The sequence below is a fragment of the Triturus cristatus genome, chromosome 3_1, assembly GCF_964204655.1.
Source record: "Triturus cristatus chromosome 3_1, aTriCri1.1, whole genome shotgun sequence".
Taxonomy (NCBI): domain Eukaryota; kingdom Metazoa; phylum Chordata; class Amphibia; order Caudata; family Salamandridae; genus Triturus; species Triturus cristatus.
This window is the reverse complement of record NC_140583.1, coordinates 859,513,281-860,089,996: the sequence shown is the minus strand read 5'-3', so window position 1 is coordinate 860,089,996 and position 576,716 is coordinate 859,513,281. Positions and strand designations below refer to the sequence as shown.

The following is a 576,716-nucleotide window of genomic DNA, read 5'->3' as shown; positions in this document are numbered from 1 at the left end:
CCACTCATACAAACACTCACATACCCACTCACACAGCCACTTACACACCCACAAATACATACACACACACACACCACTTACACACCCAGACAACTACTCACCCACCCATACAGCCACTTACACACCCACTCACAGTCCTTCAAAACCACTTATACTCCCACTCACAGACCCACACAGCCACTCAGACAACCATTCACACAGTTACACACCCACACAACCACTGCCAACCCCCACTACGCATGGCCAAAGGCCGTGTGCATCTTGGGGGTCGGCTGTAGGCAGGGGCGTTACAGGGGCATTATAGTTAGGAAAGAGAATTTAAAAAACCTAAGAAAGTCATCAAAATCTAAAGGTTACAGGGACGTCCTAGTTAGTTTCAGATTTAAACACATATTAAAACCATGGAAATTCAGCAGTTATAGTTATGTCAAGAAACTATAACTCGTGCCCTAAGGTAACTATAACGCTCGCGCCTGCCGTGCACAGTTTTCTCATCAATAAGTTTATCACAAATGTTGCAGTGATATTATCAATGATGTCATAGAAGATGTAATGACTGATGTAATATTGTTGTGTGGCTCAATTAGGCCCGGTAAGAAACACTGCCATTTTAACATGCATACGTTTCTTAAGTTGCCTTCTCTTTCACACAATGACTTTTGACACACATTTGCTTGCGTGACAGTGCAAGGTTAGTTTTTTTTAAACTACTTTACTTTACTAAAGAACATTATCATGAAACTTTGAACATTTCCTACAAGGTCCAGACACACATTGTGCAAATGCTGCTATTTATTATTTTGTTCATGAGATGACTTTGCTATCAAAGAGACAATACACAATGTCAGCTCAGCTGGGGTATCAACACAGAAGCATGGATGGCATTGTTATAAATACATGTGCGCTTCCGCATTAAGGAGGAGAGCACTTGGCTGCCACTTTTGAGGTTGTCGCTGTGTTTGTGCTTCAGTTTAGCTGGTCTCTAGGACAACATATTCTGAGGGGGTGCACAGAATCAGTCTGGCATCAATCCCAACGTTTATGTCATCCAACAAATGCACAGTTTCAACTGGGAAAGTGGGAACTGTAAGACAATATGTGGGGTGATTGGCAATGCATGGCGAGGGAATGAATTATACTTACCTTAGGGCGTGAGTATAATGTAATCGCTTCCTTATTTAAAACCATATATATATATATATATATTCACTGAAAAAACCATAGGTTTCACACATGTTATAGTTAGCGGAAATTTTACTGATAAAAAACCAGTGAAATTGCCCCGTTATAGTTAGTGCTGGCAACTATAACTCACGCGACCGCAATCCTCTGCTGATGCTAATACTGTATTTAGACACTTATTTGCCCATGTCTTCTTCCATACATTTTTAGCTATACATATATTACAAATATTTTTTTTTCATAAAGACACATATGTCATCAGCAGAAGATTGCGGTCGCGTGAGTTATAGTTGCCAGCACTAACTATAACGGGGCAATTTCACTGGTTTTTTATCAGTAAAATTTCCGCTAACTATAACATGTGTGAAACCTATGGTTTTTTCAGTGAATTTGCAAGGTTTTTTAAATGCTAATTCCTAACTATAACGTGTGTGAAACCTATGGTTTTTTCAGTGAATTTGTACGGTTTTTTAAATGCTAAGTTACTTTACGCCATTCGAGGCGTGCGCGCCCACTTAACGCAGTTCGTTCCGTGCACGGTTTTTATCAACTTTAATAAGCCCTGTACATTTGGTGGCCTTCGGCCACCAAAAGCACAGGGGGTGGGGTCAATGTGGATAGTGTTTTTTTTATTTCGATTTTATAATTTCATGTTGCCAAAATTTAGTTTTTTTTACCTATTAATAAGCCCTGTACATTTGGTGGCCTACGGCCACCAAAAGCACAGGGGGTGGGGTAAGTGTGGATAGTGTTTTTTTTTTTTTTTACCGTACGCTTACGGTAAGCGTACGGTAAGCGTACTCGGCGAAATTGCCGAAAAAAAAATAAAACCGTTTTTGCTCTTGGGGGATGTTTGGGGACTCCCTCAACATGACTATGTGGGAGGGAGTTGTCAAAACAGCCCCGTAACATGTTTTTGGCCATCTTGTTTGATAAACAACACTCAGTGCGAGAGACAAAATGGCGGCCGCCGCTTCCTGGTTTCGGCCGATTCGAATGTTTACTAAGATCTAAGAGCCAATCAGAATCGCGCTCGCGCACGCCACCGTACGCTTACGGTAAGCGTACGGTAAGCGTACCGTAAGCGGGCTCAGATATATATATTGATTTAAAGGCTATTTTCTCAGAATCTACTGAACAGATTTACACCAAACCTACAAAAGGCACTTCCTTGACCTAGGGACTACCTCTCTGCCAAATTTCTAGTAATTCTGTTCAGCCGTTCGGGCTGTAGCTCGTTCTAAAGGTCCTATGGAAAAATGCATGGGAAAAACGTGTTTTGGGACCCCCCTTTTATCTCAGCCCCCGCTTGACGAATCCCCCCGAGACTTTCAGGGTAGGAGCGGAGCGTAGCGCCCCACCTATTTTGAGAAATTCGCGAGGATTCATCGACCGGCGCCAAAGTTATTCAAAATAGAATGTTGAGGTTTTCCTATGGAAAAGGGGTCCTAACTATAACTACCTACTGGCGACCGCCAGTAGGTAATATATATATATATATATATATATATATATATATATATATATATATATATATATATATATATATATATATATATATATATATATATATATATATATATATATATATATATATATATATATATTACCTACTGGCGGTCGCCAGTAGGTAGTTATAGTTAGGACCGTGTTTCCATAGGAAATCCACAACATTCTATTTTGAAATTCGCGAGGATTCATCGACCGGCGCCAAAGTTATTCAAAATAGAATGTTGAGGTTTTCCTATGGAAAAGGGGTCCTAACTATAACTACCTACTGGCGACCGCCAGTAGGTAATATATATATATATATATATATATATATATATATATATATATATATATATATATATATATATATATATTACCTATATATATATATATATATATATATATATATATATATATATTACCTACTGGCGGTCGCCAGTAGGTAGTTATAGTTAGGACCGTGTTTCCATAGGAAATCCACAACATTCTATTTTGAATAACTTTGGCGCCGGTTGACGAATCCTCGCGAAATTTTCAAAATAGGTGGGGCGCTCCGCTCCGCTCCTACCCTGAAAGTCTCGGGGGGATTCGTCAAGCGGGGGCTGAGAAAAAAGGGGGGTCCCAAAACGTGTTTTCACCATGCATTTTTCCATAGGACCTTTAGTCCAAGCTACAGCCCGAATGGCTGAACAGAATTACTTGAAATTTGGCAAAGAGGTAGTCCTCAGGTCAGGGATGTGCCTTTTGTAGGTCTGGTGTAAATTTGTTCAGTATTTGCTGAGAAAATAGCATTTGAATCAATATATATATCTGTAGGCGCGCTCCGAGCGCTTACGGTAAGCTTACCGTACGCGCACGCTGCCATGCGCGAGCTCAATTCTGATTGGTGGTTACATGACTGTAAACATTCGAATCGGTCGAAATCAGGAAGTGTCGGCCTCCATTTTGTGTGTCTCACACTGATAAAAAAAAGGAGGAGAATGTGGAAAGGGGGGCAACGAAGAGAGTTGCAGACCCCCTAGCGTTTGTCAGGGGGTCCAAGAAGGCCATAAAAGTATGAAAAATACATTACATTTTTTTTTTTTTTTTTTTTAACGCGGGGTGCGCGTACGGTAAGCTTACCGTACGCGTATGGTAGGGAAAAAAAATTAAAGAAGAAAAAAACAATTTTAAGTGTTTAGATATTAGGGGGCTCTAACAAGAGCCGTTGTGTTCATTGAGTGTTTTTTGGTAACTACAAGTAAGTACCGATGCAGAGTCTAAAGTTCAAGAGGAAGACTCTGTTCCCTTCATCATTGAAATGTACACCGTCTCCTCTATAAATGTCTTGCATGTTGTAACGCAAGTTGTTGTGGTATATAGAACCCATACCATAGTCTCTGAGGAAAGCAGAAACAGATTTGTTGACGTGCTTTCTTGCTTTGTCAATCTGCAGACAAAATTGGTTGGACCAGTTCCACTTTTGCCTTTGGCATATGTTAGAATATACAAAGGCAGAATGAGGGAAAAGCGACATCAATTGCACAAAGGTGTCCTTAATAAGCATTTCCAGACCTACATCAGTTAAAGTGCCTAGGTCATTTCCACCACAGTGCACAATAATAAGGTTAGGCTGTGGGAGATGTAGAAAGGTTTTCACCAAAGGCATTAATTGGTGCCACTTTAACCCTCTCTGACCAATCCATTTAATGTCTACATTTGGCAAAGCATGGTCTATCACCATACCTCTTTTTTCTGCAAATTTTACACTCCAGGAGACATAGCTGTGACCTACAATCCACACTGTGAACATCTTTGAAGGAGATCTGGATGCACTCTGAAGGTGTCTTTCAGTAGAATGGCAATATGAAATGAAAGACAGTTTGAAAATGGAGGCATACATATTTTTTTAAAATAAAAAGAACTCATTGGCTGTTTCACACCATTCTACACTAAAAACTAGGCTGTATGTGTACATTTTTAGAAGCATGTTTTGTATTGGTTCAGAAAATTGTGTTCCCACAGAAGAATAGTTTGGATTTGCTGTTAGGTTCGACAGGTGAAGCACTCTTGGTCTTTCGATTTGAAACATTGTGTGGTGAACTTCTGACCTCTCTCCTCACAGCAGTGTTCCATGAGCTGTTGCTATGGTAGCAGGCAGAAGACAAGTTGGGGGAAGGGTACATTTGGAAAAGTGTTGAAGTTTTCAACCAATAGAAATGTATGATTTCATTTGAAAAAAGTTGGAAGCACAGAGATTTGTAATTAACATGTATATGTGTGAAAAAAGAGAGGGAAACATTGCCATTAATTGGTTCTGCTCAGAGGAGAGAGGTGTACAGCTCTGATATTCTGACTGTGATAGTCTGCTGTTTGAGTGCCACATTTCTTTCTCAACTAACTAATTTTAAAGGTGAGTTATGAGTTTGAGAGGGGATGTATGTGGTGAATTTTGCATGAGTCTGTGAGCACAGAGGAATTGCTGTCAGAGATGTATTTCGTGTTTCTCTGGTTCTTTTGAGAAGTAACCATGCATATGTCTCTTGCAACTGAAAATACACAGTCTGCATAAGCAGACTGTTAGCACACACCCAGCAGTTTATCCTGTAGAATCATGCTGAGTATTCACAAGTGACTGGTGTTTTATGGAAGCAGTGAGTAACGTTAATACATTCAACATTACTAAGGCTGATTTCTTTTGCTGGAGTGTAGTCAGTCACCAAGGTCACACATGTTCATGGTCTGAAAAAGCTGTTTGCACATGTGCTGTTTTCTGTGTCTGAAAACTGTAATGAAAATGTATGCGACTGTTAGAGTAATTAACGCTTGCAGGAAAAAACAGTACTAAGTGTGGTTAGAAATTGGCAAGCAAATTTCATTTTCGGCGTAAAATCACAGCATGAGTCTGTGAGCATAGAGGAATTGCTGTCAGAGATGTATTTCGTGTCTCTCTGGTTCTTTTGGGAAGTAACCATGCATATGTCTCTTGCAACTGAAAATACACAGTCTGCATAAGCAGACTGTTAGCACACACCCAGCAGTTTATCCTGTAGAATCAAGCTGAGTATTCACAAGTGACTGGTGTTTCAGGTAGCAGTGAGTAACGCTAATACATTCAACATCACTAAGGCTGATTTCTTTTGCTGGAGTGTAGTCAGTCACCAAGGTCACACATGTTCATGGTCAGAAAAAGCTGTTTGCACATGTGCTGTTTTCTGTGTCTGAAAACTGTAATGAAAATGTATGCGACTGTTAGAGTAATTAACGCTTGCAGGAAAAAACAGTACTAAGTGTGCTTAGACATTGGCAAGCAAATTTCATTTTCTGCCTAAAAACACAGAAAACAGTAGTAAGTGTGCTTTGAAATTGGCAAGCAAATTTCATTTTCTGCGTAAAATCACAGCATGAGTCTGTGAGCATAGAGGAATTGCTGTCAGAGATGTATTTCGTGTCTCTCTGGTTCTTTTGGGAAGTAACCATGCATATGTCTCTTGCAACTAAAAATACACAGTCTGCATAAGCAGACTGTTAGCACGCACCCAGCAGTTTATCCTGTAGAATCATGCTGAGTATTCACAAGTGACTGGTGTTTCAGGTAGCAGTGAGTAACGCTAATACATTCAACATCACTAAGGCTGATTTCTTTTGCTGGAGTGTAGTCAGTCACCAAGGTCACACATGTTCATGGTCAGAAAAAGCTGTTTGCACATGTGCTGTTTTCTGTGTCTGAAAACTGTAATGAAAATGTATGCGACTGTTAGAGTAATTAACGCTTGCAGGAAAAAACAGTACTAAGTGTGCTTAGAAATTAGCAAGCAAATTTCATTTTCTGCGTAACAACACAGAAAACAGTAGTAAGTGTGCTTTGAAATTGGCAAGCAAATTTCATTTTCTGCGTAAAATCACAGCATGAGTCTGTGAGCACAGAGGAATTGCTGTCAGAGATGTATTTCGTGTTTCTCTGGTTCTTTTGAGAAGTAACCATGCATATGTCTCTTGCAACTGAAAATACACAGTCTGCATAAGCAGACTGTTAGCACACACCCAGCAGTTTATCCTGTAGAATCATGCTGAGTATTCACAAGTGACTGGTGTTTCATGGAAGCAGTGAGTAACGCTAATACATTCAACATCACTAAGGCTGATTTCTTTTGCTGGAGTGTAGTCAGTCACCAAGGTCACACATGTTCATGGTCAGAAAAAGCTGTTTGCACATGTGCTGTTTTCTGTGTCTGAAAACTGTAATGAAAATGTATACGACTGTTAGAGTAATTAACGCTTGCAGGAAAAAACAGTAGTAAGTGTGCTTAGAAATTAGCAAGCAAATTTAATTTTCTGCGTAAAATCACAGCATGAGTCTGTGAGCATAGAGGAATTGCTGTCAGAGATGTATTTCGTGTCTCTCTAGTTCTTTTGGGAAGTAACCATGCATATGTCTCTTGCAACTGAAAATACACAGTCTCCATAAGCAGACTGTTAGCACACACCCAGCAGTTTATCCTGTAGAATCATGCTGAGTATTCACAAGTGACTAGTGTTTCAGGTAGCAGTGAGTAACGCTAATACATTCAACATCACTAAGGCTGATTTCTTTTGCTGGAGTGTAGTCAGTCACCAAGGTCACACATGTTCATGGTCAGAAAAAGCTGTTTGCACATGTGCTGTTTTCTGTGTCTGAAAACTGTAATGAAAATGTATGCGACTGTTAGAGTAATTAACGCTTGCAGGAAAAAACAGTACTAAGTGTGCTTAGAAATTGGCAAGCAAATTTCATTTTCTGCCTAAAAACACAGAAAAAAGAAGTAAGTGTGCTTTGAAATTGGCAAGCAAATTTCATTTTCTGCGTAAAATCACAGCATGAGTCTGTGAGCACAGAGGAATTGCTGTCAGAGATGTATTTCGTGTCTCTCTGGTCCTTTTGGGAAGTAACCATGCATATGTCTTTTGCAACTGAAAATACATAGTCTGCATAAGCAGACTGTTAGCACACACCCAGCAGTTGATCCTGTAGAATCATGCTGAGTATTCACAAGTGACTGGTGTTTCAGGTAGCAGTGAGTAACGCTAATACATTCAACATCACTAAGGCTGATTTCTTTTGCTGGAGTGTAGTCAGTCACCAAGGTCATACATGTTCATGGTCTGAAAAAGCTGTTTGCACATGTGCTGTTTCTGTGTCTGAAAACTGTAATGAAAATGTATGCGACTGTTAGAGTAATTAACACTTGCAGGAAAAAACAGTAGTAAGTGTGCTTAGAAATTAGCAAGCAAATTTCATTTTCTGTCTAAAAACACAGAAGACAGTAGTAAGTGTGATTTGAAATTGGCAAGCAAATTTCATTTTCTGCGTAAAATCACAGCATGAGTCTTTTATGGCCTTCTTGGACCCCCTGACAAATGCTAATGCATTCAACATCACCAAGGATCATTATCTTTGCAGGAGTGCAGTCAGTCATCCAGGTTACACATGTATATGCTCTAAAAAAGCAGATTGCACATGTGCTGCTTTCTGCCTCTGTAAACTATAAAGAAAATGTGTCAGACTGTTAGAGTAATTAACAATTGCAAAAAAAAAAAAAAAAGTGTGCTTTTGAATTGCAAATGAAATATCGTGTTCTGTCTAGAACTACACCAAGAGTCTGTGTGCACACAGGAATTGATCTTAGAGATTACATTCGTGTTGGTTTTCTTGTGTTTTTCACTTGTAGGAAAGGGATAGATAGTGTTATAAGAAAAGAAAAGATCATGACAAATATAGTAATATATTTAAATTACAAAAAGGTATTTTTTTTTTGTTTCTTTCAGGTATTGCTCCAGAGCAGTGAAGGAAATATAAGATGCCTATAAAATCAAGACAGAGAAAACAACAGAAAAAAAAGGTTTATTTGAAGACAACTGGAGGACCCAAGTTAGTTGAAGATGCTCATGTTGGGAAAAAAAAGTCTTCTGGTAAGCAGACAAAGGAATTCTTTAAAAATATATTCAAAAAAAGGAAAAATTTTAAAAATGCCCCCATTGGAAAAACTGTTTCAAGTAGAAAACAACAGGAGAATATTGAGAATTTACTAAATGCTAATGTACAAGCAGAAGCTATAAAAATTAACTTGAAAAGAAAATCAGCATTTAAAGAGATCCGTAGGAAAATGTTTCAGAGAAGAGTGATGTCCAATTTGCTAAAGGATGTGAAAAAATATAAGAAAAGAGCAAGATTTTTAAAGAGAAAAAAAGATATTGAAGCCATTGTAGCAAAGGCTTTAGATTTAAAAAGAAAACTATTCATTTTAATTTTGAACAGGATGCGTACATTAGAAAAAATAGTTAATGTAATGAAGTCACAAAGCAAAAAGAAAAGAGTAGTAAAAAGAAATAACTTTTGTAAAGTGTTTTTAGGAGAATGGATGCATAGTTCAAGTACTGAACCATTTTTTAATGAAGAGAGTTATCTTCAAAGTAATAGTTTGCTGCATGCAGTTGACACCAGTGGTCGAGCATATGAAGTTAAGGATGGTTGTATAATGGAAAAGGAGAAAATGGTTCCAAGAAATGAGGAAGAAGTGATTGCAGATGAGGTTATGGGGAGACGTCCTAAAGCCCCAGTGTATACTTGGAATTGTAGTAGTATTTGTACTTTGCTACAGGAATCTATTGATAAATTACGTGAGTTTTTAAGAGAATATAGTAAAAAGAGTGTTAAACAGAAGATTAAGGTGCTTCAAGGACTAGATCCATGCAGAGTGAGAGAGAATACTGGTTTGCAAGGTCACTCTCTGGCTTGTTTATCTAGGAAAGTTTGTCAAAGTGTTTTTCACCATTTTAGGATGCTGGCAGTTCATCATACTGAAATTAGGAAATTTGTGAGAAGATTGTATTTTGCTAAAAGTCCAGCACTAAAGGTAAATGAGTTGAATAAGGCTCTGTTTCGTGGATCTGTATCAGATGTTGAGAAGGTTACTGATGAGATTCAGTTTTGTTACTTTGGTCCAGAACAAGAAATTGCAGGGAATGACACAGTTCTTGAGGAAAATGTGGAAGAGAATGTAGAACCCTCCGTAAATAAGAAATTTGAAGATCAAATTAAAAATTTGCTATCATCTCTAATGAAAGACCAAATATTACTTGTATTTGTTGCCGGAGAAGCCATTACAAAATCCAAACAAGGAATGTTGATCTCTACAAAAAAAGTGAAGAAGAAGATAATTATAAGTGGAAGGATTTTGCAACATATATATTTCTTGAAAATTGTTTTGATGTGGGTGAAGATCATCGTATTTGTAAATACTGTTACAACAAATTGGAAGAAAATAAAATGCCAGCTAGAGCTGTACATAATACTTTAGAATTGGTTGAAGTTCCTGCAGAACTTTCTGATTTAAATACGTATGAGTCTATAGTCATTCAATGTGTTCATCCGTTCCAGACCATAGTACGTATGGAGCCAAAAACAGGCAAATTACCTCCTACAGATATACAGAGAGGTTTAAAAGGAAGAGTTGTCTATTTGCCGTTGGATTTGAAAAAAAATATGGAAACTATTGATACAGATACTTTGGAAACTGATCCATTAGTTATTCTGGTTAATGGTGTACCTACAAAGAATAAGAAAATTTGGCAGGAGCTGGTAGATGTACGGAAAGTACAAAGAGCAAATTTATATTTGAAAAGGAATAATAAATGGTATGAAGCCATTTATATGGATGAAGATGAAGAAGATTTAGTAGAAAACACAGACACACCAACTGGGCAAATTGAAAAAGTTGACAAGTCAAAAGAAGAAGAAATGTATGAACATTTCAGCATACATCCTCTTCATTCAAAAGAAGTAATGGCAAACACCATTGATCTGTTTCAAATGAAAAAAGCACAAGGAACTCCTGTGAGTGTATGGGAGGAGAGTTTGGAAGCTCGTTGTTTTCGCCAGCTGTTTCCTACAGGAGAAGGTGGACGATATGATGAACGTCCAGTCCAGATTCCTGCTTCTGAGTATCGGACTACAAGATTATATGCAGAAGATCCCAGATTTCGTCAAAGTATTCCTTATTTGTTCCATCTGTTATTTGAAAGTGACTTGTCTGCACTATCTTATGCAGTAAACCACATTTTAAAAAGTGGAACACATCTACATAATGTGTCTGCTAAGGATTTTATGAACAAAGTGCAGCAGCGAGATGATCATTTGGAATCACAATTGATCAATCTGATGGCTTGTCAGCGTGGGACGAATGAATATTGGTACAGACACCATGGAGAATTGAAATGTATGTTACGGAATTTAGGAACTCCAACATGGTTCCTAACCCTAAGCTGTGCCGAATACGCTTGGGATGATTTACTGGATTTTCTACGAGAGGCAAATTCAAACATTAAAAACATCGAATACAAGACAGCAGGAGAATTGTGCTCATTGGATCCGGTTAATGTTTGCAGATATTTCAATCATAGATTTGAGGCTATGATGTCCTTTATCTGCAACAACAAAAAATCCACCACTTGGAGAAGTTGTGGATTTCTTTTGGAGAAAAGAGTACCAAGCAAGAGGTGCTCCTCACATTCATATGCTGTTGTGGATCAAGGATGCTCCAAAATTTGGAACAGATGCTGATGAAGCAGTGTTATCTTTCATTGAAGAATATGCAACATGTGCTATACCTAAAATCACAGAAGAGAAAAAGTTAAAAGAGCAAGTTTTACGTTTCCAAAGTCATCGCTGTGGAAAATACTGTCGACGGAAGTACAAGACCAAAGATAAATTCTACACAAAATGTCGATTTGGATTTCCTAGACCTGTTCTTTCAAAAGGAAGAGTCAACAGTTTTATGTCAGCTGTGCGACATACTATTACAAGAAAATCACCCAAAAATACGTACAACCTAAGAAGAAAAGAAGAGTCAAAATATATAAATGACTACAACCCAGTCATTTTATCCATGTGGAATGCTAACATGGATATTCAGTATGTGGCAGACAATTCTATTGCTGTTGCTCGGTATGTCACATCGTACATTACTAAATCTGAGAAAACTGAATTGAAGGAAATGTGGGAAGAGATTTCTCACGAGAAAACTGTCAGTAAGAAGCTGTACAGTTTCAGTTTGAAGATGTTAACGCATCGAGAAATTGGATCCTACGAATGTTCAGATAGGTTATCATCTGCAAGTCTGTACTCGAAATCCAGAAGAATAATTTGGGTCAGTTTAGGCCTTGCAGGAATGCGAAATCGGGTACTGAAATCTGTTGGAGAAATTGAATATTTGGCCGAGAACGACCCAGAAAGTACAGATATTTTGAAAACAAACATGTTGGACACATATTACCCAAAAAGTATTCATCATCTTGAGAACATGTGTCTCTATGAAGTGCTGCAGAACTACATTTTTTCACGGGAAGCCACAGAAGACATCAACAATGGAAAATATAAAGTCATTGGTGAGGAAGGATGTTTAGTGAAGCAAACAAAAGGAAGTTTGATTAATCACAGGAAGCTGAGTTGTGACACTACCGACAAAAAGGAATTTTACTACTTGGCACTTTTACAGTTGTTTAAACCATGGTGTTCAGAGGACGAACTACTTGGAGAATTTCAAAGCTATGAGGATTCATTTAATGCATGTAAAGATACCATTGAATGCAGTATTTTCAGGAATTATGTCCAAATGTTAAACGAAGAAATTGAACAGGAAGCTACAATTGCAGCTGAAGTAGCTAGAGACAGTTCTCAAGACAGCCAAAGTTCTGGAACACTCAGTCAAGATCCCCTAGGACAACCAATCGTAGAAAATGAAGCTGCAATAGCCATGACTGAAGTGGAAACGGCTATGAATCAAGCAAAGGAAGATTTAATAGAATTACCAGATTTGGAACAAAAACTGAATGAAGAACAACGACAAATTTATGAAGAAGTCAGAAAAAAAATTGATCACGGATTACTACATGAAAATAAAGAGTGCACATGCACAGCATTTGAACCAATTAGGTTGTATGTGAGTGGACAAGCTGGAACTGGGAAAAGTTTTTTAATTAAAGTCATCAGAAGCTACCTACAGCAAAAAACTGATTCAACTTTATCTTGTGTTGTTACTGCTCCAACTGGGTTAGCAGCATATAATATAAAAAGAATTACTCTCCATCGCTTGCTAATGTTACCAGTGGAGCATGAGAACAAAATAGAATATCACAAGCTAACTGGCGAAGCATGTTTCGAAGTTTCAAGAGTGTTGAAGAAGATGCAAGTTCTCATTATTGATGAGGTAAGCATGGTATCAAACTTAATACTTGCCTTTGTGCATTTAAGAATGCAGCAAATTCTAAAAAGAGACTATGACGTGCTATTTGGTGGAAAACATGTTATAGTTTTTGGGGATCTACTGCAGCTCACTCCAGTTAAAGGACAACCAGTGTTTAATACTGTGACACATGAGGACATGAAGAAGTCATTAGGAAGCATTGGTAATGCGAATATTTGGTCATTCTTTGAGTACAAAGAACTCACTACCAATATGAGGCAAGCAAATGATGAAGAATATGGAAGTATTCTGAAAGATATCAGAATTGGACTACTCACAGAAGTAGGCAGAAAAGCAATACAGAGTCGGTTGCTACATAATTTATTTCCAAATGAGGAAATAGTTGCAGAGAAAATATACAAGAACATTGCAGAAAAAAATACTGTAATCTGCTTAATGCCAACACTACGTGAATGCTCGATATTCAATGAGGAACTTTTGAAACTGGAAAAGGAAGAGATTAAGAAAATGGAAGCAGTGGACACAATCCAACATGAAAGAATTACTATTACATTAACAGGCGAACTGAAAAATAAATTGGATTCTCTAGAGAAGAACATTTCGAAAACAGCTGGATTAGAAAAAAATCTATATCTTTGCATGAACTGTCGAGTATTTTTAAGGAGAAATTTGGATGTTGAAAAAGGTTTAGTGAATGGAGCTATGGGTAAAGTTGTGGGTTTTGTTAACTACCAGAAAAAAGAAGGAATTTAGTTTTTAAAAATAAAATTTGATCAGATTGAAGAGGTAAAAGACATTAGTCGTTGTTCAGTCCGTTTTTTGCTTGTGAAAGACTTATATGTACGTAGGAAGCAGTTTTCATTTTCTCTAGCATATGCTGTAACTATTCACAAGTGTCAAGGATTAACTGTTGATCGTGCATTTGTAAACATTGGATCTACTGTGTTCAAAGAAGGTATGGCATATGTTGCTTTGTCACGAGTGAAAACATTATCTGGTTTATTCATGATAGACTTTGATGACTCAAAAGTTAGTGCAGATGCAAATTGTGTTAAGGAGTACAATAGATTAAGAAGAACCTATGCTCCTCATTTAGGTCAGTATCCTGTGTTGGAGAAACGTGTTGTTTGTCGGAAAAGGAGATTTGAGAATATCTGTAATGAGGATGTAGAGAAGAGAAAACAAAAAGAGAGTCATGTGATTGCAAGCAAAAAGAAAAAGGACAATGTTGAACAGGTTGTTGGTTGCCATTTTGAAAATAGCTCTGGTGTCAACTGCTACGCAAATGTAGCGCTGAATGTTGTATTTTATCTTGAAAGTTTGCAAGAGCAGATAATAGAAAATCATGAAAAAAGATTCTGTTCTGTGCTAAGTCTTCTTTATGAGAAACTGAGTGTTGATAAAGCAAAAATAGAAAGTGCGAATGAAATTAGAAATCTATTAGATGTTTGTTCAGGACGAACACAGTTTTCTCAAAATGTCCAGCAAGATGCACAGGAATTCTTGATGAACATTCTTTTGGTACTTGAAGATGAAGGGGTAGAAATAGAAAATATGTTTGGTCTCTCTTATAAATGGGAACATAGTTGTGAAAACTGTTTCTACACATGCAGCTCTAATGTTGATTCAGAAAGGTTTATCTATTTAACATTGCCAGAGACTAAATCAGTGACTTTTAGTAAATTAGTTAAAGATGCCAATCACAACATGGAATGTTCGAAATGTAAATCAGACATGTTTTCAACGTTATTTTTAAAGAAATATGGACAGTATGTAATTTTAATGATGCAACGTTGTAGAGCTGATGGAACAAAATTGGACACTTTAATAAAGAAATTTACAAGACAGCAATTATCAATTTCTGGCAAAACTTTTGTAACAGTTGCAATAATTTTCCATGATGGGCCTTTTGTAACTTCTGGTCATTACACAGTTTTTCTTAAATGTGAAAAAGGCTGGACACTGTGTAATGATTCTGAATTGGTTTTCAAGCAACGTTTGCCTTTTGATTTAGCAAATTCCTATTTAATTTTTCTGAAACCAAAATTTTAGAAAGAAATTGCAACATCTGTCGAAAACATTATTACAATTAAATTAGATTACCATCGGAAATGTCATCAAAAATTATTATAAAAATTACCATTTGGCCTTACGGAAAGGTAATAATTTGCATTGTGGACTTCTTTGACACAAATAATTTTGGTGATTATGCTTATGCAACAGAATTTTCGGACGATATTTACTGAAATTAGTTATTGTTCTTACATGAGATTTATATTGCAAATGTTTCATTTCTATTACGGTATGTTTTAGTGAGAAGAGATTCTGGGCTTTTTTTAAACAATCTTTCTGATTGGTTTTTTTTTTGCCCGATGTTAAGTGATGAATGCAATTGCTTTTACGATTTACAGTAAAATGCAATATATTCTGAAAACAGCAAAAAAAGGGCAAAAATATGTTTGTTGAAAAATGAAAATATGTGCACTGTATTCTAAAAAGTATTGTTAAATATTAATACCTTTTTCTTTTTTTACAGATTGAGAAAGGAAAAATATTAAAAAAAACTTCTTTATAGAAAGTAAAAAAAATCACTTATTTTTCTTTTAGTTATTTTCTTTGTCAGGTAAGTGTGAAATTTCTGGAATTATCACACATTTACTTTAATGCTCACTTTTTTTCACTACTCTTGTCTATGCTTTTCTCATTTCTGTAGTAGTCCCTCATGGACCTTGTAGGTTGATTACATTTTTTGGTTTGTTTTTTTTTTAAAAATAAATAAAAAAAGTCATTTAAAATTTTTTAAAAAAAGCTAAGAAGTAAGGTTGGCTCTTAAAAGAACCGTTGTGTTCATAAAGGGAAAGAGGAAAGAAAGAATGGGAATACTAACAAGGACCACAGATGTGCTGGTCTATCCTATTGTTTATGAGGGAAACACTGGTCTCCGCATGAACAATAAGGCCATGACATCTTGTGCACCTCATTGTAACCCTCCCAAAACGAGGGCTTATATCCAGAGGACCAGAAAAGGGTGATGCTCCCACCGCAGAGGAAGGGCTCAGCTGAGCTGCCGAAGATGTACTCGGCTGAGCTTCTGCAGGTGTGCTTGGGTGACTTACTGGAGATGTTTCTCCAGTATGTCTAGCATAAGTCCTGGGATGTTTATCCTTAATGTGTCTAACCATAGAGTGATTTCCAAAGGAATACTTCTTCCTAGGATTCCCTCTAGATAAGACACGCTCACAAAGTGAGCAGGTGACTAAAGGAGCATTTACCTTTTTCTGCCCCTCTGGATAGGTGAAATATTCCCATACAAAAGAAGTCTTTTGTTTCCTCCTTCTCTCTCTGATGATGCTGCTACCTGGCTCACTCTCAGAAGAGGACTGCTGTTCTGCCATCGTATCACAAAGACAACTCAGCTCCTTCTCCTAAGGGATCACAAGCAGAAATGAGGGGAATGGGTGTGGTGTAGGAGAGTTCTAGAACTGAAAGTAGTTTAAACCAATCAAAAGTGTTGTTTCTTGATCACATGACCAACCGTGCGCGTACGTTACGCTTACGGAGCGCTTACGGAGTGCTTACGGTAAAAGTAAACATGCGCATATAAAAGACACGCGCACGCGCGCATGCGCATAACAGGCACGCTCCAACACTTCCGCGTAACGTACGCGTGTAACGTATGCGCTTACGCGTCGCGTACGCAGTACGGACGTCTACGTAAATTGCGTAACCATACGCAAACAGAGTAGAAATATTACGTACATAAAGCAAAACGTGCGCTTACAGTAAGCTTACCGTACACGCACGTAAAAAAAAACAAAATTGAAAAAAAGATTCACTATGTTATCCTACTATATCTTACCTGTTTGGTTAAAAAAAAGGTGAAAAATTATATATTGCAGAATTTTTTAAATTTTACCATAGTGTTTAAAGAGAATATAAAGTAAAAAAAAAAGATGTAAAAAACCTTGCAAAAAGAAAAAAAAGAAAAAATTTCACACACATTAAATATAAGAATTAGCATTTAAAAAACCATACAAATTCACTGAAAAAACCATGGGTTTCACACACGTTATAGTTAGGAATTAGCATTTAAAAAACCTTGCAAATTCAGTGAAAAAACCATAGGTTTCACAGACGTTATAGTTAGCTGGACATTTCACTCGTAAAAAAACAATGAAATTCCCCCGTTATAGTTAGTTAAGCTAACTATAACTCGCGCACCCGCAATCCACTGCTGATGACGTCACATATAACATCACTCATGACATGGTCACTGACATCACTCATGACATCACTGATGACATCTCAAATGACATCACTGATGACATCATACTTGTGATAGAGTGGCAGACCTCCTCTCACCCTAATATAACCTTTGATACACACATTCAAAAATAGAGACTAAAAAATAAAAAAATATTGGAAATTCCAATATCAGTTTCAACAATCTCTTCTGTAATTCTAAGATCCACATACACATCTACTCATTCACCAACAGTCCTATACAGTCACTCATACATGTACTCACTCATATGTACTCATACACCTGTACATCCTGTTACACAATGCCACTCATCCATAGAGTTACTCACACACATAGTCACTCATGCTAATAAAGAATCAAACATCCATTTACCTTCATATACAGTTATACACACACCACCACACTTACTTCTACGGAAACTTACACATACTTAGTCTTTTAAACAATCACTTATAGAAACACATACTTATTGATACAGGAACTCTTTCAATCTCTCACTATCACATATACTCACTTATATACACCAATAGTCACATGTACTAGTTTAAAACATAAGTAGTTACTCATGGAGACACTATTGAGACAGTCATTCACTCACTAACACACCCATACACACACTCATCCACCCATACAGTCCTGCACACATGCTGTCTTCAACACATACAGTGAGTGAAACATTCATGCACCTATGCACTATGTAATACCCCCCACCAAACCATGCAGACACTCAGACTAATACTCAAAAAACCAACTAATAACCTATATAGACACCCATGTAGCTACTCACCAACCCATGCAGCCACTTATACACAAAGTGAGAGACTGATACAGATATTTACATATTAAAACATTACTCACTAAGCCATGTATTCACTTTGATACACTTTATCAGTCAGTTACAAAATATATTTTTCAAAAAAAATCATCTATTTAGACACTTATATACCCATTTATTCTTCCATCGACCTTGAGATATACATATATAAAACATATTTAATTTTCAGAAAAACACACATTCACTGGATGATTTCATCAGTGATGTCATCAGTGATGTCATTTGAGATGTCATCAGTGATGTCATGAGTGATGTCAGTGACCATGTCATGAGTGATGTTATATGTGACGTCATCAGCAGTGGATTGCGGGTGCGCGAGTTATAGTTAGCTTAACTAACTATAACGGGGGAATTTCATTGGTTTTTTACGAGTGAAATGTCCAGCTAACTATAACGTCTGTGAAACCTATGGTTTTTTCACTGAATATATATATATATATATATATATATTTATAGAGCTCCTGAGGTCGCTCTCGAATTATCTTCAAACAAAATGAAGCAGACACCAATGCAGTTACTTATTTATATATTCTTAGACTTTTATATAATGTGCCAAAGTTATTGAATAGAAATGTCGTTCTGCATGTGGCATATACCAGAAGTCTGCATGTAGGAAGTCGCCCCAGAATCCTTTGTGGGATTGAAAAACCCTACAATCGCTGGGAAAAAGAAAGATGGAGCTCGGCGAGGTCCAGGATGAAAGAATAATGTCCTGCGGAGCCACTCCATGGATCCACTGTGCACCGCCCACATGCAGGGTGTTGATATGGCGAAACCCCTTACATGGCTTGGGCTGGAAAATCGAAACTCAGCAACGCAGCAAAATAAAAAATAAATCAGTTCACAACCACAGAAAATGAAAAAGTTGTCTAATGACTAAATATTGAGTGAAATTGCAACTAGAAACCCTTCCCAGAGTTTTGCAGAATCTCAGGGCTTGATTCACAAAGGTAAACTTACACATTTGTGTAAGCTTACTCTTTTTAGATATTCACAAAACTGCATTTTAATGGTGTTTATGACTGGGTACTCTGCAGTCAGGGAATATACTTCTCACACACTTAAAAAGATAGACCTGTTGTACCTTTTTATGTATGGTGTACTCCGACCCGACTCCAGAGTCTCTGAAGTCGCAAATTTACCATTAAAATGCAGTTTAGTGAATAACCAAAACAAGTAAACTTTACCTTGGTGAATCAGGCCCTTTGTTTATAAATTCAAGTACCAAGAAAGATTATCACAGGGGTAAAGTAACATACTTGGTACATGTAGTCTGTTCCTGTTACTTGTGTGGTACTAGGTGACAATTTACACACCAACAGGCTCTAACTCTAAAAATGGCAATGACTATATATTGACCGATTTCAACCCATATATCTTTTTCTCGATCAGCAAAATTAGTCCTTCAAGCTTTGTCAAGTCATTCACAATGTAAATTGGAATCCACTGTCTTTGTCATCACATTTAAATAAAAAGGTATGACATGAACATGTGAGCATTGTCTAAAGGACCACCACACATTTTAAGCAGACCCAGTGTATACATTGACATGAACATAAAGCCTCCCTCTAAAAACACCAAACATCTACCTTGGCCAGACTTAAAAAGGGATCTCAGTACTAAACACCTTCTTACAGTCAGAGAGTTCACATTGGAAAACCCCTTCCCTTTGTGTGTGTTAAATAGGTCTAGATGTAAAGCCCCTTACTATGGTGTTTGTAATGAAGTTCTCAATATAAACACCTTCCTATTGCATTTGACAGAGAGCTCAAAATGTAAAACCCATTCCTATTGCATTTGTCAGAGAGTTCATAATGAAGAGCTCCTACCTGTGGTATTTGGCAGGGATTTTGCAATATAAACCCCTTACTGTTTTATTTGTCAGAGCTCACAATTTAAAACCTCATCCTAATGTGTTTGCGAAACCCTTTTCAGAAGGCCCCTAGGCAGTTAGAAGTTACTAGCCCCAATTGGGTCATCTGTATAACCTCTTGCACAATATATAATATTGATTCAAAGCCTAATAATTTAGTGTTATAAACCCAAAATTTATTTTCATTGATCCTTTAACGAAATTAGAAAGGTTTTGGATATTGATGTCTTCCTCATTTCATGTAAAACTGCTAGATCTTAAGATACACTCCTAAGTATTATTAAAGATATGCATACAACGAATCTTGGTCAATATCGTGGTACAACATTTAATAAGGCAAATCATTTTTGTTTCCTCATCGAAATTTTAAATATAGAATTAATTTTTTTGTGTAGTTTATGTTTTTGTGTTGTTTGAGCTCCCCCCTACTGCTTTTGTATTCTGAGGAGAATCACTTTCTGGTTCTGTACCATGCAATCTTTTTCCACCTTTCTCTTTCTCTGTTTCTTGTGAAATCTAATGTCATAGTGTACACACTATTCACTTCTTTCTGCCCTAATGTACTTTAGAGTGCTTTTTCCTGAACCTCCCCTTTATCTCTGCCCTGCTTTTGCATACCTTTCATGCCCTACCCATCATCAGTACTTCAAAGTTCAAATGAAACTTATTTTATAACATCAAAATGTCAGTATTATTATATGGTGATTACTTGCATGTCTCTTTATACCACCAAGTCAGCTCAAAGCACTGAATATATTTTACTTCATTGTAGTATTCGTTCATTCTTTTCTATCAAAGTTGTCACTGCATGTGTGGGATCACCTGCAATTCTTGCACCCCAGGAAGTTAACTCAACAGAATTCCCAGGTATTTATGATTCGGAGACGGTGTTAAACCTCAATTTCATGAGACAATGTGTCCTTGAGGCAAGGCACCTTCCAATACATACAAACATCAAAAATACAGTCAATTAAATAAAGGGTCCACTTAACTGAGTTAAAGATCAGCAGAATAAATTTAAGGGTGGTATTACAAAATTCAAAAGATGCAGTACAGCATAATTGCCATGGAGGCTCTCAGAAAATAGAAGTGCAAAATCAAAAATATTCTAAGCCCCAAGTGGGAGCAAAATCAAAGTAGAAATGGACAGCATCCCTATCCATATTTAGGAAAGCTTTGGCTCACCCCCAAAATCATGAATTTACATACACTATTTTCTCATAGTAAATCATGGAAACTGCTAAATCACTCTGGTATGATCAAAAACGTTACAATCTCAGCAAATCAGAACATGGTTTTATTAAACGTCCTATTTCCTTAGTACCTAAACACTATCCCACTACATAAATATTGATTCTGCCCACTCTATGCTAATGTCATCGAGAAATGGAAGAACAAAATAGATACATGAAACAGCAAACTATTATTAATGAATGCAGTACAGCAAGCTAATGGAAGGGCCTTGACTCAAGATACAGTTTCATGACCAGCTAGGAATATTGCTTGGAGAACAGCAAGAACAATGCTGGTGGAAATCAAGAAATATGACTCTGCTTAACTGTGTGCTGCAGAAATACGAAAAGAAAATTGTGCAAGGGAACAACAAGAAGACTTTTTTTGGGGAAAATATGTCTTACAACCCTAAATTGAGGCCTAGTTAAGGTCTTTAAATACACTTCTACATGTCATAAGAAATTTATTTTAAAAATAATACCACGATATTAGTGTGTACATTTGTAATTGTGTCTAAAACTACATTCTGCATGTTGGTAATAATACACAAATTTTGCATGTATAAAAATCTTTAACAATTTCCCCCTTCTGATTAGTTTGCAACCCATAGGTGCTGGACGCCGGGGTGCTGGGTGTGCTGCAGTACCTCCAGAATAATCATGATGGAGTTCAGAAGGTGCATGAGCAATAGAGATGTCTTTAAATTTGGTTAAATCTGGTAACATTTGCTGCTCTTCAAAGACAAACATCAATTGTCAGGTAATAATTTCTGGCAAATGGGTGTTTATTTTTTTAACATGGAGATTGGTGTTTATTTTCTCTAACTGCAAAGCAAGATGATTTTGTAAAGTTAAATATGTGGCAATCTTGAATGGACACTGTAGAAGTATTTTTTTAACCTCCTGAATACCTTTGCTACAGTTGTCCTTTTTTGGTAATGCTTGGATTTTCCACAATCCCTAAGACTTCAGTGATGTAACATTGACAGCAACACCCCCACTATGAAAATTGTTCAGGCACCACTGCAGTAACTAGTAAAAACCCATAGTTAATCGAATAAGTCTGCATCACTTGCTGCTTCTTTCAAGTTGATTCTTCCATCAGTTTTAGCTGATTTGAAATCATAATCTCTAGCATCCACCATCTCAAATTCTTGTCACTTTCTCTTTGGCCATCTTCTTTTCTCTGTACATCAAACATTTTAGAACTAACCAGTCAGACAATTTAAACAAGAGTAACACGGCATTTGCAAAAATCAATACAATAATTACAACTGTTAAAAAGAATCGAAACATGCCACAACCCAATGTATCAAATCATTCACCAACCTTGCTAAACCCCTTTCCTATCTCACCAAGAACTTACTGTTTCCAATAAGCCAGGCTCCTACAAAGCTAGACATTGTGCTTTTTTGACCATAAGCATTAATAGCCCTACCATTATTGGGTATGAAGGTGCAGCACTCAATAACCTTCAAAACCCAGCAAACATTACCTTCAATAACAAGAAGGACATCTATTGCTAGGCGATTTTGCATTATTATTGCTCATATTGCCGTTAGTTCAGAATTGCTCTGTGTTAAGGCGCCTGCAGTGCTAAAAGCAAGATGGTCCACAAGCGTAAAGAATCTTCTAATTTTTACATCATTCACAGCAACACCTATAGGTGGAATTATAGCTACTAATATATCTGGGACTATCAGTCAAAAAACACATATCACTCTCTTCAACCCAACTTCATCATTCATTTCACTCATATGATAAACCCAAGGAAACACTAAAGCACAATCCCACCCAATTATGAGGCAGATTGAAACAAGCAGTCTTGCCACACACATAATAAATCCCTCTCAGAATTTGTTCTTCACCAACCAGAAAACCACGACGACAACATAATTTCTTTTGTAGTCATTCTCGCCTACATAGTCTACTGACTTAACTACTGAAGGTTCATGACTCACCACAACACCCTTTTTCTCATGCTCCATCCTGAATCTTGGATGCAGTTTGAAAACCTAAATTCATCCTCAGCTTTAATTTGCTCTCTTATTTTCTTCTCACCCATTAACCTCTCACTATTTTCACTCGTCTTACATTATATTCTTTAACAGGCTCGTTCTCTTCTTTACTCAAGCTACACATAAACTCCTGTTTAGCTTTGTTAGTACTATAGTTAATTTGTGCAACTACTCAGAAATTTGCCATATTTTAGTCCATCTTTAGCAATTGCAGAAACAGGATTTTTTCCAAAGAAACGCTGAAATTTAACAGATAGGGCAATAGAAGTTCATGCTTATTCAACATAATAGCAAACACATTACAGGATAATGCCTAGGAAACTCAAAACTGTAAGTACGTTGCACCTTCACCTCTAGAAGGAAGAAAAATACACACAAAACAATTCTTGAACCCCATAAGGCCCACATACTCCTCCTTTCAGTATAAATAATATTATGAAACCCACTAACTAAATTGCCCCTGTGTTAATGTATTAAATTCAACATCATTATGCGCTGTGGTTAATACAACCACTCTGGAGTCATGTTTCGCTGCAGAAATGAGGTACAGTAATAAATAAACAAAAAATATTAGTGTCATTATTAAGGAGATCAAACCAACAAAGTTGCAACATCTGCTATATGACATCTCTATTGAGCTCAAAAAGGGAAGGAAAGTGGAACTTAAACAATTCAGTATAACTCATTCTTTCAAAACAAGAATAAGGCTTATTTATTCTACTTTCCTGTTCAGTTCAAATAGTTCATTTCTGAAACTCTTTTCTTCATCAAGGTTCTTTAAAAAGGTTTAGTTTCTAGTTCACCACTGTCAGATTTTTTCAAATGTTCAAGGAGGCTCTTTGTATTCTAGCTCACTTTCAAAAACGAATTGGCAACATTTTATTGGACTACAGATCTCTGTGTCTTGTTGTTCTTCCTCCTTTTAATATATGGACTTCCCCATCTCTTCCAGAGTAGCAAAAGTCCCTTTTTGACTAATCAACTGCACCCTTCCAGTGCCTGGATACCTTCACGGGTGACAATTCTTCTTCAGACACAGATGCTAGGTTCGCCTATTCAGGTGAAGCATACTTGCTATTTGGAATTCTCTTAGCAACTGGTGACTCACTTTTACTGTTGTCTGATTCGATTTCAATTACTTAAGACTTGTTTTTGATTGGCTATAACCTTTCATTCTACCAGTGCTTCTTTTTTTCTTTTTGCAGGTTTTTTTCACTGGCTTTTGTGCCTCGATTCATGCACCTTCACCTGTTACCACTCCCAATGGATTTGTACTTTAAACAACAACTCAATTCAACTCACTGGGAACTGCTTTCTTCCTCTAGGTATTCTTGAGACTTGAATTTTCAATTGGAAACTTTCATTGATTGGATCTGAGACTACTTCTTGCTGCCACTTGTGACTTTGTAACGGCTCTTCACTCTAACTCTCGATTTGAAACTGGCCACTGATACTGGTACCTTCTCCAGGATCTTCAGTTTCACTTTCACCAGTAACTTCACCAGAATCTTCAGAAGTTTCAAAATTTTCCTCACCCACTTTGGTTCCATGACGCAAACTTGAGCTCGACTCTGTGAATCAGTGGTTGTTTTCACCACTTTTTCATACATTCCCTTCACTCTTCCTGTGCGAGCGACATGGATCCACTGTGGAACTCTGGCACGTTTTCCAGCAGTGTAACTCCAGCTTGAAATTGTCTTGCCCAGTATTCTTCCAGACAACGTTTGTGGATATTCTTCTTTAAAAGAACCCAATCAACTGTATTCAGGGTATGACAATGAGTTTTTTTTTGTCAGTTCTGTTTCAAAATTCACCTGATGAGAAACAGATTTCGCCATATCAGCTAGACCTTTGCGGTAATCCAGTACAATATCATCAGTCATTAAAGAAGTGTAGCTGAAGGAATATAGGCTAACCTCATTGCTCTGCTCATTAACACTTCATGCGGAGAAAGATATGTATTTTTGCCTGGGGTACTTCTAATACTCATCAAAACAAAAAGGAGAGCATCTGGTCACTACAAACTAGTAGATGTACACACTTTAGCCAGCTTGTTTTTAATGGTTCCATTCGCTCTCTCCACTATACAGACGATTAAGACGATAAATACAAAGGAACCTTTGATCAATTTGGAGAGCTTTACAAATCAATTTTAAAATGTAATATTCCAAATGTAAGCCGCGATCTGTCTCTATAGAAGTCGGTGGGGCAAAACGGGGTATTAACTCCCTCAACAAAAGTTTGGCAACAGTCATGCTATCTGACTTCCAAGTGAAATAGGCCTCAACCCATTTAGAAAATAAGAGCACAATCACAAGAATATACTTAGGACTGTTGTAAATCGGATTCTCTGTGAAGTCTGCTTGAAATCTCTTGTAAACGGGCCTCTGATTTGCCAGTATGATTCATAAGGACTGTGGTCCTTTTTCCCTAAATATTTCTCTGACAAATGAGACACCTCTGACACAAATCCTCTGAAACACTTCTGGTTTTAGAATTTGACTTGTACTTATTAAAAGTTCTGGTCAGAGAATCCTTCTCCGCATGTGGTTGATTTTTGTTTTTCTCCACATGTGGTTGATTATGTAGATATCTCGTCATGCTGTTCAACATCGAATTAGGTAAAATATATTTGCATTCAGACTGATGCCCACATCTTGGTAAGCCTTTTTGAAACCCAACATTTCCTAAGATGCAGTTTTGTGACCAAGTTTTGAAGGTTGCTTCGAGAACAGCAAGAACAATGCCAGTGAAAATAAACAAACATTACTCTGCTTGACGGTGTCATGCAGAAATAATGAACAGTGAAATGTGCAGTACAAAAACAGGAAGACATCTATTTTCGAAAATGTGGCTGCCAAGCCTAAATTGAGTACTAGTTAATACGGGTCTGGGAAATACACTTCCTCAAGTCATAAGAAATTTGTTTGAAAAAATAATAGCACGATATTAGTGTGCACGTGCGTAATCAAGTGTAAAACTACATTCTGCAAATTGCTAATGATGCACAAAAAATATGAATGTATAAAAATCCTTCACACATACAATACAGAAGAGAAAGTATCTGTTACAGATTAAAGTAACATGTACATGATTTATTAGACTGCGTTCAAACATGCACCTCTCCAATGCTCTTGATCTGTTGAATAGATAACAGAACAAAGTAAGGAGCAACACCTTAACTGAAGTTCATATGCACATAAATTATAATAGCAAAAAAGGGGTCCTGCAATGTATAATATTAAACAAGAGTTTCAACATTATGTAGGGAACCATGGGGAGTACCACATCTAACCCCCAGGGGTGATAAAGAAAATATTCTTTAATAACATAAGCAATCAAAAAAGTCAGTCAGCATGGGGCGTGGCTAGCAGCCACCGAGAATGGCCGCTGCCTGAGTGAGCTCCCTATTCCCCGTTCGTTATCCTGCCCTATCCTGTGCCATCCACAGCTTAAAAACAGCTACGATTGTGCCGCTTACTTCCTACAGCCCCCGGAGAGAAAATTGGCAGTTTTCTGCAGCTGAGAAGTGAGTTCAGGCGCCCTTGTGGTCGGCATGGGCGGAGCGGTAATGGCGGCTTCCCGATGCCCTGCGGTGGAATCTGTGGCCTCCAGGAGGTTGTGACACTCCGTACATAGCTGGGGTCAGGAGGGACCATCCACACAACAATATACTCGGCGGTGCAGCGAGGGTGATCGGGTGAGACCGCGCTCCACATTGGTGCCTGCGGGGAGAGAACCTGGTGAGTCCTGCAGTTACTAGAGGCCCCGGCTCAGCGGCCTAGGAGACGCGACGCGTCGTGACAGACGCCGGAGGCCTGGCAGAAGAAGAAGGTGCGGGGGCCTTGGGAACAGAGCCCGATAAAGTTCTGCGGCAGGCTGAGGTCCCGGCTCAGAGTCCCAGAAGTTTCACCGCCCCGCGGAAGACGCCGGAGGCCCGGCACGAGACGGAGAAGTGAGGGCCTTAGACAATTAGCCCGGTGAGTGAGGCAGCTAACTGCCGTCCTGGTCTGGCAGCCTAAGGGGCGCAACTCGCAGCGGACAGCGCAGGAGGCCTGGCGGAAGAGGGGCGTGCGGAGGCCCAGGGAGCCGAGGAGAGCGCTAATGGACGATAAGGCACTGTAGTGCGAAATTTAGGAGCATGGCTTGGCGCCCTGGTGTGGGCGGAGTAGCACGCATAGCCACGGCTGCCGTCCTGTAACTAGGGGAGGTAGCGGCGGCGAACTTCAGTACCGGGGCCCTGGGCGTGTGTGATCGACTGGGCCTCATGCGGTCGGACCGCAGCTGGAAGACACTGGGGGTGCCTGAGGTTGAAGAAGGGGCCCTACATCGCCCTATGGTCTACAGCGCTGGAAGTACTAGACCTAGTGCGTTGCTATAAAGCGGAGCTGGAGGGGGCTGGCAACTGGTGTTGTGTGGAGACCAGTAGCGGAGAAGAACAGTCCCCCCCGACTCAGGAAGGCTATGAAAGACTTCACATCTAAATGCTGGTGCCCATAATAGAAATGAAAGAGTGAGAACTACGGATTTCAGCGCCCAGGGGGTCCTCGGCTGGTTGCATACTCCCTCACATGATTTGCACTGCATCTCGATGACCGCAGATCACATTGGAACTAGCTGGGCTCCTCTGTGAGAAGAGCAGCGATATTCAGCCCCACAAGGAAGAAAAATACCCCTGTAGAAAACGGACAGGGTGCTAGGGCGCAACATTGGTGTAGCAGGTGCGGGGACTGAGGCGGGACATCCGACCTGCCCAGGAGGGGCTGGAGGTGGGCCATAACTGAGCTGTCCGCAGATCCCAAGACAACGGAGGGTCAAGGTTGAATAAGAGATCCCACCTGCAGAAGCTAGACTCACGTACGCAAAGTAGTGGCGGCAATCCCAAGGGGACAACTGTGGGCAGACGGTGCCATCATTATACTCGCCAAACAGGTGCCGACAGATGCCGGTGTTGTCCCGGACTTCCGCCAGACACGTGTGTCGTTGACCCATGCACATGGCGACAGGCGGGAGAGGTCCTAAGGCTAACGTCCAGAAGCAACTAGCCAAATTTGCCTGGTCCAAGGCGGGGGACAAGAGTGAGCCGACATCAATGGAGAAGGACGGGGTAAATACTCCCCCTACACAGGGAACAGAGCCAACCCTGCACGATGTCATGGACTCGATCACAGTGGAAGTTTCCCTCATCAGAGCAGACTTTAGGAACATGGATGAGAAAGTCAAAGAGCTCAAGATAGTTACCAACGCTTTGCAAACGGATACGTCAGAGCTTCAAACACAGATGGTTGAATTGCAAAAGAAACAGGAGAGGATGGCTCAACAGCTCGACGACTATGAAGGCCGCGCACACCGTAACAATATTCGCATTTTAGGGGTTCCGGAGAGGGCCGAGGGGCCGGCGGCGGACCTATATGTGGAGGAACTCATAACCAAACACCTCAAACCCAAGACCTTGTCTAGGCTCTTCTCAATTGAAAGGGCTCATAAAGTTCGAGGAGGTAGGCCAAAACCTGGGGCACCCCCGAGGCCCCTTATAGACCGAGTATTCAACTACCGAGATAGGGATATTATCCTGCAGACTGCGAGATCCAGTCCCCCACTGAAAATAGATAATAACGAGGTGGCCTTCTTTCCTGACTTCATGGTCAAGGTCCAGGCCCAACGTCGCAGCTTTCAGGCAGTAAAGAAGGAACTGCGTGACCGGGAAATAAAATATGCTATGTTATTTCCAGCAAAGCTGAGAGTGGAATCGGATGGTAAAACGTGGTTCTTTGAGTCACCTGAGGAAGGGTGGGACTGGATTGAGGGGTGGAGCAGAGTGGGAGGCCAGAGGAGAGATCGAGCTGGCAGATCAGGACAGCAAAGAGGTGGCCGTACAGAAGTTCTCAGAAGTGGCTCAGCGAAGGGAGATGGTCAGACGAAGGAGACGGAATAACAACCCCCGATGACAACGCGGAGTGATGGTGCCTAGTCAAGAGCGCAAGAATGGGGGGGAGGGACAGGGTTTCGGATTAACATTTGTGCAAGACACTGCCGTGGAGACCTGGTGATTGGGTCATGACATGTAGGCACAATCGATGTGGATCCGACCAGGACTAGAGTAAATGTGAAAAGTGGATGGCTGAACTTATGCAATTGTGATATGTACATGCGGGGAGGGGAACTGACTAACCCTGTGCATTTTCAGCATTTCAGGGAGGGAGAGAGGCACTCTGCCTAGCTTGGGAGTGGGTAGTTCTAAATCCACGGGCAGGGGGGCAGGCAGGGAGGGGGGGTGGTAATGGGGGATGGGAAGAGGGGGGTGTTTTGTAGTTTATTGTTTTATTGTTGGGGAATGTGGTGGTTTGACTTTGATGCACATGGTGGCCATACTGGAGAATAGACTCGCACGGATGAGTTGGCTGTTTCGAGTTACTTCTCCGTTTGAACTGATCCGTATAGTTGGGAGGTGTGTTGAGGAAGACTATGGGTGGGGATAGAGACCGAGTACTTTCCGTCCTAACTTGGAATGTTACTGGCATGGGGGACAAGATTTAGAGGGGGATAGTGCAACAATACTTAAAGCGACACTCCCCTGACGTGGTTTTGCTGCAAGAGACTCACCTCATGGGTCAGAAGACTAAGGCTCTCACTAGGTGGGGGTACAAACTCTTGGTTCATGCAGAATACACCACGGGTTCGCGGGGGACTGCAATCCTGGTAAAGGAATCCACACCTCTTATTGTTCACAAGACCTGGACCGACCCCGGGGGAAGGTTTGGAGGGGCAGAGGCCCAGTGCGAAGGTAGGGACAGTACCATAATCTCAGTCTATTTGCCGCCGACTCTGGGCAAGACAGCATTGGCGGACCTTGGACGTATGCTGACAGGACTCCAGGCGGGCGCATTAATCATGGGGGGAGATTATAACATGACATTAGATGACACGACTGATCGACACCCGCTGAGGTCAAGAGCGAAATCAAATGCGCCGATGGCTGAATTCACGAAGGAACTAGATCTGACTGACGTAGGGCGACCAACCCAATGACAAATCGTTCACATACTTCTCCACTGTGCATCAAAGTTTGTCTCGTATTGACTACTTCCTCACACAATCGGAATCGATAGGGAACTTTAGTCAAATCCGTGTTTTGCCCAGAGGTATATCGGACCACTCCCCAGTTTGGATAGAATACACACACTGGGAACGGCAAGCACGCACCACCATTGTCCTTAGCCCATGGCTCCTACACATACCTGACAACTATTTCCAAGAAAATGTGGGCTCCGTCGATTCCGCGCAAACACTTTGGGAAGCCTACAAGGTGGTTTTGAAAGGGCAAGTCTTTCTCTAAAGAGAGGGTACGTCACCAGGAAATGAGAGCTCCTGGTTCAGGTAGAGACGGACCTTCTTGAACTTGAACGGGAACATGCACACGATCCCTCAGCCGACACTAGTCATAGACTCTTACTGAAGCAAGATGAATACCGGATAAAAACTAGAGAACACATGCTGGCTAAGTATCGAAGCACCCAACACAGAATATATGAAATGGGAGACAGGGCAGGTCGGACTCTAGCCTGGCTGGAGAGGCGAGAACAAGGAACGAGGTGGGTACATAGACTGACAAAGCCAGGGGGAGAAATAGTGACACATCCACGGGAAATAGCAGAGGTGTTTGCGGATCACCTGGAAGAGGTATATTACCCGATACACAGCTGATGATTCTCGTCAGCTCCTCCAAGACAGTGATGTGCCGGTCCTCTCAGATGCGGAAAGGGATATTTTAGATGGGGATCTGTCGAACGAAGAGATCAGCAAGGCCATAGGACAGATTAAATCTGGGAAAGCGATGGGGCCAAACGGTATACCGGTTGAGTTTCTAAAAGCCACTGCATCTCGGACTGTGCCACACCTACGGGCCATGTACGAGGAAAGCTTAGAGGCGGGTAGGCTACCTGAAGAGCAACGGTTAGCCACCATTGTAGTGATTCATAAACCAGGAAAACCAACGGATAGCTGTGGCTCTTATAGGCCAATTTCGCTGATTAATGTAGAAGCGAAGATACTGGCAAAAGTCCTGGCGAATCGGCTGGTGACGGTCATCTCTTCATTGATCCATCCGGATCAATCCGGTTTTATGCCAGGAAGGAATACGGCCCTTAATTTACGACGCCTACACAATGTAATGGCGCGTAGGGAATACATTGAAGAAGACGCAGCGGTGTTCTCTCGATGCCTCAATGGCATTCGACTCAAAAGAATGGCCATATTTGTTCGCAGTCCTGGAGAAGGTAGGATTGGGCCCTAGATTTATAGCCTGGGTGAAGTTGCTATAAACTGATGTGTTGAGACAAGTGAGGGTCAACAGCTACACGTCCCGGCCATTTCAGTTAAAGAGAGGTACTAGACAGGGGTGCCCATTGACCCCGCTGATATTCAGTCTCCTGTTGGAACCCCTTGCGGCATGGGTGCGCCGGGATGCCATGGTGCGGGGGATGCGATGGGCAGACGGTGTGGAGGATCGTATATCCCTATATGCTGATGACATACTGCTATATCTGGCTTCCCCATACATGTCTATACGTGTAGTGCTCGACATCTTCACAAACTTCAGGAAATATTTTAGATATGCAATTAATTGGCATAAATCCACATTGTTCATGCTGCGGGGCCAGGTCCCCCTGCTTCTGGTTGACTGTACCATAGCAACGGCGGTAGACGGGTTTTGGTATTTAGGGGTCTTTGTCACTTCGGATCCTTTTCTTTTTTACAGCTCCAACTTAGCTCCCACACTTGCTAGACTACAAGCTGATGTGAAACACTGGAGGACCCTGCCCCTCTCATTGTTAGGCCGTGCTGCCCTTTTTAAATTGCTGGCTCTCCCTCGTTTTCTGTATATACTTCAAAACTGCCCGCACAGAGTCCCGGACTCTTATTTTAAAGCAGTAGAGGGTGAAATCCTCACACTGTTGTGGGACGGTAGGGCCCCCAGGGTGGCAATGAAGAAACTAACAAAAGGATTGTACGACGGCGGCAGAGCGCTGCCTGACCTGCAACGTTATTATTGGGCGGCTCAACTTGTGACTATTAACCACTGGCTATATCACCCCCCATGACCCGGTATACGCTCTCGACAGGTTTAAAACTGATCGCTCCGGCTACCTGGGGGCCATATACTCCAGTGACAGAAAGAACAAAAAGAAATACTTTGGGCCCACACTTCACACACAAGAAATATGGCACATGGCAAATTCTCGTCTGGGATGGGCGGGTGTCCTTTCTAGAGCAACGCCATTGTGGTATACACAGAAGCTGGGCATGCTGTGCTATCAGCCTGGGTTTGATAAGTGTGACCTCATTGGGTTCTCAGCGGTGAAAGACCTGGTGAAAAAGGGTTCTATACTAACATTTGGGGACCTTCAGAGCCAATATCACATGGCCCAGGGAGAACTATACAGATACTTGCAGGTAAGACATGCACTTCAGGCTGCATTTCCGACCCTTAAGGACATACCGGAGTCGTCCCCATTGGAGGATCGCCTGCTGGATGGGCCTCTACTCTCCAAGGCTATATCTCTCACATATAAGAAGTCCCAGGCAACTTTTCAAAGCTTAGAGAGCACTGGCAGGATGACCTGGGCCCGATAAGTGACAAGGATTGGCAACTGGCTCTTATGTCTCCCAGGGAATCAGCCATCACACTTAGATTTTAGGCTTATACAGCTCAGGATACTTCACCGATCATACATGACAGGGAAAACTTTGGCGAAAATAGGGTCCAGACCTGATGACCTTTGTGTGAGAGGGTGCGGTCAGCAGGCCACCTTTTATAATACTCTGTGGAGTTGCCCAGCCATACGTACCCTGTGGGAGGGAGCCTCGAATCACATGCAGACGGGTTTGGGAAAGGAGATGGCTATGACACCACAACTGGGACTGCTGAACATATGGGATGCAACTGACCTGACTGAAGTTGAACAGCAATTCGCAACACTGAGGTACACATTGGTCAAACGGGAACTGGCGAAAATGTGGGGGGGAACAAACCCGCCATCCACCAGCTTGTGGGCGAAAGAGTTTGACAGATGTATGTTGGCGGAGACAGAGGTCTTTGTAGCCAGGGGTTGCCCAAAAAAATGGTATCGCAAGTGGTCAAAGTGGAATGTATATCGTGGAGATTTATGTGTGTCCCCTATGGTAGAATTAGAGTTGCGCAGAAAAGCAGATAGAGATGGGAAGAGTTGCGTATATCTTAAATCAATGTATGCACATGTAATGTACAGAATGACTTGAAAACTTGTCTATCTATTCTTGTATGGCTGTTATTAAAACCAATAAACACATTTAAAAAAAAAAAAAAAGTCAGTCAGCAATGTAAATATTATTTATATTTTAAAAACAACCATCAATTAATCATTATAATATATTGTCAGTCCTGAAGCAGTTCACAGGCACCATGGGCCAGATGTACGTACAACTGGTCACAAAATACTGGTCGTAATTTGTGACTAGTATTTTTGCGGCAAGTGTGATGATTTGAGAACCGACCTATGTGCTGATACGTCTGTTTGCAAATTACCTTTTCGCAGTGGGCGGCAATTTTACCTACTTCATGACTATTAATGAGGTAGGCTACAAATTGTGACCCACTATGAATAGCAAAAGACACACAATTGATGGACGGCATGAGGAACAAATCAAAACATTCTCCCCCAGTTAAGAGATCTGGGTTAAATCCATCATCCTTTTGTTCACCATGCCACCCCAGTTTAGACCTGGCCATATGCAAATCAGTCTTGACCCTGCGCCTCATGGGAACAGTCCAGCCCGAACTGCCAAGTCAGGTACTCCCTAGACCGGAAACAAGCATCCTAGGGCCAGTTTCGGGGTTTCTCCCCTCTTCAGCCAGGATAGCTTGATTCCAGTGGCACAGTGAGCATAGGACCCACGTCTGGGCATACCTGGCGCGCTTAGGGCGAGAAAGCAAACGACACACAATTGATGGACGGAATGCAGAACAAATCAAAACATTCTCCCCCAGTCAAGAGATCTGGGTTAAATCCATCATTCTTTTGCTCACCATGCCACCCCAGTTTAGACCTGGCCATATGCAAATCAGCCTTGACCCTGTGCCTCATGGGAACAGTCCAGCCCGAACTGCCAAGTCAGGTCCTCCCTGGACCGGAAACAAGCATCCTAGGACCGGTTTCGGGGTTTCACCCCTCTTCAGCCAGGATAGCTTGATTCCAGTGGCACAGTGAGCATAGGACCCACGTCTGGGCATACCTGGCGCGCTTAGGGCGAGAAAGCAAACGACACACAATTGATGGACGGAATGCAGAACAAATCAAAACATTCTCCCCCAGTCAAGAGATCTGGGTTAAATCCATCATTCTTTTGCTCACCATGCCACCCCAGTTTAGACCTGGCCATATGCAAATCAGCCTTGACCCTGTGCCTCATGGGAACAGTCCAGCCCGAACTGCCAAGTCAGGTCCTCCCTGGACCGGAAACAAGCATCCTAGGACCGGTTTCGGGGTTTCACCCCTCTTCAGCCAGGATAGCTTGATTCCAGTGGCACAGTGAGCCCAGGACCCACGTCTGGGCATACCTGGCGCACTTAGGACGACAAAGCAAAAGACACAAAATTGAAGGACAGAATGCAGAACAAATCAAAAAATTCACCCCAAGTCAAGAGATCTGGGTTAAATCCATCATTCTTTTGCTCACCATGCCACCCAGTTAAGACCTGGCCATATGCAAATCAGTCTTGACCCTGTGCCTCATGGGAACAGTCCAGCCCGAACTGCCAAGCCAGGTCCTCCCTGGACCGGAAACAAGCATCCTAGCCAGGATAGCTTGATTCTTTTTTATTTCCACTATGAATAGCAGCCCTCACAGGTATGGTGGCCTGCTGAGGTGAGCAAACCACCATGTCTGTGATTCCTCAAGGAACACAGGATGCGTTTAAACAACAACAAGAAAATGAAAAGTGTAATTTTCAATTTTAAGCCACTGCCTACGCTTAAGAAAAAGAATTTCAACATTCACAAAGGGGAAGGGGTCCCTTCTGGACTCTTTCCCGTTTTCGAATAGATGACCACCTCCTTTGAGGAGGTGGTAAAATATGAATGTTTTATGACCAGAATTCAGTCGCAAAACATTAATATATAAAATTCAAATTTGGTATTGGGTTGGGACGCTCTAAAAACATCCCTTCCAAATACTGACGGCCTCATTTATGGGCCCATTTGCACTGCCGGAACGGCACTTTTTGTGACATTCCGTGGCGCAGGAGCCTGCTCCATATTTATGATGCAGCACTAAGCCACTTATTTAGGCTTAATGATGCCTCGTAAATATCGTTTCCTTTAACGCACTTTTCTCCATTAAAGGAGTTTGCAATGGATGTTGCTGGGGGCGTTCCCAGCTACATCCATGGCTTTTCGACACTGCCCCAGATTAACGAGAAATCGTAACTCTGAGGCAGCACCAAAAACTTACACCTCCCCAGGGGAGACATAAGGGAGGCGCACAAGGAGAAATATCTTTATTTCTCCTCGTTAAAAGCCTCTTGTGATTGTTTTTGTGTAGGAAGGTTTATCTTCCTGCACAGAAATATTCATCCCTGCAACGCAGGCAGCCTTACACCATAGGGCAGCGCAGCACGAAGGCATGAGGCGCTGTCCTATGGCAAAACCTCATAAATGAGGCCCTGAATCCGTATCAGGTCGCAAACCCAAGTTGCGACTTGGTAGCTTGTTGCGAATCGCAATTTTGTACATTAAAATATAAGTAGGCACATTCGTAGAACCGGGTAGTTTGCAACAGCATAATTGCTTCGTAGACCTGGCCCTAAATTTATAAAAAGTAATTAAGTTAATGAACAGTACTTTGCTTGGTGTATCACATATGTCATGTACGGAGGTATATTTAAAAGCAAGATCACAGGCCAACAAACCAAAAACAGTTTTTATTGCTAAGTATGGTAAGTGCCTGGAACTAAGAGGATCTCAAAGGAACTGTGTCCAAAATGTAACTGTTCTCATCCAGAGCAGTTCAAAGAACAGTACGAAATTCTGACTTTCCACCCCAAAAATGAAGTAAATTGAACAAGGTTTTCATCAGTACACAAAATGAAAGACATTCTGAAAAAACAGACGAAAGGGACTCAAAACCTCCCTTCAACAAAACAGTCTCAAGCAAATACCAGTAATGGCTGGAATGCAATTAATTGTCCTAAACAAAGAGGCCACCCGATCTCAACTCTGAGTCCCGAGACGAAAGCAGAGTGTTCTTCACTGTCTTTTGAAAGGATGTCTCATCGAGACATGCAGTGGCTTCACTCCATCGTATTGGAGACATCTCAGAGGAAGAACATGTGTCAAACTCGGGGCGAGCCCCCCAGGGCTTTTCACTAGTGCCTCTTAACCTTTTGCCTGGACACATTTCAGAGATTTCATGGGAGAAATGCTCTTTCAATTTTAGATGCAAATTGCAGATGGGTGTGGCTTGGCTTAGGGAAAACACAAAGCCACAACTCAAAAAAAATACTAAGCATTATTTAATCACAGCAGGCATTGTCATCAGCCAATAGAAATAAAATCACAACTTTTTGAGTTCGAACTCTCTTCCGTAGTTTTTTGCTTTTCTATTCTGTTAATATATTAGATTAACTATATGAATCCTATAAAACTGAGAAGTAAAACTCAATTTTCTAACATGACTCAAAACTCCAATACAAAAATCCAGACATAGCCCTTATTTTTATAGAAAGCTTGTGATTGTCATGTGCATACAACAGTGATAGTTGCGCATGTGTTGCAGGCACAGAGACAGGGAATTATGTCACTTGGCAGACCACCAGCAAACAGTAAACACACCAGGAGCTGGAGAACTGTCTCCTGAAAATCTGTGCCATCAGGGTTGGACCTGTGTAAAAGAGATGCATATACAGTAATACTAATAAATTCTCTATGGTTATGGAGCAAACTTGCATAATTTGTTTTGCAACAGCTGGTAGTAGTGTTTTTATCAGTGTGCATTTTACAAATCTCTTGGAGTCCCTGAAAATGGCAAACTATAAAAATAGTAAAAGGAATGTTCTATGTCGCCCCACTGCTTTCTCAAAGTGCGAGAAGCAGAAACATAAAATGGTATTATAAATACCATTTTATGTTTCTGTTTCTCGCACTGCGGTAAAGCAGAAGGGTTTGGTTGGGGGCAGGCGCTGATTGTTTGGTCGGCCCTCTGGGGCCGACCAAAGCAGTCATGCGCAGTCTCCCTTTTCTCCATGTAGGCTGCATGCAGCCTACATGGAGAAAATGGCCTCCCCATAGACGCCTGTGTGGTCGGCGTCCCAACCAATCACAACGCTGCCATTGCAGCGTTGTGATTGGCTTTGGGGAGGGGAAGGAGGCTTCCTGTTCCAGGAGCTGAGACGGCGCCGGACACGGGAAAGTAATTTTTTTTTTAATTAACCTCCTTCTCAACCCCCGCGCAAACGCCCCTACGACCCCGCCCCCCGCCAGCGAGCATGCCAGCCGTAACTGGATGCATGAATCATCAATTAAAACGTCTTGTGCAGGGGCGATATAGCACAGTGTACTGGGAACTAATAAACAGGATAACTTGGGAGCAAGTTCTTAGGAGGGGGGGCACTTGGGGAGCTAGAGAGTAAAAGAGCAATAACTAACAATACAGAAGGTGTGAACAAATTCTGGGTTGTTCAGTCATCAGATGCAAAAGGAAATCATAATATTTTTCCTTCTGCAATTTTTGTGCTAATTGACATTTTATTTCTGTATTTTACATTTTTCAAAAAGCGCAGCATTCCCTTAGAGACGTCAGTGCACTTTTTACAGAACAAATGTTATATTTGAATCTCTTACAAATAAACAGATTAATTATTCATTCAACACTGTAAACCGTCAATTAGACGAATATATTCAGAAGCGTCATATCAACATCTAAACAAGCGTGCAACTTACTCATTAAGGTTATGTGGGAACAGAAACTCAACATCCAACAGACCATTTAATAACCAATTAATAAATAATTATTTAGTCATTACTTTTAGTTTATAAAAACAAACAATAATTCTACACACAACAGACCATCGAAGTCTGGGACATCTTGCACGACCTCTCCTGGACCTACCCTTCCTCCCGAAGACTTGGCTCAAACTGCTATCTGCTCTGGACATCGCAGTAGCCATCTACCCTCCCCTGCTACAAGACTGCAAGAAAGGATAGGAAAAGACACGAGGAGGAGGAGTCCCTATCATCCACAAAGAGAACACAACCTGCTCCATATCATCAGCTAGTTCTAGCGACCACTTTGAGCACATGGCCTTCACAATCAGCACCTGTGGCAACACACTATAGGATGTGCTCTACTCTACCAACCTCCCAGACCCAGATGCAACTTCAGGACCACCCACGCCAACCTATTGCCCCACTGCGTTTTGCCTCCAACTCTTTCATCCTCCCCGGCGATCCAAACTTTCATCTAGAGGACCTCAATGACACCAACACCACTAACCTCTAGGAAGGCCTGAAGATAACTGGACTCGCCCAACAAGTGCGCAAACCCAGCCACATAGCTCGACACCTTGTCCTCTTCACCTACTTCACAGACATCACAGCAGACGAAACCACCCTCCCCTCATCAGCACCAACCACTCCTTCATCTGGTTCAGCTTCCCCTACCCAACCAAAACAGAACCACTCTCAACACGTCCTCCCAGTGCAACTAGAAAAAGATCCCCAAGGGTGTCTGGGCCACAGAGCTTCGATTTTAACACCTGCCACACCATATGAACCTTACCTGCTTCATCTCAAACTTAACACCTGAATCACCTCCTGAGCCGACACACTGACCTGCACAAAACTGCCGCAATCACTTGGACTAAATCACAGGCAAACAGGCGCATGGAAGAGCTCTGACTCTCCAAGTGCCACGGCAAACAGCTGCAATGCCATCAGAGACACTCCCATAATAACAACGATAAAGCCACGTACAAATGAGCCCTCCAGACTTACCACCAAGCATGGTGAAATCACCAAACAGATTGAAAACAGCTCAAAAGATATCTTCACCATTGTGAAGGAATTCATGACCATCACCCCATTACAGGAACTCTATACCCAACACTCCAAATGCATTAGTAACAAAATTACCACCATTTACACAACTTCCGACACCACGGGGTGTGGCCTAATATCATGGCCAGCTAGTGGTGTTTCACCGGAGCTCCTGCCCCAGGAGATTTAATCCTTCATGCATCCTGGCATTTCGGTAGTCAACTCGTGAAAAAAGTGCAGCGCAATACCCCCCAGTAAGCAGAGTAATTCTTGGGGGCCGCCAACGCCGAATCATGGAGAAAACCCGATTGAAAGAGTTGCAGCGAGGCGGCCTGCCTGACTACAAAATGGCAGTGCCTGACCCTCGATTCCGGTAGTTCCGATCCCGATGGAGCTTCAGCTGTGAGGGAGCTATGACCGGGGGCCCCGTGCCGAGTGGGCCTCCCCGAGTGAGCCGATACTCACGGTGCTGAGTGGCAGTGCCGATGGTGGAGCCCGCCCGGGGCATCGGTGGCCTGAACTTCGGCGGTACCCTGTGACCCAGCGGTGGTGCAAGAGGAATCCTGGCCCCCTTGGCGTCGACCTTGGGATCGACGCCAAGGGCCCCGGTGCTGCCCTGCAACGGTACACCAAATAGCTAGCGCCAGGACACCTTCAGGTAATCACGCGCTTTAGAAATCTCCTTAACATAACATAACATAACCAAATGAAGTGTTATGAGGAGGCGGCCTGCCTGACCCTAAAATGGCGGTGCCTGCCTCTCGCATAGAATAACTCGGCATTTGAGAGCAGTCAGAGTAGCTGCGTGTGACTTATCCTGGGCCCCGGCAGGCGGAGACACCCTTGAGAGGTGCTAACGAGACCCTACCCTTGGATGCGCCTTGTATGGTCCTCTCTATATGTGGTAGTGCTACCCCACCAGATTCCCCGCAACAAGTGACATAAGGTACGAAGGGTGAGCCCCCAACCATAGAACAGAGGGAGTGAAGACCTCCTGGGGCCGGACTCCTTCCGTGTGTGGCAGAAGTAGTCCCCACCTCTACAGTACAGGAAGAGCGGAGGAGACAGTGGCGCAGAGAGGCCCCTGAGCACGACTGCATACTCCTGGGGGCCTGACATTGGGGGCTCACATAGAGGCTTCAGGCCAGGGGAGGACTCTGTGAAATAGTGATCCACCCGTCAAAAAAAGGGAGTACGGTGGCGCATCCCAGCACCCCTGGGACTTGGAAGGCAGCGGGTAGACTGCACACGGAGACACCTCTTAATACAGTGGCCGGAGCAGAGCTTGCATATACGCCGGGCCTGGAAGGGCAGTGCTGGGTGTATTGTAGTCACTGAACCAGGAGGAGACGAACCGTTCTGACACCGTAATAGTGGCTTCCAGATTAAAGGGTCCTGCTTAATCCCGTCCCCAGGCTGCAAGAAGGAGTTTGGGATACGGGCTGTGACTGAGCACGTTTGCTCCAGACGGATTATGGGCAAAGACAAGCCGACAAGGGGAGCGCAGGCCAACAAGATCGTGCAGTATACGGTGCCAGGCCAGACGACATCCGACCACATGCTCAGAGACCCTGGACAGGTGCTGCATCACAGGACCATGGCGCAAGATAAGGCGGAGATCTTAGACGCTATTAGAGATTCTAGATTGGCGCTAGAAGCAAAAATGGATACTATGGCAATGGATATCAACTACTTGCGCCTCGACTTGCGAAAAGTAGCCGACCAAGTTACCACCACAGAAGGAGACTTGGGCACGATGCGTGGGGAGGTCCAGATACTGCGTACAGAGGTGGCCACACTCCAGAAGCAGTCTGTCCGCTTGGTGGAAAGAGCCGAAGACGCGAAAGTAAGGTCGAGAAGAAATAACCTCCGATTTCTTGGATTCCCGGAAAAAGTGGAGGGCCCGGCAGTGGATCTGTTCCTCGAGCAATGGATAGGGTAGGCCCTCACAAATATCAGACTCTCTAAACTGTTCGCGATAGAGCGGGCACATCGGTTCTTGGGGCCCCCTCCATGACCGGAAGCACCGCCTGGAGCTATAATTGCTTGTTTATTCAATTTCAGAGACAGAGATCAAATTAATTCTGCACCATGTGCGCACTCATGACCCTCCCAAGTTTGAGGATCGAGACATTCAGATTTATCCGGACAATACCAAGAAGGTACAGGACCTTAGGAATGATTTCCTGGGAGTCAAACGCCGACTTAGAGACCTCAACATTAAATATAGCCTAATGCTTCTGGCCCGGCTTCGTGTACAGCATGACGGCTAGTTCCATTTTTACTCTACACCACAAGAGGCCATAGACTGGATGGACTCAGTAGGTCTTGCCGGGCATGACCAAAATCAAGGCTGCAAGGAACAACAAAGGAGGTCTGGATGGCAGAAACATCAACGCTGAGGCACTGGAGAGAGAGGTTATACGCCCCAGGGGGCACCTGAGATAGGTCGGATACTGGTAGGCCCAGACGGCACCCTGTACACCGACTTGGAGGGGATACCAATGCACAACCTGTTCTCCCCTGTCTGTCTGGTACAAGAGACCCAATCAAAAGAAGGGGGTACACCCGGCTGAACTAAAAAGGAAACCCAGCAGAACAGTGAAACTATAATAGGGGGTGATGATGTGGACTGATACGGACTCGGATATTGTAAGTATGGAAAGTGGCGGACTGAGGGAATGGCCTGAGATGCTGGCTAAATAAACAGGGGAGGGTATTATTGGTAGTCTGCGAGATGCAGACTGGTATATCAGAGTTGCGACATGGATCTGCCGCACTCCAGATTAGAACATCCCGGCTGTGGCGCACTGGAGCTGCCTTGCTATGCCTCGAGTTGGACGAGGTGGCCTGGTGCCCGACAGTCCGGCCGAACTTCAGAATGTAGAATTTTCTTTGGATTCATTTAATGTATTGGTTGACCGTAAAGTTGAGGAATGGGTTGTAGGGTGGGGGTGGGGGAATTCAACGTGGGGCGGAGTTCCGACTCCTTAGACAAAGGTTACGCTTGGGGGATTCGTTACTACTGCCTGGGGACTGGGGGGGGGGGGGTCATTTGAGTTTTCACAGTTCAGTTCAAAAGTTTAATATCGGACGTCCGCAGAGAGGGTGTCCCGCAAATTTTAAAAGCCAGAACGAATCATTGGCCTGAGCATTTGGATTGGTCTCCTGCAATGGGAAGAGGAGAGGAAACATTTATACTCACTGCAGCCATGACAGATAAAGGTCAGAAATACAAGTTCATAACTTGGAATGTTAGGGGACTAAATAATATGATTAAAAGAATCAGGGTGGCTGCGTACCTCAGACGCTATAAAGTGGACTTAGCATTCTTTCAAGAAACACACCTATGGGGAGATTGCCTTAAATATGTTCAACGGCGATGGAGGGGTCAGTTTTTTGTGACGTCCTACTCGGGGTTTGCCAGGGGCACACTGACATGGGTGGCACCGGGAGTCCCATTTAAAGCGGAGAAGTCCAACTCCGATTCATCGGGACGATATGTTATAGTGGAGGGGTCTCTTGATGGGCAAAAGGTATGCCTGATAAATATATATTCTCCAAATGGCGATGACGGTGCATTCCTTGGGTCAGTTTTGCGCCAGATAGATCTTGCTCCAGATGTGGAACTGATTGTAGCGGGAGACTACAACTGTGCCCTGGATGGTACCCTGGATAGGCAACCCTCGAGACCTGAGGCCAAACAAAAGACTAGAGAGGCCATGCATCAAATGTTAATAAATTATAACTTAGTGGATATATGGCGGCATCGAAACTCCCATCTAAAAGTATATTCCTGTCATATGCCTGCGACTAATACTTATAGCAGACTGGATTATTTTTTTGTACAGGTAGGAATAGCGAATAGATTTGAGGAGGCACAATATCTGGCCTGATATCTCTCAGATCATTCCCCACTACTTATAGTGTATACCTTGAGTAGACCGAGATCTAAAATCCCTCTGTGGTGAATAAATACCGAAGCACTCACTGACCCAGTTTATAAGGACACAATCGGGAGGGAGCTCCAGGGGTATTTTGAAGTTAATTGGAACACTGCCAGCACTAAAGCCATTGAATGGAATGTCCTAAAAGTGGCCCTACGCAGGGCATGTATATCCACTGAAGCCGGGGTAAAAAAGGTGCTGGAGCGGGATCTACATAGCCAAGAACAACAGTTGGCTGTCTTGGAACAAGCTCTCCCCACTGATGTAGAGGGACCTCCGAAACGGACAGCGTAAAGACAAAAGATAGGAGATCTATGGGACACATTAGACAAATATAACAGAAATAGGAGTTGGAGGAGATGGTATGCGGAAGGCGATAAAGCAGGCCGTTTGCTGGCAAGGCTAATTAATTCGGAAACACAACCACGACCGATCCTCGCAATTAGGACGGACCGGCAGCAAATGGTCTATACGCAGCACAAAATCAATAAAACGTTTGCTATCCATCTAACTAGAATATACACTGAGTCCCAGAAGTCCACCCATACTCAAACCATACCAGCGTACCTAACAGACGTAGAACTCCCCAGCCTGGACGATGAGGCACAGGACCTTCTGGGAGGCCCCATTAGAGAAGACTAAATAAAAGCGGCAATAGCCCATTTAAACGGCTAAGTCCCCTGGCATGGATGGCCTAGCAGCTGAATTCTACAAGGAGTACGCCGGGCTGGTGGCTCCCAGATTGGTGGAAGGCATTGAAGAAGGGCAGGAGTTGGGTGAATTACCTGGTTCAATGCGGTAAGCATTGATAGTGATGATTCCGAAACCAGGAAAAGACCCGATGATTCCAAGCTCCTATAGACCCATATGCTGAACCTAGACCTCAAACTCATCAGCCAGGTGCTTGCCAGTTGGTTGCTCCCTTATCTCCCCTAGTTGGTACATGGGGATCAGTCAAGGTTCATACCCGGTAGGAATACATTACAAAATATTCGTCGTCTTGCCCATGTAATGCGGACGCTTGGGGACAGGGCAGACAAGAGCGTATTGGCGCTTCTGGATATCGAACAAGCGTTCGACTTGGTCCGCTGGGAATAACTTTGGCAAGTCCTCCTAAAAATGGGACTGGGATCAGAGTTTGTAGATTGGTTCAGACTACTCTACATGAAGCCTTTGGCAAGAGTCCGAATGGGTCGTTATGTATCGGAGGCGTTTTCGCTCCATAGGGGCACATGACAGGGATGTCCCCTGTCTCCCTTATTGTTTGCCCTCGCGATGGAGCCACTGGCATGCTGCCTCCGGATGGAGCTGCAAGGACATGGCATCAAGATAGGCCACACGGAACACATAGTGTCACTGTACGCGTATGATGCCTTGATCTATTTGCGATGCCCGTCCCAGTCAGTTCCACTACTGCTCCAGGTATAGGGGAGGTTTGAGAGGTGTCTGGTTTACGCATCAATACGCAAAAGTCACGGTTGTACCCGATAGGAAAGGCGGGGGTAGCTTCCCAGTCCCTGGAGTTAGAACTCCCGTGGGAACTGGATTCAGTGCGATATCTTGGCATCCGAGTGACCAGAGACAAAGATACCTCCTACGAACACAATATGGCCAGGATAATTAGGGGCCTCCACGGGAGTATAAAGTTCTGCAACACCTTAAAATTATCCCTGATGGGGAAAATTGCTTTAATTAAAATGGTGGTACTAAACAGGTGTTTGTACACAATGCAGGGATCCTTCTATGAAATACCACATACGGTATTCAGGGACATGGACAGACTCCTCATCCAGCTGTTATGGAACGGAAAGAGATGTAGGGTAAGCTTGGAGGTGATGAAAAGACAATGGGGTAAAGGGGGTCTTGAAATACCAGACCTAGAACTATATTATCTAGCATCCCAATTGCAACACGCAACAGCATGGTTGGATACCGATATCTCCTGGGAGCGCACCCTGTTAGAGGGCTCTTATGGTAGGAAACAGCTCGGGCGCTTCTCTGGACAGATAAGATGAGGGGCTCATGAGCAACATTTGAGTTAGAACGACTAAATGGCTCATTAAAAGGGTACCCTAGGCCCCTGATGTGGATATTTGGGTCGTACCACAGTTTGCTCGTATTGAGCATGATATGTCCATTGAAAAATGGAAGGAAGGGGGCTGTCTGATGTTTTCTGACCTCTACCCAGGGACAAGGTTCATTATTTACAAGGACGCAGTCACTACATTTGCATTAGGGGTGGGTCAATTTTTACAATATGCAAAAATAGCAGCTACCATCTGCCATCTTTGGCCGATGTTCCCGGACGCCCCTAGGCCTGCACAAACCTTGGTCACTATAATAGCAATGGCGGGTGGGTGAAAAATTGTTTCCCACTTATACAGGGCCCTCAGAGAGGATAAATTGACTAAGCCTCTGAAAGTGGAGGAGAAATGGCAGGGGAGCAGTGAGCACATGTTATCAGCAAACGACTGGGAAAAGATTCACGAAAGTGTCCGCAAAGTCTCGATTTGTAATAGATTTAAACAAATACAATACAATATAGTTCACATGACCTATCTGTCGCCCAAGAGGCTTCACGATATCAATGCATCTAGAGACCCTAAATGCCCTTGTTGCCAACACGCATAGGCCAATTTTGTCCATATGATTTGAAATTGCCAAATAATGCAAAGATATTGGGCAGAGATACTGGAACATCTGAACAGAATTAGGGGATGGGCAATCACCTCAGAGACACAGACATGCCTTCTGGGCTTGATCCCTGAATATCCCAAACGTAACACTACTAGACGGTTCCTGTTATTAGGTCTTACAGTAGCCAAGAGAAGAATAGCAATCCATTGGTGGTCCCCACAGGGCCCGCAGGTGGAAAAATGGAAGAAAGATTTAAAAGAATGGGCGATGGTTGAAGAGAACCATATGAGGAAGACCAGGAGTGATGTCAAGCTTCCAGAAATGTTGTTGGCGTGGGGAGCAATGATTCAAGAGATAGAAGAGGTAGGTGAGATGACCTCACAGACTCCAACTGACCCGAGCGAGGGAGAATGCTTCAATACAACGGCCAGTCGTAGTCAGGAAATAGGGACAATAGACACTAACACACTAAGATAGATACGTGGGTATGATATCATCTAGCGGTACTGGCAATTTCAGGGAGGGAGGGTAGGGGGGTTAATAAGTTCATTACACTATGTTATTTGTTCCATAATTGGAATTTTTTATGAGAAAAACGGTTTACAGAAGTCCTTTGAACAATATATCGTTAAAATCATGTCAAGGCATAATGTATAATTGCTGTAATATGTGTATTGTATTTGTTATATTGGACAATAAAAAATAAATTAATTTTTTTTTTTAAACTTCTGACACCACTATGTGCTCTATTCACTCCGGAGCCCCATCTGATTCACTTCATTGTCAACAAATGACTTAATCCCATCTGCACTCCTCCAACACCAGTCCTCACTGACGCACTCATCACAGCCACCTTCCTGGACTCCTGGAAACACACCAATATCTTACCCCTCCTGAAAAACATTCAGTGGACCAAAACTCTGGCAAACTACAAACCCATCTCCCTCCTCCCTTACCCAGCCACAGTCTTGGAAAAACTCAACAACAAATGACTTGCTGACCTCCTTCATGCCAACCACCTCCTTAACCCCTCCAAATCAAGATTCAGGCCAAACTCTAGCACCAAAACAGCCCACATTGCTGCCACCAATGTTATTCATCTAATCGTAGTTAAGGAGTACACAGCAGCGCTCATCCTTTGTGACCTCTTGGCCGCTTTTGTCTCCCACCCCATCCTCATTCAACACCAACATAAATGCAATATGCGGTTTCACACTCCTTGGTATCAGCTCTTACCTCAATGGATGCCCCCAAACTGTCAGCCTGGCCCAGCATTCGTCAACTGCCTCCAACCTGATCTGCATCGACCCTCAAGCTCCTTGCTCAGCCTTATGCTCTTCAATGTCTAATTGGGCACCACCATCATCATTTCCCACAGACTCAACATAATTTCCTATGCCAACGATATCTAGCTCATTCGCCCCCTCTTCAACAACACCTCTAACACACAGATGAAGTTTACCTACTGCTTGTCCAATGTTGCAAACTGAATGAGGATCAACTGCCTGAAGCCCAACTCCAACAAAGCAGAAGTGATCTTCTTCAGAAAAGAAACTTCCTTCTGGTTCGGAACTTGGTGGCCCACAGAACTAGGACTGACTCCCACGTCAAACTCAGCAAAGAATTTAGGGATTGTGTTTTATTATCTTATCTCGATGTTTAACCAGGTCAACACAGTTTCCTTCACCTGCTTCTACATCCTCAAACTCCTCCAGAAAGTTTTTAGATGGCTCCTGCTAAACAGCAGAGGATCCATCACCCAAGCACTAATTACTAGCAGACTGGACTATAGAAATGCACTCTGTGTCAGAATCACCGTGCAACTGACCAAGAGACTCCAGGTCATTCAGAATGCAGCAGCCAAACTCACTCTCAAACTCCCACTATGCACACATGCATCTAATCACCTCAAAGACCTCCACTGGCTCCCCATACACAAATACACCCTCTTCAAACACCTCACTCATGCTTACCGAGCATTACAAAAGTAAGGCCCCCCATACCTGACAGCTGCATCAACTTCCACACCTCAACTAGACATCCCAGGTCTGTCAAGCTCTTGCTCGCCCACATCTTCCACTTCCTCCGAGCCGTGGCTGGGGGTCACAGCATTTCCCACCTGGCTTCGAAATCCTGGAAAAAACTCTTGTTACACATTGGAGCCACCAGCTCTGCATTAGAATTTCACAAAAAACTGAGAACCCGTGATTCCAATAGGACCCAGTCAGGGGAGCTCCCTCCCTTCCTAGGCACCAGGATGCCCCCAGGGTGATATGTGTGCCTTACAAATCATCATAACATAACAACACAATTTTGTTAACAGCATCAGAGGGCCTCAAAGATCCTTAGCTGCCCAGAGCTCTATCAGTCTGCCTTTCTGTTCTAACTTTTTTACGTGTTTTTGATAGCAATCTAGAAACACTGAGCTTACCCTTTCACTCTCAGCAAATGAAATGCAGAGGTATCTACAGATCCAGGCTATTTAAGCTTATTTTCAGAGTTTTCAAAAAGACATGGTTTGTGGGAGACGCTGTTGAAGTGGGATAGGCTTAGGCTGAAAGGCTCCAACACCAACATCATTCTCCAGGTCTCTGACACCTGTTCAATTCTCCATCTGCCCTACTCTGAACTCCAAAATTCTTTGGTGAACGAAATCAAAATCTAGTTCTTGGCCAATTCTTTCTTTTATTTACAGTAAACTACACCAGGAAGCAGCTGTTTTCTTGGTTAATTATAAATTGAATTGTGGAAATGTCCTATTCGTTAACTCTTTGGAGTAACAGCTCATTGCCTCCAGAGGAGGAAAACAAATTATTCTGTGAACTGCTGGCTAGCCTGAAATGAGAGACCCTATTTCCCCTTTTCTAAGAGCATTTCACTGGCTTCCAGTTGGTCTCAAAGTTAAGTTAAAATGTCTGCCTCATTCACAAGTGTCGTTCAGGCAAACCTCCAATTTATTATGAAGATGTAATTATCCTCTAAATTGTACAGATCTCTCAGATCCTCAAATCTACTACTTCTGGTTGAATTCCTTTTCACTTATAGCAGTGCTGCGGACTGTTTTTTTCCTGCTGCAGACATCTCGATGTGAGTGAGGAGGGTGTTTGAACAAAATATTGAGTTGTAACTATCAGGAAACGGAAATAAAATATTGTGATGCAAAAATATTGTGATGCAAAAATATCGTTGTCAAGAATATATTTTCTGGGGTAATATTGTTTTTAAGAATGTTTTTTTTTTAGTAAAATAGTTGCCAATAATATTATTTAAAATTATTTTAATGTGTTTTAGTTCATATATTCATTTTGTGTGACTATTGTTTGTATAATTGATGTCATTTTTTTTAATATAGTTTGTAATTTTAAGTGATTTAGAATTTTGTATTTAATTATTAATAGCAATTTCTACTGTCACAGTGGTTTGTTAGGTTTATAGGAGGATAGTTTGGGAAGGTAATTAAGTAATAATTAAATAATTATTTAAATATTATACATTTTTAATATTAAATAGTAAATACACTTATTTTTGTATAATAAATAATCATTATTATACTAGCAAATAATCATTTTTAATCCATCATTATTTATTTAATTGATTATTAATTATGTAAATTGTGTAATTGTTTTTTAAACAAATTATATGTTAAGTTATAATGCTTATATCGAGTTTAATTTAAAAAAATGTGTTATTCAATATGTAATGCATTTGAAGTCAAGTACTTTCCTTACTATTGCTTAGACAGGAGTAGGAATAATAAATGTTATCCCTCCAAAGTCCAATGTTTTCCCTGCTATTTCACAATCCAGAGTTGGAATAATAAATCTTACTCCTCCGAAATCCCGTGCTTTCCCTACTGTTGTTTAGACTGGAGTGGCTCTAGTAAATTTTACCCCTCTGAAGTCCAACACTTTCCCTACAGTTGCGCTGTTTAGAGTGGGAATAGTGAATGTAATCCCTCCAAAGTCCAACACTTTACCTACTGCTGTGCTGTTTGGAGCAGCAATAGTAAATGTAGCCCATCCAAAGTCCAACACTTTGCCTACTGTTATATTGAGTGGAGTGTAAATAGTAAATGTAACCCCTTCAAAATCTAATGCTTTCCCTACTATTCCTTAGACTGGAGTGGGAATAGTAAATTTAACCCCTCTGAAGCCCAGTTCTTTCTCTGCTGTTGCATAGACTGGGGTGGTAATAGTAAGCATAACCCATCCAAAGTCCAGCACGTTCCCTACTGTTGCGCTGTTTGAAGTGGGAATAATAAATTTAATCTCTCTGAAGCCCAACAGTGTCCCTACTTTTGTGCTGACTGGAGGAGGAATAGTAAATGTAATACCCCCAATGTCTAACACTTTCCCTGCTGTTGCTTAGACTGGGGTGGAAATAGTAAATTTAACCCACCGAAGTCCAACATTTTCCCTACTGTTGCGCAGTTTGGAGTGAGAATAGTATATCTATCCCCTCCTAAATCCAACACTTTCCATACTGTTGTGCTGTTTGGAGTCGGAATAATAAATGTAATCCCTCCGAAGTCCAACACTTTCCCTACTGTTGCATAAATTGAAGTGAGGATTGTATATCTTATATTCCCAGACTCCATTACTTTTTCTATTATTGGTTGCATATATTTACATTTTTTATTTTTTAAACTTTACATTATTTGTAAGTTTTTTTGCAATTGTTTTTTAGTTTTTTATAATTGCTTTATATTTTCTATATTTGGTAATGTATTTAATATTTTGTAATTGAATTCTTTATATTTTTAGATTTTTATTTAAATATATATTTATATACATATATATATACATATATATGCATATATATGTGTGTGTTTATATAAGTATGTATTTATATATAGTGTTAAGTATTAGTGTAATTTATATACTCTACATGATATTAATTATTATATACTAAAATATTTAAAATGTACTACTTTAAACAATATATATATATATATATATACATATATACATATATAAAGAGAGAGAGAGATATAGATATATTAAAAAAACAATATCTGTGTATGTTTGTGGACAATATTTGTGTTAAACGATATTTTATTTCCGATATTTTTGTACTTACCATTATAAGTATAGGGACATGATATTTTGGTAAATAATATTTTGGACATGTTATTTGTGTTAAACAACATTGTTTACCTCAATATTGTGCCAGTGATTCAGTGAGGAGACTGTGGGCCTGACAGGCTGCAGATCCTTGAAACCCTCTCAGCCAGGGAGGGATGCCGGATAGGATGGGACCTAGTGATGGTGATGAGGTTTATGCCCGTCCTAGCTATTCATAACCCGCCCAAACAATAGACAACAGGCTTCTGGGGTGTTCTCCCCTGCCATGCCCAAACAATAGACAACAGGCTTCTGGGGTGTTTTTCCCTGCCATAGGCAGATTTCAAAATCGGTGCTGGATTTCTGAAGTGCAGAGCCCAGAGGCATTTTAAGGCATGGGCAAAGTGGGCTCTGGCCAAGGGCCCCAACCTTTCAGTGGGGCCCCCTGATAGAGCCAGCTCTTTTCTGCAGAGTCGTGTCCTGATTACCGTAAATAATTCTTAAACTGATAGTTTTAAATACTGTTTTCCTTTGTTTTTAATGTGGGTGTGGAATCTATTACAGACATTTTGTAGGGAAATGTTGTGTTTATGTTTCATGCAACGTACATAAAAGTTTCTTTTAGATCAAAACAGGTCCTCACAAATTAGAAATGGGAGGGAGGTCATAGAGATTATTTGCATTAATACTAGTGAGCTGCTGTTGTGTTACAATATTGAAAACACACGCCACTGTCCCTGAATATTAGATGTAAACACATTTACAATTTGGATGAGTGTGCCTGTCCACTGTCAGTGACCTGGTCAACTGGGCATGAACGAGCTGAAATTGGATCATAAATTCAAAGCTGTCCTGAAGAGGAGCCCCCAAAATATGTTTGGGCCAGGGCCCCCAAAATCCTTAAGATGTCCCTGGCAGAGCCTCCACAAGTGAGCTGGAAACCTACTGGTGGAGCGGTTTCTAGCTCATTTTGTGCTCATCGTGTGATAATGTCACTTCATTGTGTGAAGTGTGCCTTTATCACGTGACCTTGTGAGTTGGCAGATCTGCCGCTATTTCACTGAGAGTATATAACAAACAGCCATCAAGATCAGAGCTTTCGCTTCTCTGCTCACCTGCAGAAAACACATCAGAACCCTTTAGATGAACGATCCCTTTAATCACACTTGTATTGTTTGGTTGCATATCCATCTTCACTCGTGCCTGGAGGCAATTGAGTGCAATGAGCAGTCTACAATTGGCAGATTGCTGAATGTTAATACAAATGCTGAATAGTGGGCCAGCTGTACTAACTTAGCAAAACGTTGTTGCAAATGGCGCCCCGACTTTTTGAGACCTGTATCTTATTTTTTATGAACTGACTTATGTCCTAACAGGTCTGTTTGGAAGGAAAGCCCTTTGCACCCACCTTGCACCTTGCGATTCCGTATGATTCGGTAAAACCATTTTGTGCTTCAGAAAAATCTTTCTGAATTACAAAGTGGGTTTAGTACAAATGAAAAGGGGATTTTTTTGATTGCAACCCCTGCGATTTTGCAAATCACAGAGTCTGTGACCACAAAATCTCTCAGTACATCTGACATATTGCTTTTGCTCATCACTATTAATTGTGTACGAAACGAGTTGACACTAGTTACCGTTTTACCTTACAAAGCATAGAACCTATCATATCTCTATGGGAAAGCATTCTCACTCTTTTTAAAGTTTACTCGTTTGCTTTATAGATCTGTCTGATGTGGTGGCTCGGCCACGGTGCTGTAGGAGATGAGACAAGTCGCCCCAGGGATACAGTCACAGTGTCATGAATCCCAGTATGCTTCAAGTGGTTTTATTTTACATCTTTGAAATGCATCCCTTGTGTCTAGCCCTCTGATGCTGCAGACAGACAGTGATGTTTCCTAAAATAAATATATATATTTCTAAAATTGGCGTCTTTGCCATCAATATTTGGTACCCATTTTGAAAAGAATAAACAAGAACAAGTTTGATATTATTCCTTTGTGCCGAACTAGCAAGAAAATGTCAACAGTTTTGACCATGCATTGCGATTGAACTGCTAAATGAATAAAAAAAGATCAACGATTGTAAGAAGGGAATCGCCCTCCCCCCCGCCCCCAAAATCTACCAGCTGTGTTTAGAGTAACCACACCTCAAAAGATGGAGATTAAATATCAGATAATAGATAGAAAGGAAAGTGAGCCAAAAGCTAATCAAATGATGTAATACAAACGTTCTCATAAAACACATAGGCCCTGATTCTGAGCAGTACGTGCTATTTATTGGACCAGATAAACCCCAACACCTTATGTTCCGAATTTATCAGGTGCAAGAAATAGCACCTACTCTAAGTTGTTTAGAATAACATGGAGATTTTGATTCACAATTACTAAATCCATGTGTTAAAGTAAATACCGTACTCTTTTCCTCTGTTAAATTCTGGCAAATTTGACCTGCTGAAATGTAATGAAGATGTGGTATTTAATGCAACCTGTAAGTTCTGTGAATTTTCCTAGGTTCCAAACCAGGAAGTTCTGATAAACTCACAATCAGGACCATAATCTCTCTATCTCTGTAGTGGCCAAAATCCCAGGGCTATAAGAAAGAGTCACACACCACACCTGTTATTTGGCAGCTATGCAGGCTTGCCTGTGTGTGAAATGTGTGAGGGTGCATGAGAGATATCTGTGCATCTGAGTCCTTCTTGTCTGTATGTACGGGTGCCTGAATGCGTTGTCTTCCAGCATAGGTGCTTGCCTGCAGATATTGGGCAGAGGCTCTGTTGCCGACCTTTCCCTTTGGGGTGAATTAGGGTTGCTTCCTGTACTGAGATCATGATGAGAAGGTGCAGCAACACATGAGCATTTGAGGCATCTAAGCCGATGCTGGCAGCTTCACTCCTAGATGTTTTTTGCAAACAGTGCAACAAACATCCCAGAGAGACGTCTAGCTGGGAAAGAGAATGGCATGCAGGCTGTAGTGTTCTGAGGACGTCTCACTTGGAGAGAAAGAGACGAGCCAGGACAACCACACAGAGAAGCTCTTCAAAGCGGTGGTGGCTGGCACACACATAATCAAATAAAAATATAAAACATACTGAACGAGATGTGTTCTGGTCCTCTTCTTTCCACATGAACTAAATGCAGCAACTCCCTTGACCAATCCTGGCACGGCTGTCATGCTGCATGAGAGCAGTGCCCTGATTGGAGGAAGCGGCCTCACTTGGTGCTCCACAGCGCTCTGGAGGCCTGCACTTGCTCTAACCCAGCTGCTGGGTTACAGATGTTTAAAGTGTGCATGTGTACCTGGTTGTCGCAAGTCGTCCGGCCAAAAAGACTTCCACACTTTAAACAGTGCATAGACAGCTCATCCTTCTCCCTACTGCTGTCACTCAGCAGTGGCCCCGCCCCGTCCTGACACTCTGTTCGGGAAGGGGGATGAAAAATAATATGGTAATAAATTACTATTTTATTTTTCATCTCTGAGGTTTTGGGGGGATTTTAAGTGGGGCGACACTCCTCCACTCTAATGGAGTAGCCGCCCATGCTTGAAAGTCTATAGCTGGAAAATAGGCAATACCTATGTGTCCTTTAGACACATTTCCATTTTAACCAATAACCGTGATGACCAAACACAGAAGACCCTGTTTAATATAGTCTAGAAGTGCCACTGTTGTTCTAAAACCTAAGACCAGGCTTGAAGCTAGGGGACCAACCTGCCAAGCCATAACATGAAGGGTCGGGCTGAGGTCGGATAGAGACATGGAAGATGAATGACTAATGGAGAACCTAGCAGAGCCGGACTGGGAACCCAAAGCAGCCCTGGAAATTTTGTCGGCCGCCCCCACCCGGGGGGCAAGCATGAAGCACTTCTGCTTAACAAAACTTGCCCCTGGCACTACTGCTTTTGTTGCTGAGGGCCAATATAGCACCACCACTCTGAAACTGGCCCCCACTGCTTCAAAACTGGACCCCACCCTTCCAGCCTCCCGAACACCTGATGGTTGCTGTAGCTTGTCCAACCTTGGAACCTAGACAGCTTGGCAGTCAACTGTCAATCCTCACTGCGGACACGATTCACAAAGGGTACTTGTGGCAGAGGCCCCACAGTCGTGGTGGGGAGCCGCATTCGTGGCGGGACCTCTACAATGAGAAACTGCAATACGGAGGTCCAGCTATGAGTGCAGAGCCCCCGCCACGCATGCTGGGCCTCCGCCACAAGTGCAAAGGCCCATTGTGAATCAGGTCCATTGTGTGGTACGTAGGAAAAAGTGAAATTAAATTGTGAATCAACACAGCTAATCAGACAATGTGCATGCTGAGTCAATTCCATGACAACAACCTGGAGCTCCACGTATGAATTTTAGAAAACCTGAGGATGCAGGGAAACGAGGTCATCAATCCTCTGCTTTTTAAAACAGCAAAGTTGATCAGATGCAAATACAGACAAACAATCATGGTACATAAAGTCAGTCAGAAGTAATCCTCACTCAGGAAGAAATCTACCTGACACTGCACCCTGTTTGTTAAAGAATAAGTTATCAGATTCTGTAGCCATGAATCTGATCAAATGGTGTAAAACAACCCCCTATTGTATTCCTTCAGAACAACTCCCAAAAGTAAGAAACCCCCATTTGGAACAAGACTAACTACATCTCTCAAAGACTAGACAGAGAACCTGCAATTGGACAGCATGACAATCCCACACAACACCCACAAAAAGAACAAGCATTGGCAAAGGCAATAGGTCTCGCCTATGGAAGAGCTACAGGCTTTGCCAATGTGTTTTAGCCATGTTGTCCACCAGGGTGGCTGCTATTCAGCATGTCTAACAGTTAGTGGCGTAGAGGAGAGTGGTGTGGAATGGAGTGTTGTAGAATGGAGTGGCATAGAGTGGTGTAGAATGGCGTAGAGTGGTGTAGAGTGTTGCTGAGTGGAGTAGAGTGTTGTGCTGTGGAGTGGAATGGAGTGTTGTGGAGTGTTGTGGAGAAGAGTGGAGTGAATTGTCATAGAGCAGACTGTTGTGGAGTAGAGTGAGGTGTTGTGAGGTAGAGTGCTGTATGATAGAGTGGTGTAGAGTGCAGTGTCGTGGAGCTTAGTGGAATGTTGTGAAGTAGAGTGGTGTAGAGTGGAGTGGAATGGAGTAGAGTGAAGTGACGTATAGTGGAGTGGTGTAGAGTTGAGGGGTGTAGAGGGGTGTAGAGTGGAGGGGCATAGAGTGGGGGGTTAGAGTGGAGGGGTAGAGTGGAGGGGCAAAGAGTGTCATAGTGTGGTGTACAGTGGAGTAGTGGAGTGGAGTAGCATAGAGTGGAGTACTGTTGAGTGTCGTAGAGTAGTGTGTCAGAGAAGAGAGTCATGGAGTGGCAAAGAGTAGAGTAGTGTAGAGTGGAGCGGAGCGGGGTAGAGTGTCGTGGAGTGGCATAGAGTGGAGAGGCATAGAGTGTTGTAGAGTGGCGTAGAGTGTCGTGGAGTGGGGTAGAGCGTCATAGAGTGAAGTAGGCTTTTATGGAGTAGAGTAAGCATGGTGTGGTAGTACACTTCCATTACAGACAACACATTTTCAATTAAATTACCATTACATTCTCACAGACACAGTTTTACTGCTAAAACTATACAGTGCACAAACGATGTGTGTAGAATGCATTATCTAGTGTATTGATTTATTTCAATTGTATTCAAATATTTGTTTCCAGCACACTTCTGAATTACAGAAAAATTTGGTTCATTTGTGCTTTCCTAATTTGTGTATAGTCTGAAATATTTGCAAAGTTCATTTAAAGACATTTAAATTTTGTTGTGTTCTAGAGAAAGCCTTTCCATTTATACTCACATATTGTCAGATAAAGTGCAAATCCTCTCACTTTAAAGTCAGAGAAAGAAAAGTAAACACCAATCACCTTGAAAGACAGAGCCTGACATTTGACCTCTGACTTTGAACACCTAATATATGTGACAAGATAGAAACCATATTTAAAGGCCTGTTTACAGAAAGCGAGCACTTGTGGAAGAATACAGTAAACAGACTATTCACCACAGTAGGGCACAGACATGCTGGACAGCCTAAAACAAAGAAAGCCAGCAAATAGAAATCAATCAAATGTGAGTTAAAAAAAACACAAAGCCATGGGTAAGCAATGGGTGGAATGCATTCTTAGATCAGCTTTTAGAACGTCCCCAAGAAGCCTTTAGCTGCGCTGTATGGTAGGCTTCGACCTATAAACAATGGATTCTGAACCTCCCGCTAGAGTTCAGCAGAATGCAAAACCCTAAATGGGGTACAGAGTTTCCATCACACAAACTAGAAACCTACTCTATCTATGTATTCCAGCTCACCCTATGCTCACTGTGTGAAATTGGGTTTTCACCGGACAAAGGTATGAAAAAGAGTTCTGAAAATGTGTGACACACGATGTCACCATGTGAATTGTTTACTAGAAAGGGAAGTGGATATGCTATAATGATCTGCACATCATTATTTGTACCATATGATGTGAGTTTGGCTCAATAATTTTTATGGCCACAATATTGGGTGCTAATACACTGCCAAATACTTATCCACTCAAAGTATTGCAATATTCTTTGTGACTACAAGTAGTCCAAAAAATCAAATGTACTTTTATGGGCAATGTAGCACACCAGAGTATAGTCACACATTTATATAGCAATGTAACAGCGTTTGCAACTTAAGAGACCATGTCCATTAAACCATAGAGACTATAAATCACAGTCCATTTCTTCTTGAGATGATGTATTCGATATTTTATTCCCAATTCAGACAGCAGCCTATGTGAATTGGCAGGTCTGTGATATCAGGGAAAGTCTTCCAGTGAGTGAAGAGCCCGGACCGCAGCGGCAGGAACATAAGAATGATCCATGCGTATTCCAAAACCTATCCAGTATTCTGCACAATGCAAACTCCCCATTATCTTTGAAGAAACGGCCTTGCATTCCACAACCTGTTGTGTCTGAAACGTGAAGGCAGCGTGCCAAAAACATGGCGTGCTAACACCCCGCAACAATTAAGTAATCAGAGGTAAAACCAAAAGCAGGCCGGCAAATGAAACCAGGAGCCATTCTTGCCCTTTCATTTCGCCTACAAAGCAGCGATCTTGCAGCACCGGATTCCTATGTCAACTTTGCACAACGAGTTTTGAAATAATACAATTTATTTGTCCTCCCGCAGGAATGTGGCCAATCAACACTCAGGGAAAAACATTATTAAGCTTTCTGCATGCCTTATTATCTAATAATTACTACACTATCACAGATTAAAGTCAAAGGAGAGGAGAAGAAAAATCAATGTCTTAAGATCACTAGGGTTACTTTTCTACTAGATATTCAATCACTCTCGTAACAAGAGGAAGAGGGGATCAGAAGTTAAAAAGAAATATTGAAACTGAATGGCTTTCAACGGTTTTGTGTAGTAATGGATGTTACAGCTTTGTGTTATGGTCTACTATCATGGCCAGGGCCACTGAAATTATGATATTCTCCGGCTGCTGCCTTTTCCTCATAATTCAAGCTTTGCCACATTATCTTTCATTTTCTGCATCAGTTGTATATTTTAACAAAGAACAATGTTTCTAGCCCAAATTGATCAAAATTAACTAAAAACGGTGACACGTGTGTTGCTGCGTAATGGCAAGTCCTTTACCGTGCTGTAACACGTCACTTCTCCTTTACTGCTGCAGTCAGATTTTAAATTGATTCTAAGAAGGTACACACACGACGCTTTGAGAAGCTTCAATCTCTTTGAGCGTAACGTCCTTTCTACAATCGGAATTTTCAAAGCGCTTACCGCACGACCGCTTCGGGGTATGGCATATCGTGCTGTCATTCCATGAGATGCTTTATTAGTATGTGTGATGGCCGTGTTGAGCCCTAGAGCAACCCTGTCTCACGCAGGCGCAGCGTTTTCTCTCCTGACCCCGAATGCCACACTTGTTTACATTATCTACGCCCAATTGATGCATTTTAAGGGATGCTTTACCAACTATTGTAGTGATGCTTTGTCAGTATGTGTTATGGCCGCGCTATTTTTAACCCGTGGAGACACACCCTTTCTCCCTGTTAGTCGCTCTCACGACCTCTAGTGCCACATTGGGTGACGCAATTTACTTCTAGCCGGTTCAGGCTTTTGACAATTGCTTAGGCGACACGTGCCCCCGGATGAATTCTATTTTATAACGTGGCACTTCCATATCTGCGTAATCTTTTAATTTAATTAACCCTTTATGGCATGGTCAGCCACCTAATGCCTGCATTTTTGTTTTCAGTCAGAGGTTACTGATCAACCTCGGCGTACTTCACATATCCACGAAGAATCGGACACTCTGAGTAAGTCTTTCGGAGCTCTTGTCCCCCATGCTCCCTCCCTCCTTTCACTAGTTTGAACTTGAGTCCTAGTGTTATCGTCTCTGTCTACCCCCTCTCTTAGGAGCCCACAAGGCCCAGCAGTCGAATTTTAAGCTTGAAGCTTTCTCGCTGATCTTTCTGGTAAATAGTTGTTAACATCTTGACAGACATTTTGTCTCTATGTTGTCACGCCACCGTAATTAATCCCATTCCTTACCTTTAGTGCTTTCTTAACCTCTGTCACCTCAGTCCTGATGAAGACCCCACTCCCGAGGCGAAAAATCTGCTGTTTTTCTTAGGGATCGAACCGTCCACACTGTTTTCTCTTTTGTTCAAACACAGACGACAGAGATCAATTATCGGCATCTGATCTATTGTGTTATGATTTATCATTTCTGCACATGCCAGACATCTGGCTGGATAGGTTGTAAATATTGATTGTTGATGTATATATGCACACTACCTTCCTTTTGCACAATCACTTTCACCATCCTTCTCATGCACGCACTATCCCCCTCCCTTTTTTGCACCGGTTTTCAAAACGTTTAATCTTGAAATATGTTGTGTTTTATAATTTGGACACTATGCAACATTGTGATGAAATAAAATCACAACCATTGATGGTAAATGATCTGAATGGTGGTGTCTAATTTTGTTTAAAGTAACAATGTTTTCCTGTTGCTTTGTAAATAATTGTGATTTCTTTCCACTGTGACATTACTTTTGTGTAGCATAATTTGTTTACCCTGCCACATATTTTTTTCATCCCCTACCACACAATTTCAGTGGTCCTGACTATGGCCCTGATTATGAATGTGCTGGTTTGTGCAGAGATTGGAATTCGGAATACTTCTGATAATTTCCAATACCCTGCAATTTCCCTCAAGGGAGTTTCAGCAGATCAAGCCTGTGAATTTTACTGGATGAAAAACATGGAGAGTATGGTCATGCAGGTGCAATTTGGTGTGGGAAAATTCCCAAATCTGTATGTAATTCCTCATTTTGAAGAGGAAAACTTGAAAGAGGTGTGTTTTTGCTGTAGCCTTGCCTAAAGAAGTCTCTGGAAACTCACTCAGATATACACACACCCACTGACTCACCCAGTCAAGGCTCATGCATCCACTCACAGACCCAGGCTGACACTCGCCCTACCAGCAACAGACCCACTCAGACACTCATGCATGCACCTATTCACTCACCCACTCAGAGACTTATGCTGTCACTCTCAGACCCATTGAGACACTCATACACCCACTCACAGATCCACTCAGACACTCATATATCCACTCATAGGCCCACTCAGACACTTACACACCCATACAGTCACTCACACAGCCACTCATAGACCCAGTCAGAGATTTATGCACCCAGATAGTGATACACTCAGAGACTCATGTACCCACGCACAGTCATACTCACAGACGCACTCAGACACGCATGCTGCCAGTCATAGACCCACTGAGAGACTCATGCACTCACTCACAGATCCACCTAGAAACTCATGCACCCACTCACTCACCCATTCAGACACCCACTTAGACACTCATGTATCCACTCACAGTTCCAGTCAGACAGTCGTATACTTACAAAGACACTTGTGCACCTACTCACAGATTGAGTGAGAGTCTTAGGCAACAATCACAGACCCATTGTGACTCTGATGCACCCACTCATAGATGTACTGAGGCAGTCACGCATTTCATTACAGAAGTATTGATAGACTGATGCATTGTCTCACAGATCCCCTCAAATAATTCTAACGTGAATGAGAGACTTATTTTATTTTTTATTTTATTTTATTTAATGCGATTTTATATAGCGCAAACATTACCCGAAGGTGTCAGAGACTTAGTGATACAGTGATGCATGCAGTCATAGATTACACTGAAAAAGTTATGCACTATGTTATAGAGATATTAAGGGAGTTGTACACGCTATTATACAGTCGTTTAGCTAGTAATGTGTTTAGTGTGTTGGTTATAATTCATTTTGCAGTTATAGGTTTTGAATGTGGCGGTGGCTATTGAATGTCTGCATTTGTTTTGTTATTCCGCGAACTTTTCGTGGTAATCACGGCTACCTATTTTATCGCGACGCACGACGTCACCGCAAAAATGGAAAATCGGTTTAAATGGTTGTTTTTATGCAAACTCTCCACAAAAATATGACTTTAAACAGTGCAGTAATAAACTCCTAGTGTCTAAAACATTTCTAAAATGTGTTCATATTAATGTTTTGCACCCTCTAAAAAAGGTGCTATAGGCGCGGTTACCGGAGTCATCGCGACTCTCGTGTAATTGCGAAAACAGGAAGTAGGGTTCAAACACAGTTTTTTTCAAAGTTACTACAACTATATGTGTACAAATATGTTTTTTAAGCAGTGATAGTGTTAGTAATGTGTGTATTGTAATAGAATGAATTTTTCAAGTTAACATGTTTGAATGTGGTGGTGGTTGTTGAATGTCTGCTTTTGTTTTGTGATTTTGCGACGTGATCCCGATCATCACAATGTCGTCACTGATTTTAAAAATTAAAAAAAATATTATTTGATGTGAAAATTAACAGAATTTTGGCCTCTTGGGTGGTTCTGCTTTAAAAAATGTCTTTAAGTGTATTTTTCAGCTTGTGAAATACATCTGCTGATCACAGGTACTCCACAATAAATGCGACAATGTTGTGCTGAATCAAAAAATCCTTAAAAATAAAACTAGTTACTAATGGACCTTCTGATAAACACATACCAAATCAAAAAATGACTGGTATATAATATAAATATAATATACAATATACAATTATAGAAAGAAAATACGAAAATCCAAGAGGTTCACCGTATGTTACAATTAAGAAATAGAATTTGAAAATACCTTAAAAATTCACTGAATAAAACAAAGGTTAGAGGGACAATATAGTTAGGAATTAGAATTTAAAAAATCTTAGAAATTCACTGAAAAAAACAAAGGTTACAGGGACTGTACAGTTAGACTGTTATTTCACTCGTACAAAACCAGATAAATTCAGCAGTTATAGTCAGCTGAGCTAAATATAACTCTCGCCCGCAATGCAGTGCTTATGACCACACATATTACATCACTCATGTCATGGTCAGCGACATCACTGATGGCATCACTGATGACATCACAAATGACATCATCCAAAGAATCTCTGAGACACTAACACCCCAAAATAACCTTTCATTCACCCACTCCAACTTTGACACTACCATTCCTGAACCACTGACACACCCATACCAGTACTTACACACCCACTCACTGATTCATAGGTCTACAAACACATCCACTCAGTCATCCATACAGCCACTCATACACCAACTTACTCACTAATACAGCCACTGATATATCCACTCATACACCCATACACCCGTACAGCCACTCACACACTGTCAGTCACCCATAGAGCTACTTACACACCTACTCACTGTGAGAAGTTGGCCTGGCATATGCTGGTCACTAGTTATAGTGGCCACCTTGCACCAGTCCAATTCGACTCTTATGGTAGATAGGTTTAAGACAACCTTTTAAAGAAAGCTATCCTAGTGGTAGCTGTGGAGAGCAGCCTTCAGGCTAAGTCTCTGAGGAATGTAAAGCAGCTTGTTTTACCTTATAATCTCTTGAATTACCAAATGAAAAGGACACCACACAGGTATATATATCAAATATATATGTATTTATTCTTAGATACACTCTACTAATCTCTTTATGAGATTAGAACCCAGATACACATTCAAATGTCAACACTTCTCAATAAATTAAGCACAAATATGGCTGTAGCCCTAGGGGCGTACCAGACCATATACTAAGAAAATGGTTTAACAAACTCGACTTGCAAAATTAAAAGGCCTAGGGCCTTGGGAATCGCTGGGGCCTCACTTCTGCAGTGTTAGCAGGTAAGTAATCGGCCCACGGGAGACGCGTGCAGTGTCTAAACACAGCCGCGGGTTTCCTATTGGTTTCAATGGCACAAGTCGCGGTTTGTAATTTAAAGTTTTAGTGCACTTCGGAGAAGTCAACAAGCAAGCCACTTACAGGGTAAGTATTTCGAGGGCCAACACACACTTGGGCACCGGAGTGCACGAGTTACCTCACCCACGGAAGCCGGGTGCATAGGTGTCTTTTGGTGTCGGGTCGCGATGCTGTTTTCAATGGAGATCACTGAAGACTTGCTGCTTGTGACGACTGGAGAGGTGTCCGCTGGAATCCAAAGATGGATTTAAGTTGAAGAGGACCTGAAAATTGAGGGGACAGAGTTCAAAGTCACTTGCCAGTGACCAGTGGCCAGCAGGATGGATGACCACTGATGTCGCGTCGCTTCAGGTCATCGAGGGTGATTTGTCTCTTTACTCACGAGGTCCAGGAGAGATCAACGATGACCAGCAGCTGGATTCGGAGGGTCCCACAACGACTGCAGCTGCTGACGGTGTTGGCAATCGGATTGGAGCCAACAAACCTTGGCAACTGCAAGTCTTGTGTGGAGTGAGGATTGAAGGTGATGCAGACCAGCAAGGTCTGATGGACTTACCCAGCAAGGGTAAGTGAGGGCAGGCCTGGAGCAACCAGGAGAGCCCTTGAAGTTGATGAGAAAATCTTCAGGTGAGTCACTAGCCAACAGGCAAGCAACCGCAAAGACACCTTTGCAGGAAAAGTTCCACAAGAGCCCACGGTCACTCGGGACAAGGTAGGCTGCTGATTTGCAGTACCAGCCCTGCTAGGGACTTGGACTACAGATGGTCCAAAGCACAAGTTCGTAGAACGTTGTTTAAGGTTTGCACTCGAAATCAGTGCACGGTTCCCTGGTATTGCTGTTCCTCATCACTCGTGGGGTCCAGACGCCACAGCTTCGCTGGGGACTCAAAATGGCCGTCGAGAGGTCAGGAAATCTGCTTCAGGGGACGCAGGGACTTTGGACTCCGGCGGGAGCGGTGAAGTTTGCAACTGTTGATCAAGTTACTGGTGCCTGCCAATTAGGGGAGTCACTCCTTGACTCCAAGGGAGATTCTTCAGTCTTCCAGAGATAGTGGAACGTCGAAGGGCCAGGATTCTTCTTTGTAGAGCGTCGTCCAGGTGTAATCTGAATTGCATTGGCAATGCTTGGTATCTTATAGTGAAGATAGGTGAGGGACTAGCTCTATGACCACTCCTCTAGGAGGGTCAGGGTAGTGGGTGGTTACACCCACTTCCCTTTGTCCAGTTTTGCGCCAGAGCAGGGGCAGGTAGCCCCTGAACCGGTTTGAGCTGGCATATGCACAGAGGAGCCTACTGCTCCCCCAGTGCAGGACTTCAAAGGCACTCTAAGAGTGCACCCACCCAGCTTCAATACACTAAATCCTGTCTGGGAGGTGGTGACACCTCCCTGTGACAGGATACCCTTTGTTGGGCTTCCTCCACTGCGAGTTTCGGTCAGCAGCAGGAGGGCAGCCCGGTGTCTGTGCTGGTGGCATCCATTTTGTGATGCCAGGGCTCTGAAAGATTTCTACCGTGTAGTACAGTGGGTACATGTCGTCCCCTCTAGAAGGGTGGGATCCTACACCCACACCAGTTACTGGTGTGGGGGTAGGATTCCAAGTTGTTTGACACCAAACACGACATGTTTTGATGCAGTCATTCCAAAGTTAGCATTTACTGCGAGGTTATAATGCACTTAAGAGTATATGGTTTAACCCCATCCACAAACAGCAGCAGAGAATAGACTCTGCCAGCTGCAGAGGGGTCCTGCTCAGGCAGAAGCACCCCCTCACATAGTAAACCAAGCACCCTGCCCTCAGGATTGTTAGGGCCTGCTAGAGGGGTGACTGATAGGTTTATATGTGTGTGTATGGTGAGATATAGGAACCTATACCTCAGTGAGGAGTGCTAACACTACCTCACACAGGCTGCAGTAGCAGGCCTGTGGTGTCAGATTGTGAATGCTTCCCAGGGGTGGCATAATACATGCTGCAGCCCCTGGTAGGCCTGTGGAGTACCAATGCCCTAGGTACCTAAGGTACCATATACTAGGGGCTCATAAGGTACCACAGTATCCAATCACTAGTGCATCTAATATGCACACCAAGTTGTTTAGAGAGATCAGTGAGACTGGGGCCCTGATTAGCAGGGACCCAGCCAGACTATAGTCAGAAACCAGTGTATACATCAGAAAAAAAGTGGGGGCAACATAAGTGCAGATCCTACTCTCCTACACTCACTCACCCATAGAGTCAATCACACAGCCACTTACTCACCTATACAGTAATACACACACCCATTTACTTATTCATACAGATACTAACAGATACCCATTCACCTATACTGTCAGTGACACAATCACACATTCACCCATACAGCCACTCTCACAAGCACTCACTCACACATACAGTTATTCCAATACTTCAACAGTCACCTATACTGCCTTTCACATATGCAGTTCATCTTCCTGTCATGTAGTTCCTATTAATCCGTAGGATCTGCACATTGTTTGGACAACATAAATTAGGGGCTTGGGCCAGATGTACGACCATTGAATTTTGTGGTCGCAAATTGCGACAAATTGCGACTCGCAATTTGCGACTCGCAAAATTCAATGTACAACTGTGTCTCAGACACTGTTTGCGTTTCCCAATGGGGTCGCAAATTGCATGCCTCATGAATATTAATGAGGCTGTCGCAATTTGCGACACCATTGGGAATGGCTAGCACTCCCAGGGATGGTGGCCTAATGGGGTCAGCAGACCACTATGTCTGGGACTGCTGTGTCAATAAAGCAGTTTATTTTTTTTCAAAATGCAGCCCGTTTTCCTTTAAGGAAAATGGAATGCATTTAAAAAAAAGAAAATGAAACTTTGCAGTTTCATTTTTTAAGGGCAGGCAGTGGTCCCTGAGACCACTGCCTGCTCTTAAAAAATATTTGCGCACCCATTCACAATGCAGAAGGGGTCCTCTGGGAACCCCTTCCCGTTTGTGAATGGTTTACCACCTACTTGAAGTAGGTGTCTGAACGGCAAGTTTTTTGCGACCACAAATGCGGTCGCAAAACACTCATGCATGGCATTTGCACTCGCTATTAGGAAGGCACATTTTTGGCATGCCCCTTCCTAATAGCGAGTCACTAACGCTATTTTGCAAGTCGCTAATAGATTAGTGACTCGCAAAAAAGGGTTAGTATATTGCCCATCCGTTTTTTGCGGTCGCAAAAGGGCCAAATAGCCCTTTGCGACCGCAAAAAACGGGCGTACATCTGGCCCTTGGTGTCAAGACTGACGCCGCACATCCCCACAGGATATGTTGGCCCATGGACCGGCTGGCTCGCAGTTCCACGGTAAGCCCCCCTAACCTACCAGGGAGTGAATGGTTTCTGGCAACCACTGAACATGACAACCCTGTCCCCTCAGGGATCGTGGAAACAGTACAGAACCTTTCACTCAGTCACTGATGCTCACTTATTCTCAGAGAAGTCTACAAATGTTAGAAGGTGGTTCTGACCATCTGAGCCGCCCGGATTTTTCAGTTTTTGAACACCTAATTGTTGAGCTTTTACTGTGGGAGAGCCTCATAAGTTGGGACTCACCCGCAATGAACTCACGATGAAAGAGACTGCATGTGGATTTTAACGGTGTCCCCCTGGTGAAAGTAGGCTGCTCGCTGCAGCCGGAGTAAGGGGCACTGGGCTGGTTACATGCAGACATGTGTGAACATGCGTGTGCAGACGTGTAGGGCCTGCGCGCGGGAGATTCCTGGCGTGCACAGCCCAGGAGCAAGTACAGATAGAATGGTGTGGCAGGAATTATGCAGAGTTGGGTGGTGACACGCAATAGGCTTTATACTATGGGAAGACACATGTAAGGGAAAGTCAGTGTGCTTTACTGTTTTCACTGTAGGAACACTCCATGAAGATGGGGACCACATGGTGTAGTTTCACTTCCCTAGGGCCTACAAATTCCAGACACGCACCAAAGTACACTGTAAGTTGTGTGAAAAGAAGTATTCTGCTGAGTCCAAAGCCATATCTTTACTGCTTATGGGTCATCCATAAATGTCATATTCCTCCAACTCAGCTCATAGCCAGAGCCTGGCTTGGTGTGAACCTGCCAGGCTGGATTAATGACCTTCCTCCCCAATCTGTAGCATCAGAGGCCTAGCCCTTCACTGCAAGCATTCCAATGGCGAAGGTCTCCTCTCCAAGAGGGAGAGATGTGGGTGGAGCTGCAGGTTATCCATCAGCAGCTGTCACCTGTGCCAGGCACCAAGCTGATCTATAGAAAAGGCAGCAAGGGGGAAGGGGGCTTTTCAGAGACCATGTGGCATGAGACCCCTGCAGGACGCCATTTTGAACTATCCCAGAGGCCTGTGCAGGAAGGAGGGAGTAGGGGCAGAGAGGTGAAGTGTCGCTGCAGGATATGGCAGATGAGCCTTCCTGCCAGCCCCCTCCAAATTCTTTTAAAAGGTCTTGCACAGGAAGAGGAGCTCTCTCTGGGGTGTGGCCTGCTCAGGAAGAAAGGTGCTGGAGCCTGGCATCATAGGCAGTTGGAAGGAACAACCTCCTGACTGTCCCAGGACCCTGGATTGCGCCAAAAGGGGAGTCCAGGACCAGTGAGCAGAAGCCTGGGCCTCTGTGCTAGGCGAAGAGAGACCCAGGAGGAGAGTCAGGTGACTCTGTGTGAAAAGGTGCAGGGGGAGCTGCAGGAGCAACACAGCCTCCCCCAGCATGAAGTTGTGAAGTCCCCCCCTAAGTCTCTGGGGACTTAATAGAGATAACCCCTCAAGCACTCAGCCATCCTCCAACAACAAGCTGAGGCAGGAACTTTTGTTCTTTAGCTGGGGGTGTGTTTGGGACTGCACCAAGGTGTGAAGGGCTGAACTGGGGATGTCTGGAGAAGGGCATCCCCTGGAGGTGAAAAGGTGCAATTGCATGAGAAGTGCATTTACCTGATGTTATTTCGTTTGAGGGACTGACAGTCACATCTGTAATATGAAGAAATAAGCAAAGTGGGGTTATGTTGCCGGACATTCCTGCTAGGGTGTCTGGCTGTATATGCTTAATCCTGTGATTATAACTGTGATGCCTTTTAAGGGCTATAATTGCAATGCATCATAATTGTTATCAGCTATGATAAGTACTGTCATTTTAAGTGATGCCTAAACATGTATTCTTGTTGCTGTGTTAGGTGAGGAACAATCCAGACTGTTAGCCAACAAGATGAAAAGGTGTATACTGTATGGTCAGTATGAGATGCTCAGTCAGGGTTATGTGTCACGTGGCAGGTGTGTCCATTTTAAATGCTTGTTGAGATAATGGGGTGGGTCGCCACTGGGATGGTGCCAGTGGGCAAAGCCCTCACTCCAGGTTATGTTCAATCCACTGCATTAGGGGGCAAGAGGATGTGCATACATGGGAGTGGTGGTACTAGACATCACCCCCCCCCCCCCATGGGAGGGGTGGAAAAGTGATGCAATGTCCTGAAGTAATTCCAACAGCGTATGTATATTTGTAAATTGTTGCATAGTATTGAGTAGTGTGTGTGTTTAATAAATGTACTCTTCCTTTTATAAATCAAAGTACAGACTGGACAATCAATTATTGAGTGTTATTTCTACGTACTGGTAAATGGTGATTACTAGCCCACACCACCTCCCTTGAGTAAGCCTTAGACTGCTCTGCAGCGCTACCCTCTGAGAGTCAAGCACTACAATGTGGTGTTTGGTTTCCAGTGAAGGACAAATGCAGTCATGTTATTTGTGCAGGCCTCACTGATACTGCCTCGTGTCCCAACAACTGAGAATACACAGTGGGACATTTTCAATATATTTATTGAACCAAAGTTATTCTCGTATAGAATACATGTGCTGAAATGATTAATAGACAGAAGCAGATAAAAGTGATTACAAGCACCAAAAGCGTGAATAGTAGATATAGTTCCACCATGGCGCCAAAACAATATATATATGCAGGCATATAAAACAAGGCAGTAATCAAGTGTACTCCTACTATGCGAACTCTACTCTGCGTGTACCTAGAGTGTGTGTAGGTGTAGAGCCAAGAATCCCCCCAAGTGATGATCCAAACCCATTACCTGATGGGAGAGAATGAAGGACCCCATCTTGGTCACAAACTGGACACCCCTCACGAGATGTCAGACCACTGCATGGTGATTTCTCAACATGCAGGGACCCTCCTAGTCAGCAGAAGTGCCTCCTCTGCTAATCAATCAGGATGCTCATCTATTACAATAGTAAGCAGCCTAGCAATGTGCGTATAGATTAGTGATATTTTGGATATGTAGATAGCCCTGTCGCCCAGTGGATGAAGATAGTAATGACATTTGTACATAGTCTGAAATGACTTCTGTTTAGGGCGTTGTGATAATGTTGTGTGAAGCTAGATGTGTAAACAAGTTTAGTTTCTGGAAAACTAAACCAAGATTGTCATGTACGTAAAAATGTGCAAAAAGTCACAGATGAAAATGTTGTTTTGTAAGGACAATGTAAGAAAGAAGCTGCTTCGCTACATGGGCCTGACTTGGGAATATAAAACTCACTCCTCATACTAAGGGCAGATATCTAAAAAGCTATCTAAAAAGCCAGGAGACCATTTTACAAACATTTAAACTATCTAAAAAAACAGGATTCCCTTTAAAATATTTATTTAAAAGTTTTTAAGTCATTAATATAATTTGAGATCCCAAGCACTCAGAAAGCCATGGTACCTAGAAAAAGAAAAATATATTTTGGTTCAGTTCCCACACGGAAAAGGCCAATTGTTTATCTGCTGTAAGTGGTAGACGCAATATTGCTGTTGCCCACAATCGCAGATGTTCCCAGAGGTGCACCTTGTAGCATGTTTATGGTGCAAAGGAGGTTCCATCCAGTTCCCACAGAATCCGCCGAGGGAGGCGTGGTACCCCTTACGTTTTCCGCAGAGCCTGTCACATCACTAGGAGCTGAAGCATCCCAGGATGGCTCTAACAATGCATTCATCATCAATGGAATATGCTGGGGACAGCCATACACATAGACCTTTAAGGGGTCCATCAGTACTTCAATGTCCGGTAGCGCAACCAGTTCTGATCTGAGACGTATATCCAAGACGCATTCGTGGCTGCAAAGCAGACAGTGGAAGACAGGTTGTATGCAGTCAAGCCAGACAGGCCTGACGGATAAGAACCAATGCACGTTTAGTTTTTGAAGCTGAGGTGTGCCGAAGCTGTGTACCATGCACTCACTGCAATGCAGCACTGGCAGTGCTGTCTCCCTTCCGAGTCGAAGTGGGGCATCCATTGCAGAGCAGATAAAATAACATCAGGTTCCCCACCACAAGTAGCAGGACAAGCGGGAGTCCTCCAAAAACACTTCCCAACATGGAGTGTATGAAAGAGGGTATAACTCCGAAAATCATCTGAAAGGTGCTAACCAAACCAAAGCCGATACATTTAAAAAAGTGCACTATTCCAGTCGTATCAGACATGTTAAAGACACGATTGACCACCTCCCCAAAATACAGCATGGAAGTTAGTGTGGAGTAGTGTCTGTATCTCAGGCGAGGACCTTGCAACCTGGGGATCAAACATCTCTCTGAATGAAGTTAAGGCCACATCCTTTTGAAAAAGCCTGGCTTTCAGCTTGCTCAGAGAATCAAATTTTATGTTGGAAACATTTATCGAAGGCCATAGTGCTGCCTCCCTAACTATGCGGGCAGGTGAAAACCGTACCTGTGCACAGCAAGTGACTATGGAATGAATCGCCACTAGATAAGAGATGCCTTGTACCACTCCGCAGTAACCTTGATCATTCGGCATCAAATAACTCCCATACGAGAGCAGCCTGAACACAGGATAAATCACTGCAGCATGGAAACCCTTCAGACAACAAGACAAATTTGCTACTCAAGCATTGCATGCCCCATGGAGAGAAATGTCCTTGCAAACTAAGGAGCCGCCTAAAGCATCTTCACAGTCTGAGCCACTAAGAAAAACTCCTGTGTTCCCATTCTTGCATCTAAACTTGAACAGTAATTTCCAATATTCGTGCACATATCCTTCCCCTAGTGCTTCATATCTACCTACCCCTCTGTATTGGAGACAATATTGGAATTGGAAAGTCGTGACCAGTAGGGTGATGTAACCATGGATTATCCAGTCAGTGTATGGTGTCTCAGCCATGGTGAAAGGTAATCGGTGTAATTTTTCAATGTGCAACATGGTATATTTCGCATCTCTATGTGCCATTGTTATCTGTCTTTCTGTTAGATTGTATGCCAAAAACAGACTTTTACTATTGATGTAACACCATGGCACGCGGCCAGAAGGCAACCTTTGGAACGTCCAGCTCAGTATTAAGATTGATCGTAACTGTGACTGTCCATGTCTTGCTGAATTATGCCAATTGCAGGCGACACTATGTTGCCCAGTGAATACATTCTGGATGTTAAAGTGTTCATACCATTGTCAACCACAGCCAAAGTCTTTTCTAAGTTAACCCTGTTGATCTCGCGCAATCTCTCAGCAGCTTCCTGTTGAGAAATCTTCCACCGCTCATAATATATCATACAAAAAGTGCTTTTGACGTGGGTTTCGTGAATCTAATGAAAACATCCCTGAGATCCAGTTCATCAGAAAGAAGGGACAAGAGTTGCTTTACCTGGGAATGTGTTGAGGTCTTTAGCCAATCCATGCATAACTTCTCCACACTATATGACGTTACCACCCGAATGTTCTGTTTGTACATATAGCTGATCAGGCCTATTGACCCTAAATCCTTCGGTGTTGCCATGGAATCTAGATTGGCACTTGCTTGCGTCTATCAGCCAAACCAACAATCCCTTCCAATTGGGGTCTGATGAATTGAAAGAACCATTATGTATCATGGTATCTAGCGTACTCTAACTGAAGTGTGTTAAGGGCTTGTTCAAATCCTTAATTTTTGCTAAACCAAGTCATGAAGTTTTTTTGCACTGTTTTGTTCAGGAAAGTCATTTGGTGTGGTATGAGACATGCTCTAAATAAAGCCTCTGTTCCCTAAACCTGACAATCTTTTGTCACCTAGAAAAGACTTTGTGTCTATTGTGTCTTCCCAGAAGTCAAAACCCAGTGTAGACATCTGGGAAATAAAGGAAGCAAAGTTTATCAGCTTGGTGTTTGTTGGCATATTTTTCTTTGCAGGTGTAGGTGCAAGCCTATAATAATATGAGGCTGGGTCTGATGTTTCAAAACCTGAAAAATAAGCAAACTTCTATGCAAAAGTCTTTGAACTACCTTTCAGCTGTGTTGGGTAGTGTTCCTATTGTGTGCAATTATGAACAGCGCGCGGGACACTAGCTTTGTGCAAAAAATGGTGGCCATAATGCTGGTAACAGAATATGTCTCCATATTTACTTTTACCTTCATACAATTCATCATTAGAAAATGCAGCTGATTGATCTAGATCTGCAAGCAAATGATGCAGTTTCAATGTCCCAATCATCAGAGAAAGTACTAGAGGTGATGATGTCATTTTAAGAAATTTTAAACAAATAAGGAATTTGCAATGGTTCACTAGGGCCATGCACATCATACATACCCTGTCCCATACAATTCCTTCAGTAACTGAAACGGCTGCAATGTTCACCAAGGACAGTTCCCTCAGTTCACAGTGCGATGATGCATATGTTTAAGAACCAAGTTCACGAGTTGTACTGCAGAGCGTTCTGGGAGAAGGTGCCCATTCAGAAGTAGGAAGAAGACAGCTACTAGACCAAGCCAAAGTGCCAGAAAAAGTAATCTGATTGTAATCCAGTGATGTATCCAGGGAGCAACAAAGTAAGTCTTTTTCAGCCAAAGATAGAAAGCATACACTGGTAGCTTGAAAGGGAGAGGTGGTGTTGGCAGTTCAGGTTCACTTGGATCCGATGAGAAATCGTCATAATGCATGAAGTAGCCAGCCGCCATCTGGTTTATTCTTGGCAACTCAGCAGGTTTTGTAGAAGTGGTAGATGACTCGATCGGTGGCATGTTTACAAAGACAACATCAATTTTTAGAATTAAAATGTCTGTACTTGTTGATTGTACAGTTGCAGTTGTTTCAATATGGAGAAGTATCATTTCATTGTTGTTTAAAGCTTTTCTTTGGAAAGTGGAGTCTTCAATCATTATTAAAGCTTCCATATGAACTTCCTGTACAGTAGCGAGAGGAGTGCAGTGGCTACCGAGGAGCCCACGTGGCCTACTGTTAAGAAGCGGCCACATAGTGTGATTTGATCAGATCAATTTAGACAAACCTTTTGTCTCCGCAACCCGGTTTTTCCTCTCAATGACTGATTTTCCCTTGAGATGGTAGAGGGAGGAGTACCGCAAGGCCACACCCAAACTTCCCATGGCTTCTTTGTAAGCCCGAAAGCTAAACGCCAGACCCTGGTCGTAATTTAGTGTGCCAATTGTGTATGTCCCTTTAAAGACTCGCAAATCCTTTATAACATTTCGAGCACCAACCAAGCGCTGTGGCCAAACCCACAGGAATCTGGAGCATGAATTCACTGCCACCAAGATGTACTTGTAAACACCATCTGATTTTAAGGGGCCGTAGTGGTCCAGATTAACACAAGCCAAAGGCTTGTCTGAGATCAACAGAGGTGCCTGTGCTAGACGTGCTACAGTGGAGCCTTTTATCTGCTGGCAGACTTCGCATTTAAGGACCCAGTCCTTTGTCTGTTTAGTTAAACCTGGCCACCATTTGCGCTGCTTTAGTAGTGAAACTGTAGCAGTAATCCCTGCGTGAGCGGAACCCAGACCCTCGTGTGCAGCTAGTATCAATCCCAATCTGCGATCAGTGTTTGGTATTACTCTATCCCCAATCATGGAATCTGAGCATGCAGAATGTTTTGCGTATCTAACTTGTAGGAGTACATGAGTGGAAAGCCTTTCGGTAGGGCTGAGCACGTGGCATTGATAGCTATCATAATTGTGCCGTCTATCCTCGTATGGAGCAAGTTATTGCAGCAACTGCAGCAGAACGAACTGTTGACTTGGCGGCTTCATCCACCATCGACTTAATGTATGGATAACATGAGCCTGTGGCAGGCTTTCTTTCAGCTTTGCTACTTGTTCCCAAAGCATCTTGTGCTTTACTGTGGAACCTTTGGAATCCCTAAAACCATTCTGGCCCCAATAATGTAAATATTCGTTATATGACTGGACACAGTAAAATGAATCACCCACAATTAGTGTGGGGAAGTCATGATCCGTATTTTGAAGTGTCAGTATCAAAGCTTTTAGTTCTGCCAGCTGCACCGTCCAGTCCCCTAGGGACTCAGGGCCACATGCATCAACAAAATACCGGTCGTAAAGGGGCAGATTTGCAGAATCTGTCCCTTTGCGACCGGTATTTTTGCATTTGGGATGCATCATCCCAAATGCAAAATTCTCAATTTAAGTAATAGCAAAAATTGCGATTGCATTTTGAGAAAACTTTTAAATATGCACTAAAGTGCATTTTTCAAAGTTTCATGTTACACACACATGCACTTGGGGCATGTGTGTGCGCAATATGTGATAAAAACTGAAATTTCAGGGGTTCAAGAGGGTGTCCTTTTGGCACCCTTGCACCCTTGAAATTGCATGCGCAATTTGCGAGTACCTATTGGGTACTCGCAAATTGCGCACACAATTCCCATTGATTCCTATGGGCCTCTACAATTGTGCATGCCCCTTAATATTGCTGTTGCATTCCTACAGCCAACTGGGCAGAACCATCAGTGTAATGATGCATTCATATCGATCTAGAGGCATAATTTCATTCAGCAGAGAATATTCTTGTCCGTACTGCAGAAATGCTTGTGTTTGTAATGTAGAATCGAATCTGTAATGTTAGGATTGAAACGTTACTGTCCTATTATTAATATTTAATTCTGTAATAAGTTAGCATTCATGGCGCCATTTTTATTAGCAACCTCCATTTTGTTGGTTTGATCGAAACTAATCCTTTGTCATTTCTGAGAAACGGCCTTCTCTAGGTTATGTTTCTTAGAAACTGAGTTCTGTAACACTAATGAATGCACTGTTCTTATTATTGCATACCTTCCCATTAGAGGTACGCCTTCTCCCACTTGTCTAGTGAAGGGCACAGGCAGAGTGACCTTGAAAAGCAGATAAGGTGTGCTCGGCCGCAGAAACGTAACTTACTCCTTTGTAATTTACCGTCCAGCTGCATCTCCTTGGAAAATTCCTTGGTGGGTGTGCTTTCATTGGTTTTGAAGTGTAAATAATATATTGTTATGGTTGCTGATGTCAGTCCCTCATGAGGCTGGTCAGACTGGACTCCCCTGCAGCACAATACTAATAAATAACTCGGTTTGTATTCTCTACTGTCTTCTCGACTCTTCATTTCTTAGAAAGGCAGAGAGGTGGTCACGAGTGAGGTGACCCATTTCGGGTAATTTCCTTCAGTTGGTGCCCACCGGGTGGCTCATCTTTGCCCGCAAAAACGGGTGTGGAGGACAGGGCTGCATCGGGCCAGAACGGATCGGCGGATCGGGGATCCCCACACGATAGAGCTTAGTTCTCGCAGCTGCAATGCTTGTCTGATTGGGTGGTGCCTCGCCTAGTGGTCATCCTGGCTGGGTCCTGAAAAGGCAAAACCCTTGGATCTGACCATTTGGTCCACAGAGTCAGCAGTGGAGAATAACTTTGTTTGAATTGTGTGCACCAGGTGAGTTTGTCTTAATTCTTGGTAAATATGGCGCCATTCTTGAATAATCTTGGGTATGGTCTGAAGACCATTTCTTGACTTGCTTGAACTTGGTCGGTCTGCGGACCATTTAGATACAGAGTGTGTAATACCCGCTGACAGGCAACGTAATGAATTTGGCTTACTCTTGAAAATGCCTGGGGCTTGAGCCTATCTACTTGGTGCAGTCTGAGGACTGACTCTTGCTTTTGGTGCAATCTGAGGGCTGACTTGTTTTCCTTTGTTTGAAGCGGTCTGAGGGCCAACTCTTGTGATAAAAAAAAGAAAAGAGGGGGTAGTTTAATTGCAAGTTATTCATTTGGTACGAGTTGTGAAAGTGTCTTATATCAAGATGCCTTGTTTGAGCAAATTGTGGTGTTTGGGGTGCCGTTGTTTTGCTCGGCTGATGCTCGATTCGAGGAAAGACAACCTGCACCTCCGGAAGGCACTCCGAATTTTGATATGTGTACCAAGCACGGCATTGGCCCTATTATGTTTAGTACATTGTAGCACAAATATACGAGGGACAAAGTTAAGCTGCAGTGTCCACTCACAGGTACCTTTGATGAACAAAAACTGAATTTCCTGCAGGATAAAATGTTTGCAAAACGGAGTAGGGAGTTAATGTTTGATTCTCTTCAGGTATGGCAAAAGGAAGCTAGGCAAAGGCGTATAAAAGCAGAAAGGAGGCCTGGAGAGGGAAGATGCAGACAGTGACTCAGAAAGCAGTAGCGTATGATAGGGAGAAAATAGAAAAGGGTATAGAGTGTGCTGATAGAAAGTTTCAATTGCAATGTGATAAATCTTATGTCGCCCGAGAGGAAGGTAATACATTCTTGGAGGAGCTGTTAGACGCTTGACCCCCGCCTCCCTCTACTCCACAGAGAATGTACCCTCCTACCCCGACGTCTTAGTCTTCCACCCCTCCTGTTTCCATCTCTGGCTCTTCTGCTCTTGACCTGGCTGTTTCGGCTACGGCACCTCCTGCCTCTGTTTTAGCTTTACCTGCCGCAGATGCACTGGTTGCAAGACTCCCTGCTACGCCTATTGTTTCAGTTCCATCCCTCACACCCTCAATGCAGCCATTAATAACGTTAGTGCCTGTCCCTTCATCAATTGTGTCTTCCTCAAATGTCTCTTCCCCGACATTACTGAATATGGGGATGCCGGTGCGTGGACCGGGTGAAGGGAATTGGCTGCAGCCCGAGAACGAATGGGGCGGGTGCTGATTCGATCTGATGTGGGGAATGAGGAGAAAAGGATGGTGGCTGATCAGGCCGCACAGAGGGCCTGGAATCCCATTAACAGGGTGGAGGATGTGTGGAGTGTGATGAGAGATTATGAGCCGTTTGTGAAGCAACATGCCCTCAAGCATATGTCAGCCACACTAATAGGGTTGTGGGAACCAGTGGGGGCTGGTGAGTTTTGAAAGTGGTAGGGCGTAAAAGTTGGGGATGAGTGTTACATCACAAGCAAGCCAAGCGAGCAAACCCGATCGATACGGGGCAGGTCTCCTCAGTGAAAACTTTGAAACAAAAAAGAGAGGCATTTCAATACAAAACTATTTTATGTGCAATTAGACCTGGGGTCGAGAATTTAAAATAGTTCTTGCAACTCCTTCCTTAAACTGACCTAATTGCAACTCAAATGCATAATCGTAATGAAAGGAAGGTTTAGCACTTACCGTCCTCACCTCAGCTTCTGGGGTCCGACTCCCGCCATCTACCGTCCTGCTGCCTTTTCAAATTTCTGATGGCAGCTCTCATCGCTGCAACTTCATCAGCCAGCCAGGAAAGCCAGCCTCCCTCCCTCCCCTCCGCCAATCACAAAATGTGAGGCGAAGCGGAGCGCGCCCCACCAGGGCCATTTTCTCTATGTAGGCTGATGCTTGCAGCAGCATGCAGCAGCCTGCATAGAGAAAATGGGAGAGTGGGCAGCCCTGCTCGAGGGCAGGGGGGGAGTGGCTTGCTCACTGTTGGGCATACTGACTGTTTGGTCGGCACCCAGGCCGGCCAAACAGTCAGTATCCACAACAGTGGGCAAGCCACTCCCCCCCTGCCCTCGAGCAGGACCGCCCACCCCCACCAGGCACTTCTGCTTTCTCGCCGTGCGAGAAGGCAGAAACATAAAATGGTAGGTATTACCATTTATGTTTCTGCCTTCTCGCACCGCGAGAAAGCAGTTGGGCAACGCCCCCATGCCCCAATGGGGGAGCCGCCACTGGGAACAGTGTTTCAATAGTGTCGCGCCTCAGATAATTTATAACATCAGAGACACACGGTCTTCCGACATGGCTCCTAATGACGTTTTTAGTAATGTTGCCACACGGATTGGTTATCGAGGTAGGTCACTGTAGAAAACCCCAACTACAGTGTCCCAGTTCCTGATGAGGGAAGTACACCCTATCTTCCACCCTGAGATACCGGAGCTGCGTAATGAGCAAACAACAAATTATGGAGGGAATTTAATGGGATTAGATTTGTTGAAAAAGTTGCACGCCACAATTTTTTGCTCTCCGGATGGTGTCTATATGACGATAGGACCAAATGTAGTTAGTACGAAACAGTGTTTTTCCAAGGATGCGCCACTCCCTTCTGAATTCAAAGATGTGCAGCCCACATTGTGGGCCACAGGTAGGAGGGACGTAGGGTTGTTGCAGATACCTGCAGTCTCTATTAAGGTCAAAGACAATGCTGTGTTGCCTATTATTCCTCAGTATAAAATATCGCAGGCAGGGGAGCGAGCCTTATTGCGGAGTATACAGGATTTGATTGAGTCAGGAGTTGGTGAGGAGACTGCAGCAAAAGTGTGTACTAGTCCCATTCTTCCTATTCTTAAGAAGGCACCCTTGGATTCTTCTGATGCTCATCCTGATGTCTATCACTTTGTGATTGATTTGCACGAGGTTCCCGGTGGTCCCTGACATCACGGCCCTTCTGACGATGATCCCTTCCACTGCCAAATTATTTTCTGTGATTGATTAAAAAATTCTTTCTTCAGCATTCCCATCCACCCGGATAGCAGACACCTGTTTGGCTTTGCCCTGGCCGGCAGACGTTTTCGATTCTGCCACGCTCCTCAGGGCTATACTGAAAGTCCTAGCATATATAGTCAAAATTTAAAAGGCCAATTGGATTCCCTCACACTTCCCCCAGGTAATGTATTATTGCAGTACGTAGACGACCTCTTAATAGCTTCTGATACTGAAGGAGGTTGCAAAGATGCAACGGTCAAATTATTACTAGATCTGGCACAACACGGATATAAAGTCTCCCTTTCAAAGTTTCAGTATTGTCGACAGGAGGTCGCATATTCAGGTCACCTACTGTCAAAGGAGGGTAGGAGACTAACACCTGAACGCATTAGTGCTATTATTAACATGCCCATCCCTAAAACACAAAGGGATGTGAGGGCTTTTATTGCCATTACTTCATACTGTCGGCACTAGATTGCTAATTATTCTTTATTAACAAAGCCGCTGTCGCAGCTAACCACTAAATATGTTTATGAACCCTTACCCTGGACGTCTGAATGTCAACAAGCTTTTGAGCAATTAAAAGTTGCGCTTTGTCCCGCACCTGTGCTTGGCACCCCAGATTATACTAAACCATTTGTGTTGTTTGTACACGAGATGGCTGGCTGCGTGTTGTCTATCCTAACACAAGCCTTAGGAGGTAAGCAGAGGCCATGTGCTTATATTTATGCTCTTCTTGACAATGACGCAAGAGCTCTCCCAAGCTGTCTAAGGGCGGTCACGGATGTGGCTGTCTCTATCCAACAATCGGCAGGGCTCGTCCTTGATACTGATCTCACAGTCATGGTACCGCATGCTGTGGATACACTTTTGAATAAATAAATCTAGGAGATAGGCCCCCCCTGAAAATAATTAAAGGTCCAAGAGTAGGGGGGAAAAACAACCAAAGAAGAAATCTGAAAAGACTCTATCAGGACCTATATTGCTTTAACAGAGACTTATACAAGTTCTCACCTGCCAACCATAATAAATTGATTGAAAATTAAGAATGTAAACGGAGAGAGACAGCAATTGGCACAGTTCTTTTCTGATGGTGCTGAGTCTCTTGGGACCTCTCCTCTAGATGGATAGGGTAGACATTTGACACTCTCAGTTTAAACAAGGAGAGAAGACCAGTGGATTAATCCTTGACTGGCATACTATTTGTAGTTCTTTGACTTTTTGTAACCCTATCAAAATGTTTGTCTGAGGTCTAAACCTTTATGGGTGTTGTAATTTGAATGCTTTCATTCATATGTTCACTTATTAACCATTTAGGTTTTCAACCATTCACTCATCCATCAAAGCACACACTCACTTACCAATTAATTATCCATACGCTCACTCATCTATGCGCTCACTCCTCCCTCAACAATTAATTTACATTCTTGGGGGACCGTGCCAAATCTCTAAATGTTCATTGCAATTTTAATAGTATGAGTATGACTGATGTATGATTGAGAGTATGATGAGAGATTTGTTTTGCGCTATATTAGTGACGGGGTTATGTACATTTAAAAAATAAGTGTTTTCTGTTTTGCATATCACTAATTGAATATGTATGTGAAGTGTTTATAAAATAATGGATGTTATTTTCTAAATAGATCCTATTGAATTGAAAAAAGTGGAAAAAATAAAAATGGTTATTAAATAATACTTTATTTTTGCTTACATTTTCAATCAATTTATTATGGTTGGCAGGTGAGAACTTGTATAAGTCTCTGTTAAAGCAATATAGGTCCTGATAGAGTCTTTTCAGATTACACTTTTGAATAAAACAAAGACACAGCACTTTACCAGTGCACATCCGACCGGTTATGAGCTGACCCTCTTTGCACCTCATGACACGATTAAAAGATGTGCCACTCTGAACTCAGCCACGTTATTACCCCTCCCTTCTGAGAGTGAGGACAGAGATATAAATGATTGTATTTTTCGAACAGAAGAGACGAAGGGATGGGTAGCCCTCGCTGATGTTCCCTCATCTGACCCACAAGGGGAACTATATGTCGATGGCTCTTGTTTTAAACTATCAGATGGTACTACTACTGCAGAGTATGCTATTACTACGCTGCGTACTGTAGTTGAGACGTCATGTGTTCCTTATCAATCGGCCCAAGCCACAAAGTTAGTTGCTCTGCTTCGAGCCTGTGAGTTAAGTGAGGGACTGACTGTCAATATTTATACTGACAGCCAGAACACCTTTGGGGTTGTCAGCTCTGACACTTCCCAAAAAGTTAGTAATAGTGAAGTGCAGTGCCCACAAGACAATTACTGATGATGTGGGGAGGGGAAATACGTTTGCAGATCAGACGGCTAAGGAGACAGCCAGATCTAAGATGAAAAGAATGTTTGTGGCAGGTCCTGCTAGATGGGTACCCGACAATGCAATGTTTGAGGATACATTAGAGAATGTTAAAGAGAATCAAAGCGAGGCAACAATTGAGGAGTTAGCAATATGGCAGGAGATAACAGGACGTTTAACGATGAAGGGTGTTGGACTGATAAGTCAGAGAAGCAGCGATGGATATTACCAGATCCATATGTACTCCCTGTAGTCACAATGGCACACGGGCCAGCCCACATTAGTGCGAAGGGAATATGTAAATTGTTAGATCCTGTATGGCAGAACAATAACATCCCTAAGGTAGTCGCTCACCTGGTGAAGTACTGTATGGTCTGTATAACCCTGGGAAAGGAACTCCTACACCTTGTGGTAATTTTGCACCACCTTCCTTCCCTTTCCAAGGTTCTCCAGATGGATTTTATCGAAATGGAACAAGTCAACAATTTGAAATATGTATTAGCGGTAGTTTGTACGTTCAGTAAAGGGATTGAAGCCTACCCCACGAAAGAGAACACAGCCATGGCAACGGCGAAAGCACTCTTAAAAGAGATCTTCCAGCGCTTTGGCTTGCCCCGTTTGATTTGTAGTGACAATTGAAGTCACTTTAACTCAAAAGTTATCCAGCTGGTGTGTGACGGGCTACACATTAAGCAGAGGTTTCACGCGGTGAACCATCCCCAATAGTCAGGCCTGGTTGAGAAGTAAAATGGTACTCTCAAACTAAAAATGGCAAAGATCAAAGAGAGCACAGGATTGCAATGGCCAGATGCTTTACCCCTAGCGTTGCTGTCCATGAGAGCCACTGCCCACTATAGAAAAGTGTTGTCACCTTACGAGGTTGTGTTTGGCCGCCCGGCAAATGTTTGGGGAGTCCCGCGACTTCGCAAGTTTTCTGAGATAGAATATCCTCTGCTTGTGGATTACCTCAATGATTTGACTAAAAATGTGTGTTCTATTCACCAACAGATATCTGGAAAGCTGTCACAACCTCACGAGGGACCAGGCCACGACATCCGACCTGGTGACTGGGTGTTAGTAAGGAACTTTCAGAGGAAGGGCTGTTTGTACCCACGCTGCAGAGGACCCCTCCAGGTTCTGCTCTCCACCCACACATCGGTAAAGGTCAAGGGCCGGAAGAATTGGATTCACAGCACCCATTGCAAACGGCAGCCCCTGCCGTTGCCCCACGATCAGTGGGTCCTCGACGGTGTAGGGGACCACGAGACAGAGAAGGTGCCACGCTTTGTCCCTTTTTCTGATGCTCGACTGACATGGGCATAAACGGCAGAGGAGAACAACATTGTCTTGAATGAGGCGGTCCCCCCAGATGTAAGGGCTGCCCAGGATCCTCCTCCATCTGGCCCACAGGAGCCTAAGTCTCAGTCCCTTGGCCCCTCTGAATGTAAGATACTTTTCCATGACGTCACAGTTCCCAGAGTGGCTGGGTACAATTTACGTCCCCGACGGAGGGACAGTACAACAAAAGAAAAGTCAGATTAGCAGGGATGGACTGCATGGATGAAGAATAGGGTGTATGTACCTCTCTAGGCTCTGACGGACGCTGACATTTTGTGCCACTCTTCTTTGTTTTATCATTGTTGGCTTCATTGTATGACCCTTTCCTCTATATATATATATATATATATATATATATATATATATATATATATCATGCTCCAGTTTGCCCAAAGAACGGGGATGCACTCAGGGAACAGTGTATATCCTGCCATCCATCACTCTCGGGCTGCCTCGCCTGACGCGTTTCGGAAGTATATTCCTTTCTCAAAGGCTTAATGGCACAAAGTTCACTGCTTGATTTAATGGAGCCACAGCACCTACTATTGACCATGCACGCATCGGGACCCATTGGAGGGTCTTAAGAAACAGTTCCACAAACGCTTTTTTACATGGTGGACTACATATCCCAGAATCCTGAAAGGGAGGGCTCATCTGAGCAGCCTATCAGGAGGCGGCTGATTAAATAAAGGAGTGGTCAAACAAACGCTGTGTACCGAGTGGAATCTAGCCTTTGAAGAAGAAACAATTTCGAAACGCGTCGGCTGCCCGAGACGTGAGTGTTGGTATGCGGATGTACACTGTGGTCTGAGTGCGTCCCGAACCTGTGGGTAACTTGGAGCAATCATTGACACGCGGCAACCCAGCCGTAAGGGGACTGCACCATCGCATGGATGACAGCGGGCCAAGGAGCTGGAAATCATGTACAGTTCTTAATGGAGCCACAGCACCTACTATTGACCATGCACGCATCGGGACCCATTGGAGGGTCTTAAGAAACAGTTCCACAAACGCTTTTTTACATGGTGGACTACATATCCCAGAATTCCGAAAGGGAGGGCTCATCTGAGCAGCCTATCAGGAGGCGGCTGATTAAATAAAGGAGTGGTCAAACAAACGCTGTGTACCGAGTGGAATCTAGCCTTTGAGGAAGAAACAATTTCGAAACGCGTCGGCTGCCCGAGACGTGAGTGTTGGTATGCGGATGTACACTGTGGTCTGAGTGCGTCCCGAACCTGTGGGTAACTTGGAGCAATCATTGACACGCGGCAACCCAGCCGTAAGGGGACTGCACCATCGCATGGATGACAGCGGGCCAGGGAGCTGGAAATCATGTCCAGTTCTTAATGGAGCCACAGCACCTACTATTGACCATGCACGCATCGGGACCCATTGGAGGGTCTTAAGAAACAGTTCCACAAACGCTTTTTTACATGGTGGACTACATATCCCAGAATTCCGAAAGGGAGGGCTCATCTGAGCAGCCTATCAGGAGGCGGCTGATTAAATAAAGGAGTGGTCAAACAAACGCTGTGTACCGAGTGGAATCTAGCCTTTGAAGAAGAAACAATTTCGAAACGCGTCAGCTGCCCGAGACGTGAGTGTTGGTATGCGGATGTACACTGTGGTCTGAGTGCGTCCCGAACCTGTGGGTAACTTGGAGCAATCATTGACACGCGGCAACCCAGCCGTAAGGGGACTGCACCATCGCATGGATGACAGCGGGCCAGGGAGCTGGAAATCATGTCCAGTTCTTAATGGAGCCACAGCACCTACTATTGACCATGCACGCATCGGGACCCATTGGAGGGTCTTAAGAAACAGTTCCACAAACGCTTTTTTACATGGTGGACTACATATCCCAGAATTCCGAAAGGGAGGGCTCATCTGAGCAGCCTATCAGGAGGCGGCTGATTAAATAAAGGAGTGGTCAAACAAACGCTGTGTACCGAGTGGAATCTAGCCTTTGAAGAAGAAACAATTTCGAAACGCGTCGGCTGCCCGAGACGTGAGTGTTGGTATGCGGATGTACACTGTGGTCTGAGTGCGTCCCGAACCTGTGGGTAACTTGGAGCAATCATTGACATGCGGCAACCCAGCCGTAAGGGGACTGCACCATCGCATGGATGACAGCGGGCCAGGGAGCTGGAAATCATGTCCAGTTCTTAATGGAGCCACAGCACCTACTATTGACCATGCACGCATCGGGACCCATTGGAGGGTCTTAAGAAACAGTTCCACAAACGCTTTTTTACATGGTGGACTACATATCCCAGAATTCCGAAAGGGAGGGCTCATCTGAGCAGCCTATCAGGAGGCGGCTGATTAAATAAAGGAGTGGTCAAACAAACGCTGTGTACCGAGTGGAATCTAGCCTTTTTTTAGAAGAAACAATTTCGAAACGCGTCGGCTGCCCGAGACGTGAGTGTTGGTATGCGGATGTACACTGTGGTCTGAGTGCGTCCCGAACCTGTGGGTAACTTGGAGCAATCATTGACACGCGGCAACCCAGCCGTAAGGGGACTGCACCATCGCATGGATGACAGCGGGCCAGGGAGCTGGAAATCATGTCCAGTTCTTAATGGAGCCACAGCACCTACTATTGACCATGCACGCATCGGGACCCATTGGAGGGTCTTAAGAAACAGTTCCACAAACGCTTTTTTACATGGTGGACTACATATCCCAGAATTCCGAAAGGGAGGGCTCATCTGAGCAGCCTATCAGGAGGCAGCTGATTAAATAAAGGAGTGGTCAAACAAACGCTGTGTACCGAGTGGAATCTAGCCTTTGAAGAAGAAACAATTTCGAAACGCGTCGGCTGCCCGAGACGTGAGTGTTGGTATGTGGATGTACACTGTGGTCTGAGTGCGTCCCGAACCTGTGGGTAACTTGGAGCAATCATTGACACGCGGCAACCCAGCCGTAAGGGGACTGCACCATCGCATGGATGACAGCGGGCCAGGGAGCTGGAAATCATGTCCAGTTCTTAATGGAGCCACAGCACCTACTATTGACCATGCACGCATCGGGACCCATTGGAGGGTCTTAAGAAACAGTTCCACAAACGCTTTTTTACATGGTGGACTACATATCCCAGAATTCCGAAAGGGAGGGCTCATCTGAGCAGCCTATCAGGAGGCGGCTGATTAAATAAAGGAGTGGTCAAACAAACGCTGTGTACCAAGTGGAATCTAGCCTTTGAAGAAGAAACAATTTCGAAACGCGTCGGCTGCCCGAGACGTGAGTGTTGGTATGCGGATGTACACTGTGGTCTGAGTGTGTCCCGAACCTGTGGGTAACTTGGAGCAATCATTGACACGCGGCAACCCAGCCGTAAGGGGACTGCACCATCGCATGGATGACAGCGGGCCAGGGAGCTGGAAATCATGTCCAGTTCTTAATGGAGCCACAGCACCTACTATTGACCATGCACGCATCGGGACCCATTGGAGGGTCTTAAGAAACAGTTCCACAAACGCTTTTTTACATGGTGGACTACATATCCCAGAATTCCGAAAGGGAGGGCTCATCTGAGCAGCCTATCAGGAGGCGGCTGATTAAATAAAGGAGTGGTCAAACAAACGCTGTGTACCGAGTGGAATCTAGCCTTTGAAGAAGAAACAATTTCGAAACGCGTCGGCTGCCCGAGACGTGAGTGTTGGTATGCAGATGTACACTGTGGTCTGAGTGCGTCCCGAACCTGTGGGTAACTTGGAGCAATCATTGACACGCGGCAACCCAGCCGTAAGGGGACTGCACCATCGCATGGATGACAGCGGGCCAGGGAGCTGGAAATCATGTCCAGTTCTTAATGGAGCCACAGCACCTACTATTGACCATGCACGCATCGGGACCCATTGGAGGGTCTTAAGAAACAGTTCCACAAACGCTTTTTTACATGGTGGACTACATATCCCAGAATTCCGAAAGGGAGGGCTCATCTGAGCAGCCTATCAGGAGGCGGCTGATTAAATAAAGGAGTGGTCAAACAAACGCTGTGTACCGAGTGGAATCTAGCCTTTGAAGAAGAAACAATTTCGAAACGCGTCGGCTGCCCGAGACGTGAGTGTTGGTATGCGGATGTACACTGTGGTCTGAGTGCGTCCCGAACCTGTGGGTAACTTGGAGCAATCATTGACACGCGGCAACCCAGCCGTAAGGGGACTGCACCATCGCATGGATGACAGCGGGCCAGGGAGCTGGAAATCATGTTCAGTTCTTAATGGAGCCACAGCACCTACTATTGACCATGCACGCATCGGGACCCATTGGAGGGTCTTAAGAAACAGTTCCACAAACGCTTTTTTACATGGTGGACTACATATCCCAGAATTCCGAAAGGGAGGGCTCATCTGAGCAGCCTATCAGGAGGCGGCTGATTAAATAAAGGAGTGGTCAAACAAACGCTGTGTACCGAGTGGAATCTAGCCTTTGAAGAAGAAACAATTTCGAAACGCGTCGGCTGCCCGAGATGTGAGTGTTGGTATGCGGATGTACACTGTGGTCTGAGTGCGTCCCGAACCTGTGGGTAACTTGGAGCAATCATTGACACGCGGCAACCCAGCCGTAAGGGGACTGCACCATCGCATGGATGACAGCGGGCCAGGGAGCTGGAAATCATGTACAGTTCTTAATGGAGCCACAGCACCTACTATTGACCATGCACGCATCGGGACCCATTGGAGGGTCTTAAGAAACAGTTCCACAAACGCTTTTTTACATGGTGGACTACATATCCCAGAATTCCGAAAGGGAGGGCTCATCTGAGCAGCCTATCAGGAGGCGGCTGATTAAATAAAGGAGTGGTCAAACAAACGCTGTGTACCGAGTTGAATCTAGCCTTTGAAGAAGAAACAATTTCGAAACGCGTCGGCTGCCCGAGACGTGAGTGTTGGTATGCGGATGTACACTGTGGTCTGAGTGCGTCCCGAACCTGTGGGTAACTTGGAGCAATCATTGACACGCGGCAACCCAGCCGTAAGGGGACTGCACCATCGCATGGATGACAGCGGGCCAGGGAGCTGGAAATCATGTCCAGTTCTTAATGGAGCCACAGCACCTACTATTGACCATGCACGCATCGGGACCCATTGGAGGGTCTTAAGAAACAGTTCCACAAACGCTTTTTTACATGGTGGACTACATATCCCAGAATTCCGAAAGGGAGGGCTCATCTGAGCAGCCTATCAGGATGCGGCTGATTAAATAAAGGAGTGGTCAAACAAACGCTGTGTACCGAGTGGAATCTAGCCTTTGAAGAAGAAACAATTTCGAAACGCGTCGGCTGCCCGAGACGTGAGTGTTGGTATGCGGATGTACACTGTGGTCTGAGTGCGTCCCGAACCTGTGGGTAACTTGGAGCAATCATTGACACGCGGCAACCCAGCCGTAAGGGGACTGCACCATCGCATGGATGACAGCGGGCCAGGGAGCTGGAAATCATGTCCAGTTCTTAATGGAGCCACAGCACCTACTATTGACCATGCACGCATCGGGACCCATTGGAGGGTCTTAAGAAACAGTTCCACAAACGCTTTTTTACATGGTGGACTACATATCCCAGAATTCCGAAAGGGAGGGCTCATCTGAGCAGCCTATCAGGAGGCGGCTGATTAAATAAAGGAGTGGTCAAACAAACGCTGTGTACCGAGTGGAATCTAGCCTTTGAACAAGAAACAATTTCGAAACGCGTCGGCTGCCCGAGACGTGAGTGTTGGTATGCGGATGTACACTGTGGTCTGAGTGCGTCCCGAACCTGTGGGTAACTTGGAGCAATCATTGACACGCGGCAACCCAGCCGTAAGGGGACTGCACCATCGCATGGATGACAGCGGGCCAGGGAGCTGGAAATCATGTCCAGTTCTTAATGGAGCCACAGCACCTACTATTGACCATGCACGCATCGGGACCCATTGGAGGGTCTTAAGAAACAGTTCCACAAACGCTTTTTTACATGGTGGACTACATATCCCAGAATTCCGAAAGGGAGGGCTCATCTGAGCAGCCTATCAGGAGGCGGCTGATTAAATAAAGGAGTGGTCAAACAAACGCTGTGTACCGAGTGGAATCTAGCCTTTGAAGAAGAAACAATTTCGAAACGCGTCGGCTGCCCGAGACGTGAGTGTTGGTATGCGGATGTACACTGTGGTCTGAGTGCGTCCCGAACCTGTGGGTAACTTGGAGCAATCATTGACACGCGGCAACCCAGCCGTAAGGGGACTGCACCATCGCATGGATGACAGCGGGCCAGGGAGCTGGAAATCATGTCCAGTTCTTAATGGAGCCACAGCACCTACTATTGACCATGCACGCATCGGGACCCATTGGAGGGTCTTAAGAAACAGTTCCACAAACGCTTTTTTACATGGTGGACTACATATCCCAGAATTCCGAAAGGGAGGGCTCATCTGAGCAGCCTATCAGGAGGCGGCTGATTAAATAAAGGAGTGGTCAAACAAACGCTGTGTACCGAGTGGAATCTAGCCTTTGAAGAAGAAACAATTTCGAAACGTGTCGGCTGCCCGAGACGTGAGTGTTGGTATGCGGATGTACACTGTGGTCTGAGTGCGTCCCGAACCTGTGGGTAACTTGGAGCAATCATTGACACGCGGCAACCCAGCCGTAAGGGGACTGCACCATCGCATGGATGACAGCGGGCCAGGGAGCTGGAAATCATGTCCAGTTCTTAATGGAGCCACAGCACCTACTATTGACCATGCACGCATCGGGACCCATTGGAGGGTCTTAAGAAACAGTTCCACAAACGCTTTTTTACATGGTGGACTACATATCCCAGAATTCCGAAAGGGAGGGCTCATCTGAGCAGCCTATCAGGAGGCGGCTGATTAAATAAAGGAGTGGTCAAACAAACGCTGTGTACCAAGTGGAATCTAGCCTTTGAAGAAGAAACAATTTCGAAACGCGTCGGCTGCCCGAGACGTGAGTGTTGGTATGCGGATGTACACTGTGGTCTGAGTGCGTCCCGAACCTGTGGGTAACTTGGAGCAATCATTGACACGCGGCAACCCAGCCGTAAGGGCACTGCACCATCGCATGGATGACAGCGGGCCAGGGAGCTGGAAATCATGTCCAGTTCTTAATGGAGCCACAGCACCTACTATTGACCATGCACGCATCGGGACCCATTGGAGGGTCTTAAGAAACAGTTCCACAAACGCTTTTTTACATGGTGGACTACATATCCCAGAATTCCGAAAGGGAGGGCTCATCTGAGCAGCCTATCAGGAGGCGGCTGATTAAATAAAGGAGTGGTCAAACAAACGCTGTGTACCGAGTGGAATCTAGCCTTTGAAGAAGAAACAATTTCGAAACGCGTCGGCTGCCCGAGACGTGAGTGTTGGTATGCGGATGTACACTGTGGTCTGAGTGCGTCCCGAACCTGTGGGTAACTTGGAGCAATCATTGACACGCGGCAACCCAGCCGTAAGGGGACTGCACCATCGCATGGATGACAGCGGGCCAGGGAGCTGGAAATCATGTCCAGTTCTTAATGGAGCCACAGCACCTACTATTGACCATGCACGCATCGGGACCCATTGGAGGGTCTTAAGAAACAGTTCCACAAACGCTTTTTTACATGGTGGACTACATATCCCAGAATTCCGAAAGGGAGGGCTCATCTGAGCAGCCTATCAGGAGGCAGCTGATTAAATAAAGGAGTGGTCAAACAAACGCTGTGTACCGAGTGGAATCTAGCCTTTGAAGAAGAAACAATTTCGAAACGCGTCGGCTGCCCGAGACGTGAGTGTTGGTATGCGGATGTACACTGTGGTCTGAGTGCGTCCCGAACCTGTGGGTAATTTGGAGCAATCATTGACACGCGGCAACCCAGCCGTAAGGGGACTGCACCATCGCATGGATGACAGCGGGCCAGGGAGCTGGAAATCATGTCCAGTTCTTAATGGAGCCACAGCACCTACTATTGACCATGCACGCATCGGGACCCATTGGAGGGTCTTAAGAAACAGTTCCACAAACGCTTTTTTACATGGTGGACTACATATCCCAGAATTCCGAAAGGGAGGGCTCATCTGAGCAGCCTATCAGGAGGCGGCTGATTAAATAAAGGAGTGGTCAAACAAACGCTGTGTACCGAGTGGAATCTAGCCTTTGAAGAAGAAACAATTTCGAAACGCGTCGGCTGCCCGAGACGTGAGTGTTGGTATGCGGATGTACACTGTGGTCTGAGTGCGTCCCGAACCTGTGGGTAACTTGGAGCAATCATTGACACGCGGCAACCCAGCCGTAAGGGGACTGCACCATCGCATGGATGACAGCGGGCCAGGGAGCTGGAAATCATGTCCAGTTCTTAATGGAGCCACAGCACCTACTATTGACCATGCACGCATCGGGACCCATTGGAGGGTCTTAAGAAACAGTTCCACAAACGCTTTTTTACATGGTGGACTACATATCCCAGAATTCCGAAAGGGAGGGCTCATCTGAGCAGCCTATCAGGAGGCGGCTGATTAAATAAAGGAGTGGTCAAACAAACGCTGTGTACCGAGTGGAATCTAGCCTTTGAACAAGAAACAATTTCGAAACGCGTCGGCTGCCCGAGACGTGAGTGTTGGTATGCGGATGTACACTGTGGTCTGAGTGCGTCCCGAACCTGTGGGTAACTTGGAGCAATCATTGACACGCGGCAACCCAGCCGTAAGGGGACTGCACCATCGCATGGATGACAGCGGGCCAGGGAGCTGGAAATCATGTCCAGTTCTTAATGGAGCCACAGCACCTACTATTGACCATGCACGCATCGGGACCCATTGGAGGGTCTTAAGAAACAGTTCCACAAACGCTTTTTTACATGGTGGACTACATATCCCAGAATTCCGAAAGGGAGGGCTCATCTGAGCAGCCTATCAGGAGGCGGCTGATTAAATAAAGGAGTGGTCAAACAAACGCTGTGTACCGAGTGGAATCTAGCCTTTGAAGAAGAAACAATTTCGAAACGCGTCGGCTGCCCGAGACGTGAGTGTTGGTATGCGGATGTACACTGTGGTCTGAGTGCGTCCCGAACCTGTGGGTAACTTGGAGCAATCATTGACACGCGGCAACCCAGCCGTAAGGGGACTGCACCATCGCATGGATGACAGCGGGCCAGGGAGCTGGAAATCATGTCCAGTTCTTAATGGAGCCACAGCACCTACTATTGACCATGCACGCATCGGGACCCATTGGAGGGTCTTAAGAAACAGTTCCACAAACGCTTTTTTACATGGTGGACTACATATCCCAGAATTCCGAAAGGGAGGGCTCATCTGAGCAGCCTATCAGGAGGCGGCTGATTAAATAAAGGAGTGGTCAAACAAACGCTGTGTACCGAGTGGAATCTAGCCTTTGAAGAAGAAACAATTTCGAAACGTGTCGGCTGCCCGAGACGTGAGTGTTGGTATGCGGATGTACACTGTGGTCTGAGTGCGTCCCGAACCTGTGGGTAACTTGGAGCAATCATTGACACGCGGCAACCCAGCCGTAAGGGGACTGCACCATCGCATGGATGACAGCGGGCCAGGGAGCTGGAAATCATGTCCAGTTCTTAATGGAGCCACAGCACCTACTATTGACCATGCACGCATCGGGACCCATTGGAGGGTCTTAAGAAACAGTTCCACAAACGCTTTTTTACATGGTGGACTACATATCCCAGAATTCCGAAAGGGAGGGCTCATCTGAGCAGCCTATCAGGAGGCGGCTGATTAAATAAAGGAGTGGTCAAACAAACGCTGTGTACCAAGTGGAATCTAGCCTTTGAAGAAGAAACAATTTCGAAACGCGTCGGCTGCCCGAGACGTGAGTGTTGGTATGCGGATGTACACTGTGGTCTGAGTGCGTCCCGAACCTGTGGGTAACTTGGAGCAATCATTGACACGCGGCAACCCAGCCGTAAGGGCACTGCACCATCGCATGGATGACAGCGGGCCAGGGAGCTGGAAATCATGTCCAGTTCTTAATGGAGCCACAGCACCTACTATTGACCATGCACGCATCGGGACCCATTGGAGGGTCTTAAGAAACAGTTCCACAAACGCTTTTTTACATGGTGGACTACATATCCCAGAATTCCGAAAGGGAGGGCTCATCTGAGCAGCCTATCAGGAGGCGGCTGATTAAATAAAGGAGTGGTCAAACAAACGCTGTGTACCGAGTGGAATCTAGCCTTTGAAGAAGAAACAATTTCGAAACGCGTCGGCTGCCCGAGACGTGAGTGTTGGTATGCGGATGTACACTGTGGTCTGAGTGCGTCCCGAACCTGTGGGTAACTTGGAGCAATCATTGACACGCGGCAACCCAGCCGTAAGGGGACTGCACCATCGCATGGATGACAGCGGGCCAGGGAGCTGGAAATCATGTCCAGTTCTTAATGGAGCCACAGCACCTACTATTGACCATGCACGCATCGGGACCCATTGGAGGGTCTTAAGAAACAGTTCCACAAACGCTTTTTTACATGGTGGACTACATATCCCAGAATTCCGAAAGGGAGGGCTCATCTGAGCAGCCTATCAGGAGGCAGCTGATTAAATAAAGGAGTGGTCAAACAAACGCTGTGTACCGAGTGGAATCTAGCCTTTGAAGAAGAAACAATTTCGAAACGCGTCGGCTGCCCGAGACGTGAGTGTTGGTATGCGGATGTACACTGTGGTCTGAGTGCGTCCCGAACCTGTGGGTAATTTGGAGCAATCATTGACACGCGGCAACCCAGCCGTAAGGGGACTGCACCATCGCATGGATGACAGCGGGCCAGGGAGCTGGAAATCATGTCCAGTTCTTAATGGAGCCACAGCACCTACTATTGACCATGCACGCATCGGGACCCATTGGAGGGTCTTAAGAAACAGTTCCACAAACGCTTTTTTACATGGTGGACTACATATCCCAGAATTCCGAAAGGGAGGGCTCATCTGAGCAGCCTATCAGGAGGCGGCTGATTAAATAAAGGAGTGGTCAAACAAACGCTGTGTACCTAGTGGAATCTAGCCTTTGAAGAAGAAACAATTTCGAAACGCGTCGGCTGCCCGAGACGTGAGTGTTGGTATGCGGATGTACACTGTGGTCTGAGTGCGTCCCGAACCTGTGGGTAACTTGGAGCAATCATTGACACGCGGCAACCCAGCCGTAAGGGGACTGCACCATCGCATGGATGACAGCGGGCCAGGGAGCTGGAAATCATGTCCAGTTCTTAATGGAGCCACAGCACCTACTATTGACCATGCACGCATCGGGACCCATTGGAGGGTCTTAAGAAACAGTTCCACAAACGCTTTTTTACATGGTGGACTACATATCCCAGAATTCCGAAAGGGAGGGCTCATCTGAGCAGCCTATCAGGAGGCGGCTGATTAAATAAAGGAGTGGTCAAACAAACGCTGTGTACCGAGTGGAATCTAGCCTTTGAAGAAGAAACAATTTCGAAACGCGTCGGCTGCCCGAGACGTGAGTGTTGGTATGCGGATGTACACTGTGGTCTGAGTGCGTCCCGAACCTGTGGGTAACTTGGAGCAATCATTGACACGCGGCAACCCAGCCGTAAGGGGACTGCACCATCGCATGGATGACAGCGGGCCAGGGAGCTGGAAATCATGTCCAGTTCTTAATGGAGCCACAGCACCTACTATTGACCATGCACGCATCGGGACTCATTGGAGGGTCTTAAGAAACAGTTCCACAAACGCTTTTTTACATGGTGGACTACATATCCCAGAATTCCGAAAGGGAGGGCTCATCTGAGCAGCCTATCAGGAGGCGGCTGATTAAATAAAGGAGTGGTCAAACAAACGCTGTGTACCGAGTGGAATCTAGCCTTTGAACAAGAAACAATTTCGAAACGCGTCGGCTGCCCGAGACGTGAGTGTTGGTATGCGGATGTACACTGTGGTCTGAGTGCGTCCCGAACCTGTGGGTAACTTGGAGCAATCATTGACACGCGGCAACCCAGCCGTAAGGGGACTGCACCATCGCATGGATGACAGCGGGCCAGGGAGCTGGAAATCATGTCCAGTTCTTAATGGAGCCACAGCACCTACTATTGACCATGCACGCATCGGGACCCATTGGAGGGTCTTAAGAAACAGTTCCACAAACGCTTTTTTACATGGTGGACTACATATCCCAGAATTCCGAAAGGGAGGGCTCATCTGAGCAGCCTATCAGGAGGCGGCTGATTAAATAAAGGAGTGGTCAAACAAACGCTGTGTACCGAGTGGAATCTAGCCTTTGAAGAAGAAACAATTTCGAAACGCGTCGGCTGCCCGAGACGTGAGTGTTGGTATGCGGATGTACACTGTGGTCTGAGTGCGTCCCGAACCTGTGGGTAACTTGGAGCAATCATTGACACGCGGCAACCCAGCCGTAAGGGGACTGCACCATCGCATGGATGACAGCGGGCCAGGGAGCTGGAAATCATGTCCAGTTCTTAATGGAGCCACAGCACCTACTATTGACCATGCACGCATCGGGACCCATTGGAGGGTCTTAAGAAACAGTTCCACAAACGCTTTTTTACATGGTGGACTACATATCCCAGAATTCCGAAAGGGAGGGCTCATCTGAGCAGCCTATCAGGAGGCGGCTGATTAAATAAAGGAGTGGTCAAACAAACGCTGTGTACCGAGTGGAATCTAGCCTTTGAAGAAGAAACAATTTCGAAACGTGTCGGCTGCCCGAGACGTGAGTGTTGGTATGCGGATGTACACTGTGGTCTGAGTGCGTCCCGAACCTGTGGGTAACTTGGAGCAATCATTGACACGCGGCAACCCAGCCGTAAGGGGACTGCACCATCGCATGGATGACAGCGGGCCAGGGAGCTGGAAATCATGTCCAGTTCTTAATGGAGCCACAGCACCTACTATTGACCATGCACGCATCGGGACCCATTGGAGGGTCTTAAGAAACAGTTCCACAAACGCTTTTTTACATGGTGGACTACATATCCCAGAATTCCGAAAGGGAGGGCTCATCTGAGCAGCCTATCAGGAGGCGGCTGATTAAATAAAGGAGTGGTCAAACAAACGCTGTGTACCAAGTGGAATCTAGCCTTTGAAGAAGAAACAATTTCGAAACGCGTCGGCTGCCCGAGACGTGAGTGTTGGTATGCGGATGTACACTGTGGTCTGAGTGCGTCCCGAACCTGTGGGTAACTTGGAGCAATCATTGACACGCGGCAACCCAGCCGTAAGGGCACTGCACCATCGCATGGATGACAGCGGGCCAGGGAGCTGGAAATCATGTCCAGTTCTTAATGGAGCCACAGCACCTACTATTGACCATGCACGCATCGGGACCCATTGGAGGGTCTTAAGAAACAGTTCCACAAACGCTTTTTTACATGGTGGACTACATATCCCAGAATTCCGAAAGGGAGGGCTCATCTGAGCAGCCTATCAGGAGGCGGCTGATTAAATAAAGGAGTGGTCAAACAAACGCTGTGTACCGAGTGGAATCTAGCCTTTGAAGAAGAAACAATTTCGAAACGCGTCGGCTGCCCGAGACGTGAGTGTTGGTATGCGGATGTACACTGTGGTCTGAGTGCGTCCCGAACCTGTGGGTAACTTGGAGCAATCATTGACACGCGGCAACCCAGCCGTAAGGGGACTGCACCATCGCATGGATGACAGCGGGCCAGGGAGCTGGAAATCATGTCCAGTTCTTAATGGAGCCACAGCACCTACTATTGACCATGCACGCATCGGGACCCATTGGAGGGTCTTAAGAAACAGTTCCACAAACGCTTTTTTACATGGTGGACTACATATCCCAGAATTCCGAAAGGGAGGGCTCATCTGAGCAGCCTATCAGGAGGCAGCTGATTAAATAAAGGAGTGGTCAAACAAACGCTGTGTACCGAGTGGAATCTAGCCTTTGAAGAAGAAACAATTTCGAAACGCGTCGGCTGCCCGAGACGTGAGTGTTGGTATGCGGATGTACACTGTGGTCTGAGTGCGTCCCGAACCTGTGGGTAATTTGGAGCAATCATTGACACGCGGCAACCCAGCCGTAAGGGGACTGCACCATCGCATGGATGACAGCGGGCCAGGGAGCTGGAAATCATGTCCAGTTCTTAATGGAGCCACAGCACCTACTATTGACCATGCACGCATCGGGACCCATTGGAGGGTCTTAAGAAACAGTTCCACAAACGCTTTTTTACATGGTGGACTACATATCCCAGAATTCCGAAAGGGAGGGCTCATCTGAGCAGCCTATCAGGAGGCGGCTGATTAAATAAAGGAGTGGTCAAACAAACGCTGTGTACCTAGTGGAATCTAGCCTTTGAAGAAGAAACAATTTCGAAACGCGTCGGCTGCCCGAGACGTGAGTGTTGGTATGCGGATGTACACTGTGGTCTGAGTGCGTCCCGAACCTGTGGGTAACTTGGAGCAATCATTGACACGCGGCAACCCAGCCGTAAGGGGACTGCACCATCGCATGGATGACAGCGGGCCAGGGAGCTGGAAATCATGTCCAGTTCTTAATGGAGCCACAGCACCTACTATTGACCATGCACGCATCGGGACCCATTGGAGGGTCTTAAGAAACAGTTCCACAAACGCTTTTTTACATGGTGGACTACATATCCCAGAATTCCGAAAGGGAGGGCTCATCTGAGCAGCCTATCAGGAGGCGGCTGATTAAATAAAGGAGTGGTCAAACAAACGCTGTGTACCGAGTGGAATCTAGCCTTTGAAGAAGAAACAATTTCGAAACGCGTCGGCTGCCCGAGACGTGAGTGTTGGTATGCGGATGTACACTGTGGTCTGAGTGCGTCCCGAACCTGTGGGTAACTTGGAGCAATCATTGACACGCGGCAACCCAGCCGTAAGGGGACTGCACCATCGCATGGATGACAGCGGGCCAGGGAGCTGGAAATCATGTTCAGTTCTTAATGGAGCCACAGCACCTACTATTGACCATGCACGCATCGGGACCCATTGGAGGGTCTTAAGAAACAGTTCCACAAACGCTTTTTTACATGGTGGACTACATATCCCAGAATTCCGAAAGGGAGGGCTCATCTGAGCAGCCTATCAGGAGGCGGCTGATTAAATAAAGGAGTGGTCAAACAAACGCTGTGTACCGAGTGGAATCTAGCCTTTGAAGAAGAAACAATTTCGAAACGCGTCGGCTGCCCGAGACGTGAGTGTTGGTATGCGGATGTACACTGTGGTCTGAGTGCGTCCCGAACCTGTGGGTAACTTGGAGCAATCATTGACACGCGGCAACCCAGCCGTAAGGGGACTGCACCATCGCATGGATGACAGCGGGCCAGGGAGCTGGAAATCATGTACAGTTCTTAATGGAGCCACAGCACCTACTATTGACCATGCACGCATCGGGACCCATTGGAGGGTCTTAAGAAACAGTTCCACAAACGCTTTTTTACATGGTGGACTACATATCCCAGAATTCCGAAAGGGAGGGCTCATCTGAGCAGCCTATCAGGAGGCGGCTGATTAAATAAAGGAGTGGTCAAACAAACGCTGTGTACCGAGTTGAATCTAGCCTTTGAAGAAGAAACAATTTCGAAACGCGTCGGCTGCCCGAGACGTGAGTGTTGGTATGCGGATGTACACTGTGGTCTGAGTGCGTCCCGAACCTGTGGGTAACTTGGAGCAATCATTGACACGCGGCAACCCAGCCGTAAGGGGACTGCACCATCGCATGGATGACAGCGGGCCAGGGAGCTGGAAATCATGTCCAGTTCTTAATGGAGCCACAGCACCTACTATTGACCATGCACGCATCGGGACCCATTGGAGGGTCTTAAGAAACAGTTCCACAAACGCTTTTTTACATGGTGGACTACATATCCCAGAATTCCGAAAGGGAGGGCTCATCTGAGCAGCCTATCAGGATGCGGCTGATTAAATAAAGGAGTGGTCAAAGAAACGCTGTGTACCGAGTGGAATCTAGCCTTTGAAGAAGAAACAATTTCAAAACGCGTCGGCTGCCCGAGACGTGAGTGTTGGTATGCGGATGTACACTGTGGTCTGAGTGCGTCCCGAACCTGTGGGTAACTTGGAGCAATCATTGACACGCGGCAACCCAGCCGTAAGGGGACTGCACCATCGCATGGATGACAGCGGGCCAGGGAGCTGGAAATCATGTCCAGTTCTTAATGGAGCCACAGCACCTACTATTGACCATGCACGCATCGGGACCCATTGGAGGGTCTTAAGAAACAGTTCCACAAACGCTTTTTTACATGGTGGACTACATATCCCAGAATTCCGAAAGGGAGGGCTCATCTGAGCAGCCTATCAGGAGGCGGCTGATTAAATAAAGGAGTGGTCAAACAAACGCTGTGTACCAAGTGGAATCTAGCCTTTGAAGAAGAAACAATTTCGAAACGCGTCGGCTGCCCGAGACGTGAGTGTTGGTATGCGGATGTACACTGTGGTCTGAGTGCGTCCCGAACCTGTGGGTAACTTGGAGCAATCATTGACACGCGGCAACCCAGCCGTAAGGGGACTGCACCATCGCATGGATGACAGCGGGCCAGGGAGCTGGAAATCATGTCCAGTTCTTAATGGAGCCACAGCACCTACTATTGACCATGCACGCATCGGGACCCATTGGAGGGTCTTAAGAAACAGTTCCACAAACGCTTTTTTACATGGTGGACTACATATCCCAGAATTCCGAAAGGGAGGGCTCATCTGAGCAGCCTATCAGGAGGCGGCTGATTAAATAAAGGAGTGGTCAAACAAACGCTGTGTACCGAGTGGAATCTAGCCTTTGAAGAAGAAACAATTTCGAAACGCGTCGGCTGCCCGAGACGTGAGTGTTGGTATGCGGATGTACACTGTGGTCTGAGTGCGTCCCGAACCTGTGGGTAACTTGGAGCAATCATTGACACGCGGCAACCCAGCCGTAAGGGGACTGCACCATCGCATGGATGACAGCGGGCCAGGGAGCTGGAAATCATGTCCAGTTCTTAATGGAGCCACAGCACCTACTATTGACCATGCACGCATCGGGACCCATTGGAGGGTCTTAAGAAACAGTTCCACAAACGCTTTTTTACATGGTGGACTACATATCCCAGAATTCCGAAAGGGAGGGCTCATCTGAGCAGCCTATCAGGAGGCAGCTGATTAAATAAAGGAGTGGTCAAACAAACGCTGTGTACCGAGTGGAATCTAGCCTTTGAAGAAGAAACAATTTCGAAACGCGTCGGCTGCCCGAGACGTGAGTGTTGGTATGCGGATGTACACTGTGGTCTGAGTGCGTCCCGAACCTGTGGGTAATTTGGAGCAATCATTGACACGCGGCAACCCAGCCGTAAGGGGACTGCACCATCGCATGGATGACAGCGGGCCAGGGAGCTGTGAATCATGTCCAGTTCTTAATGGAGCCACAGCACCTACTATTGACCATGCACGCTTCGGGACCCATTGGAGGGTCTTAAGAAACAGTTCCACAAACGCTTTTTTACATGGTGGACTACATATCCCAGAATTCCGAAAGGGAGGGCTCATCTGAGCAGCCTATCAGGAGGCGGCTGATTAAATAAAGGAGTGGTCAAACAAACGCTGTGTACCGAGTGGAATCTAGCCTTTGAAGAAGAAACAATTTCGAAACGCGTCGGCTGCCCGAGACGTGAGTGTTGGTATGCGGATGTACACTGTGGTCTGAGTGCGTCCCGAACCTGTGGGTAACTTGGAGCAATCATTGACATGCGGCAACCCAGCCGTAAGGGGACTGCACCATCGCATGGATGACAGCGGGCCAGGGAGCTGGAAATCATGTCCAGTTCTTAATGGAGCCACAGCACCTACTATTGACCATGCACGCATCAGGACCCATTGGAGGGTCTTAAGAAACAGTTCCACAAACGCTTTTTTACATGGTGGACTACATATCCCAGAATTCCGAAAGGGAGGGCTCATCTGAGCAGCCTATCAGGAGGCGGCTGATTAAATAAAGGAGTGGTCAAACAAACGCTGTGTACCGAGTGGAATCTAGCCTTTGAAGAAGAAACAATTTCGAAACGCGTCGGCTGCCCGAGACGTGAGTGTTGGTATGCGGATGTACACTGTGGTCTCAGTGCGTCCCGAACCTGTGGGTAACTTGGAGCAATCATTGACACGCGGCAACCCAGCCGTAAGGGGACTGCACCATCGCATGGATGACAGCGGGCCAGGGAGCTGGAAATCATGTCCAGTTCTTAATGGAGCCACAGCACCTACTATTGACCATGCACGCATCGGGACCCATTGGAGGGTCTTAAGAAACAGTTCCACAAACGCTTTTTTACATGGTGGACTACATATCCCAGAATTCCGAAAGGGAGGGCTCATCTGAGCAGCCTATCAGAAGGCGGCTGATTAAATAAAGGAGTGGTCAAACAAACGCTGTGTACCGAGTGGAATCTAGCCTTTGAAGAAGAAACAATTTCGAAACGCGTCGGCTGCCCGAGACGTGAGTGTTGGTATGCGGATGTACACTGTGGTCTGAGTGCGTCCCGAACCTGTGGGTAACTTGGAGCAATCATTGACACGCGGCAACCCAGCTGTAAGGGGACTGCACCATCGCATGGATGACAGCGGGCCAGGGAGCTGGAAATCATGTCCAGTTCTTAATGGAGCCACAGCACCTACTATTGACCATGCACGCATCGGGACCCATTGGAGGGTCTTAAGAAACAGTTCCACAAACGCTTTTTTACATGGTGGACTACATATCCCAGAATTCCGAAAGGGAGGGCTCATCTGAGCAGCCTATCAGGAGGCGGCTGATTAAATAAAGGAGTGGTCAAACAAACGCTGTGTACCGAGTGGAATCGAGCCTTGTTTTAGAAGAAACAATTTCGAAACGCGTCGGCTGCCCGAGACGTGAGTGTTGGTATGCGGATGTACACTGTGGTCTGAGTGCGTCCCGAACCTGTGGGTAACTTGGAGCAATCATTGACACGCGGCAACCCAGCCGTAAGGGGACTGCACCATCGCATGGATGACAGCGGGCCAGGGAGCTGGAAATCATGTCCAGTTCTTAATGGAGCCACAGCACCTACTATTGACCATGCACGCATCGGGACCCATTGGAGGGTCTTAAGAAACAGTTCCACAAACGCTTTTTTACATGGTGGACTACATATCCCAGAATTCCGAAAGGGAGGGCTCATCTGAGCAGCCTATCAGGAGGCGGCTGATTAAATAAAGGAGTGGTCAAACAAACGCTGTGTACCGAGTGGAATCTAGCCTTTGAAGAAGAAACAATTTCGAAACGCGTCGGCTGCCCGAGACGTGAGTGTTGGTATGCGGATGTACACTGTGGTCTGAGTGCGTCCCGAACCTGAGGGTAACTTGAAGCAATCATTGACACGCGGCAACCCAGCCGTAAGGGGACTGCACCATCGCATGGATGACAGCGGGCCAGGGAGCTGGAAATCATGTCCAGTTCTTAAAGGAGCCACAGCACCTACTATTGACCATGCACGCATCGGGACCCATTGGAGGGTCTTAAGAAACAGTTCCACAAACACTTTTTTACATGGTGGACTACATATCCCAGAATTCCGAAAGGGAGGGCTCATCTGAGCAGCCTATCAGGAGGCGGCTGATTAAATAAAGGAGTGGTCAAACAAACGCTGTGTACCGAGTGGAATCTAGCCTTTGAAGAAGAAACAATTTCGAAACGCGTCGGCTGCCCGAGACGTGAGTGTTGGTATGCGGATGTACACTGTGGTCTGAGTGCGTCCCGAACCTGTGGGTAACTTGGAGCAATCATTGACACGCGGCAACCCAGCCGTAAGGGGACTGCACCATCGCATGGATGACAGCGGGCCAGGGAGCTGGAAATCATGTCCAGTTCTTAATGGAGCCACAGCACCTACTATTGACCATGCACGCATCGGGACCCATTGGAGGGTCTTAAGAAACATTTCCACAAACGCTTTTTTACATGGTGGACTACATATCCCAGAATTCCGAAAGGGAGGGCTCATCTCAGCAGCCTATCAGGAGGCGGCTGATTAAATAAAGGAGTGGTCAAACAAACGCTGTGTACCGAGTGGAATCTAGCCTTTGAAGAAGAAACAATTTCGAAACGCGTCGGCTGCCCGAGACGTGAGTGTTGGTATGCAGATGTACACTGTGGTCTGAGTGCGTCCCGAACCTGTGGGTAACTTGGAGCAATCATTGACACGCGGCAACCCAGCCGTAAGGGGACTGCACCATCGCATGGATGACAGCGGGCCAGGGAGCTGGAAATCATGTCCAGTTCTTAATGGAGCCACAGCACCTACTATTGACCATGCACGCATCGGGACCCATTGGAGGGTCTTAAGAAACAGTTCCACAAACGCTTTTTTACATGGTGGACTACATATCCCAGCATTCCGAAAGGGAGGGCTCATCTGAGCAGCCTATCAGGAGGCGGCTGATTAAATAAAGGAGTGGTCAAACAAACGCTGTGTACCGAGTGGAATCTAGCCTTTGAAGAAGAAACAATTTCGAAACGCGTCGGCTGCCCGAGACGTGAGTGTTGGTATGCGGATGTACACTGTGGTCTGAGTGCGTCCCGAACCTGTGGGTAACTTGGAGCAATCATATATATATATATATATATAAATTCACTGAAAAAACCATAGGTTTCAGGCACGTTATAGTTAGGAATTGGCATTTAGAAAATCTTAGAAATTCACTGAAAAAACCATAGGTTTCAGGGGCGTTATAGTTAGCTGGACTTTCACCCTTACAAAACCATTGAAATTCCCCCGTTATAGTTAGTTCAGCTAACTATAACTTGCGCGCCCGCAATGCACTGCTGATGACATCACATATTACATCACTCATGACATGGTCAGTGACATCACTCATGACATCACTGATGACATCTCAAAGGACATCACTGATGACATTATCCAGTGAATGTGTGTTTTTCTGAAAATTACATATGTTTTATATATGTATATCTCAAGGTCGATGGAAAAATAAATGGATATATAAGTGTCTAAATGGATGATTTGTTTTTGAAAAATTGATTGTATAACTGACTGATTAAGTGTATCTTAGTGAATACATGGCTTAGTGAGTAATGTTTAAATATGTAGATATCTGTATCAGTCTCTCACTTTGTGTATAAGTAGCTGCATGGGTTGGTGAGTAGCTACATGAGTGTCTATATAGGTTATTAGTTGGTTTTTTGAGTATCAGTATGAGTATCTGAGTGTCTGTGTGGTTCGGTGGGGGGTATTACGTAGTGCATAGGTACATGAATGAATGACTCACTGTTTGTATGTGTTGAAGACAGCATGTGTGCAGGACTGTATGGGTGGATGAGTTTGTGCATGGGTGTGTTAGTGCGTGAATGACTGTCTCAATAGTGTCTTTATGAGTAACTACAGATGTTTTAAACTAGTATATGTGACTATTGGTGTATTTAAGTGAGTATATGTGAGAGTGAGAGATTGAAAGAGTTCCTGTATGAATAAGTATGTGTTTCTATAAGTAGTTGTTTAAAAGACAAAGTATGTGTAAGTTTCTGTAGAAGTAAGTGTGGTGGTGTGTGTATAACTGTATATGCAAGTAAATGGATGTTTGATTCTTTAATAGCATGAGTGACTATGTGTGTGAGTAAGTCTATGGATGAGTAGTGTTGTGTAACAGGATGTATAGGTGTATGAGTACATATGATGAGTGAGTACATGTATGAGTGACTGTATGGGACTGTTGGTGAATGAGTGGATGTGTATGTGGATCTTAGAATTACTGAATAGGCTGTTGTAACTGATATTGGTATGTCCATTGTTTTGAAAATTTTAGTTTCTATTTTTGAATGTGTGTATCAAAGGTTATATTAGGGAGAGAGGAGGTCTGCCACTCTATCACAAGGATGATGTCATCAGTGATGTCATTTGAGATGTCATCAGTGATGTCATGAGTGATGTCACTGACCATGTCATGAGTGATGTAATATGTGATGTAATCAGAAGTGCATTGTGGGCGTGCGAGTTATAGTTAGCTGAACTAACTATAACGGGGGAATTTCAATGGTTTTGTACGAGTGAAATGTCCAGCTAACTATAACGCCCCTGAAACCTATGGTTTTTTCAGTGAATTTCTAAGGTTTTTTAAATGCTAATTCCTAACTATAACGTGCCTGAAACCTACGGGTTTTTCAGTGAATTTCAAAGGTTTTTTAAATGCTAATTTCTAACTATGCCTACAGAGTTAGGACATGTGAAGAAAGAAGAAAAAACGCACAGAAAGAAAAAAATGAATTGCAGAAAGAAGCAACAGAAGTCCTCAAAGACGAATAAAAGTGCAGGAAGAAGGATAACGTGCAGAAAGAACAAACAGAAGAGCAGAAAGAAGCCTTGTTGCAAAATCATCCTGTACCCTCAACTTTTTCAGACGGATACTGGTGTTAACCTGAGTCTGACTAACCAGTCCTAGAGCCAGTGCTATATTAAAAGACATTCAGAATACAGTGAAAACACCTACATACACTAGGGAACACTATCAGCATGATCTCCTCTGTAAGCCCCTAGTATATAATAGGCAGGGGATTAAAACTACCTCTTAAAACGCGCTACAGGGCGTGTTTGCACACGTCACCTCAGGCCCTGTCCCCTCACTTCCCCACTGTGTAAACATGCCCTGTGGCCGTTTTAAGTTGGGAGATTAAGTCCCCTTGAATCCTGAGGGTCCCTAGGGTCCAACTAGACCACTAGGTACCTCCAGTAAGCGCCACAGAGCTGCGTTGCAGAGAGATGTAAAAAGGGGCACGGCCTAGACCACCTCTCTGCAACGCAGCGCAGTGGCGCTTACTGGAAGCACCTGGTGGGCTAGTTAGCCCCCAGGGGTCCTCAGGATTGAAGGGGAATTATTTCCCCAACTTAAAACGCGCCATAGGGCGTGTTTGCACACGTCACCTCAGGCCCCGTCCCCTCCCTTCCCCACTGTGTAAACACGCCCTGTGGCCGTTTTTTAAGTTGGGAGATTAAGTCCCCTTGAATCCTGAGAATCCCTAGGGGCAAAATAGCCCGCTAGGTACGTCCAGTAAGCGCCATTGCAGAGAGGTGTAAAAAGGGGCACGGCCTGCACCACCTCTCTGCAACGCAGAGCAGTGACGCTTACTGGAAACACCTGGTGGGCTAGTTGGCCCCCAGGGTCCCTCAGGATTGAAAGGGAATTATTTCCCCAACTTAAAACGTGCCACAGGGCGTGTTTGCACACATCACCTCAGGCCCCGTCCCCTCCCTTCACCACTGTGTAAACGCGCCCTGTGGCCGTTCTAAGTTGAGAGATTAAGTCCCCTTGAATCCTAAGGGTCCCTAGGGTCAAACTAGCCCACTAGGTACCTCCAGTAAGCGCCACAGAGCTGCGGTGCATAGAGGTGTAAAAAGGGGCGTGGCCTCAGAACACCTGTCTGCAACGCAGCTCCCTGGCGCATACTGGAGATACCTGTTGGGCTAGTTGGCCCTCAGGGACCCTCAGTATTGAAGGGGAATTAATTCCCCAACTTACAACTGGCCAGGGGGCGCGTTTGCAGAGTGCTGCAAGGAGAGGGCGTGGCCTCCAGCGCGATGCCGGTCTTTTATTTATTTTATTTTTTAAGAAGGAGGGCTGTGTGGCCCCCCTTCTTTTTCTAATTTACTGGCCCTGGGGACCCCATCCCCCAGGGCCTGCACACTAATTTTTTTTCTTGAAAAATTAATTTGGCCCTCCCAAGGCCTTAATCGGCCCCGGGGACCCCAACCCCCGGGTCATGACCTTTTTTTTTTTAATTCCTTAGGAGGGGGCTGCGTTGTCCCCCTCCTCAGGCCACTTATGGATGTGTAATACTTTTTATTTTACTCTCTGGAAAGGAGACGAACCTCACTTGAGAGTCACAACGTGCTCCTGGCTGAGCCCAATGCTGTGTTACACCCACCAGTGCCCGCCGAGTGCCTCACACCTCTGTGTTGTATTCCACCAGCTAGTGCGTATGCTATGACACTCTCTAGCCCATGTGCACTGTAACACCACCCCGTGAATATGTCATGCCACACTTGCCTTCGCACGGGTTATATTGCCCCATCTAACGTGCCTTCCTTGATGCCTATGTTATAACGCACAGCGCTATGCCATACATATTACAATCTGGGATCCATATCTTTGTCACAGTGCATATGCAATGTCACACTCCCCAGCACATATTTTATATTACAACTTTAGAGACTAGTTAGGTTACACAACACTGCCCTATGCATATTACACTCCAAGGCGCATATCGCATAGCACGCGCTAGTGCCTGTGCTTTCTCGCGCTCTCCAATGAATCTGTGATTGCGCACATTGTATTGCATATTATATTTCATGCCCTGGTTCATCTTATATAACACTGTTTGGTGCATAGTTTATACCATATACTATATCTAGTGTTCATTTTCAATCGTGCTCTCAGGACTATGTTCTATATAACACTGCTTCCACCTACCCTTTTCAAGGGCATTACATTTTGCGATGGGGGGTGGAGGGTCAGGGGGTGTTTCTGCCAAGTGAGCCCGGAGTCACAGCCACAAACGTCCTCTTCTTCCTGAATAAAAGTGAGATTATGCTGCATACTTGTTCATATTTTAAGTAGTTCGCACAGACACACATTTTAAAAACAATAAAGTTCCTAATACCCACCTTCTCTGAACAGTTAGCTTGCTGCCCCATCCACCTCCTCCCTATCCTCTGTTGTCTGAATCCATGGACTAGCCTCCTCCCTCCTGCCATGCATGGTCTGATGTGCTGCCAGTGCCCTCCATTTAGCATGATGTACCAGTCCACTCCTCCTGCCCTCCATTGCCCAATTCTATGGCCCATCATTGACCTCCTGCTTAGCCTCTGTGCTTAGCTTGCTGCCCCTATTCTCCTTCCCCTTGCCCTCTTTGTGCATGCCCCTGGTCCATCCTTTTTGCCCACCATGTTCCATGGACCTGCCAATCCTATCTACTCTGAGTGTTCTGTTGAGCTGCACTCCCCTCCCACCTGCCTAGAATTGTCAGATGACTGTAACCTGTCCCTGCCACCTCCACCCTGCCTGTCCACATGCCATGCCCCTATCCCCTTCCTCCTGTCCTCCATGGTTCATTTTACTGCCACACCCTTCTGCCCTCCCTGGTCTGTTGTGCTGCAACTGCTCCTCCTGCCTGCCCCGTGCGGTCTGTTGTGAGGCCCCTTCCCCTGAACTCTCTTGTCTGTGCCCAGGTCCTGACCCTCCCTTCTATCCTCCATGGTCCTTTATGCATGCCCCTGCACCCTCCTTCTTGCCCATCATAGCCATTGTGCTGCCACTAACCCTCCCGCTTGCCATGCATGGTCTTCTGTGCTGCCATGGCCCCTCCCACCTTCCCTGTGTGGTCATCTAGCTGCCCCTGACCCCCTCCCACCTTCCCTCCATGGTCTGTGTGTATGCCATCATAGTCTCATTGTTGCTCTCCATGGTGTGTCTTGTTTCTAGTGCCCAACCTGCCTGACCTCCATGGTCATCTTGCTGCTCCTGCCCTGCCCCCTTGCCCCCAGCCCTCTTTTTCCATGTGCAGACCCCTATTCCCTCCCTCCTGGCTTGTCTGTTCCATTGTAATGCCCCTGATCCGTCCCTCCTGCCCTTTATGGTCTGTTATGCTGCAGCTTTCTCTCCTGTCTGTCCATTATGGTCAGCTAGCTACCATTGCCTCTTTCCCCTCTGTTCTCTGTTGTCCATGTGCATGGTCCTGTCCCCTCCCTATTGCTTTCTATGGATTGTTGTGCTGCACTCCCGTCCCACATGCGCTGTGTGGTGTATTGTGCTGCTGCAAACCCTGATGCCTGCCCTGTAGGGTCAGTTTGGTGCACCTCTCCATGTCCCTCCTGTCCTCTGTTATCCGAGTCCATGTCCCTACCCCAATTCCTCCTGCCTACCATGATCCAATGTACCATACTTGCGAACATTTTGAACTTGGTAAGAGGGAGATTTTGAAAAAAAACTGGGGTATTGATTTTCCCCTTTGAGTTACATTGAAAAAGAGGAGATTGTAGACAGGAGACAGATCATATAAAGCCCATTTGAGCTTAAAAACACTGGACGTTTCCTGGCTGAAACGGGTCTGTTGGCATGTATGATTGTACTACCACTGCCTCTTCCTTCTGCCCACAAGGGTCTATTATATTGCCACAGCCTCTCTTGCCAGTCCTGTATTGTTGGTTTGTTGCCCCTGCCCCCCTTTCCACTGCCCTCCATAGTCTGTTGTGCTGCCACTGCCCTTCCTGCCTGCCCAGTGTGGTCAAATTGTTGCATCTGCACTCACCTACCTGCCTTCAATTTTCAGAGTCCGTGCCCCTGGCCTCTGCCTCTCAACAGTATCCCAATGAACAACTAGATTGCTAACATTCTATATTTATTACAAAAGTGTGGAACGCCTGACGTCATCTTGATGTAATCAAAACTGTAATACCTAGAGTATTTCCTTTAGAAATTACATATATGAGAGGGTCTTATTTGCATCAAAATTATGGTTAGTGCTCTAAAAAACTAAAATGAGGACATATTTTCTGAGTTTTCAAATAGCGACAAAGAACTTTAAAATTATTTGTAATCTTTATGTTTTTTTATCCAGTTGACCACTTGATTAAATGTTGCACCTAGGGGAGAGGATGTGGTGTTACTTCCAGAGATGCAGACTTTGCAATTGGGGAACCAGGTTGGAGTTTCTGCTTCAGCTTAACATTCTGTGATTCTGGTCAAATCACCTAATCTCCCCATGTCTACAACCAAAATGAATTTGATCTTGTGTGATGTAACCAATGCTCATGTAAAGCACTCCAATACCTGACAAGTCTGCACTATATAAAACTGCAAATACACACAAAATAAGTGTTTTGCACACGTCTGTCATTGGGCTACATGTGGGCTACATCTGGGTGATATTTGTGCTGCATTTGGGCTCTTTTGTCTCTGGTGGCCATCTTGGGAGATTTATTTGTTATGAAGTTTCCTAATTTCCTCATTTACTGCAGTCTCCTCAGTAGGAAATGCTTTCAGTTTTTTACTTTGATTCCATCAAGAAGGTATTCAGATATGTCACACATTTGCCATAAATTCTGAAGGTTAGCACTCTAGTTGCTCATTAGATCACTGTAGTAAAGCTACTGCTCACCAGGGAAGTCTGCTGCTGGTATTAAAAGTGCATGTTTCAGTCTGCATATCAGAATTTTTTAATGAAACAAGCGGATTTGAGTAGTCACTCAAAATGTGCTCTAATTTTTCTTTCTGCAGCACTAACAAATAATTCCTATGGCAAAATGAACCCCCTCATTTTGTTCCTTTGTAAATTAAATGTTTTAAGTGTTACCACTTTATTCCAATCAAGATGGCTTCAGGTGTGCCATACGTTTTGTCATAAGTAAGACTGTTAGCGCTCTAGTTGTTCGTTAGAACACTCTGGGACATTCTGTCATTGGGCTATACTTGGGCTACATCTGGGTGATATTTGGGCTACATTTGGGCTCTTTTGTCTCTGCTGGCCTTTTTGGGAGACTTACTTGTTATGATGTTTCCTAATTTCCTCATTTACTACAGTCTCCTCAGTAGGAAATACTTTCAGTTTTTTACTTTGATTCCATCAAGAAGGCATTCAGATGTGTCACACATTTGTCATAAATTCTGAATGTTAGCACTCTAGTTGCTTATTAGATCACTGAAGTAAGGCTACTGCTCACCAGGGAAGTCTGCTGATGGTATTGAAAGTGCATGTTTCAGTCTGCATGTCAGAATTTTTTAATGAAATAGAAAAGGATTTGAGAAGTCACTCAAAATGTGCCCTAATTTTTCTTTCTGCAGAACTAATCATACTTTCTATGGCAAAATGAACCCCCTCATTTTGTTCCTTTTTAAATTAAATGTTTTAAGAGTTACCACTTTATTCCAACCAAGATGGCTTCAGGTGTGCCATACGTTTGTCATAAGTAGGACTGTTAGCGCTCTAGTTGTTCTTTAGAACACTCTGGGAAGCTGCAGTAGAACACAAAGGAATCAACTGACAGTCTCTGCCCTTGTTGGATGTAAATGTTTTACTGAGAATGTCAGACTTCATTCTCACATGACTGAGAAAGATAATGTGAATTTACAGAAAATATGCTCTCAGTTTAGCTTATAGATCACATTCCAAACCTCTGTGGGAAAAGTATGAGAAAATAGTTTTCTCTCAAACATAGTTCATGATATCACAGCAGAAGGCTTTTTCACATGGTAAAATCACCTTAGAACTCACCACAATTCCTAAAATGAGTATGGGACCATCAACAAATGATTTATAATGTAACTAAAGTCTTAAAACCTTCTATTAACTGCAATGCTTTTTAATGAGGTGCTAGAATGTATATTGGTCCCAAGATGGCTGCCAACACTTCTTGGATGAAGTGCTGACAGCCAATCAGATCTCACAATGAGATGTGTGGTTAGGCTCCACCCAGATATATATGTGATTTTACTTCTGATTTTCTCAGGAACTACTGAACGGATTTACACCATTTAAGCAAAAGGCACGAGTCTGAACTGAGGACTACCTCTTTGCCAAATTTGGTGTAATTCCGTTCAGCACTTTGGGTTGTAGCTGCGTCAACAAGTCCTATGGGAAAATGCATTGGGAAAATGCGTTTTTTCTCGGCCCCCGCTTGACGAATCACCGTGAAATTTTCAGGATAGGAGTGGACCAGAGCTGGCCAAAAGTTTGGAAAATTTCACGAAGATTCATCAACCGACGCCAATGTTATTCCAAACAGAATGTTGCGGATTTCCTATGGAAAATATGTCCTAACTATAACTACCTACTGGCGACTATATATATATATATATTCCTCAACTCGCTCTCAGCTTCCACCTTCATCCAGGAAAAACGAGCGTGGACCCAGGTATCTTGTGCAGTGTTATTTTATTTCATTGCCAGCTCTGCCATTACGCGTTTCGGGCGATCCCGCCCTTGATCACATGACAACTCCTTGACATTTTACTTCGCCTTATAAAGTGCAAGTGCAATTGACAATCCCATGGACATAGAAGAAATACTCACTTTTTTACATATAGATTGGTCACATAAAAATATATATATTACCTACTGGCGGTCGCCAGTAGGTAGTTATAGTTAGGACCTAGTTACCATAGGAAAGTCGCAACATTCTATTCCCAATAACTTTGGCGCCGATTGACGAATGTTAGCGAAATTTTGAAAACTTATGGCCCGCTCCAGTCCGCTCCTATCTTGAAAGTTTCGGGGGGATTCGGCAAGCGGGGGTCGAGAAAAAAGGGGGTCCCAAAAGTGTTTTCTCCATGCAATTTTCCATAGGAAACTTTAGGCACGGCTACAGCCCGAACGGAATTACACCAAATTTGGCAAAAAGGTAGCCCTTGGTTCAGAAAGAGCCCTTTTTGTTAAATGGTGTAAATCTGTTCAGTAGTTGCTATGAAAATCTAAATAAAAAAAATATCGATATCTAGAGGCACGGAGGATCCGCGCACCCTCCCAATCATGAGCTTCATGCTAATTGGCTGTCAACACTCCAAACCAGGAAGTGTTGGCAGCCTTCTTGTGCCTAGGTAGAAACGAGGCACAAGAAAAGAGAAAAACAAACGCGTAAAACACGAAAAGGGGGCAGGGTAGAAACATTCTGACCCCCTAGGCCTGCTTAGGGGGTCCCACAAGGACCCCCAGGGCCAAACATTTTTTTTTTTTTTTAAATCGCGGAATGCCAGCTGGATCCCCAGACCCGGCCGCAAAAATTAAAAAAACCAAAGTGCGGGCTCCTGCGCTTCGTTTAAATAAAGCTGCCGGGTGGGCTGGGTCACGGGGGCAGAAAAAAAAGTGCCCCGAGGACCGCCACCCCCAGGGCTTTCATTTTTTTATGTGGGGGGCATCCAAGCCCCCCAAGCCCCGGGGACCACCACCCTCCGGGGCTTTTCAAAAGTATTTGCGGGGGGGCTCATGGCCCCCCCGCAGCCCCGGGGACCGCCACCCCCTGGGGCTTCAACAGTAAATGGGTGGGGGGGCTCAAAGGCCCCCAAGCCCCAGGGACCGCCTCCCCGTGGGGCTTTTATAAAATATTGGTGGGGGCACATGGCCCCCCTACAGCCCCAGGGACTGCCACCCCCAGAGCTTTTTTTTTTTTTAATTAATTACCTGTGTGGGGCCTCGAACCCCCCCACACGCCCCGGGGACCGTCACCTCCCCGAGGTTCTAAAGATTAAAATTTGGGGGTCCGTTACGGACCCCCGAGCCCCAGGGACCACCACCTCCCCGGGGCTTTGCACATGTTGGGAGGGGGGCCGCGCGACCCCGCTCCTGGAGCCCTGTGATGGCCCTGGGAACCGCCACCCCCCAGGGCCGGCTCCTGCAGTGTCCCGGGGTGCCTACCCCCGGGACACTGCTGTTTGCTATGGCAAGGCGGGAGCCTCGCGGCTCCCACCATGCCATAGCAAACTGCTTTGGTTTTTGGTAGAGAGAGCAGGAAACCAAAGCCGATTGCTTTTCCACACAGGAGCTGCATTTTAGCAGCTCCCTGTGTGGAAAAGCAATGCCAGCTCCCGCAAGACGCAGGGAGCCGGCGGGACCGTGGGGGGATTGGGGACCCCCCCACGGTCCCCAACGGATAGGGCCAGCCCCGGGGAATGGGGTCCTCGGAGCCATAAGTGGTACCAGGTACCTCCAATAAGCACCACAGAGCTGCAGTGTTGTAAAAAGGGGCGTGGCCTATGAACACCTCTCTGCAACGCAGCCCCCTGGCACATACTGGAGGTACCTGGTGGGCTAGTTGGCCCCCAGGGACTCTCAGGATTAAGGAGGAATTAATTCCCCAACTTATAACACGCCACAGGGCGTGTTTGCACACATGTCACCTCAGGCCCCGCCCCCTTCCTTCACCACTGTGCAAACGCGCCACCTGGTGAGTTTTAAGTTGGGGAATTAAATTCCCCTTCAATACTGAGGGTCCCTGGGGGCCAACTAGTCCACCAGGTACCTCCAGAATGCACCAGGGAGCTGCATTCACAGAGAGGTGTTCAGAGGCTATGCCCCTTTTTACACCTCTCTGCAACACAGCTCTGTGGCGCTTACTGGAGGTACCTAGTGGGCTAGTTGGACCCAAGGGAACCTCAGGATTCAAAGGGTCTTAATCTCCCAACTTAAAATTGCCACTGGGCGTGTTTACACAGTGGTGATGGGAGGGGACAGGGCCTGAGGTGACGTGTGCAAACACGTCCTGTGGTGCGTTTTCAGTTGGGGAAATAATTCCACTTCAATCCTGAGGGCCCCTGGGGGCCAAGTAGCCCACCAGGTGCTTCCAGTAAGCACCACTGCCCTGCGTTTATCCCCAAACTTAAAACGCCCACAGGGCGTGCTTGCACGCGTCACCTCAGGCCCTGTCCCCTCCCATCACCAGTGTACAAACGCACCCGTGGCGTGTTTTAAGAGGTAGTTTAAATCCCCCTCCCCTATTATGTACTAGGGGCTTACAGAGGAGGTCATGCTAATCACAGGGGTACCCCAAGGCATAGTGTTCCCTAGTGTATGTAAGTGTTTTCACTGTATTCAAAGTGTCTTTTAGCATTCCACTGGCTCTAGGCCTGGTTAGTCAGAGTCAGTTAACACCAGTACCCATCTGAAAAAGTTGTGGGCACAGGATGATTTTGTAACAAGCCCTCTTTCTGCTCCTCTGTTGGTTCTTTATGCACATGTCTTGCTTCTTCCTGCACTTTGCTTCGTCTTTGAGGACTTCTGTTGCTTCTTTCTGCATTTCTCTTGCTTATTTCTGTGCGTTTTTTCTTCTTTCTTCACATGTCCTACCTAGGCATAGTTAGAAACTAGCATTTAAAAAAACCTTAGAAATTCACTTGAAAAAAACATAGGTTTCAGGCACGTTATAGTTAGAAATTAGCATTTAAAAAACCTTAGAAATTCACTGAAAAAACCATAGGTTTCACGGGCGTTACAGTTAGTTGTACATTTCACTCGTACAAAACCATAGAAATTCCCCCGTTATAGTTAGTTCAGCTAACTATAACACGCGCACCCGCAATACACTGCTGATGACGTCACATATTACATCACTCATGACATGGTCAGTGACATCACTCATGACATCACCGATGACATCTCAAATGACATCACTGATGACATCACTGATGACATCATCCTTGTGACAGAGTGGCAGACCTCCTCTCACCCTAATATAACCTTTCATACACACACTCAAAAATAGAAACTAACATTTTCAAAACAATGGACACACCAATACCAGGTGCAACACACCTATTCAGTAATTCCTGAATGTACAGATAACTATAACTCGCGCGACCGCCACAAGGATGATGTCATCAGTGATGTCATGAGTGATGCCACTGACCATGTCATGAGTGATGTAATATGTGACGTCATGAGCAGTGGATTGCGGAGGCGCGAGTTATAGTTATCTGAACTAACTATAACGGGGGAATTTCATTGGTTTTTTACAAGTGAAATGTCCACCTAACTATAACCTGTGTGAAACCTATGGTTTTTTAAGTGAATATATATATATATATATATATAAAGAAAACAGAATGTACCCATTTGGCCGCCCCATTATGGAAGAAGAAAAGCCTTTTGCTGCCCAACGTTTCAGGCCAGCTGGGTCTAGTTTGTCTGCTAAGAATAAAGTATCCTGTGCTGTTTTTGTATTGTCACTGTCATTGATTTTGGGAGGGGTGTTCTGGGTTTTGGAGTGCTATTATAATATCCCATTGTGTGTTATATACAAGGTTGTTCCTTCAGGTTGTGCCAGAAGAGCAATGCTAAACAATGTCTTTCTAGATACACACAGGAAATTCTTTGGTGAAAGTACAGCTTTTTATCCTACCAACTCCGTTAAAAGTTTTTGGACTGCTTACCCATTGTCATTGGTTAAATATACATATGTTCGCCCACCCCTATTTGGGGAGGTAAAGGGTGAGTTCAGAAAGGGATATCCTGTTCCCTGTTTGTACTATAGGTAGCCACAAGGGAAGGGATATCAAGGTTGAAACATTAATGTGTATTGTTGTAACATGTATATGAAGGAACAGAAGGTTACTTTAACAGGGAGGCATTATCAGGATTTGACAGAGAGCCGAAAAGCAGGTTACTATCCCGCATGCTGCCCGATAGTAAATAGTACTGACGCTTTCCTATATATAATTTGTTCCAGACTGAAACTGTTCAAGAATACAATGTCTTTATTGAAGAAAGATGATCTGAGTACTAAGGGGATGAATACTAGATATGTTCCTATAGATTACCAAGGTCCACTTTATGCACACCCAGGATTTTACTTCCTGTCAAATGGTACGTAATCCAATGCTCATAATGGTAATGAAGATGTGGCTTTGGTTATGGTGCTTCCTCCTGGAATACCTTGTAAGTATAGCAAACAACATATAAGATGGATTATAAGGGTGTTAACAAAAGAATTCTTCGATGGTGTGACAGACCTGTTATAATAATTGTATGACCTTCGGATATATACTTTCCTCTATTATTATGTTCGGTGGTACCGCCATGGCCTGGGGTGAAAGGGCTAGGGAATATTTTGAATGTAAGCTGCAGATACTGTCTAACACTACAGTGGCGGCTTTGCGTGACATCACCACCCAGTTAGAAAGTATGCAAAGATACTCTGAGCAAACAAGATATGCAGTCAATTTTATCCTGGCTAAGAGCGGTGGTGTGTGTGCTGTAGTGGGAGACCAGTGTGTAATGGGAATAACAAACATGGAAAAGAATATCACCCAACACATTTTAGACATTTTAGAGAATGTCAAGGGGATGAAAAGCGGAAATTGGGGTTGGTTCCTCTTTGGTGGATGGGGCTGGATTTTGGAAAAGGTGATCTATCTTGTTGTGATTCTGGTTGCCTGTTGCATTTTGGTGCAGTGCCTTCCCTAGTGTTGTTCTTACTGTGTAATGCTCCTCGGCCCTAAACTGCAGAAGACAGTCTGTGACACTACGGCAATTATGTTGCAGAAGGATATTTACAAAATTATGCAGATAGACGAGGGCATTTTTGGTTCTACCACATCCCTTGCACCGTCTATTCCTGATATTGAACATACGGATAATATTCAGTGCTGATGTCTCTATGCATTTCGAATAACACCTCTAATGAATATACAGGTTATGAATGACCTAATGTCTGTTTTGTATGCTATTTTATGAATATTACTCATGTGTGTGCTGATATATATATATATATATATATATATATATATATATTGATGATCTGTATATTGCATTTGGCTTTCGTCAAAATATAATGTTGCTTATGCTCGAACATTTTTCCTTCATTTAGAATTTTAGGGCCCTTACCTGCTACCAATAATAAAAGTTAGCAATGAATGCTAAAAGGAGGGTCTGTTAGAATTGAAACGTTATTGTCCTATTATTAATATTTCATTCTGTATTAAGTTAGCATTCATGTCGCCATTTTTATTAGCAACCGCCATTTTGTTGTTTTGATTGAAACTAATCCTTTGTTATTTCTGAGAAACGGCTTTCTCTAGGTTATGTTTCTTAGGAACTGAGTTCTGTTATACTAATGAATGCACTGTTCTTATTAGTGCATACCTTCCCTTTAGATGTAAGCCTTCTCCCACTTGTCTAGCGGATTTCACAGGCAGAGCGACCTTGACAAGTAGATAAGGTGTGCCCAACCTCAGAATCAAAACTTACTCCTTTGTAATTTAGCATCCAGCTGCATCTCCTTGGAAAATTCCATGGTGGGCGTGCTTTCATTGGTTTCGAAGTGTACATAATGTATCGTTATGCTTGCTTACGTCAGTCCCTCGGCAGCTATCTCATGAGGCTGGTCAGACTGGGCTCCGCTGCAGTGCGATACTAATAAATATCTTGATTTGTATTCTCTACTGTCTTCCCGACTCTTCATTTCTTGGAAGGCAGAGGGGTGGTCACGAGTGACCCGATTCAGGTCATTTCCTTCAGTAATTTACATCTGTTGCAGTGAGATGTTAGCCCATTGAATCCATTGTGGATGTAATGCTTTAGCATTTGGGATGCTTGCTTTTATAACAGCCTCTAGGGTTGGTACTGGGGTCACAATAATTATGGTTTCCCCTGTGCTAGTGCTCTCTCTCCCTCTCACTAGAGCAGTCTGTACTGCTGTATCTTCTCAGTTGGTGCAAAACTAATTTTAGCATTCATGTACTAATGTGATTTGTATGCAATAGGGACTGTATCGCCTTCATTGAAAGTGATATATGTGTACCCCGGTTGGTTCAGTGACTATGCAGATCACTAGGTTAGTTGTGTTAACACGTGGATGTAAATGTTTAGAAGCTAGCATGTCAGCTTGTACGGAATGTAGAATATTCGTATGTTCCTGTGTCCAATGATATACTGAAAAATACAGGTCTAATTAAGTCGTAGAAAGATTTCACCCTTTCAGCGTAATCCAAAATGTATGTTCTGCCAAAATTCAAAAATCCTACAATGGATTGTAGTCTCTTCAGAGTTGTTGGAGGTTGACGCAGTGCACATTTTTCTAAAAACTGTGCCGCCTGGCTTTTACCTTCACTTGACAACTCATACCCTAGAAATAAGACACTGAGGTGGGCAATTTTTTATTTTTTTTTACTTGAATTTGTAAACCAGATGAGCAAACCCAAGTATTATGTTGTTCACTTTCGACAAGCATTGCATTAATTCACCATCCGTCAGATAGACGTCTAGGACAATGCCTCCTCTTCAACATTTTGAAGTAACTCTGTTACCCTGGCTGAAAAAAGCCAGGGCTATTCTTATACCCCTGTGGTAATCGACAAAATTGGCTTTTAGAGCCTAGAGCCAAGAATGCTGTCAAATATCTGCTCCCAGGTGCTTTATTTTGGTAGAAAAATCCATTTGGGATATCTATGTGTTGTTTTGTATTTTTCCCACACAATGTTATTCATTGGTGTGGCACCATGTGCATTTTGTACTGCAAATATTCTTGTGGATGCTAATAATACTTGAAATAGAATGGTGCACTGGGAAGGTCCTCTTATACAAATGATCATTCAAACAGTCTTTATAAATTCCTTTTTATTTTGTTTTTCTTCTTTCATGTTTAGATGTAATTCCTCATATGAAATCCATGCATATACATAAAACATCCTGCCAATGCGTTTCGTTCAAAGTATCCAACTTGAACTTCATGAGGGCTGGCACTGGATTCAGCGCTGCATAGCCCGCACCTTCAGGGAGGCTGCCGCGCCGAGAAAGAGTTGTGGAAGCGCCACCTTGTGTTTTTGTGGATGCGTTTAAATGTACATAATATAAGACTAGACGATATGAAGTATTGGGTTTCATTATGGGAAGCAAGGGATTATTCATAGGTGAGGTGTAATTCTCTATCACACCCTGGTACTCAAGTTGATCTAGGATCTCCCTGGCTTGTTTCTTTGCTTCATGCTTTATTGGGTATTGTCTCTGTGGTTGAGGAATTTATTTTAATGGAATTTCGTGAGGTGACTCTTCATCCCATCTGTTAGACCGGGGATCCCTAGTTGGCTGAGGTAGGTACCTTAGGCCAAATAGGGACCCGTGTTTCCACATCAGGGAGAGGAAGGTCACCTTCTGAGATAGTCCGCGCTCACCCCCTTGTTAGCTTGGCACGAGCAGCCAGGCTTATCTTCAAGGCAAATGTGTAAAATATTTGCAACCACGCTCACAGCAACCCAATGATGACACCACAAATAGACTCCACACGAGTTTTATAAAAATGAGTATAAATTTTATATAAAAAGATATACGAAAAGACCACACAATATAAATCCAACATATGAGTATGTATACTATTTCTCCTGGCCGGTTGTTAGGCCAGCCAACCCTTGTCATTTCTGGCGATATTAATAAGCGCTTCTAAACATTCCACTGTAATCCTAATACCATGTTATGCAGTTCGTAATGCTAGAATCAGGCACTTTTGCAATGTAACAATAGTGCAATGCGTAATACAACAATCAGGCACTTTGCAATGTAACAATAATGCAAAGCGTAACACAACAATGAGGTACTTTGCAAGGTAAGAATAATTCAATGTGTAACGCAACAATCAGGCACTTTGCAATGTAAGAATAATGCAATGCGTAATACAACCACCAGGTACGTCGTTATGCAGAAATAAGGCAATGCGTAATACACTTATCAGGTAGTTCGTAATGCAGGAAGAATGCAATGCGTAATACGCTAATCAGGTAGTTTGTTATGCAGAAACAATGCAATGCGTCATACGACAATCAGGTAGTTCAATATGCAGAAACAATGCAATGCATCATACGACAATCAGGTAGTTTGTAATGCAGAAATGATGCAATGTGTAATACGACAAGCCGGTACTTCGTTATGCAGAAATAAGATAATGCGTAATACACTCCGGCACCGATCACGGTGCCTTAGGCGGTCTCTCTGCCACTCCTTCTGACTCACAGTCAGCCTTTGTCAACAGTTGCCCCCGACAAGGGTATGGTGTAACAAAAAGTGCAGCTCTGCACTCCAACCCCGGTACTGCCACTCCCTTGGCAATACGGGCCGCGATACAAGCCGAAGCAGAGGCTCGCGCTGCCAGGACGAGAAAGAGGCCGAGAGCGTCTCCCTTTGAGCCCGCACCCCGCCCCAGGAGTCGACACACATTACCTGGGGGGCGTGAACCCACTCTCCTCTCCTCGTCCAGCGACTTGGGCCTCTGATTCAATCTTTGTGAATTGGCAATGGCGGGCTCAGGCCGGCGGCTCAGCTCCTCCGGGGCTACCGTTCTGGCCACTACTGCTACAAAGATCTCAGGCGGCCACAGGGCACCCGCACACAGCGTCGCTGAGACTTCCTCGAGCTTCGGGTGCACGATCACCGGGCACTCCACACGAAGGTCTGAGGCTGCACGAAGATCACGCGCAAAGCATCGCTGAGACTAACTTCAACTCCGGGTGCACGTTAACAAGGCAATCCACACGAAGGTCTCACGCTGCACAAAGCACACGCACACAGCGTCGATGAGAGTCACTTGGATTCCGGGTATGCACGATAACAAGGCAATCCTCACGAAGGTCTAACGCTGCACAAAGCACACACAGCGTCGATGAGACTCACTTGGATTCCGGTGCACACCATAACTGGACAATCCTCACAAAGGGTTCAGGCTGCAAAAAGCACACGCACACAGCGTCGCTGATCCTTGCTTGGACTCCAGCTGCCCGCGATCACAGGGCACACCTTACGAGGGTCTCAGGCTGCAACAAGCACACGCACACAGTGTTGCCAAGACTCTCCTGGAAACTTTTGTGTTCTTGAGTTTCCGCAACAGGGAGCCAGCTCACCTCGGACCCTTGGGGATACGTTACTTTAGGACACAGCACAGCAAAGTCCTTTCAAGCAGGGGGACACAGCACACAGCAAAGTCCCTTTAGTCTTTCCTTGGTTAAAACAGCAAACTGCAGGCCAGCCCCAGACCACACAGCAAGGGTCAGTCCTTTCCTTCAGTCTCTTCAGTTGTTTCTTCCTTGGCAAGGTTCCTCTTGACCACGAAGTAGCTTCAGTCTTGTTCAATCTTGATCAAGCCATTCTCCAAAGTTCAGGGGCTTCAGCTCTCCTAGTTATACCCCTTAATGGCTTTGAAGTCTTTGTGTTATGGGGGGCATGACACCTGTTCAAACCAGTTCTGGGTGCCTCCCTGCCAGTGACATCTTCTTCCTTTGATTAGTGGGGATCTGGATTCTCGATCACTCAGCAGGAGACGGGACAATTGTTTTATAGCAGCAACCCAGGCCTCTTCACCTCTAGGGGCTACTCCTCCCCCCACACTCCAGGTGCAGGTCAGCCTGTTGCTGTCTCACATCCTTCCCTGGGTCAAGACATTCCCCAGATCCTATCGCTTTCAAATCCAGACAGTCAATCCACAACCAGGCAGAGACACACAGAAATGTTAGAGCACAGCAACTTCTAAAAGAGTGGCTTATAAACACACAATGCAAAAACCACCTTCATAAAAAGATGTGTTATTACATTGTGGGTTCAGGCATACTAAACTCCACCTCTCCATCTTAAGCCTTTGGGAAGATAGGCTGGAAAACATACTACACAGCCTTTCCATTCAATTCTATGGGCAAGATGGCCTTTCAACAGTGAAAAACGAAATGGAGATTATTTCACTGTCAGGACATGATACACACCTTAGTACATGTCCTACCTTTCACATGCACTGCACCCTGCCCTGGGGTACCCTGGACCTACATAGGAGTGTCTGATGTGCATAGAAAGGGAAGGGTAAGGTCTGGCAAATGGGTGCACTTGTCAGAACAACATGGCAGTTTAACAAACTGCACGCAGGCACAGCAATGGCAGGCCTGAGTTCCCTTTTTAAGGCTACTTGTGTGGGTGGCACAATTAGTGCTGCAGGCCCACTAGTAAAACACACAAGATGATGGATGGAATGTTGCACATTGGCAAAACATTCACCCCCAGTCACAGATCTGGGTTTAATCCATCGTTATTTTGCTCACCACGCCACCCCAGTTCAGACATGGCCATATGCAAATCAGTCTTGACCCTGTGCCTCATGGGAACAGTCCAGCCCGAACTGCCAAGCCATGTCTTTCCTGGAATGGAATCAAGCATCCTAGGACCTGTTTCGGGGTTTCACCCCTCTTCAGCCAGGATAGCTTGACTCCAGTGGCGTAGTGAGCACGGGACCCACGTCAGGGCATACCCTTCCCACATAGGGCGAACAGCAAAACACACAAGATGATGTTCGGGCTGGACTGTTCCCAATGGGCACAGGGTCAAGATTGATTTGCATGTGGCTGGGTTCAAACTGGAATGGCATGGTGAGCAAAAAAACGATGGATTTAGGCCCAGATCTCTGTACTGGGGTGAATGTATGACATTGTCCTGCATTCTGTCCATCAATAGTTCTTTTTTCATTTGTCACCCCGAGTGGGACAGGTATGCTCAGACGTGAGTCCCGTGCTCTCCATGCCACTGAAATCAAGCTATCCAGGCTGAAGAGGGGTGAAACCCCTAAACCGGTCCTAGGATGCTTGTTTCCAGTCCAGGGAGGACCTGGCCTGGCAGTTCGGGCGGGACTGTTCCCAATGGGCACAGGGTCAAGACTGATTTGCATGTGGCGGGGTTCAAACTAGAATGGCATGTGAGCATAAAAAATGATGGATTTAGGCCCGGATCTCTGTACTGGGGTGAATGTATGACATTGTTCTGCATTCTGTCCATCAATAGTTCTTTTTGCATTTGTTACCCCGAGTGGAATGGGTATGCTCAGACGCAAGTCCCGTGCTCTCCATGCCACTGGAATCAAGCTATCCTGGTTGAAGAGGGGTGAAACCCCGAAACCGGTCCTAGGATGCTTGTTTCCAGTCCAGGGAGGACCTGGCCTGGCAGTTCGGGCTGGACTGTTCCCAATGGGCACAGGGTCAAGACTGATTTGCATATGGCTGTGTCCAAACTGGAATGGCATGGTGAGCAAACAAATGATGGATTTAGGACCAGATCTCTGTACTGGGGTGAATGTATGACATTGTTCTTCATTCTGTCCACCAATAGTTATTTTTGCAGGCCCACTAGTAGCATTTGCATTACCAGCCTGGCACACATAGTGCACTTTACTAGGGACTTTACTAGCAAGACAAACATGCCAACCATGGACAACCAATTACCATTACACTTTATACAGGGAGCACTTGCACTTTGACATTGTTTAGCAGTGGTAAAGTGTCCAAAGCATCTAAGTTGGCAAAACCATGTCAGAAAAAAGGTCTAGGGGGAAAGCAAAAAGTTTAGGGAACTTTAGCCAAAAAGGGCCAAGTCCTACACCATCCAACATGATTGCAGCAAAGTGCAGGAGCTAGTGCTAACGCCCACTCCTGTGCTTATGAATTTTTAAGTGATTCTGGTACAAGGTTGGAGAAAGCAGGTAAAATAACTTCTTTCCCCATTGGGCAATTCACTACAAAATCAGTTGTTACCCTGAGCAGCCCTTGCAGGTTGAACTGTTAATGTTCTCATTATGTATTGTGTAAGATTTATGTCATTTTTACCAAATCTCTGTAGAGTGTATGCATTCCTGCTGCTGATAAAGCAATGCCTGGATGCAGTGTATATGAAGTTAAGACCAGGTCAAGTTGCTCCTCCTCACTGAGCGGACGAGTCTCACATGCTCTGTGGCATGAGGTAAGGTGCCTTTAAACCAATTAATATGCTCCTGGTAAGTTAATGGGAATTCTAAGTCCACGTATGGGATATACTCATCAGGTGGTTCAACTTCAATGCATTCGTGAAACAACTGTGTGTGTGTGTGCATCTTCAGGCTGGAATTTAACCTAAGAGCCTCTGCTCTGAATGCTTCATGTGCCTCAACCACAAAGGTAATATCTCCCCCCGTTGCCGGGAGGCCATGTTGTAATAGTGTCATAGTAACTGCCTGTCTGCAATTTTCTGAAATATTCAGAGCCGCTACCTGTTCTTCAACGTCCTCACCTGTTTCTCCGTTTATGAACATTATGTGAAGAGAAAAGTTTGTTTAATTGAAATCAATTCTATGGAAATTTGGTATGCACAATGCAGGAACTTCTAATCCTCCAAGCCTGATTAACCTACAGCCAATACAAGGGTATATCTTACTCAGCTGAGGTAGATTTATTTTCCTTCCCACTATGGACGTCTCCTGTTTAAATGTGAGTAAGGTTCTCTGAGAAAGCACAACTGAACCACTCAGATTTGACTGTTAAATAAGAACCCAAGTAGCATTGGCGGCGCCATGTTATGTAGTTCCCACTAATCCACAGGATCTGAGCATTGTTTGGACAACATAAACTAGGGGGTGGTGTCAAGACTGATTCCAGACAACCCCATGGGATATGCTGGCCTATAGACTAGCTAGCTCACAGTGCCACCATAAGCCCCTTAACCTACTAGGGAGCGAATGGCTTCTGGCAGCCACTGAACATGACAACCCTGTCCCCTCAGGGATCGTAGAAACAGTACAGAACTTTTCGCTCAGTCACTCGTGCTCACTTATTCTCAGAGAAATATACAGAGAATACATAATGGGACATTTTTTATATATTTATTGAACCAACGTTATTCTCGTATAGAATACATGTGCTGCAATGATTAATAGACAGAAGCAGATAAAAGTGATTGCAAGCACCAAAAGCGTGACTAGTAGATATAGTTCCATCATGGTGCTTAAACAATGTATATATGCAGGCATATAAAACAAAACCGTAATCGAGCGTACTCCTACTATGCGAACCCTACTCTAAGTGTACCTATAGTGTGTGTAGGTGTAAAACCAAGAATTCCCCCCAAGGGATGATCCAACCCCATTACCTGATGGGAGAGAATGAAGGACCCCGTCTTCATCATGAACTGGACACCCCTCATGAGATGTCAGACTGCTGCATGGTGATTTCTCAACATGCACGGACCCTCGGTTCTCAGCGGAAGTGCCTTCTCTGCTAATCTATTGGGATGCTCATCTTTTATAATAGAAAGCAGCCTTGCGATGTGCACATAGATTAGTGATGTTATAGATATGTAGATAGCCCTGTCACCCAGTGGATGAAGATAGTAATGACATTTGTACATAGAGCGAAACGAGACCTTGTACATGATGTTCAGGGTGTTGTGATAATGTTGTGAGAAGCTAGAGGTGTAAACAAGTTTAGTTTCAGGGAAACTAATCCAACATCGTTGTGTACGTAAATATGTGCAAACGGTCACATCTGAAAATGTTATTTTGTGAGGACAATGTAAGAAATAAGCTGCTTCGCAACATGGGCCTAACTTGGGAATATAACAGTCCTTTCACTCACTGACACAGCCATACACACGCTCAGTCACCCATACAGCCTCTCACAGATATACCCACAAACCCATACAGCCACAGATTCATCCATGCAGGCAGTCCCACACACCCTCACCCACCCATACAGTCACTCAAACACCCATACAGGTACTCAGACAACCAATCATGTACCCACTCACCACCCCATACAGCCACTTAGACACCATCTGACAGACTGATACAGGCATTCACACAACCTAGTCAGTGACTGATACATTCACTAAGACACCTAATCACTCACTTATACAGTCAGTCACACACCCACTGAATCATCCATACAGGCACTCATATACCTACTGATTCACCAATACACCTGAGAATATATATATTTAAAACTCAAACTGTTTTTAAAACACTCACAGCCATTGGATGATGTCTTCGGTGATGTCATTTGAGATGTCATCAGTGATGCCATTAATGATGTTGCTGACCATTTCATGAGTGATGTAGTATGTGAGGTCATAAAGCAGTGCATTGCGGAGCACGAGTTATAGTTAGCGTAGCTAACTATAACTACTGAATTTCTCTGGTTTTGTACATGTGAAATGTGAGCCTAACTATAACGTCCCTATAACCTTTGTTTTTTTCTCAGGGAATATATATATATATATAAATGGTTAAAGAGAATTGGTGGTAAGCTTTGCTATAAACCATACTGTACGTTTAAAAAACCTCTGAAATTCACTGATAAAAACAACAAAGCAGTTACGATAACAAATCAATTGAAATTCACAAGTTATGGTTGGCTAAACTAACCATAGCTGGCACTCGTATAATGCACTTCTTATGAACTCACTTAATCAACTGTGACGTTAGCTAGACAATTAATATTGTATTGTACTTCTTCTCATGCGCTACATTTTTCATGCACCTGATCTCGAAGGTATAGTGCTCTGAAAGTAAAATATTTTATTGGAAAATAGTGTGTAACAAAAGTTAGGTTCAGTTAGCATAACTAAGCTACATTAGCAAGAGTGCTTGTCACATTGCAGAAAAGTGAATGTTTGTTGTGCACCAGCTGCACATGTTTACGTGTTTCATTTGCTTTTAGAAAATTATTGAAATTCAGCTACAAGTTGTGGTCTCAGTTTCTGTTTAAGCAAAATAACATTTTTCTAGCTTACTAGGTGGAAGCAATGCATGTTGCAACATTACAAGGTTATGAGCTGAATATCTGTTGCCATGTCGACTTCATAAATGTGCAGAAGCAGTTCTTTGTTTTCACTTGTTTTAGTATTGATAAAACGTATGATTTCTTCTGTGCAACAAATCATATATTTAACATCCAATGAAAATATTGTGCAAGTATCTGTTGTTTTGAAAATAATAATTGATTGGTGGGGTGAAGGTAAAAATTTTAGCACAGGTCATTTACGTAAAATCATGCTATGAATTTGGGTGTTTCCTTTGTGCAGAACATTATAAAAGAAATTATATTTAGGGAAGTCCTACATAATATTAACATCTAGATCCTACTGGTCCTTTTTGTATTTAGGCATATTTACAATTAATGTGACAAATGTGCTGAGGCTACATTATTTTCTTAAATGCACATTGCACCATCACATTTTATTAGTGAGTTGGCTTCTTATTTTCACTAACTTTTTACTTTCTGTAATGATATTTTTTGTATTTGAATAAGTCTACAAAACTGAGAACCGAAGAAGCCCAATTGTGTATGTTTTCCATTAATGGTCTTGACGGAGAATGTATCTGATGTTTCTCCCTTTCCGACTTAACCGTCATCATTGGAGCATCAACATTGCGATATTAGACTTTACTCCTACCCCATATTGCGCCTACTTTCACCTTTTTGCTTCTTGATGTGGTCTTCTGATAATCACTGTTTGATGAGGCTTATAGGGCATAACAGAGGAGCCTCCTTCGTCTCCTCTACACGCTTATGTATGCTGGCATCTCCTGGATACACATTAGTAGCTATATACAGGTTGAGCGCTTTTTCACATGTATAGTCACTTTTGTCTCATCACTGAGCGATTGGAACCCTGATTACCTATCTTCTTTCACCACTATTCTTTGATTTGTTTCCAACATACCTTATTACAATATACAGCTATAAAATGTAATACTTTTTCATGTTCCAAATGCAGTAATTGCAGCCCTGAAAAAGCCCCAGACGAACATTCTGTTAAGGGGCGAAACATGTTTTGGCTGAACACCATCTGGTAGAACTCAAAATAACACTCTACTTTGTTTGAATGCATCTTTAAATCCAACATTGAGTGACATGACAAACTTATCTAAGTAAAGAACGAGAGAAGCAAGATAAACATCTGAAGAACTGTATTTGTTTTATGCCAAATTTGGTTGGCCCTATATTATTTACTTCTCACCTGTTATAGTTTGTATAGTTTAGTATTATCATAATTATTTAACTTGAGATCTATCAATCAATCAATCAGGTGGAAGAGCCTCCTCTTACCTTGCAGGAAATACCTGGAACGAGCTCCCAGTCAGCATCACACGCCCCCCCCCCCCCCCAGGCCTTGAGACCCCTGATTGATTGACCTCGGTTTATTTCCATATCTCAGCCTCTCTCCTGTCTGCCTTCCTCTACCTCAGATTAGCTCTAGTTTTGCTCATTGGCATCTTGAGGAATTTTGGGGCCTCTTCGAAGACATCTTTCAACTGTTTATGTGTGAACCCGTTTCTGTAAGTTTGTTTAGTATCATGAGAACTTCAATTCGCATACGATGGGCAGTAAAATTATGAAGGGGGGGCAAAATATACCTTGCAGGGGGCCCAAAAATCCTTTCGCTAACACTGGGGTGGGGTGGTACCAAAAACCATTCAGAACTTATGCTTAGACCTTGATGGCACCACTGCACAGAAATGGAAAGCACAAACAGGCGGATGGGCATCGACTTATTAAATATATATTTCTAAAAGCCATAAAATAAATTGTCCCGTTTATTGAAACGGGTAGTGGGAGGGAGGGTCGTCTGTCAGCCCCAGGGAGCTTAGACACGTTAGACTACACGGTATGAGCTTCAAATGGCTCAACCCCCCTCTGGAGATCCAAGGAGGAGGCTGATGTGCATCAGGAGGGAGGCGAACAGGTACTGAGGCCAGTCAGTCGCTGAGCGCACACTCAGTCACCAGTCCCAGCCCTCCCGCCCTCGGCAGCTGAGGGAATCCCTTCCCGGCGGCGCTTGGGTTCTCCGGGGCACCTGTCGCACGCAGGCCGGAAACAGGAGCAGCGAAAGGCGCCTGGAGGCAGGGCGGGGAGGGAGCGGCGCTGAGAAGAAAAGACCTTGGAGAGTGGAGGCCGGTTTCAAAGGCTAGCGGCAGCAGGGCTCTCGAGAGGGGCAGGAGGCGGGCTTACGGACTGCACAGCTAGTACTTGTTAAAAGCTGGAGGAGTCTCTGGAGAGAACAAGGACACCATTCAGTGCGTGGCAGGCTGGGACCCGATCGAGCGAGGGAGGAGACCCGAGCTACGGAGGGAGGGGACCCGAGGGCGGAGCATCGCAGGAGCTGAGCCGAGGGAAGGAGCGCAGGCACAGAGCAAGGTGCAGGGGCTGACTGAACTACCCCCAGCCATGGCTGCCGCTACCAGGGCGATGCTCTTCCACCTGACCCTGCACCTCCTGTCCCTGTGCGCCTGGGTGTGCGCTTTCAACCTGGACACGGACAACGCCATCCGCAAGACAGGCGATCCCGGCAGCTACTTCGGATTTTCTCTGGCCATGCACCGGCAGTTGATGCCGCAGGACCGAAGAATGTAAGTCCGCCGGCGTGGTTTATGCTGCTAAATTGCTTGCGTTTTTTGCCAAGTGGTTTAAGGAAAGCTGGTGCTGTACATTCTTTTGCGGAAGCGGTGTGTGTGCTAACATGGGGCTAACCTTTCTGATAGTTTGAGCTAGTTTCCAAAAGTCCCCTGCCCCGTTACCTCCCTTGCAGGGCTCCCCCAGCGGGGAGAATGAGAGAGATGTTGGTGATGCCGGTACTTCACGCACAGGTTGTAAAAGAAGTGGACGCTGATTTGCGTTTTGTATTCCTTCTTTTAGAGCGGGTTGAGTGAGGCTAGCGAGAAGTCAGCTGTCTGGTTCTTAAGTGCATTCCGATTAATACTTGGTTGCGGACGGTGCATCTGCGCCCCACATAGTTGTAAGCGCTTTATACATGTTTCCAGCGTAAGCGTTATATAAATGTTACAGTGCTCAGGCATGCCAGCTGGTGTATATAGCACGGGTCCTCGGTGTACAGGTTGTTGTTGGGGGGAGGGGGGGCCGGACTGGGTTATGCGAAACCCTGCACAAGGCGGAGGCAGGGCGATGGCAGCCAACAGACTCCCACCGGGCGAGATATGCATGACAACAAAAGGCCGAAGGCTTCCTTCACCCCCGGGCAAGGCTGCATTGTCTTCGGGCCAGGAGAGGCCCAGCCTTTCCGAAACCAACCTCCATGCAAGGCCCTTCCACGGGGGTTTCATCGTGAGCCAGAGAAGCGTCTGAGAGGCTCGGGCCATGTGCCTCCCTCCCCACCGGTGAGCTCTGCTCACCGTGCGTTAAAGCATCCACGGCTTGGTGTCTCTTCCGGGTGAGGACAAGGTTTCATAGCACACCAAACCTCCAATCTTGTGCAGGCTGTAGTACAAATTTCCTAACTGTAGGAGGCAGCATGCACAACCCCAACCAGTGAAAAGCAAAATGATGTTGAGTGGGTTCAGAAATTCTTGCCACCCTCATAACTCGCCCTTAATCGTGCCAAAACCTCCTCTCGTTTTGACTGTGTAGTTGTGGTTTTCTGTCTAGTTCTGTAGCGTGAGAGGCCCGTCACCTGACAGAACCGACAGGCCACTAGCTGTAGATTGTCATCCGCCTTTGGGTATTATTGGTGAGCTCGCGCGTGCCTTGGTGACTGGAACCCACTCTGTGAAGTAACACTTTGGAAGGGTGAAGGCCGCATCTTGTTGGCTATCTGGAAGGTGATGTCAGTACAAAGGGGCGGGGATTTTCTATCTGACAAGCCAGTATTTTAAGGCTCCCACTACACCGGGTACTTGTGGTGGGAAGTGTCTTGCAATGTGGGGAACCCACTTCTCAACTGACAGCAGCATGCTACAAAACTGTAGCCTTACACTTCGGATCCGTATGCGTAGGGCGATCACTGGACATCCCGCTTCCATCCCGGGCTTTTCTGCTACTAATCAAAATCATGTTCATCAATGCAATTGTTTAATTTAAATTAGCCAAGCCTACGACTTTTAGGGAGCTCTGTATTATTAAATCAAAGTCCAGGGTAGGAGAGGTCCCGATGGAATGGTGTTTTGGTCAGTTAACGTCTTAACGGAGGCTTGGATACATGTTTAAGCGTTTAATTGTCACAAGCACGCATAATTTCTTTAGTCATCAACTTGGGGTGGCCACCCTTTCAGCACTGGGGGCATGATAAACACCCCTCGTCCAACGCACGTGCTATTGGTTGACAGTTTGCAAAAAGCCTCTGTAGTTGCCGAGGAGTTGCAGGGCAGCTCGCTGGCTCCAGGTGCGCTCTGGACTTTGCACCCACGGGAGGGAGGGCGCGCGCGCTCACCTGTCTGGGTAAATGATTAAACTCGGGAGTAACCTCCTGCGTAAACAAAGCGTCCTAACGACCAGCGCGAGCGCCCATCGCCGTGTGGCTCCAGACGATGAGCAATTTACAGGCAACGCTCCTCGCTGTTTACAGTGCAATTTCACACCCTGGAGGGCGCTTGTGAAAGTTTACTTCACACCAATAGAACTCCGCGGCGCGCAGCTGCTCCTACGATGTGCCTAAGGGCGTCCACAGAGGGGTGGCGGCTGAACACGCAGTCGTGGACTCGTGGTGCGCACATTCGCTCTGTTGCCACCAGTTGATCGCAGTGACGGTGCCCGCTTTCAAGGGGCACGCAGGCAGCTGCGCCGGCAGCTTTGCTCCCTGTGTTCTCTTCGGCTGAGGGCGTCGGCTTTCTTGAGAATCTGCGTGCCCGTCCGTGTTGTGACTTGAAAGTGAGATGGGACATTCGTTGCATATGCCAGCTGCGCATAGCTGTGCCACGCAGGCCCCCAGGGCGCCTTTTAACTGTGGCAAAGCCTTCCAACCTCAGTCAGCCACAAAAGAACACGTCTTTCACGGTGTCCCACCCGCTGAATGAGCGCTGGGAGCAACTTAAAATCGGCATATAGCGCTCTACACAACTAAACCTTACCCAGCACTGACGTAGTCATTCGGTGTGTCTATTTTTTTTTGCTGTCCTGTAAACATGGACACACAAGCACACTGCCACAAACTGTCAGGCATCCACGGACACAGACCAACAGTCACACCTATCCCTTTGCGTGCAGGTGTACCATATCCACTGTCGATGGAAGCCCAGGTTGGTGTGCAGATGGGTACCACCGGGACCCTGCACACCTGGGCTGAATGGTGAAGGAAAACACGACTGCAGGTTGATATGTAGTGGGTGGGCACATGATGGTACAAGTGAGGTTTGAAGTGGTCCTATGTCAGGTGTGAGTAGCTAATCCAGTCAATTTTTTTTTTAGACAAAACGTAGCGAAGAGAGAGGAAAAAAGGCCACGTAAGAAGATGACCCACGTGCACCCGACAGACTTTTTGTGGTTAACTTCTCGTTGCTGAGCTGAGGGACTAGTGGTGTTCACTTTACAGCACAGCTGCATGATTTTAAGCAAAAGCCTGATGGACGTGTGCTAGTTTTGGTTTTATACAGAAAGGGTGTTTCTAGTTTGATGACATTGCAAGTTCAGATCAGACTGTATCACAGTTTTCAATTTCCTCTATGCCATATTTACTACTGGCCAAAGGGCAGAGGTGGGGTGGGATAAGTGCATATATCCTACAGTCTGGGTGCCTTTCTCCCGACAGCAGAGCCCCTTTTGTTTTTTAATTAAACGTTGCCACTGAATGATACTATGAAGCATGATTGCAGCCTAGACACAGGGCCAGACAGGCCCTTTATTCCACTGGGCATTTACCCGGTGGGTTGGATCCCTTGGAGGCTGGTTTTGAAAACCTAGGGCCGCTGCTAGTGCCTCTGTCACCTTCTGAGATGACTTGCCAAAGACACAGGGAGGCTTCTTGAGAGAGAGATGTGGGAGGTAAAGGGTAATCAATCAGAGGGGGAGAAGAGCGAGGAGAGAAAGAGGATTGATGGGTAGAGAGAGAGCGTGAGGAGACAAATGGAGAGTGGCTGGTTTGAGCTTTTCTTCCAGCGCTGATTTTGGTTCCCCAGTCGGGCCCTGCCTAGAGAGGTGGATGAACCACTGAAGGCTTGGGTAGGCTGGAACCATGTGCCCACCTCTCCCTCACCTCAAGGTCCTCTTGGAACCTCGAGCTTAAAACAAGATGATCTTTCTTGGATGCGGCTCCTTCCTGTCATCCACGGTCTATCGTCCATGCACCAAGGTGTAATGAAAAAGCATTAAAATTTGAGGTAAAAAAAGGAGAGAAAGAGAGATACCAATTTAGTAGCTGAATTGCACAAAGTAAAAACAAAAAACCTGGGATTAATCCTGTCTTCTCTGCTTAACCAAATGTATGATCCTAAGCAGGTGTTTTTTCACAAGCCTCCTTTTTCTTCCCTGTCACATGTGAGTGCACCTTCAAATATGTGAGTTCAGGATGTGCAGTGTTCAAAAACCTCTTGTACTTGATTTAATGGACTGTAATGTTGCTCCACATCTAATAAGAATCTAGCCCACACATAGGGTGCACAGAACAACTGACTAGGCACTTTGGTCATTATTGGCATTGTCATCCGGGCGGGGGTGAGGGTCGGTCATGCAAAAAATTCTCACTTTTAATAAATGCCTCTCAATGTAGTGAGTAACTATAAGCTGATATACCAATGTAAAATAGTATTGCATAGTAAAGAAATAGGCTTGTTTAAATGTTGAAGAGTCTATCATTTTTTTGCATGATGTTCGTTGCCTCATTTACATGTCAAATATTTTCAAGACTTGTGCACAGGCTCTAAGAGGTAAGCCATTCCCTTGGTTCATCAGCGGCTAGCTTTCTCTGTGAATGGGATGAGGTTTTTCTCGCTGACTACTTGTGAGGGTTGGGACCTTTGCACAGTCATAAGCGTGGACGTCTTCCCATCTGCTCTGCATCAGCCCTCCAATCTGCTCTGCATCAGCCCTCCCAAGTCTTGTCTGATACAGATCCCAATATTACAGCAGTTCAGTAGTAACAAATAGTGCACCAGGACCACGTTGACACACTAGTATTTCAGGAAAGGAAAGTTGTCGCCGAGGCCTTTCATGAGGTTTACAACAAAACAATGGCTGGGATTTTTTTAATTCACCTCATCCACTGACACTCTGGGCTACATTCCAATCCTTCGGTTTTTACCCTCTGTGCCACTCTAAAAACCAGCTATATGCAAATCATTCTTGGTCCTGCTCCGAAAGGAACAGACAGACCTGAACTGCCAGGCCAGATCCCCTCCAGAACTAACACGAGTTACCTCAGGCCATTTTGGACTACTTAAGCTTCGGTATTAAGTTATTTTTTTTCTCGAGAGCTCCATAACAGTGAGCGCAGAACCCACATCTGGGCATACCTGTTGGACTTTGGGTATCCTCTGTAGCAAACAGCCACTGGTGATATCCCTGGCCATACCTTTCACCCACTTTGCCACTCTAGACAGTGACCAGCCGTCTGCAAATTCATCTTGGTCCTTCTCCAAAGGAAACAGTCCAGGCTGAGCTGCCAGGCAAGATCCCTTCCATTCTGCCAAGACCCAAAGACGACAGACAACACCATCACTGCTGGAATAGGCTAAGTGGGTGGCGGTAACACCCAAATCCCAACTGTGGAGAATTCTGCACATACCAGCCATAAATTGCATCAATCCCATAAAAGCTTTGGCTGGCAGGCCTCATTCATGAATTATTCCACGTTCACATATGTGTCTAGTAGAGAGCCCGTACATTTTCTTTTCTCTTTCTCTGTTTATACTATGTAGAGTATCTCTCTGCTGCAGGTGTTTTTACACCCTCTAACTGCAAATAATGCTGTAGTGCAGTGGTTCTTATCATTGGGACTGCTTGGGACCCCCACAGAATCATTGCTGGAATCTGGAAACCCCCATTAAGCCGATATTGGAATTCAGAGGCCCCCAGCCCAAGCAATTTTTATATGATTTTAATCTCAAAACGTATACAAAAATACGCATACACCAAGCAAATGTTCAAATATTGAAATGTTTGTGTAATTCACAATCAAATATATAAAGTTTTCAAATTTGCTTCTTTATTAATATATATTAATCTTAACTCCTTAATTTTTAATATTTAATTTTGTAAAACTAAGTAGGCCTCAGAGACCCAAATGAGTCCTCGGACCACAGTTTAAGAACCTCTGTGGTTGTGTATTGCGAGCGCAACGGGCAGTATTTATCAACTGCTACCAAGCCTGTAGCTTTCAAGATATTTGCGGTGTCCGGCACTAGGCCTGGGCCTTTGCGGTTACCTGACAGGTTGAGTTCCAACTACTTCGAAATTTGCACAACTGGGGCTCTCTTAGAACCGGCGTCTATTGAGTCTGCTCTGTGAAGGGGTCTGTCTCACAGCAGGTGGTAAGCGGGGGCTGCATCTGCACCTCTCTCAAACCATCACCATTCACAGAAAGAACCCTTTGACCATACAATACACATCAAATTCACAAATTGGATACATCACCTTATCGGTATATCCTTGATCCGCGTATCTGCTGTTCTTCACACAGTCACCCAAATGTTAATTTTATTTGCCTTCTGGGCAATATTTAGTTTAGGATTAAACGGTAGACTTTCTGTAAAGAGCAGCTCTACCAGTTATTGTCGTATTAGTGTGCTACGAAAACCTTTAACAATGGGCCTCTCAGCACTTTGAGGAAAAGGTCCTTGCCCATGCGATAAGCAGGAGGGCCTCAGATAAGGGGGACCCTTAGAAAAGCCCCAGTGACTCAGAGTGAGCATACTGTTATGTACAGATTGGGTGGTAACAGATCCTTTAAGTTAAATGCCTAACGGGTTTGATTGCGGGACAATGTGCGTGCTAGGCGAAGAATACTCCTCGAGTGCTTTATTGTGTAACGTGACTGTTCCCCAGTTTATGTGTAATGCACAATTTCGGCTTAGATTGAGTGTGAAATGCAAAAAAAAGCACCAACCTCGTAAGGTCCATTCAATGAAACGATCTTCATTACAAAGTTTAATACTGAAAGACAACTGCACTTAAGGATTTTTTAGGATATTTTTATTGTCATTTTCTCAATCATTTTTTGCCCCAATGTGTTATATTTACAATTTACAGATTTTTTTTTTTTTTTTTAAATGTTTTGCATGAAGTTGGATTTTTATCTCATTATGACTTGTCTGCTTTCGCTCGTCATTGTGTTATCAAGTCATACACCCAAGCACCATATTTTGTTGTGGCTGCTGTTCCCGGAAGTGACTTAAGGCGACGATAGACATAACATGGCCTCGGAAGCTCTGAGAGAAAGTTGGGCGTCTGTGGTTGGGTTTATCCCGTGGCCTTAGTTGCTGGGAGGTTTCTCGTGGTGGGGTTGTTGGTGCGCTCGGTTGTTTGGACAGCACTTGCTGATTGCGCATTCCTTGTCTGTCTGAAAAGAATTCCACAGCTGAGCGCGAGCACACAATCCTCTGCCCACCATCCCCCACACACGGGCCGGATAGAAAGCGCACAGCAGCGCATTTGTCGTGGCATCTCGCTAGGCTTCAAACGGAGGGCACTGTTACTTTGGCATGAAATAATCTCGGTGCATTTACAAATAAGTCGAGAACTGGGTGCGTTTTATATTTGTACCACTTAAAACGCGGACCAATCCATTTTCCTTGGTCTGCAAATATCAGTGTACACGTCTATCAAAAAGAGCATGGGACGTCAATGCACTTATGAAATAATACACAACTTCTATATTTTTCTGGAGCTTGACATATTACTTTACTGGTTGGAGACTTAGTGATGGTCCCGATTGTTTAAGTGTTTTTTTTCTGTGACTAAGACAGTGCGATTGTGTATAGAATTTCCATTAGAAAGTGGTCCGCACTCCTGGGTAAAAAACAAACAAAAAGAAGCTTTGGGAATCCGGCCCAAAGTCTGTACTTTCACTGTTCACCAGGGGTGTGTAATATCCCATATACACCAGTTAGCTTTGAGGATGAAGGTGGGTAATCTGAGCGGGGCATTAAACAATTTAAGAAATGTGAATGATTGATGCCGCCATCGCCCGTTTTCATTGGTTCGTTCCAGTGGTCCGCATCCATCGATCTGATAGAGTAGGGATTGCTTAAGAAAGGACGTCAGAATATGTATGTAGATTGATTGTCATACTTCAGTATACAGAGCTCTTTCAACAGTAAGCACCTTTCAATGTGCCTTCAGTAGTCTAATTGGGGATGTTCCATTCTTTTTTTTTTTTTTTTTATAAGTCTTTTTATTGAAACCAAACAATAAAGGCACAGTAATACAGATGGTCAGGTGACCACAGTCAAGCAGGGGATGTTCCTTTCTAAATTTATGTAATGGGGTAACTTTGCAACATGTGAAAAGGTAAGTATTTTTTTATTCAAAAGTTGGTGAAGTTAGTGATCAGGCACATGTGTGCACCTCTGAAAAGATTGAATACAGTTGTGAAATGTTTATAATATACACACTTTTTTCCTGCTTGTGTTAAATTCTAGTGCACGGAAGCCATTGAGTGTTTTAAATCCAAATAGGGATGGTTTCCAGCCAGCCTCCACAACACACACTTAGGGAAACGACCACTCTGTGCCCTTGAGACGGATTCCCATATTCCAGGCACCTCCATCATCCAACACAATGTAATGTTTCCAGCCGGGTGCAAATCATGGGGAGTGGCTAAAAGGGTGTATTCTGCACTCGGCTCCTTCACACTCTCCTTAAGACAATAATGTTACCTGAACTTCGCCTGCTTGCTCATTCCTAGGCTGTTGTGCGTACATGTTGTCTATTGTGTGAACAGATATGAGCTGCAACGACCCTGATAGTCCACAGAACTCTAACAGGAAGGGTCTGCGTTATGCTTGCTGCCTCCTTATGCCATATATGGACCATCCTCCATGCCTTTTGGAGAGGATGATGCACATCTAGTAGAAATCTTGGTTATTCAGCCCATGCACCACAGTAGGTACAAGAAACCACCAGTGCATCATACGGTGAGTGCCATTGGCAACTAATGAGCGGCTCCTGGAAGCCTCGCTTGTCCCATTCCAGGGTTTTCATGCCTTGTACACCATCAGTTCCCCAAACTGTTAACTTACAAGACCAACATGTCAACTTCTGAATGTTGCAACCGGGCAAGTGCTTGCAACAAATTATCTCCAAGCAGAGGCAGCAGCCCAGGTATATCAATGTTTCTTGTTGCTGTTCACTCTGAAAAGAACAGCACGAAATGAACATTTTGATCTGATGTTTACAACTGGCACTGAACGTTCAGACATGACCCTTGAGGTGGAAGACCAGTAGGAAAAAAATATTTAATAAAACTCGTAAAGGTTGTGTCTGTGCGGAGCAAAGCCCCAACAAAAATGGAGACAATATATTGGTTGTATTCGGATGTGCTTGAAGTAGGGACCAGGAAACGGAAGGGTATATCTGGCTGTCCAATTAGAATCTGTCGGTAAAGAGCCGGCCGGAAGTGGGCAGACATGATAAGCCTGGCCTTGCCTCTCTGCTGGCTAATTCTATTTGTAACTTTACTTATTCTGCTGTAATGAGCACTGACTCGACCAGTTTCCTCTTCTCTGACCAGCAAAATCTAAGCGCGATGTTTGTGGCTGTTAATAGTTTTGTTTTTTTGTGTGCTTTTTTATCTTTAGTGCAAATAAATGTTTTGATGGTAAACGATAAGATAATTGTCCGTCAGTTTCTAGTCCAAATGTGATGTTATGTATGGAGTTTACAGGTCTGGTATTTCTCATGCTATTAAACATCAGGACTTCAATCCTTTTAAATGAGTTTATTGTTTCCACTTTCACATTTAAATATTTATAAAAAAAATAATAATTACATGAGCAACGCTATCGGCATTAAAATGTTTTCAGGTAAACTTTAAGTTCTAATCAGTATTTAATAACTATATCTGTGGTTCCAGTACTGACCCCAACGTAGATTTACATAATGCTGCTGGTCTGCTTGGTCTCAAATTATTTTGGTAGCCTTGAGTGTATGCGAAATTGAATTAAGTGGAGCCTTGCGTCTACCAATACTGTATGTTTGTGTAAATGTTGTTACTTATTTCCATTTGTGGCGAAATAAACGTCTTTATTAATTATCCTTGTACACCTAGTGTGTTGAAAAGCGCAGGTAAATCTTTAGCCTGTCAAACTCCTATATATCACGATTATTCAGTGGAATGTATACCATGCAAATTATTCGAAATTTTGTGTTCTTTGAACAGGTGTTGGGAGTAATTCATTATCCAAATAACAATCTGTTTTTATAGCTCCCTCTTCTCGCTAATTTTTTTTTTGTCTCACAAGGAAGCCTGTTTGACCTTGATGTATTGGGGTTGTGATCACTCACCTAAATCGTAGGGGCAGTATTTTAGCTAGTATTTTTTTTTTTTATATATCTATGTTAAAGAGTGATATTGGTCGATAAGACACACATGTCACTCTGCTGGCCCTTTTTGGAGATCAGCACGATTGTGGCAATGCATAAATCATATGGCAGTGTGCCCACCGCACAAGCTCCTTCAAACATAGCAACCAGATGTGTTGTAGGCCTGCTGGCCTTACCCTTGTATTCTGCCGGGAACCTGTTTGGGCCGGTTACCTTGCCAGATGTAGCTCCTTAATAGTGTCAGTCACTTGAGCTGCCACTTGATTTCACACCTTTTATAAGGCATTGACGGCGGGCTGTAGGAGGAACCTGTTTTCGGCCCGTGGGATCTGAGAGGGAGATCATGGTATACTGATTGAAGTGGCGTAACAAATAGTGAGCCTCCCCCCTGCAAGGTGTGCTGAAGGGGCCCCTCACATTCACATCAATAGGGTCTGAGGGCAGGGGTGTAAAACAGGCCCCCTCATCCCCTGCAGTGCGGGGGGGGCCCAAGCTCCAGGGGGACCCCCTCAGCACTACACTTCGGCCGGAGAGCTCCTGATGGAGTCCGGAGGGGGCCCCTCCACGTACCTTGCAGGGGGGCCCCCCTCAATTATCGTTACGCCACTGTCTGAGGGGGCCCCTCAAGTATGGATAAGCCTGCCCCCCCCCACATCGCATGGGCCTTTGTCACGCCCCAGACCGATTGATGATGTGTGTTGCACTGGTTAAGACGGTGTCAAGTAATGCACGATTCAAACTCCTCAATTTACATTTCCTTCACCGTACATATTTCACACCGGTATTGATGCCTCAAATAGATCCTGATAAGACTGATTCATGTCACAGATATCCCGCCCAACGGCTTCCTTCCTACACTTTGCTTGGTCCTGTTCTGAGGTGTATGACTACTGGGGTAATATGAGGACCGTGGTGTGGATCCCTGTGGATGTGGCCCCTCCTGTTTACTTGTTGGGGGACACCCGTCAACCAAGGGGCCAGAAAAAGGCCTTGAAGTTCCTGCAATTGATGATGTTATTGGCTAAGAGCCTGGTTGCGTTTACTTGGTTGGCGCAGGCTAGAAACAGTAAAGAACGGGGGGTGGCGAATGTGGTCGAATGGGTTATGGCTGAGGAGGTTTGTTTGCAGAGGTGTAGACCTGACGAGAGGGCCGAGGAAGACATTGAAATCTGGGTGGGACTATTGGATCGGTTTATACATCCAGAGGGGGAACGTTCTGCCTCCACGTCAGAAGCTGAAGGATCTGCAGACACTCCTGAGGCATGAACTGATCTTAGTATGTTTGTAGTGTGGTTCGGGCGACCACGAAAGAGTGTGGGTGGGATGGTACTATAGTGGGCCCATATAGCAGCCGCGGTCGGTAGTAGGAGTAACTGCAGGGCGGTGACATGGGGAGGGGGAGGGGCAGGGTGGTGGGTAGTAAACTATGGATTACAGAGGTTTACAGGTAAGTTAACATATAAATTAATAAAACGAATTTTGTTGCGTGCACTGCATCCCCAAATGCGATGCTGTGCACGCAACGAAATTCGTTTTATTAATTTATATGTTAACTTACCTGTAAACCTCCGTAATCCATAGTTTACTACCCACCACCCTGCCCCTCCCCCTCCCCACGTCACCGCCCTGCAGTTACTCCTACTACCGACCGCGGCTGCCATATAGATGTATGCTGGACTTACCGTTATTGTGACGTTACATTGATTCTAATGTGGAACGATAACCTACACTGTGATATGATTGACTGTGTCGAAGTTTTGTACCTGTTGCTGTCTATTTTATTGTTTTTAATGAAACAAATAAAATATTTCTTTAAAAAAAGAGCATCAGCCACTTCCTTCTCAGTCGGGGGGGGGGGGGAAGGGGGGAGAGTCAAGTTCTGCACTATCGAGCTTGGATAGTCGAGGTATCAATATATGTGTAAGAAAAAAAAAATCACAGGTCTTTAAAACCCCCCTGTCCGTTACGAAGTCATAAAGTGTTTTATAGAACTCTGCGAACACCACCGCAATCGTAGTTTGGTCCATCACATGAACTCCACCCCTCCCCCTATTGGGGACACCACCCAATTTGGCCCCTTTCACGTCTGCTCAACCAGGCCAGCAGCCTACCTGCTTTATCCCCAACTTCATACAGGCGTCGCTGTGAGGCCAAGGACTGGTTGCGGGTCTCTTCATGTAGTAGAGCTCTAAATTCCTGTTGCTTGAGGTGAAGGGCGTGTTCATACCACTTATCCAGGTTGGTGGAGCACACCGCTCTAGATGGAGAATATCTGCCTCAAGTCACGCTGCCACTGCCAAGCACTCGCTCTGCTATGCTGCTGTCAGGGATTTAACCTGTCCCATGAAACCGTCGTGTAAGCCTCCTATAGCGACACTGCCTGCGTTACCAAGTACCTGTTATCCAGAAAGTCTTTTTCAGTGTACTCTCTGAGCTGTCATCACGTTTCTGTTTTTAAGAACCCAAGGCTCCAAGGGAGTCGGGTCCACGGCTTCCCACTTGCCAGATCCACCTACAAAGGAGAGTGATCAGATATCCCCCTAGTTATGTAACTGGCATCACGGAATCAGGAGCTGTAGTGACTGCGTGCAAGACGAGAGACGCTCCGATGTGCAGCCAAGTAAAACGTGTACGGTGTGTCTGTGGGGTGATGGAGTCGCCATATCACCACTAATGCCATAGCCATCAGGAAAGTCACCATTTTTGTCCACACCCCCTCCCCCTTTGTCGCCATGATAAGATCAATCTAGCTCGATGGACAGTGGCAAATTGAAATCTCCAGCCAACATCAAAGTCCCCTTTGGGGAGGCTAAATAATTGCACCCCAGCTGATAGTCTAATAGTTTGCTTTGTGCTCGTCACTACCACAAACCTAAGCTGAGGGTCTGCCTATGTTCTGTCCTCCTGAAATAGAACTGTCTTTTTCATGAGGACAGACCCAACCCTCAATTTGGACCTAAGCCCAGCATGCGCAAGTACTCTATAGCCCCCTCTGTTAAGCATTTTGCAGGAGGTCCCCTTAAGGTGAGTCTCTTGCAAAAGCATCACATTGGGCCCTTGACTTTTCAAATAAGCCAGGACACTCCTCTCCAGATCTTATTCCCCACCCAATTACATTCCATGACAGTATGCCTAATGACTGACATGTGTATGGTTGTTTATGCAAGTTCTGCATGTGCCCTAATGTCCAAGCGTCTGTGCAGCCATTGTCCCAGCCGCCCCCCCGCAGCATGGCTGTACAGATAGGTCTATTGTGTGGTCATGTCCAAAACTTCCCCTATAACCCAGCCCAACTAACCATCCACCCTACGCTGCATGCTTAGAACTGCCTCCTCCCCGAATTTTCAGGAAGCCTGTCACCCCTCCCAACTGAACATCATTACTGTACAACTCCATGCTCTTACTGATGGTCCCTGTGAGGGTGGAGCAGCCCCCTCCCAGTGCAGAATCATGGTGGCATGGGACTCTGTGTCCCTAGAAAGCCAGGTATTAATGGCAGGCGTTGTCCGGTGATGTCAAAGGCCCTTCCACCCGAGGATGGCTCAGCTCAGAATGGTGGCCTATGGAAGCCCTCCTCCAATTGATGGCAGTGCCTACCTCATTGATTCTGTTTTGTCGCCTGCCAAATACCAGTGCTGGGTCCAGCTCCCCCCCACTCCCTTTGGGGCATCAGATGATCCCCTGGGTGGAGACCCGCTGCTGCCGCATGCATGGTCTCTCCTTCACCCAGCCTCCAGGGTGTCAAAAAAATAGGGTTTTGTCCTTGAAGATCACTTTGAGGAGTGATGGGTACAGTAGCATGTATTGAAGTTGCATGGTTCAGAGCTTCTGTTTCACCTCCGAAAAAGAGCACCTTTGTTGTTGCACTTTAAGTGTGTAATCAGAGAACACCCTCACCTTAGCCGATCCGGAGGTCAGAGCCCCCAGCTGACGGGAGGTGCATAGGAAAATGTCTGTGTAGTTGAAAGTGACCCGGTGGCAGTCACACGGCCAAGGATCTATGCACCCACTTAGCCAGAAAGCAAATAGAATCCTAATTTGCAGGGGCCCAGGTTTTAAGCTGTTTGATGATAAATTACATGGGGGCTGAACTCCCAGAACTTTCTGTCATCCACACAATTCTGATGCCATTACGTCAGGATCTCCCCTCCGAGTCCTCAGTCCAAGCCTCCAACTGCTGAACCACTTTCGGCAGGTGCGTCATTTTAGTTTGAACACCCTGGTTGGTGTCCTCCGTTCCGGAGATCAGACCCTCAACCTCTGTGCCTCTAGCCATTGTATTACGCAGATCCTGCCTGAGTAGCGCAATATCTAGGCTCAGTTCCCCGATTTTTCCCTTCCAGAAAGGAGCAAGAATCTTGTATTGCCTAAAGAAGGGAGATCAGTGACTCCACTCCCTGGGGCGTCGCCAGCCACCGATTGATTTCTCCTCCCCCTCACAAAAGAGGAGGGATGTGTGAATTTATCGATGCAATCCAGGATGTGCTGCGGGGTCGGTTTGTCCCTCCCCATGTTTTGTCTACTTGCATGTATCATTCGATGCTGCTCCAACGCCCACGGAGTGGGCAGGCTCAGGAACTCTGGCAGCTCCGATCATGCAGGTGTGGGTAAGACTGATTTAGGGCCAGTCGACCATGCAGGAACTTGCTTGCTAGATCACACTTTGGAGCTGGGGTACCTTCGACTTGAAGAAAGAGCCGGAGTGGAACTCTTAAGACCTGGACAACTAGTGGGGATTACCCTGAATGTTGCCTGTAGCGAATATGAGAAACCACTATTGCTAGAGCGAGGAGGTAATAGGGACACTGGAAACTGCCTACCACTAGAACCCTGACCTAAAGGGCCCTGTGGAAGTTGTTTATAAATGTCATATTTACCTTTGTGTTGGTAGTGGTAAAATAAAAGAATTTTTTTTTCCGTAAAAGTGTGCATTTGGTTGGACAATAATTTATTGCTGCTGCTGCTGCACGTATTTTGAGTTGCAAGCCTGTGTTCACCCCTGTATCTACCTCCCACATAAACCCCCTCCAGGGAGTCTTGGACTGCTTGAACCATTGTTTAACCCCTTCAGTGCCCGCCCCTTTCCCCGCCCAGTGCCGGCCGTTGCATTAGCGGGCGGGGTCTATGACGAGCTGGACTCGTCATGGGCACAGCGCCACCGCGGCCCATGACGAGTCCAGCTCGTCATGGGCACTGAAGGGGTTAATTGAGAGTCCAGTGCTGAAAGGCTACCTGTCCCAGTTGCCCAGGGTCCAAAGTAGGTTGGGGCCAGCCACATCGAGTAAAAGGTCTCAACTCCCAGAGGGTCCGTAACCCCTGCTTGCCCTGTGGCCCTCTAAACATATTTCTGACAGGAGGACTATGATGAAGGCTCCCTTGTGAACTGACCATTATTTGAAATGGAAACAAAAGTAACAAAAGTACAACTGTATCAAAATGCTTTGTGCATTAATGCATTACAGCCAGACCTAGTTGCATTTCTGTAGGTCAGAGGAGAGATGCAATCAATTGATGAACATTGTTGTTCAAAAAGTGGAGTTCGTAAAGGCCGAGATTGAAGTCTCTTTGGCGTAAATGGGCTGTTTCTTCATATGAGAAGTGTGTAGATCCCCAGCAAAGGCTTTTGAATACTTTAATGAGCGTAGCTCAGATATTTGCTTTACTCTTAAGTGAAAGTTGGCCATCCTGTTCTAATACTAATATTCTTCCAGCAAAACGGAATTAATGTGATGTTGTATTGATCTAATGGAAATTATTAATTCTGGGTTTTATTCCTAAAAACGCACTTTTTATCTTTATTAAAAAAGTGAATTGAATTCCAGATGGTCTAGAAAATTACAGGGCTGTATATCAACTCCCCAATAAGTTGTTGGAGTGTCCTATCTTCAACTTGCCTCTCAACTTGTAGTGCATATATTTGTTTCCTGCGACTATCCCAGTAGTGTGTGTTGTGTGGTGTTGTTTTTTTTTTTTTTTTAAGGTCTCACCTAGGCAGCACATGTGCACTGTCTCTTCGAGACATGCTGTATCTACAACATGGGCTTCAAGGAGTGCCTATCTTTTCATTGGTCCCTCTTACTGTCCTTTTGAAAAGGGTGGCTTTTGTTTGGTGAATATGCTTAGTAGTCTCTCCTTTTGGACTCTTATATCCTCCCATGAGGACTGCCTCTGTTTACAAGTGTTCTTACTCTTCAGGCTATTTAGGATATTTTGAGAGCCCTCTTTTTTTTTTTGGCCTGCCTCTGCTCTTGTAAAGTGTTCTGTTTTATTTACTTTGTGCACCAGCTTGATGAAACGTTTGTGGCCGCTTCATTTGCTGTGCAGTTTGCCTGTCTTCGGTGTTTCAACTTCGCCCATCGCTTGCTCTCTCCATGCCGTAAACCCCCATTACACTGCTTGCCCGCCCCACCACTTCGTCTCCTCTGAAGTTGCTGCTTGTTTTTAAATTCTGAACAGCTCGCTCGATCTTGTTTTGAGCGGCTACTTGCATGCTTCCTATTTGTTTTTGAAGGCACGAGGAGAGTCAACGCAGAGACTCAAACCTGGTTTCCCATTTCCAAAGTCGGCAGCTGTAGATGTTATGCCACATCCTCTCCAAGACAAGCAGCCTTTTTTTTTTTTAAATCTATGTTTCCCTCACTAAGTCACCCTTCCACAGCATCCACCCTTAACCCTTCATACCTTTGTTTCCCTGAGAGCCCCCTGTCAGCGCATGGGAAGGGAGCTTCCTTAACAGGCCATAAATCCGTGAGGTCACGGGCTGGCCTCATTGCTTTCGAGGCATCAGTTTCTAAGATGTGGAATAAACACTGCTTCATGCAGTCTTCTCCACCTCCTATGTCACCAGCGTGTCGCCGCAAGCAGTCTTCCTCTGTTTCTCTTGCCGCTGTTAAGTACCGGTACCCACATCTTCCATCCAGTACCGTCTTCGTAAAGTCTGCCTTTTGTGCACACGGCTCCACCTACCACTGCGATCCCAGATTAGACAGTTTTTTGTTTGACTCTAAAGCTTCACTCGTCTGGCTTACTACCATTTAGGTCACTATAAGTTGATGAGTGTCTTCACTTGTTTAGGACTTGTGCACATATTGCAGGCTCACCGGTGTGTCAGCAACTGATGCAAGTATCGTTTGTATAATAGGTTAACATTTGTAATTGATTATAATGTGAATAGCAATTTCTTAGCTTACATTTCAAAGTGTAGGTCAATTGTAGAAATCTTCTTTGGCCAGATCGCTAACCCTCTGTATGGCAGGGTAAGGGGACCACCGTTTGCTGTTTCTAGCTGAATATTATTGCTGGTTCAAGTTTGGGAAGCTCGTCGAAATAGTATTCGCTGCCAAATATATAAAAACATACACACTAAGTATCTTACAAACTGGTAAGGACCATACTGAAGCCAGGGTGCAGTATATTTTGGCCCTCTGTCCTGTTTCCTGACTCTCCTGTCTTGCTGTGCAATTTGTTTGGGGAGGGGGGGTGTGTGGGTGTGTGTGTGTGTGTGTGTGTAAGATTGTATATATATTTATTTATATATATATATATAAAATCTATCATGAGTGTATCTGAGCCTGTTGCTGACCTGTGCATCTAATCTGCTCACCCCTCATGTGCCATGTCCTCTGTTGGCCCTATAGGGCAAGGATCCACAGCAGTTGAATCTGGCTACTAAGTGCTGGCCTATTTTTCTATTTATTCTGCCTGGCTTCAGGTCTGAGTTTCCCTGACTTGTACCAAACTGTGTAGCGTGCAGTGTGGCAGGAGTGTTATGTGAAGACCAAATACTGACATTGATGGTGTGTAACTGAAGGAGGTGCCTGTCAGGAAATGGATGCTACATTGACAAGATTTTTTAAATTTCATTTGGGTTGTCCGGACAAAAAACACGCTTATCTTGTGAGCTTTCTACTTTATAAATACGTGATATGCTGTATGTTTTATTTCGTTTGCGTTCCGAGGCACGTGTATATTTTATTTATTTTGGGCTTTCGTTCTTCAGTTGTGGCATTTATACATTCACAACAGATGGTATTTTTGTCTTGTGTTCGTTCCCCTGGGCGTGTTTTCAGGACTTTATTTGGTTTCTGTTTTAGGACAACAACACGTTTCGCTCTGTGAAAAAGAATTTTAAAGTTAATTCTTTCTTTTATAAAGTTGCTCAGTTGTACATGATCTCTTCTTGATTATATATAAGGTAATAAAAATGCTTATATCACTTTTTTAATCAAAACTTTTCAACATGCTGCCCAGCAGGCATGCAGGTTTAAAACATCACTTAAATATGTTAGCAAAACCAAAAGCTCTAGCTAAACACTTATAAGGTCCCAAAGGCAAGACCTATTGGCTATACCAATGCTTGTTTTTTTCTTTTTCTTTGTCAGAAGGACTAGATTACCTGCACTTGTCTCATTTTCCCTGGTATTTTTTAGGCTTAACTGTATGGTGCTTGTATTCTAGACTTACTTTGGTGGGCTTTTGGTTAACCTACTTCTGGCGCTGAATGATTTTGCTCTGTAAACCTTCTCAGTCACCACTTGGCTCAGCCCACAGGCACAGCCTCACTGGTACATTGCTGCTCGACTGGCTCCGGGAGTGGGGGTGGGGAGAGGTGCTAGTGAGAAGCACCGCTCCAACTTTTGTTACCGGGAGCGATATTTCAGCACTGCTCTGATACCTTCTAGTTCATGCTTTATAAAACTCCGCCCGCATTGTTTGCTTCTTCAGGTGTTGGGGTGGGACTTTGTCTCCAAGTGTGCACCGAGGCTGAGCAGGGCCTCAGGACATTTAACTGTGCTCTTAAACACTCACCGCTTCCCTCAGCATGGGTTCTTCACTCAGCAGTTTGCTGCCCCCAATGTTTGTCACTTCAGGTGCTGGAGTGGAACTTCGTCCCGTGGTGTGCACAGAGGCTAGGTGGGGTCTTAGGATATTTAACCACTCTCTTAAGTGCTCACAGCTTCCCACAGTGCTGGACGCCCCTAGGCAAAGACCGGGCCAAGAGCAGGCCTGTCTGCGCCCGTCAGAGCTCACCCACCTCTTGGTTCTTGATTCCAGTTGTAGGCAAAAGGCTAACGGAAGCGTCCAGAAAGCTGTGGAAGAATTTGGCACCAAGGTAGGCCTTCAAGCCTATAAAGCTCTATCTGTCCAATTTAACCTTTTGAAATCAATCTGACTTCTTCACACAGTCATGGGAAAGAGGAAACGGAAAAATAAATATGTTGGAGTTTAGACGTGCACCAGCCTATAATGAATGGAGGGTGAGTAGGTTGTCGTGTGCCTCGGAGGTATCACTCTCTGAGCCGGGGAGTGTTGTGAAACAGGATTCCAACAAGCGTTATCTACCATAAGATAACGTCCCTCTGGGCGCAACGGGGTAAATCGCGTAGGCGAAATTTAAATAGGTTGGTGAGGTTCAATCAAACTCTTGTGCCAAGGATTGCAAGTATACTTTATTTCTTTCATAAAGATGAATTCAATTCATGTCAACGATATGGAACAACATCCTGATGCAATTGCAAAGTCATTCAAATATGGTCCCAATGCATTTCGGGCTCACTGGGGGCCCTTGATCAGGGGAATCTAAATATTAAAATAAGCTAGTGTCCAATGAGGGACCACGTCAACAGTGAACATTATATCCATATAACTGGTAGTTGGTTTGTGGTGCCCATGTTAAAGAGAAAGAAAGATTAACCGGATGTGATCAGTCAACTCTGTGGTTACATGCATAGTACGCTCTGCGGAGGTGGTAGAATGAGCAGACAAACATTGCTCTAAATCTCCCTTCTGGTTATAGAAGATCTTCTGTCATGGTATGTGAGGAATTATACGGAACGCAAGTGCAGTTAAACGGACACCGTGAAAGAGAAATAATTACGACGAATATAAACAAAACGGCGAATATAGAAAATTAAGGCGGGTGCGCGGATATATCACCGGGGGCGAACGTAAACGCCAAACTGTGGACTCGTGAGCCTGAAGTAATCAGGGGTGAATCGGAGTTGAATAACCACAAAGTGGTTAGTGCGCGGATAAAAAAGGTGTTGTGAAGTGAAATGCCTTAAACCCAGTAATGCACTGAGGTAAATACATGTCTTACCTTCCGTGTCTGCATGCAGTTAGTTCTAGACGTGCATCGGGTTTACCGAAGAAATGCGATTATTGCTAGTTAAAGAGGTTGAAGGCGGACTACGAAGGGGTTAGAAAAAGACTAGAACGCGTAGGGTGCAGTACGTTAGTATGGAGCCGGGGTCGGGCCATGTAAAGATGTGTTGGGGGTGAATGGAAAAGAAAGTGAAATAGTAGATTTTGATTGAACCTCACCAACCTACTTAAATTTCGCCTACACGATTTTCCCTTTTGCGCCCAGAGGGACGTTATCTTATGATAGATAACGCTTGTTGAAAAGAGGAAACGGACCCAAACCAAAAGTGGAGGAGAAAAGGATTATCTACTTCTTGCCTTTCTTCAGCAATGGGGGCCATCACCACTGTCAAGGATCGTATCCATGCTGTGCAAAGACAGATAAAAGATCCCTCAACACAACATGAAACACAGTCCCGGGAAGGGAGTGCAGTCTCCACAATGGCAGAAGTAGAGGTAGAGGTTAGGAAAATCTCAGAGCCATCTCTTTCTACTTAAACATAGCAGCATGTATTCAACGCAGGCAGGATGGGGAACGCTTGTATAGTTAATGATCATTTGAATGACCTCTCCCGTGCATCCTCCCATTCCCCAAAATAGGAGCCTACCAAACTCTCATCCTCCTCCTCAGAGGAAGCAAGAAGGAGGAAAAGTGCAGAGGGAGGGTCCTGTTGGACCCAAAACGTCTGAGCCAAGCAACCCTGCCAGGTGCTGCACAAGGGCTCAATTGGAACAAACTAACTTAATAAAGGCATGCAAGATTGCTGTAATCCATTCCTTGCAATGCTAGACGTCCTTGTGAAAAACCTCCATCAGACATCATGGGGCAGATTAAATCCCTAACTGAAAAAGTCCTAGCTCTGTCTGAGTCACAGAGCTGGCTTATGACCTGAAATGCTGGGTCAAAGAGTCCACCGCCATTCCACTATCACAGTTGCTCCTCCCCTTCCAACTGCATTAAATTCCCTCAAGAGAACAAACTCTAAAGTGATGAGCAATGACACATCTGATCATGTAGCGGGACCCATAGGTTGTTTCCCTTCTGAAGAGTCTCACAGCCTTTTCGCACATGGCACCCGGTCCAGAAAAACAGACAATATGTGCATCTTCACCTTCCACCTAGTGTGCTCCATATATCGTTGTCCCTGAGGGGGGTCCCTACTCTGGCTGAAGGTACCCAGGTACACTATGAGGGCTTAAAAAAAATAAAACCGCTCACTCGTGCATGAAAAACACAGGGTGGCTGACGAATTTAGTGGATGATATCAAAATGACCTGCAGAGTAGATTGGCTGGGCCGATCTGCCAAAAATTCTAAGGGGGTTTGCATAGTCATAAATTTCAGGGACCACTTGCTGCATCACTTGAGTATTTAATGAACCAGCAGAGCAGGATTTGTGCCCTTCCTTTGGGCTTCTTCTACTGTCCACCTCTTAGAAGGCCCATTGACCCTATCAAGCTCAGGACAAGTCCTATAGCAGTATATGTGCCCTTGGCAATCACCACACACAACTGTTTTATGCCACTATCTGGGCTCTGCGATATTGATTGACTGGCCTCAGTTTCAGTTTTCCAATTTACTGTGCCCTCTTCAGTTACCACCCCTGATTCTGCAAGTCATGATGTGATCCCAGCTTCAGTATATCAACTTACTGAAATCTCACCTGTATCCATCGCTGATCCCACAAGTCACACTATGGAACTATATAATCTGGACCCGGCACAGGAGGGTCCACAATGTCTCAAATGATCCTATTGGAACTCAGCAAGGACGGGAGAGGCATCCCCAGCCCAAGACATTGAAGTTGCTTTTTTAACAGGCGAACTGCACTATTTAGAGGCCGATAGGGAGTTGGTTGTAACGCAGGACTATTTCCCCGCTCAAAATAGTCTTAGGCTTATCTCCTGGATGATTGCGGGATCCCGCTCTAAAGTTGCAAACTGAGTGCGTTTTGATTATTGGTGCCTTTAAAATCATATGCTGTTAGGAAACATGGATAACAGAAAACTTCTTTATCAATGGGGTAGCACGCATTCTTTAAACCCGTTTTGCCCTCAAAGGCACGAAGAGCTAAAGGGGGCATCGCTACCTTTGTCTCAGTTAAAATTTCTGCATGTCGGGCTTCAGAACTTTGTTCGCTCCCGTACTTTCTGAGAACCATCTTATTTTTTTACAGCTCGGCCAAATATCATGTTAATCCATTTTTACTATGTTTTTAAACCGAGCGTAAATGAGGCAACGGAGCACTTTGATCTGTTTTTACATGATTATTAACAGGAAACAAACAATACTGTTTATATAATATGGGTCGGGAATTTAATATTACTTTATGCTACAATAGTGATAGCGGAGTGCTCGGCTTACAAACTCAAATTAAGAAAGTGTTACTCATTGTAAACATACCGTCTATGGTGAGGCCTTCAATACCCTAATCCTGAATTATAACCTAATCATTGTTACTGAGCTTTTTTGTGTGGAAAAGGCTCACATGCAAACTTTCCTGGGCACTCACTCTGCGAGCACTATTCATTTAGTGTTATTGGCTGAGCTTACTCGCCTACTCTGATTTTGAAGTGGAGCCTTAATGTACAAGCTATCGTAACCTTCTTACCTTTTTGCTGGCTTTCCACACAACTCCAAAAGGTCCCAATAACCAGGATGGGTTCAGTTTCTCTAAGAATAAAGAATTGAGGATTAAAGGGATACAATCAATCCCATCATTTTTATTTGGGATACTGTGTCTGGAAATATTTTAAGTTGTCTTTCGCTGTAGTCCAGATCTGATCACATTCGATGTGAGTTTGAGAATATTTGCAGCTTGAAATCGGATGAATTGATCTCCACAAAGCATCCCAGGGAGTCTCCCTCCTTTTGGATGATTTAACACAGCCTGCTCAGCTGTCCACAAACCGAGAACTGACGGCTCTCAAATCCCAACCGTGCAAAACCCAAGAGGTCAAGGATGCAAGGAGACTACAAATCCACTACAGATTAGAGAAAAAGTGAAATTATAAATTAAAAGCATGGGATGATCTTACAGAGGCAGGGAGACCTAGGAATAATACATATTTTTGGGTAGAATTAAACTTGCCCTTTTTGCTGGTTCAGATGTACCAAAAGTTGAATCCCTCATTTCAGTTGATGCCTGGGTGTGCCGCTTCTCAAATTTTCTAATCTGAAGAGATTTCCGTAATCGTCCACAATCTGACACTGCAACCCCAATTACGTCTACCGGTTCCTATTAGTATCCCTGAAGTAACCACAGCAATAGAGAGGTGTGTTTCCGGGAAGGTGCCAGGTCCTGACGCTGTCCCGGGGGACAGTTTTAGATTTAATGCAAATATGTGGGCCCCCCTACTAACAAATGTTTTCAGATCTGTTGTGGCAGGCCCTGTTCCAGATTTCTAGAAGACTGCTATAGTGGTCACAATTTTTTTTTTAAAGGTGATAGGTCACTCCCATGCTGTTTTAGGCCCATCTCACTGCTCGATTCCAGTGTTCTGATTCGAGGGCGTGTACTTTTGTGTCGTCTGAAGAGCTGGGCTGAGGAAAATAACATGTTAACCGAGGTCCAATACGGCTTCAGGCTAGGCATTAGCTCAGTACATCAGTGCCTCAACCTCTATCTTATTGCAGGAAAATATGTTTGGACAAAAGGGGAATCTTACATCTGGCCTTTATAGATCTATCAAGCACGTTCAATTTAATGAACAGCTCGAAGCTATGGGATCTGATGGGTAAAATGGGTGCTGACGAAGTTCTGATACTCATTAGCTGCCTACATCGGGACCTGTCAATTCAGGTCTTTTATGGCCCCTCAGGGGAATGTTGCCCTCACATCAACTCTACCAGAGGCGTTAGACAGGGGAGCATTTTGGCTCCCTTCTCTTCTCTGCTCTACATAAATGGGATAAATAAACATCTAGTGGATGAAGGGAAAGATATGATGCCTATGGGAATGCAATTGATGCCCATTATATTGTACACAGACAAAGAGGTGCTTCATGCCCACGCTGTTAACAGTCTACAGGTCCTATTAGATGAGTTTTGTACTTGTATGGTTGAGTTGGACTTGCAGGTAAACCATTCCTAGTCGTACATTAAGCACAAAATCCAAGCGCTTTATGATGGGGGAGGGGACATAACTTGTAAAGACTAATTCTTTTAATCATTTGGTAAAAAGTAAATACATCCCAGCCTGGATCTATGACGCAGGACTTTGGGATTATAGCAATAGGGCGTGTTTCAGTATGTGGAAAATCATTTCACTCGCAGATTGTTGTCAGCTGCTGGTGGCACACCCACTTTTATACGTCATGAGGAGCGAGGATTTCCATATCTGGAGGATCAAATTGGGGTTGCCCTCCTTACTGTGGATAAAGTGCTGGGGATCCCCGGAGGCAGGTCTCCTAAGAACCTGCACTTCTGACTACCTGGCTCTGGATAGAGCAGATAAGATTCCTTGGCTCCCGTATTTGAGAGGAAAGTTTTCTGGTCTTTGGTCTTGTAGATCTATATAGTGGCCCACTTTAGAGCTTGCTCAAACGTAAAGTAGTAGTCAAGCAGCAGTATCTAGATTTCTGCTCCAATAAGAGACTGGAGTTGGTCGAGAAAAAGCAGTCTTAGTAAGATATGCGCAGGTCTCAACAAATGGTAATATTGAACCCTATTTAGTTTGGTTTCAAAATCCTTCTGACCGTTTTTATCTTACCCTTTTTTTTTAGATTATTCACATTGCGCTTTAGGTTTGCCATTCCCCAGCAAGCCCATTGGCAGCACAACTTACCTCCTTGCCACTACAATATGGGGCTAAGCATAGCACAAGTCATATCATCCTGTTTAGCACTCAGTAGTCGGCACCCCGGCCATTCATTCTGGTCCCCATTTCACAGAACACCAATTTGAGATTTTATGCAGCAGCTTGGCTCAATAGAGATTTTTATTGCTATCTTTAATCTTTGTAAAAATGGCTTTCAATATTAGCAAACATGATTCTCATGTGTTCATGATGATGGCCTGTTGTGTATATATTATTTAAGATGATTTCTTTGCTCGTTGCGATTATTTTATATGGATGCACGTTTTGCCTGTAGTTTTATCAGTGTTTTTTATGGCTTCAGTCGAATAAAGAAATCCTGACGACAAACCACAATCACAAATTTGGCACAGGGGCCATATTGCGTTCACTTTCTGAGCACTGCACAAACCGAGACTCAGTCCATGCATTTTATCTGTGAAACTGAGCTATCTTCGGCGCATACAATAACCTGTAAAATCTGAGTTAGTGCCTATGCTGCAGGCATCTATCTGCAGCTCATACAATACATTGGAAATAGCATGAGCTGCAGACAACACAGCTCAGAAAAACAGACCCTTAATTGCCCCTCTTTGTGTTTAGAGCTGTACTGTCTACAGCTCATACAATAACTCAGAAAAAGCATGAGCTGAGGACAACACAGCTCAGAAAAAACAGACCCTTATTTGCCCCTCTTTGTGTTTAGAGCTGTACTGTCTACAGCTCATAAAATAACTCAGAAAAAGCATGAGCTGAGGTAAACACAGCTCAGAAAAACAGACCCTCAATTGCCCCTCTTTGTGTTTAGAGCGGTACTGTCTGCAGCTCATACAGTAACTCAGAAAGAGCATGAGCTGAGGACAACAAAGCTCAGAAAAACAGACCCTTAATTGTGGCATGTGGAAATGTATGTGTGGGTCTGGTGGTGGTTAACCGTTCACCTTGACACTACTCAGAAGGAAGACGTGGTGGGAGTAGGCTTGTTGACCTGATCTGGGCAGGGGTTTATCTAGGGGTGAAGGGCGAATGGCTCGTAGAAAATATGGCATCTGAGACTTGAAACCTATTTCCTTCCTTATTCCAGTGTTTTTTTTTTAACCACGCCATTCCAGCTCTTTGTAGCTGTTACATATTCCTAAATTTGGCTAAAGATTAAAGTGAACAGTAGGAAGGATGTTTGCAGTATTAGTGTTGACTCCACAATCCTGCACATATCTTCGACTATAATATTAAAAGTTGCTGACGCGAGAGCTTTTGTTCCCCCTTTCTATCGTGTGTTTTGTTTCCAAGGAAAGAGCTTTCCGAGATAGGTTTCCGCATAAAAGTCTGTATTTCTGTGGCCGTGAAATAGCTTCACAATAATCTGTTTAGCACACTTCACTATAGTGAGGTGCACCCCTCTCTTTCTCGACTTGCCCATTTTGCCCATCCAGTTCTTGACCTTGGAACTGTGAGTGTTTGCTACAAAACGTAAATCTGTTCTGAAAGGGGATGAGGGCTTGGATTAAGCCCCTTTGCATGTCACAGGCCATGACAAGGCAATGTTTACTGATGCAGTTAGCTTCCCGTGCCACAGCAGCCCCCTCTCAATTAAGCCTGGGCAAAGCACTACGCTACGCTCGTGTAGTTTGCGCTACTTTGCACTGTGCTACGTGCAATTCGCGTAGTGCGAACACGCGTACCGATCATTTTTTGCTTGCTCACGGTCCTCAACGTCAAGTTGGCAACCGCGAGCAAGCAAAATGACATCCTGGCGAGACTTTTTCGTCGTTCGCGATCAGCAACATCAAGTTGCCGATCGCGAGCGTGGAAAATAAACCACCCGGCGAAATTCTCAACGCGGGGAGGTCAGGTTTATCATTGCGAGTGATCGCGTATGCTCGCGACCGCCCGCGATGAGAAACTACCAGTCCGCGTTGAGAAAGCTGACGCTCGAGTAAAAATCTACTCGAGCGGCAGGAAACTACAGCTCGCACTGTGCAAGATGCCGTTTTCAATGATTGCACAGTGCCGGATGCTTGTCCGCACTGTGCAATCATTGAAAACTGCATCTTGCACAGGGCGAACAGGGTACTACGCAGTTCGCGAAGTGCTACGCGTAGTGCACTTTGCATAGCTACGCGTAGCGCTACTTCGCGAACTACGCCCAGGGTTACTCTCAATATTCAGTTTCTCAGTAGAAACAAGACATGCGTAGTAAGATTTCTGGTTACTAATTGCAGTTGTAGTTCGAGGCTCTCCTTTCTAGTTCTCTTTGCAAGCAACCGTGAGGTTCATAACTATTGTAAAGACTCAGAGGTAAATGCTATTTAATCATAACATGTTCTGGGAAATATTGCAGTAATCAAACCAGGAATATTCGTTAGGGGGGGCAACGCTTCCGATAACCAGGCTTATCAGATACAACAGGTCAGGGAGGAGAAGGTTGGGTATAAATGAAGGCGCATGAGAAATCTAGCTGTCTGGCTTCACAGGAGGAAACAACAAGCCTTGGAAAGTCATTGGTTTCGCCTATGTAATGCACGAACAGTTGTTTTCATCAACCATATCTGGGAGAATGAAAGAGCCCCCTGACTAATAACACGGGAGTGGAGAGGATGTGGCCAGAGCTGGGGATCTCGGTTTGAGTCTCCACGGTGCCGCTCAACATCCTGTAAATCTATGCAAATTATTTAATCTCTCTGGTGATAAATTGTTGTATAAATATGCTGCAATAGAAAAAGGAAAAACATTTTGAAAATATAGTAGCTGCAATAGTAAAAGACAAAACTTTATGAAAATATATTTCCACCAAAGCATATTGTTAACAGTGATTTGGTGGCTGGAAACTGATCAGAGAAGCAGACGAGGAACAAGCCTTGGTAAATGCAGGATAATATGCTACAGCCAGTAGGAATGGAGGAAACGTAAGTGCCATGCACAGGAACCAATGAGAAGCCATGAAATAGAGGAGGCGGGATGCAAGTCCCTTTTAAAGTTTATATTAAAAATCGATTTCTCAAGCACAGGCAAGCGCTGTGCAGGCAAAACCTAAAAATACCCAAACCTACCCAAACTCCTCAAACCCTCTAGTAGCTTCAGTTTGAGAAACTGCTATCTTATAGAGAATACTCTAAAAATGGAGAAGATTATTGGTGCTGAGCAAAGATAACCTTTGTTAATGTCCTATAGTTGACGTTTTGTTGGGAAGATGTCCCTGGCTTAAAGTTAATCGCTTAAAATACTTCAAAATCTTTATTTGGAAATCTAGTTCTTGGGAAATAGAAATATCTTATAGATGGAGAATCCCCTCCATTTGAAAATGTCAGCAGTGTACGCCTTTTCTACTAACTTCCCCCCCCCCCCTCCTTAATCTATTCACCAGGAATATACTGCTAATAACTCTTTATGTATGGGAATATGTTTTCTCCTTTATGTCGCTTTGAAATCTGAAACCTCAATGGGAGGTGCATAGGGTATGGATCAAATGTAAAACCCAAAAACTGAATGGAATAGATCCAACAAGATATAAGATAAGCCCTGAAGAAGCGTAGTGTGCGCGAAACACGTGTTGGCATTGTTTTTTTCTGACCACACAAGAAAAATTAAAAAAAACATAAAAGAAATGGAATCAGAGGACTCATTGTTCACAAATGTTTATTGAATGGATATGTTAATTTCCTCAGTATTGTTTGTGATATATAAATATAGTGTGTATGTATATATGTGTGTGTGTGTGTGTGTGTGTGTATATATGTTTGTAGAGATATATATTCTCTCTCTCTCTCTCTCCCTCTCTCTCTCTCTCTCTCCTCACGTGCTGTTTCTTTCCTCCTCTCCCATTTTTCACTAAGGACAACCCTGGTCCCAGGAGGGATATTCTTTCGTCATACCTAACCTCCTTATTTTAACACCTACCAATGAGCAACAGGACTCGCATTTTGGTATCCAGCCAAATGGTCTACCAACTTGTTGGTCCATTACCTTAAGGCAGTAGATGAAGACCCTTATGGAGTCCGTGAAATTGTTTGCTTTGAAAGTCTTTTTAAGCTCCTACGTTAAAAAAAACTAAACATTGCAGGAGAGTCAACAACTGTAGGAAAAACATTTTCCAAAAAACGAATACAGCTTTCTGTACAGATTATAATTCACAACTGGGAAAACAAGGAGACAATCTTTTTCTCCAGTTTTTTTTTTTCCAATATTTAAAAATGTGAGTTCCCACCCGCTGCTACCATCGACCCAAGATGTGATTTTTCAAAACATAATGTGGCTTTTAAACATTTCACGAAAATTAATAATGTGAGTCAGTGTGCTTTTCAGAATTGGGAGTACACAAAACCATTATTTTCAGCTCTGTTAAGGAACCATGTTTTTATAAAATGAAGAATTATTATGTCAATAGTACTGCAGTACAAGCAATGCCACAACGAGGGCGTGACCCATCCACCGCCAAGCTAAGACAACAGAGGAAGACATTTGCCCAAATTGAATTCCGCGTCTTGCCAAATTAAGTCTGATCCAATGCAGCCTGTAGTCTTATCCAAGCCCTGCAAGTTCATCAGTTGATTGATCAGCTTTGCTTGTGGAAACTTTACTTGCACCAGAGACAGTTCTGCTGATCCCGAACAGGATGTTGCTCGAGTGCTTCATAACTAGGTTTGGAAGCACAGCCTGATGGTGTATCGGAAGCAGATCCTTTTAATTTTTTGCAGACACTCGTCAATCGTGCTCTGTTATGCTTGCAAATTAAAGATGGCTGTGATCTGCTGAAATAGACTACAGTACGGAAGCCTGCAAAATCCTTTAGGGCCATGCAGGGTTTCTGCACACTTGTATAAAATGTAGAATTTTAATGACACTATTTCTAGGAAACGCCTGGGTGTACTCTACTATTCCTAACACAACGACATTGTTTTAGGACAAAATTGCTATTTGGAATGTGCATAGTCAATGAATCTTAGGAAACCTGCTCATTGTACTTTGAAGAGAACTGGTGATGAATTAAACGGCTACGTTTTATATATTGAATAGCCTGTTATTCTTGCCATTCTCAGATATAGTTGTGCTTCAGCTGATATGGTACCAGATGACTGTCACCGGGATGCCACCTTTTCCATTGTGGGCTTTTATGTTTTTTGATTTCTAGCTCTTGGGTACAGAGCGAGGAAGCTAACTGGACAAAAATGCCAGATAAGAGTGATTTGTATGAGAAAAAATCAGGGACTGATAAAATTGTATCCTGGTGACCGGAAATTAATCTGGGGAACAGTACAGCAGAAGAAGGTGTGAAATCTAAATTCAATAGCTATATAGCTAAATCTGTTCTAACAAAATGATTAGTATGCCGCTAAGAGCTGGTTCAAATTGGCATTCTGGCTGAATTTTCCCATGATTCTCACCCCAATGGTTATGGGGAGTTCTCCTTTTAAAATGTGGGCACCTTGGCTCTTACTCTAATTCTCACTGAGTCCACACACTAGTTGTGGGCAATAGCCCAACAAACCTACATACCGTTTTGACTGCATCAATAAGTCAATCAACCGTAAATATGATGCCTGCAGGACCACTGGTACAGAGGCTGTTCTTCTTCGTGTTCATGTGTTATAGGGCCATTGCTGTAACTCTGGCAGCATAGTCTAACTTGTGTTACTGTTGGTCAGCAGCCTTCCCAGAGCGTGTTCTAGAGGCATTCACATTTTCACACCTCCTTCCTTCTATCAAGCATACCTTCAGATTTGTGCATGTATCGGCCAGCCCACCATCTTCTATCAACGACTTACCTCCTGGGCGGAAAAAAAACCTGATCTCTGTTGCAATTGATGTTGATGTTAGAGCTCCTATACAAGATATCTGCTCCTTATTTGATCCCTGCGGAAAGTCTGTAGTCCTTCCATTTAGTTTCCCACTGTATAGCATAGATGGACATGTTACACAAGGGTTATAATAATCTGTCTGCTTGTTTAAAAAAAAAAAGTTTACTGTAATTGACAAAGCCCACCCACCTTTGTGTCGTTTTAACTGCATCATAGTGGTTGACGCTGACATAAATGTAAGAACCTTTGGTAGCAGGTGAGCTAAAGTGATTTCTCATAAAAATGCATTGAATGCTTCTCTTTGCTACGGCTTGCAAGGTGTTCAGGCCCTAAAATCTGTAAATACATTGTATGGATGAGGGATCCTCTTGTCACCCCAACTCTCTAACTCTACAAGGTGTGTTCTAACTGGCAGGTATTTGCTTCACTTTCACGAAGGGCCCTCCACACTCAACCACTTGGGTGCCTTCTTCCCGGGGTTTGCCATAATGATTAACTTGGTTTACCTAGCACTTGCTGTCCTGTCCGTCTTGTTATTATGTGCCACACAAATCTTATATTGCAGTTACCCATCTAAATGGTATCACTTTGGGCTGAATTTGCCCCACTTGAATTCTATCCTCCATATATTGCAATCAGATTGGTGCAGCAAACACATATGTCCACTGATCCTGGTTTATACGACAATTGCACATATATGTCCATAGATTAAAAAACAATTGTTTTGTGGTCCTGCAAAGCAAAAAACTGACTTGTAGTGGGTTCGGTGTTCAACTCCATGACCTGGTAGTTTCTGCTTCTTCCTTTAGCTTTTTTTATCTGTGATTTTAAGGATCCTGTTACTACTCTGACCTGCAGTCCTACAATGCAAATATGTTACCATAGGACCTATTAAGGTAGCTTTGCCAACTAGCACTAAAAATCTGTGTAGCAGAAACCCAGCACGGTATGTAATATTTTCCACGTAAATCAATATCATATGGTGCAATATGGTGTTGAATAGTGCCTTGAACAGATTGAACATAGTTTACTTGGACCATTTGACTGGCCAATGCGCACTGGGTAGTTTTCTTGTCCTAAGGTGATTATGTACTTAGTTGAACATCCTCTTCATTTCTGTGTAACTCCCGCTTCCTGCTTTCCATCCAAACATTAGAACACTCTTGCAGTACTGACAATCGAAGGTGAGCGCCCCTTCTGCTGACCCAATTGAACGAACACACCTGCAAACAATGATTTGTAAAAGTAAAACCCAAGACTGGAGCATTGAGTATTTGGTGAAGTGGGGTTATCTGTTAAACTTGCCTGAGTTGGAAGATTTGATGGCATTTATTAATTGTGCCTTATATTTAATAAAGTGCCTCCAACTTTGCTGGAGCCTTTGAACCAGCACTTTGATTGAAGTGATAATTTCTTCATTCCATAGACTGTGCATTTTACCATTCTTGGTCCTTAATGAAATTAATTTGTTTGTCAATAATCTGGCCCTTAATACTGCCACATTTTGTCGCCAATGTATCACAAAGAGCTTCATACGGGGACGTGACTACGGTAGGTGAATTATCTGCTGCGATTACTTTTGTGATTGAGTTTTCTAGTATCCCTAAATATTTTGATTAGAGGGATGGGTTGTGGTGTGTATGGGTTGGCTCTGCATTTGAAGTAGATACATGTTTTGTCTCCAGATCGAAGGTGGTCGGAGGGGTGGGAGGAGAGGTGATTTTTAAAAAAACTTTTGGCAAGTGGTCCATTTCAAGAATCCGAGTAGTGCTCTTAACAATATTGGAAATGTAAACTAGCTAATGTACATTGCAACCCTTTCATCAGGAGGTATGGAAGGCCAGTCCTTATGTAGTCCATGATTTGCATGTCTGTGTAAGGGTTTTAGTTAAGGACAGTAAGGACAAAATGAACTCTTTGAACCATGGCTCACCAAACTAATTGTGCTTCCAGGTGTGTTGATAGTTGCAAATTGAGCTTTGAAATCTTCACATTTTAGGAAAAGATTCAAAAAGTATAAAATCCTGATGGTCGTTCAGCACTTCACTGACATACTGAGGGAAAAGTTACAATTGTTTAACAGTGGGTTAATAGCTTTCACCTGATTTACTTCTATAAGCGAGAATTTCTGTATTCCTTACCAACAATAAGTTCAACAAAGGACACCCCTACGAGAGTTAACCACTTTACAGGTAGATGTAAGGTAACCCCCCCCATAAGCAGAAGTTCCACCGTGCAGGTTACTTTGTAAGAATATGGTACTTAAGCCAGTCACGTCCTGAAGTGTATCAGAATTTCCGATATGTTGGGAAAATCTAGACACCCAATACACATGACCGGAGCTGTTGCTAAGGGTAAGGACAGTGTTGTCAGAAAGAGCCGCCTCCTTTGATTTCTTTGCAACCAAAAACAAGAAAGCCTTTTTTGAAATTTCTGGCCACGAAAAGCCTTTTTTCCATTGTTTATGTTTATCCTTGGTTTCAGTTATAATTTTATGTCATACACTCAGTTGTGACCTGTCAAGAATACTAACAGACACTGACGTGTCCTCATTATTTGCACAACAGGTGGAAGATGTTGGTTTACAGGCTCTCACAAACCAGCTTTTAGTCAGTGTCTCTAACAGGGAAACCACAGAGACAGAAACTTATTTACTGTTGTATTCTGCATCGCAGAAGGAAATTGTGATCTCAGATCAAAGAATTAACATAAATACCGAGATTTCCGATAAAAACATCTTCACTGTGAAAATACTCACTTTTCTTTTGCTGCTGCTCTAAAGAAGAATCTTGGCATCAATGTAGCCTTCTCGGTAAGAGGAAAATTCTGCTACATTGAGAAAGGTGATATTGAAAAGTAGTATACTGGTGAGTGAAACTTACATCTGTAGTTTCTGACCTTAAAAATGCTTCCCCTTGATCATTTAAACCAGTCCACACCATTTGCTTTTACAGCTCCCTAGCAAATCCACTTCATTACCAGGGTTGGTATGATGCATTGGCATGTCTTTTACCTCTTTCGATGGATCCCAAAACCGCTCAAATCATATGCGATTGGATAGCACTCCATAAATTGGTCACGCTTTTGGGAGCACATGCATCTAATTCTACTAGTGGGAGCAAGCAATGTGTTCCATAGTAAAGAATACACATGGATCGTTCTGCAAAATGACATGAAGCTTTTAACTCACCAGAAATGTATTCACATTTTAAAGATCTTTCTCAGGGGTTTAAGGGATGCACAGAAAGCACTACCTCAGCCTTTGGGTTCGGCAAATTTTGACCGGTTTTCCTCGAATGAAGTATTTTCTTTGACAATTGAACAAAACAAAACCAGTAAGTTTGTCACTGTCCTGTAGCCACATTTTAGGTTTCTCAAGTTTTAATAGGATTTGGAAGAGTAGTTGGATAAACTGTTCTCTGGCTCATGCTTCAGGTTACATTTGGAGGTCTATTTTCCCAATCCGTGTTCTCGTTCTACCCTCCTTTCCTTCATCCATGGTGATTTTTAACATCGGTTGTCTTAAGATTGAAGAAGGTCGTCGAGCGCCTATCTTCATCTGTCCGCATTTGCCTGGTGGTGCATAACCTCCCTCTGAAAGAACACTCTGGCAGATCTACAGTTCTGATCTTGCTTTTCCTGGAATTCCTCGTTATGCTGTGATGTGAGCCAAAGCCTGCTTTCTGTGCCGCACCTGCTCTTTGGCTGAGCGTGAGCAACCTGCTCCTGGAGCCACTGCCCACACCTAGCCTATTGCACTGGGGCATACAGAAGGAAAACTTCGAGTTGAAGGCACTCTTACTGTATATTCTGGTGGATTAATAAGTCTTCCAAAAAGAGCTTAAAGCCCTGTTTCTCCCTCTTTGCTTCTTCTCTGATTGCCAGTCATTGTGATATCAGTGAAAGCATCATTCTCCCTTAGAAAGGTGCTTGCTTTTTCTCACCGCTCCACAGTGTTTGTCTATTGCCTTTGCTTACTTGGGAATAGAAAAAAGTGATCGGCCGAATGTTTGAATGAAGATGATCTTCACTCTATGTCGTGATTCACTTTTTTTTATTTATTTTTTTTTTTTTATTATTGTTGTTGCTCATTCTACCACTCCAGGCAGGCCTATCCTTCTGCAAATCAGCTCAGACTGGAGGGTCCTGCTAGTGCCTAATTTTAACCGTAGGCTGGATAGGGGGGTGTGGGGGCCGGTGGGAGTTAGGGGTCCCTCATTTAGTGACCAGCACATCAGACTCTGGGCAGCAGATAGAAAAACGCAAAGGAGACAAGGAAAAGGAAGAAAGAGATGGATAAATAATTCAAAGGAAAACAAGATGTAATGTAAAAAACCCTGTAAGAGTGAATTCAAGGAGACATGAAGGTGGCATTAAGGACATGCAGCTATGTTATTCTGCACCCTCGACATTCAGTAGCACCCGCTGTGGACTTCTGAGCAAAACATTGGGCCACTGCACTTGTATCTATGCAGGTTTAAGCACTAGGCCATGCTTCATTGGGAACAGTCAAGCCCGGACTGCTAGAACATGACACTCTGACCTGAAAGGAAAGCAGCTTCCGACCGACTCCAGTCTAGCTGGACTGTGTCGGCCTGAATTCAGATTTGAGGAACATGATCTTAAGGTCCATCTTGAGAGTTGCTAGGCTCGTTCTGCCTCTCCCTGCAGCTGTCGTGTGCTAAGTTCCTGTGTCGGAATACACAAACATAATAATAATAATTCCTATTTGTAAAACGCTAACATATCTTCCGCTTAAGGTTTTCAAGGCGCTGGAGTTAATCGGGGACATTAAGTGAGCTATTGCCCAGAGTCACATGATGCTGAGCTGAGCTGCTGCCAGTGCCGGGGATCGAACCGTGAACCCCGCCCTCCGGAGTCAGCCACTCTGGCCGCTGCGCCAATGCCTTGAATGTAGAGGTTAACTGATCACACACTAAAATTGAATAGAAAGATTGATCATAAGATTATTTCAAAACATATTTTTTTAATTAATATTTTTATATACATCACTAAGGCAATAGGGTATTTGGGTGCTCAACATAAAAATTTGGAACTGTCAGAGCAGTACAAAGGGGTGAGTAGATCTTACGCGAACAAATGCTTGAACTAGGTAGTGGCCAGGGATGCAGCTGGAGTTGTAACTATTCCATTAGAAATTGTGTTGGTTGGTTTAGAAATTTTGGAAATAGCTATGCCTTAAAGTGTTTCCTGAAGGGGATGAACAAAGTTTGGTTCATTATTTCTGACAGTAGTGAGTTTCAGGCTATGGTGGCAATCCTAGAAAAGACTGGTTTCAGTGCTGTGAGGGATCTGACTTTAAGAGTTTTAACAAGCAGTGGTTCGGAGGCCTCTTGCACTGCCTGAAATGGAGAGCAAATCCACCTAGTATTGAGTGATAGGGGATAATTGAAGTCGTGTATAGCCTTATGGGCCCCACACTAGAGCTTGAATTGAATTCTTGCTGTGATGGGGAAATATTGAGGTTCGCAGAGTCTGAAGTTGTTGTGATCTTATTTGCTTGCGGAGGTGGCAAGCCTAGCCACCCGAGTGGAGAACTACTTGGCAGAAATGGACATTTAGGGGCCCCTCCTAGGATGACATTCAATTTTAATCTGGCTGGGACAGGAGCATGGGCCGCTGTTGCAAGGTCCTCAGTAGCAGTGAGGTGTCTGTTGTTTTTTTTCTTCTTTTTTTCTTTCCGCCAGGCATGGGGAAGGAGGACATTGGTTATTTCAGTGACCTTATTCAGATGTAGGATAAGTGAGGGATGGATTAAGTGTGGAAAAGAGCAAGTGCGGTGGTGAAGCTATCCCGTAGTGTGTCCACAATAGATGGTTGAGCTTGCTCCTCAATGAGAGTGAAGGAGGATGTATTTAGTTTTCTAGGTTTTTAATGTACCATTTTCTACTGCCATCCAGGTTTCTAGCTTTGAAAGGCAGTTTCTCAGGGTGATGTTCTCGATGTTGGTTTGTTTGGTATTTTTAGATACAGCTAAATGTCACTGGTGCATGATGAAACCTGCATCATTGAGGTAAAGACTATTGAATAGGGCAGAAGCTAAGAATTAGCACTGTGGGACGCCTTATGTAATTTTGGATTTGCAGAGGAGAAATTTCCCCAGTTCTTATCACATGTTGTTGGTCGGTGACAAATGAGGCGAACCATCTCCATACCCTTTCTCCAAAGCTCATATGGTGCTCCAGTATTCATATAGCACCCAGGTCTGGAAGACTGCCTACTGGTCTAACAAAACAAGCATGGAGGTACCAAATGTATCCTTTATTTTCAGTTTGCTATCTCAGCATTAAAGCTGGCTCTGAAGACCGATTGGTAGTTAGCCAGCATGTCTCCCTTGGAAATCACAGCCTCCGTTTGGGGAGGTATCGTTTTTCTATGGCTCAGCCAAGAACTATTTGACAGTGATAAGTAGCTGGCTGGATTATTGGAAATGTGGGCGTCCAGGTTTTTAAAAAAAAATTGTATTTATTTATTCTTTAGCAAGGGAGTGATTTGACTGATATTTAATGAGCCCATGATTCAGCCTTGTTCAAGGGAAGTGTCGATCAGGCCACACCATGTGTCCTCAAAAATAGGAAAATAGTTTGTTATAGTTTTTTCCTGGATGGAAAGCAGAACTAAATTGTGGGTTTGAGCGTTTTAATGGTCTTTGCTAGGTCTTCAGGTGTGGTAAGTATAAAAAATTATATATAAAAAAAAAGTTACATTTGCGTTTTGGGTTGGTGAGGTTCCAAGTTTGAGGTGTTCCTATCAAAAACATTTCTAACTAAGCAAAATGTTCCTGTGGAATTTCTTGCATTTTTCATTGGAGGGGATTTCTGTGTGTTCTTGTCAGCTGGAGGTGAGATTTTGGATGTGCCAGAATAATGAATTTATGAGATTATTTGCTCTTAGAAGTATTTGGATTTCGCTGATCAGATTGTATTTGTAATCTTTCTCAAGTTTGTCTTTTGTGGACAACTTAAGGTGGTTTCAGTTTTCTCCATTCATTTTATTTTTTAGTGAGAGCTCTTCTTTCTTTGGGAAGTTGATTGAGAACCCAGGTTCTTGGGTCTTTGATGGAGGTTTGGCGCCTTTGGGGTTTTTAGTGCCGTTAGTGTGTCTTCTGTGGTTGTAATGATGTTCTCATTCTTTTATCACCTTGTCACTGATTTGTGAGAAAATGAGTTTATGTTTAGGGGCGCTGCTGATTTGGAGCATACAGGGAAAGCTTTCTCAGCGGGCAAATCCATCTTCTTCATTTCTAATATTTAGCAGAATGACTGGGTGGAATAATATGTGACGGGTTGGTAAAGTGGTTTATCCTATGTGTGCGGGGGGGGGGGGGGAGTCGGTCATGTGGCTGTCGTCCTCCAATAGAAGATTGAGTATTCTACCTTTGGTTTGAGTGGGTTGGTTGAGTTGATGGAGGCTGTGCAATTGGCAAGGTTTTCCAGAGTGGTGAAGTATCTGCATTTGTGGTTACCCCATTCAAGATTGAGGCCTCCTTCGAAAAAGTTTTTGGGAAGAGCAAGCAGCTTTCTGTTGTGTTTTCCATTCGCTGGTCCATTCATTTTGTATTCACTCTTTCATTGGTTGGTAGATTGAACACCGGTATGCATTGTTGGGTGGAAATGTATGCTTATGTGCTGTTGATTGGTGAGAGACTGATGGCTATCCAAAGACTGGATACCCCTTGTAGGCACATCCTCCAGTTCAATTCTTCACCTTGCATGTGCAAATGTGGGTGTTGTGGTAAATAAATACAGCATAACTGATGGAAAACCTTAACATACAGAGGTTTGTGGTTTTGTCTTCTTTCTCTCCTATTTAGTGAGAAGTGGGTGGTAGGGGAGACTGTGGCTATGCGGACATACTACTGTGCTATTCTCCTTTACAGTGTAGCATTGTGAAGAGAGAGCTTAAGAAATTGTCAGCCAATCCAGCAACAAGCAAACCAGCGTTGGCAAAGCCAAGTGGTCTGCGCTGGCTGCTAGCCTTTTGGCCTTGTTGTTATGTGTTTTGTTTTGCCGTGGTTTTCAAAAACCTCATGGTTGGAGAAGCTGCGGGGGCCTCACCAATATGAAAACAAGTTTGCTAAAAGCAAGAACATGTTTTTGAGCTTTAAAAAGTACACATTGCCACGGTAGTCCTTGGCACTGAAAGGAACTACTTTGTGTGCAGAGGAGTTCTTTGTAAAAGAGTAGAATGCTGTCGGAGTGAAGTTTGCCAGTAGTTGAAGAGGGCTGCCCATTGTTCCTTGCTGTGGGCAGAGAAAACGGGCATGAATGACACCTGTTGGAATATAACCCTCTGCATCGTTGCCCCCAAACGGTTTGCCTTCCTCCTCCATTTTTTCTGACCTCGATTTTGTTGGCCTTAGGACTCTGAGCACTTTACCACTGCTAACCAGTACTAAAGTGCATGTGCTCTCTCCTCTAAACATGGTAATATTAGCTGATACCCAATTGGCATATGCAATTTACTTATAAGTCCGTAGTAAAGTGCACTACATGTACCCTGGGTCTGTAAATGAAATGCTGCTACAGGGCCTGCAGCATGATTGTGCCACCTACTTAAGTAGCCTTCTAACCGTTGTCTCAGGCCATTGTAGAGCCTGTCAGTGCAGTTTACACTACCATGTCAACTTTTGCAAAATAAACCTTTTGCCAGGCCTCAGACCTTTCCTTTTTATACATATGTCACCCCCTAAGTTAGGCACCGGACCACCCAGATGTTAGGGTGCAATGTATTTAAAGGCATGACATGTACTTTTAAGTTTTGCATGTCTTCGTATTGAAAAATTCTCAGTTGTTTTTCACTACATAAAGGCCTATCCTTCCCATAGGATAATATTGGGATTACCTTATTGCATTTTAGAAGTGTAATTTCCGGTTGGGAAGAGATAAACACCCACGTCTAGTGTCCCTGGAATGCTAATTTAAAATCCTAATTTTTGGTGAAGCAGGAGTTTAAATTACAATTCTGAAAATGCCACTTTTCGAAAGTTGGTATTTTCTTATTTAGCAATTTGGTGCCTGCTGTCTGTCTCTGACCATATGTCTGGGGTGGGTTACAGTTGAGCTTTATGCAGTGGCGGCTGGTGACATTTCAAAATGGTAGGGCATAAGATTAGATCAGTATGTATTGAATATGAGCAAGCTTTGTGATTGCATGAAATCCCGGAATGTGGCTAAGTGAGTTAAATGTTTTTTGCTGAAACCTGGCTATAATCTACTGGTCATTAGTCCGTAATCAGCATCGCCCGTACGCACATTCATGCTTCCAAGGTGTATACTGCGATTTAGTGAGTCCCTTAAAAATTGTTAAACATTTGCAATTTAGAAATAGTGAACGCGTAACATGATGCAAGACGTTCACAAGTCATTGTAGGCACTGCAGAAACAGCAGATCATAAATGACTTAACACAAAAAATGAGCAATGACTACCACGGACACCGATTTATGAATTTGTTGACTGTCTCTGACTTTCTAATTGAGGCATGCTCCAAACCAGTTCTCAGCATCTCGTCTGCTTTAAAATACTGTAAAATTAATGTATGCAACCTGGGCTTCAGTTGGAACAGAAAAGGTTTTTGCTCCTCGCTGCTGGGCTCTATTACATTACTTGAAGGCAGATAGGAGGAGGACGAGGCGCAGGAGAGCCTTACCTGATGTTCCATATCCAGCGCAGACGTCTGATATTTTACAGGAGGCTTTCTGCATGCTTTCTGTTTGTAGCCAGGATAAAAGGTCCAGTGTGAGCAACCTCAGGACGTTGCAGACACCGTTATTTTGCTTGACTTGGGCGCAGCCTCGGCGCAGGCGGTAGCCTAATGCGCCTGATTATCAAGCTACAGTGATGTCACAGGCTCCACTCAATGCCTGAACTCTACCCTGTGTGTGAGGCACCCAGCCACAGGACTGTTCATAGCAAAGCCCACCTGTACACTTCGCCTCTCGAATGCGCCTGGTTGCCTGATCGTCGAAGAGAGGGTCAGATTAGACCACGAAAATAGTTGGATGACCATATTGAATTGAATGTGCCAGAATTAAGTTGACTTTGCCTGAAACTCAGGAAACGGACAGGGCGCTGCTCCATAGCCCTTATCTTCCAACCACTGCTGGCTTTGTGAATTCCGCTAGACAGCCACATACAATGGAACCTTAGGTGTGACTTGATGGGCCATCCTAACAGGATGGCCTCGCTTACACCGGAATAGGATGTGTCCTGTCTCCACACAAAGGGCTGCGTACACCCCTATAGTGAGTCTGAAGCCAGAGCAGGAAGGGCACGACCTCTGTGCACTTCAAATGCCTGTCTTTGAAGTCTCCCCTACTTCAAATTCCCAACTGGGTACAAGTACTAGACCTCTAACTCCACCACTTCAGTACACCTCAGGACCTGTGAATACTCTGCCAGGAAGAAGGACTGATGTGCTGCTGAAAGGACTGCCACTCTGTTGGACTGCCACTCTGAAGGATCTGATTGCCTTGCTGTGACCTGCCACCTTCTTGCCTGGAGAGGAACTCATCTTGAACCCAGGACTCCAGAGAGACTCAAAGGGCTACTCTGCTGGCCTCCTGGTCTGAGCCTCTGGGACATAACCGACTCCCCACTGCTCCTAGAACTGTCTTCAATGAGCTCCTGACCCTAAAGAGGCACCTGTCAGGTCCTGGGCACCTGGAAGTGGTTTATAAGCTCTTAAATTCAAGCTTTTGGGTTTTTCGGGAACGTACCTGTTCGCACCGGAAATGAGCCGCTCGCACCGGAAACCATCGTGATCCTCCACAGGTCGCCTCTTCTCACAGCAAGTATTGCCTGTCAGCGTGGATCGCCACAGCAAGGCTTCATCCCGTGCGTCTGCGACACCCGGGCTGTTCTTCGTGCCCTGCCGCCCAGCGATGCTCTTCTTGCTCCCAGTGAACCTCTACCCTGCAAACAAGACTCTTGGTACAAATCTTAAGAAGGTAAAACTTCTGTGGGGCTAATCTGGGACTTTATCTAACCTGACCTCCATCTCGGTCTGCCTAAACTTTGGATTTGACCATGTCCAGCATAACCAGATATCCCCGGTTGGCACTTCATGCTTTTAAGTAATATTTTACAGTTTATTCTTAAAAAAATTCATATCTCGATTTCTGCTCATTGGACCTTTGTCATTTTGGTCTTGTTTATTCATTCAAATAAGCTCTACTTTTTTAACATGGTGTGGATTCTTTTTGCGTGGTGTTTTCACAGTTTTACTGTTTGAAGTGTTGCACAAATACTTTACACATTGCCTCTAAAATTAAACCTGACTGCTGTGTGCCAAGCGACCAGAGGGTGAGCACAGGTTAATTTAGGGTGTGCTTGTGTCTGATCTCGACTAGGATCATGGTTACTGTTTGACCAGGGCTTCTACCCCAGTCAACCAGGATCCCCATTTCTAACACCACAATAGAGCAAAGAGTGGCTAAAAGTCCCTATAAGCAAATATACCACACATGTTTAGTATAGTCTGGGTTAACACCAGATCTAAAAATGCTATTGCAAACTGTTAGAAAGGGCTGGAGCTAGAACCCAGAAGGGCTGAACTTGAGCAGCACCTCTCAAGACTAAAAGTAGGGGCTTGTTTTTGTAAGTTGAACAGGGAAGGGGGAGGGGTCTAAAAAGCAACACTGAAGTTCAATGACATTTGAGTGAAAGAAAGTGAAAATGTCCAATTCCAGTTACTCAGTACTGCATTGTCAACAATGACTAACAGTGTAGATTGCAGAATGCCACTTTGTTAATGTTCGGTTATGCCTCCAGGGTGAGCAGCTTATGAATCATTGTGCGCCTCCAGCCCCCACACTTACAGAGTTTCATTTAGGGGCACTTGCACTAAAAGAAACCTTTTGTTTTCTCCCTTGGGCAGATATGTGACTGTTAACCACATTGTATCTGTATTCATCACGTTTGCTCCACAGACAACTTTTGAATTCTTCCACAGTAAATTATCGTATGATAAGATATGATTCATTACAATTGCTTCCCGTACTGGGCAGATTATTTACTCCTTTCTGTTTTTTGTTTTTTTTAAAAAGGATGGGCTTACTTTTCTGTATATTGCCAAGAAATATTCCTGATGTCCAGAAATTATTTCCTTTTTATTTTTAACTCCAAAAGAAGCACTTTCTAAACTGGTTAAAAACGCACACATGAGCCGAAGGTCGCCATTGCGTTGTGGCCGTTTAAAGGACCTATACAGTCACATTTGAGTGATGCAGGTGAAGCAGAGTTTTGAATGGAAATATAATTATTTTCCAGTGTGTAATGTTGTTGAGACTCCCTTTACCTGGAGCCTTTGTTTACTAGCATCTGTTCTGAATTTTCAGTTGTTTTTATACATTGTTTACTTTGTAAAGTAATAATTCAATGTAAAAACTTGTTTCAATTGAACATATCTTTTGGTGAGTTGTGTGAAATATGTTGGGCTTCACGTTCAGTTAGTTTACAGTTCTTGGACTCTGCTTCCTACGGTTGCGTAGATATCAATTTACTGTGGGTGTAATCCTCTAGAGCTTTCCAACTAGTGCAACACTACGTTAGACTTCTATCGGGTCCACCCAAGGATCTGACTTGGGGCCTGATTACGATCTTGGTGGATGGGATACTCCGTCACATTCGTGAAGGTTATCCTGTCTGCTGTATTACAAAGTCAATTGTATCCTATGGAATGTGTAAAACGGCGGACGGGATATCTGTCATGTTTGTGATGGAGTATCCCATCCAGCCAAGATCGTAATCGGGCCCCATTTCCTCCTTTTGAGTCAACAGGGTGAGGTGTGTCCAGTTAAATGCTATGTGTTTCATGCTAAGGTTGGCTATGGGTTTGCTAACCTATAATCACTAAATTATGGTCTTGTCTGGGAGTTGCACTGGGGCTCAGTGTTTGGAAGGGATAGTGTGAAGTGCTCTTTCTCTCTACCCCTTCCGAACAGCACTACACCAGCCATTGCAGCGTAGAAAAGAGGAAGGCCTCTGGTTAGATAGAAAAATCAACAAAAGAACCTCAGTAAGGCCCATTTCATAAGGGAATTAAAACTGGACTCAATTGATCCATCCTCTAGTTGCACGGTTCATCACTTTTTCCTGGATGGAGATCTGCTAGACTCCTCCTTACCAAGAAGTTGAAATATGTTCTGCTGCTCGAAGATCCTAAACTAGTCGGCTTGAAATGCTCCACATATGTGGAAGTGTAACTACAGTGTGAAGAGCATGATTGACCTAGGCACAAAAAACTCTGATGTACCTTATATGAAGTTTGAGTATTGTATTCCTTTTAGGCTCATACACACCTTGTTACCCCCTGAGCTTGTCAGATGTGCGTTTGCATAAGGCGCAACACCTGACTCTTTATTTATCTATCTTTCATCACATCGCAAGAAGTAGTTGTCTAGTAGGTTACAATTTGGATTTATATGTTAGCTTAAATCCATTCATTTCTCAGAGATGTAAACCACAGTATAGAAAACTGGGAGAGATATGTTTGCGGTGTGCTTGACAACCGAAAGGGACCCTCTTAATCCAAGTTGTTTAGGTGAAGCAGTGGCACACAGCTTGAGGGCAGAGTGACATTCAACTGATCGGTGGTGTTGCAGGGTAAATGTGTTTCTTTGGTTTAAAAACAAATGTTTAAAGATTCTGAAATGGAAGGCATGTGTATGTATTAAGTATCCTTCTAAGTAATCCTCATTCTTTGGCATGCCCAGAAGAAACCTATTCTTTAATTTAGTTATGTCGCCCACACTTTGATGGTCATAGATATGGTACAAAACACTGTTTATATGATGCCGCTCTAACTAACCATTGCATTCATAGTACCATATTCCATGGGAGTGTCCCTTGTTCACTTTGCGTCTTTACACCTAGGCACTCCTTTTCAATCTTCGACCTCCTTGCCTGTTGACTTTACCCTGTGTCTGCACACAAAGGTGCATATGCAGATGAGGAGGCCTATCGCTGCATACAGTTACACACAACTGATTGTCTCCCTTTCTTACTTTGTGCTGATGCAGTCTTTGAGTGGCTGGCTGGATTAATTTGGTTTATCCGTAGTCATGACTGTAAATTGCCAGTTAGTTTGGATGAATCGGTTAGTAAGCGTAGTTTTTGTAGTTATGGAAAATATTGGATACTCCATTTTAGTGAAGAAAATGTTCCTTTGGTAGCCAGTGAATTTTAATGGCTACAGTGCATTCTACCCAAAGCACTGGAAAGAAGTGTTGACTTCCATGGATTAATAAGAAATAGTTTTGGGCAACTCGGTTTAATTACTGCCTCTTTGCTTTCACTGTCGCTGGGTTAGCAAACTCTGTGCTGGTTAAGATGGGGCGGTTCTCTATTTCTGCTACTGCATTAATTTCCAGGTTCAGCGTATACATGAACTGTAGGAGGCTTCTGCCTTACTTGTTCTTTGTGGGAAGGCTTGTCTACTTTTATCAGCCTTCTTCTTTGTTGGTGAGCTCCTCCAAGCACACTAGTAGCTGTTGTAAAGCGAGCAAACCTGGAGACTAAAGGCTGCCTCACCTCTCTGCACAGAAGCACAGTTCAGCAAGATGTCAGGGAGCTGAAAAGAGAGCAGTGGGAACCTCTGCGGGTAGTAGGGCAGAATGGGTCATGTTGATGGGTGTCATTTAGAGGTCGCCAGGGGTTGCAGCTGGTCCCTCGGGCACTGCCTTTGCACCCCCGGCCTTTAGATTTGGCTTAAGTGGTCTTGGGGACAGAAGAGCAGCCATGTCCTTATGAGCACTGGTTACTTTCTGCACTTCCTGCTGGGACATTACACTTTCAGTGCTTAACAACGCGCGCTCTTTGGCGTATTCATAAAATGAACACATTTTGAAAAAGCATGTACTCTTTCAAGTTACTCCTAGTATGGTGAATACACGAAAAATGTGAACACAACTGTTGCCTCGGTGATTCACATGAGCGATGGCGCTTAATAAAACTAACGACGCAAGGATTAATTCAAGCCAACAACCTATTTCACGTTCAATGTATGATCCATGTGAATTATTACAAGTGGACCAACGTATGTTTTTGTGCTTTTTTTTTTTTTTTTTTCCATTTATTTATGCATTTTTATAAAGCCCAAACATTGTCCAGAGGTGTCAGAGTGCTTATAATGGAGCCAAGAACGTTACATGAGAAATTCAGGGGAACGGGGTAGTAGGTGACCGTACATGTCGCTCCTATGGCTCATCATGGTGAGAGTTACGCATTTTCAAATGACCTGTTCCTTACCGATTACATATTTAGAAAAGTTAAAGCGATTAAGGTTACACAAATACATATGACATATTTACAGAGTTAAAGCGGAAAGGTCATTATAGCTCTCCATCCAGAGTGTCCTGTAACAGTGAGGGCATATGTCTGGTGGGGAGCTTGGCGACGACTGTTATTCTACATGTAGTTGTCATTTTATTAATATATTTTCTCCTTGAGCTATACACTATGCTTTAGTGATAACAATTACTGTAATATTAGGATCGAGGTCTTGTGGCATCGCTTCCTGGGATTCAAGATCAAAGGTCATATGGTGTCAATTCTTGTGATGTAGTTAAGGTGAAAGGGTGTTTGATGTCCCATCTGCTACTGTTGGCATTTTAGTGACTCGACATCAAATGCCATGTTGCCCACAAATCCAGACAGGTTGCCTCAATGTTTCCTAGCCTAAAAAAAACAATCTTGCTGAAAGTGGAGTGCGGGTGGAGCACAAAACCTCTCATGTTTGCTGTTTTCCTGCGCCTTGAGACCCTCACAGGTGATTTTCCACACTTTAAAATATTTGATGTTTCTTTCCTCGTGACCTGTGCGTTGACGTGTAGGATATTGTATAATGTGTGGATGTATTATTAAGCATATAGTGGTATGACTTTTCCAGTGAAGCGGGTTTCAGTTGGCTTTGATTGTTTTTCACCTACCATTTTGAAAATGGTGTGTTTAAAAGCTCGTATGGTATCCTAGGTATGAGATACGTGTGTCACTTTCAAAAGCTGCAGCCTTTGCCTTTGAAATTAGTCCTAAAATCCCAAATTTGCGTTTTTTCACAAGTTCAACTTTCACTAATATTCTGACCAATAGAAAAAGCCAAACATGGAGGGTACCTTTTATCATAGTAATGCCTTGTATGGTTATTTAGCGAGTTATATGCATATTACAGATGTATGGGAAAAGTGTCAATGTTTGGGCATCTAGAAAATAGTGGGATGGGGAAATTGAGGAATCTCCTCAAGCTGCCATGATTTCGATTCCCAGGATATGTGTTAATTTAGCACCAAGTGGGTCTTGTAAGCTCACATGGGTTCAGGATATGTGGCTTCTATAAAGTTCGACTTCATGCAGTAGCTGTTCTGCACTTTAGCTCCTTCTGACGAGTGTAAGGCCATGGTTGGCACCAGGTTGTCTTCAAAAGGAGCTCTGGCTTTCAGAATTTATCTGACGGGAAATATGGAAATCTTAATTTCGCCAGTATTGCTTGGTGCGACGCTTTATGGGTATCGTCCACCTTCTGTTGATGATCAGGTAGCCTGTTCCAGTTTCCCTTTCTTTCAGACATGTGGTGTCCAACTGATTTGCTTCCCATGGCGAGCAAATGTGGCAATGAGATGGTGGAAAAACAAAAGCAAGTCGTGGTTTAGCACCAGGCTATCAGCATGCACTAGCAAACAATAGATTGTCGGTGACCCCTACTATGATGACTCTGTATATTGTATATCTATATATCAGTACCTTAGCTGGACATTAGCTGAATAAAGTTACTGTTGGCTGCAAACTAGGCTACGTTTTATAAACATTTTTTAAAGCATTTATTTTCACTCTGATGTAGGATTAAAGTGAGTTTTTGGTATGGCGATTTTAAGGCCAAAAACAAGGGACCTTTTCTTTAACGAAGTCAAATTTTTTAGAAGATTTACCTTTTGCCTGTTTAAAAAAATCTATATATATAATATTTTGTATCCCACTCGACTCCACTCTGCCCTTCGGCTTCACCATTCAGCCAGCCTTCATGCGTCAAAGAATTACTACTGCCAACGCGTTTCAAGGTTTTTCAACCCCTTCTTCTTGGGCAATTACACATGACACCTGAGGCTTGTACCTTCTCATTTCCATCTTTTTATTCACTTAACAGCCTACAGTGGGCGTGTGCATAGTGCAACCACATTCCAGTTGCCTGATGGGACATTGAGTCTTCGTACAAGATTCTGTCTTCCTTTAGTAAGTTCAAGTGTTCAATATGCATTTAATTTTCTATAATTTCATTCCTCAGTAGGTGCGACACAGTCCGGTTGGCTCAATCTGCATATAGAGTGAAGTGCTGATCCAGTCATGCATAGTCACAATGGCAGCCTTGCCAGCTGGTTCGTATGTCTCCTCCAGCTGGTAATGGTGCGCTCCCCGTTGTCGGACCACCGCGTGAAAATGTTGTATCCCAATATGCCCTGAGGCCTTTGGGAGCTCGCTCAACTCCACTCTGCCCTTCGGCAGAGTTATCTGACTTTTACGTTCCTGAACGTTTACTAAAAAACACAAATTTCCCTCATTTTGGAAATCGGACAATTTTATAACAAAAAAATCAAGTCGCATTTGTACAGATTTTATTTCTTTGGAAGCTGGGCACTGGGTTTTAATTTACCCCTGATAACTTCCTAAAGAGGAAGCATTTGGAAGTCAAACTTTGAACTTCTGGTTTTAGCCCTTAATTGTTATGTGCCCCTATTTCATGGTATTGTTTCTTTCTCTCCTTGTTTCTGTCTGCTCGTTCCCCATCTTTCATTTTTTCTTTTTGTCTTTTTCTTTTCCTCTTTCTCCTTCTCAACTTTCTCCTTTCCTTTATTTATTCCATCTTCTCCTTACTCCTCCAGTACTGCTTTCTATTCTTTTTCGACTTTTCTCACTTCTCTCACCTCTTCTGTTCACCTTTTTCATTCCTTTCCTTATTTACTCTTTATCTTTCCCATTGTTTTCCTTCTGTCGACTCCTTCCTCTTTACTTTTTTTTTTCTTTTCCCCTCTTCCATTTTTTTCGCCTGAATTATTTTTCCTCTATCTTTCTGTGTTCTTCTTTAATCCTTTCTCCTGTTTTGGTTCTTACTTCCTTTATTCCCTTTTGCTTTTGTTTCTCCTCTGAGCTCACTCTGCCTGTCTCACTCTTTCTCTGTGTGTCTCCCACTCTCTCTCTCTGACTCTCTCGCTGACTCTCTCTGACTCTCCTGATTTCTCATGTGCAATTAGCAGGAACAGATCTTCTTGATGCGTAAGGCTTATTCACAAAGGTTTCGGCGTAAAGAGCGATGTTATGGTCTGATAATAGGTTATTGTTAGGGCTGCCGGTTCTATGGTATTTCTTTTTTTGACATGTCCCTTTGTATTTATCCATGTTTATTTTTTGCTCACTTGATCTGTTTGTCCAATTTTATTTTGGGTTTCGTGAAAAAATGAAGCTGCAACTAATATAATTCCACATTAATTAAACTTATTGAATGTCTGGCAGGTTTCATTGCTCGAAACACCCATAGATAATAAATCAATTCACTTGTACAAAAAACATGAATATTTTAGTATCAAACTTGTGCTCCTATTCAACTTTTTAGGCCTCATTCCTAAATTTTCTCTGTTCTATCTCCCTTACCTGTCAATCCACACAGCTATTAGCCTGACAGGCATGAGTGACACCATTTATAATCACACAAAAAAACTATTTCCCAACTTTATGCACATTTACAAGTAAATATAGACCGGAAAAAAATGTTTTTTGTCTGTATTTATCAGTGAAGATCAGTAAAAATGGAAAACTGGGAGCCTTAGTATTATGTAGGATTGAGGAAGCAATAGTTTACCACCTCTCATTGCTGGCACTACCTATTGGCACAAGGAGCCCTGCAGCTGTATCGTGTTCCCAGGACACTATTGTTTTGCTAATGCCCTGAATGCATTTTGTCCATCTCAGTCTAACATCCTGTAAAAGCACTCGGCTTGCTTGGCGTGCCCCTAAAACTATTGTCCTGATTATCTAGACTTCTGCGTACTCTGCCCACTCCTAGCATAGCAACTCGACTACGAGCGGTCTCGGCTATTTGCTCCTAGTCTGATTTCGTTAGCTCAGTGGCCTCCCGGTGCACCAAGGACGTTTACCCAGTGTCTCATTAAGATCATGAAGTTAATAGTAAATCAGTATGCCCCTGCCGAGCCCCTCTGTACATGGTTTAGATCTTCCATTGAACTCTCTGCGCCCACAGATTGCCATCATAGCTTACTGGTAGCCATAGCTTTGCCTCCCATCTTTGATAATGCACTAAGCACTTTAACCCAAGCCCGGTTCTAGCGGGTGGGCCGGGTGGGCCAGGCCCACCCAAACATGAACCTTGGCCCTCGCAGCGACATTAAGAAGACCAACAGAAAATGGCCACCGAAATTTAAAACGTTCCTCTGAACGTTATTTTTCTTCTTACTCATGAGCTGCGTGATTGGGGGTGCCTGTGAGAAAGAGCCCAGACCCAATCACGTATCTCCTTTAGAAAGGTGGGCTGTGTCTCTGCCAACTCGTGCAAGTAGAATAGGGGCATGGCGAAGGGGACAAATCCTTTCTTTGGCACCAGGTAACCTTTCCGTGCTGCGTGGATATTTTCTTCGCTATTCAGCCCTTGAGAAAAGGAGTTTGTTTATCCTGGTTCACCTTTCCTGACCCCTTCAGCTGCTTATCAGATCGGGCTGTGAGACTGAGTTCCAAAGGAGCAGGTAAGAGAATGTGTGGCTATTCCGTCTTTCTTTTTTTATCTGCAAAGGCCCAGCAAGATTCACACTTTGTGGATGCTTTGGGAATGTGTGGCTATTTGTTCATACACATACTTCGTGTATATTTCATTTAAATGCTTTGTATCATTTTCATGACTGGCTCTGCCATGAATGCAAGACAACAGTAAAAATGTCCAGATGGGGGGGAGGGGCTTGGGCGTCAAGATGGTGGTCGCACTCGAAGAGTGCTCCGGACTCCCTCCGTCATCCGCTTCGCACCTGTCGCCAACAGCCGCCATCCACCTGAAACTCTCACTGCTACAGACCCGCTGTCAACTCTGCTACACTTTGGGTCAGTTTTCAGACAGTTTTGACGCCTTTGCCGGCCTGTTTCCACTCCCCTGCCGCGGCCGCACGCACAAAATGGCAGACCCGGCGGCCTGGCCCGAGGCTGCGGGTCTTGGACGCCGATGAACTTCCCTTCGAGGCCCATGTCACGGCGCGGAGGGTGGTGGTGTCCTCCTGCAGGCCGGTGCTGCTGAACTCGGAGAGGGGCGACATAGAGCAGCGGATCGGAGCAGCGCAGCGGGACCCACCACCTAGGTTGCATACAGAGGACGGAGATTTCTCTCCCAGCTGCTAGAGCCAGACGCTGCTCTCCAAAAGGGGACCGCATTGCTGGCCTGTCCCGCGGTGGGTCGCGGCGGCCGGGGGCGTGGCAGAGCTTGACTACCGCTGCCGGGGGAGCGGAGGGCCGAGAAGGGGCCCACCACTATGTCTGCAGCCTGCTCCGCCCTGTGGCCCTGGGCGCTGCTGCGGTACATCATCGAGCTGACCGGCGGACGAACCCCGTTGCCCTACTGCACCCCTACCCGGCTTTATCGGCCGCCAGGATCGGGCGGCGGCGCATCAAGGGGGAATGGGCCCGGAGGCTCCCTGGGCCCCCGCTGGGCCTCTGATCCGTCACGGCCTGGATTTCCCTGCTCCCCGGCGTGGGACTGTTTTGCTGGGCGTGTGGCCTGCTGGCTCCAGGTGGGCCTACCCGACCCCAAAGACGTCGACCTGAGAGGCCCGAGCCCCATCGGCTGCTCAGAGAGGGAGGAGAGACCTCTGGGCTGGCTGGAGCTAGTGTGTGGAGGCGAGAGGCTTTTTCTCTGACACGGCCTCGCTTCCCTTGGCGCCACAGGCCTGCGGGAGAGGCCAGTGACCAAGTGAGGGGTTGACCTCGGCTGCCGGATCGGGTGGCGGAGAGTGGGCCCGGGGCCTACCTGGGGCCCTGTCTGTGTCCGGGGGTCTTGCCCAGAGTGGAGGTGGGGACTGGCCTCCTGCTGGAGGCTTACTTGTGGAGGCTTACTTGTTCCCCCCCCCCCCCCCTCGCTGGCAAGTGGGCCTTGAGGTAGGGGATCGGCCCATCACATCGAGTGGCGGGGCGAGGAGGTGACTTAGTGCCTTGGCCTCCCCTTTTCGTTAATCCCCCACAATTTCCCTCCCCTGGTGACCCCGGGCCTGCTTCCTGAGTTGCTTGGTGCCCCGAGTGGCGCCTCCCCTACCGCAGTTGACTGGTCTGTCCTGGGCCTGGGCCTGCTCCTGCAGGTCGCTGCGGCCCTGCGTGGGAGTGGCGGCCCACCTGCCTTCATTGAGACGCATGGACCTGAGGCCGTGTGTGGCTCCTTCCACACCAGCGGTGTCTACTCCGGTGAGTGGGGTCTGGGGGTGGGGTTCTGCCACCGCATCTGGTGGCAGTGCGGTGGTGCAGCGTTGGCGCCTCCACCCTCCCCTCCTCCTTCCTTCCTGGTTGGGGTCCGTGCTGGGAGACTGTTGTTGTAATGGACGCCCGAACCGGCCTGGCTGCCCTCCCTGCGGTAATAGGCGCCCCGCACCTGAGCATTGACGGACAGGGTGTCGGTCGACCCACCCACTCCCCTTTCACCCTGCGGGTCCATTGCTTGTCTCTGTCTATACCGGATTGATCTATACCTTGGAGGCGATGGGCAGAACTTGCGCCCCACAGAACCCTGTCCCTGCAACTCAAACTAAAATGTATCAGTTCACGGCGGATCGGGATCCTGGTGGGGGAGCACCAGCCGCGCCGGGAGCCACCGGGGGCAATCTCTCCACCATCCTTCAGGTGATAAGCATGTCGCAGGCATCCGTGGAGAGGAAGATTGGCGAGGTGAAGGTGGATGTGGCTCTCATCTGTCAAGACCTGTGCAACGCTACAGCACACATCACGGAGGCCGAATCCCGTTTTTCCACTGCAGAAGACGACATTGGCCAACTTAAGGTCCAGGTGGCCCGCCTCCAAACCCAGACCTCTGAGCTCCACCGAAGGGCAGAGGATGCCGAAAACAGATCAAGGAGGAACAACCAGCGCCTTCTGGGATTTCCCGAGGGAGTGGAGCAGGGCCATGCCGACACGTTCATGGAGACTTGGGTGCGCTTCTGGATGCCCAAGGAGGGCCTCTCGCCCTGGTTTGCTGTTGAGCGGGCCCACCGCTCCTTGGCCCCCAAACCACCGCCTGGAGCCCCCGCCTGTCCCATAATCCTGAGGGTCTTTAACTTCCGGGACAGAGACACTATCCTCAGGGCAGCCAGGGCACATGGTCCACTGCAGTTTCAAAATAATAAAATCATGGTCTTCCCAGACTACTCCAAGGAGGTACAGACCCAGCGCCGATCCTATGACAAAGTCAAACAGAAGCTCCACGCCGTGGGTCTCCGCTATGGTCTTCTCTTCCCGGCCCGGCTCAAGGTTATCTTCCCGGACAAGACTTTCTTCTTCGACAGTCCCCAGGCAGCCTGGACCTGGCTTACGGAGGAGCGGCCCCTCCTGATGGGCCTGGTTCCCTCTCCCGCCCAGCAGGCCCTCTTGCAGCCGCATCCAGCCTTGCCTAGGCCCCAGAGACGCCGGACCAGGTGCAGCAAGAAAAACTACCGCCGGGGGACAGACACTCGATCGCTGGGCGCGTCCTCTCTACCTCCTCCCTCGAAGGCGCTGGCTCTGAGGTCCGCCTTCCCCAGCCCGACTATCTGACTGATTGACTTGAGCTGTATCCCTGGCCCCTCTGAAACCCTGCGACACACCATGTCAGACTCTGACCTGTCTCAGAGCCCCGAGAGCCGTAGATCCAGCGAAGATGAGAACACTTGAGCAGGGCCACTCCACAGGAACACTGTTTCTCGCCTCCTGGCAGCTTCTACAACAGGATTGTTCCCGAGGTTCCCACAACGGGGCTGTTCTGCTTAATGTTGCCCTGAGTCTGGTGACTTACTTTCCACCTTAATTTCAGGTTTTGCTTAGTTCTGGTTACAACGTTGTCCTGACTATACTGGCAGCTGTTGACGACTCTTTTATCCGGCACATGGAGGGGGGTCCATCTCTGCCATGCTCCTGTTTCGCTAACCGTTTTAGCTTAGCACTTAGCCTCACTGTGGGGTTGTTGGTTTGACTTGATTTCTCTTTTCAGGGCGACAGATGCTTCCTCTTCCAAAGTATAGGGTGGGGGGAGTTGAGGGGCGAGGGAGGGGGGGAAAACCGTTGTTTCCCAACAGTTTGTTGTTTTTAGCCGCCTACGGGCCGCTGTTCTCAGTTTTATTCGGTAGCTACACACACCGATTCGCCTTTGATGCCGACACGAGATTGATCGTACTACACTCCTTCCATCCACCACCCCAGGCCCTGCAACGTCATTTCCCATGGGACCCGGGCCTCTTCGCGCTTGCGTCCACCCATCCACCCATCCACACACCACTCACCTCGATGGCATCCACCTTCAATAGGACCCTTCACATCCTCTCCTGGAATGTCAACGGCCTACTTGATCATATCAAACGTATTGCTGTCCTTCGTAGCGCCCACCGGCATGCGCCAGACCACCTGTTCCTGCAAGAAACACACCTCTGGGCTCACAATGCAACTTCCTCGCCAGATACGGGTTTGACAGGGTCTGGCACTCTGGTTTTACACGAGGTTCCCTGGGGGTAGCTATAATACTTCGGCGAGGGCTTCCTTGTACCCTGGCACGTGCCGAGATGGACACGCAAGGCCGCTATGTGGCCCTGACGGGTACGATCGAGGGACAACCCCTTAATCTCTTTTGTACATACATTCCCCCTGCCACCATGGCCTCTGCCCTCCGCCGCCTCACACTGGTACTTTCATCCTTCCCACCGGGCCTGACTGTTGTTGGGGGCGACTTTAACACTGTCCTACAACCTACGCGTGACACAACCGGTATTCCATCGGCCTCCCGCCTGGCCTCTGCAAAACGCCTCTCTGATTGGTCCTCTGCCTTGGGTCTCTGCGATGCCTGGAGGGTGTGGAACCCCCGTAAGGAACAGTACACCCACAATTTGGCTTCCCATCACACCCACTCCCATATCGACCTGTTCCTACTGCCTGCCACAGATTGTCAACTGCTGTCCGGGGTCACTGTATTGCCAGGGGTATCTGATCACTCCCCCCCCCCTCCCCCCCCCCCCCCCCCCCACCCGTCTCCCTCGGGACCTCCTCTACAGGCACCCGTACGGCATGGCGGATGAATGCTTGGTTCCTGCAGGATGCCGAATTTGTCACATCCCTCGGGCAGGAACGGAAGCTTTATATCTCAACCAATACGGGTTCTGTCTCCTCACCGGAAACCTTGTGGGAGGCCGGCAAGGCCGTCCTACGAGGTGTGGCTGGAGGCCTGGTTCACGCGAAGCGTATGGAACGGACCGCACGACTCGTGCAGCTGGAGGCCCAAGCGGCGCAGCTGGAGGAGGCCCAAGCTACCAGCGACACTATGACTCCGCTCGGCAGCTGCCGCTGCTCCGCAAAGAGATTTGCCAGATCTCACTAGAGTCTGCTAAAATGCTATAGCGCTCATCGGCGGAACGTGTGTATGGCTGGGGCAATAAAAATGGCAACCTACTTCACAATTTAGTGTCCTATCCCAAAGCCAACCGTATTATTCCCGAGATTCAGGCTGAGACTGGAGCCCACCGCATCACATCCCCAGCCATTGCACGAACCTTCGCTGGATATTATGCAGCCCTCTATACGGCCCGACCTCCTTGGAGCTCCTTGGCGGATTGTTTGGCTCAGACTGATACACACTTGCCATGCCTTTCCCAGCTGGCCTCGGAGGCCTTCACCCCAGAAGAGATCCATGGGGCCATCTCACTGCTGCACTCCAGCAAGACGCCCGGGCCCGACGGCTACCCCCAAGAATACTACTCGGCCTATTGCGACACATTGGTCCCACCCTTAACAGCCCTATTCAAACACGTGGTAGACTAAGGGTCCTTCCCACCAGAGATGGATGTGGCCACTATTGTAGTCATCCCAGAGACACAGCCGCCCTCCCTTGACTGTGTGGATTACCGCCCTATTTCCTTCATTAATACAGAAGTCAAAATCTTCGCCACTGTGGTAGCCCAATGGCTCCGTCCCCACCTGCAGGACCTGGTCCACCCGGACCAATGCGGTTTTATGCCTGCCCGGGGTACCCGGCATTGCATACGCCGCCTCCACCTGCCATCATCTCACCTCGTACCTGGCGTGGCTTTTTAAAGATTTTGAAAAGGCGTTCGATACGGTGGATTGGAGTTACCTTGATGGGGTGTTGGAGAAGATGGATTTCGGCCTCCCGTTCCGGCACCTTATCCGGGTCCTCTACTCTAAACCCAGGGCACGGGTCCTCATTAATGGCGTGTTATCCGAGACATTCCCCATCCAGAGGGGCACTCAACAGGGCTGCCTGCTCTCGCCGCTTCTATTCGCTTTGGCGATTGAGCCTCTGACATCCCTTATCCATCAAGACTCCCTCATCCACGGCTTGGCCTGGGATCCGAGTCACACTGACAAGATAGCCCTGTATGCCGATGACGTCCTCGTGTTCTTGGCAGACCCAGAGAACTCTGGCCCACGCTGTTTGGAAGCCCTCTCAGCCTTTGAACGGGTCTCCGGCCTCAGGCTCAAACCGGCGCGAAATCCACGCTGGTCCCCCTTCACCATTCCCGGGCATGTTTCGACTGGCGAACTAATATCCTCTTATGCAGGCAATCATTCAAGTACTTGGGGGTGTGGGTCGCCCTCTTCCCAGAGCTTGAGTGGGCCCTGAACATCACGCCCTTGGTTGCCAGAGCCAGAGCTGACCTCAGGAAGTGGCAGTCCCTCCCCCTCAACCCCCTGGGCAGGAGTGCCCTTTTCAAAATGATGGTCCTCCCCCGTTTCCTGTACATCCTACAAAATATCACCACCCACCTCCCGGGCAGTTGGTTCCAGGAACTGGACGGTGTCTTCACTCGGTTTTTATGGGGAAGCGGGAGGCCGCGACTGTCCCTGGCACACTGCTGCATTCCTCCCTACGACTGGGGCATGGGGGTCACTAATCTACACCTCTACTACTTGGCCACAAGGCTCATTGTGATACACGACTGGTTCGCGGGCGGCTGGTCCGAACCGGCGTATCGGGTGGAACTCAGGTCAATGGACCTTATGCAGGTTCAAGCATACCTGTATGGGAGCCCAGTGCCACAGGCTCTCCCCCCACCCCCTCCGTCACTAGGACGGTACTTCTGGCCTGGCGCACCGCCTTACTGCCACGTAAAGTGGGACCGGACACTCACCAGTCAGACACCCCTGTGGAGCGGAGCATGGTTGGGGGAGGTCTCCTCTCTCTAGGATTTCCGTCAATGGGATCTTGTCGGAATCTCGCTATTGGGGGACGTCTGGGTGGGGGACCATATCAGATCCTTTGCTGACCTACAACAACGCCATTCCCTCCTTCCTTCGCAATTTTACAAGTACCTACAGCTCAGACATGCCCTTCACTCACACATTCCGTCTCCCACTGCTTTTCCGGAATTTAGCCCCTGGGAGGCCCAGGTAATGATGGGGAACCTTGGCAGAGGTGGGGTGTCACGGATTTACCGTTCCCTGGTGAACAATGGTCCCGCGTCCCTAGACCGGCTCAGTGCCCGCTGGGAGGGGTGGCTGGGCCCCCTGGAAGAAGCGGACTGGAGAGACGCCCTTATGGCCCCCAAGACCCTGACAACCTCCTCCAAACTGAGTCTTGTTCAACTCTATTATCTCCATGCGGCATACCTCACCCCAGCACGCCTGTACAGCGCCCACATGCCGCCCTCCCCAGCCTGCGCGTGCTGCAGCCACGCTCCAGCAGATTTTTACCACATGGTGTGGCAGTGTCCTGGTCTTGAGCCATTCGGGGGGGGGGGGTGGGGTGGAACTTGAGCTTACACGGGCCCTGGGTTGGGAGGTTCCCCACGACCCACTGTGCCTGATCCTGGGGGTGTTTGATGGCCTTGATGGATCCCGGGCAGACAAGCGCTTCCTGGGAACGGCGGTAGTGGTGGCGAAGCGGGACATAGCAGCACTCTGGTCCCAGGCTAAACCGCCTACTGTGAGGAGGTGGAGGCGAGGAGTAGACTGGTGTGGAGCCCAGGAGGAGCCCATTTTCGAAGCCCGGGGATTCCCCAAACCTTATGGTAAAATATGGGGCAAGTGGTTCAACTTATTGCCCACTTGAGGGTTCCGGGTGAGTCGGATACGTATATTTCGTTAAGCAAGTGTCGTGCCCATTTCACCGGTGCCTTATGTGTCACTGTCGTCTTAAATTGAATGTCCTTTATCCCAATAATGTGTTTGAATCCTAACAGGACAGCGACCTATGAACTGTCATCAAAGAGCCGCATACAAACCTGACTGGTATAATTAGAACTTCTTTTTTTTGTGTGTTGCTATATAGTTAATTTTTCCCCAGTCTTTCATTATTTTAATGTTGCTATAAAGAGTTTGTTTATGCAGATATGCATTTTAATCAGTAAAGTCAACCGCCCCCCGCCCACCACTGGGGTATGCTTTAAATCCTGTCTTTGTGCTTCTCCAGACCAAACTCTCTTAAAACATACTACCCACCAGTATGGATGACGTGATTCCTGAGCCTGGTAATCCTCAGTGGCTTATGTGACATTCCCTATTGGCTGATTTACATACTTGTATGATTCATTCTCTCTGCATAATGTGCGCATGATGTAAAGTACTGTGACACCCTATACTATGAGTAGCGCTATACAACAAATGAAATGCATATGAGAGAGGGCCTATGAGGGAATCCGATGAGGAAGTCAATAGGGGGAGAGTCTATGGAGAGATGACGGGCACTGTTGGAGGGTGGCAGTGGGGGAATGCAAGGAGGGGGTCATGGGGGCTACGGAGAGATCAGGGGCACTGGTGGAGGGTGGTAGTGAGGTAGTCTGAGGAGGAGGTCATGAGAGGGAGAGGCTACGGAGTGATGAGGGGCACTGTTGGAGGGTGGCAGTGAGGGAATGCAAGGAGGAGGTCATGGGGGTCATGGGGGCTACGGAGAGATCAGGGGCACTGGTGGAGGGTGGTAGTGAGGTAGTCTGAGGAGGAGGTAATGAGAGGGAGAGGCTACGGAGTGATGAGGGGCACTGTTGGAGGGTGGCAGTGAGTGAATCCGAGAAGGAGGTCATGGGGGAGAGTCTATGGAGAGATGACGGGCACTGTTGGAGGGTGGCAGTGAGGGAATCCAAGGAGGAGGTCATGGGAGGCTACAGAGAGATGAGTGGCACTGGTGAAGGGTGATAGTGAGGGCATCCGAGGAGGAGGTCATGGGGGAGAGTCTATGGAGAGATGACGGGCACTGGTGGAGGGTGGTAGGAAGGGCATCCGAGGAGGAGGTCATGAGGGGGAGGGTCTATGGAGAGATGAGGGGCACTGGTGGAGCGTGGCAGTGAGGGCATCCGAGGAGTAGTTAATGATGAGGAGAGGCTACGGAGTGATGAGGGGCACTTATAGAGGTTGGTAGTGAGGGAATCCAAGCAGGAGGTCATGGGGGGGCTACGGAGAGAAGCAATCCGTTGTATCATTATGGGTGTTTGCAAGTAGATATGATGTAATCTTGGAGTTGTAGGCTACCTCCAGAAGCAACAAATTGGGCCTGCAGTGCTGGGGAGGCTCCTATACTAGGTCTGCAGCAGTTTCCCAACCAAAAGTACCCTTGGCCCACCCAAATAAAAATTCCTGGAGCTGGGCCTGCTTTAACCGGCGAATTTGCGCTGTAACCTGATAATGCCCCCAAAACCATGGTCATGACTTTGTCTCCCGCCGGTACTCTGCCCACGCTGTCTTGGCACCGCAACCTGATACGTACCTAGTCTTCGATACTTCAGCCCAATAGCCTCCCAGCACATCAGACAACTTTACCTCGTTTGCCACTTAGATCACAGAGTAAATTGTAATTGAACATGCATCGAACTCTGTGCTTACAGACAGTCCCTCATAGCTTAGTATTTACCATAGCTTCGCGTTTACCACCTTGGCTAATGCACTAAGTACCTGTGAACTTGCACTGTAACCTGATGATGCTCTAACCACCAAGCACTTTAGGCGAGGAGCTCTGAGGGTTGCTTGCACTTAGACCACAATATCTTAGTGCAGCAGCTTCTGATTGCACTAAGCACTTTCATTTACTGAGTCATTAAGAACAAGGAGACAATTTCTGTAAGCTGAATTTTTATTGTAATTGCAAACAACAACTATATTATGTTTCTTAGTTTTAATCTATTTTTTTAATTGTAAGTTTTGATTTAACTGAATAATGGTCATTCATTCATTCGCGTTCCCAATTCAAACCACATAGTTCCATAACACGGCTTTCGTTGTGGCGTTAGTTTATTTTCCACTTTTGAAGGGGAAATGTTTGGTTTGAAAAAAACTGTGTTTGCTTTGAGTTTAGTATTTTTGGGGTGTCAAATCTTGGGGTTGCCCAGAAGACATGTATACAACTACACGTGCACATTTTTCACATGTAGAGCAACAGCTATTTGGCTAAATCTTGTTGCTGCTGTTTGAGCATGGACAAGGCTTTCAACAGAAATCATGAGCCCTCAAATTCCAGATTTCAACAATGAGTTCCCAAGTAAATGAGCTTCAAGCAGAGAACCCTGGTCTTTCCTGTGAGGAACTTTGAATACTCACTCCCGTCATTTAAACTAAACAGTCCACTGTAAAATAAGTAACTTCAAAGCAAATATTCTGTCGCTCTTTATCTGCGATGTCCTGCCCCAGGACAGACCTGGTTGATAGGAAGTTCTAGAACTCCGAAGTCTAAATGGACTGCTTCGCAGCGCTTCAGCAGCCTCTGAACCTCCATTTTCTCCAGGACTTTGGTACAGACTTGGCTGCTATGATCTAAAGGTCTACACCTTTTTTTAACACCAAAATAGAAAAATATCTAGCTGAAATTGAAACCTTAATCAAAAAGCCTGGGCCTAGCTCGGAAAAGAAATACCCCTTCTAGACTTTGTGGTGGTACTGGAATTTGTAGTGTGAAGACTTGTATTGTGCATTTCTAGTCACCTGGGTAAAAAAATCACTTGAGAGGCTGACAAGAGTGGGACATGGTGAACAGATGTGGCCTTCTTTGGTCCTTGCAGTTTTGCATGATACAACTGGGAGATGGTAAGAAGACCTCTGTACTCCGTATATTAAGTCTTCATGATGCAGATGACCCTGCTCCTTGGCGAGACACAGGATGAACATTGGCACATATTACCTGGGTGCTTTTAGTGCAGGTGGAATAGGTTTGGAGACCGCGAGAGGAACGCTAGTCTACAGACGTGCCATCATCTTCTCTGTATCACCCGGTCAGCGTCCTCGTACACCTCCTGATATACAGGCTTCCTTCATGTCTGCGTTTCTATCCTCTCCATATACTATCAGTGTTTTCACATTCCTATCACTCTATGTCCACCACGACTACACACCGAACCTCCAGAAGCTAAGCTTGTGAAGTATTCACCCAGATATCTGTGTGGCCTGCAGTTTAGAGAGCTGGCTATTCTGAATACCAAAAGCCATTCCGACACTGAATACCATTGCAATGAGTAATATGAACACCGGCTACCAGCAGTGCTACAAAATAGGGAACACTGTAGCAGCTGGACCTTTCTAAGGAAAAAAACACTCCTCCCCAACTGCACAAAACAGTTTTGATTCTATACCGCAACATTGAAACTCTCCACGTACCTAATGTTTTGAGGACACTTTGTTACTGTTTATAGATCAGTACATGGCCAGAGAGAAGTGGATGCACCTATCTTACCCAATCTGTCTTTTTTAGGTCTCGGCTAGCGATGGCTGCGCTTGCGCAGTCTCGCTCGCGAGAGATAATGACTTGGGAGAAGAGGGGCTTGAACCCGCCCCTCTTCTCCCCTGTTCTCCATTGGCTGGCCTAGTAAATGCTGGCCAGCCATTGGAGAAGAGGTCCCGTCACTCCAATCATGCCCCGTCCTTTTCGGATCGGGGGGCGTGTTTTTTGCGAAAAGTCTCAGGGAGGAGACAACAGCAAAACACGCCCCCGAATCTGAAAAGGACGCTCCCTTTCTCCGAGGCATTTCTGCTGTGCCTCGGAGAAAGGCGGTGGTGTCTTCCGGTGCTGTTGCTGGGGTTTTCTGCCAGGTTCCAGAGCAATTGTTCGCGCTTGTTTGTCCAAAATGCGCTATCTTTTGATATTTATTTATACATGCTTTAGCGTGCTATATTTGCTGTGGGACTTGTCTTTATATTTAGTGTAATAATAATAAAATAGATATAGCTCTTCTCGAGTCGCTTCTCCCGCTTCTGAGCCCAAATATAACAGGTAGTAAATGCTCCCAACCAAAGAAATTTGTGGTGTGACACGTGAGCAGTTTTAACTGTGACAAAATCATGTCTGTTCCTGTATTTGTCCGACTGGCTGAGGCTCGAAATACGAACCTTGCTGTTGGTTGTAGTGCTGCAAGACTGCGCAACAAACACGGGTGGTGGAAGGGAACAACGCGACCCCGGCACGCTCTTCCTCCACCCTCACTCGTCCAAAGGTGACGGTGTATGCCCTGGCGGCACCCATAGCCTTTGGCCTGCTTCCTACAGAACCATGCGCACCCCGATGGCACAGCACGCAGTGAATATATACATCCTTTGTTCAAGCGATGACAACAAATACCCCTTGCACAATATAATGCACTGCGCTCTTTGTGCGCCGTCGCATTGAGCTGACTGGAGTGCGAGCTAGTTTGTTTGGCTATTGAAAAGCCACAATGAGCACCCACCAGTGCAGTTTTGCGGATAACATTCCTATCACATTCTATACCACTCTGCAGCATTTTTGAAGAGAGCGGATCTAAGCAACGGAGGCGAATTTATTTTTCGAAGAAGTGCAAAGTATATCTCTGTTTTTGAAAAACATGTTCACAACCTCCTTAAATCAGCCGCAATTTCAACTACTGTTGCTTTGTGTCTGAAACAAGATGCTCTTGAATTGTTACTTTCTGCCTATTAAACTATTGGGCATATTATCAAGGTCCGGAGTTAAAATTATCGCCGCTTTATCGGCAGAAAACTGCCGTTAAAGCGGCGATAATGGGCTTGATAATATGCCGATGTGAATTCCCATAGAAGCCCATGTTGACACCAGAACATGGGCTTCTATGGGAATTCACATCGGCATATTATCAAGCCCATTATCGCCGCTTTAGCGGCAGTTTTAAAATTTTAACGCCGGACCTTGATAATATGCCCCCAAATTCTTTTAGATTCAAAATGGCATCTTGAAAATGCGACAGCACTAATGAAATATGCGTGCCCGACTGATGAATTCTAAGCCATTTCACTCAAAATCCCACTGAGTTAGAGACCCATGCATGTCGTTTTACACCCAACATGGCTGCACCTATAAATTGTTTCACATTCGAGTACCACCATTGCATTAAAGCAAACAACTCAAATTGCAAATGGTAATAGTACGTACACCTTAAAAAACCTGCACTTTAAGTACATTAAAAATTACAAACTCGAAAAATAATCAAAACATTACATAGGCCATGGTAATACCCGACAGTGGCATAACTGATCCCGAAATACATACTCTGTTTTTGGCCCGGTTCCTGTATTCTGTACTACTGTTCCCTAGGACTCCGTCCGCAAGACACTAGGAGCACTCACGCAGCCAGGGCCGAGGAACCGGAAGCATGTTCTGCTGGATGTCGTCTGTGGGGGACAGCCCGGCCCTTAGAGCACACTTTGAAAAAGATGTCCGCTCCAGATCGGATGGTCAGGGCAGTATCTGTCTTGTTAGCTGCCTCCGCATCTGCATTTCCTAATGTTTGGAGCTCCTCCTCGCCTCGAGTAAGGGAGTCTAGGGCACAGAGGTAAGTACAACTTACTGCCGTGCAAAGCCCCTTGTTTTCTGGATCTAAAGTGCCTTTCTCTCCAGTGACCTGCCTGCTGCCCCCACTCCCTTTATGGCTATGTCACTGGTGGAGCAGAGAAAACTGACTCCAAGGGGCTCTGGAGGGCCTGTCGGAGGGGAGAGGACAGGTGCACGGGGACCCCCAGGTGCCCCTGAACATCCCAATGTGTAGTTCATGGTATCTTCGGGAAACATTCCCAGTTCTCCGCTCTTCCTTCCCCAATATCATGAGGGGATCCCATGAATACGTAGGAAGTGGGGAGGTACGATAAACTGGAGTCCAAGAAGTCATTTGTACTATTTTCATATGTAATTGTGTGTTTGAATGTAATGTTGTGGCGCCTATTGTAACGTGTGAGATGTTCTGCGCATGTTTGTAGTGTTAAATGTGCCCTAGTATGCTTCTTCTTGTGTTTTTGTGTACAGACTACACTGATCAGGAATGTGATCACAAACAGGGGCTCATTGCCTGCTTTCACAATCCCCCTGCTAACTGCGCACCCCCTCCCGATGAAATGTCACCTGTCCCTCCCCCACCTCTTGTCTGCCTTCACAAACGGGAGCGCAGCCTCGTAACAGGGCGCTCGGCAGCTGCCTGCCCTGCGTGGGTCAGGAGAGGCGTCTGCGCACTTAACCCCCTCCCTGTATCCTATTCTTTCTCTCTCTGTTACTTTCATCGCTTCCTATCGTTCTCCTTTTCTCTCTCCCTTCCTCTCACTTTCTGTCCCTCTCCTCTTCTCATCTTTGTTACTCTCACCTCTTTCTTTACCTCCCCCATCATGCTGTCTCCCTCCACTCTCCTTCCTCGTCTCTTTCTCACGTGTTCTCTTCATTTCTCGCAAGTCCTCTTCTTTCTAACTCTTTCTGTCAGTCTCTCCTTCTTTTGGGGGTCCTTTTTCACCCTCTCTGTCCCTCACTTCTATGACACTCTGTCTGTCATCTTTCCTCTCCATCCTCTTCCCTCTTTTTTTCTCCATTGCATATTGCGTCATTTCTTTCGCAGTCTATCTGTACTTTCCAACGCTCATTGTCTTACCTTGCACTTTCTTTCTTCTTTATTTGTTTTGCTGTGTGCCTATGTGTCCCTTGGTCTGTGTTGCTCCTCCGCCTCCCTCTCTTTCTTTTGCTCTCCGTTCTATTCCCGCTCTCCCCCCCCCTCTCTCTTTGCTGTTCTGCTGCCCGTCTACCCTTTTCTCTCGATCCCCACTTATCATTCCATTCTCCTCGGTCCATCTTGCTGCTGTCTTTCTTTCCCATCTCTTCCCCCCCCCTCTCTCTCTCTCTCCCCTTCTCTTTCTCCACATTCTTTGATTTCTCTTTGCTCTTCTATCTGCGATCACTTCCCACGCCCCTGTTTCCTCATTCTTCGCGGTCTCTTCGCCCCGCTCTTGCTACTGTCTTTCTCTCTCTTTCCTCTGCCTGTCTTTGTGTCAGTGGGAATCCTGTGATTTGGGAGACTAGCTCGCCTGCAAAGTTTTTACAGAGCCTAAGTTGGAAGGAAGAAAGTAGTGTCAGAAAAAGAGTCCATCCCGCCACATACACCTTCCTTCTCTTCCCTCGGGTGTGTCACCCTGTTCGCGCGTGTGTGCATGTCTGCGCGCGCACGGCGCATATCGCAATCAGTGTGGTAACGTATAGTGCCTCTCACCGTATCTCTAAATCTGCATGTGCCTGTCACCGTCTATCTAAACAAGCATTTACAATGCAATGGTCTCGGCATTGGTAAAGTTAGAGCTATTGGCATTGCTCATGACATTATTTTTGTTTATGTTTTTGTTTTTAAAACATGTTAAGAAACGGCATTGTTATTTACAATGTCAATAGCTTAATCAGTGTGTGTGTAGGTGGCTCTGTGTGTGGGTGCAAATGCAATAGGTCTCGCTTTTGAGGGTGATTAAGCTATTGACATTGTAAATAACAATGCCGTTTCTTTAAATGTTTTAAAAACATAAACAAAAATAATGTCATAAGCAATGCCAATAGCTCTAACTTTACCAATGCCGAGACCATTGCATTGTAAATGCTTGTTATTTTTTTGCCCTCTTGCGAAGTTTTATCGGCCTTCAGATTTCCCAAACACCCACTCTGACCCACTCTGACCCACTCTGACCCACATCCTAGTGGCTGCCATCAATGTGATTCATTCGCAGCATTACCCCGCATGTAATCCCGCGTCAGACGCAATGCTTGATGCAAGGATTTCTCTCCTGTTTTCCCATCTGTACTCGTAGGTGGTGTTCAAATTGATTTGTGTACCTTATTTTTGGGAATGTTTCTCAATTTAGTTGCAAGGAGGTGAGTAATTAATTGTTTTAGCTTGACCTCGCAATCCCATTATTTTTCACTCCATGCCTGTTGGAGTAATAATATTTGCTATTCATTCGTAGCCCACATTTAGCGAGACCTAACACTGTTGTAACTACTGATTAGCAACTTTCAATTAAAGCACCTTTAACAAAGGGCACCATGGCACTCAATGTCTAAAAGTAGGTATTCTTTGTGGAAAAGCCAGGACTTTAGTGTATTCCTTCAGGTCCGGTGATTATCCATGGTGACCATCAAAGAGAGTTCTAGAATGCAGGGTTCAGAGAAGAGGCGTCCACCTTCTAATGCATCCCTTTTTAAAAGAGGAGATGCTCATTAACAGCGTACTGTCTCACTTAACGAGCTTGATTAGGCGATAGTCGGTCAATTCAACTTGATGTTAAATAAAAAGGGAGAGGGAACAACTTGATGGAGGACAATATGCTAAAACAGCAACTTACACTTTACAAGCTTTTAGAAAGTAATTGAAACAGGAAGGCAGTGATCCTTCCACATGTTTCATTTTGTCCTGAAGAAGTGTCAGAATATGATACAAAATTCTTGGCCATACTGTTGACTGGAGTCTATTCTTTATTGTTGACACTGTTAAGATTCCATCCCAAGTGGGTATTATTTGTGGGAGTTGACCAAGCTCACTAATGTTGATGGGAACTGTTGGACTTGGCCCTTTTTCCCTGAATTTTTTAGTTTTGTAGTGTTAAGGTGCAGGTGCTCCCTCCACCCAAGATGGCTGCCACAGGCCCCTGCTACTGCAGAGTGGCCTGTTCTAGTAGCACGCTAGCTGCCAGGAGCTGGCTGGAACCCCACAACAATGTTGCGACACCAGCCCGCCTTTTTGTCCCACAGGTAGAGTGGGGAAGCTCCTGGAATGTGCTGGAACCTTCTAGAAGGGAGGTGTGGTTTTTCTTTTGCCGCCTTGGCCAGAGGTCACCTGACCTAGGGCTACTTAAGTGAGGGAGGGAACTTTTTGTGGGGAGTTGGCCATTGGGGTGAAGCAGAGCTGGAAGAATCCACCAGGAGTGTAGGCTGTAGGGCCTAGCCAGGGACTTATGCCTCTGAGAGTGACAGGATCTAGGTGCTGCCTCTTGAGTGAGGGACCCTGTGAAACCCACTGATCTTGCCCAGTAGTAGGAGGACCCAGAGAACCTCTGCCCAGCCTGACTAGGAAGGACCTAGTCGCCTTCTCCATCCCTACCCCCCTGCAACAGAACCCCTTAAGGGCGCCAGATACATCTGCGCCAACAAGACCTTATCTGACATCTAAGAACCGAAACTTACAAGCCAAGCACTGAGACTGCGTGTCCAGACTGAACTTTAAACTTACAAGCCAAAGCACTGAGACTGCGTGTCCAGACTGAACTTTAAACTTACAAGCCAAAGCACTGAGACTGCGTGTCCAGACTGACCCCTGAGCTCTGATGTGAATGCCATATTGAAGTGGTAGGTGCTATTGATTCCGAGTAGCGCTCTGTGATTCATAATCCATATTGTAGTGTTACGTGCTATTGATTCCGAGTAGCGCTCTGTCATTCATATGCCATATTGAAGTGTTAGGTGCTATTGAGTACGAGTAGCGCTCTATTATTCATATGCCCTACTGAAATGTAACGCGCTATTGATTACGAGTAGCGCTCTGTTATACATGTTTCCTACTGCAGTGCTAGGTGCCAGAAGTTACGAGTAGCGCTCTGCTGCTCCTGTTCTACCTTGAAGTGCTAAATGTCCTTAGTTGCGAGTAGCTCTCCATGCTAGATGCCCCGTTCTGAGGTCGTCACCGGTTAGCGCGCACAACGCGACAGGAAGGTGAAGAGCACGTGTACAGCTACGTGTTTGGTAGTTGTGCCCCAGGCAGTACTGTTATATCATGAAATGCATATATGGTATGAACAGCCTTTATAGCTTCTGACTGATATGTACATCGCTAGCTATTGTATTATCAGCATATGAAATGCACTGCTACCTCATGAACTGCATCTAACGTGATCTACTTGGATAAACTTGAGTATTTACATAACTCCTACAGTGTGGCGTCACTTATTGTGTGTGTTCCTCGTCGCATGTGAGGTGCGTGTTGTATGGTTGCTTTACACACAGACCTTTGGTGGCCCGACCGCTCGTGTCACGTTACCGCCCCATAGGGCCTGGAGACCCCAGGTCTTACAGGAACAACTTCATGAGACGAAAATATGCACCAAAATGCACCATTTTCGTATGTTTTTCAGTCGAACAAGAAATAAATGAGCAATTCTTGCAATGTTGAAATATTACTGATCCTTTTCATTTTTGGTGATTTGCATGTGTTGTGGGACCATCTTTTTTTGTGCGATGCTACAGCGTTGGCAAAATATTTCTACTTTTCAAGGAACCTCTAAGAAAACTGAAGGACCCAATAATTGCTGTAATGAAGGAGATTTTTTCTCAAAAATGCTATTGTACCATACCATGTACTTAGTCATCTGTTTGTTACTGAGTATGCTGTTTCTTGAAAAATTGAAAAACTGTCAATAAAGATATTTAAAAAAAAAAAAAAATGAAGGAGGTTTTTTCTTCTGTCTACAGGATGAGCTTGCCATCTTTTCTGGTTCCCTTTGTGGTTTGGAGGACCCGTGCTACAGCCTGGAGTACATTGCAGTACTCTGGCCCCTGCTACTTGCTGGCCAACCATGACATGGCCATCTGTGTGCGCAAAGAATGTGTTAAGCCTGATCATGCTTCTGTGACGTGGTAGACAAAATCCCACCTGGGGTAAACTGATGTGGTGAGACTCCTGCAGCATCCGGAGCTTTATCTCTGGATGACGGTGCAGCCAAAACAGAAGGCTCCAGTGTTTGCACGTTTTGTAAAGCAAGTTGTTTGCTGTCTCTTTTAATGGACGTTGGTCCTGATTGTATACATATCAAGTTATGTATGCATGTTCGTGAACCCAGGGCTGTAGAAGAAATGAATAACAACAATTTGGCCATGAAAGTACCTCCATAGCAGCTGCTCCTTTGTTTAGTGCTCTTCTGTCAATCCAGCATTTTAATTCCTGCTCTGGGCCATATCCGGTATTCCACATGTTGCTCTTCGCATGCCAAAGTCTAGATTTCTTTCTGCATCATATATGTTGCGTAAGGCAGACTTTGCGTGCCAATCCATGCTTCAATCTCTTCTGCCCAAGTTACACCCTGCATTGTTACTGTTGACAGACAGTCAATTTTATGTAAGCTTGGGTGTTTTAATAAACCTTTTTTTTGTTTGTTGATTTGGTGTTGAGGGTCTCCTCTTTCTTCATTGCACCAGTACTTTTTTGGGACAGTGAGTTTGCATGCAACAGTTTCTTACACGTTGCTTTTTAATTTGTTTCTTGTCCTGGGCAGGGATGGTTCAGAGAAAAGAATGCGACTCCTGCTGGGAGATTAATTAAATTCTATGTGGGTGATGCTCAGCTGATATAGCTCAGTGCTGGTGTGAGAAAAGGAACTAGGCCACTGTGTTTTCAAGAAGAGGTAGAACGTAAGCACAAGCACAAACAGAAGCAGTATGTTGGACTCTTGACACAGGGAAAGCCGGCATGTGGACCAGACCGGGAGCCTGCGGGTTGGAAGCTGCAGGAATCCCGTATCTTTTGCTAAAATCTTGTAATTTAAGAAGGACATTATTGATGAAGAGGGCCTAAAAGGACAGGGAGGTGAGTTCATGGAAGGTTACATTTGGGTGGTTACCAAGAAAGTAGCTCTGATGAGTCTGACTGCTAATGACGCCATTTCCGGGACAATGCAGGTTTTTTAAATGTTCAAGTTCGCTACTCGCATATATGTAGCCTGTATGTAGCAATGTAAATCATTGTTCTCCATTTGCAGTACCATCATCAGTAGGGAAGTTGCAACATACATTGATTCCTTTCAAGTTTGTTGATGTTTAGGCTCTTCATATTAGGATAGTGATTCGTTGAAAAGAGGCTAAAGAAAGGAGACTGTGTGATGGGAGATTTTTTCACTAGTGCTTACATATGCTATAGAAGCAGAAGGAGCAGGTCCTCGTGTAGGCTCCACTGTGAATGTTCTCCTATCCGGCTTCCCCGATGTCCACTGCCCTCTGCTGACTGTCTACCTGCTGCCCTCCGTTTGTGCCTCCACTGCTCATTTCTTGCTCTGTTTTGCCTTTTCTGCTCGTTTTTCTGCCCTTTGTTTAGCCTTTTTCTGCTCATTTTCTGCCCACTCTTTTCCCCTCCTCTGCTTTTTGTTTTTTTTTGCCTTTTCTGCTCGTTTCTCTGCTCTACCTTTTTCTGGCTTTAATGCTAGTTTTCTGGTGTTTGTCTTGCCCTCTTATGCTCTGTTTGACCTTTTCTGCTCACTCGTTTTTCGGCCCGCTGTTCCTTTTCTGCTCACTTCTTCACTCTTCCCGAGGTTTCCTTAAGATCTAGTTTTTCGACGAAGACCTTGCACCCCAGCGGCCAGATACCCTCAAGGTGACAGTGCCACGCTCAACAAACGCTGATTGATTTAGAAGGCAGCATAGGGCGGGGTTCAAAGGATTCGAGCTTGTCACTGTCCAAGATCAGGATCTTGTTCAGTATCTCAAGCTTGTGTTGAACACACAGTCTGTAGCAAAATAGTATAGCTTCAGACGGGTAAAATATTTAATTTCAACATTGTTTTTTTCTTAATTTGCGCTATCTTAATGGAGCGAACGCTGATGAATGATGAAGCTGTAAATTCCATTTTACCCCAAGATAAGAACATCATTCAACTACAGCCAAAAATGTAAGCTTAAACTCTCGATCACATATATCACAGTAATGAAATTGTGCAACTATTCTTTCCAGTGTTGTACTAGGCTTGAGCCTTCAGCCAGCTTGTAATTTTGCTTGACTTTTCTGCCATTGCAGCTTAGCAGATGCCCTTGTTTGCAACATGTCGGCTGCTAGTGCAGCCTATGCCTGTTCTTCTCAACCTTTCTATGAGGTTACAACTCCTTAGAAGAAATAGAGTCCCTCGTGGTTCAGATTTTCCTGATTCAAATGTAATCGGTTTAGAGCATCTGATTGGTACAACATTTTTCTATATCATTATTACCGGTGACTGGTGCTGGTTACTAGCAGAAGGGATCTGCAAATGGCCGCTTTATTGAGACTTTTGCGTATTTTCCTGAATACTTCCTGTGTCTGGTAGGTTCATTGTGGATGATTAAGGCTATTGAACAGCGATTAAACTCTTTGCCTCAACTGTCTTCAGGATAGCAGATTTCCTCTCCATAAAAACTGCCTTCGCACTCTTTTCTTCTGAAGCTGCTTCTCTGTTACTACTCTTTCATAACCAGACTCCGCCTAGGTTGGCATCATCGTCGGCTTAGAGTAATAAATTGTATCTAAAAAAAATACCCCCGGTCATCAATAATGCTGTTTAGTTAAATCGATTCTCAAGTAATTATAACCTAATTCTGATCCAGATATCTTTACATGCGGGACCTAAGGTTTAAAGAATAATTTGCATTGAAGGTGCTGGGAACTCCTCCGATTAGTCTGGGGCACATGTTATTAAAGCAGTTTTGAATGTGCTTCATCCCTTGATATTATTCATGGTGTATGCTCTTTATTGGACTTGGGGAGGATAAGGAATCCAGTGAACTTGTGGGGGTTTGAACTTCTCATCTTTATGCTAACACAAACACCAGTATACTGAAGAGGCAAGAGAAAGGATGGGGGTGAAAGTGTGGGGATACATGTATAGAGATTTGAACATGAGAAGACCTGTGTAGTCAAATTAGTTTTCCCATCTGTAAGATTCGTACTGTAGGTATAGGCAAACACGAGTGATGTGAGGACAAGATGAGCAGGGCAGATCAGAGATGCTGGTGGGGAATTTGGGAAGTCAGAACCAATGAGGTTTCAGTTCCTTCCAGAGAGTTGCAGTGAAGATGGAAGCTGTGAGGGTAGTGATAGTTTCATCCTGAATCTGGCCAACTGGATGTAAAAGGCCTGTTTGTTTTCTTATTTGTGTTTTTTTTATCCTTCTGTATCTCAAGCGTCCGAGGGGAGGTGGTATGGATAGAGTTGAGCCCTTCCCACCCTCCAAGTTTATTTTCCTAACGTTAAATGGGTAGAAAATGTTCCTCAAGTTTATTGGAGCCAATATACAAGGTTTGTACGACCTTTTTTCATTGTTAGGCATCCCCTATTTTTCATTGACGTACACATGAGCAAGTATATCCACTGGAGCAGGAACATCTGTGTGTAACCTATTCATACTATGCATTTGATGCTACCACATATCCTTCCGTACCCTCAAAGTACCTGTGGAAGGGGTTCCCATTTATCTATAGGCATCCCGTTTGTTGATGTCAGACATGTTCACACAGTAAATCAGGTCCCAGATCTAGTCTTTGCAGATGGGTTTTTCCCAGCTCATCCTCGCTCTGTGCTTGGTGATCATTAATGCAGGGTTTACATATTTACAAGCTGGTCTTTCACGAAGCCTGGTAAGGCCATCTGTGTGAAGTTGTGATTATACGCACTGTCCTCTTAAACAGTCAGTGATTCCTTCAAAGATGCCTGCCCAGTATGTGAGAAGCATGTGACGGGTCTATTCCAAGTGTATAAAACTTGGTAATGGGTGCCCACATCTTGCGCAACTTCTATCCACATCAGATCTAAAATATTTCAATATATTTGTTGTGTAGTAAAGTATATGCAAATGTTTAAAGTGCAGCAGTTGGTGATTATTATTGTAAGATATGGCATATCTGTAATTGGGGATTCTAGGTCGCCCTTCCAGAAGAATCTATCCTGCAAGACTCCCACCACTTTTAAATTCTGAGTATGATTGCATATACAAAAAACTAATTGTCTGTGGTTAGCAGATCCAATCACACCTCAGAAAATGGGTATTTCTGGAGGTGGCACTTGTGTTTTACGCCTATTTTCTACAATGTATTGTGCATTCTAAGAGAAAGGAAGACCTTCAAAGGGTGATATCCCCCATTGTCTTCATTTGAAAAAGTGGTAGGAATTTACATTCTGGATACAAGTTGCCCTGTGTGTCTTTTCTTAATTTGGCAAACTGCACTTTTGCCTTGAGTTGTGATGTATGCATTATTACAGTGTTATCTGCTATAGAGAAAGCCGGCAAGTATACATGACCATGCGAACTGAGGTTTTTTGTTATCATTGAAAGAACCGATTCTATTCTCATTGCCTAAGTATCTATTTTTTTACTGAATATCAAAAACATGTACTCGAAGTTTTACCTCTAACTTTTACCTCTAACTTTTAAAATGAAACAATAACCCACTTGCCAATAACTCTTAATTGTAGTTACTTTACGATTATAACTAAGGGCGAGTAGCACTAGGGAAAACCCCCATACTTTCATCACTGGTAGTGATTTTTGTCTTGACATAGCCGTTTCATTACATTTTTGGCCTAATGGCAGCACCCTGGAACTGCCATAAATTGATGGAAAAAAACCAGCTCAGGATACCACCTGGAGCTTGTACTCAACACTCTGTTAGAACTATCCATGTGCATGATCTTGGTTGTAACGTTAACATCTCTCCATACTAGTACTACAATAAGCCTGGTTCCCACTCGTCCGGTATGGCTGCAGCCATGAACACCCAACAAACTGTAAAGTAACAACTGGTAACACTTAGTTACTGTATTTAAGAGATCCAGTTTTATTATTGTAAGTGTTTATTGATTTTCAGTTCTACCTATAAGGTTAAATCGCAAACAAATATTCTCCTAGCCAAGAGGTACGAACTTCCAAACTCTTGGGTGCCCACCCGAAGGCACAGTCACTCCGCATAAGGTTGCTTTGTGAGCCTTCTCTTGAAGCATGTAGGTATAATGATTCAAGTATGTCCTCCAGCAAATGACGCAATCATGGAACCTGAAGGGACCATCCTTATTTTAATTGTAATAAAACTGTCTTCAGAGCAGACATCTGTACATGGCACAATTTCACTCTGCCTTGTGTGAAATAAAGTTGCTTATTTCTGTAACCAGATGAACCAGCCTGTTCTGCACATGGCATTACAGTGAATTGAGGGAGCTGTTGAATTGACACGTTAGTTAAAGCTTTGATGTAGCACAAGCCACACAGTGGACAAACTATGTAGGGAAGACCTCCAGTAATGTGTTTGAGTGCATGGGATGTAGAATTGAGTCAAAACGTCATGTCTTTCGTGCTTATTTGAAATCAATAAAACGATGTGGGGAAAAATAAGTGGATGCCTTTCATCTGTATCACTTGCCCTTCAGTTCACCTTCTTACATCTCTGTGTCCTACAGCATGGAGCAGCAGGCCAAATTATTGCTTTTTCTCAAACCTGTGAGAACTAATCCCCTATGTTTTCTCCACGTTACAAGCCGTGTCTTTCCACCTTTTTTTTTTTTCCTTATTTTTTTTTTTTGTTTTTAAACTGTGTATTTTGACAACGAGCAAATGAAACTATGAAACTAAATTATTTTTGCTCCAGGAGGCATGTTTCAGCCGAGCACACCCAAGTCAAGTTAAAACTCGCGCCCCATTACCTGCAGCTTGCAGTTTTTTCATGGCAGCTCGCACAAAGAAATGAAATGCTTAATGTTAGTTTGAGCATGTGGCTACACCCAGCATGGAATGAAGATTTATGAAATTCCGTTGGGAGCTGCAGACCTTTTTAGGGGTTATAAATGGAGTTATGGACAGCAGGCCTACCGTTGCGGCCTAGAGTCGCGCACGCATTGTATTCGAATGAGAAGAAAAAAAAATTCGGCCTGCACACGCAGAACAGAAAGTGATTCCAATTTTAAATGTCGTGGTGCAGCCAAACGACACTGGGTCATGAATGCTGACATTATAACCGCACAGAATAGTATGATTGTCAAGTTGTGGAATGGGGTGTCCTGCCAGCATTTTTGGATTGAAATGTGCTTTGAAATATGTGCTTAGATTCATAGGATACCCTTCTTAAAATATGCATTACCCAGGCTGCTAATCTTTCCGTGCTTATAACTGTATTTTTTTCCTGATATATTTAATATTAAAGTTTTGTACTTGGTTTAAAAAAAAAAAAACTTACTTCCATGTTCCCAAAAAAATCAATTTCATGTATCCAATTTCTACAGGACATACAGATCAGTCTTACATTTGATGTTCAATGAAATTTGCTCCCACCCCTTTGTTGCTGAATTAATAATTAAGGTTGCACTTGCTTCCTTTCCTGGCTAGCTTAGTGCACTCCGCAGCATATGGTGATGTTTCAGTATATAAGTCCGATATGTATGGGTGTTTTTGGGGAGCCAGTCTAATAACCTACAATACAACAGTGATCATTGATTTAAATGAGAAAAGTGTGTACATTCTCTTAAATTAATTGACGATTTTCCTTTACTACAACAAAGACGTAAACCTTTGTATTTAGTGTATTTCTAGGAACGATGAAGAATAGCTGTCACTTCGAAGATATTGCAAAACTTACCCAATGGATCACTGTTTGATTTTAGATTTACTCATATGCTTAGATTGTGATTAAGTTGACACAAGGTCTTGCAATAAGCCTCTTGTAGTAGACATTTAACTAAGCTTTGAAGAAATAAAACTAAAACCAATGTGCACATATATGATGTTTCTGCGCCTCCTGTTCCAGGGACTAGGGAACGGCTTCCAACCATCGGGGAAATTAGTGAAAGGAGTTTAAATGTCTGTGTAGATCGAACACCGTTAACCTTTGTGCCTCTTGTCTTCTCCATTTGATATCCTTTCTAAATGGTAATGTAATATTGTTCCTCTCGTTAATCAGTAAATCATGAATGATAAAAAGCTCTGTGTGGAACGTTGCAAGCTAGCAACCCATATCAGAATATAGATAATTAGTAGCTTCTCTCTAGATCTTTCTTTTCAGTCCATTTCAGTAAGTCCTCATTTTTTCTTGTGTAATATTATCTAATATATACATGTGTGGATTGTTTTCCTCCAATCCAAAGACTCATTGTAACATTGTCATCTCCATCCCTAGAGCAGCGCTCTGGTGCTATCCATCAGAAGCTTAGTTTGAGGCTTTCGGCCAAAACCCACGCTCGGTTGGGCCAGCTGTCCCAGCTCAGTGCAACTCGTAAAGCTTAGTGGTCTTTGGCTGTCAAGTTCCGATCTTTCAACCGCAGGGTTTTAACCGCTTGAGGCATTTCAGCTGTCCTCATGCTCATCATGTCTGTATTTTTCTTACCGTACTGAAAGAAAAATAAGCTATCTTTCCAGGGAACTTTATAGTATTAAAAAAAATCGATATGTTGTCTTAAAATAACCCTCCCCAGCAAATAGCTCTTTGGTGGCATGCTTCATCGTTGGGTGGTTCTTCTTCGTTTTTTTTTTTTTTTACGGCGTTTTATATAGCGCCAACTTGAGCCGTATCGGGTATCAGAGCGCTTTACATAGCACCAGTTGCGTTACATGAGGAAACATTCATTTTTGTTAGGCATGGGGAGATTAAGTGATTTGCCCAGAATCCCAGGATGTTCAGCGTCATTGCTGAGACTCAAACCGGGATCCCCAGATTCGAGGTCAACCGCCCTAGCCGTTAGGCCAACTCCTCTCCACTGCCGGACGGGACGTTATATGACTGACTGAGACGTGGAAGCACTTTGTAGGGTGTGGACTATCGAGTGATTAGTGATAAGAGTGGTAGGGTCAAACTTGTGAATTTAAAAATACCAGGCTACGTGAAAAATAAGTTTTATTAAGTCCTGTAGCTGATATTAAGTTAATAAAACATATTGGTTTTCTTGAATACTATAAAGTTCCCTGGAAAGATAGCTGAACTGTCTGTGAGTACGGGTGGACTCTTTTTGGTTATATAAGACAGGAGGTCGAGTCCACAGTAAAACCTCACCTCTCTCGCCCCCTTTTGGTTTGATTCATAATGTATTCTTCTTACCTCAAGCACTTGTATGTCCTATTAGTCCATTGTATGCTCCTGTCCGTTCACACTGGTGGAAGGAACCACCAGGGGTTTCTTTTTTTAACCCCATCATCAGGTGTTTTGTTTTCCTGCCCATCCTGAAAGCACCTCTGGGCTTATTTCTAATTATTTTTTATGTCTGGCCTAGTGTATTTAAAAAAATTATAAATCCACCTTTATTTAATTATTTAGAGGAGCTTCAAGGCAGCCTGCTTAATCCATTGGTGTGTTAAATACTCCTATGCATTCTACTTCAACCCATCACTACTTGCAGAATGGGTAAGATGGGCAGCCCACTTCAGTCGCTGGCTCTCTTGCACTGCAAATTACCGTGTTTCTCCTAACCACACAGGCACTTCCACCTTAAATAGTACATTTCAGTACCAGTGCTGGTGAGTGACTATCGCCTTCCATTTCTTTTTTTCTACTTCTTAAAAAAAAAAAAAAAAAAAAAGTTTATTTTGGATTGGCTTGCAAAAATATACAAAATGATTGCACTATTACTAAGGCCAGACTTATTGGCTTTTCCAATACTTGTTGTTATTGGTATCTCAAAAGAAAAGATGCCAGGTAGAATTATTTGTGCTAGTCGATAACCAGATTATTTTCCACAATGGGTTCCAAATTAAATCCAATACCTCCACCTTATTGGTAACTATGCAGCTGCAATTTGTTCTATATCACTGCGGTGTTATGTATCGTGTCATGGGGAAGCCATGTACAGCATGTTATCATCTCCAACAGCCCCCAGCCCCTAATTTCACTTTAAAAATACCATATACTCTCTGTACTACTGCCACTCTCATTACCCTTGTTGGTATCCTCCTCACCCTTAAAAACACAAGTGATGCCCCCCCCCCCCTCCCCCTGGTCCTTCCACACCACCCTGATAGTGATCACCTCTCCCATGCTATTATACCTGGCATCCTGCTACCCTGGACTGCCTTCCTTGGTATCTTTCACCTCATCTCATTTAAAATGTGTGATTAGGAGTTTATCGATAGTTATCAAGTCTGATAAAGTGAGTCATTTGAATGCGGGATCCTCTTGCGATCTGTGAGCAATGAGAGGTTTGCCTATGGAGTATTGTGTGGTAGCATTGATAGCATAATTGCTATAAACTCTATATTTAATGTAGACTTTTAGGCTCTTGTTTAGTAACTCAAGGAAGTATGAAAATTAGGACGGGTACAGAGTAAAACAAACCTTGGAAGCAACAATCTGGACTGGCATGTTTTCTTGAATTAACCAAGTATCATGCCTCCTGAGTTAGCCTTATCTAATGTCTGCACATGTATGTGCCTTACCAGAATTTAAGTAGCATGTCATATGTTTACAGTTTTAGAGGGCATTGTTAGGGATGTGTTCGTACTATACTAAAACGAGGCTTGCTCAAATAAAGTGGGCTCCCGCCCTGCTCAAACACTCTAGGCATACCAGTGCACATAGTCCTATATTTTCTGGTTCAGAAAACTAAGATCTAAAAGTATACCGATTTTGCGTTTTTATATCTGGGTTGTGACAGTGAAGCGGTCATATCGTTCTTTTGCTAACAATATACATGGAGTGGTCTTTGGATCCATCCCTGTCAAACATTGACTGACTTCGACCTAGCTGTTTTAGCCACTGGCGTAAGTCTTTGTAAATCACGTCTGGTCTCAGCCCAGTGAAGCATTCAACTCTCTCCAAACTCAGATGGCTCTTTGCGGGGTATCATTCTGCCTCCACTTGAGTGCTTGCATTGAATTGCATGAGGGGCTACCTTACAAGTATAACACACACTGTATTCCCTAATGTGTTAACACTTTATATTTAAGCATAATAAGCCCAGACCTTTTTGTCTTGCCATTCCTGGCTTCTGTTCCTTTGCTTGTTTCGATTGATGCTTGCAATCAGTAAAGTATGTGCTACAGAACTCTCAAAGCATAAACCGGTTTAGGAAAAGGTTTTCGGCCGAGAACAATTTATATACATTCAATTACTTATGATACAGAGAAGAAAGTCTTGGGTTTTATTATTTTATGTATTCTTAATGGTGCCATTAACTTGTCTATTTAAAGGTATAAACCTTCCATTCCTTAAGAATATTATGATCGTTGATTATGGTGTAGTTTTTGTTTTAAGTAAATTTCGGGTATTTTCTTTGTATGGGCATTATGTATCTTACACACACAATTTGTACCATGTGCTTTTCAGTTTCTCATACTTTACACTTCAGTCATGGAGAGTACCTTTTTCTCAGTTATAATTTTTCTCAGTTTTCTTTATCTCGTATATGACGTTCCATGCAAAGATATGTTATTTAAGTATAAATCGGAGAGGCTGAACCAAAAGCATATTTACTTAAGTTTTTATTTTCCCTTTGAGGCAGCTGTTTCGCAGAATTACCCAGTCAGCCGGGTGTTAGTTTTGACCTACCTTGTACATTACAACCAACAAATGTAATGGTACTACTACCTTAAGACAGCATGTAATTGCACTGTTTTGTTTGTAACATTCAAACTTTGACTGTGTGATTCTGAAGATAACCAAAGAGTGGAGGGGTCTAGAAATGATGTGGGGTAAAGCAGCTGCTGCCGTACATTAGAAGGATATTGCAAGTCACTGTGGATTTCTGGGACTGTATAGAGAAATGAGGCCAAAGGAAGTGTTTCTTAATAAGGTCCTGAAAGTATGAAATACCTTCCAATATATTTCTAGTGCACAGCAGAGGATATTTTATTCCTTATAATACATGGTCAAAACATCGCCCTTCGTGCAAATTGCTTAAATGGTTGGGGTCTTTGCTTCCATGTCAAAAAGATCATATAGTAGAAAGGCACAAAGAACAAAAACAGAATCTGTAGTAAAATACTGAATATTTTTGCAACAAATGATTGCAATCCGTTTTATGTGAGTCAGTACTGTTGTTTGGAATGTGTAGAAACCTACAGAGAGGTTCTCTTGTTCCTATGACCGATAGCATGCAAAAAATAAACATGTTGCCTTAAATGACTCCTTTTGCTGATCACTAATAATTTGTTTTAGAGAAACAGATCGGAAGAACGATAATTCAGTTCTAGTTTTCGTTGTTTAAAATGCATCTTAAATTCTGCCTTGTGATTGGTCTTTCACCCTGGCTGGTGGTTCTGGCAAAAAACGTCATGACCTTTCAACTGTCATATATGTTAATTCAGCGACACCGTTTCTTTATTGTTGGACAGTAGAGTCCTCGCTACTCTGACTTTAATAATGAAATAAGAGTCCGCCTGTTATACAGGACTTGCAGGCTCCTGTGTATTCTACTGTGATCCTGAATTGGCCAAGTAGGTTGTCTAGGTATGGAAGACCCAGTATATTATCTATGGTGGACGAAATGTGTAAATCTTATCAATTACATCTAAAGGCTTCAAAATGATGCTAATGTCTGTGTAGAATACTGGACTCCAAAACTAGCTTCGTCCAAACTAAGATTTAAAGAGGTTGATTATTGTAAAAATGGTCTTATGGTGCGTTGTAGGATAAAGCAAAAACTTTAGTTTACCTTTTCTGGGGTTTTTTCCCTATGTATTATCTGACGTACTATACAGCTCTGCAATGTATTTCCATATTTCCTTTTTTGTTCAAATAAGTATGCTGGGAAGCGAGCGCGTATCCCAGTCTGGACTTGCAGCAGACAATAGGTGGAAAGCATTTTATCTTGGAAGATTCTGCACGCAGGAAGGAAGGGATGCAGAAAGATGGATCCTTTCTCGCTTATTTTAGGTCAGTAAATTCCATGCTAGTAGTCAAACTCGGTATAAACCAGAAAATGAAACCCTTACAGGGATTGGCTCGGAGCAAAGCAGAAGCTTCATAGACCAAGGGACGGTACATAGAGCAGATTTGTCATGCAATTGCACGCGTTACCACAATGCTCTAATGAACGTAGTATTCGAGGACATTCTGTCACAGGGAAAATTATCTTTTGTAGATCTGCCAACATCCTGTTTTTCTATAGATCACCTCAGCCCAAAGCCTGAACATGCACTGGCATTACAGAGACTATCATCCCAGAGAAACTCGTGGAAATGATCATCTGAATAGAGAAGCCCCATCCGACATCGGCACTCATAGAAAATAAGTGGTAATCGGTGGCGACTGCATGGGATCTGAAGCAGTGGGGTGGGGAGGGACAGACAAAATATAAAAATATATAGAACTGTCCTGCCGCAGTGCTCCTCTCCCGATCCTGATGTTGGTCTGCTCCCACCGCGCAGGCTCCCAGATGCCAATTCCTGTTGCTGCTCTCATGCTGGGAATGCTATTTCCAGCATGAGCGCAGTGCTGGGATTGGCCTGAGCACTGTGGTTTGGTGCTCACAGTGCCTGGGAAGCTGTGGCTTTTCTCCACCCGGCTCTACAACACAGGAGAAATGCTAAGTGTGCATGACGGTTTGGCCAGCCTAAGACGGCCAGCCACACAGTCATGCGCACTTAGTAGTGCCCATCACCCCTCCTCCCCTCTGCTGTTGCACAGAGTGCATGGCCCCGCCCTATGACGCGCTCGCTGGCAGCCGCAGGTAAGAAGAAAAATGAAATGATAATAAAATTGGTTTATTATCATTCTATTTTTCAAGTGTTTACCTCTGCTGTCACCTAGTGGTACGAAGATCCTCCGCCTTAACGGAGGAGCAGCCCCTGATATAATAAAAAAATTGATACTGCAGTCATGGCAGTGTGTTCCCATACAGAGGATCCAAGTGGGAAAGCTCCTGGTCAGACTCCCTGGCAGACGAGGGAAGTAGAACCTATAGAGGGACGGTACAGACTCAAGTACCTCTAAATGAGTGGAGGGGCTCCCAGCTCTGACTGGATTAAGTGGAGAAACTTTGGAGTGATGATCCATCAACACTGTGGGTCCCCACTATGTTACCCATAGTGGTTTACTACCAGGATGATGGCAACGAAATATTGATCTATAATAAAGTGCCAGAATGTTAATATAGAAGTATTTATAGGCAAGCATAGATTTACCATACTTAACTCTGCATATCTATTCCTTGACGATCCTTATATCTTTGAGTACATAGATGCAAAGTTAAAAATACTAAATATATGCTTAGCAGACTGTATAACTTTTGTACAGGACCTCAAACTCTCGTGTGTGAATGGCACCTTTCCAGTCTGCACCAAATTTAAATCCAGCTGCATCCTTTACAAAGCCATTATGACCAGCATCCACGCTTATCACGCAGAGGCTCACCATCTCGGGGGATTTGCAGTGCACCCACAGCCAGGACACCACCAGACTACAGACTAAGGGGCCAATTCCGATTCCAATGTTGGAAGGACCGGAGTCCGTCCGACATCGGTCAGGAACTGGATCCGATCGACCTCTTGTCGTCGGTTCCAGACCTGCACCATTGTTAAGTGCAGAGGTGTAGTTCATCCCTGTACCACGTGGCAGGCACCCCAAGGTGCCTGCCACAGGGTGCAGGGATCAATGGTGGGGCACCATAGGTGCCCCCTAGGCCGCCGACTCATGGGGTCCCTGCTGGGGGCCCCCAAAGACAGTTTCCCACTGCCTTTGTGTGTCAGAAAGGCTGGCACAGGAAAGGCATTTGGAAACTGCCATCATACTTCACCTGCCGTAAAGAGCTGGCCCGGGGAGTACTGAAGGGTTTCCGGATGGCGGACGAGCTCTCCGAGCCCATCGGAAGCCATCAGGAAAACCAAGTCGGGTTCCTTTTCAACTGAGCCCATAGGTCAGAGAGGAATCCGAGGGGGCAGGTCTGATGCGGTTATGATGGCTCCGACGGAGGGTCGGACCGATTCCTAACCGAATCGGGCCCGAAGTGTTAGAAAAGGCCTGTTGCCTTGTTTGTTTTCTTTATCTATGCACCTAGGACCTGGAGAAACGAACCTGTTTCAATCAAGACCTCTCCACAGCTGCTTCGATTTAGGAAAAAGTTGAAGACTCATCTCTTTCAAGAATACTACATCAAAATGCATTAACAGTCCACAAACCTGCTACCTCTCTTACCACTTGTTGACTTTGTTGCTCTTTGAAGTTGTATAGTGATCCGCTGCCTTTTTTTCTAGCTTTGTGCTAAAGAAATACTCTTTACATACACAAGCATATACAGTATGTAATGTGTAAAAACTATATATATATATCACATCCCCATTATGATAAAGACCATATAGATCCCTCAGAAGAAAAGTCCCAAAAGACTTTGAAACCTTGTAATCATGCATCTTATGAGGAAGACCTTTGTGTAAGGGGGGGGGTTACAGTGTGGCTTTGTGACTTGCTCTGCCTTGCAGCAAACAGTTGTGGTGTCACCTCTGTACCGTATTATTACAGTAGAATGTTATTTCCTTATTAAAAGTGAGGAGCGATGCCACAAGTATGCAGGAATAAGGAGATTTGATACTTGATATAAAGGTATTTCAGGTGCAACATATCGGTTACTGAACCAGTAAATGTATTCTGGTCCAGTAATGCAATTGAGTGACAGTGATGACCGAATAAACCACAGGGCTGAGAGGTTTGTAAATGTCATAACAACCCTAAGGTGGCTTAATTAAACTATAGTACATATCATAGATTTTCTTTTTTTACATGTTTATTTCGATGCCGTTTTCAGCAAAAGCAGTTTTTTTTCAAGCTGGAAAATTTATTTTGAAAACTGTTCAATGCTAGAATCAACTAGAAATGGTCTGACGGGTCAGTGATGGGGCCTGGTTTTTGTCTGTCTGTTGGTCTGTGTTCTAGTCTGCTGGTCCAGTTTTTGCTGTTAATTTCCTTGATGGTAAACAAACATTGCCTGCAATAAGTTTAAATCCATGCATTCTTCCATACCGTGCAAAACACTTATGGAGCGTGTCTTTACAAGTCCAAAACTGCCATTTATTTTTGCTTTCTAATTCACGAATCTAAGCCAATTTAGTGTATATATTCTGTCCCAGTCCGACCCTGTCAAGCAAGGTACAGTTAGAAATGGACTGTGATTGCAAATATGATGAGGTTTTGTTTACTCTTTGCGAAGTTGATTCTCAGAAAATCAAAGATGGCAGTGAAGCTGGGCAGATTGGTGGTCCTAATTTAAATGCCTGAGACTGCCCGTCCACCTCTAGTGGAGCGCCTAAACTTGGGCGTTTATACAAAGAATTCATCCTTGTACGTCACCAGATGTCTAAGTGTAACCAATCAAACTCACTACAAAAAATAATTCACTGGTATGATATTTTTTTTTTGCAGAGTTTTGTATAGCGCGAACTTGACCCGAATCCGAATTGGCTATCCTGCGCTTTACATAGCACCAGTTACGTTACATGAGGACACACATTCATTTTTTGTTAGGCACGGGGAGATCAAGTGATTTGCCCAGAATCACAGGATGTTCAGCGTCATTGCCGAGACTCGAACCTACTTCCCCCAGGTCCGAGGTCGAGCAGTCTAGCCGTTAGGCCACCTCCTCTCCCCAATGATGCCATCCTTCTGAAATGTTTTATAAAAGCACTGCTTTTTGTGCGGAGTGCAGTCCAAGTAGCCACATATCTCGTGTGTGTGCCTATAGATCTCTATAATGCCGCCTTATGGGAGGCAGAGTTTGAAAATGGGTGCCTTGTAATGTTTTGTCATTATATCTCTAAAATTCATCCCTTAAATGTTAGATACAACAAATAACCAAGGGAAACCTAATTTCTCCTAAATTATTTTCGATAGCAAAGAGGTGCCTAAAGTCTCATGCCAGTGTGCAAATCACATGGAGGTGCTTCCAGGCGCTGTACTCCTCTTCTGCGCATGATACACATTTAATGCGCTTTTCTTTCTTTCTAGCCCTGACCAATAATTAAAAGCCTGCTTGTTTCCGTTGTGTTTTCCGTGATTAGGAACGCTACAGGGATTGCAAAATGTTTTGGATTTGTTCAATGTCTGTGGTTGGAAATAGGAGTTACCAACAGACTTCTCTTGGCTAATTGGTTCCTTCAGTATACACTGTTGTCACCTGTTGGTGATGTGACGCCCATGTGCAAGAGACTGAATTCAACCGCGAATCCATGTCCCTTCATTTTGTCCCAGCATCTTACAAACGCCTCGTGCTTTGTTGGTGTTCGGTAATACTCCTGTGTGCTTCCCAGGGTGCTTTATGCTTCTCGTTTGTTAGCAACAAATGTCTTCTTCTTTCTTATGTTCAATTGTATGTGTGCTCTGGCGGGTATGCTGATTCAATATCCTTTAATTGTATTATTTATTTAAAAAGTTTTATAAAGCACGAACAAAACCCATACAGGTATCAGAGCGCTGTACAGAAATGGCAAAAACAAGGGTAACAAACTCAAAGGGACAGTAGGTGAGGTTGCAACAGAGTGGGAAACAGAGCCATTGGTGTTCGAGTTACAAATGTGTGTCTATTTTTGGCTGTGTTGGTTTGGAAAGTGCGAGAGTACCTGAAAAGTGTGGGTGCTGGATTCTCCCTATTGACCCTTGACCCACCCAAGTGTTAAAATATCCGATTTTTTACTTCCAGAAAAATAGAATATATGCTGCTTAGTCACTTTAAAATTATTCTTTCCCTTGGAGCAACAGGGGTTGGTGCTAGGCAAGTGCAAAATGCAAAACCAACAGTTGATGGACAGAATGCAGAACAATGTCATACATTCACCCCAGTACAGAGATCTGGGCCTAAATCCATCGTTTTTTTTGCTCGCCATTCCAGTTTGAACCCAGCCATATGCAAATCAGTCTTGACCCTGTGCCTCATGGGAACAGTCGAGCCCGAACTGCCAAGCCAGGTTCTCCCTGGACTGGAAACAAGCATCCTAGGACCGGTTTTGGGGTTTCACCCCTCTTCAGCAAAGATAGCTTGATGGCATGGAGAGCACGGGACCCACGTCTGGGCATACCTGGCGCACTCGGGGTGACATGCAAAAACAACAGTTGATGGACAGAATGCAGAACAATGTCATACATTCACCCCAGTACAGAGATCTGGGCCTAAATCCATCGTTTTTTTGCTCACCATGCGATTCCAGTTTGAACCCAGCCATATGCAAATCAATCTTGACCCTGTGCCACACTGCAAGCGGTGTTTATTATTATTATTATTATTATTAATATTTATTAAGCGCGCAGCTACTTTCAACGGAAGTGTCCCGGCGCTGGCATCCATCCAGGAAGAAGAGAGAAGGGAAAGGTAGAGCGGCATATACCAGAGTCTTCAAGGTAATCCAAACAGCCAGGTTTTCAGAGCCTTTCTAAAAGGAAGTTCCGTCTCTAGCTGGCGGAGGTCATTTGGCAAAGAATTCCATAGCAAGGCGGTTTTGGTGGAGAAGGCACGACCACCCATCCTTGCCTTCTTAAAGCGCGGGGTGACCAAAAGATTGCAGCTGTTTGATCTCAAAGTTCTTGCTTGATAATATTTTTGAAGTCTTCGTTTTAAATAGCGAGGGCCTGCTCCTCTTGTAGCTTTATGGGCCAGCACAAGTGCTTTGAACTGGACTCTTTTTCTTACAGGGAGCCAGTGCAGGCTGCGCAAATGAGGAGTAATATGATAACGTAGAGGCACATTTCTAATGAGCCTAGCCGCAGAGTTTTGGATGCGTTGCAGTCTCCTCATCAAATAGTCAGGGATGCCTAAATACAGGCTGTTCGCATAATCAAGTTGAGACGTAATTAGAGCATAGACCACTGACTTCCTACATTCCATAGGGAGGAAGTGGAGAAATCTACGAAGTGCTTTTAGTCTCCAGAAACATTGAGAGGAAACATGCATAATTTGTGCCTTACATGTAAGCTGAGCGTCGAACCTAAAACCCAGATTCCTTGCTGAGGTTACTGGTATTGGCGGCGGGTTTAGCTCAGCTGGCCACCATAACTCAGAACTAGGAGGAATAGGTTGATTGAAAAATAGTACCTCTGTTTTGTCCGTATTTAATTTTAAGCAACTGTCTGTCATCCAAGACGAGATGTTAAGGAGACATTGCCGCCTGAAATTAACAAAAGCTGACTCGCTTTGTTCTTTAAACGAAAAGACAAGTTGCATGTCGTCTGCATATGAGACAACACGCACACCCCATTTTTCCACAATTGCCGCCAGCGGAGCAAGATAAACATTGAAGAGTGAGGGGCTGAGTGCCGAACCCTGTGACACCCCCTGTGACAAAGACTTTGAGCGTGAAACATGAGGGTGTAAAAACACCTGTTGTGACCTATCCTCCAGAAAAGACTGAAACCAGCGCAGCATGGTCCCCGTCACTCCTAAATTATGTAGCCTATTCAGGAGGATGTTATGGGAGACCGTGTCAAACGCGGCAGATAGATCCAGCAGCACCAGCATAGCACAGTTACCAAGGTCAAGGGTTTCACAAATCGACTCTGCGACCTCTAGGAGAGCTGTTTCGGTGCTGTATCCTGCCCTAAAGCCTGACTGGGAGTCATGCAGATGATTGTTAGATTCAAGGAAGTTTGAGAGTTGCCTCTGGACTTCCTTTTCTAAAATTTTTGCAGGGGCAGGCAGTAGTGATCTAGGTATGAAATTTTTAAGCTCCGCTGGGTCGGCATCCTCTTTCTTTAGGATAGGCTGAACAAAGGCTTTTTTCCATTCAGAAGGAAAGATTCCGGTTTCCAGAGACGTATTCCAGAGGAGGTTCAAGGAGTCATTAAGAATAGGCGCTAGGAGTTTAAAAATTCTGGCCGGACAGGGGTCAAGAGGAGACCCTGATTTCACTTTCAGCAATTCCTTCAAAGAGGCTTCCTTCTCAAATCGATGAAAGGTAGACCAGTTGTCTGATGACTTGACAATTGCTATCTCCTGCATTTCTTTCGCTGGGAAGGCAGAGTAAATGGTCAGAATTTTTTCATGAAAGAATGCAGCAAGTTCTTCGCAAAGAGCTAGGGAAGGTGAAATCTTGCTTTTTAGGATCTGGGGCTTCATAAAGCCCTCTACTATCCTAAAGATCTCCCTGGGGGAGTTGTCGGCCTCCCTAATTTGTTTTGCCATAAAATCTCTCATGATTTTACGTTTCAGCGTATGGAATTTTTTCAAAGCTGCCTTATAGGTCTTCTTAGCTGAGAGATCATAGTTCTTTCTCCATGCGCGCTCGAGCCTTTTGCAATGACTTTTTTCACAACGAAGGTCCGTCGTGAACCATGGAGCTGATGGTTTGCTCCTAGACACCTTACATGCTCTAATCGGAGCTAGTTTATCAAGAGCTAGATTAAGCCATGAATCAAAAAGGGAGGTATCGACGTTAGGATTCCCAGATAGTTCTAGGGGGGTGTTGTACAATTCATCCCCCATAGATTTAAGTGTAACCTTCCTCCAGTTTCTCCTATTCTCAGTGACCAGTCCACTAACGCTGTCACAGCGCTTCCGACTTATCCTAAAAGTGACCAGCAAGTGGTCTTACCAAGTGAGAGGTAGAAACTCTTCCACCTTAATGGCTGGGTCATTCGTAAAGAGAAGGTCCAAAATATGGCCGGCTGCATGAGTAGGAGATAGTACTATTTGCATTAGATTTAAACTTTGTAAAGCATCTCCTAATTGAATAGTTGAAGAACAAGTCGCATTATCCATATGAACATTAAAATCTCCAAGTACGGTAAAATTTGTGTATCGTACAGAGAGATTAGCAATGCAATCAAACAACGACGCCCAATGGGAGGCCACAGTGTTAGGGGGTCTATAGACCAAAAGTCCGGCCATTGAGGAAGTACTTGAGAATTTGACATAGAAGGACATTGCCTCTATGGGCCCCATGCCCTCAATTTTTTTTATGAGAGATTTCCCAGCCATCCCTCATAATAATGGCAAGGCCCCCTCCGAGTCTATTCTCAGCCCTGTTGGCCTTACTATCTTATAGCCCATGGGAATAGCTAGGCAAATGTCAGGGTTAGAACCCTCTCTCAACCAGGTTTCTGTTACAAACAGTAGGTCCCAATCATGCATTTGTAACAGCAGCCAGATTTCTTCAGCATGTTTTGGGAGGGACCTGCAGTTGATCAGACCTGCCCTAATCCGCTGTCCAGAGCTGGCATTTTCAGGGGAATTGCAACAAGGCAGTTCCTCCGGTGTATCCGAGCTCGTGACTTCCTTCCTGGGAGGCTTATTCAGAGCAAACCTACAGGACCCACAGCGAAACTCAACACACCCCTTTCCTTTTGTATACATCTTGTCAGGTTTAAAGCATAGAGGTCTTTGGCAATCCACGTGAGAGTAGGCAAGCAGCTGCTCTTTAGACCACGACGTTCTCACCTGGGTGGATCTGCCGACAGTATGGCTGGCGCTGAGCGCGAGACAGGCGCAGACGGGCTTGCCTTAGGCGCGCCTTCGGCGCGCCAGCGGCACGCCCGCTGCGCGCATCCGCTACGCGCTCGCGCCAGCCTGTTCTTCAAATAGTGCCCCTGCTGCAGCGTGATTGGTTCACAGCTCGCACCCTAATTAGCAGCCTCTAGCGTCAGTGTCAGCGCGCATGAGCTAAGGCACAAACACTAACCACCAGTCATGCGCTTTACAAGTATGAAAATAGACGAAAAGCGGCTAGTTTACCCTAAAAATGATTTGGACCAAATATTCTACAATAAAAACAATTTAAAACAGATTGTGCAAATTTCGCAAGTTTAAGTTGTATAGTACCGCGTCTCTCCCGGCTCACACCTCAGGAGGATGCAGTTGGCAAATGACTCAGTGCACCTGCACCCGCCAAACCCAAGGGTGAGTGGGGGTGCCTTCTGTGGGTTCAACTTCCTGGGTCTTTCAAGTACAAGTCCTGGAGGAGTTTGCCTCAGTGGACTAATGCAAACACTACAGGAACTTGTGTATGACCACATACTCGCATGATTGAATCCCGGCAGTTCTAAACAGCCTTTCATCCTTCTGATAAAATGAGTACCCTTGATATGACTAACTATAAAGCTCTATTTTTCAGCACCACAATGCCTCCTGAAACTTTGTCAATATGTAGCCTCTGGCAGATTTTGAGAGGATGCCCTCGCTCGGTGTTGGGAGGTGTTGCTGAACACCTCAGTGCCACAAGTTTTGGTGCTCCTTTACACAACCGTTCCATCATCTTGGGGACCACACACCAGTCTAGTGTGCTGTGCAAGAAGACTTACACCTTCAAACATGGTGACATTGAACTAATGAGAATATCAAATTCTGCCCCATGAAGGTGCTTGCAGGATCAGTGTGCGGTCATTGCGGATGCACCAAACCTGCAGAAGTTTTTGTCCTGCTTGCTCGCGGTAGCTTCCGATCAATGCCTTATTTTTGTACATTTGTTTTTTATATAGCGCAAACTAGACCCGAGACATCGGGTATCAGAGCGCTTTACATGAGCACCAGTTTTGTTACAGAAGGACACATTCATTTTTGTTAGGCATGGGGAGATTGAGGGATTTGCCCGGAATCACAGTATGTTGAGCGTCGATGCCGAGACTCGAACCCGGTTCCTCAGCTTCGAGGGCAACCACTCTAGCCGTAAGGCTACATCCTCAAATGTCCTTCTTTAATTAAGATGCCAGGCGCCCAGTACAATTCTAATACAATTACAATACCTTAGTTAAGTACTGTGGGGAACGAGCTGCTATGTGAGCAAGGGGTAAAGGAGCGGATTGACCGTTAGCATGTGAGGATTGTATTGCTAGCATTTGCTATTAGAAACCTGCTTCTTTGTTGTTTAATTTGTCTTTTTTTAAACCTATTTAGAAGAGCAGTGCACCAAAGTGTCTGCGCATGTCACACCTAAGGGTTAATGGAGGTGTGCGCTTTCTCTCTCTTTGCTAGATTGCTGGTCGGTGCTCCACGGACAAAGTCTTTCCCCAACCAGATCGCAAACATTACTGGCGGGCTGTACTCCTGTGATATCCAGTCTCCTCTGGGAACCTGCACAAGGGTGGTGTTTGATGATGATGGTAAGCATTCGTTTTATCCTTGCTTTCTGACCTTCTGCGGTTGTTGTTGGAAGGAGCTGTGTTTAAGGGCGCCTGTTGTTCGTGCTGAGTCACGTGACACAATGGCAGATGGGGTGAGTTGGGTCCACACTGCAGCACAGCTACCAGCCCCATATTTAGATGTGTTCTCTGCACCCTTTATTGAAATGCACTGTGCACAAATTGACACATGGACACTTCCTGACAATGCAATAAACAATGTGTGTTCTGCAAGAGTCACAACTTGTAAGCTTTTCTGTATTGTGAGCTTTGATGACTGACGTGCGGATAGCGGCCGCGTTACACCCCTGCTAGGCGCTTCTTTTGTCAGTTTTAGAAAGTATGTGGAGTATCCTGTGCTCTCCTTCGGGGCATGCAGGTTTGATTTATTTTGCTGTCTTGAAGGTGATCAGATGCCCTTTAACGCAGGCCAGGTGGTAACCAGACCCTTTCATTGCACTGACTCGTTTGTATTCTTCTTGTAAGGCAAAAGCAAAAAAAGGTGCCTGGAAACAAAAGTAGAAAAAAGAATAAAATGATGATGGATTTCATATTTTTTTTACTACAAGTGAGTGTCCTCCTGTCAGTGCTATACAACGATACCTTGATCAGACCACTCATTGTGCCTACACAAAGTTTTAGAGTGGACTTTACAAAAATTGCCTTGAACTGTTCTGTATTTCATGATATTTGCTGTGATTGTTTATTTTGGAGCAGAAGGGTTTTCTGCTACCCAGTATGTACACAATTCTGTATGGTGGAAGATGCACACTCGTCTATCTGGTAAAGTCACTTTTCATGTCTGTCTCAAGATCTCTTTCAAGAATTAATTTCACTCATAGTTTTAACTGTTGGTGCCGTGGAAGCTGCAGCACAGTCCCCCTGACGACGGTGAAGTTCCACCCCTTCCTCCTTGCAGACGCGGTCTGCGCTAAGAGTAAGGTACCTTTCGCAGTCCAGGCCAGACTCACTGACATGTTTTGGTTTAGTACTCTGGGATGCTTTAAGAGCATGAGCAAAGGCGAATCATAGCAGCGAAGGCAATGGGGCCACCAATGAAGGATTTGTGTTTTTCAAAAGGCGGGGCTTCAAGTGTCGTGAAGGGAGACCGTTGGGTAGACTGGATTTATGGACAGGCATACCTGTGCCCAAACATAGTATGATGTGTCCCTCCACCAACACGTTTCTGAATTTTCAGGCCTTAAAGGAGTTCTGATGATAGTCCTGTTGAAGGTGACCAGCCAGCACTTTGTGCTTTTTGTGCCCACGGCTTCTGGATCCCCTGCTAGGTTTAATACAGCGCATATTGAATGGCCGTGTTAATGTGCATTCCAAATGTGTTTAATATCTTTTCAAATCCGCCCATCATTTGAATTTGGGCAAATTCTTTGTGCCCTGCAAAGAACAAATCTGGTTCATCTTCCACCTTGATCTCCGCATATTGTCCATAGGAGGCAGCTGACATTTCACTTCATGTTCGGGGATAGACCCGCCAAAAAGTAACCTTAGATCTTGACATTTGTCATTCTGAGTTTTTTGCCAGTAAACGACCTAAAGCCCCTATAATATTCCCAGATGGCTAAAGCGGTTTTGTTTGGCCCACAGAATGCTCTGATTTGACACCGACCTTCCAAAGGCTTTGGAACGTTGCTGTCCCTGATCTCCGACACTCAATCTTGGCAGTCGCGCCTTTATATGCTTTTCTCCATATGGTGCGCGCCGCTCACCTGTGTTGCGTGATATGCCTCTCATAGTTACCTGCACGGTGTGGCCGGATGCAGGTGAACCCTGCACAAGTGTAGCAGCAGGACTGGACTGTCCATAGCGGGCATCGGGCATTTCCCTGGGAGTCTGGAAGGGTGGGGGTCGGTTTTGTAGTGGTGGGGGCTGGTTTTGCTACTGGGGGCTGGTTTTGCAGCAGTGCTTCACACCTGCACCACCCGCTACCCCCCTGGTTCGGGACGGCTGGTCTGACCACATTGACACTGCTGCTTTGGGTTTCCAGTCCGGCTCCGTGCAGCAGTGTCTGTAAAGATCATTTTAGATAAAAACTGTAATAGTCTCTGCACAGTAGGCAACCCTGCCTTCATAGCAGTGGCCTGCCATGGGATGTAATGCAAGCAAGGAAAATGCCTCCCTCGATAGCAGAGCAGCTATAACCAGGGTACTGTGGGCCCCTCATTCCCTCTGCCCTAGTACCACTGCACCTGCTGCACTACTGATAGCTGTTCATTAGATTCTCCACGACCCTATGCCCAGGGCCGGCTTTAGGGCAGTCCAACTGGTGTGGTCGCACTGGCCACTGACTTTGGGAAGGGGGCGCTGTGTTTAGCAATAACTTACGATTTAAAAACGCCTGCAGCTGAGTTACTTGTGCGTTCAGTTTTCAGGCACCATTAAAAATGTCAAGATAACTCTTGTGATTAATGTTCCTGCTGGAGAAGAGCGATCCCAGTTTTGTGTGGTGCCAGTTTTGACTCGCCATAAAGTAGCACAGAGGGTTAATATGCCTGCTGCACAGAACGCGTACCGTGCAGATCAGAGATCTGTAGTTTATGTGGATAGCTGAGTGGGCTACTGCTTTTGTCACAGAGATGCTTTTGTCAAGGCAGTTCATAAGATACAACCCTAACATACAACAGTGACTGTTACAAACTGTAATCAAAGAGCTGCATGCAAACTGCATGGACGTTGTTTTCCCCCAAGTTTTTCATGATCTATTCCTAATGTTGCTGAAAAGGGGTTGGTTGGTTTAATTTGCCTGCTTATTTGTAAAGTCAGCCTTTACCAATGCTTGAAAACAAATGACATGTGTGTGAGAGAGGGGCTATGGAGAGATGAGGGGCTATTTTCCCCAGTGGTCGTGAGGGAATCCGAGGAGGTGGTCACGGGGAGGAACTGGGGGGGGGGGGGGGGAAGGGGGCGGGGGGCGCAACAGCTCTAAAACCTGCCCGGCCCTCCCCATGCCAATAGGGCCATCTCACGGTGAACTTTCTCATCCTGCCTCTAACGCGTGGGACCTTGGTTGGCGAGGACAGTGCTCGGGTATTAAAGGGCTCGACAGGGGGCGCAGCTACTTCCCGTTTTTGACACGCACGCAGATGCACAATACTAACTGGATGTTGGCAGCTCGAGTTTGGTGTGGTGTCACCGTGATGGGGACGAGTGGAATGAAGCAAAGGGTGCACACAAACTGCACAACGTTTTTAAAGCCAGCTCTTGCTGTAGTAACCCAGAGACCCTATGATGAGCAGGACCTCCGAGGATGTTTTTGCATTTGATCCTCTGCTCATGCCGTACAACTTTCATTTGCTGTACGTTCAGACTGTGTATTTGACATCGTATCAATTGTGTGCTCGACTAGCCTATTCTTGTAGGATGGAGTCACATGCATGACATGCGTGTAACTTATTTGTGCGTGCAAGACCAATATAGTGAGCTTTTTCACTGGCCTTAGGGTGTGTTTTTTGCACCAGCATACTTCTGTCTTTTAAAGCAGCTTGACATTTTTTAATTATTTCGAAAGGAATATCAACAAAAACTCTGGGTATTGTAGCTATGGTTACTCTTGCACATTTTAACACAATTTCTCCTCTCCAATATGAATTTAAACAACTCGCATCCTCGTAAATGGGTGCTAATACTGCCCTCCAGTGGCTCTGTTGGGGAACGCTAGGCAACGAATATACATAATTTTCCGCCAAAAACATTTTGCTTGTGTTTTTGTATAACCATTATGGGTCACATGCGCGCGTTCCTCGCAACGCTTAAAGGGCTATTACCGACTCTCAAATTAGGGTTTGCAAGTCTGTATTAGGAAGGGGCGTTTCAAGAGAAGTCCCTTCCTAATAGCGAGTTGCAGAGGCATGTATGAATGTTTTGCAAACACATTTTACCGACTCCGTGAAGGAGGTGGTAAGTCATTCGCAAATGGGAAGAGGTCCCCAAGGGACCCATTCCCCTTTGTGAATGTCGGCACCAACATTTTTTTAAGAGCAGGCAGTGGCACTGTGGACCAATGCCTGATCTTAAAAAATAAAACGGAAACTTAATTTTTTTTTTAATGCATCCCGTTGCATTTCAAAAAGAAAAAACATTGCTTTATTTAAATAGCAATCACAGACCTGGTGGTCTGCCGGTACCCCAGTCTGAGACACTGTTTTACATCGCATTTTACAAGTTCCTAATGGAAAAAAGGCACATTTAGGAATTCGCAAAATGTTTCCCTTGTACATGTGGCCCTTAATGTTTTGATATGGCTGCATTTGAAAAGCGAATTTGCTATAATAGTGTGCCATTTGTCATTTATTGCTTCGTTAATACGTATTGGCAAATTAAATAAGTCTCCCTTTTAGTCTGCTAATGTGGACCTATTCGTTTTGCCAATGCTAGTTGCCAGTGCCATTCAGTATCAACCTAAAGAAGAAAAAAAATATTTTTGCCAAAGCTTCAATGGCAAATAAAGGCGTGAGCCCACTGCTTTTAAAAAATATATATATATATTTTTCCTTATTTTAATTACTGATTGTTCCAAGATGGCAGACCTCAAGTTTGGAGTGGTTAGAAAAACAAATCACAGGTTACCCACGCTTAAAAGGGCTATTTGAGAAAGAGTCCTGGCAGCAGTTTGCAGCTCGCAGACCTTTCCTAAAAAGGGAAAAAAAAATCAAAAAAGAAAAACTGATGTTACAGTGAGAGCAGCGGGAGTGGTGGACAGTAGCCGAGGAAGGATGAGGGACCAAAGTTGGAGCGGGCAAGGGAGTTGCACAGAATGATGCTGAGCGAAGGTAGCCAGACCAAGTCAGGGGAGAGGTGCAGTTGCACGGGGCGAAACCGGGAGCGGAAGAGCAATGAAGTTTCTGGTTGGATTTTAGAAAATAAAATCAGGGGAAGATACGTAATAGCTAGTGGGTGGGAGCAACACGGATGATTTAGGAAGCTGGCTGTTTTATAGTGGACCAAAAAGAGGTCAACCATGTGAAGAGGTAAGTCGAGGCCCAAAGGAATTATAGAGACACAAATGACACCCCAAATACTCTTTTTTTGTGGTAGTGTGGGCGAACAGTTTGGCATATCACAGGGTAGTCCTAAGCATTTATTACACACACTAAGGCAGTAAGTGAGACTACACTCATTAAAGAAATCTGACATCAATTTATAAAAATAACACATTTTTATATAAATTTAGATACCAAGATCATCAGAATTGGGTAAGTACTTTTTGAGTTGTGAATTCTTACTTTTCAAAAATGGACAGTGCACTTTCTGGATCGGTAATGTTATCATATGGAGGAAAAACATTTGTTGCTTTCAAGCACTTAGCAGTGACTTAAGAGATTGTTCTTCAGGACTAAAGGGACTAAAGGTGAGTATAGGGCAAGTTCTAAGGCAACAGGTCACCCCTGGAGGCTCTGGGGCATCCGGGTGCAGAGATGTCACAGCGTCAGGTGTCTGATTCACTTCAATGGGAAAACGGCCCGGTTACAAAGAGGATGCAAGCGGGATTTGAGGGACTAGTCAGGGGTAACCCACAGAGGTACTCGACCCTTGAGATCCTCGGGCACACAGGGACACCCTTGGTCCACTTCTTCTTGGGCTGTGGGGCTCGGTGCTTTGGTGTCTTGGCATCCGATCCGGTGCTGGAGTCTCTTGCAGTTGGAGGGGGCCTGCAGAAAGCGGCTACAAGCGGTGACTGGAAATCCAGTTTGGGCAAACCCATGGATGGGGTTAGCTCTTGTGGGTCTGGGGACCCAATTGGCACTGTCACCTTCCTTGGACTCAGGCTCTGGAGCACGGATGCATAGTTGCTTTTAGGCGTCCGGTGGCAGTGGTCACAGACTCACTCTTGGTCTTTGTTTCTGCTGCAGAGTGGCAAACAGGACAGCTGGGCCACTCTCAATGTGGGTCTCACTGTCCCTGAAGTCTCTAGATATGCAAGTCATCTTCCTTGGTGTTTGTGTCCTGTCTGGGCACAATAAGCCTTGGCTGCTGCAAGGGGTCCAGTACCCGAGGTAGTGGTGTTGTGCAGCTCTGGTCGGTCCTGGTGTCCCCACATTTGGAGGAAGGATAGATCTGACCAGTAGGAGCACTGCTACCTCTTCAGTGGCAGCTTCTGCATCAAAAGGCTCCATAGGCAGCAGGTCGGTGTTCTGGCTCTTGTTTTTGGTGCCTGCGGCTGCAGGGGAGTAGCTCCTCTACTCCAAAGTAGTTCCTTTGGCAATTTGCAAAGCACTGACAGCAATCCAGGTTAATTGAGGTCTGCACAGCGACAGGATGAAGCAGTTGCTCCACAAGGGTCTGGTGTAGCAGACAGGCCGGCCGGCAGGGTTGTTGCCAAGTCAGTTGTGATCCTCGGTTCTGGAGTCGGCAAGCTTTTTTTTTTTGTCCACTTCTCCTTTTGGTCTGTAGAAATCTGAAGTCCTGGCATCAGGGGTTCCCCTAAATACTTAATTTAGGGGCATTAGGAGGAGTGCATGGTAGTAGCCAATGGACTACTCACCTCTGGGGTCCTACATCCCCTCCCCTAGATTACCATTTTCTTTGGGGAGTGAGTATCACCCTGACCCAGAATTATTAATTCCACCACACACAATATGGTGGAATTTCCATAGTCATGTTCACGTCAGACTTGGTCACCCTAGAGTTGTGCCCCGCCTGGCAGTACAACACTCCTCCTGCATAGCTAATTTTCCCGCCTGTCCTGGTGCCAGATGACTCAGGGCTGGGGGGTCAGCATCCTCCCCTGTGAGGGAAGCCAGATTTGCATACCAGAGGTGGTGGGTTTCTCTGAAGCTCCCTGCCTTGGAATGCTAACTGCAGTTCATCCTGTGGGAGGGGCTGCAAACACCCTCTGCCCGAACAAACTTTGTTCCTGACCACCTGAGAGCAAAGGCCCTCACCTCTGGGGGTCCGAAACGCATCTGTGGTGACAGGCTGGCTAAGGCCAGTCCATCAGCACACTAGTAGTTGGTAGGTTTTCAGGGGCACCTCTTAGGTGGAATGGTCTAGCAGAGGTCTATCAACAAAGGATAGCTAAGATACCTAAAAATGGGCTTGGCCCATTTACTGGAATACTGACTGGATGCCTCACCGGCTCAACTTTTCATCCTTCTGATGTGGGCATATTGAGTACAATTAAACTGGGTAATGGCAACCCCTTTTTACATCATGGCGGACATGTAGAATGAAGCATTGTAAATAAAAAAAAAAGTCATTACTTCAAGCAGCACTTGTGGAGTGAGATTTTATCCTAGTCACCCTCACTTCCGGCATATATTTACCTCCTGCTGTTTAGGTTTCACGTCTAGATGACCACATAACAGAGCTGTATATGGCATTCATTTGCAGTCAAAATTTCCCTTAACTTGTGTCCTGAGTGGCAGACAGGCCATTAAGGAGCTATTGTGGGTCCCTGGTCAACCTGCCTCCATCCAACTCTCGCATCTGGCACCCTCTTGTAGTATGGCCTTGTTCAGCTGCTGCTTCATTAATACACAGGCAGGTCTGTTTTTAAAGTCAATCAATTCGTATTTAGTAGAAGCACAGGGACTTAAAGCATGGGGTTTGTGGCACTATGTCGCTTGTGCGCTCCTCTTTTTGACTCCCACCACTACAAATTAAAAATGTTCACTTCAGGGAGGTTCTTTGGATGCATGCTTGATATGGTGTTGTAGCAGTGAAGCAAACTTTGTTTATTATTTTTGCATGCTTTCTGCATAAAAAAAGAGTGACTTTGCACAAGGTATAACCAGTGATTCATCTAATCCCCGGTGGAGCTCAGCAGGGCACTCACTGTGGATCCCTACAAAATGTTCTGATTATTTTGCTCGACTCACCCCCTTTGCTGGTATTGACATACTCGGATCCTTTGGGCTAAATGGCTGTATTCTGACCTGAAGTTGTGCCATGGAACCTCTTTAATCCTGTAACCTTTATTAGTGGTTTAAATTGGGGAGTGCACTGTGTACATGGCCAATCTTCTTAAAATTCAGTTTACATTTTCTGCTGGCCACAACTGGCTAAATTTAACATGACACCAGATCCGTTCCAACAAATCCATCTCCACTCCCAAAGAACTACCTGAACTCTTTGCAAAATTCTCCATGTTTATGACATCTGAACATTCAAGCATAAATGAACAAGCCTTTTTCCCTAAGTGTGAAATCGGTTTGATATTACCAGTGGCGCCTCATTGTCCGGACAACTGACGACACATGTTGTAATTTAATGGGGCTGTTGTACAGTTTTGCTATTGAAAGAAGACCAAGCGTATCTTGTAACTGAGTCCTAATTCTTAGTCCACTCAAGCCTTCTATTGTTCATAGCCTATCATAAACATTTATGAACATCGTTTACACCATAATTTCAGAGTTGCACCTGCCATGATGCTTGTAGCTGTGGTAGTAAAACTGACTTCAACTTCGGTTATCAAAGCATGCGCCAAGCTTGTAAATCAGTTACTTATCACTATTTTACTTCATGACTGCAAAGGATATGTAATTTCCTCTCTCCCGCTCCCATTTCTCTCTTTGTTTGTCGAACTCTCTCTTTCTGCCTCTCTAATCAGTCATTCATCCCATCTTCCCCTGCTCGTGGTTTGGCATTCACGTAAAACTTACCGATGAGATGAAGCGTGCATCCTATACCTGGTTAATAAATGAAAGTACTCTTACAAGTGTCTATCCGGAAAGGTCCTGGTATCGTTTCTGGCATTGTTCCAGCAGTAGCTCTTTGACCCTCGCACCATGCAGAAAACAAGACCTGTCCAGCCTCAAGTTTTCATTTGAGATCCACTGGAGATGGCAAAATTCCTCTAATTCTAGATTGCACTTTCCATCCACTAGCACACCACCCATTTGTGAGGTTGAAATGATAACTGGGTGGCAGATGGACCGAAGTGCCACCATGTTTAGCTGGGATAGGACACACTACTGTATCACGTTAAAGGTTTGCTGTTTCACGATGGAGCTCTTCACACAGGTCTGTCACCTCGTACATTTCTGGAAAGCGGGTATGGTGGAGAGCCCAGGATTGCATGACCTGAACTGTTAGTGCAATATGGCCCAGTTCATAAGCATGTGGAGAAGTGGCACTTGGAATGCCCCACTTTGAAGCAATACTTCAATGGTGGAAGGAAGCTAGATCTCCCTTTCCAGAATTCCTGAGAACGCTAGGCATTTGGAAATCTGTTGCACTCTAGACTACTCTCCAATGGAATGCACCTGAAACATTGATTTCCAAAAGGAACAATACTGTATTGTTTCCTTTCACAGTTACTGATCATTTTTATACCCTATAACCCTTTGCACGCCGAGTGGCGTAGCAGGGTCAGGTGGTACCCGGTGCGGAACATTTCTTGTCAAGCCCCCCCCCTTCCTCCCCTCCTCGAGTACAAGCTGCAGAGACTGACTTTGGCGGAAAGAAACACCTCCCTCCCCTTCCTTATCCATACGCTCTCCACACGTGCTGTTCGTCCCAGGGTACATAGACTGCCACAATTCTCCTTTTTATCAGTTAGTAGGTTCCTGGAGGCGTGTCTCACTCCAGATGCTCAACGCTCCTTTGCCATGCGAGTGTTATGGGTCAGGAAGCATCCCAGGACTCACATGGGTTTACCAGGATGTTCATTTTTCAAAATCTTTACTGCTGTTAAGATTTTCCAGGCTCTTCACCGTAAAAGACATTGTATCTAGTAATATTTTGAATGCAAATCGAATGCTTATACCGAATCACACTTGGTATCGAGGATTTTGGCCTTACCTTTCCACTGCCATATGGTGTGATCTTTTGTGAGTCAAGTCATGGTTGGTAATGATGCTAGTGACTGGCATGGGTTAAAGCATGTAGGCATGGTATTTATTATTTCCTGTGGCTTTATTGAATTTTGAAATGTCAACCACAGGGAGCGTAATTATACACAATATAGTGTACTTCTTACGTGAGTCTGGGTAGAAGTGTTAGGGACACATTCAGGTGACAATGTATGATCCTCATACTTAAATACCCATTATTTAAAACCTCGAATTTTGATAAAAATATAGATACCAAAAGGATACGTTTGTTTTGGTGGCAGTTCTGATCTGAAAGATCTGTGGTTTAACACTATTTTTTGGTTTCCTGCATTCCTTATATTTTTTCACACTCCATGGACTACTGTGGATGTATATGGACTAAATTTGTTAACTAAAATGCGGTATGACCACATGGCATTGTGGGTACCGGTTTGTTTGCTGAAGACATTTACTGCTGCAGGTAAATCTTGTCACGTCAAAATTAGTTGGATCTGAAAGATGCCAAGACACCTTACTGGGGGAAGAACCATATCCTGTGAGTCTCCAGAAAGCCACAATCAGTGTAAAAACTAACAATATCTGTGTTGTGAGGATCCATGTTGCACCTCGTCAAAATCCGTAACCTGCTTTGTTGAAGATGGGAAAGATCTCATAGGAAGTAGCTCGTCGAGACCAGAACAAATCACTTGAAATCCTTTAGGTGCTGGTGAGGACAGGCTTGGTAGCACAGCTGTAACCCAATTTTTGTGATTACCAAAAAAGGGTCATTAAGAGGCAATAGTGAGAGAGGAGCTTTGGCTCCTCCTGTATGTTGATCTTCCTCTGCACAGAGGGTGTGTCTCCACAGGAAAGAGTGGTTGCTTTGCACCTTTTTCTTAGTGGTAAAACATATGTTCCGTAAAGTAGGCCTGAGATGGTCATGGTGACAAGCCAATGAGTAAAGGCTGATCTGCTTATTATAATAACCTGTTGCAACAAAGGCAGTAGAACTCACTTATTTATTTTTGAAAATCATGTTTCTAGCACTTATGGGCGAGTTGTTATTACCCTGTGTTAAAACATGACAAGGTGATGGATGCAAATGCTTGAATTAATCTCTAGTCCCCGGCAATCACTTGGGGCCGCATTCCAGTCCATCGTTTTTCACCCACCATGCCTCTATATGCAAGTCTCACATTATGCAAATCAGTACCGACCTTCCTCCTCATTGGAACAGTCTGTTCCGAACTGCCAGGCGAGGTCCCTCCACAAGGGACTGCAAGCAACCCCAGACCAGTTTCGTCCTACCTGAGGTTCATCAGTAGGGTGGAACTTGTGTCCTATGAAACAGTGAGCACGGGACTCATGCCTGGGCATAAATATTGCACTTAGGGCATCCACTGTAACAGCAACAAGGTGATAGTTGGAATACTTGACGTAATCTCAGCCACTGGTGATCCCTCGGGATGCATTCCAGTCCAATGTTTTTCGCCCACCATGCCACTCTGGACAAGAGCAATTGCCAGTGGTTAGAATGTTTAGAAGCATTCTTCCCAGCACCTTATGTGTAACTGGTAGTTTTTTCATTTCACGGAATTTCACATATTACTGTATTAAGGAAGGGCTATTGGGGCACTTCTCCCCTGTGACACTCCCTGGTGCTAGAAGATTTGCACTGTGATGATTTTGTTAACGTAGAATATTGTTTTGCTAACTGTAATTATGTACGTTTGTACTTTAATGACTGTATGCCTGATGGATGCCTAGTGGAAAAGCTTATGGTTAATATAGTTGGCCTGGTTTAGTTATGTTGACAAGCCAGTTACAAAAGCTATCGGCCTGACGGGTTCCTAGGGAAAAAGTTATTTGATATGCCATAAGTCTGATATGTCTGTAAATGAAAATTTACAACAAAGGCAGTAAAGTTAACTTTAGTGAGAAAAGCATTTGTTAAAGCCAATATGCTAAAAGGATGGATCGTTATTATGCAGTGCCAAAGCATGCCAACATGAATGTTGTCAAATATTGTTACATGAATGCTGACAGGATTACACTAAAAGACACTGGTTTTGTTGTTCGTTACCCCCTCTGATACACCTTGAAGGTAGATTTGTTCTGTGAGAATCCTTGCTCGACCCCCTTTGAAGAGCAGTGTATTTTTTTGTCAACTAGAATTGTATACATTTGTAATTAAGACTGTGGGACTGATGGCTGAATTCTGAGATAAACATAGTAGGCGAAAGTTTTTGTGTTAGTTGTCCCCATGACAAACCGTGGAGCTAGAAGATTTGCACTGTGACAAATCTTGTTAATATTGTATTTTATCTTGACAATTGTAATAGTGTACATCTTTGTAGTTTTAGGACTGTATGCCCAATGGATGCCTAGTGGGAAAGTACTTCAGTTGTTTAGGCCTGAGTTGGTTAAGGTGACATGACAGAGATAAATGCTATAGGCCGGTTGGTTCATTGGAAAGAAGTTATGTGAGATGCCATAAGTCCTGAATTTTTTAATATGAAAAGGTACAAAAAGCCTGAAGGACTAAACCTTCATTGTGAAAACGTATGTTAAAAGCAAGAGGCATTTAAAAGTGGATTCTTGTTATACTATTTATACACTAAGCATTTTATAATTCCGACGGCCTCACACTACTATGTTTAATATTCCTGCTTTTTTTTTTTTTAAATTAAAAACACTGGGTATCACGTTTAGGTGGTGGCATTTTTCTTTTTCATACCTTTATTCTTTACATTTTGCTTGCGTATGCTTATATTTTTGTGTGTGTTTAATATGGACGGGTGAATGAGTGAAAGAGTGCATACCAGATGCTCTGAGTGTCTAAATTCGCCAGTCACTGAGCACTTTCAGTATAAGCCAGAACTATTGGCATTTCCAGTGCTGGTTTCAAATGATGGGAAAGTGACCCATGATTAAACTCGCCATGTAGAACTGGATTCTGAACTGTGACTTTTAAATGCTTAAAAGTAATATATTATGTTTCACTTGATTAATGCAGTATGTCGAGATGTCCAATTCAGTGTTGTAAAAACAATGTCATAATTCCAGAGAGACATTTATATGCGAAAGTTACAAATAATGATATTTTACTCTGTTTTCTCTCTCTCTGTTAATTATGTAAGCCTATTGCTTTTTATGAATTATTGTTTGAATCAATTCCCACCTGCTTTCTTTAGGCAAGTTCAAGTATACTGGCATCATAATTGTAAAACGTTTGATGCCTTTTACCAACAAAAGAACACGTGTACGTTCACCACCTATTGAATGCAAACCTACGCCGTATTTTGCTGTTTCTGGAAAAGAATGACAAATTCTAGATGACACTTAATTCACTCTTTTTAGGAACAAAAGGATACACGTTTACTGAGATTTGTTTACATTTAAATACAAACTGAAGTTTGAATCGATGCATTCAACAGAACACCTGGACTATCCAGTTTTGCGACTTGCGCGGTACCCCACAATCCCTTTGTGAAAGGTTTTTGTAGTAGGCATTACTGGCTGCAGTCGCACACTGCTTGGAGCACTGTAATGGTCGATTGTTCATTTTCCATTTGTAATTGGCTCATGAAGAAGTAATGGTTTTCTCCTGCTGTCCTGTCCTCCTGTTTTCTTCCCTCTCATCTGAGGGTATTAGAGTTGCACTGTAATCTTCCATTGCTCTTTCTAAGTAAGCCCTTGTAGCGCAGCCAATACAATCTCGTTTTGTATTACTGCCCTCTGGATACTTCAAGACCTCTTTCACAGTAAATGAGCCCCCTTTAGTACCTCAAGCCTTTCTTTGTACCTCCTGATGCTTACAAATTGAACAAAATGTTCTTCTGTGCTACGATGGGGCTAGAGGAGAGAGGTCGAGGATTTACAAAAATTAAATATTTTTTCCCCCCTAATCCATCAGGTAAGGAAGGAAATGGAGGGGACGCGGGAGGAGAAGAACGAGGTTGAGAAAACAATGCTAAGTGTATTCGTACCTATAACGTGTAAAAGCGCTGCCCATCTGTTCGAATTTGTCTCTTACCCTATTGTCCTCAAAAACTAACTAAAACCTTTTTGTTTCTTTAGTTGAGACAAACCGAGAAAGTAGAGAAAATCAGTGGATGGGTGTTAGTGTTCAAAGTCAAGGACCAGGAGGAAAAGTTGTGGTAAGTGTGCATGATCTCCTGTGATGTGTATTAGCATTTCAATATATTTTGCTCACTAAAATAATAGTATTGCATCTAAGCCCTCTAAATACGATTTTGCTGCTATACAATGATATGGTATTGGTTATGTGGTTAGGATGAGCTATTTAAGTGGTGTGCTGTTGCCTTTCTTCTGAAATACTATACCTAGTCTATTAATGACTTCACAATTAATGCGGGTACAGTTTTTTCCTTAAAGGATACATATTCTTTCTACAACCAAAATTGACTTATTTGAATGTCCCAGGGCTCCAGATATCACATTTTGACAAAAGTATTTTTTTAAGTCCCGGACGTTTTTGCAAAGTCTGATGTCAAATAGGTTCCACGCTGAAACAATATGATCTGTGTCCTCGTGTGGGTGACCCATTAAATGGGTCTGTAGAGGGAGTGTACTGTAAAAAACAAAAAAAAACAACAAAGGTTAGTTGCTGTCAACGCTGTTATTTATCTTGCTTTTAGCCATTGCTCTCTAACTTGGATTCCCCTGTTTCGTAAATATACTTTCAAAGACCAGGGGAGACCCAAGGGTATTCAGGGACAGAGGGTATAAGTATTTTTATTTGTTTTGGGACAGGAGGGTGTTTGCTATGGCATCAGAATGCATATTTCATTTTTGTATGTTAGAAATCAATGTGTTCCCCAGTCAGCATTATTGTATAATTCTAGCTTATGCTAGTTTCACAGGTGTGCTTTTGGCAGGACTAACTGCACAACTTCATTGTCTTGCAGTACGGTTTACAAAGCCAGTGTTGACTCCTTTACTACCATGAAAGGAGGGCCTAGGATATCAAGGGGGCGCTTCATTCATGTGACTGTCCATTTCAAGTGCAGTTTTGTAGATAATATGGATGATGCGAGTATTTCAGCACCACGTTGTGAAATATTTAAAATTCTTAATTCTTTTGGATTGTAGACCTGTGCGCATCGATATGAGAAGCGAGAAAATGTGAACACTGAAATGGAGTCCCGATACATCATTGGAAGATGCTACGTGTTAAGCCAGATGCTGACTATCACTGACGACGATGATATGACCGAAGGGGAAAACTGGAATTTTTGTAGTGGTCGCTTGATGACTAATGAGCAGTTTGGATCTTGTCAACAAGGCGTAGCAGCCACTTTCACCAAAGATTTTCATTATATAGTGTTTGGGGCTCCAGGGTCATATAACTGGAAAGGTAAGAATGTAGTAATGCCTGCAAAAATAGGCTGTTCATTCATTAGAATGTTGAGCAGCACCAAAAGGTAAAAGAATGACAAAAAACTGTCAATTGGCTTGTAATAAAAGTTTCAGGCTTGGTTGTGTTACTTGCGTAGTTTAAACGTGCTTATGGTTCTTAAAACTCTAATAACTTTCTACCGCATGCCTCATTACTCCCACCCATCTCTCCATCACTGCAGTAAATGGAACATAAACAGTGTCTATCCATTCCAAGGACGGGCAAAGCAGATTACTTTGTTGATATCACACTCCCTTAAAATTGTATAGTATAAATTGCACCTCTGTGTTCCTCTTACAAATACATTGACAGGATCAGAAGTGGACAAGAAGCCAGCCTAGCACGATGCACATAGAAAATGAGGTTCTAGTTGTATGAAGCCCAATGTAACTATTCATTCCACAAGCACCATCCTCGAACCAAGTGTAGGCGTAAGCAGTGATGGCAGCAGAGTTTGGTCAGGAGAAAGATGGGGCACAGACAGGCATAGGTAATGCTTGAACCTCTTAGCATTGGTTCCAGGAAAATATGTCTTTCTGTGACCGTATTGTTTAAGGGAATCGGTAATGCAGTTCTTGTGCACAGGTGAAACCGCGAATATTGACGATGTGGCAAATAGCAGTACTGCAAATGCACTAAGGCATACTGTCTGCATTCACATGATGAAACCAACGGGACAATAGAGAAGACAGACTAATGGAACAATTGTAGTCAAAAAATGTTTTGAACTACTTGGTTAAGCTTGCCTGGTGTGTATTTCTTTGAAAGCGGAAAGAACTGCATTGATCTCAAAACCAAATCAACATAAAGAATTCAATTCGGACTGTTTGAAGTGATGAGTGGGAGTAATGTTTTTGAAGTGGAATTCCTGGCTTGGCTTCCAAGCAACCAGTGCCCTGCCCAAGATGGATTTTCCACAGGGCTTCAGTGTGTATAGTGTTTGCAGGGCTTAGGCATATTTAAGATTAGAGTCTAAACCTTAGAAGTACTCTGAGATAATATTAGGACATAAACACCTCAATCTGGTATCTTATCTTTAGATTCTCATCAAACAGTACAGTGAGGTTGGGCACATGGAGAACCTTGCGTCCTCTGTTTATTGTAGTATCATCATCACCCTGACCAAACCTTGAGTGGAGTTCAGAGGATATGAATGTAGTTTCTTACAAGAAGTTGGTCTCAACCAGTTTTGCTGAATCTTCATTGCAACTGCAGTCACTTAAGTCTCAATTTTATTGACGAAAGACTGAAATCGGAGTATATGTATTCTGATAGCCAGTAGGAATACTCATCGGAATAGGTATGTTAAATTGCTCACATGTCCAATAAATTGGCCTTCTTTAATTTTTAGAAACATTTGCATCTTCCAAAAATTGGTATTACAAAGGCCTTTAGACCAAATACAGATTGAGGGGATGTAGTTAGTGGTGTGCAATGAGACCAAGGGTAGAAGGTTTTGATTGAATGTAAAGATTTCAAATTAGTAAGTTTCCAAGCTCTCTATAGCAGTTATCCCCAAAGTGTGGGCCGCCACCTGATTTTTAGTGGATCACGAAAGTCCAAGCAATAAATGAGGAGTACTTTAAATGCTGTATTTGTATCGTCACATTTGCTGTGCTTCAAAGAAAGAGGTCACATTTTAGGCTATGTCTTCTGACAAACTGCTGCTTATTGGTTTTTAGCATGGAGATTGGTGTTTACATACTCCTCCCACTTTGAAGTCCAAGAAAGAAAAGTAAAACAAATTATGTGACAATCTTGTTGGGGTACAGGGAGTGTAAACAAAGGTTGTAGGATGTCATTTTTTGTAACACACAAAATATAAATACATGTAAATGAAGTGTGCACATTCAACAGTTAGGAAAGCAAAAATAAAGCACTTTTTTTTGTAATTCTTAAGTTTGATGGAAACAAATAGTTTAATAGTATAAAATCAAGATACATTACTTGATGATGCACAGATGATAAATATTCACTGAAACTCGATTTCCACTCATTATCAATTTTGTGCAATATAGTTTTATCAGTAAAACTGTATGTCTGTGTAGACTTAGTGGCCATTTCAATGGACAATGTGGTGTATGTAAATTACTGTGCCGCTACCACATGAAGCTTTAGTTGCATTGAAAAATCGCCCGCCTCGTGTCCATTAAAACTAGATGGGTAGCAAATGTTTGTTGTTCTAACACTTGGGTTGTGATTCTATAACTTTAAGGAGCAATGTTGTATAGATATGCAGTGCATAGGGGGCATTGAGTTGTAATAGTTTAATGAGATCAGGAGCAGACAGCACAAGGATACAAAGGTATTTAAAACAGTTGAGAGAAAATTTGTTTACATTTCCCCTTGTTTAAGGACTGATCCAGTGGAAGCGGTGTAAATTTTGTGGGCTCGGACATGGGTCACCTACCACACCATAAACTCAATCCTCAGCAACACAATTTACAATAACTTGAGTTTGGCCCGAGGAAACTCTACAATTCATCACAACCATAAGGGCCTCCAATAGATCTTTGTATGAGCGAATAGGGACTCCGATAACTAGAGACAGAAAGCAACTCCTTCATGAGGACCTGTAATAAAGAAGTGCCTAGCTAATAACAATATTCACACTATATCAATTAGTAAGGACCAACACATGGAATAGTTATTCAAGATTACCTTTATCTAAACTTCAAGATGAATGGTCAAAGCAGCAAAATGCATTAGAATAATTTAATAACGGTTATTCTTTTGTATACAGGTAAAATCACAACATAGCTCAGAGCAAATACATCGACAAATAACACCCAGTGTGAGATAAGAGAGAAAACACGTTGCAAAATATAATATGCAATTTAAAATCATACAAACCAAGAATCGGTTGTAGATTTATCAGGACCAGTACACAAGATGGACCCAGTAGAATGCTGGAGTACAGCGTACAATAGCAGGAGTAATTTGTTTTTCAGCTGAAAGATTTGGCCTGCTTGACTTCGCCAGCCGGTAAAGTGCAGAGGTAATCAGGAGAGTTCAGTTCAGGGAAAATCAAAGTTCAGACCGACAGCGTGTATAGCCCAGGATGTGCAAGAATAATAGCCACCCGTCCTTTTCCCACAGGGCAATTATACCTCCAAACATCCACAGTTCCTGCACCTAAAAACTTTTTCGCAGTTTGCATGATTTCTATTGGTCAAAATCCATGGTGTGAATGTTCTCTAAACCAAAACGTCCGAAACCCATACGTAATACCTTTGTTCAGTGTTCACTGATCTCAAAGAATGTGCAATATCACTTCCCTTCGGAAATAGGAAATACATTTGCAACTTAACATGTCCGCTCCACACACTCTTTTCTGAGCTTGCAACAAGGTTGATACAGTTTTATACTAACAGAGGATGTCCATTATTCGAAGTGTAGGAAAGAAACTTCAGCGATAATACTCATAGCTACAGTGCAATCAGGTCAGCATTTCTAGTCTATTCGAATGAAATAATGGAAAACAAAATACCATTTGAGGCTTGCATGGTAAAACCACTAAATCATTCATTTTATAAAGAAAAAACATGCTAATATTGAAAGCAACTAGAGAAATAGAGATGCCTTAGAAATAATATAAGAACACAATTTCACTATACTGAAAAGCATAGTCTGATTATTATTTATTAATAAACGAGCAAGCACTTTCTCTCAGATTTACATGACGGAGAAATCCTAAGCAGGAATCACTATAATTGAGCATCTTCATAATCCTATTTTGCTAAAAACTAGAGACGGCATTATTAAATTTCACATTATAGTCATAGCACATTAGTCGATTTCTCTCTCTGTCATGAATGACTTAATCTTAAACCAGTCTATAACCCTTCTGCATGCTTTTACGCTGCAGTTTTAAACTTTCACGTGTTTCACAAGGCTCACTGTTAGTCATGTTTCTTAAGTAGGTATTAGTATTACACCCAATGAGCAGGAATTGATCTAGCAAAACATTCTTAAAGCACGCTCCATCAGGACATATTGAAAGGGATAGATAAAATATAGGCAGGATCTGTCATAAATGTAAGGTTTTGCAATATTAACCATGGTGCTGTAACTTTGGTCAGAGATATATATTTAAGCTATGTGCAGTTATATTTATATATATGTGTGTGTGTGTGTGTGCATATATAATATATATATCGCAAATAAATGATCTAGGCATCTATAGAGAAGACAGTTTTTTTCTTTTGTCAGTGTGCCTTTGCTCGTATTATTTTCCAAATATGGAAGTCAAGAAACAAATGTTTGAGGCATGTGTGATGCCTAAACTAGCCTGTGAAAATGTGTCTGGTAATAGGGTCTTCAGTTACCCTAGCATAATTTATTGCTTGGTTGAGAAGACTCGCTAATTAGATAAATCCTTTCTGGAAAGTTCATAACATTACATTGTTTCAGCTTTTTTGCTTTATTAAAGCACCATTAGTAATACATGGGTTTGACCTTGTAAAGTCAAAGGATCACGGAAAGATGTTACTTGTATAATGCGCTTGGGTCTGAATTATTTGAGTATGTTTAAGCGAAACAGGCTGGGTTTGTTCCTAGACACATTACATGTTGGGCAGTAACATAGGTTTACATGAAAATGGATATGTTCACCTGGCTTGGTTCATAAAGGAGAACACAATGAATGTGGATTGTGACAAATTGCTTCAGAGGCTGAGGTCGGATGGGGGAGAGGAGATATTGCAAGTTTTTTGCCTTGAGCACGCACTCAGGGCGGCACTCTCCACAACTCAAAATTACTACTTTTCACCCTTCCTTAAAATACTTCTGGAATTTGTACCTTTTCGTAGAATATTTCACTTTTCCCAAACATTCTACAACTGGATTTAGAATAGTAAATTTGACCCCAATCTTAATGTCCACAACACCCAACCCAACACCCACTGCTGCCCTGAAAGTGCAACTCAATTAAAACTTCTAAATGTTAATATTCTTGCTTTGAGTCTATGAAATGCATGGTGAATGACTTTATTGTTCTGTCAAGATTTAATCCTTTGGTATTTATGTGCCTATTGTCCCACTAACCGATTAGGAGAGGTCAAGAAAACAATTTCCATACAAAGCAAATACATGTTTATGTTTATGTTTTTAAGATTTTTATTGCGCACGAATACCCTTGGGTGTCTCGGCGCATTTAGAACTTCCCAGAAACAAAGACATCACAGAAGATTACTGGTTAAATAACCAAGTCTTTAGGAGTTTGCGAAACATCAAAAGGGTGGGGGCGATTTTTATGGTCAATGGAAGGGAATTCCACAGCCTGGGAGTTGCCACCAGAAAACGTCTATCACCCCATGTGGAGGTTCTGGTGCGTGGCACCGGGAGCACGTGCATGGATGCTGAACGTAGAGTTCTTTTGGGAACATAGATTCGGAAAGCGTCCTTCAGGAACTTAGGTCCTGAATCATGAATAGCTTTGTAGGCGATACATAAAGCCTTGAACTTTATCCGACTCTTTACTTTCAGCCAGTGCAGTTGGTGTATGGCCGCGGAAGTAGGATGACGAAATGGAACCTTGAGCAGTAATCTGGCTGCCGCGTTCTGCACTGATTGCAGCTTGGCTAACACCTGCTCCTGAGCATTGAGAAAGAGGCCATTGCCATAGTCCAGTTTTGGAAAAACAAGGGTGGTAATTAAGGTTTTTCCAGCATTTGAGGGAAGGTATGGCAGCAACTTCTTGATTTTTCTCAGCATATAGAAGGAGGATGCCGCCACAGCGTTAACATGATGCTTAAAAGACAGTTTGTTATCGAACATGATGCCGAGATTCCTGACCTTGGTCACAGGAGTGGGGGGGGGGGGACCCATATCACTGGGCCACCAGATCGAAGACCACTCAGGAGATGGCCTGCCAAAGGTCAGCACCTCGGTCTTATCCGAGTTCAATTTCAAACTGTTAACCGCCATCCATGAGCTGATGGCCATCATCCCTTCTTGGAATTTAGCGGCGACTATAGGACCATCTTTATGAACAGCCAGCACCAGTTGGGTGTCGTCAGCGTAGGTGGTTAACTGCAGGTTGTGAGCTTTTATAACCCTCGCCAGGTCCGCCACATATATATTAAATAGTGTGGGGCTTAGCGAAGATCCCTGAGGGACCCCGCAAGGGAGAGTGAAGGTAGGTGAATAGAAGTTACCCAGTTTAACCGCTTGAGTTCGGTTGGCCAGAAACGAGGCAATGAGATCTTTTGCGCGATGAGTTACCCCCATGGATGCGACACGGTCGACCAAGATGGCATGGTCGACCGTGTCAAAGGCGGCGGACAGGTCAAGGAGCACCAAGATCGCGGCCCCCCCCAGATCCATGATGGATCTGATCTCATCGGAAGCCTTTACCAAGGCTGTTTCTGTGCCATGATATTTCCTGAACCCAAACTGAGTATCATCTAATAAATTGTGATGGTCGATGAACTCAGATAATTGCAGGTTCATAATTGACTCAAATATTTTGGCCGGAAAAGGTAGGCAAGCAATAGGCCTGTAGCTGGCTGAGTCAGTGGGATCTAGAGATGGTTTTTTCAGTAATGGTTTAATTACTGCCTTTTTCCAGACTTCCGGGTAAATGCCTGAATGGAAAATGGAGTTACAAAGATCCGTGAGGGGAGGTGCAATGACCTCAGTGAGAGTGTTCAATATAACGGGGGGACAAGGGTCAAACGGGGATCCGGACTTGATGGAGGTGACCAACCTACTAATAAGTTCATTTGAGACTGGACAGAAGTTGGTAAACTCGGGCCTAGGAGAAAGAGAATCAGAGGTAGATGAGCGAGTGGGGAGGGAAAACGATGAGTAGATCCTGGAGACCTTAGTAAAGAAGAAGCTGGCCAACGCATTGCACAGAACTTGAGAGGGTTCCGTCGGAGGGCCTGTAGGGGGATTGGACAGGATGTCAACTACCTGAAACAGCTTTTTGGCGGAGTTTTGAGCTGATTCAATTTGGGCCAGAAAAAAGGTACTTTTACATTTCACAATGTGTTTTTTGTATAGTGCCAAGGCATCTTTATAAGTCTGTCTATCGACAGGATTATAGTGCTTTCGCCACCGCCTTTCCAGGTTCCTACAGTGTTGACGCTGTAAGCGGAGATCGTCTGTGAACCAGGGAGCAGATGGTAATACCCTATTTGAAATAAAAGATTTAATTGGGACCACATGGTTCACTGCATCAGAAATCCATTCCTGGTATCTGCTGGACGTTACTCTGGGATTAAGGGAAGCCTCGTACCGGGAGTCTATTAGAGTCTGGGAAAGAAGTAAGTGGTCGAAGTTTTTCCAGGCTCTAGAGCTGATGGAAATACGGGGCATAGGTTTGGAGAAATTGGAGTTGTTTGCCTGGATGGTGAAGATTACAGCGGAATGGTCTGACCATACCACAGGACTTACTAAGGATAAGGAGAGCTTGGGGTTGTTGGTGAACAGCCCGTCCAACGTATGTCCGGCTTGATGTGTGGGGACGTCTACTAATTGAGATAAACCGGCCACTTGTAAGTCGGCTGTTAGTTGGGAGGTGTCTTTATTCTCAAGATCCTCCAAGTGGAAATTGAAGTCACCTAGGATGGTGAAGTCCGAATGGCTTAATGAGAATTCTACAAATTCTTCCAGGGCCAGAAGGAAGCGCGCATGAGGGCCAGGGGGGCGATATAACAGAATCCCCTTAAAGGCCTGATTATGGTTGAGTGAGATAGCAAAAAGAAACGCTTCACAGTATGGTCGACTTAGAGGATCAATTTTAACTCTTAAATTGGCTTTGTAAATTATGGCTAAGCCCCCTCCTCTCCCCGTGGTTCTGTCTTGTCTCACCACACAGAAGCCCTCAGGGGTGGCTGAACAAAAATCCGGACCCGAGGAGGCATCTCCCCAGGATTCCGTGATAAACAAAATATCGAGCTCCTATAATGAGTAAATTCCATTGATAGCGTTGAAGGTATAGTTAGTATAAGCCCATTACATGAAAAACAAATTACGTTTGTAGCGTCTTTTGAAAGTTTGTGTTTTAAGAAAAGTTATTTTGGGGGTATAAAGAAATGGGGTAGATAACAATGACTCTAATGTGCCCATTAGTGCAGGTTCTTTAAATAGTTATTTCTATTCAATCTAGCATCATTTTGCTGCTTACCAGTTCACAACCACAAAACTAGAAATTGGAGAAATTGCCTTCTCCCATGGTGTCCATTGCATCTTCACCTGTTCAGCCAATATATTGTGAAGATCATTAAATGGAAAATGATGGCAATTGGAGTTAACCGTTTGAGGAAAGCCTTACGGGAATCAAAGGTGTCGAATATTGTTTTGTTTTTTTCCCCATAGAAATATCTAGCAATATGGGACTAAAAAGTGCTTTATGTACTAGAAAAAAAAGTGGCACTCACCGGCGGGCATCACCATTGACATAGCAATAAGCAATAAGCATCTTTTTACCATTTTCCCATTTTTGTTTTTTTTATGTCGCGGACTATATTTCATTCGACTCAGGGAGAGGGCCATTCCAACACATGGAGGTTGATGCATGTTCTAAATAGCCTTTCCAACTGGAACCTTGTTTTTTACAACTTTAGAGTGAACGTCGAACATGGCATGAGGGGAAATATTTGTTTTATGTCCCAAACATTTTGGTGTGTTGAGTTGACCCTTTTTAAAAAGCTCTTACTGCGGGCTATTAATGGGTACTTCATTTGTGAGACACCCTCGTCATTGATGATATTCATACATTTGTGTGTTCCATCTTCATTTGTTTTATACTTTATTTCCCATTTTCATTCTTCAGGGGTCATTCGTGCTGAGCAAAAGAATAACACTCTGGATGCTTTGCTCATCTCTGAGGATGGGCAAGTTGATGAGGATGGACCTTATGAAACTGGTGGTGAAAAACTGCGGAATGAGAATCTGATTCCTTTGTCTGCTAACAGTTACTTAGGTAGGCCTTGAAATGGACCAGTCACACATTTTTTAAACTTTCAGCTAAGTTTGGTCAGTTCTGGGAAGCAACACTAGTATATGGTGTGATTTTGCTGCACAGTAGGTTAGTTTTGTAGAGAAGAGATGGTTGTGAAAAGCAGTCTGTGTGTAATGGGTGTCCTGATTCATCAAGTGTTACTGCAAATTTTACACACCCTTTCGTGGCCGGATGAAACCTGGGTATGAAACCCTGGTCCTAATGCTCCACCATTGAATATAAAGAGATGGCCTGACTAATTAGATGGGCCGTTCAAATGGTAAAGTAGTTCACTTATATAAATGCAAAGTCAATTTTGTTTATGGGTTCATGGTGTTCATATTTCCTGTATTCGTTTTCTATGTACTATAGCTTAAGTTAATTTGTTGAGCCCTACCATGCTGTGAGCCACTCTAGCACAATGAAAAGGATCCATCGTAGTGAGATGTGAAGAGCTCTGCAGATGGCTTCAGGTTTTAACAATGGATCAAATGAGGTTTTGTTCACCTGTAGAGTTCACAACAGCAAGTGTCTCCATCCTCCACTCCAAAGATTAATTTGTACCTAAGCTACCTCATTAAGTAAGAGCACATAGTAACCTTTTCCTAAATTTTCCAATATTTGCATGAACTTGAAATACATTTGTGCTGAGTCACTGTTCACTTATGACACTGAGAAAATGTTTTTCTAAAAAATAACCTTTTAATTAATTGACTATAGGCAGTACTTGAAGTAATTGTGTAGTTGCATAGTGTTTGACTGCTGACTATTGTTCTGAAACGCCCCACAGCCTAAACCACATGAGAATAATGGTCCTGACAGCAGAAGAGCATCCTCCTGTGTCTGGAAGACTGGCTAGTCTTGACATTGATGTTTCTCATTGGGAAGAAGGAAATTTGGAAATGTGTGAAATGGAGAGGAGAAAACATTTATTGGGGCATGGCCCCAACTGCTGCCTCGTTCCCTCAGCTTATTAGGCAGCAGCACTAATTTCCCCTTTACATTTCAACTTAAAAATTGCGAAAAGACGAATACACTGTAAAATGGAATGTAAGCAGAGAGATGTTTAAGGGGGTAAGACAATTGAATGGGTGGATATAGTCTGAAAAATTGTGGTATCACTGCCTGTGGTTTGATATCACACATTGGTTTTTGGTTTACTGCTTGTCACAGGAGAGACTTCCATTAACCTACCTACTTAGCTCCTACCCTTTTTTTAAAATCTATGTTCCTCTCCCCTCTGCTTTTCAGTTTTGCTCTCTTTATCTGCGCCTCATTACTGTTCATTTTTTGTGTGCACTTCTGCTGCACCAGGCCCTCGTGTTCTGCAGGCTTCTGTTTTATTTTAGTCCTATGCAGCAAGACTGCTACCTTGAGATTATTTTGTGTACCTCTTTATAATTTGCCTCAGTATGTGTCCAACTACTCACTCTTTGATTGCTAATCGCTTGTATTTATTTCCAGCCAGCCACGTAAACAATAAACTATTTGTGGTACAGCTTCAATTTCTGTGCCATTTCTTTTGATGTGATGATTAAGTGAAGTCCTACGTTTCCCAATGTGGCACGCATTGCATCCTTGGAATAAAGCTTGTTTTGATCTTGTCACATATATTCAGGAAACATAAGTAGACCAGTGTCCTGCTACAGAGTGAGGGTCACAGTTTTACACTTCTGTCTGGCTAAGAACTTTAATCTACCTTTTAATTAACGTTTACCTAGCAGGTCATTTTAAATTTAAAAGGGTAGGAACCAGCTCTTTATATTCTTTAACTCCAGCTAAATAGTTTCCCCCGCACCTTTAGAGCAAAGAGGCTTTTCTGGCATTACATGAACACAGGTCAATTTCATGCTAACAACTTTTGTGGCTTTTCTCCTTCTACTAGAAGAAAATCAGCAGGAAACAGTTGAATAGGGTTTAAAAGTTCTGCCACCACATATCCAAATTTTCTCCTTCCAACCCCTATGAAAGCACAACATGCACTAAATTGAGGGTTCAGAGACTCTTATATTGTTTGTATTTCAATCTTCTTTTATTTCATCCGATCGTTTCGAATATCAAAAGGTACCAAAATGTTTCCCAATTTATATAATTTCTCTGAATAACGTTTATATTTTTTTACTGTCAATTTAGTCATTTGATCAATATTGCTTAATCTAATTAAAAAATCAATTAACTCAAGAAAATATCACTTTAACACACATACCTCAGGTAACTGCTAAAGAAAAATCCCTGTGTTCCTAAAATATCACATTTAATGCATAATAATGCAGCTTAAAGTTGTATCCTATGCAGTCACTGTTTAAATGCCACATATATGGTGCTTGACAAAGTGTCCCTCTCTTCGTTTAATAGTTCAAAATCTTAAGTGTTTTTGAGCAGTTCTCAAATTATTAATGGCGCATATGCTCTACTTACCATGTTCAAGCACAGATCATTCAACTTTTCCTTTCTATTTGTCTGAGTGAATCAGTCCGTTTACTGAATATATGCAGATACATCGTATAAAGGCGTTGTTATGAAAATAAAACCTGAAAAGAAATCGGAAAATCCTAAAATCCTCCAGGAAAATCCGATTTTAGATAAATACAGACGATTCCGATTTAATCTGCAGTGTTATGCATTAGAAATGATTGAGTTGAGGAATAGTGATTTTCCTTTAGATGTTACATGATTTAAGTATTTGCAGAAAAGGATCTTTTTTGGGGTTAATTGATTTGTATTTAATTGTTGTTAGCTATGATTAAATAAACTGTATATTTTTTTAACCTTTTTAGAGAGACACATGTTTAAATTAGTTAGTCGCTAAAGACATGTTGACCATTTGATATATTCAAAAAGATAGAATGAAATAAACGGGAATGATTGTATTACAAGCAATTACATTTTTTAAACCCTCCTTTCGTGTTTATGTATCTGTACACTAGGTTTGGCATACCTAGTCTAAGAGGGTATACACGCTGGTCTACACATTTGATTAATTGCAAAATAAGACATCCTATGCAACTACATTCTGTACAGCTGCCATAAAACCGCCATTTAACTAAGCATGTCAACCCATGGAAGATGCAATTCTCGTGAAGAATGTTATCGCCATTAATAGTTCACCAATTGATTCTTGCGTAGATTTTATCCTCACTCCCTTTCTATATCATTATGAGCGCTCCACTAACGTATATGTTTCTCCTAGACAAAATCAGTATGGTACGTGTGAAGTAGGCATTTTTTCCTTGCTTCAATAGTATCATGGGTTGTCTCTCAATATTTTGCTTTTTAATGACTGAGAGGTTACCAAGTCTTTTTATTGTGTTCTGGTATCTGTCCAAATATTATGGAATTATTCTACCAGACCTGTGAATTCATAGCAAATGCAATTGGTGGAGAGCCATTGTTACGGGTTTGTAACTTTCTTGTTTCATCCTTTAAAGCGCACATTGGAAATAGTTTCTGTTGTACTTCTATTAGTTTTGTTGCTTGCCTACTATTTAATTTTGTTAATTGTTGCTGACACCTGAATAGCAGGCTCGATGGTTAGGTCAATAAATTTGAGACTCCCCAGCTGCAATCTTTTCATATCAGCAGTCTGTATTAAATGCAGAGTTATTGTGAAGAACAGTGTTTTGAGCCTATGTGGATGCTTGACAATAGTGCGCTTGCGACGCATTGTTAAAAATGTGCTGTGCATTGCTTGATGTCTGTACTCAGAATATTGTGAATAATGTCTATGCTTTTCCTTGCTTTTCCTTTCTATATATGTGTGTAGGTCTCCTTTTTTTGACAAGTGTGTCCAATTCCGCTCATGACCAGTTTTTATATAAAACCGATCCTCCAAATGTAAGGGTGCAGAACTCCTCCTTAGATGTCACGATGAATAGCTATCTAGGTTTGTGATTGTGCCTTGTACACCAGTCATGCCATTGTCCTCATTTTCCTTTTCATACTCTGGCATTCTGGTCTGTATTTCTTTGTACATTCAAACACTTACAACAGGGTTTCAGTTAGAGACAAGTTTATTCCGAATCCTTTTCAGCACACTAATTCCTTTGTAAGACCTGTATGTGAAACCCTGTTGAAGGATCATTTTTTTTAAATTGAGAATTTTAACAGCAGTGGTGAAGGATTTAAAAGTATAATAGACTTGTATCGTTCATGTTAAGCCATAGCTGTTAATCCATTACCACTTTGAACATAGCCATGCTGGTTATTGCCGCAGTTACAGGATGACTTTATAGCAGTTGCCAGAAGAGCCCCTGACCAATAGGATTCAGTCATCCATCTTTCTTCTAACGGTAAAATGGAGCTCCAAATTTGTATTGTTGGTAGTAATATTGTATGCAAAATGGCTTCAGTAGCACCCTTTTTATGGATTTGCTATATAGAGCTGTATAAGATTATTGTTCCAACCACATATGGTGCTCATTCCATAATCTGCTGCTTCATGTAGAGATAGATCTGTTATACTTTTATGTGCCTAATCACTGCTGTCCACAGCATATTTTTACTGTTCCCATCACTGTTTTACCATTGTTGCATGCTGCTTGTTGCAATGCCACTGTGATTGTTGAATGCTTGTGGCATACATATCTTTAAAATACTGTTGAAGTAAATTGCTGGTGATCAGCTGCTTATCGTATGCTCCATAGCATGGTTATGACATTTAATCATGATCATCCAGCATCTCACTTGGAGCACATTGTTAAAAAAGAAAAGCCACTGTTACAGTTGCATGCGTGGAGTCTGATACACAAGAGACTGGTAGCATTGCGCTGCAACCAGCCTCTACCTTTGCAAATTTGAGGGATGCTCAAGGCACGTGCACCACAAAGATCCTTTTTGCAACAATTCACAAACTGCCCCGGTTGTGAATTTCAATGAAGCCGGAATCTGATTGTGACTGATTGTGAATGCTGGGATGGAGCCTGGCATGGGATAGCAGACCTCTGTCTTATCGATTGCAATGTGAACGCCAGTCTCTTATAAAAGAAAGGGATCATATTGCTTTACAGATTGTAAATTTGACCTCTTTGAGAGCATGCAGTGCTCAATGGGATCCAGTGTCTGCTCTTCCTGATCTCCCGACCTGCACAAGCAGTTACATTTAGACAGTCAATGCTTTGTTCGGCCGGGCCATTCCAAGCTTTGCCACCGCTAAAAGTCACAAAGCATATGTGCATTCCATTGCAAATCGCAAGTTGGGATAATGCCTAATGGTTGCCCCCGTTCCCTTGCCAATTGCAATGGATGGAAATGCTTACACTGCGCTTCATGATGGCCAGTGTAAATCCTAACACACTTTGTGCATTGTTAATCTACACAAGGAGCAAATAAGTTGAAAGAGGCAGTAATGCTACCACACTGGTAGTTTAGAAAAAAATGTAGGTTGGTGTACACTGGCCTACTTTAAACAACTCAACTGGTAGCAGCTGCAATGATGTGTTTCAAGTAGGGTTTACAACTTTTTAAGTTTTGAAGACTACTTCACTCTTTTTAATGGAACCTCTATTAATGTCAATCTTGCAATTTTGTAGGATTTTCCTTGGACACTGGTAAAGGTATCACTTCACAGTCAGAAATGACATTTGTTTCTGGCGCACCAAGAGCAAACCACAGTGGAGCAGTTGTACTGTTCAAGAAAGATCCCGTCATATATCGATCGCTTGCAGCAGAGCATATATTTGAGGGCGAGGGCCTTGCCTCTTCATTTGGATATGATGTGACGGTGGTAGACCTTAACAGCGATAAGTAAGACGTTTGATTTTATTTACTTTATTTTTTTCATTCTTTTGAGCGGAGTGGGTGGAGAAGAGGTAATAAACTCAAGATTTTCAATATTGAATCGTCTTTATAGTCCATGCTAAGCTTGTGCCCTACTGCAGTAAAACACACAATAGGATGTTGGGACTAGTCTTTATGTATAGTCTTTATTGCTTTTGTGGAAAGAGCCCTGACCCTATTAATCTTCTTTTGTCTCCCACCATCAGACAAAATTTAATTGACATTTGTCATTATATGATGGACTTCAAGCTATTAAGATGTTCAAAATTATTTTGGCTTTCGTTACTAAATGAATTGTTTTGACATACCATACCATGTATAGGAAATGCATAAATGTATTCACTTGCAGATTTGGTGTGGGGATGAGAAACTGTGTGTGTGTGTGTATATATGTATGTGTATGTATATTCTTCCCCCCCCCAAAAAAACAAAGGTTAAAGTGATGGTAAGGTAGGTGAAAATGTCATCAGTTACACCATAGTGTTTTAAACCAAAAAAAACCAAAAAACACTGACATTCAACAGTTATCTGTTGTAACTTTGACGCCTGCCCTAAGGTAATTATAACTTGCGCCCCGCCATGCAGTCTTGTCATCCGTTATGTTATTTCAAATGCTGCAGTGATGTTATCAGTGTATAGAACTTGGCATGAATGATGTAATATGTGGGGTAATTAACTGTGCATGACAAGGGTGCTAGTGCCCAGGGCCTGAATATTCACTTGAAACCTTTTCTTTTTTTTTTCTTGAATTTCCTTTTTATTTTTTGTAAAGTAATATTTCATCACCATATATAAAGGCAACTCCCTGCCTTTGGCCAGGCCTTAAGGCCAACCCCTTGAAGCAATCAAACCCACACCACGCACAGCCTTGGGCCAGACCCTGCGTAAACCTCCCCCCCCCCCCCTTCCCCCTGCGGGCAGCTACCTCCTAGCCAAACATGGCCTCTGGCAGTGTGGTGTTGGCTAAACGGCTAGATACTGTGCCCAACCCCCTTTTGGTGTGCACAGAATCGAGTTCGCCTCAGGGTCTTGCTGCACTCAGGGAGACGCAAGGATCGATTTGTCAAAAAAGGGGAGGGGCACAGAGCACCCCTCCCCAACAATTTGCAATCCCCAGGGACCCCATCCTCGGGGCCATATTTTAATATTTTTTTATTAGGGGATACTGATGTGCAGCCCCTATGCCCGGCGACACCCTCTCCCAGGACCTCTAATTTTTTTAAAGGGGTTTTCGTGTGCAGAGGGCACCATTCCCTGAGGCCTTTTTTCTTTTTAATATTGAAAGGGGGGGTGCAGCCCCCTTTTCAGGCCTTTATGACCCCTGGTACCTCACCCCTGGGGTCAAATTGTAAATTTAAAGGAGAGGGACACACACAGCCCCACCGACCGACTATGGGCGCATGGACCCCATTCCCTGGGGCCTTTTCTTTTAAAAAAAAAAAAAAAGAGAGAGAGAGAAGGGCACAGCCCCGTCTTCAAACCTATAGTGTCCCCAGGCACTCCCGAGTGAGAGCCCTGGTGCCCACCCAGGGCAACCACAAAACAATATGTTGGGAAGCCCCCGTGGCCCTGCCGGCTCCCCGCATGCACCCATCTTGAGTGCTGCGGGAGTCTGCATTGCTCCCACCCAGTGGGAGCAGCTCTTTCTGCTTGCTTCCTCCGGGCCGAAGCAATTTGAGTTTCCTTGACGACAAGAGCTTGGGCAAGGAAACAAAAGTCTGCTTCCACCTGGCAGGAGCATTTTCATATTTCCAGCCGGATTGGAGTAGACTTGCTGTTCCTGCCCATGGTCCCACAGGCAGGAAAACCACTGTGACCCAGAGACAGCCTTCCTGGGGCACAATGCAATAGACCGTCCCAGGGGATGGGTTGCACAGGGCATTTTGATGCTCTGGGAGATGGGACACATACTCCTTTCTCCTAAATTTAAATATTGGCCCGAGGTTTGATATCACGGGGGTCCGTTGCTGGCTCGGTGAGGGAGGCTGCGTGCCACCATGATGATAAAGGCTAAGTTGATCTATTTAGATTTCTGTAGACCGATAAGTAGTCTTCTTATTGCATTATTGTGTGGCCAGAGAACACACAAAAGCAAGTTGTTACGAGCTGTTCAACAAACCATAGACCCCAGCATTTCTTTCAGATTTATTAAAGGGTGGGCAGTCGCTGTATTGAGGATATTGACCAACTCTAGTGCCTAGTCTCCTAACTGACCTGCATGCAACTTCAAATGTAAGACATACAGAAATACATTTTTAGGCAATAAAGGCTGCTGCGTTTTTTGGCCCAAGATGTAAGGGAAGCAAGACTTCTTCCCAGGCCTTAACTCCCCTGCCCTGTTTGACTTCAGGATGCATATTTAGAGGTGATTCAAGGGCACAATTAGCCAACTGCAGTTGTCTCATTCCCTAAGGAAGCCATCTAATAGAATTTAACATTTGTTGTTAGAAGTAACCTGATAGGGTTATTCTGTTCATCCTGGCTGCAGTTGACAGCAGCCATTGAATATCTGAGCGCTTGCTGCTTCTACATATGCTGTGCTGAATGGAAGTAAGAGCTATTTCTGTCTGTAGAGATTCCTGCACAATCTATTTTCCGATGGGCAAGACTGTACAGCAGAGTCCAAAGCTGGCTTGACAATACATGACCACTTTGCCTCTATTTCTTGATAACCACAGCCACACATTTTGGATGTGACTTCTGTACCGGAAAGAAGATTATGTCTGAGTCTTTCTCATTTGAGACAAAACAGATAATGATTTTTGGGAATACCATACTGGTTTCAAGTTTTTTCCTTCATACGGTTTCAGATTTGTCAACCAAAGCTATGGTGGTAAATGCAAGATACTTGGAGTTCAGGGGTTCTGTAGTTACCATTACCTTTGTAGATCCCCAATTTTATTGGTAAATTGTCATTTGCTATATTTGCAATATTTATTTTTAGTGATCCCCTGACTGCAGTGATGCCCCTGATCACACATGAGCCCTGTGTTGCAGGAGAAGAATCTTGCTTGAGCAGTGCATTGAAATGCACAAGATCAATAGACCTTTCCTGGTTATGGTTGGTCTGCAGATTCCATGCCGGGGAGTAAAAGAAGCCCTCCTGTTGTATTGTGATTTGCTGAAAAACAGAGTTTGTTATCCTCTTCAATAAGAGGGAAGAACTCGCCTGACTTTGCATTTTCTGAGAGAAGGTGTTTGTGTTTATGATCTATTGAGCTTGCTCACCTCCGGCTAGAAAGTCTGCCAATATCTGGGCAATATACCTATGTTGTGGTGGTTCAGCAATGAGTGGTGAAGCATAGTGTGCTAAACGACGAAAGGGGATGCATGAATAATGCCCTTTCGTGTTTGTTGTTTCTCTTTTCCCTTTAGTATTTCGGTAGTGTGTTACGTAGGGAATACCTCTGTGCGGGAACAAGTAATGAGAGCATTTTAACAATTGGGATCAGAAAGGTTCTGACGAATGCCGATGTGACCCTATATTCTGAGCACAGTTTGAAACATGTCGCCATATTGGCAGTAAGGAGGGGTGTAGGAGTTCATTCATCTCTTCTTTCACCACCATCCTTCACGTTTTTTAATCCTGGTCGGAAGGTCCAGGAATAAACTTACGCACAGAGACGCCTCCGAGCTAGTTTTAATCTTCACTGCACTTTTTCTTTCCCAATATATTTTGCCTTATTATTTCTGTATATTTTATATGTTATGTCTTGACTTCCCCACCCTATTGCTCCACCCCAAGCGTTGGTCTGCGCGGGGGTGTACTGAAGCAGCCCTATGATGACGCATGTCCCAATTTTGGGAGAGAGGGCAGTATTTTCACACCAAGCACATGCCACCACAAATCTTTCACCACTCTCTCCTCCTATTTGTGTGTTTGAGTTTGTGGACAGGGAGGCCGGAGTAGAGGGGTTAGTCTCTCATCCCTTCTCTTTGTGTAAAGCAGCGTAAAAGAGCCACTCTCTCTTCTGAGTATGTGCCTGCCTACCTTTAGGGTCCCATACAGGACCAATTTAAGGATGTCAGACTGGGCTTGCTGGCTATTCATTAAACTGACACTGTTCATTCTGCATGAGAATTCAGCAACCAATTCTTTACTCCATAACGCCACTACTAGACTCTATGGCCCAACCAAGGATTGCTGTTTTACACTTGCTCAATGAGTAAGCATGTGACTTTAGATATACTCTTTTCATTCTTTGCAAGAAGGCTCAGCGATGAGCTGATGACCTCTTCAGGTCAATATTTTGATGGATAAAAGAGTGAACTCTATCTTCTCTCATTTTATGCAGTTGCTCAAATGAGCACCTTCGAAGAGCAAATTAGTAACACTTGTTATTGTTACAGAGACCAAGTTATATTTTGTTTTATCCCTTACCAAGGCCATTACTCTTATGTTCATTTATTGTGTCCTTAGTTTTCCCTAGTCACCAACTTTCAGCGCCCCACAACCCCCTTTCCCCTCCCAACCAGACTATCCGTGATCTTTAGACCCTTCCTCTGATTATTGCGGCATTACATTTTTAATTTTATTATGGAACGTTGTAAAGTGGCACTAGGAGTACACGCCTCTTTTGTCAGGCAGAAATGCTCGGTACTGAATACATAGTGATTTAAAGGGCTGTGAATTAAGTCATTGCTATCAATTTATTTTGAAATCCAGTTGCCTCAAATTGAACTCTGACAAGACCAAGGTGGTAGTCTTTGGGAATAAAGCCTCGCCATGGTACTCGTTCTGGTGGGCCACAGACCTTAGACCCACGACCACACCCTGCTCGTAAGTGAGAAACCTCAGAGTCCTCCTAGACAGCAAACTTCTTCAACACACTAAAGGACGCTGAAGAAAATCTTCAAGTGGCTACCAGACAACACAAGGAAACTGATCACCTAAGCCCTCATCTCCAGCAGACTAGACTATGGAAACACCCTGTATGCAGGGATTACCAACCATCTCACAAGAAGACTGCAGACTGTCCAAAATACAGCAGCCAGACTAGTCTTCAACCTCCACGCTGAGCCGACATCACACGACCCCTTAGAGAAATACACTGGCTCACAGTACACAAGCACTAGCACTTTTAACTACTCACTCACATTTACAAAGCTATCCGCTAACATTGGCCCTGCACTGAACCTCCAGACACCTTCCACTCTGCCTCTTTCACTAGCACACACCCCACTCATACACAAAAGCAGAGCAGTGGGGGTCGCTCCTTCTAATTCCTGGCACCTAAAGCCTGGACCGACTTCCTGCAACAATCAGAGCCTTCTCCTCTCTTCTAGACTTTCACAAGAAGCTGAAAACCTGGCTTTTTGAGTAAGCCCCCAGGCCAGTCCTCAAACACCTGCAACAGAGCACTTGGGTACCCTCACAGGTGATTAGCGCACTATAAAAAACACAGATAAAAGCACTTTAAGATCTGTTAATTTTGGTCAGAACATTGAGTAATAGTTACTCTTGGGAGGGTGTACTCAGTGTTATTTGCCCATCCCATATCCCATTCTATTGTTAAAAAGACCTTCTTACTCTGTGGAGGGAAGCACAACATGTGAACAGTTTTTTTTTTTTTTCTTTTCTCACCCTAGCATAGGGATTCCATTTTAAATTAATCCACTATACAAGTATTTCTTTTTCACACCTCTTGTCTCACACTCTGGTCACCAAGCTGCTCAGGGTAAACCCGCCGTAGGACTGGGAGCACTGCAACAACTGTACCATACAACACAAATGTTGATCATATACTGTTTGGATATCCACTGTTCATGGTCAGTTCTAGTCCCGAACTAGGTTAGGCATTCCAGCTAGTAAAGTGGGTAATTGGCCTGCTGGACAAACTGGCTAAGTGTATGAGATGAACATGATATTTTAGTAATTCTAGATGGCATTCTTTAAGTGCGTTATTTGTAAAATGTTGAATGTTCACCAATCTGAGGCATCGTAAGATGACTGCTTATCAAGTCTATTTTAAGTTTCTGCTATAGTACAATCCCTCAGTTGTTGTACTGGACCGTCTCATTTACTTTCTCCGGGTCAACTATTGTGGATACCCATTTACAAAGAGCCTGTACCCATGATTCTTCTACAGATGATAGTGGTGACAGTCCTCTTAAACTGGTCTAACTAAACCTCTGGTCTCCAATAAGCTTCCTTGGTCTTCGAGGCAAGTGTATTGCCCTTGTAAAATCAACGTAGTTCATTCTACTTTAGCTTAGGACCACCATTGTAACTTTTAAAGTATTTCTTAATTTACAATAGGGTATATGTATCCTAACGTGGACAGGCAATGCAATTGTATTTCTTTACAGAAACAACCAACCAAGAGAACTGTTGCACACCACAAAAGAATTTCTCTTGCCTGCCTTTTTGTCTGCAGAAAAATGTTCTTTCTTCCAAATAGTGGCTTTATGCGCTATACTTGAAACACTGTCTGTGATTGTGTCTTTGATTCCTGGCAGTACCAGAGGTTCCTCTAGTCACACCAGTTGATCTGGCAATAGTGAGGTTAAGCGAACTTGGTCTAGAAATCATGATAGGTTATGCGTGGTCAGTACATCCCATTCGGAATACATTCTGAAATAATAGTGCTTGAAGGTTTCATTTATCCTCACCTGGATCTCAGTAGGAGGGATCCTCTAAGTTCCGGTTTTATTAGCCACATTGAATCTGCCTGCTTTATCCCATCCCTTTGCATCTTTGCAATATCATTTTTATAATCGAAGCAGTGAGGCTATTTCATGTAGTCGGCATGTGCATCCTTATGTCGGATTAGTTTTTTCTGGATCTTTGGGTCAGTGGTATCTATCCGCTCTAGCTCTCTCAAATATATCTCCATGTTTTGGATATCCTTCTCAAGAGATTCTGATGTCATGGTGTCCTTATAGAGTGCCTTCGGACCACAATGTTGAATGCATCTCACTCCATCAAAAGTTCCAGAGATTGTCCCATCATTGTTGGTGGAATAGTGTTCTGTTTCATCCCCAATCATCTGCCTAAAGATGGGGTTCTCCAGCTTGGCAGGCTGAGGTTTCCATAAATGGAGTATGTTCTGCATCGCAATGCAAAAGTACGAGAAGCTGTTTGTGATCTGAAAGTGTCCTGCATAGATACTCTACATGAGCTATCAATGTTTGCAGTTGCTCTGTGCAGTAGGTCTTGTCAAGCCACAAGAGTAGGTGCTGCATGTTCGAGAAAAATTAATGTTCGAGGCATATGAGCTGCAGATTACACACTTGTTCATAGATCGCCATCTGGTGTTTGGCCCGGATGTTTGCAGTTGTTTTTCTTCTTGGAAAGTCTTTGGAAGTCACGAGGTCAGTGACTCCTCCTTTGGATCGTATTGCGCATGGGCTTCGGCTCCATCCTCAGATTGTTTATTTTTTTTTCCGCCTTTGGGCTCGGATGTGATCTTCGCGCTCCGGTTCCGAACAGGTTTCAAGTTCAATCAACGCGCAATCCTCACCCCAATTTGCGGTATAGTTTCGATCGCGATCCCCACACTCGACGCGGCTCTCATCAATCAAGAACCTTCGATTCCAGTCGTCGACGCCGGCCTTCGGGCCTACCCAAGCTCTGGTCCTGGCTCATGGAAAGGACTCCCTTCAAGAAGATCCCTCAATGTGGGTCAAAATTCCCCCACACCGATCTCCACGAAGTATGTAATCTCTGCCTCTCCCCTGAATACGAGGCTCGAGACTGTCCGGCGTGCAAGTCCTTCCGGTCCAAGAAAATTATTTGAGACTGAAGGGCAAGAAGAACCATGGCACACTCGTCGACGGCGATTCCAGATGACATCTTCGGAGAGGGCGTCGACGCTCCAGAAGAACACCACACCGACGAGAGCCTCGTCAGCACCTCCGAAGCCGACGATTCAGATGTGGCAGACATCACTCCGGCACAGAGGGTCATGAGTACCAATTTGCCCCCCCCCCCCCCCCACCACACCCTCGCCAGCACCGAAAAAGGCTTCGGTCACGCCTTCGCCTCCGGGCCTAGGTAAGACCAAAGACACTGCTTCCCACACCGCACCTTCGGGAGCGGTGAAGAAGCCGATTTAAGCCTTCAGGCGGCTCGGGCTCGAGCCAGCCCACTGTCGGTGCCGACAAACATTCCTCGACACCGAAAAAGAAAATGGCCTCCTCTTCGGCACCGAGCCCCATACCGAAACACTCGGTGCAGAAACACAGTTCCAGCTCCTCGGTACCGACTCCATCTTCGGAACCGACGAAAGCACACAAGGCCACCGGCACCGAGATCTAGAAGTCGAAACCCATCTCGACACCGACCAAACAAAAAGACCTTTCCAAGCCACATACTTCTAAACAGGACACTAAAGTCAAAAAACCAACGGCCCGATGCCTTCGGCGCTGACGGATAAGCCACCTTCGGAGGAACTCTTTACACAGGATCCCTTGCAAAATACATTGACCAAGGATCCCAAAACCGAACATTTGATGCTCAGCATCAAAGAGACAGCTGGAAAAACCTGCCCCAGCTCCACCTCCAAAAAGGAAGGACTACCTCACCTTTCAGAATACCTTCCCCACCTCGTCCACCCCCTCCACCGTCCCCTTCTCCCTCTCCACCCCCTCCTCATCATTCCCCAACACCCCCTCCGGATGATGATGATGATGATGATGATCTTGACAACCTATATGATGACATGGGGGACGCACCCCATGACTCACCCACAGGGGACCCCACTCCCACAGGCTCCCCAGACCCATGGGACGACTATAACATCCCGACATCCCTAACGTCCCACAAGATGATCTCTATCCTTCGAGACCATCCCCACCAGAAGACTCATTGGGGTTCAACCATTTACTCCAGAGAGCTGCTCACTATCACGGGGTAGATCTCCATACCGACCCCGTGGAGGAGGATTTCCTCCTCGATACCACGCATAGGGCCACCTCCATACTGCCCATGCTCAAAGGGGTTATAAAACCTGCGCCAGAGGTCTTTAAAGACCCAGTCAGAGCCAGGGTCATTAACCCGCGCATCGAGAAGAAATATAAAGCCGCCCCTACAGATCCCTCCTACATCAGAGGGCCAGCCCCACTAGATTCCCTGGTAGTGTCCACAGCACGAAAGAGGTCCAACTCCCAGGTGTCCGGCGAAGCACCACCACCTGACAGAGTCAAAACTCTTGGACGCATCTGGCAAGCGCACTGCATCACAAGCCGCCAACATATGGCGTATCGCTAATATATAAGCGTTACTGGCTAGATATGACAGGGCCCATTATGACGAACTAGAAGCCATAATGCAACACCTCCCTGACAAATACAAAAATAGGGCAAACAAGTTAATTCAGGAGGGCAAAACCATCACTAATACCTCCATCCGTTGTTCCCCAGATGCAGCAGACACCGCCTCCAGGGCCATCAATACCAGCGTCCTCCTCCGTCGCCATGCCTGGCTCAGGATCTCAGGATCTAAACCAGAAGTGCAAGCTTCCATCCTGAACCATCCATTTGACCAGGAACATCTGTTCGGCCTAAAAGTTGATGAGGCCCTAGAAAAAATTCGGCGAAATCTATGGGAGCCTTACAATCACACCCTCCCTGACATTTCTTTAGCCGTTTCTCCTTTCGGAGCACATCCAGAGGCTACTCCTCTGATACTGCTTCCACGTCCTATAAAGCTCCTACCCCATCCACCTTCACAAGGGGTTACCAAAGAGGCGGCTACAGGGGCAACAATAATAAAGGCAGAGGCAAGACAAACACCGCCCGCTCTGCCTCCACAGCTACCCAATGACTTCCCTCCACTTCCCCCAGACCATCCCACTCCGGTCGGGGGCAGACTCTAAAATTTCCTTCATGTCTGGGCTACCATCACCTCAGACAAATGGGTGACACAAATAATTTGATCAGGCTACTGCCTAGAACTAATGTCTACCCCCCCCCACCCAAACATTCCACCCAAACAACATCCAATGTCACAGGAATATCTAGTATTACTAAAGCAGGAGGTAAACTCCCTCCAACAAAAAGGGGCGATAGAACACGTTCCTACCAACCAACGAAATCTGGGGGTTTACTCACTATATTTTCTCATACCAAAAAGGGACGAGACTCTATGGCCCATCCTAGACCTCCGGCCTCTAAACACATACATACACTCAGACCATTTTCACATGGTAACACTTCAAAAGGTACTTCCCCTGCTCTCCCAAAACGACTTCCTGACCACTTTAGACCTAAAAGACGCTTATTTCCACATTCCTGTACACCACGCTCACAGGAAGTTCCTCAGATTTGTAGTGGACAACCAACACTACCAATTCAAAGTACTCCCATTCGGAGTCCCAACAGCACCACGAGTATTCACCAAGTGCCTAGCAGTCGTGGCAGCACACCTCAGGAGACAAAACACATCCATGTCTTCCCATACCTAGACGACTGGCTAATAAAAGCCAGTTCATACAACCAGTGTGTACAACACACGCATGCCACTATCCTGCTACTTCACCAACTGGGCTTCACGGTAAACCACGCAAAGTCTCATCTGCAGCCGTCCCACGTAAAACAATACCTCGGTGCCACCATAGACACCTCAAAAGCGCTAGCCTACCCCAGTCTGGGCAGGATCACAAGCATTCAGGCTCTACGCGCAAAATTTACAGCACAACACTCCCTTCCAGCTCGAGTGTTTATGCAACTAATCGGGATGATGGCCTCTTGCATATTCATAGTGCCTCACGCAAGACTCCAGATGTGTCCTCTCCAAGAGTGCTTAGCGTGCCAATGGAACCAGGCCCAAGATCAATTAACAGATCTGGTGTTGGTAGACGGTCGTGCCCATCGCTCTCTGCAGTGGTGGACCACCAAAAACCTTTCCAAAGGGCGACCGTTCCTGGACCCGGTTCCTCAGATAATACTGACAACGAACGCATCGCTCTCCGGCTGTGGAGCTCACCTATTACATCACACCATGCAGGGCAGATGGACACCTCAGCAAAAGTTACTCCACATCAACCATCTGGAGTTACTAGCTATATTCTTAGCCCTGAAATCCTTCCAAACACAGATTTCAGGCAAGGCAGTCCTAGTCCGCACAGACAACATCACAGCCATGTAGTACATACAAAAACAAGGCGGCACACACTCTCCACAGCTCTCTCAGCTATCACAGAGCATATGGAGATGGGCCATACCCCCGAAAATCTTTCTCCTGGCCCAACATGTCCCAGGAGTCAAACACTATAGCCGATCTACTCAGCAGACAGACACAACAGATCCACGAGTGGGAACTCCATCCACAAGTTCTTCACCCGTTCTTTCAACTGTGGGGGCATCCACAGATAGACCTCTTCGCCACCTACCAAAACACCAAATGCCCAAGCTTCGACACAAGATATCCACACCCATTGTCCAAAGGCAATGCGATATGGATTAACTGGTCAGGCAGATTTGCGTACGCTTTTCCGCCTCTCCCACTCATTCCATTAGTGGTGCGCAAACTACAACAACACTCCCCCACTCTCATACTAGTAGCTCTAACTTGGGCCAGACAACCGTGGTACACCACACTGCTGGAATTATCTGTAGTACCGCACCAAAAGTTACACCTCTCTCCACACCTCTTAACCCAGAACTATGGAGAGATCAGACACCCGGACCCAGCTCAGCTCAACCTAGCGACCTGGCTCCTGAAATCCTAGAATTTGGTTACCTCAATCTTCCCCCGGACTGAATGAACGTCCTCAAAGAAGCTAGGCGACTCACCACTAGAGCGTGCTACGCCGCCAAGTGGAAACGTTTTGTTGTCTACTGTCACAACAATACCATCAATCCCCCAGATGTGTCCATTCAACACATCATAGGCTATTTACTACACCTGCAAAGATGCAATCTAGCATATACGTCTATTAGACTGCACCTCACAGCCATAGCAGCTTATCTGCAAAACAGGCATCATCTATCACTTTTTAGAGTACCTGCCATTAAAGCCTTCATGGAAGGCCTTAAAAGAATAATTCCACCCAGACTGCCACCCTCACCTGTGTGGAACCTAAACATCGTTCTCACCAGACTAATGGGGCCTCCCTTCGAACCTCTGCACGAACGTGAACTCCAATTCCTAACATGGAAAACCGCTTTTCTTGTAGCCATCACTTCCCTCAGAAGGGTCAGTGAGATACAAGCACTTACCATTCAAAAACCTTTTCTACAAATGCTCCATAACAAGGTTGTTCTCCGTACCAACCCAAAATTCCTCCCCAAAGTCATTTCCCCCTTTCACATAAACCAAGTGGTAGAACTACCAGTTTTCTTCTCGCAACCACAAACCGTTGCAGAAAGAGCTATTCACACACTGGATGTCAAAAGAGCCTTACTCTACTACATACAGAGAACACAACCTTTCCGTAAGACCAAACAGCTGTTTCTCTTTCTCTCCACCACACAAGGGCAACCCCATCTCCAAGTCGGGAATAGCTAGGTGGATTGTCAAATGCATTCAGATTTGCTACCACACAGCAAAACCAACGCTATCCGTTCCCCCTAAAGCCCGCTCTACACGTAAAATAGGGGCTTCAATGGCATTTTTAGGGAACGTCCCATTACATGATATCTGCAGAGCAGCTACATGGTCAACACCGCACACTTTCACTAAACACTATTGTGTAGATGTGCAAACTAAGCAACAAGCTACTGTGGGCCAGGCTGTACTCAAACATTATTTCAAACCACTGCAACAGATACGGATGGTCTCCGCTAAGGGTGGGTACTGCTATATAATCTATGCACAAGTGTGTAATCTGCAGGTCATATGCCTCGAACGGAATATGCTACTTACCAGTATGCATCTGTTCTTGGTATGTAGAGCTGCAGATCTACACACGCCTCCCCGGCTACCTTTATCTGTTCCAGTTGATCTCATTTAGATACAACACACATGGGCATCTTTCCTGTTATTACTACGCTCCATCTTTCCCTGTTGGCGAAAAACAATCTGAGGATGGAGCCGAAGCCCATGCGCAATACGATCGAAAGGAGGAGCCACCGACCTCGTGACTTCCAAAGACTTTCCAAGAGGAAAAACAACTGCAAACATCCAGGCCCAACACCAGATGGCGATCTATGCACAAGTGTGTAGATCTGCAGCCCTACATGCCAAGAACAGATGCATACTGTTAACTAGCATATTCCATTCTAAAGCAGCAGAATCTTTCACACCCCAACCGTTGATCAGGGCCAGTTTGCCCACGCTTCTGACAGTGGACCTGTGTAGTACTCGGATGTGTGAGTGTAGAGTGAGATCAATGTCAATCTGTATCTATGTAGTTAAAGTTGCCACTCAATATCTTGGGTAGAAATGGATAGTTTGCCAGGTGGCTTGAGAGAGAGTTAAAATGCTTTACTTGTTCAACATTGGGGTGCAGACACTTGCAATCTAGCCTGCTCACCACCAAAACATATCCCCCCCCCCCCCCCCATCCCCATCAATTGATACTTCTAATACTTAGAACTGGTGTAGCCTTAGCATCCTGTGTAGAAGACTTGTCCCCCTTCAGGACCTTCTTAAATTGCATCCTTCCTCCATGTCAAATTGGTTTCTTGCAACAGGAAAACATGTACCCCCAACTTTTCTTGTGTGTACATTTTTATTTGTATGCCCCTTAACAGCATTATTTATGCCCCTCATGTTCTATAGCCTAGTTATTAAGTTGCACTGTGATCAGATTTCAATGAGCAACAAAAGCGACCCTTCCCAGAATGCTACTCGCCTTTCATATATAAGCACCCAGGAATGGCCTCAGTCAATCTCCAGCACTCTTCTTGCAGCATACTCATCAGCGACCCAAACAATCGCAATGAAAATTCCCTGCCGCCAAACTGTAGGATGCCCCCCCCATCCAAAAAAGTAACAGTTGAAAGAAATGGGCTCCCAGACACTAAAACTAGGGTATGGCATCATTTGAAACTCAACCACCTACCCACAGATAGCGACCCACAGCCATTTCCAGGAAGCCGTGTCCCAGCAGCTCTCTCACCTGCATGGCAGTCGCATATTGTCCCAGCTCTTTGGGTATGCACTTGGTGTGTTTTCAGATCATTTAGAGCCCTTTTTAGGTCTCGGCTGGCATTGGAGCGCGCATGCGCTCCTCGCCTCTAGACTTAAAGTAATCAGCTAGGTTTGTAGAAGGGGACTCGAGGCGCGCCCCTCATTTTCATTGGGTAGCGTCAGCGTTTATGTTAAACGCTGGCTTCCCTTTGAAAAGGAGGGTTTTAGGTTGCCTCCCTTATGGCTTTTTTGTGCTGGCCCATTTGGATTTGCTCGCCTGCTTTCCTTCTGGCGTAAAAGGTTTCTTATCTTTATGGGGCCATGTGTTTAAACACATGGCTCCATAAAGACAAGTGATCGAGCTCAGAGGCGTACAAGATCACGGGGAGGACAAGGCAATGGCAGCGCTTGTTTCTGTTCAATCTGACACTGGCTGGTTTGATTTTTTTTTTTTTCTTCACGGCTGGTGGGCAGCAAAGCAAGCTTACAAACTGTTACAAAAAAGCTGGACTGGCGAGCTACATCCAGGTAGCATAGGGTAACTCTGCGTCTCCGTCTGTCCGTCATCCTGCAGGTGGGCATTCTATTCCCTGCTTCCACTAGTAACCAGACGCCTCGTGTGAATCGGGACAACTCGTGATCTCCCTGGGCCTCGCCCCCTTCAACCCCCCCAAGTGCAGACATTGCTTCGAAATAATTGTCTCACACGCCTTGAAGTACACCAATCGCCCATAAATTGTCACTGCACACACATTTAGGGGTGCTCATGGCCTTGCATTTATGAAAAAGCTATATATATGTAATAACTTGCACATCATTAATGTGTGCAGGTGTGTCTATGTATGCTTGCTCGCCGATGTGCAGCTCCGTAAATATGTCGGAGCCTTCTATTAGCTAAAAGTGTGGTACTCAGTTTATAGAACCCACAATTTATTTCAGAGAGGACGCCATTTGAAAGTGTAAACTGCGGGACATGCACTGAACTCTGCAACTGGTCATAGCCTCTGAGCATTCTGTTCTCTGTTGGTCTTTGACACAGTTTACAGAGTCCCAGCAAAATTGACATGGGCCCGAGTGAAATCAAGGGGAATTGGCCACCCCTTGCCCAACAGATATTTAGTGACCAGCGGCCGAAATTGGAGTGCAGGTGAGCCTGTAAAAGCCTGGTCCCCGCTGCAAGTACACCTGCAGCAGCATTGCCAATCAGTGGTGACTCCATGCTGTTCAGGATGAAAAGAGCGCGGACACACACGCACACGCACACAAACTCACTCACCTGCGTATCATAACGCAAAACACATTTCAAGGACATCGGGGTGCTGTTTATAATCGAAAGACACACACGGGGCTGGTGTTTGCTTGACAGTTCGTATAGTAGGTTGGGTTTCAGATTGCTTAATTTGCTTGTAGGAGGTGCATCGAGCTTACCTCTTTCATTGTACAAAATCTATTCTTGAAAGCGCCTAGAAGCCATATTTACTGTGTAGTATACAAATAATATTAATAAAACAAAAAATATAAATCACATTTTATAGGAGTTGGCAAGGTGTTGAGTTTCTGTCCAAAGTTAATAAAGGGGATGTGCTGGTTAAATAGGCAGACGGCATTTCCCAGGCACGGCCGGGAACGCAGGGCTCGCGTCAGTAACTTAAGCAGGCAGAAGTCCCCGCGGGTCCCACGAGTGCAATCCATCGGTGTCTTTGAAAACGTTTTTCAATGTCTTTTTGTAGTAATGAATGTTTGGGGGTAAAAAGTGCATTCACGGATGTGCAGCTGGGAAAGGCAGGTTTGTGGAAGAAATTGTGCGTGTGTGATGTGTGAGGGTGTATTTGAAGTGTGTGTGTGTGGGAAGTGAGTGAAGTGCGTGTCAAGTCAGCGTGAATGTGTGTTTCTGAGTGTCTGTGGAAAGATTCTGTATGTATGCACGTGTGGCTGTGTATGAAAGTGTGCACACGTGTACCTCTTAGGAAAGTGTTTTCTGTGTGCCCCAGAGACTGCATGCCCCCCCAGTGGCCACCACCTATGCCGATGTTTAAACTGTGAAATACAGCAATAATCATGGTTCATTGGGTCACGGTGCCCGTGCACCTGTTGCACCAACGGAAGCCCCGCCTCCGGACACATGGCTGGTCTTGCGACTTACAGCAGCCCCACGTGTTTGAGAGATGCGTCTTTTGTCATTAGCTTTGCAGTTGGATGTGGTGTGCGGTTTGTGCAATAAGACTCCATGACTGCACTCTTACTGATCTTGTGTGGTGTTGAGATTGAAGACACTTGTGCCATTATAATAGTCTTCAGGTGGTCTATTTGTGTTTTACCCTTTATAAGTACAGGACTGCCATTCTTTTTTTTTTTTGAATTCTGGGACTTGATCTACTACAGTTGGTGGATTTGGGGCTTCTTGCGAGTTCTGCGTCTGTAGGTTCATGAAGAGGCGTGTGCACGTGTCAGAAGAGCGTGGTTCTGCATGTGTGTTTGTATTCTATGCTTACCCAAGTGTCTTATCAAGAAACATAGTGCAGGGGCTGAGCAGGCTGTACATAGGAACTTACTGGCAAATGTGCACGTGAAACAGATGGCGTGAAGGAGGGAAGAGGAGCGAGTGGGACGACACATGACAGGACGGTTTACAACAGCTATGAGTTGTGGGGTTTACAACTGCAAGGGGCAGGGCGTGCTTCTGGTGAGACGGCATTGCATGGAATGAGGGGCCCTGCATGTGCATTTGCATGGGAAACACGAGCACGTACTTGTGAAGCAGGGTGCATTTTTCTGAGGGTGGATGCAGGACGCGTGGTTGTGTGTTCGGAAGAAGCACGGGCTGGTATCTTAGAAGAAGAGTGCACACTTACACCCGGGGGGGGGACAGACTGTGTGCTCTTGTGTTAAGAGAGGTAATGTATGCGCCTAGTTTGTGACACTCGTTTCGTGCCTGATGCAGCTGGAGGGAGTTTATTGGCTACCAGTTGCATGAATTGGGGGGGGAAGGGGGGTTCCTATCTAAAAGTTGTGAGTGAGGGCTACATATGTGTACGTGTGCACAGGGGAGGCATGTTTGTGGGGAGTTGGACAGTGCATGCGTATGTTTATTCTGACTGCAACCATTAGTGTGTGTGAAAAGAGTGAATTCTTGTGCATATGAGGGGGGTGCATTTTTAGGCGTATGAAGGAAGGCATGCATAGTCGAAGGGTACACACTTGTGCATCACGAAGGAGTGTACCGGCGCACGCATGTGGTAGGAGGCTGCACCACTGTGTGTTTAAAAGGACAGCGCATGCTTTATATTCAAAAGGACGTTGTGTGTTTGAAACAAGAGTGTATGTTTGTGTCATTGCTATATGCAATAGGTCTTGCCTTTTATTAAGTTAAAGCCATTTGCTTTGCTATACAATATCATTAGCAAAGCAAATGGCTTTAACTTAATTAAAGGCGAGACCTACTGCATTTTAAATTCTTGTTAGAGTTTGGTGGGCAGAGTCAGGCTGGCAGAGTTTGTCCGCATGTATTAGCCTTGGCACAGCCCAGCCTCTGAAGCTTTCTCCTCCTCCAGAATCTGGTCAGACTCTTAGATGGCGAAAGTTGTAATATTTTAAGAGCATTCTTTTCATTGGAGAGGCTACGTTGCCATGGGCACGGCCCACAAGACTATAAGAAATAACTTATGTGTTTAATGACTATGTTGGTGTGGGTTGTTGTGCCTCTGGGGGTTTTCATAGCAAAGTGTATAATATGACGCAGTTTGCAAATAGTTTAAAAAAAATATATGTAAGTTAGACAAAGGAACCTGTTTAGCTCATCCCTTGCCAAATTTTCACTTTACGAAACGTTTTATGTATTTATTAATTTTTTGTGCGTAATTGTAATGTTTTTAAATAACTGTACAATCAGTTAATATCTAATCCTATGTCTGCCACCTTGCCTTTACGCCACTGACAAATTTAGAAGTCATAGCTGGCCCTGGGGTGAAATCTTTTGGTTTATGTGAACCACCGCCCGGCGGTTCATACAAACCCATAGAGGGAGATGGCAAAAAGGTAGAGACGGGGAGATGCAAAGAGCATCATTCACTATGCTTCTTTAGCCACACCCCTCTTTTTCATCCAACGTAAACACCTACCATTGTACAAACACATTTAAGAAAGGGACAAAAATATTAAAAGTTGAAATGGATACTATAAATCTGCCGTTGAATAAGTTGGCATTCCTTACGTAGCTGGAATTGTGTAAAAATGGAAATTAGTGAACAACATTTCTGTAAATGTAGTAATATTAATACAAAGCATTTGCTACTTGCGCAAACCTTTCAACATTGCTATACATTGTTTAAAATTATTTTTCTTATTCCATTTCCAGTTGGCAAGATATTGTTGTTGGTGCACCACAGTATTTCGACCGAGATGGAGAAATTGGGGGTGCTGTATATGTGTATATTAATCAGAAAGGCAAATGGAGTAACGTCAAGCCAATTCGCCTCAATGGAACAAAGGATTCTATGTTTGGTATTTCAGTCAAGAACATAGGCGACATTAACCAAGATGGATATCAAGGTAAAAAAAGCTTTTTTTACTGGGAAAATCAATTGCAAGGGCTTAAAGAATGAGTGTAGAATTTCACTGTTCATTGCATGTATTCTTGTGCAGTAAAAATTGAATACAGCTGCGATCCACCTAGGTCTGGCGAGTCTGTAGACTGCTTGCATACGTTTTGCCATTTTAAAGGCTGCCCCAGTAATTGTTTTAGAATTATGGGATTACTTTCTACTTCAGAATACCTTGTGGCAAAAAGAAGATAGTGACTAGTTGGCATATGGGTAGAATATCAACTGTTTTGGGCTTTGAATACCTTAAAGTCCACATTCTATTTCTTTAGAATCTTCTAATCTTTCAGTCCAGCTTACTTATAGCCTAGTACTTCCACGCTTCTTAATCAAAGGTATCAATAGTTGTGCAATAGTCGTGATATTCTTTTACGCCTTAGTGACCTTGGGTACAGTAGACTTGTAGAGAGTGTAATAGCCTGCATTATGTTTGGGATAATGGCATATCTCTTTTATTGTGCTGTGTTTTTAGCCTCTGTTTAAACCTTTGTGGAGCTAAACTCCCAACTGACAATGTAAGATGGTTGTGGTTGTGCTTGGCACAAGATTTGTCCCACAATCTGGCAGGGAGGAATGGTGGCGGGGCATTGGGAGCTACCAGATTTGGCCTTGGCGATAGTTACCTTCTTCCCCTCCCTGGGCACAGGAACTCAGCAGGGCTTCTTGAGGCAAAGGGAAGAAAAGATTGCTCCAGTCACGCCTGCACCCTGAGGGACTTTGGAAATAATAAAAAGATAATCTTCTAGTCAGGGGCACTAGTACACATCTGAGAAGGTGATACCATTGAACCTTGGGAACCCCAGATTGTAGAGAATGATTGGACTATGCCCCACACTGCAATAGACACACAGCTGTGTGTGTGTATGTATGTGTGTGTGGGGGGGGGTTCATGAGGGGAATCCGTGATTTCCCCCGAGCTTGTGTTTTCACCAGGTATGTTTTCTACCAGGCAGGTCTGCAGAGCTGTCCGGTGGAACAGGGGCACCAAACCGTTGGTACTTCTACCACCTACGCTGTTCTCCAATCGCGGCCCAGCTCCCTGTGTAATTAAGTGGAATTGATTCTAAAGGCTGTGGCATGAGGTTGTTGGGCTGATGGTGGGGATTAGTTTTAGGTACAGGGGGTGTGAACTGCCCATTCTGTGGACCATAGTGAGGTAGCGAAAGGAAAGGATCCTCACTGAACTTGTGAACTGATTTTGAGTTCAGATCGGGGAACATGGTCTCCAATTCTTGTAATATGCTAATGGGTGAAATATGGAATTCTTTCCCATCACCTACAGATAACTCCTTCCTCAGAAATGTATTACCCTGCAGTAGCATCCCTTGGGAGTACTTTATTAAAAGTGTCGGGCCAAACATACTGTGGAGCCCAGTAAAGTCCCACAAGCAATTTAGTCGTGACTTGCATTAATAGTGTGAACTTAGCTGGGAAGCAAAGAAGCACTGAACAGACGAGAGCCCAGTCTTACCACTCGGATCAGTTACAAGATTATGTTGAAGCACTAATGTGAATGTAGGATGGCAATGCTTCTTGAGGCTTCTTTTCAAATCGAAAGAGGGTTGGAGTATTTCTGAAGTCAGTATGGATGTTCTTCTCCATCCACACCCTCTGGATGAGCAATAACTGATTTTCTGTTTTCATTCTTTTTCCATATTTCAAGTCTGGCAAGATTCTTATTCCTGTTCTGGTGTTACCCAGCTGAGGGAGTTTGTTTGTTGGCCTTGTTGTTAAAACATCTAATCTTGAAGTGGATAAGGTTCTGGAGGGAGATTATGATTTCCTTCAGTCCAGCCTTCATGACTCGCAGCATGACTATCCTGTTTTTCAGAAGTATTCTAAATACTCCCTCCTTCCATAGGGGCCAAATACTACAAAACTGTAGGAAAGCTCTACAGCAAACCTGCTCTGTTCCCACTGCCTATGTAGTGTAATTAAAAAAAAAATAACTAGTTTATCTTCTGCTGAACAACAATTAAGACAATGTTAGCAAATAGGATTGCTTCTATTTGTATGAGTCATAGTTAACTAATTTTCATTTAGTAATGCGGGTGAATGAAAAGAAAAATGAGCCCTTGCAGTTTATTGTACTCTTTGACTGTTTAAATTAGATGCCCTACTGATATAAAGTCGAAACAGGCCCGAGATCCATCTTTTGAATCTGTGATCTGGTTTTAAAATCTTAACAATGAACAGATTGTTGAAAAAAGATGGAGTTGCCTTTAAGGTCTCGCCTGAGCGAGAGCATGTGCTGTAGCTTGTAAGATATATTTTGTTAGCTTACAGTGGGTTTAGAGCCCACCCATTGCATGCCATTGGTTAGCTTCATCATCACTCTAGTTTTGATGTGTATTTGATCAGTGTGTGCTGGTTTCACTTCCCTTTTGTGTGTTTGTCCCTCCTCTAAAGCATGGCCAAAGTGTTTGTGTTCTTCCACTGCTTGTGCTTTCGTAGCCACATTTCTTTGCTTTAGCTTGACTTGTGTAATCCGGTTCATGGCAGACAGCAGCTATATCCTGGTAGTTTATCTGCACTGGAGGCGGCTGAAGCGAGCAGCTGCTGTCTGACACCATCTGCAGTAGTAAGTACATGCCAGATGTCTGAGACAACAGCAGCCCTACTCTGTACATACAGTGCGGTGGGTGGGCACATCGGTCAATTATACGGTGGCCACCCATTGGATGAAGATTGTTACCCCACACCTTTCCGCCCCAACCTACTAAGGCAAAAAATATCAAAACACAGTAACCAATGAATTGATGTTTGAGTAAGAAGTCTGAAAGATTTCAGGAAACTGGTTTGTTTCTTAAAAGTAGAATACTGTGCTGTTTGGATAAGGTAATTTTACTTGTAGCACCTTGCGCATTAAATAGAGCCGCAAGGCACTTTGAGTAGAAGTCATTAATTTATTAACATTGCTTGCAAATTCGGCCTTTTTCCAACACTTTCTTAAATACACAAATTTCACATCATATATGTTTTATCGTGTAACGTTAGTGACCATTAAGTCCGTTTTCTGTACGCTATAAATAACACGGATAAATAAAGCAATACAATAAGAACTTGATTTATGCATAATGTCATTGTATGGCCTTTACTACGCATTACGACTTTTGAGTTCAGTATTTAAAATCCTTTCGAAACAAAGGTTGTTGCAGTTATTCAGTGCCGCATGGATGAAACAATTGGACTTTAATATGTGCAACCCAACAGGACGCGTGATCTGGGTATTAATAAGCATGATGTACCGGCTAGTCAATCGGGTGCTGCTCACTGGCCTGACAGAGGACGAGCGTCCTCTTATAGCCGCACAAAGAGAAGCAACGAAAATCAGTTTGGAATGCTGGATAACTAACGTTCAGCAGTAGGAGAACACGATGGACACCGGTGTCTCTCTTCAATGTTTTGTAGCCATGCTCTACAGCAGCACGGGCCGGCTATAAAAATAGTCACTAGCTCTTGTAGTCGAGACATATTGGCTTTGCCAGTGCTTGTCCTGCACAGAAAGCCCCTAGCTTCTTTTAAATCCTTGGAGTCTTGCAGCAAAAGTATACTTCACAAACAAGTGCCTTCTTTTGCCTTTTGTGTGATGCTCCCCTTCTATTCTCCTCAACCATTTTGACTGTTGTAATGGCAGGAGGTATTAAAATAAACAATGATGCAGTATAATTTGTAGAAATCTGGTCATGAGCAGATGTTAGTGGCGGCTCCTCCACTAAGGCAGAGGAGCATCCCCCCCACTGCTTTGCAGCAGTGAAATAAAGAAAAAATGAAGTGATAATAACTTGATGTGATTGTCACTCTATTTTGTCCTGTTGCTGCAGCTTTTGAGGGTGGGACAGGGCTGCTCTGATGACAGAGGAGCAGGGGGAGTGGTGAATACACTCTGTAAGCGCACATGAATGTTTGGCCGGTCGCCTGGGGCCAGCCAAACATTCATGCACACTTTATATGTTCTCCACCCAGGCTGGATTGCTGCCTGGTTGGAGAAACATGCCTAGGCTCCCAGTGCTTGTTTGCGCGCCGAACCATGGCACTCAGCTCAAACTCGAAGTGCATTGCAGAGTTGTGATTGGCTTAGGGGAGCCTGGGTGTGCTTCCTGTTCCTGCTGGATGAGGGACGAGTGAGGAAAGACGCAGCGAAGAGGGAGGCCCCGATCTGTGCAGGCCGCCACTTGCAGCTGTTCATGGCATTATAATGTGCTAGCTCATTAAACATAGACTGCGTACTCACCAGTCCCCTTTGGGCATCCCCTTATGTGACCATGTGTTACTTTCTAAACATCTACTGTTCGTATTGCTTGGGAGGAATAAAATAAGTTCATTTGGACGCTAAGCTGTGTATCAAGTTTGAGGTAGAGAGGATTGCTTGGCCCCAGTCACCCCCTAAAGTGTTTTTTTTTTTTAGGCTCTTCTGGTCACTTTGAGCATGTCTCAAATCCATGTGGTTTCTGATGCGCAGCTGGACCTTGTTAAATTGTTGAAGGAATCTCTTCTGCCATTCTACTGTGCCAGGTTTTAAGTGGCATCAAATTTCCCCAAACAGCAATAAAAACTGCACCTTTGCTCTGCGATTTGGTGGCAATACGTATGTTTACCTTGGGTGACAGAACTCCTTGCTTTGCTACTACCTTCTCTGTACTGTCATCTGTTGTTTTGATGTCAAATGCCTCTCTTTGGGGGCAGGCGAGTTGCATTTTGGTTATTTCAGAGATTTGTAAGGTTCAGCATCTCGAATGCGCAAGGAACCTGGGGAAAAACCTTTTTGTTGTAGGACGCCAGACTGAAAATCCTGAGCTAACCGTGTCCTGAGCCCTGATCAGTTTGCTGGGCATGTTCAATTATCTCCCTCTTACAAAGGTAAGTGATGGTGTTCAAGGTGGATAGCCCGATGGCTTTGCACTACACTCACAAACTAATCATTCATGGTTCAGGTCCATGTTAGGGGATCAGCTGTCTGATGGGGATCTAGATCTGAAAAGCAATGCTTTATGTGCCTACAGCCAGGGTAGGAAACACATGCTGGGAATTAGAATTGTATTTGGCTCTAAATGCATGATCCCAGCAGCAGCAAAGGCAAGTAGATCGGGCTGCTGGAAAGAAATCCTTCATTGTGGCCAAGTGCGAAGGTCCTACAGCGCTCACCCCATTGCGGCCATGAGGATCATGCTAAGCAAAGACTCCTGTAGCGTGCATACTTAATTCTTGAGTCGGTCACGTAGCAATGGAAAACTGAACAAAATGTATGTACAGTAGTCATTACAAATCTACATGATGTTGAATTTGTATTCCTTTGTTGAAGATGACTAAAACGAAATTAAGTACTCACATTTATTGCAAAATAAATGTTGAAAGTGACCACGATGGAGATTTAAGTTACTTATGTGGGTGCTTATGGTTGCATGGGCTGAGGTTGTGGAAGTGAGGGATCTCTGGTTCCTGTGCCCCACTAGAACGGAGTTCAGTGGATGCTCAGTTTTGTAACTTTTACAGACAGGAGTAGAACATTTGGATCTGCCCAGCAGTCCTCTAAACACCACTCAACCCATGCAGGTTTAAAAAAAGAAAAAAGAAAAAAAGGAATGTGTTGTAGTGTGAGCGAACACAACACGCCGCATGTCATCACATGATTCAATAAAGAGGGTACACCACAAGACAACACCTGTACTGCATCGTTATGTTGGTTATTATGCATTTGACTAACCACGTTTTTCCAGAGTGGTCCTCATTCTGTTCTGAAGATTATTTTTTTTTATGTTGAATTGTTTATTTGTACATAACTAAACTACTTGTTTTTGGCACAGTTATCCCTATGTTAAATTACTACCAAAGTACATATTTGCTAAATATGAACTCGGTGCTGTTTCATTTTCGGCCCATCCTGACGTTCAAAAGTCTATTTTGAGGTTGTACATCATGTTTTCCGTGAATACAAAAGAAATTTAAAATGTTTGTTCTTTTTCTGTCTTCAGTGATGACATTGACTATGTAATTTTACCAATTAATATACATGCCTGATACTGGGCAGAAATGCAAAGTTGGATTCTGCCAAAGTGGTCACGACTAAGGCAAATTCCATTTAGAAAAATGTGCTGTGCTTGTACTGCTATAACAGTGTGAACGTTGTGTCCTCTGAAATAATATCTTCAACATAGATGACTACTAGCCATATCAAAAGTGCATTCTAAAAGTATTTTAAAAATATCTTTTCAGATATAGCTGTTGGTGCTCCATATGATGAAAATGCTGGCAAAGTTTATATATATCACGGGGCAAAGAATGGAATAAATACAAACCCAGCACAGGTAACGAACGAGGCATTCCATACATTACTTTTAAAACGACTACTATGTGCATACAAATCAGAAACTATGACAGAATTTTCCAATCTCTCAGATCGAAGTAGATCATTTTTAACATGTGATGTATGTTTTCTATTTTTCTTTGATATTATTTTTTTTATCACGGAGATAAAAAGCATACCTTTCCAATAGTGAATTTGTTTTAACCGGAGGTTGAGTTATTAAGTGTATTAAAGAGTTGCTTCTATATAATCTTCTAATACACTTTAGTTTTTTTGTTGAGCTGTGTAGCCTGATCTTTCACAGAGAGATTGAAATCTTAGCCCCAGTGGTATTGTGGATAAACAGTATACTCCTTCCTTCTCAGTACAAATACTCTTTTTTTTGTAGGTCAGACTCCTCTACAGTAACTGATTTATTGAACTCCTATGCAGTCAGGGGCTAGAAAAGTCTTAGTTTAGTACAATTTGATGTTGTCTGTCAATTTATATTTCCTAAGTGTTTTTGTTATTATTTTTTATTTGATTGTTTTGATCAGTGCACTCTTACTCCATGGGGTTAGGCCTGTGATTAAATGTGTATACAAACCTAAAACAACTTGGGTTTGTCACTTTAACCTGACCTAAGAAGTGTCCTCTCCTTTGTTGATTGCAAAATGTGTTCCTTGAGGCCCAGCATGTTTCAAGATGTCTCCTTTGTACTTTGTTTATTCTTATTAAATTAATGATATTTTTAATAATTACGTTGACATGACTATGCCGGAACAGTGTCATTGAACTGGGAACAATCTGAAGTAGTATCCTGACTTCTGTCACATTGGCTCTTTCCATTCACAAACCAGTGAACCAATTGATTAAGTAGCTGTCACTTGTACATCTAATTTGGTGTCCTATTCTTTGACTAGTTTTAAATGACAAGAAAGGCAGTTGTGATATTGCTTTGCAAGCTGAAGATCTTGAAAGACTGAAGAATTCTATTGTTTGCCAACTGATTTTCAAATCAATTCAGTAACTGAAAAACCCAAGTATATATCAACGCTGCATGGTAATTGCTGGCTGTTTTGTATGCACTAAATTTATATACTTGTGTATAAAATATAACCTAAATCAAATATGGCGTTAAGAATGTCACGGCTGCCTTTCCACAGCTGAGCAGTGTATCTATGAAACTTTTTTTTAATGGGAACACGTTTTCAGGAGAACCATGAGGGCCTGTGAATATCTCATTTTGTTAAAGTAGATGGTGCATGTGGTTTTAGGGGTCTTCATTTTTATATAAGGGGAAAAATATGTGCTTTTATTTAATTAGTGCTTGAGTTCACTGATCTGGTTATAATCATTGCAGATTTTTTCTAGGTTTTGTCTCTACCTGTTTTTTTGTTTAGTCTTTTACAGTTTCTCTATGTGCAAAGCATGGTAAGAGGTCCACTCCGCATTTTCACTATACTGGGCTGAGTACATCTGATTGAGTGCTGTTTAAGACTGTCTCATAAGTCCAACTAGAGAAAAACGACGCCTTTTGTAATTATTTCAGTACTCTGTATAGCGAATCTACACATATTGACGATACTGAAGTGGATGACTTTCTCATCGGCTTCACATACCCATCTCTTAAAGCAGACATGCAAAAGGAGCTTTCGGGCCCTATTACTAGACATGAGATACGGGCCGCTATCAAGGGTCTGAAGAGTAACAAGCCCCCAGGCCTCGATGGCCTGCCTATAGAATTCTTTGAAACTTACTCAGGCGTTCTCGTTCCAAAGTTAGAAGAGCTATATGGGACAGCCTTGGGGTCCATTCACCTGCCCCATTCCACCATGCAAGCCTTAGTCATTTCACTCCCCAAACCGGGATGAGACGGCACTGACCTATCTAGTTACCAACCCTTGTCTCTATTAGTGACCGAATACAAGATCCTGAGTAAGGCCCTAGCCAACTGACTCCTACCCCACCTCACTACCCTAATTCGCAAAGACCAATACGGTTTTCTGCCCACACACAGTACCTTCCTAAATATTAGTTGCTTACATCACATCGTGCAGGCTACCCCAGCGGAGTATGCCAACGCAGGCTGTAAAGCGTTGGACCTACGCCAAGTCTTTGACTCCAATACATGGGGATACATGTTCACAGCCCTGCGACGCTTCGGGCTTCCGCCAGAATATCTTCAATGGGTGCGTCTGCTCTATACTGTCCCTACTGCAAGAACTCGTACCGGAAGTCATATCTCATGAGAATATACTATACACAGAGGCACACGGCAGGGATGTCCCCGTTCCCCTCTGTTGTTTGTCCTTGCCCTGGAGCCGTGCACGATAGCATTGAGGCAGACTGCTGAACACCTGGGGATCTCAATAGACGGCGCCACACACTTAATCTCAATTTATGCCGATGATATAATTATTTACCTATGGGATCTCTCTGCGAGGGCGGAGCCCCTCCCTGCAATTTTTTCCACCTTTGAACGGATTTCGGGTCAGCCATAAATGAAGGGAAATCGAACGCTTTCTACCTACATGACGGACCTCACCCAAACATGCTCCGCTTCGGTAATTATAAATTGCCAGTAGCCCATCATACATTTAAGTACTTAGGAATCCAGATATACAGAACACAGGCGGACCAACTTGATGGTAATCTGTCAAAGGCAATTACTGGAATACGCTCCAGTGTATCTTTTTGGACATCCTTGCCACTGTCGGTGATGTGGAGGGTTACAATTTCCAAGATGGTGGTGCTACCCGTCTCCTGTATTTCTTTGTGAATTTACTTCTTGTGGTTCCTCTGTCTACCTTTCACACTCTTGATACAATACTGCTGGAGCTTGTTTTTGGGGACAGGCCGACGGAGGATAAGCCTCAAGAAACTGCCGTTAGAAGCTCATAAGAGCGGATTGGGGGTACCTGACTTTAGAGCCTATTACCATGCTTGCCAGCTCCAATGGTTGTCTTATTGGACCGCTGGCAGAAATATGCGGCAAATATGGTATAAGACCCGGGCTACACACCCTGCTCCTACCGAAGGTAAAGATTCTCCCCCCCCCCCCACCCCCACCATTGCGCTTACACTACTTGAAACATCACTCCACCGCTGGAAGAAAGCCCTCCTTTACACCCCAGCTGCAATTCCATATGCTGGTTTCATCCCACTTTTGGGAATACCAACCACTGGTGGCAGACTCACGAAGGCCCGGCTAAATGTCTGGGCGGATGCTGGCGTAGAGGAGGTTGGGTCGCTGTTTGGTGATGAAACCCTCCTGTACAGTCCACTGGTGTACCGAACTGACTTTATTTAACCCATTCAGCAGTCTCACACTATGTTAGGACGACATGGGCACCTCAACGCACTGAACCCCCCGCAACACGAGCTGGTATGTTCTCTCTATTATATGGGGAAGGGTTGCCATCTTATTAAATGGTTATACGTTGGCATCTGGTCGCAAGCTTCCATTCCACTCACCAACCTTAGAACAAAATGGTCAGAGACAACTGAAGTTGCACTGACTGATAAAGCATGGGTGAGTGTTCTGGAACACCCTAAGCGTGTATCCCGCAATGCCAGACTGAAATTCATACAATGCATGGTGTTACACAGATCCTACTTAACCCCCAAAATAATTCATCGCATGTTTCCAGACGCCCAACATCACTGCCCACGCTGCAGATACGAGGAAGCAGGCTTTACTCACATGGTATGGGCCTGTCCCCACTTTCGCGATTACTGGGTGGGGGTCCGAACTGCACTCTGGGAGATTACACTCTTACAACTCATGGACAATATACTGGAGTGTTTGCTGGGCCTCCGTAAGCGCAAAAGTGCTTTGAAAGTTCCACTGCGTTTCCTTGACCTTGCCCTCATATTGGCCATACGAGCGATCACCATGAGATGGAAATCCCCTAGATGCCCTACTTTGCCTGCATGGCAGGAAGAGGTGGTATGATGGTGCAGTGTCAAAAGTGCGGCGATTAGAGGCCCGCGGGCAGCGTAAACATCCCATTTCTATGGCATGGGATCTCATGCTGGAAGATTTTAAAGCACTAGATCTTCACCCTCCACATATCACTCCTACCCCATAATGTATCCAATGCTGTGCAGTCCACAATTTAACGGGTTGTTGAGGGTCCTATTCTCACTTCCGCTGCACTCCAGTAGTACCCTGCAACCAGTAGTCTACACACACACACACACACACCAGGTCGAATGTTGTATAGGAAATGACAGGACAGGAGGGAGGGGGGTTGTGTGTTAATGGGGTTGTTTAGCTATATGGTACTCGTTGACCTGCATGGTATTTTATATCTTGTATATGCACCCATTTTTTCTTAGCCATGAGAATACCCTCTCCTAGTTTTGGCATATACTAGCAGTTTTCTTTAAAAGTACATGAAGGAAATACGTGTCTACGATTAGAAAAACACAGAAAATGCCATGCTGTACTTGTTATGACAAATTTGAACTCACTTTGTGGTGCTCAATAAAGTTTTTTATATAAAAAGACTGTCTCATAGGTAACTGCCCAATACAAAAATAAGCAATCTGAAGCTGCATTTGCCTGCTTGGCATCGACCCAGGGTATTCACCATCCGCTATAGTGGGAGGAAAACGCCTCCACTCACCTGCATGTGCAACATTCTGCATTAACTTAAACATAACACAGTAACTAAATTGCCTTTACATAGGTTGTCGAGAGAATTATGGTTCACTATGTCCTTTGCAGCAAGCTGCCTAACTCTGTCTTTAAAGCAAGATCTTGGAGTAGGACGTGGCTAACCGGAGTCATTTTTTTATGTCAACTAGGAGGCAAGCATTACATTTTTCTTCATAATGTAAATTGTGATCTACACAATTGGTGTGTGTATATTTAGTCAATCCACACACTAACAATTATAATCTGGCTATTTACAATCTCATTTGATATTGATACAGGGCCTTTAGAAAGTGTTTTCCACAGTGATCTGTACAATTGCTTGCTTTCTTCATACAGCAGAACCGTATTACTTGCAGATTTCTTTTCACCTGAAATGCAAGCTAAATGTTTGAATTTCCTACAACATTTACTCACCGAGATAAAAAGCATACCTTTCTAATAGTGAAATTGTTTTAACCGACGGTTGAGTTAAGTGTATTAAAGAGTTGCTTCTATACAATCTTCTAATACACTTTAGTTTTTTTTGTTGAGCTTTCAAGCCTGTTCTTTCACAGAGAGAATGAAACCTTACCCCCAGTGTATTGTGCATAAACTGTATACTCCTTCCTCCTCAGTCCAAAGGCTCTTTTTGTAGGTCAGTCTCTTCTTTCTGCAGTCTGCTGCTCCTCTCCCACTTACCTAGTGTACTCTTCACCCATTGTCAGACACCTGCTGCTGGCTGCCCCATTCTTTGGAGTTTGGCCATCGTTCCCAATATGGGGTAAACTGGAGCGAAGAAGTCACTGCAATGTCCTCTTGGAGTCAGCTTGCCTGGCACCGTCATAAGTTCAGTAGAGTTCTCTTCATCCACATTTCTTATGTCTGCACCAGGACTCTGTTCCAATCCCAAGGTCTATGATAAAGTGTCAGCTGTTGTGGGCTGTGAATATAAGGAGCTAGGTGACTGGTTGCTTGGACCTGGCTTTAATAGAATTAAGAGAGGATAACTGATCCTAAATAAGAATGCATGTTTCCCAGATTGTTTTCAATGAGTATTAGTCAATCTAAGCAGAAAGTGTGAGTGGGTCAGATTCCTAGGAAATGAGAAAATTGCTGTCTCCCTTGGTTACCGTCATGACCATGTCTCCCTATTATATTTTTAATCACAATTGATTCTCTTGGGTCATTGTTTAGCAATCGCTATGTACATAACCTCTGATGTTCAGTAGTAGCTTTCATGACAGCCAACCCTTTTACCATTAGTCTATTGGAAGACTTAGTACTTTGATTATGTTGAGCATCTTGGAACAAGTTTTAGACACTTAAAATTATTCTTTTTCAGATTCTTAGCGGTGCAGATCACAAAGTTAGGTTCTTTGGGTATTCCGTCGCTGGAAATATGGATCTAGACCGAAATTCATATCCTGATGTTGCTGTTGGGTCTCTTTCAGATATTGTAACTATTTTCAGGTATGTCTAGATTTGTCTCTTTTACATTCTATTTTGTTTTCCCCTTTACACTAGCTTGTTGTGTCTAACTGCATGGATATGTGTGACTGATCGAACTTTCACATTAATTGATATTCTTAGATTTAACATCCTTTTTATTCTTTTAACTTAGTAGTTTTTAGGGATTCTTTGATCGTGTTGCTATGGAGAGGCCTGTCATGTAAGGATGTAAATGGCTTGTAAATATATTGTATCTGTGATTTCTTTTTAAAATGTAAGCACTTTTATGGCTTTGCGCCGAAATTAAGTTTTTACTGACTGACTGATATTCGGGGATTCTTGTGGTTATATACTTGAGTCACCAAATGAGGAGGGGAAAGTAGTGGTTTGAATTAAACACCCTATTTAATAAGCTTATTCCTTTAACTCTGTAATAGCTGCAGAACAGAAGAGTGTGACCTTCCATTTAAACATATCTTTTAATAAAATGCCTGAAAACTATCTGCCTGAGCATGTACCACATTGTTGATGAACATTGACCTTTAGATGGATTTATCAGTGTTCCGGACTGTATAATAAAGTTCATAGAATAACTGCACATCTACTATTTCATAAAAAAATCAGGCTCACACACGAGTACATAGTCTACCATACTTTGCACGCTTTATGGTTGCATCATCCCATTATGCATTTAGTTGCTCAAGCTCCTTTCTAGGGTCAACAGATTAGTTCAACCTCAAAAAATGGGCAAAAACCGAATCAAAATATTTTGCAGGACCAAAATGAGCATTGGTTCATGGCTGTATGATCACAGTAAAGCAATACAGGGGCAGTGGCTGTACCAACCGCATTATCCAGGATAACAGGTGGTTAATTTGTAAAAAAGAAATGAGTGCTCTCGTCAGGAGGTAGCTTGCACCAGCCCATTGCACCAACTACGGACCATGAAAGTGGGGAGAGGATGCGGGTGTAATGGCCAGAACGGCCGACTTCAGAGCTGTGGGAACCAGGTTTGAGTCTTGGCATCGGCTCAACATCCTGTGATTCTGGCCAAATCATTTAATCTCCCCATGCCTACCATAAAAGAATGTGTCCTTAACTGGTACTCATGAAAAGCGGCAGTATTGGTGATTAAGTGCTGGTACTGACCACCGGAAACCACCTGCTCAAATTAAGCACTGAGGATAACCTGGCCATGATGATCCCGTTTTTATTTATGCTGTTTGGAGGGGAAAAAAGAACGTGCTTCTCACAATAACTACTTTGTTTGGTTTCAACATAAAGTGTACAACCCATTTTATGGACACTGTTTAGGATGACATTGAAAGTGGCCAAGATAAACGCTGGATCATATCTCACCTGACTGCATCATTTATTGGAAGCGTTTTTCCACTTTCCTTGTACTGTCCAAGAAACATTTAAAGATGGCTTAAATGTCCCCGAGGAGTGACGGGTACCCCCTGAGTTTTATCAGGCCTTTGCGGGCACGCTGCCCCGTCTCCTCTTACAGGTATACCTGGAGGCCTTCGAATGCGGTGACCTTCCACCCAGCATGAAGCGGGGAGAGATCTATATGATTCTGAAGCCGGCAGGGGATGCTCATGAGCCCTCGTCATACCGGCCAATTGCTATGATCAACACGGATGCTAAAATTCTGTGCAAGTTGTTGGCTTCCCACCTAGGGCCTTTATATGCCGCATTCGGTGCATGAGGACCAATGCGGTTTTATCCCGGGCCGGAACACGGCCATGAATTTACGATGGCTTAATCATATTATGCACGAAGTAGGTGATTGGGAAGAACAGATGGTACTTTTTTCCATCGATCTAGCCAAGGCATTTGATTCGGTGGACTGGGGATACCTTTTGGAGGTGCTCTGGGTCGTGGGACTGGGGACCCAGATTCTGTCGCTGGATCCTCATACTGTACATGGAGCCTCGTGCGAGGGTCAAGCTTGGGGGCACGCATTCACAAGAGTGGCAGCTGGGTAGGGGCACTCGCCAGGGGTGCCCACTTTCGCCCCTATTGTTCACCCTTGCCATAGAACCACTGGCGGTCCAGGTGAGAGCGGAATTGGATCAGTGGGGAATCAGAGTGGGTGAGACGAGTCATGTCATCTCCCTGTATGCAGACGATGCACTTTATTTGGCCTCCCCTCGGGAAGCAGTACCTGAACTGCACCGTCAATTGGATAGGTTTGGAGAGGTATCTGGGTTGAGACTTAACCGTAATAAATCGCTGATCTTTCCATTCGCGGGACTAGCTTTGGTGCTCCTAGAAGATCTCCTGGACCTGGGACTTAGATGCAGGGCCGGACTGGGAACCTGGCAAAGTGCTCGGCCCTCCCCCCATCCCCCCCCCCCCCCCCCCCGCCGAGCTCTTTGCCAGGGCCGGATTTCGGCCGATTTTTTGCAAAATCGGCCCTGTAACAAAATCGGGCCCAAAACCGGCCCCCACCCGTGCGGCGCACCAGGGGATTGCCCGGTGCCCGCTACGGCCAGTCCGGCCCTGCTTAGATGGGAGCGGGCGGGTTTCCGATACCTGGGGATACAGGATGCGTCGTCAGATACACAAGTGCTGGCAATGAATATAGATCGGGTACTTGCAACCCTACAGCACTCTGTGACATTTTGTAACGCCCTTCCACTGTCATTGATGAGCAGGCTGGCAATCTACAAGATGGTGATGCTCCCAAGGACCCTATATGTGTTACAGAACTTACTATGCCCGCTACCGGCGCGCGTCTTCAAAACCCTGAATATGATTCTCGCGTCACTGCTATGGGCCGGAAGGAGGAGTAGAGTAGCCCTAAACACTATTATACGCAGCTATGAGGAGGGTGGCTTAGAGGCTCCACACTTTGAGGTATATTACTACGCTGCTCAATTGCAACCTGCGGCCCACTGGCTGACAGATGCAGACAATTTGGAAAAATGCCTACTGGCTGGCAGGGCGGATACCCTGACACTTCAGACTGCGCTAATGCAGGGCAGGGAAGCAGAGGCGACTCGCCCCTATGTAGTGAGACACACGGCTGACATGTGGCAGCAGTTCGTGGAGAGGGTCTTAGGGAAAGCACCATTCCATAGGGAGTTACAGATCTGGATACTGGCTCCCTTTAAAGAAATGGGAATGCATATGTCGTTTCAGACCTGTAGGGATGGTGGCTGTGAAGTACCTGCTGACCTTTTCCCCAATGAGACATTTATCACCTATGAACAGTTGGAGGAGAGTTTTGGCCTAGGGCAGGGGCATTTCCTACATTACAGAGGTATCCAGGAGGTGGAAAAGGTCACCTGGCCACAATACCCAGACATTCCCCACCCGACACAAACATTGGATATCCTGCTCACGTGCAGTGCTGGTCGTAAAATGATCTCTCTCCTATATAAAGCCATGAAACAGGACTCCACACTCCCGGTGCCACCATCCAGGGCTGCCTGGGAGAAAGATCTAGGCGCCCAGTTGGAAGAGAAACAGTGGGCTTACATAGGCGCACTTACACGCATCGTCTCCTGCAATGCGAGGTTTAAATTGACAAACTTCAATTTTTTACATCGCAGTTAACGCCGGTAACATTAAAACGCATTTCACGTGACAAGGATGGTAGATGTCTGAGGTGCGCCGCAGGAAATGCGGATTTTCTTCACCTGGCATGGGAGTACTCAGGAGTCAGGCAGTTCTGGATGGGAGTGGTCTCCAGGATTAGTGAAGCTACGGGCCATCAGTTGAGACCAGAGTCTTTGTATTGCCTATTAGCATCTGTACGGAAGCCTAAGAAACGGAAATTGCCTTATAAATTACTACAATTAATGCTAGTGTTAGCTAGACGTAGGGTGGCCATAACATGGATGGGACAGAGAGGTCCGGAATTGCCGGTCTGGCTTTAGGAGTGGACACTAGCCGAGGAAGCACATATGAAACTTACACACAGGGACGAAAAGTTACAAGCTGATCTGATGGAATGGCGAGAACTGTGTACTTCGTGGTTGACGGAGGGAGATGTCTCTGCTCACAACACTCCAGACGGCAAAGAAAGCTGGTCGGAGGAGGAAGGCCGGGAGAATTAATACTAGAAGTGTACAGCCTATATGTATTTGGTTTATCCCATTCTTGTTCCTCACTGTGTTATATAAAAGGATGATTATGTACCCCTATTGTGATTGTCTGTCTCCAATGCTACCGCCTGTACCGAGTATCAACAACAAACACGAAAGTATGACCCTATATGCTGTATCGTTGACAATATGTTTTTTTTGTTGCAAAATGAAAAAGAAAGTATAAAAAAAAAAGGATGGCTTAAATCACAGAACAGAAATCCTAACTTTAATGGAACAAGCCAGACTTACTCTAGCAAAAATAAAAAACAGTACTTTTATTTGGATCTTAATTTCATTTTGCCTCTATAATAACAGATATGTAGAAATATGGACTTCTGAAGATGTAGGACGATTCAATCACTCCACAAAAATGGTTACTGGCCACACAGAGCCTCACAATACCTGTTTTCTACCACTTAGGAAAACTCACTTATGGCTACATTATTAGATATTGTGATGTGTATTAAAAGAAAATGAGGCTTTGAAATACTGGCGACTAGATCAGATAGTTATGTGGGTTGATCTAAATTTCATCAGAGCAAAACTGTCACAGTGATTTCCAGTTGATTGCCAAAGATTTAGGATAATTCCACATGTGCAGGTTTGCTCTGCCACCTCGCAGAATTTGTGGATTTTTAAATATAGTGTCAAAGATATTTAAATTACATTGACTTTAATGCTGGACAAAATGGCTATAGCCATAACCAGTTCAACTTTAAAGTATGAGAATTGTGGCATTATTTTATCATTTAATGGGCCTTAATTCAGCAAAATATGAAAAGCTGTATTCTAAACTATGTTTTGCTGCTTTTACAAGCATGCATTGTTCAAGAATCTATTTAGCATGACTTCAAACTTACCTGGAGAATATGCAGTAGGAAATGCAGATGTTAAAGTAACAAAGGTCTGGTCATTAATGCTTAATCAATTATTTCATTTATATATGTGTATTCTTGTAGTGTAAATATTGCATGTATGCATCTTAATTTCTTTTTATTTTATCAATAGAGCACGGCCTGTTATCAACATTAAAAAACGTATTCGAGTTACCCCAAGCAGGATTGATCTAAACAAGAAGACCTGCACTGGAACTGCACCTAGTGGAATTTGGTAACTTCTTAAGATCTAGCACATTATCGTTCCTGTAAAAACTGTACTGCAAAATGTAGAGTTGCCATCAAACTGTTCTGAGGACACCATTTAAAAGTTATAGAACACCATTACTTTAATTTTGGTGCGTAGATTATTTATTTCAAAGAGGTGAAGACTATTTGAAGCAATCCATTTGTGTCCAATATCTATATGCATGTTCTTCTGTGCTTGACTGTCATTGACAACCATACTCTAGTATATACTGGTCTTCTAAAAAAAAAAAAACACATGCTGCCAGAATGCACGGTGTACAAAGTCAGGCAGGCAGAATGTGCCTGCATTATTATGTTCAAGGCATATTGGAGTGAATGTCAGGTTGGCTTCTAATGATGTCCATCGGCTATGCTCTGGTAAGAAAACTACAATCCTGAGCTCATTTACTGTAATAATGCTGCTTTAAGAGACTAAAATATGGAGAAATATTTTAGGAGACAAGGGAGCAACACTTGATTAGCCTTAGCCCTCAGTTTCAAACAGCAGACTTTTACCTTCAGTTGAGGAAACTGAAAATCAAAGCATTTAAGCAGGTTTTCAGTTAAGACCAGCATTGTCCTGACAGCAATCGAAGAAAGTCTGGCTAGACTCTGTCTTTTGCTTTCAGAACTTTGTGTCTGACTTTTCTTACAGAGTCCATGCTTGGAAATTGCTTTGGTGACCTGTAGCTCTTTACAGAAATCCTAATTAATAAATAAATCAGCACACGGAAACTTATAAAGAAAAAATAGCTCAATTTGCTATCTGAGCAGTTTACTATGGTCAACAATAATCTGAGGGCCTGTTGATCCAGTTAGTGAGAGATAATTAGTCCTACTTAAAATTTCCTAATTCTCTGTAAGTACTTTGTCAGGTAAAGTTTTGAATGTTATGGTTCCGTTGATGCCTGGCATCATCCTAGTGTGACTTTGTGAGATCTTTAGAAACTGTGGTGTGTTATTGTACAAGGTTAATCCTCACTGTGAATTGATATTTAAATCTCTAAAATCAGTTGACAGTCTGAATGCTTTCAAAATGTCTCTTGAATAAATGATGTTCTCTGTTCATTATTTTACAGTTTGAGTGTCGAAGCCTGTTTTGCGTATACTGCTAATCCAAAGGACTTCAGCCCTACAATATGTAAGTGTTGTGTCCGGAGAGGTTGTGTTTAAATGACATGCAAATTATTTTGAGAGAATATAGCAAACATAAGAACATTACCTGCTCGGGGAAGTGATTGTTTTACTTAACAATATGTGGATTTTGTTGGAGATTTTCAAAATCCTGTTGGGTTAATTAGAGATATTAAGTAACCCTACCACTGCTTACGAAACCCATTTCAAGTTGTGGCGTGGTGGTACCACAAGGAAGAAACATATTGCATTGGCATTAGAGTGGGGCTTGGGGAGGAAGTCACACAACGATTCCAATATCCTTTCTCTGCAAAGGAGTTCTTCCATTGTAGTGTTGTATAGTGTACTGTAGCGTGTCAGCTATGGTCAATGTCCCCACTGCCACTTATACCTCACTGTGGCACCCCCCAGTCATTGGACCTAGTGCCTCCCCTGGCCTTGGCCCTGTGTTTATCAGTCTGTTCACATGTTCTGCTACTGCTACAGTGTCTATTCCTCACCTCCTCTTTACCCACCCAATGCTTGTGAGAGACCCAATTCTGTGCCCCCTCACAGTGCTCAGTTTATGTAGTCCATCTCAGTACCTCCCCCTACCTTGTTCAGAGTGTTTGGCCTCCTGCCTCTCCGACATGTTCTTCTGTCCATTGATGCTGGTGTACCTCTGGCAAAACACAGCATTAGTTGTTCCTCCTCTGTCAATCTCCTTGTAGCCTCATGCACTTGGCTCTGCTGCTGCTTTAATATTAATGTGCTCTTTCTCCTCCTCTAGCTTCTTTTTCAGACTTCAAGCTTTCTTCTGAGCTCACAGAAACAAGTATTGATGCTCATAAAAAAGCACATTAATGCAGCAGCAAAATAACCACTGGTATTAAGCCACATAATGTCCACCACTCAAACAGTAGCACACAGTGCCCCATGCACACACGATGATGCATAGCAACGGCTACACAGACAGCATGCATGCAGGCACATACACAGCCAGACAGCACACACTTATCCAGCTGAATTATTGAATGTGAAAGTTAATGGAGATGGATTTATGAATGGATGGATCAGATGAATGAGAGGGATTTGTGAATGAATGAATTGATGGAGTGGATGGAATTAATGGATAGATAAATCCATGAATGGATGCATGGCTGTGGATGAATTTGTTTACAGATGTGAGTGGGAAGCATTTTGTTTCACAATTGAGTTTGAATTTGATCGCGTTGCTATTTATTTTTACCTTAGTTCATGCTCCTCCCACTTTAATTTGCTTCTTTGTGCTTTTGCCACCTCTTTCAATATGTCCTTGTTTCATGGGTTTCAGAGAAATATTTGACTCTCGGCAAGCGGGTTTAATCTAAGAACTTATGGTTTGTATCTATGGCAACAACTGCGATTAATAGGTACCACAAGGTGCTTACAACTGGTCTGTATCCACAAGTGTCCGTTATTGAAACTGACTCATGACGTCTGCTAACACAAACTGTAGTTTTGGTGTTGATTTTATTCTAGAAATAGATGTTTCTGTATTTTTACAAGACACCTGCTTCCCAGAACCTCAGGTGGCCCAGACTTCTAATAGTGATTTACTGCTCCCAGTAAAATGCCAGCCAATTACACTAGGACATTCTGGTCCAAGTACACTGTCATATGATGGCAATACCTCCTGTTCTGTGCCTAAACTCTCCATGACTCCATGGTTATTCTTTATTTGTACCTGCCCCTAGTGCAGCTGCATGACATTCACTGAGGCTACCTAGCTGGATCTGATAGCAGTAATTGAAACCCGGCTAGATGATGCATCTGTTGCTACCATATCCTTGACCATAACGGCTAACCTTGTCATCGTAATGCTGCACCAGCCTGGGGTAGAGGAGGAGTGGTTGTGGTCATCCACAGATCTCAGTTCATTCACACTGACTCTACAATGATTTTTATGTCACTTGAACCCTTTATCGTTGGCATTGCACCCTATGGTAAGCATTAGCCTTATAGAGCTATATTACCCTCCTCCCATCTGAACACCTTTGAACAGTGCCTGCTTGAATTACTACTCCCTCTGGCATCTCAATGAGGGTATCATCAACGTGTTTGAAGATTGCAGCCACTGGTACAGAGACCCAACAGTTAATGTGCTTAATAGACAACGGGCTGCCACTCAAGAACTACATTTCTGTGCAGTCTTAATCAACAAATGAGGGACTATTCTGTGTCCTCATGCCTTGCAATGAAATACAACACAAACTGATTGTATCTATGGTTGCACAGGGCCGGGTAGGAATGGTGGAAGAATGATTGCTTGGTGTTGTGTTGTGATGTGTCTGTGATGCCTGGGCTGCCTGTGCGTGCTGTAGAATGGTGAGTGAAGATCAATGCGAAGGTGAAGATGTGTTTGTCTGGCTTGGTGTGTTGGGTGACATTTGGCAGTTAATTAAAGGAGGCGGCTAAGGAAAATGGCATTATTGGGCTGCCTGTAACTTGGGGCCTAACAGGAAATAATGAACATACCCCCGAGAGGCTCCAGACTCTTGTGTGAAGACCCTGTACTTCAAATACAACAGTGCCACAGACATTAAAGCACATTTGCTTGTGGCACTCTCCCTTGCTCAACTAAAGTATCCATTTAATAGCTTGGGCTTATATTTGTTTTTATTCTAACTGCGTCTTTTTAATATTCCAATGGTTCATTGTAGTTAAACAGCACTAAACAGTCTAATTAAAAAGTAGCATGCTTTAAATGTATTTAACAACATTGTTTTAAAGATACTTCTCAAAAGGTATATTTAAATATACATGCTTTAACCTATTACAAATGTAAAATAAATAAATGACAAATTTATTAAATGTGTTTTTAAGTGTGAAGGTGAGGATTTGAGTATGGTTGAGTACGGGTTATGTTTCTGGAGAAAGAAATGAGGTTACATTGGGATTTAGGGTTGATTCGTTTTAGGAATGAAGCTATGTTTGGGGCAAGGTTAGGGTCGGATGAAGGGTGACATTTTATAGAAGGGACAAAGGTGTCAAGTTCAACTTCTACCACTTTGTAGTTTACAGAGTAATAAAGATTAACCAATGTTTTGGCACATTTTAATTGCTATATTTTTGATTTCTAAATTTTTGACGGGATTTCTTTGTACATTTAATCTTTTAAATGGACTTAAGAATGTCAAAGTTCTGACGTAGATGTCACCCCCCTGAAATATTTCCCTGTGTTTAAAATGTGTTGCTTAGTGAGCTGTCCATGACCTCTACACACATTTGTAATTTATTCTTGAACTGTCTCTAGTAACTGATTAATTCCAGTTTACAGCTGTAAATACTTCTAGTAGTGTAAATGTCAAGTATACACTAACACTGTTAAACCTCATTTGACTGCAATTGCTGTTTTCAACTTGCAATTAATAATACAAATACTTTTTGTGTAGCATTTCATACCGCCTATCTTTAATTTCTAAGAGCTATACAGCACACTCCACTTATTTTCCTAGGTGAATGATATTTCCTGCCATTTTGCCACATCAGTTTAGCTCAATAAATACCTCCACAGCCCATATGGCAGCAAGAGGATCCAATAAATATCATTGGTATATAGTCCACTGGAATTTGGTCCCAGTAAATATTTCAAATTAATACATAAAAATGTTGTTGCAGCATCAACTTTATGAACTAACAGTCTCTTTGCGTTTTATTTCATAGTAATTGTTTACACGTTTGAAGCGGATACGGAAAGGAGGAGCCTTGGGTTGCCATCCAGAGTTCTGTTTACTGATCGGCCCACTGAAGCCAAGTTGACTGGAACCCTTTCTCTGGCTGGGCAGAACACAGAGAAATGTGCGACAGCCCGACTTCATCTGCAGGTGGGGGAGCGCTTCAGAAATGTTTTATCTGAACTGTAGTAATGTGAAAATGTCTGGTGCTCTCTGGTAAATATCTTGTAAGTATAAACTCGCTATAAAGGCCGTTTGCATATTTTCTTGCTAGAGCTGTTCTGATGTCAGAACCTTACGAGGCACGGTAATCCAGCAGCCTACAGACATTCTTTAGTGGGAGTGTCAAAATGCTAGTAAAACCCCTCTATAGGTGAATAGAGAACTGGATAATTTCTGTCTTGCTTCAAGTTCTGGCCAATCCTTGCACCAGTCCAGGTAATATGGAAAGAAAGTCTTTAGTCACTTGAAATAATTTTTTTACCTTTACAGATGATATTCCAATCCCATTACACACATTTACCTCAGCCCCCTGCCTTGTGTCACAAACTGAAAGTAAAAAGACAGGCTGGTGACCCTCTCTAGATGATCCTTTTTATTTGACTGGACTATGGACACTCTCCGCATTATGCATGTAACTTTATTCAATTTTTGTCTCGTATGAGGGAACCTCCACTGCATAACTACTCAGGATCATGAGAAAACTGCTTTGTATTTTTCACCGCAAGGAGTATCCTTCCATAAGACACTTGTTTCCTACGTATTATAGAAGAATCTGCTTGAAAGTGCTCTCCCTGTGGCTAGTGTCTATATGGACAAGATTGGTTACGCTTTTTCCACCCACAAAACATATCCCGTTTTTTCAGTTCTAGATTGTTATCGCTATACAAACATTTACCTATAACCATCAGTAACAACCATTCTACTGTAGCATCTTCTTGGAAAATACTATACTACTATAATTTCTAATTAATATAACAAATGCATCTTATTGACTCCTTAAAGATGTGCTTGCGGAGGATGAAATATTTTGTTTATATATTTTTTAATTTAATTGTACCATGGTTGAAGGATCCTGGATAATGAGTAATAAAGGAATACCAAGTGTAAGCGATGGGAACATTGTAAGTCAGCTCAACATTTATGGCCTATGTAGAAAGCTGGGTATTTGTTCTGTTATCCCCCCATACACTCACCTTTTGCCTGGTATTTGATGCAACTTTGACAGAAGTGTCCTGGGTTCCTGCTAATCAAGTCCCCAGTACTCATTGTCCGTGAAATTGCTCTCTTCCCCCCCCCCCCCTCGCAGCTCCACCATCAAGTGAGGCCTTCCCCCGAGCCCCTGCACTTTCAAGTGCTGGTGTTCGAGGCCCTCCTCCACCTGCAGGTTTTACCTGTGCCTCATCCCTGGTGGTCCAGTGGACCTCTGTCTCCTTTCTCTTGCTCCGCTCCGCTCTTTCTCTCCGTTTTCACTTGTTTTTTTACTGATTTCAATCTCCCCCTTTTACTCTCCTTCTGTGTCTTTCCTCCATTTTTCTCTTGTTTCTTACTAATTTCAGTCTCCCCCTTTCACTCCCCCTCTCTTTCCTCCGTTTTCACTCGTTTTTCACTGATTTAACCCCTCTCACTCTCCTTCTGTGTCTTTCCCCCACTTTTCTTGCACCTTTCACTGCCTCATTTTCACTTTTTCCTCTTTTTGCCTTTTCGGACTGTTTTTCCCTGCCGCTGCTGCCCCCGCGGCCCCTCCCCCCCCACCCCCCAGCACGACCAACGCAACCGGCCCAATCCAGCACCGCTCCCCGCTCCCGCCTCCCAGCTGTCCAGTCCTCCCTGACCCCTACTTAATGGCGGATGCTGCGCGGACGCGGGCCAAAGGCGCACCAAAGGCAAGCCCGACAGCGACCAGCGCCAGGAACCCTGAACCTCGCCAACGCTACGACCCAGCGGCACTCCACGCTCTCAACCCAGGACGCCACAACAACTGCAAGCTAGCATCACCAGCCGACACCCACGGACCCTGCAGCTGTCACTGCTGCCGGCACACCTGCAGCACCGCCAAGACCACGGACCCGGCGCAACACGCCCGCAAGACCCCAACCCAACCGAAGACCCTGCAATGCATCCTCCTCAAGGTCCGATCCCTCCACAAACACGCCACTGAAATCTGGGACCTCCTTCACCGCACCACCCCGGACGTAGCGTTCTTCACCGAAACATGGACCAACACCACCTCTGGACCGGACATCGCCATCGCCTTTTCCCAAGGATACAAGATCTCTAGGAAGGACCGCCCCACCTGCCCGGGAGGAGGAATCTCCATCGTCCACAAATCCAACCTCCGCCTGAGCACGCTCCCTGACGAGCCCACAGACCTGATGGAACACCTTCACTTCAAAATACTGGCCAGCCCTACCACCACCATCCGAGGAACCCTCATCTACCGACCCCCTGGACCTTGTTGACTTTTCACCAACTCCATCACGGACATCATTTCCCCGCATGCCATCGCGTCCTCCAAATACACCCTACTGGGAGGCCTCAACTTCCACCTCGACAACCAACTGGACCCCAGCACCACATCCCTCCTGGACAACCTCCACAACATTGGACTGATCGTGACCGAACCAACGCACTCAGCAGGACACTCCCTTGACACCCTCTTCACAACAGGTAACTCCATCACCTTCAGCCACACCACCGAACTCCCATGGACTGACCATCAATGCGTCCACTTCACCCTCAGAACACCCACCTGCACCTGCACCTGCTCCCACGAAGAAACTGGACCAGAATCACCAACGACCAGCTAACCTCATCACTCAGCAACTCCACCCCAACCATCGTGGAAAACAACAACCCCAACACCGCAGCCCAAACCCTGCACAGATGGATCTCCGACAGTGCCAACGCCATAGCCCCCCCTCAAGAAAAACAACACCACCCACGCCAAGAAAGCCAGATGGTTTACCACCGAACTTCGAGAGTCCAGACGCACTTGCCACCGCCTTAAAGGCCTGGAGGAACACCAAATCCACAGAAGCCTACAACAACTTCAGAACCGCCACCAACGCCCACCACCAACTCATCAGAAAAACTAGGAGAAAAGCAATTGAAGACAGAATCTCCACTCACACACACAACAGCAAAGAACTCTTCAACATCATCAAGGAGTTCGCCCAACCCACCATCGAGTCCACTGACATCCCTCCCTCACAAGACCTCTTCGACAAACTCGGCACCTTTTTTCACAACAAGGCCCAAGTTGAAGAGGGCTAATGGTGTCAACAAGGTCCCCAAGCCCTCCAGAGCTCGAGTCCAGTGTGGTTTCACCCCTCGTGGACTCCTTACTGCCACCGGCAGCTTCTGCACGCAGGCCCACTCGACTGCTACTGGTCCACGAGCTTCTCAAGATTTGAACCCCCTGTTGGTTCAACCAGACTGGCCTTCCAGCCAGATCCTGCAACCTCTTTTCTCAGCGACTGCTCTCCATAGAAACCTATAGGGCTCCCAGCGCTGTTTTTCACCATGCACCTGGCAACCTTCGTGCCACTGGTGGTGTACTGGTGGTGCTGCCTTGCATCTTGCCCACTACTCACCTTAACTCCTGGGGATTTGTCCCGTAATTCGCTGTACTGTACCTGTTTGCAGAACTTTTTTGTCCTTCTATAGGATAACATTGCAGAACTCAAGAACTCACTTTTTGAACTGAAATATATAAAGATAGTTGCTATTTCGATAAATTGGTATGGATTGCCTTCTTGAGTCGTGTATGTCATTTATTGATCATTGTGTTTATTTGCAGATATCTTGGTCTCCTGTGTGTTCAGCCTAAGGCTGCTTGACCACAAAACCTGCAATAGAGCACCTTGGGATTTCTAGAGCAAGCCCTTGTTCACTTATAAGGGAACCCCTGTACTCTTTACACGGTATATCAGATAATTGATATATCCTATAAAGAGCTAGATTCCTACAGCCTAATAAAGGCAGGTGGGTTGCAGCCTCTTGCTGGTATAGGGTCTTGAAACGTTTTAGGACTTGAAATGTCCTTGCATACTTTTATAGATATTACACCACACAAGAACAGTTTAAATCCTTTAGTTTAATAATATTGAATTTTAACAGTGCTTTGACTGCTAAGCAGTATCAGTAGGCTGTCAAAACAATTTAAAACCTACTTGAAAACCAGGAGAAATTCTTTATTTCTGCTTGTTTTTGCTGTTTCTATGTGTGCTGCATTGTGCAGTGCACACACAAACAGCAAAACGCCATGAATGATTGTTTATGTGGGGGAAGGTGTGCCTTCCTGTACATAAAGAATCATTTAAAAAAATGACGATTTGCAACTTCTATGTGTGCTGCACAATGCAGCACACATAGGAGTTACAAATCGCCATTCTGGATGAATTCTGTGCAGCAAGGGAAGCCTTCCTGGACATAAACAATCATTCCCTCACCACAGGCACCCTTTCATAATGGTGCCTGCATTGGTGCTAGACAGCTGATTTTAGCACTAGCGCTGGGAGAAACACAGGGGTGAGCCGTATTAATGTAAATATGGTGCATCCCTGCATTTCTAAAGTTACGGAGCGCAGCGTTGGCAATTTTGGAGCTAACCCATGCCTCACCACTTGCTTGTAAATATACCCCGCCACTTGCTTGTAAATATGTCCCTCCATGTATGGTTTCTCATAGCAGCTGTTTATCCTCTCCCGAATGTAAACTTCTCGACCTTTGCTTGATGTTTAAGCTGACCACGAGCAAAATGTGTTGCACTCTATTCTGAAGAGATATATTGATCTACTAATTTTAAATAGCGATGTGCTACATTTATGTTGTATATTAAATGGATCCCCTAAAATACTAAATTTTTCTGATTCTGTGTTATCCATGATAATTATGTGCAAACTTACTGTCTTCTTTTAGGAAAATATTAAGGATAAACTACGTCCCATTCCCGTATCTGTTTCAGTGGAAATCCAAAAGTCTGCCCGTCGGAGTAAGAGACAATCAAGTACATTACCAAATCTCATTCCAGTTCTCAATTCCAATGAACCAAACACCATCAATTCCGAGGTAGGTAACTATTGGGTTTCAAACTTCAAGTTTTTTCTTTTTTGTGGGTGTTGTTTTACGGAACCATGAAGTTGGATAGCTCTCCGTTCCAATCCTCCAATTCATGCATCTCAGCTGGGCCTGTGCTGTATTTTGATCTATTTGCCGGATGTCGGCCTTTACTAATAATGTTAATAGACCCCTGTCACTCGCACCGCTAAAGGAGGCACACTCTCCTTTCCGAGATGTAAAATTTGGCCACGTCGTATACATTTTCATCTCTTCACTAGAATTTCTTCCAGGATTTCTTTTCAATGCCTTTCAATAAAGACTCCGGCATTTTCCAGTGGTACTGCTTCCGTACTTTAGTGCAAATAAGCAAAGTTAAAAGTGCATTGTTATTTACATTTAGATGTTTCATTCTATGTGTGTGTGTGTGTATGTGTATATAATATTATATATATAAAATATAACATTTCTGTGCGTTTATAGTATGTAATGTAAATTTCACAACTTTTAAGATTCACAAGGAAGAGGCATTCAAGGCAGTAGCTGTTGAACCTTCATTAACACAAGATGAATTTTGCTCAAATAAAAAGAACACTGATTGCCTTCAACTGACCACTGTCTAGGCCAAGACCGTCCTCATATAGGAGTTCATTTTGCAGATCTGATTAAGTCTGAGGCAGGCACATGTGAAATGGTTGCTTTTGCATAATTTCATTAAAGAAAAATTATTTTCTGCAGACATTTTTGAGCAGTCATGACAAGTGAGGTGCATCCGCTAGCCCATTCTTCACTGTTTACAAAATTAGGAAATGGATAAATATGTGCCCAAATAATATATAGGGAAAAAAGGAACACCATCAAATACAAATATTCCTCATAAACATCTCAACTTATTCAATAATTACACATTAATTAGAGCTAATATCCCAAAAACAAAGAAATGACAAGATGGATAGTTATAAGATATGATCATATTCACAGATTCTCAGATAGTTATCTATACTCAAAATAGGCACACAATACAATACCGTAATCTCTACACTTACATTTGTTCTTTACACATGTAAACTAATATATGTTTCTATGTGAAGAAACTCCTTCCGCTCCATCAATTTTAAATTTACTGCTCCACTTTTCCACCTTTCCACTCTGATTATAGGCGTGCATTCATCTGAAAAGTTGGAAGTTTATGGATGCTAACAAACTTGCAGGTTTCTGAATGGTCACCTAGTACTCTACTTTGAAACCCCCACAGACCACCTAAGTGAATATTTACTCCCACATAAAATTACTCCTGTCTGGTATAACTTTACATGTGAGTAAAGTTGTATGGTGCAAAATCTTTTTGTTAATCACAAAAGTGGATTTGTACTCCTTAATGATCCTTTTTATGCATCCAAGTTAAACTTTGTTGTATGCATAGCTTTGTGAGTCTGTCCTTCAATTTCTTTGTCCTGATTACCCACTAGGAATCTTCGTTGTGTGTGAGAAAATCCCACCTTATATTAACCCTACACTACTTGAACATTTTCATTGTGCATGCAAATGATATTGGATTCATGTTCAACCTTAATTTCCCATCCTTCAAGCAAAGCAATCTAAGATAAAAAGTGCAAATCTAAAGGAATCTAAATGCGTCTATCATAAATTTTAGTTTGATATTCAGCATTATAAGTTTTTGCAATATACTTCTGTACTTATCCCTTGGTTGATCTAGCACCAAGTTTAAATCTCCCTTTGATCTTTCCAACTTCCACCACCTTCCAGCAAATGTTGTATCCAGTCAGCCTATTCTTTAAACCGAAAAATTTAACAAAACATATTGTGCATTTCCTATTCTTTTGATCACTGGATTTTATCTTTGTATATACTTATGAGTACATAATAACAGAAGCTACGCTACATTTCAGAACCTTAATAAAATAAACACCCCTAAATTTACTATTAAGGCACATGTGGTTATTTTATTTTAAATGTGCTTACTATTCCTTTCTATTTCATTTAATTTCCAGTAAAAGTAAGACCCCCAGCAACTTTCCGTATAGGCCTTCTGAGTAATTGACACTTAATTGGATAATTTCGTTTTTCACATTTTTACTTCAAATTTGAACTTGTTTGGTCATTGACATTCAGATAACCAAATATAGTTTCAGATTATGTAATTCTAAAATGAGGCGCAAAAACCCTTGGGCTGAACATTACACAGCTAAATTATCAATAATGGAATTATTTCAGCCAATTATTTCCGCCTATTTAGACTGACTAGTGTGTTTTACTTTGTTCATGTATTCAATAATTAGGAATGGTTTTACTTTTTTCTGTTGTATTTTAGCTGCGGTTATGCAGTGTGTGAAAAAGGGTATTTTGCTTTATTTTTTGTGTATTTATAGGTAACATTGCAGTATATAGGCGAGGTGGGGCATGGTGCATTTGTTACTCATTCTTTCTGGTCAAGGAGAGACTTATCCATGTGTGGCACATTTTCAGACGGTAGATGCACCACTCATTGTGTTATCAGGTGCATCCATTAGCTGGGTCCAAAGAGGCATAAAAGATGACTTTGTAAGGAAGGTGTTCGAGCTAAGATTATGCTAAAAAAAAATGTATCTTGCATTACAGGTACAATTTTTAAAAGAGGGCTGTGGTGATGACAACATATGTCGCAGCAACCTGAAATTGGACTACAAATTCTGTATCCAGCAAGGAGATCAGGAAAAATTTTCCTATTTACAAATGTAAGTTTAGCATCTTCAGTAAAAGGACATTTGTTCTCATCATGGAGCGTGTAGAATATGGTGGATAAAATATAAAAAGGAATTTTGTTGAAAAGCTTTTTGGTGAACAATTTTATTTTGTAGGGTCTAAAACTTTGCAGATTTTGTTTCCTTTCATTTGATTGTAACGTCAATTATTCTTTTGAAAACCTCAAATTGTAATGAATCAAATGTTAAGAATTCTTATAGTTGGTTCAGGTTTTCAGCTCTCGTGGTCACAGCTCAAAGCAGTCATTACACAGTAAACTATGTGGTTTGCTGCTCTTTGTTTGGGGGGGGGGTCTAGTAAAAGCTTTGTGATTCTTATCAGAAGATTCCTTAGACATCCCTAAAGTCTTTTATTCTTTGGGTATCCCTGTATATCTCCAATATCAAATAAGCAGGAATCCACAATAGCCTTAAATTCCACGCAGTTTTTGAAAAAAATTCTTCAGTCCATGTTAGCAGGCAAAACAAACTTGAAAATTGCATACAAATTAAGTGCTAATAACAAATATCATCCTACCACACCACAATTCTCCCTATAAGCACTCGTTTGGGCTCTTGGAGATTGTTCAGCTGCGCTATTCCAAGCATGCGTTTTTCTTCTCCTTGTACGTCCACAAATGTTTTTTTTTTTTCTGGAGTTTTTCCCATGCACCCTTCTATCATGATAATGAGGCATCATGGTGTTTATGATGAATCTAGTGAAGTGAATGGATAATGGAAATGGATAGGATGGACTCAACATTTACAAATGTTTAGTAAGTGTGTATTTATTGTTATTTGTGGAGCACAAACCTAGCTTGAGAGCAGATCAACATAGTATAGAGGTATGGCCCCAGAAGGATACAACCATGTTAGTGACAGGGGTAGTCTGGTCACCACTATAGTTTCTGAACAATGTCCCTAGTCACTGGAATCTCTGCCACTAAGCCCTTTGAGGCTGGGTCACGTGGACTAGAAGGTGGTTGACTAGGGGATGAAGATGGAGACGAGCCCAACCGACCAGATGAAGGGATGCTGCCTTTATAGCAAAACCGCAAAACTCTTAACGGGACAAGCCAAAAACTCCCCTTGGAGTGAGGTGGTGCCGACCTCCAAAAGCTGGTTGTCGTCACCTTCCACTTTTTCAATTGACAAAAAATAGGAGCGGCACTAACTAATGATTATACAATTCATCTAGTGTTATTCAGTCTCCTCGGTATAGTTTTTAAAAATAAAGTTTACAATATGGTCCATATGGAAAAGTATCCTTTATTTACAAATCATATACCAAGACATACATCACCTACAGCCAAAGTTATTCACGCTAGCCATTGAGCTCCGAGCCCCGAGCCCCTAGCCCCATGGGTGTGGTGGGACCCATTGATCTGGGAGGTTGAATGGTCGCAGGAGCGGTCAGACAAAATCGCGTTTTACGCGGACGATATTTTGTTCTCTATGACAAATCCTTGGTTTTCTGGGCCCAAGTACTCCAGATACTCAGGGTGTTGGGGAAACCTCAGGCGTCGAAGCTAACCTGTCAAAATCTGTGCTATTTTCCATGTGTGGTGAGCAGGGGCAGGGTACCTGGTCCTAACAATTATCTCACGCTGCGGGCATCTTCAAATATTTGGGTGTCTTTATCTCGCCGTGCCCCACGACATCGTGGTCACATAATATCAATTTGCTGCTTTCATGTACACGTGAGGAGACCAAGATTTTGTCCCTGTATGGACGGTCGGCAATTTTTAAGATGGTCTCCATGCCTCAGCTGCTCTATTGGTTGCAAAACTTCCCATACAATATTCCACGCACATGGTTTGCCCAAGTAAATGCAATCCTGAACAAGTTCTTGTGGGGTGGAGGGGCCGTTTGCGTGGTATTGCGTACCTGCACGCAGTCAACATGTTGTGGTGGGATTGCAGCAGCTGATGTATATGCTTACTATGCTGCTTTACACCTACTGACCATCAATGAGTGGTGGTACAGCCCGCACACAGACCCAGCATATGCAGTTGAGCTTTTGGTGATAGAGGGTATACCCCTCTTGAAACATCTTTACAGCTGCAAGAACCTTGACTTCTTGCTCCCAGCCAGTAGAACGGTCATTCAGCTCTAAGGATACATTGAGAAAATGGGCTGGGAGGAGGGGCGCCTGACTCAGACGACCCGCTGTGGCAGGGTACTTACCTGTGCCACGTGGCTGAACTTTCAGGTTTTCATGCATGGGACCTCCTCGGAATCTCTACCCTTCGGAACATCATGCAGGGTTCCACTCTAAAATCGTTTCAGCAGCTACAAAATTAATTTTGACTGCACCGTTCGCAGTTTTATAACTATTTGCAGTTGAGACATGCTCTGACTCCCTTGATCCGCTCACTGAGTGCCTTGCTCGATTTCCACCCCTTGGAGGGTCGCTTACTAATGGGGGACCTTGGAGCCCATAAGACCCCGACAGATCTATCGGACGTAAATCACACACACTCCTACCTCACTACACCAAACCCGAGGCGTGGGAAGCGGACATGCCTGACATGATGGATGATGACTGGACGGCGGCCTCGCGAGTCCTCATGGAGCCGCTATATCCACACGATATCCTTTCATTCAGTTTAAATATCTCCACTGTGCTTACTACACCTGCAACGTCTTTGAAAGATGGGTGTTATCCAGTCCCCCACGTGTCTTAAATGCGGGAAAGCAGAGGGAACCTTTTTCCACACTGTTTGGAGCTGTGGGGCGCTGCAGCTGTTTTGGGGTAAAATTTCGGCATGTCTGGGCAGGCTCCTGTCCCAGAGCCTCCCACTTGACCCCAAGCTGTTGCTGCTGCAAAGCACAGTGGGGGGGGGGATCGGCAGCAATCGCTACAAACATTACCGCTTGTTCTTGGGCCTCACACTTGCCAAGCGGGACATCACCCAGCGGTGGAAAGCGATCTCCCCACCAACCATGGGCGGGTGGAAGGTGGCCATGGACAGATGCATGGGGGCAGAAGTCGCAGTTTATCAGGCATGTGGCTGCCCACAGAAACATGGGAAAATATAGTCCAGTTGGGTGACATACCGGGGCATAGACCTATGCCCCTGCCACCCTCAGACTGCCTCAAAACCCGGTTCTTGCATCTTCCCGACCCTCCGATACCCTAGATGAGCAGCTCTGGTGTCACTATATACACACTTGGACACACTTCGGTCAGTGAATCCTGAGGTAACCTGTGCCAGGTTTCAGTTTAGTTTCAGTTTTTGGGCCTGCAGGTTTGCAGGTTAATTTGTGGTGGAAAAGCACTTCGTATTATCTTATTCGAAATGTATCCATAATGTTTGCTTTGGGCTTTGCCTGCTATGTACCACTAAATTCAATTAAATCTGTTTAATTAAAAAAAACTACAGCCAAAGTGTGTGCTCTTACTACGAAGAACGAGTTCAGGGATGAAAACAGGAAATATACACAAAATTAAATTTCTGTAAAAATAAACAAACCTACATTTGTACACTATACAACTTTAAAATCTCAACTTATTTGAGATGTCTAACCTACTTGTGAAATGTATCCCCATCAAGGAAATACGACTGAGTGAACCACAACTAACAATAAAATTCCATAAATAATTTCAAGTGGATAAAACATATTGTGTAGTTATGATGTGCTTATTATCATAATTAGAATAATTAATGATAAGGAAAAATGACAACCCATTTTTCATTATGCAGACAAAAGAACAAAGTAGACATTATAATTTAAAGTATGAACTAAGTAATTGATTTAATTGACTTTGTGATTACTGCCATAACCCTCTGCACAGTTAACCAGGCCTTTTCTGTCTCCGAACGCCTCTGTAACAAAGGCTGGAGATCAGTTTCTGTTGCCTTGTGGAAGGATGAAACAATGCCCTAAGTTCCATGCAGAAAAGGGCCTGATAAACTATAGAGTTAAGCAAATGGAAAGGTTGTACTTCTCCATGTTCTTCAGGAATACTTGGTCTTCCATCATCATGCGTACCTGATGGAATGCTTCTGAAGCCTTAAAGAATGAAGAACCACAGATTATCCAATTGTCTAGGTTGGTGAAAACCAAAATGCCCAATGCATGATGATTACCCACCAAAGGAGCTAAGGTCATTGTGAAGATTCTTGTGACTGAAGAAAGGCAGAAGGGCAGGATACAAAATTGTTAGTAATCTCCTTTGACAAATCTTGGGAATCCTGAAACATAAGAATGTGTAGATAGGCATATAATAAATCTAAGGAGGCCACATACATCCTTTGTAAACAATGGCGATAATAGGACTGAAACCATCTTAAACTTTATATACTGGACATGGTGGTTCACCTTTTTCAGATCCAGAACCGGGCAAAGTCTCCAGAAGGTTTCTTGTCAAAACACGTCAGGGTATAATAATCCTGTCCTCTCTCTTCATGGGGGACCAGTCTCATTGCCCCCTTTGCCAAAAGGGCTGGTTCTCCATGAGATAGAGCTTGATGTCATCAAGGATATTTTGGAATAGAGTAACTATTTAGAACTGGAAGAAAAATCTAATTTTTATTCTTCCGATATAATTTGAAGAAATAACTAGTCCGTTATTGTTGTGTTCCATGCAAGGTAGTATATAAAGAGCTTTTCTCCAAGGCTCCTAGCATGGTCATGACTTCTGGGAGGAGGGTGTGGTAGTGCTGAATGTAGGCTGGGTCTGTGAATTGCCCTGGCCATGACCACTACCCCAAAAGAGTAGGTTTCTTCCTCTTAATTTACAGAAGGCACAATGAAAACCTACCCCCTTGTTCTCGTAGTAAGGTTGTAAGGGAGCCACCAGTTTCTTGTCTTTGGCTGACTCCTTCACAGTATCTTCCAACTGCAGACCAAGCGGTGTACATCCAGTGAAAAGAATATGGGACAGCAGATTTTTTGGGGAGTTGTCTACTTTCCGGTTTTTGAGCCATAGGTTTCCTCTGGCAGAAACTGAAGTTCTTGAGACAGAGGCTGCTGCACACAACTCATCAACAGAGGACTGTCAAGAACCTTACTACTTAATCCAACAAGGATAGCCTTTCCATACTGTCTCCACCCTGCCATATTTCTTCAACCAAATCCCTGAAATCATGTAGCAGGGATTGGACTGCATGTTTTGGGTAGGCACCAGTTAGAATAGTGAAGTTCGGAGTGGCATAGGCCCGTCTGATTGCTCCATCCAATTTTTTTTATTATCTGAAGCGTCCAAGGGAGAGGCATCTTCAGACAGTCTTATTACCAGAATACATGCCGGCTAGAAGAGCATCAACCTTCACTTGTGTCCTTAACTCCTTTTGAAAACCATCCAGGATATTCTTCTTAGCAAAAAACTTAGGGGATGTGGACTTCTCTACATCCTCCCAATCTCTTGAAAGCAGATTCCCTGTTGCCTATATTGCACACAAAAAACATGTTCATTAGCCCTGGACGAGGAAGAAGGCAGAGTTAAATTAGACATAATTATGATATAACATGTGATAGATGAGGTCCATTCACATAGCATCTCGGTTTACTTCTTCCCCAAACATCTGTTTCAGGATCCTGAGGGGTAGGATAATGTTTCCTTTTGGCAGCAGAAGGACCCACCATGACTAAATGCCTCTTCCAATTGCTGGGGATTACACACCTCAGTAGAGGCAGATGCTACAGCTGCATGTTGAGTAGATTCCTCCCCAGAGAAAAAATCTGTATGCCTCATCTTCCCAGCTCTTTTGCCCTCAATGCTTAACCCACTTACTAACCAATGCGGCTAGCAGAAGGGACTATTTACTGGTTATATATGGTTGCCTATATTGTTGCCATCTTTGGGTTGCACATATATATTTATGCAAGACTTTGTCCCTTTCTATCTCTGCGTGGATGGCACTGTGCCAATCCAACGCTTAAAGAATTTGATAGAAAAGCAGACATTTTAGGTGAGCAAATTTAGAGTGTCGCTGGAGTTGAGAGTGCTCTTTACTGGAGCTGCTTTCAACCTAAACTTGCGAACTACCCAGAGTTGTCTGCTTCTTTTTGTGCATAGTTTATGCGTCCCTCTATGCCTGAAAGGGTTTTGTTTTGATATACGTGTATGTATATGTTTGTGTGTATACATGTGTGTATATATAAATGTGTGTGTGTGTATCTATATATGTGTGTGTATATGTGTATATATTGGGGAGAGGATGTGGTCTGATGGCTAGATTGCCGACTTTGGTCTGGGAAACCAAGGTTCAAGCCTCGGGGTTACGTCCACATCCTGTGATTCTGGGCAAATCACTTAATCTCCCTGTGTCTACCAAAAAAATGAGTGTGTCCTTGTGTAACGTAACCGGTGCTCATGTAAAACGCTCCAATACCTTGGGGTCGAGTTTGCGCTATATAATCTGCAAAAAAAGAAAAAAGTATGTGTGTATGTATGTCTATATGTGTGTATGTATGTCTGTGTGTGTGTGTGTGTATGTGTGTATATATATATATATATATATATATATATGCGCGCTCAGTCCCAGTCACATCACAAACTTAGGAAAGCACTCACGGGACACTTCTGCAGTTCTTAGGTCATTTATTGCATAGCGAGCATGGAAAACATGACGCGTTTCGGCTATGCCTTAGTCTGATGTTACAAATTTCGCGCCAAAGAAACGGCATATTTAAATGAAACGTTACGTGGATCACATGACATCACAATTCATAGACATCATAGAAGGACAATCACATTAGAAGAATCACTGTTAGTAATTCATCGCCATTTTGGAATGTCAAAACAATTAAATAATATTGCTTATTTCGCCGTATATCGGCATTAAAAACAGTCCCAAACTCGAAGTAAGATTAAAAACTTCACACATAACGCCATATATGGGCATGTGGTGTCCCTCAAAAATGACAACAATAAAGCCGTGTATCGGCAGATCGATGTCAACTGATAAATGTCTAGCAATATGGGGGTCATTTAAATCACTTGATACGTTAGATAACCATAGGTATGTTTGCAATAACATCCTCTCACTTGCCTTGTGTCCGACAATCAAGTATATTTTAAGAAAATCACGCCATGTATTGGCTAAGACCTCAACATTATTGCTGGCATCAAAGAAATAATAAGATGATCCACATTTATACTAACATCATTTAAAAAGATTAATTCACACACAATGTCCAAAAGCTAACGTGTATAGCCAATACCATAAATTAAAACACAGATTACATTATGATCACCATATCGCGAATTACATTTTCCAATTACCTGTCTAACCTCTAGTGTAAGGATTATTGCTACTCTTTATAGATATATATATATATATCTATATCCTACTGGCGGTCGCCAGTAGGTAGTTATAGTTAGGACCACGTTTCCATAGGAAATCCGCAACATTCTATTTTGAATAACTTTGGCGCCGGTCGACGAATCCTCGCAAATTTTTCAAAATAGGTGGGGCGCTACGCTCCGCTCCTACCCTGAAAGTCTCGGGGGGGATTCGTCAAGCGGGGGCTGAGATAAAAGGGGGGTCCCAAAACGCGTTTTTCCCATGCATTTTTCCATAGGACCTTTATACACAGCTACAGCCCGAACGGCTGAACAGAATTACTTGAAATTTGGCAGAGAGGTAGTCCTCAGGTCAAGGAAGTGCCTTTTGTAGGTTTGGTGTAAATCTGTTCAGTAGATTCTGAGAAAATAGCCTTTAAACCAATATAGATATCTGAGCCAGCTTACGGTGCGCTTACGGTGCGCTTACCGTACGCGTACGGTGGCGTGCGCGAGCGCGATTCTGATTGGCTGTTAGATCTTAGTAAACATTCGATTCGGTCGAAACCAGGAAGCGGCGGCCGCCATTTTCTCTCTCGCTCTCTGAGTTGGGCAGCAAAATCGAAGCCCAAAAATGTGTAAAGAGGCAGTTTCTTGAGATCCTAACCACCCAGGATTGATATAGGGGTCCCCAAACAACCCCCAAGCCCAAAAAAAAAAATTTTTTTTTTTCGGAAATTCGCCGATTACGCTTACTGTACGCGTACGGTAAAAAAATTTTTTAAAACAAATTATCCACATTCTCCCCACCCCGTGTGCAAATGGTGCCCGCAGGGCACCATTTGTGCATGGCCTATCACAACAATGAAATTAACAAAAAATACATTTCACAAAGATGCGCATAATATGTCCCCCATGTGCGCACGGTGCGCGAAGCGCATCGTGCGTACATGGCCCATCCCGCATAACGTGGGCACGCGGTGCGCGCAGCGCACCGCGTGACCACCGTGCGTGCACGGCACTAACTGCGTAAAGTGGGCGCGCGGTGCGCAAAGCGCACCGCGTGCTCACTGTGCGCGCACAGTGCGTGAAGCGCACCGTGCGCGCACGGAACTAACTGCGTTAACTGGGCGCGCACGCCACGAATGGCGTAAAGTAACTTAGCATTTAAAAAACCGTACAAATTCACTGAAAAAACCATAGGTTTCACACACATTATAATTAGGAATTAGCATTTAAAAAACCTTGCAAATTCACTGAAAAAACCATAGGTTTCATACATGTTATAGTTAGCTGTACATTTCACTCGTAAAAAACCAATGAAATTCCCCCGTTAGTGCGGGCAACTATAACTCACGCGACCGCAATCTTCTGCTGATGACATATGTGTCTTTATGAAAAAAAAATATTTGTAATATATGTATAGCTAAAATTTAATGGAAGAAGACAGGGGCAAATAAGTGTCTAAATACAGTATTAGCATCAGCAGAGGATTGCGGTCGCGTGAGTTATAGTTGCCTGCACTAACTATAACGGGGAAATTTCATTGTTTTTTTACGAGTGAAATGTCCAGCTAACTATAACATGTATGAAACCTATGGTTTTTTCAGTGAATATATATATATATATATATATATTCACTGAAAAAACCATAGGTTTCACACATGTTATAGTTAGCGGAAATTTTACTGATAAAAAACCAATGAAATTGCCCCGTTATAGTTAGTGCTGGCAACTATAACTCACGCGACCGCAATCCTCTGCTGATGCTAATACTGTATTTAGACACTTATTTGCCCATGTCTTCTTCCATACATTTTTAGCTATACATATATTACAAATATTTTTTTTTCATAAAGACACATATGTCATCAGCAGAAGATTGCGGTCGCGTGAGTTATAGTTGCCAGCACTAACTATAACGGGGCAATTTCATTGGTTTTTTATCAGTAAAATTTCCGCTAACTATAACATGTGTGAAACCTATGGTTTTTTCAGTGAATTTGCAAGGTTTTTTAAATGCTAATTCCTAACTATAACGTGTGTGAAACCTATGGTTTTTTCAGTGAATTTGTACGGTTTTTTAAATGCTAAGTGACTTTACGCCATTCGTGGCGTGCGCGCCCACTTAACGCAGTTCGTTCCGTGCGCGCACGGTGCGCTTCGCGCACCGTGCGCGCACAGTGAGCACGCGGTGCGCTTCGCGCACCGTGCACCCACTTTACGCAGTTAGTGCCGTGCCCACGTTACGCTAGATGGGCCATGTACGCACGATGCGCTTCGCGCACCGTGCGCACATGGAGGACATATTATGCGCTTCCTTGTGATAGGTAATCTGTTGAAATTTTTTGGGAAATTTCTGTGCTCTGATAAGCCTTCGGCCACCATTTGCACAAGGGGTGGAGAAAGTGTGGATAGTGTTTTTTTTATTTTTATTTTTTTACCGTACGCTTACGGTAAGCGTACGGTAAGCGTACCCCGCGAAATTGCCGAAAAAAAAATAATGCCGTTTTTGCTCTTGGGGGATGTTTGGGGACTCCCTCAACATGACTATGTGAGAGGGAGTTGTCAAAACATCCCCGTAACATGTTTTTGGCCATCATGTTTGATACATAACACTCAGTGCGGTAGACAAAATGGCGGACGCCGCTTCCTGGTTTCTGCCGATTCGAATGTTTACTAAGATCTAAGAGCCAATCAGAATCGTGCTCGCGCACGCCACCGTACGCTTACCGTAAGCGTACGGTAAGCGTACCGTAAGCGGGCTCAGATATATATATTGATTTAAAGGCTATTTTCTCAGAATCTACTGAACAGATTTACACCAAACCTACAAAAGGCACTTCCTTGACCTAGGGACTACCTCTCTGCCAAATTTCTAGTAATTCTGTTCAGCCGTTCGGGCTGTAGCTCGTTCTAAAGGTCCTATGGAAAAATGCATGGGAAAAACGCGTTTTGGGACCCCCCTTTTATCTCAGCCCCCGCTTGACGAATCCCCCCGAGACTTTCAGGGTAGGAGCGGAGCGTAGCGCCCCACCTATTTTGAGAAATTCGCGAGGATTCGTCGACCGGCGCCAAAGTTATTCAAAATAGAATGTTGAGGTTTTCCTATGGAAACGTGGTCCTAACTATAACTACCTACTGGCGACCGCCAGTAGGTAATATATATATATATATATATTCACTTAAAAAACCATAGGTTTCACACATGTTATAGTTAGCTGGACATTTCACTCGTAAAAAACCAATGAAATTCCCCCGTTATAGTTAGTGCAGGCAACTATAACTCACACGACCGCAATCCTCTGCTGATGACGTCAGATATTACATCACTAATTAAATATGTATCTTTCTGAAAAATAAATATTTGTAATATATGTATAGCTAAAGATTAATGGAAGAAGACATGGGTAAATAGGTGTCTAAATACAGTGATGTAATATCTGACGTCATCAGCAGAGGATTGCGGTCGTGTGAGTTATAGTTGCCTGCACTAACTATAACGGGGGAATTTCATTGGTTTTTTACGAGGGAAATGTCCAGCTAACTATAATATGTGTGAAACCTATGGTTTTTTAAGTGAATTTGCAAGGTTTTTTAAATGCCAATTCCTAACTATAACGTGTGTGAAACCTATGGTTTTTTAAGTGAATTTGTACGTTTTTTTAAATGCTAAGTTATGTATTTATTAATATTATTTTTTTTTCAGGTGTTTCACCGTGCGCGCGCGGTGCGCTTCGCGCACCATGCGCGCTATGTGGGCACTCGGTGCGCTTCGCGCACCGAGCACCCACGATGCGTTGTGCGTGCCGTGCCCGCACCCCGCGCTTTTTCGTAAAAATAAAAATTGGTTTTTTTCACCCTTGGGGGTCCTTCAGTGACCCCCTGACAAAGGCTAGGGGGTCAGGAACTGTCCACCCTGCCCCCTTTTCACGTTCTCCACCTTTGTTTTTCACTGCCTCAGACTGCGAGAGACAAAATGGCGGACGACACGTCCTGATTTCGACCGATTCGAATGTTTACTGACATCTAACAACCAATCAGAATTATAGATATATATGTACTTTTAACTGACATTTTCTCAGGAACTACTGAACAGATTGACTCCAGATATTCAAAAGGCACATCCCTGACCTGAGGGCTACCTCTCTGCCAAATTTCAAGTAATTCTGTTCAGCCGTTCGGGCTGTACCTTGGACTAAAGGTCCCTATTGAAAAATGCATGGGGAAAACGCGTTTTGGGACCCCCCTTTTTTCTCGGCCCCCGCTTGACTAATTACCCCGAGACTTTCAGGGTAGGAGCGGAGCGCCCCACCTATTTTGAAAAATTCGCGAGGATTCGTCAACCGGCGCCAAAGTTATTCAAAATAGAATTTTCAGATTTCCTATGGAAACACGGTCCTAACTATAACTATCTACTGGCGACCGCCAGTAGAATATATATATATATATATATATATATATATATATATATATATATATATTCACTTAAAAAACCATTGGTTTCACACGTTATAGTTAGTTCAGTTAACTATAACTCGCGCGCCCGCAATCCACTGCTCATGACGTCACATATTACATCACTCATGACATGGTCAGTGGCATCACTCATGACATCACTGATGACATCATCCTTGTGATAGAGTGGCGGTCGCGCGAGTTATAGTTATCTGAACTAACTATAACAGGAGAATTTCAATGGTTTTTTACGAGTGAAATGTCCAGCTAACTATAACATGTGTGAAACCTATGGTTTTTTAAGTGGATTTGCAAGGTTTTTTAAATGCGAATTCCTAACTATAACGTGTGTGAAACCTATGGTTTTTTAAGTGAATTTGTAAGGTTTTTTAAATGCTAAGTTATGTATGTATTAGTATATTTTTTATATATTTATTTTACAATAAACTACCTATGTATATAGTTATAGATTGAGTGTATCCTGTAATATGGAATGGCTTGTTTAAAATGTTTTTTTTTTTTTTTAGGTTTTTCACCGTGCGCGCACCCCGCGATTTTTTTTAATAGAAAATAAAATGTTTTTTTCACCCTTCGGGGTCCTTCAGGGACCCCCTGACAAAGGCTAGGGGGTCGGGAACTCTCTACCCTGCCCCCTTTTCACGTTCTCCACCTTTGTTTTTCACTGTCGCACTGTAAACACACAAAATGGCGGCCGACACTTCCTGATTTCGACCGATTCGAATGTTGACTGACATGTAACCACCAATCAGAATTACGCTTGCGCACGTTAGGGTGCGCGCACGGTGCGCGGCTATAGATATTTACGTGCTTTTAACTGCAATTTTCTCAGGAACTACTGAACAGATTGACACCATATATGCAAAAGGCACATGCCTGACCTGAGGACTACCTCTTTGCCAAATTTCAAGTAATTCTGTTCAGCCGTTCGGGCTGTACCTTCGACTAAAGGTCCTATGGGAAAATGCATGGGGAAAACGCGTTTTGGGACCCCCCTTTTTTCTCAGCCCCCGCTTGACGAATCACCCCGAGACTTTCAGGGTAGGAGCTGAGCGGAGCGCCCCATTAGTTTTGAGAATTTCGCAAGGATTCGTCAACCAGCGCCAAAGTTATTTAAAATAGAATTTTCAGATTTCCTATGGAAACACGGCCCTAACTATAACTATCTACTGGCGACCGCCAGTAGATATATATATATATATATATATATATATATATATATATATATATATATATATATATATATATATATATATGTGAGCAAGGCTCGGAGGAGCCGAAACGTTATGGCTGTTTGCTTTTAAATAAATCAAATTTGCACTTAACTGAGGTCCGTGTCCCTAGTTTGCTGATGTCCGGATGATTGCTGAAGTCACAACGGGGTAACAAGGAGATGTATGTATGTGTGTGTGTATATATATATATGCAATGCCAGCGCTTTTTAACAAATAAAGCCACTTTTTCTGCACTCTGGAGCTGTCCCGCACTCTTTCTTAGTGAGAGGGAGTATTGGCTTGATGTTGTACCAGCGTGCAGGTTGCTGGTGTAGCGGGACGCCCTCTCGGTCAGGAGTGACGCGTAGTGCCTGCAACTTGGGTTGTCGCATGAAACTGCAACGCGCCACCCCCCCTGGTATGGTGGATTTCCAATGGGACGTTATCGTTACCTGGGGAGAGAGGAGGCGAGATTGATCCGCCTGATAAGGGGTGCCAAGAATGGCTTGAGCTTTCCGGACAACTGCGGTGGAGTGAGGGTCAGCAGCCACACAGTGGGACATCACATGGTGTTGTGCAATACCCCATCACTGTATGGGATTGCTCTGAGGACTCCACCTACCAGCATGCAGTAGACTGGGAAGAGCTGCGCGTGGTGCCGCCGTGTCATAGAGGCGGAAGGAGGGGCAAGTGATCAGCTGACTGGATGTGGTCGCCATTTAAAGATCGTAGTAGCTGACCCCCAGAGATGGAAGGAGAACATGGAAACGGGCACTGAGGAAAGCTATTGAAGGCTGAAACGCGTCTGCCAGCGTTTCATGGACTCGCAATGCCAGCGCTTTTTAACAAATAAAGCCGCTTTTTCTGCACTCCGGAGCTGTCCCGCACTCTTTCTTAGTGAGAGGGAGTATTGGCTTGATATATATATAGTGCCCGACACCGCCATGACGCGTTTCAGCCCACGTGGGGCCGTGATCACATGACACGGATGAGGAAGTGGAATGTTTTTAAAGTGCAAGTGGATGACGTACTGCCTGGCAATCACTGATAAACATGGAAAACATACTTTGCCTGCGCCGTTGGTAGTTCCAGTCATGAGTGCTCCTAATACATGTAAAATACATAAATTCAGAACAGCAATCCAGCATCTTGTGTTAAATTGTCACACCAGAAAAGCAGCATGTAGAATAAATATTTAAAAACACATAAATACTTAAATACGTTTAGAAACATTCACATTATCATACTGTTATGTTAAAAGATCACTCGTGACTTGGCAATTCTAAACCCAGTTCACACTAGCACAATTGGATAGCCGCTTATAGAAGGGTTTTTAAAACAATTTTTTTTGTGAAACACCTCTTGTCCCGTAGGGTAGCAGCATTTAAATGTTTGTGTGGGTCTCACAGGGTACCTCTAGCGTTTCCATGCTATAATGGAGGAGGAGATTAAGCCCATGTGGGCCATCTAATATAAAACCACCCTTATCAGAGTGACACTCTGCAAAATGCATAAATAGTAAGTTCGTAGAGTAAAGTGCAAACCATGTGCAAAAACAATAGATTTCATAATAGAATTACATAAATACTGATTAAAACCAATTACAAAGAGATATGAGGCAGTTAAAGTGTACAACTATGTCGTATTGACCTGGTGAAGATAGGTAAAAAAATCTTCCCCAGCGTTCAATCCATTGGGTGCTTTGCATGCCATAAGTATAATGTGCCTTGTCTCAAGTTTACGTAGCTGTGCTTCACGATCCCCACCCCTTCTCTGTGGTGGGACTGTGTCAATCACAAAGTATTTCAAACCAGTAGGGTTCTTAGCATGTTGTTCCTCAAAATGTCTTGCCACTGGGTATGCGGTATCGCCGTTGGTAATGGCCCGTATGTGCTGGAGTATCCTCTTGTGGACCTGAAGCTTAGTGCTACCTACATAGCACAGGCCACTTGGACACTCCAGCACATATACAGCGTATTCAGTCTTGCAAGTCAACTTACTCTGTATACGAGTAGGTTTGTTACTGAGGGGAGTCGTGTATTCCGTCTTGCTCACCCCATTCTTACAGGCTTTGCAAACCGAGCATTTGAGAAAACCCTTACTGCTGTTGAGCCATGAGCTGTTAATTCTAACCTCTGGGCTACTGGAGACTAAACAATTGCTCATAGATTTTGCCTTCCTGTAAGTTATACTGGGAGAATGGGGCAATTGTTTTCCCAAAACAGGATCACTGGCAATAAGTGCCTAATTCCTATTCACAATTTTGCGAATACTTAGATGCTGACTGTTATAGGTTAGAATTAGCCGGGTTTCATTCTGCTCTGTTTGCTCCTCTTTCTTTTTGCCTGTCAGTGCCAACGACCTACCGTATTTATTTACTTTGCTTATTGCCTTATCTACCAATTCTGGGAGAATTAGCCGGGTTTCATTCGCTCTGTTTGCTCTTCTTTCTTTTTGCCTGTCAGTGCCAACGACCTACCGATTTAGTTACTTTGCTTATTGCCTTATCTACCAATTCTGGGAGATAGCCACTTCTCAGAAATCTGTCCCTGCACTCGTTCTGAGCCTCTACACAACCTTGATCAGTGCTACAAATCCTTCTAATACGGAGCATTTCCTCATATGGTATGCTTCTGATCAAATGTGCTGGGTGGTGACTGGAGGCATGCATTATGGCATTACCGGCTGTTGGTTTACGGTACATTTTGGTTCGTAGTTCATTATGCTGAATAAAGATTCATCGCCTGACGCGTTTCATGCTTTGAGGTATTTCTTCAGAGGCAAACATTTTTAATGCATGTCAGCGTGGAGCAGCTCACTGTAGTAACACAAGGCACTATAAGTACCATTAGGCTCAGCGCGAGCCGACGCCCACTGGGGCGAGTGGTTAAGATAATTTGAACTGCCATTGTTCGCACGCTGATAAATGTTTGCCTCCGAAGAAATGCCTCACAGCTTGAAACGCGTCAGGCGATGAATTTCGGCGAGCTTTTAGCCACAATGCTGTAGCTCCTGTGAATAAAAACGGAAGATTTACTTACCCGAATGTGGCTATCCTGAATGGGAAACCTTGAGAGTTGGATGGATATATATATATATATATATATATATATATATATATATATATCACTGCTACGAGACACCAGTCAGGTGCACTCTCAGGCGGGTGCTTCTTCGTGCGGGGGTGTGCCCGCATACAATTATTGCTGCAACTCTCCTTCTCACCACCACCATCCAAAGAGAAAGACAGCACTCGCGGGGGCCGTTTCCAAAATTTATTAAATGGAAACTATCACGTATACAAACAGACGCGTTTCGGTAACAACCTTCATCTATGTTTACCGAAGCGCCCGCCCGCCATGTTTTTAAATCATCAAAATGTACATCAACACAAATGAAGGACCAACGTCAATATCGTGGTCTCTAACATTCCTTCCCCAATATCGGCGCCATCTTGTAATATATGATAGCCCACATGCCTGGATGACAAACCCCACTCGCAAACGCGATAGGAGTGGGGGAAGGATCAAAAAATGTACGTAAATCAAGCCCTGGATGGGCATACACTTGGAGACATACTCCAACGGAAATAAAACATGGCTAGGGCTGCCTACTGCTGCAGAGTTCTACAAAAATTATATTAAAATACTGAGTGGGTGAACAAACTACTATGTCTATACATCTGGAGATACTATATACAATATAATACAATCTACCATAAATGATGTTTCTACAGGAAGCAACCAAGGTAAAGGTAAAGCAACGGGTCCTGACTCGGGTTCAAATGCAATTAAGAATGCCCGCCAATATATACACACCCAATTGTATACATATACATGTGAAAACACCATATATAACATTTAAATCAAATGCGTGCATACAACATATATGTACAGATACCAAAATTATATATACACACACAAACCCTTTGGAGCTCTAGGAGGGTTTTTTCCATGTGGCAAATGCAAAGCCTGTAAAGGAAGTAAAAGAGTGCTTAGTTATGACATTCCCACTATAGGTATCAATAGGAACATCAGGAAATTTTTGACATGCACCACACCATACACTGTTTACTGTCTGGTATGCCCCTGTGGCCTACGCTACGTGGGCAGCACTATCCATCCTACAAAAATCAGAATCTTGGAACACATGCGGGCCATCAGTAAAGGAGACGAGACCTACCCCGTAGCACGTCATTTTGACAAAACTCACAATCGTAACCGAGATGAGTTGAGCTACTTCTGTTTGGATCATGTACCATCGAATCCTAGAGGGGGAGACAGGATACTGAAACTCCGGAGATTGGAGTCACGGTACATCATCGATCTCCAAACCAAGACACCATGGGGCCTAAATAGTAGTGAAGAGTTAGCTGTACACCTAGGGGAGTGATATTCTATACTGTCCTCCCCCTCCTTCACTTTACTACAACATGATGACATTGGATGGTGCCACTGTACACATTGTAAATAATGGACATAGCTTGTAAATAATGGACATAGCATTTGTGTGTGTATATATAATTTTGGTATCTGTACATATATGTTGTATGCACGCATTTGATTTAAATGTTATATATGGTGTTTTCACATGTATATGTATACAATTGGGTGTGTATATATTGGCGGGCATTCTTAATTGCATTTGAACCCGAGTCAGGACCCGTTGCTTTACCTTTACCTTGGTTGCTTCCTGTAGAAACATCATTTATGGTAGATTGTATTATATTGTATATAGTATCTCCAGATGTATAGACATAGTAGTTTGTTCACCCACTCAGTATTTTAATATAATTTTTGTAGAACTCTGCAGCAGTAGGCAGCCCTAGCCATGTTTTATTTCCGTTGGAGTATGTCTCCAAGTGTATGCCCATCCAGGGCTTGATTTACGTACATTTTTTGATCCTTCCCCCACTCCTATCGCGTTTGCGAGTGGGGTTTGTCATCCAGGCATGTGGGCTATCATATATTACAAGATGGCGCCGATATTGGGGAAGGAATGTTAGAGACCACGATATTGACGTTGGTCCTTCATTTGTGTTGATGTACATTTTGATGATTTAAAAACATGGCGGGCGGGCGCTTCGGTAAACATAGATGAAGGTTGTTACCGAAACGCGTCTGTTTGTATACGTGATAGTTTCCATTTAATAAATTTTGGAAACGGCCCCCGCGAGTGCTGTCTTTCTCTTTGGATGGTGGTTGTGAGAAGGAGAGTTGCAGCAATAATATATATATATATATATATATATATATATATATCAAAAGCCACAAGTTCCGGTAATGGGATCCCTCTGTCACAGGCGGTCCGAGCCAGGAAACCGGATTTCCTAATATTTGAAAACACCCACTCTCGCCGTCACGAAAATAAACTCGGACTCCGAAGCTGCATGCAGATACTTTAATGTTCAAGTGCAAAAACGACGTGTTTCACCTTTACGGCTTGATCACGCTCGAAAGTGCAAACAAACCACCATGTTTAAATACATTAGTTCATTGAAAGACGGGCTTACACATGACAGCAGGAAGAATGTTACTATGGCGGCCATCTTGTAACATTGTCTAAATGAAATTAATACATACATGTGATAGCAAAATGTTTACAAATTCAAAAAACTACATATTGGCAGACCTGAAATATTCAATTGTGTTAACGATTATCGAAAATCATGTATTAAATCGCCCGAATGGACGTAAGCATGTAGTAATTACACATTTAATATAGAGTAGCCTGTCATTCACAGGTAACTGTCTATAACAATGTCAAATTGTCGTAAGCCTTTGTATTTGTTCAAATTGTGTCTGCCTCTATAAGGCTGGACCCTAAGGAGAAAAAGTCAAACTACCTGATGACGTAAAATACGTTATCGTTTGTTGTCCAATCGCCCAAGTGGGCGGGACCAAAAAAAGAACTCTGGTTAATGCAGAAATCATACGTACAATAAAATCTACATTACTAAATATTAAGACAGGATTTGTTATTGACATGTCTATCCTGGGTCAAAAGAGGCCTTCTGATAGGACTGCCTCACACTATACGTATAGTAAAAATACATACACTTGTGCTCCCCAAGTGGGGTTAAAAGGCAAAAAACAAACAATCAAGAATTAAATTCATAATGAGTGAGAACCCTAATATCACCTAGCGAATAATAAGACTTGATACAGATAATCATTACAGTAAGTGTGACATCCTTCCTCAATGTTCGTGAAACACCGTCTGAAATATAAACAAATATAAAATTCAAAATTTAAAATGAGTCTTCAACAGCTTAAGCTCAACACTACGCACTTTTTGACTTTGGATGTTAGTAGCTTATATACTAGCATCCAACATGAACGGGGGTTATTGGCGATCCAACACTTTTTTAAAACCAGATCCATTTCTTTACTACATCACTCTCAAATGATATTAGAAATGATTGAGATTTGCCTCAAAAATAATTTTTTAATTTTTAATGATATCTACAAGCAGTCACAGGGCACAGCGATGGGAACCTGCTTCGTCCCCAGCTATGCGAACTTGTTCATGGGCTGGTGGGAGGAGCAGGTGGTAGCCAATATGCAGGAATTTAACAACGTTGCCCTGTGGCTGAGATATATCGATGATATTTTTTTCATCTGGTCTGGTGATGAGGATTCTGTTTGAATCTTTATTGACAAACTAAACCGGAACACTTGCAATCTACAATTCACTGAAAATATCAGTAAAAACTCAATGGAATTTCTGGATGTCCGCCTAGAAGTCATTGATAACCATCTGACTTCGAAATTATTCCGCAAGGATACAGCGGGTAACAGCATTTTGAATGCTAACAGTAGTCATCCAGGGAGCCTGGTACGAAGCATCCCGTATGGGGAATTGCTACGAGCCAAGAGGAATTGTAGCACCAAGGAGGCATATGAAAGGGAGATGGTAACTATGTGCCAGAGATTCAGGGAGAGAGGCTATAGTGCCAAAACTGTGAAAGATGCTATTTCCAGGGTGTAAACAAAAACCCGTGATGAACTCATCTATCCCAAACAGAAAGAAACAAAAGAAGAAAAAATCAGATTTATCACCACGTTTTCAGGTCAAGCTGCCGAAATACGCAAGGTTTTTAGAAAACACTGGCATGTGCTACTCACAGATGAACATCTTAAACAAGATCTGAGTAGCAACCCACAGATCACATTCAGAAAAAGTCGTTGTTTGGCTGATGATTTAATACATGATTTTCGATAATCGTTAACACAATTGAATATTTCAGGTCTGCCAATATGTATTTTTTTGAATTTGCAAACATTTTGCTATCACATGTATGTATTAATTTCATTTAGACAATGTTACAAGATGGCCGCCATAGTAACATTCTTCCTGTTGTCATGTGTAAGCCCGTCTTTCAATGAACTAATGTATTTAAACTTGGTGGTTTGTTTGCACTTTCGAGCGTGATCAAGCCGTAAAGGTGAAACGCGTCGTTTTTGCACTTGAACATTAAAGTATATGCATGCAGCTTCGGAGTCCGAGTTTATTTTCGTGACGGCGAGAGTGGGTGTTTTTATATATATTTTTATATATATATATCTATATATATATATCCCCACAGCAAGAACCTCCGAAATGGAGCCCCCGACCCTTCAGGGTGGCCTCTTAAGGCGGGCACGGAGAAGCCCGTCAAACCATCACACCAATGAAGCAAGCAGAGAGGCCCAATACTGAGGAGTGAGACTTTATTCGGAATCATGCGGCATTCTTACAGCTTCCCATTCTCCGACATGTTTCGGCAAGTAAGCCTTGATCACGGAAGGAAGTCAACCACTAAGTGCGTCAATGCACGCATTTTGAATGTTTTGAACACGTGACTATCTGTGAGCATACACGTTCCATAATGCACTCTGAACATTATCCCAATGTTCATTCTGTTCAATCCCATCCCCATTTTCAGCCTTAGGTAAGCCAATGTTGGCATCAATCTGCTCTCTTGGGCTTTAGTTATTGGCTTCTGCAGATGATACTCTGCTTCACTTTCATTTAAACAGTCGCCCTTGCGATGACATGACTCTGGGTAGGTGCTTAAAGGTGATCAGGGAATGGAAGGACAGGCATTGGCTGAAAGTCACTCATAATGGAAATCCTGCCAGCAGGAGAAAATTCTGATTGTTCGCAATACACTCCCTGGCTGCAAAAGCGTATTCCTTCCCCAGATCGTTCTGCGATCAGCAGTGCTCTTCACTTATACTTTCCAACTTAGAAGCATTAGTTGTATTAAAACACCTTAAATCTGTCAAAAGTATTGATCAGTAGTTAACATTGGTCAGTTCTCGATTAGACTACTGTAATTCTTATAAAATTCAGCAGCCCACTTAAATTGACTGCTCCTTGAGTACTGGGTAAGTCATACTTTAATGCCTTATATTGGCTCCTTATTCCTCACATAATTTTCTCCCAAGTCATGTGCTTAGTACGTAATCATTCTATGGTACTGTTCCAAATATGCCTGGAAAAACACTGGCAATATATACTCTCCAAACCGTCTTATATCTAAAATCTAAACTGCTTCACTTTGAAATTACTCGATTCTGGAGAGCAAGACCAGAAGGCCATAGCTTCTCTGTTTTCACTTTTTCTATGGACAACGCTTGCCCTCCCACTGTGATTTCTGGTGTATTGCCTCGCTTGATGTTTAGGAAAATATTTGAAATTTATCTATTTGAGAGCAATAATTAAATCTGCTCTTCCAATCTTGATCTATTAGTGCCTTTTAGTTGATTGAACTCTCTACAATACGACTTTAGTATAATGTATCATGGAGCCGTGAGCAGACTGGACTACAGTACATTTCTAAAAACTAGACTTATGGAAGTGCAGTGCAATCACTTGTTTGTTTGTGTAGTTTTCAATGTCCATGGAACCTTGTTTTTTGCTCCAAAAGGTTGAGGAATTTAATGGGGAGGTCATTGCCACTGTACCATTTGTGCTCCCCAAAGAGTACCAGAAGCACTTCATGCATTTGTAGTCTCAGGTGTTGCGTAATCAGTTTTCACTTTGGTGCAGGAGCTCACTGGAATGTCTACTACTGGACCTACCTATGGAAGTAGCAGGCTACATCATGGTGGTAGCAACTCTGAGGGAGTGAATGAGTATGTAGGGTTTAGTACCATTTCTAATCTGATATGGCTCAGCAGAATGCGACCAGAGGTCTTAGAATGAGGGAGGCGAGCCAGAGGCAATTGGAACATCCTCAATTTACTCCCAATAGTGACCAAAGGGCAGACATCTTTAATGAATAAGGGTAGTGCCTACAAATCGACCTGTTTACTGGTTTACTGTAATCTTGCATTCCCTGGTTGCTTAACAGTGCTTCCACGGGTTGTGCCCCTCTTGCTTTTGGGTCAGTCCTGCACAGTTATTTTCACCCTGCTTAATTAACTGTGTCTCCAGGAGTTGTGGCCTTTTAAGTTCTGGGAGGATGGGTGTAGCCTCACAGCATATACACCCTTTTTTGTTAAATAGTAACTCGGTGGATTCCGTCCCTGCTGCTTCTCTGTATACTCCATGTAAACTGCTCTCTTGTGAACTCTACCTCCCCGCATGCTGTACACTCTGATTGTCTCGACTTTAGGCTCCTGACCTCTCTTAAAATTGTATGTATGCACAGCTGCATCCATTGTCACTCTCTGCAGCGCCTCATGATTATGTGCAGGGACATTCAATGCTCCATGTTTATAAAACTTATTTGAATCTCAAACGCCTCACGCAACACCTCCCAGTTAGACTAACATACATCCAATACCATATTAACTAGGCACTTCCAAAGGGTGCCCGGAAACCTGATGCAAATTGGAATGCTTCCTACCCTCATCAGGGGTTTGAAGCTCTTAGTAAATGCAATACATGTAAACGTAGACTTCTGCTGCCTCATGTCCTTCCTCACTACCCCTACCCAGACTATTCATCCTGTTACCGATTGACCCTATTACGTGTGAACAGGCAATTTTATACAGTTGCGTTCCCTTGAAATAGAAATAACTAACACTAGAAATTTTACAAATTTTAATTTGAAATGGATTACTGCTCATAATTGTTTTGACTAATTACTGTATGAGTAAATCTTGAATGGTTTTTTTAACAGTGAACGTGGAGTTCCAGTGCTTGTGCTCAAAGACCGGGAAAATATTGCTCTGGAAATCACAGTCACCAATGACGGGGATGATGCTCATGAAGCTAACCTGGTTGTAGCTTTACCAGAGACACTGTTTTATTCTTCTTACAAAGAACTGAATGGATTTCCTGTAAGTAGAATACACACCTTGCATGACTCCATGGATCTATTTTTTGGAGGGAGGGCTGGGAAGGGTGGATTGTGCATACTTCAAAAACGTGAATTTCGAATTCGAGGAGGCATCTGTGAAAGCTTTGAATGAAAAGTCTTTTTTTGCATTGGTGTTTTTCAATCACGTTGAAAATGTTGATACTGGTCAGGAAGATATTTCATTCTCCCTCCAATCTTCGGTGATTGACAGCTGGAAAATCCCTCTCGCCCGCATTTTATCCTGTCTGACCACCCACACATCATGCAGTGTCACAGGCGAAATGCTCTCCTGAAGTGTAACAGCTTTTGCTCCTCAAATATTTATTAGCTTGATGGGTCACTGTTTTATAATGAATATTTTGACATTGACTAGATATGGGGTTGTTTTAGCTATACCATAAATGGAGGTAGTTAGCTGGCAGAAATCGTAAAGAATCAGGCTTTCATAGGAAAGGACAGGGCAAACATATAGTTGCTCTGTGTAGCATATGTTTTATCCCCCCTTGATATGCCATTTACTTTTTTGTTTCCACAGGAAAATCAGCTAACGTGCACTGCCAACCAGAATGGCTCTCTGGTAGACTGTGAACTGGGAAATCCTTTCAAAAGAGGTTCAAGTGTAAGTGGTGGGTAATCAGGAAGGCTATTATATTCGCTTCTCTGATTACATTCTTTAACAGATTTTTTTTTTGTCTCTTTCAGGTTACCTTTAGATTAGTTATGAGTACAAATCAAGTGTCTATGAACACAGCCGAGCTTGCCATTGCTCTGGACTTAAAAACGTAAGTTTTTTTTATCATTCTTCAATTGAAAACCTTTTGCATCCCTAAAAACATTTTTGAGGACAATGTGCAATTATGAACAGAATTGCTTCATCTATTTCATTGGTCTCCTTAGAACAAGCAGCCAGGATAATCTGGAACAAGTAGTTGCCCAAGCTCAAGTGTTTGTTGAACTTCTTCTGTCAGTTTCTGGGTAAGTGGCTCCATCTTGGCCTAGTTCCTTTTGTTTAATATTGAGTATATACACTTGATCCATAGTTTTGTTTGTCTCAACAGTATTGCCAAGCCACCCCAGGTGTATTTTGGAGGCAATATCCTCGGTGAAAGTGCTATGAAGGTGGAGGATGAAATTGGAAGCTTAGTAGAGTTTGAGTTCAAGGTGAGCTATTTGGAATGCACAAATATCTCATTTCATTCACGATTACCTGGTTCCATATTTTACATCTGTCCTAAGAAGATTCAACAGCTTCTTGCATTTAAAGTGCACCCCAGAACAGGCCATTCTGTATTTGTTTTTAAATGTGTCTGCACAAGAGCTGCTACCATCTGGCTGGCACACAAAACTGCAAACTCTGCTGTAGATTTTCTCTATTGTAGAGAGACTGCAGAAATGCGCCTTTTGCAGCATGATACAATTAATATGGGTATTGAAAATTATTTTTCAACACTAATTATATCTATGTTCAGGATATTTGATCGTGGGGGGTGTAATTTCAAGTTTTCTCTCAGGTACATTGGGTACCAAGGGGCTTGAGCCATAGCACATATACAGGATAACTACTGACTACATAAATGATGTAGATTCAGTTTACCTGCATGTGAATGTATCTCGTTAGAAAATTTTCAAAATCTGGAATGGATCAGCCCTCAAAAGCAACAAATGTTTGGGCATCCCTGTTCTGTTTGACAGCGCACAATTCTTTCTTGTGATAAATGATTGGCTTTGGCAGAAGTCTAGCTTCAGCATTCTGCTGCTCCCTAACTAGGTTTGCACTATGCAAATACCTCTACATACATGCATGTTTATTTAAAGTCGCTGTTTCCATGTGACCTTAAATAATGCAACACAACTGTTATTCCCTTACTATCTATATATATGTATTTTTATTTAGTTTTGAAAGACTATGCAGTCTTTTCCACAATTGAACCAGATGAACTTTTTACTTTCAATTAAACGTTGAAGCATTGCACATTTTGTGTTAGTGCCCTTTCAAGCAACACAATTGTATTTCAGTAATAAAAAAAAACTCTTTTATCCACAAGAGTTCAATCTATTAAGTATAGTACTGCCTACTCTGCAAGGTGGACTGACCTCCTTCCATGTCACAACAACTCATGGCTGACAGGAATCGGGAGAAATGTAGGAGAACTGCATCAATTCTTTGGTATTTCACTTGATACATTAAAACGCTGGTGAACAACACAAGTAATAGTATGAAACTCACTAGTGTTGGGCAATTGGAACTTTGTTACTTTGCGAGGTGGTGGTAGAATTCCTTAAGCTGTAGCATTAGACTCTTCAGATTTACTATATTGTTTAAAACTAAATCTGAGTCAATGGTTCAGCGGTGCTGGACAAAAAAAGAATTTCAATCATATTTTTGCTCATGTCTGGCCTCCACTCTGGGTTCAGCACCTACAGCTGAAGCTCAGTTTGTAAACTTGCAGGGGAAAAATAGTAAAAAGCCACAGCACCCACTATGATATTCCCTGGAGGTACCCCTTTTAGGAGACAGTATCTCAATTGTCTATCGTATTCCAGATTTTCTGGTGGTGGGGTCTTTCGTGAAATTATGAGCACCCACTTGACCCCAATGCTTCACCATTGCCCTGTGAGCTGGACATTAGCGTCCAAGACCAACCATGGCAAAATTATGACATTCCCAGACCCATTCGGGCCAGGTAGTTGGTTTAAACAATCCGAAATCAGGATGTCCATGGGTTAAGACCCCATCCTAGGGGTGTGAAGGGTCGGAACCTCCATGTCCTTCTGGATTCTGGAAAGGGCAGATCCTTAATAGTATGGGGTAGATGAGAGATTTTGAAGGTTCTCCAGTGGTGGTGATTCATCAAGACTGCATCTTCAAAACTCTGCAGTCCATATAATGTTGAAAACCAGGCAAAGCCCAGATTATATGTCAGGTGGGTTTCAAATATTGCATGGCTCCTAAGTGGTCTTGGTTGAGAGTTTGCATCTAAACAGATCTTCAGTCAAATTGATCTAGTATAGATATTTAATCAGCAAGGAAAACTCTTCTTCTTGTAGGGCATTCCAGCTCCTCCTCTTCCACAGGTCACAGACAGAATAGCCTCCAAAATTTCCGACTAGACAAGTTTGGCTTTAAGATAGCAGCTCAGTAGAGGTTCTCAAACTGGCAATTTGCTCTGTTTTGATAAGCTGTCACCACAGACGATGTGTAGATGATGTACAGGCAGTTAGTACATATACACCTGTAGTGGCCACAGCAGGAGCCCTGAGCCAACCAAAGATCGGCCTTGAAATTTCAACGTGTTCTCATTTTCACGGTGAATTTGCATCTTCCTCCTTTGTGCCTCATTTTCACTGGCGTCTGAAGCCAAGAGTCCTAAGTGACACCAATTGTGAGTGCTCAAAGTATGAATTAATCCCAGGCAGGGTTAAAAATTAAGCCAGTGATGGTAGGTGTAGGCCAGTTGCACAGGACAAGGGAGAATTGTGTGTTTAAATGAGGTAGGAATAAAGTTGCACTAAATAATGAATGTTATAACTGCCTCTTTGCAACAGATTTAAGGCTGTTTTAGGGAAAGTTGGCCAGATCACTGTGACTTGCAGAATGTCATTTGTACAATAGCAGATTGTAATACACCAGCATCTTCTTCACACATGAACTTAGAGTCCCAAATGGTCACCCTCCATTCATTGACAATAAATGATTGATATTCTGTGGTGTTGCATTTGGCATATTTGCCTTTAATCATTGTATCTTACTAATAGCCTTCAGTATAACACTTGTAGGTCACATGAATTTTTGCCTGCATTTTTTCGATTCCACTCAGCCCAATTCAGCTCCTGAGATGTGTTAGGAAATAAAGGATAGGAGGTGAGAGAGAGCAGATGGGTTAGAGGGAGAGGAACTTGAAGGGAGGTGAGGAGAAGCAGGTAGGAAAGAAAGAAAAACAGATGTTGGGGAAAGTGAAAGAGATGGATGGGTTACATGAAAGGTGGGGGCGGATGTGTGGCAGGGCTGTAGAGGATACTGGTGAAAAAGAAGTGATGAGGGAGGAGGCAGGACATAAGGAAGATGGCAAGGGATGAAGGGGTTACTGAAATGATGAGATGAGGGGTGTAGGAGAGGGGGAAATGAGGGCATGTGAATGGGTAGGCAGTGGAGATGACGAGTGGGGATGTGGAGATGCCTTGGGTGTAGAGGGCAGACAAGAGAGATGGTCTAGGAGGAGATGAGGATGAAAGAAGGAAATAGCGGTACAGGAGGGAGAAGAGAAGGTGAGTGGATTTGGGAAAGATGAAGGGTCGTTTGAGATAAAGCAATTGGGTGTGAGATATGAAGTAGATGTGAGAGGTGTTCCAAAGGCTGCACAATTTAAAGAAGCCACATGGTAATAACATGCAGATGATATGGTTCAATTCCTGACTGCTCCCTTGCAGCACTTCCTTTGCTCTTTTTCTGATATAAGGTTATTCTCAAAACTCTCTTGTTGCATTTTGAAAATTGAGGCAAATGGCACACAACTGGTCAGGAAAGGTTTGTCTGTTGATTGGGGAGATCATCCAATCCATGCAAGAGGGACAAACCTTCTATCTTTTCCGAAATTTAATGCTGCAAATATTTTTGGTCAAGTCTGGCTTCAGGCCTCCATTACATTGTAATGTGAAAGCACTTTTGGAAAAGTGGTTCATATTTTTCAGTTATGATGGACATTTGTAATTTCATTCTATTACATTCAGGTTTATATTTCTTTATAATTTGCAAAACACCTTGTTTATTTTCATAGATCATAAACCTTGGTAGACCACTTAAAACACTTGGAACTGCTTTCTTGGATATTCAGTGGCCAAAGGAAATAAGCAATGGAAAATGGTTGCTGTATCTGATGAAGATTCATTCTAAGGAATTGGAACAAGTAATTTGCAACCCTACGGATGAAATAAACAGATTGACACTACAGGTATGTAATTTTGTATTTTAATTATCTGTAAGTGAGCACTGAAAACAAGAAAACACAGAAGTATTAATTGTGACCTTGCTTTGTGTGACAAAGGACATTAAAATGATCACCAAGCACAAAGTAGTCATAATCCTAGTATTAAAAGCCCTTTTTTAATTCAATCTTTCATCTTAATGGCGGATGGATTGGTTAAAGACATCACTACATATTTTCTATCAGTACATTGCTCAATGAACATCTTATCAGTCTATTCTACCATCTCATGCTTACCTCCCTTGACTGAAAGCCCAATGCTCATTCCAAGTTCCAACCCCAAATCAGCCTCAGGAATTCATAACGAATTGTTAGTCCGGCTCGCCGTGTGATCCTTGTATTAAAATTCAGCAAAAGAAGATCTCTGAACGTAAGTTCCTTCTTGAAATCCATCACCCTCTCTCTCACATCAGGCATCGTCGAAGAGGAACTTAAGCTAGGTATTGTTAGGTCCCTTTTGAATAAGCCTAGCCTTGACCCTGCCATGGCTGTTATTGACAAGTTACCTTACATCCTGCTATAGCAAAATTTGGAATCCAAATTCCCGACCTTCATGAAAGAACATGGTATTTGGACAATGCGATCCACAACACTGAGTCTGCTTTATTAGCAGTATTAGAAGATCTGAAATTAGCAACAGACTGCCTTTATCATGCTATACCTCTTATCGGCCATTGACACCATAAACCACAGTATCCTAGTTGCCAGACTGGAACTCTACAATGTAAAAGAAAACTCCCTAAAATGGTACACATCTCTTTTTAATGGTAGATCACAAAACCTGTGTTTCAATAACCTATTGTCTTCAACCACCCCTCGGTTACTGTGTCCCCCAGATCTCCTCCCTTTCTATAGAACCAGCATTTTTGTTTTGCTGATAACTTTACTGCCATTAGACACATTTTCATTGTACTTTCCCCCCCAAAAACGTTCATCCACCACCGCTCTTTCTTGGGAAGTTTTGAGGTGATCCATGAAGAAGAGGCAGAGAAGGAAGTGTCACAAAACACAATTTCATATGGGAATTTTTAACAGCACTACAGCTAAAACAGCTGAAAAGTATTACACTAAATTAGGCAGAAAGCTAGTTCTTTACACAGTAAGTGCGCTTTTTGCGATTTGGTGAAATTCTGTTTACTAGTTCTTGAGAAATGAGTGTTGAAAAAATAGGGATAGTTACAGTTGGGCTTGAATTAAAAAATCCAAATGTTCTGATTGTCTGAGGGAGCTTTTTGTAATGAGCGCCCGATTGGCTGGTTACAACATGAACAGAAATACTGCAATTGCCATTACAGGGCTTGGGGTCTTGTTCCCCATGCCCTGTCAATATTCTTTAAAGAAAGGACATAAGGGGGCTGGGTAGGGCGAACCTGATTGCCTAGCTTTTGTGGCGCTGATCCCCCTTGAGCGAAAATGTTAAAAGAAAATTGTGCATGATGATTCTGCGGGACCGGCAATTTTTTTTTTTTTTAAAACACCCCATGACTGTTCTAGGGACTGGGGGTTGGTGCATCTTTAATTTTTTATTAAAATTGTTCTGGGGAGGAGGCAAGCGTGTGGCCCTCTTCCTCTGCCGGGACAGAGGAAAAGAAAGTGCCCAGAGCTAGGCGTGTGGAGTGCCCTCTGGGTGGGCAGGTGCAATGCAGTCTAAACCTCCTGCCCACGGGCAGGAGGCACATTCGATCAACCAAGGTTTGGAGCACAGAAGATGCCGGCTTCTCTGTGGCTCCATGCTATGGTAAGGTGCCTGAAAGGAGCTGGTTGGGTCCATGGTGGCATTGAAGTTCCCCCTATGAGGGGGAACTTCAATAATTACTGAAGCTGCGGGCACCCCAGGTGTGACTGGGGCACCCACCAAAATAAATACTGCTCAGCATAGAAGATACTGTCTCCCCCACGCAGGAGCTAGCTGCGGCAAAAGGAGCTTTGGGGCTCACAACGACCCCATAAGCTGTGGGAGGCTCCTACCAGAGTAACAAAAAAACAGATGCATGGCGAGGACACAGTTAATAGGTGTGAGTGGCTAGAGCCACATATAGTATTCACTGCCTGGGCCTGGAGCAACCCATAGTGCATTGTAAGGGCATTTCCTGGTTCATTTACGTTCCTGTGATGTCCCAAGGTGGTGTAGGGGCACCATCAAAGCAAGTTTGAAGTGTTTTTCGGGGTTGCGGGGAGTGCAGCAGCAGTAAGGAGATAATTGTGGAATTATTACTTGTAATAAGATTTTACTTTGTTTAAAATCCTAGAAATTCAATGAAAAAAACAAATGTTAAAGCAACCTTATATCTAGATATAGAAAAAAAGGACAAAGACATTACAATTAGGTGAAAACATCAGTTAAAACCCAACATTTTAAACTAAAAAAAACACTGAAATTCACCAGTTATAGTTGAAGTAACTATAACTTGCATCCTCATCATGCCCTGCTATTGACCTCACATATTGCATCACTCATGACATGGTCTGTGTAATCATTTATAACTTCATCTGAAGTCAGTAAACTATAATGGGAATTTCAGTGTTTTTTGGTTTTAAAATGTTACGTTTTAATTGAACTTTTCCCCGAAACATCCCTTTAACCTTTTGGTTTTTAGAGTGAATATTAAAAAAGGGATGCGTCAGAACTGGTTAAAGAAAAATCCTGATAAAACTGAAGTAGGTAACAATCCTCAGTGTTGATCTCCTTCCACCTGGTCTAACCCTCCATGCAATATCCACCTCATAAGTGACATTAAGTCACCCGAAATGAAACTCTTAGATTTCAACTATAGTCGCTGCCTTGCTATTTCTCAAATTAAGATCTATTCGTTAATTCTTGTTATAGTATGGCAGATGCACCATGGTCTCATCCTTAATAGGTTCAAGATTGATTATGCTAGCTTCCTCTATCAAGATCACCAAGTGTCAACTCAGGAGGCTGCAAGTTATTCTAAACAAGACTGCAAGAATGGTCACTCAAACCTGCCACTTTTCACCATCTAAACCTGCACTCCGCTAGCTGGATTGGCTTGCAATCCACAACCCAATTAAATGTAAGTCCTTTTGTATGGTGTACAAAGGTATTGGTGAACTCACCTCATGCTTACTGAGCTCAAGATTCAGAATATGTTTATGTTGGATCCATGCGCTTTTCCAATGCCAGTTCTCAAAGTTCTGTGCTTTATGAAGTCCACACATGGAGACAAATATTTTGCAGTGATAACTTTCTGCCTGTGGAACAGTCTTCCACTCCAGTTACGAGGCAGACTCATACCTAACCTTTAAGAAAAGTCTTAAAACTCACCTTACCATTTCATAAAGTCAGGTCTTCACTTCTTTCTCTTAGCGCCAATAGACCTACAAGTGGTAGTTGCACTCTCTAAAGGTCATTAACATTTCAGACTATAATCCAAGGACCAAATATTTGAGCTAATTTAATAGTGGGGAACAATGTACTCTGCATCACAAAACCTATCATCATTTAGCAAGCAATCTTGATCTCTTTCCCACTCTCAGAAAAATTATCACTATAGTAACATTTCAATTTTCACTGCACCCATGAAATTTTTCTAGTTGAAGTGGACTAAGTAAGTATACTTATCACTTATAAATGCTGACTGTAAGACACACTGGTGGTCACTGATGCCTACATTTTCCAGTATGTCCTACAAGCCATTCATTCCTGTTAACTAGAGTCCAGAGTCCAGTTAAGGGCCCAGCTGGATTCAGTGCTCACAGACAATGAATGAATAGAGAGCCAGTTCACAATATATATATATCCCTTTGAGAATAGTTGAGCAGGCGGCTGTATCTCAGCAGCCAGCAGTTGAGATTTTATTCTGGCATGGGTAACGGGACCACGGTAATCACCGCAGACTCGGAAAACCGACAGCAACTGGTCTGGTATATGGCTTTTACAGGTATCATCTCAAACTATAACAGCGATAAAGATAATCTCAGTGGTTCCAGAAACAGTTGAGCCAGTGAACAACACCACTATCCTCCCAACAGAACCAGACCTGATGCTGTGGGTTCAAGAGCTAGATGTTCTTCGATCTGATGGCAGCTGAAGGCAAGTGACGACAGACAGTGGGTGGGCCGGGAATGAAACTGACTTGGCCTTCTCAATGTTTCAAAGCGTTGAAGCACCTCCTCAACCCAGTCAGAGGTTGCAAAATCTGAGATGGACATTGAAAAATCTCCCATCTGGTGATGTACTTAGAGATGTGCAGTGGGCTTCTTATCTCACCAATCTAGATAAACCTATGTAACCCCTCACCTTGCAAACACAAACTTCATACACCTTAGTGATTCTTCGCCCAGATCATAGAACATGATGAAGGGCAAGGACCCCAGTAATGGAGCACTGAACAAGATTTACAGTTAAAAAGGCCTGTACCTGTGTCACCGCTCACATTAGGTGTTACCCAAACATCGGAACCCAGGTCTGACACCAACAGAAATAGTAAAAGGAGAACCTCCATTGATCTCTGAGGATTGTCAAGATCACTGGGTAAAAAACGCTGGGGCTGTCCAGAAATGGTTAGAGAAAAGATGGCACAGGTTCATGAAGCCTTGAAATGAACTTAATTGTGACATTGACAGTAAGGGTGGGCGTAGTTCGCGAAGTAGCACTTCGCGAAGCTACGCAAAGTGAAGTTCGCACTACGCGAGCTACGCGTAGCACTTCGCGAACTGCGAAGTAACATGTTCGCACTGTGCAAGATGTTGTTTTCAATGATTGCACAGTGCGGACAAGCAACCGGCACTGTGCAATCATTGAAAATGGCATCTTGCACAGTGCGAGCTGTAGTTTTCTGCTGCTCGAGTAGATTTTTACTCGAGCTGCAGCTTTCTCAACGCGAACTGGTAGTTTCTCATCGCGAGCGGTCGCGAGTATACGCGACCCCTCGCAATGAGAAACCTGACCTTCTCGCGTTGGGAATCTCGCCGGGAGGTTTATTTTCCATGCTCGCGATCGCGAACAAGGAAAAAGTCTCGCCAGGATGTCATTTTGCTTGCTCGCGGTCGCCAACTTGACGTTGAGGACCGCGAGCAAGCAAAAAATGACCGCAGCACTACGCAACACTACGCTACGCGTGTTCGCACTGTGCTACGTGCAGTTCGCGTAGTGCGAAGTAGCGCGAACTTCGCAAACTACGCGAGCGTAGCGTAGTGCTTCGCCCAGGCCTAATTGACAGGCTAAATAAAAAGCTACACTACCTCTCATCTTATGAAGCTTCGTCTCCCAGCTGCCAACTACTGTTACATAGCTTTTGCATATGTTGAAACTGCCCAGGTTCTGCACATATACCATTTGCCCAGGGAGGTTACTTTCATCTAGTGGCGGTTTACCATTACATCCTCTAATTCAGATGTTGATGAAGAAACATTGTTTGCATAAGAATCAACATACAGTAGCACCACAATGTCGGTGATTAATGCACATCAGTATCTGCAGAGGCGACTCCCATCCCAGTGCAGCATACATACCACTATTCAATGTGCTCATGGTTATGCAAGACTAAGAGCCAGATGTACAACCCTTCCAATTTGCGTGTCGCAAAATGCGTTGTTTTCCGACTCGCAAATTGTAATTTACAACAGTGTCTCCGGCACTGTTTGCGATTCCTATTGAGGTCGCAAATTGCCTTCCTCATCAATATTCATGAGGCAGGTGCAATTTGCAACCCCATTGGGAATGGCTAGCACTCCCAGGGATGGTGGCCTGCTGGGGTAAGCAGACGCCCATGTCTGTGACTGCTTTTTAAATAAAGCAGTTTATTTTTATTTTTTTTAAATGCAGCCCAAGGAAAACAGGATGCATTTTAAAAGAAAAATGAACGTTACGGTTTCATTTTTTAGGAGCAGGCAGTGCTCCTTGGGACCACTGCCTGCTCTTAAAAAATATTTTCAATGCCAGTCGCAAAGGGCAAGGGGTCTCCTTGGGACCCCTTCCCGTTTGCGAATGGCTTACCACCCATTTGAAATGGGCGGTAAACTGTGAGTGTTTTGCGGCCGCAAAACAATCTTACATTGAAGTGCGAGTTGCTATTGGGAAGGGATGCCATTGGCACGCCCTTTGTGCATGAGAGTTTTTGCATTGAGTGCCCAATGTTAGCTGGTTGTCAGTTGGAAACAAACCATTTTTAATAATAGGCTGGTAATTGCAGAATGGGGGTACTTGTAGGTTTCTTCTGGACAGGACTTCAGAGTAGGGTTTTCCTCGCTCTAGCTAGTCACTCCTGCCCACAACTAGCCAACAAACACCCTCTCCACTTATGGCTGGTTTTTCAAGTCTTTGATGATATTCCACATTACAAGAATGGATAAAACGTTTTGTGGCTTTACCTGTTCATATAGTGATATAACTAACTGCAGATCCTTCAACCCATATTGAAATTATGGAATAACGATGTACAGTAATAGAAAGTAGCAGAGGGCTGGCATATGATTAGAACTTGTAACAGTGAGAAACTGGACAGCGAAGAACATTATTGACTTGGTCTTTCCCACGCCTTAACGTCGCCACCAGACACCTTGATTGTGCCTTGGAATGATAATTGTCCTGTGTTGTATATTATAGGTAACTAACTGCAAAGTCAGCTTGCTATGTTTAATGTCAAGTGACACTCGCTCTCATTTGTTTGCTCATCCCACTCCTATACTTTTTGCATTGCAGTTATGTTAAATATACTGTGCTCGCTATAAACCTGTTCATATTGTAGTGTATGTTTTACTAATAACAAAAAATAGACTATTGCAAAACACTTAAGAGTTTCATCAGCTGCATTTACTGCCTAACTGACCCACTGTGACTTTAGTTACTGTTTACCATGGTGGTCGCATAGAAGCAATTAATCGGTATGTTGGTTATGTTTCTTAGTTTGGTCTGGGCTGTGATAGAGCGGTCAAACTGCCCTATTTATAAAAATCTTCAGAGTGGGCTTGCATCTACCGATTTCATCCATTGACTTTCTTCGACTTGAAACTTTGGGACTGATTTAGAATTTAGCTGAAGGGTTACTCTGTCACAAACGTGTCTGCTATTCCATATGCCTTATTAGATATGCCACAGAATGTAATACGCTTGTAATGAGGGGGACGGGATGACTCTCACCTTTGTCACGGAGTAAACCATCCACCATACTCTAAATCAGGATTTTTGTCAATCAAGTCTTGATTCAGCATAGCGGAGTTTTCATCTCTCACTAAATGCTTCTTGCTATGTAGGTGTGTCCGTCCGCCTCCACTCTTGTGCTTGCACTGAACTGCCTAAGGGATTTCTTTACAATTCTAGCATACTCTGTTTGCTCCTGCTGGCTCCCTCCCATTTGTCTTGCTCTAATTTGCTAATGTCGCATGCATTAGCACATTAAACCAGACGTATTGGCTTTGGCAGTGCGCACTGTTATTGTTTCAACTCTCTACGTTTTAGTTTCTTGAACATGCTTGGTGGTGTAGAGACAATTAATCGGTCTGTTAACCTTTTATTTTATTTTGTAAAGATTTTTATTAACCAAACACATAAATGCAATTCATTCATTTTATTGTAATGTTCAGTTTTTCGACATCATGGAAGGTATGTAGTAATTTTATTCAATGCACTAAATAGTTAAGCTTTAGATCTTTTTGTCCTGTCTCCTGTAACTTGGATTGTAAGCCATGTTGCTTTCAAAAAGCATTAGTTCATTTTGGAGGTGCTGTGTTGGGGAGCTATGTGCATTTTCTTACTTCAACATGGACTGAAATCTTATATTACAGGCATCCCCTGGCTCCAGAAGTAAACGAGAACTTGCAGAAAAGAAATCGCACACGGCAGACAAATCGTTCCTCTTTTCAGAGAAAAGGAAATATTTGAAGCTGGTAATTTTTTTGTGTGCTTTCTATGTTATTTGTTTTAGCGTAAGCAGCCTATGCTCTACATTTAAAGAGGCAGATAACAAATTCAGATTTTGTTGACTGGTGCCTGTATTAGTTTCCTATTCATAGAATGAGAAAACTATTGCCCTTCCAAATTTAGATTTTAATGGAAGACCGCGTGTCAATGTAAACAAAGTGATGATGGACAATGTCAGTTACAACAAAATGCCTGTGTGATTCATTAATGGCCAAAGGGAAGGCTAGACTGGTTTCCATATTTAGGCATGGACCATCAAAGGGGTTGCATGAGTCTCTAGGGGCAAGAGGTTAAAGATTTTGTTAAAAACGGAGGATACTATAGCAAGGTTTACACAGTACTTTGCCTTGGAAAAACTCCACCAACCCAGCCCCCTCATGGGAAGACACTACAATTCACAACATTAGTCTCCAGTTTATTAAGATTTATTTTGGCAGCCATTCTGCCCCAGGTGCATGTTAGTTCTGAAGATGGCACATATTTGTCTAATGTAGGATAGCTCTAGGCCACTGGCACTGTTCTTATGTGAACCTCTACTTGGGTGTGTTTCTTCTGTTTACATTTTTCATAAATAAAATTGTTTGGGCAATTTGAACTTCATAGGCACTTTAACTCTGTACAGGACATAGTAAGTATTTCAAAATGCACCCATCCCTTATTTTTGTATAATTAATAATACCATTATTCAACATAATATAACATAATACTATCACATTGCCATGTCATTTATGCTCCATCTATTAGCATAAAATCTATTTTATCCCCTCCCACAATGCTAGTGTTCTGTTGATCTCTGTACCTTTATGGAGGGCCTTAAAAAGATAAAAGGCATGGAAACAAAGCTATTTTTGCAATTCTGTCTTATTAAAGATTTTCTGGACCCTTTCCTTCATGATGCTGCCATATTAGCAGGAGTACAATTTGGTGTAAGCTTTATGGAAATTGTATGATTCCTAACAATGTAAGAGGAAAAGCAAGTTAAGTGTTCAATTGGTATTGTGTGAGTGTGGTGTTTGGAAATCTGCTGGATAGTATTGCAGTGTGTGTAGCGTGAGACACCTAGTTTGTACTTGGACGTTTGATAGCCTATTGTGCCATGACTCTAGTTTCAGCCACTGAACCAAAACCTCCAGCGCTGGACTAATTACAAACAAGGTTTAAAAAAAAAACATTAAGGCAGATAATTATGGTGCTAGTATTAATCAAATATCAATTTTCCAACACGTTTTAAGCTCAATGTTTTCTTTTTTACAACAGGAATGCAATGGCCTTGCAAAATGTGTAAATATAAGGTGTCCCTTGCAAGGGCTCGACATCAACGCTGTTCTAATAGCACGTGCGAGGTTGTGGAATAGTACCTTCCTGGAGGTATGTTAATCCATTGCAGTAATTGCCCTTGACTGTCGTCACCTGTTTCTCAATGCAGTCCACTTTATTTAACATTTTGTGAAAATACGTTTAAAACAGGAGTATGCGGAGTTGAGTTACCTGGACATTCTTGTAAATGCAACCATCAGTGTTGATTCATCGGCTACAAACATTAAGATTCCCAATGCGGGCACTCAAGTAAGTGATTTAAATATATATATTAAAATGTTTTCATCCAATTTCTGATGATAGTAGAAAGAAAGCTTCTTTATAGTTCTCTATTCTTTCCCACCATAGTATTCTTTCGTCTCTCCTTTGAAGCATAACTAAATGAAGTTCACAAACGAAGGGCTTCTTTCCCTGTTGCCAACTCCTATCTTGTTATGCATAGGTTCCCTCTAGTGGTATGGTGGGTACCATCAAACTTCTTTCACTTTCATAGGATTGATTGGGAGTGAGTGAATGTAACTTGTTTGTTTGTTCATTAATATTTTTATATAGTACCAGCTTAGCCACTTGGATAGCTGAGTGCTTTATATGAACAAAGTGACACAGTTCATACCAGAACATTTCTTTCAGTCAAATAATTTAGATGTTTCCAAATAAAAATGCATGCACAACTGTCCTGTGACTGACCAAAGAGATAAAATACATATATTAAAGTCTGTTCCTACATTCATGTAGGTGGTAATCTCTTCGACTTACATTAGTGTGGGTGGTAAACTCTTTAACCTGTGTCCATTTTCGACCATACCTGTAATACTCTGCCTGGTTCTGGATGCCTCAGAAAAAGTAAAAATTATAACTAAAAGCCACCCTTGATGGATTTGTATGCAAATCAAATAAAAAAAAAATTGTTCCTTTTTAAATTCCAGTTTAGTTTGTTATAAATTCTTAGCAATTTGTATGTAGTGCACGTTTTAACATTTCACCTAAACTGGATTTCAATTGTCATCATTTATTGCATCCAATTTCCTCTTCCTTGGTAGAGTCTTTATTATTCTATACTCACTTGCCATATGCTCTTTATGCATTCTTGACTGGTGTCCCGTCCTTCATTCCCCTCTGCTTAGTCCTGGCTGTCAGATGTCGTGCTCTATCGTTCTAAATGCTTTTGCTTTCAATTTTCTTGTTGGTCACCTGAAGTTCGTGTGTGGCTTGGGTGCTTGCAGGGAGCTGGGCGCAGGGCCAGGCCTTACACCCAACCCCACATTATGCACGGCCAAAGGTTGTGTGCGGCTGTGGGGTGGGTGCCCATGGTGTGTTTGATGCAGCACATAGCTGCAGGTCAGGCACTGCACTCATCCCCACACCATGCACAGCCTGAGGGTCAGATGCCCAACCCGACGCTGCACATGGTGATGGGCGTCTTACTTTACATTAAAAAACATTGAAATTTGCTGAAAAAAACATAAAGGTTAAAGTGACGTTATAATTGGGAATTGTTAATAATATCTTACTTTACATTAAAAAAACGACTTAGAAATTTACTGGGAAAAAACAAAAGTTAAAGGAACATTATAGTTATGGGAAAATGTCAGTTAAAACATACTGTCTTAAATTATCGAAACCACTGAAATTCATCAGTTATAGTTATCTCAAGTAACTATAAATAGTGCCCTAAAGTAGCTATAATTCCCACCCTGATAATGCACTGCTAATTACCTCACATATTACATCACTCATGACAAGTTCTGTAACACCATTGATCACATCCGTGCATCATCTGAAAAGACATAATTGATGACTAGACCGTACATGGCGAGGGTGCAAGTTAGAGTTACTTGAGATAACTATAACTGGTGAATTTCAGTGGTTTTTGTTAGTTTAAAACGGTGTGTTTTAACTGACGTTTTCACCTAACTATAACATCCCTTTAATCTTTGTGATTTGTGTGTGTTTGTGTGTGTATATGTATATATATGTATATGTATGTATGTATGTGTGTGTGTATATATATATATGTCCCAAAGAGAACGCGTTTCTTCAATAACGCGTTACGGGCCACACCAACAGTGCTAGACAAGATTCTTTATTCGAAGAACAACAGGCATGACGCGTTTCGAGTCCCATGACTCTTAATCATATGCCGCTTGCTGTGGTCTCAGTGGGTTCGTTTGATTTCAAATATAACGTGACTCATAAGACATTGAGAAAGGACATATATAGGTGTTTACGGGTGTGTGTGTATATATTTAGATATATCTGTGTATATATTACTGTGGTTTGTGGATAGATCTATTGGACACATAGGTATGGGGAACAAGGACTTTCTTTTCTGCTGTATTTCTTCCCTGAGAAAATGGCCTGTTAATTAGTTTCATTATTGTCTCTCTTCAGATTCGTGTTACTGTGTTCCCAGAGAAGACAGTAGCTTTATATACAGGAGTACCATGGTGGGTTATTTTCGTTGCTATTCTTGCTGGAATTCTGCTGCTAGCACTCGTGGTATTTTTACTGTGGAAGGTAAGTTGTTTTTAAGCTGAGTCTTTTTATTCTACTTCAAGAAAACTTCCAATGCTCAAAAGTCACATGCTTTTAATACCTTTTATTTCATTTCTTTTATTACTATGCAGTTGGCATAGCCTTATAAACTCTTAAGTCCTTGGTGTTCAAAGATTTGTTCTATTGTTTTTAAAAGACTTAAAACCTTGTTAACCTTTAATTTATTTAGTGATCTGTAGTTAGGATTGCCTTAAGAGCACACAGAAAACTGTGTTTCCACCCTCCCCCATCATTTTGTTGTTTGTTACAATAGGCCCCCACAGTGTGACAATGTGGCTGATGTGGGTCACGGGCTCACTGTGCCAGAGGATTCATGCTAAACTTCCTTGACGAGACTACATAAACCAAAACTGGTCTGAGGTTGCTTTTGATTCGGTCTATAGGGGACCTGGCCTGTCACTTCGTACTGGACTAATGCTATTGGAGCAGGATCAAGGCTGATTTGCATATGTCTGGTTTTTGTGTGGAATGGTATAGTGGGTGATGAAAGCAGGACTGAAAGTAGCCAGAGTTATTGCCAGTTATTTAGATTAAATTCAAGCATTTCTTCTATGAGCCGGTTGTTTGTCACATACAATTTTGCATAGACTTGCTATCGAATAGTTTGGATAACTGAGTGCAGAAAAATCATGAGTCCATTTTTTCTTTAATGATGTATGCAAGTTGCAATGTTTGTAGAGAAAACAAGTGTTCTGAACACTGTCAGTTTAGCAGGCCGTAAAAAAGAAGGTATAATTTGGGTGCAGATCTGCTGATTGTCTGAATACGTATCTTGTTTAACTGTATTTTTATTTCTTTTTTTTACTCTAACAAACCCATAATATTGACTCAATACCTTGCTTCCTTGTAGTGCGGTTTCTTCAAGACAACTAAGAAAGATCAGTATGATACTGCGTATCATAAGGCTGAGATCCATGCTCAGCCATCTGATAAAGAAAGACTAACTTCTGATGCATAGTATTGATCTTCGTTCAGTTATTGGTAATTGATCAATCATTATTGATTGCTAGCTTTGGCACATGGTATGGGTGTGGTGGCTACATAATCTAACTTTCTGCAAGAGCTTTGTGCACCCATTTCTCTATAACCATTGGCTAAATTGCTGTATGTGTTTGCTTTCTTTGCATTATTAACCTCAAATGTGTCTACTTATGATTACAGTCCCTTAATGTCGCAAACACCAATATTTATATGACCACTCTTGCAGAAAAAAAAGTTTATGTTCTTCAACAAAGTAACATTTAGATCTTCAGAATTTGCTGAACTGCGTGGTCCTGCACAGTGCATTTTATAACCACAAAATGTTTATACCTGTTGTTTGCCTAAATGTGTCCTTATTCACAGATGTAAAGAATTGTTTGTTTCTACACACTGAAGTCATGCTTAACTTCTTCTGGTACCACAGTAGTGAAGCTCATTCCTTGTAAACACTCTTAACATACTTCCATCTGCTACTAGCCCCATTCACCACATTGTCACGTGCTAATTAGGCGATCTCCTTTTATAATGAGAGAACCAAAGGTGCCGAAGTCTAAGTCTCTGTGGACTTTACTATTTTGAAATTGGGCATTTTATGGGAAAGCAATAATTTTTTATTTGCAAAAACTATTTCACTACTTCTTTGCGTTAAAAGTGAATCTGGGGATGCTGGAAGGGGAGTCCCCAGATTCTTATATAGCCCCCACCAAAGAGGAGATTTATGCCCTTGAGGTCCTCCTAATATGACCAGCACTTTATAGTAGATGCACAAATCCTTTCTGTGCATTCGAAAGTGGCTTCACATTTTTTAAATACTGTCTTAGCCTTATGTTCTCCACTCTTCCATCTCCACTTGAAAAATAGAATACAGCAGAAGATTTAACTTTGCATGAGTGGATGCCTCTTTATGATGGAAGACTGCTCATTAGAGCTATCCTATAAATGAAACACACAAATGAATGTTTAGTAAAATATTCTTAAAGTTAATCGGTTGATGAGTTGGGTTACAGTTATCATTTTACCACTTACAATATTACTTTGTGGGAGTCTCAAATGTTTACACCAGGTATGTATGAAGGAGACCTTTCCCAGGACAAAGCCAATTCATCTTTTATGCCATCTGTGGTTAAAATATTTCCTGAACTAAACCATAAATCGATCAGTGTATTTATATACTGCTTATCAATGATGGGAAAACTGTAAATGTATTGAGGGTTGTGCAAGAACAGATAGCTACTTGGCTACTCGTTATGACATCCACATATTAAGAGAGCCGTGCATTTGCATATCTGCAGAATTCTGCATCTCCCAGTTATACTCCAGGTAAATAAAAAGAAAAGATAGGTGAACAATCCTAAATATCTCAGTGCATTTTGCTTTGACAGGAGAAAAATGGAAAAACACAAGTGCTTGTGCATCTCTCCACTTTCAACATTAGAATCTTATGAGAGGGATATATTCTTAGCATTGATTAAAAGCCAGGATTTCACTAGCTGATCATTCTTTTCCTTCTGATTCCAAGAGAAACACGAATTCCAGACCACAGATGAGTGTAATCTAACTTGTCCTGTTCCTGACGATAACCTATAGCATATCTACCGGATAGGCTGAACAATTGTCAACAGGCTTAATCACTTCTCTAATGGAGACATGCTAATTGCTACAACCAAACCAAGATGCACAGGCATGTTTCTCATGTAATGCTCTGCAGAGAAGTGCCTTGGGTAGTGTTTCTATGTGTTCTGTATTCAAAACATGCTAATTTACATAGTCGGTACCTCACAAACATTTACTGCATCATAGTTCCCCTTTTCTACCACATTACATCATCATTTACTTAACAGGAGAACAAGTTGCTATTAAATTATCTCTTCTACCCCTTAAACTTTCTTTTCAAAGCCTATGATTAGTGGTGGAATATTTCCATTTCACTACTGCCACTTAAATGACCGATTAGCGAACACCAATATTTTTAATGCAGTGATTGAAACAACACATTTGCCAAGTACTTCATTTTTAGGTCTTGCCTCAGACAGGGCATGCGTTGCCATTTGCGAGATATGTTATTAACTAAACTTAACAGGACTTTGAGCCCACCCATTATTTACCACTGGTTGGCTTAATCGGCATTCCTTTCTTTTCATTGGTCTTATAATAATGATCTAGGCGTAATTAATGCTAGAGGAAGTGTGTTACTGCTGATATGCCGCATTCAGCAAACCCAAAAACTATAAGCCACTTCAGACATTTGAGGAATAACCACATTTCTCTTCTGCTTAAAGAGGTTGGGTTGCTCCTGAGAGAGAGCAATCAAAACTTTTTTTTTATTAAAATAAATCTGGGTATGTACACTGCTTCTCTTGCAGCAGTTAAATCTGTAGATATGCACATCAAATTTAAGATGCCAACTATGCACAAAGAAGGCCATTTCTTAAGGGCGAGCAGTTGGGAAGATATCTAATTTCATATTCTGCTGCAGTCCAAGAACAAACCGTTGCTTCGCTTTATTTCCTAGCATGTCGATTAGCCATCCGGCCTGTATCACAAATGTTCTCCAAATGAATTCTTGTCAGAGCAGCACACCAGCAGTCTGAAGCCATAATGTGTGCTCCCTCAAAGATCATCAGTTGGTGAAGGGGAATTTCTTTCAGCAGAGCAGGACAAACTGTAATTTAACCATTGTACTTATCATGTTTCTTAGTAAATATTTGAAGTTATATCAGATTAGTTCTATTAGATCAGATTTATTGGAATGGCTTCTGGTGTTTCAGAATTGGCATGCTGGCCTCACACATCCAGGTACACCCACATGCACATCTTTATTTGTGACAACTACGGGAGTGGCTTGTGAGTCAATGGTCATCACTTCTGTGGGACTGTTAAGATTTAGTGGTGGCATCTCAGACTGTAACCAATAGCCAATTTGGGGTAGACTCCATGAAATTTACTTGTAGAGAGGTTCTTTTAAGATATCTCCCTCAATGTGACCATCTTAACAGGTGTTTCACATGTGGTATGGGGAGTGCCTATGGTGGAATAGGGAGCCTTGATGGTCAGAACAGCAAGCCATGGCAACTGTTTTTTTAAATATAATTATTTTTATTTGCAGTGTCATCGAACAACAGATACGAAATACAAATGTACATATCTTCTGATATATCAGTTTACAATTTAAAGGTTTTGATAGTAAATGATTGTTCTACATTCAATTTAATCTTCTTGCTTACTTTATTCGTCTTGAGTTGCAGCAAATAGGTTTCCTTTTTAAAAACCTTTTACATTTGCATAAAGGTAAAGGTGTTGCTGATCCAGAAGAACACCTAAGTGATGTTTTATTTGATAATAAGGAATAGAGGAGGAAATCTCCAATCCTCTTGAAACAAGCAAACATATTTTGCTGTGTGCTCAGGAACAATGAACACTTTGTAGCATAACATACACTGGGAGACTCACAGGTGGGAGGTAGATCCAGTGATTCTACAATAGATATTCACAAACTGAAAACTATGGGTAATATTTGTTCGAGGCATATGAGCTGCAGATTACACACTTTTGCATAGATCGCCATCTGGTGTTGGGCCCGGATGTTTGCAGTATGTTTTTCCTCTTGGAAAGTCTTTGGAAGTCACGAGGTCGGTGACTCCTCCTTTGGATCGTATTGCCCATGGGCTTTGGCTCCATCCTCAGATAGTTTTTTTCCGCCATCGGGCTCGGATGTGATCTTCGCACTCCGGTTCCGAACAGCTTCCAGTTCGGCGATCGACGCGCAATCCTCACCCCAATCGCTGTATTGTTTCGATCACGATCTCTTCAATCATCACGCTTTCTCATCGACACAAACTTTCGGTTCCAGTCGTCGACGGCGGCCTTCGGGCCTACCCAGGCTCCGGTCCCGGCTCATGGAAAGAACTCCATTCAAAAAGTGCCCTCAATGTGGGTCCAAATTTCCCCACACCGATCTTCATGAGGTATGCAACCTTTGCCTCTCCCCGGAACACGAGGCTCGAGACTGTCCGGCCTGTAAGTCTTTCCGATCCAAAAAGACTATTCGGGACCGAAGACCCAGAAGGAACATGGCACACTCCTCGACGTCCATTCCAGTCGACATATTCGGAGACTACATTGAACATTGATCCGGAACATCATCGTGCCGAAGAGGACCTAGTCAGCGCTTCCGAGGCCGACGAGTCAGATGTGGAGGACATCACCCCGGCGCAGAGGGTCGTGAGTACCAATCTACCCCCTCCCACACCCGCGCCGACACCCCAAAAGGCTTCGGTCATGCCTTCGCCTCCGGGCCTAAGCAAGACCAGAGACACTGCTTCACACACCCCACCTTCGGGCCCGGTGAAGAAGCCAAGTAAGCCTTCTGGCGGCTCGGGCTCGAGCCAGCCTGCCAGCGGTGCTGAGAAACACACTTCGGCACCGAAAAAGAAGGCGGCCTCCACCTCGACACCGAGCTCCGCACCGAAGCCCTCGGGGTCGAAACCCAGCTCTTCGGCACCGACGCCACCTTCGGTGCCGACCGAACCACACAAGGCCACCGGCAGCGACACTTCCAAGCCGAAGCACATCTCAGCACCGACCAAGAGACCGGAGGGTCCCAAGCCGGGTTCTAAACATCAAACCGGCACGGAAAAACCTAAAAAATCATCGCCTTTGACGCCGACGGACCAAATTACCTCACCAGAGTTATTTACACCGGATCCCTTGCAAAAAACTCTTACCAAGGATCCAAAAACTGGACATTTGACGCTCTCTACTAAGAAGAGACATTTGGAGAAGCCTGCTCTGCCTCCACCTCCAAAGAGGAAGGACTCTGCTACCTCTCCATTCAGAATACCTTCCCCTCCCCCTCCACCTCCTCCTCCTTCCCCACCTCCACCCCCTCCACCCCCACCTCATCGTTCTCCTACTCCATCTCCAGACGATGATGATCATGGGGACCCATATTATGATACAGGGGATGTGCCACAAGACCCCACCCCTACAGGATCTCCAGATCCATAGGACGATTACCATATACCAGATATCCCCAATGTCCCACAAGACGATATTTACCCCTCTAGACCACCTCCACCTGAAGATTCACTAGGGTTTAACCATCTTCTGCAAAGAGCAGCACATTATAATGGGGTGGACATGCATAATTACCCTGTGGAGGAAGATTTCCTCCTAGACACATTCGATACTACACAGAGGTCCACCTCCATACTGCCCATGCTCAAAGGGGTGGTAAAGCATGCGGCAGAGGTTTTTAAAGACCCAGTGAGAGCCAGGCTCCTTAACCCACGTATCGAAAAGAAGTACAAACCTGCTCCCTCAGATCCCTCTTGCATCAGAGGACCAGCGCCACTAGATTCCTTAGTGGTCTCTACGGCACGTAAAAGGGCAAACTCACAAGCGTCAGGTGATGCACCACCACCTGACAAGGAATCAAAATTGCTAGATGCTTCAGGCAAACGCACAGCATCCCAGGCCGCCAACATATGGCGTATAGCAAACACTCAGGCACTGCTGGCCAGATATGACAGGGCTCATTATGACGAATCAGAGAGCATAATGCAACATCTCACTGAAAAATATAAAAGTACAGCCGACGAGTTGATTCAAGAGGGTAAAACCATCACAAACACCTCTATACGTTGTGCCCTAGACGCAGCAGACACAGCCTCCAGAGCCATTAACACCAGCGTCCTTCTCCGTCGTCATGCTTGGTTAAGAGTATCTGGGTTTAAACCAGAAGTACAAGCCTCTATCCTTAACCATCCCTTTGACCAGGAACATCTATTCGGGCCAAAGGTGGATGAGGCCTTAGAAAAGATGAAAAAGGACACGGATACAGCAAAATCCATGGGGGCATTAGTCTCACCCGCCCAGACGCTCCTTTCGCCGCTCATCCTTTCGGAGTGCATCCAGAGGCTACTCCTCAGACACAGCGTCCACATCGTACAAGTCCCCTACTCAGACCACCTTTACAAAAGGTTACCAAAGAGGCGGCTACAGGGGTAACAACAACAAGGGCAGAGGCAAAACAAACACCCGTTCTGCCACACCTACTACCCAATGACTTCCCCCCTCCGCTCCCCCCAGACCATTCCACTCCAGTCGGGGGCAGACTCACAAATTTCCTTCATGTCTGGGAGATCATGACCTCAGACAAATGGGTGACCCAAATAATTCAGTCAGGATACTGCCTGGAATTAACATCTACTCCCCCAAACATTCCACCCAAGCAACGCCCAATGTCACAAGAACATTCCACATTGCTAAAGCAGGAGGTAATCTCCCTCCTACAAAAACAGGCAATAGAACACGTTCCTTTCAATCAACAAAATTTGGGGGTTTACTCCCTATATTTTCTAATACCAAAAAGGGACGAGACTCTACGACCTATTCTAGATCTCTGGCCCCTAAACACATACATACACTCAGACCATTTTCACATGGTAATGCTTCAGCAGGTACTTCCGCTCCTCTCCCAGAACGACTCTCTCACCACACTGGACTTGAAAGACGCATACTTCCACATTCCAGTACATCATGCTCACCGACAGTACCTCAGATTTGTAGTGGATGGACAACACTACCAATTCAAAGTGCTCCCGTTCGGAGTCACAACAACACCACGGGTATTCACCAAGTGCCTAGCAGTGGTGGCGGCACACCTCAGAAGACAGCACATTCACGTCTTCCCATACTTGGACGATTGGCTGATAAAAGCCACTTCATACAACCAATGTGCACACCACACCGCCACCACAATCCAACTACTTCACCAACTAGGATTCACGGTGAACCACCAAAAGTCCCAGCTAACACCATCCCACATAAAACAATACCTCGATGCCACCATAGACACCTCGAAAGCAATAGCCTACCCCAATCCGGCCAGGATTGCAAGCATTCAGACTTTACGACAAAAATTCGTTCTTCAACACTCCCTTCCAGCACGAGTGTTCATGCAACTGATAGGGATGATGGCCTCTTGCATTTTCATAGTGCCTCACGCAAGACTCCAGATGCGTCCACTCCAAGAGTGCTTAGCGCGCCAATGGAACCAGGCCCAGGGGCAACTGACAGATCTGGTGTTGGTAGACGGTCGCACCCATCGCTCTCTGCAGTGGTGGAACACCACAAACCTTTCCAAAGGTCGACCGTTCCTGGACCCGGTTCCCCAAATAATACTAACAACGGACGCATCGCTCCCCGGCTGGGGAGCTCATCTATTACACCTCACAGTGCAGGGCACATGGACGCCGCAACAAAAGTTACTCCATATCCACCATCTGGAGTTACTAGCTATCTTTCTAGCCCTGAAATCCTTTCAACCACGGATTTCAGGCAAGGCAGTCCTCATTCGCACAGACAACATGACGGCCATGTATTATATTCAAAAACAAGGCGGCACACACTCTCCACAGCTCTCTCAATTAGCACAGAGCATATAGGGATTGGCAATTCCCCACAAAATCTTTCTACTAGCTCAACATGTCCCAGGAGTCCAAAACACCGTGGCAGATCTGCTCAGCAGACCGACACAACAGATCCACGAGTGGGAACTTCACCCACAGGTTCTTCATCCGTTCTTTCAAATGTGGGTGCATCCACAGATAGACCTCTTCACCACCCACAAAAACACAAAATGCCCAAGCTTCGCCACCAGATACCCACACCCATTGTCCAGATACCCACACCCATTGTCCAAAGGAGATGCGATATGGATGAACTGGTCAGGCAAATTTGCGTACGCTTTTCCGCTTCTCCCACTCATTCCATTAGTGGTGCGAAAGCTACAACAGCACTCCCTCACACTGATCCTAGTAGCTCCAACGTGGGCCAGACAACTGTGGTACACCACGCTGCTGGAACTCTCGGTAGTACCACACCAAAAGCTACTCCTCTCACCATGCCTCCTAACCCAGAACCATGGAGAGATCAGGCACCCGGACCCAGCGCAGCTCAACCTTGCGATCTGGCTCCTGAAATCCTAGAATTCGGGTACCTAAACCTTCCCCCTGACTGTATGAACGTCATCAAAGAAGCTAGACGCCCTACCACTAGAGCCTGCTACGCTGCCAAGTGGAAAAGATTTGTTGTTTATTGCCATAACAACACAATCAGCCCTCTAGACGTGTCTATACAACACATCATATGCTACTTACTCCACCTACAAAGGTGTAATCTAGCCTATACCTCCATTCGGCTACACCTCGCAGCAATTGCAGCTTACTTACAAAACAGGCAGCACCTATCACTTTTCAGAGTACCTGCCATTAAAGCCTTCATGGAAGGCCTCAAAAGAATAATTCCCCCCAGAGTACCACCCTCACCTGTGTGGAACTTAAATATCATGCTCACAAGGCTGATGGGGCCTCCCTTTGAACCTTTGCATAAATGCGAACTGCAATTCCTCACATGGAAAACAGCTTTCCTTGTAGCCATCACTTCCCTTGGAAGGGTCAATGAAATACAAGCACTTACCATACAAGAACTTTTTCTTCAAATGCACCAGAACAAAGTTGTTCTCCGTACCAACCCAAAATTCCTACCTAAAGTCCTTTTCCCCTTTTCACCTAAACCAATCTGTAGAATTACCAGTATTTTTCTCGCAACCTCAGACCGTTGCAGAAAGGGCTCTGCACACGCTAGATGTCAAACGAGCCTTACTTTACTGTATCCAAAGAACACAACCTTTCAGAAAGACCAAACAACTGTTTGTCTCTTTCTCTCCACCACACAAGGGCAACCCCATCTCAAAATCAGGGATAGCTAGGTGGATTGTAAAATGCATCCAGATTTGCTACCACAAAGCAAAACAAACGCTTTCCGTTCCCCCTAAAGCCCATTCTACACGGAAGATAGGGGCTTCCATGGCTTTTCTAGGGAACATCCCACTAGATGATATCTGCAAAGCAGCTACATGGTCAACACCGCACACTTTCACTAAACACTATTTTGTAGATGTGCAAACCAAGCAACAAGCTAGTGTGGGCCAGGCTGTACTAAAAACACTATTTCAAACCACTGCAACAGATACCGGTGGTCACCGCTAAGGTTGGGAACTGCTATATAGTCTATGCAAAAGTGTGTAATCTGAAGCTCATATGCCTCGAACGGAATATGCTACTTACCAGTATGCATCTGTTCTTGGCATGTAGAGCTGCAGATCTACGCGCGCCCACCCGCCTCCCCGGCTACCTGTATCTGCTCCAGTCTATCTTATTTAGATACAACACACATGGGTTTCTTCACTGTTGTTACTACGCTCCATCTTTCCCTGCTGGAGAAAAACAATCTGAGGATGGAGCCGAAGCCCATGCGCAATAGGATCCAAAGGAGGAGTCACCGACCTCGTGACTTCCAAAGACTTTCCAAGAGGAAAAACAAACTGCAAACATCCGGACCCAACACCAGATGGCGATCTATGCAAAAGTGTGTAGATCTGCAGTTCTACATGCCAAGAACAGATGCATACTGGTAAGTAGCATATTCCTTCCTTAACACTCTAACAAAACCTCCGCTCTGTGCCTCCACATAGCCATAGTTGGTATTGAACAATGCCCTTTAGGTCAATTGACGTGGGACCATTGCAAGGGATTTTCCCGAAGAGCACTCATACCAAATGGTCACACAGTGGCCATAGTCCCACAGCGTGCTAATTCTGATTGCACCTACATCAGCAGACAGTTGTGCTAGTCACACCTGAGGAACATATGTCACACATGGCAGCCCAAACTTTTGCCAGACTGCCTCATCTTCAGAACATGCACAAGGACTAGGTTATAATTCATTTTGCTAAAGTTGGTGCCTTGACTTCTGAAGCCTTATGAAATCATATACTTGCATCTTCTCCACATCGTATGGACACCATCAGTGATGCCAGACAGCTGGCAATGCATTGTTGCTATGTAGCCAAGTATTTTACTCCTTCGTTCTCCCAAAGTCATATGCCACCATTTTCAGTCTCTACATCAGATACCTTTAGTTGCTTTCTTTGGTTCTTAGATGCACACGAGTTATCCATCCATCGATGGGCATTTGGTTATGCTGTTAATTTCACAGATACTCCCTCATTGCTTTTGGTTCTGGTGATATGGTAATGTATGCTTTTCTGAAGTGGAACTTTAATATGATGCCTACAGAACGAGTGGAACCATTTTTTGAACCAGGACAACCCTTTTAACTTCTTACCACAAAGATTGTTTTTTCTTTTTATTGACATGTGACTCAGTCAACAGCGCTTCAGAGAAGCTATTCAAGCTTTGTTCCTATACAGAGCAAGAGTAGCTTTAGCAGAAGCAGTGCAACACCATGGAGGCTGGGGAGTACAAATGGTGATGAGGCAGCAGTATAAGTCTCCTGCCTCAGCATCTCAAAGACATCCCTCACGTGTTTGCTGTAGCTGTGGGTGGCAGAGATCCTAATGGCACTTTGGTGGAGGAGAGTTAAAACTTTGTCAGAACACAATTGGATGGGTGGCAAACATGGCCTGTGGTGCCCACAGTTGTGCATTCTATTGCAAAATGGTAATGGCCTATTTTTGTTAAGAAAAGACTATGCCTTACAGCAACACACAACATCGTGATGATTGCAGAAGCAGTACCTCTTTTCCAAGCGGGCAGATGGAGATTGTCACTTCTGTGTGCCCTGTGACATATTCTACATTACTGTAATAAGGTTGATTGTTATTTGTATTGAGTCACTCACTCGAGAGGAGCAGTTAAGCAATGCACACCTTAAGAAATGTGCAGTTTCAGAGTACTCATGAGCAAATTCTATGTAAAGTATGTACTCTCATACCACATTTTCACAAGTTTGTTGCACAAACTGAAAGCCTCAGCGCTGGAAACTCTCCAAGATGCAGGTACGATGGTAATCTGTAACTCTACTAGTCTATGCTTGCATCATGAACACTTTGCACAGCCCCAGCTTAAACACATACCAGACAAGTAGTTCATTACCTTACATTAAAAATACGTTGAATGGCAAACTTACAATTGAGTATTCCGACACAAGTTGAAACCTAATGCCATTCTCTTCTCAACTGCTCAGATTTCTTTTGCAGGTCATCTAAAAAACAGATGACGGAGTTTGGCCATATTACCCTACCAAAAACACTTTTAAATTATTCATAAGTACCCAATTTCTAATGCATTTCATAGTTTAATGTAGGTAACCGAATAGATTTATTTGCGTTACTGTATAAATAAAGGTTGTCTGCTTCATATCTAGGTTCACTTTGTACACTCCTCTACAAAAACATTGGTTGCTAAAACCCTTTCACTTTAAAACATTGTTTATTTTAAATTGATTTCAAGATTTAGTTTGTCTTCATAGCTAGCGGAGTTAGGTTTGTGAATTGGTGCCTCCCATCAATATCCTCTCCGGTGCTATCGCTGTTTGTATATGCTTGGCTGTTCTATCAAGCAAACAAACAGTTTTGTTTTATATAACAGTGGGCTTAGATTGATGGCAACATTTCCTGGTGCATAGTTTTCTCTTTCTTCTACTTAATTAGCCGTAACCTCTTTTTCTGACTGCACTTTCTGCATGCAATTGCCTATTGTGTGTCTATCGTTTGGCTGCACCTTTTACCCTGTTATATTTTGCACAAATAACATGGTTGTAGGCACCTATTTACAGAAACGCTCCCTTCTTTTACTGTATCCTAAATTAATTATAAATTTTGTTTCTTTCCACAGTGTGGATTCTTTAAACGTGCGAGGTACGATGACAGCGTTCCACGATACCATGCAGTGCGAATTCGCAAAGAAGAGCGGCAGTTCAAAGATGGAAAAGCGAAAAACAAAAATGGAAAAAAACAGTGGGTCACAAATTGGAATGAAAATGAAAGCTATTCCTAGGACAACACATTGAGTCCTTTGCAGCAGAACAGACTTTTTAAAAATGGTTCCATTCAAGGAATAATGGTTGCCGGCCTACCTGTGAGCCTACAGTTTTTGTTTGTGTGGATACTTTTTTACATGAACAAAGTTTTGGTTTGCACAACTCTAATATTTCGGGATACTGATTTCCCTATCTGGGCTTATAATGATGCCATGTTGGTGTCTTGGCATGCAAGCATGCTGGTAGTGCACTGGGTGCAACTGAACATGTTCTATTTGCTGCAATCAACCCAACTACTGCTCTCCATGGGCCATCTGCAGAGGGTGTCTCTGCCCTCAACCAAACTACTGCCGTTCATGGTCCAAATATACAGGATGTCTGTAAAATGTGTTGACCTGGAGGTCTTTTACTTCAGAATGTCTGTATGTAATGTGTGTGTTTGTGTTTGCTTGTCTAAATCTTGAAAATGGCTTTTTAAGAAGTGGTGACACATTGTAAAATTAAAGTATTACACTCTCTCCACACCCACAACATAATTTTATTTTGTACATTTTGAAAAGCACTCAGTACTTTTTTTGAGTACTTTTTCAGGTGCAGTATAAAACGATTCCTTGCCATAAATCAAGATACTTAAGCAGCCGCGTCCCGTGGAGGGAGTTCCGTGGGGCGGAAAGGCGGGGCGGGGGAGGGGCAGGGTGGGGGGTTCTAAAAACCGGAATATGGATAATTGCAGGTAATTAAACAATTAAATAAATAAAACTAATTTCGTAGCGCGCCCTGCATCGCATTTTGCGATTCAGGGCGCGCAACGAAATTAGTTTTATTTATTTTATTGTTTACTTACCTGCAATCATCCATATTCCGGTTTTTAGAACCCCCCCACCCTGCCCCTCCCCCGCCCCGCCTTTCCGCCCCACGGAACTCCCTCCACGGGCCGCGGCTGTACTTATGTGCTAAACTAACTAAAACTTGTTTCTAAAGTAAATGTGCAATAGAAGTTATCCTCACCAGTAAGTCCCAAATATTCTTTTGTTTAAATTTCAGGATCACCAAATTACTCTAAGGCAGACTTAAATATCATATACTTATTTTGGATGTAATAAGACATCAAGGTATTTATTTTCCACGTACTTTGGTTACAAATTCCATTTAGGCTCACTCACTTCAGTAACCTTTGTAAGTGTTGAACGTTAGCAACATAAATTCACTAACTATTATGAACTTTTTTTTTTTTTTTAAATATGCAAGTGTTTACAAATTAAATCTGGAAGGGACTAACTTTGAAGTGTCTCAGATTGTATTTTCAAATTAGAAAACTGAACTTTGAACAGGAGGCCTAACTAAATTGGCTAACACAATTGTAATTTTTTCTGTGTAAGCCAACCACTATAGATGCGTTGTATATAGTGAGCACAAAACAAAAAGGACATATCAAGTCAGGGTGTGTCTTGGAGAACTGTGTATGATTTAGTTTTTCACGGTCCTGATCCTTGGAGGATAAAAACGGAGCAAGCGTACTGGCTTTTTTTAATTCAAAATGACCAGGATGGAAGTAAATTTATAGTATTTATTCATTTGCCTTCTCTATGTGAGTAATTTTATCAGGGGAGAATGGACTTAAACTAAGTCTATGACTTCTAACTCTCTTACCAGGTTAGTGGCTCTTATCAAAAAAACAAGATTGAATATCGATGAAAGCCCCAAACACTAATTTTAAGTGCATGTCTCCACTCTTTCTTCAACTCACTTGATATTTCAGTGGGTGCTGCAGTGCAGCAACAACATGTTGAATCTGTGGCCGGATTTCTTTTGGCCTTTTGTAATGCTTTTCACATGAGACTTGCAAGACTGGATCCTCAAAATTACTGTGATTATTAGAAACACTGTAGGTTAACATTATTCAATTAGTTCAGTTTAGTTTGTGTTGTGTGATTAGTGTATCCACTAACCTACTAAAGAAAACCACATCAAAAAAGGTCTATGCTTTAAGCTGCACATGTATGGAACTAAAAAGGAAAATCCCAACTTTCTAATTGAATCTTTGTTGCTAGACTAGAGGTGTGCAGCAGTGCTCAATAGATACTTATTTTCTACTCAACTAGTTCACTGGTGGCTTTGCTTGTTTTCTTCGGAGTATCACTGGTGCTACATTCATATTTTTGTGAAACATTTATGTTTTAAGTATGTTCAGAAGATAATTTCTGTATTTGTCAAAATTATTGCTGCCCTGCTGGTCAAAGAAATAATTTTATCTTCAAAATATGGTGGTTTAAAGCTGGTGTTCCACAGGTCTCTAAGTTCTTCCACTTTTGTCAGGTAAAGGAATTGTGGCAGAGGGAGGAAGGCATTTGCTATTCTGAACACAGGTCAGAACATTTGTCACTGTGGACTACATTCTCCTCTATCAGTCTTGAATATTGAATGTGTGTCTTGTAATATTTTGTAGGTCTGCCAGATATGGTCTTTACTTTTAGAACGATTGATGAACAAGTGCTGTGATGAGCACAGTTTATTTTCTTATACAGCAGATACTTATGTTTAGACTTTATTGGATGTATACATAGTTGTCAAACATGTTTGGACTTTGTTTCTAAGATAGTTTGAATATGTAGCTCTGTGTTATACCAGTCACACAAAGGACACTTTCTCTATATTGGGTCTCGTCCTTCATTACGTTCTTCAAGCCTCTGCGTAGTTCAAGAGCTAAGTGTTTGGTAAGAAGAAGCGCTAAGATATCTTGAATTAAAGCAGACATTTTTATATAAGGCTGAGAAAACGTATGTCTTACCACCATCACATGTTTCAAATTACTGTGCACCCCTCAGCTCATCACACATAATGATTATGTTGTGTGTTCATCTTGAGGAAGTTTTAAGCTAAACAGCAAAATGAAGTACAACACAATGACTTACTCTTGTCTAAGTACTTGTAATAGTTACTCCTTTTACACTGGGTTTGCAATTACAAGTCAGTTTGAGTGTACTGCTACCAGTAATTACCATGTGCGATAAAGGCTTCTTTCCCTGATAAATTTCGGCATATCAGTCCTGTTGAAATTTACTGGGGTGTGAAAAGGTCCCATAAAAGTATTCAGAAACGTGTTATGCCTCATTTTAAGGGCTAAACTCGTAATAGGTGCTATTTATCTCATCTGTTCAATTCCAGACCCCTCTGTATCAGTTTTTAATGGGCTCAACAAATATCGCCTACTCTTTGAAGGCACTCCTAACCGAGGCCTAATCCTAATCTTTACTATACATTTGTTGCCAGCTAACTAACTTCCATTCTATTGGTAAAATCTAGGGTGTCTTCCACAAGGCAATTCCATGCAATGTTGAATAGTTCCTAAAGGGACTGCCCTTGTGTCAGAACAGCAATACAGGAATCTTTCTTTTAACTCTTTTACTTTATTTGACTTTTCGTTGCAGCATGATCGGGTAAAGTGAAGCACTTCATTCCAGCCAAATAAAAACACAATAAATCCATAAATGTCAAATCATCTTTTGAATTTTGCAAAATTTCAATATTTTGGAACATTAAACCACTGACAGCGGATGACCCAAAAATGCAGATACATTTTTACCAGCTTTGCAAAACTGGAAATGGATGAGAAATGGAAATGGGTGAGAACAGTTCTAAGGCCACTGGGGAGCTGGGTGCATACTGAAACTGCAGACCCAGGAAAGGATGAATATGGTCTTTCATTTAAACTTGTAGATTCCTATCTGGAAACGTCATGGCTATTAAAGTCCCTTAAACCGGCGTTAGTTTGCCAGTAGCGTAACTAGGAGATGAGAATTGTAAGACTGTGTGTGCCAGAGCATAATGCACCATCAGATGCTCACCATTGAAGCAAACGACAATGCCATTGTGATGGTGGCCGTTTGATTCCCTGAGCTATAAAACTCTGTAGAATGTTAAAGACCAAGTTATTCTAAGTCTTCTGTGACTTCATTTGATCATGCATCAGACTACTGAAAAGTATTGTTCACTTGTAAATAACCATTGTGTTAGAATGGTGTCACCCAGTGCTTCTCCACAACTCCACTAATAAGTTTTGTATTTTGCAGTATTACACGTTAGTGTATTTTGCCAATGTTTAAATATTGGGGATTTGGGAAAATTGTGAATATGGGTATGCAAGTTCTCCCCGAAGTTTTAAGAAGTTGATGGGTTTTGCTTTAATAACTAATTTCTGTCTACACCGTTGTTTATATTCCAGTTACATTTCCCTTACAATCCGCCTATTCTCTATGCAGTTAAAGATAAGGTGTACTGATTAGGGAGGCCATCAAGAAAATAGGTTGTTGCAGAATAGGGACACTTTTTAGCAATTTAATTCATTGGGAAGTGCACTTGGGTATAAGTTTGTATATATATGCAGGGACACATTTTAGATGTTTTTAATTGTAGATGTTTTGAGGAGGGAGGTTATAAAATGTTGTAAAGGAATGTCTTGCTTCTGAGTTTTTAAATTAATTTATATTCAGATATAGTTCCCTGGTCTTTTTTAACATCTGGAATACCATATTGCATATCTTGTGCATTTGAGGTGTAAAGCAAACTAACCTGTGCAATGTTATATGGGTATGTGAATCATCTCAAGTCTTATCACTGTTATAAAAAGTTTTGATTAAAACCATTCATGCTAGATAGTAGTGTGCAATCATTCCGTAAATGTAATTTACCTGTGGATATTTGTAAAGAAAAATTCTCAAAAAGAAATTATGTGAAATAAAGTTTTTTTTTTACGAAATGCTTTAAGTGCCCTACTTTATTTCTGATGTAGCTTTTTCTGATGATGCTATACTACCAAAATATGGGTACACAAACAAAAATTGTTGACGTAGGTATGATGCAGTAAATACCATTTCATCAGAAGCTGTGTTGACTTTGGGTTTATTTGATAAAAAGTAAGGTTTCTATTTCATCTAATATTCATAAGATACTGTATAATGTACTAAGATGCAAACCTGCATAGTGGAACATTTTTGGGATTTAAAGCATTTAGAAATGCCACTTCAGTTTAATGAAATTACATTCCTCACTGCATAGCAGTATTACGTCACAGGAGTTCGGTTTATAGAGCATTCAAATTGGTTTTTTTTTTATAGTCCGTTTTATTGATTTTGCAAAGAGATAGTGGTAAAAACAGAAGTACAAACAGTACAGCATGGGCACTAGCACCACAACATGTGACATTCGGCGAGTAAAACAGTCTTGTGACATTATACATTGTTGTTTCTCTATCTTCAGCGGGACATATAGGATGAGACCTGGGAATACAAGGAAGAGCATTCGAATTGTTAAGATTTCTTTTATGCAATTGGACCATTGGTTCATCCGCAAGAAAAACGAACTTGACAGATGTTTCTGTTGTATGAAACAAATGACATTGTTAGCAGTGTATTGTTTAATATGTTTATTGTTTGTACATCGCAGCATGCCTGGGAGTTCCCCTACATTTTGGAGTCTATCTGACCGAACAAGAACTGAGTGCCCAGAGTGTGCTACCTATGGAGGTGTAGGATTGTATTACCAAATAGAAAAAACAAGCACTGTCAAAGCCAATAGGTCTCACCTTGTTGACCTGCTGGCTTTTTCCCTTTTTGTCTAAACCATTGACAATGATCCGACCACTGCTGGTGGCATGCATGGACATGCATCACCATACATGCGAGCACCTTTTTTTATTTTTTTCATTTACCGATCCAAGTTGGCAGATGGTAGATAAAAGAAATAATTTCTTTGTCAAACAATTGCTTTTTGGAGTGCAGATAAGCACAATGCCAAATTTCACAGGACTGTGAGTTTCAGGAAGCAGTAGAAGGTGAGAATGAAGCAAGGGTGGGGGCGCAACAAAGGCTGGCAAAATTGCTTTTTGGACTGCTGAGCAGACTGGAAGCAAATGGCAGCTGACTGGCCCTCCACAAAATGAAAACATTTTCTTATGGGACTGGGGAGCAACGGAGGAGAAAGTAAAGGGGAAGCGTTGGGGAAGAGTGCTTGTGGGGTGGGAAGCAGCATATGAGAGAGATCAAGGAAATGTATTCACTTTCATGGAGTACTTAATCAACAAGACCTGCAATAGTATGGAGGGATGGGGAGGGAGGACACAGTAACACAGACATTGCACTAAACAGTACGGAGAGGCAGGGAGGCAACACGCAACAATCATGTTTGTTTGTTAATAAACTAATAAGAGTGATTTATAAACTAATAAGTGATTTATAAAGTTGCATCAGTAAAAGTCAGGTTAACTAGTGCATAGTGCCACTGTTCGGGTCTCGGAGTTAATCATCCAAAACTGATTAAAATAAAAGCATGGTTTTAAGCATTTTTATATATTTTTTAGTTTATAGATCAGGAATTGCAATGCTCAAGACTGGAATTCACTTTTAATACACCCGTTTGGCGGGTAAACTCACAGGCACTCTGAAGCACTACACTGACAGTGCAGAGCATTGTGAGGGACCACAATGCATGCAGTTTCTGGTAATTCTGTTTCGGGACCAGAGACTCCAATTATTGCTTCTCTTTCTTTCACAGCAAAACACAGCAGCCAATGAAAAACGTTTTAACACAATACAAACTACCTTTCCCATGATACCCTGCTCAAAACCACCAATCATGGTCCAGCAGTCCACATAAGAATAGCCATCGCCATTTTAGGAGCCTCTTTCGTTGCTGCTCGCAGACAAGATAAGTGGCTCCTAATCACTTCTATTGTTCTTGCCTATGTCTATGTCTCATTATAGGTTCTATACGATGCTGTAGTAATGCCTTGAGCTCCTTTCCCGTGCTTCGGGATAACAAGCTGCATTTGTTGTGCATGTCCAGCTTCCGGACTGGCTCCTAAATGCCCTGTTCATGCTCTTTGAGCGAAATGCATCGCGCTCTTTTCCGTGTTGTGTGGTGTCGTCCCGTGTTCGGGACCATCTCTAAATTGCCCACGATCTCGCTCTTTAAAAAGGACGCATCGCGGTCACGATCGCGTGGTGCATGGTATCGGCGCCTCCCCTTACAGGGCTGATCACTTCTTCTTAGAGCTATTTGGGCACACATAGCCCAATTTGGCTAATTTTGGGGCGCTTTAGGCTACGTGTTGTCCCCCTATTGATCTCTACCGTAGCGTTCTTTTGACGCTCAACTTCCTGCTGCTCTTTAGCATTGCAGCAACGGGGTTGACTAGTGCTGTAAGAATCTGCCTGCCTGCTGAGCGCGTGCAAGGTCATTATATTGATTGGCTCTTGATGTCCTGGTTCCCTGGGGCTGAAATAATACAGCTTTTCTTGAGGAGCTATGTGTTTTTGCTGTTCTCTGATGCAAGTGGGGCTGGCTCCCCCCTGTGTGATCCTTAGGGATAGACTTGGCAGTTCTTTGTTATTACAAGGAAATAAGTCATTAATAATGGAAAAGTGGGCCCTCTTTGAGGAGTAATATACAAGTCCTATAATGATGAACAACAGGGGCCATTTTTGGAGGATAATTTAGTTGAAGCTCTGGATGCCTCTGTCCTGCAGTCCGTCAATAGGGCAATTGAGACTGATGTTTCCATTACAAAGACTCAGTCCCTGGCTGTTGCCTTTAAGCCCATTACTGATCAATTAGAGAGCTTTGTTAAACGCCATTGTTTTCAGAACCCTGCAACAGGACCCCAAGCCCGGTTCTTCAGATGTACCCTGTAAATCGAAAGCCACATTCTCGGAGTGGCCTCATGCTGATGCTCTGGCTAATCTCCCACAGGCCCTTTGGGTGATCATGGTTTCTCTGCCCCCTCGGCATCCACAGGTGCACCACCCAAGCGTAAAGATGATACTGATTCGGATACCAGGAATACTGATTCCATTCATCCCGATCATGATAATCCCCCTAAAAAGAAAAAGGCAAAAAAGTCTGCCTCAGCCAAGCCACGAGTTTCTACTCTAACTCCCTCAAATTCCTTTACCTTTAATCCTCAGGATATTGTCCAGCCACATTCCTTTGATTGGGCTCCCGCTCCCTAAGTGTTTGAATACCTCCATGAGAATTTGAGACGAGGTTTTGACAAGGAGGCCCGTAACCAACTACGGGTGGAATGTCCCAGGCCCGATATCCCTGACAAGGTTGCTGAGACTCCAGAAATAGACCTGAGCATGTTAACCTTCTTAAAGAAGTTTGCTAAAGAGCCTAAAAAAGTTATTGGTGCATTGCCAAGGAGACTAGCTCACATGTTGACCCTGATATTTTGGCTAGCTAGAACCAATGTGCTGTATGTTTGTTGGGGAACGCGAACTGCACTATGTTAATCTCTTCTTATGCGCATGGACTCCAAAGTAAATTACCTCGCTTCGATAAAAGCGGGCACTTTGGCTAAGGGACACTTATTTAGAGGTAAGTTTATCAAGTACTTGTCCAAATATGTGGGTACCTTTACTTCATTGGATAAGGCCCAATCGAAAATCAAACATGTTTTTCAGGCTGGCCTTTTCAATAGGGCCGGGCGAGGCAGGGGGCTCTCGCCATGCTGTTACTAATATCAAGGCCCTCCCAGAGATTGATACGGTCGAGTTAGAGGAGAGTAGCAAGATTGTACCAAAGGTGGCACATTTTACCCCACCAGGCACAGATTCTCCAGATGCTGCTTCAAAAGAGGCAGCCACAGAGAGGTATTCCAATCCCCAAATTCCACAGGTAAGACTACTCGATACCTCAGGTATTCCAATGGGAGTGGGCGGTCATGCTCGATTTTGTCCTGCACAATTGCAGTGCTCTTACCTAAGATGCATGGATACTGCAGACTGTTCAGGGGTTTCACCTGGAGTTTTATCAGACCCGACACCAAGTATAACTCCCTCAGGAGTTACATTCGTCCCTAGAAGAGTGCGCTTTAATAGACGCAGAAATAGAAGACCTGATCCAGAAGCATGCGGTGGCATATTGCAACAGCACCAGGGGTTTCTGCAGCAATGTCTGCTTGGTACAGAAAAGGGGAGGTGGTCACAGGTTGGTTCTGAATTTGAGAGATTTCAATCATTACATCATGTACAAACATTACAAGATGGAGGGCATCTATCTTTTAGCGGATCTGTTGCAGAAAGGGGATTGGATGGTCCGGCTGGACATCAAGGATGCGTATCTGACCATTCCCATCTTTCCTCCCCACAGGCGATTTTATCAATTCCAGTGGAGGGGCAGGTGGTTGGAATACTTGGTCCTTCCTTTCGGGCTTTTTTCAACACTGTGGTGTTTCACCAAGGTGATGAAGCCAGTGGTAGCCCAGCTCAGAGAACCGAGGATGCGCATGATATTTTATTTGGCTGACGTTCTCATCATGGCTCAGTCTCACTCATTGGCCACTCTTCATCTGCAGATGACAATGTCTTTCTTACAGGACTTGGGTTTCATCATCAACGGGACCAACTCGATTCTCTGTCCTTCTCAGATGATAGATTTTCTGGGGTTTGATCTACTCGCAGTCGGCGCCGCTGCGGCTCCACAAAAACAAATTGTGAGACGTGAAAAAGAAATTGAAGTCATTCCTTTATCGACAGATGGTCTCCTTGCGAATGATGACTCGCCTGGTTGGACTATTGGCGTCTTCAATCCAAGCCATTTTTCCAGACCCACTTCACTACCGGGCATCTCCAAAAACAAAAAAATCTGCATCTTCAGAAGGGCATGTCATACGCGGATCGATTCCTCTGACAGAGGAAGTGAGGGAAGAACTCCGTTGGTGGTTGGAAGACGTGGATTCCTGGAATGGCAGGCTATTTTCGGTTATCAACTGGAGGCAACAATCGAGTCAAATGCCAGCTGTTAGGGCTGGGGAGTGCACTGCTGAGATATCTCCACTGGTGGTTGTAGGAAAGTGCCCCTTTTTGCATGGTTCCTCCCACTTTTTGATTGACGTCTGATGCAACCAGGCTTGATGTGCCCTGGGTCCCTGCCAATCAGATTTCCAGGGCCTGTGTTCTTTCCCAAAACTGTACCTTTGTACCCACAATTGGCACATCTATGGCCACAGGTAAACCCCTTGTGAAAGGTACCATGGGTACCAAAGGCACTGTGACCAGGGAAGGCATCTAAGGGCTGCAGCATCTATTGTGCCACCCTTAGAGGCCCTGTACCTTAACACCCACACACTGCCATTTCAGGCTGTGTGTTTTGGTGCAGAGAAAAATGAAGAGTCAACATGGCACACATCCCTGTGTTCCATGCCTGCAACCCACTGCCTAAGGCCTAGGTAATCCACCCCCCTAGCAGGGTGCACTAGCCCTCAGGTGAGGGTATAGTGGCATGAGCCCTGTACAGCAACAGTGTCTAAGTCCATTATTCGACATTGTAAGTGTACTAAAGCCATAAAGAGTATATGGTCTGGGAGTTGGTCATTACGAACTTCACAGAGCCATAATGATTTTACTGAAACCTGGGAGTTTGGTAGCAAACTTCTCGGCACATTAAACCCACACAGTGTGGAATTTAATGTAAAATACACTCAGAGGGCATCTTAGAGATGCCTCCTGAAAAACGAACAGCCCTGGCGTGGTTCCTGAATGGCTGCCTGCCATTTGCCACCACCAGACAGGTTTCTAGACCCCTGGGTAGAGAGCCTCCGCTCTCTGGGTCCAGAAACTAAGCTCATCCTGGGCAGATGTGTCATGTCTCCTCCCCCAGGATGAGCTGGGTCTACTAAGGGGAAGCTTCAAAGGCCTGACGCCTTTGAAAGCTGTCCCTGCCTTTTGCTGCCCCCAGCAACTGGCTCCCACCGGTTCTGCCCCCCACTTCGGGCAGGAGAATCAGCAGGAAAACCAACCTAGAATAGGAAGTGTGCCCACCTTTGCCAACCCCATACCTCAGGCGAGGGAGGGGCGAGGTAAAGCACACATTACAGTCCCCTCCATCTGGAGATGAGGGGACTCAGCCAATTATGGAGAGGCTCATGGCCCTCGCACTGGAGGCTGGCATAATAGGGGGTGTACCCACATAAAGGAAGTGACTCATTGGTCCCGACCTGCACACCCGTTTTGATGCCCCTAAATCTAGTATTTTGGGCCCCCCTGATCCCTGCTTCTGCAGATTCGAGGAAGAAAGAAGGACCGAAGAGCCGTGCTGACCCAGGAAGAAGAGGACACCAACTGCTTTGGCCCCAGCCCTACCAGCCTGTCCTGTCTATGACCTTCCTACAGCAAGAACCCCGGCAAGTACAGCAACCAAAAAACCCCAGAGCCCAGAGGACCTGCCCTGCAACCATCTTACAGACTGTCTCCCGTGAGCACCGGATTTGCTCAAACCAAGACTCTCCCACAGAATCCAGATTCCGGCGACTGTGTTTCTGTACCACTCTGCAACCGACGCCCATGGCCCGAGTTGAAGAGGCCCAACACCACAAGGTCGTCTCCCCAGCAATCCTGGCCTGGGATCTGGTGATCACCGACATCCCTCAAGACTATGCCTGCAGCCTCAGCCTGAAGAGTCCCCCGGACCCCGACCAGAGCTGGTAAGAAAACCTGGCAACAGAAGACACCCCTACACCTGACGCCCCACTGCTTTATATGGCCCAACTGACTGTGTCCACGCATCCCCCAAGAACCCTACTTACCTCTATAGCTGGTGGTCATCTTCAAGAAGTCTCACTAACCGAGCCTGCAGCAACTTTGCCAAAATGAAGGTCTTCATTACGAATCACAGGGTCCCCGGTGTCTTCTTGGCACCCTGCACCCGGCTGCCCCAGTGTTGCTGGTGATGCAGCTCCTGTGCTGATTGTTGCACAGTTGCTGCAGTGCTCACCTTAACCCCAGGAGCTTTGTTTCCACACCTGTGTGGCCTGCTCATAAGCCGTACCTTACCGAAGGACCCCTTAGCCCCATTGGCTAACATTGGGCCCCTGAACTCTGCACCCGGCCACCCCAGTGCCGCTGGTAGTGCATCTTGAGTACCTACCTAGACCTTGGGAAACCTTGGTCCTAACCTTCAAAACTCCCACTTGTGAGAAGTTTACTTTCTTGTGAAACCTATAACCATTTTTCCCATAGGAGCCCATGTTATGAGATTTTGGGCCTAAAAATGTTCTGTATTGAACTGATGTTTGAATGGAGGAAAGATAACTAAACTGCAAAGTCTAAAAAGTCTTACTTGCCTTGTATTGTGAGATCCCTCAGTGTGGTATCTAGGCATACCACCCCAAATAGTTAATGTAATCTTAAAGTAATCAAAAAGTATTCTAAAAGAAATTACTATGTAATTAAACAACTTGTAACAATTGCAAATCTAGTCCTAATTGCATTTCTGTGTAAAGGTTTACAATTGAAAGTACATTTTACCTACCTGTACCAAGTCCTGCTTGGTTCTAGAAAATAAATAAAAAGTTTACCTTTTTAATACTTGCCCAATTGGTCTGGATTATATCTCTGAGTGTGAGTCATCAGTCTTTGAGTGAATACAATAAAGGCTTAACACACCCTCTGGATAAGCCTAACTGCTCCCCCACACTACCAAAAAGGTAGCTGTTACCTAATTTAATCTCTGCTATACCTTTGGGGACTCTGTGCACAATATACCTTACTTTGGTTTAGTATAAACAGAGCCAACTTGGTGGATCAGCGGTGGCATATAAGGCCTTGCTTTTATTGGACTAACTTAGTTAACCTCCGATCACATGACAAGAATCCAAAAATTGACTTTAGTACAACTCATTTTTTGAATGAACTATTTTTCCAAATTTATAAAAGTCTTGTTAGGGTCTTGTGTTAAGTTCCTGTAACCTTTTTTTTTTTTTTTTAGAAAAAGTAAGTCACTGAAGTTAAGGGGGAAGAACTGTTAGTGTAGGTCTTCTAAAAAGAACCCCACTTTAGAAACATAATGGGCAATACAGGGAATGTGGCTGAGAAGCTCAACCTCACCCCTCACTCCAACCTAAGGGTTAGGGAACTACGTCTTCTCTGTAAAGCTAGATAAATAAGAACAGGGTCTAACCCTATCAGAATAGAACTCCTGGAACTTCTGGCAAGGTATGAGTAGGACCACCCCTCTCCTGATGGTGAATACTACTAGGGAGATGGGGAAGGTAGTAAGGTGGATGAGGTCTTTAACCCTCCACCTCACCTACTTAGGGAGAGAGGGAACTTTAAGCTCCCCACCTCCAAGCCAGGGAGTAGAGGGATTTGAACCTCCAGAGGGAGACTAGACTCCGTGCAAGTCGGTGAAGACAACTTCACTGAAGATGACCACCTTTTAGCAAGGTTGGCCAGGATGCTAGAGCAAGAGACTAGGCTCCTAGCTCTAGGAAAAGAGAGCAGATATGGGCCTAGGTCCTATCAATGGTGGCAGCAATAATAAAAACCAAGGAAGAGAAGGATCCTATAATCCCAAAGTGATTGCCCCTACAATTGAGGATGGTGGTGGCATTACCAAGTGTTTTATAGCCTTTGAGAGGGCTTGAAGCCAGAAAAGTGAGGAAGTCTCACTTGGGGGCACACCTTTGGGAACTGTTTTCTGGTAAGTGCAGAGATGGACTTCTGATCCTCACTTGGACAGAAGCAGAGTTTATGAACTCATGAAGGGCATCTTGATTGAGGGATTTGAACTCACTACTGAGGAGTACAGGATTAAATTCAGGAGGGCTCCAGAGTCAGTCCTGGGTGGAATTTGTAGACTACTCAGTAAAGACTGTGGGTAACCGGTTAACTGGAAGTATAGTGCAGAATTATGAAGGACTCTATAATTTGTTTATGAAGGAACACATTTTAAGTAACTGCATCAATGACAAGTTGCATCAGTATCTGGTAGACCTAGGTTCAATTTCTCCCCAAGAATTGGTCACGAAGGCGGACCACTGGGTCAAGACAAGGGTACCTAAGACAACCACTGGGGATGACCAAAAGAAAGGGGTCACAAAGCCTCCTCAGGAGAAAGAGGGTGAGAAACCCAGAGATAAAATACAAGAGAGTCTCTTCTAAAGGCCCCCAAAATTCTAGTCAGGGGGTGGGCCCAAGAACTCTTCCCAGCCCATTAGTAGGTAAAAGGGGAACAATTTTGATCCTGCAAAGGCCTGGTGCTTCTATTGTGACAAGATGGGACCCCGAACTGGAGATCCTGCCTGTTCCAACCAACCAGCCCCTACTCTTCCACCAGTGTCTTCTGGTATGGCAAATCTCTAGATGGGATCAATAGTGTGTCCAGTGAAAATCAGGGTTCAAACAAAATAGAGGAAGCAGCCAGGGACAGAATGACCGCGCCACCTGAGCTCGTCACCTAAATAGTTCAAGTACAGAAAGCACAGGTTACACACCTCAAAGATCAGCTGCTCATTGATTAAAATATACATACAACTTAAAGTCTTGAATGATGATTCTTCGCTTTAATTCTTTCTTCTTATTTTTTCAAATAAGCGCAGCCAACGCATTTCACCTTCGAAAAAGCTTCACCAGGGCTGCAAGTGATAAAACCACATAAATATAAACAAAACACAATTTTCAAAATAAACACTCAATAGAAACGTGACTGATAAAACCAAAACCAGCAAACAGATATTTACAACATTGCCAGTACAAATCTTTCTTATGAGAAGTCCCCACACACAGGTTTCTCATAGAGGCCAGAGAGGAGTTTACATTTTGTTACATCATTTGGGCAGATGTAGATTATATTTTGTGTTTCATAACTTCATTACCTCATTAAAACAAACCTATGTCTGTACACCCAAGTGTTATGATCACCAAAGCATAACATGAAGGGGTCGTCAAAAATCTCCTGAAGTTTACACACCTCTTTCAACAAAAAATAGGGTGAGAAGGAGAAAAAGGGTTAAGCGCAACAATATTTTAAGGTTCCAAACCAGAGAATAAACCAAAAGGTCCTTCATCTCACAAACAACCTAGAAGTGTATAAAGGAGGACACCAAGGAAAACCCAAGAAGGTTTTAGTTATAAATCCAAGTATGTCCCTTACCAAAATTTTATTAAGCACTTTAGAAGGACAGCGATTCTCTTTAATGGGCAGTCACACTTGCTCACATCTGCAAAGAGGGGCGAGGGAAAGGAAGGGTTTTTGAAGAAAGGAAAATGTGGGAGTGCAAATATGGAAAATCCAAAAACATAAAATATAGAGTATCAGTCAAAATGATCACCTAATAGATGGGAATAAATTACGGGGAAAAAATCATTCCCAAAGATTGTTTATTAAGATCCAAAATTCACAAACCTGTCATAAAAGCAAACAAATATTTGCTCCACGTTTTTCCAGTAATTTCGTCAAGGCACACACTGATATGTCACGTGGTGCCCCCAATTAATATATGGCTTCCTCGAGTACTTCTCAGAATAAACGTCACTTCTGTTTAAAGAGGAAAAGACATACAAAGCAACAGTTCGTTAATCAGATATACGCCAAATGATTTATACATTCCAGAGTTAATCGGTCAGTAAAATTATCGCACTAATTGGATCTTCATCCCTAACTTACATGAGTTACCATTTGATAGAGTTGCCTTATAATACAGCAGTATAAACACCTAGTATAAAGTGAACCACAAATGGACTGACTTATTAAAGAAATCACAACCCTAGTAATGCAGAACTTCTTAAGTTGTCCCTCTTAATATCTACCAACAGGATACAGTGTTGGGCCTCAGGAGATCAAATACAGCGTACTCCAAATCATCTGTCACAAAAATTATACCAGATAAACAAACCACCCACCCTGTGTCAGTATAAAATCAGCGCTGCGAACAATGCCAAAGCCAAATTTGAAAAACATGTGTTACACGGATTAGAGAAAAAAATCGTACCCCGTGGCTACAAAAATCAGCCTAACGAACAGTAAAATACCCGATTTTAACCGATTTTAGATATGTCTTTAGAAAATTTTCATTGAGACAAGACACGCCCTCGTGTCCACGAAAACATTAGCATCCAAAGGCTGCCGAAACAACCGCCAGTGACATGTACTCACTCGGGTCTAGTGCAAAATTGAAACGAAAAGACTTCCTGTTACTTTCCGGTTAGGACCAAGCTTGTAAATTCCCAATGTTTCAATACACTCCTAAAATGCTGAGGAAAGTGTGTCCTCTATCCGGAACACCTGCTCGGCCATACCCAGAAGCGTAACCAAATTCCCACTGCGTCGCATCCAAAAATGTCATGCGTGCGACCACAAAACATTAGGCCGTTGCCTTTCGAACAACGCACACGGTCAGTCTATCTTCAATGGCACATCATCCCCATAGCTGCCAAGGTTTCATATCGCCATGTGTGACACTTTCATAATTTCAGTGTTATTATGAGTGACATTTCAACGAATATGAGTGGCACTTTCTTGGGAGCAAAATGAAGCAATGAAGTCAAGGGAAATATATAAATATCACAAATTACAACCATTTGCCGAACAAGAAACTGTACTACAACTTAATGCAGACGCTGGGTAGAAAGGCACAGGGAATCGAAAGCAAAATGTATGGACACATAAATGAAGCATAGAGGTATAGGTGGATTGGCATTGACCATTAGAAACACAGGGCAAAAAGACAGAAATTAAAACTTAGAGAAACAAAAATGGGGTAAAAGGCTTAAAAAATGAATATATTGTGATCTTGTTTAATGTAACTTGTGCTCAGTGACACTTACCCAAACAGTGCATAGTCGATGTCACTGCCCTCCTAGCCACAAGTTTCAGTTTATTCACTCAAGCTGGCACCACATTTCTGGCTCGGGGTCCACTTCTGGTGGATGCGATGCCCCCAGCTGTTCTCCGCAAATGCCACACATGCTTGCCAGGGCTGTGATGTGTCAGTGCTCACTGTTGTCAGCGAGCACCGTTGATGGTCAAAGAGCATGGAGGAAAGGCCTAGCTGCGATGTGCAGCAGTAGTGCGGTCCAAGAGAAGAGGACTTGAGCGACTTGCCTGGCTGCATTCTCACCTGGCTGCACTGGACTGTGTAGGAGCGGCCAGACTGCTGAGGAACCTTGCACAACCCCGCGGCGGCCAGGAGCCCCACTGACTTCAGTGGTGCGCAGTCAGTATTTCTTGAAGGCCAGATTCATATTCTAATACTGACTTCCTGTAATGTGCTGCTTAATGCTTCATTTGTAATCTTGTCCTTGTTGTCTCTCTTCTATTGTTACTCACAGTCTCGTTCCATATACAGTGTCATAGATGCAGCATGCGCATCTTCTGTTATGTTTATCTTTAAAGCTGCATCTTGTAAAAGTTCTGTTTAGCCCCGAAGCTCCAACTGTTGAATGATCCATTCAACAGTTGCGCTTCTACCTGAACTGCTGTGCTCCTGTGATATGCTTTGAACACTTAATCAAACTTAAACCAGGTGCAATACCGATCACACACAAACTTAGATCCATTCCCCTGAGTGTGAGAGATGATCTGAAGAAACTTTTAGACAAAATGGTTTTAGAAGGTATTATTGAACCTACTGATTCATCCCAAGGGGTCAGTCCCATCGTTATTGTGAGAAAAAAAGATTCCAGTATCCGCTTATGTGCAGATCTCCGCTCCCTCAATCAAAACATAGTTATTGATTGTCACCCCCTCTCAAAAATTCAAGATTTGTTAACTGGTTTAAGTGGTTCATCATATTTCACTTTACTTGATCTCCGCAGTGCTTATCACCAAATCCCATTATCTTCTCATTCCTCTGATTTAACCACTTTCATTACACCATTTTGAACCTCTAAATATTTGAGGCAACCATTTGGCTTGGCTTCTGCGGCCAGTGTTTTTCAAAAATGTAAGGATTGCTTATTGAAAAACATTGACTCTGCTCAAGCATACCAAGATGACTTTCTTATTTTCTCGAAAAATAAGAATGAACACATAAAGACCTTAAAAGAGGTATTGTCTCGCTTCAAAGATGCTGGTGTTACTTTGGGCAGAGACAAATGTAAAATTTTTTAAAACAGAAGTTGATTACCTAGGACACTCAATTTCTACAAGTGATATCAAACCAACATTTTCTCTAACTCAAGCAATTTCTGATGTGGCAATTCCTAATGATAAAGATTCATTGAAATCTTTTTTAGGTATGACCGAGTATTACTCGAGATTTATACCGGGGTATTCTCAAATTGTGCAACCTTTACGTATTCTTATTAAAAAAGATGTTAAATTTCTTTGGTCTCCAGAAATTGATCTTGCTTTCAATCTCATAAAGAAAGTTATTGTTGAAGCCCCTACATTGTCTTCGTTCACACCGGGACTCAAGTGTTCCATCTCTGTTGACGCAAGTCAACGTGGTTTAGGTGCTGTACTTTGCCAGTGGAATGGAGCCAAAGAGCATACCATAGGTTTCACCTCTAGAGCTCTTTCTACTGCTGAAAAGAATTACAGCACAATCGAGAGAGAGGCTTTAGCCTGTTCCTGGGCCGTTGAAAGATTTAAGAGCTTCATTTGAGGTTCCCTTTTTAATCTTTTAACTGATCATAAACCCCTTTTAATTTACTCAATGGCAACGGCACTGGCAAGGCCTCAGCAAGATTAGTGAGCATTTTATCAAGATTGCATGAATACAATTTTAGCATTCCACATATTTCTGGTGGACACAATGTTAGGGTAGATTGCCTTTCTATATTACCTTTACTTGATGTATCTTCAGACTCCAAGTATTATGATATAGAATGTGTTGTTGCTTCCATTGAAGATTTTTCTCTCACATCCCACAAGCTTTCACATTCAGATAGGATTCTAGCATATGACAATGACCCTATAATTCATGCAGTCAAGAACATGATCATTTCAGGTTGGCCAAAAGAACATTCTCTTCCTGCTCCTCTTAAATCTTATGCTCCGGTTTCAGATGAACTTTCCATTGTCAACAATCTCATTATGCGTGGTGATCAATTTATCCCTCCCACCAACCTTTTTAATAAGGCACATGAAGTGCATTTGGGCATAGGTGCTACTTCAAGGAAACTCAAAGAACATTTTTGGTGGCCCACGTTGGATAAGGATGTTACTCATTGGATTGATAACTGCAATACATGTTTACTTTCTGATAAACACTGGAAGACCACCAAAATTCCCTTACATTCTGTAGCTGTATCTGAGGAGGCTTGGTCTAAACTCTCAATCGACTTTGCTGGTCCATTTGATTTGTTGTCACATGATAAACGTTGTATCATTTCTCTTATTGATTACCATTCAAAGTGGGTAGTTTTAGATTTTTGTGAAACACCCAATACTTTCTGTCATTATCTTTCTTAGCAGAGTGTTTCTATCAGATGGATCTCCCAGAGAATTTGTTACAGATAATGCCTCACATTTTTGTTCTACATCTATGCAAGATTTTTTTGCCTCTCATGACATCAAACACCTTAAAGTTGCCTTATACTCGCCTTCTTCTAACGGCCTCATTGAAAGAATGAACAGGTTTATCAAAGAAGGTATACAGTCAGCATTAGCCTGCAATATTGATGAGTTTTTTCTTTTAAAAAAAATGTGGCCCTATCTTGTCACCCCTCATTCCACCACAGGAATCTCTCCTTTCAGATTACTCAAAAAAAGGGATCCAGATGAAACATTTGTCCTAATTGGATTAGACTTCTTAAAAAAAAAAAAAAGAGGATGACAACTCTTGTTTAGCCTGTCAAGATAGTCACTTTAAAAAGAAATGCTGTGACCCAACAGAAGATGCAGAAGAAACATTTTGATTCTTCTCATTAGTCTGTTTCACATCATTTTCAGATTGGAGATTGGGTTCTAAATAAAAATTAAAAAAAAGTAAAAAAGGGTGCCTCTAAATTTTCTCTTCCTATTCAGGTTCTTAAAGTCTCAAAAGGGTCACTCTTTTTGGATAAAAAGTGGTGGTGGAACAAGAGAGCTGTAGTCAAATTAATTCCTGAACAAGCCAATAAAATTCTCTCTTCAAAGCAGTCTGTTACAGATGTTTAGGATTGTTCACATTTTCCTTTAGGTACTGCATCTGATAGTTCTTCTCAATCTGATCAGGTTTCAACTGGCAACTCCACTCACTCCGATTCCATCAGTAACTTTCCACAAACTACCACTTCAGTCTCCTCACCTTCTATTCTAGTTTCTAAAAGGACATTTAGAAATTGTTCTGTTCCTGAAAGGTTTAAGGATTATTATATGTTTTAACTATTTACTTTCTTTACAGGTCACATTTTCATTTTTATTTAAAAAAAAAAAAAAAGGGGAGATGACGTAATGTGTTGCTTAATTTGTAATACAGTTCGCTTCTACCTGAACAGCTGTGCTCCCGTGATATGCTGTATTTCTGAATAAAGCCTACGCACTGAAACTCACCTGAAATCGTCTCCTCCTTACTGGATCTTCATTAAGAGACGTACTTTACACTTCCCCGACCACCACTCACGTGGTAAATGCATCTGAATAAGTTAGTGTAGGCTTCGCTTGATTACCTGCACCAACCCAGAGTGTCTGCTTCATCATAACCCCTGCTGCAACCCAGAGTATCTGCATCACGCCTGCCTGTAACCCCGAGTGTCTGCCTTATCACGTCTACTGCAACCCCGAGTTTCTGCATTACGCCTGCTGTAACCCGCATCACGCCGTCTGCTTTATCATTTCGCCTGCTTAACTTGAGAGGTCTTACTGCATTCAGAGATACTTCACTGTGCCATTTTTCGGAAGTTCTGAAAACAGCCTGGCTGCAAATGCAAAGAAAATAAATACTGCTGGGAAACTGATATGATGTTAAAAGCCCTCGTTCTAGTGAGAACTCAGAAGTGTGCATGTGTTTGCAGTTAAATCTGCCTCACTTCCTGTTGGTGAACTTGTGCCATCTTTGCTGCGGGAGGGGTCTCTGTCTGACAATGCCTCAGTGTAAGCTGCACTGACGCCTCTGCAGAGCATTCGGAAACTGCCATACAGTTGAGAAGAGAGGATGCAGTTTGTCGTCAGAGAGGAAAGGCCCAGTGCGCGCGGACGCCTTGTTTTTCTGCCGCACCCGGAAAAGCCGACACGTCGACCTTCAGTTAGCTGGTAGCTTGTGGGACACAGAGAAGGAGGTCTATTTGCTTGGTGAAGTGACCCCACTTCGTAGACCGTCTCTGAATCATCACGCCGCCGGACCCAACCTAGTCACCTGGCCCAACGTGGTGCAAACTGCAGCGGTGGCCTCCCGCCTGCGCTAGCTCCACCTGGCTCCGCCCATAGTTAAATGTACCGTGTCGGCCCGTTTGTATCACACTGTCGGCTGTTGCGATTGGTCGCTGGCCTATTATGTCCATGCATCATCATTGGGCAAGTTAGCACAATAACTGTGAATGACAAGTGTTGGGTGAAACACTGTAGCCAGCTGAGCCGAGAGCGAGCTCAGTCAGCCCCCAAACGTAGCTTACTGGCTTCAAAGCAGCGCGGACGCGCGTTCTCATCTGGGAGCTTTGCTTATACAGTGGTGTTTATTACTAGTCTTTCTACGCTTGCTCAAGAGGCGCTTTAAATGCGTGACAATGCATTTCAGCGCAGTGATGCGGACCACCACACAGAAATGCGCCAGTCTAACGCCTGAAGCGTGATACTTGGCAGGCCTGCATCCCATCGATGCACCTCACCAAAATGAACCACAGGCAATCGAACAATACCACTCAAAGTGCAAGAATCAGAGAAAAAATTGCATGAGCTGTTGCATAAATAGAGTATTCTGTCCACCCTCTAGTAAACCCCAGTGGCGTAATGAAACTTGAGGGGCCCCCCCTGCAAGGTACCTGGAGGGGCCCCCTCCGACCTCAATCAGGATCTCTCCGGAGAGAGTACTGAGCTGAGGGGACCCCCTGGAGCTTGGGGGCCCCCCTGCACTGCAGGGACTGCGGGGACCTGTATTACGCCCCTGCTAAACCCTGAAAACACTACAAGTCCGTTCAGCTACACATAAAGAAGCACATCTCAACATTGTGTAAGCAAAGTAATTGATTGGAAAGTAATCCAGACGAACTCTGAATACCTCCACACCCCACCATCTTTAAAATCATCAACAAAACAATGTATTCCATATGGAGGATCCCTAGATCCAGGGCTTTAAGTGGGCCTGGTCTCACTCCTACCGGTGCTGAGCACCGGCAGTCTTTTAAAGAGGGCCTCGAAACGGGTCTCTAGCGGGCTCTGTTTTGCGCCCTGGCACAGGCGGTCCATTTTTTTCCGGACTGCAGTGACAGCAGGCACATCGATGTGCACTGCTCATACTGCTCACTTCTCACTAGTGGAGCCGGTACGACATGACGTCATGCCAGGTGAGCGTTGCAGGGGAAGGGAAATCCTTTAAAGAGTCATTTTCTCTCTGGATTTCCCTTCTCTTTTTGAGACTCAGGAGCAGCAACATTGTCGTGGTGTCACCTGGGCTTTAAGTGGAAGCTTTTTCAATATTATATACAAGCCATAGTTGCTGCTTATTTTTCTTATGAAACTAAAAGCCAATGACAAAGCCAATAGTCCTGACTTGTTGTAGGTATGATGTTAGTTGTATCCTATATCTCGATGCAATGACAGAAACGGCTAAATACAAGTCGGGTGGGCCATTATGCTAAGAACAGATTTTTTGCTTATGTGTTTTTAAGCCACGCCCTTAATTACATATGCCACACCCCTTTGAGAGACCCCCCAGTTTTTTCATCCCACTTAAAGCCCTGCCTAGATCCCAAACGTAAAACTAGAGTTCAATAACTTAATCATGCCATTTAAGTCTAGAACCAATTAAATTATTCCAACAACCTCCCAACTTTCAGATATAATAACGAAAGATGTCAGAAATGGATAACAAATGAGCAAGATACCGCACATACATCAAAAAGAGAGTAAAAAGCTGAAACATTTTAACATAGACGGACACAGAATCGTAGTAAGAGATATCTATTGTCAACAGATACAACTTGTTATCCTATCCATTATTCAACTGTGTTCCAATTAATCACACAATGACTTTGTGATAAAGGAATACACGCAAAAAGCATAAAAAGTAAGTAGAGGAAATGGAGTGGAAGGAGACCACAGGATCCTCAGCAGGTGAAGTAGACACCGATATTGTATTAAAGGCAGGCATGTAGGGGGGTATGCAAAATGTCTATTGTCATGATATACAATATTACATTCCATCTATTACCTAGACCTATTGCAGATCACCACGCAGTAGCTCAATGAAAGAAAATACATATTGGAAGCCACACCCTAACAGAGTTCTCGAATTCACCGCAAAAAGGCAAGTTAAAAAAAGTAATGTAGCTCATTATCTGAGTTCAGGTCTTTATGAACAGCTCTAAGTATACAGATCAAGTTGGCCTTGCATTGACAAAGTTTCAGTTCTCTATGTCCGCCTCTAGGGTCTTTGTCAATCAGTTCTAAACCATGGAACCAAAAATTGGCTATATTAGTCCCCATTCTGCAATTGAGTAAGGCCAGAGGATAAGAGATGTCCTGTGCAATGCCTTCTATACGATGTTCTTGTACCCGTAGTCTCAATTGGCATTTCGTGCTTCCTACATATATTTGAGAGCAACCACAAATGATCACATAAACCAAATAAGTGGATTGGCAATTAATAAATTGACCAATGGTGTGTTGTTGACCAGAATTATATGTGAAAACTTTTAATTTATTCTGGCCAGAATGGCAATTCTTTCACTCTCCACACCTGTAAAATCCCACAGGGCGTTTCAACCAGGTACCCTTATCCTGTACCTTTTGTGAAGTATAGCTTGGACAAAGATATTCCCTGATAGTTTTACTTTTTTAAAATAAAATGGATGGTTTATCCTCAGCCACTGATACAACCCCAGGTACTCCTTTAAGGAGTTTCCAGTTTTTCTTAAGGATCTTAAACACCTCATGATTGATACTGGAATAGGTGGTAACAAGTGACTGGAGATCTGTTGCCTCTATTTTAGACTTCCTCCCAAGTGTAGTGGCGTGTTTAGTATTCCTTGCCTTTTCTACTGCCTTCACCAAATCTTTCTTCCTGTACCCCCTTGTTACAAGTCTTTTTACTGTCTGGTCTGCATGTAGTAAAAAGTTGTGATCCTCACTGCAATTTCTGCTCATTCTGATTAGTTCTCCATAAGGGATTGCGTGTTTAGTACATGGAGGGTGTGCACTATCATAGTGTAAAATGCTGTTCACATCAGTTTCCTTCCTGAATAATGTTCTATGCAGTATACCTTTAGATACATAGAATACCACATCTAGAAATTGCATACGAGACTGTGATAAGTTCATTGTAAATTTGACATTGAAAGGATTTTGGTTTAGGTAGTCAAAATACATTCTCAGTTCTCTCTCGGTGCCAGTCCAGATAACTATCATGTCATCTATATTTCGCCCCCCAAAATAAATCTCCTATGTCAGTTCATACTGAGGCTATTTCAGTCTCTGAAGGGGAGAGAAGGTAGGCCACTTTGGCTGCCTGGTCCCTAACTTAAAGAAATACCTGAAGTACCCCTTTGTGAATGGGACTAAGATAGAAGCCCTGAGGGAAACAGGTGCCAGAGTCACCATGGTGAGAGATACACTGGTTTCCCCAGAGCAGTACCTTACTGGAAACAGCTATCCAGTTACCAATGCTGACAGGGCCAACACTAACCATGCCATGGCTATGGTGATATTAGACCTGCGGGGGGCAGGGTGGGGGTTCCGGGCGGGGTTTACTGGCCTGAAACAGGTAGTGGTCTCTCCAAAGCTCACAGCGACCTGTCTGTTTGGAAGTTATCTGGAAACCTCAGCATGGGCTGAGGTAGAAAGAAAGACACATGCAGCTATGCTGCAAATCCCTCAGATAGTGTGTGTGAAAACAAAAGCACAGTGCCTAGTACAGGGTGAGAAAGGAGAGTTGGAGCCTGAAATTATGGCCCAACCGCCTAAGAGGAATGGTAGGAAGACTGGTGAAACAGCTTTCACACAGCAAAAAGATTAGGACCTCTCTCCCAGAGGGAACTGGGCCCATGGAGCTTTAACTTTAAGAGGTAGAGCTCTTGGGACCAGGGGGGCCCTCTAGGGAACAGCTGCCCCACTCTTGAAGGCCTGAGGGAGCAAGCTGCTACACAGGAGCAGGGAGATGTCAGTGGCGTCCACAAGGTCTATTGAGAGGAAGGACTCCTGTACACTGAGGCCAGAGACCCCAAACCTGGTGCCACTAGGAGAGTGGTAGTGCTTAGGTTGTTAAGGGGGTTTCTATACACGCTAGCTCAGGACATCTCCCTCGCTGGGCATCTGGGCCAGACCAAACCTTGGGAAGGATTGGTCACCCACTTCTATTGGCCCAGACGTCCCAAAAGGTGAAGGGGTTGTAAGCTCCTGTGTCATCTGTCAAGCCAGTGGCAAGACAGGAGGACACCCAAAGGCTCCCTTAATCCCACTAGCAGTGGTTGGGGTACCCTTTGAGAGGGTAGGAGTGAGTATAGTGGGTCCACTTGAATCCCCCACAGCCTCAGGAAACAAGTTCATACTAGCAGTAGTGGATCATGCTACTAGGTATCTTGAACGCGTTAGAACAAACAAATGATGGACGGAATGCTGACAATGCAAACATTCTCCCCCAGTCAAGAGATCTGGGTTAAATCCATTGTTCTTTTGCCCACTACGCCACCCCAGTTCAGACATGGCCATATGCAAATCAGTCTTGACCCTGTGCCTCATGGGAACAGTCCAGCCTGAACTGCCAAGCCATGTCTTCCCTGGACCGGAATCAAGCATCCTAGGACCGGTTTCTGGCTATCAGCCGTCATCAGCCAGGATAGCTTGACTCCAGTGGCGTAGTGAGCACGGGTCCCACGTCTGGGAATACCCATCCCACTTAGGGCGAAAAGCGTTACAACAAACAAATGATGGACGGAATGCTGACAATGCACACATTCTCCCCCAGTCAAGAGATCTGGGTTAAATCCATCGTTCTTTTGCCCACTACGTCACCCCAGTTCAGACATGGCCATATGCAAATCAGTCTTGACCCTGTGCCTCATGGGAACAGTCCAGCCCGAGCTGCCAAGCCATGTCTTCCCTGGACCGGAATCAAGCATCCTAGGACCGGTTTCTGGCTATCAGCCGTCATCAGCCAGGATAGCTTGACTCCAGTGGCGTAGTGAGCACGGGTCCCACGTCTGGGAATACCCATCCCACTTAGGGCGAAAAGCGTTACAACAAACGAATGATGGATGGAATGCTGACAATGCAGACATTCTCCCCCAGTCAAGAGATCTGGGTTAAATCCATCGTTCTTTTGCCCACTACGCCACCCCAGTTCAGACATGGCCATATGCAAATCAGTCTTGACCCTGTGCCTCATGGGAACAGTCCAGCCCGAACTGCCAAGCCATGTCTTCCCTGGACCGGAATCAAGCATCCTAGGACCGGGCAGTGGTTGGGGTACCCTTTGAGAGGGTAGGAGTGAGTATAGTGGGTCCACTTGAATCCCCCACAGCCTCAGGAAACAAGTTCATACTAGCAGTAGTGGATCATGCTACTAGGTATCTTGAAGCCATTCACCTTAGGACTACTACAGCCCCTGTGGTAGCCAAGGGCCTCATTGGTGTCTTCACCAGGCTAGAATTTCTTAAAGAGGCAGCATCAGAGGTTCAAACTTCATGTCGTCATACTTAAAACACATGTGGGATGAGTGTGGAGTGATCTACAAGTTCACAACACGTTACCACCACCAAACCAATGGCCTTTTTGAAAGATTCAACAAGACATTGAAAGGCATGATAATGGGACTCCCTGAAAAGCTCAAAAGGAGATGGGATGTTCTGTTGCCCTGCCTGCTTTTTGCCTACAGAGAGGTGCCTCAGAAGGGAGTAGGGTTTTCTCCCTTTGAACTTTTGTTTGGGCACTTTGTAAAGGGACCACTCTCTCTTATGAGGGAAAGATGGGAGAAACCCTATTGTGTACCAAAACAACATGTGGTGGGCTATGTACTAGCTCCACAAAGATGGGAGAGGTACGCTTACTACACAGGGGACAGGGTTTATTAACAAAATATCAAGGTAGTGTCCCCAACGTGACTCCTTACACACCAGGCGTTTCTTTATTCACACTTCTACCACACACAACTAAAGTTCTGAACCCTTTCATATGTAATCATATGTCTTTTTGTTGTTTAAGCAGTATAAATTGTTAAAAACAGAACTAATAATTAAATTAAATAACGGCCTGACAAATTCTGGTACTAATCATAGAATAATCTCTTGGTGTATATACAGGCACAGTTTATACATCAATGTACACAACTTTAAAACACATTATATAATCAATATCACTTATTTAAAAAAGCCCATAAATATCAAACATGTATTTATCCGTATGTACGAATACAAAATATCAACGTCATTATATTTAAAAAAGCACATATATATCTGATATGTAACTATCCATATATATGAATAAAATAACCATAAAGTTGTTGATGCAGCGTTTCGGTGGATGAAAGCTCAATAGTACCACCTTCTTCAGGACTCTAATTTTATGACAACAGTGATCTATTGATAAAAATCTAAAACATAATTACTACCAATAAAAATGACCCAATTACATAAAAAAAGAGTTCAGTTACTATTTACACATACATTCTACTCACGTATACCCATTAATAAACTTTCTCATTCAGACTGGTATTATGAGGGCATTTAATAGTTTCTAAAAACTTCTTATATAAAAAAGAACAGATGGACTCAAACAATATGCCCACCCGTTAGGATATCAGGGTATATCATAAGGTTCACTACTTGCTACTCAAATTGTATTATGGTCCTATAGTTGGGCTGGCAACCTACTATTCTATAATATATAGGGGGCCCCATATGCTGTAAGAATAATATATTGGGGTACCTGCTTGTTGTTTGACATCAAGATATATAGTTTTATTTGTGTCTGGTCAGGCACTCTATAGAGATAGAATGAAATACAAAGTATCAATTCGGGTAATATCTTATGTTACACTTTCATTATTGGTACCCAGTAACTGGTTTGTTTCCCTTATCAGTATAATTAATGCTCCCAGGCTCTCCCTCTACTTGTGTGGAGGCAGATAATTTATTATCGCCAGGGTTGCCTCTAGTTTCCTTATAGAGGTGGCTTCATAAAATTCTAAAAAAGGACGATAGAATGTATTTTCTTACATATTATACATTTCTTAATCCTGTCAATTGTACTCATCAATGGAAAATTATATAATTCCAAAGGGATACATATGAACCCCATACTACCCACTGGTCCTATACTCAGTATGGGTGTGTATGGTATCACAGTAGTTCCTGTGGGCAAATGTAAACAATAAGCAATATTGATACACACAATGGCAATGAGCAGGGGTAAAGTGTATGTCAGAGAGAGATATAAGACCATATACCACAGGATACTTGTAAATTCAGAAAGTTTATATACATAAATCATCACAATTATATTCAAACAGGTGCATAGTGTCCCCAGTGAACGTGGAACCTACAAAACAATTCGTGATATTCTGTTACATAAAGAAATGTTTTCCAAAATAACAAAGTCGACCATCAGATTAGTATAAAATGAGCACAGCCTTCTAATATAATAATAGAGAATGGTGAATGGTTTGCTTTAAGTATTGTTGACGACTTTTCGACCCCGTTAGCAATAGGGGATCTTTTCAGGACCCAGCAATGCAGGGACATCTGAAAGATGACAATAAAATAGATCAGTGTGGGGCTGGAAAACAACCCGGAAGCTGTGAATTTATGCCAGTAAAAGAACTATCGGTCCCTGAAAAAAGGAATATGCTGTCAAAGTGACAAAAGTGCACCACAAGTAAGTGAGAGTATTGGAAGGGTACTCACATGGGACCCAGCCGGGCACTAGCAAAAATGAAAGAAAGGTGGCAATGAGGCCTCATTTCAACCAACCAATGGTAGAGAATGTAAGATCCAAAAAGTAAAAATACTTACCCCAGTGAGGGAAAGGACAGTCTTAATATGTGCTTGTAATTAATAACTGTATCCGTTTTATAAATCGACACAACAATCCATGTGAGAGAATATCCGCAACAATGGGTAAGAAATAACACGGCAGTCAGTGTGGGATAAACGTGTGCAAGAATATATAATAATACAACATAATGCACAGTATCTAGGAACAAAGGGCGAGAAGCAGAATTAGGTTGCAGGTGCCCCGAGCGCTCTTACCGTAATGTTGAGCAAAAATAACTCAGAGTTATAGAAACACAACCGCGTGCGTCAGCTACGCATTGGAACCCGCACAAGTCCATCTCCTCTTGTGGAATGACAAGGGGCCGGCACTCGGTGTGGATGTGTAAAAGAAGCAATTCTCCCCAACAAAAACAGGACGATACGGCAGACCTCACTTGCGATCCTCTCCCGTTATCTGGGATCGCAAGGATACCTGCTCGAATCCCATGGTTAATATGATGCAGGAGATGATAATATTGCTGGACCAGGTGAGAATTGTACAAATGGGGCATGTGTGTTTTACCCATGACGTGAAGGACTGATTTACAGAATTTGTGTGATTCACATGTTATGAGTCTGAGAAGAAAGTATCACTAATGCCGCCAGTTCATCATTATTAAGTCCCATGGCAAAGGTCATTGATCTCTGCTTTAGAGGCACAAAAATCGAAAACAGCCTCCCTCGCCTCTTTCCTCTCAGTCTCTGATGCAACCCAACCTGATGCGCCCTGGATCCCTGCCAATCCGGTTCCCAGAGCCTGTGTTCTTTACCATAACTGTACCTTTGTACCCACAATTGGCATATCTCTGGCCACAGGTTAGCCCCTTGTAAAAGGTACCATAGGTACCAAGGGCACTGTGACCAGGGAAGGCTTCTAAGGGCTACAACACCTATTGTGCCACCCTTGGAGACCCTGTACCTTACCACCAATACACTACCATTGCAGTCTGCGTGGTTTGTTGCAGAGAAAAGTAAAGATTCGACATGGCACACATCCCTGTGTGCCACGCCTAAAACCCACTGCGTGAGGCCTAGGTAAGCCACCCCTCAATCAGGGTGCACTAGCACTCAGGTGAGAGTACAGTGGCATGAGCCCCGTACACCTACAGTGTCTAACTCCATTCTTTGACATTGTAAATGTAGTAAAGCCATGAAGAGTATATGGTCTGGGGGTTGGTTGTTAGGAACTCCACAGTTCATAATGGCTTTACTAAAACCTTGGAAGTTTGGTAACAAACTTCTCAGCACATTAAACCAACACTGGTGCCAAATGGGATTTAATGTAAAATGCATGCAGAGGGCATCTTAAAGATGCCCCTTGAAAAACGACCGGCCCTGGTGTGGTTCCTGAATGGCTGCCTGCCATTTGCCACCACCAGACAGGTTTCTGGACCCCTGGGCAGAAAGCCTCTACTCCCTGGGTCCAGAAACAAAGCCCATCCTGGGCAGAGGTGTCATGCCTCCTCCCCCATGGTGGGCTGTGTCCATGAAGGGGAAGCTTCAAAGGCCTACTGCCTTTGGAAGCTGTCCCTGCCTTTTACTCCCCTCAGCAGCTGTCTCCCACCGGTTCTGCCCCCACTTTGAGTGGGAGAATCGGCGGGAAAACTAACCTAGGAAGAGAGGTATGCCCACCTTTGCCAACCCCACCCCTCAGGTGGGAGAGGCGTGGTGAAACACACATCTCAGTCCCCTCAATCTTGGAGATGAGGGGACACAGCCAATTAGGGAGAGGATCATGCTCCCCCCCCCACTGGAGGGTGGCATAATAGGGGGTGTACCCACCCCAAGGAAGGGACCCATTGGTCCCAACCTGCACACCTCTTTTAACGCTCCTAAATCTACTATTTAGGGCCCCCCTGAACCTTGCCTCCTCCATTTCGAGGAAGAGTAAGGACCGAAGAGCCGTGCTGACCCAGGAAGACGAGGACACCAACTGCTTTGGCCCCAGCCCTACCGGCCTGTCCCTTCTACGACCTGCCAACAGCAAGAACCCCGGAGATTCCAGCAGCTAGTAACCCCTGCCCTACAACCATCTTACAGACACGGTCTCCTGTGAGCACCGGATTTGCTCATGCCAAGACTCGCCCACAGAATCCAGATTCCAGCGACTCTGCAATTCTGCACCTGACGCCCCCACCTGAGTTCGAGTGGCCCAACACCACAAGGAGGTCTCCCCAGCGATCCTTTCCTGGGATCTGGTGATCCCCGACCTCCCTCAAGCTTCAAGACAACGCCTGCATCCTCAGCCTGAAGGGTCCCCTCGACCGCGACCAGAGCGATTAAGAAAACCAGACACCCCATGGCCTTGAGTGGCCCAACTGACGGTGTCCAGGCATCCCCCAAGAACCCAACTTATCTCTCCTGCCAGTGGTCGCCTTCAGGAAGTCTCTCTGGCCAAGCCTGCAGCAACTTTGCCAAAACGAAGGTCCCTATTAAGATTCACAGGGTCCCTGATGTCTTTTGGCACCCTACACCCGGCCGCCCCAGTGCCGCTAGTGGTGCAGCTCCTGTGCTGATTGCTGGCCCCTGCATTGCTGACCTTAACGCCAGGCGCTTTAAACCCACACCCGAGTGGCCTGCTTGTAAGCAGTCCCTGACCAAAGGCCCATTGGCTAACATTGGGCCCCTGCACTCTGAACCAAGCTGCCCCAGTGCCACTGGTGGTGCAACCCGAGTGCCTACCTAGACCTTGGGGAACCTTGGTCCTAACCTCCAAAACTCCCACTCCTGAGACATTTACATACCTGTGAAACCGATAACCATTTTTTCCCACAGGAACCAATGTTATGACATTTTGGTCCTAAAATCTTTCTCTGTTGAACTGATGTTTGTATCGAGAAATGATAACTAAACTGCAAAGTCTAAAAAGTCTTAATTACCTTGTGATGTGAGATCCCTCGGTGCGGTATCTAGGCGTATCACCCCAAGTAGTCAGTGTAATCTGAAAGTAATCAAAAAGTAATTACTGTGTAATTTAAACTGCTTTTTAAAGTCATAACAACCTGTAACAATTGCAAATCCAGTCCCAATTGCATTTCTGTGTAAAGGTTTACCATTGAAAGTTTGTTTTACCTACCTATACCAAGTTCTGTTTGGTTCTAGAAATAAAATACAGGTATACCTTTTTTATACTCGCCCGATTGGTCTGGATTCTGTCTGAGTATGTGTAATCAGTCCTTGAGTGAGTGAATACAATAAATGCTTAACACACCCTTTTGATAAGGCTAGCTGCTCGCCCACACTACCACAAAGAGAGCTGTTAGTACTTACTTAATTTAGTCTCTGCTATACCTCTGGGTAGTCTCTTGACTCTGTGCGCACTATACCTTACTTTGGTATGGTATGGCCAGCTTCCTACAGCAGTCTCTTCAAGAATTGTCCCTTCATATCAGTTGTCTAGAGTTGTTGGCAGGGTCCTTCGCGATACAGGCCCTCTCCCCCAACAAGATCTCTTGTTGCATTCTTCTCAGGATGGACAACATATCTGCAGTCGGATACATCAACGAACTGGGGGGCACGAGATTGTCCCTGTTGGTGGAGATAGCCAAGGACTTTTGGCCCTATTGTCTGAGTCATCAGATATCCATCATAGCGGAGTACATTCCAAGGCAGTTCAACACTGTGGTGGATTGAAACTCCAGATATCTAACAGATTGCAGCGATTGGCAGCTCCATCCACTTCTGTTCCAAGGGATACAAACACTTTGGAGTCCTTGCACATTGGATTTTTTCACCTCCAGACTGAATCGCCAGTTAGAGACATTCTTCAGCTGGAGGCCAGACCCGTTAGTGATGGCAATGGATACTTTTTCGCAGAATTGGTCTGCGACTCTGAATTATGCCTTTCCCCCATTTTTTCTCATTCCCAGAGTGACGACTTAGATCACTCGCCAAATGGCGGAGGTAGGGTTGGTCACTCCTCTTTGGAAAGCTCAACCTTGGTTTCCGATTCTGTTGGAAATGACATGCGATTATCCTCTCCTCCTGCCTTGGTCTCAGACGATGCTCTAGGCCCTCACAGAGAGCTTCATCTGCTGATAATGTCAGGGCAGCTGTCCGTGATGGTCTGGAGGCTTTCAGGCAATAGTGGAATTTGCCAGCCATTTCGGAGGCGGCTTTAGACTTCATCCAACAAGGCTACGCTCCCTCCACTAGAAAACGGTACTCCTCAGAATGGCGATGCTGGATGGAATGGTGCCTGGAACAACACATGGATTCCCTGGAGGAAGCGTTATCCCACGTTGTAAATTTTCTGTCCCACAAGGCTTCAGAAGGTTCATTTTACAGATCTGTGAATATTTTTCGATCTGCCATTTCTGCTAGTCGTAAACAGGTTGATGGTAAGCTGGTAGAGATGCATCCAGTTCTGTGCAAACGTCTTAAAGGTATCTGCGTGGGTAATCCTTCCAAGGCAAAGTATTCCTTTTTGTGGGATGTATCATTGGTTCTGGCTTTTTTTGAAAGGTGGCCAGACAGTTCTCATTTATCTAAGCTGGCTATGCTTTAATGTTTATGTGCATGTAGACGTACTTCGGATGTGAGAGTCCCAGACTTAACAGGTAGAGTATTTGCTCCGTAAGAGTTTCCATTACAGGCAGAACAAAAACGTTTCCTTGCTGTATTGAAGATAATGCATTTTCTAATAATGTTAAATTATGTGTGGTTCAATTTTTAAAAGCTTACAAAGAACGTACTTGTACTTTGCGACCTGAAGTTTATACACAATTATTGATTGCTTGGCAAAAGCCATTTAAATCGGTTTCATCTGCCACAATTGCTAGATGGCTGAAATCAATCATGGCGGAAGCTGGTGTTGATACGCAAGTCTTTGGAGCTCATTCTGTTTGAGGGGCGATGGCATCTAAATCTTTTATTTTGAGTTCTACCATTCAGGATATTATGAAGACGGTTGACTGGTCATCTGAACCTACATTTAAACAGTTTTATTTTAAACCTGTGGGCTATATTACTTTGTGATTTATGATAAGCGTTAAACTAGCAAAAATCGGAGCTTCTGGTCCTGAAATAAAATTTAATATTTGCTAGAATTCACACCAAGAATTTTAAATTCTATTAAGGACACGGAGGCAAGGATTATCCCACCCAATATGTCAGTCATTATATGATTGTAATGGCTATTATGGGTCTTCTTTTATTTCCAGGTTCAGATCAGAAAGCAGAGTGATCCTGTTCCAGTCTCATGTTCTTGTTGACACTTCGTGTTCCGGCTACTGGATGAGCTGTTGCTCCTATGTTGGGTAATGGCAGCTGGAGTTGACCCTACAGGCGATAGTGGTTCTTGGCACAGTTTGAATTGATGGACTGTTCGGAGCAAAGAAAGAGGCTCTTAAAACGGCAATGGCAATTCTTATTTGGGCTACTGGTCTATGATCGGTGATTGTGAGCAGCGTATCATGGGAAATGTAGTTTATATTGTGTTAAAACGTTTTTCATTGGCTGCTCTGTTTTGCAGTAAAAGAAACGGAAGCAATAAATCTCACTTCCATGTTCTGAATAGAATTGAAAATTCTTGGCGCGAATGCTAGCAAATATTTTATTTTGGACCATGAGGAAGTAACGGATAAATCCTCTGTTTCTTTCCAGTGTGAAAGCAAGAGGATAAAAGAGGAAAACGAGCGTGCAGGGTGCGAGTAAAACAGGATGTGTTGTGTAAACAAGTAACAGCGATGAGAGAGAGGGATGGCAAGTAACAACAGGAGGAAGAATGGGGTGCAAACAATGAGGATGGACAAGATGGCAATGCATACATTTGTGCTTTCAACTATTCCAGACTGGATACAAAATAAGCCCAACGTAACACCTTTTGGGATGCAAATTTTAACATGTAGGTGACTTGGGCAGAATATACAGGGTACACTGTCCTCCTGCAGAACTATGTAGGATCGTAATATTGTATACGATTCACATAAAACATGCACTTCAAGATGTATAAAAGTTGTTAAAAACCGCATGAAACAACTGCATTTTGCATTCCCACGTTTCATTGTGATGAAATATTTTACATGACTTTTGCTTCATATATTAATAAATGATAGATGAAACCGGTAAGTAATATGCAACAGAACATGCTGCATACCTTAGCAAAGTGATGTCTATTAAAAATGATGTGTCTTGCAAGGAGGCACTTTAAGATTTCTTAAGGAACGAGAAAGACCTTTAACACATTATAAACAAATGAATAGGGAAGAAGAGACACACAATTATAGAACTATAACCCTATTTGACTGTGATGCTAAAATATATGCCAGTGTTCTACTTTTTGAACTGGAGGAATGGATTATACAGTCACACTTATTACTATTACTTCAAAACCAGTTCCAGACAAAGGTCCGAGACATTGATAACATTCTGACCATCAACCAAATGGCTCAAAAAGCCTTAGCTAATGGAACCTCAATTCTTGTTTGTATTTAGATGTCAGCGCGACCTTCTCTGATGGAAATCAATATCATGGGGTATCCCCAACCCCTATTAAAAGCTATCCTTCTGCATACTGACTCCTGGGTAAGATTAAAGGTAAGGGACGGAACAAGTGTCAGCATTAAAACGTGTTTGCTGGCCCTTTCCTTTAATTTATGTCATGCAGACATGCTACTTTACTGAAAACTGAGAAATCTTTTCCACCTAGATTGGGATATCTACAACTACCAGTGCTTCAATATGCGAATGATCCTGTCTTTTCAGATCATACACCACCACCAACATCAAATTGAATGTGAAAAAACAAAATTGTGACATTTGGGAACTGCAAGACACAAATTTGTTAGATTATAGGTGGGGAATTGCTTGACATACTGACTCATATCTGGACTTGAGAGTTTAGCAACGCAAGAACATGTTACGTTTGTCATGTTAAGGCAGTACAATATAAAATACTCCGCTTCCAATTTTCACCTTAGGCAACTATATTACAGCCTAAACAGTCCAACTGTGATTTCCGTTGTAAATGGATTTCAGGCCAAATGTTTACCTGGGTTAAACTTCACAAAGAACAGTGAAAAAATATTTAGTTCAGTAATTGGATATATTTTTGGCCTCTTGAGTAATTGCCCAGTCGGCCAACTTAGACTTGAATTTAGACTATCTGATGGAGACAAACCAGAGGACGGGGAAGAGTCCGGGCCACCAGCCTCCCCAAGGTCAGACACCCAGTGAAACTCCGGATTAGGCGGAGTAGTGTCAATTATGTCATCACAGACATGACCAAACTATATGTCTTCTGAGGGAAAAATTAGCAGGGGGCTCCTCTGAAGGCAGAGGAAGGTAGCTCGAAAAGAACGGTACTGCCCACGCCAACCCCAACGTTAAAGAGGCGACATCTCGGCGTCGTTAAGGAGAGGCATAGTAGTGGTTATCTGCGCCATCGGTTCCAACACTGGCGTCACAGGTGAGAACCCCGGGCCGGAGGACTGTGCACCGGAGTCCGCTTGGAGTCAGGCAAGGCTTTTCTGGCCTCCTGGGGGCCAAGACGCGCACCTGAGTGAGGCATAGAGCCAAAAATAGGATGAAGGGAGAATTAGTATTCGCTCATCTGATCCGGAGTCACCCGGGGAATGCTGGAAGGCACAGGGCAGACTCTTACTGAATGAATGAATGAACTTATTTGTAAAGCGCTACGTTCACTCCAAGGAGCATCTTGGCGCTAACAGACCATGAGCAGAAAACAGAACAGTAGGGAAGAGTTAAGGAAGCGGGTAGACTGTGAGTCCCTATTGGTTATCCTAATATCAGGGAGAACACAGTACTATCAGTGACAGAAAAAATTCACGTTTTTAAAAGCTTCCTAAAAAGGCATTCTGATTGAGCCAGTCTCAACTGGAGCGGCAAACTGTTCCAGGCTTTAGTACCCAAACCGCTATGGTTTTTCCCCCTTTTGTTTTCAGTCGATAACTGGGGACTGTCAAATAGTGTCCTGAGGATGATCGGAGAGAAAGCTGTGTGGTATAAGGCCGAATTCTAGTCCTAAAATATGCTGGCCCTGATGCTTTAATAGCTTTATAGATGATAGTTAAAATTTTAAACAAAATTCTTTTATGTATAGGCAGCCAGTGTAGATGTTGAAGTGCTGTTGAAGAAGAGGCTCCCCTAGGAAGCCTAAGCATCAACCTGGCTGCTGCGTTCTGGACCACTTGTAACTTTTTTATAGTAGATTTATTTGCCCCCGCATACTAGCTGTTACAGTAGTCCAGGCGTGAAAGCACTAGAGCTACCGCAACCGATTTCCTAGCATGAAGAGGTAATAGGTCCAAGAACTTTCTCAGCATTTTTATAGTGTAAAAACACATGCCTGCTACGGCTAATGCTTGACTGTGAAATGATAAAGAGTGATCAAATAAAATTCCTAAATTCTGAGCTGTATCGGCAGTGTTTGGTGGAGGGACCATATTTTCAGGCCATCACTGACTGGGCGAAAAAAGATTAGTTTTCCCAAACAGCATAATTTCAGTTTTTTGGCTATTACATTTCAGATGATTAAATTTCATCCAATTCATGACTGCCGTTAGGCAGTGATAGAAATTGTCCTCGGATCTGGTGGAATTTTTGTCCAAGGTAAGGATGATCTGTGTATCATCTGCATATGTAATAGCCTCAACCTCAAAGGAATCAATCAAAGTGAGTAATGTGGTCATATATAAATTGAAAAGTGTTGGGCTTAAGGAAGAACCCTGAGGGACCCCTGACAAAATTTGTTTATCTTCCGACTTGTAATGGCCAAGGGTGACAGTGCTACGTCTGTTTTCTAAAAAAGACGAAAACCATGCTAGTGCCTTGTTGGTAATGCCATTAGTAGCAAGTCTATCCAGCAGAACAGCGTGGGAAATAGTGTCAAACGCTGCAGATAAGTCCAATTGAACCAGTACTGCGTCCCTGCCTTGATCTAAAGCCAATTTTAAAGTTTCTGATGTATGGAGCAGCACTGATTCTGTTGAATGACCAGGTCTGAAACCAGATTGTTTTGGGTGGAGGATATTTTCCTTCAATAAGAAATCATTTAATTGTTTATTTGCCAATTTTTCAGCCAACTTACTCAACCAGGGCAGCAGTGAGATTGGTCTAAGGTTGGAAAGTGTGGTGGGGTCCGCAATTTTCTTTTTTTGAAGGGGTTTTACTGCTGCAATTTTGCAGATGTCCGGGACACCGGCGGACTCAAATGACGAATTAATTATTTTATTGATAACTGGATTAATGATGTCTACAAGTGCCTGAAGGACTTTGGGAGGACAGGGATCAAACTGGGAACCAGATTTACAGGTAAGAATGACCTGTCTTGATTGTTCCAAGCTAACTTCTTGAAAGCTGGAAAATGCTCCGGTGGTCCCTGAGAGTATAAAATCATTAGTTGGAAGAATAGTCACTGGGAAATCTTTCCTTAAATCCATGATTTTTTCTTCAAAATATTCTGAGATTTTTTCACATAGAGCTTGTGATGGTATCATTTCTTGTACCAATATCTTAGGTTTCGTAAATGTTTTAACAATATCAAAAATTGTTTTTTGATTGTTTCCTGCTAGATTAATTTGATTGGAGTAAAAAGTAGCTTTTTACAATTTGATATTATGGTGATATTGTTTAAGAGCAGCTTTAAAAGACATAAGATCAGTCAATTCATAGCTACGCCTCCAAATTCTTTCTTGTTTCCTACAATTACTTTGCAATTCTTTTAAACGGGGAGTGAACCATGGAGCTTGCTTTTTTGTTATTACTCCGCAATTTTCCAGGATAAGTAAGTGGAGCTAAATTATCAGCCAGGGATACCATCCATTCATTAAACTTATCATTATCTATAGATGGGATACCCAAGAGAATGGGTTTAATTATCTCAGCCTTAGTTAAAAGCTCTGGGTGCATAAGCATATTATTCAATTTTCTAATCTTCGTAGAGTCCCGTGGGCTCCAGGGGATCACTGTTGGGTCCTTATCAGGAATAATCTTAAATGGAATATATTTACGGTCTGACCAAGTAATTGTAATGGGAGGTTTTACAAAGAGATTGGTCATGTTAGTACAGATACCATCCAAGATATGCCCAGCGGTATGTGTAGGGTTCTCAATCATTTGTTTTAAACCTATCGTACTAATAGTCTCATAAAACTGTCTAGTATTAGGACTATTATGAGAATCTAAGTGGATGTTAAAATCACCTAAGATGGTGAAATTGGAATATCTAATCACCAGGGGACTAATACTGTCTCCTAGTGTCTCAATAAAATTCTGTGACGGGCCGGGGGGTCTGTAAATAAGAGCTCCTGCAAACGTAGTGCTGCTGTTTAATTGGAAGCAGAACTGAAGGCTCTCTGCCCCATCAAAAGCAATGGAGTTGGTATTTTTTAATTTCAAGTGTTGCTTGTATATGATTGCAAGACCCCCTCCCCTTTTTCCGCTCCTATCCTGTCTGGTCAGGTCTTACTCCGACTCTGCAACCGGAGGAATTGGAGGCATGTCAGGGACACCGCATGTGCATGGTAAAGTTGGGGAAGGTCCAGGGCTGGACTGGCCATAGCGGGCACCGGGCATTTCCTCGGTGAGCCGCTAGGGTGGAGGCCGATTTTGGGCCCCTGTGGAGAGTTTTTTGTTACATAGGCCGTTTTTGCATCACAGCTACAAATTCGGCCCCTGTAACAAAATCGTCCGAAACCGGCCCTGGCGAAAAGCTCGTCCGCTCCCAGGGGGGGGCAGCCGAGCTCTTTGATAGTGCCAGTTTTGATTCCCAGTCCGGCCCTGGGAAGGTTGTGACTCCGACTGCTTAGGACGTGACTTACCAGTCAACAGCAAAGATGAAGGATTTGGGGAGCGTGCACTCGAGCGGTCCTCGGAAGAAGACTGCAACCGTCTCAGGATCTTTGACAGTGTCACGAGGCACTCCTGCAACGCCGACAACCGAAGCTGAAGACAGGAGCTGCACCCGTCGGAGTTACACTGCACACCCAGACATCACATGCAAATAGAATCCGGAAAAAGCACACTGAGTCATAGACAACGTCGAAAGGCCAAATATGGGCAGAGGTATAGCTCTCCAGATCAGAGTAGAAGCGCATAAAAGGAACATACTGATGTCAGCAGGGGGAAGGGCTTATATGGACTCTGTCGACATCACATCTAGCGGACAATGTTGCTACGGAGTCACTCAATGCCCTCTCTACTGAGATACAGAGGTACTGTTGTAGAACATTTTCTGGATCCAGTCTGACGCCTGCGAATAATTCAACGGTAAGGAATCTGCGGCTAGATCCTGCCTTTACCAGATAAGGTGTTACTAAAGGTAAGTAACTTACTCTTTAAACATGCTCTAGATTTTTATTTCCTAAATTATTGCCTCTGCTTAAAAAATTCGAATGAAGGCTCATTAAAAAGTACAAAGTGGAAAGAAAGTCCATTTACCCCAATGCCTAATCTTCAATAGCCTTACAAATCTTAATAGAATTCTTCTTAAACTGGAAATGTTTAAATAAATAAAAAAAAACTCTTGGATTATAAACTGTTAAAAGAAAGGCAAAAGAAGCAATAAGTCTTTATTTTTTGTGTGGAAAATATCGAGCAGCTCTTGAAGTCCATTAAATGAAATGCACTAACGGAAGATTTTCTCAAATATCTCTTCATGTAAATTAATGTTTTACAATTCCAACTGTTATCTGAAAAGTACTTTGAAATAAAAAAAAAAATACCTTACAACAGTATATTTTTATTGTGGCAAACGTTATGAAGGTTTAAGCATGACCTAACCCAGACTTCCATAAAAGGGCTTAGTACCGGGGTAAGACCTTGTTATCATTAGGTTATACTGTTGGATGCCAATTGGTTCTCCTTTCCTGCTGTAAATGCCCTTGTCCTGTTTTAATAGGTGATAGGGTAAGGAAATGCTGCTGGAGCCCTCAAACTCCAGACTGGCTCCCGTTTGCTAATTTTAGAAGTGCTTGTAGCTGCCAGCGCTTGCTCATTTTCTGTTTTTTTTAAATCTTTTTATTGGTAAACAACCAATAGGCTTCACATATCATTCCGCAGTGGTATGATTTTGGTCATTGCACATGTTTATTCATTTTGGCTTCACAGAACACCATATAGTACATGATTCAGGCAAATTGTCAAGGCGCTTTTAAGGCCATACGATTCGGTTTTCCCAGTGAACCTTGTTATCACCCTACTTTACGAGCAACCCCCCCTCCTGTGTCCCTTACCCCTGTAATTTCTCCAATCACCCCACATTTTCTCTCATTTCTTGGGGCACCCTCTAGCTGTGTAAACCACTTGTACTGCCTTCTGACACCAATTTAGATCTGTTTGCCAGTCCTCAACAGTCGGTGCGGCCGTGGTCCACCATGCCCTTGTAATATTTCGTTTTGCAACCCTGGCCACTAACCTAAGCCGGATTTGACCTAGGTCAGGCTTTGTCCCCCTTTATTCCTAATAGTAGCCATCCATGCTCTGCCGTGATCTCCACCTCCGCCACCCTTGCCTTATTGACGTGATCTGGACCAATAATGTTGGATCTTCCTTCAGTCCCACAGAATGTGATAGAAGGACCCTTCGCTCCCACAGCCCCTTCTGCACAGTGGAGAGTGCATTGAGTTGGGTAACAACAAACATCTGTTATTCAGCGCCAAGATACCCGTAGTGGTGAACGTGCGTTTTACACATACACATGTTATGTTATGTTTGCGGATTGTAAGATCTATGAAGGATCTTAAGTTGGACCAATTGGAATCTCACTCTGATGGAGATCTCCCGGGCGGTCTGGAGAGTCACCGTCCAGTCTTCGTCATCTAGTGTTTTCCCCAGATCATTCTCCCACACCTGTCTGAGGGGACCAAGTAGATCAGGGGAGTTGTTGATTAATTTCTTAGAAAGTATAGATACTCCCTTCTGTGTCAGTGCAATAGGCGGTCCTCTAGCGGCGAGGCTTCAGGCAGCTGTTCTCCCATAGGCAAATGACAGTGTAATGCATGCCCAAACTGGGTGTGTCGGAAACGTTCCTAGTCAACTAAGTCAAATTCTTTTTGCAGGTCATGAAACTGTATGTATGACTGGTTTCTCCAGATGCCGCCCAGGTTCTCTATGCCAATAAGTCTTCATTTGTGGAAGCCATTCAAACTTGTTTCCTCTGGCAGAAGTGCACTGTACAACAGCGGTGTCTCAGCCATTAGTTTCCCTCTCCACCCCAGTAATTTGGTAGCCTCATGCCATGTGTGTATTACCACTTGTGTGTGTTGTGGTGAGACGTCCCTGCCCATCTTGCCATACATTAATCTCTCCCACCCTCCTTTTACCATGCATCCTCTGTTTACTCTATATGCTGGGTCCTGGTGGTCTGTGAATGCCCAGTCATAAATTACCAGTAGTTGCGAGGCCCAGTAATATTTTTGAACGTCTTGAATCGCCAGTCCTCCCTCATATACCCCTTTCTGTAATTTGGCCGGCGCAATTCATGGAGTGCCCCCTCCTGTAAAGACTGCTGGTGGAATCTTCTACGGTGTATTTTGCATTACGTAGAGCAGCCTCGGGAGGGACTGCGAAGATATAGTTCCACTCCACCGAGTCAAAAGCCATTCTCGCATCCACAGCCATTGCAACTGTTTGCTTATCTGTGTAAGATTTGGTTAAGTGAAGTACCCCATACATGGCCCTCAGATTGAGCCTCCTTCTTCTGCAGGGAGTAAATCCTGACTGATCGGGGCGTATTATCGTGGGGGAGAACTTCTCGCGATCTAGTGGCCAAAGTTTTAGGTTAACACCTTAACTTCCACACTAAGCAGGGAGATTGGTCTTTACGAACTGGGTTCAGTAGGGAGCTTTCCATCTTTTAGTATGGCTCTATTGTTGCCGTTCTTTGATCAAGTGGGAGACAGCCCATGGAGTGAGCTTCTTGGTACATTGCCATCATTGGTTTGGTCACCACTCCTGCTAACCCTTTGTAGAGCTCTATCAGCAAGCCATTGCATCCTTTTGCCTTGCCCGATTGCAACTCTCTTAGTGCCCCTTGCAGGGCTTCCTCGGATAGATCGGCTTCTAGGGCCACTCACTGCTCCTCAGTTAATGGTCAGAGGGTCATGTCCCTTAAGAAATCCGCACAGTCTGAGACAGTCATTGAGGTCTGGGAAGCGTACAAAGCCTCGTAGTAAGAGGCAAAGCCTCGACTATACCCGCATTGGTAGACTGAACCGTACCATTTTCGTCTTTCACTTTATGTACCCAGGACCTCTCCCTATCACGTGATTCCAGCCGCGCAAGAAGCTTGGCTGCCTTATCTCCAACATCGTAGAGACATTGCTGCATTGCCAAAGCATGCTTGCTGGCCCGGTCTTCTATCAATTCTCTCAAATCCTGCTAACAGAACTGCAACTGATGTTAGTCCATTCCCTGATTTGTACTTGCACTGTACTCTCTATTTCTAATATCTTCTTCTCCAGTTCGGCACATTGCCATCTGGAGTCTTTTTTCCTCCCCCTATTATTGCTTGAGTGCTACCTCTGAATACTGTTTTAAAGGCCTACCATAGGGTCAGTGCCGACTCAACAGACCCCTGGTTCTCTTGAAAGTCCACCTCCCTGCGTATTTTGTCTCTTGTGTTTTTATCTTTTAGGTACAAGGCATCCAACCTGGGTGGGCATGGGTGGTCTATAGCCGGGCCTTGTAATTGGACCTCCACTGGGGAGTGATCTTATATACTCCTGGCTAATTGTACCGCTGACCTGAATCTTGGCAGCTGGGACTGGAGAGTGAATAAAGTCTATTCTGGAGAAACTGCATTGCGGTGCCGAGAAATATGTATGTTGCCGAGTGTGTGAGTTTAATTCTCCCCAGAGGTCCGACAATTCCATTGCCGATGTAAACTGTGAGAGTGGGGTTCCCCCTCCCTGTCCGCCTGTGCCTGTTCTGTCCATTTGGGGGTCAAGAACCGAATCAAAGTCGCTCCCTACCAGGAGTATTTCCATGAGTAGTCCCAACAGCAGACCTCTCAGGTCAGGGAGGGTCATGGTCAGGAGTCGAGGTGGGGCAGAAACGGAGCATAGATTAAGATCTACTCCATTCCAGGTCACGTTGAGAGCCACATAGTGCCCGTGGTCAACTCTCCACACTTTTTGGGAGATGAAGGGTAGCGTTTTTTTAATCCGTATTCCCTTCCCGTGAGTCTGAGGTGTATCCTGCATGAGCTTTTAGAACGTAGCCCATTCGGTCCAATGCCTTGTAGTGAAGACCTCTTACTCTTAGATGTGTTTCTTGTATAAGAATTATGTCTGGGCCAAGGCGTTTTAGGTGTTGCAGGATCAATGTATGTTTAATACCGCTTCCCAGCCCATTGACATTCCATGACCATATTTTCAAGCTCTGTGTGATCTCAGGTGGGGTGATCGTCTGTACTGTCTCTAGTTACGGGTGGAGTACTGACCTCCCACACCACCCCTGAGAGAACCCATGTGCCTAACCCCTTCCTTCCCATTTGAGAGCACTTGCAACATGCAGAGTGCCATGAAGCCTTAGATTTAACTAATGTAAATAATAGTGTCCACAACTCCCCCCACCCGAAACCCTGCTCAGTGCAATTCAAACTACCCACTTCCCAAACATGCAGAGTGCCTGTCGCTCAAAACTCAACATATGATGGCAGGACATGGTGCAGCCGCCCGGTTACCAACTTGTCGAATGAGAACCTTTGTGGATGTTGAAAAAACAATCCCCTCTGTCTTAGGAGTTAGTCACCGGCCCATTCCGACCTCCACCCAACCCAGTCTCCACCTCCCACAACCTGCTCAGTAATGTTATGCTATCTCCTTGTTAATTGAGTCTCCCCCATGACATATCCCCACCTTCCCCAGTCAAAACACTGCCACCATCCCCCCGTTGACTTCTCATGGTAAGTGTTTACGTGTTCTTCTCATGGGGACTTGGATCTCAGGTGCAGTCCAGAGGGGGCGGTCCTCTTCTCGCCAGGGGCCTTGGACTTGTCCCTTCGCCTGTCACCAGTGGTCCCCTTACCAGACACTCTCTATCCCTCCAGTCAGTCCCATTCTTCTTCTGGAGTGGCGAAATGTAGTGTCTTCCCATCTGTGATCACTTTGAACTTGGAAGGGTAGAGCATCGTATATTTCAGTTCCTTTGCACTTAAAGCTTTCTTCACTTCGTCAAAACTTCTGCACTGTCGCTGGACCTGCAAGGTAAAGTCTGGGAAGAATCAGATCCCCGCATTGTCCACGTGTAGGTCTCTGAGTGTCCTGGCTGCTGGTAGGATTGCGTCTTGGTCCCTATAGTTCAATGTGCGGGCAATGATTGTGCTTGGGGGGGAGAGGGGGGGCGGTTTTGACAGTGGACCTAGTGCCCTATGGGCTCTTTTCACTGAGAAAAAGTTTGACAAACGTTTTGGCTTGAGTTTAAGAATCAGGTTTTCCAGAAACAAGTCCATGCCGGGGCCATCGGAGCCCTCCAGGATCCCCACCACTCTAATGTTGTTGTGTCTTGCCCTCCCTTCCTGGTATTTATCTAAACTAGTTTGTTTAGTGGGTTGTTGTGGGTGACCTTTTGTCATTTCAGGGATCTCGTCTCCCCGGGCTCTGAGTCCTCTCTCTCGTGATGGAGACTACCCTCGGCCCCTGAGTCAGACTCTTCAGGGACCTCCTCTTCTGCTATCTGGTCAGTCACGGTGGATGGACGCCGGCTTCTGCGCCCCCTGTCAGGCCGCCACGGTCGTCCCCAGTGCACTTTGCCCTGAGTGTCTGTTATGAGGTTCAGACCTTCTATTTAGGAGCAGTGCTCGGGTCTCCAGTGCCCCAGGGCTGCCCACCTCAAATCCTCAGGGTGGGGGAGAAAACGGGGGGGGGAGGAGAAGACACGGTGCCCAGGGTGTCACCCTACAGGTCAAGGCGCTAAAACTGTCTTGGCTCCTCTAGGCCTCACTGCACTGGTACACCTAGTCCATGGGCTAGATCAACATTCACATTCACCCCTAGGGGCACAGCTGGTATTTTCCCTACACCAGCCGCCAACTCCACCACAACATCGACAGTGATTGCCCCTTTTCAACCATCTTTTACAACTTATTATTCCCTCAGCTCCAACTAGTGGCCGGTTCCCTGAACTGATATTGTGCATTAAAGTTTTTCTTCTCCATGTTTTAGCCACCATAATATATTGGCCAGACTTTTTACATTTACAATTTTCCTACTTGATCAAGTTTCCTCTCATTTAAAATAGCTGCAGCAAGCATGTTACAGTCTCCTCCCTTATTTAAACGAAGCAGGCAAATGTCTGTTAAAATTGGAAGAATGTATCCAGCTTTTTGAGTGTACTTAGATGAAATGGGGGAATTTACTCCTCTCAACAAACAGCATGGCTTGCTCCATAATTTAGGTATTGAAAGCAGAAAGACTTAAAAGTCTCTAACAATTATAGTAGGTGTGGCGGGAATGCTGGTGAGTCCGAGGCAAGACTGAAAAGAAGGCTAGTAGCGGCCTTAAATGGATTATCCAATTTGGTGAGCTTTGTGAGTCAGATTTATTATCACACAATCCTGATTGACAACAAGCGAATGAGATCAATAAAGGTATAGATCATATGGATTAATTCATTAAAGAAATAAAACTCCCATGGAACGGGTGCGTTCAATGAGAAAACACAAAGATACCATGAAAGCAAGACGTAGTAAAAACACAAAAGTCTAATTCTGGAAAAAAAACTGTTTTGAAAACAGAATGAAAGAACTGCATTTTGCATTCCTGCGTTTCAATGTGACACAATATTTTACATGGTGTTTGCTTAATATATGTACAAATGTAAATGAAACCTTGTTAATCGAATCTGGTATGCAACAGAACATCCTGCATAAGAAGTCCCTTAGCACAGTGACGTCTATTAACAATTATTGGAGTGTCTTCCAAGGAAGCACTTTAAGATTCTTAAGGAATGCGAAAGACCTCTAACACATAATAAACACATGAATAGGGTTTCTTCAAGATCAAGGCGGTACTCCACAGTCCAGAACTCAAACAGCAGCCATACAAACATTAAAGCTTTTGATGTGACAGATGCACTTGCAAATGTATGTAATCTTACAGAGGACATTACTTATCAATTTACCATTAACTCTGTTAATGAGACAACTGTGTATTATTTATTGGCTTCAGTGTGTTAATTATTGGTATATATATTGTGAGGTCATACTAATTTGGTGTGTGTAAGTTATCCTGCAACCAGCGTCTTTGAAATGTATCTCCTCCTTGCTATGAATGATTTGGTGCTAGTTATGGTTAGTTTACCTAGCTCTCAACTGGTGAATTTCAGTGTATTTAGGTTTTGTTTTTTCTCTTGTTTTGATCTATAACTATGTGTACGTGTGTATATATACTTTCACAAAGCAGTGAAAGAGTCAAAAAGAAGTACAAAAAAATACTAACTGTGAAATAAGCAAAGAAGACTGTAAACATGTATTATTTTCCTTGCTTGACATCTTTATTGAAACTCCACAGGCTACAGAATGGGCATATGAACAATAAAATCAAGGGTTGAAGGCTCAATGGTATTCACAGAATTTGAGGTAAAAGAAAATATCATTAATTCGAATAGCAAGGCAAATGAAAGTCTCAAATCTAGACAACTTAGCAACAGAATACAAAAGTAAAAGCTGGGACTCAAAAACAACTTTTGACATAAAAATATGGGATGATGTTATTAGATGGTCAAGAAATTGTGGGTAGTGGTCAGTCAACTCAACTACCCAGAATCCGATGACAATAATAACTCAAACACATTATGTAGTATTTGACTGAACTGTGTTCAAGATCAACATATTGATAACGAGATACCAAACTCCGAGTATGACACATCCTTAGAGATCACTGCTCTGACACAAGCAAGAACATCTTATACACCAGGACCTAATGGTATATCAGTGAGTGTCCTAAAATTCAGTTAAGTGCTCAAAGCTCCTTGCAAACAACACCTCGTATACTGCTAGGGGGCCATTTATGCAAAATGCAGCAAAAGAGGACTTTTTTTTAAAAGAATATGTAGGGAGTCGAACAACAAGAATGTAAATATGGTTAAAGTTTAGATGAAGATTTCAAGAGTATTGTCAAAAAAGTGTCTTTGGTTTTTAAAATATAATCATAAAAGTCAAATACAATAACTACATAAAAACATTTTTAAAAGCATAGGATTAAAGTATTGTATTTAAGATTAATTCTGAAAATGTCAATTTATAAATACCATCATGTGAGATTCTGTTGGAGAAAGTATGAAAGTTTATGCAGTTTTCTGAGTCAATTCACATTAATTGACAATGAATTATATTTTGATAAGTTTGGGAAGAATAATTGCATGTTAGAATATCCTGACAACAATTCTGGTGGCTACAACAAGGACCCAAAACCCTTGTAGACATGATTAAAATGGAAATCACATTTAAAGGTAGATCTAGACTAGCAAATGTATATATTGCGATGTGTTTGAACCCCCTCAGATAAGATAGATTGGAAGGAATAGGGCATTGTTTTAAACCACAATAAATCTGAACCTGTTTCTACGAACAAATTGAGAGTTTTATTTAGTTGCCATTGGACCCAAGTATATGTAGATCCAAGGAACCTCAATGCCATCCTTTGCAGGGATCAATTAAATGTTGAGCGTCATTGGAGAAGCAAGTTCTTCTTCCATAAATGTCCGAGAGGGTTGAGACCTGTTTCTTATCTAGGTCATGTGTTCAAAAAGGGTGTTATTAAACCCAAATTTGATTACTTAGCGGCTGTAAAGAAAGTGACACCATTCTCTATGGGCCTTTCAGAACAGTATTTCAAATGTATGAATAGTTTTGCTGATACTGTGGAACCCTTCATACATTGTTTAAAAATGTGTGTGATGGGGGCATGGCCTAGGAGGGAATGGAGTAGGATGTGCTTCGCCTGCTCTCCAACTCCCCAAGGCCCATCGAAGCGCCATTGACTGCACCGGGGCAATCGAGTGGGCATCCTGCAGCCCCTGGACTGCTGCCACGCCCCCGATTTTGCTGTGGGGCAGTTTGCTCGCTCTCCTGTCTGGGACCTGGCCAAAATACAGAAAAGGCCTGCTGCTGCCGAGACAGGCCCTTGGCGCCATCTTGCCCCGGCGGCTGCTGCATCACCTCCCTTGCCGCAGAAGGACAGCATAGCAGGCTCTCCCTGACCTGAGTGTGGTGGTTGGGGCTGCCCCCACGGCGTATGTGGTAGAGACCACCCTGCTGCTGACCTACGCGGAACCCACTGAAAACATTAGAAGTGTGTGGGTGTTCGACTCCTGGTGGGCCCACGAGCTCACCGGCTTTCCTGTTGCCTAGACCTCTGCTGCCCGAGCACTGAGTACCCTGCCGGGAGAGGCCGCAGGGCTGGAGTACCCTGACTCACCTGTTGTCCCTGGCCTGTGAAGTGGCCCGTCTGTGAGGACCCCGAGGTGATGTGTTGTGGAGTGGGCAGTGGGGGACGCCTATTGAGTGGGAGACCCGGGGCCCAACCTTCTTTCTGGCCTGAGGTCTGTCCAAACTGCAGCTCGAGGAGGAATCAAGGATCTATTGACTCAACCAACCGGGCATCCCTGATTTTGCGACTGCAGAGGGTGAGGGGGAACCTGTGCTGTGGCAGCTCACGGGGACTCCCTGAGCAACGCAGGCCTCCACGGTGCGCTTCAGGCCGTTGGCTTGTGGCCTTGCCTCCCGGAGCCCTGCTCTTCTGTGCACTGGCATATGCCTGGAGGGACGACATTGGCTGGGAGTGAGCTGGCTGCGGCGAGCTGAGTAGTGGGCACGTTGATTTGTGCAGGGGGCTGTGACCGATGCTGCACCTCACACACTGGATACAAATGATGGAAGGGGCCTCCCTAGACACGATGGCAGTTTTCTAAGTGGGCTGGGCCAAGGCCTCGAGAGGGGGCCCAACTGATTGTACCCACGGCCATAGCTTATGCAAAACCTGAACATTACATGGGACATTTGTTACAATGTGTGGGGTGTAAGCTTTCCCGACTCACCTTTGTGGCTTCAGTGGGGGACTTTTTGAAAGCCAGAGGGACGTCTTGGGCTGAAGCAGACCCAGACCCTTGAAGGACTCAGCTGGCCTCTCCCACAGGGCTTGTGCGGGTGAGGCCTGCATACAATGCCAGACTCTCTGTGCATCATGTGGGATGGGGGCTCTTTTGCTCGCAACCCAATGGCTCAGTGACTCTGGAGGCCGCTTTGGGGGCATATAGTGATCTGCCCTCTCATCTCTGCATGTGGAGCTATGTGCATTGCCCAGCCCCTCCCATCCCAGGGACACTGACTGTTACGGGTCAAACAGCCAGAGTCTAAAGTGGAGCGATGTGAGCTTCATAGCCCCACTAGCCTCGTACTTGACCCCACGCTCCGCACCATTATGCCACGATCTAAAACTGCAAAGGACAATCCAGCGATGTCTCTCTGGAGTAAGGCTTCACTGGCGGACTCCTACGCGCCCCCCCCTTAATGATGTGAGGATCTGGAGATGCTGTTGCGGGGAGTAACAGCCCTGGAGGAGCAGAATATCGATTTTCAAACTAAACATGAAGATTTAGAAAATAGAAGCCACCGCAACACTATTCACATCTGGGAGGTGTCTAGGGGTGCGAAGGGCAGTGCTATCATGCTTTCATGGGGGAACTTCTGTAGGCAATCTGTGGGTATGACGACGCTTCTCCAGCTGCTCTTGATAGGGCCCACTGGGTGACTCCCGCCAATGGATGCACAGATGTAGTCACTGACATCCTGACTAGGGTACATTTCTTCACAGAGAAAGAAGCGATATTAGGAGCATCTAGAGACAAAACTGAACTCAAGTTTTGAGCACATGTTGTACAACTTTACCAGGATCTCTCCCCCATAACCATGAGAAAGCGGCGTGATTTCAAGCCTGTCACTGACAAGCTACGCGCCCTGGAGATACGCTATCAATGGGGCTGCCCCTTTGCTCTTCTGTTAACATGGAAAGGTAAAGGCCACTCACTAATTGTTCCTAATGGAAGCAAAGCATTTGTTCGGACTCACAGATGACTCTATGAAGGATGATGTCTCCCCATCCCCAGATCCCCCTGGGAGGGACCTCCAGCCCAAATGGATCATGGTGAAACCACAAAGGCCCGACAAATGACAAGCAGAGACGTCCTCACAAGAGGATAAGCATAATATTATCCATCACCTTCGCAGCATTGGCGGGGGTGTCTTTCCTGCTCGACCACTGGCGCATGCAGGGGTTGACTTTGCTTGGCCCCTTCCTACTGCCAGTGGTGCTGAGCCTCGGGCCTAGGAGAGCCCTTCTTTCTCCTGAACTTTTACGCCTTGGTACCTCATCTGATGGCCGCCCCCAAAGACTTTCTCTTCTGGAGGGTGACTCTTCTGGCGGGTTTGGAGCACTCTGTTGCTGACCCCTGCAGGATGAAGAAGTCACTGTTGGACCCCGTTACTCTGTTACCATTTTTTTATGACATGTTTTCTCTTACAGGTCGAATTCCTCAGACAGCGGGCCGGAAGATTGTTACGGCTGCTGTCCCCAGTCCCAGGGGTGGTGGGTGGTGGGTGGTGTGCTGTTATCTGCCTGGTAGCCCACTAGGGGACCTGTGAATGGAGAGGCCATCAGCACAAGGGGCTTACTTGCTTTCTCCTATTGTTGCTTCCTCAGGGAGTGGCTGGGTGGAGATGAATCCCTCCCTAGTTTTAGCGATGCGCCCCCTTGAAACTCTGCCTACCCATCTGTAGGACACTTTACGCACACTCCCTGGCCCCATGTCTATTCTGGGAGACTTTAAGTTGATATCTCTTAATATGCGGGGTCTGAACTCCCCAAACATACGTGCGGAAATCTGGCATTGTGTACTACAACATCAGCCGGATGTCATCCTGCTGCAGGAGATCCACCTGATGGGGGGGTGATCGCAACCGTATGGGACATCTGAAATACCCTAGGCATCACTGGGTCTACACAAATACCTAAACACTTTGGGGTGGGTATCGTCTGCAAGGTGAGTTTCTACACATCTGTTACTAAGGAGGTCCGAGACAAAGAGGGTCATTTTTGGCGTTACTCCTTCTTCAGGGGCAGTGTAAACTCATGATACTCAACATCTATGCTCGGAACACTTCACAAGACAATTATATCATGGGTATCCTGCGGAAACAATTAGGGGGTAGATGGTGACATTATAGTTTACGGAGATTTTAATCTGGTTTGGGACCCCACTCTAGACCAAAGTGTGGCTACTTTCAAGAATACGGGGACAATGACCTCAAGCTTTAAGCGGGCTATAGAGACCTGGGGCCTCATAGACACGTGGTGCTATAAACACACTGAAACGCGGGACTACTCTTTTTACTCACACGTACATACCTCCAACTCTCATATACACTATGCTTTCATCACTCACTCACTCCCTCCTAACTCACTTAGACTCAGTGGAGCTCTCTGGCATTTCTATCTCTGACCAGACACATTTAGAGCTGTCATTGGTGGGCGGCGCGTCCCACCCTGGAGACCCACCATGCTGGCACCTGCCTCTACACCTTCTTCGTGACCACTAGACATGGCTGAGATATGCAAAGGGATTACTGACTACTTTCCATTTAACGCACTCCCTGAAACTCCGCTCCACACTCTGTGGGATGGGTGTAATACCACCATTCAAGGCACAATTACGTCCATAGCCATTGCGCGGGGATGGGAGGTGAGACTGTTGGATTCCAACTTGTCAGCGGAAATTAAGCAGTTGGGACACTTGTACAAAACCGCCCCCTCCCGCCGAACCAAGCGCCAGCTGGTCTTGTATGTGGCCAAATGCAAACCCACCAGATAGGTAAGGTAGAACGGGCACTCCTGGCTCTGCAACAGTGCTACTACGAGGGGATCAGGTGGGCTGCATCCGCCATAGGCAGGGTGTGGACAATGTCCGCCGCATAGAACACTTGGTGGAAAAGTCACATCGTTTTGATATTCCAGCGTGCCTCCTCTTGCTTGATGCAGAGAAGGGCTTTGCTAGGGTGAATTGGTCTTACCTCGACACAGTGCTGATTAAAATCAGGCTGGTGCCAGGTTTAATTTCTAAGAATATGGCCTTGTACGTGGCGCCCATGGCTAATGTCTGTGTTAATGGACAAACCACAAGGCAGGTGTCTATTCGACGGGGCACACAACAGGGGTGCCCGCTATCGCCATTACTATTTGACCTGGCATTTGAGCCCCTAGTTTTCCCTATCGGGATACAGATATGGTGAAAGGCTTACCCTTTGGTGGCCAGACACACAAGATAAGCATGTTCGCGGATGATCTCCTCCTCACACTCTCCCAACCTGAGGTGTCTCACCAAGCATTGTGGCATGCTTGCAGGCCTATGAGGTTATCTCTGGCTTTAAGGTCAATATGGCTAAGTCATCTGTGTATAATCTAACCATCCCCGCCCATGACCTACCACCCCTGCAACATCTAGCACCTTTTCAATGGTGCCAGGACACCATCAAACACTTATCAATATCACACACCCACGCTTACGTCCTAGTCTCGAGCCAACTGGCCTCCTCCTTGTCGCTCCATCTTGGCAGATTTTCAGAGGTGGAAGCCCCACCATACCTCCTGATTGGGGCATGTAAATGTCATAAATAATGAATGTACTCCCAAGGTTTCTCCACCTGTTTCAGATGCTGCCTACGGCGATCCCGCAGGATGATATCCTGCGTCTGCAACATGACATTTGAACCTTTATATGGAATGGGAGACAACCCCGAGTAGCCAATTCCTTGCTGATGTTGCAACGAGATAGTGGCGGCCTAGCATGTCCCAATCTCCTCGAGTACTATTGGGCGGCCCATCTGCGGTATGTTTCTGAGTGGGTGGTTCGGGAAAGCGAGAAGCACTGGTTCCATATGGACCATGCTGTGGCATGTAGGCCCTTGTGGTAAATTGCCTTGCTGCCCAAGCATGCTTAACTGTGCAGTGTATATATTGCCACCCCTACGAGGACAGTGTTGGAGATCTGGGACAAGGTGGCCATTAAGAGAGGACAAAACTACTTTCCCTTCTCCCGACACACCTATCACACGCAACCCTGACTTTCTCTCAGGGCTTGCGCCCCTTGCCTTCCGCTGTTGGAGCGAGGGGGCTGTCCGACAGTTCAAGGTCCCTTTAAGGGGGATGCCATGAAGACTTTTGATGAATGTAGGGTGGGATTTCAACTCCCAGACCCCACACGACTCCAATATTATCAGTTATGACAGTGGGTACTGCACCCTTTGGTATGCCCTGCGATTATCCGTCCCTATACCCTTTTTGAAAAGCTAGTGCGGGCCTATGACAGTTCAAGAGGATTAATATCTAGCACATATCATGTGCTGCAACACTCTATGCCAGCACACACTCATACATATCAGTCCACAAGGCATAACCCCCCCAGGAAGAAATAACACCTAAACAATGGGAGACACTGTGGCGAGATATACCCAAAATCTACCGCAGTCTCTGCCTTCTAGAGACCGCATATAAACTGATGTTCAAATGGTACTAATCAGCGGCCCATCTTTCCACCACCTATTTGGATGTTTCCCCTCTTTGCTGGCGTTGTGGCGAGGCATTGGGGGACTTTTGCCATATTTGGTTGTCCTGTAGATTGCCACAAACTGGAAGGAAATACCGGGCCATATTAAAGACATCATAGGTTATCTGTTTCCCTTCTCCTATCCTACGATTGTCCTAGGCATTCGACCCCACGATCTAGCCGCAATGACCCATGCGGACTGGATACTCATCAGTTACTTACTTTTAGCAGTGCAACAACTCATAGCAATCATGTGGAAACAGGTAGCGCCACCCTCTTTCACGCAATGGTTCACACGCGTGTGGAATCTTCTAGCAATGGAACGGATATCCCATAATGTAGCTAACACGGAGACCAAATTCCAGCATCGATGGACGCCCCTGATCCACTACCTTATGCGTATAGAGTTCACCTGCTTTAGCCTCACGAAACTCCGGACACTTTAGCTTTTTGAATGATGCTGCCTTCAATACCATGCCTTAAAGTAAAGAAACCTGTTAGGTCAACAGGATCCCTACTCTCTTTCCTGCTAAGAGATGTTACTGCCCCTACCCAGACCCGCCCTTCTACAGATTAAGACCTGTACTTGTTATGTTTGTTTTTGTTCCTTAGGTTTCTATACAACTGTTTTACTCTGAATCTGTGTACCACGCCATGAGAGGTCGTCAGGCAATAAGATTCATATGTCTTAGCCATAGTTATGTTATGGTATAACTTTGATTGTGGATACTTACACCGCTGCTTTGATGTCTTGTCAAGACACTCTCTTGTCTCTTAGTTTCATTGCTGACATTGTCATGTACATGTTTTATCATTTTGAGGAAGAATAAAAAGATTTTAGTTTAAAAAAAAGTGTGTGACATTTGAATGGAATTCGGTGTAATTAGCCCTTTGAAGTTAACAGAATGTCTATTGTAAATGCACTTTCCTTAGGCAATTGTAATGTACAACGCCATGCTATACAATTGTCTCACATGTTCTATATAACTATTTTTCAGTTGACAAGGAGGTCTTGGCTTTTTACTGGGTAATATAAAACTTTATGGTTTTCATGTGGGGAACTCTGTTCTTATTGAGGACAGATCACAACCCCTTACTATTTGCATTTTTAGCAAACTTGTGAGGAAGTCACCGCTCCCAGAATTCCTTACTGGTTACTGGAACTGGAAGAGTGCAATATCAAAATGAAATCTGGGTTAATTATAGAGAGATCTGAGCAGCTGCAAGACCGGTCAGAAGAGGTAGTGCTCTCGAGTTATACAAGAAAGAATGGGATAGAAGCATGGAACAAGATGCTGAACTGAAACTAGTTTAGGATGGATAAGAAAGGATTGGCCCAATAAATGCATTGGCTTACCTGAGAGTATTAGAAGTGTTTGGGAGGTGAGCAACAAGTTACGTTTGGTTAAGGGCTAAGTGTTGAGAAATAGTAAAACGGTTCCACCTAGTGCATTACAGGTTAGGATCATTGAACTGGTCCTTGAAGGCCATCTAGAAAGGAGTTTGACCAAAAGCAAGGTGCACTCCCACTACAGGTGACACAGGGGCGAATGCTGCATTGAACAGTTGGTCAGAGACTGCATGCCATGTGCTGCCAAAGGCAAAATTAAGCATGCTAGATCTGCACCTTTGTCACCTGCAGCCCCTGTTCTAGCTGACTGTGAACACTATAAGCCCTATGTCCTACCAGATTATAGGGTAAGTACATTATTGTACCAGTGACTACCATTGTAGCTGGATTGAGACAAAATCAGTCCATTGCAAAATGACAAGTATTCTTACTGGCTTCTTTCGAGACATCAAGACCTGGCACTTTAAATCTTATTTACTGACAACAGGGTGCAATTCATCCCTGAATGTCTGAGAATGTTTCTCAGTGAACTGTCTATTGTTCTTCACAAAATTGCCCCAGAATGCCTGGCCTTGTAGAGAGGGCATAATCGTATGATTAAAGACTGCATAGAAGCAGCAAGCATATCAGTAGTTCAGGTTGAAAGAGCCATCCAAGACAGTGTTACAGGTGTGGCACCTATTGAGTCTCCTAAGAGTAGATATCCAGGCCCTAAACTCCAGTCTGGCTTTCTAAGAATGTGACAATACGTGATGTGGAATGTGAAACTATCATTACTAATGTTGCTATTCATCAGCAAAAGTACAAGAAACGTTATGACTAATTGCATAGTAGAAAAGCACAGAGCTGGCCAGAGGGTGAATGTGTGCAAGTTAGAAAACCTACTCTTGAGGGTTCTTCATTTGCCCAACCCTTCACAATTGTAGAAGTAAAACACAATATGGTCAAGTTACGGAATGAGCAAATCTGGAGTATGGACAAATTGATCAAGGGTGCTACATCAGTACAACATAGAAGTATTGTGACTGGAAATGCAACCATATCTAATTCCCCCAACATAAGCCAAAGCCTCCGCTGATTCAAGTGTGTCCCTTACAGGGTGAGGCCTGCAGTATTTGTTGTTAGGGAAAGTGATCCTTTGAAGGGACACAGATTATTGTATATGCCTGATCTCTGTGATGAAGGATGGTATACAGAGGAGTGGAGCCTGCTCTCACCTCTATGTACTTCTGTGTGTGGACACTCCGCATGGAAACTGTCCTGCTGGGCAGAGTATCCTTGCAGACTGAGGCCTGGCCAGGACAAATGAAATGGGAACCAACCCACACCGGTTCCAAGGAAACATACCTGGAATACACATTTCTCTGTCTACATCCCATTGTTGTTCATTGTTGTGGTTTGTTCTATCGTGAAGGGGGTACTCCACAAAGTACTCTGGGACTACTATGCACCCAAGGATTGGTGTCAATTTCATGGCCAACTCCCTAGAAGTGAGAGAACATCGCTTGGAGTCTGATCCGAATGAGGAATTACTAGACTATCCTCGGTGCCATGATATCCTGCAAGGGAAGGTAGCACCGTTCCTACAGAAGGAGCTACTCATGGAAGGGACTGCCATAATTGACCCTGGCTTAGAGTCCGTACGATAGAGGCTCACTAAGACGTGTGCTGAAAGACGCATGGTAATGCCGGATTGGGCCGTGGAAATCTATGCAGCTATCCCTGTTGGAGCCACCAGAGCACCTGGAGTAGTGTGCTTGTGTGGAAAGCCCAGCTAAGTGCCTGCAGGTGGCCTGTGTGCCCCACAAGGGGACTGCATGAATGCAGCACTGCCGAGTGTGACGTTGGATCGGTACGAGTACTGAAGATTAAGTGACCCTAGAGGTTCCTTGGGGCGCCTCGTTAAGACTCAAGCTCATTGTCTCAAGGCATTGTTTGCCGAAAATAGCACCTAGCTTCCGCTGGGCCAAAGAATCATCACCTGTGAGCATGTGACCATTGCTCTCAAAAATAAGCACCAAGTTCTCACTGGAGTATTGGAGTGACCGCGCCATGAATCAAGGACCCACCTGAGTACAGGAGTGAGCCACGATATGCAGCCCGCCACTCTGAAGAGGGCCCCCCTTCGATCCTGCTGCAGCAGATTGAGTGATGCACTCATGGCTGGCTGCACTCAGCCCCTGGAAAGACTGTCACATGCCGCCTGAGGGCTTCCTTCTGCTGCCACAAAAGCACATAAGGCAGTCCAGCGCTGCTTCTATGAACTTTGTGCGAGACTCAATAAGCCTTGGCACTAGAGACCGAGTGCTAATACAAACCATAGAGAGCATGAGCTGCATTCACTGACCTACCTCAATCTCTGCAGCTGGAAAGGGAGAACCCAGTGGAAAGGGTGAGGGCCACTATAGACAGGTGGAGCCCTAGGAGGAAGAGGCTCCTAGAGCACAAAACCTCGTGCCTGTGAACAGTGAATTCGTGCATTGAGTGTGTAGTGGAATTCTATGTTTTCTGTGTAATAAAGTACTTGTCTTTTCTACAAAGAGAAGCACTGAGCTGTACATTGATCTTATTGTGCTGCTTAGGGGAGGGGGGGATATTGATTATTGAGCATGAGTAACCCCCACACTAACCTACCTGGGAAGTCTGTGACTGCTCGCTCTCACTACTACTGAGAGTCAAGTGAGGAAAATATTGTACTTGGCCCAGTTTGCAGAGCCTTAGTAGGCTAAGCCCTGGGACAGCAGTGGTAAAAGGCCTCAAACCCCCTTATTATGGTCTAAGAGCCCCTGAATGCCCTGTGGGCTCCTCAACGGGGTCTGACAGACTCCTTCTCCTCTCTGGAAGATTCCGGTTTCCCTTTCCTTTCTCAATTAGGGGTATCTTACTCTTCAACACCTGGCACTTATGGTTTGGAAATTGAGTGGGCTGTGATCATCAACAGATGGCTACCTGATCATCTAGTAGTAACAGTTCAGCAGTCAAGGTGTCCTGCTCTTCAGGCTTATTCTAGACACTGGAAGAATTTTCAGGGATGATACTCTGAGAGGAAGATTTATTCCGTAGAGTGTGATGTTACTTTGCTCCTTAAATCCTTGTTAGATGGGTTTAGCAAAGGTTTGTAGAGCGAAATGAGCAGCTCTACAAGCTTTTCGTCAACCTTGATAGATGTTCCTGATCATAAAATTCAGGGTTTAGAATTCTTAGAAGTTTTTCTATTTCTAGACCAGCTCTCTGTCTTTTTTTTCTTCCCAGGTAATTTACCTTTGGTTGTTAAAGCTCTAAAGGGGTTTGCATTTAAAACAATTTCATCAGTAGTGTTCAAGTGGCTAACAGGGATAAAAGTTGTCTTTTACGGAGAAATTGCTTCAGCTAGGTGAACTGGAGACTTAGGATCTTACTATGCATCCTCCCCCCCTACCCTCAGGGTGGAGAAATATGAAAAATTTTATTTTTGCAAAACTAACCTTGAATTTCTTGATATGATTCTTAACCTGCCTCATAGAGAACAGAAAATCTTCCAAACCTCTTTCTTTCCTAATCCTTCTTCTCAAGATGAAAATGTGTTATAATCTCTGGATGTTATGAGGGCAGTCTGTCTAGGGCATTTATTTAGGTTGTACCATGGTTTCCAAGACGTCAAACCAGTTGTTTATTCTTTTCGGAAGGCTAAATCTGGGTAATAAGGCTTCTGAAATTTCTGTAAGCAAATGAATTAAAGATACTAGAGCAACTACTTATGAGATAGCCATAGTTTCGCTACCTGGTAGGATCGTTGGTAGGTCACCAAGAAGTATGGCAACCTTTTGGACTTGGTACAAGGAGTCACCTTTATAGAAATCTGCCCTGCTGGCATTTGGGCTATTACACACGCTCTTTTGAACCATTATAGAGTATAGGGTGTGGGAATTTCAAATGAGGTTGGTCACAAGGTGTTGGACTCAGTGATGTCTTAATCAATGTTTTGGATGGGAAATAGCATTTACAATGCTGTTAAAACAACGCGATGCTATTACAACACGATCGTTACAACAACCGCGTTGTTACTACGCAATACCTTTACATCGCAAGTCATAATATTGACTTTCTGGAGGGGGCGCTAAGGTATTGGATAGGAAATCCAAAACCTTCCCTGCTGTTGCGCAAATTGGAGTAGGAATAGTAAATAATACTATTCCTAAGTCCAGAGCACCCCCTACAGCAAGTCGATGTAATGACTTGCGATGTAAAGGTATTGCGTACTAACAACGCGGTCGTTGCAACGACCGCATTGTAAAAGTACACAATAGCATGCGTTGTAACAGGCTATATTCGTTTTGGATCATCAATTCAATGCTTGTTTTTCATTAGTAAACAATTGATGCAAGCATAAAAGTGATGTTGGTTATATATAATTTTCTCCCGCCAGCAACGCTTTGGTATTCCTCATATATAATGAATTGAGTGTGAATGTAGGTCTTAGGGATAATGCAACGGTTACTTACCGATAATCTTCATTATCCTTAATGTTAATGTCCATAAAAAGTCATTACGAGCTCAGGAAGGTCCTAAACACCTCCATCATCGCAGCCTGCAACCCCGAGGACTAGAAACACGCTGAAGTGAGGCCCCTCCTGAAGAAACCCTCAGCCAACCCAGATGAACTAAAGAACTACCGGCCCATCTCCTTGCTCCCTTTTCCAGCTACAGTCCTTTGAGAAAGCGATAAAGCAGCACCTCACCCAACACCTAGAAGACCACAACCTCCTGGAACCCTCCCAATCAAGATTCAGAGCTAACCACATCACAGAGACAGCCCTGATTGCAGCCACTGATGATATCAGAGCCCTCCTGGACAGCAGGGAAACAGCAGCCCTCATCCTAATGGACCTGTCTGCCGCATTTGACACCGTCTCCCACCCCATCCTGATCAACAGACTCCATCACATCAGGGTCCAAGGAAATGCCCTCAGATGGATAGCCTCGTACCTCATCAGCAGAACCCAAGGGATACGCCTCCCACCGTTCACCTCAGAGCCCAAGAGGATCATCTGCAGAGTGCCCCAAGTATCCCTCAGCCCTTCAACACCTACATGACCACCATGGCCGACACCATCAGATCACATTTATTCAGCATCATCTCCTATGCCGACGAGACACAGCTCATCCTTTAACTGTCTGAGGACCCCTCCACCAAAAAAGCCAACTTCCACAGATGCATGATGAACGTCGCAGACTGGATGAAGGACATCTGTCTCAAGCTCAACACTGAGAAGATGGAAGTCCTCATCTTCGGTAACACTACACACCTTGGAATGGCACATGATGGCCAGCGGTACTCGGCACCCCCCTACCCTAACAGACCATGCCTGCAACCTCAGCATCATCCTGGATAGCAAGCTATCCATGGAGAAACAAGTCAACGCAGTATCATCTGCCTGCTTCCACACCCTCCGCATGCTCCGGAAAATCTTCCGGTGGCTCCTGACCAGCACCAGAAGGACTGTCACTCAAGCTCTCATTACCAGCAGACTGGACTACGGAAACACATTCTACATACAAATCACGGCATGCCTCTTAAAAAGACTTTACAGAACGCACCAGCACGACTCATACTCGACCTTCCCAAAAGGACTCACATCACATCCCATCTCAGGAATCTCCCAATTCAGAAGAGATGCCAGTTCAAGATGTTGACCCATGCCTACAAGGCCCTGCACAACGAAGGACCAGCATACATCAACAAACGCCTGACCTTCCACCAGCCGACTCAACACCTCCGATCAGCATCCCTTTCCCTCGCAGACACCCCACGCATCTGCCGAGCCAACAGCGGAAGACGCTCCTTCTCACACCTGGAAGCCAAGACCTGGAACAACCTCCCCCTCCACCTTAGGACTGCTCCATCACAGTAGCAATTCATTCAGAAGAGAGCTATAGACCTGGATGTTCGAATAATCAAACCCTCATGCAGCAACCATCATCTCCAGTACCTCAAGACCCTCACGGATGATTTGCTGCTCTCTATAAATGTCTGATCGATTGATTGATTGATTACAGCCCATCCTCCATCAAACTGATGGGCTTAGCTTGGTAGTTCAGGAAGGATTATGTGTGGACTGTGACCCTGGTTGCGTGGGTGAGTGCAACATCCACTACTACTTCCTGTTTTTCGTCTTGTCATCCACCTCACACGTAGTGACTGAGATGAGGAGGTTAAGGACTAAGTATAATGAAAATTACCAGTATCTAACAGGGGCAATATTGAATCTTCTGTTGCAAATGTATTATACTTATATGACCAAAGTGCTATTTTCTAAATGCTGCTGATGCTATTTATGCATATTTTAACTATGGTCAGTAGCAGCTTCTCGTCTAAGGCGGAGGAGCGTCGCCCCACTACCTCAAAGCAGCAAAAGAAAGGAAAAAATAAAATGATAATACCTAATGATATGAACATTGTTTTTTGTCCTCTTGCTGCGGCTGCGTGCGTGAGGGGGTGGTGGGGCTGAAGAGTAGGGGAGAAGTACTGGGTACAACCCTCCTAAGTGCACAATGACAGTTTGGTTGGCCTTCTGGTGCCACCCAAAACAGTCATGTGCACTTTCCCTGTTCTCCATACAGGCTGCATTACAGCCTGCATGGAGAACATGTCCACCCTTACAGCCCCTGGCTGAGCGCCGTGTCACGGTGTTCAGACCAATCACAATGCTGTATTGCAGCGTTGTGATTGGCTGCGGGGAGCCCTCGTGCTTCCTGTTTGTCACAAGAAGAGAACGCAGGAGAGCCCTGGGTTACACGCATGCAGCGCCTGGCACCATGAACGTTTATTCTGAAGATTTGCAGGCCAGGATCACAGCGGTCGATGCTGGTTTAAAGAACTGTCTCATGACGTATCAGACGCCCCCAAAATGTGGACTGTGAGTGTTATCATGCAGTGCAGGCATCAGCACTTGGGTGGGTGGGAACACTGAGATACTCATCTGCCACCATGCGTCTGGAAGCGCCCATCAAGCATTGATCTTGACAAATACGATGCTTAGAAGGCGCTGAAATCTTGGGTCATTACAGGACGTGACTCGTTGCAGGCCAGAACATGGAAAGGGCAAGGGCTGCACACAGCACTGGATATCCAGTAGGGGTCACTGCACCTCGGAGGAGAGGGAAACGTGTAAGAAGCGCCCTGTGCTACATTTAAATCAAGGATGCCACTGAACACCATCCTAAAAGAACACGCCAAACATCCCCCCTACACCGACTGCGTCCCAGCGGTCCCTGTGACCGGCGGTGGCTGGCCAGTCGGCCGGCCGGGAGGTAAGTGATTTTTTTTTAAGTGATCCCACCCATCTGCCCCTTCCACCACACCTGCCCCACTGCTGCTTCCAGGCAGCAGCCACGACTGACTATGATCCTGAACCTGTATGCTGAGTTGGTATCTAGGTTGTGAGAAATTGGGTTGTTAGTTGACTGGGGTGTGAGCCTTGGTCAAGCAGCAATCGCAATTCTTGTCAGGGTGATGCCCAAAGTAAGCAAACAGTAGAAGGAGTACATCTGAGAGACAAAACAATGTCTCCAGAATACTGGGAAAGGTGCACAAGAAAGGAACATTTTTCTTTTCTTAAGAAGACCCCTCACTCACCAACCTAGTTGGTGACATGCTTCATCATCGGGGTCCCACCCGGATAGCCGAGTGCCATCCGGGTGTGCTTGGACACCTGATTACAGTGGAGCTGGTTGTTTTTTGTGCAAGTGAGTGAAAAGTGAATTTAAAAATTGGCCAGATATAATTCACTTAAGAAATTTATTCTGGAACAACTGGACAATATTAAAAATTAAAAATGATGGTCAGATACCTTACTCGGTTAAATTGGCCTCTGGTATCTAGTAGTGAAGAAATGTGCAAACAAGTGCATAAAAACGGTCTACATGTTTCAACCTGTGAAATGATAATACTAGGTTTTCGTCAGGACCAGTGTGCATGACCCCGGCGGTGTACACATGCTAAGGTGTACCCTACCCTTGATCACTACAACCTAACCATCTACTCACGGTCAGGTAACCTATCTTCCAATTTGTAGAAAGGAGAAATCTGTAAAGATAATCACATAATCACAAGCAGACGCAATAATTAGCATGTAATACAGTGTCTTGACGATTAAGTGCTCCTTGAGGTCCCAGCAGGGTGCGTTGAAAACATGCACAACACAATAATTACCTCCGTGTTTCAGAGGCAAACGTGCATAAGCATTGAAGTTACCAATTTAGTAACTAAGAACTTGACTATAACTAGTTCATAGCCATTTGGTACGGTAGGCGTCTATGCACCGTAGAATGCAAATGCATTAAATAAACACACAGGGGTCCAATTGAGCCCGTGAAAGTATTGTACAGACCCACTTTCGTCAGTCATTCATAGTGGGTGTCTCTGCTCTCAAACAAGATGGTGAGGGCATATGTTTATAGCATGCATGCTAAGCGTATGAGCGTAAGAAAATGGTGCCAAGAAAACACATGGGAGGAATAAAAGGTGCTTACTAAAAGACGCAAAATTGCGTGCCTTATGGGAGTCAGGGTTGTGGTGCTTGCTCAGTAACACGATCTAGAAAAAATGGGCATAGGGTCATGAAAAGTAAAATATCTCATAAGGCGCATGTCATAATGGGAATTGCCGTGGATCCCTGCCGCATCGAAATGCTGTTCTTACTTCGTGGAGCCAGTCACCGGCTGATACGCCTACCCTAAGTGACCAGTCTCAGCTCCCCGAGGGTTACTGCATCCAAGCGTCTTTGCCGGTTAAATGATGAACACTTCCGGGAGCGAGGACGGCAGGGGTCGTGGTCACATTGTCAAAGACCTACGTGGGGGTATAGGTACGTGGAATTCAGCGTGGCAGGTTGGATGTCGTACCTGAAAAAGTATTTCACTTGTTCTGAGTTATTAAATGGTCAAGTGAAACTACCGTGCCACTACAAAGAGGTAGCCCATGCCAAAATTCACTGTTGGAGGCAATTGAAGGACCGGATCGGCCCGCAAATGGATATTAATAAAAAAGGAACGACTATGTTCCATAGTGGTTTTATGCCTCATATCAGAAAAATAAGAACAATAAAAGCTTGGGAGCAGATTAATCTAAGGGCCGAGTATCACTCCTCGTTCGGGCGTTTACTAATGCACATGTGTCTAAATGAATTGTAGTAGTTTATAGAGATGATATTTTTAAGACTAGGTATGCCACATAGGTGATGTTCATATATGAGCAGACAGTGCTGACCTATTAGTTGGAAATCGAATATACGTATCAATATGTGACACAGTGTAGCGCCTCATTCAGACAGTGCTGACCTGTCGGTTGGAAACCAAATGTACATATTAAAATGTGACACAGAGTACCGCCTCATCCTCATTCAGACAGTGCTGACCTATTAGTCACAAACCAAATATAAGCATTAATATGTGACACAGTGTAGCACCTCATTCTCACGTATAAAAATTCTTGTCTCTCAGTAAAAAGATGATTGACTCTATGGACCACGGAGTTACTTAGAAAGGACTGAATTCCACGGGATATTATCGTTTAGTCCATCTTTGTGGGTAGATAGCCTATAAATCCATCATTGTTCTTTCTCAAAAAGACGCTGTTGGATTTTGGTGCCTGTTTTTATCTGTTCAATAACAGTCCATCTCATGTCGTTGGTTGTGTGATTACATTGAAGGAAATGTTCAGTGAGTTTGGTTGTCATCCTTTTACACCTGATTGTACTGCGGTGTTCACATATTCTTTGTTTTACCTTCCTGCAGGTCATCCCCACGTTTTTCAAGTCACATGGGCATTTTATCAAATAGACAACATTGGTACTATTACAGTTTGTATGAGCCCGTTGGCTCCACATTTTTCCTGGTTCAAGTGATAGTGTTTTTGTATTGTTGGTCAGGTAGCAGACACTACAGTTGCTGTATTGATAAAGTCCTACTATATTAGGTAGGCCCCATGCATTAGTTACAGATGGTGTCGCCACCTATGGGTTGTTTTTTGGGCGTGTGTTCACCAAGGCATCCTTTAGACTCCCTATTTTCTTGAAGGAGAATAAGGGTTTCTCCCAGTGTAAATTCCCTGTATTAATGATGGACCAATGCTTATTGATAGACCTTGTCTTTTGGTTGGAGGCTGTACTGTATGTGGTTACACACGTTAATGGTATTTCTTCATCCTTCTGCACTCTGTCTTCCAGGAGGGCCTCTCTGGGTTGATTGCGTGCTCTCTTTTGACATTTCTTGAGAATTCTTTCAGGGTAACCTCTATTTGAAAGTTTTTCAGTGAAGTCCATTGCTTGATTACGATAGTCTGTGATTTTACTACAGTTGCGGCGCAGTCTCAGGTATTGACCGTACGGCAGATTCTCCCTTAGAGGTCTTGGATGAAAGCTCTCGAATCTTAATAAGTTATTTCTCGCACTAGGTTTATGGTGTGTTCTGGTCTCCATGTGACCATTCCCCTTGGTAATTACCACATCCAGGAATATTATTGTAGTAGGGTCCATCATGTAAGTGAACCTCAAGTTTTAGTCACAGGTGTTGATCCACATAAAGAATTCAGTTAAAGTCTCGATCGGTCCTTGCCAGATGGCAAGGACATCGTCGATGTATCTTCTCCAGAAAACAATGTTGGAGCAGAAGGGATTCTGTGCATTCAGTATGAATCTTTTTTCGAAATCAAAGACATAGAGTCCTGCCACACTTGGGGCGAATGTGCTCCCCATTGAAGTACCCCCCCCCCCGTCTGGAGATAGAGTGTTCCTTCATATTCAAAGTAATTTATCTTCAAAGCCAGTCTGGCACATTCCAGGATGAAACCCTTTCTGTTCTATGTGTCCAGGGTGTTTCGTTTAGGGCTCTTTGTAGTATTTCAAGAGTGTCATCCTGTGGGATGCTTGTATACAAGCTTTCAATGTCAAAGGACACTAAAATACTGTTTTCATCCACTGTGATGTCTTTGAGTAGTTTCAGGAGACACTTCGTATCCTGTAGGTAGGTAGTGGTACTTTGTACCAGGGTTTTAAAAAAGTAGTCGCAAAAACGTGACAATGGTTCGAGTAGAGAACCTATGCCCGACACGATGGGTCTACCAGGTGGAGGGATCTTGTTCTTGTGCATTTTGGGTAAAGTGTAAAAGTACGGAATTTTGCCCTCACTGTTGCAAAGAAAATCTGCTTCCTGTTTAGAGATGTATCCCATCGATTCTGTGTGTTCCTTTAGTGCTCTTATTTCCTGTTTCAGATCATTCGTGGGGTCAGTTTGTAATGGCTGGTAGTTCCTTTCATCTGAAAGTAGTCTCTGACATTCAGCTTGATAGGTACATTTGTCCTGAACCACCACGCCACCCCCTTTATCCGCTTGCTTTATCACAATAGTGTCACATGCTTTTAAACTTTCCAAGGCAGAGTTTTCTTCTTTGCTCATATTTTGGAATGGTTGTTTAGGATCTAGATTTTCGATGTCATTAAAAACAGCCTGTTCAAATGTTGCTATCTCCACCGGGATCATGTGTGGTGGAGGAGTAAAGGTGGATTTTATTCGTAATCCAGTTTCATTAGGATCCTCCAAGGGTGTCTCACCTTGTTTTTCAAAGAAGGCTTTTAGTCTCAGTTTTCTAAAAAAGCCTGCCAATTCGCAATGGAGTTGGAACTTGTCGAGACATGTGGTCGGGAAAAATCCCAAACCTTTGTTAAGGCACAAGCCAACCCTAAATGAACCTGTGCTCAACCCTATAGTAGCATGGCACGGGGCAGACAGGCTTAACTTGGAGGCAATGTGTAAAGTATTAGTGCAACACTTCTAACACTAATTAAGATGAAAACCACAATACAGAAAGGATCCCACATCAAGTTAGAAAATAGGAATTTATGTAATAAATAAAACAAGACCAAAACAACAAACATCCAATTAATAGAACCAAAGATATGCTATTTTAAAGATTTCAGTGAAAATAGCGTAAAAAAGCACAAAGCACCAACTGCGGGTATCTGGTCACGCTGGACCAGGCAAAGTCACAAGTTCAGGCCGATCACGATGGAGAGCGGGCTGGATTCAGGTACCCAGTTAGGCCCAAGGAACAGAGTACCTTACATCCTGGTTTGCGGAGCTTTGCTAGAATCTGGGTCGAAGATGCATTGCACAGCCGAAGCAATGCGTTGGTTCCGAGATGCAGCACGGCTGCGATGCGAGGGCCTGCATCAGCATCGAGGATTCTGTCAATAAGGTTTGCAAAGCAAAGCCCAGCATCAAGGATGCGGCACGCATTCGGGGTGACGCATAGGTTTCGAGGAGCTGGGAGGCTGCAATGTGGAGTCTGTTGTCATCGTCGAGGCTTCTGTCAATGAAGAATATGAGGACCTGCGCCAGGGATGCATCGTGCAGCAATGGAGTCAAAGGCATGCTGTGGAGGCAATGTGAGTGTTTGCGATGAGTCCAAGCCACACAGCAGTGGAGATGTGTCAGTCCTGCTTGGGGTTGCACCGTTCAGCAGAGGAGATACATTGGTTCCGCTGCATCAAAGGAGGCTGGCAGAGCACCATAAGCCTACTTCCAGGGGTCCAGGTCTGGGGTGGTACCACTGAGCAGGGTAGACAGTGACCCAGGCCCTCATCATCAGCCTCCTCGACTACGGCAACGCACTCTATCCCTGAACCAACAAACATGTACTCAGCCTCCTTGAGACAATCCAGAACTCCACTGCAAGACTCGTCCTGACCTCCCCAGGACAACCACCACCTCCCCCCCACCTAAGAACCCTACACTGGTTCCCCGTACACAAACAATGCCTTTTCAGCTCCTTACCTTTGCCGTCAAGGCCCTTCACAACATCGGTCCTGCAGGCATCAACCACAGCCTGATGTTCCATCGTCCCACCAGAGAGCTCTGCTCCCACTCCCTTATCCTGAACAACACCCCGCGCATCCGCCGAAGCCGCTGTGATGGTCGTTCCTTCTCCTACATTGCCGCGATGTCCTGGAACAATCTCCACCTGCGCACCTGCCCGTCTCTCCCAGAGTTCAGGAAAAAACTCAAGACATCGTTTTTCGACCAAGGATGCCATAACCTAGCGTCTGGAGATGCCATGGAGCGATATCTCACGCTCCATAAAAAACAAATTATTGATTGACTCATATATGGCAGAGTCCAGGTGCTGGTGCAAGGTTGTTGAAAGCCTGTTATGTCCCTGAGGCTTTAGATCAGGAGGCCAGTCAACTAGCCCTTGAAGTTACTCTCCATTCAAAAGTTGTAGGCCCAGTCCTTCTCACCCAAGCAATAGGAAGCCGTCAGCAGGGCAGCAATCCAGCAGTGTGGTAGTCCTTCTAGCAGCACAGCAGTCCTTCCTGGAAGAGTATCCACAGGCCCAGAAGTGTACTGAGGAGTTGGTGTCTGAGGTCCAGTTGTGCTTTTCAAGGGGAAGAAGCTTCTAGATGCATACGTTTGAAGTGCACAGCTGCCCTGCCTTCCTGGCCTAAGCTCCAGACTAACTACAGGGGGTATGCAGCCCTTTGTGTGGAGGCATGACAAAACCAATTCTCGTGTGAGTGGGGCTGGGTCCAGCTTCTCCCTCCCATCCTGCCAGTGATGGCCCAACAGGCACATCTAAGCTACCTATTGTTTGTAGCTTTTTCTGCAGAATACAGAAAGCCCAGTTGTCACCCACGCCCAGCCATGTGACCCAGAGACAGGCTGCACACACCGAACGGCTATGGCAGGAAAACACCAACTTTCTAAAAGTCGCACTTTCAAAATTGTAATTTAAAATCCGACTTTACCATAAATTAGGACTTTTCACTACAATTCCAAAGACACCAAACATGAACTGTGGTGACTTAAATGTATTAAAAGTGAAGGCTTGGTAAAAGGTTTATTTTGCCAGGTCCAAATAGTAAATTAAAACCGCACACACAGGCTGCCATGACAGGCCTGACACATGTTAAAGTGCTACTTAATCGAGTGGCACAATCAGTGCTACAGGCCAACTAGAATTTAATTTACAGACACTGGACACAGGTAGTGCCTTTCACTAGGGTTTTATGGGTAAATTAAGTATGCCAATTAGGTATAAGCCAATCTTGCCATGTTTTAAGGAGCAAGCACAAGTACTTTAGCACTGGTTAGCAGTTATAAAGTTTGCAGATTCCTAAGGCCACCCAAAACAAAATTGGCAAAAGAGAAGGTCTGCAGGCAAAACGTTAGGGGAAAACGACACCACTCATAATCTATGTATAATTTCTCTGTGCTGTAATCCCCCTTTTGTATTGTTACAGTGTGTTCTGCTATGTAACTAGTCAATGCACAATTCATTTTTGGACGGTTTTCTCATGTTATAAAAATCCAGTAGGCAAAGGTGTGCGCTCAAAAAGACAACATAGAAATCAAAATAAATACAACTTTTGAGCAGTGTCTAGGGCTTTAGGTAGGCCTGCTCCCTTCTAGTCACAGACCCAGCAATAATTAAAAACAAACATTGGAATGGGTTCCCATAGAGTTCTTTATTCCTGACCTTAACTTTACAGACAAATACACAGATCAATTTCTGAACAATTAATGTAAGGCAATCAATATGAATTCTGTTTATTTTTCACATGGTTTATTTAATCATGGGTCCCCTAAAAGCATTTGCTTTTTCCAGGATGTTGTGTTTCTACAGTTTCAGTTTATTCACACAGCTTTTTAGACTTGCATAGTGACCACTTTGAACTTAGTTACCTCCAAGTTTTTTTATAATGGGCCACAATTGAGAGTTCTGGAGTTGCGGCTGAAGGCAGCATGAGTTTCTCACAGTGCCTTTCAGTGGGTCTAAAAGGTGTTCAGAATTCATGGACTTCTAATAATGGTCATGGGTGACCACTTCAACTGTGATTTCATGCAAATGTGTGTGAAGGAGGTTCACAGTGGTCAAAATATTGACAAGGCGAAAGTGAAAGAAAATGCAGTGCATACATTAGATATGCAGATGGTGGAATTCAGACAGATGTGGGCGAAAGAGGGCATATGTGTCTATATACTGCAGAGTAAAATGTGATGTGAACGAAAGAACAGAACTGACTGATACACTTCAAAGACCCCTAGCTTCTCCCAGACCTTAGTAATGTTTAATTCACACTATCATATTTTGGAACAGAAACAGAACTGAAGTCCTGGCTTGTTTTATACGTTTCAGTTGTTGTGGTATATCTCTCATAACTGCCAACTGTCCTTTTTTGCAGGGACTGTCCCAGCAAATTGGGGACTCTCCTGGGTAACATTATTGCAGGAACTGTTCCTCTTTATTACACACAGGTATGCAAACAAGAACTTTCTATCTGCTGCAGCCCTGTGCTGCAAAGTGTCCCTGGATATGTTTTTCAAATGTTGGCAACTATGATATCTGGATCTAATAACCTAAAACTCAAGGGCACCAAAATAAGGTTGAGTGGCATGCTATGTGAAGCAGTAATTTTAGTTAACATGTTTAAGATAGACTCTTATTTTCATGGGTCAGGCCTCCAGCAAAGAATTCCTAGCTACACCTTTTGAGCCACGCCCCCTTTTAAGAAGCTCTTGCGGTATAATTGTGAAGTTCTGTAGTGTCATGAGTGGACTTTTCTGTCCTATCGACATCTTTATGTGGGTAAGGTTTATTTTTGCCTGGGAATATTTTAATTTGCCGCTACAGACAGCCCCTCATTGGCTTGAGGAGGGGCGAGGCGGTGTCCACTGGAGAACGCCTGTACTCTTCTGACACCGTGATTGGTTGGCGGCGGTGCCCGTCTCTTAGCAGCACCGTGTGTGCAGCTTGTAGGTCAGCTGTCTCTTTCGACTTGCTCCGCTCGGTGCTTCATTGCATTGACCCTTACACAGCCACGGACTCGCAAGGGACCTCTCTGCGGTGAAACCTTGAACCCCAAGGAGCCACCGACCGAACCTGCGAGGATGCGGCTGACGCGGACGCTGATGAGCAGCGCCGCCAGGGCCATCAGTATTCCCCAGCAAGTGGATTATTACTGCAAATTCTCACCCTCGCCTCTTTCTATGAAACAGTTCATCGATTTCGGTGAGTGCGAGTCACTGGTAGGGGGTGGGAGGGGTGTCCTAAACGCCCTTCCATTCGTATCCTTTCTGAACGGGGGCGGGGGTTCATACCTCTGTCAACTCAGCCACCCACCGTTCTGCATGAGATCACACAGCAGCATTCTATAGGAGAGGTAGCATGACATCTGAGGTCCCGAAAGAAGGACACCTGCATCCTCTGCCAAGGTGGGTGCAACCCGCCTTTGCCAGGCCAAGCGGGCACCATCTCTGCCATGGCAGACGAAGAGTATGCCATTACTTCTTGCAAGAGAGCAGACCCCTAAAAGCCTTTCTGCGCCCATCTCTCATTTGAAGCAAGACTGGAGCGCTGGGGACAGACAGCCTTCATCTGTAAAAGGATAACCGTGTCTGCAACACACCCCTTTTAAGACGGAAATTATTTAGTACAAACTTAGTCCACCTTCCAGGCCTGTGGGGGCGGCCTTGCAGTAACAGTTGGGTGGCATCTCCAAGCTGTAGGTCACTTTGCCTACATGTGGTCGGTCTATGTGTGGGTCGGGCTCTTTGTACACCTGTGTGTACAGCTTTGTTTCATTTTGAATTTCCGTAAATTTGAGAACAAATACAAAACATTACAACCATAGTCCTGCAGCATGGCATGTAAACACAGCTTCACTGGCTTTAATAAAATCCACCACAATCAATGACCATGCCAATAAGTCTGGCATGCTGTAATATGAACAGGCGTTTGAGTTTTAAGCCTGAATACGTGCTGTAAATGACCAGTTACTTTTAGGTACTGTAACTGTGCACCTGCACTTTTTTGATAAGGAGAGTGCCAACACTTCTCAGCTGGGTTACTTTAAATGGGTTATTCCCTGAACACTTTAGTAAACACAGGTACTCTGATGTAATGAGTAGCAGGGCTTCTATTTTCTCCTGCCTGGATGTCTGTTTTGTTTTTAGATTTGGAAGGTTATGTCATGGGGAGGATTACTGTATTTGAAACTGGTATCTTATTTGCTTCCAAGGAGTGCACGTGTATGAATGTGATACTTGTTGAATTTTTTTTTACAGTGGGTATCATGTATTGTACTTTAATGTAAAGAGACTTCCAAACGAAGCTGTTAAATACCTATTTAGTAAAGCTTCAATTTTTGTGGTTTTCTTTACACATTATTTCAAGTCAAATATTTTAACGTTCACTTTGCTATAAGCGTTGCCCGTGTTTTATTTATGTGTTTATTTATTTGTCTTTCCATTGACTTACTATTTAAATGTCTGTCTCTCTGTTACCCTGTGTTGTTATTGCGAGTGTGGTTAAAATATGCACCAGCAGCCTGCCAGCTTGTGCCCTGGAGGACTTTGTGCGCCCATGTATGTACTCATGTCCTCTCGTACAGTATTCCTGTATAACTTTACTGAGTGTTATGCAGAGACTGGTGGGCAAGGCCTTAAACTGGTTCAGATTTGTTCCAGGGGTTCTGGGCCCATTCAGTGATTTAGAGGGCGTGGGTTTATTATCACCTCAAATTACTCTGGATTAACTAAATCACTTACTTACTCTCTACCCTGGTCCTCCAATGGTTATTTTATTTGTTGCACTGTGGAGAAAGAGAGTTAGCATCACTTGTCCGATCAATGTTCAATTTATATTAACAGTGCAACTGATTTGGCTACACAATGAGGACCAGGAATCGGTAGCTAAGTTAAAGGTTGTTTACTATAGCCTTATAGCCCGCCGTAGCGGGCTATACCGGCTATTAAAGGCCCGCTTCGGCTCGGGCCTTTAACAAAGGAGCGGGACTTTAATAGCTGGTATAGCCCAGCTACAAAGGGCTATAAGGCTATTAGAACATTCTACCACTAGAGGGCAGAATGTTCTAACAAATAAAACAAAGGATTCATTGAGCCTAAGGGGATTGAAATACCCTCAGACTCCCTGGAGTCTTTGTTCACAGCCACAGCTATGAAGAAAGACAATCATTGGAATGTTGGAGCTCCAGGCTTATACCAGCTATTATAAGCCCAGAGCTACTCCATTGTTTTCAATTAGGCTCCCAACATTCCAATGTTCTAATTAATCGGATTCAAAATAGATCACTCTCAAGACTATGCTATATAAGTTTAAGATTGCAACAGGGAGGCCAAGCCTCCTTAAGAAGTTAAGGCGAACTAGAATTACACATACAAGAAGTTCTGTTGCTAAATACCAGTAACATTCGACTCTGATGCTCGGTAAACAATCTTATTTTGTCTTTTTTGTGCATTAGCAATCTAATTCTCCCAAGCACAGACCAAAGTACAAAAAACATTCATAGATCAGTAATCAAATAGCCCTTCAGAAAACGATAGGGATAAGACACTAGAGTATTAGCAACACCAGCAGTACCATCGCAGAAGCTCAGTCAGGAAACTTCAATAAGTCGTAAATAGGTGTCAAACTAAACCACGCTTTTGGGAAACCTTGGGACAGAAAACGATAGGGATAAGACACTAGAGTATTAGCAACACCAGCAGTACCATTGCAGAAGCTCAGTCAGGAGACTTCAATAAGTCGTAAATAAGTGTCAATCTAAACCACGCTTTTGGGAAACCTTGGGACATAAGGCAATGTCTTAAAAAGTCAGTTCAAAGGCAATGGGGATATAGGACATGGTTCAAGTAGGAGTCCATGGAAGGATCCACGTAGGACATGCAGAAAATGGGCTCAGCAAGGAAAGTCTGAAGTCATCTGCAGGATTCAGGGCAAGACTCTTGTTCAGCCACAGGTTGTTCATGTGCTCGTCTTTGGATTCCTTTCTCAGACTTGTATCTATTGCTGTTTACAAGAAATGTATCCTATCAAACTAGCAATACATGAGAACACTTGTGAAAGAAGCAAGTCAGTAAAATGCAGGGGAACAATGAATTATACAGTGAAGAACAGGCCTTTGAGAATAATGCTAACTTAAGATATTGATCAATGATGCACATTTAATATGCGTGTGCACATTTAAACATATAAGAATATAATATTTCTTTAGTACTTTTAGTTCATGTAGCATTGGTCACACAATAAGCAATAAAACTTCTCAATAGCAAGTATGCTGAAGAACTACACTAAAAGTACATACATGTTAATGCATATATTGAATAATCATAATCGTTTGACCTGTACTAATATCCTACAGATATAAGGATCATTTAAAGATTAAAAACAACATTCCTAAAATTTACACTGACAGTATAGCACACATTTATGAATTGTGTGTAAGGCTATAGCAATAAACTTAAAGTGTATGGTCTTTGGAACAGTTACACATTACGGGTTTTCATCTTTGCGTGGTAGTGTACGTTACATTGTAAATCCATTTAGTTAAAATGTAGCATGTACTTTTTATTATTGCATGTCAGTCACTGTATTTATCAACCTCGAGGATTATTTCTAAATCATTTTATTAAATTTGTCTCTCATTTAGTAAAGACGATTCCTAAGTAAAACATTCAAAAGTATTTATTTTCTGATATTAGTAAGCATTCTATATAAGAATTATAAATTCTATGTCAAAGATTCTTCTGCAACCACAGTGTTAAACAATCTTGTGCATAAGTCATTATGACACGTAGGACTCGTGAGCAAGGTGCACGTTCATTTTGTGTGTCAGATATCATTTGCATTTAGGTTTTTGTGGCAAGTAAAGAGTGGACAGTTTTGCGTGGCACCAAACGTATCTTAAAGACACATCCCACGTGGTTAGGGGCGGTGAATATTCTCCCTCACCCCTTCCATTGCCACACATAGTTTGACAAAGACTTATTGTAGCTCCTAATTTTCAACCTCTATGTAGAAACTCTGAACAATACATATGGAGCCCAGGTACAAACAAACACTAGAACATGGATGGCGCTATCCTATTCTAAAAAACCTCACCATTACACTAAATGTAACCCACCCCAAAAAACTAGTTCCTCCTTGCGTCCCCAACATCACAAACACTCAAAAGCCAAAAAACTGCATCAGAAATCTCAGTCCACTTGGAGTGTTACATCACTTTGTTGACAAACAAAATAAATAGGTTTTACAACACGCTTGTAAATACTCACATAGACATCACAGCTTAAAAGAAACACTTTTCACTTCCGAAAATGGATAATTAAGGCCTGAACAAGCCTCCAAACACTAGTTGTCACTTGTTGTATTTAGACTCGATTACAGGATTGCTAAGCAAACCAGCGTCCCAATATGCAGTCTGACTGTCTTCTGGCTGCAGTCCTAAATTCAGCGGGACAACAACACATCGTCAATGCAGCGAGATCAACCACATCATACCTGTTCTCGGATCGCTAAGTTGCCTTCCGATGGTTTGGATGGAAAACTGCTGCTTACAAAGACCCTCTCTTAAGCATAAAGCACTTCTTCAAAAAAACTCCTGCATACTTAGCCTAGAAATTAAAGGCCTTGGGAGGGCAAAGAGACTCAATAAATAAACTCAGAAATGTAGGAATTCTAGAACACGGAGTCATTCTTTGGTTCACTAACTATAATTTGAAATTACATCTCACCAGAACTTTAAACAAGCATTTGCAATGCAATAGGTCTCGCATTTGCGAGAGATCGAGCTATTGGCATTGTATATGACAATGCCCTTTATTTATGTTTTAAAAACCAACGTGTAAATAAAAGGCATTACCATTTACAATGTCAATAGCTCAAACTCTTACAACTGCGAGACCTATTGCATTGCAAATGCTTGTTTAAATAAGAAAATGAATCCTGAAATGCCTGCGGCACATGCATTTGTACCACCTTGGAATGGTTAAAAACATTTTAAGATGGCTGCCCACGGATACAGCAGCAGGTAGCACTTGGAGAAAAGTTGAGCAATGGAGTGTGTGTTTTTAACATATGTATAAATATATAACACACACACACATACTCACACATACATATGAGAGTGGGGAGAGCAGGAAGACAAAATAGCCCTTCATATGCAAGGTCTAAGGTTAGAAGAAGTGGATACATGGAACTCAATCAAAAACCAGGTGAGACGGAAATGCTTCTTTGTTGGCCCAAACACAGGAGTATGGAGGAAAATAAAGCCATCCAACCCGGAGCAGGTAAGTGAGATAGGCAGAGCAGCCATCCAATCAAGAGTAAGGGACGGCTCTAAGCCCGCTCTCTGTATTGTATGATTCACAATAAACAGGCTACACACAGGGCCACTGGAATTATGCGACAAGGGAGGAGAAAATAGTGCAGGAGGATTAACTAAATTAAACGGCAAGAAAAGGAAAATTATGCTGTAATGCGGCAGTTTTTGTCACCGTGTTACTTCATCATCACCTACTTTCTACACACGTTAAGAGTGTCTGGGCAAACAGGTTCCCTTTATTAATACCACCGTAGCACTGATAGAGCAATGAACAATTGTACGGTGACCAATGTAGCCACATTTTTAGTACTTTTGATCTGTTAGAACAGGAAATGTTTTTGGGGTTAAAATCTGCAAATTATGTATCGGTTAATGGATTAGGTGGCAAATGCTGTAGTGTAAATCCATAATTATGCAGAAAAAACCCATAGCTGGAGAATCGCGTAATTCCCTGGCTACACCCGAAAGGATAGAGCACCAGTAGTGCTGTCTGTGTGTGTTTTAGATCGGCACGCATCCCAGACTGCAGGCAAAGGAAACGCACCAGTGCTTGCCCTGTTCTGTGACAACAAGGTAAGCATTGCAGCATGGATGTCGCCTATGAGGAGCAGAGGGCAGCAGCTGCAACCTGTGCCAATACCCCGGCTGAGAGGGCAGCAGCAGGAACAGAGTGTGAGCAAAACTCTAGCAGCCATGCTTGCTCTCAGTTTCCACTCTTTAGTCTTCCCCTAGCGCACCTGCACTAAAGAGGAAGACGCTGAGAATCACAAGGGCCACACCAAGTATCAAGGAGCGCGTGATGTCACTTCCGCTACCCCTAACAGAACCTGACAATTACAAAAGAGGGGTGTGCGTCTCTGAAGAAACTGGGACAACGATGGCTCCAGGAGAAGCACTGAATCAACATTCTGCTCCCAGTCTAGCGGGCAGTTCGACCCCGCCCCCTTGACCCCTCACCCTTCAGTGACATTCCAAGGCAGCCCATGCTCCAGCAGGAGCAAAACAAACAGGAAAACATGGGACAAGATAACAAACCACAAGTCAACTGGAACAAACAGCACTGATAGACAACACAAACACACACCCCTTCAATCTGAACAGCAATTCAAGGTGCTGAAGAGCATAGGACGAAAAGTGGCTGAATAACACCTTTACACCCAACCAAAGTACGGTGCTCACACACGCCCCTTCTGCTGATGTCAAAGGGTTCAAATATTCACACCTTACCAGGCAATAAGATCAATGGATACCCATAACTCTGCACTCCCTGGCACATCATGGACAAAGACCACCCTGCCCATCAGGGCACAAAGGATCCTCTATCTACCAAGGGCGCAGGGTAACCACGCATCCTGCCCACAAATTGCACATCTACCCTCAGGGACACACAGCAGCTGGACCCACTCAGCGGCCTGGATACACACCACTTCTACCTACCGAGGTTACGGTGCCCCCGACACCTCCGCCAACTTGGGGTATATGGACTAAGGGCCGCCGTGCCATAAAGGAAGACACAGCAACAAAAAAAACAAGCAGTTAATGCGGCACTGGTTGCAGCAGAGCAGTCGATAACGCTCAGAAATGGCTCTAGCATGCTGAATTAAGTTACTGCAAAATGCAAAACGTCGCTAACACTTAAATACCTCGTTTGAAGACATCAGTAATCTGGTTCACATTGAGTAAACTATTCTTACAGCTAATCTAAAGCAGTGGTGCGCGTGCACCACAGAGGACCGGGGGGAGGGAGCGCGGCAGCGGCAGGGAGGCGAACGCGCGCTGCTGCGTGTGCTAGACACGGTCGGGAATGGGCGTTGCAAAGACGGGACATGCTCCCGCCTTTGCCCAATCGCGTGCCTTTTTAAAAAAAAAAAAACCACACGAAAGCCAATGCCTGCCGGCGAAAGCCTGATCACACGCACGAGCGTGTGGTCAGCTTTCAAAACCCCATACAAAAGGGCTCTCGCTGCGCGAGCAGTGCTGTGCACTGCAACGCAGGCACGAGCCCTAAAAAACGTATCCTATAGAGCCTTTCAAAAAAGGGTGAAACAATTCCTACTAAGAAACCACTTGGGTTTCATGGCAAAAGACTGAACTACACACGTAGTCTTATTTAGAAGACCTAAATCTTAGCAATATATCTGCTTGAAATATTCACTCAATCTTGGATAGAGTTACTCAGTGTCACCGGTCAGCATGCCCAGATGTATGCCAATGATCTTTGTTAAATTTATGCTTATGTATTGTAAACTTAGCAAAAATAAACTTGCTATTTCTTTTTGTCTGAAAGTGATGCAAGTAACATATACGTTAACTCAATGATAATCTTGTAAAAATGAAAACGGTATTCCCCTTATCTCAAGCATCAATTTCGACAGTGACCTCTCTTTCCATTCCCGATAACGTCAGTGGCACCTTGCTGCTTTGACTTTCTCAAAAGACTTGGAAAATATCTAGCAATCTTCCCTTCCTCAGCATGCAAGGCGTTGGTGCATGCCCTTATTTATTCAAGACTTGAAAATGCCAATGCTTTAAATGCCAGCCTTTCTAAGCTTAAGTAGTCCGGAATGCTGCAACAAGACTGACTCTGAACGTAACACAAGGCAGCCCCATTTCTTTCTACCTAAAAAAAAGTTCCACTGGCTACAAGTTCCCAAGAAAGTCAAGCCCTCATGTTGTCCTTTCACAGACAAGTCGCTTCATACCTCGAAAATCTCATTACCCCTTATAACCTGCCTTTCTCCCTCAGATCCTCCAATGCTTTTGCATCCTTCCTCCAAGGTTCCTTCGAGCTTGCAGGTTTGGATGCTCTTTTACTATCCTTGCAGCCAAATATTGGAATGAGTCGCCCCCAGAATTCAGGAAACCCCCTTCCATGCCAGTCTTTGGGAAAAAATTACAAACATGGTTCTTCCCACTCTAATACTTCCAATCAGGCCTGTGGTTGTACTTTCCTCCTTTTGTATGTTTTTTTTCTTAGTGCATGGAGGTCACTTTCTTGTGTAAGGAAATGCCTCTTTTTGCCTGATCACCCCAAAGATTTGCTGCTGGTTTTTCAACTGTCAGTTCACTGAGGCCTCTAACCAGACCTCAGTTCCAGGGTTCACCCCTTTTCTTTTTTTTTTTTTTAAACATTTTTTATTGTTTTCGTACCAACAACTCAGTACAGTTCCCAACAGCCCCCTCCCTCCAAAGGAGACTTTTACATTCAGCATTGCCCCCAAGTATGCAGGAGAAAAGTCACCCTTCCCGCGTGGAGCCCACCCTCCCTCTCCCTCCCGCAACCCATGTCAGTGTGCCCCCCTCTGCCTAATCCAGGGTTCAACCCTTACAAAGTGATGTTGAATTGTCAACTCCAATTGGCATAAGCTGACTTACTCATAAGTCCCTAGTCTATGGTACCAAGGGTATCCAGGGCATGTAAGACAGTTTCCCCTCAGGGCTGCAGCACTGATTGTGCCACCCTGCCTTGGACAGACTACAAAATGGCTTCCAGCCTGACACTGCATCCTGGAAGAGCAGTTTTAAACTGCTAGTTTGACTTTGCCATTTTAACCAATGGCAAAGCCCCAACTTCCCTTAACTTTATATGTAAGTCTCCCCTAAAAAAGGCCTATGGTGCCCTAAGGCATAGAGCTATATATTATTAATTAGAACATATACCTTTAACCTGTCCTGACAGCAACACTTCCAAATTGTCTTTTTGCTGTGGAAAAGTTAGTAGCCCCATTGGCTAACACAGAGTTGCCGGCTGACCCCTAATCCCGGTTAACTTCTTGATGGGACTACTAAAATGGGTACCTCAAGGTATCGACTTAACTATGGTATTAAACACAACTTGATGGCACAGTCAAATTTAATGTAATTTATATGGAAAATCAACTTTTAGAAAGGTGCGACTCTTTAGCCCACTTTGTCCAGTGGCCTCACACAGTTGCTGGCCACCAGACTGCTTTCTGCCCTCCTTGATAGTAGTGTGAATGATTTGCAGGCTTAGGAACAATGGTAACCTGCTACAGAGGGTGATTTTACCTCCCTCTTGCAGGAAGCCACTCGGGGTATTGGCCCAAAAGGCGAGCATCAAAGGCAAAGCCGCCTTTGGTGGGAAAATGGAGATCACACTGCCGAGGGGTTGCCCCTTTGTTCAGGTAGACAGGCTGGCAGTGAGAACAGAGAGGGGAAACCAGTACCCATACTGGTTTTCCTGAGAGCGCGTAGCCCCCAAATAGCCACACTTCTAGGGTGGACTACCTAGCTCCTAACTTCCAAAGAAGGCTTTAGACATCTTGGGACTGGGCAGAATAGTGCAGCCTAGGATTGCTAGATGCAACACATAGCATAGGAAGTCATCATAGGGTGAGAGGGATCCTTGTAACCCATTGCCTAGTGACCACATCTTCCCCCCGGGCACTTTCTGGGAATAAATATAGCACCCCTGGCACCCAAAACCTCAGATCATGACGAAATAGGAGAAGGCCAGAAGAAGGACTGCCTTGCTGAGCCCTGGACCAGGCAAGGAAAGACTGCTCCGTCTGCTGGTCTGCACTTGCCACACCTTGGGCCTGTGGCTACTGGTTGCACGTCTTACACATACAACAGTAGCTCAAGTAGACTTATTTGATTATAGCTAATCGGAATTTAAGAACCGTAATTAGATCAACATTGCACATGTCTATTAATGCGCCATCAACTGAATAATCTCCTCCAGTAGTGAAAGCAGACCGCGCATAGATGCACAGGTTTGTTTTCAAATGTATAGAAAGAGTTCCTTAAAATATCAGGTAAGCGGTACACTTGTGATAACACACAAAATCAAATTTCATCATTTATACAATATTTAATGTTCTAAAATGGCCTCTTACAATGTGCAGAATAATAGGGTGATCTGCTTTATTATTTAATTTAAGTATTTGTTTTCTAACTACAATTTTTTTCTTTTTCTAATAGGATCTGAAAATGCCTGTATAAAAACATCCTATATGTTTTTACGTCAAGAGCTGCCTGTGAGGTTGGCCAACATAATGAAGGAAATTAGTTTACTGCCTGACAATCTTCTTAAAACGCCATCGGTTCAGCTGGTGAATAGCTGGTAAAACCTTGCTATTTAGGTTAAGTTTCACCTGTTATTGAGCAAATGTATTCTGCATGTGAATGAACTACTATTTAGTGTAAAATCCTCCATAGAATTGGTTTGTATCCACTTGAGCAACGCAGCTTGAACTCCTTAATCTAAGAGTATTGGATTCATTTACTAGAAGTGTTATGTAGCACTGGGAAGCCCCAAAGGGTCGCAGAGCACTTTACAAACAGCAACAATATATAATAATACCTAATTGTATAACATAGTAGAATATATATTATAAGAACATGAAAGAGTTACATAGGTTGAATTGATAATGCAGGGCGAACAGCTTGCAGCAATGGCCAACATTGTCAGATAGATAAACTAGTTAGACATGTACAGCAAAGAAAGGCAGGCCTTTCACAGTTGGAAATAGTACAGAATTAGCATGATTTTCAGCTCTGTTTTTTGAAGGAGCCATAGTACAGTATTGTCCTAACATGCAGGAATATGAAGTGCGCTTTACAACAATGACCGCGGGAGAGTTTTGACATCTGAAATCCTGGTGTTTCAAGGAGCTGGTTGCCCATACTCCAGGCATTGTCCACCAGAAATAGTTTGTGGGTCTGGTAGTTAGAAGTTCCCTTAAACATGGCTTGTGCGACTTTCCCTAAAGTTGAGCCTTGTGACTATCTTTGATCCTTTATGAGCCCATATTCTCAAAATATTTGGTTTGGTTCAATTGTTTCCGTGAATGGTGCCTATATCTGGTTTATCATAAATTTCAGCTAGTAAATAACATGAACCTTAAATAGTGACTGTTTAGCAGTCTTATTACCATACTTGAACATTAGTAAGAAAACAATTGTAAGTTGAAGATATTCTCAGAGTGGTTGACCTAATTCTAATACATGTGTAGTTCTAGTAGGATAGCAATTTGTCTACATTTTCCACAGAGCAAACTAATGCTATAACTAAGCTAGGTTCTATCAGTGAGAAACAAAATACCCACAATTCCAAAGCATATTTTCTGGCGCATGTTATTCTAACAGTGTACTCTTGATCAAGGAGACATGGTTTTAAACTTATTTACTGTGTTTGTACAGAACTTTTTACTGAAGAAATTGTCTAATTTTATTGATTCGTTGCTAAGGGGAGTCACGGTTCCGAAGGAGGAGTTAAGGAAGAGAGAAATAGGTACCGTTCTTTTAAGATAATAACAGGGGACAGTATGTCCTTTTCTTGGTGCCCTCACACACCCCAAAGGATAAGGTTGTGTGCTGCTCGAGGGTGATGATGGCCCTCAGTAGCTAGACGAGTGCAATGTCCGTTTAGGACATGAAGAGGGTCGACATGTTTCGCGCAGTGTGGTGGTCTCAGGAGGAGATCCTGTGCGCTTCTTCAGGACCAGAAAGAAAGTGAAGTGAGTGCTAGTGCAGTGACCTAGTAAAATGCCGTAGTGCCACTCATTGGAGTTGTAGAATGATTCTATCTATTCAATGTGAGCGCAATGTCCCATAAGGTTCGGCTAAGGGTATGCCGTTGTAATAGTTACGTTGGTTTTAGCAGCTGCTTGAACCTACCCGACCTCTCGCCGCTGAGCCATTACCTTACACTCGTCTAGCTACTGAGAGCCATCATCACCCTCGAGCAGCGCACAACCTTTTGGTGTTTTAATGATGACAGAGGGGTTTCTTCCTATTAAACCTACTTTTACTCCCCTCTAGCAATCTTTTAATAATGCACTTAACACTACTTCAACTCAGACCCGCACACACCCACACGGCTAGATCATTCAAAAGATCTCTGAAAAAGTGACCCTTCGGGGGACCCATAGGGCATTACAGCCCCGGCCCGACGAGGAGCAATGCCCAATGATGAAGCATGACATCCTTCGAGGTGTGTGAGAGCATCAAGAAAAGGACATACTGTCCCCTTTTATGATCTTAAAAGACCAGCACATATCTCTCTCTTCCTTACTCCTCCTTAGGAACTGTGACTCCCCTTAGCGACGATACTACTTTTCAGGAGCACGAGTCACTGGACCTGGATCCAGCTCCTTGTTCCCCCTCCCCCATTTTTAGTGATATTTTCATTGATTACCATTTTAGACAGCTTGATAGTTTAAGCTAATGTTTCATTTGAAGGGCCAGCAAGCCTGACCATAGAGCTTGCTTGTAGAGCGGTTTAATGGCTGTAACCTGTGTGCTTGTGTAAAATACAGAGATCTACTCTGATGGGCATAGAACTACAAAAGCTCTCCTATTTTTAGGGTTCATCGTCTTTGGGGTTTCTGAGATCATCAATAAAAACATAGAATGTCTAAAATTAAGTAATGCTAGTGCTGCAAATAAAATGAAATCCACATGTGTTGCTTTCTAAAAGATCCTCAACCTGCCTCCAGAAAACCTACGTGAGACCCTATCATGCAAAAGTCCCATGCTTCATGACAGTGCAGATATTTAGCAAATCAAGAAAATTTATCATTCACTCTGCAACATTGCTAAAGAAGTTTTTTTATACTTGGCCTCAGCAAAGACTGTGGAATCCAGGATCTGGAACACTGAAAGTCATTCATAAATAATGAAAGTTATTTTTCCAGTTATCTTGGATGTCCAATGCACGCCTCCTTTCAAGCTAGATGATTTACGGCTGCAAAGCTCTGTGGGGGTGGATGTTCTCATTAGATCATATTATACCGATGCTCAACACAAATTAGGGGCAGATTGTCAATGCTCATCAGGAAGAGGAAAGGATAATTGCACACCTTCTTTAAATACAAGTTTAGAGGGCTTTATGAACAGTGCAGGAAAATCCCTTCAGTATCACCTAGGTTTATAAAGTCCTGCCATTGAAAGAGTTGCATATTTCATACTGTTCGCGAAAATGTTTGACCTTACTTTTCCTCTTATCTGTTTATTGTTACATTTTTGGAAGTTGTGTTTAAATAGAAATATGTATTCTTGGGGATGTAGACCTGTTTTGAGCCATTGTACAAAACAAGTTTCAAATGTTTCTTGTATTGTTATGAATAGCATTTATCTCATTGCAGACATTCACTTCTTTCTAATAGATCACAAACAAACAATACACATATCTATATACCACAAATTAACATTACATAGATAAAGAAAGACATGGCCAAGGAAGCTAGTTGCTCATACTCTCCCAATAATATTATTAAAAAAAGCAAAATGTATTGCAAATGCACCCAGACACAAAATGAATATGACTAAACAGACGTACTCCTGCAATTTCATTTCCAAGGGTAAAATGGTCATATAAAATCAAATATGCGCATACTGTGCTACAGTTCCGATATTCCTTATTTAAAAAAGTCCAAAGAATCTATCAATGTGCAAAAACACAGTTGAAATCAAACAAACTAAAGTGCAATCGTATATAGTATAAAGATGGCAATAAAGTGCTAAAATCCCTGTGCAAACATGCATTTACTAAAGTGCATGAGAAAACTAAAAGTGCAAGTGCTTAAAGTCCCTCCTCACTAATTTTACATAGCCTCATTTGGTGGAAAAAACTGCCACGTCTGCTCAGATTTTCTCAATTGATGGTTCGTTTTAGCATAAGCAACCTCCAATTGTCTTACCCTAATCATTTTAGCTAGCCATTGAATAAATGATAGACACCTTGATGATTTCATAAGTTGTAGAATAAGTAAATGTGCAATTGAAACCGTTAAATAAATTAACTGATGTTCACTCCGCAAAAAAGCCTCATTATCTTCCAACCGCTCAAAAGGAACTACTAATGGATCTGGTGACACCTTTTTGCTAGCTATTTGCCCATAAATTGTAATAGATGATCCAAGAAAGGTCTCAAAACTGGGCAAGTAAAAAAAAATATGGGATCAATCTCCTTCCGCCAGTTTAGTGCATTTAAACATTTATGCAAAATTTGAGGGGTATAATAGAGAAAAAATTCATTCTTTTAACATTTGCTGCTCTAAAGAGTTTATTGCCAAATGAGGAAATATCTACCCACTGATTCGGGCAGATAACACAGCCTGTTGCCGATCATATTTTACAAGGACATTTTGGTGTTGTTCCTCCTGAATATTCTGATGTAACACTTTGTACCAACTACCAAGCCCTAACAAGTTATTTTTGAATTTAAAAAAAAAGTCAAAAGTAAAATATCCTATATCCGGTGTAGAGCCCTCAAAAAGCTCGAAATTTGTGCAAAAATAAGCTAAAGGACAGAAGCACTTTCATAATCCTGCAAAGCTAACTGTTGCCAGATATTCCATCTGGTATTTATTATCAAATCTAATCATCTGGAAAACCCATGCCTGTTCCAAGGCTTAATTAGTCGTTCCGAGACCCTTGATCCCAAACTACTACAATCTTGCAAAGTAAAAAAGAACAGGGGGTTGGAGGGGCAGTCAAATATCTTATATTTTAAACCAATTGACAAAATCATTTCTTTGACGATTTTATTTCTGTTTTTTGGGTACCTTCCCACTTTTTGAGAAGGAGAACTGAAGCCCATCTCTTTAACCATTGCTCTGAAAAAAGAAATTATTGGGAGAAGATGGAACAACACAGAAATGAGAAAGAGCATCAATAAAGGTAGCTTGGTAAAAATCTGATACAGCCAAGCCCCTCTGCTCTTTGCTTAGGTGAATATTAATCAGTTCAATATATGGATGCTGATTTTTCCATTTAAAGTTCCTGATTAAGCTATCAATATCATTAACATATCTCTTACAAAGCTTAATCAGAACAATAGAGAATAAAAATAGAAATCAGGTTTGAATCGACAATTTAATTAAAGTAATTCAACCTATGGTAGATAGAGGTAAAAGATGCAATTTCTTTCATAATTGCTTAACTTTGACCAGCATTGCCCGATAATTAACTCCTAAAGGTCTGTTGGGTCTCATATCACTGAGTATTGTTGGATCTCCTTTTTCAAGGAGTCTCACAAGATTACGCACCCCGGTGATGGGGGGAGGGGTGAGGGGATGGTAGCATGGACCTCTAATTTGGTATTTTCCTTTGAAGAAGTTAAGAAAGGTACAGCTGCTTAACCAGGAGTATGCCGCTGGACCAGACGGCATCCCTACAGATATGTATATTTGTGATGTTGAGGTATGGGCTCCAGTTCTGACCTCACTTGTGAATGTGGTGACAAGGGAGGGACCACAGCTGAAATGGGCGTCTTCTATCATTCTCCCTGTCTTCAGAAAGGAGAACAGGGACAACCCAGCGGACTATATGCCCAACTCACTTCTCCATTCTGTGGTGAAGGTAGTAGGGTGAATGATCCTAGTCAGATTAGGGAAGTGGACTGAGAAAAACTATATTCTTTCAGAAGTGCAGTATGGTTTTCGTTCTCGGAGGTCTCACAGTGGATCAGTGTCTTAAACCTCTATATGGTCTTAAGTAAGGATACCATCGCTCACCCTTGCTCAGTTCACTTAGGCTTTATGACTCTTTCCTCTGCGTTTGGCCGAGTCAATCAAGGGAAATTATGGCAGGTCATGTTTTCTATGGGGGTGAACCACAGCATTGTCCTCTTTTTAGGAGATCTGCATATGAATACACAGCCTCAGTGCGTTACTCCAGTGATCTTAAATGTTCTTGAAGTTTCCGTATCAAAAAGGGGGTTATTCAGGACTGTATCCTGGCTCCGTTTCTTTTTAACTTGTATGTTAATAGACTGACGCAGGCCCTGATCGACAACAAAACAGATTGGCCACATGTGGGAGCCTGGTGTTTACCGGTGCTCTTATATGCAGACGATGCTGTTATCATGGCAAAAACTGGCAGAGGCTTACAGTCCTTGTTGAACTCTTTAGGTAACTTAATGGAGGATTTGAATCTATTGTTCACCGTTAAAAAATTCTACATGAGGGTGGCTGGCCCTCATAAGACCAAGACATGTAGGTTTACCTTGGAAACCAGTGTTGTCCCAAAGACGAGGTTTATTCTTACTTGGGCCTGTTATTTGGTTCCTCGCTGTGTTGTGGCATCTTGTGAGTAGGAAGAAGGAGGAATTTACACGGGTAAATCCGGCTGTGTTTAGTTTTCCTTTAAGACTAAGGGGGAAGACGGATTAAGGCCCTACTGCAGATCAATCGGGCAAAATGCATTTCCAAAACAATCTGTGGGAGTGAGGTCTGGGGGTTTGTTAATCAGGCCGAATTGCAAGCTGTTGAAAACTCTTTTTTTAAAAGGCCTCTTGTGTGTTCCACACAGCGCACCCGCATTCATGGGCATGAGGAATTGAACGTAGGGTATATAACAGACGTCACTGCATTCAGCACTTTCTCCTTATGGCTATATATCTGTATTTCTGTACAAGGCCTGCGGCCATTTTGAACAAGGAGATTTTAAAAGACTGTATGTCCCTTGATTGGTCACTTCATAATCCCTGGCTCAAGTACATTAAGGTCCTTTCTCGGAGCCTAGGTAGGAGTGTGCTGTGTAGCTCACCGGATGGAATTGATAGGACTGACCATAAATGGGCAATATACTTTTTTTTTTTTAAGCTTGGGTCTATTTCTAGAGAAAAGGCTGCCCCTTTGAAATCCAGAGTGTGTGCCCACCTCCTGCTGAACTCCATTCCATTTTTTGAGCCATATCTTTTAATCGTAAAAAGCACGTATGAGTGTTTCTTGTTGACCAGATTTAGGTTTGATTTTTTTCACTTTTGCTAACATTTCCTTAGGGGGAGTAACAGGGGTTATTCACTTGAGTCCTGTGGTTGTGACAATCTATACCCGCAGGACACCCTGCATTTCACAATGTTCTTTTAATTCTACGAGGTTTCGAGGAAGGCGTACATTATTCTGCTGCTGAAAAGAATGACATTTTTTTCAAGTATGACCTGCCCTCTTGTGTTTACAATTGTTACTAGAAGAAATTATTTTTAATGTGGTATGCTTCTTGAAAGCTGCCATGAGATTGAAGAAAACTTGTGATTGATTATTTAACCTGTCTGGTAATGGCTATTTTATTACCAGCTGTGTACGTTCTATGTACAATCCTCTTTATACAATTTTATTTATATTAATGTAATTGATGCTTGATGTTTTATTGTATATGCTGGGCATATTTTAATCATGGTTATTATTGTTGTTTCTTGCTTTTATAGTTTTTTTTTACAAAGAACCGAATAAAGCTTATTTTGAATTTAAATTCCTAAAGGTCTGAAATATTGGAAGTTACAAGCACTCAAAGATATCTAATAGGGCAGTGAGGTATTGCCATAGAAAGATCCTCCCTCAAGGCAATAAAAGGAGTTCTGACTTATTATTATAAATCTTATAGCCCCCAATTCAAGTAAATTCATTAAACCTATGGAGGGCTCTTTGGATATTTGATTGTGTTGCATCCAGATACAAAATAATATAATCAGTGAAAGGTTTTAACTTTGACATACTTAAAACCGGAGGTAAAATTAGATCATTGTTCCGCAACAAACTAGCTAGGGGCTGAATACAAAATGTAAATAAAACCGGCAAGAGAGGGCAAGCTTGTCACAACCCCTAAGAAATATGTATTTGGCCTACATCGCATTTGTTGATGATAGTTCTGGCTATCGCCCCAAAATACAGATTACTTAAAATATTTATAACAGTGATGTGTAATTTATGAAAAAATATATTGTACAAAGTTCCATAGTAATCTTCTAGCCCTGTAAAGAAATCCACTTGTCCCACCTACCGTATAAATCCGCTAGACTGGTTTGAATAGATGCCTTACTACAGCCTCCAAAGTATACTTGCCCTTCTCAGCCGCTTGGCTCCCTATCCTCTATTCATCAGCAGCCTTGCAAATCCCCTTTAGACCAGAATTTTATCTATCAAGTTGTTTTCTTTCCATAGGCGTAAACAACTTACCTTTCACTCCCTGGCTTCTGAGCCCATTTCTCATCCACTGAGCTCAGAGAACCCATCATACTTTCTAACCTTCTCACAACTTAGTCTTAATATATTTCCTGGCAACATACAGCACTTTCTTTACAGATTGGTCCACCCTATATAAAGAGGATGAAATACAGCATATGTACACCAACTTCACCACCTTTTTCACTACAGGTTTCATACCCTCTTTGTTAGATGGTGGCCTGGTATATGCTGTCCACTAATTAAAGTGGGCAGCTTGTACCAGTACACACGACCCTTATGATGTATGTGGTCAAAGATAACCTTATTGACAGCTATCCTAGTGGTAGCTATGGAGAGCAGCTTTCAGGCTTAATCTTGAAGGAACATAAAGCAGCTTGTTTTACCAGAATATCACCTCCTGAATGACTAAATGAAGGAGAACCACACAGTAGTTATATAAAAATATGTATTTATTAATATAACACTCTCTACTATCCTCTACACGAGGATAGAACACAAAGCACACAATACTGGATCAATAGAACAGTTGTAAGTAGCACAATACACAGGGGGCGACCAAACCATATACTAAAATAGTGGTATAATAGTCACGACTGAGATCAAGACAAGGTCTGGAGCACGTAGAATCGCTGTGACCCAAAGGAACCACCCAAGGTGAGTAGACAGTCCCCCCACAGAGGCCGGGTGCAGTGTGGAAACACGACCGTGGGCTCCGTACAATTCTATGGGTAAGTCGCAGTTACACTTTTTTAAAGTTTAAGGAGCCTTCTAGGAGGACTTCGAGCAAATCCTTCGGAACGTAAGAGTTTGAAGAGCCACCCCACCCGTGGATAACGTAGTACCCGAGTTACCTATCCCAGGAGAGCCAGGTGCATAGGCCTGAAGTGGTGTCGGAAACTTCCGTTGTTCTCCATGGAAGGAAATGAAGAAGTACTGCTGCCGTGAAAAGGGTCCAGTGGAATCCAAGCCTGGATTCTGGATGGAAGGAACCTGAAAGCAGAGGGCACAGAGTCTGGGTCACCTCAGAGTGACCAGGGGCTCGGTAAATGAATGCCCACCGATGTCTGGTGCTTCAGGTGCGAAGAAGGGATGCTTGACTCCGCAGCCACAAGGTCCCAGAGGCGTCGAGGACAACCAGGAGCCGGAGGTGAGCTGTCCCACGAAGGATGTCGAGTGCTGAGGGGTCGGTGTCCGGTGGGAGCACCAACAAGCCTTGGCAACAGCAACCCACGCAGGAAGGACAAACGGGTTACGGTGTGGACCAGCAAGGTCCAGGGGACTCCCCAAGCAATAGAGAGTCAGGGCACATCTGGAGCAACCAGGAAAGCCCAAGAACAATCAAGTTGACCCTCAGGAGGACCCATATGCCGAATGACCAGGAGTCGCGAGGGGACCTCGAGCAAGATTGCAAAGCACCAGCACACGGAGCACTCGGTGCGAGGAGGCCGGAGTTCTTTGGTGCAAATACTGCTCAGGGTCAGGACTACACGGAGTCCAATGCACAAGCTCAGGAATTGCCAAAAAGCATATGCACTTGCAAATGGACGTGGTGCACAGGGGTTCGGGTTACAGCATCCCCCATGAGGGATACTGGCCTCAAACTCAGCTCAGGAGCAGCAGACCGGTCAGTTGCGCTTTAGGTGCCTGAGAAGTAGGGGAGTGACTCCTTCACTCCAAGGGAGATTCTTCAGTTGTCTTAAGTGCCCCACAGGTCCTGCACGGAGCCTGTATGGAGTCACGGCACAAACTAAGCTACGGACGAAAAGGGGGACGAAGTCATGCCCAGTCGAGGTCCAGCTAAGTCCAAGGTTTCCAGACGGTCGAAGGTCAGTGGTTTCTTCTTGTAGAATCTTGTCCACGTAAAATCTAAAGTCTTACAGCCAGGTAAGCCCTTTTGTACCCACGGGAGAGGGTTGGATAGAATATGGGGACCCTCCTCGAGGAGGGCCAGGACAGAGGGGTGGCTACACCTATGTCCTTTGTCCAGTTTCGCACCAGAGCAGGAGCCAGTAGCCCCCAGAACTGGTTTGAGCTGGACTATGCACAGGGACACTAAATGTGCCCCCAATGCAGACTTTCAGGCACTCTTAGAGTGCGCCCACCCAGCCCCAATACACTAAACCCTGTCTGGGAGGTAGTCACACCTCTCTGTGACAGGATGCCTATTGTGCTGCCTTCCTCTGCTCGAGCTTGGCACAGCAGCAGGAGGGCAGAAATGTGTCTCTGGCTGGCAGCATCCATTTTGTGCTGTCTGGGTCGAGAAGTCTGGCACCGGGTTGACCGGTGACCCCACGAAGCTCGCTTCTGAAGGGTGGAACAATACCTCCCACACCAGTTACTGGTGTGGATGTATGATTCCAAGGGGTTTGACACCAAACACAATATGTTTCTATGCAGCTGTTTTCGAGATAGAATTTACCGCGAGGTTATAATGCACCTCTGAGTCACAGACAACCCGGTAGAATGGTCTCCGAAGGCTGCAGAGAGGCTCTGCTCATGCAGGGGTACCCTCTCACATAACACCCAGCACCCTGCCTTCAGGATTGATAAGGCCTGCTATAGGGGTGACTTTTATACGTTTTAAGTGTAGTGACCATTAGATATAGTGAACCTATATCTAAAGTAAGTGGTGCAAGCACCATCTTACACAGGCTGCAGTAGCAGACCTAGAGTTCCATTTTGCATGGCCTCTCATGGGTGGCATAATACATGCTTCAGCCCATGGGAGGCCTCTAGAGTACCTAGGCCCTGGGTACATGGTGTACCATATACTAGGGACTTATAAGGAGACCCCAGTATCCAATCTGGAGTCTACCAAGGTACATGCATGTCAATCAATTTAAGGGAGAAAGCCGATAGGCTGGGGTCCTGATTAGCAGGATCCCAGCCAGACTAGTCAAAAACAGTGAGACATCAAGCAAATAGTGGGGGTAACCATAAGAAGCGGATCCTCCACTCTTCTCCTCCACTCCCACCACAAGCTGCATGTATCTTTCTTTCACCTTAACTCCAAAATCCCCTCCTCTGTGCTGATCAAATGCTGCAACTCCATTATCTTTTACCACAGACTTCCCATTTTCTTCGCCCAATGGTATTTGTGCTGATCTATAGAAGGGCTGTCAGCATCCCCTTTGCCTTAACTAACCCTCTTTGCTTCATGTCCTCCAGCAACCCTGCAACCTGCCCTCGTAGTAAAGCCAGTTTTAGAGGTGTGTTCTAACGAGCTACGCAGGTCTAGTCAGGGATGTAGGAGAGTAGGATCTGCTTCTTATAGTTACCCCCACTTTTTGCTGATGTTTCACTGTTTTTCGACTTTAGTCTGGCTGGGGCCCTGCTATCCAGGACCCCAGCCTAGCTGCTTCCTCTCTAAATTGATTACCAGTACTTTAGGTACACTTGGATATGGTATACAATGTATCCAGGGCATAGGTACCCCAGAGGCCTACCAGGGGCTGCAGCATGTATTGTGCCACCCCTGGGAAGCCTTCCAAAATGACACCACAGGTCTGCTACTGCAGCCTGGGTAAGGTGGTGTATGCACCCCTTACTGAGATATAGGTTACCTATATCTCTCCATATCACTGCACGTGTAAACCTATCAGTCACCCCTATGGCAGGCCTTAACAATCCTGAAGGCAGGGTGCTGGGTTTCATGTGAGAGGGTGCCCATGCATGCGCAGAGCCCCTCTGCAGCTTTCGCAATCTTTATTCCGGGGTTGTTTGTGATGCAGCCAAACCATATACTCTTAAGTGCATTATAACCTTGCGGTAAATGCTAACTTTGGAATGGCTGCATGGAAACATGTCGTGTTTGGTGTCAAACACCTTGGAATCATACCTCCACACTAGTAACTGGTGTGGGAGGTATGATTCCACCCTACTAGAGGGAGAAATATGACTTCACCGGTACACCCAGTACCAGCTTAACAGAACCCTGGCATCACAAAATGGATGCTGCCAACCACAGACACAAGTCTGCCCTCCTGCTGCTGGGCAAAACTCCGGCAGGGGAGGCCTGGACCATGGGTTTCCTGTCACAGGGAGGTGTGACCACCTCCCAGACAGGCTTTAGTGTATTGGGGCGGGGTGGGTGCACTCCAAGAGTGCTTTGATGTCTGCACTGGGGGCACATTTGGTGTCCCTGTGCATAGTCCAGCAAACCATTTGCAGGGGCACTCAGCCCCTGCTCTGGCGCGAAACTGGACAAAGGGCATGGGTGAACCACCTCTCTGTCCTGACCCTCCCATAGGTGGGTCCCAGAGTTTGTCCCACCCCTTCCTTGGGTATAAAGTAGGAACCCCTGGCTATAGGACTTTAGATTTACCTGGACGAAACTCTGATACATAAATCCTGGAACTTCGACGATCTACAAGGTGCTAGATGACTGAAGAATCTCCCTTGGAGTAAAGGAGTTACTCCCCTGCAAGGCAGGCACCTAAGACGTATCTGACCGTTTTGCATCTCTGAAGCTCCCGCCAGACTCCGAAGAATTTGCAACACAGGAGGTGGGTTCCCCGACTTCCGAGAGGCCGACCCGTGCTCTCAGCAAACCTGAGACCCGTAGCCCTCGTGGGTACCGTGGAACCAGAACCCCTGGACATCGTGCACATTTGCAAGTGCATATCCTTTTTGGCGATCCCTGAGGCTGTGCATTGGGTTACTTGTAGTCCAAGCCCCAAGCAGTGTTTCCACCGAAGATTACTGGTCTACACTCACTGAGTGTCCCGTGGGCTGGTATTGTGTGATTCCTCTCGAGGTCCCTTCGCGATCCCTGGTCCGTCGACTGGTGGGTCCCTGTGAAGGAAACTCTAACTTTGATTGGTCTTCCCTGGTTGCTCCAGACGTACCCTGACTCTCCATCGCTTGGGGAGTCCCCTGGACCTTGCTAGACCTCAACGAAGCATCTTTTCTCTGACCGCGTGGGTTGCAGATGCCAAGGCTTGTTGGTGTTCAATCCCGACACTGACCCCCCAGCACTCGACATCCTTTGTGGGACAGCTCACCCCCGGACTTTGGTTGTCCTCAACGTCTGCTGGTCCCCGTGGCTGCAGAGTCCAGCTTCACCTCTTTGCACCTGAAGCACCCGACATCGTTGGCCATTCGTCTACCGTGCCCCTGGTCACTGGCGAGTGACCCAGACTCTGTCCCCTCTGCTTTCAGATTCTTCACATCTTTGATCCAGGCTTGGATCACATCGGACACTTTTCTTCTCCACAGCAGCAGCACTTTGCAGCAACTCTTCATTGGAAACGACGAAGATTCCCGACACTATTTGACACCTATGCACCTGGCTTCCCTGAGTGAGGTAAAACGAGTACTCCGGTGCTCCCGTGGGTGCTGGCCTTAGAACCTTCTAAGTCTAAAAGGGTTTGCTCAAAGTCCTCCCCTAAGTGTCCTTAAAGTCTAAAATTCCAACCACGACTTTCGCATAGCATAGTACGGAGCTCGCGGCTGTGTTCTCACACTGCATGCGTCCCCCGTGGGTCGCCTGTGTCACTGCCTTGGGTGGTTACTTGGGGTCCCAGCGATTCTACGTGCTCTAGGCACTGTCTAGTCAAGTCGTGGTTCTTCTACCACTTTCTTAATATATGGTTTGGTCTCCCCTTGGGGCCCATTGTATATTGTGCTATTTACTGTTGTTTTAGAACTGTATTATTGTGTATCTTGGACTCTAATCTCATAAAGAGATTAGTAGTGACTGTTTAGAAATAAATACATATATTTTATATATACCTTGTGTGGTTCTCCTTTCATTTGGTCATGCAAGAGGTTCTAATCTGGTAAACCAAGCTGCTTTACACTCCTTCAAGCCTTAGCCTGAAGGCTGCTCTCCATAGTTACCACTAGGATAGCTTTCAATAAAGGTTGCCTTTAAACCTATTCATCAATAAGGGTTGTTTGGACTGGTACAAGGTGCCCACTATAACTTGTGGACAGCATATACCAGGCCAACTTCTCACATTGCTGGCAGCGGTGGGATTCAAGCTTGCTATTGCTTTACCAGATAATCTCTTTGAGTGACTAACTGAAAACCACTATAGGTACATATAAATCAAGTCTAGAATAAAGTAAATTCTACTGAACTTGGATTTGGGTTAGCAAAGGGACCAGCACACCCCTTTTCCAAACTCGAGAGTTTAGTAGCTCCCACTAGGTTAGGTAGGTGACTGCACCACACAAACTCTAGTATGTCTTCAAGGCCTGAAGCCAGTGGCTCCTTGACTTCCAAGTATGACCATCTCACATTCCAAGAATTGAGAAATATGTGTACAGCTAGGAAATTGAAGACAGGGAGAAGTTCAAACATTCAACGCCTCATAGAGGCTCTACTGTTAGATGATCTCAGAAAGACCGCAGGGTCTGATGAGGCAGGCAAGTTGGGTGGGGCAGCAGAAGAGGAAAGGCTAAGAGGGGAAACCACCTATGACCTGGACTCTGATGCTGACCAGGTGGATCAAGATGATTCTAACCAGGAAAATCCAATCCATCCTGAAGGTGAGGAAAAAGGCATCAGTGGCCCTCTCTATACCCCACCTGGAAGGGTTGGTGGTGTGCCAAGAAGATCAAGATCTCCTTCTCTGGAGTCTAATCATTCTGGTACATCTGTAGGGACCTCTGTCTCTCATAGGACCTCTACTTCTCAGAAAAGGGAGTTCTCTTGTGAGAGAAAATGCAGACTGCTTGAGTTTGAGAAAGCTAAGCTTAGGATCAAGAGAAAGCAGTTGGCATTAGATCGGTAATTCCTGGAGCTCCAGAGAGCTTCACAAAGATTGGGGCTAGAGTCCCATGGTGGCAGCAACAGTGTCCCTAGAGGTAGAGAACATACTCATGACCATAGGAACCTGAACAAGATTGTTCTTCCCTACCAGAGTGGGAAAGACATCCACAAATGGATAACTGCACTGAAAAGGGCCTGTAAAGTACAGAGGGTCCCTCAGGAGCAGTGGGCAGCAATCTTGTGGCTCTCCTTTGCAGACAAAGGTAGAGACAAGCTCCTCGCTGTTAGAGAAGAGGATGCTGACCATTACAGAGTCTTGAAGAGTGCACTGATTGATGGGATTGGCCTAACCACTGAATAGTACAGGTTGAAGTTCAGAGACACCCAAAAGGCACAGACTCAAGACTGGGTTGACTTCGTAGATTGTGCTACTAAGGCTCTGGAAGGCTGGTTACTTGGCAGTAAAGTGTGTGATTTTAAAGGATTGTACAATTTGATTATGAGAGAGCAAATCCTTAATAATTGTCAAAATCAGCTGTTGCATCAGTACCTGGTGGACTCTGATCTGACCTCTCCCCAAGAATTGGGCCAGAAGGCAGACAAATGGGTCAGAACCAGGGTGAGGCAGAAGGTTCAGAACCAAGGTGATGACTCCAAGAAGCAGAATTCCAAAAACTCTGATAAGGGTGGGGACAAGGGTAAAGACCAGAAGTCTTCTCAAGGGCCCAAAAAATCTGCATCTGGTGGGGAGTCCCAATCTAACAAAGGAAAAGACCAAAAGAAACCATTGTGTAAAGTCTGTAAACCGAAAACCCATTGGACAAGTGATTGTACCAAGTCCAAGGACTCAACTCCAGCCACCATTGCCCCTAAGGCAACTGTTCCCCCTAGTTCAGCTCCAAGTGGTGGTACTCAGAATAAGGGTGTAGTAGGGTTAACCCTGGGATCTGAGGTGAACTCTGGTCTAGTCAGAGTTCCTACTCAGGCTATACTGATCTGTGATGGAGACATGGATATGTCCTCCTTTGTCATTCCCAGTACTTTGGGCAAATAGAGACAGCAGCCTTTGATAAATGGAAAAGAGGCCTTGGCATTCAGGGACACAGGAGCAAGTGTCACAGTGGTGACAAAATATCTTGTGGCTCCTGAGCAAATTATACTTGGTGAGATGTACCAAGAGACCAATGCTAGCAATGTCTGGACAGACCATTCCTTGGCAGTTGTTAATTTCACCTTGGGAGGGGTAACTGACCCTAAGAAGGTTGTGGTAATTGCAGACCTCCCTGTTGAATGCTTGCTTGGCAATGAATTAGAAACTTCAGCTTGGGCTGAAGTGGAGCTCAGGACTCATGCAGAAATATTGGGAATCCCTGCAGATCTGTTTGCTATGACCAGGTCACAGGCAAAAATGTCTAAAATTGAACAGGCCCTGGATCCTGGAAGAATGGACTAGGTGTCTTCCAAGAAAAGGAGCAGTAGGGGTAAGGCACTGTCTTCCCCCCGACTCAGAATCCAGACCAGTCTCTTGAGGGAGCTGATCTTAGTCCTGAAGAAGGAACTGTCCCATATGAGCTTGAGCCTGATCAGGTTGAGTTCTTGGGGACAGGGGGGCCTTCCAGGGCAGATCTGAGCCTGGAGCAGCTGAGCTGCCCTTCTCTTGAACCCCTCAGACAGCATGCTGCTGCTGAGGCTGCTGGAAATGCTAGTGGAACCCATAGGATCTATTGGGATGATGGACTCCTATACTCAGAGAGTAGAGACCCCAAGCCTGGAGCCACCAGGAGGTTGGTTATACCTCTGAAGTTTAGGGGCTTACTATTAACACTAGCCCATGATATTTCCTTAGCAGGTCACCTAGGCCAAAAGAAGACATGGGCCAGAATTGTCCCTCACTTTCATTGGCCTCACATGTCTGAAGACACCAAGGAGTTTTGTCGCTCCTGTATCACCTGTCAAGCCAGCGGTAAGGCAGGTGGTACAACAAAGGCCCCCTGATACCACTACCTGTGGTGGGGGTTCCCTTTGAGAGGGTTAGGATTGATATAGTTGGTCCCATGGATCCTCCGACAGCATCTGGGCACAGATTTATACTGGTGGTGGTGGGCCATGCCACTAGGTACCCAGAAGCCATTCCCCTAGGACCACTACAGCTCCTGTGGTGGCAAGGGCCCTTCTTGGAATCTTTCCCAGAGTGGGTTTCCCTAAGGAGGTAGTATCAGACAGAGGTGGAAACTTTATGTCTAGTTACTTAACTGCTATGTGGAAGGAGTGTGGAGTAAATCATACATTTACCACCCCTTATCACCCACAATGCCATGGGTTAGTTGAAAGGTTCAACAAAACCATCAAGGGCATGATCAAATGTCTCCCAGAAAAGCTTAGGCGCATATAGGACATACTTTTGCCCTGCCTTCTCTTTGCCTACAGAGAGGTTCCACAGAAGGGGGTTGGTTATAGCCCATTTGAACTTCTGTTTGGACATCCAGTTAGGGGTCTATTGTGTCTAGTGAAGGAGGGATAGGAGTTACCTCTCGAATTCCCTAAACAGGATATTGTGGACTATGTCCTTGGTCTCCGCTCCAGGATGGCTGAGTACATGAAGAAGGCAACTAAAAACCTTGAGGCTAGCCAGGTATTACAAAAGGCCTGGCATGACCAAAAGGCTGTGCTGACTGTTTACCAGCCAAGGCAGAAATTATGGGTTTTGGAGCCTGTGGCCCAGCAGCCCTCCAAGACAAGTGGAGTGGCCCCCATACCATACTTGAGCAGAATGGAGAGGTTACCTACCTGGTGGACCTTGGAACCCCCAGGAGCCCCCACAGGGTGCTCCATGTCAATAGGCTCAAGCAATATATTGACAGGGCTGACGTGGGCTTGCTCATGGCTACTGATGAGGAACAGGAGGAAGAGAGTGATCCACTCCCTGACCTGCTCTCTCGGGACCCTGATGATGGATCAATAGATGGTGTAGCCTTGGCAGGCATCCTCACTGTCCAGCAGTAAACTGATTGCAGAAAAGTTCTCAGTTAGTTTAGACATATGTTTTCACTGACTCCAAGTCAGACTACCTGGTGCACTCATGAAGTGGACACTGGGGACAGTATGCCTGTTAAAAATAAGATTTACAGGCAACCTGACCATGTCAGGGACTGTATCAGGGCTGAAGCCCAGAAGATGTTGGAATTGGGAGTCCTTGAACCCTCAGATAGCCCTTGGACTAGTCAAGTGGTCTTAGTGCCTAAACCTCACACCAAAGATGGCAAGAGAGATATGAGGTTTTATGTAGACTACAGGGGTCTCAATGCAGTCACTAGGACTGATGCCCATCCAATCCCTAGGGCAGATGAGCTTATAGATACTTTGGCCTCAGCCAAGTTTCTGAGCATATTTGACCTAACAGCTGGTTACTGGCAGATCAGACTAGCTGATGATGCAAAGACAGCATTTTCTACCCCTAGTGGGCACTACCAATTTGTGGTGATGCCCTTTGGTTTGAAGAATACACCTGTCACTTTTCAAATGTAGGTGAACATCGTCCTTACAGGCCTGGAAGCCTATAGTGCAGCATATCTAGATGATATTGCTGTCTTTAGCTCCACCTGGGAGGATCACCTGGTCCCCCTGAGAAATATTTTAGAGGCCCTGCAAAAAGCAGGCCTAACTATCAAGGCCACTAAGTGCCAGACAGGGCAGAGTCAGGTTGTGTACCTGGGCCACCTTGTGGGTGGAGGCCAGGTTCAACCATTGCAGAGCAAAATCCAGACTATCGTGGACTGGGTTGCTCTAGCCACCCAGACTCGGGTCAGAGCTTTCTTGGGCCTGACTGGGTACTACAGAAGATTTGTCAAAGGTTATGAATCCATAGTGACCCCTTTAAATGACTTAACTTCTAAGAAAATGCCCAACAAAGTTCAGTGGACAGTCAGCTGTCAAAAGGCATTTGATTACCTGAAGCAGACCATGTGCACTGCTCCTATTCTGCTAAGTCCTAACTACTCCAAAGAATTCATTCTTCAAACAGATGCATCTGTATGGGGTGTTGGGGCTGTGTTATCACAATTGAATGATGAGGGTCAGGCCCAGTCAGTAGCTTTTATTAGCAGAAGGCTGACCCCCAGAGAGAAACGTTGGTCAGCTATTGAGAGGGAGGCTTTTGCTGTGGTTTGGGCTCTGAAGAAGCTGAGGCCATACTTGTTTGGCACTCACTTCATTGTTCAGACAGACCATAAGCCCCTCTTATGGCTAAAACAGATGAAGGGTGAAAACCCCCAAACTTTTGAGGTGGTCCATTTCCCAACAGGGGATGGACTATACAGTGGAACATAGACCTGGGAGTAACCATGCCAATACAGATGAACTCTCCAGATATTTCCACCTAGAACATGAAGACTCAACTGGTCAAGGTTATTTTAATGTCCTTACGTTTGGGGGCGTTGTGTAGGAGAGTAGGATCTGCTTCTTATAGTTACCCCCACTTTTTGCTGATGTTTCACTGTTTTTTTACTTTAGTCTGGCTGGGGCCCTGCTATCCAGGACCCCAGCCTAGCTGCTTCCTCTCTAAATTGAATACCAGTACTTCAAGTACACTTGGATTCTTGGGTACCCTTATAAGTCCCTAGTACATGGTATACTATGTACCCAGGGCATAGGTACCCCAGAGGCCTACCAGGGGCTGCAGCATGTATTGTGCCACCCCTGGGAAGCCTTCTAAAATGATACCACAGGTCTGCTACTGCAGCCTGGGTAAGGTGGTGTATGCACCCCTTACTGAGATGTAGGTTACCTATATCTCTCCATATCACTGTACATGTAAACCTATCAGTCACCCCTATGGCAGGCCTTAACAATATTGCTTCGTATATTTAGTGAAGGGAACCTTTCTCCCATCTATTCACTTTCCCTTTCTATCCCTTTATCATCTCGCAGTTAGATTCTTCCATTTTACCGGTTTGCTCGCAACCTATATCAACACTTGCCAGGTTAGCGTTCTAGTTTTCCCATTATCCATCCTGGTACGCAAATTTCACGGTTTCTTCCGGTACACGCTGCGTGAGTCCCGCGTCATTATCTCGTGAGTGACACCATGTCCTGCGATAGGCTGCTTTCCCCTTATATGCATTCTGTCCCCATCCGGCATTTCTGTGCCGGGCTGACTGATCGAGACGCAAACATTTTCAGCATCGAAGTAAGTACGTCCTCATATTACAATGGTTTCGTCAAGCAAATGGATCTTCCGATCCCCGCTGGTTATCGTATCCATCTCCACTCTAGAATCCCATTACGGCTATATTCAGTTTGACAATCCGGGGTCTCTCTTTTTTCCTAGAGACACCCTTCCTAGTAGCTAGCGTAACTTCAGACCCCTGCTTTTCACCGCATTAATCCCTAATCTAGAACTTCACCTTTAGCTAAAATTAAACTCAATATTTCAAAGGTTTTCCCCTTAGTAATGACCAGTTATATCTGTACCCTCCGGCCTTTTTTGACATTGTGCATAATTTCACTGTGTGCATATCTCGTTACAGCTATATACTCTTTACCAGTACTCGACAGCACAGCGGCGGTTTCACCCTTTTATCCTACGTACTTTTACATCCTGATTTCCGCTGCCACTTGTACAAGTAACATCCAGAGCCTGCTTTGGAGCTTTGTCGTTGCAGCTATATATATCTTGATTGAATGTCTATTAGCTGTTTTTCTAATTTAGACCTTTTAACATTTTTGCGTTATCATCCAGCTCTCTGTTACTATTTTTATTCTAGCGATTCCCTTGACACTTTTTTATTTTCTTCAGCTTCCAGCAGTCAACTATTATCCAGGCCACCCCACTGCCATCTTTGGCATCCCTGGCGACTTAGGATTAAGCGCCATTTTTGTTTGATTAAATTTCGTTCCACAGAACTAGAGTCTGCAGAGGTACATACTCTTTTTTACCTTTGTTAGATTATTGACCCTACCTCTTAGCACTGCCTAACTATGTTCCATTTTCCACTTAATCTTTACAGTATCCCTCAGGCTGTCTGTTCTATACCTCATAATGATCCTATAGTAGGACATTTTGGTCGTGAATCTTCCTGCACACTGTCAGACCCCGGACTTGCGGCCTCAATTTTCCGCATTTGGAGTTCTTTATTTTCATCCTGAAAAATCCCATTCTACATAGAGACATAGGTGCCGATTACGATCCTGTAAAAACCGGGTACGAACCGTCGGACGGAGGCTTTTCTCCGTTCGACTCGTACCCGGTTGTGAAACTTTACAAACATGCAAGTACGATTCGCACGGAAACACCATTTCCGTACGAGTCGTACAAAACACCGACCGACGAAAATATGCATACGAATGTGATCCGGGAATGCTCCGACGTGACGTCGGGACGCTCTCAGGCAGCGTTTTACGACCCAGGAAGTACGAATCGAACCGACAGCAGTCCAGACGGCAATATTTTTACGGCACCCAAAAAGTGCCGGAAAAGCGAAGTACGGCGCGAAACGACCAGATTAGGGGGCCGGGTACGCGCCGTACCCCCCCCCCCCAGCCCCCGTGAGTACGCGCCGTACCCCCCCAAGCCCCCGCATGTACGCGCCGTACCCCCCCAAGCCCCCGCATGTACGCGCCATACCCCCCCAAGCCCCCGCATGTACGCGCCGTACCCCCCCAAGCCCCCGTATGTACGCGCCGAACCCCCACCCGTGTACGTACAAGTCGAACCCCCACCCGTGTACGTACGAGTCATACCCCCACCCGTGTATGTATGGTGTGTACCCCCCGTGTATGTACACTCGTGTATGTACGAGTCGTACCCCCACCCGTGTATGTACGGTGCGTACCCCCGTGTATGTACACCCGTGTATGTACGAGTCGTACCCCCACCCATGTATGTACGGTGGGTACCCCCAGCGCTTAGCGCTGGGGGTACGCACCGTACATACATGGGTGGGGGTACGACTCGTACATACACGGGTGTACATACACGGGGGGTTCGACTCATACATACATGGGTGGGGGTACGACTCGTACATACACGGGTGTACATACACGGGGGGTTCGACTCGTACGTACACGGGTGTACATACACGGGGGGTTCGACTCGTACATACACGGGTGGCGGTACGACTCATACACGGGTGTACATACACGTGGGGTTCGACTCGTACGTACACGGGTGGGGGTACGACTCGTACATACACGGGTGTACATACACGGGGGTTCGGCACGTACGTACACAGGTGGGGGTTCGGCGCGTACATACGGGGGCTTGGGGGGGGTACGGCGTGTACATGCGGGGGCTTGGGGGGGTACGGCGCGTACATGCGGGGGCTTGGGGGGGGTACGGCGCGTACATGCGGGGGCTTGGGGGGGTACGGCGCGTGCGTGCGGGGGCTTGGGGGGGTACGGCGCGTACATGCGGGGGCTGGGGGGGTGTTCGGCGCGTATGTGGGCACATGTCTCCATGGTTGCTATGGGAGTTCGGTGCGGACGGTGTTTTTTCCATACGGTTGTAACATCGGACGCACGGGATAGATCGTACTTGCACGGTCGGACTTCACTTTTCACATTTGTACGGTAAATCGGCCGAGGATGTGTCGGACACATTTTCCGACCCGAGGACGTGTGGGGAATTATTCCCAATGCGATTCGTATGGACTTTTTCCCATGCGAATCGTACTTGGCAGTTTGTACGGCACTTGTACGATTCGTACGGTAAAAAGACAGGATACGAGTCGTACGGGGAATTTTTTTCCAGGATCGAAATTGGCACCATAGTAGGTAATTGGTGCCTACATTTTATTTAACTTTTATCTCCTTGGTGACTGGCCTACTCTCTTTCTATGAATTTCAAATCATTACACTATACTCTGGTTTTGTTTTCATTTCCTTTAGACTTTAGCACAGAGGTGTCTTATTCTTGGTCAGCTTTGTTTCTAATCTCACCATCAAACCTCGCTTTTTCTTCTCATTGCATTATATCAGCAACTCGTTCCGAACATTGGGTTTCCCTTTTGCCTTTTGTGTGCCAACTATAAACTTGTCAATGTTTTTGTACCTAGTTACAGTGTACTCCACTTTATAAATACATATAGATGACCTAATATTCTGTACATATAGGTCTATTAATATCCTTTTAGGAAATGAAGTTCTTATTGACTGTAGAAATAATATGTATGTTTATGTGTTTGCAAACTGTTTATATATACCTATTTTTTGTTCTCTCTTACCCTAGAACTATGTTGGCTTTTTCCTGAAGAAGGCATTCTTATGCCAAAACGCGCATAGAAAATTACAACTTTCTACTTGAATTACCATCTTTCCCATATAGCTTCATTAGCCAATATATACATTATCTTCTTTTTGCTATCATGGATTTTGACGGAAACATTGTTTTATACCAATAACGTCTATTTTATGTGATAATTATAGTTTTTCACTGAAATTACCATTTATTTCCTTGTGCTCCATAAGCCAATTCATGCATCGCTATTTGTTTGTCACCATACCGTTTGTTATAAACTTTGTTTTGTGCTAGTTTTGTCTACTTTATGTTGTTACTATTTTCATGGCTATTTCATTGTTTCTCTGCACATATCATCTGATATTTTATTCAATATAAATAAAATGATCTAAAATTATTTGTAGTGTAGTGTGAGTACACTGTTTCATTCAATTAGAATTGTAACATTGTTCCATAATCTTAATAATTGTGTTTACTGCCTAGATATGTTATTTTGTTCCTTAACAATACTGAAGGCGCCGGCGGCCAAGATGGCCGCCCGGGCTCCCGGCTCCGTCGACTCTCTCTTTTTGCTGCTGGACCTAGCTGTCGGGGCAGCTCTGCCGACACTCTCCTGGATGTCGGAGAAGGACCGATTTCACCGAGAGTCGCTCCGGCGGCTCTCCGAGCTTCAGGGACGAAGATATGCTTCCCGGTCGGTGTGGCCTACGCGGGTCCCGGAGCCGGGACCTCACGTGATACTGTAGCCGGTGGTGAGTGGAACAACAACGGCCGGGAAAACACGGTCACCCGCGGGGGCGCTCGAACCCGCCCTGAACAACATCCTAGCGCCCATTGCTGAGTGCCGTCCCCTCATGCCGGACGGGCCCCCCCCCTCCACCCACCCGAACGCTGCCTCGCTAAATGTGGACGTGTGACGCTGCTCTGTGTCTCTCTGCTGGAGATTGGTACGACCCGCTAGCTGCTGCCAGTATCCCGCGATTTGGCGGATCGGGGCCGATTGCTGCATGGCGATTTGGAGTCGTTCGGACACACTGGGTGGCGCAGATGAGACCTCTGGGGGGCAGTTGCGATGGCTATCACAACGGGTGCAACCGGGGAGACGTCCGGATGGCACAAATGATGGAGGCTCTAGTGTGAACTCTGGTGGCTTTAATGCTGTGCGCCCCATTTGGTAGTGATACCCTCATGGAACCCTGCCCGCCCGAGTCGATGGCGATGCGCATTTCAAAAGGAGTGTGGAGTTCGGAAGCCCCTTCCCGTGTTTTGGAAGCACAGCGAGTGGGTTTGGTTCGCATGGCGATTAGTCCCCGGCATAAGTGGAAGTATGAGAGAGCCTGATGCGGTATTTTCACTGTGTGCCTTTGCCTGGTGACTCCCTCTACGATCTGTGGTATGTCCCGGATGGGTATCTCTACGGGACCCTATACGTTGCTGATGAGTGGACGTTGGTGACTGGGGTCTACTTGATCGCTACAAAGGGCATCGTCGGAATGGAACTTGGTCCATGGACTAATGGAGTGTTCGGGGATTCCATCGGATGTGAGACTGTGGGGACTCCTTTATTGCCCTCTCCCTTGTGGCAGACATCGTCGCGCAACCCATTTAAATTGAACTGCCTACTCTTCCTGAACCGGACTATGTCTTGCTGCGTGGGAGGCGGTTGTGGGCTGTGAACGGCTGTGAAATGTGTCGTGTCCTGGCGTAATGGAAGAACTCCTACTCTTCTTTGGATATCCTTGTCTATTGTACTCTTGGTGCTTTGTTGGCTACGTTTTGTGTGGACTGGGACATGTTTCTGATAATGGCCGGGTGGGGCTGGGTTACGAAATAGTGATTGTTTCCCTCAGATGCTGACAGGGGGGTAACTGGGGGGGCTGGCGGGGCGATTGCTATTCTGAGTCGATGGGTTCCTCGGCTGTCCTGCAGCGGAACGGATATACCTGTAAGTTACGCGGAGGGGCCGGGGGCCTGTACTGGTGAACCCCCAATATATCTTTCTCTTTTATATTTCCTTCTTTTATATTTCTCCTTTCTTCTATATTTCGGGTTCCGTACACCGGGCGACAGGCACGCTGTTAAGGGGGTGGCCGTAGCCATTGGCAGAGGTGCAGGGTGGGGGGTTAGGGGGGAGGGGTACTACTGTTCTTTCCTTTTATGTTCCTAGGGCCTCTTTCTTATTCTTTGTCTCTCTTGGCTTTCTCTTACTTCTCCTCTTTCTTTTTTATTTCTTTTGGGAACTGTCTCACAGGTTCCTCTCTATACGTCCTGGTATTACAGATTACAGGGGTGGATGTTTCTTTAACGTTTTTATATTGCAGCGGGCATGAATCTGTATTGGTGGGCGAATTGTATAGCTCATTGTCTATCCTGTTTAAGGTGCGTCACCGCCAACGTCCTGCCTACAGTAGTCCCGCCTGTGAATATCCTGAGCTGTGGTAACCCCTGTCCTTTGTATTATTGGATTGTGCGGCATTAGATCCTGTTCCTTCTTAAAACTCTAAAAGAAACCTCTTTCATCCTGGTGCCGATATGGTACCGATACTATCCTGAGTTACGACGGGGCATTTGGGAGGCGGGTTGTTGTACTCTTGTGGATTGACTGATTTGCTTTGATCGACTCTGTACTACTGGCCGACTGTGATGGTTTCAGGCCCGGGTTTGTAACTGCTTTATGTACCAATAAAGGTTTATAAAAAAAAAAAAAAAAAAAAAAACCAATACTGAAGGCAGGGTGCTGGGTTTCATGTGAGAGGGTGCCCATGCATGAGCAGAGCCCCTGTGCAGCTTTCAAACCTTTATTCCGGGGTTGTTTGTGATGCAGCCAAACCAAGTCCATTATAACCTCGCGGTAAATGCTAACTTTAGAATGACTGCATGGGAACATGTCATGTTTGGTGTCAAACACCTTGGAATCATACCTCCACACCAGTAACTGTTGTGGGAGGTATGATTCCACCCTACTAGAGGGAGAAACATGACTTCACTGGTACACCCGGTACCAGCTTAACAGAACCCTGGCATCACAAAATGGATGCTGCAAGCCACAGACACAAGTCTGCCCTCCTGCTGCTGGACGAAACTCCAGCATGGGAGGCCTGGACAATAAGTTTCCTGTCACAGGGAGGTGTGACCACCGCCCAGACAGGCTTTAGTGTATTGGGACTGGGTGGGTGCACTCCAAGAGTGCTTTGATGTCTGCACTGGGGGCACATTTGGTGTCACTGTGCATAGTCCAGCTCAAACCGGTTGCAGGGGCACTCGGCCCCTGCTCAGGCACGAAACTGGACAAAGGACATGGGTGTAGCCACCCCTTTGTCCTGACCCTCCCATAGGTAGGTCCCCAGAGTTTGTCCCACCCCTTCCTTGGGTATAAAGTAGGAACCCCTGGCTACAGGACTTTAGATTTACCTGGACGAAACTCTCATACATAAATCCCGGAACTTCGACGATCTACAAGACGCTAGATGACTGAAGAATCTCCCTTGGAGTAAAGGAGTTACTCCCCTGCAAGGCAGGCACCTAAGACTCATCTGACCGGTTTGCATCTCCAAAGCTCCCACTGGACTCCGAAGAATTTGCAACACAGGTGGTGGTTCCCAGACTTCCCAGAGGCCGACCCGTGCTCTCAGCAAACCTGAGACAGGTAGCCCTCGTGGGGACCGTGGAACCGGAACCCCTGTATACCGTGCTCATTTGCAAGTGCATATGCTTTTTGGCAATCCCTGGGGCTGTGCATTGGGCTACTTGTAGTCCAAGCCCCGAACAGTGCTTCCACCGAAGATTACTGGCCTACACTTACAGAGTGTCCCGTGGGCTGGTATTGTGTGATTCCTCTCGAGGTCCCTTCGCGATCCCTGGTCCGTCGACTGGTGGGTCCCTGTGAAGGCAACTCTAACTTTGATTGGGCTTCCCTGGTTGCTCCAGACGTGCCCTGACTCACCATCGCTTGGGGAGTCCCCTGGACCTTGCTGGTCCTCACCGAATCATCTTTTCTCTGACCGCGTGGGTTGCAGTTGCCAAGGCTTGTTGGTGTTCAATCTGGACACGGACCCCCCCCCCCCAGCACTCGACATCCTTCGTGGGACAGCTCACCCCCAGACTTTGGTTGTCCTCGACGTCTCCCGTTCCCCGTGGCTGCAGAGTCAAGCTTCACCTCTTCGCACCTGAAGCACCCGACATCGGTGGGCATTCGTTTATCGTGCCCCTGGTCACTGGCAAGTGACCCAAACTCTGTCCCCTCTGCTTTCCGGTTCTTCACATCTTCGATCCAGGCTTGGATCACATCGGACACTTTTCTTCTTCATGGCAGCAGCACTTTGCAGCAACTCTCCATTGGAAACGACGAAGATTCCCGACACCATTTGACACCTATGCACCCGGCTTCCCTGGGTGAGGTAACACGAGTACTCCGGTGCTCCCGGGGGTGCTGGCCTTAGAACCTTCTAAGTCTAAAAGGGTTTGCTCAAAGTCCTCTCCTAAGTGTCCTCAAACTCTAAAATTCCAACCACGACTTTCGCATAGAATAGTACGGAGCTCGCGGCTGTGTTCTCACACTACACGCGTCTCCCGTGGGTCCCCTGTGTCACTGCCTTGGGTGGTTCCTTGGGGTCCCAGCGATTCTACATGCTCTAGGCACTGTGGCTAGTCAAGTCGTGGTTCTTATACCACTTTCTTAATATATGGTTTGGTCTCCCCCTGGGGCCCATTGTATATTGTGCTATTTACTGTCGTTTTAGAACTGTAATATTGTGTATCTTGGACTCTAATCTCATAAAGAGATTAGTAGTGAGTGTTTAGAAATAAATACATATATTTTATATATACCTTGTGTGGTTCTCCTTCCATTTGGTCATGCAAGAGGTTATAATCTGGTAAACCAAGCTGCTTTACACTCCTTCAAGCCTTAGCCTGAAGGCTGCTCTCCATAGCTACCACTAGGATAGCTTTCAGTAAAGGTTGTCTTTAAACCCGTTCATCAATAAGGGTTGTTTGGACTGGTACAAGGTGCCCCCTATAACTAGTGGACAGCATATACCAGGCCATCTTCTCACAAGGGAAATATAGAAAAAATCAAAATCAAAATATCCATTTCAAACTTTACTTGAAGAACACACATTTGCAAATAAGATTGTAAAGATGCCACAGTGTTAATTGGGGGTAAACTGAGTGTAAGCGGAAAAAAAAAAAAAAACAGGGCAACGGGTTCAGACAAGCTGAGTTTTAACAGGGGGCGATGTGGCCTAATGGATACAGCTGCTGTCCAAGCAACATGTGGAACCATGTTCAAAATCAGCCTCGGCTCAGCATCCTGTGAATCCCAGCAAATCTCTGTGATGAAAACAGGTGTAATGTAGTCTGTGTTTGCTGTGAAGTGATGTTATTGCATTGAGTTATTTTTGTGCTGTGTAAAAACAGTCCAAAGTAAAGCATGACTTGTTCCTGTCGCAGACACTAATCTCATTCTCCAAGAAGGACAAAGCTTTAACTTTTGATGTGAGAAAGAAATAGCTATTTAGTGGCTGAATTATACAATGTGAAACTGGGAGCCTGGGATCACCATTGGCTTCCCTGCTTTACCAAATTGGGTTATCCTAGGCAAATACTTTATCTCACCAAGCCTCCTTCTCTCTAAAAAAAAACCTCTTGTGTGTGATTCGTTAGCCTATAATGATGCTATAAGTATAATAACGATCAAGGCCACATGTAGGGTACACGAGGTTACTGACTTGCATCTAAGTTCACTAATAGCATTGTCATCAGGGCGGAGGCAGGAATAATTTGCAGTGCATGTTGGAATATTAAATGCCTCTCAATGAAGTGATATAATTTGATGTACTAAGATGAAAAGCTTTCTTGTGGTAAGGAAATACGCTTTATGGTTTAAATCTTTTGATTGAAGTTTTCAGTGGCCAACATTAAACACAACACCCACCTACAACCACTGGCCGGTGGGGAATAGCAAGGATTATACGTATATCGTAGAAGATTGAGAAAGAGGAGAGAGAAAAGGAGTTAAGGAAGTAAAACCAAGGAATAGAAAAGGAAAAGTCCGAGACCTATCCATTTCCCAGTACTCGACATAGTAGGGTTCTAGCCAGTGGGTAACCTCTCCTCGTCGTGGGTGGGTTGCTCGCTGGCAGGTGGGGGAGGAGGTAGTGGGAAACCAAAGTACCCATAAGTACCTTGGGCATGTGAGCTCTATGAACTCCGAAGACAAGTAGGCCACGGTTGATCCCCAGGTCTTATCAAATTTGGACAGTGTGTGATTAATCCCAGCTATGATCCTTTCCATACCCACTACCTCCCAAACTCTATGAAGCCAGTCTAATATTGTTGGGATGTCCTCCGTGCCCCACCTTGATAGAAGCACTTGTGTAGCTTCCCCTAGTGCCAAAGTAATCGCTCTCCCCCTACAGGACTTAAGAGGATATGTAAGAGGTTTGGAAAGTCCCAACAGGATGTAATTAGGAAATCTAGTGAGCTCCATATGGTATATATTATCAACATCAAATAGGATAGAGTCCCAGAAGGCTTGTATCTTAGGACATTGCCATAGAATGTGGGTCAGTGGGCCTATCTGCCCGCATCTGCGCCAGCAGAGGCCGTCAATACGAGGTCTCCACCGGTCGATGCGTGCCGGTGTATAGTACCAATAATGCGCAATTTTCAATAGCATTTTCTTACCCGAGGTACTACAGGATGAGGCCCAGGCCCTGTGAATAATGTCCGCCCACCCCTTCGGGGAAAATTCCCGCTCCAGTTTTGATTCCCACCTGCGCTGCGGAGTGGACTTAGAGGGGTTCTTAGCTTTGTTCAGAAAATTGTAGATATCTGATAAGAGACGTTTATTTGAGTTATGGGTGATGAACCAGATCTCAAATTTAAGAGGGTGACCTGCGTGTGTACATACCTGGGGTTGGGTGACACAGTGGCGCAGCACCAGGTACCGCCAGTACGCTTCCTTGGGGATCCCATAGCCCGTCACTAGTTGGGGGAAGTCCATAACTCCCTTTGTGTCAAAAAGGTCTCCTATGCATTTGCAGTTGGCTTCCTTCCATTACAAGTACGCATTCCCTGTATGAGCGGGGGGGGAGGGGAAGTCCGGGTTCCCTATAAAGGGATCAAAGGGGACACAACAGTCGAGAGCTTATATCTCTCTTGTCCCATACCTTCATGGTGGGCCTCAAAACCAGGGAGATGTACATGCCCTGCAGACGGTGTTGTTTGGCAAGCCAGGGGATCTTCCAGATGTGGATACCAGCTACCCCTCGGTGGATGAAACACCAATGTTTTTCTGATTCCAGTTGGTACCACTCTAACATGTAGCATAGTTGCCCTGCCTTGTAATAACGCCCCAAATGCGGGGCCCCGAGTCCCCCATCCTCTTGCCTCAGATACGTTAGATGGGGATCTATTTGCGCCCTCTTCCCACCCCATATAAAGCCATCAACCAGCTGCTGTAGGCTGGGCCAATATTTTAGGCGGTGGACATAGTTGGAGCATCTGCATTATGTAAAGAAGACGGGGAAAAATCGTTGTCTTGATTGCAGCAATCTTGCCGAGCCATGAGAGGACGTGTTTCTTCCAGTTGTGCAGCTCCTGGCGTACTTTGGTTAAGATCTAAAAGTAGTTCACCTGGGCAATCTTATCTACTGTTGGGAAAACCCGGATCCCCAAATACGTGATGCCACTCGAAGCCCATGAGAATGGCAACTGTGCCGCTACTTGTTGCTGGTCTATTTTGGGCAATGTTAGGCTGAGGGCCTGTGTCTTTCGCAGGTTCATTTTAAAACCCGACGCCATGCTAAATGCCTCTATCTCTGCTAGCAGGGGGGGAGAGAGAGTAACTGTTGGGTCAGAAAAAGCACCACGTCATCCGCATAAAGCGAAATCTTGTGCTCTCTATCTCCCATCCGAGTCCCGGTGATGGTAGGGAGCTATCGAACTCGTTCAGCAAATGGCTCCATATAAAGCGCAAATAAGAGAGGTGAGAGTGGGCACCCCTGTCGCGTACCCCGCCCGATCTGTAAGGGACAAATGGCGACCCCATTCACTCTGATGCGTGCCTGTGGGCTATGGTATATACAATTCACCCACTGCATAAATTGCTCCCCGAAACCGAATTGGCAAAGGACCTGATTTTGATTTGATTTGACCTGGCAGAGGTAGGGCCAGTGGACCCGGTCAAATGCCTTCTCGGTGTCCACCGACAGAAGTACTGCCGGAGTCTGGGTGCGCTGCGTCTTATCCAGGAGGTGACCTTATCACTGGGTCCTATCACTGCAGTTATGTTCCTGGATAAAGCCCGATTGATCTGGGTCAATTAGACCCTGCATGTGAGGAAAAATCTTCAGATCGACATTGAGCAGAGAAATAGGGCGGTACGATGCACATTCTTGGGGGTCCTTCCCCGGCTTGGGGATCACTACCACTTCGCCCATTGACATCGATGGGGCCAGCCTCCCAGTCGCGCTAAATGTATTAAACAGCCATGTCAGGACGGGGGTAAGATCAGAGGCAAAGATTTTATAGAAGTCGGCCGGAAAGCCGTCCTCGCCCGGAGCTTTCCGGGGGAGAGTCCTTGAATAGCTTGTAGGACTTCCTTGGGCCTGATATCCGCTTCTAAGTGGACCGCCTCTGAAGCCAAGAGAGGGGACACCGGAGCCTCATGTGTATACTCCTGGGCCGCCACTGGGTCAAGGCATTCCGCCGAGTAAAGGGCGGTATAGAAAGCTTCAAACTCAACCGCAATGTCAGTGTCAGACCTCAGGATCTCTCCTTGGTCGTTCCTGATCTCTGCTATCCATAGTGCAGCCGTCTCGGTCTGGAGTGCATGTGCCAGGAGCTTCGCAGCTTTGGTCCCCCCTCATAATAACGCTTCCTTTTGCGTAACAGGGCATATTTGGCGCCCTCAATTGTTCCCTCGCCTTAGTAAGTAACCGTCACGTATGAACCGCCCGGGTACGGCGCTGGACTCCCTCAAGCTCCTTAATTTGGTCCTCCAAGTCCTCCTGCTTAGCTCTGCGTTCCTTGTTAAGGCCTGCCGCCATCCGGGCATCCCAAACCGTGTCTATATGAACCATGCCCACGTCGTTCACCTCCAAGTATGTTTTGATAGCGCCCCGTATTTCGGCAATATTGGCGTCGTATGTGAGCAACTTATGGTTCAATCTCCATGTCCCATGCCGGGGGCACCGCGAGGGAGGAGTAACGTTAAAACAAGCGGGGAGTGATCTGAGAGCGCTGCCGTCCCGATAGACACATATGCTGTAGCTGCCGTGACCCTAGGCGAGGTCCAAAACAGATCTATACGGGCGTACGTTTGATGCGCTGCAGAAAAGGTGTATTCCCGAGCTGTTGGATAACGGTGTTGCCAGGTATCCCTAAGACCAACCTCTCCCAATCTTTGTAGCAGCGAGTCTGAAATAGATCCAGAATGCCCCACCTGAGCTGATCTATCCAGTTGGGCGTCAGGAACCAAATTGAAATCCCCCCCTATCACCAAATCTTCATCTGGGGACTCCAGGATTGTATGCAGCGTGTCCCGGAGATAGGTTTCCTGTTGCTCTTTGGGACTATAAGCGGAGGCTATTGTGTATGTGTGTGCCCCCATCGATACCCTCAGTGGCAATAGCCTACCTAATACATCTGCGTGTACCCCAATCACGTGCCTTGGAAGTGCATTGAAAGGAGGATAGCCACCCCGGCCCTCTTCCCCCACTCCCGATGAATAATACTGTCTGTCGTACCATTTTGACCGGAGTCGTTTCCAGTCAGCGCGCAGGAGATGGGTCTCTTGTAAGAGACAGATATCGCATTTGGCATCCCTCAACAAAGCAAGAAGTGCTCGTCTCTTAACAGGTGAGTTAAGGCCCGAACATTGAAGCTTGTAGTGACCACTTTAAGGCCTGTCATGGGTACATGTCGTGAGTGTAAGCCTTAGCAGCTGCTGGATGTTGGGAAGCAAGCCTGACTGCGTATAGTCCCCAGGTCCCCTCTGCCCACCCGGGCCTATCGAAAGACCCCTCACCCGTCACTTCCCCCCCCCCTCCCCAATGCAAGGCGTCTCCCGTCAGGTGCAACATAATAAGTGTCCTGTGTGTGGTGGGACGTAGGGCACAGTCGCTCGACCTGAGGCCCTGTAGTCCCCCCGCTTCCCCCCAAGAAGAGTGCAGCCAGGGGACACAATCGATGTGGTATTGTCTCCCACGTCTCCCCCGCCCCACTGCAGGTGTGACGCACAGCTTCCCTCGCCTCTGCTCGGTACCCGTGGGTTCCCAAATCGAAGAGTTAGCCTACCTGTCTGTGTGAGGACTTGAGATCTCATGCGAATAGGAAAGAAAAAAAAGAGAGAAAAACAGGATAGAATACGAGAAGACAAATAAACCTCCATTTCACCATCAGCAATTTTTCGCACAATCGTGCAAGGGTCCATGTGTCCGGCGGCCGGTCATCACCACTCCGGAAGCGGGGCTCCCCCCACCAAGGCGGAAAACACTGGTTCCTGGGCTTGGAACATCTTCTCCACCTTTGGGCCTCTGATCTGCAACTGCGGAGATCACTCACTGGCCGGGTCACCAGTACCCTCCCGGTCCTGTGTCTGATGCAGAAGGACCTTCCTTTCTTTCTGGTGCTCTTCCTCTGACGGCTTAGTATTGTTTCCTCTCCTGAGGCCTCTTCTCCTGTTCGGTTTAGGTGGTTTCCCAGAGGATGGGCCTCCCTCCGACAACTCTGAATCTCCTGCCTCCGCCAGGGTACTCCCAAGGATTTCCTTAGCCTCCTTTAGATTCCGCACCACCTGCAGCTCCTTATTCCAGATAAGACAGTCTAAACGGATGTCCTCATTTGTAGCTCACTCCTTGTTCTGGGAGGAAGACTGTGACCGGTCTCAGATCTTTGCATCTCTGAAGGGTGAATGGCGAGAGGTCCTGGAAAACACCCACCCGTAGCCCCTCTAACTCCACCGTCGCTCGGTCCTGTCTGGCAGCCATGATGATCTCCTTCTGACGGTAGGAGTGTAAGCAGGTAAGAATGTCCTGATGCTGACCGGGGTCGGAGGCAGGCCTCCCGGCGCGGTGGGTGAAGTCCAGTGTGATTTCCTTATCCCACAGGTCTGGCGCTATATGTCGAAAGAAGCAGAGTACCCAGTCCTCCAATTTGCCTCCGTCCGCTTGGAGCGGCACACCTTTGATGCGGATATTGGAGCGCCTCGAGCGATTTTCAAAATCTTTCAGTTTGAGATAGTGCTCCTCATTCCGTTCGCACAGTTCCCAGGCTTGTTCAGTGATTTCTTCCTCCCTGCGGTTCCCGTTGCATTCCAGGGAGTCCACCCGTTCTCCCACTTCTTAGAGCTCCATTGGCAGTTGTTTGATATCGGAGGCCACATCTTGCCGCAGGCCTGCGAAGTCGTCCCTGAGTGAGCTAAACAGCTTCTCCATTCCATAAAGCCCCACGTGATCGGGTCCTCTGCTCATCCAGCTTCCAGATCCATCTCCTTCTCGACCGGCTGGGTCAACTGTTGCTCGCGTCCCAACCCCCCTGCTTTCTTTGCATTCGTCTTCTGAAGCAGATCTTAAATCGATGCATCCTTCTTGGACCGCGGTGTAGTCATTGCAGTGGTCTGGTGTTGTGCAGGCCCGTGGACCCTTCAACTGGCTTAACTTCAGATAGTGACCAGTTACCCACCAATCTCCCACTGGGCAGTGGTCTTGAGGCTCTGATCGCTGAGCACAGTGGCCCGTCACCAAAAGGTGCGTGCAGGGACCGCCCCAGTCACCTACCTTAGGCGGTCTTCGACCCCCGACGATTCTCACACCGCCAAGAGTGGTCGTTACCCCCTGGGCTATTACGTCTGGTACAGTAGGTCTGGGCCTAGTCGCAGCCGTCACAATGGCTGTTCCACCAGTTGAGTGCAGATTCCACTGCTGCTGCACTCCGGATCCCTCACACTGCCTTGGGAAGATGCACCTCCGGCCCTGACACAGGGCCGGTCTCAGCAGTGGGAGCGCGGTGCTGTCACCTTGTGGAAATCGCAGATAATCTCTGTTAGAATGAGCTGAAGCCATATTAGTTGTGGCATCCTTTTTTGTTAGCCATGTGATTCTCCCGCCTTCACTGTTGCTTGCCTTTCTATTCTGCTGGAGTCATCAACTGTGGTTAACTCCTTCAGTACTGAGCCAGAGCACTGTGTATGCTCAGAAAGGCCTGTAGCTGCTAGAATGCACCTGTTTTAGAATGTAACTGTCAGGCTATTTCAACTGATGTAAGCAGTTCTGTCGCCCCTCCCATTTTGCTGACTAAATAATATTTGCCTGCCCATGTTAGTCGATAGCTATTCCTGTGTATGTCTGTAACTCCCCTTTGAGTCTCCATGCTTACTCAGCTGTAAACAGGGTATATAAGATCCTTGGTTTCTGTTTTCCATGGACTACCTCCTACAGTGCCTGAAGGTGCTGTATTGATGTAGACCCACTCATGAGAGATTAATAAACTTGTTATTTGATATTCCAGCTTCCGTGCCAATCTCTATTTTGTTGGTCTAAGGAACTGTGAACAGATAAGGGTGAACCCCTGCACCGGTGGGCCCCTAAAAAGGCTCATTTTCTACAACCTAGTTACTCGCTCCCAGTGTCCTTCCTGGCCAGCCTGTCTGTTGGAGGGAATCAAGGCGCGACCGTGCCACCTGGTATGAGCGAGTGTGAGTCAGGGATTTCAGGCCTAGTCCGCTTTCGGGGCAAACTTATTAATGTACACCCCACACGCCAAGGCACCTGCAGAGTTATGGGCCAGGGATCCACTCCAATGTCGCCCCTAGTCCCCAGGACCTCTGAGTTCACTTGGGGGGCCGACTCTAAACAGAGTCCCGCAAAGCCTCTTCCTCACGCCACTCACCGCGGCTCCTCCGGTTCCCTTGCGCCACGCCATGCCTTTTCTCACGCTGAAATGCCGCCGCCGGCCACTTCGGTGCCAACTGCTCTACGCGGTGCTGACTAGGCGCCCACCTTCTGTGTGTGGCTCCTCGTGGCCGCCTCAACCCTGCCACAGACACGGCCTCCGACCTGGCTCCAGCTTCAATGGCGCCGCCGGTAGTGATGGTAGTTGCCTATAATGAGGCCTCCCAATCCTACTTTCTAGGTCTGGGGAAGTATAGCTGCCTGCCCCGTCACGTCTAGATTCCTAGGGGGTCAGGCTGCAGTTTCTTAGCTCTGGCCCGCTCCCGAAGCCGCCGCCTTGTGGTCCCGGGCCCCGAGAAGGCCTCTCCTCCGCTCCGTGCAGGGCTTCGCTCCCGCCGAGACAGGCGCCTCTACGCTCTGCCGCCTCACCTCCTGGTATCGCCGAGACTCCTCCGGCACCTATATCAGTGAGTGCCGCAGTCACTGCGCCCCTCCTCCACCAACGGGCTCCTCGTGGTGGCCTCCGCGCTATCCCTGTCTCCGCTGCCGCTCGCAGCACTGGGGTCGCTACAGCAGGGTACAGCAGGAACCAGAAGTCGCCCTCAGGTCTGCACAGTCCTCTGTCGTTCAGGGCACCCTGAGACCTCTTTGTCGCTGCCTCTCAGGTCTCAAAGCTGCAAATTGACGCCTTATGTCGGCCTCGGCGAGCGGAGTCCCAAAGAAACGGTGCTACTCCGCCGCCATCTTGGCCATGCCCCCAGGAAATACACTTTATAGAGTTGTGAAGACACTATCATATTCTGACATGATGTTTGTTGCATGATTGACATGCCAAATATTTTCAAGGCCTGGCTCATGCTTGGGCTCTTAGAGCCAGGGTCAATTCTTGGCTCTTCGATTAATTTGTTGGCTCGCACACCACTGGGAAGCAGAGTACAATCAATGTTACCTCCAGCTCAGCAACATTGCATCTTGGGAAAAACGGAGTTAAAGTACTCTTAAACATTTGAAAGCACCCCCCACTCGGGGGGATTTCCTCTCGTTTGCCAGGGTGAGGAATGTGGTCTTTTTGACGCCATGAAGGTCTCTACATTAAATTGGAACACACCGCCTGAATCAGCACTTGACATCCACTTGTAACATCTTATTTGTGTTTTCCTTTCAGGAGCTCCAGCTGTGCAGCAGACACACTTGGGAACTCATGCTTTCTTGCACTTCGGTTCCCCGACAGGGAGAGCCACCCTGCCCCCGTAACCTACCTCACAAGCTCTTCTTCACCCTGCCACTTATCAACAAATCAGGCAACTCCAGAAAACTGTCAGAAGCCACGATGAGGCCTTTACTGATAAGCAGTTTACTCACCATCAGCTCATTGGTATGCCATCCTGGCAGTCACTGTGATCATGGGCCACTTGTGCCCTCGTTTTTCTTCCAATTTTGTATCATAGATGGCATATAGCAAGGAGTTCACCTAGACGTGCCACACTATTTCAAACCCACAGAGACTAGACCGCTGATACTTTCCACCTAAATCGCACCTCCAGGGGATGGGACTGGGCATTGTTTCACTCTCTGGGGAGCATCCTTACAGCATATATGTTATTTTAGTGCCTGGGCCTACAACCAGCTCTCTCCCTGCTTTTTCTTGGTTACCGTATTTACAGATAAAAACGAGTACTCACAACGTTTTCAAAATGCTATTTAAAATAACTGACTTAGTGCTTGTGTAAGTTGCAGGAGGGTATAGCAGGAAGTCTGCTTGTCTGGTGGACTAAGTACAGATTAAAACTTCTTGTCTGCAGCAGAATTAATCATGTCTCGGGCGTCGGGCGATACAAATTCCCCACCCCTGTAATTGATCAGGGAAACCAAACCTCTTAAGAATCTGAAAAAGTGGTGCTCAGCTTACTGGGTCGAACGCTTTTTCCACGTCGACAATAATTATAGCCACTTTAGTTCTGTTGACCGCAAGGAATCTATGGTCTGGATCAGATAATTAGTATATATTGTTATTGATTTGTGTGGAAGAAAGTCTTTCTGATTACCATGGATGCGTTTTTGAGCCACAGGAGCTATGCAATTAGTTAAAATGTGCATAAGAAGTTTATAGTCTGCATTTACCAAAATAATAGGTCTATATAAATTGGGATTAAAAGACTGTTTATCTTTTTTTAAAAGCTCAATACAATTTATTCTGTAAATCGTGATGAAATTAACCCACTGGAGATTATTTCATTAAAAAGTATAATCATTAACTCTTGAAGAAGCGGAAAAAATTCCTTGTATGTCTCGAATGGGATGACATCAATACCAGCTGCCTTGGCATTAGCCATAGAGGCGAAGGCCTCTTGAAATTCTGCCAAAGAAATTGGTTTAATAATACTCTCTTGGTGTTCCACCAAAATTTTGGGGCAAGACATTGAAGCAAGACAATTTGAGATGCCAACCTTCGAATTCTCGACAGGAGCCTGAGAGCATGCAGAATAATGCTTAAAAAAATCCTTTGAATAGCGTTGTAACAGGTTGTAATAGAATCAGCAGCTGGATCCATTACCTCCAGTATCCTATTTGCTCTAGTTTTAATGGACCATTCCAAGACTCGAACCACTTGTTCACTCTCTTCATTTGCTCTCTGGAATGCGGTCCTTTCATTGACTACTTCTTTTAAGAACTTGCAAAGCTGTTGTCTAGCCTGCATTAATGGCCTACTAAGAATAGGAGTGCAAGATCTTGATCTCAAACTAATTTCCTTCTCAACATTCTCTTGTATTCTCTTGATCAGTACTCTACAAGAATTACCTTGTTCTGCTTTGAAAGAGATAACCTAGCCCCTAAAGCAGCCCTTAAAAGCCTCCCAAATAGTTCATGTTGGGGCAGAATAATTGTTAAACCTGAACTTGACTTCCATAAGTAGCCGAAATATTGCTTTTCCAACGCTTATCCAATAAAAGAGACCTATCAAAATCCCATCTATTTTGTCTACCTTTAATCAAGCTAATCCCAAACTGAACAGAAACTATTGAATGATCTGAAAACCCATTCCTAAAAATATCCAAGCCTAGCCTAACAAGACAGGAAGAGATTAAGAAAAATCGGTCCGTGACGCTGATTTAAAACGCTTCGAAAAGCAGGTAAACTGCCTTCTTTAATGGTTTTTTTACTTGTTTTGATCTGATCTACTTGCTAAGGGTTACTTGTATGTTTTTATACATACAAAGTTTTACTTGTTTGTCTGATTTATTCACCAAGCTTTACATTTCCATTTATTATCTGCAAAGTGCACTTTTTGGTTCTAATGAATGGCCTGTTTGCCTGGGAGTCTGATGGATGCATCGAGGGCTGCACCTAACCCACAACATTTGATGACAGGGGTTAGGATTGATGATTTGTCCCCTACATTTTACGTCATACTACATCTGTGTGGGAGTGTGCTGTTCAGGTGATCTTGGGGAGAGCCCCCTTTGTCCGGGATTTTGTATTCTGGGATCTGCCGGCACTTCGGGTTCTTACTGAATCAGTGGACATCTCGGGCTGGAGGTTGGGAGGCTGCGAAACATTGGGGTATCTCCTCCCCATCAAATAATTATTCACTTTTGAGGCTGTGTGGGACACCTTCCAGGTGGAACCGGGACAGTTCCTTCAATATGCCAGTATTTCAACCATTGTGAGGGAATTGTGGCCCATGTCGACGATATGTTGTCACAGCTCAATCATTGAATTTGTTCTATGTTGAATGCCATCTAATAGTGAGGAATTAAGTGAAAATACTCACCTATGGCCATCCTCTTTCTCTCTAGCACCTAGCATTATTCTTTTCTTTTAGCAGATAACTTTGGCTCAAGGGTTTGAACTTCATTGTTCCCAAAATAGACTAAGTGTAAAATATATGCAGGGGATTTCTTTATTTGGCCTTCTCTGAAACCTGTTTCTTGACTAAGTTGATGAGTATGTGGTTCTGTACAGGCTAGTTATGGTCTGAGGTAAGTCAGGCCCACAAGTTTGTTCATGATAAGTTAAAGTATTTTTCTATGTAAAATGCGTGTTGTGTGTGATATGTGTCGATTGGTTGCATTCAGATTTGTTTAGGGTGAAGTGTCATGTTGTCTGCACTTGTACTCTAAATTTTAATGTGGACCATGCATGTGAGCATTTTGTCAAGACAGCAGCAGGTTAAGAATAAAAACTTGTAATGGAAACTGCTGGGAGATTTGGCATCCAAGTACCCGAAGATCAGCAGCTTATTCCTGTTCATGGTTTTATCAATGAAATGAAGAAGCTACATGTGGGCTGTTTACATACAGTCTCAGGCTGTCCATATACTGATCTTCTCCTGCTATCTCTAGTTTGTCATATCTCCTGCATAAAATTTTAATTTTCTAGGACATCTAAGCAGTTTTAAGAGTTTGCTGCTTAATACACATTCCTCTGTAAAACACTGAAGGGAGAGCTATGGCTTGTTAGAGAATGCCCCAATCTGCATTTTACTAATTGCTCCATCATGAATTCTTTGTGTGGAAAAGTGATGCGAATCATACCAAATAAGAGTTTATGCTCTCATTAATTTGGAAGGACAGAAGTCAAAGGGGTGGTACTACATGAACTCGGATTGTCTTCCTTAATGGAAGAACTAAGTGCTCCAGATTAAAAACTATATTACTGGGTGACTCAGCTGCAGGGTTGGCCTAGTGGAACAGAGCAAACCAGGGACCATGCGAAGACCACATTGACATCATTTGATCGCAGTTTTCATCCGTTCCTGTTGTGGGTGCGATGGGGCCCAGTCACACAAGTGGGATATCATTTTTATTGGGAGAAGTGTGGGAACATTAGTCGGTACGAATTGTGTGGATCTCCACAGATTCTGTGACTTTCTCTTTCAGAAATGTAAGGAAATGCAGAATGTTTGCGAACATTTGAGGTTTATAGGGCATTTAGAGTAAGAAAACAACATGGAATGCACCAAGGTGCCACCACCTTGCATCCTCCGGTCTCTAGTTTGCAAACGTGTCTAGGTTTAGAAGCCTCCCCTGGGTGGCGACCGAGCCTGAGCCCAAATATTGCAGCTACTCACATCACCAAAATGGGTCAAATTGCTAGGCGAAAAATGTGATGTCTTCAGGTTGCGTTTTGGGGCCTTTCCTGTCAGTCATTAAGCCCAGAGACACAAGTGGGCTGCCGTTTTTATCGGAAGTAGTGTACAGTATATTAGAACATTTGTTATATAAACAAAAGCTGTACAAATAACCACTATTCCTTAACTCAGTACCGTGGTACGTTTTTAAACATTAATACATTTCCTGCATGCCCATTTTTTATTCATTAGATTTTACCATCTGAATTGCTGCATGGTCGTTACACAATGAAATATCATTATAGGCCGCAGCTCATTTTTTGCCTCTGTGTATCTCACGTTTTTTGACAAACAACATATTTCTGCAACCAAAAAGTCCTGACTGACTATTACGTTTGTAAATCAGCCAGTGGGGCCAACAATTACTGATAAAAACATTAACACCAATTGCTATTCTTTCCGATTATTTTCATTATTTTTCAATTTCAATGATTAGTTTCTTTTGGAAAATTATGGGAAATCTACATTCATGCCCCCTTGCGGATTTTGACCTTTTGTCTGTTTTTCAGAAGCTTATAGCTTTCTGGGTTCACTCATGGGTTACATACCTATTACCACATCAAAATGCAACTATATAGAAAAGACAAAAATTGGAAAAATAATTAGCAACTTCAAAAAGAAATGCAAAAACTGTGGTAAAAATGTTTCTTTGCAACTCTGCTTGTTCCTGGAAGCAGTGAAGATGGTGATCACAGCACAACCAACCTTTTGTTGGTGGCATTTTTAAGAAAGGAAACATTCATTTTCTTTCACAGCACTTTTGGCCCATTTTTTCCAAAAAACAATACAAAATGCTGCTATACTTTGGGTGCTTTCTCAGTTCCCTCCAGGGCAATTCACAAACTATGTCTACCTTTAGAATAACAACACATGGAGAAAAAAGGACATACATTTAGCCTAGATATTTTTTATGGTAAAGTTAACGCTCAAGTGCATAGTGGCCCAAACATCAAAAAGGAAAAAAACAGCTAAGCACTGCAGGGGAGTGTTATGGGGATGCAGTGCGGGGAGTTCAGTGGTAGGGGGTTGGGCAGGGGAATAGATGGAAGCCACAGCACCGTAGGGCATAACTTTAAGATTGACAAAACCATACCTGTTAGTTGGAAGGTTATCAGTTTTGGGTGTGTGAGGCTTTAAGGAACCACTGGGCTAGTGAGATGAGAATATGTGCTAATTCCATCTGCTCCTTGCCAGGAGAAGACAGGTAAGCTGGGTATAATCAGTAAAGTAGAGTCATAATTTCTGGTTTGTTTTATTTTTGCTAAAAACAAATAAAGATCTCCTGGGAAATCACATGCTGCTAACAGAAGCCTCTGTCTCCATAGTCTGCCACTAAGTGAAGTGTAATAGCTTTAGCAATAGATATTAATGATGCCAATTGTAGCTTATGTCCAAGTAGGAGTGTGGTGCATTCTTGTCTACAGAGTAGCATACATATTATGCTGCATGATACTGTTACACATGACTCCGATGTGGAGGACTTTTGTTGTTTATTTGTTCATTTAGATGTTTTGTTAAGTGCTGAACACATCACCTTGTGGCCCCTGAGAGTAAGAGAATCTGTTTACATAATGTGTTTACATTGATTTAGACTTTGGAGGTAAAATCTATCAGAATGCAAGGTGAATCCCTGTTGGCAGCAGAGATCAGCTGAATGCCTGCCTGTGTAAAAAGTTGAGTCTTCAGTAGATTTCCAAACTATAGGTGTTGGGCGAGAAAGCAGTGTGGTACCTTCTATGCTCATGATGGTTACACAGAGGTTCTGCAGAGGACAGGAATGGTACCGTGAGTCAAAATGTAATAGGTGGGCTTTGGCAGGCATCCAATTAAATGAGCAATCTACACATACAGAGTGAGAGTAAACAATATTGTTCTGAAGGAGACACATTTAATTGATTTATATTTGGTTTCAGTTTGCAGCACCACACGTTTTTCCCTGCATTAATCAAATATGAGAGCAAAGAACGTAATCCCCATCTCTACTTAAAGAACGTGTTGGCTTTAGTGACACGTTATTTCTTCCATCTGTGTTGATTCTCCATGATCATGCCTTTTCAGCTTATGCTGCCAAACCCAGTTGACCTAGTCCACAGAGACGGTCAACTTCAGGAGTGACTACCCATGGCTGGTGCAAGGAATTTCAATGTTGTAGGTGAAAGATAACTTTGACTCTCATCCTCCTGCGCCTCTACTCAGCCCCAAATCACTTGGCCTAAGTGTCTCCACAAACAAAAACACACAAACACCACCTCCCCCCGCATCAGACAACTCTGTACAACAGAATCACCGTATTTAATTGCCACAGTCCAATAAATGTGGAAGAATGTTGGATATGGCATAACAAAGAGGCTTCCTTAGGACACATTAGTCACACTTCTCTCAAAACACTTTGGGTCATAATGAGGGACAGCGTCGTAAATAGCATCGAGCCTGGTGCAACCCTAACTGTTTAGCAGATCCTAGTGTGTACCCCAAAGTCAGGAACATCCCTGTTTGGACATTACAAATCTAAACATCTTGCTATTTTGCACACTTCAAAGACTAATACATTTACACAAGAACCAAGAAGGTCATTCAGAGTCTCTGAATAGCCGCTATGATTGGATCCAACTTTAACATTACATACTTTCAGTTGCACATTTGTTAGGGGCCTTAACCCCAACTTCTCACCTAAGAGTATGATAATAGAAAACCCTAAGCCGCCTTAAGAAACGAAAGATTCTTTTGCTTTTGTGGTCTTAGCAGCAGGGAACTCTTAACTCAAGGAAGTTTTGTCTATTTTGCTGTTTTGTCTACCCGCTCTCTAATTGATATATTGCATGTTGCCGATGCCATATTTATATCTGTCCTACTTTTCTGTTATTTTGGTATCTCACTGATGGATGCTTGCTCATACTGTACCCTATATTTTCTGTTCTGTTCCCTGGCTGCACATCATTTTTCCCAGTTCCTCTTATGGATGTTACCAGACGTTTTGCCAGTATTTTCTATATGCCTCCCATAAGTCCTTTCTAAGTGCTGGACAATGATCTCCAAGTCATAGCCTAGAACCTAAAAGACACTATAGAAGCGTAGTTTGATCCATCAGTTGTGTTGGGGAGACTGCTCTTAATGTAATAATGCTCTACATTCTATGGTACACAACCCCAGCTCCTTTGGTCTAGGAAGAGCTTACATTGCTAGGTTAAAGGTGAAGCTGATTTGAAAATGCTGCTTGATCTGTACCTGCAGCTAAAGTTCATATGCAAGGCCAATTCAGAAACCAACATGTAAGAAATAATATAATCAATGCCTTTAAATATGCATGGTTGAACAATTTGGCATGTGGGATAATGGATGGACTATTGGCCAAGCAATTTATGCAGATTAACATTGACCCCCAAATGACCGTGTTCTATTGGTGCTAATGATTCAGATAACTTGGAATGTGAAGTTTATGTAAACTCTTAAGTGACTGTATGACTGCGAATGCTGCAGAAGATTTTCAAGTGGCTACCCCCGGAAACAAGGAAACCTCTGGTTCAGGGTCTTATAATTAGCCGCTTGGACTATGGCAATGCCCTGTTCACTGGGCTTAACCAGGATCTGCTTTGTAAGCTTCAGATCCTACAAAACACGGCCGCCAGACTGGTTCTTGATCTTCCCCCTCGGTCCCCCTCTGCCCCTACTCTCAAAACTCTGCATTGGTTACCTATCCGCCAAAGAGGGCGTTTTAAAATTCTTAGTCTTGCCCACAAGGTAATGTATGGAGCCGGTCCATTGTATCTTGCTAAGAAGCTCCGATGGTATGTCCCTGGACGCTCTCTGCGGTCTAGTTCTAGATTTTCTCTTGCCCAGCCACGTATCCGTACGGTACGTAATGGATGTCGATCTTTCTCCTATCTTGCCCCTTTTCTGTGGAATCAACTCCCGCTGGAATTAACATCTATAACTAACCATCTACTCTTCTGTAGAAAGCTTAAGACCTGGCTTTTTGCCCTCTAATCTAGGCTGAGCCTCGCAGTTGATGTATTTTCTTTTGTCTTTGGCTGCAAAGCGCCCTGAGACCGTTTGGTGATATGCGCGCTATATAAAAATATTTGACATTGACATTGACATATGATATTGGTCAATGAATCTACTACCACTGCTCATAAAATGTGTGGTCTAACAATAATACTTGTGAAGAGCCTCGTTACATTAATGTTAAGTATTCGAATAGCCCAGACAAATCATTGTGGAATGTCTGGAAGATCTGGCTCCTATGATCTAGCTGACTGGACGAAGCTTAAGGGATATTTTAGATGAATTTAAAGATGATTTAGATGCTTGGGCTAATGCTTAGCACAATAGTGATAACAAAATTATAGAGTATTCTTGATTTTTGATAACTATGAAGTTTTGTCAATGATCAGTTAAGAAAACATTCTGATGATGCTTCAGTGACATCCAGGAATTTTCATGAATAGAAAGTGTGGACTGAATGTGCAATGCCGATTTAATATGTGATATATACTTAATGTTAAAGCTTTGTTTGTTAAGGAAAAGGCCGCTTCAATGTTCATTTTTATAAAGTAAAGATTGTATGATCATTACCACTTCACTTGGAAAGCTTGCTTTGAACTTTTATCCGGATATGAAATAAACAGAAGGATACATTTCATTTGTTTTTAAGGTATATTCAAAGTCTCCAGGAACTGCTTGATTATAAAGACAAAGGTGCTGATGATTCAGAAGCTGTGAATAAGTAAGTTATTAATGGCTAATAAGTCACTCTTAAAAACCTTTTTGTATGAACAATGTTTCTTTTAGTTAGAGCAAAAATCGGTTTACACCTCCAAATTATTGCTTCATTACCACATTCTTTCTTCAACTAGGACTTTGAAGCATCTGATGGTTGCCAAAGAATTTCAAAAATACTAAATTGTATGCAGAATTTGCTTTGCAGCTAGTAGCATGTAAGAAGTCTTTGAATGTGTCTCTTCTACTGACTGGTAAGCCAAGTTCCTCTATGACTTTCCTGAATAAATTCCAAAGATACCCACACTCCAAGATGCAACTAATCACCCCATTTTTCTTAGAACTCCTGCTCCTCTCACAGAACAATATATATTTCCGCAGATCCTAGGCAACTAACCTTGTTTGTTGGAAAGTTAGTGTATACAGTATTGAAAATCTCTGGAGAGAACTATGCAATCATGTGCATGCACGGACAGAAAGGAATCAATCTTGGAGCTATACAAAAGCAATTGTCTTAGCATTTGCTACTGGGCCTTGAGGAGAAACGCAAATCCTCACAAAGCTTCCTCCAACAAGCAGAAACCTTTATTTATTCCTTCAAACTTTGGCGGCAGGTCATTGAGTCTTACTTGAACGCTCCCAGAAACACATTTTCTCTGAATAAAAATAGGCTGCACTGCACCAGCCTATTACATCTGCTTTCCACCGTTAAGGTTCCAATACCTCGAAAGGATCTAAATCTGAGCTTTATGTCTGGTCCCATACAGTCTGATGCACAAACTATTGAAACTTATTTATGAAGCATAGACTTGCTGACCTGAAAGACTGCTTTTTTGATAGCAGTTCTCTCAGCATTGGAATTGATAAGTTTCATCATCTTCCCTGAAAAGAGTCTCACTTATTTTTTTTTCACAAGGACTGATTACTCTGTAGCACTTGCTGAAGGGTAGTTTATAACAAATATCCTAATGTGAACAACCTTCATATGTTTTTTTACAAGATTTTTCATCTGGCTTGTGGTCCACAAGCAGTTCTCACTCACATCGTGATTTTGCCGTCATAATCTGCCTCCACATTTTACTGTGCTGCTGTACTCATGGGATATATACAGAGGTTCTCGCTGTGAGGGCTTTTATGTGGGATTTGGGGAGCGAGTGGTACTTGGCCAGTATCTTCAATGGGTAACATTGTGCACAGTGCCACATAGGCTGTTGCACTCCCAATGGCTAATAAAGTGACTCTATTTTAGCACTTGACTGTACAAGGATTGCTAGGCCAAACAGCCATAGCTTTCTCAAGGAGGAGGTGCTGTGTTTAGAACACATAATGATTGAATGCCTGGTCAGTGCTAGAGCTTCTAACGAAAATCAGATCTTTATAGATATAAAATATGAAACAGTTAAAGTGGTGATGAGCAGAGTAAACCAAATAGATCTAGCACTTTCTCGGGATTGGCAGTGCCCCTGAAGTGACCAATTGATGTTTACCAACTATATCTGGACTAGACTTTGCTGGTGCTCTCTACTGGAGTCATGGTTCCTAAGTGCTACCCTGAAGGTCCTGAGAGCCTTAGAAGAGACCCAGAGGAGCTTTTTCAGAGACCCTGAAAATTTGGAACTCAAACAATGTCAGCGTCGTCTGGAGCACCTTATGGCAACAGTGGCCAGTTGTGATGCTCCTTCCTCAAATACTGCTTCAGGATTGCCCCACTAGAGGATTTTGAGCTTCATAAAAAGAATAAGGGGCCAATTTATGTATCAGTGGGCCGCCCGTTTCTCTGCCAGGGTGACGGAGTAAATTGCCCTGTTGCCCTACGGAGATGCCACCCACCGAATTTAGAAATGACCACCATCCTGGAGGTCATTTCTAAAGCAACGGCAGGATGGCCGTCAAAGCAGTTCCTGTCATGACATTGTTTCTTGTCAGTGCTTTTTGCAGTTTGGTGCAAGGCTCCATCAACATGATGGAGCCTTGCACCAAACTGTTCTGTGTTTTATTTTTCAACACAAAAATCCTAAAGCGGGATTTTCTTTTTGAAAATAAAAAATTATAATGCCCCCCTCACAATTGCAGTTGCCCCTGTGGCAAGGGGGGCATTTTGTTTTTTACTGTAGCTTTTTACGGCAGCTCTGATACTATTAGATTTATCAGCCGCCTTCGATACGGTGGATCATGGTATTCTAATACACCGGCTCCAGGAAGTAGGAGTAGAAGGCTTGGCTCTAGCACTGTTCAGATCCTTCCTGCTCCAACACGAACAATTTGTTGAAGTAGGAGGCTACAAATCTAAATGCTTTAGGCTTCCTTGTGGGGTTCCACAGGGCTCATCATTGAGCCCTACCCTTTTCAATATATATGTTGTCCCCCTGGCATGTATGATCAAAACTCATGGGTTTGAATTAGTATCCTACGCAGATGATACCCAGATTATTGTATCAATTTCGAGTAACAATCCTAAAACAGCTCAGAATTTTAAGGAGTGCATGAGATGTGTCAGTGACTGGAAGGCCGAGAACTGTCTCAAATTAAACTCAAATAAAACTGAGGTTCTACTCTTTGGGAACAACACATCCTTCTGGTCCTCAGAATGGTGGCAAGCAGAGACGGGGACTCTCCCAACACCGGTCACTAAGGCAAAAAAATCTCAGTCATCATAGACACCTCCCTCTCCCTCTGTCACCATGTAAACAAACTTACTGCATCCATTGATTACACTTTAAAAATCTTGAAGAAAATTCTGCCTTTCATACCGGTGGAACTGCAGAAGACAGTGGTGGCAGCCTTAGTGCTGTCTAAACTCGACTATTGCAATGGATTGCTGGTTGGAGCAAATAAATCAGTAATAATAAAGCTGCAGGTTTGTTAGAATTCCACAAGCCAGATTGCTCTTTGGTCTGTCCAAATATACATCTGCCAAACAGGCCTTAAACACCTTGCACTGGCTGCCGATTGAGAAGCGAATTAGGTTTAAGGCATTGTGTATTGCATTTAAGGCCTTACAGAACTCTGCTCCCACTTACCTAATTAAACGATTCCACTGGCATATACCGGCTTGCGCGCTCCGCTCAGCCTCTTTGAAGCTGGTGATGGTACCATCTTCCCGCCTTCAGAGATGGGGTGGTAAAAGCTTTTTTATATCACCACTACACGGTGGAACAAGCTATTTCTGCATTTAAAAATTCCACCGATCTTCTGTCTTTTAGAAAGGGACTGAAGACATGGCTTTACACTCTGTAATTTGGTAAGCACTGGTTCCTACATCAAGCAGATGCTCTGTGGGCTACCTCCACAAGCGCCTAAACGCCCTCGAGTAGTAGTGCGCTATATGAATCTATAAATAAATACTGTACCTTACTGCCAGTGTTTGTCTGACGATGATGGACAGTAAAGAAATGGATGTATCTCCATCCTTTCTAATTGGGAGGACGGACATCTAGCCAATTCTCTAACTGCGCTTACTCCATTGGACCGTTGTAAAAGTTAGACTACGGCAGTGACGAAGTAGTCACTGCCATAGCTAAATCTATTGTCTGTCTACATTTAAATCGGACGGGCAGACCAATGTGTTGCAGAGAGGGAACACCGTTGCGAAGGATTTCCCTTTCTGTCAGCATTTAAATCGGCCCCTAAGTCAGAAGGTAAAATCTTTCTCTGGGATGAACCTTCTTGATGTATCCAACTTGCACTCTATTGAGGTCAGCCTGAAAGCACGACTCTGTCCCAGTTTACCACTTCCATAGACTAGTGCTTTTTGGTTATATTTTTACTTAAAACTTTAAAATTCATATCTCCGATTCCTTTTATTACATTTTTGTCATTTAGGTGCCATTTTGTTTTGCACGGTATTCTGACTTTATTACTATTTTGGTACTGCATAAACACTTTACACATTACACTGTCTGCTCTGTGCTATGGCTACAACTAGGTTGAGCTAAGGGTATTTTAGTGACTGTGAGCTTCACCCTGGCAAGTAAGTGTCATTATTCTTTAAGGTGGGTAACTGTCCACCCCAAATAATCCAGTTTTTTGCTATTGTCAACTATCTGCTATTGTGTGAGCTAGGCCTTGGCTGTGTGACCGATAAGGTAGGCTTCGAAGGCCAATCTTTGTGCCTCATACCAAAGGCCCAGCTTCTTGACCAGTAGGAACACACACAGTCATGCATTTGATTCTTTGGCGTGGCATCTGTGACTTAAAAATCTGAAAAACACCTGACACAAGCTACTAAATCATTGCGCAAATCTCCATACAAACCAATTTCCTATGACAGTCTGCAGTGTCTTTATTCTTAGAGAGTCCCCATAAAAAAGCAAATTGTTACAGTGATTTAAAATCTAATTGCTGTCTGCAGCTGTTAAGTATCTCATCCTAGCCGCCCCTCTGCTTTTGCTGGTTTCTTGAATTGGCCCGTAAAAATCCCAAAAGGTCCCAATATTTAGTGGCGAGTTGTCTTCTTACAAAAACTTTTTAATGTAGTTAATATTCTTCTAATTAATTAAAATGTGCCTCTTCTGTGTGATAGAGTAGAGTCTATCTACTTTCACCTCCATCTTTATCTAGGCCCATTCAGCCTTGGTTTGGTCTCAAAGCTAAAGGTTTCTTTTCCCTTGTTAAACTAGAAGCAGTAAACTGAGGCTCGACAAAACATTTTCCTATGGCATTCTTTTTTTTTTTTTTTTTTTTTTTTTTTTTTATCCTCATCCGCCTCAGACCACATTTGACAGAAGGTAGGATGTCAATACCGTAACTTGATTTCAAGAGACGTAGCCACTTGGATTGGAGAAGCCCAGGGGACAAAGCCCGCCTACTGGTGTATGACCATCCCACAAAAAGTCGTATTCCTCTTTCCTAGTAAAGGGGTGGTCTCACTCTCTAAAAGATGACCGATGACTGTTGGTCCAGGCCCGTAAAAGATGGAAACTTGATGGCCCTACGGGACCCGACCCAGTCTGAGAGTATCCAATGAGGCATAATTCTAGGACAACAGATGGTATTTTTAAACTCCAAATACAACCGGTATAACTCACATAGTCCCCAAATACTAGCCACCAGATAGCTAACGCTGAGACCAGTTAAGCAAACCCTCCCATATGACTTTTCTGTTGCGGTTCTGTAATCTACTCAGACCTATCTCAGAAGTCTTATATAACGAGGATAATCATTCAGAGTGTGTTGGGGTGTGACCTCTGCCCATCTCCTACAAATCTCTCTCCTAGCTAACAGGATTGAATAAAAGAGAAACCCCCTAGCGGGCCTAGGACTTCACTAGTTATGCCGAAGATGATTAAGGCAAAAGAGATTTGGACTGGGATACCTATGATGTCGACTAGGGTTGCCATTACACTCTCCCAAAATTCTGTTATCCCCGGACACTGATTAAACATATGTATATCCGTGGCATTTGCTAAATCACATTTCTTGCCCCTAACTGAGGGTCCTTTTGCAATTTTTTAAAGTCTAGCTGGAGATAAATAGGCCCTATGTGTAGTAAAGTAGTGGTTCCTCCTCAGCCAGGCGGGTTTTACAATAGAAAACAGTGTCTGAAAGGAAGTCTGCCACACATCCTCCCAACACACATTTGGCATAGAGGTGCCCCACAGTTCTTCTGATAGTTTAAAGTCTCCATCGATACTTTCCACTATAGACCAATAAAAGAAAGAGACTTCTTTCCCCCCAACAGGCCTTAAAACCAATTGATCAAGGGTGTTTCCTATTCCTATCGGGTTTTTAAGATTCTGTGACCAGCTCAGAAGCTGTAAGTACTTAAACCTGGACATACCCTCCTCCAGCATGTTAAGAAAAAACTCCCATGGTAAAAGGGACCCTTCAGAAGGCAGATCATTCCATACTCGTAACCCTGCTATTCTAAGTGGTATTGCCAGTTTGTCCTTCAAGCACTCTGGGACCCTCGGAGAGTCCCAAAGAGGAGCTAGGCTAGAGTAATAATTGAGGCCAGTCCGCTGCTTAATTCTGAGCCATATCCGGGCTGCGGCCAAAAGAACTTTCAACCTGATCTTCTTGAAGTACCTTTGGTCGCCGAATTTAAAGAGGAACCCCTCAAGCGGCAGTCCCACCCCCTTCAACATGGCCAAAAACATAATACCTCTTTCTGAATCATCTGGGGATTTTAACAGATAGTTGATCGTTGAAAGGCCCAGGCATAATACTGAAGGTCGGGTAGCGCAAAGCTGCCCTTCTCCCTTCTGCGCCTTAGCTTCTTTCACGCTATTCTTGTAGATTTATATGCCCAGGCAAATGAATTAATAGCTTGATGTAAATTGTCTATCGCCTGTTTTTCAAAGTGCAGGGGAATAGTGTTAAAAAGAAAAGTAATTTTTGGTAGTATAATCTCTGTTTTCTCTGCATTTACCTCGTAGCCAGAAACCCAACCAAAGTCTTGTGCCAACCTAATGACCTGGGGGAAAGATACTCCCAGCTCGAATGACAAGATCAAAACATCATCCGCATACAGGGCGACCTTCCTCTCCCACGCTCCAAACTTGAATGATGAAATGCTCAATTCATCTTTCAGATGCTGAGCGAAAGGCTCAATATACAAATCAAAAAGGAGCGGGGAGAGTGGGCAGCCCTGTCTAGTTCCCCTTGTAATCTTAAAAGGATTAGTCAGTTTCCTGTTGACTAGGAGTCTTGCAGTATAACCTTGATATATGAGCTGTATGGCACGGCAAAATTTCTCTCCTAAGTTAAACCTTTCCATAACTGCTGTTAGATATATCCAGTTAACCCTGTCGAACGCCTTATTGGCGTCCAACGTCATTGCAGCCAAAGGTAAAGAAAAGGTTGAAGCCAGGTCAATTGCACCTATAAAATCATGAGTAAGGTCAAATAACTTTCTGCCCCTTACAAAACCCTTTTGGTCTGGGTGTAACATACTACTTGCTACTGCTCCCAACCTATCTGCCAAAATCCTTGTGAATATTTTATAGTCTGTATTCAGGAGGGAAATAGGCCTATAGGACCCACAACTTGCCGGATTTGTTCCTGCTTTCAGAATTAATGATATGGTAGCTTGACCCCATGAAGCAGGAGGTCTGGTACCCTCAGATAGTATATTATTGAAGAGTGCCGTCATAATAGGTATTATTGCCTCCCCCAGAGATCTGTACAATTCCGCTGGAAGCCCATCGGGCCCAGCTGCCTTATCTCCCTTACAGGCGGCGATGGCCTTCCTAACCTCCTGCTGGGATATATCCTGTTCCAAATTTTCTCGCTGTGAGAAGTTTAAGGAAGCCAGCGAGCCTTTCTCTAACCAATCCTTCGCATAGGCTTTATCCACCTCATTGTCTTCCTTATATAACGCCTGAAAGAAGGCAAAAAAAGCCTCTCCACTTTCATCATCCGTTGATACTGAAGAGGAGTTGTCCTCACAATCAAACAGTTTTATCAAGTTGTGTGTCCTGTCCGACTTGACCTTCCATGCCAGAAGTTTGCTGGCTCCCTCTCTGTATTCAAAATGGGCCATCTTACTGGCTTCCCATCTTTTTGTAATCCTGAGCTGAATGATGGTATCAAGCTGGTCTTTCAGGGCTTGTAATTCTGACATATACTCCTGTCGCTTCTCGATATCGATCTCCCTGTTTAACCTAACCTCAACTGCCTTCATAGCAGACTCCGTCTGTGTCACCTCTTCTCTATATTGCCTATTCTTATGACATGCCCTGCTTGTGACTATACCCCTCAAGAATGCCTTCCAGGCATCCCATACCATTGAAATCTCGGCAGTGCCAATATTCAGCTTAAAAAAAATTCTGTTTCTTGGAACAAGTGTTTGACCTCGGAATCTTCTAAAAGTAATACACGATGGAATGTCCTTTTCCGTATACATCCCCCCCCCCCCTGCCAAACATAAGTCCATCCAGACCACTGCATGATCAACCAGGTGAGGTGTCAAATAGCCTTCTTCTTTGTTGTTGAACGAATTTAGGGTAACTTCCCTGTAACCCTGATCATCTACTGGTCACACTTGCTGTTGGCACTCCTCTGTACACTGGACCCTCAAGAAGATCGAACATGTCTGCCACATCTGCTTTCAATTTGTACTTTCTTAGCTTCTATCTACCATCTAGTTGCAAAAAACACAAGTCTAAGTGTGCCTCAAGAGATCTGCACTAGAGATGTGCTTTTTTGAAGCATTTCCAGTATTGTGTGCCTGATGTACATGCATTGATTTATTGATTGATTTATTTTTATCTGATTTATTTTAGTGAAGGCATTTCTGCCATGACATGGTGACAAATGTTCATTCTGTCAAGTTAGCTTTGTGCCTTCTTGCTAATGTGCATGCAGTGGTATATATTTTGTTTTGTATGGTCCATTGTAAGGTTGTGTCAGTGAGCCGGTCTGTTCTAAACACATAATTGCATCCTTATGCAAGCCAGTTTCAACAATTTATTATGTCTGTGTTCTTTCTAAGGTTATTTCTAGCGTGCTCACCTTTTACCTGCTTTTATTTAGGATTTACAGGCGCTTGTGTTAATGCTTGTGAGCACGGATAAATCTAGATACCTACCGCCATTTCCTCTTCTTCCTTTGAGACTAAAGTGTTTATATGTTGTAGTCATTCAGTTCCACCTAAACGTAAAATAAGTGTGTCTTCTAACCTTGGTCTCTGAGTCTTTGTCAATGGTTTGAATTAATCATTTATTATCCCACGACTCCTCCCTGTGGTTAATCATTTAATATCTTCCATATGACATATCTTTCATACTGTACAAAGTTTGATCTGCCAGTGTATTGGTCTGTATCCTTGGAGAGAATGACGAGTCCAGGTAGTTGCACCTGGTATATATGATCCCCATTGTATTGCATGAGTTTTGCAGGTTGTCATAACGGTGGCCGGATTTTCACATACAGTAACATCAACATTTTTCATATTTCTCAGAAAGTTGATTTCTGATATTTTGCTGCTTGTCAGGGCGCAGGAGCTCTGTTCTGTAACTTCAGTGTATTTCTACCCGATTACTGATTTCAGTAGTCCTGTCTGTCTTTTCAAAATTACCAGCACTATTTTTTATTTTTGTCAGTGATTCAGTAGAAGGGCATTGTTAATACTCACTGAACACATATTGATGCTTCCTGTTTTTTATGCTTAGATTTTGTTGAGTAAGTAGTGTCGTAGCGTCCTACCCCAGCCCGGCTACTTATAAATGATCACGCCACAGACAGAGCTTACTATTACACATCTTTATTCATCGATGTGTTACTGTGAACTGACCATTCTACAACATGAATTCTATGAGCCACACCCACGCACTTAACTTCATTATTCTGCAGATCCATCAGAAACCAAATGTTTCCTGTCCTCTCTAACTCACAAGACAATACACATGTGAAATCCTATCTTTATAACACTTCCTGAAACCCCAGAGCATTCCTCCAGTTTAACTTGAAGGTGGAGTACACTGATATTTGAGCACTGTTGGAGTGCTGCAAAGCCATTTTTAGGTCAAAGCCTACCAGACAGTGCAGCTGTCTGGTTATAAGAAGACTTATTGTGGGCATTCTGAAAGGTTCCCTGGGAATTCATTCCGCTCATTGCTTACCATTGGCTTTGTGATTTGTAACTCCCATTTTCTGGCTTTTTATTTTCTGACTTAATTTGTTTTAGGCTGTCCAGAATGTCTTCACCCCTTCCGTGGAGCAAAACTTGTTCCCCATCGCTTTTTGTATTCTTCCACGAGTCCTCACTTTGTTTAAGCAGTCCTTTAGATTTTGTTCTCATCTTGTCACACTTGCTGTGTGTTAAAACACATAGACCAAATGTGGGGTTTACTTTTCTTTCTCTGACTCTAAAGAGAGTTGGTTTGTGACAATCTTGCAGGGAACTGGGGAAGAAAAGTTTCTTTTCTAGCACACAACAACATTTAAATGTCTGTAAATGAACTGTACAAATATTTCAGAATATATTAGAATTAGGAAAGCACAAATAAAGCAAACTTTGAAATTCAGAAGTGTGGTGTAAACAAATATTTTAATATGATCAAAACAAATCAGTACACTAAATGATGCCATTTCGACACATTTTCGTTTGTGTCCTTAATAGTTTTATCAGTAAAATTGTATTTGTAAATGTAATTTCAATTGGAAATGTGGGATCTGTAAGGGCAGAGCACTACCAAATAATGCACACTCTACTCCACTGTACTCCACTCCACTCTACGCCACTCTACTCTGTACTCCACTCTGCGCCACTCCACTTCACACCACTCCACTCTATAAAACTCTGCTCTACTCCACTCTATGCCACTAAGCTCCACTCCATTCTAGACCACTCTACTCTACTCCACTCTATGACTCTATTCCACGGTATGCCACACTACTCTATGACACTTACCTCTGACACTTTATTCCACTCTACACCTCTCCACTCTGACTCTCCATGAAACACCCCTCTGTGCCACTTCACTCTATGACACTCCACTGTCCTCTAAGCCACTAATGCTTAGCTTTGCTGAACTTCAGCCACACTGGTGTACAACATGGCTAAAACACATTGGCAAAGCCAATAGCACTTACATAGGTGAGACCTATTGGCTTTGCCAATACTTGTTCCTCTTTGTGACTTCAACCAAGGCCACTTTATTTTCAACCTATGCCACTCAGCACCCGTCTTGTTGGTACATAGCCCTTCTTTGTCAGATTTCTTCATGAGAATGTTAAAGGACGTTATATGTTACCTATGTTACCAGGTTTATGATGTAACCTGGATTTCTGCATTTTACCTAAAGCCCTCCCAGGCTGTGGGCAGAGATTAGAAAAATGTAGCACTCGCTCATTTAAACTTATTTTTTGTTATATTCCTGAGGAGTCACGTTTTTACTCTACCTTAGCATGGTGTGGAAAGTTAATGTCCAGTTTTCCACATAGTGCGTCAAGCATCCTGAATAGTTCTGTGGGTCCAAACCTCATGCTGTTGGTAAAAGGCGTCTTTATCTCTTCTGATCCTGAGTTCTCTATCTTACACTGCTACTCTATCATAGTTTGTAATGCTGTTGGTGCAAACGATTCCTGTAGTGATCTTCTTGTCACATTCCCCTATTGACCAGCCTAGACCTTCTCTCTCTTCCACCTGTGCTAGAACTGCCCTAAATGGAAACCAGATACCACTCTTCCCCTTCAGCAGACCGTGTGTGTCACCATGTGCACACCATCTTGTTACCTCTGAGTGCTGCTATGACTACTGAGCATTAGGTGTCCAGGTTTCACTTTTGGTTATCTGCTCTCTGCAAGGGTACTGCAGTCGTGCTCAAGAGCCCTTCGATACAGAGATCAACCAGAAGGTGGTGGAGCTTTGTGGGCTGCTCACATGAGAGTAGCCATCTTCGAGCATACTTCACTGTATACTCGTCCTTGTCCTTCATGAAAACATCTGCCATATTATTACTAGCCTTCTCCCAGAGAGGGCTCTCGCTGCTCACTCTTTCCATCATCCTCCAGGGTGTTTAGAACCAATACTGAGATCCATAACAAAGCAGAGTGACTTGAGAGGGACATAATGCATTTTGGTCCTGTCAATGGGTGTTTAACCAGTACGACTTTCATCCTGTGTGTTTGACCTGCAGTCTGGTCTCTATAGACCCAGTTTTGTAATTTGTTCATGACATCCGGTTCTTACAGTCAGTATTTTATCATTGACCTCAAGCTTGGACAACTTAAAGCGTGAGGTATGATCCACGCAGCCATTTTGAGCAGTTGGTCAATGATGTAAAATAGCAGTACGTATTGTGCAGCTAACTGCTATGGTCTTTTTCAGTGTTCCAACCCCTCTAGTGCATATGGAGTAATTAACACACTAACCTGTCTTAACAAAGTGATGCACAGCATTTCTGTATATTTCAACAAAGTACCAGATCCAAAGATTCTGGCCTGATGCTTGCTTTGAAAGGAAAAACATCTGAAGTGATTTAGTTGTGAAAAAGGGGTGGGATGGATTTTGAATGTTTCAGGTACTTCTTGATGTCAGCGTTGGTAAGTGAGATTGCACCATCAACTGGCTGGCACTGCAAGATTGTTAATGCGTAGTTTGAGTAATCTTGACAACAGAAGGTAGAAATGAAACCAAAGATCATGTATTTGTCACAGTTAAGAAAACCTGTTTTCATTTCTTGGTTACTTATTCTAATTATTTAGAGACCTGATCACTTGTGTCATTTCAGGTTTACAGATACAGTGATAACGATCAGGAATCGACATAATGATGTTATTCAGACAATGGCTCAAGGTGTGGTTGAATACAAGGACAGATTTGGCGTAGATCCTGTGACGTCACAGAATGTGCAATACTTTTTAGACCGATTTTACATGAGTCGCATATCAATTAGAATGCTGCTGAACCAACACAGTAAGTATCTTTGAAAACTGGAAAGTCCGAGAGAAAACACAGGGTGTTTAAACACAATTTGAATTGCAACTCTTGTTTTTGTATGTAAAATCTTCTATAATTGCGAGAGGATAATCAGGCAAAATGGTAAGAGACTTTTTTCAAGCTTTAGATAAGTTCTGATTCATAGATTTACAAATGAATGTGCTAGATTTAACACTTACTTTCTCATATAATTGAGGATATTACCCTCCACAACAAACAAGCATCATAGGGCCGGTTTCAGGGTATCACCCCTCATCAGCCGGAAACAAGCATCTGGTCCTACGATTTATTTTAGATGTTACTATGTGCTGGGGTGACGTGGCGAGCAAAATAACGATGGATTAAACCCAGATCTGTGACTGAGGGTGAGTGTTTGAAAAGTTTCAACACTATGTCCATTTTATGTTGTGATGTTGCTATGTGTGCCTTAAATGGTTAAGGGTATGCCCAGATGTGGGTCCCTTGCTTGTTACGCCGCTGGATTCAAGCTAGACTGGCTGATGAGGAGTGATATCCTGAATCCAGTCCCAGGATGCTTGTTTCTGGTCCAGTGCCGACCTGGCCTGGCCTGGCACTTCGGTCTAGACTGTTCACATGGGGAGCAGGGTCAAGACTGATTTGCATATGGCTGGGTCCACACTGGGGTGACGTTGTGAGCAAAATAACGATGGATTAAAATGGGGAATCCCTATTCTAGTTTTTGCATCTTAAGGGCAGAAAGCTGCTCCTTACAAGGAAACATCGACTATTTTGTCTTTAGTAATTTCTTTACTCCATCCCTCTTTAGAAGAATATGTACATCACTGAGGACTCCAGGATCTGAGGGGTAGCCCTTTATTCAAAGTACCATCAAGGGTCCTGCCCCGCGGATATACCTATTGGGTCCGAGTCCCCGGGCTTGCACAAGCCTCCTTGTAAGGAGCAGCTTTCTGCCCTTAAGCGACAAAAAGTAGAATATGGACTCCCCATTATACTTTAACCAGGGAGGAAAACTCTTGTTTGCCCTGATGAAAGTCCAGGACCCCATGGGCCAATCAAGGACTGAAACATGTTCGCACTAGCGTCATAGGACCATACAATTCCCATTGCCCCCCCCCTTATTTACTGTTTTAATATACCTTACAGGTCCACGAATAAAGGGATACTGGGATCTGTTTGCGGATTTTTAATATTTAATTCCCCCTGGCAATTTTTCAACAAGAGCTCCCTGGAATACGGTCGAGCCCACCCTGACCTATAGGGGTCAGGGTGACCCGATGATGAAGCATGACACCACTAGGGTGCGTGAGGGTAATATAAACAAAAGGAAGTTTTTCCTTCCCCACTCCCTAGTGGGTAACAACTAAATTGCTTCATGCAGGACCTTCCCTTAACTAACTTTCCAGGGTTAGTTACAGCAACTTGTGTACAGCGTTCACAAGGCCGTGGGATACTTTTTGTGGAACAGTATATAACACGGGAGGACGTATTCCCACCTGTGATCACCTCTCGGCCCTTACGGCACAGTTCAATGCCCATTCCCTGAATGCCATAGTTACTCTGTACATTAATTGTATAACAAAGGAAAGAATATGGTGGGGGATATACCGTAGTATTAAATGATGTTGTAGATTGCTCATGCCTGATCCAAAGGATGTGATGTGAAGACTAAACCCCTCCATTTCAAACAGAAAGAGTGTCATCTGCATACGGGAGAACCACAGCCAATTTCTCTCAGGAGGCCATGTAAATTTGAATAAATGAACGGTAAGTTCGATCATTACCAGAATGCCAATGGTGAGTGAGTGCAAGGGGTGAATATCTTTCAGTCTTTTCTAACACAAAGTGTGAACCAACGTGTACCTAGTAAGTAGATGCCATTAAATACTCCTATCTCCACCAATAATTATGACTACTACCAATCGTTGCTTGCCTACACTATTGGGGTCATTTGGATCCTGGGGGGCTAAATGAGGCACAAACTGCATCTGCAGCAGTTTCAGCACCACTGCTTATTGGGATCAGGATGTTAATTGTGTTGGTGCCAGCTTTTTCCATTGCAGTTACATCCAGTTTATAGCTGGTTGTAAATTCCAGCACGAAGAAGTAAAAAATGACGGTTCTTCAGGCAAAATGGGTGCAAAACTGTGCACATCACTCCTCCAGGTTACTGCGAATGTGTTTGGCAGTCAGCCTGCAATGAACTTATTGATTTAACTGAGCCCATGTATGTAATAGATTGAAGACCTTCTGTAGAAAGTTGAAGGTAATGACTGTTGAAGAGGGCATGACCTGTTTCATGCATTTATTTAATAATTAACCTGAGAGACGGTTGTGTTCCTTTAAGTCAAGATTTGTAATTGTTCTCTGATTTTAGCCTTAAATAACTTGTGTTTTACAGCTCTGTGATGAAGGGTTTCTACACCCTTTTTAGAATGATGTACTATGGAATCTTATGACAACAACATGATAGAACGAATGCTTGAAATGAATCTCATCCATGGGTAATAGATTGAGCCGCATACCGGTCCATTGCTTTTCGCTCACCATGCCATCCTAGACACACAGTAATCATAATCCGGTATTTGTAAAGTGCAAACTAATCACCCCCAAGGGTCTCAAGGCACTGGGGGCCGTCGGGGATATTAAGTGAGCTATTGCTCAGAGTCACATGATGCGGAGCTGAGTTGCCGGCGGCGATCGAACCGTGAGTTCCGCACTCCGGAGTCAGCCACTCTTGCTGCTGCACCACACCTCTCCCACAGACCAAACAAATCTGTCTTGGTTCTGTTCCTGAAAGAACAGTCCAGCTGGAAGTGCCAGGCCAGGTACCCTGCAGGCAGCAGACTGGTTTCGGTCTTAGGCTTCGTCTGTTAGGTATAACTTGAGTCTTGTTATACGGTGCGTACGTGACCATTTCTGGGCTTACCAGTCACACTTGGAGTGTCTGCTTCAGCAAACAACAGAGGAAGGAATTCTTGAATTAGTCTCCGCCACAGGCAGTGTCTCTGCGCTCATTCCACTCCCTCATTTTCACACACTATTCCATTGTAAAACCGAGTTTAGTCTTGTGCAGATCAGTCATGGCCCTGCTTCAACAGGAAGATCACAGCCCGACCTACCAAGCCAGGTCCCTTCCAGTTGCAAACACAAGGAGCCCCAGGCAGGTTTCTGCCGCCCTAAGCCCCGTCTGTGAGGTGTAGCTTAAGTCCTGTGAGACTGATGCTGTGGAACCTTAGGAATCGCATCCCAGTGCAGGGTCCTCTCAGGTCTTGCCAAAGTGAAACTCAGTTGTTTTTATTGCCAAATACCTTTATTCCTTTTGTCTGTTGATGAGAAAGTTCTGGGGCTATGTATGCCTGCTGTGCTCTATATCACAATTAGTTTTACTCTCCATCAGTTCCTTTGTTAAACAATACTATTTAGTAGATAATTATGCAAGACTGGGCACCAATGCACCACTTCACACATTAATTCTAACTAATAAATATGATGGGGGAATGGCACCTGCTGAAACACTTACCTATCTGGCGTCGCACGTCAGATAACCAACAGTGCAGGGGTTGCGGGGCCCCGGTGGAATCTATGGAGCATGTTGTATGCCTCTGCCCCACACTTTTGACCCAGTGCAGATTAAAATTGAGGCCAGCATGGAATAGACTGGGAGTTCGGTCCTGCAGGCAGGCAATCATTGCGGCTTTGAACCCAGAGAACACAGCCTTAAACATAAGTTTTACAATTTGTATTTATCATGTATATCATAAATTTAACCAGAAAATTGCAGGCCCGGTAGCAATTTTAAAGAGTGCTACAGGTGACTAAAACAAAACTGTAGACCAACAAAACCTCACTCTGGTCTCCCCTGTGTTCTCTATGCCTGCAATACTAGGGTATGCGAACCCGACGATTCTTCATCGATACCGACATTTGACAGCTGTTTCAATGAAACGTTCACACTCTCTGAGTCTCCTTGCAACTCTGGGCCTTCTTCTCAGATTCTGACAGTAACATTCATTTCTTTGTTACATTATCAATTTTAAAAAATATATATTTTGCTGCTACTTAGTTTTAAAACTCCTATTTTTATATCATTCTTGGTCATTTTAATTACCTATTTTGTATATGTGTGGTATGTATGTCCTGCTTTTATGATTATATTTTAATCAAATAAAGTTACCCCTTGTACACGAACTCTGTGTTACAAAGGGCTTTGGGTAATAAATATGATGTGATGTAATGGGCCTAAGGCACATCTTAGTTCTTTGTAAAAATACTCCTGTTCCATATGTGTTTCCTTCTACCTGAAACATTTGCATAGATAATGTATTCAAGCAGCCATCCAGTGTAGAGAGAATAAAGCGGTCTTTATCTTTACCCTGTCCTGCATTGCTAACTGTCACCAACAGTCAACATTCCAGAATGTTCCTTTGTTTGATGATGTATGCTTGAGTTTTGTGACGTATTGTGACCTCATTCACCGAATAGACCCTTCAATAGTTTTCTAACAGTTTGCCCATATATATTCATTAATAACATTTAATAATACTGGAGTAGCACCAGTCTCTAAAATCTTATTTCCTTTTGACAAGGTTTGCTATTTGGTGGGGATATTCAAGTCAATCCGGCTCATCCCAAACACATTGGAAGCATTGATCCAAACTGCAGTGTTGTAGAAGTTATTAAAGGTACGTTTCGTTAAAAAACCTCACAGCTTCTGAAAACTGCTTGATTAGTAATACTTATAACTCTGAATTTGGGTTTACCCATCACATCAGGTGATTGGAAGGGGCTTGTACAAAATGCTTCCACGCTTTTCCCAATAAAAGCGAGGCTCCCCTTGTTTGGGTTAGCCTGTTGCCTGCGGCAGGAAATGCGCCAGAATGTAACATGGATACATCATGACTTTTGATTGAATTTCACTCATTGTGAGGATGTGGGTATCTGCAGGTTATGGGCCTATGTAGCCAGCATCCATGAAAACCCGATAATCACAGCGGTTTATGAAAACTGGTGTGGTTGAGTCCAGAATGGTGTGGCTAGCGTGGGGGACACTACTTTTCCGTAGCCTAAATGCTTTGTAAACTTCAAACTTTGGCTAAAATACAGATGTTTTTACATTTTTGTGAGGGTAAGATGCCGAATCTGCAGGGAATGGCAAAAAGTCCTATCACACAATGTTTCCACACTTCTCTTGATAAAACCAATGTTTAGTGGGCATTGTGGGTAAGAAAATGAACTAGCATCCATGCAATTCACACGGGCCTGAATTACACTGGGTCTCTAGGTTTCAGAAATGCCCAGAGCATGTGGAGGCAAATGGATGCTGACACTCATGGTCCAGCATGTTATAGGTATCCCCAGTGGAATGAAAGGAAATTGGGTGGATCTTGTCCTATTTTTGAAAGGGCATTCAGCCAAGAAAAAGTGCAGGATTCCACACAAGCAACATCACCCTGGATTTCCTTGGGTCTGTAGGTTTCAGAAATGGTCGTTATAGGGTTCCCTAGATGCCTGCTAATCCAGAGCCTGACTACTGTAGCCATTCCCAATGGCAAGTGAGAGAAAATGTGAATTTGTTTGGGCATAGTTTTGAAATATGAATTAGCAGAGATTGGGTAACCCCCCTACCCATTCCACTTCCTCCTGCATACTGTATGATGCCGGTAGTACTTAACTTGTGAAAGAACGAGGACTGGAGCCCCAAGCTCTGCTCAGTAGCCGGTGGCTGGAGTAATTAAACCTTTGCATGCAGAATACCAAGGCCGGTAGTCTTTAATCCAATACCAGACACTCCGTGACACTTTTTCTTTCTCTTGCAGGTTCCCGCTTTCTGTTTGTGACAGTTTTGGCATATTTTATTTCCTCCGTCTTTCTGATCTGTGTGTTTTTCCCTCTCTTGCACTCAATAGATATCTCATATGAAAAAATAAGTGCTGGTCCCCAAAAATAAGTGCTGGTGCCTCCCACCAGAAACCACTGGCTCAAAATAAGCACTGGGTGCCCGGGGTTTATTGCCCCATGTCGAGATTGTCCAACACACCACCGCATTCGTTTTTATCACTTTTTGGTAGTGTGGGCACTTAGTGGCTAATGCTGCAGTGTGACATCCAATGTGGACAGAAAAACTGTCTGGGACTTTGGAAATTGGTGGGGCCCCTGATGCCAAGATGCAGCTGTCTCCAACCCTATGTTTGTCTGTTTCATGGTTTCTTTGCCCCCCTGGGTGTGCAGATTGTGGCATTTATCCCTATCATAGCAGGGAAGAGAAAGCCCATCGGGGACAAGAAAGAAAGAATGGGGTACGGTGCTTAGCTAACTGTACAGCAGGGATTGATGCAAAATAATGGAATGGTGTTGGGTGTTGGCCCATCCAAGCATTAGGTCCTACCCTGGGCACAAGATAGTTTTTCTGCTACAAGGGGGAGACCGGATAGGAGGTTAATCCCCCTCTCTGCCAATCCATAAGTCAAAACTACACCCAATTGTCTCCAGATCTCCTCTCACTTGCCACAGGGATGGCTGCAATATTCCAGCTGTGGGCCCCAGTGTGGCACAAAGACAATTTGGGCACTAGGGTGGGGTTTGTAGCCTGATGCCTAGTAGGGCCAGTCACCATCCCATTGGGTTTATTCTTTTGTTTACAAAAGCAATTCCTGGTGTCTAATGTGTAGTTTGCACCCCTGGGTAGGGCAGATTGATGCTAAATCCCAATTTTGCCCCTCAGTAAGGTGGAAAGACTATTTGAGCTCTAGGAGTGTGAAATGCAGCCTTATGCCAAGAAGGGTTGACCCATACGCAATTCTTTTTAAAAACAAAATACTAATCCATGATGCCCAATGGGCTTTCTGCCCCCTTGGGGGTAGGTAGATTGGGTTAAACCACCCCAATCTCCTTCCCGAGGGGCGCAGAAAGACTTTATGGCCTAACTGAGGAGGCGGTGATGAGCAATTGGCCTTGCCTGGGGCTAGCCAGTCCTTGAAACTATCCCAGGTGGCTAGTGGGTGTTTTTAAACATGGTCAATAGTCCTTCAGTACCCTTCAAATGTATGTCCGCCTTAAACTGTCTGTTTAGCATCTATATTCTTTTGTCTCTCCTCACAGAAACGTAGCTTAATAGGTAGTAATGCTAATGACCTTGTATCTAGAACCTACCGATGAGAATGATTTTTATCACAACAGTCAGAACAAGTACTTCTACTGTGAACCGATGAAGAAGAAAATGTGAAGTTAATCTGTCAACAAAATGGAACTTTAACTGCTGTTTCAAATTATTTAAAAAATGTAAAGAAGAATTCCGATTATATCTGAATTGCTGACATTTTTGCTATAGGGATTGCTTTCTATCTTGAAAGTTCTCTAAATGTTATTTGTACTGTGTGTTTTTCAGCCTTCCTAAATTTGTGTTGAAAATGCACATAGTTGTCATGTATCAAGTGAATTAATTCATTCATTTAGATCATTACTTTTTCACACAGATGGTTATGAAAAAGCCAAGAAGATTTGTGACTTGTATTATATGAACTCCCCAGGGCTAGAACTGACTGAAGTTAATGGTAAGTCTAAATATAGTTGTTAGTGAAGTTATAATATTAGCACAATATTGGTGAGCACAAAGGTTTATAGGTTGTCAATAGATGTATGATGGACAATTTTATGTCCTAGTAAACTTGAAATCTTTCTGTTTGATTAGTTTTTTGCTAGCTGGTCACTCAAAACTACACAAAATGAAGTTATACATATACACTGTAATACAGTAAACTCTCTTAGTGGAAGAGATTTGTATGCTTTCCATCACCAACTGGCTGGATAATTGTCAACAAACCTGATGCATTCAGACCTCATTTACAGTTTGAAACTGTGAGGTATGCACTTTGTAGGTGGGGTGCCATACACTGTTCTCTCCTTGCTTGTTCGACCTATGCTCTGCCTTCAGAGTGAATTCAATTTATATGAATCTGAACAAAACAATCAAAAAATGATCAGGAAATTGAAAGGGGATGCTGGCAACATAAATCCTCTTGTTAGGTTAAAAAATATGTGCTGCTCCTATAAGTCACCAGGTGTAGTGTACATCCAGAAATTCATTTTGAAGCAGCTAACGTTTTTGGAGATTGTAGTTACATTCGGACACATATGTTGCAAGAAAGCGTGTGACTAAAAGCAGCATGTTCAATTGAGCTTCAGTTCAAGAATAGTAAGAGGAGTCCCAGTTGATGTCCAGAAAATATCATTGATACAGGCTTATTTTCAGAATGCCTTGGATGTTGCCTGGATGTAGGGAATGTGATGTATTACACTCTGGAAATAATCATCTTATAAGTTTCAAACAATGGCATTTGCATGTGAGACCCAACACCAACCAAAGTTAATAATTATGTTGCCTGAGTAGCAAAGGCCACAAATGGCTACTTGTATTCTGGCTGCTTAGAAAAACCTAAGAAATAAACAGACTCTTCAGCAGACTCAGAGTTGGACTTGTGACAGACTGAGGAAGTAACTACCTTATTATTGTGGGGAGAATATTCTGTAGCCTTTTTGTTAAAGATTGATAGGTTGTGAGGACCACTTTATCTGGACACCAGCATTCGATTTTGAAGCAATTAGAGCTTGGTGATCACATTATCTTTAACCAGAATTTATGGGTACTTAAAAGGCAGAAATTGGAACACACAGGTAATGGGAGTTTGCATTTTTTGCCAAAGATATTGGTGTAGCAAGGGTGCCAAGAGCTGTAATGTAAGCAAGGAAAATGGATCCCCATTCCATGGTTTGGTAGATAAAAGAACAATTGGGGTGCATTGGGCTTTTCACACCCCTTGGCCCCAATGCAACTTATCCTCCTGCCCTACTGATGGCTATGTTATTGCCAGAAATAGGCAATATTTAAGGTAAGCTTCGGTGATAGGAGATACAGAGGCCTGTGAAGTGATGCATATTAGCTAGAGTAAAAATACTAAAAAAGGATTTGCGTTTTTTAGGAAGATGCTAATAAACAACGTAAACACCCACATAAACCAAATTTAACATGAAAAATATGTTTTTAAAAATAGAGTGCACTGGTGGGCTACTCTTCCAAAAGCATTGTTGTAAAATATTGCCTTTTTATAGATGAATTGTAATCTGGTAAAACCCTTTGTTAGAGATGGGGTTTCTGGTAGGCTAGAGTATGTACCTAAGCCAGGCAGAACCCACCACTCTAGTCAGGGAAAGTAAATTGCACACCCAAGGTAACCTTTGCTCACCCCCTCGGTAGCTTGGCACAGAGCAGTAAGGCTTATCCCAAGGCAATGTGTGAAGCGTTTGCGCAACACACTCCCACCAATAACACATTAAATACGCCACAAGAGACTCCACACAGGATTATATAAAAAATATACTGTATTGTATATTACACAAGACCAAATCAACATACACCAATAGTTACTTTGCCAAGTAGGCAATGGTCAAACATCACAATGAGTGCAATACATTAAAACAAAGCTTATACATTGCATCATGAAAAACATTACTGTTCATATTATCCAGTCCCTGAAATAGCGCTTGTTATCCTGTCAGTGCAGGGTAAAATAACATACATCAATACATCAGGGCACAAAATGCAGTAGTTCGGGCTGGACTGTTCTCAAGATGAGCAGGGTCAAGACTGATTTGCATATGGCTGGGTCTAAACTGGGGTGGCATGGTAAGAAAAAGAACAATGGATTTAGTCCAGACCTCCTGACTGGGGGTGAATGTAGGATTTATTCAGCATTCCATCCATCATTTGTTTGCATAGCACTTTCTAAAAGTGGCATTCCAATACAATAGTGATCATAATATAATAATAACGCTACTCCTTTCAGATCAGGAAGTACCTATAAGTGAATTCCCAATGCTAACCTATGAGAGGAGTAAACCTGACAGCAGTGAGAAACCAAATAGGCTGTTTGTCACTACCAGAACATGCCACACAATAAAGGTACATGTCCCACATTTTACCTACAGCGCACCCTGCCCATAGGGCTACTTATGGCCTACTTTAGAGGTGACCTTTATGTAGTAAAAGGGGAGTTTCAAGCTTGGCAAGTAACTTTGAGTGCCGAGTCAATGTGTCTGTAAACTGTGAATGCAGCCCTGAGACAGGTTTGAAAGGCTACTTCTGTGGGTAGTGCAAGCAGCGCTGCAGGCCTGCTAGTATCATTTAATTTACAGGCCTTGGGTATATGAGATACCACTGTACAAGGGGCTTACAAGAAAATGAAATATGCCAAACAGGTGTAAGCCAATTATACCATGTTTAAAAGCGAGAGCACATCCACTTCCAGCACTGATTAGCAGTGATAAAGTGCCCAGAGTCCTAAGCCAACAAAAAGAGGGTCAGAAAAATAGGATGAAGAAGGCAAAACATTTGGGGATAATCCTGCAAAAAGGGCCAGGTCCAACATCCTTACTGGCAGGATTTGGAAGCTCCATAATGTATTCACAAAGGTTGTTAACTATGCAGTTTTGTTAAGTTTGTAGCAAGAGTGAAGAGCACACAGTTGTTCACAGTGAGTCGAAAAGGCTTCTGGAGAATTGCCTTCTAAAAGATAATCAGCCTTCCAGTTACCGGATCTGTTTTGCTTATGATGGGATTTTTAGGATGACAGTGTAACTTCTGTTGAGAATGTATTTATGGCAAATGTTTGTATGCATTTGTGGTGGGAAAGGGTTACATGTTGTTCCTCAACAAATTTAAGGAAAATGTTATCCTGCAAACTATTCCCCTTGCTCATTAAGGAAATATTTCAGAAGGGTCTTGAAGTTGATGGAGCTCCAAGCATGTTTTGTGAAAGATATGGGCTTGTAACTAAGTGACATTCCCCTCATCATGAGCTCCCATTTCTGATGGGGAGTGGTGTTAGTCTACTGAAAAGAGGCTAGAAGCAACTCCTCGCCCTCTCATCCAGACCTAGTGAAACTGTTGCAATCTGGACACCACCCCGACTCAGCCCCAAGCATTGGAGAATAATTTGAAGTGATTTACGGATTCCTCAAGTGACCGTTCTCCCTCCAGTTGCACGGTTTTGTCCATAAGTGATGCCCAAGGCTGCCCAATAAGTAGACATGTGTGTGAAAAACGCACAATGATTGAACATCCTGGGCTGTAAATGTTGAGTACAAATAGTGAACTGGAAGATTAGCTGACACCACAAGACTGTATGAAGCCGCATATCAAATAAATGGTAAATATTGAGTCCAAATTGCTTAATCTGTGTTGCTACTTTTGCAAATTCCTCTGTTAAAGCCCTTCGGCCTTCTTTGCGACCAAGAGGGTCTTTCAGTATTCGCCACACCACAGAGCAAGGATGCTTTATTTGCTTGCAGGCATGTAATGGGGAACAAGGCATCTTGGAAATTCAGAAAGCCATTTTTTGTAGTAGCTGTTTTCTTTGCAGTATTTGGATGAATTACAATTTGGCAATCGCGAGTGGTTGTAGCTTTCTCTTTTCTTTTCATTGTGAATGAATTCACGAAGACAGGCCCAGAGGGTGCCTTGGACTGTAGAGATCTTGTTGTTTTTGTGGTGTGCATATTGTGAGCATCATCTCTGCATTTGGAGATACTCTAGGATGGTACTAGTGGGCGAAATCCTCATTAGCAGATTTGGATGACTTTGTGAGATTCTTTGAAACTACAGGTTAGAAAAGAAAGACCAGAGGCCTGTGAAGGTGTTTATAGAACTAACCTTTGCATACATTCTGAATGCAGTGACTAATGATGGTCTGCCAAACACCTACATAAAGTATATATAATTATGTTGTCAAATTAGGAGCAGTGAAGTCTACAGCATGTATCTTAATTGATTGATGACTATTCTTTGAATTGTTTCTCAAAAGGTACATTATCTCTGGCAGTGGGGAACTGGCAGGATTTCTATAGAACTAAGTGTGTGTTTCAAAGCCATGGGCGTTAAGTTTAAATCTCCTAGAACATGAGTCTGCAAAAAGCAGGATTGTATCTCACTGTCTACTTATTATAATCCATCACTAAAGCAATAGTATTCGCTAAAGATTAGGCACTTAAGGTTTGAATTTACTACTTCCATTGCTATTTTTTACTTCCATCATATCCTCAGGTTCTATCTAACTTGACAACCTTAATAACACATTTAGACACACCACTCTTGAAATCTCTCCAGGTAAGTCCTCTGTATGGTGCTATTGTTGGTTGGATCTCTGTACTCCAGTTTGATTCCTCCTGTATGACACTCGTCAAGGAACTGCAAGAATTAAAAATACTTATTTTCTTGTTGGCAGCTTGTTGCTTCTTTCTCTTTGAAGTTGCCTTTTGCCTTGTGCAGGGTTACATAAGTGTATCTGCAACTATTATTTTCCATTAGCTCTTAATGTCGTTTTCATGCAATTTTATCTAATCTAAGTACAAGCTTAAATTTTTTCTTATTGAAGTATAAAGAACCAGTAGAAATTACACTTATTTGAGACAAAAAGCAGGCTTAATTATAGAGTTGTAGGCTTATTGTTATGCATTCATAAAAGAGCATGACATATGCAACATGTAGGCTTTAGTCATTACATCTGTGCATGTTTGCCTTGTATCCGATGTGCATTACCTTGTTCACATATGTGTAACACCCTTGGTATCATCTAGCTATGGCTTCTATCTAAAAGGCCATGGGCACACAACATGGAGATCTTTCATCTGTCTATTCTTATTTGCTAATAAAACAGTACCCCAATCCGTGAGAATCCTGCACCTGCCACTCTGCCCCTCTTGTGCACTTATAGCTGCCACTTTGTTTCTGGTCCATTTATCAAGTAGGTGTCAGACAAATCCCTGTTCCACCCTCCTTCGTTTTACATGTTTGCAGTTATTCCCTATTCACTGCTGGCTGCATCCAGGGATTAGGCTGTACTCAAAAGTTTTCCCTTTGACTCTTTAGAAGTTAGTCAAAATGGTCTATGGTGCCACAGCACTGTTAGCAGCTAGTTCCCCGGGCCCCAAAGGCACAGTTCCAGCCTTACCTGCAACAGTGGTATAGCAGTGTTAAGTGATGCAGCGAGTGCCCTCTCCTTGGGCGCTCACGAGTCTTGATCCTTTACGGCAAAGTCGGGCCTCTCACATTGTACGCAGCAGCACCAGGCAGCGCAGTCTCTTTCGAGCAGTGCTGGCAGTTTGTTCCATTGATCGGAGCTACTCTCACTCAATGAACACAAAAGTAAGTTACTCTTTCCCCTTAGTGGGAGCTGGTGTGATCCATTGGCTCCCGAAAGGAGCATCTGCGAGGGTACCACGTCCTCAGCAGCATCTGGATGATCCTCAGGGACTCCATCAGGTGCATGTCACAGCGTAGTGCTTTGGTCTGGGTGACTTTCCGAACCCTTGGCCAAAGTGGTACCGGCAGCCCCTCCGGGCATATGGGGTTGGCGTGGTACTCTCGATCTGAGCGCAGACTCTCCTTATGCGATTGCCCACACTACAGTGGACCCTCCTGGCATACAAGGTCGTGAATTTTGGCAGTCCTGTGCTCTTGGCCCAAAATCAGTTCACTGGTGACTGCCTCTGGCATACGGGATCACAGTGACACACCCTGATGCTTCCCACACATCGCTTTGGGTACAGCTCAGAACAAGGCAGCCCTTTCTTGGTGCATGAGGGTCACACAGCCAATACTGTACACGGGCTATGGCCTAATCATTGCATAACCAAATCTTCGCACAGGGAGTCCTCACAGTAGATCACACCCATGGGCCTCACTCCCTCCAGCACTTGCCTCTTCTTCACAGGGCACACTGTTCTTGGCAAGCAGGCAGGCGCTGGTGCTCCAGGCTCCAGGGCAGGTGATCTTGGTTTGCCTGGGTGATATCCCCTCACTCAACAGTGAGACTACCAGGTCTTGGCCCCTGTCCTGGTCACAGGCAGAAGTCTTGCAGAGCTTCCCTTCTCACACAGCCTGCCTGGCTGCTTGGCAGATGACAGACTTTATGGCCTCAACCTCTCCATTTATAGTCCATTTCCAGACACAAATGTAATTTAGGGGCTGAGTCCTTGAATTTTTATGTTGGGGTCCTGCTTCTTCTGAAGTGTACATTCCTCCTTTTCTTCTTTCCTGCTCAAATGATGTCTGTCACAGCGGACAAGAGTCCAAAGCTGATTGCCCCACAACACAATTAATGGGAATGACCAGAGTTTACACCTGGATGTCAGCCAAAGGTTACTGCCAGAACCCCAGCCCTACTCCCTTCCCTTATCAGCCCCATCTCACTTCCTGAAATGTGTCCAGGCCCCTTCCTTGTGATCTATCACTGAATCAAAGAGCGGTATTTTGGAGTGTAAAGAGAGTCTCTCCCTTTTACCTCCAGTGTGTGTCCCACCCAGTTCACAGAATGCAGCATGGGGGCTTCCTCTCCTCCTCATGTCTTCACGAGGCAGGCCTGGGCTTTCAAAATGGAACCCAGCATCCTCCATGTAAAATACCATTGCAGGAACACTTACTCAGTGTGCGTTCACAGGACACTTCTGTCCAGCACTGTTCCTTCATCCATTGTACTCTCACATGTACACATACATGCATTCGGCACTCACACTCAGTCGGCGCACCCTGTTCAGCACTGAAGCTTCTCTATGTTTAACCAGGGTGTGCTATTTACAAACACACACTGCCAGTACACACACTCATCCGGTGCGCGCTGCACAACGCTTCACCCTTTATGTATTGTAATTCATGCAAGTACACATGCACCCAGCACATGCAATAATCACACATGCACTGCACAATACTGCTCTATCCCTGTACGGTACCCTTCCCAGGCATGCATACAATCAGTGCAGTCACTAGTCCTGTGCTGCGCTGCACTCCTCATCTACCTGATGTAGGCCAAGGGTGAGTTAATCACACAACAGCAGAACTTTTAAAAAGGTGAGTGAGCCTATAGGCCTCACCCCAGTGACACAGGGTAAAAAGGCCTGCTCACTACTAGTAATCACTACACGGTATGCTGTCACCACCGTACTCGTGCTGCTTAACAGCTGGTGAAGGCAATAGCCATCCACCATTATGAGGGTAGTGCTTTGGGCATACCTTCTGGTCCAACATGACCGCAATCTGTGAGACAGGCCTATGTCATAGGCAACACACATGATCACTGTTTGCATCTGACAAAAAAAGCAGGCTTAGGGATCCATACAACAGTGCAGTTGGGAACTCAGGGCAGGGGTACATGTATTTTACCATGCAGAGGACTTTTCCGTCCCAGCATCCCTATTGTTCCCCAGAAACATATAATCAAGCACAACAACGGCGGACTTTCAGTACTTCGCTGTACCATTTCTTTTTTATATATCCAGTGGATGTGCACAACTCCTGCACCTGCCGTTGTTAGGTGCAACTGCAAATGCAGACCAGAAATGACAGATATTTGGAATGGTGCACTATAAACCTTCCTATCCAGAATCAATAAGGAAATGAGTACGGCTGTATGTTCCTTTTAGTTATCTCTTTTATTAAATCCATTCAAGTTCATTGCATCAACGAACATCATCCAGCCAACGCGTTTCGTTCTGTTATTACATGAATTTCATCAGGGCTCTTGAAATATTGATAGGTTTGGGTATGCAATTTTGATCCAAGGCCTGTTCCAGTGAAGGATGTAGCACCTGTATCATTGTTGTATGCAGAAATCGTAATGTACATAGTTGACCTGTATTTAATTGACAAGGCCTCATGTAAGGGCCGCTGGTTTAATAGCCCGAAACTTGTGCCTGATGTCCACGGCCGCACGCCGAAACAGCAACCGGGTCAGAATCCTTTGTTCCCCAAAAACATGCAGGCTAGATGAACCACAGCATGGACAAACAAGCAGAGTTAGGGGGTAACCCTACTTCTTGCCTATGGCAATAGTGCATTGTCTTGAGATCTCTCTGCACATTCGAAGTCTTGCCAATGGTTGCGCATATAGGTGTTTAATCTACTTTAACATATTCTTACCTATTACCATTTTCTGAAGTACCGTAAAGAAATTCGACCAAAGCAATGTGTCAAATGCCTTTTCTGTGTCTAACGACACCACTATGGGTGAATGCACCATTTGTGGCAGCTCATACATGATGTGAAACCAGCATCGGAGAATATTATGGTTACTCTGCCGTGGTATAAACCTGCTTTGATTGTGATGTACCAATTCCCTAAGTAGCGTCTGTATTGTATTCCAAATTATTTTAAAATTTTACATTCAGTGCGGAGTAAGGTTAGTGGAAAATATAATCTCACTTCAAGGGTATCTTGTCCCTGCTTTGGCAGTACTACAAGCACTGCTCCTTAGTCATCAGGGACAAGAGTCTGGCATCATATGCGTTTAGGTACATTGCAAAGCCTTTTTAAGCTAATTTTGTCTTAAAGGTGGCATAGAATACAAAGGATAATGTAGTAACGGTGCGTTTCCTCTAAAATTGCTACTTTGCAGTTACCCCTGACGAACGGGTTGTATAAGCCCAAAATGCATTGGGTTTGAATAAAGAAATGCTGCCTTGAACGAACCTTGCGTTTTGAGTTTGTTCTTGAAGAGGTCCGGATGGGCACATCTAGAATATGGGAAGCAGTCAAAATGCACGACACCTTATATGTGGATTAAAAAAGAAAAGTATAAAGATTTTTTAATACAACGTGGAGTAAATATGGATTTAAATGGAGAACATTTAAAGTGAAGTTATAAGCAGGATCATGTATCCATTCTCGCAGTGCGACTGGGAGTGGGGCGTAATCGCGCTCCCCACAGTTTTGTTCAATTACAGTGTGCCACAGGGCAAGGCACATGCCCAGTAAATGCACGCACCTTCTGACGATCGTTGGAGTATAATGATTAACAGTGAAAAGTAACAGTGTGCATACCACCCCTCTATACATTGTAGGAGGAGCCTCCACTAGAGTCACATAACAAAGGAACGGATCTGCCTTTATCACAGTCTAATACAGTGTTGCCCAAAGGGGAGGAGTTGCAATGAATACAAAGGGGAGGAGTGTCATGGTTTCTAAGTAGGGCAGTAGTCTGTTGCTTCCAGTGAACTGTTCTATGTAAGTTGTTTCTTGCAGTCAATAACATTTTAAAAAGTAGTGTAGCAGTCACCCATTCCAAAAATTGCAGCTGGTTGATCATGGAGCATAAATACTGGCCAAAGGTTCCCTCCACTATCGTGTTTCTCACTTCATCGCCTATGTGAGCATTTTTCATTGCATATAGGGCATTAGCTGCTATCCAGATCATGGTGCCTCTCAAAAATGCAGAGTACTTCATGCTATGGAGCTTTTCCCTCTTGTTATGCTAGTAGTCATTCGTTTTCCATCATCACTCCATTGTGTCGTGAATGTCATGGTATAGTGTTCAGTATTAAACTCAAATTCCTGAGCAACCTGCAACAGATGTTTTTGTTTTTTTATCTATCTCTTCTCTTTATGGTCCGGTAACATTAAACCTGTAACTTGGCCAGTGTGAACCACATCCTGTAATTTTGCTCCCTCTCATTCAGTTTTTTTTAAAACCTGTTCCGTCTCCCACCACCCACAGCCTGCAAAATTTCAAAGCAGAAGTTCAGTAAATCACCGACACATAAGTAGTTTTTTCTGAGAACTCGGGTGATCTCCTCTGCTGTCATGTGGGTGATCCCCAGGGCACAATCCTGAAGATGCCCACCTCAAGCATCCAAAGCCTCTTTTCTGCCAGTCATCTCAGCCCGCTGCTGCCCAGAGTCCCCTTGCTGTGATGTTTTCAACCACCTGGCCTCTCTCACACGACACTTGCTTTTTTGAGGGTTTATCTGCCACAGTGTTTTTCTTTTTTACTTGTCTTGCCGGGGTCCCCTTATTGGTCCGATTCTAGAAGTAATTATCTGGGAATAGTAGGAGCTTCGCCTTAAAGCCAATTCTAAAACTACTCCGGTGTAATGAAGAAGTGAGTTGTCATGTCTTTCTCTCCGTAGTTTATCAAGTAAAGTCTGCGGATATTACATTCCCAGTTGTTGTAACTTCCATTTTACTATCAAGAAGTTGCATCTCTGTTTCTGCAATTCAGTGCTTTAACATGGGAATATATGCATCTCATGTAATCCATGGGCTCTGGTGCTGGGCAGCCTGCAAAATGGGGTACCTGTTTCTCCTTTTGAGCAGCCAAGCCACCATTGCCCTTGCAGGGTGGGGCGGTTGAGAGGGTGGGTGGAGTCAGAGGGCACCCTGGAACCTGGTGCGGCCATTCGACAGAGAAGAGCTTGGAGGGAGCATCATTGTGCATGTTTGCAGTCATCCATTCTTCCAGGAACAAATCAGTGCTGGTACCATCGGTTCTTTCTGTCAATCAAATTGTGCAAATGTTATTCCACCATTCTGCGCTCACACTTGTTGAAGATGGACTGCCTCACATTGTTCAGCACCTGTGCTTGCAGTTCCATCCCTTGTGGTTTCATCGCTGTAAGCATGGATTTGCTCTCTGTGACTCTCGACAGTAGCTTTGTGTGATCTTTCCAAAGAAGGCCCGCATCAATTGCCAAAGTGTCAATCTTCATTGCAAGCGTCCTTTTCATATCTTAAATTACCTGATGAAAGATGTTATCAAACTTCCCTGAATGTTCAGCAAAGCTAGGGACTCTGCTTGTCCCCACCTTCAGGTATGTGACCCGGATGTAAGTCCATAATGTTCTGCATCTCTATGCTTTTTGGTCTTACCAACCTGCAGCCTCCTATATGCTTAATCATCAGAACTTATCAAGCGTTTATGAGCTATATGCCTAGCACCAAATCCAGGGCCCCAGATGCCTCATGATCCAGGCACCAGATCCTTCATTGGTGCAGTTCGTAGTGGCTGCGGCACCACGACCAATCCTGCATAATGTTTCTACACGTGTCAGCCGCCGGCCCATGATCAGCTTCTTATTCCTGGCACTCAAAGAGGCGAGCAGCAAAGTTCGAGAGTTGGCTACCTCATTTACCTGTGCAGATCTCGCTTGCAGTTTTTTTCAGGCTGTGCAGAACTCTTTATGCCTCGTAGGTGCACATCTCTGTGCCACTACCTTGGGTTAGGCTGTGTCCTTCTCAATAATTCACAGAATCCCTAATTCAGCTTCTCCATCAAGGAAATTAGGGCCATATGTACAATAGTAAGGCTATGCAATTTCTAAATAGCGAACTTGTAGAAATCGCTATTAGGGAATCGCAAAATGAGATGTATGTAACAGTGGAATCCACTAATCTAGATTTCTACAAATTCGCAGTTGCAATTAGGAAATCACAGTTCAGGAAAAGTTGCACTCTGGATGCCCTCTCTCTGCTAAGAATATGATTAGCAGAGCAGTCCATTTCCTCAGGGACACATTGACATACTTCTGGCCATTTCTTGACCACTAGTTGTGTTAGTGCAATGTGCATTTTGTTGATATCGGACAAAACTACAAATCAGAGCATGTATTATGTTACAGTTGAAAAAGGGATTTCTTGTTAATTGGGGCCATGGTGACCTTAGCTGAGCACTGTGACATAAGACACAGTTTTACTTCCCCCATGTACCCATGGTCCTTTGCACAAACCTCTGCAGGGCCCTGGGTCCTGGCCCCAGCAACATTTCAGCTTAGGGGCTGACATTTGCAGGGACATTGTTTGAGTTGGGAAGAAAAGAATAAGTGAAACCAGCGTATCAGCCACGTAGTAGCAGGGAAAAGCCAAGGCAGTGTGTGAGCAGAACGGTAATGAGCAGAGCAGGGAGGGCAGAGTGTGACTATTAACTGAAATCTGAAACCTTATTCAACCATTTAATTACATGATTTGAACAATCTTAAAATGGAAAACATTGTATACTTTTCACAAATGATTAGTGGCTATGCACTCCTGCCACACCTGCGATTCTTTCATGTTTCAATTTAAAAAAAATAATAATTTGATAAACCTGGCTGCCACTCTCACAAGTGTTACTACACACTCCAAAAAGACAGTCCCCAAAAGTCTAGCGTACTATCCTTAAGAGAAAGTGATTCTGCAACTTAAGGTGGAGCATCCTACACTATACAGATGCAAGTTCAAAAACTCCAAATACTAGGAGAGAAACCGTTTCACCACTACCAGAAATTGTGGACCGTGATGAGGGACCGTCCCAAAACGGGAACAAAACTACATCTGTGGGGAGGACACAGACACCGTAGAGTCCAACCAGCAACAGTCCACAATGACAAAGTGTCAGACGACATGGCAGACAGTTCTCCTGTGTTTGGTAGCCTGGAGAAATCCATCATCTCAGTAAAGCCCAGAGGCCGGAAAAAGCGAATCCCGTGAACAGAGTCATGAGTCTACTTTGTTTTGGTTGTTATTACATACTTTTTTGCTTTGTTGAAACAATGTTACATCCGCAATGGATACAGTTGAGTAAGGATAGATGCATTTTTATTGCAACCTTACTAAAAGGTGATCTTTCAGCTATGCTCCATGTATTACTATCATGTGTGATGTCTATTTCTTAAATGTGGTAATAATTCACATCTCAAAAGTAATAGTTGGTTATCTCTACTTTCTGCTGCACATGTCCCATCCTGCTGCACATGTAGTGGTGATATTTCCTCATCTAAGTCTGATTTGGGCTCTATGCTGATAGTGTGCAGACCCTACCTCATGGTGATATTGTATAGAATGGCACATGTGGCAATGATTTTACGACATGTCTCTGGTCTGTAAAGTAGTGCTCCACCAGTTTTGTGGAGACAGTAGAACCTGGACTTCAGTATGCCGAAGGTCCATTCTATGATGGACCTTGTTGTCTTATGTGCCCTGTTGTAAAGCCTTTCACTTCTGCTTCTTGGATTCAAGTATGGTGTCAGTATCCAAGGGCGCAAGGCATATGCACTGTCTCCTTTAAAAGCATGAGAAGGAGAAACCATTAGGTCGCATTACACAAAATGTTCTGGTCACTGTATGCATTGAGTCAGCAATTCTCTTAGCAAGTAAAAAGCCATCACCAAATGCACCCTGAGACAGTCAGTTATGTATTCCACTATGGCGGAACATGAAGGAGTCCTGGGTGCTGCCTGGGAATCTGACATGGAGGTCTGTTATGATGCACGAGGCATCACATACTATGTGACATTGATTGAGAATGAGCTTTTCCTTTTTCTATATATTAATTCATTTGCTGAGGCGGGACATATGTCCATATGTGTGCCATCAACACAGCCTATAACATTGGGGAACTGTGCTACCTGGTAAAACATTAATTTGGTCTGTTGCAAAAGATGGGGGGTACTTGGAAAATATATGTATTGTCCAACTTTGCTAACCGTGATGTCTAGAAACCTTTGAAAGAACCTGGAAAAAGCACTTTGTGATCTGCCCCCACCACTGCTGTGACCCCCTGGTAACTGCCAGAAGCTAAAAGGTGTAGACAACACAATACCTGCACATGTGGTGGGACTGCATTGCTTCGGAGTGTTAGGGTCTGAAGCTGAGGTTGTAACTCTGCAATTAATTCCAGGATTACCTCATAACTAAGTATGTACTTCTCAAATATCTCCTCCTCTGTCTGTTCAAACAGGGTGACCATCCTCACCCTAAATTTCCTCTCCTGTCTCCTCCTCCTCTGCCTGCCTGCCATAATCCTCATCCTCCTCGCCAAGACATACAGAGCCACCATTCTGAAAGAGCCATATGCATTTTGGGTGCCTTTTTATAGTGTGCACCTGGTTACCACCTGATACAGATTGATGGTTAATGCATTTCCTAAATGGCCATTTTGCGACTATTCGCAATTAAAAAATCCTTTGTACATGGTACTAGCAAATCGCTATTTAGAAATCCCTGTTTGTGATTTCTTATTTAGCAATTTAAAAATTGCGATTTCTACTGGATAGAAATCGCATTTTGCACCACGGAAAATGCCTTTTTTACATTCCAAAATTGCATTTTGAATTTCTTAACAGCTTGAAATTGTGACTCGCACCATTAGGAAATGGCCTTTAGTGGTGTCTGACTGCTGCTTGCATCCAACAGTGCTTTGGGTGTGGATGAGGACATCCTCATCTGTTTCACAGCAGGATAAATAGATTAACGGTGCCACTAAAGCTGTGGTCTTGTGAGCTATGGTATGTCCATTCATTTCAATGATGGCAAAGCCATATAGTTGATTAGTATCACATAACAGGGTAGCTATTATTGTGATTGGGAAGAACATTTGGCATGCCATGTTGCAGACAGAACATTTTAAGTACACTGCTATCAAACCATTAGGATGTGGGTAATAATTCTAGCAGTCTCAACAAGCTAATCAAGTAGTGCATTTAATGGTTTGGTGTACAGGGACTGTACATTGTTTAAAGACTAGCTCTGATGTATATACTAAATGGTGTACAGCTTATGTGTTGCATAAACCGGTAGGCCAAGGATGACTTACAATTTTTGTGCCCAAGTGTCAATGTATTAATTGAAGTTAACCAGTGATTTGTTATTTTTTAACCTTGGAGCGACGGTAACCTACTGACTTACACTAAGAAGACATTGAAAATCTAGATGTTCAAATGTGCTGTAGCGATCTGTTAGTTTCTTTTATGTATTTGACATAGATTAGATTAAAGCCATGGTCCTATTTTGAATATGGTCAGTTGTTTCAGAACGAACTTTGCAATTTATGGGAGATTGGCAATTGTTACTGTGTAAAATATTTCAGAATAACTGCTTTTGTGTGTATTCTTAGAAATTGCATGGCATTTGGACAAATTAAATCTTAAATGATTGGTATGCTGCCTCATCCGCATTGAGTACACCACAGATGGGGAGCTGCTCAGCAGGTGATGCAGTAAAAGTGTGTCTGTCATTTGGATATTGGGTCTTAGGAAGAATCAGGGTTGGACTGGCCGACAGGGCAATCAGGCTGGTCAAACAGGTCAGCGTGGGGGCTGATTATTTGGGATGTTTGTGGACCTGTTTTGTGGTCTGCTGAGCCAGTTTTTACTCTTGATTTCCCTGATTTTAAAACAAACATTGCCTGCAGCAAACTTAAATCTATGCAATCTTCCATACCTTGCAAAACACTTCTACAACATGTCTCTAAAGGTTTAAAATTACCCCAGTTTCCAAAAATGGGCCACCCTTTTAGCTATCTAATTCAATAATGGGTGCTACTTTGACTTGGTACCCGTCCCTATTTACTGTCTTAGTCCGACCATGGGAAGAACCTTTGACCGGCCGACAAAGAATAGGTTTTTATGGATCTACCCTATACACTAGCAAGCCTCTGCACTGTAGAAGCCGTTTGCTTCCCCCTGCTTTTAAAGTGACCACTTTAATCTCAGAAGAGGTATACAGTCTTACTAACAGATCTAGGTTGCTGAAGTACCTTATGGAAATTTCTACTACATCGTCCCTCCACTGACCTGCTCTCCCGTTCATTCGCACTGCTCAGAAACAGCCACCCAACACATGCTCTTTGCAAATTCTTAACATACAAAACAAATAATACTTGAACATATTTTTTAGGATCAGTTTATTATGCACTGTCTTAAATAACTTGTATTTTGGTTGTAAGGATTTCCCTAGGGTGTATCCTGGAAAGTTATATTGGGTACTTGTCTCTCCATTTTATTATTACAGGTCGGTCTCTTGGAAACAACTAATTTTTTTAACCACTCAGAATAAAACCGTCTTTTGGTATGGACATCTGCTTTCATAAAGTTACTTTAAATTCCCCAAAACAGTATTCATTTCCATTTGTTACTTCCAGGAAAGTCACTTGTTATGTTATGTTTCAAGCATTTTTAGTCCATGCTACTTTACTTAAACATTTGTTTTGACTGCCTAACATTGTGTCCTCTTCTTTCTAGCCAAATCAGAGGGGCAGAAGGTACAGATGGTATATGTGCCATCTCATCTCTATCACATGGTTTTTGAGCTTTTTAAGGTTTGTGTACTAGAACTCAGAAGCTTTATAACATACATAATATTATATTTTGTTGCTCTGTTGCTTTTTTCTCTATTGGTGCTATCTGCCATTCTCTGAAGTAAGGACCTATAGATTGAGTTTTCTCCAAGGAAAACAGTATTTCATATTGATATACCACTGTGGTTTGTTCCTAACCATGCAATGGGAAAGAAATTAATTTCTTTAAGTTCCATGATCTATAGGAAGTGTGTAAGATCTTGGTGATTGTGGAGCATGTGGGCCCTCCTTTTTATTTAAATAGTTTCTCTTTGTTATTTTCTATGGTATTTTGTGCTGTGATCCACCTGAAGGCTTGACTTGCGTACTGATCTTCATTGTATGTTTGAGAAAAAGTCTTAAGAGAATGAAGGAACAAACTTGTCCTTCATTACAAAGGACACGCAGACACCACAACACAACTAAAGAGACAACATAACTATGGCACCTTCGACTTCTTTTAGAAACATTAAGCTAATGAAAGGTAGGGAGACTTTAAATACCGAAACCTACATCCAGCTCGACATCCTGTGGTGGGGTCATTAAGTTAGTCATCTTATTAGAAAAATCAGAGGGGGGGAGAATTAGTGGCTCATATTCTGCTTTGAGGGTCCGAGCTAAAGTACTTAGATAGTCTCTGCTTGTTGAAATGTCAACAAAGAACACTGGAAATATGTTGAAGCAAGTTTACATTCGCCCTATTGGATAGCCTTTCATGCTCATTTCAGAGGCTACAAATTAACTTTTACAAGCACCCCATTGTAGCATGATGACTATTTTTAAATATTAGGGGCACACTACTTGTGCCTTGATCCTGTTGTCCCTTATGCTGCCTTTCACACCATGACTCATCAGGTACTCTTTTCTAGACTGGAAATATCAGCTTGCTTCAATGCAACAATGAAGGTATGGTTTTGTTAAATTCTGCAAAATCTTACCCATGTCAAGTCAATTTGCGGTTATTCCTCACCAGGATAACTATCATTAAATGTGGTGTTCTCCAAGGTTCATCCTTGTCACCTATGCTTTTCAACAACTGCCTGGCCCGTATGCCATCATCTTAGATTCCTACAATATTGGTCATACAGATCATACTCGGTTCCATCTCAAGCCTAAAGACCTGATTGGTGACCTTAAGAATTGTTTTCACTGCCCTCTCATAGGTTCATTATTGGATGCACAAATCTTGAGTCTACCTGAATGGTGAGAAAACAGAAATCCTGTTCATAAGCCCTGTCAATACATTCCCATTCCTTTTATCTTTGCTTGCGGAACTAGTGACCATCCCCTAATTCCTAGTTGACAAACTATGTAATATATGAGTGCTCTTGAAAAGCAAGCTATCCTCTCAAATAAATTCAGGCTCGTACATCATTCCATCACTTATTACTGCTTAAAGATGTTCTGCCATTGTTTCACTGTTCCCAAAAATCCATCCTCATCTTTGTTTTGATAATGTCCGCCTGGACTACTGCAACAGCCTCTTTATTGAACTTTCCAACAATCTACTATTAATCCTCAGAATCTATAGCTATTAGGGGTATAGGGCACTTACTTGCTATAACAAACAATTCCTGCCAACTTACATCTACTACTAAATATGGTACAAAATGAGCAACAGTGTTTGCATATGGGGGCTTTCCTGTCTTGGTACACTACCTGTAGTCAAACCAACTACATGGCCCAATATACTCTTTCACTGCCTCTTCCTCTCTCCTAATCTGCAAACAATTCCTATTGACTTTATATGAGTGGAGAAGAAAGCAGAAATAGCTAAATTTGTATCCCTTCCACTGAGAAGGGGAGCTTTGGGTCTGCCTAATATCAAATACTGTCAAGCCCAGCTGCATTACTTAGGCCTTCATTCATGACACATGAGCCTACCTATGACATGACTCCTTGCCCTGAGTAGGCTTACTTGAAGTCCTCTGAAACATGCATAAAAAATGATGCTTTTCACCCAGTCACGTGCTATTAATGACATTTATGCAACCCAGTGTCTTCGAAAGAGCCTCTACTATTCACATTGGATAAGAGAATGAATCAAGTAACAGATAGGAAGGAGAGGAATGTGCTGGCTGCTGCGCCAAAGGGGAGGCTTTTCAGAGCAATGTTTGCTTCTGCTACTTTCATCACCTGCCCTCCCTGCTCACTCTGTGTTGTTCTGCCAGTCTCTTCTTCCAGGGAGAGGTGGCATGGATGTGTCTTGTTCTTTCAGTCTTTGCATGACTGATCTGGGTGATTCCTGCAATTCTGCTGACTGTGTCTGTTGCTGGGGTCTGGGGCTCTGTGACTGCATCATGCCATGCATGAGCAGTGCAGGTGTCTAAACCTTTTAAGACTGCCTCATAAGTCTGAAGTTGTGGCACTGTGTAGCAATGGTGTTTTTCACCTGCATGAGCTGTATTTTCCTCTCTGGTGGCACCATTCAAACCAACATCACTCATTCGATGATACCCGGGTTAGTTTATCGTAGACTACGTGCATCATCTTTTGTGAAGTCCCATTGCACTAGTGATGTTTGATAGTGGGCATATCATAACTGTTGCCTATTTTCTTAGATTTGGCTCTTGTGCTGACATCAGAGTTTTCAGTAGTTTCTGGGCTTTCTTCACCCTCCTGCATCCACTATGAAAATTTGATGGAATAAGCATTGTTCAATTATTCGGGCTCAGTATAATAAATGCAGAAGTCAGGAATTTGTGATGGAGAGACACTGCATACATCACACAGAGAAAGAAACCTTTAGTGTACAAAGTAAAATAGATATAACTCTTAAGTTTGTTAACTCCAGGGGGATTAAATGAGGAGCATGATTTCTCATGTTTCTTTTAATGAAATCTGAACTTTGGTAGAAATACTTAAGCGGAAACCTCTTAAGCAGCTTTAAAAAGGTGAAACGAGAAAGGAGTAGGAGCCTCAGACAATGAGAGGCAGCCAGAAAGAAGGGAGGGTGGTGGGTTGGATCAGGAAATAGCCAAGACTCAGGAGACCATCTGGAGATTGTTGCCAAGGCTACATTACTGTATGGAGCCACATACAACATGATAGAAATGCATAAGTAATACTGAAGAAAACTTCTGGGAAGAAGAAGCTAAACATGCAAGTACGTACAGCTAACATAAATGGCACTGTTTATTCAATATAAACAAAAAGAGGACCTTTAGTGCATACAGGCTGACTGAGTAGCTTATTTGGCCCAGCAGGTCACTAATACCTGGCATTTCTCTCTTTTCCAATTGCATGGGGTCCTAGTGTTCCATTGAGAATTGGCCCCCAGCAGCTGGCGAATATGGAGATTTTCTGTCTTTTACGGTTATGTGGTCCATTTAATGTGCTTTGCTTTTTTTGGTATGGAATTCAATCAATAATTTCTGTGCTTATTACTTATGAACCACGTCATGACTATATTGTAAAGTGTTTTGGATAAAACTGGTACAGAAAGTAAACTGAATAAAAGTAAGCCCTTCCGATGAACATGTGTCTATACCTATCTTACACAATGGCATGGCATTCACCACTGTGTAGTTAACTTCCAAAAAAACATTGTTTTTTGGATTTACTAATAAGTTTGGCCCCTCTTTGAAGAATCTTCCCGAAGCTTTCCCACAAAAACTTCATCCACCTCAGCTCTTTTACTGAAATTTTGGGGTGATCATTCAAGCTGCGGACGAGAAAAGGGGGGGGTTGGTGGTCCCAAACACGTTTTCCGCATGCAATTTCACACAGAAGTTTTAGACCGCTATACAGAAAAAACAGATGAACATAATTAGACCAATTTTGGAAGTAAGCTACCTCTTTACTCCGAAAGGTGCTTTATGTGAGTTGGTGTAAATCTGTATTTTTAAGAAGTTATGGTTCAAAATTTAGTGATTGTAGGAGGCTGGCTTAGTATATGGTGTACACCTATTTAAGTGAAGCACCTTACACTAATTCAGACAACACTTATGGTCATTCTAGTGGTCTTAGACAACCATAGAAAGCTCTCTAAGTGGTAGCTGTGGAGAGCAGCCTTCAGGCTTAGTCCAGAAGGAGTGTTAAGCAGCCTGTTTTACCAGAACTAATCATATAGTGTAGGTTGAACGAAAAAGAACCACACAGTTTAATTATAAAAATAAGTATATTTATTATATACACTCACTAACTCATTGGTATATCTCCTACCCGTAGATATCAACACAGTACACACAATACTTCAAATGTAAACAGGTATGTAAGCACAAATAGACAGTGGTCTCCAGGGTGAGACCAAACCATATACTATAGAAGTGGAATGCGAACTGCAACTGAAGTCAGAAGAACATAAGATTCAGAAGAGCTGGGGACACAAGGAACCACCCGAGGTAAGTACCCAGGGATTCCACGGAGGCTGTGTGCAGAGTGGAAACACTGCCCCGTACTCCATGCAAGTCAATGAATGGGAAAGTCGCGGTTGCAGTTTTTAAGAAGGAACCTTCCCAGTGGACCCTGAAGAAACCCTGTTGAAGACAGAAGGTTGTAGAGTCACCCCACCCATAGATACCACAGGAACCAGATTACCTACACCCGGAAAGCCGGGTGCATAGGTGCGTAGTGACGTCGGAATCCGCCATAGCCCACAATGAAGGACTTGAGAAAAGATGCCGCTGGCGAAGAAGGTGAAAGAGTCCGGAGGAATCCAAGGATGGATTCTTGAAGAGAAGAACCTGCAAGCAGAGAGGACAGAGTCTATGCCACTCAGGAGTGACCAGGAGGCACAGAAGACCAATGACTATCGATGACAGAAGATGCAGGAATGATGATGGTGACCTTGTCCCTGCAGCTGTGAGGACCAGGCGACGTTGTGGAAGGCCGGGAGCCGTTCACGAGCCATCCCACATTGGAAGTCAAGAACCATGGAGTCAGTGTCTGGCAGGAGCACCAACAAGCTTTGGCAGCAGCAACAGATGTGGTAAACAAAAAGGTGCAGCGTTGCGACCAGCAAGGTCCAAAGGACTCACCAAGTGCAGGAGAGTCAGAGCAGGCCCTGAGCAAGCAGAGGAGCCCACTGAAACCAAAGAGGACCCACAGGCTGAAGGCATAGAAGTCTCAAGAGGACCTGGGGCAGCTCACCAAAGATGCAGGCCCACGGTGCAGAGGATGTGGTGAGGACAAAGACCTTGGTAGGAAGAGATGCTGGAACGTCTTGTAGCCCGAAGATCTTTAGAGGACAGAGTCAATAAACCTTGGCAACGGCAAATCGACGGGGTGCACAGGGGTTCTATTCCAGCGGTTACGACGAGGGATACTGGCCTCAAACTTGCTGAGAGGACAGGTCAGGCCTCGAGGGAGTTGTAGAACCAGCACCTTTTTTACTGAGCCTTTCAGAGTCCGTGGGGCGTCAGGAGCAGCAGACGGTCAGCTTCGTTGCGGGACCTGCAGGTGCAGGAGAGTGACTCCTTCACTCCAAGGGAGATTATTTAGGGTGTCCTTGATGACCACAGGCCTGGGGAGGAACCTGGATGAAGCACAGGCACAGACAACGAAGAAGACTGGCAGAGCAGCGAGACCAGGAGCAGCAGGAGTCTTCCTTGGTGCAGTCTCGGTTCCAGGCGAAGTCCCGTGAAGTTAAAAGTGCCCAGACAGTCGAAGTTGAAGTGGTTTCGAGTTTGAATCTTGTCCCATGATGAATCTGAAGAGCTACCCACAGTTAAGCCCTTAAATACCCTAATGGAAGTGTTGGGACGATTCAAGGATCGACCCACCAGAGGAGGAGCTGGACAGAGGGGAGGATACTTCCACGTCCAGTTTTGAGTCAGAGAGGGAGCCAAGGGCTCCCTGAACTTGCTCAAATTAGAGTATGCAAGGAGGGCATCAAATGTGCCCTTCAAAGCAGTTTGGTGGCACTGGCAAGTGCCCCAACCCAATACACTAAGTCCTTTTGGGAGGTGGCCACACCTCCCTGTGGCAGGAAACCTATTGTTCTGGGTTGATCTGCTCGAGCTCAGCTCTGCAGCAGGAAGGGACAAACGTGTTCATGGTCAGCAGCAGCATTAGTTTGCTGTTAGACCCTGAAAGGCTTGTACCGGGAATACAGGGGGGGTACCCTAGGGGAGCCCCCCAGTACATGGGATCCTACATCCACACTGGAATCAGTGTTCGGGTAGGATTCCAACATGTTTGATACCAAACATACCGGTTTTAGTGTAGCCAATATATAGTTAAGACATCTCGTAATTGACTTGATGTCCACTATATGTATTAAATGGCTGACAGTACTTAAGATGCCTGGAGAATCTACTCTGGCATTTGTAGAGGTGCCCTGCTCATGCAGGGACACCTTCACACTTGTAACCAAGCACCATGCCCTAAAAACCTAAGAGCCTGCCATAGGAGTGACTTATAGGTTTTAAGTGTAGTGACCTCAGATATAAGGAAACTTACATCTGTGGTGAGGGGTGCAAGCACCCACTCTGGCTGCAATGGCAGGCTTGTAGTCACAGTTTGAGTGGTCTCTCATGGGTGGCATAGTACATGCTGCAGCCCATGGGAGACCGCTGGTGTACCTATGCCCAGGGTACCTTAGTACCGTATATTAGGGACTTACAAGGATACACCAGTAGCCAAATGTGTAGTTACCAAAGTACTTACCATTGTCTAATTTAGGGAGAAAGCACAGTGACTGGGGTCCTGATTAGCAGGATCCCAGTCAGACTAGTCCAAAACACACTCACACCAGGCAGAAAATGGGTGTAACCATGCCAGAAGGATCCTACCTTTCTACAGTGATTTCCTAGCGTTTTCGAGCAATTTGAATGGCAGGCAACATCATCAAGAGAAAAGCTATGGCTTGCATTTTGAGCTCTCGGGGACCCTGTCCCATTGCCCTGAGTTTATAAAAAAAGAAAGAGGGCAAAAGGGTGTAGAGCAGGGGTACATTGACCCTCGGGTTGGAGGGTGGTCCCAGATGGGGCCAGATAAAAACAAAATATTAATGCCTTCGCTCCCTCTGTACTCCTGCGGGACCCAGTGCAGTCAAAGGAGTAACGTGGGACTGGAAAACAATGGGTCCTGTGTTCTTCGGGTTGAGCGCTGGGCCTGGCCACAGGCCAAGCCATGCAGCCAACCACCTAGGTGTGCCCGGCGGGTGCTTGACCCCACAGGGTGTTGACCACAGACCATGCCCACTCCCTACCTCTGCCATCCACAGCTGAAGAATGCTTTGATAATAAGATCTTACTTTATTAAAAAACGCTAGAAATTTACTAGAAAACACAAAGAGTAAAGTGGATTTATACGGAGGTAAAGTAGTAAGATTTTAACTTCTGTTAAAAAAAAAAAACCTTAGTAATTCACTGGAAGAATCAAAGGTTAAAGTGGTGTTATACATTATAATACTGTGAAAAATAATGTTTAAACACCAAAAAAAAACTCTGAAATTTACCAATTATATTTAACTGACCTAAGTATAAATTACACCCTTATGATGCACTGTTTATCACATCACATATTACATCACTCATGAAATGTTAAATCACATCACATCATTCATGAATTCACTGATGACATTGCTAGTCTATGGGGGTGCAAGTTATAACTGGTGAATTTTAGTATTTTTTTGGGATTGTAACCCACATTTTTATAGTAGTATAAGGCCAACATATAACTCCACTTTACACTTTACCACTTTAAACTTTTTTTCAGTGAGTGTGTGTATTTATGTTTCCATTCAGAAGAAGTAGAGGCCACTCGGGGGACACACTGGAAGACCTTTAATAGTACAGCTTGGGCATAATGCATTTCGGCCTTACGGCCTTCTTTGGATGCCGCTGATTACAAGGTACTGCTCCACCCCCACCTTTAAGTATCCAGGCTGTCTCCCATTGGCGGTAGTCCGCTTGACCTCAGGTCACATGGTCGCAACGCTACTGTAGCTTACAACAAAACTACAGCTCCCAGAATGCAGTGTTATCGGGTAAGTGTTGCCTGGGGAGAGCCCGATCGTTGTGAGCTCCTGTGGGTGTATGTTGTTAAACAAAAAGGTGCGGAGTGTCCGAATATAAAGTCTTTGTTTGAAGATCTGTCATAGGGCTTCCTCGAGTCCCCTTGACGTTCCAGCCTCGTCATATATGTGCCCGCCGGGCTGTGAGTCATAGTTGCAGTGAAATTGCCTCCTCGTTAATAACGCGCTGCACCTGGCAGCAGCCCATGGCTTGGCCAGCACTTCAAGGTGGGCCGGAGTTCTTCCAATAACTTGCACGTGAAGAAAAGCTGCAGCAGCAGCAGGTACCAGAATCACTCCGGCCTCTTGACAGAACGGGGCCTTTTACGCGCCTATGGTTAGCGCGGAAATGTCCAAAACACATAACTCCATTCAGAAGAAGTAGAGGCCACTCCGGGGACACGTTGGAAGACCTTTAATAGGACAGCTCGGGCATAATGCATTTCGGCCTTACGGCCTTCTTCGGATGCCGCTGATTACAAGGTACTGCTCCACCCCCACCTTTAAATATCCAGGCTCTCTCCCATGGGCGGTGGTCCGCTTGACCTCCGGTCACATGGTCGCAACTCCACTGTAGCTTTCAACAAAACTACAGCTCCCAGAATGCAGTGTTATCGGGTAAGTGTTATAATATATAAATGCCTCTCTCACACACACACACATATGAATGGCTAACTCAGACATATTTAGAATATTTTTGTTATCCTATTATTTTTATACATTGATTTTAATATATTGATCTTATTTGCACACATTTGTAATCATTTTAATTAATTAACATGATCATTGGAAAACATTAATTCCATAATAAATATTCCATATTAATTATTTATGTACCTATTAAGGAATTAAAATTAACTTAACATATTTATTTATGAATTAACAATAACTTTAATTTTCTATAGTATTCCTTCTTACTTTATTACTTTTATTTTTTTTACTATTTATTTTTTAATCTTGAAATGCATTTGTGGGTTTGTATGTATTTAAAATTAGAGTAGCAGTAGCCACTCTGTAGTTATAGTTGGAATTCCCAGAGAAAGGAATTCTTCAGATTTTTGCTTGCTAATGACTTTGTCACTTGTTGATGAATCTTGGCGAAATTTTGCAGATCTATTTTTTTTGTACATTGGCGGATGGTGCAAAGTTTTGTGGTGATAGTTGAAGGGGATGCAAAGAAAGAGGGGTCTCCTAAAACACATTTTTCACCAATCCTTTTTAGGTTTCACCTGCACAGCACTTGCGCTGTGCTTGTGAAATCTATTGTTAATATAGGTCTTAAAAGGGGCTTACATCCTGCTCTCTTGTTTTTCATTGGTTCCTGTGCTTGCCACTTATTTTATTTTCCTCCATTTCTATTGGCTGTAGCATACCATTGCCTGCTCTTCCTGGTGTGTTTGCACTTATCAGTGTTCCAAAGTACTATATACATCTGCTTTTGGAGGAACTTTTTTTTAATGTTTGGCTGCTTGCTTGCTTTGTTTGTCTTCTGCTTTTTATGCAATCTCCTTGTGGCTATCTTGTTGCTGACAAAGGTCAGCATTCTAGAGTGCTTTCTCTCCAGTGTGTGCCTCGCTCTCTTGTTTCTGTAACTTCCGTTTACTTTTACACGAAGCTTGAAACGCACCGTTCTTCAAGCCTTGCTTTCAGTCCTGAGCCCCGCCCTCTGCAAAGCCTTCAAGTTATTCGCTACTTTTATTTATTATTACACAAGGCTTGGAACGCCTCATTCTCCAAGCCTCGCTTTCAGCCCTGAGCCCTGCCCTCCGCAAAGTAAGCGGTTTGCAGAGCTTGGTTAGCGCCCACCTCATATCAGGCCGTGAGAGACATCGGTATTGTCTTAAAATGCACAGTTGTATTCAGGTTGAAAGCACATGGCCGTGCAGGGGAAGGACCTTGCTTTTATTTGATGCATGTGTGCTAATTGAATACAAAGCACAGACGTGCTGTGGTCTGACCAATGTGACTGACAGTACCTCTGCCTTCTACTATAGTCTAAATTTCAGTCTCTGCTCTAACACTAAATCTGTTCCTGTGTCTATCCCAGGCGTGTTTATATGACTCTTCTGATGCCTGCGTTTCTGCTTCCAATGGGAGGGCGGCCCGTGGCTTCAGGGTCCTCCCTGGGTAGCATTTGCTCCTACCACTCCCTCAGATCCCATGTGACTCCATGTCAGAAGCTAAGCATGTTCCAGCCTTGGCCTTTCTTCTGTATCTTTGGTTATGGTTTAAGTGAATCCATCAAATCGCACCGGCACTACAACTCCCAGAATGCATTCGGCTGATAAACCAGATCCCAGGAATGAACACTTCTCCTTTCTTGTTGACATGGAGCCGTTCAGTAACTTTACCCCGTTGGGCCTCTGTCTGCCTTGTACTCATAACCATGCCTTGTAAAATGCATCCCAATTGACTCAGCTTCCATCCTCTCTATCTACCTTATTTAAACAAATTCTATGAATGTCCCTACCCTGACAGCTCCTGTGGACTGTGTTCAAAACTATTTTGGTTTCTTGTCTTAGATCAACCTTGCTGTGATGTTAGGTTTTCATGTTACTCTGATCTTGCAGGTTCATGCTCCTCCCTCCCCTCATAGTGTCACACATGTTGTACTTCAATGACTACATCTTGATTCCCAGTGGTCACTAGGGCACAGCACTGGCCTTTGATCTACACATGCACGCAGCTTCAAGGCCCCGTAAAGTAGATGCAATGGCCACAGAAGTGACTCACGCTTATCTTGGGGTATCTGAGCTTAGGGCTGAGCATTGGGTAGCTGGTACAAGGAGCAGGTCATCATGCCACCTCCCCAAAATATTTATTTAATTATTTAAAATTAAGTATTATAACAATGTATTCTGCTGCAGAACGCTTACATACCTGTCACCTACTCTCAGACACCACTCACCCACCATTTACCCTACACAGTCACCCTGATATTGCACTGACAGTCTGATACTGCTCACCCACCCCTCATACAGTGCTGACTCTGCACTCACGCACCATTGACATACCTCTCACCCAGCACTCACATGCCTCTCACCCTCCACCCACACCTCTTACCCACCACCCACACCCTAACTCAAACAGCTCATCCTGCACATATACTGTTGACACACCACTTACCCTATACTCACACCTCTTACCTTGTACAGGGTAACATCTCACCCTGTCTACTCGCACAATTCTCATTCTGCACTGAACACACATCCATCACAATGCATTGAGGCACTTTCTACCTGCACTCAGACACTTATCAACCTTCATTCATGCACCACTCACCCTGCACAGAGAGCACTCACACCATTCTCCCTGCACTCATACACTGCTTCCACACCTCTTATTATTAATACCATAGTGAAATAGAATGCATTTACCAATGCTTGTTGTTATTTGATCTGAATGGAATCAGTAGTTTTTAAGTACTAAGGGACAAAACGTAGTGATATATTGGGGCATGGTATACTGCGGTACCTTCATGCTATACCGTGGTACCTTCATGGTATACCGTGGTACATGGTGATGTCGAAACACAATTCTATTGGTTAATGAAAGAAGTTAAAAAAATAACGTGCCCATATTGTTTAGGCCACACTTTATGTTTGTCTTGGGTATTTAATGTGAAATCTAGATTATTAGTGATTTTGAAATGAAGGCAGTTTTTAATTTTTTTTTTTTATCTACGGTCCTTATCCACCACAAGATTTCAGCGCTCCTCGGGAGGAGAGTAAAATCTCTGCTGTTTCGAAGCGAGCAGGTGCTGGCTATATGATATTGCTGAAGAGGTAGCGTCTATAGTGTCCTATGGTACACTCAGCAAAACAGTGCAGTAATCATTGGACCATTGAGTCCCATTGTCTCTTTTTTGGCCATATCTCAAATGCATGACATCTTCTCACACCATTCCCTTTGTCACATACCATGTCAGACTTACTTATGCGGCTGGCTGCATTGACCCAGTCCCAACTCAAAAGTGGTTCAGGAGCTCCAGCAAGTTCTTCATCCAAATCTGATGTATCTCTGTTCCTGGCCTGTACTCGGCTGTAACCATATCCCAAGACCATAGGGATACTTCTTCTTTAATCTCTTTGCTCTCCTCGACCAAGGCTTCATGTTCCCATTCCCCCCCCCCCCCTTAGGCATACCCTGTGCTGACCACCATGAGCACAGCTAGAAGAACTTAAACTTTGCCACCTCCCCACCTGTTCGCACAAAGAGATCGAGCCAGGAGATCGGATTCTCACCTTCTCTAAGTTCTCCCAAGGTTGTGTTTTTTTTTTTTTAATATAATTTTTTATTAGACTTAAAGCACAGATTCATGAATACAATATCACCTTCAAGTGCGATTTACATATATCCTAGTGCCACATTATACATAACTCACAAATATTTGAAGAGTTGGAGGTTTTACTGTCATAATGCCTACTCATTACCACATCTTTTGCGAAAAGGTTTAGATCTCCCCACAAGTGCTATTCAATATTCATAAATGACAAACAGTTAAAACTTCTGCAAATCCCTATTTCGAGTGCTCCTCATCTCCAGATCCTCTGACGGAGAGTTACAAATTTCCCCTCTGTAAGTGTTCCACCTGCCCCACTTCCTATCCCATTTTTTGGGGCAGCCCCTCTGTTTGTAGACCTCTTTTTCTGCAATCATGCAGCGATCCATTTCCGCCACCCACCCCAACGTTAGTGGCCGTGTGGTGGATCCCCAGTGCATTGCAATAGCTCGCTTCACCAGTAAGTATCCCAGTGCTACCCATTGTTGCTCTAGCTCTGTCAGGTCGGTGGCCTCCCATATATTCAGAATCCCCACTTGTGGTGAACGCTGAAGGGGTTTACTCAGTGTGTTTTTCATTTTATAAGTGGCACCGTTCCACAGGGGGTGTATGACAAGACAGTCCCATAGGACGTGGTAAAAGGTACTGTCTTGGCCTCATCTCCTAAGGCATAACTCATCATTTTGGTTTCCTATTTTGGCCAGGAGTACCCCGGAGAGAGAGGATCTGTGAAGTATTTTCAATTGTATGAGGCGAAAGCGATGATTTATTGCAGTTTCCCTTGGGGACATTAATGCAGTTTGCCACTCTTCATCGTCTAGGAGCCCTAGGTGTGATTGCCAGTGCTCTAGAAGAGCATGGAAAGAGTCCGGCAAATTATTACAGAGTCTGCGATAGGTACAGGAAACAGCTCCCTTCAAGAGCGGTTCCGAGAGCAGGTGGTCCTCTAAGGGGGTGGATTCCGGCAAGGAAGAAAGGTTTGGAACGCAAGTGAGAAGGGCGTGTCTGATCTGTAGGTATCGGAAGACCTCGCCTGGCGCTAGATCATATTTGGTCTGTAGGTCTTTAAATGTGAGGAGCTTTCCCCTACTGATCAAGTTCCCTATGGTAGCTATGCCAATGGTGTCCCATTTATCCAACCCTGTATGGTTACAAAGCGATCCCAACCGTTGAGAAGACCATAGCGGTGTAGCTTTTGTGAACTTATTCGCCCATCCCAGGTGCCTGGTGGCCTTATGCCAGATGGCCACCGTTTGTGACATGGGTCCCAGATAGCGATCTCTGCGAACCGTGCTGTATAGAGCACCCAAATAGCCCTCTCGCCCCGTTTGGTATCGTTCTAGGTGGAATGCCGGGTTCAGCGGATCCCCCAAGGTTTTAAAATCTGCTGTCCGCCGTGGCTGACATAAACCGCCTTTCAACCATTCCGGGGTACCTGGTGAATCCCATATTAGGGCCAAGTCTGAGTAATATAGTAGCCCCATCATCTTTTTAACTGAGACCCAAACTTTGAGTGGCGTATCGAGGACCTTGAGGTAGACTCGCTTGAAAAATTTGGGTTCGCCGAATTTAAATAAATAATTCTCTATTCCTAGGTCCGTAAACATAGCAGTGTTTAACAGCCCCCGTTGGGTAGCATCTGGGGAGTTTGACAGGGGGCGAACATTTTTGAGTTGGAAAGCATATCCGTATTTCTGAAAGTTTTGGCAGGGCCAGCCCCCCCAGCCTCTGTATCAACGGTTTCCCTAGCTTTTTCCATGCTATCCTGGTGCCCTTAGATGCCCAAATAAAGCTAGTTATCTAGCCTTTCTATCTGCTTGGTTGGGGACATCAAAGGAGTGGTATTAAACAAAAATTTCACTTTCGGTAGTACCATCATCTTAATGAATCTGGTTTACTACACAAGGCTGTCTGTGGGATTCTGTGCATACAGATCCTGATGCCGACATAGGATGGGACATCATATATGTAAATAATGACTACACAGTCTAGATGCCACATTGTATTTTCACACATAGGCAGCACATGTTTTTGTATTTTGTTCTTTTCCTGGGGTTTAGTCGGAATGGCCCATGCAAGGTCAAACAACATTGCCCTTGTTATTGTCCGTGGTGGGACACTAGCAGTCAGACATAATGGAGAAATCCAGCTGCTGTTTTTGAAGACATAGGTTTTATCATATAATTCTAGATTTGTCATTTTGAAAATACACAGAGCGGCGACTTGTAGGCAGAGCAAAGGTCCTGAGACGAAAGGGCTGCGCCTGCTGAGATGTGGAGCAGCCATCTATGTATGCCAAGGTATGGGGTTCGTCACTACTCCCAGAGATCTATAATATAACACTTTGCTTTTATAGTGATGGTGGGTTTAGGCAAATTTGCCAGTTAATATGACTGGGACTTTTATTGTATATGATCTTTTAGTCAAGTTAATGACATTACTGAGCTGCGTATGTTTTCTAATTGTGGCGCAGTTATTGCATATTACAGTATGATAGTTTCAATAAATATTGTACGCTTCCTTTGTGTCTCTTTTCTATTTATTGTGGGCAAGTATGTTTGAGAGAACGAAAGAGGATGGTCTGCCACCATGATCCCTGAGAGGGTCGAGAGTGTTGTGTTCTGGGGTGCCAAATCACGTATCTCTCTTAGAAGTTTAGGTGAGAAAGTGAGATACTTTAAGTAAGTCTGATTCAGGCCCATAGGGGCTGATGTGGTATGGTGACTCAGTCCCTGAGTACTGATGTTCTATGATCCTAAGCATAGTTCTGTTTCTGGGCAGAATCCCTGCAACAAAGTTAAACATAATGCTAACAAAAAATGATTTGCATATGGCTGGGTTCAAACTGGAATGGCATGGTGAGCAAAAAAACTATGGATTTAGGCCCAGATCTCTGTACTGGGGTGAATGTATGACATTGTTCTGCATTCTGTCCATCAATTGTTGTTTTTGCATTTGTCACCCCGAGTGGGACGGGTATGCTCAGACGTGAGTCCCGTGCTCTCCATGCCACTGGAATCAAGCTATCCTGGCTGAAGAGGGGTGAAACCCCGAAACCGGTCCTAGGATGCTTGTTTCCAGTCCAGGGAGGACCTGGCTTGGCAGTTCGGGCTGGACTGTTCCCATGAGGCACAGGGTCAAGACTGATTTGCATATGGCTGGGTTCAAACTGGAATGGCATGGTGAGCAAAAAAACGATGGATTTAGGCCCAGATCTCTGTACTGGGGTGAATGTATGACATTGTTCTGCATTCTGTCCATCAATTGTTGTTTTAACAAAAAATGAGCAGCAACTATATAATACAAAAGATGATTACGTGGATGGTCTCCCAAGTTAGAATGATTTTGGTTAGTAATATTGGTTTCATCAAAGATGACATATAGACAGCTGTTGACAGAAGATGTAACAAAAAGTGTTTAATGAAACGAGTTTTGTTATTAAAAAATGTAAAATAAGAAATTGATAAAATAGAAACAATCATGAGCATAAGGCTATATCTGTGACTTTTTTTGATTTCTCATATCAGGAATTATGACAGTTTCGCGTAATAGTCCCTAAAAAGTTGATGTCTGTTGCTCTGTTTTTCTTTTTTGCTTCAGCTTTTTGCCAGTGGAATAACTTCCTGCTTAATGCACTCCCATCCTTTTATTATTGATGGTATGCTATTAGTAATTTCGTACTAAAGACACATGTGGGAAAGAATCCTTTAGGCATCTTTGGTCAAAAAATTAACTTCATAATCTAGTAAACAAATATTTATGGTTCCAATAAATATAATCACATTTTTATCTTATAGAATGCTATGAGAGCTACCATGGAATTCAACACGGCAAGTAGTGCTTATCCTCCAATCCACGTGCATGTTGCATTGGGGAGTGAAGATTTAACTGTTAAGGTAACTACTTTCATCAATATGTCCCTTCATTTTTAGAATGAATATATACTGTTTGTGATGTATAACTTTAACTCAATGGGAATCTGTTCATGCAGGCAAGCAGCGAGTGCATGCTTTGTGAAAGATCACGAATATTGTGGCGAACTAACCAATTCAGGGTTATTTTTTTTTTTTTTATTTGGAACCTTTTTATGGTTGACATTTTTAAATCATGGGTACTGCTTTACATGCAGCGGTTTTAATTTCCTACCATAAATGCAATTTTTTACTCTTTTGTTTGTGATGAATTTCAGTTGGAGGATATACTGACCAAGTCACCTTCAAATTTCAATCCCATCAAAATGCTGCAGAATTGTTGTTTTCTATTCAATTACCTAAGTAAATCATCCTGCATCATTGGTGGCTTAAAAAACCTGTTATAGCCATGGCATTTACATATGTATTCCATTAATATTTTAATGGCATGTTAAATACAAATACATAATTTCTTGGAAGAATCAATCTTCTGACTGATAATAAAATCACATCCCTTAAGGCTGTGTGGATCACTCTTGCGACCGACAACCACACAAGTAAATTACTAATTTTAAAATGTAAAAGATTGGTTTAAACAGTGCTTTTGTTGCGTTCAATGCAAATCTGTTAAATGTTTCATCAAAATGTGTGTCTGATCTGGAGTGCACTGTAGACATTGTGAATAGTTATTGACAAGAAATTCACATGGCCTCTACGATGTGTACCTTTACTATGTTATTTTTCCATGTTGTGCATGTATTGTTATATCTCTATTTGTGGTTCTGATAGGGACAGGCATTGACTGTATTTGGCTATATACTGTTCTCCCCAATACCAGGCTAGAAGGAGGAGATCAGACATGGCTGATGCCACTTCTGGTAATTCGTTTACTTAGAGTGGCTTCTCTTACTGATCTTCCTTTATTCACTTGAGTTGATCGCTTGGCTGGGTAAACATGCTTCATATTAAAGCGGCACCACCACATTTCCTCGTTCCCCTCATACTGCAGAAAATCGCAGCTCCTCGAGACCCTCACAGGTGAGTAGTCGCGCTTTATAAAATTACTGATTGATTAATGGATCTCATGCATGCTCCTTCAATACCCAGAAGATGCCAGCACCTCCCCAAACTGCATTCTCTTGAATCTGTTCATTCCTCTTTGGGAGGTGAAAGAAGTTAAACCTCAGGAGTCTGGGTGCAAGGAGATCTGATTAGTGGAAGAGCGCTCTGTATATTCAATATTGAGCATACAGAATGGAGGTCTATTTGTATTACTGCTCGGTAGCTAGTGGCTTGCAGCTGCATGTACTTAGCTGGATTTTATATAATGTAGTTATCATAGCAGTGTCTATAACGATGGATGATGCACTGTGCCAAAGGCCAATCACCTCTTGTATTGGGGGTTGACAATCTTCTGCTGCCTTTTTTTGCCTATTTTACCAAAGCAGCACAAAACACATGAAATGATAATAACTGAAAGTTATTATCATTTTATGTTTTTGCTTCTCACACTGCTTGAAAGCAGTGAGGCGACGCTCCTCCGCCATAGCGGAGGAGCCACCACTGATCAAGAACCAGGGATCTGTACAGCAAATGAATACATGGCTGCTACACAACTATAAAGCAGCAACAAGAGAGTGCACTTTTTATAACTTCACCGATCGGCTAATCAGATGATTCACTTGTGAAAACCACAAGATCTTAGACGGAGCGAGGTGTGAATTAAAACGCTCTGAAGTATAGAAAAATATTTTCAGGATCTGCTTGAAAACCGATAGCCCAATGTAATGGCGAGGCAAAAGACGCACAAATGATGGACAAAATGCAATACAAATCAAACATTCATTCTCCGGTCAAGAGATCTGGGTTGAATCCATTGTTCTTTTGCTCACCATGTCACCCCAGTCTAGACCCAGCCTAAATGTAGTGAGGAAGCAGTCCGTAATAAAGGCAAAAGAAAGACAAACAAAGAAGACATAAAAACACTGCCAAAATCACAAAATGTTGTCAGACATGCTCATTATTTCGTGGAAATCTGAAACAAAGTAAAGAATTAAACCCAGATTGTTGTACAAAGTCATATAAATAGGATTTTTTTCCCCCAATTTTACGAAGTATAGTCCTGGCTGTCTGCAACCAAACCGGGTGCGGGTTGTGTGAGGGTGTCACTATGCTAAGACCAATCACAACGCTGCATTGCAGCGTTGTGATTGACTTAGAGTAGGGAGCCTGGCTGCCTGCTTCCTGTTCCAGAAGCAGGAGACCAGGAGCAGAGACCCGGCGGCTGCAAATTAAGTTTCTCCCTTCCCCCCGCAATTGCGACCCCCTTCCTCCCCCGCCCCGCTAGCCATGCCGGCCGCGACTGTACTAGATATCAGTTAAATGTCACTCTGTGTTGCTTCCATGGTATGCATGGGGCAACAAATGGATGCTTCTCCTTAATTCAAGGGTTACTGAAATGAATGAGGGGAAATTAATTTTCATCAAGTAAGTTAAAGTCCTGCAGTGTTAATCAAATGTAATTTTCCTAATGTACATTAACTTACAGCTACACTGGCCTTTTACTAGTTGCTCCCCTCCCCACCCAAACCTTTAAATAAGACTCTGTTGTGACATATTAGTTGTTAGAATCTACAGTGCTTAGACACTTGAGGTTAAAGCTGTGCTATAAAAATACCAAAAATGTGTATTGTTCTTCCTGACGGTAGTATCAAGAAAGGCGCTTCATGGATAATATTAGCCTTCATGTCTTCAATGAAATTGTTAATTTATTCCCACTCAGAAAATAAAAAGAATAATTCTGTCATGCTTTTTTTAACTTACTATTTAAATTAGTTTATTTGTGGATCCTGTTCTCCAACACACCTATGTATGCCTTGCTTTCTGGTTCTCAAAAGAGTCCAATGGCTTCTGTTTTATTCCAGATGAGCGATCGAGGTGGTGGTGTTCCTCTGAGAAAAATCGATAGTCTGTTCAATTATATGTATACCACAGCCCCTCGCCCTCCAGTTGGGAATAGAAAAGTAGAACCTCTGGTTTGTATAACTTCATTTTTCATATATCTTTATGCAGTTTTAATTCATTTTGTATCACTAAAAGCACCCTAATCAAATACATGAGCATTACCTGCTTGCTCACTACCTATGTAATGTTAAATTTAACCTGTTAGGATTTCATGTGCACAAGAGCAACACCAGGGAGTGTGCCCCTAACGTGTGGCAAAGGTTAACATATCTTACATTTTCCAAAAACATTACACCAATGCACACAAAGTGCTGTGGACTTGTGCACTCAATATGTATTGCTACAAATCCGCGTCCGTTGTATAGACTCTACTGCTCTACCCTAGTGCATGTGCAACACTTTCTTCATCATCATCTTTTTTTTCTGGCCATGCCCATCTGGCCAGACCTATGTCTGGCGACTTCCTGCTGTCACCCTGTTGCAATTGCACTGATGTACCACACAAAAGCCTTCAGTTTCCCAGGGCTTATCATTCTTTGCACACGCCTTATAGGAAAGATATTTAAGGCTGTGACATATTTCCTAGCAACAGACTCTGCTGGTCAGTATTCCAGCCCTGTTCTTCTTACAGTCTAGAATGTGCTTTGGTGTACATTGCTTCTAAGGGGTGTAGAGTTAATACCAGAGCTTCCAAAAGGGCTTCCTCACACTCTGCTTAATTCAGAAAACAAAAAAAGGGCAATGAGAATGGAAAAAATTGCAAGTGTTTCCTGGATTTATTTTGAATTTCTCAAACACTCCTTGTCAGTGTCACTGCTCTTCCCCAGCTCAGCTCAGCTCCACCGTTGAGGGACTGCCCTCTGAGCCCGAGCTCCATGCCAGGTAGGTGTTCGAAGCCCTCCTCCACTAGCAGGCTCCAGCCTGTGCATCATCCCTGGTGGTCTAGTGGAAGAGCTCTCTGCTCTTCTGCTACTCCGTCCTATTCTGTGTCCTCTGTGCCCATTTTCCTTTTTTTGGTCTTTCTGTTTTGCCTCTCTCTCTTTTTTGCTCTTTCTGTTTTGCTTTTTCTGCTTCTATTTTGATCCTTTGTCCACACTCCCCTTAGCTGCTGCCCCCATGGCCCCTCCCCCCACACCCGAGCGTGTCTCTCCCGCCTCCTAGCTGACCACCCGACCCGACCCCTACTTAATGGCAGCCTCTGCGCAGCAAGAAGAGCAAGACCACTGACCTTCCTGGTCTGTGTCACTGCTCGCCCCCGTGCAGCTCCACCATTGAGGGACTGCCCTCTGAGCCCGAGTTCTGTGCCAGGTAGGTGTTCGAGGCCCTCCTCCACCCGCAGGCTCCTGTTTGCGCATCATCCCTGGTGGTCTAGTGGAAGAACACTCTGGTCTTCTGCTACTCCACTCTGTTCAGTGTCCTCTGTGCCCCTTTTTCTCTTTTTGCTCTTTCTGTTTTGCTTCTATTTTGATCCTTTGCCCGTGCTTCCCGCCGCTGCTGCTCCCGCAGCACCTTCCCCCAGCGTGTAGCTCCCAGCTGACTTTCCTCTCCCAGACCCCTACTTAATGGCGGCCACTGCGCCTCTGGCGCACCAAAGGCAAGCCTGTCTGCGCCCGTCTGGGTATCGACCGCGACCAGCCCCAAGGACCTTGGTCGCCCGACCCGCCGCCGGTACGACCTCAGCACTCTACACACTCTTAACCCGGACGCAGCAACAACTGCCAGCTTTTGACACCGGGCAAAACCCAAGGCCCGATCTCCTGCTGACACTGCCACCGCACCTTCACCCACCTCCGGATTAGCCACTAGCGCACACAAACCACTGTACTGCATCCTCCTCAACATCTGATCCCTACACAGACTTGCCATAGAAATCTAGGACTTCCTCAACAGTCACATGCCCGACGTCGCCTTCCGCACAGAGACCTGGACCAGCGCCAGCTCTGCACCAGACATCGCAACCCCCATCCCCCACGGATACTGCGAGAGGACCACCCTACATGCCCAGGAGGAGGCATCGCTATCGCCCTCAAAAACTCCCTCCGCATGACAACCACTGACCCGGACGACGCCTCGCCCACCATGGAACATCTCCACTTCTAGATCCAGACCAACCCCAAAACGATGCTCCACGGAACCCTCTTCTACAGACCCCCTGGCCCTCCGTTCACCTACATCATCGCCGAACTCATACCATTCCACGCCCTCGGCTCCACAGACTACATACTACTTGGAGACCTAAACTTCCACCTGGCCAACCACGACGACCCCAATACCACCGCCCTCCTAGAGAACCTCACCAACAAAGAACTGAAGAAACTTGCTTCTGCCCCCACTCATGCAGCAGGGCACACTCAACCCAGTCTTCGCAGGAGGAAACAGCATCTCCTTCAGCCACACCACAGGACTGATCTGGACTGTCCATCACTTTATCCACTCTCGTTTAGAAAACCCAGCGCACACAAGCATGCACTCCGCATCCCACGCAGAAGCTGGAACAAAGTCACCCAAGAACACCTCATATCCGCCCTTGTCAGCACTCCACCCCCAATCAAGCCAGACCCCAAAACTGCAGCAAGCAACCTCCACCAATGGATCGCCCACGTGCCAACACCCACCCCGACAAACCATGCACGTAACCTCGGCATCATACTGGACTCATCGCTCACTATGAACCGCCAGATGAACGCCGTCTCCTCAGCCTGCTTCAACACCATCTGCATACTCCATAAACCATTCAAATGCACCCACTCCGAATCTAGAAAAACGTCACACATGCCCTCATCACTTGCAGACTAGACTACGGCAATGCCCTCTATGCTGGAATCAACAAAAAACTCCTCCGCAAGCTCCAGACTGTCCAGAACACCACAGCCAGACTAATCCTTGACATCCCCAGGCATAACCACATCACCCAACACCTCCACGATCTCCACTGGCTCCCCGTCGAAAGAAGGTTAACTTTCAAGCTGCTCACACACGGGTACAAGGCCCTCCACAACATCGGACCACAATACCTCAACAATCGTCTCTCCTTCCACGCCCCCAAGAGAAACCTCCGGTCAGCCAACCTCTCCTTGGCCACCATCCCACACTTCTAAAGGAACAGAGTGTGTGGAAAGTAATTCTCCTACCTCACAGCTAAGACCTGGAACGACCTCCCCTTCCACCTCCGGCAAAGCCCAACGCTGCTCCAGTTCAGGAAAGACCTCGACCTTAGATTTCGGCCATCAGTCCTGCGCCGCAGTTCAACCAATAATCACTAACAGTCAACAAACATCATTACCTTGGAAAAATTTACTATACGATTTGCAAAGCATGCAACATCGTCTGCAGCAGGTAATATGGTAAATCTCTTACCACCGCACAGATCAGGAAATATCAAAAGCAGGTTAACTGAGTCTGAGGGTCTGGGGCAAACACTGAAATACACAGGAAGAAGAATAAAAGGATACCTGCAGCTTGTGAACCACTCACACATGTTGGCAGCTAATCCTCCACATGAGACGAAATGCAGGGAAGGGACAACACAATAAATGTGAAAGAATGCTGAAACGGGTGTCAATCTGAACTTCTCCTTCAAACCCACTAACAAATGACAGCTCACAGGCAATAAAGTTAGCCACAGGAATTCTTTTATTGTACCTTAGAGTTGGTAGCGGGACCCTTTTGACAGTGGCCCACCCTGTAGTGTCCCTGCTGCTATAGACCCGGCTTCCACAAGTACCAGGAACAGCCTGCAGCAGCTCGCCCTCTTGTTTCATTATTCAGGTTAAACCTGATACTTTCTTTATTCCTGGCAGGGAGTCCCATCCAAAGCTCTGCTGAGAATTATTTATTGTTTATTCATATTTGGAGTTATATAGAGTGCTTACATGCTGCCAAATGGCCATTTCAGAGTACAATACAGGAGGGAGAGGTTAGAGAAGAAAAGAGGTATTGAAGAACTATAACATGTAAGGAAGGAGATCCCAAGCATAGAAAGTATCTACAGCAAAGGAAAAACTTGGATGATCTTAATCAGTCTATAACTAGAGTAGGTCTGGAACCAAGGATGAATTGAAGGCGTGAGATATTATATTGCAATGTTTATTTAGCCTGGACGTAGGCAGTAGTAGGTGTGTGGAAGACTACTCTGAAAAGGCTGGCTTTAAGGTCTTTACTAAATTGCTGAGTTACCTTGGCTGAACTTAGATTTTAATTAGGCCTGGGCGGTAAATTCCGTTCCGCTCGCAGAATTTGGGTAATTTCGCGTTCCGCGGAGAACGCGAAATTGCCCAAAATTCTGCTTTCCGCGACTTCGTGAAATTTTTTGCTTGTTCGCGTTCTCAAAATGCGTATTCACGAGATTTTTCTCCCCGAGCACGCAAACAGCGATTGTGAACAGGAAAAAAGCATCGCGCACAAGCAATTCCGCGTGTTCGCGGAATTTCTGCGTGTTCGCGGAGATTTTTTACCGTTTCGCGGAGATTTGCGTAATGCGATTACGCAAATTCCACCCACCCCTAATTTTAATAGGTTGGGAAGGAGAGGTTGTAGTGTGAAGGTGTTTAGGCCCTATTTTATGTAGTGCCTTGTAAATAATACATGGAATCTAGAGATTTACCCTATTTCCACTGGAGCTAATGCAGAGACTTTATGGTAGGTGAGCTGAATTCAAACCTAATGAGGTTGAGACAAATTCTGGCCTTGATTTTGAATACAGTTTTTGGATTTTAAATTTCTTTAGACCTGCGCAGACGCTGTTGCAATAGTACAGACTTGAAAGAATTCGCGCTTATGTTAGTTCTGTGGGGGGAAGGAGGAAATTGCTTATTTTCTTGAACATCATTAGTTTGAAGGTATAGGTTTTGACCATTGAATTTAATTGAGGTTAAAAGGACATATTACATGCCTGTTTTGGTTTGCTTTGTTTTCTTAGTTAAGTGCTGCGTATTTAGAAAGTCTCTAGAATTATCTAGTCCAGGCTTAATTGATACTACGATGTATTTTCTCATGATACTAGGACGACAGGGCCTATATTACACTCCTTGGGGCAACTACACATAGTGAGCTGTGCGGTCCTTCAACAGGCCAAGCACATCGGTGTAGATGTTCTCCTGTTGCAGGAGACACACATGCTTGGCACTAAAACCCCTGTTTAACCCGATACAGCTTCGTACATACTTTTCATGCAGGATTCTCTAGAGGGTCCAGAGGTGGTGCCATTTTGATCCACCGCAGAGCCGTGTTCACACTGATACAGAGGTGGGCTGATATAAATGGCCGCTACGTCTTTGTGCATGGGACAGTGGCGGGGGAACGTATTGTCCTCGACAGCGTTTACACTCCTCCGCCCCTTGGTGAGAGCTTCCTGGACCACATGGTGAGGGCCTGGGGGGCTCTCCAGAAGGGCTTGTGGTGGTTGGTGGCGACTGGAACGATGTCATGTCCCCTGTCATTGATAGATGGCGCTCGGCAGGGACAGTCGTCGGGACCCCTGAAATCAAGCTGCAGACCCTAGCGAACATGGTAGGATGGGTGGACACATGGCAGTGACACAACCCCACAAATGCTAGCGACACATACTTCTCTTACACCCATACCTCATACTCTAGGCTAGATTATATATTTGTTCGAAAGGCTTTACTTTACAGGGTACTGGCGGCTGCGATCTTACCTAAGGGTTTGTCAGACCATTTCCCAGTGGCCATCCACCATCTGATAGGCCCATGCCTGCCCTTCTTCAGATGATAGCTCTCGACCTGGAATTTACAGAATCCAGCATACTGTGTTCAAATCCATGGCACGCTCTCCGAGTATATCCCTCACAATGAAGGATCGGTGACCTCGGCGTGCACCTTGTTTGAGGCCATGAAGCCCACACTGCGCGGGGTTGATATTAGTTTTTGCATTGCTCAATGTAGACAGCGCAGACAGTCGTTCATTCAGTTAGAGGCGCAAATTATGACCATGGAACACCAGGCCCGCGGTGACGATGGGGCTGTGGCGCTCTGACAGCTGCGCCTTTTTCAGCAGCAGTATCATAATGTGTTGCTGGAGGCGGCATGAGGGGGGCATGGCTCGCTACTTAGAGCAGAATATATCAGTGGAGCGACAAGTCTGGAAAACTTCTGTTTAGACTATGCCAACAAGCAAAGGCACATACCCTACTTCCGGTACTCCGATACTCTGCAAATGTGCTAGTGATGACCCAGCGGCACTGGCTGATGGCTTTGCAAGCTACAATCGATCTTTATACATGGCCCAGGAGGCCCTTGATGCCTCCGAGATTGAGCAGTTCTTTGTAGACCTCCCTCCGCGGGCCCTTTCCGATGAGGCTCATAACTCGCTGGAAGCTCCCCTATCCTTGGAGGAACTGACCACTGTTAATGCCGATCTGCACTCGGGTAAAGCGCTAGGCCCCAACGGTTTCCCCTGCTGCTAATTTTATAAAGCTTATATGGCCCTACTGGGACCGCACTGCCTTCCGGCTATACAGGAAGCCGCCCAGACAACATTCATGCCCCCCAGATTGGAGGGATGCAGAAATTGTCGTGTTCCAAAAACCGGGGCGTCCGCCAGAACGCCATGGACCAATCTCCCTATTAAACATAGAAGCAAAGCTTTTAGCCAAAGTACTCGCTACCAGACTTTTGGTGTATCTCCCTGACCTGGTCCACCCAGATCAGGCCAAATTTATGCCTCGACTTGCCACACGCCATAACAATCGTTGGGTCCACAAGGCGATAGCCGCCTTGGACCATTTTGGTCACCCTGCAGCCCTCCTCCTGGCCGACATTGACCAGGCCTTTGATTCAGTCAGCTAGATATACTTATTTATCCTTTTGAAGCGTCTTAACTTTGGCCCCAAATTTACATCCTACATTCACATACTGTACCATGGGCTAACTGCCTCCGGTGTCCTCACCTTTTCCAATGAGTCGTGGTACCAGACAATGGTGCCCGTTGTCTCCATTATTATTTGCGCTGGCCATTGAGCCGTTGGCAATGTGGGTTCGAATGGACGCCAAGATTAGTGGCTTCGAATTGTCTGCCGGGGTCTCCGAGAGAATCGCAGTACACTCAGATGGTGTCCTCTTCTCCTTGACTGACCCTCGGCGATTGGGCCCTCGCATTCTCAAAATCATGCAAGTTTTTGGTAAGACCTCAGGGCTCTTTATGAACATTAACAAGTCTACGCTATGGCCTTTGCGTGGGTCCACGGCGGATTACACGTGGGCATTGGACCATTCCCAGACTCGGGATGGCATGACATATTTGGGGGACTTCATAACCGATCGGCAGGAGATGTCTAGGGCACGCAACATTGATACGGTCCTCGTCCGGGTTAAGGTGAAATTAAAGTTGTGGGTGGGCTGTCCCCTATCCTTATACGGCCGCTCGGCTATTTTTAAAATGATATCCCTCCCCCAGCTCCTATATCAACTGCACAACCACCCCTATCCCATCCCACAGACATGGTTTAGGCAATTGAACACAATGGTCAATGGGTTCCTGTTGGCTGGAGGAGCAATTAGAATAGCGCTTCGCACATGTTTCCTTTCTACATACTGCAGGGGCATTGTTGCCGCTGACATTGTCATATTATGCAGCTTCTCACCTGCAGGTTCTTAATGATTGGTGGTATTGCCCCTGGGATGAGCCGGCCTATGCACTGGAGCATTGGCTGCTGGGCGATCCATCCCTATATAAATATTTGTATGACCGGGCCAGCTCTCGTGCCCTTCCTGCAGCTACCAGGGTGGTCTTGACATTATGGCATCAATCTCTTCGCCATATAGGATGGTTGTACTGCCTGACAGGTGAGGCCCCGTTATGGCATAATAGTCTTCCTCCACAGCTGCAAGAGCTACAAGGGTTCCAGGGCTGGGACTGAATCTGTATCTCCGTTCTCCGGGGTCTCTCTCTCAAATCTTGTTCAGACCGTCAAGAAGAATACTACAGTTTCGTCAAGCAATTACTTACTAAATCTCACCACCCTCCCTGAATTCAGTCCACTAGAAGGGAAGCTCCTTCTGGGCGACTTGACTGATCACAAAATATCTAAAATATATCAAACACTTGTCACTCATAGCGCGTCAACACTGGACCCCCTTAGGGAGGCTTGGCAAACAGATCTGGGCCCTATCGACAACGATGATTGGAGGGAGGCGTTGGAGTCCCCTCGAGGGGCTCCTATCTCGTTGCGCCTGCTTTTAATACAGTTGAAATACTTACATAGGGCATATTTTACTCGACTGTGGCTTCACAAGGCTGGTCTTATTGCCTCCCCGGGGTGTCTCCGCTGTGGAGCGGAAGAGGCCACATTTTTGCACACAGTGTGGGCATGCCAAGCTCTTGACCGGTTTTGGAGGGGTGTAAATAGATGTCTGGCTGACCTGCTGGGTTGGGTCATACCGAGTACACCACGACTAGGTTGTTGCACATTACTGAGGACGTAGAGGGTAATAGATATAAACAACATCTATTGTTTCTGGGTTTGACTGTAGCTAAACGCAACAGTGCCCGCTCCTGGAAGACATCATCTCCACCCCTATTAGGGGTATTGAAGCGAGGGTTGAATTTCTGCTTGGGGTTGGAGGAGCCAGTTTATAAAGCTTGTGGTTGCCCTCAAAAACATATACGAATATGGCAACGCTGGGCAGATTACAGAGGCATTACCCTGACTACGCCAATCGCAACCCCCATCACTGGACATAGACATTCTGCCCCCACCTAAAAAAGTTCTATGGACATAGTCTTCAATTGATAATGGGATTGTATCCTCTAAATAGTAGATGGAGATCTGGACACTCCTTAAAGACACTGTTCCTACGCTTTCTATCGCAGCCGGTTCTTTTTCGTTCTGTGTTATGTCTTCATTTGTTTCTTTATATTTCTTTTTTCCAGTGGTTCCACATAAAATGTCTAGCAATGCTCATGTATGCCAATACTGTATTACATCTTAACTGCATACGATATTACTGTCTGAATATATGGTGGACAAGGAAAATATCGATAAAGCCTGTTTAAAAAAAATAAAAAAAGGACATCTCTCTATTGAAGATGATTCCCAGGATTTGTTATTGTTTTTGTCGCAGCTGGAGTATGACTGAGGATCACCAACCATGTGATAGGTTTGAGTCCTGCGCAATAAGGATTTCCGTTTTATCTCCGTTAAGGCAAAGAAAGCTTTACCTCATGCGTGTTCTATACAGATAGGGAAATTGTTTTGGTTGGAGGAAAACTGTGGCAGTCCTCGGCATACAGTTGAAATTGAAGTTGATAAGTGTCACTGATTGAAACCAGAGGGGTCATACGCACGTTGGATATCTGAGGTGAAATTGACGAACTTTGTGGGACCCCCATTTCAAACAGATTTCCAGCTGAATTCCAGGGGCTTGCTTATTGCTTGGTCTTTTCTATTAAAGAGTAATGCAGATTCTGTGGCCTCATCCGGTCTGAAACCTCATTTTCTATCATGCTAGAAGTTGTGCTTCTCGAGGAGTTCTTGAAGCTAAATGGGAGGAATGAGTTGGGTCCCGAATTACTGCTTCTTGGACTCACCATACTACTTATATTTTATTTTTAGCGGTTCTGCTGGTACATTTACAATATTTTGCTTCAGAATTTCTGAATGTGCCATGCATGAACCTATGCCGACATGTAACAATGAAAAAATTAAAACCTACATAAAAATGACAAATTACCTGAAGAACACGCTCTTTCATGTGGCTGAAGTTTAGAAGTATTCAGTCCTTGCGATCAGTGGAGTTTTAGCCCCTTTGAGCTTCCTTTTGCTTGAGTGATGCTATATTTAGATGGATCCATCAGCATCCTTTTCTAGAATAATAACACTTTACATCACTCCTGGTTAACTTTGTTTCCAAGTTTGATGTTTTTTAGGCTTGACAGTGCAGGGGTTTACTAGAGCGTTCGGCAGTACTCTCCTTCGGAGCCCATTTCCTGTCCACCTCATTCTATTTGCTGCTCGGAGAACCATTCCTCCTTCTATGGAGGGCTTCCTTGGCATTGCATGAAGACGAGTTCACACCTCAAAACTATTTGGAATCGCCCACCTACAATCAAATTCAGTCTGTTATTTTAAAATCTAAGAAATCTATTTCCGTGAAGCGCATGAATCTGTGGCAATTCGTCGTGTGTTTGTAGTGCCTGATGCGAACCAGACCCTAACATTACCTCCCCCCCCCCCCCCCCCCCCCCGGCTTCACATTAACACACATGAGCAATGTTTCAGAACCTGCTTCAGCTTAATACAATTGCAGGCTTATTCTCCACGTTCATTTGGTTTGAAAACATTTGACCATCCAATCTTTCTTCTTGCACTGGTGCCTGTCAGCAGGACCAAAATGAAAGTTCTCTTCATTTGCCACCATTGTTTCGTGTAGGAAAAACGCAGGAATATAATTAAATCTCCTTTGTTATACAGCAATTTGGTCAGATAGCAAGCCTTAAATTAAATCCTACTTTCATGGAAACAAAACCCGCACTCCCATTAATTTATCAGCGGGGAGGCATAGGCATGTTCTGAATATGAACTATTAAGCTCTCATCCGTCATTTCACATGGACACAAATGCAGGACCATATGTACGGCTCGCTTTCCTTCATTTCACTTGGTCGGACTACAAGGAGCCTTCATTACAGGACATCTTTGTTTCTAGGCAGGACTATATTTAGGCTCCCTTCCTGTTCAGCCTGTGTTTCAGGTAGAAACAAGTGCAGGACTATAATGAACGCTGCCTTTCTCTCCAACCAAGGGAAGTGAAGGTCTGACAGCAAGGGAGCCTTCATTGTGATCATGCTTTTATTTCTGTCACAGAAACAGAAGCAGCTTCTTCTTGCTCTCTTCTACATGTGCAATTATCATTTTAAGCTATCAAAAGGGAGACCATGGTGGGTTGTGGGGGCGAGTTGAGTTGGTGCTGATGGTAACAGTTTACTACTGAAGAAATGCTTTTACTGTTTAATTGATTACTCATTTATTTTAACTAACAAGAATATACATTTGTCAGCAGATGTTTCAGGTCATTCACATCATTTTATAATAAAATGTTTGGTATCAAGAATGAAAGAGCCTGTTCAAACCTCCTGTGTAATTTATAGTGACATCTGAGTAACAACACTCCCAGTTACGTTATAACTTTTCCTGGCCTTGCATGGCTTGGTGGCAATAAACGCAAGTTCCCCCCTTATCACAGGAATGACGAGCCTATTTTTTCAAAGGTTGTAAATTCCAGAGGTCAACTTTCTCATTCGGCATAAAGTTCAGACGGAGAGTGATAACAAAATACACTTCGCTCTGCAAATACACAGACAAAATGCACGTCACACTATAACTACTCGGTACCAATGTTCACATTGCACATATGCATAAACACACTCCATGCATTATCACAACTTCACACCTTCCCCGCAGCCATACTAACGGCCAGAAATCGAGAGAAATACAGAAAGAAACAGACACTGTAATTCCGTGTGTTCAACACGTTTGCTTTCCCAGTGCACACAGTGTGTGTTTAGTTCTGGTTTCTTCTTTGTCTACGGGGCTTTAATGAGCTAACCTGCTAACGCAGGCAAGCAGCGATTTTGCATTCCTGTGTTGGCATGCATTCATTAACGTCAGATCAGATGGCTTTGAAAATGTTTTTTTGCATTTTTATCATGACTAGCAACTCTAACCAGCCCTGAAAAAGGAGAGTATACCATCACGCATGTGGACCTCAAGAGAGAACTAGATAATTAACAATAATTCTAACTGATGTGGTTGGGAATACCAGCATATGAGGTCTGAAAACAAACATTTTGTTATCTGGTAAACACTGCTAGATGCGTGTATCCTGCAACGATCCATTCACAACACTGACAAAGATTGGCACAGCTAGTAGGTTTCACATTTTGGTTGTCATTGCTGACCTATTGGTTTTGACAATGTTTTTTCTAATGCTATGCAGTATCTTCAAATATGCCATAGAACTTTTTTCTTTCTTTTTTTTTTACTTCTGTGTGCTCACACATGCATCATGATGCTACAGCGCCCCAGTGTGATGACGTACATGTGCAAATGCGTCGCCACAAATGCTTTTGCTTGCAGCATGAGGCAGTTTCTATTTTTTGTATTTACTGTTTCAAGCTGGTGGACGCCAATCTTGGAGTTGTAAATTAAAATAATTAATTTAAACATACACAAAAGTGCATTTTTAAAAAAGTAGCACCTCATCACCAATTTGCACCTGCCAGGCCTTCCAAAAAATCAATGTATTTAACTTAATTCAGAGAGTAGAAATAGAGAATAAGTGGCGAGGAAGTAAAAGTGGAGCTTGAGGTGGGGGGAGAGAAATTATATAAGAAACAGAAGCACAAAAAATGTCGGGGAGGGGTAGGAGAAACCATGGGCGAGCTAGGTGGGGGTGAGTAGAGGGCACCATGGAGTGTGCATTAGGGATAGTCTGAGGGATTGAAGCAGCAGATAAGGAAGAGAGCAAGAAAACGCATGCATTCCCATGGAGTGCTGAAAGGAAAAAGCTAGCTTCCTGAATGAGAGCAATGGAACGATCCCAGTCAAAAGAACAGTAAAGAAGTGATGCGCCGGGGGGAGGACAAAGAGAATGAAAAACCACTGACTAAGAAGCAGGCAAATGAGATTGACAAGAACACCAACCGGTGACCCACTGTTAAGTATTTGTATTGTTCTCAATAGGTCTTCGCCAATAGACAACTCAAGCTTGTCTGTAGGCTAGACCTAAAAACTGCACAGTGATTGGATCAATATTGAAATCTGAACAGCACTGTTGGTGCAGACTAACATGATACGCCTCAATAACTTTGAGGCCCATTGGGAACGATTCGCCAAGAATCACTTTTGTTTCGTGAAGTGGAAAAGCTGTGGTCAGAACTTAGGTCTCCAAGTGTCCAGGCTCAGGAAGCCACATCCCCCATTAGCAGCTTTGAATGATTAGACAAGAGCTCTTGCTTTACTCCAAACATTGTCAGATATACAACTGAGTGAAATCCAGTGACAGGGTTCAGTCATTTGCTTCTCAGTTTTTGCAGATCAGGGACACTCTTCTTCGAGTGATTGATGTGATTGTTGTGGCTAACGCGTAGTTTTAAGTTAGGAACCACAAACAGCTCTGCTCATTTCTGTTTTTGTGGTGTATTGTGACCATGCACGATTGTATTAATCAAAAGTATCACATTTCTTGATGCATTTTACTTTGTAAAAATAATTACCCTGCGTCAACGAATGGGCAGCCGCGTTACGTTATATTTGTGTTCTTGTTATTTATTTATGCAAGTGAGGTTTTGTATTTCATGTACACATTCTTCTTTCTTTAACTTAGGCTGGTTTTGGTTACGGTCTCCCAATATCACGGTTATATGCACGATACTTTCAAGGCGATCTGAAGCTTTATTCCTTAGAAGGTTATGGAACTGATGCAGCAATATATATAAAGGTAACTATCACATAATGCATTGGAATTTGAAGGAAACTAAGAGTGTTTTTTCTGCGAATGCTGCACTGCTTGGGTGTAAACTATGGGCTAGTGATTAACTAGACCCCTCACTTCCTTCGCATCTCCAGGGTGTGTACTGTTTTGGCTTGCCATCTTGCAAGGTGCGTTGGAGAAGACTCACAAATCCTCACTCTGCTTCCTACCAGGGATATGTGTATACTTTTACCCTGCCACCCTTTTGACAATATCTGTCGGAGTTTCAGAAATACAGTTAACATCAAAGGAAAAGCAAAAAAAAGCTTAAATCAGTATGATCAGGAGACCAAGTGTTAAGAAAGGCATATTGAAAACCAGCATTGATGCTCATGTTTTACACAATTGTGGTTTACTGTACACTCTGTGGGGCGCGTACTTCGCAGAAAATTTTAAAACAATGTGTGCCCATACGGAAAAAATGTTTAGGTGGTCATTTTGAGCGGGATGTGCCAATTCAAATGAAATACATTCACCAAGAAGGGGAGACCTCAATGTCATCATTCTTATCCCCACCCCTTGATTTAACAAGCATTTGCAATGCAATAGATCTCGCATTTATGAGAGTTTGAGCTATTGGCATTGTAAATGACAATGCTTTTTACTTATGTATGTATTGTTTTTAAAACCGATAAATAAAAGGCATTGTTATTTACAATGCCAATAGCTTAAACTCTCATAAATGCGGGACCTATTGCATTGCAAATGCGTTCAGCGCCTGTGCTATAATTTTTAATTTTTTAAAAAGCATTAGGAGAGAGCATGTCCTGCCTGCAACATCAGGCAGTACAAAGCTATTTGAGAAAATAGTGCTCGGAGGCTGTACTTAAAGCCTAGGGAGTAACAACGCAGGTAACAGGGGGTGTGGCCATGGCAGGTTACAAAATGAGACAAGGCGGTACTAAGGAGGGACTACTAAGCCTATTGACCAATGAACAGCCACAGTTTACAGTGGACAATTACACAAGCCAATGAAAAATATGGGCAGAGAGTGGGCGGCACTTCAAGTCCCCACCTTAATACAGCAAGCCTCGCAGAGCACCGCATGCGCTGCCCAGGCTCGACCTAAACAACTGTTTTCTTCTTTGTCATGCACAGTGCCCTCTTCTTAGTTTTTATGGAGAAAAAGTAGTCCTAGTGCAGTGCCACCTATGTCCTGTTGCGTAAGGTACCGCATGGGCAGGATATGGCCTATTCGCTATGTAGTCCATGGCACCTCAATGCAATTCCCTGGTCATCTTCCCCAAATCTGAGCTATAAGAAAATATAGCTGACTGTGCCTTGGTTTCCTTGTCGGCCAATGCCAAGTGGTGATTCAGTTTACATCTGAGGCAATTTAGGCAACTTTCCATCTCTGTGTTTTTGAATCTGCGAAAAACAGTCTTGTGAGTATCCCCCAAAGGAATGACCAAGAAACGTATGTTTGTAGATATGTCCAGCACCTACTGCGCTAACACTGATGGCGAATACTTTCTACTTGTAAGTACTTACATCTCTTTGAACTGTAACAAACACAGTTTACTTCTGAGAACTCGTGGCTATATAAAATATATGTAAGGCTGCTGTCACTCGATGCCAGAGCACTTTCATTATAGGTGCATGTTGTTTGAATGCTCAAGTCGCGTCAGACATTCTGGGTTATTTGCAAAACCATAAAGCAGAATGTGCAACGCAGCCTTCCGTGTGAGAATGGGATATTTTGTGTTCCAGCGGTACTGCAAAAATGTGACTGTGCTGTCGATATGGCCTGGGCTAATAAGTATGCTATAACCAATGAAAGTGACTTTGTTTCACAGATTAGAGTCAGCAGCAGATTTATCCTTCAGTAATAGATATTACCATGTGTTGGCTTGCACATCAAATGTAGTCTTGTGGACTTCCACGTTGCCACTGTGGACAACTTCTACTTGATTTGGCTTAAATTAATGACAGGACAGACTAGAATCGTGTATAGACACATAGGGTTGTTGACCTGAAGCAGTGGTGGCAGTGTACTGATGTTTTGCAAACTTATAGTTCTACACAGACCTTTTTTTCTGTGTCTGAGAGCAGTGTGGCCTACCAGGCACACTCGGCTAAAAGTTCTGCTTCATTGTGGCACCCAGACCCCTGCGCTGACATTCTGTATGCATCTCGAGTGCGTATATATATTGTGCATGTGTGAACCAAATGAGACAATAAGACTGTGTGCAAGGTGAGTATTTTGCTGAGACCAGTGAGATCACTTTTCTGTGGCCCATGGTTTACCATGGCTTGAGATGCCATCTCTGAATGGATGGCTGACAAATACCTCCAATTGAACTCCAACAAATCAGAAGTCCTCCTGGTAGGCAGAGACGTTCATCTCTGGGGCAGCCAGTGGTGGCCCTCTGCTCTTGGAGCACCCCCCCTAACTAAACATGTGGTTAAGAACCTGAGAGTGTGGGTAGATGGCACCCTTTCCTTTGAGACGCATGCCAAATCTGTGGCAGGCACCTGCTTTGGACTGCTACGCGGTCTAAAACCCATTCTGGGACTTTTCTAAGCTCACTCCCGACAGCTGATTGTCCAGTCTACTGTTCTGTCAAGATTGGACTACTGTAACGTGCTGCTTCTCGGCGCTAATAAATCGGTGACCAAAAGGCTCCAACGTGCTCAGAACGCTGCAGCCCGTGCTCTGTTCACACTCCCTAAGTACTGTCACGTCTCTGACCTTTGCCCGCATCAACTGATAATTTATTTTAAAACTCTCTGTACCATTTTACAAGATCCTTTCAGGCCTCTGCCCTAAGATTCTGAGCGATATGTGCTCCCCTTACGCACCCACCCAGGCCCTGAGCTTGGCAGATCTGCATTTGGCCCAAGTACCTCGGATGCGCAGGGCTAGAGCGGGTGGACGCTCGTTCAGAGCATTGGCACCCGCCCTTTGGAACTCCCTCCCTCCCTCCCTCTCTCCCTCTCTCTCTGCCCATAGTATATCCGACCATTGGATCTTTAGAAGGACTGTGAAGATCTGGCTATTTTCCAATCACTAAGCGGCCTTCGCCATCCACTCTGCTAGATTCAGCACTGGGACGTCCCGTTGCTGGCTCAGCCATGCGCTCTACAAATATTTTAACATAACATTACATAAATTGAGGGAGGATGGAGACAGGGCTACCCTTACAAATTATATGAGGACCTTTTTGCAAGGGATTGTTGATTAGATTTCCTGATCACTGCCCTTTGGTAGATGATAGGGTAGAGGGGCTGAGACCGCATGTTCTGTTGTTAAAGGTGGAGAAGGTTTTTGGGCAACGCCTTGGCTTTTGTCTGTCCCTGACTTCTACCTCAGGAAAGCTGATGACAGCCAGATGCATAGTCTTCACACTTCATTCTGTCCATGATTTGGTTACTTCTGCTTGGTTCTACCATCATCGCTACTTGCTGCGAGAGATATCACCTTGCACAAAGGCTGTCTGCACTACAGCCAGAAAATTACATTTGAAAGGGAACCACTCCAAATGGGTTGCAGGGCTATTGACAGTAGATCCACATTCCCTGTCTGGAGCATAAAAGTGGGACCCAAACCAACTCACTCGGATCCGTTTCCAAGATATGTTTCTTGACCAAGGAAGGGAGTACTCCTCAGAGTACTCGAAGAACTGCTGTGAGACCGGACCTGGTATCTGATTGACAGGCAGTCTTGCAGAGGGTGAGGTGAGGGGAACTCCCCCTCAAGCTTGCATAACGTACTGGAAACACTGTGTGTCTGCCAAGAGGCATGCCTACCTGCTCAGAGAGGAGTGCCTGTCCCTGCAGGAAGAGATATTGTCCAGGAGAATAAGCTCCGCAACGTTCCCAGTGTAAGGAACACCCAGAAGAAGCCAACTGCCAAGAGCGAGCATCGCCAGGACCGACATGAGTCACAAAGGGTGTCCAGCCTCCCAGATTATGGTTCTAGTGGTGACCCATGTAAAAAATAAATGTAAAAAACCTTCAATCCCCAAGGAACCGCTGAAGCAGGAGATCTGCCCCCGCCCAGAGGTCACCACTGTCAATGAGTATCCATCAGTCTAGCCTGACACGCTGATACATACAATAGTGCAAGAAAGAGAGGGCCAAACTCACCGCCATGGTCATGTGACACTGGAGAGAACATGAACCATGTCACCTGACATTCGTACCAAGCTGTGTAAAATGCCTCTGCTGAGCTGGTAACACAAAGCCTGCCCTCCAAACACTGAAGGACTGTATGTCAGATACACAAAGACAATCCTGCAGTTCGAATCTGTCCAGATGGTGAGATTCTACAGGTTTAAGAACTGTTCAGGCTGACCTACAATTTGCTGATGCAACAACACTTACTGAACTCACCCTGTGCCTAATCTTGCCTGAATTCTAATTGCTGGGAAGTCACCACTGGCCTTGGGGACACAGTAGATTGGGCCAGAGGACACTTTGTTGAGAGCCCTTGGGTGAGATTGTTTAACCTTGTAGTCCTAACCCTAATCTAGTTATGTACTGTTCTGGTCTGCTGTGATATTAAAGTTATTTCTTTTCACTAAAAGACAATCACTTGGCTGGACAGGGACGTATTGTGTCTCTTGTTTGGCTGTTTGGGTTCTAAGTCTCTGCCCTCCACAGTACATTCTTGAGACGCCTTTGACCGCTCGCCCTGGCTACTCTGACAGTTAAGGACCAAAAGGGTATACTTGGCCCTGTTTGCAGAGACATAGTGGATTTCGCCTGGGGCACAAAGGACAAATCACCCCAAACACCACGATCGTGGCCCTTTAGCCCCTGTTCCCCGTGACCCCTGAATGGGGTCTGACACCTATCTTATCTTTACCAGCTTTCCTTCCTAACTCTGTCCTGTTCTCTCTCCTTGTTTCACTCTTAACTCTACCTCTGTCCTCATTACATCTGTTTCTTTGTTTCTTGTTCACCTTCAAAACATCCTTCATTTTCACACCTCTATCCCATGTTCTCTCCATGTCTTGTTTTATCACTTGCATCTCCCAAATCTTTCCTCAATCCAAACCTGTTATTCGCTCTCCTCCTTTCTGCTAGTTTTACTCTCTCTTCTGTTTCTCTTTGCACCTTTACATTATCATTTATTAACTTATTTCTCCCAGTTTTCCTCTTAACACCAACTGTACCGCTTTTAATGCCTGGCATCTGTCTCTCACTGTCTCGCGTTTACCTGTGCGTCTCCAAGTTTCTCTCCCTCCTCCATCTCTGTCGTTCTCATCTCCATTTTATTTTTCTTCTCACCTGGATGTCTTGAATTCGTTCAACTTTACCCAATGCAGACTATCTTTCACCATCTCTTTTTCTGACCAATAATTATATGTGTAACTTTTCTTTCCCATTTTGATCTATCCTGCACAATTATGGTGTAGTTCTACACCTCAGTGTTTGTCTATCTCTCCTTTTCTGAACCCTCCCATCTTCTAACTTCCCTCATCTATAACTCACTCGTATCATCTCCATCTTCCTCTATCACTTACACTTTTATATCACCCCACTTGACTCTTGCTTCTCTTTCCCAGTTTTCCTTTCAGCTGGCCCCTCTTCTTCATTCATTTTTGTCTCGTTTTGGTTTGTTTCACTTGTGCCTGACATCACTCTGTCACCTTCCTTTTTCCATGCCATCTCTCCACTCATTCTGTTATCTCTCTTCATCCACTTTACACTGAGTACCTCAATTTCTCTCCATCTTTCACAGTCTGCTCTCTGCTAACTTTCATGCTTGTTAAACTCTCACACTTGTTTTCAATCTCTCCAATCCTTTTTATCTTTGTTTTTCGTTTCCCATGTCCATTGTTCTCTCTTTCTTAATTCTTATTTATTGATGTATTTCCTTCCTTTGTTATCTCTTATTCATCACCTCATTTTTTCATTCTTGCTTTTATCTACAATTTCTTTCTTCATCTGTCATTCACCTTTTTTAGGTCTTGCCTAGCGTCGCAGCGCTGCTCGCTCTGCGAGATCTATTGTCGTCGGGTTGCTTTTGGAAGTGGGGTTGGTGACCGACCTGTCTCCCTTAGGCCCCGCCCACCCGGACTGGACTTATCGTCTGTTGATCGTCATGCGCACTGCTTCTCTTCACTTCTCCCTTTTCACGAGGCGATGGGCGTGTCGGCACTTGAGGTTGGCACGTAGTGTCCTTGCCTCACGCTCAAGCCCCCCTTCTCTGAGAGGCTTGCGTCGTGTTCCACCACCGCTAACACTAGGGGTCAGTTTGGCACAGACCAGTGCTTGTTTCTATCCCCGCGGGATGCGAGCAGTACTAGTCCTTATTAGGTCTGGAGTGAGTCAGTGGCTGAGAACACGACCGGAAGTAGACAAGGCAAACGCCACACTGGTTTATGGCAGAGGTTCAAGTGCACTTCTGAACTGTCTGTGCACTCTGAAACCGACGCTCCCGTGAGTCCACAATCATTTCACTGTCTCTCACGCGCGCACACTCATACACACGCATTCCTCCCTTCTTTCGCTTCCTCTATCCTCCTTTCTCATCTCTTGTTGTTATTTCTACTTCCTTTTCTCTCCCACTTCATCATTCTCTTTCATCTCGTCTCTCCCTCTCCTTTCTCGTAGATCTTTCCTTCCTTCTATATCTCACTCGCTCATAGACGTGTACGTTTCTTTCTTTCTCCTCACTTTTTCATTGCCTTATTTCTCTATTTAGCGCTCCCTCTTCCTATCCCTTCCTCCACTTTGTTTCTCGTGCACTTTCTTTCTTTCACTCTCTCTCTCTCTCTCCTCCCATGCATTCCAATTTCTCTCTTTGTTTTCACTTTTGGTCTTTCTTCTCTTCCAGGCTGTTTCACACAACACCCATGTGAACACAGGTCGATCAGACAACGCATTCACGTGGTCTCTCACGCATGCACACGAACACACGCGTACACACACTTTTATTTGTTAATTACGCACCTCGCAGAGTAGCAAGACCCAATGCTTTCGAGTATGTTGTGCACAAAATTTGCAGACACACAAACATACTTACATACACACATGCAACAAAAACTTTGGTTAAAAAAAAAAAGTATGCCATCTGGATAAAACGTCGTTTTTTAATCAAAGTTTGTATTCAGTTATTTTATCCAACTACCAGATATGAATGAATACATACATTTATGGTATAAAACATACGAAAATCTTGAGCACAATAATAAATACCTTGCTTTAATATTTTTTTCATTTTTATTTAATTTATATAATTTATTTTAATACAATAAAGGCATTTATTCAACTACCCAGCATGCTTATGTTCATTTGCCTCTTTTGGCAACCAAGCACAATATATGTGTAAATAAACAACCATAAGGTTCAATATAAACGTATTTTAATTTTATAATATTACATGTTCATATAAACTCACAAAACACGGGAGTCGGAGCTCTCCTCCACCCCAGTTTCCGGGCAGAAAGAACACTAGCGCCTAGACTTAAACTGTGCGCGCCTCTCAGCTGCTGCTTGTAGAGTAGACATGAATTTAAGAATCCTCTCCGCCACATACCTGTGTGAGTAGGTGAAGAGATGGGCGGGGTCATGTGCTGTGAGCCCCTCACATGCATTGAAGTTATCCCCATTAATGGTATCAATTCACCCAAGTGCCAGGAGTAGTGTGGGAATAAAGCACGTGCAGGGGGTAGCTAAAGGCATGTCTGGGGTAGCTGTGGCTACCCCCCCTCCCCCAGCCTTGCACAAAGGCGCTAGCACCAAGGAAGATGGCCGTGCGAGGGTCACTTTCCACACTGTGAGCAGCTCCTCCTACCATCCTTTGAAAATTACCAACGGAGCCCTGGAAACATCTGTTGTGATCAACCTGCAATGCACACGAGCTGCACTACCTGTCACTAGAGCATAACGTACACCTCCAGTCACGACCTCATGAGCAGTGAATGGTGAAATCCCACCAGATACGCAGGGTATTAGCAGCGCTCTATAGTTTCATGGGCGGAAAGAATCTGAAAACGGAGCCCTCAGGTGGGAGGGGACTTCCGGTTGCAATGCAATAGGTCTCGCATTTCAGTTTGTGCTATTGGCATTGTAAATGACAATGCCTTTTATTCATTTGTTTTGAAAACACGCATAGTCCTTGCTTATGAGAAGCAAGGCTGGCAGTAAAAGAGACTGCCTGCCTTGCTTCTCATAAGCAAAGACTACAAGTACAAAGTGCTTGTATACGCACAGCTTGCAGGTTTTCAAGCGCATAAATAAAAGTCATTGTCATTTACAATGCCAATAGCTCAAACTCTCACAAATGCGAGACCTTTTGCATTGCAAATGCAATCTTATTCATCACCTAATTTTTTTCATTCTTCCTTTTATCTACAATTTCTTTCTTCGTCTGTCATTCACCTTTTTTTATTTTTCTTATATTTCTTTATTCCCCTTCTGTTTATTTCTGTTTCTATTGATCATTTTCTTTTTTACTTACTATCACATCTCCCTTTTAAGTCAATTCTCTGCATTTTCTATTGCTTTTTATCTTCCTTACATTTGCGTGCTTTCCATTTTTCTTCCTTTCTTTGTCTTTGTGTTTCCTCTCTTCTGCTATTCACTTCTTCCTTCCCCTCCATTTCTTCTCGTATCCCATTCATTCTTTCCCTTTTTTAACATTCCTCGTTCTCTCTTCCTTTGCTTTGCCCTCCACCCCCCCACCTTCATTAATTATGTTTCTCCATAAGCATGCTGAATCGATTTCTGACATTTGTCCCTTGAATATTAAGCCTTTACTTAACATTTTTCTCATGAATGTGTCTTGCGTGTGGTGGAGCAACTTTGGAGGAAATAACGTTCCTTGACAGCAGGCTTGTCATGCTAAGGTGGCGTTGCGGATCTATGGTGACCTGTGCTATTTCTGAAAAATGTATTATGGGTGATTCAGAAATAATATAACTAATGTCCCCAAGTTCTGGGACATTAATGAGCTTTTCTATTTGGGGCTGTCCTGTTTTACACGGTGGTCCAGACTAAAACGACACTTGCGGTAATGGCCTGTGAGGGGCCGCCCTTCGTGGGAGGCCCCTCCCACTGCTTTTCTCAGGCGTTGACTATGCCCCAAGAGAGTTCCAAAGGACTGAGCCGATGGAGGCTTTGCAGTATAGAGCACGGCACTACCCCGGCTGTAAAGGAGGCATGATAACAAAGATGTGTCCAGGTCAGACATCAAACTATTTTTGGCACATATGAGAAAGGGTGGTAAGTTCCGTTTGAGGTTCTTTGTTAAGCCTGTTTCTCAGGTTTTCTGTGACCCTCCTCTTCAGTGCGACTGAGATTGAAGTTCAGGGAAAGACATGGACATCACTTCTATTGCTGCAACAAGATACTGTTGCAAAGGCAGCAAGCAAGCAGATTTACCCTCTAGGGAAAAATGGAGAGCTTCAGAGCAAGCGGCCAAATGCTTCAGCATGGGATATCGGTATATTTCTGTTGGTTAGACCTTTATACCAAAAATAAAGAGGCTGCATGAGTGCGGGCAGGGTGACTCCCAGGCCTTAGTGAGCGGACCGCCGAAGAGCTCCCATATTTGTCAAAATATTTTTTTTAAATGTTTGTGCCTTGCAATCCAGAGACAATTTATCAAAGCTAGAGACTCACTACACACAAAATGGGATCCGTTGTCCGGGGCCTCTTTAAGGAGACCATGGACTATGATACCAGTGGTACTGAGTCAACTGGCTCAGTACTGAGGTCATAAAATATGGGCACCATTTTGGGTGCATAGCGTTCACAGCCTAGAAATCTAGTCTCTGGACTATGAACACACTTCGGGGACATTAAAGATTAAACAGTTCATTTTCACTTCATAGAAATATCTACTTAGGTGGAGACTGCCATCAGTAAAATATGAGTGGGGCAAATATAGTGAACCTTTTTCTTTTTCAAGTACAGACTCTGTGGTCTAACAGCTCCATTGCAAACAACTATGACTCAGTCAGCTAAAGCAGAGATATTTGGACCAGCCTCTGCCATTCCAGAGGAGGAGAAAGAGAAAGTCCAAAGCCTTAGGGATAGTGGAGAGGAGAAGAAGCTCTCAGTTGTCTGAGAGTTATGCACCCATATTTTGTTGCACTCTGGGCCATCTGCAAGTGATGTGACCAAAAGCTCAGCAGGGGCATGAGAAGGCACAAGTCCTTTGGTGCATCAGCCATACGTCAGCACTCGAAGCATAAGAAGGAGTATGTGAAGTTCCTGCAGAAGAGAAAAGTAGCAGGATGGCATGGACCTGACACACCTCTGAATGTGCCACAAGAGTTGAAGGAGGTCGAAGAAGAAAATAACCTGCACCAGAGCGTCTTTGCACTTTTTGCACTCTGGTACAGGGATGCAGGGAAAAAATCCCAGAATTCATACTGAGATGATGGCAGAATATTATCGAAAAACTAATCAATAAAGCAAAAAAAAAAATTTAGAAGTGGCCGTTTGCCACCAAATAACTTCTATTCTCTCTTGTGATTACCTTTCCTTATAAACATCATTGAAAACTGTGTAGAATCACAACGTTTTTTTTTTAACTTTATTTACCAGTTTGACATACAAAAAAACAAACAATATCCATAGGTATATCTTCATGTTTCGACAAAATTTCAAAAAGAAATACAGCACAACACACAATTTACATTTAATTACGTCACATCAAAATTGCATCCTCTCCGTCTCTGACCCTCCCCCCTGCTTGTGACTGGCAACTGAACATTATACCTTATGTATTTAAATGGTATTTTGGGTGGCGGTGAGTAACTCACCCCACCCCTGTAAGGACTATCCCAGCCGGAGAAAGGGGGGGAGAGGACTGCTCCAAGTCTTACAGGTAGGTTTTCAGGGGACCCCAAACGTCTCTAGGTCTAGAGGTAACCAGCAGTGTGGAGGAATATAGGTCACTATTTGTGTTGCAATAAATTAGACTATTTAACCAGGCTTTAACAGTAGGGGTAAGCTTGCTCCCCCAGACCACTGCTATCTCCCTCTTGGCTAACAGCAATGCAATAGATGTGTATCGATGAAGTGGCTTAGGAATATTATGAACCTAGCCCAGCAGAGCTATCTGTGGGGTGGGCTGGAGATCCAAGCCCGTCATCCGACACAGTTCCACATAGACTGCCCTCCAATAATTAGCCAGTAGAATCACTACTTAACCAACATATCTGAAATTAAATGAATTCTATTTGGGCTTCAGACAGGGTTATATCACAGAGGTGTCCTTGCTTCAGGTAGTTAATGATCACTTTGCATTCTAATCACTGGTAATTCTTGTTTTGTCCCCCGTAACTTGTCAGCCCCATTTGAAATGGTCAACCATTATTAATGTCTTCGAAGACTGTAGGGCTCAGATGTTATTCGACTGAGTTTCTCCTTTTCTCGGTTACACATTCAGGTTTCAATCCTTTAACAACTTCAGCGTTATCCTTGACTACAATTGTTTTATCATAGATAAAGCAATATCATTGGAATTTTATACTAACAAAAAACTTACCCCCATGTGCATCAAGGTAGGCTTTTGCGATTCCTTAATTGCGATTATTAAGGAATCGCTATTATGGAATCGCAAAAGCCTATGCATGTAGGAATCGCTAAAAAAATAGCGATTCCTACACATTCCTTAATTGCGACTCGCAAATTGCGACTCGCAATTAAGGAATGGCTTCCCATTCATTCCTATGGGCCTACAAGCCCATAGGAATGAATGGGAATTGCATGCGCTATTTGCGAGTATCCATTAGGTACTCTCAAATTGCGCATGCAATTTCAAGGGTGCCAAAAGGATACCCTGTTGCACCCCTGAAATTGTAATGTGAACCCATGTTGTGCACACACATGCCCCAAGGGCATGTGTGTGTGTGTAACCAGGAACTTTTCAACATTTTTGCAAATTACCGCCAAGTTTCATTTGATGGTGATTTGCGTCCCCTAATAGCAAAATCGCATTTTTAAATGTCGTCATGCATTGCATTTGAGGCATCGCAATTTGCGATTCCTTAAATTGCAGTTTTTTGCATTTGGGATGATGCATCCCAAATGCAAAAATACAGGTCGCAAAGGGGCAGATTCTGCCCGTTTGCGACCGGTTTTTCGTTTGATGCATGGTACCCTTAATCTCCAATCACAAATTAATACTGTGGCTCAGAAAATCACACTTCCAGATGTGACAATTGTGTGAAATCGGACAGAATTAATCCCAGGAAAAGACCCCAAGATCATTGTTGGATCAATTGTTTAGTTAAGACGTGATTATGGCAACCTCTTCTTGAACAGACTACAAATTGTACCTGCTGCACATCCATTGGCAGTTTTGCATGCAGGGGGATGCTTTGTCACTGTAAGCCAAAAAATCATCAACATCACCTGCTTTACTTATGCTACAATTGCTTCTCATTGAAATTAGAATACTTTACAAGACCAACTTCATCACTCACAAACCATACACTCAGCCACTCCTTTGTACCTGACCAATAAGCATAAATAGTGTGGAAGCCAAGGCCCTTATTTATCAAGGTTTTAAATCGCCCTTACATCACACAAGAGGGTGCAAGAGTGATTAAAAACCTAAATGAGATATATCAAGCCACACATGGCTACCTTTGCGTGGCCCTGAGTGGCTTGATAAATCTAGCGTAACACATGGTAGCGCAAATTGCTGCCTTGCATTACTCTAAGGCAGGGAGGCGTGCCATCGGTGTAGTGTGGGTGTTCCCACGCATCGATCCATGGATTTGGACACATTCCCAGATTTATCAACATTGGTAGACCTGGGAATTCATCAGAATTGTATGCCTCCCCATCAGAGGCACAACGAGGAGAAATATTTTTATTTCTCCTTATTGTTTCCTATTTCTAGAAAGAGGAAAATGCCTCTGTGGATTTTTTTTTGGTGCAGGAAAATGCCCCTTTTTTGCACAAAAACAATCCTGTCTGCAACGCTTCACCCTTGCAACGTGACACAGAGGCGCCTGCATTGGCGCTAGGCAGCTAAAAGTGCTCCAGTACTAGGAAAGGACAGGAATGTGCCGTATAATGGTAAATACGGTGCATTCCTGCCCATTCATACAGCGCAGCAAGGTGGCTTGTTGCATTGCATGAAGTTTTGATAAATATGGGCCCAAGTGTCTCTTCACAGTAGAATTTGTTCTCAAACCTCCATCATTCAAGAATAAGTGTGCCATAGCCTAATGCCTTTCCAATAATATGACCCAATCTTGGCACACGCTCCCTCCTTCCCTAGGTACCATAGATACCATTGTTCTTTCAATGCTCACAAAGAATTGGAAACGTCTTTTTTATAGACACTTGCAACTTGGCTAAGTATAGTATCTTTTTAGTTTCTCTTCTTTTTTTTTCGTTAACCTTTATTTCATAGTTAATATTTTCTCTCCTATGGTTTCAAGCTTCTTGCTTCTGTCCTGTCCCTCTTGTTCCTTTCTTCTTCCTTGTTTTGAGTTAGTCACTGTTTCCTATGTCCCTAGCTTATTGTGTTGACTACAGTTGTATCCTTATTCTCACATATTGGTTCGTTCACTTCTCCACTACATTATTAACTTGCCAGAGAGTATGCATGATAAATTGACTTTTCATGTAATTGCGTTTGTTTACCCCGCTCCCAGTTATACATTTTGAATTTGTATTTCTTCTCTAGAACAAAAGTATTTCTGATGTATACTTCTAACTGAAGATTAGTCAACATTTGTCTAGGTGTCCACTAAATCTGGAATTTTTCATAGCAATTACTCTTCCGTGGCATCATTGGACACACAGAGACCCTATCCAGTCTGCGAAAGTGATTGCAAGTAGCCACATATAAGCACTGCCCCTGCACCCTGACACCTGTTCTTTCCTTTCTGTGCCCTTCAACATGTATCCATGCCTGTGCTCTCTACTTTGTCAGATTTTACTGATGCTAAAATCCCCTTTTCTACAGATATTTTACCAATGAAGTTTCCACTGAAACCATTATGTAACTGCAGGAATGAATGAGGACTTTGTAGAGCGCTGGAATCACTCCCGAAGGGGTATCTTCGCACTGACAGCGAAAGAAAAAGAGGATAGTGGGACGATTTTGGTCATGAATCCACATGATGTATATACCTTTGGTGTTTATAGTCTAGGTACGGCTCGAAGTAATGCAACAAATGTGCCCTTCGGCCATCAGGGACCAGAAGCAAAACTTTATATCACAAACCAAAACAAGTGATGTAGGTTGCACTTCAAGTGTAGTACCCGCTCAAGTGTAAAGTTGAAGGTCCCGTTCTTTTGTAGATCCCGCTCTAAGACACCATCTTCAGGCATGTTGAAGATGGTGCCCCACACATGGCAAGGACACGCCGCACATTTGACATGCCAAATAACTGTGTCGTCGTCCAACTTCGAGCCTTTCCACCAGCAAGATTGATCCCGATGCTGACTGACCTTGTGGTGCCTTTACCTGGATGCTTTCCAGTGCTCATCCATTCCCCTCATTCCTGCCTGGGGGTCTTGTCAGTGCTGACTGTTCCAGCATTGATTCGTATTCCTGAGACGTCCGCGCCGGACCCTGTGTTGATGCCCATTTCGGATCCGGAACTGAGCTCAGCCCACACCAGGCCTGTGTCTCGTTCTGAATCACCGAGGCACATTCCTAATTCTGAAGGGCCCCCAGCATCTCCTTCGATGCTAGTACTTTAGGAGAATGGAAGTCTTCTTCAGATCAGACACAGATGTCGTTCCATGGCTTCAAAATGTTGTGCATGACCAAGACAATGCCTAAGCACTTGCAGCATCTCTGATGGACATGGCTATTGATGGCTTAAGACGTTTTGACGAACCACTGATTATGTTTTGGAGTGTTTCAAAGATAGCCATGCTACAGTATCCTCCTTGGGTCTGAAGTCTCTGGTGTGTCAGTTCCATAAGCAGTACTGGAGTTCAGAGGATTCAGATGGTCTATACTTCCACCAGAGACATCCTGTAGTACTGTAGATTAAAAGTACATATCCATAAGGAGCTTCGTTGGTTTGAGAAATAAGAACACACAGATTGCAGGCTCTCCTATGTTAAAGTTCAAGAGTACAAAATTCTTGTAACTACTGTAAATATTGTCTGACCCACAATCAATACTGTCAGTGCCAGTACAGCAGCGCCTGTATCAATCAGCCATTGGTTCGATGTTCAACAGCAGGCTTCTTAAATTATCAGTAGTGACAGTGCCCTTTCTGGAAGGCTCCAAAGCACTGTTACTTCAAATGCCCTGGGCTGAGGTTGTCTGATGAAAAAGACACCGGTGGGGCTCCCAGGGACATTTCCATTTAGCAGGCTTCAAATATGCTCTTTTAAAAGTACACTTACTCTCTCTTATTCTCTTTGTGATGGTGACTCCTCTTTAATTTCAGTAATGTCCTTTTGTCCCAAGTGAGTCCTTTTCCCCTCGTCGCCAGTGTGGAATGCAAAGAATGAGGTAAACTGGGATGATGTTATATCCAAAAGGTAGATTTATTCTTTGGATCAGTCAGGACAGAAACATTAGAGGATATGTTGGTTGTAGTAGTATTGAAAGTAGTATCAGGAGAATCAGCCCCACCAGGAGCAGCATCCCTGCTGCTCAGCCCACATACAGCAACTGACAGTTCCACTCAAACATACACACAAGGAACATTCAGTGACATCACTTACACTGGCTGAGCAGTAGAGTACAGAACACAGAGAAAGGACTAGACAGAGAAGAGAGCAGGATACCACACATCCCTTGCAACCTGCGCAGCAGCCAAAATAGGCCTTTCGTGGCTCATGGAGGTGCAGTGGTGATAGACGTCGTGTACACCACCAAAGACATCAAACCACCGCTTTCATTTCTCCTCCCCTGGTCACGCTTAGGCAGTAGAGGTAAGAATATGTTTTTCTTACCTGGGTCAGCGGCAAATACAATGGATCAGTGGGTGTTGCTGGTTGTTCAGAGAGGTTATGCCCTACTCTTCACATCTCCACACCTTCAAAGCCTGCCTGTTTTCACGCAAACCTTAGACATTGATAACCCTTCTGTCATTCCAGGGGTTTACCATCAGCAAGCTAAACTCCCACTCAAGGCAGAGAGTCCAAGACATTGAGGTTATAATTCCAATGTTTCAGACTTAATCCGGGGTTACACTACAGGTGGTTCTGAGTAGGCCTGGGCAAAATTTAAATTAAACCTGTGCATTTTTGTAATTTTGAGAATTTCACATTACACTTGTTACGTAAAATTCACAAAATTGTGAAACTACACCAGTTCGTGTAGTTATATGCAATTCTTGTTCAATATTTACCGCAAGTAGCAGGATTCGTGGTTGGTCCATGTAAAATGTACTACAAACGCTGTGCTCTTGTTAATGCATCTTTGCGCCAAATTTGAAATGAGGATGCATTTTGTGCTAAAATATAGCAGAAAATGCTTGATTTGCATTCATGTTAATTCACTTAATTTTGCTGTCATTTCACATAGTTATGCAGAAGCAAGTTATGCGAATTTCGAACACTCCTGTCCTAAGGCTTCTTGTACTCATGCCTCCTACTAGTCCCATGTGCCTACTAGAACATGCAAGCCTGGTGGTAGAACGTCTGTCTCCATCGAACTCAACGCTGGATTTGTCTTTCAGCAGGATCTTTATATCGAATGAGATGGCCCAGGACCTTCAGTGGTCGCAGGTGGTTTGTAGCAGGCCGTCGTTCTTACCCCACCCAGAGCTCCCAGTGCCGATAGATACAATGTCTCTGTATTGGGGCAACCATTTGGCAGAAGTGGAAGTGTTGGGTCCCGAGTGGAGCAGAAGCTTCATATCAGCCTCTTAGAGCTCCATGACATTCAGTTTGCTCTAAAGGCCTTCCCCAAATCCATCAATGAGAGGCCATTTCAGATCTAGAAAGACACTACAACCACTGTGTGGTACTGCTAAAACAGGGTGGTGTGACGGTTATGGATCCTGTGTCAGGAGGCACTGCACCTTTGGAAATGGCTGGAACAGGGCACCTCCCTAGTAGTCAATTATTTGTCAGCTTTGTGAATGTCAGGGTAGACGAGGGGAGCAGACCACACCCGTCAGACCAAAAATGGCATCTTCAACTGGAGGTGGCTCAAGACATCTTTACTTGACTGGGATGTGCCTTGGTTGGATCTTTTTGCAACTGCAGGGAGCACGCAGTTTCACAATTAAGGCACCCTGGAGTTTCCACTAGTAGATTCCTTGAAAGACCTGGTCCGTAAACAGTGGGTGCAGGTCTTCCTCTACTACTTAGTCCCTTACCCCAATTTCTGAAGCTGATCAGAAAAGACTGGGTTCAGATAATGTTGAAAGCTCTGGATTGGATCAGGAAAGTGTGGTACACTGACCTGTTGAACCTGAGTGTTTGTCTTCGGATTCTTCACCTCTTCAGGATGACCTCCTGTATGAGCAACCGGGCATAATCCTACACCTGAATATCCACAACCTACTATATAGAAAGATGGAGAAGTGGCAACTGAGTGGTTTTAATGTACCTGTTAAAGTATTGGAAATTATTCCAGAGTCTATGCGTCCATCTACCAAATCTGCATACATCGGTCATTGAGGGATGTTTGTGGCCTGGTGCAGGAACCGTCAAGTTGATCCTCTACAGGCCAGGTTCTCTGATGTTCTGTTGCTTGTGCTGTCTCTGGCCCAGAAAGATTTTGTAGTGGACGCTATTAAAGGTTACTTGTTTGCTCTTTCGGCTTTTCTACATGGGCCTGACCAAGCTTCATTATTCAAGTGGCCTTCTAAAAGGACTCACTTACATGTTTTAACTGAATCCTTTCATTATTTTTTCATTTTGACTCAACAGGAAATTTACTTGGACCTACGTTCTTCACACACACCTTTCAAATTCATGCACAGCTGTCCTCTATGACTGCTTAACAGCAATAGTGTTCCTCATCGCAATTACTGTTGTGCGCCTTGTCAGTGAGCTTTTCATAGAGTGCACAAGTCAACAACCAGCTTTTCACATGCTTTGCCAGTGCTACAAAAGGAAGGATGGTCCAGAAACGAACCCTGTCAAGGTGAATATCCCAAAAAAGAGTGAGTGGTTTAAAACTAATGAACAAACCCCAGGCTGCCATGCGGGCATGAGTGCATTTGTTCACAATCACTACTGCCTCAAACGTACGGTCCTGGAAGAGCTAATTTATCTGCTTGGTCCTGTTGGACTTCTTGGTGTGAGTCCACTACTCAGACCCCCCAATGTTCTGGATGGACTCCTTTGGTATCTATTCAAACTATGACGAATCTGTGTTTGGGATTATCCATCAGAAGAACAAGTTATTTGCCTTTGGTAACCCTGTTACTGGTGGATATTCTATCTAACCACCGATTCCTCACTATCCTCCTTCCTCCCTATTCTGTGACGTGGACTCCTATCATTCTAAAAAGGTCCCAAGCTAGATTCAGCACATTGCAGTCTCCAATCGGTCACAATTGATCTGTATCTGAGGGCACAAAAGAGTACAAGATAAACTTTGATAAACACACAGGGCAGGTATCTGTATCCAGTTCCCCACCATCACTTCTTGGGGGTGGTGCAAGGTCACCACAGAGAAAGGCACCACCTGCTGGTGCGCTTGAGCAATTGCTATGAAATATTCCAGATCCTGGGGATTTTCAATAGGTGAGCAATCTGTGGTTTGAGAATGCATAAAAAAAGCATTACAGATGATCAGTAGCTTGTTTGTGTGCATTGACCCCACTTATACTTGTATGGTACATGTATTACTTTTCTCTTGTAACTCTTTCCCACTATTTTAAGGCTCTCGGACTCATGTTACCACCACAAAATAAATATGTATTCAAAAAGGAAGATGTTTTCTCTGTAGTTATCATTGTTGGTTGGACGTCCACACTTCCACATCTACCGGAGATACAGGCTCACACATGCTAAAGGTATCAGGTCATCTCCAAAAAGAGAGTTGGCACTGTCTGTCTTTCCAAGGGCAGATGCCGATCTTAGGCATCTGTCGGGCAGATGAATTCCTGCACCTGCCTCCTACTCCATATGCTTTCAGCAACCTCACTCTACTCGTGCCAGCCACAGAGACGATTCTATAGGTTTTGTTTGCATTACTGAACCGGTAGAATAGAATGTTCCTTCAGAGTGACCGTGCCATGAGAACAGTCTTCTTGGGGAACTTTAAATGAAACACTTTAAATCTCACAAAGTCAAGGAAACCTTGATTCTCCTTCCCCGGATACCTCTCCACATTAACACACATTAACTATGACAAAGCTTAAAGATGAAACGGAAGCGTTCTCCATAGAAACCTATTGAACATTTGGTTGCACGGTCCAACAGAGTCCCACACACTGATAAATTAGCGCACACTTAATACTCATGTTGTGTCATGTCCATATCCCCGCTATTGAAAGTGATTATGATCACTTTTAAGCTGGTTGGGAGTGGCGTACATATCATACGAATATTCTATAGTTTAATGTAAGAGGATAAAGCCAGTGCCACTGTCCATTGTCTTAACTGTCAGTGCCCATCAGTTTCCCATGCTCAGAGCTGGGAGTGCTTTTCCACTGAACTGGGTATTAAGGGCCTGACTCCAGCTTGAGGCAGTGTGCATATGAAGAAGAGATAAAAGCCCCCCTTCCCATGCAGAGGTTTCTTCTTTTGAAAGCTATTTGGATGGATTTCTCATTCCCTCATTAGGGAGAGCTAGGACTTGTGAAAAGTTAGTGAAGGCTTTTATGTAAATACCCAAAAATGGTCTTGTTTTATTTCCCGATGTTGTTGGCGGTATGTTTAAAATACATGCCTATTCCCCAAGGGCTGCAAAAAGATGTTCACAGCAGCACTTGTAGGTAACATGTGAGGATGCCCAGGGATGCAGGTATGCTTACAATGAGAGCTGAAGGCAATGAGTGCATACAAATGCAAATGGGAACATAAACACAACATTGCAGTGATTGGCGCAGAGTGTCTAATAGGACAATCGTAAATTAGTGTGTTTTGATAGATGGTTTTGGTCGCCTTTTGTAAGGGGGCCGAATCCTGGCACAATTAATGGGAATTGACATGTAGTTGGACCAGTCAAGAGAACAGAGGTATTTCCACATTAGGTAAGGCAGAGATACCAAGGTCACGGTCATTGCCTATGGAGTGTGTTGAAACAGTTGCTTGAAAAGTCAGTTTGACAGAGTCAATGATGTTGAGAAAAATCTCCTATGCTTTTAGGGATGTGGTCCCTTGGAAAGTTAATATCAGCAATGTATGTTTTGTTACAAGAAGAGACTGAGCCTGAGGAAATGTGTTTTGAGAATTCGGCAGTGCAGGGTTTGTTGTCACTAGTGAGTGTTAAATAATATGAAATATAGCAGAGAATGTAGGTATAGGACCCAGTATGGGACAAAGGTTGGCAAAAGTAGAACAGGTGGATGAAGACAGATACTCAAAAAAACAAGGACGGCTTCACTCACCCTCATCCGAAGGATCTACACCCAGATTATGAGTACTTGGTTGGTGGACGATTGTATAACTGTCAGGTATCAGTTAATTAAAGATGTGGGAAAATGTATGGTAAGCCAGGTTGACGCGTGAGGTACAGAATATATAGGTTGTTGCGAGTAAACAGGTCATCGAAGTCATTAAGTCACCCAGTGCTGAGTGAGTGTTTATGAGCATGAGTTAAAAGGCGTCTAAGAGATGGTGGTTGCGGAGGTGGAGCGTATTTGTTTCCCACATTGATATTTATGCTAGATGGGCAGGGGGGGTGTTTGATACAAGGCGAACATTGAGGTAATTAGAATAGGATGGAAATAGAGACACAATACCGTATTGTCTTTGTACAGAGGTAGGAAGAGTATGGATCACAGCCAAAGCAGACATGGTGATATAGACATTGCCTTTGCTGCAACTCTTGATCTTGAACGCCTTGGTGAATGGCTTGAAGAAGTAAGAGGCGTGTGATCTGATGAACCAATATAGGTGCTGCTGGGGCTGATGAGAAAATGGCCGCCCCCTATTTGCAAACAAGAATACCAGAGTTGACCTTGTAGCCAAGTGGAGCAATAAAGACTCCTCTGATGGAGTTTGGGGTCACTTCTAGTTGGAGCATGGTACTTAGATGGTATATCCCACTACATCACACATGGTACATAGCATGGTAATAATATTAGACCCACTACTTCATCCTAACCATTTAATTGCAAAATAAATTATACTTATACTGTAGTGGTAGGGATATAGTGATTGTGATATTTTTGTAACTCAGTATTCTTGACTTCCGTATTATGTTCTACAACCCACAAGAATATATTGAATCCCATTTTTGCGTTCTACCAGCTGAATTTCCAAGTCAGATCACTGTACTATTTATTTTGTTAAACACAGTGTGATGCTCTTATTCTTTCAGGCATTATCCACAGAGTCAGTAGAAAGACTTCCCGTCTACAATAAATCAGCTTGGAGGCATTACAAGACGAGCCACGAAGCAGACGACTGGTGTGTGCCAAGCAGTGAACCAAAGGACATGACCACTTACCGCAGTAAATAGATGTCTCGGCTGATGAAAATATGATTTCTGTTTTGATGGAGATCATGGTCATGGCAGCTTGCTAAAGAAATTGACTCAGCTATTTTTGTAAAACCTGGAAAGAGAAAGTGCATTGTGGGGAGATGAACTGTGCATTCAGCTGCTGCTTCCTTTCATCCCCTTGGCAGCATACACAAACATTCCCTTAAAGCTTTGTCTTTTCTAACACCACTCCTAATGGAGGTCATTTTATTTTCACTGGAGCCAGTCCTGTATGTCCGCATCTTTGCCTGAGAAGTACAAATGGGACGGACAGGAGCTCACAGAAACCACTGTTTTTAGTAACCTAATAGTTTCATTTTGGTAAAAGGAAGCACCGATGAGTGATGTTACCAGACAGTTATTAATTGACTGAAACCGCGCAAAGTAAAAAGTAAGCCAGGGATGAAACTCCTACCCCTTGTTCTCGTTGTAAGTTACATGTCAAGATTTCGTACATATGAAGAAGGAAGTTGAAGGAGAAAAATGTGTTGGGTAGTTTATTGTCATGATGTTAGAATGACAAATTTAGTTTTTGGCAATTACATACTATGAGTAATTAACCTTTGTAACATTCCTCGTTATTTTAATATATTAAGTAGTTGCTAACCTGATGTAATACAATCTGCTTTTCATGTTTTACCTTCTTCGTGAAACGTTTGCACATTTTCCAATTTTTTTCTTGTTGCCCATTGCCTTTCAGCGTACATGTTTTGGGTAGCATGTAGACCCTGCAAGCCTAGTGTGCAATCGCTAGTTAGCCTTGTTTTGCGAGTAACGTCCTGAGGTATTATACTGTTTTGTAATGAAGTTTTTAAAAGAACCAGTTTAGCTTTTCTTTCATCAGTAGTCACAAAAAACAACTGTGTGGAAGAACCAGGGCATGATTTTGAATCTGGAGTGGGATACTTCACTTCCACACCTAAGCAAGATATCTTTGGTGAAATGCTTCTCTGCTTCCACAACGTGTTGTACTGTTCCTTTGTTCTTTAACTGCAAAAACAGTGTATACCTGTGACTTCTGATTTTCTTTTGGTGCTGTCATATTTCTTTAAGTGCCTTGATGTGGCATTGCTCCTCATGCTTGGTGTAACATTAATGTCAATGGCAACAACCTAACTTGGATATTGTATACATATATTTACCTTACTGATAAACTTAAAAGCTGCCACGGCCATATTCTGCTTTTGTGAAATTTTAAAGCTCTTTCAAGGGAATGTAGCGTTATGTATTAGTTGGAGTAAATCTTAAGTCTAAAAAGACTTCCTGGAGTATGGCGACGACCAGTGGAGTCTGTGGAACCAGTCCATAAGGCTGCATGAAATGATGGATGCTTACAGTGCATGATTCTAAAATTTTTAATTCCTAGAATAAGTTCTTATTTTTGTTGCTGTTTTGTAGCTTTCAATGATTTTGAAGAGCTCAATCATATTAAAATGGGTACCCAGAATAAATGGAAATTTTCATTGGTTTATTAAGCCTCCATAGAAATAATACGAAAGCTTTCTGGCCCTTATTAATATTACGAAATTAAGAGAACATTTAAAGTAATCCATTTTTAGTGTTAGCTCACTGCAACTAGCTGGGAAAATCGAATACTTTTGTGTGATTAAAAGTCAATAAATAAAACATTGCAAGAAACAACATAACAAGACAACATTCGCGGTACGCAAATTTATCAGTGTAATGAGTTTGAAGCAAATATTAAAGTAAATGAAGGAAATCATTGTACTGAAGTTATATTATTCTTGTGAGATATATGTATCTATTTTGCCTAGCATTTGTGATGAACGCTCATATAAAGCAATTGTCAAAGAATACACTAAAGAGTAATTTTTAGCACTTTAAACAAATCATTGTGACAGTCACCGTTCACATTATTAAATTGCACAAAACCCATAACTGTTTCGAAAAACGATAATATTTAATACATTGTGAAATTATGTAAATGTGGGCATTTGTTAATATCATTCTGATTTGCACAGTGTAATTTAATATGCTTTTAAGTGATCAATATTTGAAAAATTTGCTTTTTGTAATAAGTTAAAATGTTCTGTTGTGTTATTTCCGGTACAATAAATGGAAGTGTAATTAATTGAGCACTGTTCCTTGTACACTTCGTGCTGACAGAAGCTGGGAGTGGCCATTTTACGGCAGAATCTATATGTAGTGAGCTCAATAGAAGTCACACAATACTATCAGGATGCATCTTAGTTTAAATTCCATGGCAGGACTGGAGACAAGGATTATGCTTCTCTCTCTCTGTTTTAATCCGGGGTAGAAAAGTGCAGTTCAGTGAGCCCCATGCCACAATTTTTGGCATGTTTTCCCTTATTGAGGTTTTTCTTTTTTTGCATTGAGCAGTGAAAATTCCTGTGGCCCCTGTGATCTTCCAGACTTCCACTCACAGCCAACATGGCCTCTGAACTGCAATCAGATGTCGAGGAGCCAATTGCTACATTTGAGTGAAGAGAATATCTACCAGTCTATTAGTCCATCAGGTGGAAAAGGCGTTAGCGTTGGCCTTAAAGCTAGAAAATCTAATTTACTGAGCCTGCCTCAGCATGTTCCAAATCAAGAAGGGCAAGGTGCTTCGGATGCTGTAACTATGTCCAAAGGAAGAACTCCCCTCGACAACACCAATGGGAAAATGAATAGAGTCTCACATTACCCGTTCAAAAATTTGAATGCAGCCTTTTTGGCCAAGAAACAGGGGATTCGTGAAACGTTGCACAAGATCCCTTTCATACCCGAATAACCTGTCTCTAGTTTTCCTTCTCAAGATAAGAACCTGTGCCTGAGATGGTGCCAGGATCTCACCACACCAGCACCCCAGTAAAGGCCCCTACATGCAACACATGTACTCCACCTCTCCAACAACTACCCCTTAGACCCTTTTGAACTCAAGCTCATAAATACTCACTTAGTAGTGGGTGACTCATCGGACATTGATGAACATTTCTTGCAATCCTGGGTTACCCTACATTATCCCCCTTTTTTAATTAACTAATTCCTGACAGTTATACAATTGTCCTCCTAACAAGCACACATAAAACCAGGGATGTCTTTACGCACCATTATCATCTAAAGGATCTGCATCCAGGTAATGAGTCTGTCTTCATCCGCCTCTTCGGCCTTTCAACACCTGTGTCCCACACTGGGTCTCATACCTATGTTCAATTTTGCATTTCCTATTATCTACCACCTGCCAACAACCCTGCGTTGCTGAATTCTCTGGTCGTATTTCTTCAGCATTCATTGCTGATATTAACCTTCCAGGGGACCACACCACTAAAAGCATAAAAGATTTGTTTCTCAACAGTATTGCTGCAGTCGAGCTGACTTTTCACACAACTGTTTCAACACACTCCACAGGCAACATCAGTGGTGTAGCTGGGGGGGGGGATGTGAGGTGAGGGGGGCAGTCTGCCCCAGGGGCCACAAGTTTTTGGGACGGTGGCCTCCCCCCTCTATCACCTGCCATCTCTGGGCAGCAACAGCAAGCCCCCGCTCCTCAATGCATTTGTCGTGGCAGAGAAAATGCTCGCCAGCACCCCCGCACCCTCCCCGCTCTACACTGCGGCTGCCACGAGGCAGCAAATGCAGAACTGCCACGGGCGCCCATAGAGCTAGCTACGCCACTGGGCAACAGCCTTGACCTTGTTACCTCTGTCTTACATAATCTTCCAATACTTGAGCCTTCTTGACTGGTTCAACCACTTTGCAGGCCTACCTCCGGTTTTTAAGATGAGAATCTGTGTCTCAGATGGTATCAGGACCTCACCATGCCTGCAACTCAGAAAAGGCCTACGCCTCCATCAGAGCTTCACTGCACTTGCAGGAGCACTGTCACGCAACTGCCAGGATAGATTGGCTCCGTTCACATTTGAGAGTCATGCTGGCTGCAAGGGTCAATTTGCCGTTGTCCGGTGCACCACTGTGTTGAAGGGTGTACTGCAGCCTGAAACTCTTTGTCAACCCATGCTCTGGGATCAAACATTTGCAAAAGAAACAATTGATGGACGGAATGCTGGACAATGCAAACATTCACCCCCAGTCACAAGGATCTGTGTTTAATCCATCATTCTTTTGCTCACCACACCACCCCAGTTTTGACCCAGCCATATGCAAATCAGTCTTGACCCTGTTCCTTATGGGAACAGTCCAGTCCGAACTGCCAATCCAGGTCCTTTCTGGACCGGAAACAAGCAACCTGGGACCGGTTTCAGGGCATCACCCTTCATCAGCCAGGCTAGCTTGAATCCAGTGGTGTAGTGAGCACGGGACCCACGTCTGAGCATACCCTTCCAACTTAGGGTGACAAATGCAAAAGAAACAATTGATGGACGGAATGCTGGACAATGCAAACATTCACCCCCAGTCACAAGGATCTGGGTTTAATCCATCATTCTTTTGCTCACCACACCACCCCAGTTTGGACCCAGCCGTATGCAAATCATTCTTGACCCTTTTCCTTATGGGAACAGTCCAGCCCGAACTGCCAAGCCAGGTCCTCCCTGGATCGGAAACATGCATCCTGGGACCGGTTTCAGGACATCACCCTTCATCACCCAGGTTAGCTTGAATCCAATGGTATAGTGAGCACGGGAACCACGTCTGGGCATACCCTTCCCACTTAGGGTGACAAATGCAAAAGAAACAAATGACGGACGGAATGTTGGACAATGCAAACATTTACCCCCAGTCACAAGGATCTGGGTTTAATCATCATTCTTTTGCTCACCACACCACTCCAGTTTGGACCCAGCCATATGCAAATCAGTCTTGACTCTGTTCCTTATGGGAACAGTCCAACCCAATTGCCAAACAGGTCCTCCCTGGACTGGAAACAAGCATCCTAGGACCGGTTTCGGGCTTTCAGCCCTCATTAGCCAGGAAGAGCTTGACTCCAGTGGCATGGAAAGCACGGGACCCACGTCCCGGTCGTAGGATGCTTGTTTCCAGTCCAGGGAGGACCTGGCCTGGCAGTTTGGGCTGGACTGTTCCCATTGGATGCAGGGTCACGACTGATTTGCGTATGGCTGGGTCCAAACTGGAATGGCATGATGAACAAAAAAACAATGGATTTATGTCCAGATCTCTGTACTGGGGTGAATGTATAACATTGTTCTGCATTCTGTCCATCAATTGTTCTTTTTGCATTTGTCACCCCGAGTGGGATGGATATGCCATGATGTGGGTCCCGTGCTCTCCATGCCACTGGAGTCAAGCTATCCTGGCTGATGAGGGCTGATAACCCGAAACTGGTCCTAGGATGTGTGTTTCCAGTCCAGGGAGGACCTCAAACTGGTCCTAGGATGTGTGTTTCCAGTCCAGGGAGGACCTGGCCTGGCAGTTCGGGCTGGACTGTTCCCATTGGGCGCAGGGTCAAGACTGATTTGCATATGGCTGGGTCCAAACTTTTTTACTCGCATTTGGAATCCTATTACGGTTGGACTACTCTCTGAGATACGATATTTACACATACTAAACGTTCCTTGCTGGAACAGATGTAACCACAAGGACCAACCCTGACTGTTTGAATGACCCTGTTTCTGCAACTATATACAACATTTTTTCTTCTGGAAATAAAAGTCCCACTGAGTAGACCCATGCTGAATGGGACCCTGAAAAAATTCTGCCTGGATTTTGGTGGAACTACTTTCTAATTACTAGCTGCCCTGAGGAAGTCGATGGGCAATATACCCAGGACGAAACACGTGTTGGCTACATTTTGGCTATACCAGCTTTGCACTGTGATGATTAAGAGCCATTTGTAAAAAACCTACGGCTCTGAGCGAAATGAGAGAATAAAGAAGATCTTCAATATTTAAGATATGGAATGATATTTTCTTGGGGAAATTCTTTGAAATAATTGTGTTGTGCTCGGGGACGGGACATTGTTTTTGCAATTTGCTCTTTGTGTGCCTTTTGGACGCAGGGGCCTTTGGGATACGTGGGTGGCCGTTCCCCTACTGTTCCCTTGAGCACTTACTAGATAATGACATTGTAACTATAATTAATGGCTTTGCGCAAGGTATGACCTAGCCACGCTTCTCAATTGAACCAAACTGGACTGTCATGCTGACTAAAATATGATGGCTTTAGGCCCAGATCTCTGTACTGGGGTGAATGTATGACATTGTTCTGCATTCTGTCCTTCAATTGTTCTTTTTGCTGGAATCAAACATTGTCCTGCCCTCTGCCAGATTACTGCCGCCGGGAGAAGACAGAAAACCCTAGAACCTTTGGCTCCTTCTTGCAAGACATCCTGCTGAGGCAGCCACCTTGGGTAGGGCCCGCCCATAAAAGAAGGGCTCGCCCACCTCAAAGCACCTGCTATTGACAATCAAGCCAGCGGTAAGATCTCCAGCACTTCCATCAATGTGTCTGGACCTGTTGTGCCCTGGAATAGCAGTAACTTGCTGAACCGTTAATTTAGTCTTCCAGCCTTTAAGCTCAAAACGAGGAGTCAGTCTCTTTAATTAATTTTTTGCACTCATTCAATTGAATTTTGAGAAGCCTGAAGACTCCTTAATCAGTCAGAACTTTGACCCAGCATAAGTCTTCTGGTTAATTAAAACTGTTGTAACTTTCTTTATGCACAGATTTGTTTGTGTATTGACTTTTGAAGCGAATTAGCATAGGTACTTTGATTTATTCATCAGTGAGGAAATTGGCGCCTGAAAGCCCTCAGTTCTTGGGACTATTGGAACTGACACCTTCTGGAGCAATGTCCTCTGGGACAATATAAAAAGTTTAGTGGTTCTCAGTTCAGAGTGCTTGTTTTACCATTCCCCTTTCTCCAGTGTTCCAGTTCCAAGAATCAATCTACAGATTCCCACCACCTGTTAGGCTTAGGAAACATACCATCAGAGATGGGTCTGGTTTTTTGTGTGTTTTTTTTAAGTTTCTTAAGTCCAATTTTCCTGGAAGTGCCCATCAGAGCTTCGGTTAACCATTTCGTAACCTTTTGTAGGTTCTATTGCTTGGAGCCCTCCTACCTAACTCATTCCTCCTCCGCCTTGCCGTGATTGGCCTACGTATTCATTCATAGCTACCTCATCCATGCTAGGGTGACACCAGGTACCATTCTGCTCTTGCATAAGTATCCCAGTTTCTCGACAGATTGTCATGATTCAGATGACTCCCAAATCAAGAAAATGGTGGCCATGGGTGACAAATTTTGAGAAAACGTAAGAGGCATGAGGAAAAAGAATTATCCTTCACTGAATCCTGATGTTTGTGCACTGATGGGCTAGATGACATATTCTTTCAAGGTGAAATA

The 576,716-nt window shown here is 44.1% G+C and overlaps 2 protein-coding genes across 3 annotated transcripts; both read left to right on the top strand.

The window, feature by feature from the left end:
• The first annotated feature begins 128,617 nt into the window (after positions 1 to 128,617).
• On the top strand, positions 128,618 to 352,154 carry ITGA6 (integrin subunit alpha 6). 2 transcript variants are annotated; one of them, XM_085645291.1, is made up of 26 exons: positions 128,618 to 129,160; positions 219,768 to 219,895; positions 233,764 to 233,843; positions 234,799 to 235,063; positions 243,888 to 244,037; positions 249,584 to 249,797; positions 268,202 to 268,395; positions 274,659 to 274,750; positions 280,716 to 280,843; positions 285,931 to 286,032; positions 287,126 to 287,187; positions 290,865 to 291,025; positions 295,799 to 295,948; positions 298,556 to 298,671; positions 321,716 to 321,875; positions 322,431 to 322,514; positions 322,598 to 322,677; positions 322,793 to 322,870; positions 322,954 to 323,056; positions 326,671 to 326,844; positions 334,624 to 334,725; positions 336,017 to 336,127; positions 336,227 to 336,325; positions 338,468 to 338,593; positions 339,483 to 339,613; positions 351,316 to 352,154. In XM_085645291.1, exons 1-25 carry the CDS (start codon positions 128,979 to 128,981, stop codon positions 339,588 to 339,590), a joined length of 3,249 nt encoding a protein of 1,082 aa, XP_085501417.1. In that variant the 5' UTR covers positions 128,618 to 128,978; the 3' UTR covers positions 339,591 to 339,613; positions 351,316 to 352,154. The 2 variants fall into 2 exon arrangements, with proteins under 2 accessions (XP_085501417.1, XP_085501418.1); XM_085645292.1 differs by lacking the exon at positions 339,483 to 339,613 and having other exon boundaries at positions 128,819 to 129,160; positions 351,316 to 351,988.
• A 70,851-nt stretch (positions 352,155 to 423,005) lies between these two features.
• Positions 423,006 to 571,527, top strand: PDK1 (pyruvate dehydrogenase kinase 1). Its single transcript, XM_085645290.1, has 11 exons — positions 423,006 to 423,296; positions 433,354 to 433,495; positions 478,977 to 479,048; positions 491,218 to 491,402; positions 495,995 to 496,090; positions 498,881 to 498,958; positions 515,223 to 515,299; positions 531,357 to 531,455; positions 534,395 to 534,505; positions 547,777 to 547,890; positions 569,270 to 571,527. Exons 1-11 carry the CDS (start codon positions 423,176 to 423,178, stop codon positions 569,408 to 569,410), a joined length of 1,236 nt encoding a protein of 411 aa, XP_085501416.1. The 5' UTR covers positions 423,006 to 423,175; the 3' UTR covers positions 569,411 to 571,527.
• Positions 571,528 to 576,716: the final 5,189 nt, after the last annotated feature.

Excerpts from the sequence above, each read along its gene's own strand:
- ITGA6 (XM_085645292.1), top strand. The coding sequence starts at position 128,979 with ATGGCTGCCGCTACCAGGGCGATGCTCTTCCACCTGACCCTGCACCTC. Across the intron at positions 322,678-322,792 it reads ATTGCTCTGGACTTAAAAAC|AACAAGCAGCCAGGATAATC; the intron begins GTAAGTTTTTTT and ends TGGTCTCCTTAG. Across the intron at positions 323,057-326,670 it reads TAGTAGAGTTTGAGTTCAAG|ATCATAAACCTTGGTAGACC; the intron begins GTGAGCTATTTG and ends TTATTTTCATAG.
- PDK1 (XM_085645290.1), top strand. The coding sequence starts at position 423,176 with ATGCGGCTGACGCGGACGCTGATGAGCAGCGCCGCCAGGGCCATCAGT. Across the intron at positions 433,496-478,976 it reads GTTCAGCTGGTGAATAGCTG|GTATATTCAAAGTCTCCAGG; the intron begins GTAAAACCTTGC and ends TTTGTTTTTAAG. Across the intron at positions 515,300-531,356 it reads TGGTTTTTGAGCTTTTTAAG|AATGCTATGAGAGCTACCAT; the intron begins GTTTGTGTACTA and ends TTTATCTTATAG.